The sequence below is a fragment of the Globicephala melas genome, chromosome 5 (genome assembly GCF_963455315.2).
Source record: "Globicephala melas chromosome 5, mGloMel1.2, whole genome shotgun sequence".
Classification (NCBI taxonomy): domain Eukaryota; kingdom Metazoa; phylum Chordata; class Mammalia; order Artiodactyla; family Delphinidae; genus Globicephala; species Globicephala melas.
In genome coordinates, this window is record NC_083318.1 from 116,123,174 (window position 1) to 116,636,364 (window position 513,191).

Below are 513,191 nucleotides of genomic sequence, written 5' to 3' on the forward strand. Positions count from 1 at the left end.
CTTTTGTATTTTTCTTTGCCCTTTCTTGTATTTTCCAAGTTTAATTTATTCAATCTATTGCTTTTACAATAAAAATCTTCTTTAATTTATAAAACTTCATAAAAGAATTTATAAATTTATAAAACTTATTTTGAAATAAATGGATAATTGCTTAATTATAAAAACCAATTTATTATGTATTCAATGAGATCTTAAACGATACATGAGAATACATGTTCTGTATTTGTATTTGTGTGCATATATGTTTGGGGTAAAGAATAACCATGACCTAGAATTCATTACATCACTTGGTTATCTGGATCCTTAGCCAGTAATCTTAGATCAGAGCCAGCATTTCCTACAATTCTATTAGAGCTCGGAAATTCTACTTTTGAAAGAGAGAATGGATGGAGAACCTTAGAACTGACTCATCCTCTATGAAGCTAGAAGAAAACTAAATTTAATAGTGTCTTTGTTTTAGTTTTTACTGGGGAAATAGGATCGTACTGGGGAGGTGGAGGCATGGGGCAGAACTTCAGTCTTTGTATAACTGCTGTGAGTCTCCATCTTTCTTTAACATGGACAGTTTTACAAAGTTATGTAAAATGGTATGCAGATGCAGCTTCAAGTCGCCCCCCTTATAAGATCAATAATAATAGCCAAGCTGAATGTAATGTCCATTACATGCCAAGTACTGTACTAACTGATGAGTGTGTGAATACACACACATATATATATATTTAACTTAGTCCTCACAATGTCATTTTGAGGCAGGTATTATCATTTTACAGATGAGGAAATCAAGGCTCACTTTCCTCCTCTGTAAGGCCCTGTGATGTACAAATTCTGGAGCTGCCATTGGGAGAGATGTGGGATAAATTTGTCTTTTGTGACACGCTCTCTGGTCCACTCATCGCCTCATTCTTGATTCCTTTCTCAATTTCTCTCTTGTACAGCTTCGCTTTCCACCAACGGCTCAATATCAACCACTCCTAGTGGTCCAAAGAAAACCCCTCCTAGTACGCCTGTACCTACTACAGAAAAGGAAGAAGGTTTGTTCATATTTTAAAGCAGTTGCTCTGAAGTCACTGTTATGGTGCAACTCTATTTAATGGGACCTACCACTGTGGGGAAACTGTGACAAAGACTGAGAAATGGAAGCAAAGTAGACACAGTCCCTCCCACAGAGGAATTCTCACTTCTGGACTGTCACACTGAAAAAATACTGTGGGTTAAAACAATTAAAACAATCTAGCAAAACACATAAACAACGAATGTGACCATGAAATAGTGGGCCAGATAAAAGGGATCCAGTAGTGCAGTGGTGAGGGGGGGGGGGCTTGTGGTTAAACCCAGCTGGACTCAGGGAAGGGCTTGGCCCTGTCCCAGGTGCTGACCCTGAGTGAGTTGAACCCTGAGTTCCCCAAAGGGCCTCTGTCTTCTTAATTTTAAAATGGGACTCATTATACTTATCTCACAGTGTTCTCTAAGGATTAAATAAGAAAATGTGTGTAAAATTGCTTGGCTCAGAGCCTGGCACATCATAAGCGCCCAGTAAAATATAAGCCATCTGGGTGCTGAGATAAGAACGGTCAGGTGGCATTCACTCTCTCTCTGGTTATTTTTCTAGGGAGAAGAAGATGACTTTACAAGAGCAGGTTGAAAGTAGAAGGGGAGAGGGTCTTTTGTAGGTGGGGTTTAGGCAGGGTCCTCTGGATTTAAAATAAAGCCTCAAAGAAGACTTAGCGTGGCTACCGGATCATTAGCTAATAGAATCATTGAAAAAATACACTGAGATAAATGGAAGCAATGGATTTTCAGAAGGACAGAGAGCAAGAGAGGAAAATTAGGCTGAGTGCTTGGAACTAATTATTAGGTTTCTGGGTCCAGTTAAACAATCTAATTTTCAAAGTGATTGCAGTGTGAAGCCAACATGTTAGTGTCAAACCAGAAAGCATTGATGGGTCAACTCCAGACACACATGGTGCTACATGCCTTGAATCCTATGAATAAAGAATGGCATGGTGGGTGGGGCATTGTACTAAGTGTTTTCATGCATTAGCTGGTCTTATCCTCATAGGAACTCAAAGAGATGGGTATTATAATCTTCATTTGCCAAGAGAATACTGAAGCACAGAGAAACTAAGTAACTTAGCAAGGCCACACAATGAGTAAGAGGCATACAGATGACTGAAACCCTATCTGTTTTATTCCAGAGCTCATACATCAGCCACAACTATCAACTGCCACAAAGATAGAGAAGACAAGCCCAGTTAACCTTTATGCATAAGTGCTAAAGAATGACCAAATATAACCAAGTCCTTGATTTGTATGTCATACAACATAGTGTGATATGTTATTCATAATATTTAAATTCAAGAAAATTGTGTGGCTACAGTAGTAAGGCAGCTTCTTGACATGAAATGACATTTGGAGACAGCAGAAAAAGAAATATTAGCTGTGGACTGATAAGGGGGAGGTTAACTCCAGCGGAGCCTTAAAGCAACCGTATTAGAAACTTCTACAGAAAGGGAATCCAGTGGGACTGCTGGCAAAAACTTAGCTGAGACACAGTAAGGGTTTGGATCCTCATGGTGGCTGTGGCATAAATCTGGAAAATTGATAGCAACATGGCCTCTTTTGGGGTTGGACTGATGTCCATGCAGGATGATGGGTCAATACGTCTCCTTTCTGATCACCGTTTTTACATTTTTTAAAAATGCACTGCTTCTTGTGGAAGTCCACGGATGGTTCTTCCAACACTTTTTCACACCCTTCCCTTTAGTTCATGAGATGGTTTACTAATTTCTGATTCATGAAAACTTGTTGGGTAGTTGAAAGTAGATATTGGAATTACTAATGTTAAGACTGACATTACCTCATACATTTTACTAGCTCACTGCTGAAAGTTGAACATTAGCTCTCTAAGCACGGTTAAGAAAAAGAAATCCACTAGACAGTCTGATTCCAAAATGGTATTTTTAAAACATGCCTTATGTTTTCTAACTTTATTTTGAAACGCTATCCTTTTAGCCGCAAGACAAAGATATCCACACAATTTCTCACAACCAGGTATGGTAATATTTGACGTGGAATGATGATCATTCCATTTAAAATTTTGTTTTGCTAGTTTTAAATGCCTATGAAAATAGAAATGTCAATTTTATTTTCTATGTTTATTTTCTTTTTTTGCTGTTTTCTTTAATTGAAGTATAATTGCTGTACGATATTATATAAGTTACAGGTGTACTATACAGTGATTCACAATTTTTAAAAGTCATACTCCATTTATAGTTATTGTAAAATATTGGCTATATTCCCTGTGCTGTACAGTATATCCTGGTAGCTTATTTTATACATGATAGTTTGTACCTCTTACTCTCCTACCCCAATATTGACTGTCCTCCTTCCCTCTCCCCACTGGTAACCACTAGTTTATTTTAAAAACAAGAGAGTATATGTTATTGACTTTAGTCACACAAAATTATAAAGGCAAACAAAATATGCTCTTTTCAAAATTAAAATAGGCATCTATAATTTCCTTAAACATTTTGGAAACAGGAATACATAATTTGATCATCATTTTTCTTTTAAGTTAGATATTTTTTTAGCTTTCTAAGTAACTATGGGTACTTGAGAAAAGTCTAGAGCTTATAAAACGCTGGAACTTCTCCCTCCCTACTATAAAGAAAGCAAGGGGCTTAAAAATCATCTACTTAATTGGCACCAATCCAGAATAAATACAGACCATTCGTGTCTCCATCCGGATTTGTTCTGGGCCCTGCGCTACCAATTTGGAGCTATCTTCCCAATCCTCTCTATCTGGGGACTGTCGCTTCCCCACTTAGGTGCTGCTGTCGCTTTGGCTCTGGTTCATTTATGTGCTTATTTACTACTCTGCATCTCTAGGCCTCCCTTCCCACTTGGCCTGTGTCCATACTCACACCAGAAAAATGGATTGTATAACTGAGTCACTATCCCATAAATTAAAGCTAAGTGGAGAAGAAGGCTGGACAATACCAGTGATAGGAAAAGCCACTTTTACTTTTTTACCACTAATAAGGCTTTTAAATATAAACTAGCCAAATAAATACGCTCTTTTCCCTGTATGTCTTGCCCTCAGTTCTATATACTTCATTTGGAAGCACTGCAAATATGCCGTGAATATGTGAGAGTACCTCTAACTTAAATTCTGTTTCACTCCCAACGTGTAAAAGATTTGAAAAAGATTTTTAGTGATTTTATTATAGACTACACATAAGGATACTGTAGAGGGAACAGAGGCTTAGAATATAGGTGAGCTGGATAGTAGTTACCAGTCTACTTCTAACTAGTTATCTCACCTAGTGTAACTTGAACTCATTAGACCTCTTTTCCTTTTACAACGTGATTATACCAGGTTCCTTCCAAATTTTTGATTCTATGATCTGTCCAATACTCTTTTATACATCAAGACATTATTTTCTCCCATATCACTGAAACTATGAAAGAGTCTGTGGTTTCTCCCTTATTGGGTAGAAGGTCCACATAGCTCTTATCCGTAATTAAACCTCTGAGGTCCTATAAACTCCACCGGACTTGGAGTTGAAACCCCTGGGTCTTGGTACTGTCGTTAGTTGTGTGACCTTGGACAAAAGATTTTACCACTTAAAGTCCCAGTTTCCCACGTGGTTACTGTGAAAAACCTAATTTTTGAAAAACTAAAATATACATAAAAGTTTATTAATGTACGTTCTATAAAAAAGACAAAGTGATATTACCCTGATTTTACCTGCTTTACTTTTCAATTGCTATGTCATTTACTTCACACTTTTGTAATTTGCTGCTTTATTTTTCTCTCACAGTAATAACAGTCATTATTTATTCTGTGATGGCTGTTATCATTGGAATTATCCTCATAAGTGCTCAGCTTATTGGCCTGCTGATAAAGGTGAGGACTCAGTTTTTAATTTTGCTGTAAATGCTGGTGTAAATTTTAAGCTCTAGGAGGGTTTAGTCCTCTGCGTTCAACTAAACTCAAAGAGAAAACTGCGTAAAACTCATCTTTTTCAACTGGACACATAGAAGTCACTGCATTACTCTAACAGAATTTTTTTTTTTCGCACTTGCCCTATAAAGAAACCCCCAATATAAATCTATCCCCCTCTTCCAATGAAAGATCCTCCAAACTTTTTGTCTAACTTGATTTAATATATTTTGATGGATATGGATGAAATAGTCAAATTTCTAATTATAGTATATAGTTTAATTTGTGTATGAAAAATATTTAAAATAACATGATATATTTATGCATGTTTAAAACGTTTGCTTTTTTTAATTCTCGTATTTCCTGAGACAGATTTTTCAAACTCCACCTATGACTCTTCCAGCATGAGTGATTTTTTTTCACCCCTAAAATTAATTTTGAGTCTGTATGACAGAGTCCAAAGCACACGACCTTTACTGTAACTTTCTTTATAAGACAGTTCGGACACACATTGGTGTGTGTGATTATAATGCTAGTAATTGGAACTATAATCATAGATCATTAAGTCCCTAGTCACAAAAGAATGGTACAATTGAGTTCTTATTCACACTATTTTTTACCTCTCTTTGTGATCTCCATACTATAAACACTATATATTCTTTTAAAAAGGTTTGTTTAGATAGATAACAATATTGCAATGGCAGGCCTATAACAAGTTTGACAGTAAATCTACATAAAGTTCCTTTGCCCTTTTCTTTTTTAACTATTTTTATTAGGTGATTTTGATAATCATACAAATCTATGATTGATTAGCATGACTCCATGTCAACGTATCTTCTCTAAATAATACTTTCTTAATAAAAGCAAAGTAATTGAGAGTATCTACTCTAATATGAAAGATTTTGTAACGACTTGAATGGGAGATGACCCCTCGTTTGCAGTTTAAATGTTGGGGAAAAAGTAATCTCCTTGGGTTTGGGCATAGATGGCAAACTTAAACTTAGTTGTCTTCTCTCTTGGTTGATGATCTAAAATCTGAAAAAGTCAATGACATACTTAGTTGGTCAAATTCAGAGAAAATCTATATGGATATAGAAGAATTGGGTCATGGTTAATATGACTAAAAGAACTTATCTCTTTTTTAAAAATTTCCATTTTGGCTTTTCATTACAGCAGGGAAATATGACAGAGTCAAGGTTTGGGGTAATAATTCACCTACAGAAATAACAAATACTGTTTAGAAATACAAATACAAGTTTAAATCAAAGTTTGTAAATATCTACAAAATAACGACTTCTCCCACAAAAGAACTCTGCAAAGTGAAGTTTAATCGAAAGAAAACAAACTTTAGCCAAAAAAATACATATTTTTAATCTGAGGTATTTTTCTTTATTGTGTCTAAGTTTATAAAACTGTGGTATTAACATTATTCTGGTTTTTATTCATAGAGAAATCCAACTCTTGGAACAAGCGATCCTTTAACTTCTGTAAAAATAGGAGAAACAGGTTGGTGCTAATATTTTTATTGCCTTTTGTGTTTTTGAAAGGGAAGTAAGTTAATGACTTACTTCTTTCTGAGTTAGGAAGGGTGCATCCAATTAGGATTCATTTATATTCTATTTTATCAATGCCTCCTCTGTAAGAATTTTTTTTGTGAATGTTTATCTGCAGCATATTGAAATTCTCCCTTAGGCATAATGTATCTTTAAAAAAGAAAAAAGTAAAACAAATATGATAAGTAAAGTAAAAACCAAGTTATTTGTGTACTTCTTATTTTTCAAACTGCAAAGTTGTGTATAGGAGACCCTCCAGTGGGTATAGTTTAATAGTCCCGTATCTGGAGCCAGACCTGGATTTGAATACATACTCCAACACTTATCAGCTGTGTAATAGCTATCAGCTGAGCCAGCTATTCATGTGGAGATGATGATAGTGAATGTGGAGATAATTTAACATGGACATGATGATGGCCTTCATCTCACAGAGTTTCATGAGGATTAAATGAACCAGCACAAGTAAAGCACCTAGAACAGTGCTTGGCCATAGTAAGTACCTATGGCCTGTTTATATTATAAATAGTGCAGGCTTCATTTCCAAATGACTTTTGCACAAATGGCCAGTCACTTGGCTCTGTTCTCATTTCCACTCCCAGGCGCAAAGGGGGACACGAACATGGGGAAAATGGTGTATCTTGCTCACCCAGAATAGTATCGACTCACCCAATACTCTTTCCAAAAAGAGCACTCATGCCAACCTTAAAAAGTGTGAGATTTTTACATTTAAAAACATCCAGATATTAGTACTCTCTTGCAGAAAAGAAAAAAAAGTAAACTCTAACAATGCTGGAGCATCCATACCAGCATGAGAGCAATTCATAAGAGCTGTGTAGTAGTTGCTGCCTCTATGTGTTTAAATACCCAGCCAATTTTATTAAATATGGCCTGTTGTATAATCTTACTAATTGAGTATATAGTTCTATTAAAATTTGCTTCAGACATAAATGCAAGTGACATCTATTTGGGGATATGTCCACCAAGAACAAGTCTCTGTGGAACGGGCTTTTTTTTTTTGCGGTACGCGGGCCTCTCACTGTTGTGGCCTCTCCCATTGCGGAGCACAGGCTCCGGACGCGCCGGCTCAGCGGCCATGACTCACAGGCCCGGCCGCTCCGCGGCATGTGGGATCTTCCCAGACCGGGGCATGAACCCGTGTCCCTACATCGGCAGGCGGACTCTCAACCACAGCGCCACCAGGGAAGCCCTGGAATGGGCTTTAAATGCTCAAGCAAAAGGGAACTGATTCTGCCTTCTACAAAATCGATTGAAGTTTTTCCCAGAATTAACAAGGGCTGTAAATTTCTAGATTCCAGTTTCAACCCTATACCTAACACCTATCTTCAAAGGACTTGCTAGGACTTTGGGGTCACAAAAAATAGAGAGTTTTAAACTTCTACCCCCAACCACATAACCTGTATGCAGAACTAGCCTCATCACATTATCTTATAGCTTCTTAAAGCTTAACGATTCTCGTTACATAATTGTTTAGTCCTAGGAAATTCATGCTCGGTAGGCTGAATGGCCTACATGTAATTCTCAGCTAACAGGATTAATAAAACCCAATCTGCAGATACTTAAAACAACAAAAGTTTTGAGTCATGTAACGGATTCACTTCATTTACTAAGGTTACTTCCTTATAGGACTTGCAGCTAGAACAAATACGCGTTAAGTATTTATTTTATCTACATTCTGCATTGTTTAAAAAAAATGTTTTGAAGCTGCTTTTAAAATGGAGAATTTGCCAGTCAAAACCTTTTTGGGGCTTCCCTGGTGGCACAGTGGTTGAGAGTCCGCCTGCCGATGTAGGGAACACGGGTTCGTGCCCCGGTCCGGGAAGATCCCACATGCCGCGGAGCGGCTGGGCCCGTGAGCCATGGCCGCTGGGCCTGCGCGTCCGGAGCCTGTGCTCTGCAACGGGAGAGGCCACAACAGTGAGAGGCCCGTGTACCGCAAAAAAAAAAAAAAAAAAAAAACCTTTTTGTTGTTGTTGTTACCTAAATTTCTATATGCTTTTAACTACTGATTTATTTTGATGACAAATTTAGTGTTTAGTGTTTTGTCTGCTTTTTTTTTTTGCTTTTTTTTTCCCCATACAATCTTGAGCCTCTCTGTGGAATAGCCCACAAAAGTTTGGGACAATTTAATCCATCAAAGTGCATTAATATATCCTTGTTAGTTATTTACCACATGCTTACTGTGGGCTGGGCACCACACTCGCATTAGATATACCAATAGGAATCTCTGTCCTCTAGAAGCTGAGAATCTAGTTGGGGAAACAGACTGTGGTCATTGTAGGGAACAAGTTTTAAGGTAGCAGAGGCGTTAGCATCTAAAAAAGGCCGGGGCAGGTAGCAAAAGCTTCTGGAAATGAAATCACCAGAGGGCAGTCTTAGGGGACACAGAAACATTTCTGGGGGAAAGTCAGTTCTAAGCAAAAGGGGAGCTTGAGCAAAAGCATAAAAGAAGACAGGATATGGTGTAGTTAAGGAATTGGGTGCATTTCCACATTAGCAAGATTAATGCCTCAGTTCGCCATTCATTTCTCAAATATTTGTAAAGGCAATGGGAAGTCAGATGAATCAGATTTTAGGCTCAATTCATTTCCCCATATTTGTGCAAATGAAGTTATTAAATGTGTCTTAGTAAGTTAATGAAATTGTTACTGGAGAGTAGGTTCTTGTCTCATCGCAGAAAGAATTCAGATACGAGACACGGAGGTCAAGAAAATAAAGTGAGGATTTATTAAGCGATAGTGTGCTATCAAGGGGAGAGCGGGCAGACTCAGGTGAGTAGCTGCCCTGAATTCCTTTAGCAATCCGGTTATATGGGTACAAAAATGAATAGGCAGAATATTCACTGGGGAGGGAAAAGTTTGGGGTTGTATTCCCTGATTTTCATCCCAGCTCCACCTTTCCAAGGAGAGGAGAGATTTTTGTCCTTATTTAGCCTTGATCAGAAGTGTCACAGCATCGGTGCATGGTGGCAACATTTTATCTGCAAGGCTAATTTTATTGTAATGAGGGCATAATGAGCAAAAGGTTACGTTTGGACACTGGAGATTCCTGACTTTTCCCACCTTTCTTTGTCTGCCTCCTGGACACCTGTTACCCCAAAATGTGTGGTTTCCTGTCAGTCCTGGGTTTTTTTGTCTGCCCAAAGACCCCCTTGTTTACAAGCTGTATGGTTTCCTGCCGTTTGGCCTGTGCTTCCCTTTCTCTTCTCTTATCTAGCTATCTGTCTGCTCTAACAAAATAGGTTATAAAATCTAATCCCCGCACCTCACAGGAAATTTTGGGAAACACTAAGATTCCAAAAAACTGTTTTAGCCCTACTTTTGTAGAATACTGCTCTAAAGTAACTTACAAGTCAAAGGCAATAAGAGATTACAGTGATCGTACCATCTCAATGAGAACTAGAAATGGTAGGGTATAAAGCATGAATTGCTTTAACCTCCTTGAACTTGCACACGATTAATGGTTGGTGGGAAATGAGAATAAGTGAATCTGAGTTAGCTGCCCACAGTGGCGGCCACATGTGACCCCTGCCAGCCCATTTTTTATGGGAGAATTTTGAGCTGCACAGTTCCTATAATTCCCCCAATAGAAGGAAACTGTGAAGAATGCTCTGCGTCCATAACAGTAAAAGTTCATCCCATCCCTTTCGCACAGTCTGCGGAAGTAACATAAATCCAACCTACCAGCCAAGAAAGTTGGAACGTCAGATTTGGTGCAGGAGATCAGCCCTTCTTTCACATGCTAGAATCAGAGAGGAATCTACCAGTGAGTTTCTGTACAGACCTGCCCTTGCTTATGTCTAAGAAAAAAAAATTATTCCTAAAAGAGATTACAGACTACTTGTCTTAAATTCAAACACACATCTGTAATTCAACTCACTTATCATTTACGGCCTTCCCACTATATTCTACCCCTACACAAGTTCTCTCTTAGTTGCTCATCTCTGCAGAAACTAGAAAGAGTGATTATGTTTGTTCCTTACCTAAGGTTTTTACAATAGATTTCCTAAGAAATTTTTTTTCATTACACATAACTCTAATAGAGCTAATATGAAAAGAAATTCCTTTCATTTCTTAACAATTGTATTCCAGGACAACTCTGATAGAATATAGAATCCTGAAATATTTTTATGCATTAATTTCGTGTTGTATTTAAATATAACTATGTTTTATACTACTGTTTTGTTTTGTTTTTCTCTATAATCCTTCTACAGTATAGTCACCGATGAGAATCTGTTCACCAAGCCAAGTTTTGGAAGAACTCAAAGACAAGACTTCAGTCAAGTGAAAAATAAACATGTAAATTTTGGTCAAGTGAAAAATGAGCATGTAAAAAAAACCCAATAAATTGTATACCTTCCAAAGTTGTACAATTGCAGGATGAAAATTTCATTGTAATGAGTCCAGTGACAAATATTTTCTTTCATGCTTGTTTTTGTGTGTTAGCATAATTTTTGTAATTAAGTAACTTGGAATTCTTATCCAAAACTTTAGTTGGCTTCGTCCACAATTCTTTAAGACTGACATTCTATTCTTTTGTATTTTAATGATTGTGCTGTCAAATGAAAGGCTTGTAACATCTAGATAAAATCTAAGTTCTCTTCTCATTCTAAACTTCCAAGTCTATTTTCATTGTTTTGAATAAATTAAGAGGACAGTGAAATGCTATTATTTCCTTCATTGCTGAACAGGCAGGGTATGTATTACACTAATGATGATGATGTTTTAGTCACACTAATAAAGCTTGTGCTTGGAAATGCCTTGCATCATACATACATACATACACATATACATACATACACATATGTACATACACATAAAGATATGGACATAGACATAGATGTATAAAATGACACCTACTTTCATCCTATAATGCATAAATCAACACAAAAGATTTTTCCCATTAAAAAAGTGAGGTGTTACACATGTGTAAATGGCTCATTTAAAATAACTGTCTGATAGTCTAGAGCATTAACTCGTTCAGGGCACTGACTGATGCATTGTGTTCGACTGGGAGAGTTAGTTATGTCAGTGGGCAGAGTATCCTGAGAAAGAATTAATGACTTTTTCTTCCTAATAACTCTGTAAATGCAACAAAATGTGCAAATTTAACATGCAGGTAAATATATTAAAAGGGTATTCTGTATTGTCAATTAAATTCTTTAATCTGTCCAGTCCTGGTTTCTCTTATTAGTAAAGTTTTGGAAACTGGTTTAAATAATCTAAAAGAAATTTCTGGATACAAGAGACTAAGGCTTTGTGACTATACAGTTATCACTCATTTACAGTAAAACTTGAAAAGCAATGTAAAAACAAAGTACCTTCTTGTGATGTTCTATTTCCAAATGAACAAAAATCCATATAGCTTTTCATTGTTGTGTAATAATTAAGTAAATAGTATTATGTACATATTTGAGCCTGGGAATGTAGATTTACTTTTTAATAAGTTAAAAAAATCTAAATCTTAACCTACTTGTATGTTCAGAGAGTATTCTTATACTAAATTGATTATATAAAAATAAAGAATAAGAACAACATATTTCTGTTGGTATATGTATTTAAAAGTAGTTTTAACAGTATTATTGGGTTAAATTAATCAAAAGAATGACCCAAGCATCAAGCCAACTTTAAATGTATTTTTTAAATAAAAACAAAATGTTGAACCAAGAGAGAACATGAGACTAACCTTGTCTCTAAAGTAATTTACGACTCAAAGGCAATAAGCGATCAGAGTGACTGTGCCATCTCTACCAGGGCAAGAGAGTCCAGAGAATAACTGAAATAGGAATTGCTTTAACCTCCTTCAACTCTTCCTCAATTTCTCTGTACTTCTATCAAAGGATTTTTCACATTTAAATTTAATATTTGTGGGGAAAAAATGGCCTTTACTCTTCATATTTTTATAATTAAATCATCATAAGATTATAGAAAAGAAATCTTACCTATGAGGTCATCATGCCCCTATGAATGGTTCACTTAGAATTTTTTAAACTTTGGGACTGGAGTGGGGGTGGGAGGGAAGCTGATTAGAAAACATCATCCTTCAGGCCTGGGTGTTTGTTTGCCTAAGTGTGAGCAAAGGGTCTACAGTAGGGAGAAAATGAATGGAGAAAAGGGAGAGATGCTTGAAGGCAGAACATGGGGAGGCGAGGAATGACGTGGTTAAAGGGTTATTGTAATGATACCCATAATAGTAATTGAGGGAGAGCCTTCCGATTTATTCTCAGCATTTGTCTTATCAAATTTTGCAAATTTCATACAAGAAACTCCTAAGAGCCAAATGTCAATTAAACAAAAATCAGTACAAAATTCTGCCCAGTATCATGCATAAGCCTCTTATTATGTCAACACAGTTCTAATGAATCTGTGCCCTCAGCTCTATTTAGCTGGACTATGTCTACTGGCAACTGATAAAAGATTTTCAGCCTCTAGCTTTAAACAAGTGCTCTGAATTCTCATGTGTTGCTTGTACTATTATTTGGGTTCCATCCCCTACTTAACTGGGTGTCATTGAAAGCAGGGACTTTTCATTCGTTTTTGTAATTCCTGTGAGGCTTGATAAAACTCACTTATTTCATGACGCTTTTCTTAATATTTAAAATGCCATTATACATAGTGATATCTTGAAAGTTTCACATGGCATGATATGGAAAGAGAATCGATCTTGGAGCCAGAGTTTGAACGCTTGCTTATTTATTCACATAATTTCTGTTTCCTTATCGTAATGTGAGGGTGAGAATAACCACCTTGCAAAAATGTCTTGAGATTTATTCAAAATGAAGTGCATAGGGTGGTCAGCACCAAGGGAGCGCTTGTGTCCTCTGAACACTACAGAAGTCTGACTCTCACTTGGGAATCTAAACAATAGATGCCCCAGTCCTGCTCCGACAGTGCAGCCAGGACAGGTAATGATGCTGGGGATGACAAGCATTCCTAAATTTGGTGGGGAGGGGCCAATGGGAAAAAGACTTTCCTATGGGCTTTCTATGGGTTCTGGGTTGTGGGGGACTGTTGGGCATATCAGACATGAATTCCTAGAGGAGGGACTAGCTTTAAATAGAAAGTAGAAGTGCTGCCAGATACCTTAGGACTGAAGAAGATGGAGACAACCAACTGAGACAAAGATGGATTTACAGAAGCCAAGAGAATAGTAGGTGAGCGGTCTCCAGTGATGGGAACGTTTTGCAGAACCCACAAAAGCACCTACAAAAGAAAGATTTGAATGGAAATCTCTGCCAAGAGTAGAAAGCTGGGCCGCTGTGAAGATATTGGTCTAGTCAGAACTTTCCTACCCCCTTACCCAATTTTTCCCTTACTGTGTTCGTATGAGAGAGGGGTCAGAAACTTTGGGTAGCAAGATGCAGGAAGAGGAGTGAAAGCTCTAGGTGGGGTGAGGGAAGGAATTTGACCATCTCTTTCCTGATCTTAGGTGGGAGAAGGAGTAAAAATATTAATTTAAAATCAGAATGGAAATTTTGATTATTGCATTGGTATAAATTAAAAAAATTTTTTTTTAGTTTTTATACAATTTTTAAAGGTTACCCTCCATTTACAGTTGTTAGAAAATACTGGCTGTACTTCTCATGCTGTACAATATATCCCTGTAGCCTATCTTACACCCAATAGTTAGTAACTCCCACTCCCCCACCCTTATATTGCCCCTCCCCCACACTGATAACCACTATTTTCTTCTGTCTGTTAGTCTGCTTCTCTTTTTTTGGTGTATTCACTAGTCTGTTGTATTTTTTAGATTCCACATATAAGTGATATCATATAGTATCTGTCTTTCTCTGTCCAACTTATTTCCAAGTCCATCCATGTTGCTGCAAATGGCAAAGTTTTGTTCTTTTTTATGGCTGAATAGTGTTCCATTGTATATATACACCACATCTTCTTTATCCATTCATCTACTGATGGACACTTAGTTCACTTCCATATCTTAGTGATTGTAAATAATGTTGCTATGAACACTGGGGTGCATGTATCTTTTTGAATTAGTGTTTCTGGTTTTTTCGGATATATACCTAGTAGTGGAATTGCTGGGTCATATGGTATAGATATTTTAATTACTAACTGGAGGACTATTTGTATTACTTAATAGTGACCAGAATAGTAATGGAGTCTACCCAGGTTTTGACAGAAGAACAGTGGAAGAACCAGTTCCACAGAATACATTTTAAATGACACAGGAGACATAACTAAAGTTATTTTTAATTTTCTTCTGTGAGTCTTATTCATTCAATTTAACCATTATACTGATAGAATTATTAATGTAGGAAAACCATTTGTTGATGAAAATAGATAAGGCATAAGGATAAGAACACATACATTATCAGTATAACTCTCTAAATTGACTCAGAAACAGTAGAAAAATGTATCCCCAAATTTACAAATTTGCCCATACATTTTGGCTCAGTATTTCCATTTTGAAGAAGGTACTCCAATAAAAAATAGAAGAGCAATTTGTAATTTATTATCTTGTAATTTATTACAAAATAACATATACTCATAGCAATGGCTAATAACATGAATAAAGAAAATAGCACAAATGTCCAACAACTCAGTACTGTCTGTATGTCAGTCATATTTTTCTTGTTAGTATCTTAACAAAATAGACTGTTCCATAGCCATAAAAAGTTACAAGTATGTTGACTCTGTTTCCATGTGAAAATGTGTGTATAAATTACTTTTTAAGTGAAAAGGTAGAAAACGTAGCCTGTTTACTCTGAACAAATCAGAAGTACAGGTGCATAAATGAACAAGTTCAGAAAAAAATGGGCAACAATATTCAATAGTTTCTTTCTTCCTGTTGTTGTTTAAGAACTAGTGCCACTAGTTTAAAAGTAAAATGCTACCAGTGTTTGTGGGTTCTTGCTGAATATCTTTAAGCGAGAGCTCTATTTCAAAACTGAACACCAGAGACATTTTGGCATACCATTACCCGTATCTCATGAAACATGTTTTTGGGTGTGATTGAAATGTGTGGTGACTCTGCAAAAATACTTCTTGAAAGTTGAAAGAGAAATATTTCAAAAAAGGGTGAAACAGAAGGATTTTGTTTCCTAGTTCATCAATAAGATAACTTAGTCTGTACACCTTAGGAGGAATGTGATCCTATTTTTTTAATGTGCTGTAGTCTTAAAAACTATTTTTTTCATATTAAGATGTATATCTGTTTGTTGTAATGTTAGCAGCCAGTGTGTATATGATATTTCAACAACTTAACAAATTTTACCTCATTCAAATCCTAGTTTAAAAGAATCAAATGAAATAATGTCATCTGCAGCAACATGGATAGACCTAGAGATTATTATACTAAGTGAAGTAAGTCAGAAAGAGAAAGACAAATATCACTTATATGTGGAATCTAAAATATGATACAAATCAACATATCTATGAAACAGAAACAGACTCACAGATATAGAGAATAGACTTGTGGTTGCCAAGGGGAAGGGTCTAGGGGAGGGAAGGATGGGAGTTTGGGATTAGCAGAGGCAAAATATTATATATAGGATGGATAAATAACAAGGTCTTACTGATATATTCAATATCTTGTGACAAATCATAATGGAAAAGAACATGAAAAAGAATATACATGTATGTATAACTGAGTCACTTTGCTGTACAGCAGTAATTAACACAACACTATAAATCAACTATACTTCAATAAAATTTTTTAAATATTAAAAAAAAAGAGAAGAATCAGGCTACTTTTTCCTCTTAGAAATCCAAAGAAACAACAGCAATGTCACCCCAGCAACAGAAGGCAGAAAACTGTGTCTGTTTCCCCTTCCAACAAGTCAACTCCAGAACAGTGTTTATTTCTGGTTATCTAATGGCCACCTCACATAGCAGTAACCATGGTTCCCACAGAGGCTTATAAAGAAAACACAAAAGGAAAGCAAATGAACCCCTCATCTCTCTCACTGGGATCATGCGACCAAAAGATATAGGAGTTTGTGTTCCCCATTGCTCCTGACATGTAATAGTTCTTGTTCACTTCTAAAGCTAAACACAATCCTCTAAGAAATGATAACCTGTAATAATTTCAAAACCCTTTAATAATTTGTTTTGATTTACTTACCGCGAGGTTTTCACAAAACTTCCAGTATATTGGAGGTAAAAGTTCCCAGCGTTCTTCCTCATTCCTATTTAATACAGCTACACAGTATGAACTTCTAGCATCATGTGATTTGCCTATTCTTTCTTCCATGAGAGTCTCAAGGCAACGACAGAGCATCTTCCCATCCTAACTTCTTCACTGTTCCTAGAGCAGAGCCCACCAAAATGGTACATTACTACATAGATGACTCGTAACTCTTTTTGAAATCGCAACTAAGACAGACCAGGAGTTCATGTACTTTTTTCTCAAATATTCTATAGGTAGATAGGGAAATACAACTAGTATTGTGTTTCCTCGTAGTTTAAAAAATTTCTTAAAGCAAAGTGATTGATACTTTATTCATATTCTTTTCCATTCTGGTCTATTACAAGATATTGAATATAGTTCCCTTTTCTACACAATAGGACCTTGTTCTGTATCTATTTTATATATAGTGCTGTGTATATGTTAATCCCAAACTCCTAATTTATCCCTTCCCACCTTTCCCCTTTGGTAACTGTAAGTTCGTCTTCTATGACTGTGAGTCTATTTCTGTTTTGTAAGTCTGTTTTCATTTCTATCATATTTTAGATTCCACATAAAAGTGATATCATATGATATTTGTCCTTCTCTGTCTGACTTACTTCAAAAAGTGATCAATATTGATTTAAAAAATGGTTTATGAAATCCTGGCTTGGGGTTTCTTCCCTCTGCTGTCACTGAACTTCCCCAGAGCCCGAGGGGAGGGCGGCCTCACTGAGGCTGCCGGCTCTGGAGGTGTCCCAGCAGCCAAAGCCGTGACACTCCTGGGGACAGTGGGCCGGTTGTTTCAACAAGTAACTTAAAGACAAAATGGAAAAACAAGGAGGTTTGTGCCTGAGATCATGCTGATGTGAACCCAGGGATGGCCACCTTGTGCCAGACGTCAGGGCTGTGCCTCTGAGGTGGGAGAGCCAAGTTCAGGATACTGGTCCACCAGAGACCTCCCAGCTCCACGTAATATCAAACGGCAAAAATCTCCCACAGATCTCCATCTCAACACCAAGACCCAGCTCCACTCAATGACCAGCAAGCTACAGTGCTGGACACCCTATGCCAAACAACTAGCAACACAGGAATACAACCCCACCCATTAGCAGAGAGGCTGCATAAAATCATAATAAGGTCACAGACACTGCAAAACACACCACCAGATGTGGACCTGCCCACCAGAATGACAAGATCCAGCCTCATCCATCATAACACAGGCACTAGTCCCCTCAACCAGGAAGCTCACACAACCCACTGAACCAAACTTAGCCACTGGGGACAGACACCAAAAACAACGGGAACTACGAACAGGCAGCCTGCAAAAAGGAGACCCCAAACACAGTAAGATAAGCAAAATGAGAAGACAAAGAAACACACAGCAGATGAAGGAGCAAGGTAAAAACCCACCAGACCTAACAAATGAAGAGGAAATAGGCAGTCTACCTGAAAAAGAATTCAGAATAATGATAGTAAAGATGATCCAAAATCTTGGAAGTAGAGGAGAGAAAATGCAAGAAACACTTAACAAGGACCTAGAAGAACTAAAGAGCAAACAAACAATCATGAACAACACAATAAACGAAATTAAAAATTCTCTAGAAGGGATCAATAGCAGAATAACTGAGGCAGAAGAACAGATAAGTGACCTGGAAGATAAAATAGTGGAAATAACTACTGCAGAGCAGAATAAAGAAAAAAGAATGAAAAGAATTGAAGACAGTCTCAGAGACCTCTGGGACAATATTAAACGGACCAACATTCTAATTATAGGGGTTCCAGAAGAAGAAGAGAAAAAGAAAGGGACTGAGAAGTTATTTGAACAGATTATAGTTGAAAACTTCCCTAATATGGGAAAGGAAACAGTTAATCAAGTCCAGGAAGCACAGAGAGTCTCATACAGGATAAATCCAAGGAGAAACACACCAAGACACATATTAATCAAACTATCAAAAATTAAATACAAAGAAAACATATTAAAAGCAGCAAGGGAAAAACAATAAATAACATAGAAGGGAATCCCATTATGGTTAACAACTGATCTTTCAGCAGAAACTCTGCAAGCCAGAAGGGAGTGGCAGGACAAATTTAAAGTGATGAAAGGGAAAAACCTACAGCAAAGATTACTCTACACAGCAAAGATTTCATTCAGATTACATGGAGAAATTAAAACCTTTACAGACAAGCAAAAGCTAAGAGAATTCAGCACCACCAAACCAGCTTAACAACAAATGCAAAAGGAACTTCTCTAGGCAGGAAACACAAGAGAAGGAAAAGACCTACAATAACAAACCCAAAACAATTAAGAAAATGGTAATAGGAACATACATATCGATAATTACCTTAAATGTAAATGGATTAAATGCTCCAACCAAAAGACATAGACCGGCTGAATGCATGCAAACACAAGACCGTATATATGCTGTCTATAAGAGACCCACTTCAGACCTAGGGACACATACAGACTGAAAGTGAGGGGATGGAAATGGAAATTCCATTTCCATGCAAATGGAAATCAAAAGAAAGCTGGAGTAGCAATTCTCATATCAGACAAAATAGACTTTAAAACAAAGAATATTACAAGAGACAAAGAAGGACACTACATAGTGATCAAGGGATCAATCCAAGAAGAAGATATAACAATTATAAATATTTATGCACTCAACATAGGAGCACCTCAATACATAAGGCAAATGCTAACAGCCATAAAAGGGGAAATCGACAATAACACAATCATAGTAGGGGGCTTTAACACCCCACTTTCACCAATGGACAGATCATCCAAAATGAAAATAAATAAGGAAACACAAGCTTTAAATGATACATTAAACAAGATGAATTTAATTGATATTTATATGACATTTCATCCAGAAACAACAGAATACACTTTCTTCTCAAGTGCTCATGGAACATTCTCCAGGATAGAATATATCTTGGGTCACAAATCAAGCCTTGTTAAAGTTAAGAATATTGAAATTGTATAAGTATCTTTTCTTACAACAATGCTATGAGACTAGATATCAATTAGAGGGAACAATCTGTAAAAAATACAAACACATGGAGGCTAAACAATACACTACTTAATAACCAAGAGATCACTGAAGTAATCAAAGAGGAATACAAAAAATACCTAGAGACAAATGACAATGAAAACACGACAGCCCAAAACCTATGTGATGCAGCAAAAGCAGTTCTAAGAGGGAAGTTTATAGCAATACAATCCTACCTTAAGAAACAAGAAACATCTCAAATAAACACCCTAACCTTAAACCTAAAGCAACTAGAGAAAGAAGAACCAAAAAACCCCAAAGGTAGCAGAAGGAAAGAAATCATAAAGATCAGATCAGAAATAAATGAAAAAGAAATGAAGGAAATGATAGCAAAGATCAATAAAGCTAAAAGATGGTTCTTTGAGCAGATGAACAAAATTGATAAACCATTAGCCAGACTCATCAAGAAAAAAAAGGGAGAAGACTCAAATAAATAGAATTAGAAATGAAAAAGGGGAAGTAACAACTGACACTGCAGAAATACAAAGGATTATGAGAGATTACTACAAGCAACTATACGCCAATAAAATGGATAACCTGGAGAAGTGGACAAATTCTTAGAAATGCACAACCTTCCAACACTGAACCAGGAAGAAATAGAAAATATGAACAGACCAATCACAAGCACTGCAATTGAAACTATGATTAAAAATCTTCCAACAAACAAAAGCCCAGGACCACATGGCTTCACAGGCGAATTCTATCAAACATTTAGAGAAGAGCTGACACCTATCCTTCTCAAAGTCTTCCAAAATATAGCAGAGGGAGGGACACTCCCAAACTCATTCTATGAGGCCACCATCACCCTGATACCAAAACCGGACAAAGATGTCACAAAAAAAGAAAACTACAGACCAATATCACTGATGAACATCATAGATGCAAAAATCCTCAACAAAATACTAGCAAACAGAATCCCACAGCACACTAAAAGAATCATACACCATGATCAAGTGGGGTTTATCCCAGGAATGCAAGGATTCCTCAATATACGCAAATCAATCAATGTGATACACCATATTAACAAACTGAAGGAGAAAAACCATATGATCATCTCAATAGTTGCAGAAAAAGCTTTTGACAAAATTCAACACCCATTTATGATAAAAACCCTCCAGAAAGTAGGCATAGAAGGAACTTAGCTCAAAATAATAAAGGCCATATATGACAAACCCACAGCCAACATCATCCTCAATGGTGAAAAACTGAAACCATTTCCACTAAGATCAGGAACAAGACAAGGTTGCCTATTCTCAACACTATTATTCAACATAGTTTTGGAAGTTTTAGCCACAGCATTCAGAGAATAAAAAGAAGTAAAAGGAATCCAAATGGGAAAAGAAGAAGTAAAGCTGTTACTGCAGATGACAAGATACTATATGTAGAGAATCCTAAAGATGCTACCAGAAAACTGCTAGAGCTAATCAATGAATTTGGTAAAGTAGCAGGATACAATATTAATGCACAGAAATCTCTCGCATTCCTATACACTAATGATGAAAAATCTGAAAGTGAAATTAAGAAAACACTCCCATTTACCATTGCAACAGAAAGAATAAAATACCTAGGAATAAACCTACCCAAGGAGACAAAAGACCTGTATGCAGAAAAGTATATGACATTGATGAAAGAAATTAAAGAGGATACAAATAGATGGAGAGATATACAGTGTTCTTGGATTGGAAGAATGAACATAGTGAAAATGACTATACTACCCAAAGCAATCTACAGATTCAGTGCAATCCCTATCAAACTACCAGTGGCATTTTTCACAGAACTAGAACAAAAATTTCACAATTTTTATGGAAACACAAAAGACCCTGAATAGCCAAAGCAATCTTGAGAAACAAAAATGGAACTGGAGGAATCAGGCTCCCTGACTTCAGACTATACTACAAAGCTACAGTAATCAAGACAGTATGGTACTGGTGCAAAAATAGAAATATAGATCAATGGAACAGGATAGAAAGCCCAGAGATAAACCCATGCACATATGGTCACCTTATCTTTGATAAAGGAGGCAAGAATATACAATGGAGAAAAGACAGCTCTTCAATAAGTGGTGGTGGGAAAATTGGAGAGCTACATGTAAAAGAATGAAATTGGAACACTCCCTAACACCATACACAAAAATAAGCTCAAAATGGATTAAAGACCTAAATGTAAGGCCAGACACTATAAAACTCTTAGAGGAAAACATAGGCAGAACACTCTATGACATAAATCACAGCATGATCCTTTGTGACCCACCTCCTAGAGAAAAGGAAATAAAAACAAAAATAAACAAATGGGACCTAATGAAACTTAAAAGCTTTTGCACAGCAAAGGAAACCATAAACAAGATGAAAAGACAACCCTCAGAATGAGAGAAAATATTTGCAAATGAAGCAACTGACAAAGGATTAATCTCCAAAATTTAGAAGCAGCTCATGCAGCTCAATAACAAAAAAACAAACTACCCAATCCAAAAATGGGCAGAAGACCTTAATAGACATTTCTCCAAAGAAGATATACAGATTGCCAACAAACACATGAAAGAATGCTCAACATGATTAATCATTAGAGAAATGCAATTCAAATCTCACACCGGTCAGAATGGCCATCATCAAAAAAACTACAAACAATAAACGCTGGAGAGAGTGTGGAGAAAAGGGAACCCTCATACACTGTTGGTGGGAATGTAAATTGATAACAGTCACTATGGAGAACAGTATGGAGGTTCCTTAAAAACTACAAATAGAACTACCATATGACCCAGCAATCTCACTACTGGGTATATACCCTGAGAAAACCATAATTCAAAAAGAGTCATGTACCACAATGTTCATTGCAGCTCTATTTACAATAGCCAGGACAAGGAAGCAACCTAAGTGTCCATCATCCGATGAATGGATAAAGAAGAGGTGGCACATATATACAATGAATATTACTCAGCCATAAAAAGAAACAAAATTGAGTTATTTGTAGTGAGGTGGATGGACCTAGAGTCTGTCATACAGAGTGAAGTAAGTCAGAAAGAGAAAAACAAATACCATATGCTAACACGTATATACAGAATCTAAAAAAGAAAAAATAAGGTCATGAAGAACCTAGGGGCACGACGGGAATAAAGACACAGACCTACTAGAGAATGGACTTGAGGACATGGGGAGGGGGAAGCGTAGCTGGGACAAAGTGAGAGAGTGGTAGAGTATATATGGACATATATACACTACCAAATGTAAAATAGACAGCTAGTGGGAAGCAGTCGCATAGCACAGGGAGATCAGCTCAGTTCTTTGTGACCAGCTAGAAGGGTGGGATAGGGAGGGTTGGAGGGAGGGAGACACAAGAGGGAAGAGATATGGGGATATATGTACATGTATAACTGATTCACTTTGTTATAAAGTAGAAACCAACACACCATTGTAAAGCAATTATACTCCAATAAAAATGTTAAGAAAAAAAAAAGGCTTATCCCATAATTCCTCTACCAGGTTTGGAAAATGAACTTCAATCCTAACTCTTTTGTCTGTTTTCTGACCACTTGGATAGCCCTCGTCTTGTGAGTAGACATTTCTCTGTATCCTCAGGCCCTGATGACATTGTGGGCCCAAACCTACTTAGTCTGTTTGCTGTCACCCATTTGAGTTGGTGTATTTTCACTGCTTGAGATTACTGCTAAAATATCCCATGGACTTGATTGTATATGGTATTAATTAGGGCAGCTTAAAACCCAACTTATAATGGTGCTAACACAAAAGTTGATTTCTTGCTCAGGTAATGGTACAGAAATATTCCAGGTCAGCAGGGAATAGAGATTATCTTTCATGTAGCCACTCATGCATCTAAGCCAATGGCACCTCTGCCATCTCCAACACATGGTTTCCAAAGTTACCCTGGGCATCATTATTCCAGTCAAGAGGGAAATAGTAAGAAGGAATACACATGGGAGGTTTAATCACTAAGAACTAAAAGGGAGTGGAGGGGGAAGTGGGGGAGAGGATATATCATCTTCACTCACATTCTGTTGATTAGTACTCAGTCTCATTCTTCACTTAACTGCAATGGAGTCTGGGTAAAATCAAGCCCTATGCCCAGTACTAAGGGTAGAATGGATTTTAGTGGATAGTTGACAGTCCCTGCCATGACCTCATGCTTCTGGTCATGAGATACTCGTGTACTTCCCTATTCTCACACAAAAATCACACTCTCCTCCTCTCCCCTCTAGCACTGCATGTAGCTGAAAGCCTAGGATCTCTCGGTGGTGAACGGTTTTCTCATGAGCTTAAAATGTAGTTCCTTATGGTCAAACAATCAAGAAACTAAGAAGACAAGCTATCTGTCCCTGCCACCCTCCATACACAATGGTGGAGCTGGGCTAGGATGTTAGCAGTAAAAATTACCATTCAAAAAAAGAGATGAATGTGAAACACACGTCAGTCATTGGTGCAGAGCAATGAGAGAATCTTATGAACAAGAACTGTGAAGCCCAGGATGGAGAAGATGTGTCTATTGTTCTCCACAGCACTTGGCTTTGCACTTTGAAGGGCTCTTCCTGGTGATTAAATATCACAGTCACATTGAAGTGAGTTTTGAGCAGGGGGCCCTCCTTGAAAACTGTACACATTTTGCAACACATTTTCTAATGGTGCCAGGGTTGTTTTAGATAAGAAATAGGCAAAGGCCTTTTCAAGCCAGGCTCAGGGTTACTTTGGTAACACAAATCCCTTAGAAACTTAAGTGACTTCTAGTCAATTTGCTTTCAATCAGCTCCATCTGCCTGTAACTACACCCAAAGTTATTTCTGAGACACAATTCCAAATCTCTTAATTTCTCTGTGTACTTGCATTAATCCTTGCCTCTAACTTAATGATAGCTCCTTCGAGACATCTTAAATAATGGGCTAAGATGAAAAGCAATATTCTTGATATAATCTTAGCCATAGGGATGGATTCTTTTGGTTAATGAGAAGCACTGATACATCTTTTTCCTCTAAGTTTTTTTCAGTCTTATCTTCTAGTGTTTTAGGTCCAGAAGCGTTTGGTTTCTCCAGCATTCTGAGATCCTTCATTTCTTCTTAAAAATAAAAGCCAATTCTTTCCTGAACTAATTATTTTCTTAAAATATATTGCTAAAGGCAGTGTTTAAGGAAGGAGGGAATGAAAAGTGTCCACCAAGCTAAGAAGACATCTTGAGACCAAAACATGAGGCAGGCAGCTCCATATAATCAATAGATCAATTTATTATTGGGCAACTAACTCACAGGGTGGGATTGGGCAGACAATGATCCAGAAGCATTCGCAGCTGCACTCTGCACCAGTGAGGGGCCATAGGGACAATTTTACAGTTAACCGAGGTATGGGGTAGGTGCTTGGAAACAGGACAAGTATTCCTAAGTCAAGATTCATGAAAGGGTAACTAGTCTCATGGGATCCTGGAATACATCAGCAAAGGTTTTCATCATCATTTGGGGACTAACAGAGCATAGAGGCCACCTGATTCTGATTATTGTTAAACAATATCTATTAACTACAAAGCCCTTGATGACAGAGAAGTGATTTACTGCACAGTACAGTTCTGGGTAGAGTCAACGGAAGAAAAGGAAAAACTGTAAGTGCCCAAGATAGTGTCAGTTATGATAACAGCAATACAAGCAGTAAAAATTAACAAACACCAAAATTTGGGCTCTCTCTAACCACTCTCCTAAACTACAGGTGCAGAAGGCACATTCCTTCTAAGTTATTGTAGATAACACTCACCAAATGATAATATCTAATTCTTTGTCTCCTGACACCAAAATACTAACCCAATGCCATATATTTCAGGGGTTCGCTATGGTAGCATCCCTATTTCTGTATTAGATAGGTTAAATGCTATAACAAAGAGGCCCCAACTTTAAGGGCTCAGCACAATTAAAGTTGGTAATTTTGCTCATATAAGTGTGCAGTGTGAATCTGGGTGGGGAGGAGAGAGATTTCTGCTCCACACAGTCATTCAGGGATCTAGGCTTAGTGCCTCTTCAATCTGCAAAGTTACCTAGCCAGGAGAAAGAATGGAGAAATGCTCAGATGAAGTTTTCTGGGCCAGACTGGCAAATGGAACAAGTGGTAACCTTCACTCACATGCAATTGGCCAGACTTAGATGCACAACCACAACTAAATGCCATGGAGGCTAAGACAGGTTGTTTTAGCCACTATGTCCAGTAATACATTATATAATGGCAGTGACAGTTGGCATCCTTCTTGCTCCTTTTCTTAAAGGGAGTATGTCTGAACTAAAGTTTCTTCATTAAGAATGACGTTTCCTAAAAGTTTTCAGTCTATAACCATTATTGTTTAAGAAGCTCATTCCTAGTTGTTAGGGGATTTTTTTTTCATTGTAAGTAGTTATTAAACCCTACCAAGTGCTTTTTTTCCCACAGCTCTTGAGAACTTGTAAATTTAAATCTTCCTTTGTCTTGTAATTATTATTTGAACACAACTGCACCTGGTTTCAAGCCCAGGTTTCTTCCACTCCAAAAGCATCTGCCAACTACTCATAAGAAGCTTCTGTGCAATGCAGAAAGGAAATTATGAATAGGCATGATTATAATAAAGAGAAAACATGATGCACATCACTAGTGAAGTACCACAAGTGTTCCAGGAATTGAGATGGGGGAGAAAGATTATCTTCATCTGTGGGTTATACAATAAAAGTCATTAATGTTTTCAAAGTTAAAAAAAAAATCATGACAAGACAGGTGCTAGAGCACATTTCCCTAATGGATAGACTGCATTAATCTGCATGGGGTTTTACTTATAACTGATAAAAACGGTCATCCAAATCTATGAGTTCTTTAACTCTGTTGCATGTCTAATATGTTTCAGAGACTGTTTAGCTGTGTCTTACTGAGAACTTAAGAGTAAGTTTAAATTAGACACAAGAATTTCATTTCCACAGTGGAGATCCAAAAAGTTCTTCAGTACAGATGGGTTTGGGAATAGAACTTGAGATGATGAACATCTGTTGAGTGGTTCCTATTTTCTTGAGTTTGGCCTTGAACTTATCTGCCCCTTAGAGTCATTCTTAGAATTGATCTCATGGCCAGGTCAATCATTTCACAATGAACAATATACAATTTCTCAAACTTCCCTTTTTCCAAGTTCTACCACTAGACTTCAACCTGAGTTCACATTATCAGTTAAAGAACATCACTCAGTGGAGCTTGTTAACTAGGGTTGTTGTCTCAGTTTGGGTCTCTTCCAAATGTTTTTACCAGATGCTATCAGTGCATCATATATTAGAAGAATGTGTTATTTCAGCCTCTATTTAAGTTAGTCATAGGATGCCCTTGACCCGTCTCATGGCTCTTTTCTCTTGTGGGTGGTATTATTTGTCATAAGATGTGCTCTGAGGAAAGCTAATAAAGTAATTTTTAGACCTTCTGTTTTAACTGGAGTTGAGTAATTATTTCAAATATTGCCAACTATATGAAAATTATTTCCATTCTCAGTTGAAAGGTATCATCTTTAAATCGAAAGCAATCAGTTTAATGTAAGTCTTACTTAACCTAAATCAATGAACTTCATTCTAGGCCCACTCAAGCATAAAAGTGCTGAATATTTTAATTTCCTCCGGTCAAAGTACCCCATCCCTAGGTATTTTGAAATTAAGAAAAGGGAGGGCACTGAAAAGTGACGAATATCATTTATTCCTACTAAAAAGAATAGGTGAGATTATCTGTATCAGCCCCACGTTTTGTCTTCCAGCCTCTACTCATGTTTCTTACACTCTCTCTGTCACAAAGCAATGAGAGTAATTTTTCTAGAATGTAAGTTAGATCATGTACTTCCCCTACTTAAAATGTTTAGTGGGCTTCCCATTACACCAGAGTAAACCCCACTCCTTAGCGTGCTCTTCAAGGATCTGACCAGCCTTATCTTCCCTGCCCCATCCCTCTCCAACCCTCTCCTTGTTCACTGGTCTCCAGCCAAACCCTTTCCCTGAAACGCCAACACAGTTCACTTGCTCCTTTCTCAGGAACTGTATTCTTTTTTTTTCTCCTTTTTACCTCATACCTTTGCTGGGCTGCCTCCTTCACATCATTCCTGCCTCACACCTTCAAAGAAGATTGTTGATTTTATTTTTTTGTCTACTTTGCTTACTACTATACCCCCAAACCTGGGAACAGTGAATGGAATACAGAAAAATTCAATAAAATGTTGTCGAATGAACTAGGTCTCCCCAGCCATGCCAAGGCAAAGCAGCTTCTCTCCTCTTTCCATTCAATTCTACCTCTCTTCTTTCCTTTATTTTCTTCATAGCACTCAGTCCCTAGGACTATTCTCTTTATTTGTAAACTGGTTATTGAGAAGTCTCATTTCTTTAGAGTAAAAAAATTCAATCTTTTATTCACTTAGGCTACATGGAATATACCTTTCTTATTCCTTAGAGACATCTTAGAGAGTTAATAAACTTTCCAGTCCCTTTTGTTATTAAAATGATTCCAATTTCAAAATGCTAATCTCGTACCTAATTCAAAGCTCCATGGCTACCCTCTTCCTTCTAGGCTTTAGCTCCCCTCAGTTGGAAGCAGAGAACGGACATCTTTTTATTTAACTGTATGTGGTTGTGGTCATTTGCTTAATGGTTGTAGCTGCTGACCTGGCTTACACAATCCAGCCACCGGTGGACTCTGTGAGTCAAAGTTCAGTGCTGGATTATTAAAGAACATATATGAAACAAAAAATAAAATAAGATTAAAAAACAAATTTTGTTTGTTGGAAAGTTTAAAAAAAAGGTCAGGGACTTCCCTGGTGGTCCAGTGGTAAAGAATCCACCTTCCAATGCAGAGGACGGGGGTTTTGATCCCTGGTTGGGATCAAACATAAGATCCCACATGCCTCAGGGCAACTAAGTCCACGTGTCACAACTACTGAGATCGCACGCCTCAATGAGAGAGCCCACGTACCACAAACTACAGAGCCCACATGTCCTGGAACCTGCACAGCACAACTATAGAGAGAAAACTCGCACACCACAACTAGAGAGAAGCCCACGTGCCACAACGAAGAGCCCGCATGCCGCAACAAAAAAAGATCCCGCATGCCACAACTAAGACCTGACACAGCCAAAAAAATAAAGAAAATTTTAAAATAAATATTAAAAAAAAATTTCAATGCTGGATTTCTCGAAGTCATAGAGGTAATCTTAGGTAATCCTATTGCTACTCATGTAGCAATAGGAGCATCCTGGCAAAATGCTGCCCAAACAGCCTTCCAATATTAAACAGAATGTTAGTCTTGCCCACCTCTTCTGCAAGCATCACCAGTCTTTATCAGCTTTTCTTTCAGAGCTTCCTTCTGCCTTTTCCCACTTAGATTCTGGGAGTGGGGTGGAGTGGGCCTCACCCTTTACCACACCAAGTCACTGACAGTGAAGCCCCAGTGAATCTCTTCTGTCTACTTTCCTCTTATATAGACTAGCCCAGTAGAAGGTCTGGTTCTATAAACTTTAAGAAAGCCCTGTGAGGAGGTCTGGCACCAGCAGTGAGACCACCTCAGTGCTTCCCTTTAGAAAGGGGTGGTTTTCAGTCATTCTTGTTTTCAGTTATGGATCTTAGTGGGCAATTCCAAGAGAATAGAATAGTCTCACAACATCCTGTAGCATTGGTTTCCCCACTTATTATATGCCACCTACATCCCTACAGACACCAGCATGTAAGTTTCTCAAGGGCAATGACTGGGGGGACCTCTCTGTGCCTAGAATAGTGAGTAGAAAAGAGATATCATTACAAAAATTATTTGTGGAATCACTGATGGACTGACTAGAAAGTTTCAGACACTTCGGACAGGTAAAATTTGCTAGAGCAATTATCACATCTTATGAAAATATTTAACACTTCAATGTTGTTTTTCAAAACATCTAACTTGTTCCAAACTCATTCTACCTTCTGACCAATAACCTTTTATTCAACTTTTTAGGCACGCATATTTCAAAATTGCATTAATTTATTTTCAGCCTCACTAATGTTTTAAAATGCAAATTAAAACAATAGGAAACTGCTTGATTATCTATGAAACTGAAAGTGTTATTTTTAATATAATACCACATATGCTGAGGCTCTCATTGTTATAGTAAAGTAATTTGGAGCAATCTTTTAGAAAAATGTTTAGAAATATCTTCCAGCATCTCCAAAATACCCATTAATTTTCCCCCTTTATAAACTCTGTTAAGTATTAAAACTTTATAGGGCAGACATATGCTGTTGTATACTGATTACTTCTTTCTGTCTCACACCCTACACACACACCCATATGAAGTTTTTCATATAAGATTGATACATTTCCTCTATTTTTATACTAGTAGCTACAAGAGAACTGCCAACAAGCTGGAAATGAATTTACACATACAAAAGCAAGGAAAACATTTGGATAGGTCGATGGTAAATAAAAGAAAATAAATGCTGCTGTAACTATAAAGAAAAATTACTAAGAGCAAAATGACTAAGAGATGAGTAGCAAGACCTCAGCTTTTGCCTGTATCAAAGCAATGTATGGGAGATGGAGATGGAGTTACAGGGCAAATAGAGGGGACTGCATGGTGCATACACTGGCCCCAGGCAGGAAAACATCATCCCAACATATCTATCCTCCTCAGATAACACAAAATGTTTAGTGATTTATTCTACCATCTTCAAGTATGAAAAAAAAAAGGCAATTAGTGTGTTTATATATCAGGTACATGGGGCTGCTTGCAAGAGGCAACCACAACTCTTTTTTTAAAAAGGGCTACTTCTATGTCTCTGTTTCTATCTTGTAAATAAATTCATTTGTAGTATTTTTTAGATTTCACATATAAGTGATATCATATAATATTTATCTTTGTCTGACCTATTTCACTTAGTATGATGTTGTCTATGTCCATCCATGTTGCTGCAAATGGACTATATAAAATAAACAACAAAGATTTAATGTATAGCACAGGTCACTATATTCAATATCTTGTAATAACCTATAATGGAAAAGAATCTGAAAATATATGTATATAACTGAATCACTATGTTGTACACCTGAAACTAACACAATGTTATAAATCAACTGCACTTCAATTTTTTTAAAAAAAAAGCTTTTTGCAGTTTAGTGTAAGGAGGGGAATAACAATTTTTATACCATTTTAGTTGTTTGTGGTAAATACTAAGGCAAGTGCCATGAGCTTGTAAGAAGCCAAAATAATTGCACAAAAGGTAAAAATCACAGTCCATTTTTGTACTAGTTCCCATTGACTTCCAACAAAACAGTTGCTTCCAATCCCAAATTCACTATTAACATCACCCCCTAATGAAAAAGAATAAAATAATAAATCATTTGGAAACCCCAAACATTAGCAGACTAATTAAAAACAGATGAAGAAAAAGAAAAATTTTAAGTAGTTCTGTAAAAAGCTGAACATGTCTAGAGAAGTTAGCAGTTTAAGAAAACACTCACAAAGTCCTTCTATTGAAATGTGCTTGAATGAACCAAAAGAATAAAGAAAACTGTAAAATAAAAACGAATATTGTTCAAAATTAGGAAATAACCCCAACTTCATACTAGAAGCTCTGTAGACTATTTGCCTTGGACCAAACAGAGAGAGGGCACTGGCGTTGGCATAACATTTCTACCTGAGGGCACAGAGCAGAGCTTCAAGAAATAAACAGAGGAAATTGGAAGGACCCTACTTCTATTTTTCATTTATGTGTGCTGATTAAGAAAGAAGCACGACCCTATGAAAAAAGCTGTGAAGCTACTGAGGAAGCTAGAAGAGAACTAGAATAATGGAAAGGCCATGTTTGGTTCTTTGAAAGGAGGTTGCAATGTCCCAAAGAGATCACTTCTGCCCCCAGATCAATTAATCCCCCAAATCAATGCAATTAAAATATCAATGATATATGATATCATGTATATGTAGAATCTAAATTATGATACAAACGAACTTAAATTTAGAAAACAGAAAAGACTTACAGACATAGAAAACAACCTTACGGTTACCAAAGGAGGGAGGAGGGGAGGGATAAATTAGGATATACATACTACTATATTTAAAATAGACAAATAACAAGGTCCTACTGTATAGCACAGGGAACAATATTCAGTATCTTGTAATAACCTATAATGGAAAATAATCTGAAAAAGAATTATATATAATATATAATGTATATATATTTCATATTATAATGTATATATAAAATATATATGCATTATATATATATAAAACAATCACTTTGCTGTACACCAGAAACTAACACAACGCTGTAAGTCAACTATACTTCAATTAAAAAAATAAGATTACAAGAAAACCATAGCTAAAAAAATAAATAAAATAAAATATCAAAGATATATTTTGGAAAGTGAAAAACTGTAAGTTGATGTTTATTGAAAACTTACGACATTCCAGGCACTATATTCTGTGCATTTTATAAAAACAACTCAATTAATTCTCACTATAACCTGTCAGGTATATTAATTCCCATTTTACAGATGACAAAACCGAGACACACAGAGCCTGAGTAATTTTCCAACAGTGTGAGTATGTAGCAGAGTCAGGGTTCAAGCCCAGGCAGCCTGACTCCACAGCCTGCACAGATAACCACTGTGTTCTGCTGTCCCTCTGACAAAATTATTACTAAGTTTAGTAGGCGGTGGTTCTCATACAGGCCAACTTCCCCCCTGGAGACATTTGGCAATGTCTGGAGACATTCTTGGCTGTCCCAACTGGTGGGGTGGGGCTACTGGCATCTAGTGGGTAAAGGTCAGGGATGCCATGAAACATCTACAATGCACAGGTCAGACACCCATAACAAAGAATCATCCAGCCCAAAATGTCAATAATGCTGAGGGTGAGAAATCCTGACCTAGAAGAATTAAAGTGTGCTAATAGCCAGGAAAATCCTGACACTAAAGAACAATGAATGGGAAATTCTCCAGGTGTGTATTATAACATAACATAAAGCTATGTTCATTAAATGTCAACTAAAAGAACATAGTGTAGGTAAAGAAATAGATATTCTGATAAATAGAATGTAACAGAGACTATAGCTCATGTATAGACACAAATGTACATAATAATTTAATGTGAAAGGAAAGTTGTTTTCAGATCAATAAAAAAGGTAGATTGTTCTTTGTATTAAGAAAACTTGTTAGAATCCTCAAGAAGAAAAAAAACGGATGTCTATTAATTATTCTTTACCACATTATACATTTAGCACGATTAAGTTGAAGATGCAAAAATAAAACCAGAAAAATACTAAAAGAAAATACGGATTGAGTCTTTTAGCATAAGCAGTTAAGGATACCCTTTTGCAGACACACAGAAATTCTCAATAAGTATTGCAAACCTACTTTTACTCATGGGGGAGACCAGGGATGAAGGATGTTGCTGATATCTAGTGGCTTAGATTTTAATGTAATTTTATACAAATAAATAAATACATTTTATTGATTGAATATAAATATCTATTTACTACAGTTTTGGGAAAAGTCACACATTGTTTAAAAGAAAAATCTTTCAAACTAACGACACAGAGGGGTTGAAAGTAAAGGGAATGAAAAAGATGTACACAGAAAATATCAACTGAAAAAAATGCTGGTGACTCTCTGGGATGCTTAGAAAAGTTCTCTCTCTTGATCCACGTGGTGTGTACATGGCTGTGTACTTAAGAAAAATTTCATCGAGCTCAACCCTTAAGATTAGCGCCCTCCATGCTCTTTGCTGTATGTGTATTAAATCTCAATAAGAACGTAAAGAAACTATAAAAATATAGAAAGCTGGTGCAGCTATATCAACATCAGATAAAATAGACTTATGGATAAAGCATTTTCAGAGATAAATAGGACCATCACATGATGAGAAAAAAATAATTTTCTAGTAAGTCATAACAATTATTAAATAGCTTACCAAAATATAAAGCAAAAAATAGGAAAACATTAAGCATTTTAAACCATTCAATACATCATTTAGAAAGACTAAAAGTTAACTAAATATGTTAACATATTTAGAAAAAGAACAACAGAATAACCAAAAGAAAGGAGAGGGAAGGAAATAATAGAGAGCAGAAGTTAATAAAACAGAAGGTGAACTGCCTGGATCAAACAGCTGGAGGGAAGACGGAGAAACAGGGGCGAGATTTATTCTCCTGCGTGAAACAATGATACTAAATAAACAAGCTAACAAACAAAATATATGAAACAATGATTTTCAGACACTGGACATCAGGCAGCAGCAGGACAGTGACTCCCAAGAGAGGGGAAACAAACTCTTACAGCCTTACAGATGCATCTCCCAAGAGAGGGGAAACAAACTCTTACAGCCTTACAGATGCATTTCCAGAACCCCTGCTGGGACTCCACAAGATGAGGAGACAGCTGAGTCCAGGAAAAGCTGAAGCAGCTGCAGTTCACAGGGCAGAGGATCCCAGAGGAAGATCCTGCACAGAGAGCTCTAGAAATGTGCAGAGGTTCCCCTGAAGTCTTCAGTTGAGCACTGAATAGCACAAGCATTTGAGAACACTATGCATATGTTTCAAAACTTTTCTGACATCACAATGACCAATTGAAAAGTCTGGAGCCTCCTCTGGGTCTTAATTTTCTCATTTAGAATATACGGTAAGGGTGGAGTGACTGTCAGCACTAAAATGCTATGACCTTCCTGTAAGCTATTTCTTTAAATGGATTCCTTTTTGTTCTTTTGGGGGCATACACATTAATATTTTTTGCTCCTAATTCAGGTGAAAGAAAAACTCAGCCTCTCCCAAGATGCCTTTCAGTGTAACCCTACAGCTTTTCTACCTTTCATGTGTAATTCTGGATACAATCAAATTCTTCCAATCGTGAGAGAAAAGTGAGCCTCAGAGCATTAGCAAAGCTTTGTCCCTCCTGGAAACAAGTGTTTAAAGTCAAGAGCAGAAGGCATAAATGAAAGGGCATAGTAAGTACAGACACCATTTTCAATGACTTAATAACTGTCTTTTACCCTGTTTTTCACTCAGTTCAATAAACCCAGAGGTCAAAACGCAGATGTTTTCTAAGTATTATTCTCCAGAAATGTTAGAAACTACAGGAACAAAGGAGAAATTTTAGAGGATACTAAGTCATTTTGTCCTTAATTAATTTGGTCACTGTCATTGGTAACAAAAGTGAGACTCTCAAGAATACATAAGAATGTGGATGAATGAAAACTCAGAGTTTCATTTCATTTTTCTGCCTCTGATTTCCAGCCTGTTCTAGAAGTGACCCTATCAAAGGAAAGGAAAAGTTGTACATGGAGATACAGATTTTTATAGATTAAAATTCAAAAAATTGCTGTGAACATGGAAAACAAATGAAATTTTAGAGATATCTCTTGAGCAAGCTGACTTTTTGAGCGCACTATTACATTTTTTAAATTTTAAGTACCACCTCTGAGTCAAGGAATGCAAATGGAAACAGGGAAAGCCGGTGGAATTTCAATTTTCCTGCCCACACTGACATTGCTATTTATAGCTGTGTGTTCTTGGAGCAGTGTCAGCAGATCTGGATTTAACTCCACCCAAAGGAGTTGAAAATTTATATCCACACAAAAACCTGCACTTGGATTTTCATAGCAGCTTCATTCTTAATCGCCAAAACTTGGAAACGACCAAGATGTTCCTCAGTAGGTGAATGGATAGATAAACCAAGGTACATCCAGACAATGGAATATTATTCAGCGCAAACAAGAAATGAGCTATCAAGCCATAAAAAGACACTGAGAAACCTTAAATGCATATTATTAAGTGAAAGAATCCTTCTGAAAAGGCTACGTACCATACAATTCCAACTACATGACATTCTGGAAAAGGCAAAACTATGGAGACAGTGAAAAGATCAGTGGTTATCAAGGGTTGACGGGGGGAAGAATAGGTGGATCACACGGGATTTTAGGGCAATGAAAATAATCTGTATGAAATTATAATGATGAATACATGTCATTATACATTTTTGCAAACCTACAGAAATGTATAACATCAGGAGTAAAATCTAGGGTAAACCCTGAACTTTAGGTGATTATGATGTGTCAATGTAGGTTCATCAGTTGTAACAAATGTACCACTCTGTTAGGGGATATTGATAGTGGGCAAGATTATGCATGCGTGGAGACAGGAGAAATCTTTATACTTGCCTTCTGCTTTTGCTGTGAACCTAAAGATGCTCTAAAAAATTGTCTAAAAAATTAATTAATTTTAATTAAAATTAATTTTATAAATAAATTTTATTATAATTTTATAATAAAATTAATCAATTTTACATTTTGACTTTTTTTGCACACCTGATTTTTGCTTACCAGTGTACTAACTGAGCATACAAGAGAACATCCAAGCATCTACACCTTATGAGGGCTTGTCTTAGTCTGCTCAGGCTGCTGTAAGAAAATACCACAGACTGCATGGCTTCAACAACAGAAATTTATGTTCTCTGGAAACATAAAGGCTGGAAAGTCCATGCTCAAGGTGCAACACAGTTCACTTCTTGGCTTGTATATGGCTGCCTTGTTGTTATGTCCTCATACGGTGGAGAGAGAGAGACAGAGCAAGCTCTCTGGTGTCTGTTCTTATAAGGACACTGATCCTATTGGATCAGGGTCCTACCCTTATAACCTCATTTAACCTTAATTACTTCCGTGAAGGCCCTATCTCCAAATAGTCACATTGGGAATTAGGTCTTCACATATGAATTTTGGAAGAACACAAACATTCAGTCCATAACATAGCCCAAGCCTGAAAAAAAAGAATGCATCTAAATATTGAATAATATGCTCTCGAGGAAGGATCTTGGGGGTAACTGAATATACAGCATTCAGTACCCCAAATTCACTCCAGGCGAGGCATGCCACTATCCAGATAGCAGCTAAGGTGTTACACAAGTCCACACATCACAGTAAACTTAGCTGATGTTAGTTAATAAGTCATTTTATCTAAGCCTTGATTTCCTTATCTGAAAAATAGGAATATTATTTACCTCAATATTAATCCTGTAAGGATTAAACAAAATTAGAATATGAATACTAACTAAAGAGCTTGCACATAAACTTGATAAATATTAGTAGAAATGAAGGAATGACAACTGTGTCAGATCACCTCAAAGAATATCCAGTTGCTTCTGTATCTGCTAAGATTTATTAAGGTGTCCTCCAGGGTTCCCACCAAGAACCAAGGAAAGAGCTAGATTTACTCCCCTATGACCATATACTGAACACTTGCTTACTCCACCCCAGGATCTGTACTAGGTGCCAGGTTCACTAAAGCATATTAGCTTAGGTAGAAACGATCAGATTTAAGGTGTTTAATTACAGCTAAAATAGAGTTAGGCATGCACACTGAAGGGCAGTGTCTACTGGTTACAGTCTTTTAGGGCCTTGGAGCTGCAAGTCACTTGTTCTAAGAAGTGAGTCACTCTTTTTAGTGGTTAGTAAACCCAACAACAGTGACCACACGTCCTGACTGCGTCTCAGTTCTAGAGCTCATTCGCTTTTAGATGCCTCTGGTTAGTTGCTCATACCTGAGAAGGGGAGCTTCAGTAGCTATAAGACTGGAAATACCCCTTTATGACACCATCAGCAACATCATGAAAATTGTAGCTTTCCACTGAGCAATTCCCAAGTAACAGACTCTGAGCTAGGTTCCCTGCTTATGTTATCTCATTTAAGTCTCACAACTACAATCTTGAGAAGGAAAAATGGAGCTGGAGAAATCAAGCTCCCTAACTTCAGACTATACTTCAAAGTTACAGTAATCAAAACAGTATGGTACTCTCACAGAAACAGAAATATAGGTCAATGGAATAGGATAGAAAGCCCAGAAATAAACCCACGCACTTATGGTCAATTAATCTACAACAAAGGAGGCAAGAATATACAATGGAGAAAAGACAGTCTCTTCAATAAGTGGTGCTGGGAAAACTGGACAGCTACATGCAAAAGAATAAAATTAGAACATTTTCTAACACCATACACAAAAATAAACTCAAAATGGATTAAAGACCTAAATGTAAAATCAGATACTATAAAACTCACAGGGAAAACATTGGCACAACACTCTTTGACATAATCTGAACAATATATTTTTGGAACTGAATGGGACCTAAGTCTCACAACTCCATGAGGTTGGCATATTCATTATCCCATTCCATGGGTGAAGAAAAAAGCATGGCTTCAAAAGAGACCTGGTAAATTAAAACCACAAGTAAGGAGATGAGTAAAGTTTCAACCCCAAATATGAGCAATTCCAAAGACCATGAGTAAGTCTACCACAGGTTGGTCTGGGAGGAGCAACCTAAAATCCAGAAAGACTGACAATTTAGAATTCTAAATTGCTGGCAAAGACATCTCCTTTCATAACTTTCATAAAGACTTAGAGCTGGACTATATCATACTACTCCAACTTTGTATCAGAGCTGTGACAGGAATGACATAAAACAACTATTACAGGCAGAGTGTGGAAAAAAAAATGAGAAAATTGACTCTTCAGAGCTATTTATTTTCACCCAGAGATGGAACCAATATTAAACTCTTGTTTATATTGGGTAAGGATTCACACTTATAGTTGAGATCTGTACTTCAGTATAAACAGAATAATTCTGAACCTGATTTAAAAACAAAAGACTTTTTTAAAACTACCTGCAAGGGGAAATTATAATTTTTTTTTGGTCGCTTTCTTCTTTATTGGTGAGCATTTTTGCATTTTCAAAGACATCGATGTAACTTCTTTAAGGCTCAACTCACATGTGACTTGTGCTATATCTTTCAATGCTGCCGAAAGGCTGTATGATAACAAAGCCTATCTCCTTTGGTGGGAGGTTGGGCAAAGTAGAATCACTGGGCTTGAAAAGAAGGCAGAATTTTGTGGTGTGCTGAAGATAGCCCATGTTTTTCTCTAGGGAATGTAAAAGTTGTAAAGGTGAAAAATAAATGATTGGGAGAAAAAGGATGAAGGAAGAGTGCTTTTTTTGTTAATATGTAAACATTTAAAAACAAATTCTATCCTGAAATATGAATCATACAAGAAAATTAATGTCGTACTACTAGCAAGATCATCGACTTTATGGCTCACTCTTTTCCATAAAGCTTTCCCAAGTTTGGAGAACATGAAGAATATTATTTGGAAAAATAGATGAGATAACTTCATAAATCCTTTTCAAATATCCCTTTGCCACCAGAATTTAAAACAGATCTGCCTACCATGGCCTCAGCGAAGTTAATGAGTGTTACCCTTTCCCCTTCTAGTGATTCTCACAGACTTCTACATCTTTTTAAACCAAGAAGTCACAATGCATCTGCCTGAACAAAATATATACAGCTATCTCAAAGGCACATCTTCCAAGAAAATGACGTTAAAAATGGAACTCCTTTAAGATAAAAATTTATTGACTTTTTTTTTCTTCAGGCTTTCACCTACGTTCTTCAAGTCCATTTTAACATCCTCTAGGTCTTAGGATAATGGGTACATTAAACCAATAGATTTTGTTCACATATTTAAAGAAAATGTGTAGCCTAAAAGAAACAAAGCAAAGAGAGGATATAAGAGTAAATTTTATGCACAGATGCAGGATAGAGTCAATTTTATGCACTGGTACAGATGTCATCTACAGGAGTAGATATAGCCCTTCTTTCATGACTGCTTTTGATTGTGCGTTATAGGCATCTTATACTCAGTGTAACACAAGGTAGCATTCGTCACTGACAAAAGTGTATTCCAGGACATCTTCATGACGCCAGCTAGAAAAAGGGATCTGGGCTTAGTTCTCTTTGTTCTGTGTAATTATAGCCCTGAGTCTCTCCACCTACCACTTTTCACTTATTTTATTGAAATTTCAGTGTTATGAGCAACTAAATCCTGGCTAAGATAAATATTTCTTCCATCTTCTTCGACATACCCAGTTCCCAATTTAATCTCAAATTCTGATTAAATTGCACACTGTAAACTTAATTCTTTAAGACTTACAATGTCTTCAACTTTCTTTAATTAGACTTTCAAATCCTAGGGAGACCCAAAGATAATTACTTTTAAAATCTTTATAACTCTCCTCACAGCCATGTGCAAATAGATGCTCTGTTATCAAGAAATAGCTAGATTAATGCCCAGGAGCTGTCAGCCTATCTTTTGAGCAGGGGAAGCAAAGCACCATAGTGATTAGTTTGAGTGGCAAGCTGTCTAATTTATTTCTGCTGAGTGAAATTTATTCATTTGCCAGGAATAATAGTAACACAAAATAAAAAGGCCATGCAAATGCCAAGAAATTAAGCATGGTAATAGAATTACATCATGCTGCTCTGTGGGGTTCAGGTTTCAGTACAAGGATAGGAAATTGATTTTTATTATCTAGATGATCATGTCTTCATATGTCTTATACTACCAAGTTGAAATATTTTGATCTTCTTCATTGTTTTTTCCTAAGATTAAGGCAGCTGAAGGACACATTCTTTTACATTTACATGTATAGTCTGTCAATGTACAGAAATTTTGTCATCCAGAGATACAACAATAATATAAAACACTGAAGTTTCTCTGCCCTATAGAATTACCTTAAATATTTGACTGATAAGTTTTCAAATTAAAAATCAGACCACCAAGACTCTATTATCTATCCATATTCTAAGCAGAAATTGCAAAACATGTTGTTACAGGGATAAAAAATAGAAAAATAAGGACCCAGTTTACAGAAAATAGTGATTGACTCTATCCTGTTCTTATATCCTTCATACCCTTTAGAATTGTTAGTACTTTTAAGGGTGGGAACATGGAGATATTTAGAAATGTGTTCTTTAAGGAAAGCAGCTCAACAGGGCACACATCTCTTAAAAAGGCAATAATATCTTGGTGTCTTGGCCCCAGTTAAAATGATAATTACTCACACATTATATTCTGCTGGGTCTCCTACTCTCCCATCCTCCCACATTCCCCCATCCCATAAAATGATAGCCCATCAAGAGGTATTGTGTGTATATGGGATACTTTTCCTCTTTTAATTTTATTTTGCCTTCTAAATAAAAGGTATAAACATTTATGTAGAATTGTATGTGAAAATAGAATATGGAGTTTGTACAACTCTCTTAGTAGCTTCAGTAATGGAGCAACAAAATTTTGCTAAGGAATAAATAAGCAAGTTCCCACAGATCATCGATCCGGTCTAGTGAGAAAATACAATAGGTGATTGCTATGTCTGTGTTCCCTATCCTAGAGAAAAAACAGATTTGATCCCTCATAATGTCATAAACCTAAACTGCAGAAGTCCATCTTCTCCTTTCTTACCCTTCTACTGTTCACAGAAGGAAAAAAAAAATGTCCTCACTGGCAAGAAATTTCTAGTGCCAGGATCTAGAGCTTACAAGCCTTAATATTTTCACATTGAGGTATGTCACTTTGCAGACAATGTATTTCATTGTTTGCTTTATTTAGAAAGTGGAGTTTTCTACAGATAGCAATCAATGTGTGTTTCCCAGCTAACCCAGGGATCACCTCCAGTTGTTGTTAACAGGCTACAGCAGGAATGAGAAAAACATTTCTCAGTATTTTCCTACTGTTTAGAATAACACTGATTTATTAGATTAATTTGTTTCCTTTTTTTTTCTGAGTGGAAAAAGAGCCGTGTTCATATTTCTTACCTAAGTACTAGTTTAAGGTTAAATGAAGAATCAATACACCAAAGATATCTTTACAGGAGTAAGGGAGGCAGTGTAGAAATTGGAGAACGTGTAATCACATTTTGACACAACCTTATGAATCCAGAATCAACACATTTAAATAGAGCCAGTCCATTAGTTTCATTTGGAAACTTGGGCTTAACTACCTGACTTAGAAGAAATTCAATATTCTATTTTGGCTCTGAAGCAGCATAATATAAACAACAATTTCATTAAAGCAGCTGAGTGTCAAACCATACAATTTTACAAAGCAAGACCTTTCTGTCCCCAAAGTTTTTGCATTAGTCTCAACATTTCCTACCTTCCCACAGAAAAGTTAAAATTGGAAATGGCACAAAATTATTCAGTATTACTTGAAATCAAGCTCCATTTTGTGAGCACTTGAAAATTGAGTGTGTGGCTATTGGGGAAAACGAGTTCCATCGATGTTGGTGTTTTTGTTCCTTGGACAGTATGGTGAGATTTGCCTGGTGGCCCAATACATTGTTCTTTATCAATGTCCTTAAACTATCTACATTTTTTCCCTTGGACAAAACTCCACATGTATATATAACTGCTGTTCGCTCAACTGGCTATGGGGCTGACTCATATCATCAGTTTGGTGGGCAACTGGCCCTTATCTCCTTCCCTGAAGTCCCTTTACGTTTTCCTCAATTAGAGTTGAGACAACTTGTGTTTCCTGGGAACTAGAAGATAAGAGAGTCTCAGAATTACTTCCCTAGCAAGGAAATATTTACTCATCTAGAATGACATTTCCCAATTTATAGGACGCTCCCCTCTGAGCCAGAATCCTCTCCCATTTCCAGCTCTCTCCCACCCAGAATCCCAGAGAATATTGGAGATATCGGACAGTGAAATGACCCACAGTGAACACTCGGATCCACATCAGGGTTGAGTCAGTTCCAAATTAGTATTTTTTTAGAATAGCTCTGACTGGATTAAATATATTTAGTAATGTTTTAAAGAAAACGTGATGCCATTTTCTGAATGCCACCTGTTTATAACTTGATCACTGATGATAATTTTATCACTGATTATAACTAATCACAATTCTTAAGGACAGGAAAGCTGAGTGATGTATGGGAAAAGCACTGGATTAGGAAATTTGGCTTCTCACGCCATTCTTACAAATTGTGTGCTGGGTTTCCGTAGTTAATTATCTTAACTTCTCTGTGCCTCATACCCGCATTGGTAAGCAGAGAATGATGATAACTATCCCACCTACTACATACAGTTCTTAGGAAGATTAAACAAGATAAGAGATTCCAAAGTGATTTGAAAACTATAATACACTGTGTAAATTCAAAAAATTACTTTTAATAACCTCAGAGACATATAACCTACCAAAATTTTTAAGCCAATGGTAACTAAAGGAAAAACATGCTATTGAGAAGCAGCTACATATTTCTCATTTACTACCTTATAGTTTGTGATTTAAATATGTTTTTCTATGTGGATTGGATATGTGAAAGGAAAAATTGTTTTTTCATCAATCATATCTCTCCTTGGGTTAAAAACATCACAAGCTATTCAAATGACTTCAAAGTCAGCTTTGTGTCCTCTTTCTCCCACAGCCTCCACCTCTAGCCAATCGAGTCGTCAATTCCTCTTGATCCTCTTCCTGAGAGGTCTTTACCTCCTCCCCCCACACCCACTGGTACTCTCCATGTCATCAGGCCTATTTTAGCTGCAAGCGGCTTGAGGAGAAAAAGAATGAACTGATTTACCTATCCAGAACTTTCAGAAGGAAACCTAGCTTCAGGCACATTTGGATTCAGGAGATCAGATGATATTGTCCTGACTCTGTTGTCTCCATCAAAGGGCTCTGCTTGCCCCAATGTCACTCACAGGCCCTACACTTGCAAGGGCAAAAAGGCCACCAGCAGCTCGGGCTTATACTCCCAGCTGAGCAACTTCAGTGGAAACACTACCTCTCTCCCAGTAATTTTTTTTTTTTTTTTTTGGCCACCACACAGCTTGCAGGATCTCAATTCCCCAACCAGGGATTGAACCTGGGTCACAGGCAATGAAAGCCCAGAATCCTAACCACTAGGCCAGCAGGGAACTTCTCCCAGTAATTTTGATAGAAGTCCAGCACTGACTTTCTTTGTGCTGACTTGGTTCCTTTTCTATCCCAGAACCAAGTCCTCTGACCAGAGAGATGGAACAACTCATTGGTCAGCCTGGATCACATGCCTGCCACAGACACTCACCTCCAAATATCAGGCCCCAGGGGCTGCGTCAGTTCCACCCCCAATCACATGGACTGAGAGTGTACAGGAAGTGGTTTTCCATATAATAAAAATGATAAAATAATCAGAGGAAGAAGAAGAGCAGAGGCTGGTCAAGCAAAACATATGTGCGTTATACTCTCCTAGCCTACGGTCTCATAATGTACTATCCACCTGCAGGTTTAATAAAACCGACCTAAGGTTACTCTTTGGTAATATTAATTTTAAAAGAATTTTTAAATATATTTTTTAATTTTCAAAAATATTAAATTTATTTTTTTTAATTTTTAAATCAAAAGAAGCCACATGTATGTATTATCCCCAAAGTTATCTAACCATGCTGCGTCCATCTATATATTGCTACAAAACCACAATCCTGGTTGCATTGTTTCCTTGTGTTTCCTCTCCTCAGGTTCCCAATCAATTCCTCCTTCAGCACGGGATAACCCTAATACAAATTCTTTTTTTCTTTTCAAGTGTGTACACATCATATTTTACTTCTGTGGTCAAGATTATGCAAAAGTCCAGACACTTTCCTTTAAAACTTATAGACATTATTTGGGGTTAAACTGACCCATCTGCTTTTTTCTACCGTTTTGCTTCCTTAGGCTCTTTTTTTTGATGCAAGATTGTTTTTTTTCATATTTATGAGTCTATTTGTTCTAAAATATTATTTGAATTTGAACAAATGCATCCATGTTATGTTAAAATTCCCTCGTCCTTCTTCACTTCCTGTGTTGAGTATCTTTTGTTGTCTTACAACCTCTAGGCCTATCATTTTTCTCCAGAGATTGCTATACTAACCAGTTGCAAACAGGTGTAGTCTGACCCCTCATTTCATCTGGGCCCCATTTCTCTTGCTTTCTTCCTGGCGCTTCTCTTCCTCCTCGGTGTACAGTGGCTACAGGAACACACTGAGCCATGCTGGTCTGTACAAAAACCTGAAGGTGTAAGAATTTAATCCCCTTTGGGTCAATACTTGATTAATGAGGGCAAGAGCCAGTGGACATATATTCCCCTCTTGCACACTTTGAGCAAGCAATACCAAGAGACATTTTCCATGGTTCCCCAGAGGAACCCCAGTGGAATTGAACAAACCCCAGTTGTCCACACCAGTAACCCAATTTAGTACATTCCCTTGAATTTGCTTTCCTTCTTTCCCTATTTAACTATTCTCAGTGCCCCGTCTCCAATTTCCCAGTATTACCAAACCCCCCAATAGTCTACCTGCACCCAAATCACTAAACAGTGCTCAATTTGGGGGCTTATGGGAGCATCCCAAGTAAGATACTCCAATTACAGTTCTTATCTCCCCTAACAAATATGAACCCCTTGATGCCAGAAATTATACTTTATTCATCCTTATAACTCTGACATTTAATACAATATTTGGAATATAGCAAGTATTCAATAAATATTTGTTTCAACAGTAAATAATCAGTTGAATAAGTATGATCACTTTTACCTGCAATGAAAGTTGCTTGTTGCAGACCATTCTTCATGCCAAGAACAATAAGAAATCCCAACTAAAAAGAACTTTTTTTAAGTTATTTGTTTGAAGGCACTGGAGAGCTGCCAAGGCAGCCAGAACTTGAGATGTCAAGATCCTAGTGAGAAGAGAAGTGCAGAAAGGTGAGATGACAGTTCTAGAAAGATATAGGCTTAGAACTCGATTCTGTTTTTTTGACTATCTAATTCCTCAGTTGGAAACCAGGATGACTGAAGGCTGGTGGGGCAGGTTTTCTGTAGTTGAAGGAATTATACACATGCAGACATTAAATATCTATGCAACACACTGTCTAGAGGCATAAATCAACAGTGATTCACATGAAAATAAAGATTTAGACTTTAAAAAAGAAAAAGAAAGGTGAGATGAATTCTGAATGCTACTTGCACCTCAGGGCATTTGCCAATTCTAGATTTCAGCGGATAGGTTTAGAATCCTTAGCCACTGCTATAAAGTAGATAATGTTAGGGAGTTTTTGGTAATCTCACAAGGCTTGAGAAACAGCAATTGGAGTTTGCTGCTGTCAAGGCAGCCAAGATTTGAGAGTACTGACTGGAGGGAAGAGAGGTGTAAAAAGATAAATATGATACTCAGCTGGTTTTCCTGTCAAGACATTTTCTGAATTAAGCTGATTAGGGCAAGAAACTAAGAAGCCAAACATAAAGCCACTGAAAATAAAAACAGATTAAAAAAAAATCTTTTAGTGTTAAGAAGACATAATTGGAGGCCATGATCCACCAAGGGAGATTCACTCTAGTGACTACTTCATGCACTCATTTGAAAACTTCAGGATGCTGTACCAATCAAGAAGGAGGTTAAATCTTCAGAAGACTGAAATCCAGATTCCGTCTTCCAAGTTCACTTGATTAAGGTGATTTGCCTCCACTAGAGCTACCTAGCAGAGGATAGAGTAAACTCTCTTTAGATAGAGATAACACAATCCAGATCACCTCCAATTCTTCATATGCAGTGCCTGGTAGTTAATAAAAATATACTAGGTATGCAAAACAAAACAACATCACAATAACAAACAGGAACAAGAGAACAGGAATAGGAATAGAATCAGAGATAGGATAGAAAAGAATAGAAAAGAACAGAGAAGAATAGAATAGAATAGAAAAGAATCAGAGATGATTCAGATAAACTTCCTCCCTCTAGGGTTTGCAAATATCCCAAGTCGTGGCCTAGAGTCAGACCTAGGTAGGAATGGGGAGTTTCATACTCCCCATCACACCACCATTGCAACCTCTTGGAAACAAACCAAGGATGTATTGGCAGAGAACCATTGTCATTTTGTTAGTTGGAGGCTTCATTTCTGATTATTTATGTTCCTTCAAACTAATAAAAATCAGTGTCTAACAGTTGACAAACCAACAAGAGAAAGGGCAGGCTGCCCAGGGAATATAATCTAAGAAAGGAGATTGAAATAGTTAAGACATTCCAAATTCAACAGTGGGCAGTTATTAAAGAGAACCCTGGGGCAAAGCACTTATCAGAAATATATCTTAGTCTCTGTCTCAACACTAAAACCGAGCTACAACCAACGGCCAGCAAGCACCAGTGCTGGATGCCCCATGCCAAACAACTAGCAAGACAGGAGCACAACCTCACACATTAGCAGAGAGGCTGCCTAAAATCATATTAAGTTCACAGACACCCCAAAACACACCACCAGACACAGCCCTGACCCCCAGAAAGACAAGATCCAGCCCCACCAACCATAATACAGGCACCAGTCCCCTCCACCAGGAAGCGTACACAAGCCACTGAACCAATCTTACCCACTGGGGGCAGACACCAAAAACAACAGGAATTATGAACTTGCAGCCTGCAAAAAGGAGACCACAAACACAGTAAGCTAAGCAAAATGGGAAGACAGAGAAATATGCAGCAGATGAAGGAGCAAGGTAAAAACTCACCAGACCAAACAAATGAAGAAATAGGCAGACTACCTGAAAGAGTATTGAGAGTAATGATAGTAAAGATGATCCAAAATCTTGGAAATAGAATGGAGAAAATACAAGAAACGTTTAAAAAGGACCTAGAAGAACTAAAGAGCAAACAAACAATCATGAACAACACAATAAATGAAATTAAAAATTCTCTAGAAGGGATCAATAGCAGAATAACTGAGGCAGAAGAACAGATAAGTGACCTGGAAGATAAAATAGTGGAAATAACTACTGCAGAACAGAATAAAGAAAAAAGAATGCAAAGAATTGAGGAGAGTCTCAGAGACCTCTGGGACAACATTAAATGTACCAATATTCTAATTATAGGGGTTCCAGAAGAAGAAGAGAAAAAGAAAGGGTCTGAGAAAATATTTGAAAAGATTATAGTTGAAAACTTCCCTAACATGGGAAAGGAAATATTCACTCAAGTCCAGGAAGGGCAGAGAGTCCATACAGGATAAACCCAAGGAGGAACACAACAAGACACATATTAATCAAACTATCAAAAATTAAATACAAAGAAAAAATATTAAAAGCAGCAAGGGAAAAGCAACAAATAACATACAAGGGAATCCCCATGAGGTTAACAGCTGATCTTTCAGCAGAAACTCTGCAAGCCAGAAGAGAGTGGCAGGACATTTAAAGTGATGAAAGGGAAAAACCTACAAGCAAGATTACTCTACCCAGCAAGGACCTCATTCAGATTCGACAGAGAAATTAAAACCTTTACAGACAAGCAAAAGCTAAGAGAATTCAGCATCATCAAACCAGCTTAACAACAAATGCAAAAGGAACTTCTTTAGGCAGGAAACACAAGAGAAGGAAAAGACGTACAATAACAAACCCAAAACAATTAAGAGAATGGTAATAGGAACATACATATCGATAATTACCTTAACTGTAAATGGATTAAATGCTCCAAGCAAAAGACATAGACTGGCTGAATGGATACAAAAACAAGACCCATATATATGCTGTCTACAAGAGACCCACTTCAGACCTAGGGACACATACGGGCTTAAAGTGAGGGGATGGAAAAAGATATCCCATGCAAATGGAAATCAAGAGAAAGCTGGAGTAGCAATTCTCTTATCAGACAAAATAGACTTTAAAATAAAGACTATTACAAGAGACAAAGGACATACATAATGATAAAGGGATCAATCCAAGAAGAAGATATAACAATTGTAAATATTTATGCACCCAACATAGGAGCACCTCAATACATAAGGCAAATGCTAACAGCCATAAAAAGGGAAATCGACAGTAACACAATCATAGTAGGGGACTTTAACACCCCACTTTCACCAATGGACAGATCATCCAAAATGAAAATAAATAAGGAAACACAAGCTTTAAATGACACATTAAACAAAATGTACTTAATTGACATTTATAGGACATTCCATCCAAAAACAAAAGAATACACTTTCTTCTCAAGTGCTCATGGAACATTCTCCAGGATAGATCATATCTTGGGTCACAAATCAAGCTTTGGTAAATTTAAGAAAATTGAAATCATATCAAGTATCTTTTCCGACCACAACACTATGAGACTAGATATCAATTACAGGAAAAAACTGAAAAAAATAAAAACAGATGGAAGCTAAACAATAGGCTACTAAATAAGCAAGAAAGAGAAATCAAAGAGGAAATCAAAAAATGCCTAGAAACAAATGTCAATGAAAACACGATGACCCAAAACCTATGGGATGCAGCAAAAGCAGTTCTAAGAGGGAAGTTTATAGCAATACAATCTTACCTCAAGAAACAAGAAAAATCTCAAATAAACAACCTAACCTTACACCTAAAGCAATTAGAGAAAGAAGAACAAAAAACCCCCAAAGTTAGCAGAAGGAAAGAAATCATAAAGATCAGATCAGAAATAAATGAAAAAGAAATGAAAGCAATGATAGCAAAGATCAATAAAACTAAAAGCTGGTTCTTTGAGAAGATAATTAATTTGTTGATCACTCCTGACCTGAGAAGTTACCCCTCATACATGTAAACAGCTCCAAGCCCTGCTATTGGCCCTGCACACATCACACTCTTTTTTAGGAATCAAATATCTTAATTTCCCAAGTGTAACCCCTGGCTTACAATTACCGGCAACACTACAGGTCAGAAAGACAGACTGCTCTTCTAACCTCAACTTGCAAAACTCCTTTTTGATCTCTATAGCCAGAGGCAATAGAGTTAATAAGTTTCAAACACCATAAGTTCCAGAGATGCTAGTTTTCCTCTTTCTTACTGAGAAAAGCAAGTGTGAGATAAATATAAGTATAAAAATCCTACCATGGAAATAGTTACATTTCTGGCCCAGAATATTTCCAAATACTTAATATTAATAATAATACTTAAATAAAACCAAAGAATTACATTGGCTAGCAAATGAGACCAGGCCCATGTCTTTTGGCTCTTTCCACTGCTGCCTCATTTGACTAGATGTTTTGGTTACTACAAAGATCATTACTATCCTAAATAATTTCTGTAAAAAGTTAATAAACAGAAACCTCAATTAAATTGAATTAGAGACTAGAAGAGAGAACTCTCATACTTTGCAATGATACCAGAGCCCAACAGGAAAAAGACTCCTCTTGTTTCTTGGCAATAACTCAACCAATGAAAACCCATGGACTCTTTATTTACTCCAGCCCTTCCAACTTCCTTTTCCCTTGATAAGAGTTCTCCATTCTTCACTGTGCTGGGACTTGCACGTGACTCACCATGGTCACAGACCTCAAGTTACAATTCTCTGCTGATCCCAAATAAACACATTTTTGCTGGAGAAATAACTGGCCATCTATTTATTTTAGGTCAGCTTTTCAAAGTAAGTTTCTTCAATATTGAGATCCTGTAAATTACTATTTAAAATAAAAATTTGGGGGCTTCCCTGGTGGCACAGTGGATAAGAATCCACCTGCCAAAGCAGGGGACACAAGTTCCAGCCCTGGTCCGGGAAGATCCCATATGCCGCGGAACAACTAAGCCCATACGCCACAACTACTGAGCCTGTGCTCTAGAGCCCACAAGCCACAACTACTGAAGCCCATGTGCCTAGAGCCCGTGCTCTGCAACAAGAGAAGCCACCGCAATGAGAAGCCCGTGCACTGCAACGAAGAGTAGCCCCCACTCGCTGCAACTAGAGAAAAGCCCACGCAGCAACGAAGAGCCAACACAGCCAAAAATAAATAAATTAAATAAATAAATTTAAATAAATAAATAAAATAAAAATTTCGGAGGAAAAAAGCATGTTACAAACAGCTTTCAATATGATCTCATATTTGGAATTGGCTTTAAGTCTAACACAATTGACAACTGAACCAATTATATTTCTATTAAGTTGAAGACACTTCACAGTTAATTGACTGAAAACATGATTAAATTCAAACAAAAGGGAAGCCAATAGTCCATTATGATCTTTGAAGAATATGGATAATCAATTGCTTTTTACCAAACATTTTAAATCAACCCATACCAGGCAGATCATTTAAAAGCACTGCTGAGATCTCACAGTTTGTTTCAAAATTTGCAAGCATCAAGTGTCAATTAAAACTAAAGATGAGGGACTTCCCTGGTGGTCCAGTGGCTAAGACTTCAAGCTCCCAATGCTTGGGGGTGCCCGGGTTCAATCCCTGGTCAGGGAACTAGATCCCACATGCCGCAACTAAAGATCCTACATGCCGCAACTAAAGAGCCCGCATGCCGCAACTAAGACGTGGCACCGCCAAATAAATAAATAAATAAATAAATAAATATTACCAAAAAAACCCTTAAGATGAAATACTAATGAATGTTGAATTCTCATGCTTTAGGTGTACTTCCTTTTCAGACTTTTTGGTTCTCTGCTATTTTTACCTTACTATTTCATTTAAATTTCCTACACACTAACTTTGTGCGATTGAAATAAAATTGCAGTATATACAAAAAAAAAAGGGCTGCTGAGTAAGAATCACCAAATAATATTCTGAAATTGAACGAGTGGGATTATTGTCTGACAAATTACTATTTAAGTTAATATAACCTTTATCTTTAAAGTAACTGAGAAATTCTAGAACACTTGAAATAAAAAGGTTTTGAAAGAACTTTCAATGTTTAGGCAAAACCACATCTAAACCAAGCTAGTGGTATGTGTTGTTTATTTATTTGGGACAGGAATATTTAATCACTTGGACCACATAATTCCAATCAATCAGAATGAATGCTGACTGACATAACAGTGCAGGCTAGCTAATTATCAGTCCTAGTTTTAGGTAAAATTAGTAAAATGAGTAAACAATAAGGGGCCGTATGCTTTTTTCCCCTAAATCTTTAATACAAATGCTTAAAAAGGTAAGAAAGCATGTTCTTTAACTGGTTGTACTGAGAAATGTTCTAACATTGATGAGGCAAACCAGTGGGGCATTTCTGGTCTGAGGGCAAGTTTTGCTTGGACTGCACAGCATTGGTTTAATGTGAATTAATTGACAACATTTTGTAATAAGTAGACTTCACATAAAAGGTTTTGGTTTCTCTTGAAATAGCAAAAGTCTATGAATTAACTATCCCACAACCCCTCATGACAACAATGATTAGCTGCTGCTGCCTTCAGAACGGGCATGCTTCCTACGTGGATGCACTTGCCACCAGCCTTGTTCTACCCTTTTAAGGAACCTGCCTTGTGCCTATCGACAGTTGAGTTTGGAAGCTGTTTAGGGTCAATTAGTCAAACAACAGAGAACAGACTCAAGCTTCCTGTGAATTTAAGTTACCTAACTAAAGTTCCCCTAGCCTATGTTTCCTTCCACAAAGCAAATAAATGGTTGGCATGAGTAAGTACAGTTTCAAAGATAAATAAATGACTTGGGAATTAATATAAATAGTATGAACAGGCTGTCCACAAACAAAGCAGGATAGAGAATATTCTGTGACTTTGCAAAAGAATAGTGTTTCTCTGCGGCTGCTTCCCACTAGCTATCTACCTTACCTTTGGTAGTGTATACATGTCCATGCCCCTCTCTCGCTTTGTCACAGCTTACCCTTCCCCCTCCCCATATCCTCAAGTCCATTCTCTAGTAGGTCTGTGTCTTTATTCCTGTCTTACCCCTAGGTTCTTCATGACATTTTTTTTTCTTAAATTCCATATATATGTGTTAGCATACGGTATTTGTTTTTCTCTTTCTGACTTACTTCACTCTGTATGACAGACTCTAGGTCTATCCACCTCATTACAAATAGCTCAATTTCATTTCTTTTTATGGCTGAGTAATATTCCATTGTATATATGTGCCACATCTTCTTTATCCATTCATCGGATGATGGACACTTAGGTTGTTTCCATCTCTGGGCTATTGTAAATAGAGCTGCAATGAACATTTTGGTACATGACTCTTTTTGAATTATGGTTTTCTCAGGGTATATGCCCAGTAATGGAATTGCTGGGTCATATGGTAGTTCTATTTGTAGTTTTTTAAGGAACCTCCATACTGTTCTCCATAGTGGCTGTACCAATTCACATTCCCACCAGCAGTGCAAGAGTGTTCCCTTTTCTCCACACCCTCTCCAGCATTTATTGTTTCTAGATTTTTTGATGATGGCCATTCTGACTAAGCCATTTATTTTTTCATTGTAGATGGACTCTACAATGTAGATGGATTATTTAAAATTAGTTTAAATTATAATATATCTTCAATAGGGTTTATACGTATCCAGGATTAGAAGAATTCATTTCCGTCTTGTTCCTCTTGCCTCTATTATTCATCCTGAATAGATGGGGGAGGAAAAAGAGCAGGAAAGTAGATGTAGAAGCCATAGTTCTCTTGAGCCAAGCCATCCACAGGTAAAGAGCACTTGGCTTTGATTCTCCACTAGGACAAGCTGCCTGACACAATCATTCTTTGCTCTCACTTTCTGCCTGTGATTTTGTTCTATAGTTTCTGTCCTTTTCAGGAAAAGCAAAACACAAAAGAATTCCACCAAACCTAGCATCTTTTCACTGTCCACAAGCTGGAGTTCTATGCTCAAGGCACCACTGAAGGTTTTCTCTCAGACATGGACCCCAGAGGACAGGGACTGCATCTAACTCCTCCATCACTGTCTCCCGGTTCTTATTTCATTGTAGACACAAATGCTTCCAAAATTGAAATTTCCCTTTCATGTCTTTTTTTAAACTTTAATTCTCTGCTCTATTTGCTACTGTCCCAAATGAGAACCCTGTGGCCAAAAAATAAATTTTAATTTAATTTTAAAATAAAATAATTTTAAACTAAAAGTTATTAAAAAGAAAAGAAAGAACCATTAGTGTCAAATAAGATTTTTAAAGCACCTCTATGTGCCAGGAATTCTAAAAAAAAAAGGTGAGTATATGCGAATGCCTGCCTCAGTAACTAGAAGTCACAAGAGTGGCAAAACCAAGAATTTGACCAATGAGTGAAATGGTGGATAGTGGTTGCTGTTCTGGTCTCATCTAGTGAAATTCTGAAGAACTATACTGCGTCCTCGTTCATCGGCATGGTACATACCTATCCTGGACAGATGGCCACAGCTCTAGAAAGCTGGCCAAAGCTTCTTATTTTTTATTTTTTCCCTTTTTCTTAGCTTTGATGTTTTTCTTTCTTTTTTTGAATTTTTGTTTTATATTGGAGTATAGTTGATTTACAATGGTGTGTTAGTTTCAGGGGTACAGCAAAGTGATTTAGTTATACATATACATATATCTATTCTTTTTCAGATTCTTTTCCCATATAGGTTATTATAGAGTATTGAGTAGAGTTCCCTGTGCTGTACCGTAGGTCCTTGTTGATTACCTATTTTATATATAGTAGTGTGTATATGTTAATCCCAATTCTGAGACCTCTGACACTACTGTAACCAGATATTTTTGAGATTCAACCTATGTTTCCTTTTCTCCCTTCCATTCAAGCAGATAGACAGTCATGTATTTCTTGCCTCAGAGGAGTAAACTAGTAGGAAAAAAAAAGAGCAGAATTTACCCTAAATTTCTCTAGTCTTTGGATTCCAGGGAAGGAAGACTATATCATGTCAACAAAATATTTTTAAGAAGCAGGAGGGAGAGAGCTAACAGCCCCACCAGAAAGGCTCTCCAGGCTACAGGAAGTGAAAAGATGGGGGTTCACTGCTTGCCTTCTGAGCAGACAAGGAAGTGGCAAGATCCCAGGGGGAAAATGGTTCCTGTACACCTTGGAAACAGAACATATCATAGGTATAGCAGAAGCCAGCGGACCTCGAGGGCTATGCTGAAACACAAAAGGGGTGTCTTAGTGCTCATTTGTGTGGGTGAATCAATAACCAGACATCAAGCCCTGAGTTCTTAGCACTGGGTAAATTTTTACAACTATGACACAAATATTCTTGGGAGACAAGAAAATCCTTCAAAAGACTAGAGTTTAAATTTCCTGCCTTTCTGAAGGTACAGAGGCCCAAAATAAGACTTATGATGAATTTTAGAAAAATAAAGTTCCTCCCCACCTGCAGTGTTCCCCCAACCAGGGTAGATGGGGATTCGTGATTTCACTTTAATCAGCACATTGCCATATAAGGTTGCACCGTATTTCCTGAAGCTTTCAAGAACCTCTTTGCTCCAAATCCATCCCAGTAGCTCATGGTTCTCCCCATCTCTGCAAAGAACAAAGGCGATTCTACATTTTTCAGCTATTTAACCATGAGGCACCTATTCTACTTAGGATTTGCAAATACTTAACCTATTTTAATGAGAACTTTTAGACACTAATTCCCATCTCAACTGTAGTGTCTTGATTCTTCCTTAGGATATGGTTCCTACAAAATACACATCGAGCTTCCTTACTTTATCCTGTATTTTTTACCCTTCACACTCCAACAGGCTGCACAAATCCCTGTAAGAACTACCTCTGCAGCCTTGAATAGGTGAGGAAAATGTTTTCTACAGCAGCTTCTTCGTAGACACTTTTGTACAGCAACAAGAAATTAGCTTCTGCACGGATTCAACCATGTGAGTGAGTGACAACAGCACAAAGAGTATTTATCTCAGTCTGTTTCTATTGTCTGAGAGCAAGGCTGGTCAATACCTATTGCAAAGTTTCATGGGTTCAATCAATGTCTCCATCTTTTCCTCCCCCTCTTACAATGGGACCTGATGTTTCACCTTATCAATAACCCAGCAAATGCTGGTGACAAGGAATTTTATTCCAGACCACAGTTGAGAATCCATCTTAGTTTTTTCCCAACTTGAAGATTCAGAGCAAGTGCAGATCATTGTCTCTTGCCAGTGTTGTTGCCTTTTTGATGGCATCTTCACAATGGAAAGTCATCTACCTGCCTGGCACAGACTATGTGCTCCATAAATGTTGATTAATAATAGTAGCTTTTGTTGGTGTGATAGTAATGAAAAGTCAAAGTAAGGACAAAAGGGTTGATCCCAGGGTCTGGCTCAGGACATAGATTGCCTCCATGTGGCCAAAGACAAGATAAGAAGGCATAGAGTCTATAGAAGTAAATGGCAGGATGAAAAGGAAAAACTGGAGAGAGAAAGAAGAAAGAGCCATATACACAAGGACACTACCCCTGGGGGACTATTGCTGCAAAGGGCTGACATCAGGTCGATAGCATTGGAATTGTCTCCAAAACGTACATAACCATAATTAATATTTTCATCCAGTCATTGGCTAAATTTCCAGACCCAAAAGCATACTTTAGCATAATTTAAATGTCCATTTTCATTGTTTTTAAAACATTACATATATTACTAATTCTGATACTGTCTGTTCAGATCTATATTAGACACAAGAATTCTGAAAATACTCAGAGACAAAAGTAGTTTTCTGAAAGCTACATTCTAAGTCCTAGGAGCTTGTAATAGAGAAGTTTCCTGTCTTTCTGGCTACTGTGAGGTATGGTCTTGCATCTTGATGGTGTCCTTTTGATATATAATGTGCAAGTCTAGGGGTTATCTGAAATATCTCTCTAATCTACATAAAAGCAATCCATTTTTGGTATAGGGTGAACAGTTTGGAGGATTTCTGCAGTTCTGCTGCTCTAATAAGCCTGAACATTTCTAAAAATAACCACCTTATATTTGGATGTTGTTATGGATTGAAGTGTGTCCCTCCACAATCCCTATGTTAAAGACCTAACCCCCAGTATCTTAGAATATGATTTTACTTGGAAATAAGGTCATTGCAGATATAATTAGTTAAAATAAGGTCATACTGGAGTGCCCTGATCCAATATGACTTGTGTCTTTATAAGATTTGGACACAGGCCTACACAGGGAGAACACCATGTGAAGATGTAAGTAGAGATTCACCAAAGATTGCCAGCAAACCACCAGAAGCTAGGAGAGAGGCATGGAACAGATTGCCCCTCATATGCCTCAGAGTAACCAACCTTGATCTCAGACTGCTAGCCTCTAGAACTGTGAGACAATAGCTATCTGTTGTTTAAGCCACCCAGTCTGTGGTTATTTGTTACAGCAGCTCTAGCATACAAATACAGGTGTCTTTAAGGGGCAAAGATATCTGTTGATGCAAAGGACCTAGAAATCGAGGGGGAAATGTTTCTAAAGGATGAAGTATGGCGAATTACCACATAAACATTTTTTTTCCTAATGTTCCTTTCTTTCATTGTAGTTTCTATCCTTCTTTCCTGTTTTTTTCAACATACTTAATTTGCAGCCTCTTTCAGATTACTCTAATATCTGCAGTTCTTAGAGTGCTTTTGTAAGAGGAAATGTTTGTGTACTTGCTGATTCTTCCTCAGGGTGCTTTTTTCACTGTCTCCTTTATGTTTTATTATGAGTTCATGTTCAGTGTGCTTATATTGTTCCCCAAGAATCCGGATTGTCCTGAGATGTGCAAGTTTTCCTACAAAATCTCTCTCCAGAGCCCATCCTGACTTTGAGTTCTTTACTTATGGTATTTAAAGATTTCTCTTTCTTTTTGTCGTTTGTCCATGATCATTTTTGGTTTTGCTGTTTGTTAGTTTATCCAGTATTTTCAAGTGTTTTCAACAGGTATGAGCCCCTTCTGCATCAGCTTATTCAGCCAATTGCCCAAAATTTCAATTTCATAGACTCCCAAAAACATTTCTATGCAAATAATAATAATAACAACAATAGGAGAATGATCACTTATCTGCCGTTTTATAGTAACTCAAAAATTTTTCTCTTTCTCTTACCTACCAAAATTAAACTGATAGAAGCTCTGTGGTGTTTCACCTGGACTGAGCCTTTTTTGTCTTTTGATACAAAAAACCCAGAAAATTCTAAAGCACTTCCTGAAAATTATTCTAGAAAAATTCATATCTCCAGAAGCTTGCTAAAATGTAAACTTTGCAAGACCAATAAAGAGAAATATAGTCGTGTCAGATGCTTTAAAACACTTGTCATAAAATTCTAGTTCAAACTTCCAAGACTGAAGGAAATTAGAACTGCCTTTCATTTGTCCTACCAAAGGTCAGAGATGTTAAAAGCATTATCAGTTTCATTCTCAGGAAGTGCCTTTAGATGTTTATCCCCACTAGGCATATGAGGAATCCAAGACTCAGAGAGTTAATTAAGGTTCCTGAGCTACTTCTTAGAGCACGTGGGATGTATGTGCAGCCCCTCCCCTTTCTAGGGGTTTTTGTTTGCGACTGTATCATGCTATTTTTCATTACACAAAATTTTATCCTTTTGGTTGTGTATATATAAGTATTATGAGGGGCTTCAGTCCTTCTATTTTTGATGAAAATGCTTCATGTTTTACCTTAGAAATCATTTTAAGTAGAGGATTTAATCTTACTTTATCACAAAAGAAAACCAATCTATTCCTAGTCTAACACCACCAAGCTAGATCAAATGTCATAAAACATTCTAATTTCATGGAATTTGTGTGGATTTTAACCATTAAAAGCAGAATGTTAGCCTTTATTCTGAATGCGTACATCAAACTCTTTCAAGATGAAACACAACTAGTAATAGCCATGTACCTTAATACAGATCCTGCAGGTTTAGGGGAAATAGATGCATTTATAACATGCGATTACAATGAGTTTACTAGGAATCTATTAAGAAGATTAGGGATTGTTATTCTGACAAAGGCTTGTGTTACAGGAACTCCAGTTTGAAATTGGACTCTACTATTGACACAAGGCTGTGCTGACTTTTGGCCTTTGGGATTATCTTTAGTTACATAGAGCAAACTGGAGAGACAGCTGTTTGAAACAATGACATTTGCATAAGTTTATCTGTATAAGGACTTTGCATTTGGATAAAAAGGAGACGACGAAGATTTCAGAAAAGGACTTGAAGTACAAGAAGAGGAAATGAAAGAAGGAGATGCTGTGGGGACTGATTGGAAGGACTCTGTGAGATTCAAGGTATAATCTTTGTTAGGTTCCTAAGCGATAAAGTAAAAAACCCACTTGAGAAAGTGAAACAAGTACCTTATACACCTTGAGGGCTGATGGTTTTGGGAACATCAGACAATAATCTACATAGCTTTGACACTGTTACTCTAAGGCAAGCATAGGAAGTATGGCAGTAATGAGGCATCATGCAGTTTCATAGAGCATCAGCAAGGGGGTGGAAGCAAAGACTGGGGCAAACAAACCACCTATGGTGACCAAAGCTGGCAGACCAGTTTGTGCTGGAAGACACTCTAGGTGACACTGTATCCCCTCCTTCCAAGTGAGACCTTATTCTCAGACCTGGAGTATGTGCCTATATCTTCCTTTAAAATAAACCCTTTCCATTTTTTTAAATATTTATTTTTAAAATTGGGGTATAGTTGCTTTACAGTGTTGTGCTAGCTCCTGCTGCACAGCAAGGTGAACCAGCCATAGGTATACACATATCCCCTCACTTTTGGATTTTCCCTCCCATCCAGGTCACCACAGAGCACCGAGTAGAGTTCCCTGTGCTACAGCAGGTCCTCACTACATATCTATTTCATACACAGTGGAGTATGTATGTCAATCCCAATCTCCCAATTCATCCCACTCTACTTTCCCCACCCTGCTGTCCACACGTTTATTCTCTACATCTATGTCTCTATTTCTGTTTTGCAAATAGGTTCATCTGTACCATTTTTCTAGATTCCACGTATATGTGTTAATATACAATATTTGTTTTTCTCTTTCTGGCTTACTTCACTCTGTATGACAGTCTCTAGGTCCATCCACATCACTACAAATGAAAAAAAAAAAAAAAAAAAGAACTTGGCAGCTAGATCAGGAATGTGACCAGATAAAGATAAAACTTGGTACTCAAGATGCAAAAGCATGCAAGAGGGTTAGAACAGTAGAACAAGGATGGTGACCCAAGACATAGATATAAATACCATTAAGGAATGGCTTATAGAAATGTTTTTATTTTCTCAGGCATTGCAAAACTGTTGGCAAATCTATAAATAATGTTTAATAAAAATTATTTAAGAAATAAAAAATAAAATAAACCCTTTCCACCTAGGTAGAAAGCTCTTTGACATAAATCGAAGCAATATCTTTTTTGAGCCATCCCCTAGAGTAGCAAAAATAAACAAATGGGACCTAATTAAACTCAAAAGCTTTTGCACATCAAAGGAAACCATAAACAAAACAAAAAGACCACCCACAGAATGGGAGAAAATATTTACAGACAATGCAACCAACAAGGGATTCGTCTCCAAACTTTACAAACGGCTCATGTGGCTCAATATCAAAAAAACAAACAACCCAATCAAAAAATGGGCAGAAGACCTAAATAGACATTTCTCCAAAGAAGACATATAAATGACCAAGAGGCACATGAAAAGATGCTTGACACTGCTAAGTATTAGAGAAATGCAAATCAAAACTGCAATGAGATATCACCTCACACCAGTCAGAATGGCCATCATCAAAAAAACTACAAACAATAAAAGCCAAAGACCGTGTGGAGAAAAAAGGAATCCTCCTACACTGTTGGTGGGAATGTAAATTGGTGCAGCCACTATGGAGAACAGTGCGGAGGTTCCTTGAAAAACTAAAAATAGAGCTACCATATGATCCAGCAATCCCAGTCCTGGGCATATATCTGGAGAAAACCATAATTCGAAAAGATACATGCACCCCAATGTTCATTGCAGCACTGTTTGCAATAGCCAAGACATGGAAGCAACCTAAATGCCCATTGACAGATGAATGGGTAAAGAAGGTGTGGTACATATATACAATGGAATATTACTCAGCCATTAAAAAGAATGAAATAATGCCATTTGCAGCAACATGGATAGACCTGGAGATTATCATACTACGTGAAGTAAGTCAGACAGAGAAAGACAAATATCATATGATATCGCTTATATGTGGAATCTTAAAAAATGATACAAATAAACTTACTTACAAAACAGAAACAGATTCACAGGCTTAGAGAATGAACTATGGTTACCAGGTGGGGGCAGGGCTTGGGGTAGAGATAGATTGCGAGCTTGGGATTGACATGGACACACAGCTATATTTAAAATAGATAATCAAAAGGCATCTACTGTTTAGCACAGGGAACTCTGCTCAATACTCTGTAATAATCTAAATGGGAAAAGAATTTGAAAGAGTATAGATACATGTATATGTATAACTGAATCACTTTGCTGTACACCTGAAACTAATACAACATTGTTAATCAACTAGACTCCAATATAAAATAAATTTTTTTAATATAATAAAATAAACCCTTTCCCAGGAGACTTCTCAATCCTTCCTGAAGATTGTAGGCCATCTCCTCCAGATATGTCTGCATCCTGAGATGAACACAGCTTCAGCCAAGCTGAGACCACACAATTTATATTTAATCTATATTTCCCTATAATTAATGTTCCACATTTTTCGAGATTCTGTTACAAAATTCATATTCAAGAATACCTAGAAATGGGGACCAATGAATTCAGCGATTCTGTTCTAGGCACTGGTAAGCAGTTGGTGGCTCTGGCCATTAGCATTTATGACCCAGCAGGGGATGAGAAAAATCACAGAATTCCTGTGTCTTACTGTTCGCGGAGAAGAAAGATTGTTCTGGGCTTGCTGAGGTCTCCCTTGCCTACTTCTACCTCCACCCCAGACATTCCTCCTCCCCCCACATTAACCATTTCCAGAAGAACTTTTCCCTAAGCCTCCCAGATCAATCACACTACACCTCCAGCCCCCCAACCTTGGCCTTGTACCTAAAAAACTGACAGTATAAGGACCTGCATGGTCTGGGTTAACCTTGCCTTCTTCTGACAGATGAGGCATCTAGGAAAGCCTGGAGAACCATTCAGTTCATTCCAGCCCCTTTCCTTAGCTCCCACTTCCTGAGCTAGTCTGTGGGTAACAAAAAAAAGCAGAGGAGTGTGTCCTCAGTTACTTTCCAAGATGTAAAGATAAGATCCTTACAATTGGGAGATTTTCTTGAGGCTATTGCCTACCTGCAGCCCACATCACCTTCTTCCCCTCTGATTGCTCACCTAGACAGACTTTCCTGTGGCTGCAGGTTTAACACAGGGCATTAGATGGCAGTCCCAAAAGCATCTTTCCTGAGAACAAAAGCTAAAATTTATTTTCTGCTTCCTTTCTTACCAGGAAGTGTTTGATGTAATATTAAATTTACTGGAGAGCTAGAAGGAGTTAGTCAATACTTTCAATAAAATACCAAGAAAATTTTTTTTTTTTTTGGCCTCGCCGCCCGGCATGCAGGATCTTAATTCCCAGACCAGGGATCCAACCCACGCTCCCTGCAGTGGAAGTGTGGAGTCCCAACCGCTGGACCACCGGAGAAGTCCCACAAGGAAATTTTTTTTCTTGATGGGGTGACTTTTACTCAGTGAAGAATGTAGTCTGTGAAGTTACCTTGGGACTATGTGACATGAATAACTGGAACCAGGCCACGTTTCAACAGCCTAGTGAAAGAAATGAAAATTGTCTCCTGTTGCTGCAGGTAGTTTTGACATGTTAGATTTGGAAGTAAGAGACTGTAAAATAAACCCACAAAAAGCTTCCTGACATTAAACCAAACATGCAAACTCTGTAGTATAAACATGAGATTCTTAACCCTTATAAAATTGTGTAAGCGTAAAGAAATATCCCCCAACTGGAACATTAAATAATATTCTTTACAGAGAGAGTTTTGAATTTTAGGTAAGGAAATGTAAAGAGGGAATCATACATATCACCTGGGTGACTACTATATGACTCATTTTATAATGTTAAAGGTAATTCTGTTTGATATATTGGAGTTGGAGTAAAGTATTATTTTTCTTTTAGTATTCAGATTAAATCTCATTGTACAGAAATGGAGCAAAGCAGCTATCCCTCATGGTTCACAAACGATTACTGTGATTTTCTGAAAGGTTGTACCTACAAAAATTCCTCAAGTAATAAAAAACTAGACTTTCTTGCTTAGGATAAAAGGATGGATTTCGATTTATGTTTCCTAATATTTAAACATCCTCTTTTATGTATCATGAAAATAAACTAAGGATTCTTGGGCCTGTCCTGTAGGTAAAAAATCTTAACAGTGAATACACAGAGGTATAATTCAGTTATCCACAATTTCACAAAATAGATAATAAAATGTGAAGTATGTAAAAAAATTTATCTCAAATATGCAATGCTTTTAGCACACCACTCATCACGTAACAGAAATTCAATAAATATTCCTTCTTTCTTTTATTTCTATTTTCCTTCCTCAGATGTTTCTGGTACTAGGAAAGGTCAAGGACACCATTTCAACCCAAAGAATTAAAAAAGAAATTCAACAAACAGGATACGGAAATGACCTGTATTTTTTCACTACCTGGAATAGCTTTGTGCAGACCAATCCTCCCACGGAAAACAATTATAAAATCAGATACGCCGTTAGGAATATCCATTTGAAGGCATCAGAGAGCTAATAGGGCAGCAGGACTGAGGGGCCAAGATTCTGGAAAGAAGGCGTGTGCAGAGAGGTGAGCCCAACATTTAATTTCACTTTTCCTTGAGACATTTTCCAACTCCTAAAATGAAGACACTGAGCAAGTGTTCTAGGAGTTTTATGGGGCTGAGGGATGAAATTGAAGTCAGGCACAATAAAAAGCAGACAAAATAGCCCAGGATGTCAGCTGGAACCCCAAATGGGTTTCATCTTAGGAATAAGAGTGAATCAGAAACCAAATGACTCTCATGAAGATTCAAGCCCTTCTAATCAACTCAATCCCAGGCTGGATTACATTATCTGCCCCTGTCCTTTCAACTAGAAGAAAATAAATCCTCTGGAAGTAACACCGTTTAAAGCCTGAAAGTAGGTCTAAAATTTTTCGCACACAATGTCCTGAATTTAATAAAAAATGGCCAGGCATACCAAAAACCAAAACCAAATGATCAAAAACCAAGCAAAAATGTATATATATTCAAATAGAAGAAACACAACCTACAGATCTAGATCATGAAGGAATCGGACAGGGACTTTTAAACTACCGTGATTAGTATGTTCAATAACTTTGCTGATAGTATGAATGATTTCAGGAGAACTGAAAATGTTAGAGAAGAATCGAATGGAAGTTCTGGAACTGAAAATTATAATAACAGCAATTAAGACATCTATAGATGGGATTAACAGCTGAAGAGATTAGAAAATAAATCAGAAAAAACAATTCCTGACTGAAGTACAAGAAGAAAAAAAAGATGAGAAATCACAGAAAAAAATATTTTTATATATATATAAAATATAGTGAAAAGATCTAAAGTACATGAAATTGTATTCCCAGATGGAGAGGTAATAGGGAATGAAGCAAAAGCAATATGTGAAGAGATAATAGTGAAAATTTTCCAAAATGGTATGACACCAAGTCACAGATTCATGAAGTACTATAGTGCCCAACTAGGATAACTTCAAAGAAAATCAAATCTTGACACATAAAAGATAAGACATTGAAAAAGACAAAGAAAAAATCTTAGACTGTTGAGGAAAAAAGAAACTTTTAAAGATGATAGACTTCTGGATAAAATGACAGTGCCTTTATGACTCTTTCTTTACAACTATAAAATCATTTACTTATATTTGTATTTACATAAGACTTTCTAATTAATCAAAACTTTTGGTTATTACCGTGTACAATACCTATGAATTAGAATCATAGCATCTTATAATGGTAAGGAGTTTTAGCAGACATTGATTTTTACTTTCTATTCAAAGCATGAATACTGTTCACATCACCCTTAAGAGATGATCAGTTTTCACCCTCTATCTAGATGTTTCCAGTGACAAGGAACTTTATACATTTTAAGTTGATCCAATACATTGTTGATAGCTCTAGTTATTAGGAAGTTATGCCCTTTATAGAATCCATGTTAAGGAATTTGAATTTTATCCTAAGAGTGAACGTAAACTACTAGAAGGATTTATGTTTTAAAATATGCCCTGAAGTACAAAGAATGAAATAGAGCTTTTAAAAAAATCAGCTAAGAGGCTGTTACAGATACTCAGGGAAAATTTTTTGATGGTGATCTAGACAAAGCTGGCATAGAAATAAAAATTCTAGAAGTTTTTTAGGAGATAAAAAAACAATAGTAGTTATTTGGATTTAGAGGGAAAGGGAGATGAAAAGAATAACACCCAGGTTTCCAAATGGATAGTGAGAACTTTCAATGAAATAAGAGCTCAGAAAGATGAGCAGATTTGGAGATCATATTGCATTTGTGGTGGGTCTAGGGAAGACAAGAAATCCAGACTCAAAACATATATTTTCAGAATTTTAAGAATAAAAATGTAAATGAATCCATAAAAGTGGATGAGATAGCAATTCAATAATAAAAGGACAAACAACCCAACTTTAAAAAGGGCAAAGAATATGAATATACATTTCTCCAAAGATGAAATACAAATGACCAATAATCACACGAAAAGATGTTCAATATCATTAGCCGTCAGGGAAAAGCAAATCAAAATGACAGAGATACTATTTCACACTCACTAGCATGGTTATAATCAAAAAGACAGATAAGAATAAGTGTTGGGGCTTCCCTGGTGGCGCAGTGGTTGAGAATCTGCCTGCCAATGCAGGGGACACGGGTTCGTGCCCCGGTCCAGGAAGATCCCACATGCCGCGGAGCAACTAAGCCCGTGCACCACAGCTACTGAGCCTGCGCGACTGGAGCCTGTGCTCTGCAACAGGAGAAGGCCGCGACAGTGAGAGGCCCGCGCACCGCGATGAAGAGTGGCCCCCGCTCGCCGCAACTAGAGAAAGCCCTCGCACAGAAACGAAGACCCAACACAGCCAAAAATAAATAAATAAATAAATTTATAAAAAAAAAAAAAAAAAGAATAAGTGTTGGCGGGCTTCCCTGGTGGCGCAGTGGTTGAGGGTCCGCCTGCCGATGCAGAGGACACGGGTTCGTGCCCCGGTCCGGGACGATCCCACATGCCGCAGAGCGGCTGGGCCCGTGAGCCATGACCTCTGAGCCTGCACATCCGGAGCCTGTGCTCCTCAACGCGAGAGGCCACAACAGTGAGAGGCCCGCGTACCGCAAAGAAAAAAAAAAAAAAAAGAAAAGGAGATTTAATTATTCACAGGTAGCTGAGCAATCTTTGTGTATCTTTTCTAAAGAAATTCTGCAAAGCCAATATTAGAACTCTGTAATTTGGTTACCTTGCTTTACAAATTATGTCTCTAATCAATTAATTTTTTAAAATAGATTGAATGATGTCAAGAAATATGCCTACTGCTATCAGTATGTGGCAGAATAGAAATTTGTTAAACCTGCTAAAATCTTTGAAGATGTCAGCTGAATCTTTTCTTTGATAATTTAATCTACATTATATGTGAATTATTATAAATTTAACATGATTCTGTGACTGCTTTCATCTGTTTGTTGAGTGTAAGAAGTGAAAATGTTCCAGAGTAATTTTTTAAGTTTTACCTTAATAAGATTAATTTTAGTAAATATTCCAGGTGTTCAGTGTAAACATTTTAATCCTGATGTACTCTAAGTAAAATGAATCATTTACTCTGGACATGCTAGTCTCTCAGGTAGATAATATAAGATGTTCATATAACAATATCTGTTCAGGAGGGTGAAAACGTTCACCTTCTTAGTTGTTGGCACCTCTTTTTGAATTGAATATTAGAAAACATTTTTGGGGTGGAAATATATCTCAGAATTATGTTCTCCTTTACCTGCAGAGTCTGGCTGTAGAAATGTTAGTATTTCCATATAGTCCTGGAATAGATATGATTATTTAATGCTATCAAAATCTGTAGTAATGTTTCTGTATGTTAAATATGATCATTTAAATTACTAGTTTCAGTTTAAAAATTTTTCTACGTCCGATTGTTTCTAAACAATTTTTTTTCACAGCACGATACTTATTCTACCAGTATGTAACGCTATAGGATAAGCAACTAGGCAGTGGTCAGTTCACCACAATTGAAGTTCAAATTATTTAAGTTTAAAGTATTATAAGAAGAGATCTATATTTATACTGGAGTATTTTTAAATCTTCAATATCCTCAGTCTTAAGGTTTGAGGCAGAAGAAAATTACAGTCAGGAAGAGCATCACTTCCTGTCTGTGCTGCTCCAAGCCCACGTCCAGTGGCTGAGAGCTCAGGGCAGGCTGAGGTGTCCCTCTAAGTGCCAAGTGGACAGAGGCTCACACACCCAAGCCCTGGGCCTGCTCAGTCACTGGTGTCATGAACCAAGTTGTAATGGCACATGGTCCCACTGTGCCCTTCTCATCTTCTGTAGCTACGTTGGTGGTGGGGAGAAGATGGGTCACAGACACCATGGCCCCAAAACCCGTAACAGTCACCGCCTGGTCCTTTACAGGGAAGGCCGCTGGTGCTGGCCCTGCCCGGAGGACGCAGTGGGCTCTCTTCTCCCTGCAGTGTTCCTGCACAAGCTGGCACACCCCAACCTGCCCGCCCCCCCAGGTGGGGACACCATCGTCACTTGTTCCATACGGCACAGGTTGACAACTCAGCTGTAGTGTGACATCACCATGAGGCTAGAATGTCCTTAGAACTCTGACCCTGAATAGCCTCCCTGCACTGATTGACTACTGAATGCTCTGAAATCCCCTGGCTCAGGTGTGTGGCCTTTGTCCACAGCCACGTGGAGAGTGCCGCCAGTGGTGGCCCCAGGCAGTCCCGGGAGGTGCTCGCCCTGCACCTGGAGATGCTTTTGTTAACTCTCTCTCTGTTCCCCAAACCAAGCCAAACAACAAAGGAAACACACATAACTCAAACTTGAAAGGGATAATACGCTACTAGTTCGCACTAAGTTTTTTTGGGGAAAGGGAAATAAATGTATATATAGATGCGATCTATTGTTGTACTTACTGTTAGGGAATGATGAGGGCATCACCTTGTCAGTGTGATGGGACAAGTAGTGCTGATGTGACAGGTGCTCTGACTCAGAACCACACTCACCAGGAACTCTGGGGGTGTCTGTGGGGCTGCGGCATGGTGTCACCCATCAGTCGCTGCCCAGGCCTGGCTTGCAAACGTGTGGCTCTCCTGCAGCAGCTGGGTGAGCTCCCGGATCCTGTAGTGCTCCAGAGGCTGCTTTAGTTCCACCATCTTGCCAGAGAGGCTCTTCACGCTTGTTTGAAGTCCAGTGATCTGCAAGTTCAACAACTGGAGTGTCGGCATTTCTCGCTTCTTTCTTCATGAGGAACAGAAGAGACTTCCAGCTCCTGCTGTCCTCCAGAGGCCTTTCTAGATGCTGCCTCGGGCAATCCATCTTCTTCCCAGTGTCAGCGAGTTCCTATACCACCTCACTCATTATCACGCCATACTGCTGCTGTAGCTCAGCAAGGTGACTGTAAGAAGATTTTTTTTCCAGAGTCAGGTAGCGAATTTCTTCATTCACAACTGTTGAACAGTCCTGAGTGGCTGTAGATTTGGGGGGGAGTGGGCAGGAGGTGGTGGTTGGCTGTGTTCCAATAAAGCTTTATTTACAAAACAGGTGGTGGGCTGGATTTGGCAGGTGGCCTATAGTTTGCTGCCCTTTGTCCTAAGTGACATAACAACTCCATGGGACAGAGAGGGATGAGGAAACTGGATAGTTAGGACTAGAAAACGAGCTAATGATTTGATAAACTCTGATAAACCAGACCGTTTTGAATTAGGAATTAGGAGACCAGCTTCCAGAGCCTGCTTGGCCATTAAGTTACTGTGTGGCCTTAAATAGGTCTTTTAACCCCTCTGGGTCCAGTTTTCTCCACTGGCAACTTGGGCGTTGGATTGGCTGTAAATTCTTGAACAGATGGCAACACGTGTCTTGCCTGGGCGAGGAACACTTCGTCGCTGTGCAGGGGCCGGCAGCCACTCCAGTACCTGCCCATCAGGTTGAGGAGAGCTGCCAGGAGCCTCACCTCCAGGGCGGCCTTCTTCACGGGCGGGCGGCGCAGCCGGGTGCAGGTTGGGACACACCTCGCTCACACCGGGGGGGGGGGGGGGGGCTCTGCTCTCACGCTCCAACGAGCTCCACCGTGGGCCAGGGCGCCTCGCTCCAGCCCTCCGAACCATTCCTCCGGCTCAGACCCTCCTTCAGGCAGCTCAGACACTACTGGTCTGAAGGCACCCGGAACCTCCCGCCTGGCATCCTTCACTTCCTGTACTTTTTTGGGAGCGGGCAAGGGATGTAACACCTTTTGGGTCAACAAATTCGACTCCAAAGAAGGGACTGCGTCCTCAAGGTCTGTGGAGGCTGAGGGAGGGGCGAAGTGCTGGGGGGGCGGGAGCGGGGGACGCTCGCCAACTCGCTGTCCTGCAGCCCCGGCTCTGCACAAACGGCCCTCGCACGCCCGCACGCTCCTCTTCTTCTCGGGGGCCCTGCCACCGGGAGTCCCCACATTGGTGCTGTACTGCCTGAGGACTCGGCAGGGGCTGCGATTCTTGGGAGCTCTGGAAGCCGGCCTCTCACTCCTTCCAGCTGGAGCTCGCACTCCCCGGAGGGTTGCTCAAGTCCCGCTTGCACTTGGCAATGAGGTTCAGGACCGCCTCGTCATCTGCGTCCATGACCGAGCACTTCTTGGCCGAGCGGGCAATGCACTTGGCTCTGGAGTGGCGCGGTCTTTCGACGCTGAAAACGGCTGGGAAGCTCTGCTTTGAGGCCATTGATTCCTCATCGAAGTAAAATGCAGCCGGGACGCTTACTGCTCGCTCCTCCCTCACAGGGCGGTCGTCCAGCACCAACCCCCGCCCCCAGCCTCGCTCCCGGGCAGCCTATCCCCGGGCGCATGCGCACGACGAAGAGGCGGGAGTCAGACTCGCTCTTCACCACCGGGTTCAGCCGGAAGTCAAGGAGCAGAGGCGGAACACTTCCACCGGGGAGGAGATACGCTGGTAGCAGAGGTTGAGGCTCTCCGGAGAGTCAGGACCTCGATACCCTCCAGACTAACCAAGGAGTTTCGTGAGAGATCTAGAGATTTGAGACCTGTTAAGCTCACCAAAGAATTTCCTAGGTGAGTCATCTTTTCTTGGTAAATTCCAGGAATAGATCATGACCGAAATCAAATGGTGCGCACCTGCCCGCTGCTGCGCCTCTTAGCAAATAATTTTTAACTTATTGCAATGTTCTGGGCCTCTGTTTGTTATTAAATAGTGATTTTTATTACCAGTTTTCTAAACAAATGTAGCAAGTTTATCATACTTGGGGCCAAAGAAATATCAGATTAATTATTTTTACTTCTAACTTAATTTTGGTTTCATATTTTAGTTTGGTTCCTTGTCTTTAGAGTGACAGCTAATGATTGATGCATGTAAGTTCAGAGAAATATGTGGAGGTGACTAAAAGGATTCAGTAAGGAACATTTAGGACAAAATGTGAATTAAGCAGAAATACAGCAGAAGGGCTTCTGTGGTTTTATTTTGTCTTGCCTTGTTTTTAAGTGTATTTTTTATTTTGTTTGGGGATGAAAGGGAGGCAATTATTTATATGGAAGGAAGTTAGATATCTATCCTTTGGGATTGATAAGTATCAGGTTTCAAAAATTGCTGTGTAGAGTTTAGTAGTGATATTTAACTTTGCTTTGAAAATTAGTCTGACAAGCCTTGCGCTTTGGTCATATAAGTGCCCATGCACAAAATTGGCTTAACGGATCTGCGTATTCAAAATATGCAGCCACAAATTTATTCTCTGAGAAATTTTATGGGGAGTTAGCTCTATTATTCCAGGTGCCTTATATTCTCAGACAAGTGCTTTAAAATACTTGGAATTATTTCAAGATGTTTAACGCTAATGTAAGTAAAAACAGCTGAAGGCCATTTTAAATGGCAAATTCTAGTTACATATATAGAATCATAAAGTCTGTTTGTATCCATAACAGTGTTAGACCAGGATTTGTTTTCTGCCTCCCCAATGTTATAAATGTTCACTTTTGCTTTTATGAACTGTATTACTCTAAAATCAATAGATTTTGCCTAGTTGATTAGATAAATGGAACCAATTAAACAATTTTTTAAAGTGTTAGGGTGAACTCAAAAGTGTGTTTTTGTGGAATTTTCATCTATAGTTGGAACATTTTTATAGAACTATCAAGGATATGTAATACTCTATATTTTTTTAGCTTACCAACCTCTTAAAGTACAACAGTATATCTTGGAGAACTGTGGGAGGAAAGAAGATCATTTTTTGATCTTACTCCATATTCTTACTTCCAAGCATTTTGAATTGAGATTCACTGAGCCATTGCCAGAAGACTGCACAGCTGCCTGCTGTGGCGCTATTGCAGATTTTCAGAGAGATTTGTGTAGAAGTGAATGTAACGGGGAATAAGGGCTGTCACTGTAGCCGTACGTGTATGCAGTGGTTGATAGGAACAAAGTAAGATGTTTACGATATTGCCCCCACTCTTTGGTGAGACTTTGGGTGTTTTTGGTGTTGAGATACTCTTACTTCCCATACAGGTTTTGGCATCATGGTGCAAGTCAGTAATAGGGTTCCAAATTGCTTCTCTTTATATGGACCATTTAAGAGCTTCTAAATGAAGGTTAAGTCTCAACAGTGTTTTTTAAGTACCCTTCTAGTTTGTCTTCTGGCTTGCTGAGATGCCTGTTACCTTTTTATGTTAAGCAAAAGAAATTGAATGGTTTAGCTAATAATTCAACTGATAGGATACCCAATTTGTAAATATGAAAATGGCTGTTAGAAGTGGTGTTCATATACGTTCAGTGGTAGTCCATGGATCACAGTGGATGCTTTAACAAGCAAAATTCAACAATTTTTTTCCCTCTTTTTACCTTATATGCTTGTCTGCTCTTACCTGACCAGTGGTATATATTTTTTTCTCCTAATCCCATGCTTCCACCATTTTCTGTTGGAAAATCAAAGAGATGTGGTAGTAAATGATCATCTGAGATCAATATGAGTACAAAACTCATCAACTAGGATGTATATAAAACAATGTAAATAAAAATTTGTAAATTAGCGTGAATTTTATCTTACATAGGAGAGTGTGATAAGAGTGTATATTGTTTCTCATTCTCTTTCCTTTGGTAGAAACTTGTGTGCCAGGAAATGATCTAGCTCTTTGGTTTTGGACTAGAAATAGTCAGCAGTGCTGACTGCACAGTGGGATAACAGAGGAACTGGAAATAGGGTTTATCAGTTATGTTAATGACAGTTCTTATTTATATAGCCTTTCAGTGCCTGATACGACTTTAATTCTTTAGTTGGACATTAGTTTTTTTAAGTTTAGATTCTTGGAAGCAATAAGTTAATACACTGTTATATTAACAGAACTCCATTGTTTGATTCTAAGTCAAAAAGGTTAAAAATATGACTTATTGATTGCAAACTGAAGTCTTGCCCTTTCCTATTTTCAGGGTTATTATTAACCATTTCCTACCAAAAAAGAAGAAAAAGCCCTGAAATTGTATATATCTCAATGTGACTCTAAACCCCATGTGTATGAGATATGATAAATAATAGCTCTTAGTTCAATTTAAGCATATCTCAGTTGGCTTCTGTAAATAAAGTTGTTCATTATGGATTGTAAAAGATAGAAAAGACATAAGTAATCTTTTAATTACAGCTATTTCCATTTTTGCTCTACTAAAACATTTAACTTCATTTCAGCTTCATAAATGTGTGTTAATAAGCCTTCCAGATTTAAAGAAAAGAAAGTTTCCCCAAATATTCTGAATTAAAAGTCAGAAACCTCCACTTTTTAAATTACAGACATTTCTTTTAGATTACACACAAGGCCCTGTACCATTTTATGAATTCCTTACTTTATAATGTAAACAAGAATACTATCTAATAGTTTGCTTTTCTGCTTTAAATTGCTTTTAGTAAGCATTTTATATTACATTCAAAAGTGATACAGACTTAATATTAATCAGTCATTTAGTTGATAGAGAAAGTTAACAATGTTTTATGCTAGGAGGAAAGTTTCGTCATTGGCAGCAACTTGTACCACTCCACAGAAAAGGAGGCAAGTGCTGGTAATTATTATGCACAGAGAAAAAAGAATTAGAAATATTTGGTAAAGCAGCTTTATCTTTATTTTCGAATAGATTTACTCTGATTTTTCTTCTTCAGCCCATTAGATTTTAGAATGGAGTTTGGCTGGGCACATATTAAGAAAATATGTTTTATTTGTTTTGTTTTTGTTTTTTTAAAGAAGACATGCATTATATTGAACCATTTTTTTCTTTTTTCTGTTGCATACCACTTTTGTGATTATAATGTTATTTCTTGGTTTTGATATCTTTGGACAGAAAAGTATATCCATTATCTTAAATTAATTTTTTCTTATCTTTGAAGCTCAGTCTATAAATGTGTTATTAAAAAAGAAATTACTTGGGTTTTCATTACTTAAATACTTGAAAATGGAAATTAATAACGTATAAGATGAATTAGATTTTTCTGAACGGATTTTTTTACATGAAAAATTTTCGTTTCTGGATGATCTATAGAAAACCTACAGCTAATGTCATACTTAATAGTGAAATACTGAGTAATTTCTCCCTGAGATAGAAGCAGGGCAGGAATGTCCACTCTTTCTACCTCCACTCCACATTATACTGGTTGTCCTAACCCTTCCAGTAAGGCAAGAAAAAGACATAAATTCATAAACATGCAAAAGGAAGAAATAAAACTCTCTATTTTCAGATTACTTAATTGCTTGCATAAAAAATGATAAGAAATATAAAAATAACTACTAGAATTAATCAATCCTAGCACAGCCCAAGATACAAGGTTATTTTACAAAAGTCAGCAAAAATGTCCTGTATTATCTGCATAAAGCAGTTATCAGTTTTGCGTTGAAGAGTTTTTATCAAGCCCCAAGCCTTATTATTAGGTGGATATTATATTCAAATTCACATCATATTCACATATGAACAATTTTTCACATATGAACAAAAACACATTAATTATGTTTGAGTTTTGAAATAAATGGACAGGTAAGGAAAATCGATAGAGATAAGGTGGCTGGGTCCAGACTGCAATTGCTTAATGCAGAGACGTACTCAGATGCTACCTCTCAGAAATATTTACAATATTTTTTTTTCTTTAGAGTTTTGAAAGTACACTTCAAGAAAGGCCTTCTGATATCTATTCCCAATCCTCACTTAGCTACACTATTACAACCAAAACTGGGAATAGAATTCTACTCTACAGGAAATAAGCTATCCTACAATAAAGATCTTAATAAACTGCACTTCATAATTTTCCTTAGTATTCTAAATAGCAGGTTTACATCTGTGTTACCATGCATGCATCACATGGTTCTTTTATTTTGATGGTCACGGTGTTGTATTTTGTACTCTGTATTTTGGCTGTATTTACCTGAGGCACATTTCTAGCTGATTTCTTATTGAGAGAGAGCACAGCTACCCTTTGGAGCTGGTCTGAACCATTGCTTCCATTTCCTCATCCTGCAAAATAGGGTTCTTTTCTAGAGCTCATGAAAATCTTAGCTCTTCTGGGAGCCTTGGATTTCAAGGTCAGAGATTTACCCCACTGTCTGAACGGGAAGTGAAGAGATTGTCTCAACCCAGATAGAGTCTGACCTGAATTTGCTCCTCACAGGCTCGTAATTTACACTTGTTCTCCCTGACTTTGCTTTCTCCTGAGTTTTCCATTTATCTAGAAAGAACTTCCTGTGGCCTAACCTATTAAACACTAGATGGGCTGAGGACTATGTGCTCCAATCAAAAGAGGCATTCAATAAATATTTGTTTAATACAGCCTATTCAACAAATTATCTTAGAAGTTCCAACTTCTTACCCCAATGGAGAGTCTAACACTTGAGAAATAACTGCTGCTAGGAAACTTCTAAAAGCAAAGAAGAAACCAAATTCCGTATTAAATTTTAAATGTTTAATATTTAATAATATTTCTTATCCAGGTGCTGTACTGTATAATAATGGCATAGTTCTCCACCACAAGAAATAGGTGGGAAACATAAGATGACTTGATTATCTCAGTTCTCCTTTTATCCTTATAGTTTTATGATTATATAATATTCACCATTTTAATTTCACATACATTATCACCTCCTTCAATTCTAATCATGAATAAACATATTTCAAGGTGTACCATAGAATGTAGGACAAACTTTAATAGGCTATTATGAGGTATATATATATATATATATATATATATATATATACACACACACACACATACACACTTGACATTGCATTGTATATCTCTACTTTCAAACTTTTTCATATTAACATTACTTTCTTTTTCTTAGTTAGGGACTATTTTCTTACTATCAACAGAACTCAATGAATTAAGTTCAAGTGAAAGAAAAAAATGTAAGAATGTCTCATAAAACTCAATGGTAGGAGACACAGTCAGGTCTCAAAAAGAACTGGAACCAGGGACTGAAAGTCAGTAAATGAGGTTATTTGCTCCCTCTCTTCTGTTGTTGGAGGGTGGTAGAATTAAAATGAAAAAAAGGGGGGGAATTGAGAGAAATAAATAGGAAATTCCTTTCTATATCAGCTAAATGTTTATCCTCTAAACCAGGGTTTCTCACCCTCAGCACCGTTGGCACTTTGAGCTCAGGAACCCTTTGTAGTGGGAGGCCATCCTGTGCATTGCAGGATGTTTAGCAGCGTCCTGGACCTTTACACTAGATGCCAGTAGCATCCTCACTCATCCATTCCTCCCCACCCATGTGGCAACTGACAATATCTCCAGACACTACCAAATGTCCCACTGGAGGAAGACTGTCCCTGCTTGAGAACCACTGCTCTAAACTTACCCTGAAAGCACTTTTAAATAAATTATAAATAATTTAAATAGAATCACATATGTGTACGTATGTAAGCAGGCATGTATGTATTAGAATTATCTCAGAGAACCTTAGGCCAGTAGATCTAATAAACTAAACCGGTAGTTCTTAAAATTTTCCCTCAAATTATATTTTATTTATTCGTTTGTTTATTTATATTCCCATCTCTCCCTTCCACAATTAGATCCCCAAATCCCTGTGTCCCATGGTAAATCACAAAAAGATACTCCATTACAACCAATAAACAGCTGGACTATCACCATGACTCTTGTTTTGATCAATTCTAATGTGATAGTAAAAGAAATTATACACACAGTAAGCACAGAAAATATTTTAACTTGTTTTAGTCAGTTGCATCGGTTTCTGCCAGCACCTTAATAAAAGTGTTTTTAAAATTACTAAGTTGAAAGATTTCACATCATGTACTATGAAACTTTGATTGTGATTTGCTTCGGGTAGTAAATTCAAAGCTAAAGTATTTGTGAGCTGGGATGTGGGGACCCAAGTGCATGAATAATCAGCCGCTGAATCATACATACAAGCTTCTCTTTCTAGGAAAAGGCAATAAATAAAAGCTAGAGAAACATAACAGTACATTCATAAATATTGTGTACATTCTCTGTGTTCTGTTCTCTTCCCTGTGAATTGTAAAATTTGTTTTCAGGAACCCAGATTGTATGAACATAATCACACCCTTTAGACTAAGAGATTTGTGAGGACATAGAAAAACATTTCAGCAGCTCTGGAGAAAAAAATCCAGAAATTTAGGGCTCTGTTCCCTGCCCAGGAAGCTGGCAAACCCCACACAAAAGAGAGGCAGCAAATTGCAAAGAGTAATTCTGCTCCTATAAAATTTGTGCTTGAGTTGACCTGCTCTGTACCTTCCCCACACCTCTGCCCACTCTGTATGTAACCCCAGCTTGTGATTGAATCCTGCTGTTTATTTTAACTTGGAAATTTCCAATATCAATTTCTTGGTTGACCTGCTTCTCCATTCTTCAGCCCACAACTTTGCTTCTTAGCTCACAGTCATTCTTTCAAGAAGTGCTCTCTATTATCTCAAACGATGGGGATCCAATGAAAAAGGGAAGGATGGTCTACCTGGGAAGGTGAACATTGAATAATTACAATATGGAGTGATGAGTACTGTGAAAAGGAAATTATGGGGGAGTCTTCTGGGTTGAACTATACCCCCAAAAAAGATATATTGAAGTAATAACCCCCAGTACCTGTGAATGCCACCTTATTTGGAAATAGAGTCTTTGCAGATGCAATCAAGTTAAGTTGAGGTCATGAAGGTGGGCCCTAATCCAATATGATTGGTATCCTTGTAAGAAAAGGAAAATGCCATATGAACACAGAGACACAGAGAGGCCATGTGATGACAGAGGCAGAGATTAGAGTGATGCGGCTACAAGCCAAGGAATGCCAACTATGCTGGCCACTTCCAGAAGCTAGGAAGAGGCCAGGAAGGTTTCTACCCAGAGTCTAGAGAGAGCATGGCCCTGCTGACATCTTGATTTTGGACTTCTAGCCTCCAGAACTGTGAGAAAATAAATTTCTGTTGTTTTAAGTCATGCGGTTTGTCGTACGTGGTTATGGCAGCTCTAGGAAACTGGAACAGGGGGTTATAGGAGCATAGAGCAGTGGGGGTGAATCTAATCTGAAATTCAGGCAAAACTCCCAAGGAATTTGTATTTAAGCTAAAATCTGAAGGTTGAGGAAGAATCTACTAGCAAAGAAGAGGAGAGGGAAACACCTCAGACAAAGGGAATGGTGTATGGAAAGGCCTGAAGGCAAGAAAAACAAGATCTCATTAAACAACTGAAAAAAAATTCAACATGGCTAATGGCCAAGTGTGACTAGAAGGGTGGACAGAAATCAGTCTGGAAATATGCACTGGATCCAAGTCAGGGAAGGCTCTGAATGACATGTTAAGGAATATTCACCCTATCCTGAAGACGATGGAAAGTCATTGAAAATACTTGAGTAGAGAAGCAGTATCCTCAGGAATCATGTTTGATTTAATAGAACACTGCAGCTACAGCATGAAGAATGGACTCGATGGGGGCAAGACTGCAGGAGAGGAGGACAGTTCAAGAGCTGCTGCAGTCATTTATGTGAGATGCTGCTAGCCCTAGCTAGGGTGGTAGCTGTAGGATGGAAATAAATGGACAGGTATAAAGAATTAAGAAGTATTTCGAGAACTGAATCAATAAGGGTTGATGACTGACTGGACATGGAGATGAGGAAAAGGGAAGAGGACTTACTGATGAGTCCAAACTTTCTGCTTGGTTAAGACAGTGGATGGTGGTGCCATTTACTGAGAAAGAATACAAAAGGGGAAGCATAATGTCCTTATTGACTTTGATGTGTCCATAATGGCAGTTAGATGAATTGGGCTCAGGAAAGAGGATTAGGATGGAAATATAGATTTGGGACTCATTAGTACATAGCTGAGGACTGAACCTATGCTATAGGATAAAGTAGACTAGAAAGGAGACATAAAATGAGATGAAAAGAAAACCAAGGATAGACACAGAAGACACCAAATTTTAATGGCATACAAATAAAGACGAAACTGTGAAAAAGAACTAATAGTGGATAGTCACAGGGTAAGGGGAGAAGAGGTTAGAAAGTGATGTCCTAGAGGACAGAGGAGCACTTCCAGAATGATTCACAGTGTCAAATAAGTAAGATCAAGATTGTCAAAGTCACTAAAATTGTCAACATGGAGCTAGAGAGAGGCAGAGTGGAGGCTAAGATTTCAGTGGGTTAAGGAAAGAATCAGGGAGAAGTGAAATGCACTAATTCTTTTTAAAAACTTGGGAGGGAAAGGAAAGCTACAGATGGAGCTTAGCTCAAGAAAGATGCAGGATTGATGTACATTTTTAATATAAAAGAGACTGTAGAATCTTTGCTGGTAGGAAGGAGAGAACAATACTGAGGGAGCATCAGTGATGCAGGAGATAGAATAGAGAAGTGATGGTTTTTGGAGGAAAGTTTCAGAGAAGAGAGAGTTTGGATTTTAGACCATATACACGAGAGTCATCTCATCATCTGAGAAGAGGAAAGGAGATAAGGGAGGTAAGGGAGTGTTTAGGTGAGGGTTTCCAATATACAATAGGGAGAAATGTCAATTGGGAGAGTTTCAGCTTGATGGCCTTTTCTCTGTTCAGAGTAGAAGGAACGGCGATTGGAAAACTGAAAAGAGTGGTTGAATTTGGAAATGACAGCTCTATAGAATCAGAAGGTGTCATCGAAGTTACATAAAAAGATGAGAGACTTTGAGAGCAAGTAGTTCTAAAAGTTACCCCAACAGCACCAATAGTAAAATATCCAGACATTACCCTACTAGGAGGAAAAAACTAATGTCTATTGTGTACCTACTACATACTCTGGGATGTTTAGATATTATCTCATGTAATCCTCATAACACTAATTAATTAGGTATTAAATTATTATTCCCACTTTACAACAGAGGAGACAGAATCTCAGAGCCATTAATATTGGATGACAGGTGATCAGGTAAAAAAACATTGCAGGCTAAAAAGTTAGTGACATTTGTTATTCTGTACAAGCAGTTGGTGAAACTGTCATCTACAGTATTTAAGGTGGCATGCCACCCATACCCATGAAAACCGTGCATTCCATGAGAAGAGGTTAGGAAAAGCCAGCAGGTCAGTGTGAGGTTTCTGTTGCTTTCAGAAAGACGCTGTGGGGCTTCCGTGGTGGCGCAGTGGTTGAGAGTCCGCCTGCCGATGCAGGGGACACGGGTTCGTGCCCCGGCCCGGGAGGATCCCACATGCCGCGGAGCGGCTGGGCCCGTGAACCATGGACGCTGAGCCTGTGCGTCCGGAGCCTGTGCTCCGCAATGGGAGAGGCTACAACAGTGAGAGGCCCGCGTACCGCAGAAAAAAAAAAAATTGTGAATCACTATGTTGTACACCTAAAACTTATGTAATATTGTACATCAACTATACCTCAATTAAATTTTTTTAATTTTTAAAGAAATTTTAAAATAATGATCAAATTGCAGATGATTTGGAAGGAGACTTTTTATAAGTAAATAAACGTATTGTAGACTTTATGATCCACAACAGAGAGCCTCAAAGAAAAATAGCTTGGTCTCTTTGTCTTTGAGTATTGCATGAAAGCATTTTTGTTCAAAGTTTCTCCCCATAAAATAAAACACAAGTTTTTTTTTTTTACCATAGTTTATTTTTTTAAACCATGCAGTTGCACACATAAAAATAGAAAGCCAGTTTGAGCATGCAATAACCTAAGAAAGTTCTGGTACAAGAAAATAATCACACTTCACAAAGATGATTAATGAAAGGAGAAAACATTTTTGAAAGAAAAGAAATACTATGAATGATGGTCTTTTAATATTTTCTACTAGTAAATCAATACTTGCTATACTTGGGGAGTGTGTGATTTAGATCACATTGTTGTGTATCTCTTGCTTTTCATTTTCCAGTTGCTAAATATCCAGATTTCCACACAAATCAATTTAAGAAATGTTTTATTGCTTGAAAAGAGAATTTATTGCTTGAAAGAGTCAAGGCTGTTCTTGTCTTGCATTATGCAAGCAGGCTCTTAAATAATCACTCCAGGGATAAATTTAAAATGAAACTTTATAACCTCAGGATTAAGTCTTAAATTCCATTTACATATATATAGATAATAAATAGATAATTATAAATAAATAGTTTGTGTGTCTACACACATATATATGTGTGTTTTAGTTTATGATATATAATGTACATAGAACTCAAGAAAGAAAAAGATTTTGACTCATTTGGAATGGCTGGTTACAATGTATCTATATTCTTGAAGATGAGATAAAATACTTCAGTTTCAAATTCAGGTTCTGTGTTTATTGAAAACTCTCTTGTCCCAGGTATCATGCTAGACCTTTAAATACCTTACTTCTCGCATAATCTCCACAATCATGAGATAGATATTATTCCTCATTTTATGGATAAAGAAGGTAAAAACCTTGATGACATTGAGTGAAATGGTTATTATTACTAAAGTTATTAGCACTTGAACATTCAAAGGGAGTCACGTGGAAAGATAAGAAAATCACAAAATCCTAATCCTTCTGGAATTGTCACCATTAAAATTATCCTTAAATGTATTGATCTAGTCTTTGTTCAAAAATTACATGTTTCTCTGGAATGAGAAAACATTTAATTTATAAGAAAAATTACAGGCTAACACCTGGAGGCTGATGTTTATACACAATACAGGCATAAAACAGATCCTTTAGTAAGAGGACGGCAAAGAGCACAAATGCCTGAATGATGCTATTGCCACTTTAAGGACCCAGCGATCACAGTGGGTTGGATGACCTGTCTATAGTCTAGAATGACTGGAGCCACTGAAGACAATATTTTTAATAGAAAAGTTATCTACAGATTGCATTCTGACTGACCTTCAAATTAATCGAGCTGCTGGGCATTTTGCTCACCATTCTTCATCAGGACCCAGACACACTGGGTTGTCTCCATGTATGACAATGACTCAGACTCTTCTAAAGTGATCTATAGAAAGTAGGAATGAATATGTGTATATCCATCTGCACAGTTTCTGTCAGCCTAAATTGATGAGAAACTGGCAGAGAAATAAAATATATGTAAGAAGCACAGAATGGATATCAAACCCTGGCTTCATTAACCGGAGACCATATAGTAAAATATGCAAAATAGACCTGGTGCTTTAACCTAGTCAGGTTTCCAGAGGCCAGTGCCCTTGCAATAGCACAAAGCTAGAAAGTCAGTAGCAATGTGATTTCAGCCCACTGATAAAAGCTCAAGCCAACATTAAAGGTAAGGGATAACTGATTAAGTGATCAGGCACCACAGTGTTTTGTCATTAGCTGTGTTATTAAAAGTAGGACATGCAGGTAGAATGTTCTGCTTTTGCTTTTGTTTCTTGACAATCACTTGAGAAAGTGAATACAAGAAGGTATTGTTATGCAGTGCGGCATAATCAGAGGTCTCCTTGGGGCTCCAGATCATTGTTAGTGACACTCTCAGTTTCCAGTTCTTGGGTTTTAACTGTCTTCTTTTTTCTACCTCTCCGTCTATTCTCTATCCTCATTTTCTCCCTCACTTGCTTTTACTTTCTTCAGCCCAGCTGGTAGAATGAGCTCTGGATGTGCATTTTGTTCATTCTGTTCTTGGTTTTGTTCCCTGGTTCTTGGTTCTCTTTCCAGCCCCATCAATACTCCACCTGTGACTTTGTTTACATTACTCAATCCTACTTATGCCTGATTTTCCATTCTGCAAAATGGTTTTTAGGAAATAGAACATCCTTTGGTGTATTTATTAAAAAGTATTTGTATAAAGCTAACAATTCTATAATTAAAGTAATCCTTACATTCTATAATAAACAGCTATCTGACCTTACCCATATCTATTAAATATGCTGAGGAAGGTGTGCAATTTATTATTTTTAGAAGTAAAAATTCTCTGAAACAGTGCGTTGTCATGATGTTTAAAAAAGCCAAGAACATTAGAAAACTCTACTAGAAAATAAAGTCCTAGGAAAGAAAGGAAAATTGAACTCCCTTTGAGATTGGTAGTAAGATGTTTCACTTGCACGGTGCTCTTCAAGCAGCTGGACATCCTGTATTTAGGAATCAAGGAAGACACTAAGCCGTACTCAGGGCAGGCCCTTGGGAGAGCTGGCAGTATTACAGCTGGAAGCTTCTCTGCTCTGGTGTGCCAATTGAGTTACTCAGTTGAAAAAGTGACGGTAGACTGAAAATGGCCTTTGGTCTCTGCTTCCTGTGATGAGAGAAAAGTGGAATATGCACCAGTTGGCAAGGAATTGGGGGAAAAGAAAATGGGTTTCTTGAGACAATGACTTTCTAGGTTTTTTAAATGACTGGATATAACTACTAGAGTTAAATGACTATTTGGGGGAAGACTTGTAACAGATTACCATTAATATTCCATTGCGTGTGTATAAATTGTATTTTGTTTATCCATTCCCCTGTTGATGGATACTTGGGTTGTTTCCACCTTTTAGCTATTGTGAATAATGCTGTAATGAACACTGGCGTACACGTGTCTGTTCAAATCCCTGCTTTCATTTCCTTTGGGTATATACTTAAGTGTGAAATTGCTGGGTCTCATATGCTTGTTTTATGTTTACTTTTTTTTAACAACTGCCAAACTGTCTTCCATAGCAGCTGCAGAAATTTCTCTTTTAATATTCTGATAATCGCATTACAATATAATTGGTTTTTACCTAATCCTATGTATTTTCTTGTATGCATTTGGAGACATTGTTCTAAGGAGGGCCTCAGAGGTTTCCCCAGACTGCCAAAGGGTCTCTGTGGCCCCAAAATGTCCAGAACCTCTGCACAATGCCTTCTCTTTCATCTAAGGCAAAATAATTTAAATCTATAAAATCCTGGCAGGTGTTCGGTGTCAGGAACTAAAATGAATAATAATTGCAAAATTAGTGATTTTGCATTATCTTGCAAGTTCAGTACAGATCATCTAGACAAATAGCATTAAAAAAATTTTCCTGTTTGGTAACATAATAAGCATCTTTACAAACAAACATATGCTGAGAAAACATAATATGCAATTCAGTGGGTAAATATAAATTCAGGCCTTTAAATATACCAGAGCATAAGGACCAGTTAAATGAATATACTTTGCAAAGCCAGAAAGTGCCTGAAATGTGGTTGATTTAATCAGTCAGTTCTATTGGAGTTCTAAAAAGAGCGCAAAAAATATGGAGCTTTTCAACAATTTACATCTCTTGTGTAGAACTGCAGTCAATGTAAAACATTATGAAACATTCATTCGTGATGTGCAACCATCACCCTGTAACCATTAAACAGTATCTTAGTGTTAGCGTTACTGCCTCATCTCTATAGGTTTCATCTAACTTCTGTGTTTAAATGAGAGAACTTCTCTAACCACTTCCTTAATTTCAGTGTTCAGGATTCAGAATATGATTGTCATCAAGTATGGGAAGAAACACGTAGCTAGAACTTGGACTTAAATTTCAGAGCAGGCACGGTCCTGTTCTGACTTGACTATAACATTGTTCATTCAATTAACAAGTTTATTGAGTACCTGCTGTATTCCAGGCACATTGGGATAAGACCAAAAAAAAAAAAAAAAAAAAGACATAGTCCCTGCTTACAAAGAACTTACAGTCTAATGGGTGTAAGTTAAAAGGCTGGGTAAATGCTATATTAAAAGTGAGCTTAGACTATTAACAATAACCAAGACATGGAAAAAACCCAAAGGGCCCATCAACAGATGATTGGTTTAATAAGATGTGGTGTGTGTATATATATATATATATATATATAATGGAATATTACTCAGCCATAAAAAATAATGAAATACTGCCATTTGCAGCAATATGGATGGACCTAGAGATTATCATACTAAACGAATGTCAGACAAAGACAAATATTATATATCACTTATATGTGTGGAATCTAAAAAACAATACAAATGAATCTATATACGAAACAGGAACAGACTCACAGATACAGAAAACAAACTTATGGTTACCAAGAAGGAGAAGGGGGGGATAAATTAGGAGTTATGAGATTAACAGATAAAAACTACTATACATACAACAGATATGCAACAAGGATTCACTGTATAGCACAGGGAACAATATTCAATATTTGTAATGACCTATAACAGAAAACAATCTGAAATATATACATATATATATATACTCTGTGTGTATATATATAACTGAAAAAAATGTTTAATTTTAAAAAGATAATTTTTTTTTTTTAAAAAAGAGTCAGCTTAGGGCTTCCCTGGTGGCGCAGTGGTTGAGAGTCTGCCTGCCGATGCAGGGAACACGGGTTCGTGCCCCGGTCTGGGAAGATCCCACATGCCGCGGAGCGGCTGGGCCCGTGAGCCATGCCCACTGAGCCTGCGCGTCCGGAGCCTGTGCTCCGCAATGGGAGAGGCCACAACAGTGAGAGGCCCGCGCACCGAAAAAAAAGAAAAAAAAGAGTCAGCTTAGGTTGACAAGTAGGTGAGGCATCTTATCCAGTGGGAGGGCTCAAGGAAGGCTTCTCAAGAAAGTGACATCTCAGCTGAGCCCTGAATGAGGAGAAGTTAGCCAGGTGAAGGAAAAAGAAAAAGAACAGTGGAGAGGCATAAAGGGAGAAAGAGCTGAGGAAGTCTGGAGAGCTTCTGAGTTCACTCTGACCGAATAGACCAGCATACAGAAGCTGCAGCAGGAGCTGAAGCAGTGAGCAGGCTCTAAATGTGTCGATGGACTTCATCCTGAGAGCGATGAAGAAAGGGTACAGGTGCAGAGAGGGTGGTGACATGATCACCGTGTGCTCTGCACACCTACCTTTGCAGTGCAGAGACTAAATTGCAGGTAAAGACAAAATTGGAAAGGGGGAGATTGCAGGTAAGTAAGTGAAAAGTGATGTTGGTCTAAACTTATGTGGTGGCAATAAAGGTGGAGAGAAGTGGATAGACTTTTTTTTAATTTGTAGGAACTAGAATGAACAGTTCTTGAATTTGAGGGAATAAAAAGAGGAAGAGTGATGCCCATTAAATCAGACAGAGAAAGACAAATATGTACGGTATCACTTATGTGTGGAATCTAAAAAATACAACAAACTTGTGAATATAACAAAAAAGAAGCAAACTCACAGAGAACAAACTAGTGGTTACCAGTGGAGAGTGGGAGGGGGGAGAGGTGATTCACAGTAGGGGATTAAGAGATACAACTATAAATAAGCTACAAGGATATATTGTACAACATGGGGAATATAGCCAATATTTTATAGTAACTATAAATAGAGTATAACCTTTAAAAATTGTGAACCTTTAAAAATTGTGAATCACTATACTGTACACTTGTAACATATAATATTGTACAGCAACTATCCTTCAAGAAAAATTTAAAAAATTTTTTTAAATAAAAAAATTTCTTAAATTTTAAAAGAAGAGTGATGCCCAGGTTTCTGGCATGGGTAACTGGGTGACATGATGGCAAGGAATAATGAGTTCTTGGAAAATGTTGAACGTGAAGTTCTCATTCCAGACCCAGTGCTTGCCAGCCCTGTGGCTTTGAGAAAATCGTGTAACCATTTTGAGCCTCATTCTGAGATGCTGACTCCTGCCTGGTTCGTAGGGTGTGAGGAGTCTCCAATAAAATTATCTATGTGGAAGCTCTTTATAAACTGTCAACCATTGTACAACTGAAAAGTACTGTGATTGATATTGGTGCTCCAGTAACCGATTAAGACTGTATTCATTATCATCATTGCTATGGTGAATTATCTTCTGGAGACGGGCTTAGTGAGAAAGTGTGAGCCTGGGAATCAGGAAACCTGAGTGTGAGTCCAGCTGTGCTGCCTACCAGCTCTGTGTGGTGCAGGGCTGGTCCTCCACTGATGTATGAATAGGTTGAACGGCTCATCTGGAAAGGCCCTTCCAGCCCTAAAAGTCTAAGAATGCTATCAACCATTCTATGAAATTTTCTTGAATATTTAGCTTGAGCCCAGTAGGTCTAACTGGATTTTTTTTTTTTTTTTTTTTTTTTTTTTTTGCCGAACGCGGGCCTTTCACTGTTGGGGCCTCTCCCGTTGCGGAGCACAGGCTCCGGACGCACAGGCTCAGCGGCCATGGCTCACGGGCCCAGCCGCTCCGCGGCATGTGGAATCCTCCCGGACTGGGGCACGAACCCGTGTCCCCTGCATTGGCAGGCGGACTCTCAACCACTGCACCACCAGGGAAGCCCTGGATTATTTTTATAAAAACATCTCAAGAAAAATTTTCAGTATAAGCCTACTTTATGGAAAAAAGGCTTAAGCTGTTGAGAAACCATTAGTATACAAACAAGTACATAATGTGACTAATATGTTACTTGATAAATGCAAGTGTGTTGCAGAAACAGTATAATTGAGTATAACTAAAGGATGGTATTGAATAAAATGTGATACATTTGCTGCAATGAACTGTCAAAAAGTAGTTCTTGTTCTATTTTATTTGGTGGATGTGAATACATAAAGCTTGGTTTTTCCTTGTGCTTTTAATTGCAGAAAGCAGAAAGTTTGTAAAGCCCTAAACAATTCCCTTCTAGATCATTTTATGTTCTCTATTGTGGAATATAAATAATCAGCCACTCCTGGGGCTTCACCTTCCTCTTACTTTTTGTTTTGTTTTGTTTTTTACAAAATCTATTTATTTACAATTACAAATGCAATTTCATGTAATGTTTACAATGTAATGTGTGAAAATGTACAATATTTTAAATCTTATTATATTAAATTATTAATAGCTTACTTATTAATATATAGTGCTCATTTATTATTTATATTATAGTAACATATTAATAAATTAATAGGATTTACATAATTAACATATACAACTCAGTGGTTTTTAGTATATTCACAGTATATGCAGCCATCACCACAAATTTTAAAACATTTTCATCCCCCCAGAAAGAAACTCATACCTATTAGCAGTCACTTTCTTTTTTTCCTCTGTTTTGGCCACGCCATGTGGCTTGTGGGATCTTAGTTCCCCGACCAGGGATCAAACCCAGGCCCTCAGCAGTGACAGCTCGGAGTTCTAACCACTCGACCACCTGGGAATTCCCAGCAGTCACTTTCATTTCCTCCTACCCCACCTCCTCACTCTAGGCCCAGGCAACCACTAATCTACTTTCCATCTCTATAAATTTGCCTATTAAGGACCCTTCATATAAACAGAACCATGTACTATGTGGTCTTTATTCGGGCTTCTGCCACTTAACATAGTGTTTTCAAGGCTCTTCCCGGTTGTAGTATGTATCAGTATTTCATTGCCTTTTTTTTTTTTTAATCTTTATTGGGGTATAATTGCTTTACAATGGTGTGTTAGTTTCTGCTTCATAACAAAGTGAATCAGTTATACATATACATATGTTCCCATATCTCTTCCCTCTTGCATCTCCCTCCCTCCCAACCTCCCTATCCCACCCCTCTAGGTGGTCACAAAGCACCGAGCTGATCTCCCTGTGCTATGCGGCTGCTTCCCACTAGCTATCTGTTTTACATTTGGTAATATATATGTGTCCATGCCACTCTCTCACTTCGTCCCAGCTTACCCTTCCCCCTCCCCGTGTCCTCAAGTCCATTCTCTAGTAGCTCTGTGTCTTTATTCCTGTCTTACCCCTAGGTTCTTCGTGACATTTTTTTTCTTAAATTCCATATATATGTGTTAGCATACAGTATTTGTCTTTCTCTTTCTGATTTACTTCACTCTGTATGACAGACTCTAGGTCTGTCCACCTCACTACAAATAGCTCAATTTCGTTTCTTTTTATGGCTGAGTAATATTCCATTCTATATATGTGCCACATCTTCTTTATCCATTCATTTGTTGATGGACACTTAGGTTGCTTCCATGACCTGGCTATTGTAAATAGAGCTGCAATGAACATTTTGGTACATGACTCTTTTTGAATTATGGTTTTCTCAGGGTATATGCCCAGTAGTGGGATTGCTGGGTCATATGGTAGTTCTATTTGTAGTTTTTTAAGGAACCTCCATACTGTTCTCCATAGTGGCTGTACCAATTCACATTCCCACCAGCAGTGCAAGAGTATTCCCTTTTCTCCAATTGCCTTTATGGACAAATAATGTTCCATTGTACGGATACGCCGCTTTTTATATATCTGTTCATTAGCTGATGGACATTTGGATTGCTTCCACTTTGGGCCTACTATGTATAATACTGTCAGGAACATTCATGAACAAGTTTTCATGTGGTCATATGTTTTCATTTCTCTTGGGTATGTACCTAGGAGTGGAAGCCTTCCCCTCAGCTTTGAGAACTCAGGGCTTCTTGATATCTGCTCTCATTGATGCCTTGGGGAACCCTTTTTATTCAGTAGGAAGAATAATAATGATTGTCAACTGATAGGAAAGCAATTGAATTTCTTTTTTTTTTTTTTGGCCATGCCGCATGGCATGCAGGATCTTAGCTCCCTGACCAGGGATCGAACCCACGCCTCCTGCATTGGAAGCATGGAGTCTTAACCACTGGACTGCCAGGAAAGTCCCTGAATTTATTTAGAAAACACATCTAGATCTGGGCATTTTCTGAGTGTGCACAAATCAGTTATTTTATAATTACAATGGGCTGAGATATTTGTAGTGCAATACATTAGAGAGGTTCGGTTACCTAAGATTGTGATCTTTTTTCTTAAGAGAATTCAAAGCTTCGATAACACTTGTTGCAAGTGATATTGGTCATTAATACAGGGGTTGTGTCCATGAGTGTGGATGTGTGGGAAGACTCAGTAAAGTTGGCACAAATCCACCGAGCAGAGTTTTACTTTTCTTTACATACAAGTGCTTATATTATGAATTAGAATACAAAATTCATAGGGAATTTTGAAAGGTATCTCTGAGACTTCAAAGCTCATAGCCTGTAGCTGTGCCTCAGGTCCCATTCCTTGCACCTCTTCAGGACAGGTTCATTGTCATGCCCTGAGGGATATTCTGGTTTTGAGAAGCACTGATGGAAAGAATATTTTCTTCAGGTAGTTTTGACATGACTTCAAAATAATTTAAATGTTATTTCCTGAATGGAGTCCTGTAGAACTAGTAGTTAAAAGGGGTTACATTAAAGGAAAAAAAGAAATCCTGTGTTTAAATATATTTAAGAAATAATCGGTTTATCAAATGTATAGTTTCTTTAATTTAAAACTTCTCAGACGGCAGAATTCTCTTAGCTCTTGCTCAAAACAAAAGATCTAGAACTACCCGGTACAGTCTTCAAACTGTGATCCCTGTCAGTGGCCCACAAGCCTGTAGAGCACTTCACCAAAGTTACACCCTTGCCTTTTTTTGTTGTTGCTGTTTATAACATTATATATAACATTATGTAAGTTTTATATGTACAATATTGTATTTCTGCTTCTGTATACACTACAATGTGCTCACTACCAAAAGCTTAGTTTCCATTTGCAAATCTCTTCTCCCATTCAGTAGTTTTCTTTTCATTTTACCGATGGTTTCCTTTGCTGTGCGGAAGCTTTTTAGTTTGATGTAGTCTCATTTGTTTATTTTTGCTTTTGCTTCCGCTGCCTGAGGATACATCCAGAAAGATGTAAAACCAATGTCAAAGAATGTACTGCTTATGCTTTCATCTAGGAGTTTTATGCTTTATGTTCAGGTCTTACATCCAAGTCTTTAATCTATTTTGAGTTGACTTTTTGTGCAAGGTATGAGATAGCAGTCTAGTTTCACTTTTTTGCATGTGACTGTCCAGTTTTCCCAACACCATTTATTGAAGAGACTATCCTTTCTACATTGTGTGGTCATTTCTCTTTTGTTGTAAATTAATTGTCCATGTATATGTGGATTTATTTCTGGGCTCTCAGTTCTGATCCATTGGTCTATGTGTCTGTTTTTCTGCCAATACCATGCTGTTTTGATTACTATAGCTTTTAATATAATGTGAATATATTACATTGTGATACCTCCAACTTCGTTCTTTTTTCTCAGGATTGTTTTGACTATTCAGGGTCTTTTGTCGTTCCATATAAATTTTAGGACTTTTTGTTCTATTTTTGTGAAAAATGTCATTGAGGTTTTGATGGAGATTGCATTGAATCTGTAGATTGCTCTAGGTAATATGGACATTTAACAATGTTAATTCTTCCATTCCATAAGCACAGAATATCTTTCCATTTCTTTGTGTCATCTTCAGTGTCTTTCAGCAATGTCTTACAGTTTTCACTGTACAGGTCTTCACCTCCTTGGTTAAATTTATTCCTAGGTATTTTATTCTTTTTTTGCAATTGTAAATGGAGTTGTTTTCTTAATTTACACCTTTGCCTTTTATTTCAAAAGTTAAGTTGACTGAAAAATTAGTTAGAAATCATCCCAAATGTTAATTTGGGTGCACTGAGAAGAGATTCATGGAAAAAGTACTCTCTAGATGTAAAACACTACAATGTTATGAACCTCTGGATACAGTTTTGTTGGTCTGCAGTGTTTCTCTTTTCTCATTTTGTCATTTGTGACAGAGTTGGACTTGGTAATGCCCTTTCTTTTAACTGTTCCACCTGGACTATTTTCTGATAAAATAGCCTCATGCTGGCAGACACATTTTCTTTGATTCATTAAGCATGAAAGCGTGATATTTTTCTACATAATTTCACCTTTCATGCTGTTCATTGATTTCCCTTTGCAGCTTCGATTTTTCTCTCCCTTGAATTCATTTGTTAAGACAAAGAGTTTTAAGTTCTCCTAAGTTGGAAAGTGCTGGTACATGGTATGATGGGGATATCTGGAAGGGATCTAGCAGTCAGATTTCTACAGAGACTGTAGGTCCTAGCCACAGCCTTACACCCCGAGGACTCACTTAACCTGCCTGAACCACCTGATGTGGAAATGGAGAGAACAGCTGCACTGTGACTATTCCCTCCAGCCATTGGCTCCTTGTAATCTCTCTCTAACTCTAACCTGTTTCCTTACCCAGCCCAAAATACTCTCTGCACAGTTTACTGCAAAGTAGCATGGCATAGTAGAAAGAACACAGGTTTGGAAATACTGTTTCAAGAGTTATTGTTTGGCAAGTTCAGGAAAGTGGAATCTTCCTTTTCTTTGAACAGGAATTCCAAGTATCAAGGAAAACGGGGCCAGTCCAGATTAGTGGATGGCATTGCTTTAGCCACAGCTGTTTAGGAAGAACCTGGTGTATACATCATAGAGCAAAATCTATGAACCACATTTAATGGGAAGCAAGTATAGCTAGAAGATTGGAAGGAATTAGATTTACTCAAATTTATCTCTTCCTTTTATCTTCACTAACAACCTGAGGGATCTGATGCTATTTCCCGGTAGATAGTGTCAGAACTGAGTCGAATGGTTGGACACCTAGCTAGGGTCGAAGGATTGCTTGGTGGTGCTGGGAAAAACATACACTGGAATTGGTATCAGAATCATAACAAGCATGCATGGTCTTTACCTCAATCTTTCCAACTCACAAGATCCAAAGGGACTGAATGGGCTTTATTTCTATATTCCATTTCATCTGCCAGCTTCATTTTCTGTTCATTATGGCCTTTAGAACTCTTATGTTTTATTATTTTCTTCTAAAGGCAGAAAAAAAGCACATTTGAATGAATAGCTTAGTTATTTTTAAAATTATGTCTTTAGGGCACACCAGAAAAACCAAATAAACAGGGAGGAAATTGGCAACATTTAAAATTAAGCACAAAATGGTGAGATGCTATACACAGCTGGAGACTTACACAGAAATATAAAACATGGAAAAAATTTAAATTGTTTGTTTCTCAGAGACTAAAAAAAGAAAAAACGTAGCTCCAAGAACTGGTCCATTGAAATGAAAATATTCATACTATTAAATTAAAGTACACAATTTCATTCAGCATTCAACTGATTCTTCTGTATAAAAGCAACCTGTGTCATCTTTACCTCTCTCTCCCCCTTCATCCTCTAAGAGGTATAGAGAGAAACTGCTTTCTCACAGGTCAAAATATTTTCTGATGTTCTCCTTGGGTAGACACAGTTCCAATTAATGTAGAAGCTAGATCCTGTCAAGGGTCTGATCAACTCGGTAATAAAGTAAACAGATTTATTTGACCACTTTACTAATCAATAACCACTGAAATGAAAGCCAAATTACACTCTGGTAGCAAATGAATCCTAACCACCCCCTACCCCTTCCACTCCCCACCCCCATCCCCCCCCCCCCCCCCCCCCCCCCCCCCGCCCCGCTGCCGCAGCATTCCGTTCTGTGCCTCTGCGTTTCCATGTCTCCATCAAGGACATTGGGGTTGCTTACTGGTGAAACTCTGGACTGTCTTATCTGAAGTCACTGAGTATTTGAGAATTAGGATGTTGGTCTTTTGTCATGTATCTCCGCCCATCCTCCGAGCTTTTATTGAATTCATAGGAAACCAAAAGTCTGTACCTTGCTCGATTCATGTACAGCAAGCCAAATGCTTGAAGAGAGTTAGCAAAACAATAATTACAGAAACCATCTAATAGATGAACATTAACTATTTGCTTGTAGAGTCTATGACAATTAGAGCAAAACTAGCAACAGTTTAAAACAGGAAAATGGGATGTGTTTTTAAACCACTCAAGGAATCTGTTGTTTCTTAAGTCCTGGTTTAACAGTGTGGACTTACTTATCTGTGCTCTGGCAAAAACCAGACAGGATTAGCTCCTGTTTAAATAGTGAGTAATATAGAAACATACAAATATTATTAAAAGAAATGCTTAGACCACTGCAGTGATTAAAAAAAAAAGAGAGCACTGAGTTGATAGACTTGCCGGGAAAGGAAATAAATACTAGTGAAGAAATTCAGCGAGGTTCACGGAGAGGAGGATCTGTAGGATCTTTGAATGAATATTAGGTATATTTTATATAAAAACACTCTTAAGCCTTTGTATCATATTTCTAATCTTTCCTAGCATTTTCAAGCAATTCTAAATGTTCCGTAGGTTTTAGAAACACAGATTTATCTTTCTTTTCCATCCATTATGTTTTCTTTTATGATTAATCTGGGTTTAAAGCATCCTGATAGTTCTCTGGCAAATTCAGTAGCATTAAAGTGTTTTCTCTCTCTCACTGGGGAAGGAGAAGACTTCTCCCTACAGAGAGTTTCTCTGCAAAGTCTATGTGCTAAATACTTCTGACTGGATTAAAACAAGCAAATGAAACAGGAAGACAGGGTCTGAACATGTAAATACGATGAAAGGTAACTAGGGCAGGACGTGTTGGGAGGTGCCTACATCTAGGAAAGTTTCAGAGACGTTTAACATATCAGAGCAAAAGGAGGTGGAGGGGAGTATCGTGCTGACTGTATCAGTCAAGTGTCTCCAGAGAAACAGAACAGTGGGAGGGGGGGGTGTGTGTGTGAGAGAGAGAGACAGAGGGAGACAGAGAGAGACAGAAATTTTTTGACTCACACAGTTGTGGGACTGGTGAATCTGAAATTTGTAGGGCAGGCCAGCAGGCAGGAAACTCAGGCAGAGTTTCTGTGTTACAGCCTTGAGGTAGAATTGCTTCTTCCTGGGGAAACCTCAGTCTGCGCTCTTTTGGCCTTCAACTGATGAGATGAAATCCACCCACATTATGCGTTACCTAAAGTCAACTGAATAGCAGCACTATTTACAATGGCCAAGACATGGAAGCAACCTAACTGTCCGTCGACAGATGAATGGATAAAGCAGATGTGGTACATATATACAATAGAATATTACCCAGCCATAAAAGAGAATGAAATAATGCCATTTGCAGCAACATGGACAGACCTAGAGATTATCATAGTAAGTGAAGTAAGTAGACATAGAGAGAGAAACACCATATGATATCACTTATATGTAGAATCTTTAAAAATGATACAAATAAACTTATTTATAGAACAGAAACAAACTCACAGACATAGAGAACAAACTTATGGTTACCAAAGGGGAAGCGGGGAGGGATAAATTAGGAATTGGGGATTAACAGATACACACTACTATATATAAAATAGATATACAACAAGGACCTACTGTATAGCAGAGGGAACTATATTCAATATCTTGTAATAACCTATAATGGAAAAGAATCTGAAAAGTATATATATATGTGTGTGTGTGTGTGTGTGTGTGTGTATATATATATATATATGCTGTACACCTGAAACATTATAAATCAAATATACTTCAGTAAGTAAATAAATAATTTTTTTTTTTTTTTTTGGCCATGTGGCATACGGGATCTTAGTTCCCCAACTGGGGATCAAACCCATGCCCCCGGCAGTGGAAGCGTGGAGTTTTAACCACTGGACTGCCAGGGAGGTCCCTAAATAAATGAAACTGAAAAAAAGAAAAAGTCAACTGATGTCTTCATCACATCTACAGAACCACAGCAACATCTAGACAAGTGTTTGACAAAACAACTGGGCATCATAGCCTTGCCAAGTTTACACAAAATTAACTATCACAGTGACATTTCTGTCAAAAAGTTTTAGCCATTCCTGAAGCAATTAGAAGTACCCTCTCTTGATGAAAAGACATCAGGGTAAATCAGTGTCTTTTTTTTTTTTTTTTTTTAACCACATACCAACATTTATTGAATTCTTTAGATGAAGAAAGAAAATAGTTTACATAACCCCTTCTATCAATTTGATAACGTCCCATCTCTTTTTTTTTCAGGCACTGACCTGATCTTGCATGAGTAGTTTACTTGAGGCAGGTACAATAATATTCTAAATGTGGAATCCTATACCTTAGAGATAGCTTATAATCATCCTCAACCAGTGAAAATCCTGCCAACAAATGGACAAAGAATTCTTTAAGAATAAAGTCCTAAGCACGCTTCTCAACTGCACAGGCTATAGGACCTGCTAGATGCATAACCTATTCAGTTAATGTGGAGAGTGTATCTATAATGTTATAGCAAATTTTCTTATCTTTATTTTCATTGATTTCACCAATGAGATTTTATTCCTGTCATTCATTATGCTAATTGACAAGCCACTAATTTCAGCAGTGAATCCCTTATCAAAAATTGAATTGTGCAATATATGACCAGAAATAACGACAAATGAAATAATGAAGTACACATGTATCTCAGATGGATCTGCTTCTAAAATGGAGCTGTTCTGATTAAAGGACACGTGACAATCCCTGGGATGTGAATCCCTGATTAGAGAAATTAACAACACCTAACATATAGCTAGCTTGAGTGTCTCTTTTTCTCAGGTTTCACTACTAGGGGCGTTTAGAAGAGCTGATAAACAGTTCCAGAGACCACTGAGCTCTTCACTCACCCCAGCAAAAGCCCAGTGTTTTCACTGGTCATCTCACCATCCTCCCAAAGCGCTGAGTTTCCCTCCTCTTGAGGCAGACTACAGATCCACCGTCAGGCCCTTCCGGAATCTCATGCACACGGGGTGCTTGAGAAAACAGCGTCATATGTCTCAAGAAGTACTTCTCCTCTTTTCCCCGGTGATACTTATTCCCAGTTTGTCATGTCACCCATTATTGATATGTAGAGTGAGGGCTAGTCTCTGGGAAATTATGAAAATAATAATTGTAGAAAGGGTAGTCATGACAGAAATGGCATATTTTAATTCTTGATTCATGTCTTCTGCCTGTGCCTGCCTGGAGAAACCCCAAAGCCACTTACTGTATAGAACTATAGAACTACTCTACTATAACTGTGGAAACTCCATGCTGGGCAAACACAGGACCTTGGCTTAAGGGGCAGTCATATTTTTGTTCTGTATCTTGGACCGTACAGTTCATATGCTTTTAGTGGGGAAATGTTTCTTTTCCTTACAGACACCAAGAAACACTTTTTAAAAGAAATTACATGCTTTTCAGATTGAGCTTTCATTTTTTTATTTAAAAAAGAGCAAAATTATAGAAACTATTGTTGTTATTATGATAATACTCACTTAGAATCACAGAACTAAAGACTAGAAATGACTTCGGAGATCATACCCATTTTTGTTCCTTTGTTCAGTGAAAGATGTAGGAGATTTACCTTGAGATTTTATCACAAACTTCAAGGGAACTACTAGGTTTAATTCCAACGGAAGGCTAAAGGCAAAGAATAAATTAAGAAACCTCTTTGTAGATGCTGCTTATTAAATAATCATTTCTTGTGTGTTTAAACTTTAAAAAGAGAGTGTATACAAAAATACTAACCAGTCTTCTAGAAGCTGGAAAGAGCTCTTGTTTACACAAAGAAATAAAAATACAGAAGGAGAGGCAGATACTTGGGAGGGGGGAAAGATAAAAGAAACAGAGGACAAGGGGCTTTGGCAAAGGAAACACACCACACACACACACACACACACACACACACGGAAGGGAATAAGAGAGAAGGAAAGACACAGAAAGTCAGGAAGCGTAGGCTATTCTGTGTGTGTTTGGCCCCAGTTACAACATTTCTTTCCACTTTAAAAGTCCACTGATCATTATGTAATAGTATCCCATGTCAAAGTATGCAGCAACATAATTCGCAAAATAATCCATGTAATCCACAGTCATCAAAATAATTTTCATTTTAATAAAATATATCCTAAGTGATTTTCAAACTGAATTTTTCTTTACCATTAATACAGGCAGTATCTGGGGTTCAGTCCAGACTCTCAGGGACCTATGAGCTAAGGCCTATTCTGCCATTTTTTAATTCTTGCCAATCTATAGCATAATTCAATTTCCATTTTCCTTAAGGGTCCATAAGATTTATGAATTTGACATTTGATCGCTTTAGTGGAACCCCCTGGGACCATTTATAGCTTGTGCTATTAAAAAAAGGCATTTTACTTTCTAGAAAATGAATATTCTACCCAAGAGTTTGTAAGTTGAGTGGAAGCTTTTCATTTATCTAGCAACTGTTGATTTGTGGTCTGGCAGAAAGGAATTGCTGACACATGGAATGCTTCCCTTGAAAAGAAAAGCTCAGCTTATATTCTTCGCCTGATAAGTGCTTGCCAAGCACCAGGCTAATGACATCTGTTGGGCTCCCTGGCTTGACCGTTTTTGTAAAGCGCTGACTAACAATGGAGATGATTACTACAGAGCTGGGCTGTGGTTTACTTTAACTCCCAACCTTTCCTCCCTAATTATTGTTTTGTCAAACCTCAGGAAGAGCTCTCAACCAGAGGTCATCCTCCATTTGTTTAGAGGTTTGTTGGATGGTTCCAAGGTTTGGCCAAACCCACTTAAAATAGCATGTCGATACACTTGGCTCTAAAATCTGGCCTGTCATCAGTAGAACTTTATTTTTATGCCTCCACAAGGCTTCCTTTTGATCCCCTTTTCCTTCATGTGGACCTTCACGTGGCTCCTCCTTTCCTAATGTTTACGAATCAAATTGCTCTTGGAACTGTCTTATACATCCTTTGTACTACGTACATGAGCTGGGGTGGTATGTGACACGGATCTCTTTCTTCTTAGGAGGATAGATGATCTAGGTATTATGCCTATACCTAGAGTGACTATTTCAGAGTCACTTGTCACTGACATTAGCATAGCCACATTGGGGACTCTGTCCTGTTGTTGGATATCTATATGGAACTGCAGGGGCTTGGTTTGGTAAGGGATCATGTCTTCCTAAGGCATACAGTGCATTAGGGCTTTTCAGGAAATGGGCCTTTTCCTCTCTTTCTTTCCTCCCTTCCTTCCTCCCTTTCTTATACGATCTCATTTCTAATGCCAATCAAGCACAAACTTACATGACAAGTGTTACGGTATCAATTTCTAGAACATGAGAAGAATGCAGGACCATGGGGAAAAGGTTAAATAATAGGTACTCTGGAAATGCAAAGCATTGTTTTTATCATTTTTAAAAAGATTTCTCTAGAACAAGACCCTCAAACTTAAAGGTTGTTTCACACTCTGTACGCATAGTATTTTGTAGAAGAACAAGCTCTAAGCTAAGAATATAAAAGCCTGGCATGCAGGTCCTGGCTCTAACTAGACTATAACTACAGCTTTATATTATGATATTACTAGATTTTTTAAACCATCGTCTATATTCTTATGAAGTGAGGTAATAGAAGTAATACATTTACAGCTTGTAAATAGGTTAAATTATTAGCAGTGCTCAGTCTATTCTTTAAATCTATATTTAGGTCAGTTTTTATCCAGGAGGGATTTAGTCATATTCAACAGGTACTTAATGAGTCCTAATTAATCTCCGGGAACTGTGCTACGTGCTAGGGACTCCATGATGAAAAGCCACAAGCAATCAGCCCTTACCGCTCACATTTAATTTGTCAAGTTACACCAACTTAGACGAAGTAATATTATCGTTTGTCCAAACTGGGACATAATAAATTAATATGTTTTCTCTATGGCTGTGAATCATGAAATGTTCAACCTGCAAAGGAACTCAGAAAGGTTCTAATTCTGCTCCCTCATTTGAGAGAAGAAGAAATGAGGTCCTGAGAAGGAAGTATTTCCTTAAGGGCTACACCTCTAGTTAGTGGTGCCCCTAAGACCGTAGCCCAGGTCTCCTCACCCTGAGTCCAGTTCTCTTCCCACTGCATCCTGCCTCATCTCTACGTACCAAGTTGAACTACACAAAATTGCTGACATTTTTGATCTGAAGAAAACAGTCATTTCCTGTGGTTTGATCTATAGAAGGACTTGCTCAGCTGGCCAGCTTCCTGCCGAGATCCCACTCCCTCCGTGACGTCTGCCGGTGGAGAAGGCTCTCTTCCCACTCAGATCCCTGCAAACTTGGCTTTAGGGAAATTCAAACTTTGCCAAAACTTCCACATCCCTTATCACATTTGATCCTTATTACAATCTCAACACAGAGGGAAGAATCTCTGAAAGAAAAGTTATATTAAGATATAACCAAATAAATATTGTAGAAGTGAGCATAAGTTGTTTCACAGGGTCAGTAATCAGAAGCATGAATATGAAATAAGTGATACTAAGCACAGAGGATGAACCTGGGTGTGGTACTTACCAAGTCAGGCACTGACTGGCTCTCCGGGATACTGAGGGCCACGACCCCTCTTGCTGCCTGAACACCCCCATTAGTCTGGTGTGTGGAGCTGGAATTCACTGCTTCTGGTCTTCTCCCTAATGAAAAATCAAGACTCTGTCATGGGCAATTTATTTAAATTGCTAGATTGCTTAGGGAACAGAGACCCCTAGCATTCCTGGCCCTAAAGCATAGTAATCGAATATAGTCTCCACCTCCAATGGCGAGAGCAAAGAAAATAGAGTGAGATTTTTAAAAATTAGATTAAAAGATTCTTCCGTTAAATACATGAAATTACCCCATCACTTTGTCTGGATCTATCTAGATTGTATCCAGAAATGAGAATGATTATTCTGATTTCCAAATAGGAAGTTGCTATATTACATTACATTACATTACGTTCTCTGGAAGGAAGAATATGTTTCACATCTTGCTTGAATCCTATACACTCTAGAGAAGGAAGAAGGCATAATGTTTTCTCCCTTCCAGTTAACCCATATGGAGCCCTAAGTCCCAAACAGAAATGGCCATTCGCAAATGGCCATTAAGTGTATTTCTACTTTCCTGCTGGTTGAAACTAGGAAACTGACACTGGTATACTGGGTTTGCATAGTTCTGTATCATTTTATCACATGTATAGATTTGTGTAATCAAGTAATCAACATATAGAATCTTTTTAAAATTATTATTGTTCTCTAAAGTCTTGCTTTAAGAGTTTCTTGGGTAATTTTATTTTGTGTCAAAAGCAGCCAGTGGTGCCCCTACTGAGACTTACAGAAGAATCTAATAAAAGCTTGTGGTCTGTATTTTTTCACACCACTTCCACTGAGTTTATATTGAAAAACTCTAAGAAGGAGGGAAAGGACACAGAAAACTTGTATTGTTATCCATAGCAGTAACATGTTGGGTTCATAGCCTTCAAAATAGAGAGCCAAATATATCATCAAGACAGTTTGGAGACATCTCCCAAAAGAATATACCAAACACTTCTTCTTAAAACACATTAGGGCTTCCCTGGTGCGCAGTGGTTAAGAAACCTGCCAATGCAGGGGACACAGATTCGATGCCTGGTCTGGGAAGATCCCACATGCCGCAGAGCAACTAAGCCCGTGCGCCACAACTACTGAGCGTGCGCTCTAGAGCCCGCGAGTTCCAACTACTGAGCCCACGTGCCACAACTACTGAAGCCTGTGCACCTAGAGCCCGTGCTCCGCAACAAGAGAAGCCACCGCAGTGAGAAGCCTGTGCACCACAACAAAGAATAACCCCTGCTCACCGCAACTAGAGGAAGCCCGCGTGCAGCAATGAAGACCCAACACAGCCAAAAATAAATAAATTAAAAAAATAATAAAAATAAAACACATTAAACCTGCCGCCCCCTGCTGCCCTCACCTGCCCACCAGGTGAGCACAAAGGCTTCTCCCTCCACCACCTGCTCTCACATTTCCAAAGACTGCAGAAGGGGATTTAGAAGCATGGGAGGAAGCTTGCTGTAGCTGAGGAGAGCACACGGAGAGAAATGACTGCAGATAGCTTATCTGTTTGCTCTGGGTTCCCGCCTTTCTGAAGAACCTGATGTGAGCCTACACAAAACAGCCTATTATTTCCCAAAAAGAGAATGGACATGACCCTTTGGGGTCGGAGACTCCAAGAGGAGACAGCTCTCCTCCACAGCCCCGGGACATGGGCGTTTGCACCCACTGAAGGCAGACAACCAGGCAGGCCAAGGAATCACAGAAGAGAAGTGAATTACACAAAAGAAATGGGAGTGGAATAATAAATATTCCTGTGCAGGAAGGGAATGTGGCATATTTCAACTAACAAAGCACATTTTTTAGATTGCTACCTACAGCTCCAAGATCAAAGGGAAACAGCTAGGGGAAGAAAATGGAGAATCTGTCTGATATGCAATTTGACTTTTTCTCTTACCCAATTTTCTAATTCTTCTATCTCAAGTTACTTACTTTTCCCTGAATGTACAACTCTATTTTTAAAAAAACCCATTATATTTATAATCTGTAGACATGCAGCTGGAGCTGTACACATCAAGCCACAATTCAGAGTAGCACATTTCCTCACGATGAGGCACTGTGAATAGTTCTGGGTCCATTTCAGGCATTTATACCCCCCTCAAGCTCCATAAGCCACTGGACACGTTCAGTCCCATTTAGAGTTTAAAGTTAAGTAAATCAGTCCAAGGCAGTAATTTTTCCTTTGTTCTTAGGATTTTTGAAAAGGGATGTAGGTTTGCCAACCTTCCTTTAACAAATGCCCAAGTCCTCACTCTTAGTTCTCTGCACACTAAATACGGCGCGGCTTCGCCCCCAAATGGCTAATCCTCAGGACCCATTCCAGGCCACATCTTCTCACAATTTTCTGGGAGCTCCCTACCGGTTCAGGTGGAGACCTCATATATCCCTCGCCCTAGATGTGGCCATTGGGAACCAGCCAACTGATTCGTTTTTAGCATGTGTTCCACAAAGTTCTGTTACACCTGTGCATCACAGACTTGAATTCATCGGTTCATTCTGTTCATTTATTGGTTCATTCATTCAGCAAATATCTCCCCAGAGACATTAAAAAGGAAAAAAATTAGCGAGTGATCGTGCTATTTGTTGCCCCTTTTTGTGAAAGTAGAATAGTCCCTAAAAGAAGATTTTAGTATTCATATTTGAATGTTAATTAGACACATCGACTATCATGAGAGTTGAAATACTTCAGGGATCCCCTAGAAGTGCATGACTTAACTATCAGGAAAGAAGTCTTAGTTAAATGCCACAAGAATCTATGAAGAATCTCCTGTATCAGCAGGTCCCAAACTGCATAACAGAAAATAAAATAGAATTAATACAACAGGGTCAGTAAGCTTTCCATGGACCAAGTAAGTCTAGGAAACTTCAAATATCTCCCTTCCTTTGAAGCATCATAATTCACATTAGCTTATTAAGGCTCCTGAGAAATTCTCCTATAAAGAAACCTGTTTAAACTAACACAATATTGTAAATCAACTATATTTCAATAAAAAAAAGAAAAAAAACCTTTGAGTTCTAGTTTTCTTGAAACACAATTTGAGAAATACTGTTCTACATGCTTTGCACTCCGGCAGACAAAAATAGAAAACACTGCGCTCACCACCCAATGAATGAGGTAATCTGATCCGTTTTGTAGATAGCAACACTTAAACACATGAATCAATTAGGAAAGCCAAATGTGAGGGTACATGGCCAAAACAGAGTTCTGAGCTGAGAAAGTGGAAAGATCACCATCATTCCAAACAATTAAGCTTTTTGGAGGAGGCAGGATTTGAGCTGACTCTTGAAGAATAAAATGGGATTTGGATTCCTAGATGGATGTGAACAGGCTACCCAGAATGGGAAAATAGAGAACGTTACTGAATAACTCAGTCCTAACGTATCAGGTTTTTCACATGACATTAATAACTGTAATTCACTTTTAACTTCCTCCATGATGACAACTTTTTGAATCAATTGATGTCCAGACAGTAGACTACCAGAGGGGGATAAAATGGCAGAATTAAAATTATCACTGGTCTTTCTCCTCTGTAACTCGGGACCAGTGTTTTCCAAAGACTGATACCAGTATCTGCTGAGATCAATTTAGGCAGGAAAATAAAGAAGAAAAAAATTAACAAATGATCAGCTAGATAATTCAACATTGAGTTCTGGGTAAACTCTTAGTAATAGTTCCAAAAGAAGAAAGGATGGTCTACTCCAATATTTTTCCTCTTGCTTCCATTACTGAGAGGAAGAAATTTTGTGCGTGTATATATATATATGATACAGAGGAGAGATCTGAGTCTATTAAATGTGGTTTAATCCAGAGAATTACTTCAGTTCTCCACTTGATTCTGTGAGTAGGAACAACCCACTTCAAAATTTTATATTTTTAAACAAACACATGTATTTTAACTACACAATGCATGCCTAATGAAAAGCCCCGCCCCCCAAAAAATAGTACACATAATTCCATCAACAAGAGATGACCAGTATTCATACTCGTATTTCATTGACTGTTCTGATGATGCGTATGTGTATATTTTTAATGCCCCAAACTGCATGACAGATTACAATAATATAACAGAAGTGCACACACACATACCCACATACCCAGCTCAGGAAATTTCAGTGGAAATATTATTTTAAGAGTTAAAGGCAGGATGAGTAGCTTCTTTTTCTTAGCATATTAAGTGTCCAGCCTTGTGTCTTACACATGATATCTGCTCAATAAATGAATCAAATGTTTGTTGAATGAAGCTGGAAAAGATTTTATGCATTAATGAATTATATTACCTGATTGTTAAAAGCATTAAAAAACACACACTAAAAGTAAAGCAAGGGCAGAAATCTGAGGTCTTTATTGAGAAGACCTAAAATGTGACCTCAAAAAAAAAAAAAGACACAAAAGTGCTGTGCTAATTCTTTCCATTTTAGTGCTAGATAACCTTTCTAAGCTTTCAGAAGGGGTCTGCTAAACTCAATTTTACTGCCCCTCCAGCTCCACTTAATGATATATATTTCCTATTCTTACTGTATTTCATGCAGTTAATCATGTTGGAATATATAAGGGTCAAAGATTATGTATATTTCCACTCAGGTTAAAATATCACCAATCAAACTTAAGTCTTGCTAAAATGTCTTCTGTCATCTTTTCTAGAATCAGCAGTTTATATTCCAGAGGCAGAATACAAAACAGAGGAGGACATTGGGGAGCTTTTGATCGCTGTAAGACAGTCTGGAGATACAAGCCAGGAACTCAACGGTCATTTGCTCTACACATCAAGGTATGAGGCTTTGTGCGTACTGATATCCAGGAATAGGGTCCTTAGTAGAGGACCTCCTCTGACTGTGGTGATGCTGGGAGTGGCCGGGTGGTGAGCCAAGCGCTTGGGGAGGGCAGGGAAGGGCTCAGTCCCACAAGACGGCCTCCACATCAGATGCCAATCGCAAGTCCAGGTGGTTACCTGTGCTTCTGACCGACAGGTTATAAATCAGAGGTTCCCACCACCCCCTCTTTGCGTTTGATACTTTTCTAGAACAGCTAACATAACTCGGGAAAACAGGTTACTTACTAGGTTACAGATTACTAGAAAGGATACAAATCAGGAAGAGCCAGAGGGAAGAAATGCATAGGCTAAAGTATGTGGGAAAGGACACAGAACTTCCATGCTCTCTCTGAGCGAGTCACCCTCCCAGCAACCTGGAAGCTCTCTGAACTCCTTTGGCTAGGATTATTTTATGGAGTCTTCATTATGTAGGCATGATTGATGAAATAATTGGCCATTGGTGAGTAACTCGACCTCTAACCCCTCTCCCTTCCCTGGAGGTTAGGGAGTGGGACCAAAATTTCCAACCTTCTGATCACCTGGTTGGTTTCCCTGGCAACCAGTCCCCATCCAGAGCCTCTGGGAGCCCCAGACACCAGTCCTCTCATTAGCACACAAAAAAAACCACATCGCTTCAAAGACTCCAAGGGATTTAGGAGCTGGGTGACAGGAAACAGGGACAAAGACCAAAAGTGTATTATGTCACAGGCTAATTTACTGGGAGCTCACTATAGCAAGAGGACCAGCCACCATCACTTGCATCTGGCGGAGGCTCAAAGTCAAGCAGAGGAGTGGGAAGCTTTACAGTGATAAAGAGAGAAGGCTTGGATGTATATACACCACCAAGTGTAAAACCGATAGCTAGTGGGAAGCAGCCGCATAGCACAGGGAGATCAGCTCGGTGCTTTGTGACCACCTAGAGGGGTGGGATAGGGAGGGTGGGAGGGAGGGAGACGCAAGAGGGAGGAGATATGGGGATATATGTATATGCTTAGCTGATTCACTTTGTTATAATACAGAAACTAACACACAATTGTAAAGCAATTATACTCCAATAAAGATGTTTAAAAGAGAGAGAGAGAGAGAGAGAAGGCTTCAAGATATGCCCTGACTGGGGGCTGTTGGCTTGGGGAAGCTGGAGGCACCTTTGTAATTGATTAGGGGAGCATATCTGGGTTTCTTTGGTTGCTCCTAAATTGGAAGTGAGGGCAAAAATCAGAGCAGCCGGGAGTTACTAAGTTCTGACCATTTGGAGTGGATTGTTAACAGAGGTTGTGGTTTGACTTCCTACACGAGTTACTGCAGATTGTGGGTCAGAGTTCTATTTTTACACATGATCTGACCACTCCCCTTGCATATACCTCATCTGTCAAAATCTATGCTCACACTTGCTAAACATCTGACAATGCACAGTGTAACCTCCACAATAAAGAATTATCTATCCAAAATATCAGTAGTGCCAAGACTGAGAAGAGGAATAAGAATAGATTCTCCTCTGCCCCAGACGACTAGGGATTTGGCAGTAAGCCAACAATTTATTTTGAGTTACTCAAAACCAACTTTAAGGACAGGCCTTGTAGAACATCTTTAAGATCTTCATGTGTGTGTTTGGCTATATGTTTAGGGTTGAGCAGCCCTATAGCCTGTTCTTTAAGTACAGCTCCCCTCTTGAAGGCACCAGATACTTCCAGCTACATCTAACTTCAACTCTTAAGTTTTACCCTGGTGTTACCTCATGCAGGAAAAGCAACAAGAAGAAATAACAAGGTGAAGTAGTCCTTGAGGTCTTCTTTGCCAGTTGATCCCTGGGAGGATGCGCCAGCTCTCTCTTCCAAGTCCACACAGGGCTCCCGTTGGAGTCTTACAAGGAACGAAGGCCTGGGCAAGCGGGGCAGTAGCCGCAGGTGGGCAGAGCAGCTGATGGAGAAATTGCCCTCATCCTCTGCTCTGTGATCCCAGCTGGGCTGCTTCCAGTACCAGTGGCATATTCTATGTCCACGAGCAGAGTGTCTGGAAGACAACGATTCTGTGAATGGGAGAAATGAAGTAGTAAACAGCCCAATTTGGAAGATTATGTATAATTGCTAAAATGGAAGGGACCATCCCTCTGCCTCTGGAAAGAGCTACCCTTGGGATGACAAGTAGAGGGAACCAGAAAACTCAGAGTGTCTGGCTGTGAGCCAGCTGGGATATGGGGATGCCTCCACCTCAAGTGGGAGAAGCTACACCCAAATTGGCCTCCACATAAGGTCTTCAGGTTCAAGAGAGCTGGTGTTCCCAGAAAACTTCCCGCATAGCTGACACACAGTTCAGAGTGCTTGACACCTGGGTTTGAACCTTTGATTCCTCACACAAAAGACGGTTCTCAGGCTTGCAGTAAAAATAAAAGAGAGAGAGTACACAGGGTGAGGGTCCTTCCCTGGAGCATGAAGCCAGGACACACACAGCCACATCCGATTCTTGCATACCTCTGTGGAATTATAAGACAGCGAGAACTTACACAATTTTTATGCATATTCAAGTGTCGTGGTATTTGTCGTCACCACTCCCCACAGATACTTAAATATCTCAGTGGATAAAAGTTCAATTTGGTTATTTAAACCTTTCTGGAGGTCTTGTTAAAATAAATGTTTACCAGTTACTTATTTTCATGAATAAAATAAGCATAAGCTGATGTATAAATAGTTGAATGGAAAGGAGACTCACGCTCTGTACATTAATAATAATTCACAGATGATAAACATGTATTACACTTATAAGCAGGTGAAAGAAGTGACTAGTTTTATGCTGTGCTTTCATGGTGACCTCAAGGTCCCAAAATGTCTGTCATCAGTATTCTCAGACAATAACATGTAGGTGTTGTATTAAAAAAGCATTGTCTGGGAGAGGATGAAGAGCTGAGGAATAAACTCTCCTTCACTGGCTGAGAACTATTGCTCTATAGTAAAATGTTTAAGCTCAGGGATATGCTGGGAAAGGATGTGCAAATTAGATACTTCTTAACCCTGTCTTATTCTCAAAATAAATGTCATCTGTCCTTTTCTTCTTATTAGTCACTTTTTTTGTTGTTGTTAGGAAATTGCTCCTATTGGAAAAACAGCCAATGAAGAGCAAACCACAGAAGCTAAAACCAAGAGAACAGGAACAGTGTTGAGTCATCCTGTGGTTTTGCTCAACCCCAAGTCAAGTATGCTGAGGTTTTTTAAATAATCAGCTTTATCCAGTTAAAAGGGATTGTGTGGTAAACCACAGCCATGGGCCACCCCACTTCTCTGATTGGCTGTTTCTCTGGGTCAAGTTAAGGAGGAGGTGAAAAGCAGTTTCCAAGCACATCCAGCAAAAGACTTTCTCCTTTCTTTCCTTTAGGAAAAAATCTGCTTATTTATTTGGTTATAGGAATATATGTAAGTTATAGAAGTTATATCTTGCATCTCAGAGGGGTTCTTTGGATGATTTAGAAGCTCCTTGACTGTAGGTCTGCTGGGGGTACATGCTCTTGTATATCAGAACATGTCTTTATATCACCCTCAGTCTTGAAACTCTAGATTGACAGTTACTATCTCCCAGCATTTTGAAGTTATTATTCCATTGTCTTCCAGCTTCCATTGTCTTGTTAAGAAGTCTGCCCTTAGTCTAAAAGTTGTCTTTCTAATGATTTATCTTTTCTGTGCATTTAAGATATTCTCACATTTATTTGATCTGAATCTGTGAAAGGTCTGGGGGCTTTACTTGAAGAAGTTTTCCTCTAAGGAGGATTTGCATTGCTTCTTCTGGGATCGAGAGCTATGCTGACCCAGAAACACTCCTGATCCCCTGTGTCCCAGGCCAAATCCCAGAGTTTCAGACTCAGCTCCCTGATGGTGCCACAGACTCATGGCCCAGTCTCCCCTGAAGTGCTGACTCTGAATCACAGCTTGAGTGGAAGTATCTTCTCTAGCTCTAGGGGGGTTGGAGTTTGGGGCATTTAGGGTATTGTTTTTGTTTTGTTTTGCCCCTTGATGATTTCCCTTACTTCCTGTGAGCACAGAAAAGGCAGAATTATTATTTCTTCTAGATATTTTATAGTGGGAGAGTATCCCAGAATACCTAGCCAGCCAAGTTGCTGGGAACAGAAGTCCCAAAGACTCCTCTAGACAGAAGCTCCCATGCTGCTCCAGCCCTGTCCACTCTCCCCTTCTCTCCACTCACTACCCCATCTCCCCCCAGTCATGGACCCTCCTGGGCATGAAATGAACTGGGCCTGGGGATTCTGACTCTGTGTGCTTCAGTCAGGAATTAGATGCTGTGCTTTTAAAGAAAGGGATTTCTTGTCTTGCTGCCCTATTAAAATTATATATGAAAGGAAATTTGTATGCTTAAAAGAATGTATAATCATGTAATATAATAACTAAAGACAAAGTGAGGAGGTTAAAAATGCTCTATCTGGGCTTTCCTGGTGGCTCAGTGGTTAAGAACCTGCCTGCCAATGCAGGGGACACGGGTACGAGCCCTGGTCTGGGAAGATCCCACATGCCGCGGAGCAACTAAGCCTATGCACCACAACTACTGTGCTCTAGAGCCCACAAGCCACAACTACTGAGCCCACATGCCACAACTACTGAGGCCCACGTGCCTAGAGCCCATGCTCTGCAACAAGGGAAACCACTGCAATGAGTAGCCCACGCACCACAGCGAAGTGTAGCCCCCACTCCCCGCAACTAGAGAAAGCCCGCGTGCAGCAGCGAAGACCCAAAACAGCCAAAAGTAAATAAATAAAATTTTTTTTAAAAATGCTCTATCAGGAAATGGGAATTTGACTCCCGGACAAGACACTGGGGTGTTCCCTGCCTCGATTTCCACATCGATAAAGTACCCTAGCCAGCTCATAAAGTTATCAAATGCCGTAATATAGTGATTCAATTACCCTTTAATGTAGCTTCTTGATAGAACTTTCTCTCTGACTTCAAGCATCATTTATGGTTTTTACAAAGCAAATGTACTCTGAAGCTGCAAAGACTGAGCCATATATACCCTCTGTAAAGAAACAATTTTTAAAATAGTTTCAGAGATGTTCAGACTCCCAGTGATGTCTGAGATGGGCATGGGTGAGGGAAAATCCATGCCACTGTCAGCATGGATGGAGTGGCTTGTTGGATCCAGCCAATAACTGCTCCTGAGAAACAAGTGGGTGCATCTCTTTCCAACACTGGATTCAGTGACTTCACATTGATAGTGAAACTTGCTGTGGTAGTTTTGTGTGTTTTGTTTTGTTTGTTAAACCTTTACCAAAACAACATCATGCTCAGTTAGTCTGAGATGAATCCTTTGGTTCTAGCTTTAATTTTGGAGAATTAAACCCATACTCAGAAGAACATTCCATTCTGCCCCATAACCTACCTCTACTGTTCCTCATAAAGATGTTATAGCACAACTACTGGGTAGATTGCCCTAATAAGGCTTGAGGCCCAGCTGCTAAAGCATCTTTATGAAAGCAGCCTGGAAATCACCCATCAGTACTCCTTGGAGACTCTTCACTATTAAGTAAGGGATTTGTCCAGACCATCACCAGAGACCTCAGCTTATATCTCAAGTTCTTTTTGATGTTTTTGGAACAGAAGTTTCTAACTCTTGGGGATTCTTAACTTGCTTTCAATAAAATAGAGCTTTTTAAACTAAAATAAATACCAGTATTCCGTGTTCTTAATCAAATGGTTTCCCGAAGTAAAATTTCCAGACGCCTAGGAGGAATGGGCCATTTAGGTAATCTGAATTCTTTGATTACGTGAGCTGTAATTAAACCATCTTTGTTTTCCCCATCGACTCTCATTGTTAATAAAAGCTTGCTAAAATGTATTGTTTTGCTTTCTGTTTTAGCTCCACAGCCAAAGGATTTTCAATAAGAGTTATATTTCAGTCTTTTATTTAACCCATAAATCTACCTACTTAAAGGTATGTCTGTTTCAATCAGTGGAGCAGTCAGCTGAAAAATAATCAACAGAAAAGGGGGAAATACCAATCACTTTTGCTTCGTGAACTGTGATAAATCAATATTTGACTATTCATTAGGTGAAATATATTGAGAAAGATATTTAATAAAGATTTATAAAGATAGTATTAGGTACTTACTATGCAAGTCTAGTGTTTATCTGCTTTTGCCATTTATTCAGAGGGGTTAAATGCATAGTTTCTGACAAGGGTTGTTTTTTTTCTTAACACCACCTGTCATGCCAACTTCCTGCATTCTAGATGACTGGGGGAAATAAAAAAGTGTATTCTCCAACGTGTAATTCTTTTTAAACCTCAGGCTCTTAAAAAAAAATTTTTCCAACAATTGCTTATTACTTAATCAGACTATTGTAAGAATTTACAACCTTTTTTCCTTTTTGTGTGTGTATCTTGGAGCATAAAAAATCTCTTTGACAGAGTTTCTCGTCTCTTCCTGAGGGCTTTCTAGATTGCTAGCCACTTACCTCCTCATTTACGTGGGGACTGCCTGTCGCTAGCACTTGATAGCGCTTGCCTCTCCTTCCTGATTTGAGCTCAGAGAGCTCTTTCATGCATAGATTTCCCAGGACTGAACAGGGAGGGAAAGTCATGGAGGAATAAAATTTCAAAGCACAGGCTGGCACTAGAACTTTGCTGGCTTCCCTACCAAGTGAAAATCCCCCTGTAAGCCGTCTATTTCTAGCAGTTTCTCTCTCTGCCCTAGTCAACATATTTTATGCTCATCAATTTCTCCATCTCTAACCTTTTTTAGGTTCCGGGAATTACAAAGCAGTCAATTTGTTGTTTCCTAATAATTCTAAAACTTGTTCTATCAAAAAATCATCCTGAAACATTTTGTGAGTCACTGAACTTCAGAGCAAATCCTCTGAAGTCAATTTGGAAACAATGCTCATTTTTTAACAAGCTATATTTAATGCATACAGCACCCACTAATAGACGTCAACTTGTATTTGTGTTGATTCATATTAGCAAGAAGAAGGTGGATATTGGTGTCAGCATGCAGATATGCATATACCTTAGCTATGAGCAAGAGAGACCCTTGCAGAAATTAGTGTCCCACCCAGAATCTCACTGTCATATCCCATTGCTTGTTTGTTTGTTTTTTGGCCGCCCAACCAGGAATTAAACCTGGGCCACAGTAGTGAAAGTCTGGAATCCACTAGGCCACCAGGGAACTCCCTCACATTGCTTCTTACTAAGGAGAAGAGTGGTAGGAAATATTCATGCTTTACAAAAATTACTTATTTGGTGTATTTAGTTATTTTATACAGTCTTTGTCTCCTAAACCTGGTCTGTCTAAATCATTTCAATTACCATGACTACTCTTCACTCTTTTAGGTCTAAACCTATGTGTTGCTATGTTTTCAACACTGCAAAAGAAAATACACTGAATTGCACTGTTGGTGGGATTATAAGATGGTACAACCGCTGTGGAAAACAGTATAGAGGGTCCTCAAAAAATTAAAAATAGAACTACCATATGGTCCAGCAATCCCACATCTGGGTATATATCCAAAAGAATTGAAAGCAAGGTCCCAAAGAGATATTTGTACACCCATGTTCAAAGCAACATTATTCCATTATAGCCAAGAGGGGAAACAATACAAGTATCCATGGCTGGTTGAATGGATAAACAAAATGTGGTTTGTGCAGGGACTTCCCTGGCGGTCCAGTGGTTGAGACTCCACGCTTCCACTGCAGAGGGCATGGGTTCTATCCCTGGTCGGGGAACTAAGATCCCACATACCGTGTGGCGTGACCAAAAAAAAAAAAAAAATGTGGTATCTTCATACAATGAAGTATTATTCAGCCTTAAGAAAGAAGGAATTCTGACACATGCTACAACATAGATGAAACTTGAGGACATTACGCTAAGTGAATTAAGCCAGTCACAAAAAGATGAATACTGTATGATTCCACTTACCTATAGTACCCAGAATAGACAGATTCATAGAGACAGAAAATAAAATGGTGGTTGCCAGAGACTGGGGGGAGGAAAAAGTGGGGAGTTGTTTAATGGGTACAGAGTTTCAGTTTTGCAAGATGGAAAAGTCCTGAAGATCTGCTTCCTAATGTGAACAGACAACCCTACTGAACTGTACATTCAAAAATAGTTAAAATGGTAAATTTTAGGTTATGTTTATTTTACCACACTAAAAACAATGCACTAGATCCCAGAAACCTCACTTCTAAGTATTTACTCAAGAGAAATAAAATTACATATCGACTCAAAGACCTGAACTTGAATATGCATGGCAGCATTATTCGGCATAGCTAAAAACTGGGAAAAACCTAACCTATCAACTGGTAAACAGAAAAACAAATTGTGGTGTAGCCACACAATGGGGAACACTATTCAGGAATAAAAAGGAATAAAATCCTGATACGTCGAACGCATTGTGCTAAATGAAACAAATCAGACACAAAAGACTAAAAAACTGCATGATTTCTTGTACATGAAATTCTCATTAAAGCGAATAAATCTATAGTGACAGAAAATGGATGAGTGGTTTCCAGGGCTGGGAGACAGGGAAGGAGATGGATTACAAGGGGTACACATGTGGGTGGATGAAAATGTTCTATATTATGCTTATGGTAATGGTTACATGATTGTATGTATTTGTCAAAACTCATCAAATAGTGCATTTAAATTGGGGAGTTTTTTTTACAAATTTATTTATTTATTTGTTTTTATTTTTGGCTGTGTTTGGTCTTCTTTGCTGTGCGCAGGCTTTCTCTAGTTGCAGCGAGCGGGGGCGACTCTATGTTGCGGTGCACGGGCTTCTCATTGCGGCAGCTCCTCTTGTTGCAGAGCACGGGCTCTAGGCACGCAGGCTTCAGTAGTTGTGGCATGTGGGCTCAGTAGTTGTGGCTCGCGGGCTCTAGAGCACAGGCTCAGTAGTTGTGGCGCACGGGCTTGGTTGCTCTGCGGCATGTGGAATCTTCCTGGACCAGGGATCAAACCCGTGTCCCCTGCATTGGCAGGCGGATTCTTAACCACTGCGCCACCAGGGAAGCCCCTGGGGAATCTTATGTAAATTATTATAATAAAATTTTAAATGCACTGCCTCTAAACTGAAATCCTCCAATCAATCCTGTACTCCTTGTAAAATAACAAGTAATTTCATGGCTGTATTTTGGTGTCGTTGCAAAGAACTCTAGTCAGGGCATGAGGGTTAGGTTACCAAATGCTGCTTACAGCTCTGCCACTATGGGAAGGACAAGAGGCAGGGGCAAATCTATACCATAATCATAGTATAGATTCTCTGGTCATAATTTATCTGTACCTCAGTTTTCCAATCTATAACATGAACAAATTAAGCTAAACCAGACCCACCACCCTATGATCCATCAGTTTATTTAGCCCCTAATCTAAACAAACCTTATTCAATATATACCCTATTTAAAGACCACTAACTATGAACCATGTCAAAATACCAGGGTCTGTTCTAAAAGTCTTCTACTAACGATACTAATATTTGTGACTGTAAGAGATGTGTGCCTTATAATTCTGATAGCTATTGTCTAAAAAGAGTTTGAAGAAGACCCAGGTGGGGAACAGTTATCCTGTTTAGAATTCCATTTCTTCTCACCTTCTCTGTTCCATCTCCTACTTCCTCAGGTCCTGCCACATGCACCGTTTCTTCCACAGCATTGTCTTTCTCTGACTACATCTCCCGTCTAAAAGATCACACCAGCATCCTCCGCTTTGACAAGGATGAGGCTGAGAACACCTGCCGGATCCTGATCATCAATGACTCTCTTTATGAAGAGGAGGGATCCTTCAGCGTTTCACTGAGCCTGCCAATGGGAGGACAACTGCGGGCCAAATTCCCCACCGCCAAGGGGATTATCCTGGCTGACCCTGATGATGGTAAGTCCATTTCCTGCTTTCCACTCTTGTCAATAGCTGCCTTCTTCTCGTACTTTCCCTCAACAGTTGAAAGACAAATCGAACTTAAAAGGTCTGTTAAAGGAATTGTTGATGTTTCTCCTTCTCCAAAGGCTCTGAGTGGCTTTTCAAATACATAGGTATCACCAACACCAAGGACAACACAGCAATGCAGGAAGATTAACTATTTGTATATGAGTTTATTAAAATTTTTTAAAAAGCATGTCCCAAGGAGGTGACCTAAGACTTATAAGGAAGCTGAGGAGAGGACCTAGGTTAAGTGATCGCCCAACCAGGACCGCCCCACAAGGACACTCATCTTAGCAGCCCAACAAAGGCCTCCCTCACAGAAAGTACATGAGTCTACAGATGGTACCAGGGTACCATGGGGCTCCCACGTGTAAGCATCCAGATCTCTCTTCCTAGCCCCACCTGGCGGGGAGTTTGCTTCTACTCCCAGCTGAAACTCAGAGCCAGAAAAGAATAGGGGGCTCCTCACCTCTCAGAACCAACCCCTTCCACCCCCAGACTCGATAAGCATCAAGCCCAGTATTACTTTTTTAGGCCTCAGTTGTCCTTTCCACAAGAGGCACTTTCAAGAGAAAATGTTGATAAAGACAGGGACGGGATCAGACTATTTTATTGCAAGTCTCAAATTAGTTTGACCGCTTCATCTCTCAAATACGCCTCTGTCAGGATTTGAGAGGCTCTGGGTTGCTGTGTTCAGATCTAGACAGGACTAGACTGGGCTGCTGTTACAGACCCAAAATTGGTGTGAATTTATAGATACAGCACAGAGCTTCCATGAAACTGAGCTATGTCAAGCAATAAACCAGATGGAGCAGAGGTTGAAGAGTGTATATGTTCTTTAGTTGGGGATGGCAAATTTATGTATTATATTGTTCTAGAACAAAGGAAAATATGAATGAGATTAAAAGTTGGTTTGGTTTTTGTTAGTTTGGTCTCCTAAATGGGTTTGTTTGTTGATATCCCACCCTGTGGACAAGATCTCAGAATGGTACGATAGGCCAGTTTTGCTCCACTAAGAAAAAGAAGTTGCTGGGACTTCCCTCGTGGTCCAGTGGTAAAGAATCTGCCTTCCAGTGCAGGGGACCCAGTTTCGATCCCTGGTCAGGGAACTAAGATCCCACATGCCGCAGGGCAACTAAGCACACGTGCCACAACTACTGAGTGCGCGTGCGCCTCAACTAGAGAGAGAAAACCCGCACGCAACAACTAGAGAGAAGCCCATGCACTGCAATAACAACAACAAAAAGATCCCCCATGCCTCAAATGAAGATCCCGTGTGCCGCAACTAAGACCCAATGCAGCCAAATAAATAAAGGGGGGAAAAGAGGCTAGCCATCAAAGCCTTGGAAAAAAAAAAAAAAGAAATTGCCAAGGACTAAGTTCAGTTCCTAAATATATTTTCGCATGTCTCAAGGGCTAAGAATAAGTGTAGACTCTGAAGTCTATGCATTCTTCATTGTGTAATTTCTTTTCAAAAATTGACCCCTTAGAATTAAGATAACTATTTTTTTCTTAAAATAATCTGTATGATAGGGCTTCCCTGGTGAGTCCGCCTGCCGATGCAGGGGACGCGGGTTCGTGCCCCGGTCCGGGAAGATCCCACGTGCCGCGGAGCGGCTGGGCCCGTGAGCCATGGCCGCTGGGCCTGCGTGTCCGGAGCCTGTGCTCCGCAACAGGAGAGGCCACAGCAGTGAGAGGTCCGCGTACTGCAAAAAAAAAAAAAAAAAAAAAAAAAAATGTGTATGACAGCTCAATATCAAACAAACAACCCAATCAAAAAACAGGCAGAAGATCTAAAAAAACACTTCTCCAAAGAAGACATACAGATGGCCAACAGGCATATGAAAAAATGCTCAACATCACTAATTATTAGAGAAATGCAAATCAAAACTGCAGTGAGGTATCATCTCACTCCAGTCACAATGACTATCTTCAAAAAGTCTACAACTAATAAATGCTGGAGGGCTTCCCTGGTGGCACAGTGGTTGAGAGTCCGCCTGCCAATGCAGGGGATGCGGGTTCGTGCCCCGGTCCGGGAAGATCCCACATGCCGTGGAGCAGCTGGGCCCGTGAGCCATGGCCGCTGAGCTTGTGCGTCCGGAGCCTGTGCTCCGCAATGGGAGAGGCCACAACAGTGAGAGGCCCGTGTACCGCAAAATAAATAAAATAAAATCAATATCAGGGTTCTGATTAGCATTATAGCTAGAGCACCTATCTCTTACTGAGAGGTTGGGACAGGTTTGCCTGAACCAAGTTCTCGAGGCCCAGAAGTTGTTTGCCGGGCAAAATGAGAGAGAAAGAAGCAAAGTTATGGATGTAAGGACTTCTTTTACATTGTTCTACATACTCTGCTTCATAGTAGCTCTTTCTTTTCATAACCAGTTCTCAGTTTTCTAGGGTGATGAGGAATTAACATGAAAAAGTTGAAATCGGTATACCTATAGCTTTCACTTCCTTTTATCTTCACTGTCATACCTTTTCCTGTAGCCGAAGAGTGATGCCAGCACAATAGCCGTGCTCACTCTCTGCTGGACCTAATTAGTGGTCAAGGTGCACAAGGAAAGAAATGGGAGAAGAAAAAAAGAAGAGAATGGGGAAGTGAAATGATAGAGTGAGAAAAGCCAGGACTGGGGGCTTGAAGACTTGGCTTCTGAGTCTGGGATACCGCTACCTTCCCACGTAACCTCGGGCAAGTGGAGCTATTGGGGCTCAGTTTTCCAATCCATAAAACGAGGCTATGGGCTTCCCTGGTGGCGCAGTGGTTGAGAGTCTGCCTGCCAATGCAGGGGACACGGGTTTGAGCCCTGGTCTGGGAGGATCCCACATGCTGCAGAGCGACTGGGCCTGTGAGCCACAACTGCTGAGCCTGCGCGTCTGGAGCTTGTGCTCCGTGACAAGAGAGGCCGTGACAGTGAGAGGCCCGCACACCGCGATGAAGAGTGGCCCCCGCTCGCCGCAACTAGAGAAAGCCCACGCACAGAAAACCCAGCACAGCCAAAAATAAATAAATAAATGAAATTTTAAAAAAAACGAGGCTAACACAAGAGTGTAAATCAACTATACTCCAACAAAAATTAATTTAAAAAAAAAACAGAACAGACTTGTGGTTGCCAAGCAGTGGACGGGTTGCAGGGGCAGTGGTGATGGAAGGATGGCTTGGGAGTTTGGGACTAGCAGATGCAAACTATTATATATAGGATGGATAAACAACAGGGTCCTACTGTAGAGCATGGGGAACTATATACAATATCCTGTGATAAACCATAGTGGAAAAGAATATGAAAAAGTATATATGTGTATGACTTTGCTGTACAGCAGAAATTAACACATTGTAAATCAACTATACTTGGATAAAATTAATTAAAAAAAAAAAAACCTAAAGCCAGGAACACCTGAAATGAATTGTTAGTGCCACAGTATTATATGAACTACAAAGTCATTATGTGAACAACAAAATAAGTAAGATGAGCTAAATCGGACTAACCTGTAGGAAGAGCTAAATGCAGGAATGTACAAAAATAAATATGTCTTAAGATCTATTTCTTGAGGACATATTTCCTCCTTGAGCCCTGCCATACCACCACTTACTTTTTACTTTAAAACCTTAGTTGTTTTAAATCTTCCTACGTTCAGAAGTTGCAGACATTTCCAATGCCAAATAGAAAAAGGAAGAAAAAAAATACAGCAAATAAAGGAAGAAAATTAACACAGAATTCAATGTACGACCCAATTGATTACTTCCAATATTGTTTGAAATGGCTTTAGTAGATTTTTAACAAGCAACTCAAGAAACATTCATAGTGTCGTACCGTGCGCTTAGTATAGGACCCAAAGTCAAATAAGCTCTTTTCCCTGCCTTCTATTACATCTGACTTGATCCTTAATTATTCTCAAACTCGTGAAGGCTTTTCAATGGGAGAAAAAAAATCATGTACAGAAATAGTGATGGAAGAGTCTTTGTTCAGTGTAAACAAACTTAGTTGCTGCATACTGTTCTGAGAAAGTCACTGTTCATAGTTATTGGATCCAGGGAGCTTGCATTCAGATTCTGTAACATTTATTGAGGATCGAGCACTTTGCTAAGCTTAGGAAAAACCAGCATCTTCTGCTTGATACCCTCTCCTTAAAGGGCCGATGAGTATGGGAATGGGATCCTAGCAACGCCATCAAGCCAATAGAACCACCACTACCTTGGCCAAAAATAATTGTTGAAGGTCCTAGACCCTCAAGGTCCATAGTGAAAATATTCTTTCTCTTAACATGGCTGAAAACAGGCAGCCCATTTTTGAAATTCTTTTGGCTGCTTTATCTTTCCTCGGTTCTATGCTGAGCGAACTTGAGCTGAAATGGTTGGTTGGTTGTGCTATAGACGTGATCATACTAACCCAGCCCCACTCTCCTGAAGCTGCGAGTGCACGGCATCCTAGAAGCCACCTGCATCCAATCACTGGATGCTGCTCAGGACACTTATTACATCCATCTCTTCCACTCCATCCCTAGTACCAGTGCATAGTGCAAACCATCCTCTGTCTCACATGGATAATTGCAAGAGCTTCCTGATCAGTAGCCCTAACTCTTCCTTCAATCTGTGGCCCACACCGAAGTTGGACAGATGTACAGAAAACAAAAAACCAACCACGTTTCCACTGCTTAAAATTGGTCCCCACATTCTGTGGAGAGTCTAGAAAGTGAAGTCCCATCTACTTTGAATGGATCCAAGTCTCTGCAGGATCTGGCTTCTACCTTCCTCTCTAAACTCATTCCCTCATTCATCTCTTCTCACCTTACACATTTCTAAGAAACACAAACGCTAGGCTGTGTCATGCCCCTGTGCCTTTTTTCATATTAGCCACTCCATTGGGAACATTCTTCCCCCCTTTCTGATGGATCGGTTGTCATTCATTCTTTGACTCTAGTACAGCATTATTTCTCCCAAGACTCCTCCCTCAGAGCCTTGAGGTTGGTTCCTTCTTTTGTCAAAGCACTCAGGGTTTAGCTGATTGGCATCGGTGTGGCTGCCCTATTACACCAGAAATAACCTCAACCACGAGAACGCACATCTCTTTACATCCCCAGTAACTAGCACGTTTAGAACACATAGAGGATGTCCAATAGATGTCTGTTTAACTAAAAAAAAAAAAAAATTAAATTTGATTTCATGAAACTAGATGATAAAGAACTGATATTAACTCATAAGCATAACCTCTTTCTTATCCAAACATTCGGAAACTGTTTAAATAAGCTGTCCCAGACTTTTTCTAGCGATCAGACCTACCAGCTTGTTTCCAGAATCTATTCTCTCTTCTGAGGTAAATGAAAAAACATTTTCCAGTCTTCCATCTTTTGGCATCTATCCTGTTTCGGGTAGTTTGTCAAAGTTTACCGACAGTATTTCTGTCACTTCAGCTGCAAGTCCTCTTTGGATCTTGGCACGAAATTTCTCTGAATCTGGACGTTGAACTCACTTTTAAAGGATGGTCATATCTCTTTTGAAAGCTTTACCTTGTCATGTTTCTCTTTCTTATTTCCATTTAAAGAACGTTCTCTCTTACAGGAGATAAAAACACATCTATGGCATCCATTTAACATAAGTAGGATGTGGTCAAAACATCATACTCTCATAATTGCCCGCCCTTAAGAATTATTGCCAGCACCTCAGTTTTTTTAGACAGAGCTAGGGTGGAGACGACTTGGAGATAATGCTCTTTTCTCTATTTCAACAAATTTCCTGATGTTCAATCTACAGAGCATCTCAGAAGAGTTTCATGATATTTCTTCTAAGTGACACTTGTGCTCCTCTTACATCGTGTATCTTACTGTACTCAGAGAGGCTTGATTCTTACATTTTTTCTCTGAACAGTAATATAACTCAAAAATTTTTTTTTATCTTTCTTACCTCTCTCCCTTCCGCAATACCACACAGAATAATTTCTGTGCTAAAAAAGATCACTTGGTCCCAACTTAAAAAAAAAAAAAAAAAACTTTTGTAATAAGTTCAAAGTATATCAGAAGTGAGTTAAAATTATCCACTCGACAAATTCTTGAGTACTTATAATATACCAGCCGATGTGCTTCTAAGGGTATAAAGACATGTGGAATGTGGTCCCTGATCTTGAGATGCTTCTAGAGCTCTGATAAAAACACAGAACAGTGTATAAGAATGGTGGCTTTAATATTTTAGCTTTTCAAGGAGGTGCTGAATCACAAGACCATTTGGGGAGTGTAATGTGTGTCACCTACACTGTGGCGGATACAGAGAACTGGGGTCTGGCTCTACCTGGAAAGTCTCAGTGTAGGAGATAAGCTGATTGGCTGCTTTGATGGATGAGCGAAAAAGGGGGAGTGCATTAGGATTAGGCAGTATTCCTAGGGTTTATCAAGGCAAAGGATGCAGGAGGGTTGCCATGGACCAGATGTGAGCCATGCACGCAATAGAGAGCCAGAATGGAACCATCTTAGGTCTTGTCCAAAAGCGCCATCTAGAGGGATGAACAATCCCCAGCACAAGCACTGCCGAATGCTGATGGTTGAGGAAGAATTAAGTGACCAGCCAGGATAGGGATGTGGTCATCCTCATCAAGGGAACTGCAGATGAGAAATACCCAACTATGGGAACAAGAGATCTCCAAAGAACACACAAAAGTGCCCATGAGAAACAGAATCTGCTTTCTTCCATCTTCTAAGATCCGAGAACGTGATCACCGTGATAAAACCCATCAAGAAAGACCTTTCCTGCTCCCCTTGCCTCTCTTCCCTCTTTCTTGTCCCAGGCTTGGAGGTATCTGAAACATCGATTAGCAACAGTGGGGAGATGGAGTGAAACTTCTGGGTCAAATGAGAGGATGATCACCCCACCCTTCTCTGAGTGCAGGCTCCTACATGCAGTAAACCTGAAGACAGCAACTAGCAAGTGTGACCCATCACTGCAGTTATAGAGCAATGCAAACTGTCAGGGGAGCACGGGGTAAGGAACAACTAACCTCTTAAGGGCATATATGGCCTCCCAAAGCAGGTAACTCAATCAAAGTCTTACAGAAGGACTGTGTGAAATTCACATGTTGGGAAGGGAGTTTCAGCTCAGAGAACATCACCAGCGAAGATGGAGGCCATGACCACGTGCCGTGCTGGCTCGTGGAGAGCTAGTGTAACTGGAACACAGGGCACAGGGTCAGATGTTGTACATTATGACTCCAGAAAGAATGGACTCAAGTCAGATTATGGGAGCTCTTATACACCATGGTCAAAGTTTTGGTAAAACTCTCCACAGCACGAAGAGATCTACTAAAATACATCCTGAGCAAATAGTACTTATTACGTTGGATTTCCACCTTCCAAAATCTAATAAACTTCATTCCAATATGCTTCTGCGTTGCATTGTGTTTCCCAAGGTATCATCTCTGTAATGTTGATTTTCCATTTACTGTCTCAGGAGTCATGCCTCCGTAGTGAAGCTGCTGCCTGGTGTTTACATTTGTTTGCCTCTGGATTTCACAGTCCAAAGAAAAACATTCATTTCCAAACCTTTTTCATGACAGTCTATCTAGTGTAACAGCTAAACCTTGTGTAAGCTTTGAAGAGTCAGCTAAGTTCATAGGCTGCTTTTCAGAACTGGGGGAACTGGAGATGGATGGGTTCGTCTGCTTGGCCGAATCTTGACTTTCTCATTGTCCAGCTTTTCCTCCCATCAGATGTGCTGTTCTCTTCCACGTACCCTCAGTGTCTGATGCCTGCCCCAGCTGCCTTAAGCCTTCTCTTTCTAGGGGGGGCCCTTTTCTGCCTCTGGGGGTAGCATTTCTGGCATCTCAGCTAACAGGATCCCCAGAATTTCTATCTATCTTTGTAATAAGCAAATGTTATGGTAAAAGGCACAGCCGCAGCGCCCAAATTCAGACCCCTGGCTGGACTGCCCCTCAACATGAAGGGCACGTCTCTCCTGAGAAAAAGCCTCCTGAATTCCCCACCATCTTTTCCCAAACAATAGCTGACTTTACCTGGGTTACAAGCTAGTTGGCCAGTTTTTCCCAATTGGGAAGTTTCTTTGTGCCACAGCTATCTCTTAAAGCAGAAAAATGAATAAAATTCTAACTGATGTTATCTCACTGCACTTCCTGGAATCAAAGCCATGGCATGTGACTCCTTGATGTGTTTTTTTACGTGTGTTTTGCTTGTTTTTTGTCGAGCCTGTGGGAACTGTCTTGTCTGATGATTGTGACAAACACCCAGGCTCCCACGGGGCCAGAGGAGAAGAGGCCTGGGAGGCTGAAGCAGTCTTAGTTTGTCCTTTTATGTCTCCCTAGAGCCTGCCCTGCACTTTGGTGCTGATGAAAGTGCTGGCTCCATGGAGGGTTGTGTCTGGAGAACAGGCACTGACCTTTCCCGAGCATCCTCTGTCACTGTGCGCTCCAGGAAGACAGGGCCGGCACCAGCAGAAGGTGAGCGGGCCATTTTAAAATGTATCATTATCATGACATGCGTACAGGGCAAGGTCTAGTCTGTCAGCGTAGCATGCCTAGTCTTTGTGGATGGGCTCTGATTTAAAGTTTCTCCTACCTGGGCACATAGAATGACTTCTGCTGTTTATAAAATAAATAGAATATTCATTCAGCAACCTTTATGATTTGTTCATTAACCACTTGCCTGGGACCAAATTAATTTTCCAAAGTTGAGAACGTTTGTAGATACCATAAGCTGCTCATAAACACTATTTCAGATCAAGGCATACCTGTGATGGCTGAGCAGGTCCCAACTCCTGGGAGAATCCAGGCACCTGTTAGCTCCCAGGAGGGTAGGAGGGTCTCACTTCTGATTCTTGGACATTTTCCTTGGCTTCAGGCAGCATGTCCTCATGTCCCACTCCCTTTTGCCTTTCTTGACATTGGCAGTGGAGCTAAATGTTTCTGAACACCACTTCCTCTGGTGAGCCTGTCAGCTGCTTTACCAGAAAAAAAAAAACAAACATTAAAAGCACAGTAGGATTCAGGAAAAGAAAGGGAAATTTCCATCTACGTTGATACCCACATTTTTTCATTTGCTAACAGGGACCTTTTAGTTTCCTGGGATGTGGACAGGCAGCAGAGTTAAGGATTAGCATCATATAGAGCCAAGACGCATGAGAATATGTAAAGATAAAAACTAAGTGAAAGCACAAATCCTGCAAATAAAACTCAGCAGTCTAAAACCTACATGAACGGACAAGACAAAAAGAGAAAATGTATCTATGAAAATGTGAACCCAGTGGCAGCATGTACCCCAGAAACAGTTGAGGAAACTAAAGACAGCTTTACAGCCCAGAGCTTGCTCTTGGGAGAATTAACCTGTTATAACACTTCAGGGAATATATCACATCGTACTGTACAGGACACCAGTGATGATCCTTAAAGTTCTTTTGTTGTTGTTTTGCTCTTTTTTTATTTTTCTTGCTTTCCTTTCTTTCTTGTAATTTTCAGACAGAGCTATTTCTCACTCTATATGTATTTGTGAAACCAAAAGTGAATAGACCAGTTGGCTCCTCGGGCTTTTTTGTTTACGGTTGGGAAAAGAAATTAACATTCATTTAGATAAATCTCCTTGCATACAAATAATGAATGACCCATCTGCTAGCTCTCGGGTAGGGATGGACTAATCCATGCTTGAGGTGGTGATTCATGGGAGATATGCAGAGATAGCAGTTTAGACTTGATAATCTCCAGAAGCTAGTAAATACCTGACATCAGCTCAGGTTGGTTAATTAACAATAATAATTATGCATATGTATTTATATTATCATTATTATATGCCAGACTCTGTGCTAGCATCTTTGCTGTATTATCTCTAATCTTCACAACTACCTTTGTAAAGTAGCAATAATTATACCCATTTTGCAGTTAAAGAAATTGAGACTCAAACAGATGAAATAGTTTGTACAAGTAAGCAGTGGAATTAAGATCTGGACCAAAGTGCGTAAGATCCCAAATCCCCTTTCCCTTACTTTCCTGACTTGGTACTTTTCACCGTAATCTCATTTTGGTTTTTTCTTAATGTAATTATTTAATGGCTTTAAAATTTTTTATACAATCTCAAACTTATAGAAAAGTGACAAGTCCAGTAAAAACACTTTTTTTCCTGAACCATAGGTTGCCAGTAAATCTGGACCCATCTCTTCAAAAACTTGGAATGCAACTCCTACAGAGACATTCTCCTCTATACTCACAGTACAAGCATAAAATCAGGTAATTAACTGATACATTACTACAGTCTCATCTTCAGACCTCATTCAAGTTCCACCCGTTGTCCCCCAACTCATAGCAAAACAATCCAGTTCAGAGTCACACATTGTATTTAGTCATCATGTCGTTCAGTTTTCTTCCATCTGGACAGTTCCTTGTCTTTCCTTGACTTTCATGACTTTGATATTTTTCAAGATTACAAACCAGGGGGAAGGGATAAATTAGGAGTTTGGGATTAACATAGACACACTACTCTACATAAAATAGATAACCAACAAGGGCCTACTCTATAGCACAGGGAACTCAGTATTCTATAATAACAGATACGGGAAAAGAATCTGAAAAAAAATAGATATATGTATATGTACAACTGAATCACTTTGCTGTACACCTGAAACTAACACAACATTGTAAATAAACTATGCTCCAATATAAACTAAAAATTAAAAAAAAAAGATTACAAACCAGTTTTGTAAAATATCCCCCAGTTTGGGCTTGTCTGATGTTTCCTCATAATCAGATTCAGGCTATGCATCTCCAGCAGGAATATCACAGAGATGGTACTGCATTCTCATTGCATTCTACCCAATGGCACACAATTTCAATTTACCCCACTGTTGGTGGTATTAACTTTGACCACTTGGTTAAAGTGGTACCTGCCAGGTTTCTTTACTATAAAGTTACTTTTCTTCCTTTGCAATTAAGAAGACTTTTATGGAGAGATACTTTAAGACAAAGTAAATATTCTATTCCTCCATTTATTTATATAGTTATCTATATCACTCAGGGTTTCCTATTTTATTCTCTTGATTATAATTTGTCATGACATTGGATGATTTTTTTAAATAAGTAGCAAAGAAGCAATACGATCAGGTGAGCCAGCTTGCAAAATGATTAATAACCCAGAAAATAGCAAAGCCTTCATGGCCGAGTAAATTGAGCGGAATGTTGTAAGGTTAAACCAGAGGTCTGGCAAAGGTGAATGAGTGAAACCTAGTCAAACTAAAAGTCATGATCATCATCTTAACAGTTCCAAATAGAAAAGGGAAACGCTTTCATTACAAATTGAATTTGCCTTCAGAGAGCCGTCAGTCTGTAGGTGGGATTTTTGTGGAAGTGCTTGGAAGGTGATGGAGAGCATGTGGTGACAGATCACTGGCTATTGCGGCATTTGGTAGAACATGGAAATTTCCCCTTTCTGAGGATCAAGCCAAAAAAATATGCATCTGAAAGTGCTGTGTACATAGAAGAATGCTACAGACAGTCTCTGAATTTTTTTTTTCTCTGAAGGAAACCTTCTGGCAGTGAATTCTGCAGTCTCACTCTTGGCTTTCCTTTCCCACTAGCTGGGCTAGACTATGTTGGCATCAGCCCAAAACTGGCCTTCGCTCCAGGAGTGTGTGTTGAGATGTTCCGATTGACAATCCTTGATGACCTGGGACAGCCCATCTCAGAGGGTCCAGAGAGGTTTGAATTACTTCTACAGATGCCTCTGGACACAGCAATTGGAGAACCCAGTAAAACCACCATTTTCATCAATGACACCGTCACTGACTCTAAACAGAGTGCTTGTCGTTCTTTTGATTGAAAGACTTCAAGGGAGGGGAAACGGCCAAAACACATCTCCTAACCACAGTTTCCAGATCTTAGCAACTCCAGGATATCAATGGTATTGAACTGACATTGGTGTTACATATATTCTGGTGATATGTGCAAATCTAGTTTATGTAACTGTATGAATATGTACAAACAGAGAAAGGATCCAGCCGACAAAAGATTGTTAGACCGTGCTCTTTGTTTTTTTCTATTTTCTTTTACTTTGTTACCAAGGCCAGTGAAACCCACTGTCCTCAATTAAATCAACAGTTAAGAACAAAAGGGTCGACCTTTCTTTGCTGATTCATGCTGGACAGGAAGCACTTTTCAACTGTAGAGAGACCCTCATCCTCTGTCAGTTTTTCTGGTTATAGTGCTGAGTGCCCTTACTGAGATTTGCAGATAAGCCTAAACCTCCTTTTTGCTCATTGCTCAGTCTTCCTCCACAAGTCTTTATCAGGGCTACTTAGAAGGGAAATCCTTTCATCAACTCTCCGTTCTTTTGCAAACTCCTTTATAAAAGAAGATAATAAACAATAAAGTGTAAAAATGCAAGTATCACAAGAGAGAACAAAGAAAATTTAAAGAATTGTAAAATCTTCAAACTGCCAATTCTTTACTCATTTTAAGCTGACAATATAAATCACCATTATTGTGCCTCAGCTAATACTACATAAATTAGAGTTTCCAAACTATTTTGAAAACCACCTCTTTGTGCCCCATCATTATCTTTTAGGTATTTCTTGTAAAAACATTTTTTAAATTTGTATTACAGACATGACTTAACGTATTCTCAAGCCAACATGGCACATGACAGAAGCCATTTCAAGAAGTCATCTCCTGGTACCAGCTCACACCGGTCAGAATGGCCATCATCAAAAAGTCTACAAATAAAAAAAAAAAAAAAGTCTACAAATAAATGCTGGAGAGGTGTGGAGAAGAGGGAACTCTCCTACACTGTTGGTGGGAATGTAAATTGGTGCAGCCACTATGGAGAACAGTATGGAGGTTCCTCAGAAAACTAAAAATAGAGTTGCCATATGATCCTGCAATCCCACTCCTGGGCATATATCCAGACAAAACTATAATCAAAAAGATACATGCACCCCTATGTTCATAGCAGCACTATTCACAACAGCCAAGACATGGAAACAATGTAAATGTCCATCAACAAATGAATGGATAAAGAAGATGTGGTACATATACACAATGGAATACTACTCAGCCATACAAAAGAATGAAATAATGCCATTTGCAGCAACATGAATGGACCTAAAGATTATCATACTAAGTGAAGTTAAGTCAGAAAGAGAAAAACAAATACCGTGTGATATCACTTATATGTGGAATCTAAAATATGACACAAATGAACTTATTTACAAAACAGAAACAGACTCACAGACATAGAGGACAGACCTGTGGCTACCAAGGGGGAGGGTGGGTGGGGGAGGGATGGATTGGGAGTTTGGGGTTAGCAGATGTAAACTATTATATATAGGGTAGATAAACAACAAGATCTTACTGTATAACACAGGGAACTATATTCGATATGCTATAATAAATCATAATGGAAAAGAATTTGAAAAAGAATATATATGTGTGTATATATATATGTATAAATGAATCGCTTTGCTGTACACCAGAAAGTAACACAATATTGTATTATTTGATAAAAAATAAATTTAAAAAACTACAAATGCAAAAAAAAAAAAAAAAGAAGAAGCCATCTCCCAAAATATTGGGCAAGGATAAGAAGGCTCTTGACTACCATGGGGTCTGCATATATAGGTAGAGAAGTCCTTCTCTCCCATCAGCCCAGGTTGTGCTTCATTGCTAGACAACATCAGCTTCCCCAACCAGAGAGGAGATTTCTCCAAACTACTTCACAACTCTTCACCTCACTTCTCCCTCTGTAAAATGAGAAGTTTGCACTCCATTTCTGTTAAGATCCCTTTCAGTTCTAATTCCTGTCTGAGTAAATATCTACCAACAGAAAGTCACCCTCCCTCATCTTCCAATTTTCCCAACCACCACAATCAAAAATCTTTTAAACTCAATTAAATTCAACAAACACTTACTGGCCTTCTCCAGCATGTCAGAGAGATATGGATCCTTCATAAATGTTTAAAAAAATAATAGAAAACTACATCTTGGCCAGGATAACTCTCAGATACACCCAACAGGTCCTACTGATGCCCTGACATAGTCTCCAAATGAAGCAACCAATTTGACCTTCCCACTGAGTACTTCTGTGCCCAGGAGAAATTCACATTATCAGCCTTGTTAAAAAAAAAAAAAGCCATGGAGGATTCTATTTTGCACCTGAAATTAATCCTAGCCTTTCAGTGTTTTGCAGAAAATCACTCTCTTTCTCTCTCTTATTCTGTCTTTTGTTAAGGAATTACATTCAGATGAATGCAGTGCTTATGCATACATCTTTTTTTCTGGGTGACGTTACCCACGACGATTTCTATGAAGTTGATCTGTTACATTCCCAGTTTCCTCCCAGTAAGACATGCCAGGGAAGCAAAACTAAGATTTTTAGGCTTCTAGGATAAAACCTAGTGTATTCTAGATACAACCTACGGTGTATTCGGTAGCTGGGTTATGAAAATGATCTAATGGCTTAAGAGAGTGAAAAATGCCTCATTTCCTACTAAGAATGGAGCTACACACTATGGAAAATTGGGCTTATTTTCACTCTTCACATATTCTTCCCGAGGGATAACATTTTTATGGAGAAAAAGCATATACATTTTTCCTGATTTAATATTTTAGTTTTCTTAGGGATTTGGAAGGCATAATGGAGATATACCAGATGCCCATGATGTCACTGTTACTGTGTAAACTATGAATGGAAAGATGTTGTACATTTCATTCCAGTACCCAGTGCCAAATTTAAGGAGCCCACATACAGGGTGAATGAAAAAGGCAGCTAAGGGCATTCACTTCCCATAGTGGAGACACCAGGCACAGGTCCTTGCTGTGCTGCTACACCCACCAGGGCTCAGGTGATGACAGAGGATGACTCCACAATTAGTTTTCTGCCAGGTAAGCATTCTAAAATTTATTTGACACTAGTCACCCCAATATTGCTCCTACTAACCTTTTTTATAATAATAATAAGCAACCTAAATGTCCAGTACTCAGGAAATAGTTCATTGAATCATGAGATAGCCACTTGATGGCATAATGAATTCTAGATTATCAGTGATCATGTTGCTACTGCAAGCCTTAAAAAATATGGAAAAAACGGGGCTTCCCTGGTGGCGCAGTGGTTGAGAGTCCGCCTGCCGATACAGGGGACACGGGTTCGTGCCCTGGTCCGGGAGGATCCCACATGCCGCGGAGCGGCTGGGCCCGTGAGCCATGGTCGCTGAGCCTGCGCGTCCGGAGCCTGTGCTCCACAACGGGAGAGGCCACAGCGGTGAGAGGCCCGTGTACTGAAAAAAAAAAAAAAAAACTAAAAGGACATGCCTCGAAAAGATAAGAACTTTGTGTTAGGGTAATGAGATTATCACTCATTTTTTCCAAACTTACTGTATAGTTCTATTGGTAAATCTCTTCAATGGCAAGTTGTTGCTATTTATGAAATTAAGGAAATTAAACAGGTTGTAATGACTTCTCTCTACTGTTATTATCACAACTTGGGACAGAGTCGTATGGGGTCCCTTTGGGAACATTAACTCTGACTTTGGAAAAATGAGCCAGACACCAAGAGATATATGCAAGCCATCAAAACTAAGTACAATAGAAGTGAAAAGAAAAAGAAAAGTGGAGTTCAGTAACTGGGCTTCACTGAATGTGTCTCTAAACATTGGGAGGTAAGACAAAGGAAACGAAACAAACTGAATTTGACAGGTGTAGCAGGCTGAGTAACGGCCACCAAAGAATTCAGGTCCTAATCCATGGAACCCGTGAGCCCTAGCTCATATGGGAAAAGCATCTTTGCCGATAGGATTAAGTTACGGATTCTGAGGTGGGAAGATCATCCTGGGGCACCCTAACTGTACTGACAAGTGTCCTTATAGGAAGGAATCGGTGGAGATGACACAGAAAAGAAGGCAATGTGACCATAAAAGCAGAGATCGAAGTGACAAGCCACGGACGGTTGGCAGAGGCAAGAACTGGATCCTCCTCTAGAGCCCCTGGAAGAAGTGCAGCCCCAGCAATGCCTTTAACGATAGCTTCCAAACTCCCACCCCCTTATAATTTCTCTTACTGTGTAAACTTCCTCAAAGCAGATTTCTTTGTTCAAAGGTGGCAACTGAAAGAGAGTGGTACATACATACAATTTATACTGTCGAATCAAGAAAGAGTGCCAACAGACGGAATTCCCTGGCGGTCCAGTGCTTAGGACTTGGCACTCTCACTGCTGTGGCCTGGGTTCAATCCCTGGTCAGGGGACTAAGATCCTGCAAGCTTGCAGCCAAAAAAAAAAGAGAAGAAGAGTGCAAACAGAGCGTTTGGAAAGAGGAGTCCGGAATATTATCAGTCCGCACTCTCCTTTGCTGGGGGCAAAGCCTTCAAATGCAGAAGAGCCAATCCTGAGTTCCCGACTCTATCTCCAGATACACCTGCTGATAAAAACAAGGGCACCCATACTCAGCATATCGCCCTGAACCTTTAAAAAAGCCAGCTTCCTCCAGACTTGCTCCCAGGTGGCGCAGCTCACGGGACTAGAAACTATAGGTATGGATCCTCCAAGCAGCACCATGTCCATCTGGGGGACGCAGCTCCTGTTCCTGAGCTGCCTCATGTTACTGACTTCCCTTCTACTCAGACATAAGGTTGATGTCGCAGATGAGAAAAATGACCAATCTGTAAGCTACTTTAACAGCAACCAGACAGTAACTCCACTCAGCAGTTATGGTGACTCCTCAGAAGTCTACCATGCTACAAGCTGACCTTGACCATCCCTAGCAGCAGATATTGTCGTCTGTGCATCAACAGGGGGACAAAAGTTTCTGACTTCAAACCAGATCAACCATGTATCGAAAGTGACAACATACAGCAGGACAAATGTGCTGAGAATAACTTTTGATGTTAAAAATGGTCCTTCCTGTGAAAGAGATGACACACTCATCCAAAACCCTTCTGTCACCACGTCTGGTTCTTTAACCACTGTTTGTACATCATCCCTATAAGGAGAGGTGGCTTATAGCTCTACCCATGAACGCCTCACCTTCGTTATAAAAATGAGATGACTCAGGCATGATTTGTTTAATGACCCACGCACTCAGCCTGCTTCCTTTTATAGTCTCATAATTGGATTTATAAAAAGGTGAGTAGAAAAAAGCAAGTCACCATCCAAAGTTATGTAACATTTGTTCCCTTTAAAGGAAGGGGAAACCAACAGGTATAGTGAGAGGTACTAACCCAGTGCATCTCAAACTTCAGTATGAATCACCTGGAGAGCCTCGGACATAAATGCAAGCCACCCACCCCCAACCCCGCTTCTCATTCAGCAGAACGGAGTGTGGTGTGATCTGATCTGAGCAATTGTAATTTTTTTTAACATCTTTATTGGAGTATAATTGCTTTACAATGGTGTGTTAGTTTTCTGCTTTACAACAAAATGAATCCGTTATACATATACATATGTTCCCATATCCCCTCCCTCTTGCATCTCCCTCCCTCCCACCCTCCCTATCCCACCCCTCTAGGTGGTCACAAAGCACCGAGCTGATCTCCCTGTGCTATGCGGCTGCTTCCCACTAGCTATCTATTTTACATTTGGTAGTGTATATATGTCCACGCCTCTCTCTTGCTTTATGGGGAGGGGGAAGGGTAAGCTGTGGCAATTGTAATTTTAACAAACTCCCAGGTGCCGCCACTGCTGCTGGTCCTCGGACCACACGCTGCTCCAATGTAATTGAAATGTGGTGACTTAAATGCTAGTATATTACAGCTCACCAGAGGAACCCCTGCTAAAACTATCTGCAGATCCAAAATTCAACATAAAAGCATTTTCTCTGAAATAGTATTGAATGATCTTCCTGACCTAAACTAAAAGATCTGTTACCCTGATGATATCATGTCAATATATCTGTTAAACACCTATTAAGGTTTCATTTTATTTTACTTTGGCAGTTTAAAGCAGTGCTTTTCAAAATTTCCCATGCATATGAATCACCTTTGAGGGTTTTATTAAAATGCAGATTTTAATTCAGCAGGTCTGGCATGATGCCTTAGAGTCTACATTTCTTACAAGCTCCCAGGGTGAAGATTTTAGTTTATCACTGTAAGTCCACAGATTACTATGATATCTCCGTTTTCAAAATACATCAGATTCAGGGTGATACTTCTTTCCAAGTGCAATTTGCAGTACTGAGTGATGCCTGAGATATAAGCAGAAAAGAAAAGTGGTTTGAGAAAGGTGTACATGGTGAGGATGTTGGAACACTACCCCGACTGCTTCTGCTGTCAAGGTTCACCAGTGTTCAGTGAGTGACTGCCTAAACATAGGCCGTAATTCTAAAACTTGGTGCACAAATCTGAGTGTGAGGGCTGTGCAGGAGTATTCTGGCTCCAGACACGAGATAGGTTACACTATTATTTTTACAAAGAGCTGCCCCTGCCTTTAAAATGGTCATAGGAATCAGGACAACTGTGTTCTATGCCTGAAACAAGTGCATTATTGTGCACTTGATTCAACCTGTTCATAGTTTTTCAACTTGAGCCTGCCTGCCCACTGAATTAATTCCCCCTGAGACACACTGACAGGAACGGTCTGGTGTTAAGGGCTGGTGGCCTCTCAGAAAAGGGATTTATAAATGTTCCTTAAAATGTTGCTATACCTGAACTTATCTACCACACTGACATACTGATCTTTAAAAAATAGCAATATTTTTAAAATACACAAATATGAAATAAAATATTACAAAGCATAATCCTATTTGAGAAAAACAATTACTTGAAACCACCAACAAATAGGTTAATTGGTTAAAGTGTTAAATGTTAACATATTGACCCTTTTTACTATCTTATCATTTACCTGTTAACACTTAACTGGACAGTATCTTTTTTGAATTTTATTTTTTTATACAGCAGGTTCTTATTAGTTATCTATTTTATACATTAGTGTATATGTGTCAATCCCAATCTCCCAATTCATACCACCACCACCCCCCAACCCTGCTTTCCCCACTTGGCGTCCATACGTTTGTTCTCTACATGTGTCTCTATTTCTGCCTTGCAAACCAGTTCATCTGTATCATTTTTCTAGATTCCACATATATGCGTTAATATAGGATATTTTTCTCTTTCTGACTTACTTCACTGTGTATGACAGTCTCTAGATGCATCCACGTCTCTACAAATGACCCAGTTTCGTTCCTTTATTATGGCTGAGTAATATTCCATTGTATATATGTACCACATCTTCTTTATCCATTTGTCTGCTGATGGGCATTTAGGTTGCTTCCATGTCCTGGCTATTGTAAATAGTGCTGCAATGAACATCGGGGTGCATGTGTCTTTTTGAGTTACGGTTTTCTCTGGGTATATGCCCAGTACTGGGATTGCTGGGTCATATGGTAATTCTACTTTTAGTTTTTTAAGGAACCTCCATACTGTTCTCCGTAGTGTCTGTATCAATTTACATTCCCACCAACAGTGCAAGAGGGTTCCCCTTTCTCCACACCCTCTCCAGCATTTGTTGTTTGTAGATTTTCTGATGATGCCCATTCTAACTGGTGCGAGGTGATACCTCATGTAGTTTTTTTTTTTTTTTTTTTCCCAGTATGCGGGCCTCTCACTGTTGTGGCCTCTCCCGTTGTGGAGCACAGGCTTCAGACTCGCAGGCTGAGCGGCCACGGCTCATGGGCCCAGCCGCTCCGCGGCATGTGGGATCCTCCCGGACCGGGGCACGAACCCGTGTTCCCTGCATCGGCAGGCGGACTTTCAACCTCTGCGCCACCAGGGAAGCCCCTCATGTAGTTTTGATTTGCATTTCTCTAATAATTAGTGATGTTGAGCAGCTTTTCATGTGCTTCTTGACCATCTGTATGTCTTCTTTGAAGACATGTCTATTTAGGTCTTCTGCCCATTTTTGGATTGGGTTTTTTTTTTTTTAATATTGTAGACAGTATCCTTTAAAGACCAACATTTAGAGATCCATAAATGCCACTACCCTCAATTACAGCTATTCAGTTCAGATTTCCTAAGGAAATGAATAAAACTTTAACACATTAAAATGAGCATATGTAAGCACTGCTGTAAAATTAAAGCACACACCTTAAGTGTACTATATGAATTTGAAATACCCTAAATTTTTAAAAAATGTTTGCTATTGGAAAATTTTCCATTATCTTTTTTCTCCAAGGTTACATTAATATTTAAAAGATTTAAGTTAAAATTACATTTTATTAGTTTTACCTGTATACTTCCCCAATAGAATATAATCTTCCCAACAGAATAACATAGCCTTACTCAATTAACTATTAAATGAAATATTCTGGGTAACAATAGACAGTGACCCTGGTCACCTGTGTCAACATCCAGCCTATTCTAAGCTGGCTTTAGGGACCATTCCTTCCCCCTATTTAAGCCCTCCTATTCCTCAACTGGAAATTGAGGAAATCAACTGGAAATTGGATTCCAATTTTGAGTCCACTCCAACCACCAATTCCTCTTTTAAAACAGTTGGGTTGAGATTAGTTACCATTTTTCCTTCCCTTAATTAGCAGTATAAATAAAAACTTGGCTTTACTTTATTCTGGATAGACATACGAGAGTGATATCCTAATTGACCTGGGAAACACAAATGCCTCACACATTGGCTAAACCACAATGCTAAATTTAATATTGTTTCTTTCATGTTTTTTTCAAGTGTTTCCCTGTACACGTTCCCATGTCCCTGAGCTCTGAAGAGCTGGCACCAGGTTCCTTTTGTATTTCCACTCTCAACCTCCTCCCACCTCCTCCACTCCGTCCTCCAACACCACACACACACACACACACACACACACAAATTAGGCTGTGTTTTCTTCCTCTTGAAATCACCACTTCCTTTGTGAGCTCCGTAAAGTTTTCTTTGGCCTTATATTTTCCCAATTATTTCCTCCAAATAAAGCCACCAATCAAGAATGATAGCTCTTTTCATGGAAGAAACAACCATTCCTCACGTTTTGCATACATTAGATCCATAATTGTTATTTTAAGAATCCAAGGCTATAAAGAAGTCAATTTGGGGGGAACACAAAACAAACCAAATTACCCCAAAAATTGCCATGAACACTGCATTTTGCTTGACACTGATGGCAGCAATCCCACTTTTTAAAAGCAAGCAGTAGTAGTAATACTATAGAAATCACCCTTATAAATAAAAATCCCAATTATGTGTGGGCAAATGAAAACAACTGATAGAAATCTGAGACGAAAAAATCCAATTAAGGAAAAAAGATAACGTCCTAAGGAAAAAAGCAAATAAAAATCAAATGAGAAAAGAAAATTACAGCAATGGAAAGAAAAGACCACTTAAGGATTATAAAAGTTATATTTATTCACGATGCTACATTTATTGCATTCCCTTAGAAAAATGGAGACTATTTATGTACCCAATTTGCACATATAAAACTTTATACAAATTATGTGTAGCACATAAAGGCCTCTGGTACAGCTAAAATCCTGACACTACAATTTGGGTAATCCTGCTTCAGGGTCTCCAGTTTATCAAGTCTGTCCACAGAAAATAAAAACTGGAATTATAGTCAGTCTTGCTGCTCACACTTAGAAATTATTTTAAATATAATAAAATAAAACGTTCAATTACTCTAAAACCCAAAAAAGTAAACTGGAAGGGGATATATTTTACCAATTTCATTTTAACAGTATGACAAATTCACACCTTATTTTGGCTGGGTCTTTTAAAAAAAAAAAATCACCTTAGTTTTGACATTATTTCTAAGCTGTGGCTGCTTCAGAAGGTAATTTGTCAAAAATATTTACCGAACAATTAAAAAAAGTAATAATAATATTCCTTTTACAAAATGGTACAACAACACCTTAAGGAACCAGAAAATACTAAATGTCTTTGGCTATGTAACTAAAAGGCCATTCTTCCAAACAGAATAGGGCATATTCACCTCAGAACCAACTACAGAAACAGAAAGATGCATATATAATGAGAATTTGTCTTGCCTTTTTTTCCCATTCTTTCTACCCATATAATAAGCAAGGAGAATGCAATTTACATAATCTTCCCAGATGAGACTCAATAGCACTACAAAGATACCCAAACTTCTGCAAAGGCAAAGTGAATTAAAACAATTACACAACTAAGTGAAGACTGAAGGGACAAATGTTATTTGCAATTTTCTGTTTTTTAACTTGTTTGCTTCTTTTTAAGCCTTACAAGTGTAGAAATTATAGCTGATAAACAAAAGTCACAAGCCTCACAAATGGAACTATAATATAAAAATAAATCAAATGAAACATTTATTAATAAATGAAGCCTATTTTATTACTTCAAGTGTTAATGATAAAAAATTTTCAGCACAGCTGTTGCATTTAAAAAAGTGAAACTACATACTATGTTTCTAGCTTGGTAAACAGATGAACCTGATGTCTTTGAATGACATAACAATTGAGCATTGTACAGTACATCTTATGAAGACCCGTAAATTAAAGAACTACTGGTTTAAAGTTAGTGATTATGAAACAAATATGTATTCATAGTTTCAGCTTCTTTTTTCTTCCTCGGCCATCAGGTGCTCCATCCATTTTACGTTTCTGGGTCTACAAACAAACAGAAGGATTATCTTCATCACAAGAGTCATATTAACATGAAATACATTGGAAGACTCATGATAGCAATTTATTAATAACTGCCACTTAGTAACAGGTATTACTTTTCTTAACCAGAATAACCTTAATTCTCCAAATAATCTTATCTACATGTTTTACTAACATAAATACCTTAATGCTAATAATGAAGTAGATGAGTAATTCACAATTAGCAATAGTAAATCAATACACCAAACAAATGTATAACATGCCCTCTCATCAAAAGAAAGCAGTAATGAGAAATACTTTGTGAGTATACTAGACTTTCCTGATAATTATTATTAGATAACAGAATTAGATAACATTATTAGATGACTTTTTTTCTTATAATTCTTGCCTTCACATTGCTAAGATATCATTGGTACAATAAATCAAAGTTTAGAAGTGAACAGTAAAGGTTGTAAAGGCCACTGCCTTCCTAATATTTCTTTACATATTCTAAAATTATAATGTGTACTCTCAACATCAAGTGTAGCTCTTGCCATTCACAAGACAGACCTTCCCATATTCTCACAAATCCCCATACTGTGAACTACCATCATAACATGATTTTCCCCACACAATGCAATCAAGTTTAATTTATACTTTTAAAGCAATCCAAGGCCATACTACTTACCAAAAAACAAACAAACAAACAAAAAAAAGAACTAACACATCAGTGATAGCCAAGTAATGTTCAAATTCTTGAAAAAAGTTAAGTTCCCCAAGAAAATATTTACATTTTCATGAGTACTTACTGAAGGTTTTGGTCCTCTTTTCTTTTTCTCTGCCTTCTCCTTTTCTTCTAGTTCCATGTTTTCTCTTTCAATCAAGGTAATTAAAGTGTTACACCTCCTCTGGAGCTCCTGAGTTACAAATATAAATTTACATGGTAAACTTGTATTCTCCATCCGTAAGTTTTGTAATATCACTTATATACCCCCAATAGACAAAATTTTAAAAAGCAAAAGGAACTGGTAATTTTCATACACAATCCATGCTAGGAGGATAAAAAAAGGTATCTGTAAACTTTTCACTTCATTATTTAAGGCCATACTGTTGTGTATTTTTCATAAATCCTTCCTTCACTTAGAAACTGAAGCAGTGAAAATGAACATCTCTTAATATATGCAATTCTGCTACATAGTGTCTATGCCTGAAAACTGTCGTCTACCTCCAAAACTTAATATTAACAGAGCACATACTTGAGGGTCAAAATCAACTAAAACTTAATAAGAGGTATATATAATCTTTCCCTTAAACGCATTACCACTAGAATTGTGGTAGACGGTGTACCACCTGCCGTCTTTCCCAGTTCGGGAAAAATAGTCATAGAAATCTATGATGAGTTTTACCTCATCTTTCCTTAGCAGTCTACACAGGCTCCAGAAAGGATTTTAAATTACAGTGTAGAAATAGTAAATACCCCTTAAGAAAACAGGAGTCCATTTGTATCATTGCTGGCTACGTACTGAGTAAAATTGTTTTTTTCCTCTCCTTGTCATGACATTCTACACAAATGGTCACGATAAAATCATTTAAAAATATTATTGTATAGGACACAACCATATAAGGTTTGGAAATATTTGCAATAGTATATATAGAGAGAAGGTAGTACACTGCATCAAAGTTCTGTATTTCCTTTAACAGGTACACTGAGATACACATGCCAGAATGTGTTACAGATGTACTATGGCATGAATCTTCTTGGCTCTTAGAAAAGGATTATGCCTCAACTGTTTATCACAAGGGGCCATACGCATATTATCATTTTGTATGTGTGCCTTAACATGAAACACATTAGGAAATAACACGCAGTTTTAGACCATGGTATTGTACCAGTAAATCAATGTGACACTGCATCTTGTTTCACTCACCACAAAATCACTTATTAATTATATAAATTGTTCCTACTTTAAAAGACGTAATATAGAGCTTATAGCAACTGAATGTGTCTCCTCTAACTATATATTTATAATGCATTTATAGTGCAACATTCCCCAAACTAGGGTTTCATAAAACAGTAGCCTCCGTTGATGTTTACTGAAAAAAACCCCTTCAGTGGTCACATTTAAAGACTAAACACTATCCTCCATCTTGAAGAGTGACAATGTATTTTAAATATACTGAGGTAAATCCTACTATAAAGTTGTTTAAACTTTGCTATCCTAGTACATCTCAAAATTAAGACTACAGAATTGTTTTGGCATTATCATCATCCTGAAGAACACAAGATGAAGCTAATAACTCAAAGGTGGTAAAATACAGTAAGTCAGACAGAGAAAAAGACATATCATATGATATATGCGAAATCTAAAAAAACATGATACAAATGAACTTATTTACAAAACAGAAACAGACTCAAAGGCTTAGAGAACGAACTTATGGTTACCGGGGGGAAGCGGGTATATTAGGGAGTATATGAGGGAAGTATATTAGGGAGTTTGGGATTGACATGTACACACCGCTGTATTTAAAATGGATAACCAACAAGAACCCACTGTATAGCACAACCTAAATGGGAAAAGAATCTGAAAAAGAACAGATATATGTATAACTGAATCACTTTGCTATTATACACTTGAAACTAACACAACATTGTTAATAAACTATACTCTAATATCAAATAAAAAGTTTAAAAAATACATAAGAGAAGAGCAATTCATCAAAGCTAAACTTTTCTGAATTCTAATTTTAGGTCATTACAAATGGAACTTGCTGATCAGAAACAGGTTGATATTGGGAATAAAAACAAAACCTAGGATTAAATCAGTATAGTGTTTTACTACATTAAGCTCTTTTTAAATAACTCAAACTCAGCATTCTGATGGGCAGATGCGTGAGTACAAGTCCTTTCTTTATAGAAATGTGTTCATTTATAAAACCAAAAGTCAAATTTTAAATTGTGATCATTACATTCAGAAGTTAAAATTGATGGTGACATTTCCTCCTACTTAGAACCTGATTAAAATTCACATAAAAAAATTAGTCCTATCATATATAGTGATGTTAAAAGATGTGCTATTAAACAATAGAAAAAATAAACTTTGTAAGTTACTTATGACATTAGGTTTTTAACTGTGGATGTGAACTGTTTCTTAAGGAACTGATTTAAACTGTAATACAAACAATATTGTAACAAAAATTTACTTCAAAGATACAGCTGAACCACAGTTTTCTCTTAATAGAATTTTAAAAGTTACCTTAAAGAACATTAAATAACCTACTTCCTTTGAACTGTCAGAGGAAGTTTCATTCTACTACAATACAGAAAAAGGCTCCCAGTACTCACCATTGCAGTTCTGGACTTTAGAAACCAGTCAAATCTGAACTGAGGAGAGTTGCGAATACACTGTCGCAATTCATCATAAACATTTTCTTTGTCAAATCCAAGCTTGTGAAGCATACAGATCAGAAAACGATCCTCTTCTTCAGTGTAGTTTTTTCCTTTGTTAGTACCATAAGATATTCTTAGCTGATGAAAAGGTGCTTTGTACCGTCCAATCTATGAAAATCAGATTTTATATTATATAAAATACAAATCCTATATAATCTATGTTTCAAACTCGGCTTTAGTAAAGTTAGCTATAAATGTTGTATTTCACATCAACTTTCTATCCAAAGTCAGTTACATTGTAATCTTTGTTCTGAACCAACTTCAGTCTTTATTATTTTAAAAAGAAATACAGACTCAGACTTTCTGGTATACCACACAGCAAAGAGCCAATCATAGTGACTCTGACCCAGATATATCAACTGAAATACTGAGGTAAATTCTGTTGAGAACACCTATAATGTTTGAATGCTGTCCTTTGAAAAAAAATTTTATATCATCATTTCTTTTCCTTTTTAAAAGTTACTTTAAACTCTCATATTACTGAGAGGAGTTATTTTACTATCATATTTATTAATACTCAAAGTACCTTCGTGTCAAGTGCTTTTTTGATACTAATTCTTCTTTGAATTCTTGCCTCTCCCCTTTCAATCTGAGCCATAATCTTCTCTATGTCCTGCAGCTCATTGCATCTTTCCCAGAACACAGCTGTAGGAATAAGAGTTGGGCAGATGAGATAGGTGGGGGAAGGGCAGAAAGATAAATAACTTCTTGTTGTAAGTGCTCTATTTTACTTGCTAAGGATTAAGAAATGTTTCCATTTTCCCCACATCTAACACTAGTAAGTCACGTAATTATTTCTCAGTTTCCTTAACTATGAAGAAACCAGGAAGATAAGCTGGATGATTATAGGAAGTATCCCCCAATTCTTAGTTGTGTCTATTCTGAAGCTCTGGGCGGACCACCAGAGCTATACCCACCTGACAATCTGACTGGCTCCAGGAGACACAGAAACACATAACACTTGAAAACTTATGAAAGACAATGAAATAAAAATGAAGGCACTATTATTCAGTGACCTATTCTTGTTTCCTTGGCTACAGCTAGTGAACGGGGGTAAAAAAAAAAAAATTAACGATGCCATTTTAAAGAAGGGGAGATTTTCCAATTTTTAAAAAACACAAAACAAAACAAGGCACTAGGGCTTCCCTGGTGGCGCAGTGGTTAAAATTCCGCCTGCCAATGCAGGGGACACGGGTTCGAGCCCTGGTCTGGGAAGATCCCACAGGCCGCGGAGTAACTAAGCCCGTGCACCACAACTACTGAGCCTGCGCTCTAGAGCCCGGGAGCCACGACTACTGAGCCCACGTGCCACAACTACTGAAGCCCGCACACCTAGAGCCTGTGCTCCACAAACAGAGAAGCCACCGCAATGAGAAGCCTGCGCACCGCAACAAAGAGCCCCTGCTCACCACAACTAGAGAAAGCCTGCACGTGGCAACGAAGACCCAACGCAGCCAAAAATAAATAAATAAAATTTATTTTTTAAAAAAACCAAGGCACTAAGTTGTAGTGAAATTAAGCTTATCAAAACAGTATTCAGAGTAAGAAAACCTGAACTTTCCAACAGCTCTCCAGAAGCCTGAGAACATTCTTATACCTATTAAAATAATAGGAGAATTACCTGAGTATTCAATGACTTCTTCTGGAGTTTTTCCTTCTACTTCTCTTGCTATATTTTCAATATCATCACGACCCCACTTCTCATTGGCTTTGATAAACTGGTTAAAATCTCTCTTATTCCAATTGGTAAATCCCTTCAAAGCGATGGAAACAAAACATATAATCACAGCACACTGAACTTGGGAGAAAAGCTATTAAACTTTACCAATGCTGCTGAGTATTATAGAAAATTTTCAGTTGCTCCAAGTTTTCTTTTTAAGTTAAGTGCTTTTAAAGTAGTAGATTTTCATGTACATAGATGAGCACTTTTAGCAATGCATCATATATTGCTTAGATAGCCAAGCAATTGAAGCTGAGTGGGAGAATAAAGAATGCTGCACAAAAAGGTGACATTTTCACTGAGCTTTCAAAGAGTAGAAGTTTGCCAGGAGGAATGAACATAGACTAAAGGGCAAAGATATAAACCAAGTGGGAAAACAGAAGGAAAATAAGGCTTTAAAGGTAGGTTAAGGCCAGATTCTGAAAGGCCTTGACTGAAACTTAAAGGATGTTATTAGAAAAGTATGGAGCAGAGATTTGTCATTGAGAATTATAACTTAGTAGCAACGTAGAAGATTCACAGGAAAGGGAAGATGGGAGTGCTGGAAGAATGGTGATCAAAAGGATACCCATTCTACCAAGGCTGGTGCAAATCCATAATCTTCTCTACCACCTCAACAACTAATGACAATCAAAATGTAGTAAACACCATATGCCCATGCTTTATGATCACCAATTATTCCATTTTTGAAATCAAAAAAATGTACTTCCTTTATATATTCCAACACAGCCTAAGACAGCACCTTACAAAATAATGTTACTAAATTCTGTGTTGATTGAAGGCTATACCTGTGTTAGAAGCTTCTCTTTTTCCTCTAATTCTTCATCATTAAGGGGTTCAGCTTCATCAATTTTAAGCTGTTCTTCTTTTTGTGCCTGTGCTGCATTTGGTAGGTCAGGATTTCGAGGCACCTAAAAATATTTTTTTTTTCCTATGTCATCAGTCAATATATTTTAGGAAGTATGCAATCAACTAAACTCTTAACCAAGTACATGACATTTCACAAATTTTTCACAATTTTTAATCCAGCCATGAAAGAAAACATACTGATATTCTGCATTTATTAAGTTAAAAACAAACCAGATTAGGGACTTCCCTGGTGGCCAAGTGGGTAGGACTCCACGCTCCCAACGCAGGGGGCCCCGGTTCGATCCCTGGTCAGGGAACTAGATCCCGCATGCATGCCGCAACTAAGAAGTGCACATGCTGCAACTAAAGATCCCACAAGCCACAATGAGGATCCCACATGCTGCAACTAAGACCCAGCACAGCCAAATAAATAAATAAATAAATATTTTAAAAAACAAAACAAAAAACTAGGTTAGTTACGAACAAAGTGTTACTTCTTCTACCTTGTACCCAATCGTTTTTCTGTAATATAGAATTTCTTTTTCCAATAATTCAAATAGACGTGGAGGAAAGAACTGGAAATCCTGAACATTAGGTTGTTTTGGAGGTCGAGGAGCCTAAAAACAAAAAGTATTCTTCATAAGAAAGCAACTATTTTGCTTTAAATCTATCTATAACCTTTCTTCATTCTATAAAATCATGACAGCCAATTCTCCAAGCAACTGAATGCATCTTCCACTAAAACTGAACAAACATTAATCAAATTTTAAATGCTTACATTCAAAATTAATCTTTAGAAAACTTTTAACAAAAGCTGAAGGAGGTGTACTGTAAGAAACCATAAAATCTAATTCTCAATCTGATTTTATCTCAAGAGTATAAGAAGAAAAATGATTTACAGTTCCAACATTTTTAGACATTTGTGCTCTGTCAACTCACCTTGGGTGCTTTAGGTTCACTGACACGAAGAGCTTCCCTGAAATAGGCATCAACAGCATAGTTGGCTTTTCTTTCTCGTTTAGGTGGTTCAATCCACTCTGTGAATGCAATCTAGCACACGGGAAACAATTCAAATCACCAACTTTATTATATAGTCGCAAATCCTACATGAATGCAACTCCGACTATGTACATAACTATGACTTATTTATAAATGCAAAGATATTCATAAAATTCTAGACTACAAGCTCTATGAGGCTAGGGACTATGCAATTAACACACAGGAGGTCTAGTGAAGAGCATAGGCATTCAGTAAGTATTTCCTGACCAAATGAATACTAGGTGAAAAACAATGCTACAGAAGGTTTAGAACCCCAATTAGGAGAGAAATGTAGATATATATTTAGCCTAGAAAAAATTCAGAGGATGTACATGCCTAAACATTAAAAGGGAAAGCATTAGGTAGAATTTTTTTTTTCTTCTACCCTGTAGGTATTTTCTAATTTCACTATATAACAGCAAGTATTACTTATGAAATAAGAAGTTATTCCCTTTAATTATTACCAGCCAATTCTGCTGTTTAAAAAAAAAAGTCTAATAAGGTTGTGACGATTTTTTTTGGCAAGTTTTAATTTTCAAATATCCCAAATTACTATAATCACCCCACACAACATCGTGCACTGTAACAGTATATATAAACTTTTTAAACATTTCACTTTACCAACTGAAAATGTGGCATTAAATTTAACACAAAAATGAAAATAATTTAGTTGTGAGTAAACAGGAATGACTGCTGTTTGAGACAAGGCATTACACCTAACACTTAAATTCCAAGTTTCAAGTAAAATATTAAGTCTTCAAGTAACCAAAATCTCTTTCTAAATTACCTTTTGTTTTTCTCTATAATCTTCTCCTTCAAAGTTATAAACACTCGACTCTGTATCCATTGTAAAGTTTCTAAGTGAGCTTTCACCCATCTTGGAGAGCTTTTCATTCATCTCTGCAGTCTAGGAAACAAAAGAAACATCCTATTAGATGGAGAATTTAAAAAGCATGAGAACTATAGTCAAAATAAATTAGGCTTTATACTACATAAAAACTTCTTTCTGTGGAAGTCAGATTACCGATAACTCACATAACCATTTCCTCAAACAGTTCTGGTTTAAAATATTTTACATATTAAACGTATCATTTAATCTGCATCTCACCTTCTTTGCACCTCTTTCCAAAATACCATCAATATCCTCATCAGTAATCTCGCTTTCCTTTGAAGCAAATACATGTGTTGCCCCATGCCTTATCATTTGAAGCATTTCATCTTTTCCAATTTTGTTCAGGTTCTGATCCACAAGTCTTCCTGAAAAAAAGGTTTTATTGTGTAATGTTAATCAAACAAACTTTAGTTTACTGGATATTTGGAATTTTAAATGTTAGATGTAATACCACATAATTTTGCCTCAAACGTCAATCATTTCTGTTTATTCTCATCTGATAATTTTCATTTTTACATAAAATACCAAATTCTAATCTGTAAACTCTGAAATATTTCTAAACTTTACATATTACATAATGAAGCCTACCAAATGCCACTTCAATAAAATATATTCTTGTACAGTGAGAATGACAGTAACTTGGGATATCTGAAAATCAAAATTATTACCATAACTTTAAGTACCAAAAGGTGAGAGCATTATAAACACAAGAAGTTTCTGATAAGCAGAAACTGATTAGTATTATTACTAATACTCCCAAATCAGCTTGTTCTACTTACAAAAGTATAAAAACCTTCATATTGCCAAACTTCAAGAGCCACTCACATATACTTCTTCTATTTTAATTTTTCTACTTCAACCAACTTGTAATGAGTAGGTAAAGATACAAGCTGTTTTCTGGGACCTTACATACTTGTATCATGGTTTTGGATCCCTAACAGAATGCACCATCAAATATTTGTGACTTTCAAAGTTAGAATGTATCCACAGAACATGTTTCTTGAAAGCTATCTCACTGCTATCAAAATGCTCTTAAGCTTACAGAAATTACTTCCCTGTGGACTGGGAGGGAACTTTTCAGACATAAAGTACTTCTGTATATTCTCATATTTTTAGTTATACCCCTTAGTCCACAAAACAGTTAACACAGAGGCATATGCACCCAAGGCTTGTTTGACTAATATGTCTATAAATGGGATTAACAAAGCTACTAGCACAAAATTTTGCTCCAAAAGTTGCCTTAGTAAATATAAAAAAATACCCCAAAAACATTAAGTCAAAAGACTGAAAAAGCTTTTCTAAGCTGACTGTAAAAGAATTTGTATTTTTTTAATCTTCAAAAAAAAAAAAAGAGAAGGGTTTCAGAGATGAAAATAATTGAGAACAAGAACCACAAGGCAGATGTATTTCTAAAAGCATGGATGAATGTGAGGGGGAAAAAAAACTAGCCATTACATCACTCATGAGAAACCTGTTTGGCAGGCCCCAAAAGTCCCCAGAGAACTTCCTAATTAAACACTGCACTGTAATAGTTTATATAGCTCTTGATGCCCCGGATGAGTCACCTCCTAGCTGTGTAAACGGTAAATAAGTGACTTGCTTCTACCTCTGATGCCAACCTCCAGCTGGCATGAAGACTAAAGAAGGTAATACTCAGTATTTAAATATTTAGCACATGGCTTGGTACAAAGTAAGCTCACTATGTTAAGCAATTATTAACAAAAACAACTAATAATAAAGCAATCATGTATTGTCTTTTTTTTTAACATCTTTATTGGAGTATAATTGCTTTACAATGGTGTGTTAGTTTCTGCTTTTTAACAAAGTGAATCAGTTATACATATGTTCCCATATCTCCTCCCTCTTGTGCCTCCCTCCCTCCCACCCTCCCTATCCCACCCCTCTAGGTGGTCACAAACCACCGAGCTCATCTCCCTGTGCTATGCGGCTGCTTCCCACTAGCTATCTATTTTACGTTTGGTAGTGTATATATGTCCATGCCACTCTCTCACTTTGTCACAGCTTACCCTTCCCCCTCCCCATATCCTCAAGTCTATTCTCTAGTAGGTCTGTCTTTATTCCCATCTTACCCTTAGGTTCTTCATGACCTTTTTTTTTCCTTAAATTCCATATATATGTGTTAGCATACCGTATTTGTTTTTCTCTTTCTGACTTTATGTATACAGACACGTGGCTAACTCTATGGTTGGCATTAAGGGATAACAAAGAAATGTAATATTCCCTTCCTTACAAGGAAATTAGAGACTGGTTGAGAAAACCAAGACACACAAATGTAATAATCAGTGGATAATACAACAGTATACCTCTTAGCTTTAGAGACAGATAAAATGCATTTGGTCATGACACAATTTGGGAAGGAAGGAAACCAACGTGGGCTCAAGTTTACTGAGGGTTTGTTTTGGTTTTTACATTTTACACATCCCATCACTAACTCTATTTTAAGCTTCATGAAAATATAAATGTCTTCCTTGAAAGCTGATCTGGCATGAGAACTTGAAGTTCCCTTCAATTAATCCAAAATAAAATCCCACTTTCACCATCTAGTCTTATTTACATAAATGTTTATTCTGTGTCTTGCTCTCACTAAATTATAAAGTCCTTGAAAGTAAGAACACTGGTTGGTTTCAGTCACCACTGTATTCTCAGCACTAAGAACAGTGCCTGACATCTGCTGGTGCTCAATAAATCGTTGTGGATTAGAAAAAAGAATTCTGAGTTTTATTGTTATCTCTTCAGTTTCCCCAGAGTAGTCAATTGAGTGTTAGTACATGTAAATCACTCATCACACCTCTATTTAATATGTACCACACTGAATGCTGGGTATTTTTATATACATTATCCCCTTTAGTCCTTAAAAATCTCTGTATCCCTATTTAACACATGAAGAAGAGGCTCAGATAGTGTAAAAGAATTGCTAACCAGCTGAGTCAATATTCAAATTTCAACCTTCCTGAGCCCAAACCCATCCTCTTAACAAAACTGAAGCTTACTTTAGTCTGGAATAGAAATATTGTTGCCTGGTAGCTTGATTTAATATATGTTTAACAACAAGAATATCCTAAAAAAAATCCAGGAAAAAAGTGTTATAAATTCAACCTAGTAAATTTTTAAAGTCCTAAGGCTCACCTTGTTGGATGACTATTGAATCCAGTCTGAGTTTCATCTCAGCACGTTCCACTATTCTTTCTTCTACAGTGTTATCCGTTATGAAGCGGAACACTCTGACTGTCTTGGTTTGTCCAATTCTATGGGCTCGATCCTAGAAAAATAACCAGGTTACTTTGAATCCAGTTGAAAATTCACATAAATAACATTTGAATGTGTACACTGAGAAACAAAATGAAAATATTCTCAAGTACAAAATGGTTTTAAAAATACGAAACAAAACAACTATAACGGATTCATATTCCATTAACATTTCTTAAATTCTCAGTTTCAATCAAATTAACTGGTTATCTCACAAGAAAATCTTTTAGGAGGTATAGAACACATCATAGTTGCTGAATCTGTGAGAAACTACTGTATTAATTTGTCTAGGTTATACGGAAATAAAATATACATAATCTCTCCAGACAAGACAGACACAATTATAATCTTCAAGTCTGATGATAAAAGTTTTTTTAAAATCTTTTTTTCTTAGGTTTAAATTCAAAATGCTTTTCTACCTAAATCAAATCTAAATTTTCATTGCAATTAGGGGAAAAAGTGACATGAATAAACAATCTCCACAAACAATATAAAAATCCTAGGGGCTTCCCTGGTGGCACAGTGGTTGAGAGTCCGCCTGCCAATGCAGGGGACACAGGTTCGTGCCCCGGTCTGGGAAGATCCCACATGCCGCGGAGCGGCTGGGCCCGTGAGCCATGGCCGCTGAGCCTGTGCGTCCGGAGCCACAACGGGAGAGGCCACAACAGTGAGAGGCCCGCGTACCGGGAAAAAAAAAAAAAATCCTAGTCTTTAAATAGCGCCCAATTAACTACATATAAGTAATCAAATTAATTTGAATTCCATTTTCTGTTTAACTTCTGGTAAGTTCACAAAACACATCTTACAAAGCACCCCTACTTCTAATTGATCAATTTCCCCAGCCACCATTACAAACAGTCACAGGATGAAAGTGGCCAACACCAAAGATGTAAATACCACAGGTCAAATTATTAGCAATATCAAACTTTAGAACTTTTAAGTTTTCATATTTTCTCAACATAAGAATGATTAGAGACTGTCATACGGAGTGAAGTAAGTCAGAAAGAGAAAAACAAATATCATATATTAACACATGTATGTGGAACCTAGAAAAATGGTACAGATGAACCGGTTTGCAGGGCAGAAGTTGACACACAGATGTAGAGAACAAATGTATGGACACCAAGGGGGGGAAACCGTGGTGGGGTGGGGATGGTGGTGTGATGAATTGGGCGATTGGGATTGACATGTATACACTGATGTATATAAAATGGTTGACTGATAAGAATCTGCAGTATAAAAAAACAAAACTAATACTAAACTTTCTTTGGGTTATTTGTATGGAAATATGTTAACATAAATGTTTCAGACATTACATGAAATTTCTAAAAATCTTATATGTTCTGGTGTAATGTTATAAGTCATAATTCTAGTTATTACTTTAAAATGTATATCTCAGAAATAACTAAAAAAAAAGAATGATCCTCTTGGGACTTCCCTGATGGCACAGTGGTTAAGAATCCGCCTGCCAATGTAAGGGACACAGGTTCAAGCCCTGGTCCGGGAAGATCCCACATGCCACGGAGCAACTAAGCCCGTGCACCACAACTACTGAGCCTGCGCTCTAGAGCCTGCAAGCCACAACTACTGAGCCCACACACCTCAACTACTGAAGCCCACACGCCTAGAGCCTGATCTCCTCAACAAAGACAAGCCACCACAATGAGAAGCACGCGCACCGCAACGAAGAGCAGCCCCTATTCGCCACAACTAGAGAAAGCCCGCACACAGCAAGAAAGACCCAACGCAGCCAAAAATAAATAATAAAATAAAATTAATTTTTTTTTTAAAAAAAACGAATGATCCTCTTGATCTGGCCAAGATAGTCCCACACATGGGCCTAAAATTTTAAACATCTAATGTGGCAGGCAGGTTAGTAGCTCCCCAAACCCACTACCCCTTCCTCCTGGGACACAACTATACTATCATTTACCAACTCCCTTGCAGTAAGTTATGCTATGTGATTGAGTGCTGGCTAATGAATGTGGGGTCACTTTCAGTTCTGCCCCATAAAAAATTTCCTGGGCAATTCTCAGCTTTCTCTCCTCCCCTTTCTACCAACAGGATGCAGATATAATAGGACTCTAAGGTCCTAAGATATGGCAAAGATGTAAGATGGAAATACCCTGATTTAGATGGAAGATCACCAGCAAAATACCCTCACTGTACTATGAGGTCAGAGAAAATACAATTCTACGGGATTAAGTCACTGACATTTGTAGACTGTTTATCACAGAATATATTTGTTATCTCTTACCATAGCCTGAAGATCTACTTGGGGATTCCAATCCGAGTCATACAAAATTACTACATCAGCAGTAGCAAGATTGATGCCAAGACCACCAGCACGTGTGCTTAACATGAAAACAAACTTTGTGCTGTTTGGTTCATTGTATGCATTGATGGACTCCTATAGACACAAAATAAATGTCAGAAAATTATTTTATCTGATAATTTTTTGATCTCCCCTCCCCAGATTTTACTCACTTGTCTCTCATCATGAGGTGTCTGCCCATCCAATCTACAGTAGTCATAATTTCTCCACATGCAATAATCTTCCAAAATATCCAATACCCTCGTCATCTGACTGAAGATTAGTACTCGTGAACCTGTCGGCAAACATTAACAGCCCATTATCAGAAGCTTCAAAAGTAAAAAGAAAAAAAAAATTATTTAAATTTAAGGCTAACCAAAACCAAGACTAACCAATTACTCCTTAATTCCAGGTTACGTAGTTAGTTACAAGAAAAAAACTGTACATTATTTATTATCCAAGTTAGTCACTCCCCACATTATTCCCATCAATGCACAAATAGAAAAGGGTAGTATTTACACAACACACTGAAGGAAAGTGTTTTTGTAAACAGAAAAGGGTATTTACACCTCTGGCCTGGGAGGTCTTGCCATCCCAAAGGCTGAAAGAATCACTATCTTTTTATCCCACATACTTAAAAATAACCCTCCACCACAACTCCTCCCTGTGCACAGCCCGACACATCTCTGAACAAACACCCAACACCCTGGTCTCATTCTAGTTCTCAAGACCCAATCCAGATGGAAGGACCATAAATATGCGCCTCACATCTAGACCATCACCCTTCACTTATGCCGTGACTCAAATTATCCAACTGCGTTTCTTCAGCCAGCTGCACACCACCTTCAGTAGGACTTACGAAGACAAAGGGATCCTTTTAAAAAATAATGATTACGAAACTATCTTCTCTTAGAAGCTGAGGCTGATAATCTGCTCTTGTCCACCCTCCCACATCCTAAATGCATACGGATGTTCAGTAGTCTCCTAGCAAGTTCCTGCCACTCCTCCCCATGTATTCAATTTCTTCAATTACTAAGCTTTTAAGGAAAACTATTTATTTATTTATTTATCTATCTATCTTTATTTATTTATTTAGCAACAGGGTCCCAGTTTACTCTGCCTTGGAAGGGTGGTCCTGAAAGTGGCAGGTGCCACCCTGTCCTGGGAGGTGGGAGGGCCCGAGGGCCGGTTAAGGCCAATGGCGGGAGAAGCGGGGGATACTGCCCCTAGAATGCAGTGAGGCCAGGCTGAGGCCCAAGGAAAGCATTTTACAAAATACATTTTAAAAAAAGGTATAAAAAGAAAAAAGTAAACCAATTCACTGGCAACTCTTACAATGTTTTCAACAGTCAATATGCTAGAGGAAATTCACCTACTGGTACAATTTTCATTCTTACCAAAATATACAGAGAAACACAAATGGAGAAACTTTAAATCTGACTGTATACTTCGTATTACAGAATGCATAATTTGTCTATGAAATGCCTTGATGTCTGGGATTTGGTTCAAAACGTTCTCGGAGATGGAAAGTAGGTACGATGTAGATGAAAACAAGTTTTGCCATGAATTTATAATTGTTGAAGCTGGCTTCCTACTAAATTCTCTCTACATTCTTGTAATTTAAATACATCTGTACACATACTCATTTTCATATTAAAAGCCAATGTGTTACAAATAAAACCGCTTTGGGTCCATGCACATGTCATTTAATTAAATTAAAAATCCACACAAACGCTAAGAAAAAATACCATGAACATAACACCACTGTCTACCAAAGGCTCTGGGAACTACATATGGGTGAGAAGAGCATTCTTGGCATTTTATAACAAAAAGTTGACACTTCTAGGAAAGCATATATAAAATAAGAAAGAACTCTCCCCCAAATCCAGGGAGTGTGGCTACCCTAACTACTGATCACTTTCTAAAAGATTTAAGGCTTAAAATAGGAGGGCAGGGAGGAAAGCTCAGATAATGTCCCACACTTCAACTTTAGAAAGTGCCAGAGTAGTCATTTCATAGGGTAGGATGGCTCCTTCATCTTAACATCAGAATCTTAAGACAGTTTCCATTACTTCTCCATTTGATACCAGTAACGTAAGTACCTTGTTCTTTTAATTTAGGAAGCAGTTTGTCTAACACCACCATTTTGCCACTGTTGGTAACTAGATGCATGTCCGTTGTGTAAGGTGGACCAGGTTCAGCTCCGTCGAAGAGATATGGGTGATTACAGCATTTCCTCAACTGCATCAGGATGTTCAGTAGCCTCATTTTGTCCATCTTCCCTGCAGAGTTTAGTATATCTATATCCTTCATTAATATACGAGTATACCTAGTAAGAAGAAAAACATTTTAAGAGGGCTCAAATGTTCCTGGGACGAGTCTCTGCCACTTTACATCCTCAATCCCATCTCAACCCAAAATACCTGTAAGAAACAACCCATCAACTTCTAAGGTGTAGTTAGGAGTCTATCACCTATAACCTCTTTCTTCTTCTGTTTCTCTTTATTCCCCCCAGTGTTCTAATGTGTACCATTAATGCTTTGGGCCTTGAGGCCCGAAAGAGTAAATTCGTCTCCTTGGGATGAATTGAAATGAAACAGTATGATACAACATTTTTAAGTAATAAAGCAAAACTTAAAAGACCAGTTTTAAACATAATTTTTTTGTGTGTATGTGGTACACGGGCCTCTCACTGTTGTGGCCTCCCCGTTGCGGAGCACAGGCTCCCGACACGCAGGCCCAGCGGCCATGGCTCACGGGCCCAGCGGCTCCGCAGCATGTGGGATCTTCCCGGACCGGGGCACGAACCCGTGTCCCCTGCATCGGCAGGCGGACTCTCAACCACTGCGCCACCAGCGAAGTCCTAAACATAATTTCAATTCGTAGTCGGAACAGAAGAGTGCCACTATTCCATTATAATTCAACGGAGCTAGTGTAGCATTTGGGTAAGAACATTAAGAGCTAAGGAGGGAGAAAGAATCATGAGAGCATAAAGCATATGATGATGATAAAATGAATACAATGCGATTTAAATATAAGTAAAAGTGTACAGGCTGGGGGAAGAGAAGGGATCAGTTAAGCTAAGGCTGGATTATGAAAAGCCTTGACTGTATACACTAAGAAGTTAGACATTATTCTAAAGGAAAGAGCAATCTGTCCAAATACCAAATATTCAGCACCTTGAACCCACTGAGCAAAATAACATAAACAATGAAAGCAATCTATGCTTAACAACTCCAATTATGGGGCACGAAATACTCAAGGCACCCACAATTCTGACTGATATAAAGTTCCTCAATATGACTATAACTAAAAAAGATTTGTCTTCCCTCAGCATTGACTCATGTCTTAATTCTGTATTTTAGAATTATATAAGACAAGCCTAACCCTAACACCTTTCAAAATTTTTGAAGACATTTAGGATGGCCTATCTTCTACACTGGTCATCTCTTTACCAGATAACATCCCCATTTCTTTGCCTTACATCCCTTCTGTCCTTTTACCAACAACTGCAGACCCTTGCAAATACTTATCAATATAAAGTATGAAACAATATACTTGAGATGTGTTCTCTCCTGGTTATACCACATTGGCTATTTATTCCCCTCCTCTGAACACTACACTTAAGTCAGCGGTTTCCAGCCTTTTAGATTTCAGATACCCATAAAACTTCTAAAAAAAAGACAAAAAGAGGAGGAAATGAAAATTAAAACCACAGTGAGGATTGGTTCAAGCTGGCGGAGTACAGGACAAGACCCATATATTTGCTGTCTACAAGAGACCCATTTCACACCGAGGGACACATACAGACTGAAAGTGAGGGGATGGAAAAAGATATTCCATGCAAATGGAAATCAAAAGAAAGCTGGAGTAGCAATACTCATTTCAGATAAAACAGACTTTAAAATAATGTTGCATGAGACAAGGAAGGACACTACATAATGATCAATTCAAGGGATTGATCAATCCAAGAAGAAGATACAACAATTATAAATATATATACTCCTAACATAGGAGCACCTCAATACATAAGGCAACTGCTAACAGCTATAAAAGAGGAAATCGACAGTAACACAATAATAGTGAGGGGACTTTAATACCTCACTTACACCAATGGACAGATCATCCAAACAGAAAATTACTAAGGAAACACAAGCTTTAAATGACACAGCGGACCAGACAGATTTAATTGATATTTACAGGACATTCCATCCAAAAACAGATTACACTTTCTTCTCAAGTGCGCATGGAACATTCCCCAGGATAGATCACATCTTGGGTCACAAATCAAGCCTCAATAAATTTAAGAAAATTGAAATCATATCAAGCATCTTTTCTGACCACAACACTATGAGATTAGAAATCAATTACAGGGAAAAAAAAGTAAAAAACACAAACACATGGAGGCTAAACAATATGTTACTAAATAACCAAGAGATCACTAAAAAGATCAAAGAGGAAATTAAAAAATACCTAGAGACAAATGACAATGAAAACATGACAATCCAAAACCTACGGGACGCAGCAAAAGCAGTTCTAAGAGGGAAGTTTATAGCAATACAAGCCTACCTCAAGAAACAAGAGAAGCCTCAAATAAACAATCTAACCTTACACCTAAAGGAACTAGAGAAAGAAGAAAAACAAAACCCAAAGTTAGTAGAAGGAAGAAATCATAAAGATGAGAGCAGAAATAAATGAAATAGAAACAAAGAAAACAATAGCAAAGATCAATAAAACTAAAGGCTGGTTCTTTGAGAAGATAAACAAAATTGATAAACCATTTAGCCAGACTCATCAAGAAAAAGAGGGAGAGGACTCAAATCAATAAAGTTAGAAATGGAAAAGGAGAAGATACAACAGACACCGCAGAAATACAAAGCACCCTAAGAGACTACTACAAGCAACTCTATGCCAATAAAATGGACAATCTGGAAGAAATGGACAAATTCTTAGAAAGGTATAACCTTCCAAGACTGAACCAGGAAGAAATAGAAAATATGAACAGATCCATCTACAAGTAATGAAATTGAAACTGTGATTAAAACTCTTCCAACAAACAAAAGTCCAGGACCAGATGGCTTCACAGGTAAATTTTATCAAACATTTATACAAGAGCTAACACCCATCCTTCTCAAACTCTTCCAAAAAACTGCAGAGGAAGGAACACTCCCAAACTCATTCTATGAGGCCACCATCACCCCGATACCAAAACCAGACAAAGATACTACAAAAAAAAGAAAATAACAGACCAATATCACTGATGAATATAGATGCAAAAATCCTCAACAAAATACTAGCAAACAGAATCCAACAACACATTAAAAGGATCATACACCATGATCAAGTGGGATTTATTCCAGGGATGCAAGGATTCTTTAATACACGCAAATCAATCAATGTGATACACCATATTAATAAATTGAATAAAAACCATATGATCATCTCAATAGATGCAGAAAAAGCTTTTGACAAAATTCAACACCTATTTATGATAAAAACTCTCCAGAAAATGGGCATAAAGGGAACCTACCTCAACATAAAAAAAGGCCATATACGACAAACCCACAGCAAACATCATTCTCAATGGTAAAAAACTGAAAGCATTTCTTCTAAGATCAGGAACAAGACAAGGATGTCCACTCTCACCACTATTATTCAACATAGTTTTGGAAGTCCTAGCCATGGCAATCAGAGAAGAAAAAGAAATAAAAGGAATCCAAATTGGAAAAGAAGTACTAAAACTGTCACTCTTTGCAGATGACATGATAATATATAGAGAGAATCCTAAAGATGCCACCAGAAAACTACTAGAACTAATCAATGAATTTGGTAAAGTAGCAAGATACAAAAATAATGCACAGAAACCTCCTGCATTCTGATACACTAATGCTGAAAAATCTGAAAGAGAAATTAAGGAAACACTCCCATTTACCACTGCAACAAAAAGAATAAAATACCTAGGAATAAACCTACCTAGGGAGACAAAAGACCTGTATGCAGAAAACTATAAGACACTGATAAAAGAAATTAAAGATGATACAAACAGATGGAGAGATATACCATGTTCTTGGATTGGAAGAATCAACACTGTGAAAACGACTATACTACCCAAACAATCTACCGATTCAATGCAATCCCTATCAAATTACCAATGGCATTTTTTACAGAACTAGAACAAAAAATCTTAAAATTTGTATGGAGACACAAAAGACCCCGAATAGCCAAAGCAGTCTTGAGGAAAAAAAGCAGAGCTGGAAGAATCAGACTCCCTGACTTCAGATAATACAAAGCTACAGTAATCAAGACAATATGGTACCGGCTCAAAAACAGAGATATAGATCAATGGAACAGGATAGAAAGCCCAGAGATAAACCCACACACCTATGGTCAACTAATCTATGACAAAGGAGGCAAGCATGTACAATGGAGAAAAGACAGTCTCTTCAATAACTGATGCTGGGAAAAGTGGAAAGCTACATGTAAAAGAATGAAGTCAGAACACTCCCTAACACCATACACAAAAATAAACTCAAAATGGATGAGAGACCTAAATGTAAGATCGGACACTATAAAACTCTTAGAGGAAAACATAGGAAGAACACTCTTTCACATAAATCACAACAAGATCTTTTTTGACCCACCTCCTAGAGTAATGGAAATAAAAACAAAAATAAACGAATGGGACCTAATGAAACTTCAAAGCTTTTGCAAAGCAAAGGAAACTACAAACAAGACAAAAAGACAACCCTCAGAATGGGAGTAAATATTTGCAAACGAAGCAACGGACAAAGGATTAATCTCCAAAATACATAAACAGCTCATGCAGCTCAATATCAAAAAAACAAATCCAAAAACAGGCAAAAGGCCTAGATAGGCATTTCTCCAAAGAAGACATACAGATGGCCAATAAGCACATGAAAAGCTGCTCAACATCACTAATTGTTAGAGAAATGCAAATCAAAAGTAAAATGAGGTATCACCTCACACCAGTTAGAATGGGCATCATCAGAAAATCTACAAACAACAAATGCTGGAGAGGTTGTGGAGAAAAGGGAACCCTCTTGCACTGTTGGTGGGAATGTAAATAATACAGCCCCTATGGAGAACAGTATAGAGGTTCCTTAAAAAACTCAAAACAGAATTACCATATGACCCAGCAATCCCACTACTGGGCGTATACCCAGAGATAACCATAATTCAAAAGGACACACGCACCCCAATATTCATTGCAGCACTATTTACAACAGCCAGGTCATGAAGGCAACCTAAATGCCCAGCACCAGACGAATGGATAAAGAAGATGTGGTACATATATACAATGGAATATTACTCAGTCATAAAAAGGAATGAAATTGGGTCATTTGTAGAGATGTGGATGAATCTAGAGACTGTCGTACAGAGTGAAGTTAGGCAGAAAGAGGAAAAACAAATATCGTATATTAACGCATATATGTGGAACCTAGAAAAATGGTACAGATATACCGGTTTGCAGGGCAGAAACTGAGACACAGATGTAGAGAACAAACGTATGGACACCAAAGGGGGAAAGCCGCAGGGTGGTGGGGGTGGTGCTGTGATGAATTGGGAGATTAGGATTGACATGTATACACTGATGTGTATAAAATTGATGACTAATAAGAACCTGCTGTATAAAAAAATAAAATAAAATTCAAAAAAAAAGAAAAGAAGAAAAAGATAATAAAAACTTACAAGGTTTTCAACTTTTTTAGTATGTCCTATTCAAGTATTGTAAAAGTAGCTACCATGTGTCATCACCATAATTTCACAAAAGGACATTTTATCCTGCCTAAAATAAAACATCAACTCAGAACGGAGTCTTTTAAATTAAATAAATGTAGCTTTCTGCGATAAGAGAAAGCACTTAAGTTTTCTCATACCTCTACAATCTCCAACTTCATCAGGGACTAACACTAGCCCACAGGCCAGTATTTATGAACCACCGGATTAACCACATGTCTCACATCTGTGCCACCACAGCTTCTTTTATAGAAACCCAAGCAGCAGGCTTTAAATGCATCCCTGTTAAATGCCAAGTTTAATTTTTGAATTCATAAACCTCCCAACTTGATTCCTTCATCTAATAAAGGCTTTGCATCACAAATTTGATTAGCAAGTCCTAATCAAATTATACGACTGGGAAACTCTTTAGGCTGAGTTCAATCTAGCAAACAGAATTCCTTGACAACACAAGTTAGGAAAATAAAATACAAATGAAAGTTAGTACAGGATCAAGAGTGATTTCAAAAACGTCTCAGAACACATACCATTCCCTTTGCATTTTGCTGAGACCCACATAGATTTTTACTTCCTTCTTTGGAGGCAAACTCTTTTCAACATCAGCCTTAATTCGACGAAGGAGGAATGGACGCAAAACCTTAAAAGAGCAAAAAGAAATGCAGATGACCTTATCTGTAATATAAGTATTATTTCAGGATCTCAAAAGTGTCTATTAAATACATAGAAAGAAATGTAACTTCTTGGACATCAAATTATTCTTAGGACTTCTTCCTTCCAAATACATAGCTTATTATTAGTGATTTCCTAAAGAGTAATGTTAAGATTAATATTTTTTCAATATGTAGTCAGAAAGAGAAAAATTAATATCTTATATTAACGCATATATGTGGAATCTGAAAAAACTGGTATAGAGGATCTTATTTACAAAGCAGAAAGAGATGTAGAAAATGTATGGAAACCAAGGGAGAAGGGGAGGGCGAGATGAACTGGGAGATTGGGACTGATATATATACACTATTGATACTATGTATAAAACAGATAACTAGTGAGAGCCTGCTGTGTAGCACAGGGAACTCTACTCAATGCTCTGTGGTGAGTTAAATGGGACGGAAATCCAAAAAAGAGGGGTTGTATGTATACCTATGGCTGATTCACTTTGCTGTACAACAGAAACTAACACAACATTGTAAAGCAACTATACTCCAACAAAAATTTTTTAAAAATATATACTGTCATAAAGTATTAAAAATAGTAAATTTTCAAGATGATATTTTCAACATTCATTGCCTCTCAGATTTCAAACTAGTTACCTGCATGTAGACTGTCTAACATTACTTAAGAAATGGCTAGGTCTACATTATGATGTCTTCATGGTTACAGTTTTTTAATTTACTACCATTTTCTTATGGAAGTAGACAAATGTAAAGTATACAAATATAAAGTACACAAAGTATACAAATCGTGAATGCATTTTAATGCATTTTAATCAAGTAAACATACCCATGTAACCATCTCCTAGATAAACAGAACATCCCATAAATCCTTCTGTAAACTTACCAGTCACTATCCCCCTTTTTCTTCCCAAAGGTAAGCAATATTCATACTTTTTAACATCATAAATTAGTTTTGCCTGTTTTTAACTATAAAGACTCATGCTCATTTATATCTGGTTTCTTTTACACAACATTATACTTGTGAGACATACCAATATTGTATGCAGTTGACATGTATAAAACTAAAGATATCCTTTTATTTGTGTCGTCCTTTGTTCTATTTACACTAGCTTATAAAAATATAATCACCACAAAACAAATTAAAAATTGGTGAGAAAAATAATAAGCAACAGTACTCTAATGCCATCACATAAGGAAGCTAGTGCGGCCCTAGCCGGAAGCTAGCACCAACTGCCAGACACATGAGCAAGGACCTTCAGCCCCACTGGCCCTCTTCCAGAACCGTCCAGGTATATGCAGCTGGATAAGTACAGGTAAAACCAGCAAAGAGCCCTCTCAGCCAACTCATAACTTCTGGAATTATTAAAACACATACAATTTAGGTTTTGGTGCAGGTTTTTGGGGGTGCTGGGGGGTGTTGCAAAAATAGAAAACTCATACGACAAGAATTATCTCATTCCTAAGTACACCCATGTGATTGTGAATATACTCTTTCATTATGAGATCACAGGAGCTATGGTGGGACTTTCAGGACAGAGCAGAATGGTAGCCACCAGACCTTTTCCCCCTGATTTGTTAAGTATCTTCATACAAACAAATGCCAAAACTGGTATTCTGTTGTGTGGATTTTAGTATGCTTTACCTACATGTACCCATCTATTTATTAAAGCAAAGCCTACATATATACTCCACAGTCCTTCAGACAGATAAATCTAAGTGCTTACATGCTTGAATGCCATCTAAATTGAAACAAAGGTGTCTAGATCATCATCTTCAAATGTTTAACAAAATAAAATTTCAGTACATAGGATTTTAAAGTATCTTAAAAATTAATTTATGTAGAAAGAAATATCGGAACATTCATAAAATTTTTAATTTTTTCCCCTTAATCAAATATCCACTTTGAGCCAGGCATTGTGCTAGGGATACAAGAACAAATGTTAAGACATACTCTGCCTTTGTGTTTGCAATGCAGCAGGGAAAACATGCGTAAATAAGTCATTTCAGTACCCTGTGCAAAGTCCTATAACTTAGAATGTCAAGATTAGTAAAGATAGAATATACAGAAGGAGTCTCTAGGCTGGCCTCAGCCTGGGAATTCATGGAGAAAGTGACATCACCACTGAGTCTTGGCCTAGGTGTTATCAGTAAGAGGGCAGGAAAGGGGATACTAGATGTGGCAAAAAAGGTAAGCAGAGAGACTGAGATTAGCACAATGTTTACAGAAAACTGACAATGGAGCCAGCAACTCTAGCAAATTAAAGCTTGATATAAGAAGTGAAACAGAAGTTGGAAAATACTCGAAAGGTTAACGTTTTGGAGGAGGGGCAATGTTGCCCTGCAAGACATGTTTATAATGCCTAGAAACATTTTTCATTATCACAAATGAGGGCATATACTCTGGCATCTAGAGCACAGAAGCCCTGGGGATGCTGTCAAACAAGAAAGCCACCCTTCCTCGCCCTCCAAAACATTATTTACACCAGAATGTCAACAAAAGTTGAGGAACCCTAAGTTAGGTCATGAAAGGCCTTCTATGTCATGCTTACATGATTTACCCTGCAGGCCAGGGTATCACAATTTGTGGTCTATCAGAGAAATTTCTATCTTCCTACCAACTTTCACTTGTGAATCTCCACAGGAAGAAACGAAGCCATACTTCACGGCAAAAACATATCAACTCTTCTCGCACTGAGCTATTAGCAGCTGCTTACACACAGTCACTGGATTTAAGAACAACAGATGGACCTTTGGCCTTTTAGAACAAAATCTGTTAGATTCTCCTATGGAATGTAAATGGAACTAAGCTTCCAAAACTTATCTATATTAAGTCCTTATGCAACTCTTCTTTCTCCCACTGTACTTTTTTAACCCTAAGGGATTACTTTTTTCCTTCATAAAGTTAGTATTCCACCCTAGGTTCTAAGGCTAAAACTGCCTATATTACCCCTCCTCCCATCATAAGATTAAGCAGTTAAGTGGGCAGGATTCAAACAGATCTGATGCTAAAGCCACTGTGCTTTCTGTTAACAGAAAAATAATCCACTAATTTAAATCTGTAGCATTTTTCCCATTGGAAATATGCTTTCTAACCCTACTCCAAAATACTTACCATATGAAGCCTCTCAACTAGCTTTTGATCCCCAAGGCAATTGTTTGTATCAAACCAGGAATCAAAGTCCTAGATTAACAAATAAAAAATACGTTAAGATCAGAGATAATATTAACTACAAATACCCTGTTATGCTAGTTATATAACATATAACAATAATTTCTAAAATTAATTTAATGTTTGAGTTGTGAACCACAAAAATCATTTAGTTCAATTCTTTATTTTTCATATGCGCTACTGTTAGCAATTAATTTTAGAACTAGTTTGAGAATCATAATTTCCTTAACATTTTTCTCAAAAACATCCAGATGCCAAGTTTCATAGTGAAAAGAAAATTGTTAGAAACCAAGTTTTACAGAATTAGAAAATCAATATCCTTGAAAAAATATCCTTCTTCAGTTTCAGAAAACCTTAAAAATTAAAACCACTTCACGGTTTGTTCTCAAAGACCATTCAGACTACTCAAACACAAGCTTTCTAGAGCAACGTCAATTTTCATTAAACTTACTAAAAGTGAAATTGAGATTATCAGCATTTCATTAGTATTTGGGTAGGATTTGAACAAGGACAGTTTCCCTATCTTTATCTCTTTAGCATGTTTATTATATACAGCTGACCCTTGAACAATGCAGAGGTTAGGAGCACCAATACTCCATGCAGCTGAAAATCCACATGTAACTTATAGTCAGCCCTCCCACTGTGGATCATGCAGAACTATAGTATTTACTACTGAAAAAACAAAAATGTGGACCCACCCAGTTCAAACTTGTATTGTTCAGGGTCAACTGTATTTGCTTTGTTAGTAAACATAATCTTAGAGTTCACTGTGTTAACTAAAACAAAGCTTTAGCAGAGATTATTAAACAAATGGAAGTGTCAATGTGGTAGGAAAAAAATTATCTCAAAAACAAAATCAAAATACATAAAGCAGAACTAAAGTAGCTTGATGACACTGACTAAATGTCTTTCAAGAACACAATTTTCTCTACTCTTAAAATGATCCTTACTTAACACAACAAACCAAAATTAACACCTTTTTGGAACTTATTTGAATAAGCTCTTCAAAGCCACACACACTCCAGCAATGTGAACTAAGGGTCAAAAATGAATTCTAGTCCAACAAAAAAATGAAATTACTAATAAGCACAGACTCTCGACGTAATGTACATTATGTTCCTAAGTACAACCAACAGTTCAAATAGTTAATTAACCATTTCCATCACTGCAAATAATCTATCAAAGGTGAGGATTAGGTTCTATGTTTGCTAGACCGTAAGAAAGAATGGTTAGACATATTTCACCAAACTTGAAGGCCATCTTGGGGAGAGGGCATCCTGGGGACTTAAAACACAGGCAACATGAAGTACGCAAATTCACTTGGGGGAACACCCTGAGCACTACCTTAAAAACATAAGCAGTCCACCTAGAGCCACTGAAACAATGTCAGGCCAACAGGATGACCAAATAAGAATGTGAATCTATGACATTCCAGAGAGAACAAACCATGATTTCTAAAATAAGACTAAAATCAAAAGGCACAAAAGTAAATTCTCAGAATGCATACAAAACTTAGTAGGTTACACGAGGCTAACTACCTAAAGGCGTGAAAAAGTAATGATTATCTCAAGTAGACTGAAAGGTAGGCCAATTCTTTTTTTTTATTCTTCTGGTTTTATTGAGATAAACTGACACACAGCTCTGGATAAGTTTAAGGTGTACAGCACAATGATTTGACTTACACACATCATGAAATGATTATCACAATGTTTACAGAACATCCATCATCTCATATATGTACAAAATCAAAGAAACAGAAAAAATATTTTTCCTTGTAATGAAAACTCTTAGGATTTATTACTATTAATTACTCTTAGTTGTTGTTTACTCTCAACAACTTTCATGTATAACATACAGCAGTGTTAACTACGTTTATCACGCTGTACATTACATCTCTATTACTTATTTATAAGTGGAAGATAAATAAGTACAATAAACTTTGTGCCTTTTGACTGGCTTCATCCAATTCCCCCCCTCCCTCTGCCTCTGGTAACCACAAATCTGATCTCTTTTTCTATGAGTTCATTTGTTTGTTTTTTTGTTTTGCGATACACAGGCCTCTTACTGTTGTGGCCTCTCCCGTTGCGGAGCTCCGGACACGCAGGCTCAGCGGCTATGGCTCACGGGCCCAGCCGCTCCGCGGCATGTGGGATCTTCCCGGACCAGGGCACGAACCCGTGTCCCCTGCATCGGCAGGTGGACTCTCAACCACTGCACCACCAGGGAAGCCCCATTTGTTTGATTTCTGAAGCAGGCCAATTCTATTACAAAAATGTATACTATTAAAAAACATTATTCCAACTAGAAAATAATAAGAAATACTTACATCAGCTGAATTAAAGACATCTGGCAACAAAAAATTAAGAAGTGACCAAAGCTCATGCAGGTTGTTTTGAAGAGGTGTTCCAGTTAATAATAGTCGATTTGTAGTCTTGAATTCCCTCACTATTTCTGACAACTGAAAGAAACAAATTCATTATTAGAATGAATATTCTGTACATCGATCGAATTCTAAACTAAGGTACAAATGATTTGCACATCTAAATATCAAATTACCTTCGATTTTTCATTTTTGATCCTGTGAGCTTCATCTATAACTAAGTACCTCCAATTAAATTTCTTGAAAACAGACTTCTCTTTAATAAGCATTTCATAAGATGTTACACATACATCCCATTCTCCTGGTAATAAAACGTCTCTGACAAAAGCAGCCTGTGTAGCAAAAGAAAAATTTACACCATGCAGAAATAAACTATACATTAAATTTACTGATGACAAGGATGTAATCTACTATGTAAAAGGGGGTGGAAAGAGTAAAAAGAAGAGTCATCTATAGTACGCAAGCAGCTAGAACCAGCTCAAAGTAACTTCATTAACCATGAAGTAATCATGTCAGAGTCATTTAGTAAAAACAAACTGACAAAATTCTTCTGTACAAAAGTCAACAGACTAACTATTAAAATGTCTTCTTTCCTCGATTCCACTAGGTGCTAAAATTCTTAGCACATAGGTTTAGAAAAGGATAGAGAGTTTTCTGACATAAAGATAGATAAGGAGTAAAGGCTAGTTTGCAGTAAGCACTTTCATTCCTTTTATGTTTATAGATCTATTAAGACATTGCTATTAATTTTCTCATTTTACAGGTGAGGAAACTAAAGACTGGTTAAACAATTGGGCTTCAAAGCATAATAAGCAATTTTGTAACAGAATACAAAAAGGGAGAAAAGAAATCTAGTCATCACTGATATCTGAATAAAGGGAAAACAAAATTAGGTACATAGTCCTTCAATGCAGTATGAGTATATTTTTTAATCTGAATTTTATACTCTTAATAGTGTCATTATTTCCATATCTTCTTCCAAAAAGGATGTGCCAACTTATCAATATTTTAACTTATTTCGATAGTTATCATACCGACTCATCACGTTACTATTTACATTATTATTTACTATTACAAATTACTATTCCATGACTATTACCATTATATACATCAATCTAAAAATCTGGCTCCTTAAATTTCTAACCACCTCACACACTCAAAACTTCTTTTAAAAATAAGAAAATGGGGCTTCCCTGGTGGCGCAGTGGTTGAGAGTCCGCCTGCCGATGCAGGGGACACAGGTTCGTGCCCTGGTCCCGGAAGATCCCACATGCCGCGGAGCGCTAGGCCCGTGAGCCATGGCCGCTGAGCCTGCGCGTCCGGAGCCTGTGCTCCGCAACAGGAGAGGCCACAACAGTGAGAGGCCCGCGTACAGCAAAAAAAAAAAAAAAAAAAAAAAAAAAAAAGAAAATGCTGCTAGAATGAGACACAGCCTTTGATTTTATAACTACCCCCAGAAAGCAGGAGAAAACAACTATATTCTTATAGCTTTCTACAGTCTACAACTCCATTTTCATAGTATAAATCTTAACCATCAAAAAAATATTCCACTTATAAATTACTAATATTTGTGAAGACCAAGCTTATTATTGGACCCTTTTTCTCTCCTTTTATCCCTCCTCTAGTTATCCCCCTCCCACAAAACCTAAATTCAAATTCTTTTAATATCAAAAATGTAATGAAATATGAGAAACTTACTCTTTGTTCTTTATCTCCTATTAAACAAACAGATCTAAGTGTTGGTACCCATCTCTTGAATTCACTCATCCAGTTGTGTAATGTAGACTTAGGAACCAAAACCATATGAGGACCAGGAATGTTTCTATAGTGTTTCATGTACCCAAGAAGAGAAATTGTTTGAAGAGTCTTTCCCAGGCCCTGAAAGAAAAATAAACACAAAGCAATGAAATACAAAAACAAAACAGACTTCCATATTCATCCTTCCCGACATATACGGAAACATTTAAAAGAAAAGCTATGTGTACAGCTAACAAATGGCAAAAACTTGGTATGTGTCAAGTTTATGAGTGTTACGTCATTTAACCTTCACAAGCCTTTGAAGGATGTACTATTACCATCTCCATAAGGCCCAGATATTTAAGTGACTTTCCCAAGGTCACCTAGCAGAGCTAGAATTGAGACCTATCTCTTTTGGTTCCATACTTTCTCTAAGCAATTGTCTTGGCACTATAGCTATAGGGAAACATAAAACATTCACTACATAACTAGTAAATAGTAAACAAGATATAATGTTTTACGGGACAGAACTGTACAAGCTACCATCATGGATAAAATATTTCTCGATGACATTCAATTGACCCCACCACCTGTGTTTTGTAGAATTGAAGGGAGATGGCCAAATCATTACATTGTAAAAGTCAACCAAAGGCATGTTTCTCAAAATGTATTATTTTTAAATGTATTATACTTTCATAGATAATAATTCCTCACAGCTGAAGTACAGATGTAAGATCCCACTTATGCAACTAAAGTGAGCTTTTATCAGTTTGACAGAGGGTTAGTTTGCTAACAGTTCTAGAGTATAATCAATAAACTATATGCTGCAAGCCTTAACTTTTATAAATCTAATGATGTATAAGGTTTTAAATTATAAAATGTGGACTTGTACAAAGCTATCAAACACATACCATTTCATCTGCTAGGATACCATTGATGCCGTTCTCATACAAAGAAATGAGCCAATTTAATCCTCGGACCTGATAATCTCTCAGTTTACCCCATTTTACATCTAAGAACAAAAGAAAAACGACATGCACATTTTAAAGACAATAAAAACAGGTGGGAAGCTCCCCCTCCATCTGATACTCAGAGGTTTAACTTGGGCCTACACATGTTTATTCTGACTGTACTTTCTTTACTAGGTCTTAAGAATGGGAATTTTGCAAGTTTCAAATCAGTGGAGGTAGTGGCGGTGGTCTGGAGTGGAGATGACGGATATGGAAGACAACCGAGTACAGGAACCATGACAGGTGGCATCAGAGTACCTCAATCACTCAGTTCCTATGTTACCCATATACTGGTCCTAGAGACTTTTTGGTCTCTCTATTTCCTTTTTCAATGTTACTACAAGTGTTTCTAACCAAACGTTTTCACCTTCCCTGATGAGCTCTGGGGACTTTGTTTTTGCCCTAACAAAGGGGAAATAGGAATTAGAAGAGATTGTTTTTCCTTTACCCTTCCTTAATTTACTTTTTTTACTTTTCCAAGGGGTCCTACAAAAAGGAACTGTATCTCTTTCAGGGTTTATTACATATTTCCCACCCCATAATAATTACTAAGTATATGGATCATAAATAACCCAACTTTTTAAAAAAACTATGTATTCTGTACTCCATCCCTTTTGAAAAACACTGCTTTGAGATGAAAAGTTCATCAATGCTGGGAAAACTAGTTACAATGTAGGAATGTGAGAAAGAGATAACAAATCATTCAAATTTCCTTTCTCCTTGTAAATCTGGTTCTGGCCTCTAGCTTCATGAAAAGAAATGGAAACTGCGTACTGTGTAGCAAAAAAAAAAAAAAATCTGGAGGTACACGCTTTAACCAGCCTGCTAAATTTCTAACCAAATCCTATCTTCCCCGAAGTTCAGTTTGCTAATTATTAAGATAACAAATCCAAACTATACATCCTATATTGACTATTATAAATTTTTTTTTGCTTACAACCACTATGATCATACAAACTTGTCATCAAGTGAGACAGAGAAAGGAGGTCAGGGAAAAAACGCTAGGCTTCAGTGAAGACAACCGTGCCACCAGACAACCAAGATCATATATGGGTAAAACCTAAACCTTGTTAACCATGTTTTCTCTTGGAAAACCTTTAATAACAAGTACATTTTGGAAAAAAATTTAAAACAGATAGAAAATCAGAAGATGAGTAAAAACAGTCTTTATGAAGTGCCCTTTTTTACACATTAGTCTTCTTATCTAGGGCAAATATAAGGCAAACTTCGTTCCCAGTTTTACATATACATTCAGGCCACAACAAGCACAATGGCGTTTTATGACCCTTTGAAATACAGCACCACTATTGTACTAATATACTATGGCTTCCATCCAAAAAATATCTGAAGTTCATTTCATTATCAATAAATTTCAAAAGATCACTAAAAATTCCATTTATAAATTACAGCCAAGAAAAATCCAAAACATTAACCAAAGGATATCTCACAAGGGGATGTTTCAGAGATCAAGTAATTAAATATGTGTAACGTACATGACGGAGAGTCTTCAAATCGAGTGCAAACATTGGTTGCTTTGGAGCTTTCTGTTAATAATTCTTCATCCTCCTCTTGCTCTGTTCTTCGGTGCCGATAGCTGTCAAGTTTAAAATAAAATCAAGTGATTTGAGTTTTGGCTTTAATTTTGACTACCAGCTACTATTTCAACATAATAGTCAAGAGGCTGACCAAGATTACACAATAATTTCTTAACAGGGATGTAAATTAAGACAAAAAAGTAAACAGTAGAAATCATCAGTAAATTTAAACCTGAAATGTTTTACATGGCTTTCTAAGATATACATACAGTTTTTAAAATAGAGTAATACCTTAGGTTAACCAGAACCTGATAAACATAAATGTGATAATCTAATTTCAAGGAAATATGCAGTCAGAAAAACCTCATAATTTGCATTTTAAAGTTAAGTATTTTGCCCCCCGACCTCAAATAGTACCAGAAGTCACATTTTTAAAACTACAGCTTTCACCAAAAGCTGCAGAATATGCAGAATAGAGACTTTGGGCTTAAGCAATGACTCTTAACTAGATTCATCAGAATTACTCAAAGCATTTTAAATACACTTGCCCAGATTCTACATCCCAAGAGAATCAGAGACTTCCTCTTAATAACTGATTTTCTGTAGTTATAATATTGCCAGATGTCTTAATCTCTAAAGGACTCAGGTAAGTAAAACTATTTACTCCCCAATTCTCAAGTTTCCAATTATACCTTCATATTTTCAACAAATATTTTCATTTAAATTAGAAAACAGTAGATTATTCCACTCTTGTGACCTCTAAATCTAACTTACTGCTTAGTTCTACCAAAACTACATGCTTGATGGGAGAGGATAATCAGCCTTCCCAGACAGAGAAATATTCCTCAGAAATACAGGCCAAGGCAATAAAAACGCAAGGATGTTTTTGTTTGTTTTATGTGCTTCTAATCAGAAGGTCTTAGTGAAAAGTGTTATTTCTTGTGCTTCTCTGCATTCCAACCCTATGAAACCTAGTGCAAAGATCTACCCGCCCCCCCAACCCCAAGTTATTCTCCATAAACTGAGAATTTTAACTTCGTTTTTTTCTTTATAAAATCTCCTTCACAATATATTATCAAGATAATTATTATGGTTGTTAAAACTGAAGATAAAAGCTGGAATATGCTTTATTACTTCAAATTGAGGCATCATTGATTGTTAACTGGATGATGGAAAGGGGAAAAAAAGCATATATCTACTTTTACTGAAGGACAGGACAGTACCATTACCCTAATTACTTCACTTAAGCTAATTTTCCATTTAAGATGGTTTGATGGGTAGAAAAGAAATCTATTAACCAAGACTCCTTTTCTTCACCAACACTAATAAGATCAAAGCTGAACAATTTTTTATCTATTTACTACATGGTATCTTTATCTTACAGGCTCTTAATAGAAGTGTTTCTTCTCATGCCATCATACTGATGACCCCATAACAATATCCATTACAGCAGTCTGCATTTCCAGAGCACGAGACTGACGCTATTTAAACAGCTGCAAACTTCAAGTCTGAAAAATTTAAATACATCTGAATTGCAAAGTTCTCATGAAGTTTCATACGTATTAAAACAAAAGCACTTTGGTTACAAACAATGGATTAGCAAAAAAGATATATCAGATGAGTAGAATACCCCAAATAAAATTAAGGTACTATGCTTTTTGATGATAATGTCCTCGAGATAGAGCTAATACCTCCATGTTTCTGTATACTATGTAGTAAATTTAACAGTGTTGATAACCGTTTGTACTCTCCTCTTTTAGATAACCTAGCATATTTTAATTACTGATCACATTTCATTTTTCACTTTGGAAATTACATATAGCCATTCCAGGGAGCTGAGATTGCCCTAAATTTATCATTACAAACTGAACATCTTAGTTATCCAACCAGCACAAATTCTAAAAAAAATTTGTAAATTCAACATGTAAGAATTACTTTACACATATTGAACCACCACCTAACAGTGTCATCATACACCTTGACACTTCAATTTATATAAAGAAAACTAAGTATGTAACAAAAATTTTAAACAAACTGCTGTGGCATAAATCATCACAACATCCACACACAAGCACAGACTTCAGATAACAGCAATACCCTCAATGCATGTATGTAGTTCAGGAGACCAGAGCACACCGCAAGTCAGATCTAAGTTCAAAGCTGGATTATTCTAATTCCTTCTAGGTGATGTTAAATAGGCCGCTTAACCTCTGCATTTGTTTCCACTCCAAGGAGTGGAATACATCTGAATTCCCTATTCAGTCCCTATAAAAATAAAGCATTATGCAAATTTTTATTTATTTATACATGTATGGCTATATCCTGCCAAGCCAATCAGGCCAAATAAATAACAGCACCAAAACAATTTTTTTTAATAAAGTGATTTTATGCTCCTAATGAAGACTATCAAAAATAAGTTTGCTTCAACTATTAAGTATCAAATATTACTCACTCGCCAACTGACAGCAAGTTCTGTTTCTCATCCTTTTTTATTCGTGGGCGCCCTGGTTTCATCTTCAAAGGTGAGGTTGGAGTCTTCTGAGCAGCAGGCTGAATGAAATGTGCAAACAGCTCTGTCTGCTTTAATAAATACTCAAATCTATTTGCCCGGTCAGTTTGCTGCAAAAAATTTGAAAACACATTTTATCAGAATATTAATACAACTTCAGAAATCAAGGTTTCAACATGCCTCCACACAACAATCTCAGAAATTAAAAGGAACAAACTACTGCTATGGGTAACAACACAGATGAGTTTCAAAAGCATTATACTAAATGACAGAAACCAAACATAAAAGACTACATACTATACGATCCAACTTATATGAAATTCTAAGTAGTGATTTCGTAGAAAGCAGATCTGAAGTGGCAAGGGGATGAGGGCAGGAGCAAAAGTTTTGGGGATCACAGAACTGTTCTACATCATGACTGTAAGGTGGTTAAATGACCGCATGTGTTTGCCAAAACTCACTGAATTACAAATATAAAACTATTGTGTGTCAATTATACTTCAATACAGTTGACGAAAAAATATCAAATAAAAAATCAAAAGACATTATGCAATACAAGTGTATTTATTCAGAAGGGGGAAAAATGCATTGGTCATTCATCAGTTAGGCTGTTTTAAATTTTAAAAGGCTATCAGGCTTGAAAAACATCTATTAAGTTCATGAAATACTCATTAACCCAATGCAGTTCTTAATACCATTTCTTATTTTCATATCTAAGATCTACTGCTTTGAATGTTCCCTATTATCACACAAAGAGAATGGAAGAATTTAAACCAAAAAACATTTAAGATCTTGAAATCAAGTTTTTATAAAAATAAACAAGGGTGGGGCTTCCCTGGTGGCACAGCAGTTGAGAGTCTGCCTGCCGGTGCAGGGGACACGGGTTCGAGCCCTGGTCTGGGAAGATCCCACATGCCGCAGAGCAGCTAGGCCCGTGAGCCACAAGTGCTGAGCCTGCGCGTCTGGAGCCTGTGCTCCTCAACAAGAGAGGCCGCGACACTGAGAGGCCTGAGCACCGCGATGAAGAGTGGCCCCCGCTCGTCGCAACTAGAGAAAGCCCTCGCACAGAAACGAAGACCCAACACAGCCTATCAATCAATCAATCAATCAATAGAAATGCTGTAGAATTATTTAAAAAAAAAAAACCCTCGGGGGTTAGTTCTGTGAAACACTGCATAAAATTTTAAAAAAATAAAAATGAATAAACAAGGGAAATCTAGAGCCTTTAAGACAACAGACTTTTTACAGACACTCTAACAGTTTGGTTAAAAAAAGGAGAAACAAGAAGACAAGAGTTCAATAAACAGAGAAACCAGTTACTCAGCTCAACATCTCTACCTATAAATGCTTAAAATGTCAATTTTAGAATGAATTCCAAAACAATATTTTACCTAGCAAACACCAGAGATACTCAAACATCGTAATGTTGTAAAAACTATGTATTTTTTAAAGGAAAACATAATTTTTTTAAATCATACCAAGGTAAAACTGAAGCCCAATTTGCTATCAGGAAGGCACAGGGTGACTGTTTCACTGGACCACAAATGTAGCCCAATCCATACAACTAACAACAGGTCAACATGTTTCTCCTTAGTAATGTCCTATAGGTGACAAGCTTCAGTTGTTTGTTTCTGAAGACTAAAAAACTGTTTTAAAGTACTGAACTGAGATCCATATACATATATGTATTTTGCACAATTTCATTTCCTAATACATGTATAATAAAAGAAAAGCCAAGACATGCAATGAGAAAGATGCTGCTACTTAAAAAAGACTATTATTGTTGCTATGTTTGGATCAAGATAAATAAGCTCTGGAAATAAATTCAGATAGGTCAGAGTCTAGATATTTTAAAGTAAAAGTACTCTACAGTATTCAAATCACTGAATATGTATTCTTCACTTCTTTAAAAACATTTTCAAATCAACATTTTCTTCATAAATACCTATTCAATTCAAAAAATACTTCTGTGTGTCTACCAGAAAAGGTGTTTTGTTTCTTTAGGAAGTTTTCATTATAATCCAATATTGAAAACAGAACATAATAGGTAAATTATGTAAGATTGTCAGAAAATGATGAATACTCAGAAGTAAAAATAAAGCAGAGTGATGGCAAGTGCAAGTAGCACTGAAATTTTAACCAGGAAGATCAGGAAAATCCGAACAGAGGTAATGTTTCAACAGAGAAGGGAGGGGGTCCCCCCAATTCTTAGACCTTATCACACCTCTCTAATGCTCAAAAACCTTTAATGGCTCTAGATGTCTTAAGGTGGTATTTTTTCAAAGTGTGGTTCATGATCCATCAGACCAAAAATATCCAAGATCTCTGTTCTCTGTTATCTTCTACAAGGTCAAGTTTGAGAACTACTGTCTTAAAGAATTAAATATAAGTTTCACCAGGGCCTTACAAAAGATTCCATAATTTCCAAAATTCTCTCTCGGTTACAAACTAGTTGCAAAAAACCAAGTTCAGAACACACAGAATAAGCTTTCAGTAGAACTGTGGCAAAGGTTTGAGGGGAATAACAAGCAAAGACCTTGCTGCTTGAAAAAATGAGAAGGTTAAGATAAAAATGACTTGAGATCTTAAAAGAGGGGTAAGGAAAATGAACCTATCTACAAAATAAAAACAGATTCACAGACATAGAGATCAGACTTGTGGTTGCCAATGGGGGGGAGGGGAGGAAGAGGGATGGACTGGGAATTTGGGGTTGGTAGATGCAAACTAGTACATTTAGAATGGATAAACAATAAGGTCCTACTCTTAGCACACAGAACTACATCCAATCTCCTGGGATAAACCATAATGGAAAAGAATATTAAAAAAAGAATGCATATACGTGTAAAACTGAGTCACTCTGCTGTACAGCACAGACTGGCACAACACTGTAAATCAACTACACCTCAATTAAAAAAAAAGGTTTAAGGAGAAAAATCGCTTCCTAAAAATCAGAAACAATAGAATAAGATTAGGAACCTAAAAGGAATGAAGCATAAAATCAAATGGAAGATTAAAATCAATAGCCTTGGAAAAAGCTTCTTTCTCTGAGACAGAAGGAAACGACCACGACAGTAGAAGCCATACATGCTTGGAAACAGAGAGGAAGTAAATTGATGATGGGCCTGCAATTCTTTGTGAAGGAAGACTGAAAATGAGGGTGTGGCAGAAAAGGAGTAGAACACTTAATCAGAGTGGCAAAGTTTTAGAATGGCTAAATGGGATTGTTGAAAGCCAAAGACAGTAAAAACCATAAACTTATTCCGGTACCAGTCAGCACTATTATTTTAGTTTTCTCAAGTAGTACTCAGCATCTTGGGTTCAAGAATGAAGAGTGGATATCAAGACTTACCTATGAATAGGATCTAGCAGATGATAAAGAAGTTGCTTGGAAGAAAACTGCTTCTCAAGATCATGATGTTGAAAAAGGAAATTAAACTAGGAGACTAAAAAATCTGTAGGAAGTGAGAAAAAATTTACAATAAAGGGAACCGTGAAGACAAGAAGCATTGTAAAGAACCATGAAAACCTCCATTATATAATCAGATTTGTGTTGTAAATATACTTTGCAAAAACACAAAGAGATGTGGAAGAAGCCAGAGCATCAGAAAGGAGCCAAATAAAGATGCCAACACAATTATTCATGCAACAGAAGAATACTGAACTAGGGTGATGAGGAAAAGATAAGAGAAATATTTATGAAGTTAAATTTGCCAAGACTATTAAAACTATGAGGTACTGTAACAGCTTGAGTATTTATTAAGAGAAAGTTTCATTCATTGAGATAATCCTAAGTGTAAGTGTGGGGTAGAGATAAGGAATTCAATTTTGGATACTCCTAAATAAGAGGTACCAAAGGGACTTAAACGTCCAACAAACAAATGAAAATGCAATGGTTGGAAGCATCTGAAGTATTCACTTAGAGATGGCAGATGAAAACCAGTGACAAGGATCAAACTGTCCAAGAACAAATGTTCAGAATGTAATGAGAAGGACAAAGGAATTAGTCAAGTAAATAGGATATCATCAAGGAAAAAAAGGTCTCTCAAGGCAAGAAAAAATTCTGTGGAGTGGTCAATGGTGTCAAACACAAGTGACAGCAAGGAAAATCAAACTACAATTAAGTCAAAGAACTGGCCATTAGAATCACTAGTACAGTGTTAATGACAGAATCTAAGTTGTGAAGCGTTAAAGGAACGAATGGGAAAAGTAGAGCTGGAAATTATATCTTTTCCTTCAATTAAGTTTGACAGCAAAGAAAGGCAGCAGGACAGTTACAGATACACACATATATAAATGTAATAGAAATCATATAGAATAATACATCATTTCTACTTTACATATTGCAATATGTATTATGCACACTATATGTGTGTATACATATACACATGTGCATACTTTTAGGATTTTGAAGCTATTTAAGAGATTCATAAACATTTATTGATATTGAAGAGAAAGTCAAAGAACAAGGGGAAAGTAAGATTTGTTAAAATGTACTATGTGCCAGATATTGTTCTGGGTGTTGAAGACAGAAAGATGAAGACACTGTCCCCACTCTTAAGAAGCATACTGTGTTGTGTAGTGGTGTTATTATTACACCTGCTATTTTAACTTTTTAAGACTTCAAAACAATTAAATGAGTTTAATCCATACAAAGCACTTAGAACAGGGCCTGCTACATAATAATCATTCACTATTAGTCATTATTATTGAATCTAAATTTAAATTTAAAGCTCTTTGTAGGTACTGGTTAACTCAGGGTAAAATAAAGTTTCCTAAGAGGATATGAAACATGAGCTGGGTATTTTTCAAGTATAACATTCATATTCTCTTTTGTAAAGATCCCATCCATATTATAAGAAGGCTGTAGGCAAGGAGCATGTATTATTTGCTTTATAACCAGTAGAGTACAATGCCAGACACATGCAGAATAAACATTACCTTGAATAATTACTTCTCCGGTCTTTAACTCACCTCACTCCCAATGCTAAATCTTAAAACATAAGGGGTGTTAGCATAACCCACATATTTACATAATATGTGAATTCATGCCATACTTCTATATTTGGTTTACACAGTCAAGTAAGTCAAGTAAGGTACAAAAGTTATAGTACTCCACATTATACATATTTAAATTGGGTATCTGTGCTTCAATTTTGGTACACTTAATCACCTAATAAAAGCTTATATAAAACTCTTCATATGCCTAGAACATACCATTTTTTCTTCATAGGTAGGATCTGGTTCTTGGATTTCTTTTTGCTTTCCAGGAGACGCATCATCAAATACTTCCTGGTAGGAGGGAAAAATCATGGATTGTTCTTCAAAAATACTCAACACACCATTATTAGACTGATTTCTGCCCAAAACACATTCAAAGTAATACACTCCTGTCCCAAATTTCCCAGATACTTAAATGGCTGTCATCCTACCTGATAGGAAACCTTGATGAAAAATACCATGATGATAACAACTTATTTAATCCAAATATGTAAACTGCATGGCTACTGCCAAGACTGAAACACAAGATTATTATCTCCATCATCCCAGAACAAAATTACTTTCAGCAAATGTTTCATTTTCTAATCAAAAATTATGAAGCTAAATTCAACAGTATAAAATGTGGAGAAAATACGTTCCCTTTTAATCATAAAATTGCAGTATCTACTGTACTGCTACACAAATATACACCTGGAAAGCCGCATTAGTCACGGTGATTCCCATCTTCTGGAAAATTAAAAAATTTCATCATGCAGCCTAAAGTGAATACCCTTTAAGTACAATCTGATTCCTTAACTGGTAATAAATGTCCTATTTTTGCAAATTTATTCACCCTGACATTCAAAACGCCACAAACAACAAAATAACAGCAACAACTACACTGCAAAGTTTCACTCATCCATTAAAAGAACATAAGAGCTGGTGAAAGTCTAGTTTTCATTAATGATGTACTAATCTGTGTGTGTCAATACATACTGTAATAAAGCTACCTGTGATTAAGAAGTTGGGGGGATGGGGCTGGTATAGCACTAAAATTAAGAGGTCAACTGACCCAAATTCAAGTCTAACTTCATTGCTAAGACCTGTAGGAACCTGTGTAACCTTAAGCTCATCACAAATCTCTGGTCTCCACAAGTAAAAATGACAAAGCCACCAACCTAGCCTACTTCACAAAATGGTAATGGGATACCATGGAAGGTCAAATACATCCTAAAAAAATAAGATGTGCTTTCCAACAGCAGTCATTATTTCTTTCACAGTTTTAATTAAAAAAAAAAAAAGGTTTGGATTTAGGACTCTTGAGGTCATATAGTTATTGGTATACAGTGTACCTACCTATCAGTCGAGTCAATACTGAGAAATGAGGATGAACAAAGACAGGCCCCATCCACATTGCCAAAAAGATCACAATAATAAACAAAAAATGAGACTGCTTCCGTGACCTATCAGTACCAAGCAAAAAGAAAAAATTAACCTAATACATAGGAAAGCTAGCTAATATTTCTAGGAAAGTGGGCTCTGTCAGAAAATAAATGATTTTGGAAAAACCCAAATTAAAAGACCAAGAAAAGAAAAATCACAGTATAATGTGAAGGAAAAAATAAAAACTAAAACTAGTCAGTAAAAAGATTGATAAAATTACTGATGTTCCTATTCTAAGAAGGTAAAAATAACTAAGTCATTCTTCAATAAATGAAATCGTCAAACACCTTTTTTGTAAGAATATGAAAGGGCAAGATATTCGGGGAAAGGGTCAGCTTCAGAGCCAGATGTGGGTTCTACTTACCAGAAGACTCAATTTCCCCATCCGGCAAATAAAAATACCACTGACATCATTTGGTACTTGTTGTAACATTAATATTCATAGTTAAACTTTAATTCCACTTTAACTTAAAAATAGCAACTGAAAGCCAAAATATTTAGTTTAGGCTTTAAATTATTCTGCTTTCTGATGTTTCCGTAACACCTCTTGTGAGACTTTGGTTGTTATTCCAACAGTTGAATGACAGCCCCTTTTGAGAAGCTGAGGACAACTAAGGACAGCAATTTGCAGAGAACTGCATATTTACATACAATTGCTTTTAGTGTCAAACTTCAAACCCCCTTAAACCACGAAGCAGGAATCCAAGTTAACCCTGGGAATGCAAAAGAACCATTTAAAACCTGAAGAAAGAGAAAACAGGCAACACCAGATATGAATTTGAAACAAATCTCGTCACTGAAAACTACAGAACACCAGATGTCCTAATCCACCAAAACCCACCGTCACCTAAAAGTTCTTTCAAAAACTAGTAACATGTTACTTCACCCTAGATTAGACCGCTGTTGCCCAAATAAAACTACTGCGCCAAATGCTTCAACGGTAAACTGCGCTACCAATTCCTTATTAATCCTGCACCAACGTTCGTTTTTAGAACAGTATTACCTTCGCTCAATCTGTCCAAGGATGGAAAACTCCCAGAAATCTTTGGGCTGCAACTATAAAATATCTCAAAACAGACTGAAGGCCAAGAATAAAATTTGGAAGGAGCAAGCAATCACTTTGTTCCCAGACATCGCAAAGCCTTGGAGCACACCCAAGAGACCCGCCTGGCAGTTCCCCAATCTTTCCACCCCCGCAGTACTGTCACCATCCCCTGGCCGGCCAGCCCCAGCCCAGAAGACAGGCTCGGCAGCGAAAGGTACCAATTTTCAAAAAAAAAGGCCAAGGCCCCCAAAGAGGAATTGCGCTGGTCTGAAAGCCCCTGACTCACTAACTCATTCATCCATCCATCCATCCATCACTCCTCCCCAAATGAGATGGGGGTTCAAGACAGCTGCTGCCGCCTTGGTCAGTTCCCTCCCCATGGAACAGTGCCTGGGAGGAGCCTCCTCTCCCTCCAAGGGAGCAGCTGCGCCCCGCTTATCCCCACTGCGCCCTCGGCTATCCAGCTCTCGCCATTGTTTCTGCCCGGAACAGATACCTCCCCCGCAAGGACCGGGATGAAGAAAAGGAGGCCCAAGTCCTCAGAGGCGCCCCTTTTAAATGCCTTCCCCACCGCGCCCATCTACCCTCTTTCCTAAGGGGAAATCTCCCTCGCCCTCCCCCCAAGTTTAGTGGAAACTAAAATCGAGATTCAGAGACGGGCGAGGGAATTATGGGAGTCTAGCTTAAAAAAAAAAAGGTAGATCCCACTCGGCCTCAGTAATCAAGAACATGTGTCTAACAAGAGCGTTCGAGGGTTTGGCAAGGTTCGCCAAAGAGACAAATAATGTAAATGTGAAGTGCCAGAGATCCATTTGAGTCAGCTGGGATAGGCTAGGCGCAGGGCGCAAGAGTGAGAGCATCATTTCGGATCCACAGGGTCCGAGGCCGAGTCTGGGTGCACAGGGGTGAAGTTCGGCTCTGCGTCTCATCACTAACACAGAGGCGAGGGAACCAGTTCCTCCTCCCCATCCCGCCGTCTCCCCACGCCACGAGCCGCTCTCACCTCCATCTCAGAGTCCGCGGCGCCGGCGCTGGCCGCAGAGGCAGCCGCCTGGGCTGCGACGCCCTCGGGGCCGCCTTTGTTGCTGTTGTTGTTCCCGCTGCCGGCGGCCGAGGCTGCGGGCTTGGAAGGCGCGCTCTCGGGAGGCGGGGGTGGCGGAGGGTCGGCCGCGGACGACATGATGTTCCTTCTGCGTCACCCGCTGCTGCCAGAGGCCGGGCCCGGCAGAGATGAGGAGGAGGCCTAGGCCTGGGAGGCTACGTCGCAATGAGCTGGTGGAGGAGCGGGAGGACCACCCGAACGCCCCCTTCGCCGCGGCTCCGCGACGAGCCCTAGCCAGGCCCAGCAGCCTCCCCCTCTCGTCGTCCTCCTCTTCCGCCGGGCTCGGGGTTCCACCAGCGCTTTACCTCACGGCGGGAATCACGTCGACGAGAGTGGGCGGGGTCACCCGGGTCACTGAGGTCAGGAAGGCGGGCTGATTTACTGTAGGGCGGAGGGTTGAGGGAGAAGGAAAGGAAAGCGAAAGAGGGACCGGGAGCGCGCAGTGACTTGGCCGCCTCCTCTTCTTCCTGTGGTAGATATCATCTATCTCGCCTGCATCCAGGTCTACTACCTACGCCACCGACTTTCAACACTCGCGAGATTGATAGTTGGCTAAATGACTGAGTTCCAGTTGCGCATGCGCATTCTCTCCTCCTCGCCCTTGGCCCCTCCCCCTCCAGGGCCCCCAGCAAGCTCTAGGGCAAGGAGTGGGCGGGGCCTCAAGGGAGGGCTCGAACGCGTAGGTTTGTGCTTCCGCTCCCGGGCAAGACGCGAGTGCAATCCTACAGGCGTTCTTAACGGCACACGGTCCCCGGACGCCGCATCTCCTGTGGCTGGCAGCGATCGGCGGCACTCCCTGAAAATCTGCACAGGTTTTGCGCTGCCTACTGCAGCATGGAGGTCTCGGCAGGCCGTAACACTTTAACCGCCTTCGCTTATACGCGTGACGCCACTGTGTTGACGACGTTGTGGTTATTCCAGTTGACGTCTCACTGTTTTGTTGTCTAAGGAAGAGTGCCCGTTAGTGTGATTTTTTATGTCATCAGATGTTAGCTATATCAGTCATTTCTAAATTCCTTCTACTCTTCGGTGCAGAGTTAGGCGATATTTCCTCTGAATTTACATGCTGAAAGTAAGCAAACTGTGCCCACCACCATGTAAGTGAGAAACGTGAGTAATCAATAGATAAGAGGCGATGGGTTGTATCTTTTCCTCAACCACCAAATATTAAATTAAAATGTACATTCTTCTCTTCTTAAGAAATGTTACAACTATTCACCACTGGTTTGTACACTGCCTTGCCCTCTCTTCAACACAGCCTGAGGGTCTTGCGCACCCATCTGCTGCAGATTTTAAGCGCAGCGTGTTCTATTCAGTAGCAAATCTGCACACTGCAATAAATTGCTATCTGCCCTGCACAGGCTCTTACTCATCTTTGTATCCCCATGACCAGTATCTTATCAGTACGTATTGAATAAAGGAGACACACTTTTAAAGAGTTAAGTCTTGAGCAAACTGTTGATTATGTTGAATTTCAAACAGAAGGGATCTCCTATGAATATATAGGCTGCAAACTTTTAACCAATCGAGTGATAATTCTTTAATTGAGATCTGGAAAAATGTCCCCCAGTCCATTATAAATGCTATTTCTGAGACTATAAGGAACCTTCTAAGGATATATGAAAAGAAGAATACCTAAATGATGTTCATCACAGGCTTCGCATGTAATTGCAAAAAAACTAGCAATAGGTTAAGAGTCCAACATTGAAAGTATGATTTTAAAACTATTGTACACCCACAAAATGAACTATTCTTGACCTTTAACAACAATTAATGTAGAAGAATGTTTATTCTATAGTGTTAACTGAAAAGAAAATTTAGCAGTTCAAAAATATGAATAAAACTTTGGAAGGATAATCATAAAAGTATTGAAAGTGATTGTTGTTGGTGTATATTTCCTAATTCTTTTTTGTTTGTATTTTTTAATTTTTTCTAAAATGAATTTGTGTATTATTATATTGAGCAAATTTATTTTTAATATCTAAAAAATACTTTCACCAAAAATAGATTGTGTGGAAGGGTAAAAAGTTAGTGTCTAGGGGAGTAGCTGACATACAGACACTCAATAAATACTTATGAGAACTTCCCTGATGGCACAGTGGTTAAGACTCTGCGCTCCCAAAGCAGGGGGCCTGAGTTCAGTCCCTGGTCAGGGAACTGGATCCCACATGCATGCCACAACTAAGAGTTCTCATGCCAAAGCTAAGGAACCAGCCTGCCACAACTAAGACCCGGCGCAACCAAATAAATAAATATTTTTAAAAATAAAAATAAAATAAATACTTGTGAGTAAATATTTATTTAATATTGACATTAAGTAGAAAGAATATAACATTTATTTAATATTCAGAGTATTTCTTCACCCTATAATGAAAGGTAAATATCTTGGGTCCTGGTTTGGAAACCCTAAAAATATACTGAATATATAAATGGATGAAGCTTAAGTCTGACAATTTAAGAAAAACAAATAGCAAGAAAAACAATAAATAAAATTGCCTCCAAAATGACAACTGTCTTTTTTAACATACACATTTATATTGTGAGTGCGTTTCTCATATGAGCATATGAACGCTGTATGAGAATCTTGTGGGGAAAATTATAGAGAAAAGATACTTAAAAGAAAGGAGGAAAGGACTTCCCTGGTGGCACAGTGGTTAAAGAATCTGCCTGCCAGTGCAGGGGACATGGGTTCGAGCCCTGGTCTGGGAAGATCCCACATGCCGCGGAGCAACTAAGCCTGTGCACAACTACTGAACCTGTGCTCTAGAGCCCATGAATCACAACTACTGAGCCCGCATGCCTAGAGCCCGTGCTCCACAACAAGAGAAGCCCCCGTTTGCTGCAGCTAGAGAAAGACCATGCAGCACTGAAGACCCAATGCAGCCAAAAAAAAAAAAAAAGGGAAGAAGAGAAAACAATGTTTGAATGTTTGAATCACTAATCTAACAACAGGGACAGAGAAACCAATTTTGAGCAGGGTCTAGAAGCAGGGAGGAAGGGGAGAGAGGAGTTACAGAAAAGACAGGATGCCTGGAAATTGAGCTATAGGGACATTAATTGAGTTAGGCAGATGGTAGTACTTATATGGTGGCCAAATGACAAAGACCTGTTGTTCTTCAAATACTAAGAGGCTAAAACTAACAGCTAGTTCCGAAATTGATAGTATAACATAGGATTGGTATAGTGGCAAGAGAATAGGCTAGTGAGTCAGGCAAGCCTAGATTCCCATGCAGGCTCAAGAACTTAGTAGTTGTGTGAATGCAGGCAAGTTATCTAACTTCTCTGAAGTCAGTCTTTTCTCATCTTTTTGCTATTATATTATGCCGACTTTATGTTTGGATAACATTCTTATAATAATGTCATAAGAATTAAATGACATTTAATCATTTAATTGTAAAACACCCTAGTGTACGTAGGGTGTTTAATACAGTGCTTGACATAGAGTGAGCTCTGGGTTCAAGTCTTAGGTATTCTCATCTTGAAGACTCATAAGCCTAAGGGTCAGCCTCTAGCTGTAGGAAGGGTAATCTAATTGTTTTTTAATAAGGAGGAAGGTAAAGGGAGTAGTGTCGCAAAAACACTAGAAGGAATTACTACTTTAAACATGTTCCCAGATATAGAATACTACAATGTAAAATCATGTTAATCTCAAATATGCAAATACATTTTGTTTACACCTAAAATTCCCTCTATTGGATTTAGTGTGCTGGAACAGCATGTTGTATGCTGAATAGAGTGGAGCAAAGAGATATTGCCAGAGGACAAAAGATGCCAAAGAGCCAGGACTCTCTCAACATTTTGGCCTTGAATGGTAACAGAAAGGATTTTATTAAGTTTATCAAAAGCAAAGTAGTAATGTTGAGGCTGTCTTCCTCACATACTCATTTATTTTGTGAAAGCCTAGGAAAATAAAGTCTGACTACTACATGACAACAATAAAATAGTGTTGAGTTTGTGAGTATCTTAAGAATGGGGATTTCCAACACTAGGTACCAATGATCACATATGTATCTTTTTCAGAATTCTCCTACTATTAAACAAAAACATTAAGTAAGGTTCCAATGCACCCCCCTCATATTTGGTCACCAACTCATATCAGTGGGTGACTTTGTGTCTGCTGGATGTTAATTCATGTATTTATGTAGTCATGTAAAATTACCTTTTTTTCCCCTACTATTTACAAGTTAAAAATTCGAGTCCTCTGTGCGTTTCCTTCCTTGTGAAAGATATTTTCTTCTTTCTTAAATTGGCTCTAGGTAAAAAACTTCTTGGAACCCAAATATTATAACCACCACTACTCCTGAAATATTTTCAAATGAATTAACTGTAGCCAAAGCTGTGGTTAAGAAATTTGGTGTTCCTTTGCTCAAAAGATTGAAAGTAAGAAGATGGGAAGATGTATCCCTCAAATGTCATTCAAATGAAAACAAGAGTGCCTATATCATTATTAGGTAGACTTCAGAGCAAAGGAAATTACAAAGAGCAAAAATGTTACATAATGATGAAAGTGTCAGTCCACCAAGAAGACATAGCAATTTGAAACATGTATGCACCAAACAACAGAGCTGCAAAGTATCAGAAGCAATAACTGACAACTGAAATGAGAAATAAAAAATCCACAATTATAGGTGAAGACTATGGTATCTTTTAATAATTAATAGAACAACTAAGCAGAAAATCAGGAAAGATATAGAACTCAACGACTCCATCAACCAAGAGAATCTAATTAACGTTTATAGAACATTCCATACAGAAATAGAATACATACTTTTTGAGAACCTTCAGAAAATATACCAAGAGAAACCATAAAACAAACCTCAACAAATTTAAGAGAATTGAAATTATACAGTGTTCTTCAACCACAGTAGAATCAAACTAGGAATCAATAACCAAAAATTACATCTCCAAACTTAATGACACCCTTCTAAATAACCCATGGGTCAAAGAGGAGGTCTCAAGAGAAAAAGTACTTTGAACTGAATGAAAAATACAGTATATCAAAATTTGTGGAAAACAGCTAAAGCAGTGCTGAAAAAGAAAATTATAGTACTAAATGCTTACATTCAGAAAAAAAGGAATAGTCTCAAATCTAAGATTCCATCTCAGAAGCCTAGAAGAAGAGCAAAATATGGAGTAAGCAGAAGAAAGGAAATAATAAAAGCAAGAGCAGAAATCATTGAAATTAAAATCAGAAAAACTTAGACAAAATAAAACAAAGAATTGGTTCTTTGACAGGATAAAATTGACAAACTGTTAGGAAAACTGACAAAGAAAAAAGATACAGATCACCAATATTAGGAATGAAACAGGATCTATGACTACTGACCCTGAAAACATCAAAAGGGTAAAAGGGAATACTACAAACATAAATTTGACAACTTAAATGAAATAGACTGCTTTTTTGAAAAATAAAATCTACCATAACTCAGACAATATGAAATAGATAATTTGAATAGCCTTATAACTATTTAGGAAATTAAATTCATAACCTAAAAACTCCCCAAAAGAAATCTCCAAGCCCAGATGGCTTTACTGGAGATTTCTACCATATATTTCTACACAATTCTACACAAATTCTACACAGTCTCCTCCATAAAAGAAGATACGGGCTTCCCTGGTGGTGCAGTGGTTGAGAGTCCGCCTGCCGATGCAGGGGACACGGGTTTGTGCCCCGGTCCGGGAAGATCCCACATGCCGCGGGGCAGCTGGGCCCGTGAGCCATGGCCGCTGAGCCTGCGCGTCCGGAGCCTGTGCTCCGCAACGGGAGAGGCCACAACAGTGAGAGGCCCGCGTACCGCAAAAAAAAAAAAAAAAGTAGATGCACTTCCCAAATCATTTTATGAAGCTACTGTAACCCTGATACCAAACCAAAGATGCTATATAAAAGAAAGAAAGACCAATATCCTTAATGAATATAGATGCAAAAATCCTTAACAAAATATTAGCAAGTACAATTATACAATGTATAAAAAGAATTGTGCACCCTGATCAAATAGGATTTATTCCAGAGATGCAAGAGTAGTTCAATATTTGAAAATTAATTAATATTATCTGCCATATTAACAGGTTAGAGAAGAAAACTCACATGATTATATCAAGCAAAGCAGAAAAATCATTTGACAAAATTTCAACATCCTTTCATGATAAAAACTCTCAGAAGAAGAAAAAGAGGGAGACTTCCTCCATAAAGAGCATCTAAAATACCTACCACTAACATGATGCTTAGTGAGACAATGTTTTTCCTCTAAGATCAGAAACAGGTAATGATTCTGCTCACACCACTGATATTCAATACAGTGCTGGAAAGGAAATATAAAACTGTCCCTATTTGTCAATTACATGATTATTTACTAGATAATTCCAAGAAATCTACAAAAAATCCAAAGGCCTAATAAGTGAGTTCTGCAAGTTTTCAAGATATAAAATAAACATTCAAAAATCAACTCTATTTTAATAAACTAGCAATGAACATGTAGACTCAGTGCAAAGAGACTTTTCAACAAACGGTCCTGGAGAAATGTCCACAGGAAGAAAAAAAGGAACCTTGACCTAAATCTGACACTTTGTATAAAAATTAACTCAAAATGGATAGTAGATTTCATGTAAAACAGAAAACTATAAAATTTTGGAAAAAAATAGGAGAAAATGCTAAAGATCTAGGTCTGGGCATAGAGTTCTTAACATTTGACACCAAAAGCATGATCAATGGAAGGAAAAATTAATAAATTGAATCACGAAATTAAAAGCTTTTGCTCTATAAGAGACTGTCAAGAAGGTGAGATGACAAGCTACAGAGTGGGAGAAAATATTTACAAAACACATATCAGACAAAGGATGAGTGTCTAGAATATATAAAGAACTCTCAAAATTCAACAGGAAAAAAAGCAAACAGTCTATTTAGAACACTGGGAAAATAAATGAAGAGACATTTCACTGAGGAAGATATACAGATGGCAAATTAGCACATCAAAAGAGGTCAAAAGCATTCGCCATTAGAAAAATGCAAATTAAAACCACAATGAGATGTCACTTCATACCTAACAGAATGGCTAAAATTAAAAATAATGACAACGCCGAATGCCGGTGAGGATACCAATGAAATGAATCACTCACACGTTGCTGGTGGAAATGTGGTGCAAAGGAGTTTGTAGACCAAAAACCCTGAGAATGGCTGCTTCACGAAAAAATTATTTTCCTTGAAAAACAAAAGTAGGTACACAGTTGTATTTCTCTGAAACTATTGCTTTTAAGTATATGGTCTCAATCATTTGTATTAATAGTAACTTTTAACCAAAGTAGCTTTTATTTTACAAAAACTACAGGGTAAGTAATTGTGAACTGTATGATATATGGCATTTTAGCAGACTAGCAACGCTTATGAATACACGGAACACAACTTTCTATAGCCACACACATCCTTTATAAGGCTTTTCACAGTGGCAAAAATAGGCACCTTCGTTAACAGACCCAAAGAAATACCCTCTTTGTAGCATTTAAAATACAAAACAAAAGCATATAAACTGAAAATCATGCTCAGTAATCAATGTTTCCATTCCATGATTTAGAAATATTGATAATTTAGGCATCCAATGAACATCTGGGAATTAATTATATAAGCCTAAGGTTTTAAGTTACCTAAATAAATTATTTTCAATCTAACATACTATAAAATGTAACTTCTATTGAAAATCAGAATAATAATTCAATTTAGTTAAGCACAAATTTATATATTTTTAATCTTAAACATTAAGTGGAAGTAATGCTAGCTTATTTGATCAATAAGCCAGTATAAATTTAGGAAGGTCATTCCCAACTAGAGTAAAATGTAGGCTTGCATTATCCTTAACAGTGATAAATCAGAAAAGGCACAGCTGGATTTATTAAACCAAAATATTAAACTAGTTTTGTTTGCCAAAGATTCATCTATATTCTGTGAGCTTGGCTTCTTAAAAAGTCACTTGTTAGTTTTGCTAAGAATACTTTTCTTTCCTTTTAGATTCTAGCACATTTAAAGTATTAGAAGTTTATTTTCTGGGAATTTTAGGAATATTTAATCCATGTAAGTGGTTATTTACCTCTATTAGCCAATCAGAACAAGATCGCTTAATTTAAGAGTTTTAACCTATTCAGTCAGTAACACCCTAAGATGGGAAAGCATTACACACTTACACAATGAAGAAACACAATGAAAAGTAAAGGTCTTTCTGAATTGCAGACCCACATAGAGAGCACTTACAGTTTCAATTCTAAAATTTCAGCCACAAGTCAAGCAAAAATAAACACAACATCACAATATGTCTCTGGTCCAGGTATTAAAGAGCTATTCTTCCTGGTGGTCAGAAAATTCTTAATTGAGTTGCACTCGAAATAGATAAACAGACAAACAAAAGACTAACAAGCCCAATACTCTTTTGTCTTTCACTCAGCAGGAAATAGATCTCTATAAAACACTAGTGCTTTTTTTTTCTCTAAACTTCAGTTTATTCATCTTTAGTCAAGGCATATCACAATTATAAGCTAAGTGCAAGGATGAAAAGACATCAACATGCACCAGAGAGAGAAAAAAATGAATCAGAATCTTCATAGTCCTGGGGTATCTGTATCCTCTCCAAAGAGAATTATCTGTAGGTAACTCTACTGCACAGAGATGATAGAGGACAACTATTTATTAGTGTACAGTCTGTCACATAAAATATTCTTACCTAATTGGAGTTCTCATTTATTTCTCCAACTCTTCTTCTCAGATGGCCCACAAAAGCTTTGTTTAAAGTATATAAATTTACAGACATTTATCTGAACTGTCATTATGTATGACACTTCTGAGCATCAGCTTAAATTCTCACAATGAAATTTCTGTTTTCCTAATGTGTAGTTTTGTAGTATGGGCATGTGAGAACAGCTATGAAAATTCAAGGGAGTATCTGTGACATTTTTAGTAAATTACTAGCTGAGAGTCTTGCTCCAAGTCTGAAGTCTTGGTGTTTTAATAATTAAGTAATGGGGACTTTCCTGGTGATGCAGTAGTTAAGAATCTGCCTGCCAGACAGGAATAAAGACACAGATGTAGAGAATGGACTTGAGGACCTAGGGAGGGGGAAGGGTAAGCTAGGATGAAGTGAAAGAGTAGCATTGACATATATACACTACCAAATGTAAAACAGATAGCTAGTGGGAAGTAGCTGCATCGCATGGGGAGATCAGCTTGGTGCTTTGTGACCACCTAGAGGGGTGGGATAGGGAGAGTGGGAGGGAGATGCAAGAAGGAGGGGATATGGGGGATATATGTATACATATAGCTGATTCACTTTGTTATACAGCAGAAACTAACACAACATTGTAAAGCAATTATACTCCAATAAAAATGTTAAAAAAGGAAAAAAAAAGAATCCACCTGTCAATGCAGGGGACACGGGTTCGAGCCCTGGTCTGGGAAGATCCCATGTGCCGCAGAGCAACTAAGCCAGTGTGCCACAACTACTGAGCCTGCGCTCTAGAACCTGAGAGCCACAACTACTGAGCCCGCGTGCCACAACTACTGAAACCCGAGCCTAGAGCCCGTGCTCCACAACAAAGAGAAGCCACCACAATGAGAAGCCCATGCACCGCAACGAAGAGTAGCCCCCGCTCGCCCGCGTGCAGCAACGAAGATCCAACGCAGCCAAAAATAAATAAAATTTTTTTAAGTTGTATAAAAAAATTGGGTAACAATTATTTATAATTAGCTTATTAAATGTTAGCATTCAAATGCTTTTATTAAAATAACTTTATGAGATCTTATATGGTTTGTAGCCCTTGAATTTCAAGGAATTTAAAGAAAACACTAATTCTTTTAGAGAAATCACCAAATGGTCAAACTACAAAACCAAATCGCCAGTCATTGCTGCCACTAATAGAAAATAATTGATCAGATGCAAAAGAACCAAACCAAAACAAAATTAATAGGGAAATTAAAAATAGAAAAGCAGCAAATCTGCTGCTTTGGATTCACCTCTGAGAGCCAAGAAAAGACAGACATGGACTTAAACTCCCCATGAGGTGCACTTTTTCATGGCAAAGTTTACCTGGTCCTGTTAGGGGAATCCACTGGGCATCTTGGTGGAAGATTTTCAAAACGGTCTAAAAATTTTTTTCAAAAAAGTAAAATTATGACTCTCATACATATATGAAAAAGAATGCATATTAAATGTATGTTTTATTTAACTAGTTAATGAGGAAATTAATGAGATGTTACAACCAGTTCAAAGGAGAAGTCAAAAACGCATAAATTTATGAGAAGTAAAGGAATGGTGAATGTGCAAAGGAGGGAAAACCAGTTCCACAGTGGGGAAAGAAAGTCAAGTTACTCTCTGCTGAACAAGACAGTATTTGCATTGCTATAGGCAAGAATTATTTTGCATTTGTATCAGTTATTTGTGATTTAGAATTGTGAAATAACTGCTGCAGAATCAGAAAACCCGGAGGGTTGTCCTCTAGGCTTTAGACAAGTCATAGTTTTCATTGAAGCACATTTTTCCCTACACACCATTGCCCCTAATTATTATAAATACTTCTCATTTGGACTATCATGTAGCTTCCTAACTGGATAATTTTTCTTTATTCTACAATAAGTGGAAGAACTAAAATTCAACTGAAGTCCATGCTGGTAACCACTGTAGTATATATTTCTGTCATTCTCCTGCATGTCTCTCTAGAATGGCTTTCTCTACTTTCTCTTGGTTTCACTGCTCTTGATTAAGTACAATGTATGTGGTCTGCCAAGTTTCCAGTTGACTATGCATTGTAGTATCTCATGGATTACTATCCGTGTTTCAATTCCAAATTCCTGGTGTTGGGAGACGGATTAGCCCAGTTTAGATCAGGTGCTCATCTCAAGTTCATTTGGTGTTAATAGGGGTCGGGGCCACTAGATACCAATATAGTTACCTAGGACTACCTCTTGAGCAGGAGCCGGGATGGGAGGCAGGTTCTCTTAAAAGGAAGAGTTATAGATGCAAAACGTTGATTGGCATCTCCAGCATCTGTCTACAGTCTATTTGTGTCACAGAAAATTAATTTTTTTATTAAAAAATCTACTAATATTCCCATTCAAGCACTCTGATCCTTTTAATTTTCATCTGCAGTTTAAATTTAATCAAAGGTCAATTCTAAGCTCAATTGCATTGAAAATACATTCAGCTAAGTTGTATTTGAAATATGTTTTTGTGAGAGCCGGGGGTTAATTTCATCCATTTGAAAATTAGATTCTTACCTCTTTAGGTAAGAATCATGAAAGGAGATATGAACTTAATATCTTATAAATTCTAAAAAATTCTTTCAGCTTTTGACTTCTCTCAAAATAGATGCTCTTCACAAGTGCTGAACTTAATCTTCTGTCCATAGTAAATGCCCCAGAGGGTATGTAAGTGGGGAAATCCTGTGACTTGGTTATGAGTCAGGAGACCCACTGAGTTGCATTCTTAAAATAGCACAACTTTTGGTTCTGCCCTCAGAAGATAGGCTACTTCAGAGCCTAGCTAGAGGAAGGAAGTAGAGATTTTGTAAGTCTCACATTCAGACATAAAAGAGAAGGACGGAAGTCAAAGGAGGCATCACCCATTTACTTAATATTTTGTAAGAGAATCAGGAATTAAAGAGCAGGGACTTTGACTTTGTAACAAGTTTGTAAGACTCTGTAACCTTTGCAGGCCACTCCTACTTGTCACTTTTGTCACTCCTTTTGGTGAGCACTTAAAATCAAAATTCTTTTACCATTGAATTTTCTTCTTCTACAGTTCTTTCAGTATTTTGAATTGATGTACCATGATATTTGGAAATAGATCGAATTTTAATTCTGGAGTTATAGTTAAATTCTCAATGAAGTAGTTATTTTCATTATGCTATAATTTCCTTTATGAAACTGGTAAATCTTTTTTTTTTTTTTTTTTTTGCGGTATGTGGGCCTCTCACTGTTGTGGCCTCTCCCGTTGCGGAGCACAGGCTCTGGACGCACAGGCTCAATGGCCATGGCTCATGGGCCCAGCCGCTCCGCGGCGTGTGGGATCTTCCCGGACCGGGGCACGAACCCGTGTCCCCTGCATCGGCAGGCGGACTCTCAACCACTGCGCCACCAGGGAAGCCCAAACCGGTAAATCTTATGCAACTTTGATTCCAACTCGATACCTTAAGGTGGAAATTGTGATTGTAATTGTATCTTCCAGCTGGTTGGCATTTTATTTACATATCGTGTTCATGCCCTCGTGGAAGCAGACACCAAGACAGGATCAGACATGCAAGAGATTGATTGGGGGAAACGCCTGTTAAGGATAAAAGGGGGAAGCAGAAGCGGGTATGGGGTATCTTCAGAGATGCAGGGCTAACACTTGTAAAGAAGAGGGGAACAATGGAGGACTGGGGGTGTCATAGAGTGTCATAGTTTCACGGTGGTGTTGGAGACCAGAATATCCACTCCAAAATATGCCACTTTGGCATCAGGATTATTGTGAGCTGGAAGCAAATGAGAATCAACAGATGCAGAAAGAAGCCTTCCTGGAGCTAAAAGCAGAAACTTTTGAAAAATGAGGAATGTCATAACTCTCCTCTCCCAGGGAAGTTTTATAGCTATGAGGAAGATAGAAGGTTGGCACCCAGATGGATCTGCACAAACCTTACTCCATCGCTTTCCCCCATATATTTACCTTCCCACAGTTTACACCCCTTGAAAGCCTAAAACCTTGTCCTTTGCCTTGTCACTTCTCTACAAATTTATTGTTCTTTTGTGAAGACGCTATAGAAGCCTAAGTTCTAACTACCCCTTGAATTACTCTTCATTGAGGTTTCTCTTGCGTTATGTGCACTACACATTAATCAATTGTTTGGTTTTCTCTTGTAATCTTTTGTAAGTCTAATTTTGCAGGGCCTCAGCCAGAGAACCTAAGATGGTAGAAGGAAAAAGCATTTTTTTCTTCCCTACCATTGCCACAAACATATATGATATGTTTTGGAGAGAGAAAGATGTACTTTTATTTTATTTTATTATAAATTTTATTTATTTATTTTTTAGATTTTTATTTTTGGCTGTGTTGGGTCTTCGTCACTGCGTGCGGGTTTTCTCTAGTTGCGGCGAGCGGGGGCTCCTCTTCGTTGTGGTGCACGGGCTCTAGGAGCACAGGCTTCAGTAGTTGTGGCACATGGGCTCAGTAGTTGTGGCTCGCGGGCTCTAGAGCACAGGCTCAGTAGTTGTGGCACACAGGCTTAGTTGCTCCGCGGCATGTGGGATCTTCCCCGACCAGGGATCGAACCCGTGACCCCTGCATTGGCAGGCGGATTCTTAACCACTGCACTACCAGGGAAGGCCCAGATGTACTTTTAATAAATTCATCTTCTAATTTTACTTAACTAATTTCAAATGATTTTATATACCCATATGTACACATGCATACATATACACACACACGCAAACACACACTACACAATCTTCAGGGTAGACAAGACGTAAACTTAGGTCCTAGTACAGGTGTTTTACATGTGTTAACTTATTTGGCCTTCACATTAGCTCTTGTGAAATTGGTAATATTTGTCCCCATTTTGCAGAAAGAGAAAGACACAGAAGGTAAAGTGGTTTGCACAGCACTGTACAGCCAATGTATGATACAGCAGATTAATTAGACCAAATTGCATTGGAGTAAAAGATGAAACCTATAGTTCGAGACTGGTAGCTTATTATGAGTGTGGAAATGAATGAAGACCACCCAAATGAGAACAAACAAAGTGACCATCACTTGTTCTAGGCAGAGTAGAAAATCTTTATAGTGGTATGCTCTGATTACAGATTCTGGGCATGGAAAAGCTAGATGTGGACTAGGTCCTGAGTTTGAGGCAAAAAGTAGAGAAGTTGGCAGTCACTGACCAAGTCCTGATCATTCTGGGCAGATTGCCGTAGAGGCTTTTGTGGTTTAGCTTCTCAGGCTGGTTGCTACACAGGTTGTGGGTCAGAGTTCCATTGTCATATATGATCAGTTTGTGTATTTAGCCTCTCAAGAGGAAAAGAAGTCATCCATTTTATCTGAACTCTGTTAATAATAGTTTGCTTCTATAAGGATAATGCTGATAAAATGCTATTTAGGCTATCTCACTATATATGCATGCAATGAGGTTCTCTGCAGAAAAAAGTTAGATAAGTACTACACACAAGATGTACATATACACATCTATAAACACAATTGCGGAAGAAGGTTAATTCTAAAGAAAACCCAAAAGGTTAGTGCCTCCATTAGTTCCTATATTGCTGTTACCTGAGAAAGTCTTTTTTGTTTGTTTGTTTTTGTTTTTTTAGCTGTGCCACGCAGCATGCGGGATCTTAGTTCCCCGATCAGGTATGGAACCCACTCCCCCTGCAGTGGAAGCGCGGAGTCCTAACCACTGGACCGCCAGGGAATTCCAAGAAAGTATTTTAAAATGTGTGATGATGACAGACTAAGAGTTGTTCTTTAACTACCATTATCCAGTGCTTTCATTTTAGCTGGACACGTGGCCATGCTGAGTAAGGAAGGCATTTCCCATCCTCCCGTGCAACCATGTAAGTGAAGGATGAGTGCAATTTACTTGAGGAAGAAATGAACTTCTGTTGTGCAAGCCACTGTTATTTTGAGCCCCTACTACACACCACTAAACCACATTCAGTAATACAGTGTTTAATTTTTCTCCTGTGCACAATTCTGGCCTTGAGAATATGATTTTTCGTAGGTAATTGAGACCAAGAGAAAAAAGTTATTTAGAGACAGAGACTCAAAAATGGTTTTCTGCATGGAGCAGCTGCCCTTCAATGAAAAACAAAAGGATGTCATCAGGACACAAAATCGATACTTCCCAGGTGCCCCCAAATCAGTTTCTCTAAAATTTCTGCTGTCTATATAAATATCTGCATGTTGTCTGTCCAGAAAAGGGTAAATGTTTGGCTAAAATGCATTTATAATTACAAGTTTTATCCATTCCCAGGGTGAGCCAGAGTTCTTCAGTATACTGAAATAAAGTTTTATTGATACTAAGCAAAATAATTTACTTTCTATTTCATACATGACTTTGTTTAAGTAAGGATTACTTTCCTAGGCTACGTAGGAGCTAAGCACATGCCTGGGAACCACCAAGTCTTGGAGGAGATTAAAGAAAAGAAAAATAGCTTATATTAGCTTGTGAGCCTGCCCATGTCTGTGGTTTCTGTGGTCTTAGAGAGGGGAAAAAAGGGGTTTGGAATTTGGGACTATCCCTTGTCATTTCTTCAGTGAAAGATGGGAGGATGTTAAATGACTAGTATTAAAGAGGAAAACCTCTTTTTAGTTCCTCAACAAGGTATTATGAGTTCTGTTGTTAGGAATCTGGCAGAGGAATGGGCATCTGGAGCAAACTTATGCCGCCCCGCTGGGAAGCGGAGCTCCAAGCACGCTGTAGGGCCCATTGTCCCAGCTCCACACCACATAATTAAAGAACTAATGCAACAGGATCTGTGTGCCCAGCTCTTTGGTGAGGGAAAAAGTCAAGCACAGGAATGAGGAGAAAGAATACACAGGTTCAGAAGAGTAATTCTCAAAGCCAGGCACATCCCCAGGGACATGTCAGCTCGGCTCCAAGGCAGATATCAAGAAAGGGACTAAAAAAAAAAAAAAAAAAAAAAAAAAGAAAGGGACTAAATATTCCAATTAGAAAAAAAAATTGTCAGACTGGATAACACAACATAACTAGTCTAAATGCCACTTACAAGAGATACACTTTAAATGTAAGTATTCTCAAAGGTTCAAAGGAAAGAGATAGAAAAAGATAGTCCTTGCAAATACTAACCAAAAGAAAATTGGTATAGTTATAATAACAAGAAGCATTACTAGAAATAAAAAGGAATGCTTCCTAATGATAAAAGGGTCAATTTACCAAGAAAATATAAAAATTCTAAGTTCGTAGGCATCTAATGGCAAAGCCTCAAAATATTCAGAGCAAAATTTTACAAAGTTATAAGAAGAATTAGAGAAATCTACCATCAAGTGGGCAATTTCAGATTCCTTTCTTAGAAACTGATACAACAAGGAGCTAAAAAACAATCAGTATGGATAGATGTAAGATTGGTATGATTAACAAACTTGGCCTAATTAATATACGTAGAAAATTGCACCTACCAACTGTAGAAACTCATTCTTTTCAAGAACAGATAGAACATTTGCCAAATTTGAGGCTATGCTGAGTCAGAAAGGAAGTGTTGACAAATTTCAAATACTTTAAATCAGAGTATTTTCTCTGACTATAGGGGGATTGAGCTAGAAATCAGTAACTAAAAAATTACTGTAAGTCTCTCATGTTTGAATTTAATTTGGGTTTCTTTGTAATTTATAGAGATGAATACTTGGATCATTGATTTTGGACTGTCATATCTTTATTACTATTTAGTTCAAATATTTTCTAATTTCTCTTTTGATTTTTCAAGTTGATTAATTTCCAAACATGAGCGACTTATAGTTCTCACTTTACCTCCCAGTAGGATTTCACACTTTCGACCACTGCCTTTTTCCTGAAATACTCTTCTTTCTTAAGACCACACACTTCTGTTTTCCCTCCTGCGTTACTACCTGTTCTTTCTCAGTCCCCTTTGCAGACTCCTTATCCTCTGCTTGATCTCTACATGTTGAGCTTAGTCATGAGACCAATTCTCTTTTCTAACTGCACATTCTCCCTGGGTGACCTCATCCATTTCCAGGACTCTCTATATATCTATACTGTCAGGACTCCCGGACATATATATCGATCCTTGTGCTCTCTCTGAAATTTTGTCACATTCAACAGCCTATTTGTCTTTGCTCTGAGAATGTTTAGAACCCTATCTCAGACTTAACATGGCAATACAGAACTTTGTCTCCAAACCTCAAGGGCATCTCATCTCATAAACGGCACACAATCTATCCAATTAATCCCACCTAATGTCTAGTCTGCCAAGACCTACTGTTGAATAGGTCTTGGAAAATATACCTCCTGGATTTTAAGGAACGTAATGCTGAGCATTAGCAAATACCAGGTTTCCTAAGTGCTTGGACTAACGTATAGGCAGCTCTGGCAGCCTCAGAATGCGTATTTAGGTGTGTCTCCTGTCTTCCCCCATGTCCGCTAAATCCCAGACTCTGAGGCAGGGCTTGGGTGGGAATATAGCCAATATTTTATAATAACTATAAATGGAATATAACCTTCAAACATTATGAATCACTATGTTGTACACCATATTGTACACCAACTATGCTCCAATACAAAACAGACGTAAACAAAAGGCACCTGAGAGGCTTGAGTGGAGCCCTAAATAGAGCCCAGAGGGGCCAGGTGATCCCCAGCAGTGATCCAGGTGAGAAAAGATACAGGATTAAATGAAGGCAGGAGCAGAAGAGAAGAGAATGGACTTAAGAAAGAGGAACATTTATTATATGGGTAGAGAAAGAAGACTGAGAGTTATAAAAACATGTTAATAAGAAGTCTTTACAATCAAAATATATCACAAAACATGCATTGATAGCATGAGGGTGTCAGTAACACATTTCTCTTCCTGAGGAGGTCTCTCCCACCGCCCTGGCCATCAGTCTGACCAACCATGTGCTGCCCAGCCCCCTCTCCAACTTGTCTCCCTCTCCTCTCTTCTCCATCTTTCTTCAGCTACAAAAACAGGGAATTAGAGCAGACTTGAACAACACATCCCTTAAAAGCTGAGTAAAACTATCTAACTAAAATGTCACAGGAAATCATCAAAAGCTGTTCAATCTGCCCCATCCGATATGGGGATATGATTGTAAACTTTACTAATGGTAACGAGAATTAAGTCAGTTCTGTCAACTGTTCGTTTGGTGAATTGGTCTGATTCCGTAAGATGTAGGGTGGAAACTTGGTGGTGGATGGCTGAAGGAGGTGGAGGAAAAGGTCATTAGAGTTCAAGGAGCTGAGAGAGGCTAGTGTTCCGTATGCACCGCTCAGGAGGATATTAAAGTCACCCAGAGCACTGAAAAAAAAAATAGGAAAGAGCAGACAGCGATCTGTGGGGTGGAGTGGGGGTGAGGCAAGAGGGAGTGACCACTGAAGGAGAAGGGGTGACCACGAGTCACTAGATTATAGCAACAAGAAGAGTGGTGTCTTAAGCTAAATTGCTAGGGATTTGGGAGGAGGGAGCAGTGCTGGACAGGAAGGGAACCCACTTCCTGCTCCCAGGGCCGGGAGATAGTTCCACGTGGTCTCCTCAGGGGAGCCGACATTCCATTAAGGCAAACTGGGCATGAAGTGGAGGTAAGGTTTTTCAGAGAACCAGAGGAAAGGCTTGGCAAAGGGAGAGGGGGCGAGACGGTGGTAGCTGATGGGATGATCATTTGGAGGTTAAAAAACTGGAGATGATAGTGACAGGAATTCGGGGAAGGTTGGGGAGACTGCGGATGAGAGGAGCCCTCAGGTGTGGTGACTGATAACTGTGGTTGGGGTGGTGTTGGCAATGGGCAAAGAAGACAATTGTTTCCTCCTATTGTAAGCCTTTGAGGGATCGTCTCAGCTCAGAAGGTTTCCATCTTTGCAACTGTAGAAGGAGGACAATTGAATGTTGGTAGCAGCATTATTAATAACAGCCAAAGAGTGGAAACAATCCAAATGCCCATCAGCTGATGAATGGATAATTAAATGTGGTGCATCCCTGCAATGGAACATTATTCAGCTATAAAAAGGAATGAAGTGCTGATACATGCTACAACATGGGTGAACCTTGCACACATTAAACCAAGTGAAAGAAGAAATTCACAAAAGACCATACAGCATATTGTACAATTCCATTTATAATAAATGTCTAGAAAATGGAAATCTACAGAGGCAAAATAGATTAGAGGTTGCCTAGGGCTGCAAATAGGGTTGGGGAAATGGGTAGTGACCACTAACAGGTAGGAAGTTTCTCTTTGGAGTGATGAAAATGTTCTAAGATAAATTGTGATGATGGTTGCACAACTCTGAATATACTAAAGACCATTGAGTTGTACACTTTAAATGTGAATTGTATGGGATGTGAATTGTATCTCAATAGAAAAGGAGGGCAGTAACTCCTGTTCTGATTAAACAAAATATGGATGTGAGATTTCTTTGGAAACCAAAAATCACAAAATACGTATGAGATCACTAAGGCAAGTGTACGGACACTTTCAATGAGGGTTGAAAGAAAAGGGTGAATATTTGGGGGCTGGTCAGAACTGAGTAATTGAAGCTATAGCTTCAAGAAACTTTTACAGTTGTAATTCTGTGAAAGAACAGTCATAAGTTTATTTCACTTTTTGTCAGGACTTCCCTTGTAGATTCGGTTTTATGCACAAGGGGGCGATGTCCACCAAACAACAAAAGTTCATAGCTGCTGGGAATATGCATGTATAATCTCGGGGAAAAAACAAAAGTATAATTAAGAACAGCTGAAATTTATAAGTTGCATTAATACATATGAATTTGCTTATCAGTGCACATCTGGAAAAACAACGTGAAAGGGATACTTTTTGTGTTTTGAACTATGTCATTGTATTATTTATTCAAAATATATAGAAAAAAGACTTCATAAGGAAGATTATTTTGTGCTCTTATTTATTTAATTTATTTTTTAATAAATTTATTTTATTTATTTATTTTTGGCTGCATTGGGTCTTTATTGCTGCACACGAGCTTTCTCTAGTTGTGGCGAGCAGGGGCTACTCTTCGTTGCGGTGCATGGGTTTCTCATTGAGGTGGCTTCTCTTGTCGCGGAGCACAGGCTCTAGGCACGTGGGCTTCAGTAGTTGTGGCTCGTGGGCTCAGTAGTTGTGGCTTGCGGGCTCTAGAGTGAAGGCTCAGTAGTTGTGGTGCATGGGCTTAGCTGCTCCGTGGCGTGTGGGATCTTCCTGGACCAGGGCTTGAACTGGTCCGTGTCCCTGCATTGGCAGGCAGATTCTTAACCACTGTGCCACCAGGGAAACACTGTGCTCTTATTTAGATTGAAATATTAATTTGATAAAAGTGATGTGAAGAATATATGCAAACATATAGACGTTATTTTAAATGTTTTTTAGAATGAGTGCCAATTCACACTAATAGCTTTTAAAAAACATGTTCTGATGAACTCAAGGATTTCCTGTATATTATTTATTTTACCATTCTGTTTTCTATTTCTTCTTCCTTCTTTCCTTCCTTTCTTCCTTACTCTTTCCCTCCCTTCCCCTCTCTTTCCCCTTCTTTCTTTCTCTTTCCTTCTTTCTTTCTCTTTGTTTTTCTTTTTCTTTCTTTCTTTCTTTCTCTCTTTCCTTCATTCCTTCCTTCCTTTTTCTCTTCTTTCTCTCTTTTTTCTCTTTCTTCTTTCTTTCTATAGGAAAGATCAATTATCTGTTCAATTATTTTTCAATTTTCTACTATCAAACTCTTCAATAGAAAGGTTGAAAGAATATTACAATAAGTACTCACTACCTTGACAATTATTAATATTTTGCTTTATTTAAATCTGTTTCTCTACATATACATGTATTGTGAGCAATTTTTTCAGATGCTCTAACCCTAAATATTTCCACATGCATCCATTTGATGAAGGCTATTCAACTACAGTACCATAATACTGTTATTACACCTGAGAATGAGTAATTCTTCAATATCGTTTATTATCTAGCCATCTACAATTTTCTATTTGTGCCTAAATTGTCTTATATGGCTTTTTACCCCCAATCAAGGTTTACATATGGTATTGTGGTTGTTAGGTGTTGGAGGACAGAGGGAAAGAAAAGTACCCACCGAACTGAGAAGTCACCTTGAGACCAGAAACTGAGGCGCAGCTCCATATAATCAATAGATCAGTTTATTACAGGGTAACTTCCTCACAGGGTGGGATTGTGCAGACGATGATCCAGAAGCATTTGCAGTTGCACTCTATACCACCAAGAGGCCATTGTGCCATGTTGACAATTTTATAGTTAACCGAGAGTGCATTTGTAAGTCCAATTTGTTCCTAAGTCCAACAAAGTTAGCCTAGGTACCCAACTAACACAATCGGCTATGTAGTACTGTACTGTAATAGGTTTATAATACTTTTCACACAAATAATACATAAAAAACAAACACAAAAAATAAACATTTTTAATCTTACAGTACAGTACCTTGAAAAGAACAGCAGTACATGGGACTTCCCTGGCGGTCCAGTGGTTAAGACTACGCACTTCCACTGCAGGGGGCACGGGTTCGATCCCTGGTCGGGCAATGAAGAACCCACATGCTGCGTGGTGCAGACAAAAAATAATAAAAATTTTATAAAAAGAAGAGTACAGTAGTACAGTACAACCATGAAGCGTGATGTTTGCTGATGGATTTTTAAAAGATATTCTTTTCTTTGTAACACGTTTTTTTTTTTACTTCATGTTGATAAGAATTTTGTTTTTTAAACCATACATAGATGTTGAAATCTATCAACCAGTTTTCTGCATGAATTGAAATGATTGTGTAATATTTTCCCTTTTAATTTACTGATGTGGTGTATTACCTTGCATTCCTGAGCTCCTGTAGGATTCGCATGATTTCTTTCTTAAAAGTTTGGTAATATTTATTGGAGATTTTGTCTGAGCCCAGAATTCTCTTTGTAAAAAAGCCTTTTAATTATAAAATTCATTTTAGGTGACATAGGACTATTCAAATTTTCTTTTCTTTTCTCAGCTGTAGTAAGTTTTTAATAATAGCCATTTGTTCATTTTATAAGATTTTCAAATTTATTTGCCTAAGGTTGTCCATAATATCTTTTTAATCATCATTTTAATGTCTGTAATATCTGTAGTGATATCCTGCTGTTTTAGTGCTATTAGTTACATACAAACATAGGATTATACTATGTTTAGTTATATAGCCTTAATTTTTACACAGCAGTATATCCTGGAAAAACCATTCATGACATTAAATGTACTTTTATTACAACAGTTAGGATGTTTTCCACTAGCAGAACCTGTCTTTCAAGTAAAATCTTACACTTATCTTCCAATGTGGAAACAGAAGAAGTAGAGACACCCTAAGTAAAGCAAGGTGAAAGGGCATTGGACCTCCCAAACTTGGCCTCCCTTTTGTTTCAGAGGTCTCTCTTGTTAGAGGAACACACTTGAAAATTATTGTTCTATATTATAAATGGCTATATACATATGCGTGCACAATTTAACCAACCCTCCATTGTTGAATACACTTCCAACTCCTTGGAGATAAATTAAAATTATTGTGCATACATTTGATTAATTCTTTAGGGTTAATTCCTTAAAATTCAGTTGCTTGGTTAATGGTTAAGTATAGTTTCAAGACATTAAAATTGTAATAATAAACTGCTCTTTAAAAAAAGTTGTACCACTAGACTGTGAATTATGGAGAACAAGACTGGGTCTGTTCATCTCTGAATACTCAGCCTTGCACAGTACTTGGCATGATGTAGATTCTCAATAAACAGTCATGGAATAAATGTAAAAAACAAAATGTTGTACCACTTTTTGCTCCCAGTGGTAGTACAGTAAGTCCCCTACATACAAACCTTCAAGTTGCAAACTTTCAAAGATTCCAACGTGCGTTCCATCATCGTCAGGCGTGAGTGAAATTGCAGCTTGCCCTCCGTGTCCTATTGACGATCCTTCAGCTCTACCCTCTCCCACCTCCTCTCCCTCCTCCAGTCAGTAACTCTTCTTGCCTGTTTACTTGATGTCAGCCCCTGTATGCCAGCTGTTGTACTGTACTACTGTACTCTTCTTTTTATAAAATTTTTATTATTTTTTGTCTGCACCACGCAGCATGTGGGTTCTTCATTGCCTGACCAGGGATCGAACCCGTGCCCCCTGCGTAGTCTTAACCACTGGACCGCCAGGGAAGTCCCATGTACTGCTGTTCTTTTCAAGGTACTGTACTGTAAGATTAAAAATGTTTATTTTTTGTGTTTGTTTTTTTATGTATTATTTGTGTGAAAAGTATTATGAACCTATTACAGTACAGTACTACATAGCCGATTGTGTTAGTTGGGTACCTAGGCTAACTTCGTTGGACTTATGAACAAATTGGACTTACAAATGCACTCTCGGAACGGAACTCATTCGTATGTAGGGGACTTACTGTATATGCCAGTGTTCCCTTCCCCACACCTGTATCCAAATTGGATATCATTGAGTATTTTAAAATATTTGAAGGGATATTATTCAGTCTTTAAAATAATAATTCAGATAGATGCTTAACACCTGGGAAGATATTTATGACAGCAGTAAATGCGAAAAGCAGAATCTATCTGCACATTTGCAGGCAAAGAAAGGGAAGTAACACAGATTGCAAGTGTTTTTCCTCTCCTCTCCCACCATCCCCCAATTTTCTTTAGTTATACAGTTTTGCAATATGAGAATAAGAAAAAAATATATTCCAGAATCCAAGAGGCAGGAAAACTGGCCCGTGTCAGTTTTCAACAGGGGTAAGCCACTCTAGCAATTTTAAACCAAAAGAAATTTACTATAGAGTTAACAATCACTAGCAGGTGTATAGGCTTTTAGGAATGATTCTCAGAACAATGCCACAGAAGAGCCAGACATGGAAACAATCAGGAATCCGGGTTCAAGAAATCACCTCACTAGTGGCTGAATCCAGGATCACGTGCCCATGGCGCCATGAGGGTGCAGGAAGCTGCCACCACAGACGTGGGCTCCAAGAATATGCCATCTTAGCTGTCGACCAAGGATTAGGAACCATCGCTTCATCTACTAAAAGTGAACGGCTTGATTTAACAATACTGATGCTTCGCAGAGTTCCGCCTCTCGCTCCACTGAACTGTTTCTGATTTTGAATGTGACTGGTGGAAAGTGGAGGATGGGCCGGGCCCTAGCTGCAAGGAAGTCTAGGAAATGTAGTTTTTTATCCTTACAGCTTCTGAAGCACACGATGGCACTCTAGAAAGAGCTTGGATCAGCTGTTAAGCAAGCCAATCTTCCACAGACCCTTTATTTCTTTGATGGTTTGACACGGTAATAAATATGACGATTGTGAAGGATTTTCTCTGTTTGCTCTGTCTTACCTGCCCTCTTGCCTTCTCCGCCTTGCCATGTGCCCTGAGAAGATGACCTCCATGTATTGATATTACATCTCTTGGGTTATTTCTGGCTGCTGGTTGTCTTTAGCCAATGGCAAGTCATAGGAGAGGTAACCTGACTCCCTCCCCGCTGGTCTGCTATTGGTAATGGCTGCGTCCTTTTACCTAAGGCTGAAATGTCTGCTGGTGGACAGCTCTTGCTGGGTGTCAGTAACAGCACCATTTCCCTCCTCAGTTCCAAAAGTGCTGATGGCTTCTTACTGTTGCTAGTGGTTCTTAACCACCCCTTGTTTGTTCCCTTCACCCAATCTACAGATTTGCAACAGTTTCTTCATTCAACTCTCTTCAATTACTCCTTTGAATGTGCCATCTTTTCCTGCCAGGGCTGTGACTGATGTAACGACAGATAAGACAGTTTTTATTCTAAGGTGCATATAGCTAGGTAGATGAGCTAAACACAGCCATCTATTATGGACTGAATTGTTCCACCCAAAATTCATGTTGAAGACCCAACCCCCCATACCTCAGAATATGACTGTGTTTGGAGATGGGGACTTTAAAGAGCAAATTAAGGTTAAATGGGTCATAAAGGTGAGGGTCTCATTCAATATGGCTGCTGTCCTTATAAGAAGAAAATATGCCACCAGGATTCCCATGTCTAGAGAAATGGCCAAGTGAGGGTAAAGTGAGAAGGCGACCATCTACAAACCGAGGAAAGAGGCTTCAGAAGAAATTAAACCAGCCTACACCTTGACCTCTAGCTTCTAGCCTCCAGAACCGTGAAAACATAAATCTGTTATTTAAGCCACCCAGTCTGTGGTGCTTTGTGGTTGTAGCCCTAGCAAATTAATATACCATCACAAAAGCCCAAAGTGAAAAACAGAAGAGACTCGCCAATTTTGTGACTTTCAGAGGAAGGAGCTAGCACCTCTGGGTGGGGTAGTTGAGGGAAAGCCTTGTGGAACTGTTTAAGTTGGAACTTGAAGGTTGGAGAGAATAACATTACCTACTTCACAGTATTACGAGGATTAAGTAAGAGTGACTGTAAAACACAGTGTCTCAATTAACTGTTGAATAGCTTTGTAATTTATAAGGACACAGAGCTAAACGCATAGACCCAGGTTCAGCACTATCTCCCGACTTCCTGTGGCCTACTCTTTCCAGGCTTTGTCTTCTGACATTTTAAAGTTCTTAATTCTCAATACACTTGAGTTCCTTGGTCCTTAAGGCCCTCCATCTTTAGTGTCATCTCTTAACACTCAACTCTGCCTTTGTGACAGCTAGCCTCTTAAGATGCTGCCCGCGATCCTTACTTCCTGGTATTCATGTCCTTGTATGTCTCCTCCCACAATGAATAGGGAGTAGACCCAGAGAAAGAATCTGTCCATCCATCCATCCATCCATCCATCCATCCACGTATGCTGTGCATCTATCAATGGAAATGGGGACGGCACGTTTGAAATCTGTAGGGCAGGTTGGCAGCCCGGAAATTCACACAGGATTTCTATGTTACGGTCTTGGGGCAGAATTCCTTCTTCGGTGGGAAACTTCAGTTTTTGCTTTGAAGGCCTTCAACTGATTGGATGAGGCCCATCCACACTATGGAGGGTGATTGGCTTTACCTAAACGGATTGTAATGTTAATCACATCCACACAGTATCTTCACAGCAACGTCTACACCAGTGTTTGAACAAACACAGGGGCACCACACCCTAGCCAAGTTGACACATGAACCATCATGATACCATATTGGAGAAAGTGGGCTTTTAAAACATTGATGTGATTTTTTCTTTTCTGTACCACCACATACTGAGTCCTCCAAATGCTCTGGGCACCACACACAAAATCAGAGACATGTTGAGCTACGAGTGAATCACCAACATAACCATGATTAAAAGTAATAAAGTCCTGTCTAATGAATTATAGGAGTAAACTTTAGGAACTTAATTTTCTTCCCCAATTTCCCAAGTATGATCTAATGACAGAGTCAGAGCTGCAAAATGCTGCGACTTATGGTAATTCTTGGGGTTTTATGAAGCACTGGAGGTGTCTGAAAACTTTCCTAGAAATGAAGAAGCCCAGCCAGCTATCATTTCCCAAGTCATGTTGGGAATGTATTTCCTGATGGTAAAGGTTGCACACAGGCCCTTACTTATTGGCCTTTTACTCAACAAAGTGCTGGTAGCATTGGCTACATGAAGGAATAACGCGCATACGCGTAGGCCAACTGGGTCTCAGGAGCTTTTTCTATTTGGTTAGAGCATGACTATTATATTTAGCATGATTTAGTGGGATCTTTACTGCAGAAAATGAGTGACCCTATAGAAGTAGAACTGCGAAGTGTAGTTAATGGCAGAATTGGGTTTTTGATTTAGATAAAGACTCTAAGGAAGAGTTGGAAATAGAAGTTTTATGTCCTTATTGGGTCACAGTTTCAGTATCCAAATTGACTACTTAAGGTCTTGAAACCAAATTGTTTGAAAAGTTTTATTTGGTAGCAGAAAATATCTACAATAGGATCTTTACAAAAGAAGATGTGCAAGAGGGGAGAAATAAGTTTATACATAAGATTTTGCTGTGGAAATTTGGAATGATTATCAACAATTGATTTAGGTTACAAGAACTCACACAAAGCCATATCTTTTTAGTAAAGGAAGCTAGAAGCTATGTTAATCCCTTGACGAAACAGTCTGTTGAAACTCACAATATGCATTATACTGATCCTAAAGAAAGATAAGTCTATGGAGGATGAACTAAATTATTTCAAGCTGTAGTGATATATAAACATATTTAGTCAGATTAAAACCAATCATCTCAACAACCCGACAAGTGATTTTTCATCAGAACAAGTCCATGATGTCTACAACATTCATTTGCACCATGGCTTTTTCACCTCATAGTTGTTGGTATTTTAAATTATATACAGATTTACATATAGCTGATGTTATTGACAATAACTGTTATCCTGGGATATGCCCCTCTCTCTCTCTGTATCCACTTGGTTTGGTCATGTTATGTCAATCCTGTTACAGACCTGACTGCTTATCTACCAATGGAGGATAAGACCTACCACATGACCCAAAGATAGGAATAAAAAGATTCCGTCTCCCTTGTTGTTTCTAAACTGTTTAAGGCTAGTATATTTTTAAAGGATAATTCATTTGAAATACTAACACCAATCCTTTCAATGCGCCAAATAAGGAGGCACTAAGAGTGTTTGGGAATATCTAAGAATTATGCCTATGGTATAGTGTACAGGCATAAAATAGTCAACAGTTTAACAAAATATAAAAAATACTGTTTTTGCTAAAGGGGGAAAGCAGACAACTTCCCACTAAAAGAAAAAGAAAAACAAACACTGGTGTTCAATTTCCAGTTTGAATGCATTTATGACTATGAAGATTACGACCTCCGATGAATTAAATATAAAGAGTCCAGAGGGAATTATGACTTATGACATTAATGTACAAGTATGGCAGTATTTCTATATCAAATTAAACTTAGTCTATGATTAAATACAATGCTATATATACATACACACACTCATAGTACCTTTATGGAATTCTCTAAAACGCTCACAGTAGCTTATATGGTATTGATAAAAATACAGATGAAAACGTATAGAGTGTAGATAAAAACCACTTTTATAGCTTTCTAAGGTGATGCATCCTGTGGGTTAAATAGCTTACATTATTCAAGTCTGAATTTTGAGTTTTGAAAGCAGAGCTGCGCACTGGTATTCAAACTTTCATAAAATTGTACAGTTTTTCAAAATAAGGAATAAAAGGTAGAGATCATCAAACGTGGGAGAAAAAAACTTCTGATTTATAACACAACTGTTACACAGTTAACCAGTGGTGTTCAACCCATGCCTGGCCAAAACTCAGCTTCTTGTGGGCGATTAGGGGTATTAAAGAGTTTGATTCAAATTTTGTTTTTATAAAAGTGTGTAGTTTAAAAACTTAGTAAAAATGCACATTCTAATGTGTTACATACACTATTTTACCACACTGGAGTCTGCTTATGTATAAACTTCCACTACCAGGATAATTTACGTTTATATAAACCTGGGAATACAACTTTATCTATTTCTAGTTAAAGAATCTCCTGAAATGTGTGTTTAAACCCTATTATTATTTGTACTTACTTACATTTGCATGAAGTAAAATTCGCTTGATAGCATGTGAATAAAACGAGGCATAGAAACAGACTGGTAGCTAAGGTTTCACCAACTATCTATAACCCCAATTTCACATTTGTGTTACTTAGAAATGTTATTCTTAGTAATGTTCTAAGACAAGTAAACATAAATGTGGACTCAAAATACAGTTACACTGATCAAATGGACTTTCCAGGCTTTACATATTGGGCTTACACAAGAGTTTACTTAAAAGAGATTCTAGTGCTAAAAAATCTTTGGGAAATACCACTCTATAAGAGACTGTCTTTTCATTTAATTTGTTAATGCAATGTTTAATGTGATTTAGTTTAACAAACTGCCTAATTTTCAATTCTTAAATTACTCTGCGTAATGGGAAAATTCTACAGATTTGAGTGCTGCGGGTCTTCAAAATGGTAACTTGCAAAAAATTGAGAAATTACACTAAAAAGTTCATTATTGCCTTAGACTCTTCTGATAGGTAGCTTTTAAAACGAGATTTCTTTTTTTTTTTGCGGTTCGCGGGCCTCTCACTGTTGTGGCCTCTCCCGTTGCGGATCACAGGCTCTGGACGCGCAGGCTCAGCGGCCATGGCTCACGGGCCCAGCTGCTCCGCGGCATGTGGGATCTTCCCGGACCAGGGCACGAACCCATGTCCCCTGCATACGCTCAACCACTGCGCCACCAGGGAAGCCCCCAAGATTTTTGAATTAACAATATATTTACTGTTGTGTTCTAAATCTCAGAGTATGTTTATCCTCCATGCAACACAATTTGGTATCTTCACACATCAACTGCGTTATGTGTTTTGGCAGTTGAGGCACATTTCAATGATTTTCGACTCTATTTTGTGGTTTCATTATAAAACAGCTTACTCACAGCAAACTCAAACAATGTTTTTTTATTTAAAAATCCACCTCAAAATTCAGTTCTGGGTTTTAGTTTTTGTTTAAAAAGAAGCAAACATTTAAAAGCATTAAATGTTACTTGTCTACAATTCATCTTGTTATGAACGTTTTTAGCTCATGGAGGGGACATAAACCCATTACATTGATTAGGCACAGTACGGTGACCAAGGGGCCAGAAATCAGGGCACATCTGTGTACTCAGGTAACATTAAAGGTCTGCATGGAGGGAAACATGCCTCAGCTGTGGGCTCTTCAATCTCTATGCCCCCTCCAAACACTGTTAGTAAGTCTCAAATCAGTACATAAGAGATTGTATGTAACTTAGTTAAAAACCAATCAAACCAATAACTATACCTGCTTTCTAAATTACATTGCAAAGCCAAGACAGATAAATTGTAGCCTTACTATAGATAATGTGTGGTCTTGCTATAGGACCATGTTATAGGTGAGAAAGAATTATACGACACCTCTGGTGGTTTCAGAAATCTGGTTGGAAGAGGTCCATGACTTTAAGATTTCACATTATAGCAAGGCTCCAATATTTCTTGAATTGGGGCAGTGAATATAAATCACAGTACACAAGCCTTAATTCTTTTACTGGAAAAGCAATAGGTGCTACATATGAGAATCACTTATATAACATCTGTTTTTTTTAAAAAATGCAGATATAAAATATTAATTGCATAGGGATTTAAATAGGATAAGGCCAAGAAGAATATTAAGTAAAGTTTAAAAAAAAAATCATAGGGCACTATGGTGTCAAAAGACAGAATTTCATTCTTAGAGTAATAAATCTGAATGACTGTCTAATTAAAAATCACAGTATGTTGCTATAACTAACAGTGAATGTCAATTGTGCCATTAATTCCAAACTGGAAACCAGCATTAGAGGACTAACACGAATACAACTAAAGCTCACTGTCTAAACCTGATCATTGTATTAGCACATCAGTGCCTGGTACGTACCTGATTAGTTATATAATCTACACTTTGCAAATAACGTAAAGTTTAATACATGTTGAAAATGTGAGAGCACATCGTCACCACATGCCATCAGTGAGTTGTACGCTTACTTGATAGTGTGATTATTCACTCTTTCCAAGGTGTAAGATCCCACCTGGCAGAATCTTCACGTAATGAGCCCAAAACACTGTAATTAACAAAATACAAGAAAGTCCCACCACTGAAAACCAAATGTCCATGAACCAGAGAACAAAGTCCTGACACCAGTAGGTACATGATGCTTAGCACTTTGGAAGGCAATGAATGATGAGTCCAACTCTACTTTGTAGTTTAAGCTAACGGTTACCCCATTAAGTTTCAGGTAGAAAGGTATGTTGTGAATCTACTTCTCACGTCCTGTTGTTACCCTGCAGCTGAAAGAGCAATTTCCCAGTGGAAAGTAGCTTAGTTCACGTAGCATTGTTCTTAAGAGTAGTGTGAGGAAAACAAGAACTCCCAACAGAATCATGTTAAGGTCCATTCGGGAATACCCAAACCAATGCTTTAAATGGAAAAGTGCATAAATACAGTAATACTACAAGTGTGTTAACTACGAAACAAATGTTTCTCTGGGAACCAAACAACAGTATTTTCCCACATTATTTACATGTGATGAATTGTTCAGATACCACAAAGCACCATTTACACGCTCAATGGCTTGATTAAGTCTGAAAGGTCCTCTGACTTCGACTCTGTTCAGTTGAGGGTCTACCTAGAGTACAAGGGTCAAGTTATCTTCAGTCAAACAGGATTTCTCCTTACAGCTCAGTCCTCTTTTGTTCAGAGACATCAAAGCGGCATTTTCACTTCACATTCTTGGCTGGCGTTTCAGACTCTGTGGACTGTCTCCCATCAGTCCAGGCTTCACGGGTGCTCTTCAGAGCCAGCGTCTTCTGTTGGTCAACCACGACATAGTCCACTCTCTCGTCAGCTACACTGCTGCCTGAGCCACTGCTCTTTTGCTAAAAAGCAAAGGAAAAAACCCCATAAACCTCCACAGAAAAAGCAGTGCTTCTGAGTGAACTCCAGTCTTAAAACACAGACACATATGCACTGTGAATAACTCTTGAAATTCTACTGGGTCACCAAAAAATCAGTTTAACAATGTTGTCTCTCTCCTAACTGTACTCTGTTTTTCCCTTAATTTTAAAATTATTATATTTAAGAATTCAAACTAATGCTCCCATAACAGATGAAATTCTTAGAAAAGAAGGAGAGCAGCCCCCTGGTTCACCTTAAGAGACACAGCTTGCTTTTAGCTTAAGCTTGACTTTTTCAAGTCCTGAGAACAGGTACAGGTGTTTACTTTCAGAGTTAAGAAATGTTTTTTGAAAAGGAGTATTTCAAGAATGGCAGGCTACATAAAATCCAACTAGATACTCACTAACTTAAAACAAATGTAATTATTAACGCGTTGCTGGGCTCACGAGAAATTAAGGGAAATATCCAAGGTGTGAGGGAAATGGAGGGAGCAGAGAGCTGCTAAAGGGTCAAGACGGTGTCGTCTTCAGGATGAACGTCAACTGAGCAGTGCAATCAGGAGGCCTGGGTGGGAGGAATGCGGAACCCAAAACTATCCTGTTAGGATAGGGACCCCTGAAGGAAACTGAGGTAGTCCTAGGGTGGTAGCATCACCTGCTTCCTAGCAGAAGCAAATGCAAATCCTTTCTGAAGGAAATTTAGGTCTGCAGGTTTCCCACAGATATGCTTAGCAAAATAAATTCACAATAAAAATGCACGAACACACAAGGAAACAAGCCATCAGGTGTGTGAGAAACGGTAAACACAGATTCAGACCTCCAAGGACTTCAGGTATGGAAATTACTGCATAAATAGTATAAAATATGTGTATAAAATGTTTAAAGGAATTGGAAAATAAAAAATAAAAGAAATAGGATAACAAAAAAGGAGTAAGAAGCTATTCAAATCAGATAGGCATATTTGGGGGAAAAAAGCCAAGCAGAATGTCACTTCAGCAGTGAAAAATAAAATATTGAGATTAAAAATTAAACACATAGGTTAAGCAGAAGAACTGAGAAATTAGTGAACTTGGTGACAGACCTAAAGAAATTTTACACGTAAGCAAAGAAATGATAAAATAGAAAATATGAAAGAGTGGTAAAAGATAAGAAAAACAGAATGAGAAGTTCTAACTGTCTAATCAGAAACCTAAAAGGACAGAAGAAAGAGAATCGTGGAAAAACAATACTTAGGGAGATAATGATTCAGACGTTTCCATAACTGACAAAAAATATGAATCCAGAAATAAAGACTGCACAACTTCTACCAAGCAGGATAAATAAAGAAAAATCTATGTCTAGATGTCTAGACACAGTGTAGTGAACCTGCTGAACACCAAAGATATAGAAAAGATCTTAACATCAGCCAGATAGAAAAGACAGATTACCTACAAAGGAACTGCAATTAGACTGACAGCATACTTTTCACAGGAACAATGGAAGCCAGGTGACAGCAAATAGTATCTCCTATGCGTTGAGAGAAACTTACTGTCAATTAAGAATTGTGAACTCAAACTGCTCCCCCCGCAAAACCCTCAATACTCATTTTCCAGAATGAGGCAAAATAAAGACATTTCAGTTAAACAAAAACTGCAAGAATTTACCATTAACAGACTTCCATGAAAAGAACTTCTAAAGGAAGGAGGAAGGAAAATGATTAGAGAAGGAAGGTCTAAGACACAAGAAGGAATGATAAAAAAAGAAGTTGGTAAACGTGTAGGAAAATGTAAATAAACATTGTCTATATAGTAAGAATATTACTACTACTAATGTCTAATTTGTGAGTGTAACAACAACAAGAACAACAAAAAACCCTAAAACTTTTGGACAAAAATACCAAGAAAGTCAGAAAAGGAGTAATTTGAACTAACATCGGAAAGGGAGTGAAGACCATGATTAACTTTGGAACTTTAGAATTTAGTAAGTAAGCATTTCGATGGTAATCACTAAGAGAGTACAAAGCGTGTAACTTCCATACCATCAGAGATGAAAAAATAAATTTATCAGTCTAACACTTTTGTGATTTATGAAAAAGCATTAAGGAATAGACTTTAAATTAAACATACTAAGAAAATTCCCCCAAAGGAGACCCGATTCTTCAGGTTTCAAATGGGAGCTCAGTGTATTTATAGAATGAGGTTTCACTTACCTTACGTGGTGGCGTGGATTTCCCAGAATCTAAATCTAGATCTAGGTATTCCACTTGTTTGTCTCCTTTGGGCTTGATCATTGGGCTGTTTCCTCCATCAAGACTATTACTGCCAAAAAGATTCTGAAAGTAAAATACAACAAAATCAACTGTCAAACATTCATGAGACATACTGCTTATTACCTTGTTTGCCATCTACTCAAGCCTAAATAGTAATTTTAAGAGGACACAGCTTCAAGAAATGTCTCCTTAGAAAATTAAATAATCTTTTAGGATGGGGAAAAATAAGTAATATTTAAAAAATTGATTAAAACATAGCATAGGTAAGCAAGCTAAAAGTAGTTTGAAAAGTAAAACTTGGTTCAGACTAAGGCTGGGCCATCAAGCTACAGTTAACTGCAACAGTTCTTTCTTTCTTTCTTTCTTTCTTTTTTTTCTGGCTGTGCTGCGCAGCTTAAGGAATCTTAGTTCCCTTACCAGGGACTGAACCCAGGCCCCCGATAGTGGAAGTGCCAAGTCCTAACCACTAGACCGCCAGGGAATTCCCAGTTGGAATAGTCTAACTCAACGCTATTAAAATGATATTTTAAAATGATATCTGTTCTCAATAACATTCTTTAACTATAGGATCCTTACAGTCCATGCTTTCAAATGAAATTTTTTTAGGGATCGACCAAGATGGCAGAGTAGAAAGACCCTGAGCTCACCTCTCAAATTAAAAAAAACTTTAAAGTTCTATATTTGAGTTAAAGGCTTTCACACTAAAATCAATTTAGAATAAGTATGGTAGCTAAGGGCTATGCATACTGACTCCATTTATAAAGTCTGTTTTGTTTCAACTGCCTGGAATTTTTACCACTTAATTTTCTGTCTTCTTATCCTTTCTGTTCTAATAGGAACTGTACAACAGAAGGACTCCTCTCTAAGAAAAGAAAAAGAAAAAAGGAAGGGAGAGGACAGCAATGAACAACAAGAATGAAAAAGCTTGAGGCAGAAAAATGAAAAAGAAATAGGTTATTAGGAACATGAAGATCAATGCTAAATAAAAAGGAAAGGACGACGTGAACTTATGTCCCTACATGCACCTGCTACTCTGATCATGACAGTCTTCAAATGTGCTCCAACAAATGACTTGTTTCCACGCCTTGCTGCTTTTAACCTCACCTGGGAATGTTCCTGACTTCTCAGGACACTACATATTCATTAGGGACTTTCATCCCTGTGGCTTCTATCACATAGGTATTATTGTTCACATGTTAGCTTATACTTTTGAAGAAAACCGTAACGATGTAATCAACTTGACAATTTTATACTTGTTAGGATGAACAACGTGATTTGGAAACTGCATAAATCTGGTTCTGCTGATTCTTTCATATTGCTACTCCATTTTGTTTGGGTTAAAAAGACTAAGCTGTGACTTAGGGAAAGGACAATTGCTAGGAAAACACTGAGTTTACTCTTGGTGAGGGGGACATGGTCTGGGTCGCATGTACTCAGATGCAGCATGTGTGCCGTCTACTGTATATCCTACATACTGCATGCGGCATGTGTATGCAGCAGACAACCTGCGCTACTGAATGTGATGGCCCTATTTGTAGGAACAGATTTTTAAACCAAATTTATCAACTACCGCTAATAAAACATTAAAAAAATATTGACAGTAACATGTAGGGCACAAAAAATGTAAGCAAGTGTCAGTGCTCAATTAGTACAAATAGCTATCCGCTCCCCCTCTTTCTTCTAATTCATGAAAAAACTGAAATTTTTTTCTGCAAATGACTCTATATTTCATTCTCACATAAAAAAAAGAACAAGCCAGATTGCATGGTGTGTGTGTGTGTGTGTGTGTGTGTGTGTGTGTGCGCGTGTGTAAAATTTTGTATTCAAATGTAATGACAGAGCCCATACCTGAAATTTCCCTAATTGGAAACATCTAGAATTATTCACGGTGTTGTAGGCCACGAAAGAAACCCTTGAGTTCATATGATGTACACATTTAATCTCAGTAAGCTGTTCTTAAAGAGAATTTCTCAGAATTGCTAGTTCGACTGTACTCTGTCTAATTACTAGGACTGGAAATGTTTTCATCTTCAAGTATTGTTAAAATGTGTGTCCCTCCAAAAAGTCTATTTGCTCTTGATCTAATCTAATCTCAACTGGGAACAGCCTGTCTCTGCATTCTAGGCTTTAACCCAGTGTTTTCCCAAAACAGTTTAGAAAAACCCTAAGATTCGAAGAGTTATTATGAAGTGTTCTGTGAATTAAAAGAAAAAATATAGTAGTACTTTGTTCTTCTAAAATTCTTGAAAAAAATATATAAAATTATTGAACATACTTTTGATGTTGTTACAAACAATATATATGTCTTTAGTAATGATGTACTGTCACTTGAATTTCAGGCGTCACATTAAGGGTTCATTTCACGAATGCTTGACTTTGGATGTTTGTATAAAAAACAGGCAGCATCACCAATTCACTTTCATTAGACACCGCCTGCTCCATGATCACCAGTATAGGAAACAGACTGTGCTTCAACATTTCAATGTACAGAATTTAATTTTCATTGTCCCTATAAACCAGATTTGATCCAATCCTGTTTCAACTTCTCCAAGACTAATTTTTTACCAACTTCATCAACCTGAGCATATGTTAGACCTTGTGAACTTCTATGGTTCTCCACTGATACACTAAATTCCAAGAGGTGTGGGAAATATTGCTGTAACTATTACATTCATTCCTAAGGAAAAGTTGTTTGGACTAAGATGAGCCCTTGCAGTTGGTGGCATAAGATGGAAATGGCACAGCTGACTTTTCTACTGTGAATGGCAGATGGATATTTTCACTTGGGACATTTTTGCTTATTTCTAACCCTTAGGGCCTCAGTACCTTAGAAATTCACTATCTGGTGGTTATTAGACACCTCTACCGTGCAGGTAAAATTACCTTTCTGGCTTAGTGTTATACTATATAAAAGAACAATTTTATATCTTCCTTTCCTTTGACTTTCTGATTGTAACAGATTTTTTCTAGATTTTTCCCTTCACCTAACACCTACTCATGACAAATCATACTTTCAAACTTTCCTATTACAGGTCCTTTCCAATATTTTTATGTTTATTTACTATTTTGGGCAAAATAAAAGATTCTTTAGTATCTCAGAAAAGAATTACTTTTGTAATAAAAAAATTCATTTAACCACCTAAAGATGAAAATTGAGGGTAACATGTACTCCAAGGCAGCACTGAGGATTTACTTAGATTATTTTTTTGCGGTACGCGGGCCTCTCACTGCTGTGGCCCCTCCCGCTGCAGAGCACAGGCTCCGGATGCACATGCCCAGCGGCCATGGCTCACAGGCCCAGCCGCTCCGCGGCACGTGGGATCCTCCTGGACCGGGGCACGAACCCGCGCCCCCTGCATCGGCAGGCGGACCCTCAACCACTGCGCCACCAGGGAAGCCCTACTTAGTCTCCTACTAGAGTCTGTTTACTATAATGAAGAAAAAAAATTAAGTTAATAAAAATAATAAAACACTACTCATCAAATGGAAAAATTACAAACCCAGAAGTGAAAGTCAGTTAATAAAAATTGCCCTACCTTGAAACATTAGTGAAAATGTTATTGATATAGTTCGTTTGTATTCTAATTCAGGGTTGACATAAATATTTTAAATTATCTTATTCATTTTTGAATACTTTATGAATTTGATAATATTTTACAGTTAATTAGTTCAAGCATCAAATCAGGCTTTTCAAATCACTTAATTTTGTTCCCTGACAAATGGTCATGAGAAATCTGTTTCTGCCTAAAGTCCATTAAAGACATAAATTCAATGAAAAAATAGGGCTTTATATATTGAATCTCTGAACAGAATTGTTTTAAAGAAAATAAAGTCACTAAAATGTCATTCATGCCAAATTTTGACATTAGATATTTGCTTATCATATGCTGCCTGGTTGTGCCCCATGATCTGTTCTCCCCTTTCCACCGGGAAGGGGGTTTTTAGCCAGGCCCACTGTCCCTCGGTACAAAGGCTACGGTTTCCAGTCCTTTTCGTGTTTATGTGGCCAGAGGCTAAGTGCTGGTCAACAGTTTGGACTCAGCAGTTTCTGGGAACCTTCTCTATGAGGCAATTGGGCTGCATCCTTTGCTTCTTCTTCCTTCCCTCCATTCTGCAGCCTGGAATGTGAATCTGCTGGCTGGAGCATCATCTTGTTCTATTGAGCCTGTGAGCCAGACCCAGGGGACAGCAGTCTGGAGAGCGGCAAGGGGCAAGGATCCCCGAGGGCTTCTGGAACAAAAAGCTGCCGCAACAACCACGGACTGACTCTCTGGAATTCTACATGAGAAAGAAATAAACGTCTGCCTTAAGGCCTTGTTATTTGCTTATTTTCTGTTACTCAGAGGGGATCCTAATGCCAACTGATATACTTATCTACTAAAAAGCAAATAACAGAGCAAGCAGTGTCTCTGGTTTGAGGGAAAGCAAAAGGAAAAGATTTTTAAAAAATTAAAATTGGCTTGTGTTTTTAAACATCTGAAGTATTTTCTGGCAACTGCCTGATTTCTGAGGAACATAATGCTTGCTACTATTACAAAATTCTTGGGCCTTGGGGTAATAACAGTCAGTCTGAAGTAAATCAGGTTTTAACAGGTCTTCTTTGATCTTTAAGCCCTACCTAAGGATGTATTACTGAAAGGTTATTAAAAACCCTCGGCATAAGACTGTTTCACTGAGTACGCTGACGTGGGTCTGGAGAAATGCATTATAAAATGCTTCCAGTAAAAAGTAGTTTTTTGAATAGTTTCAAAAGTGAAGTACATCTTAAAAGAAATATAACTGGAAAATTTTGTGATTTTTTTTTTTTTTTCCCGCTGTGCGGGCCTCTCACTGTTGTGGCCTCTCCCGCTGCGGAGCACAGGCTCCGGACGCGCAGGCTCAGCGGCCATGGCTCACGGGCCCAGCCGCTCCGCGGCATGTGGGATCCTCCCAGACCGGGGCACGAACCCGTGTCCCCTGCATCGGCAGGCGGACTCTCAACCACTGCACCACCAGGGAAGCCCAGATTTTGTGATTTTTAACTAACTTGTATCTACTTTATAGATATTAATATTACACTTTGACCCTTTATTGGTTTTAGACTTGATGATGCTGTTTTTCAAAAGCATTTTTATATAAATTTTTTTTAATTTTTAAAATTTATCTTATTTTTGGCTGCGTTGGGTCTTCATTGCTGCGTGCGGGCTTTCTCTAGTTGCGGGGTGAGCTGGGGGTACTCTTTGTTGTGGTGCACGGGCTTCTGATTGCGGTGGCTTCTCTTGTTGCAGAGCACGGGCTCTAGGCGCGTGGGCTTCAGCAGTTGTGGCACACGGGCTCTAGAGCGCAGGCTCAGTAGTTGTGGCGCATGGGCTCAGTTGCTCCGCGGCCTGTGGGATCTTCCCGGACCAGGGCTCAAACCTGTGTCCCCTGCATTGGCAGGCGGATTCTTAACCACTGCGCCACCAGGGAAGCCCCCAAAAGCATTTTTAAAAAGTTGTCTTTTATCCTTTTTCCTTAAGTAAAGAAAGATGGAAGGGTAAGGTATATGGACTGGAAGAAGGGTCTAGTGTGAATGATTCAGAAGGGCTGCTCAGGAAGAGAGACGTTAAGAGAAGATTTTACTTACTGAGTCTTCACTGGACAGGTTTGGGTTCATGGGAACATAATTCTCTTCACTGTCATGTGAGTCGCTGCTTGAAGTCGTGCTGTGCACTGAATCCGGCCGGGGAGACATGGGAAACCTGGAGGAGCTGATTACAGAGATGACCATCACAAACACACACCCTGATCAAAATTTCTCAATTCGCTTTGAAAGTAAAAATGAGTGATAGTATACATTCATCCAGAAACATTTATGCTCACAATCATTTATTGTACACATTTATTATTGTACAATTTATCACACATATTCAAATGCACAACTAATATTTATAACTATTTGTAAAGGGATATTTTCTTTTTGAAAAAATTTTTGATTTTTTTACACAATTCTGAAAGGTTACTTTCCATTTACGGTTATTACAAACTATTGGCTCTATTCCCCGTGTTGTACAATATATCCTTGAGCCTATCTTACACCCAAGATGAGCTCCCACTTATCTCGTAGTGGGAGGTAGTTTGTACCTCCTGCTTCCCCACCCTATTTCCAGCCCCCCCCTCCACCCCGCCACTGGTAACCACTAGCTTGTTCTCTATGTCTTCAAGTCTGCTTCTGTAAAGGGATATCTCTGAGCATCAAAGTACCTTCTGCAGGATCAAGAAGATGTGGCACATATATATAATGGAATATTACTCAGCCATAAAAAGAAACGAAATTGAGTTATTGGTAGTGAGGTGGATGGACCTAGAGTCTGTCATACAGAGTGAAGTAAGTCAGAAAGAGAAAGACAAATATTGTATGCTAACACATATATATGGAATCTAAAAAAAAAAAAAAGTCATGAAGAACCTAGGGGCAAGACGGGAATAAAGACACAGACCTACTAGAGCATGGACTTGAGGACACGGGGAGGGGGAAGGGTAAGCTGGGACGAAGTGAGAGAGTGGCATGGACATATATACACTACCAAATGTAAAATAGATAGCTAGTGGGAAGCAGCCGCATAGCACAGGGAGATCAGCTCGGTGCTTTGTGACCACCTAGAGGGGTGGGATAGGGAGGGTGGGAGGGAGACGCAAGAGGGAGGAGATATGGGGATATATGTATAACTGATTCACTTTGTTATACAGCAGAAACTAACACACCATTGTAAAGCAATTATACTGCAATAAAGATGTTTAAAAAAAACAACAACAAAGTACCTTCTGCAGAACAACGAAAAAGTATTGCTAGTGATGTGGAGGATAAGTAGAAAGACACAGATATAAAAAGGAAGATTTAAGAATTACTATTTAAAAAAACTTATATATATATACACATACACACACACACACACACACATATATTCACACACGTACACATTCAACACAGGTTTGTAACTACAAACATTCTTTTCATTTCCACATATACATTTAAATGAATCTCCATTAAATAATCCCTACAAGAAACTACCGTATTTTCCAGAGCAGTAGTTCTCAGAAATTTCTAGCCTCATGAATCTTTCACACTCTTAAAATTTATTGAAAACCCCAAGGAACTTTGGTTAATATGGGTGATATCTACTGATATTTACCACATTACCTATAATAGAAAAAAATTTAAAAAGACAAGTGTACACAAATACATACACTATTAGCTGTCACAATGATATCGTCCAACATTATGCCACCTCTGGAAAACTCCAGTGTACACTCATGAGAGGAGAGTGGAAAAGCAAATGACATCTTAGTATATTCATGAAAATAGTTTTGACTTCACAGAACCCCAAAAAGGGAGGCTCCCCAGACCATCCTTTGGGAACCACTGTTCTAGTTACTCTCCATTATGATGCACAATCAAGCTAAGTATTTTAAACAAAGACTTACTCTCGAGCAAAACTCCTCGTGATGGGAGATCTTACTGGGGCTTGTAATTCTTCCCATTCTGGCAAAGGTTTTATTTCTAAAGGTGCTGGTTTGACTGAAACAAAAGAGAAAAAAAAAAAGAGACTTTAGCATACAGAAATTTGGAAAACAAAACAAGACCCTCTTTCTACATCTCTATGTATACATTATAGCCACTGTACACCTAGGACCAGCTTAGTTTCACACATGAAAAGAAGCACACTGATGTTTTGTGATTTTTCCAAGGTCACACAGCTAAAAAATTAGTGGCAAAAGCTAAATCAGATAATGTTTCCTGACTGTTGACTGAAAGTCTAAATAAAACTCTATTATTACAACATGTTGCCTCTTAAGTAAATATTTTATGAATATAAACGATGAGAACAAGAAAGAGTAATGTGACCCAATTCCTTCATAGTTACTTGATTTGTACTTTTCATTATTTCCTTATTTTTTTCACTAATTTTATCCTCAAACACGGACATTTAATTTTCTATGTAAAAACAGTCCTCGTCATCAACATCGAAGCATCATTTATACAACTATACATATAAAATGATGTTTAGGAAGCAATAAACACAAAACTTCGCCAAAACCAAAAACTGACAAAAAGAATTAATAACCAAATCTTTTAAATTAATTCAGGCCCAGTCTGGAACCAAATAAAGCAATAATTATATCTTTATACTCAAACTCTGCTCTGAGAAAAGGCCACAATTTAACAACTGTCTCAAATTTTTAGCTTAATTTAACCAACAACATCCTTTAACAAATTAAGTAAAAATAAATGCTAATGTTCCTATTAGCTTTATTTATAAGTTGTCTTTTCTTATTTACCCTATGATTGCAGTGGACAATTAATTACTCTGCCAGTATATATTCCACAGAGCTCTTCGCCCTTAAAGTAAGACTCAGTTTTCAGAAATTCATGACATGAGCAAAAGAACTTCAACAGTATTATTTGTTAATATTCATTATATTTTAGGATACTATTTAAACATATTAGGTAAATATTTTAGTTACACGTCATCCTGCCACTCTAAAGAAAAAGTCTTCATTTTTTCCAGGCATCCCTCCTCTAGTCTTTGTGCATATATGTGTACATTGAATCAACCAAGTTATAATTACCTTCCAACTATAAAATAGGTAGTCATTTTAAAGGATTACGTAGATTCTCTGGGGTTTATGCCGAAGTATTTTTGGCAACTCAAATACAAAAAAATTCAATGAGATTTTCTGAAGGCTACGTTGATTTAAGTTTGAGTTAAAATAATTTTGCTCACCTATACACTTAAAATGGACATGTACAGAATGCTGTGCTCACTTGCAAGTATTTCTTTAACTCTGATGTTTGCACTTTTTTTAAAACACAGAGGCTAAGAGCTGCTTAGCTGTCAAATTCTAAGTAATGGCATAAAATAATGAATCCATGGAAATGATTATATATTGTCTCAGAACAGAATATATACATTATACATAAATACAGGAGACAACTGGAACTCACAAGCATCTCACAAGCTTAAAGAAAACACTCTATTGATGTCTAAAAGGTTAAAAGAATAATGCAAAAGGAAAAGACTGAATATCATATATTATCAAATATTTAACATGCTGCTGTTAATGGCATAACAAATATACTCGCTGTATATTATGGGAAGCATTCACTTTAGAAATTACACGCTGGGAAGTTTTATTTACAACAAAATAGTATTTAAGGCTCTTCTCCTTTACTTTTAAAGGAAACAACATCACAGAATACATAAATTCCCAACACCCCATCCAGCATGCGGTGCTAAAGTACATACCCTTTCTTCTTGTAGCAAAGTCACCTATGGTTTGTGAATCAGTTCGCTCTAAACCATGGGGTTTGGGTCTTAAAATTTTAGGACTTTGACCTAATTGGTAAAAAGAAGACTTTCTTAATATAATGTTATTTTTTTAATTGGAAAAAAAATGGATTCTGTAAAAAAGCAACAGAGCCCTGAGCAGACATGTTACATCTCAAAAGCATAAACAAAAGTTTGTTTGTAGAGACTATTTCAGTCTGGCTATGCATATCATTCATGCTCAATACCATGGGAACGCCGAAGCTGCATGCAACAACGTAATAAGCAAACTGTTATAAAAGATGGTAGGGTTTTAGTGGCATAACTTCTTGGTTAGTTGTTACCTTTATTTGGAGGAAGAGAGGAAAAACATGTGTCATGTTAGTTACTCTTCTAACATGCCTTAGAAAACTGGATCCAATAAAAAATTATAAAACCTCTCAGTCAGATGGCAAGTACATCTTTTCTTTGAAGTCTGGTGTCTCATACGAAAGTACCAAGGCCTACTTTCTTAACTTGATGGAGGTGTTTTAAAAACCTTAATCTGACTACTCCTTCACCACCTGAAAGCGCCCTTCTAGAGAAGTTCTATTGATACAATGTCTGCTACTCCAAAGTCAAAACCAAGACCAGCATTTCTTTTCCCTGAACACTCAGTGGTTGCCCCCGTGACACCATTTTGCAAGGATTAGATGTCTAGATTCTGGAACTGCTGACTGTCTAGCTTTAATTTGAGAATTGGAAAGTATAAATTCAGTTTCCATCTTTTTTTTTTTTTTTCGTTTAATCTCTGTTATGTACTAGTACTGCTGAAAAGCCTTAAGAAAAGTACAGGTTTAATACCCAGCAGCTGGCCTCATACTTTTTCCCACTGGAAGCCTGGATGCCAGAGTAGCAATATCATTTCAATCAGGAATTTAAACTACTTCATTCTCAATGGCACCAAATTCTCTTTTTTCTTGGCATGTACAAAACTGAGTTGACATCTATTAGATGGAAAATAATATTAGAGTTCGCTGATTTAATGCTGATCTCTAGCACCTTATTGACCAAAATCTACAAGTTCTGGAAAATGTGATTTTCTAGCTTATAAAACATGAAAATTTCCTAACTCTCTCAAGTACTCTCAAGGGTACTCCTTGGCGCTCTTCACAGAAAGATACCGTACTAAGTGAATTTTTTAATAGTGCATTTATAAAATTTCCATGTATTTTCTACTCCATGCAAAACTTAAACCTGAGTTTAGGACAAACGCCTCAAGGTGAAAATGTTGCCTTGAATTGAACCCAGTCGCTCAGGCATTTTGGTAGCTTCATTTCTTTGTTATTTTTACTGCCTGGCTCAATTTGACATTTATGTTCCAGACAGAAATGAAAGTGATACTCAAATGATGGCTCAGTATTACTTATGAGGAGAGAAAGGAAAAAAAGTCCAAGGTGTATGTACTTCTCCTCTGCTGCCTAGAGGCAAATACTGGAATGCTTCTCTAATTACTTAAGTGCCACAATAAAGGGTATGAGATAAGACTAAAGCAGAGGCAGCAAATGAACCAACTCCCGGGATACACTGATTCTCAAATTCTAAGAGTCAACAGTGTTAAATAACTCACTTGAGCCTCAGCTTTTAAATCCAAGACAGTTACAAGGAGGCTTTAGCTAGATTAGGTTTGAACAAAGAAAGCGACATGACGCATTTCTTTAGCAAAGAGCACCCCATTGTGCTTTAACCCTCGGGGGTTAAAACAATCTCACCCGGGGCTGTCAATCTCTGGATCATGTGATCTGCTCCCTCATTAGGAGCACAACTTGGTAAATCTTAACCTCTGGTTCAGATCTCCCCTAAGATCCTTATTGGCATACCTACAATGTCACCCCACATGGAGGTTCTGTAGGCTTTCACACTGCATGTTCGAAATGGAATTTATCTTCTGGGACCCACCACACCTGCTTTGTTTCCTCTGTCTGCAGTTGCCATAGCAGATCTCTTAAGAGTTACTCTAGATTCCACGTTCTCTCTGATTTCCCTTTATCAATTTTACTTTCTATTTATAATGGCAATCGTTTGTTTTCATTTATCCAAGAAAATTAAAGAATCTGTAAGTCTGAAGTCCTGGCTTCCTTTTTTTAATGTGCACTGCACGTACCTGGTTTGTTTTTCTGAAAGTGAACTCACACGGTATGGCTAAATGACCTCCACTTACACTCCAAGTGGCCTCCAAACTTGTAAAAATCACTCACTCTAGGTCCCCAAGTGGAGGCAGCTATTTCGAGTCAGGACAGGGACTTTTGTTATGCCTTCCTGTCTGATCATCTCTAAAGCAAGGCATCAAGAACCCTAGGTTTGGAACACCGGGCAAAGCACTCTTTAAAGAAGATGCTGAAAAAAAGTGTGATTTTATAACAGTTTGCATTAAAAAATACCATTTTTCCCCTATGGTATCCTTAAATCTTAGAACGAGCTTTCTAGGGGCCGACCTGATTATGTTACTTGCCTACATAAAACCCTTTAATGGTGTTCTCAGAATAAAGCCCAAACTCATTAGCATGGATTATAAAAACCCCAGGAGCTGGCACCTGCCAGGCATTTGGCATTCGTTCCTGCATTCATACTTTCCTCCCTCCCACCCAAGACTCTGAGCCAGTCCCCTCTTTTTAAAGGATCTGGGTATGCTGTTTATTCTGATAGAAGGTCCTCTATCATCATTTCATTGCCACTCACCCTCTGAGATTCTCGTCAGAGGAGACAGCCTGCAGGGCCAAGAGCTAACCTCAACCACAAGCCCCCTTCTGTGCTAATTATGATAATGTGTTTACTTTTCCACTTTCCCACTAAATGGGAGCTTCTTTAGAGAAGCCACCTGTCCTTCCTTGGGTTTCCAGACCCCAGACCTATCAGAGGGTACATCCTATAACTGGGAGGCCCTTCAATCTGTTTTGATGAGCTGCAGTTCTCTTAAAGCTTAATCTGATGGTGGTGTTTAATCTGATCAATGTCATAACTTTGTGTTTGCCTTTGAAGGAAAAAAAAGAAAAAAAGCAACTGAATGTTGTTTCAAAAGTTGATCATTCCAGATATGGTCAAGGCAGTCATACGAGGTCATGCTTCAAAGAAGCAGATGCAGTCCTTTTTGAAAAGTCCATACACGATTATTATTTTAATAGGTATTGCTTACATAAATTCAACTCAAAGTGGAAAATTTATTTTCTCTATCATTATAGGTCTAACTTAGCCTAAATTATTCACTTATCTGAAGTTTCACAGATGATGCTACTATTTCCAGTAGGCATCTCAGAAATCAAGAAAGAAGAAAAATAATTCACAACACTATTATCCTCTGCTAATTCCAAGGAGTAATCAAGGTAGCACACTGAAAAACTTTTACACTTGTTTGAATAGTCTCATTGTATAAAGGGGACTATAATAATGATAATTATATTGGAAGGTCAGGAATATTTGGGTAAAAAAACCCGCACGTAGAGGCTGTGCTGTAAAAACACACTCTGTACTCATTTCCTTTAAACTGTAACCACCAACCCAAAAATCTGACTTGAGAGTCAAACTTTAATACTTGTTTATTAAAATCTAGCTATATTTACTGGTATCATTTATCCATCTTCCAAACATTTATTATAGTATAAAAGTAGTTTTTCAAAAGCATGTTAATTTTATTATTATTTTTTTTTTGGCGGTACGTGGGCCTCTCACTGTTGTGGCCTCTCCCATTGCGGAGCACAGGCTCCGGATGCGCAAGCTCAGCGGCCACGGCTCACGGGCCCAGCCGCTCCGCAGCATGTGGGATCTTCCCGGACCGGGGCATGAACCCGTGGTCCCTTGCATCGGCAGGCGGACTCTCAACCACTGCGCCACCAGGGAAGCCCAAAAGCATGTTAATTTTTAATCGCTTTCAAAAAACTTCTTTAGAAGCTCTCTTGAGCAAATATTTATAGCAAAGATACCAAAAAGATCCACCTAGGGAAGCTCCTCGATTGGTTTTCTGGATCCTTCCTATAGCAAAGCGAAGATCCAGCAGGACCTGAAGATATTTTAACCAAATGAACATACGAAAACACCAGAAGTAACCTCGCACTGCTTTTTTAAAACCAATACAATAACTAATGGTCAGATCTACTGCAGAAAGCCATGAATGGACAAAGCCAAACAAAACAAAATATAAAGACCGTATATCTGAGGCTTGAACAGCTGCTATATCACGTTAGAAAGAGAGTGAATGGGCCCAGTTAAATGCACAGATGAAATCTGGTAGATTTATGCAAGGACTTACTTTAAGAGAAATCACAATATCTTATAGAAATGTCCCAAACTTTACAAAGTTGCTTTTCCATTAAAATATAAAAGTTTCAGTTGAAGTAATCAAAACAGAATTTGTCCTGCATTTCCAATGACTCATCTGCTTTCCTAATATTTAACACAGTACATGTAAATTATGATTTCCTCCTCTGTTAATATACACAAGATACGGTTCAGGACAAATACTATTGTGACAGAAATAGTATGGGTGAAAATATAGCTACCACAGTTGGGTGATTGGGTAAAGTGTCCATGAAAACACATTGAATGTAAGTGTTTAAAACATGCATGTATTTCTGCAGCTTCAATTACTCAGAAGTATTTGAAAAACTCATGTGTACTACTAACTACAGCAGCTGACATCTATAATTGGGGGTATAAACAAGACTAGAATGTCACTCATTTATTGCAGACCCTTCCCAAGAAGACGATCACAGAAACCAGTTATACTGGGTGTTGAGTTAGTTATATTGAGTTTTAGAACTAATCAAGCCATATTTTATAGAATAAGGTTTGCTTATTATGAGATTTAGTTAATAAGAGATACTAGAACAATAGACAGACTTATGTATCTGATGTCACAAAATTTGAAATGAAAACAGACTCATCAGATGCTATGCACCATGAGAAGAATTTCAGGATGAAATAAGACATCTGTTTTACGGTTTAAGTTTTTATGGATAAACTTTGCTCCAAGATCTGAATTTGGGTTTTAAAATGTTTTTCTCGAATAGCTATAACTTTCTAAAGTGACTTGACAAAGTTTGCCTTGCAATATTAGATACTTTCTCATGCCTTCTCTTGTATCATATTTATTTTAAAAAGTAGAGTAATAAGAAAAGCAACCCACCCCCTTTTTTTTTATAACTAAGACTTTAAGTAACTTCTTTACTGTTTTGCTAAACCTATTATTCTCCTTGAATTTGCCAAAAACTATGTGGAAATTTTATTCTGGGTGCTTTTTCAGTTCATTTTGTATCTAAGCAATGATACCAAATCAGTAATCTGGCCCATGAGCTCAAGATTGTCTTTCAATAGCTCAGTTAATTTTTTAAAGACTAAACAGAATCTCCAAAAGTAACCAAGGAACCTACTTTGTTCTGTTCTACAGTAGGGTCACCATTGGTTGGTTTAGAGGACTAGGACAGTCTCTCATGTACTAGAATATATAGTACTTTCACTATATATTTACATAGGGAGGTTTAATTACACATATATGATGTATAATACACATGCCATTTTATTATGCTGCCTACATAAAATAACATATACTACAATATGGGGGTACGTGAACTCTGTCAGACCTAGATGATACTAAAGGCATTTCATTACGATCCTAAAACTTTCCAACATGTAAATAGGGACCTTTTCTGATTCTGCATTGCGCTTACCACGTGAAACCATTAACTGTGAAATATACTGGGAATTTTCAAACTGTGTTAAGCAGATCCTGAAGGGAGGAAGGAGAGGCAGGGGAGCAAAGCCGCAAGGACTCAGAGCTCCATGCATCACCCACAGCACACCATGACCATATTTATGTGGGGACCTCAAGATATAAAACGGTTACGTTTGGTGTCAAAAACTAGCGATCTGCTGCCAACATGCGCTAATTACAGGAAAAGAAGGAGAGAACCAGTTTTGCATTAAAATGAGGGTTTCGATGTTTCACGTACTTCCTGACACTTGTATCTTAATCCTTCCACCCTCTGTGGGCTCAATTATAAACCTATACATGTCCAAACATACTTTTGTGTGTTGTATGCAAAGAAGAAAATGACGAGGGATGTCTAAATAGATTTAAAAACAAATGAGGACCAAGAGAAACAAAAGGAAAAGTTATCACCTAAAAAGCCTGGGATGCTCACACTGTTTCTAAAATAGCCAGCCCTGAACATGGCTCTGCTGCTGGGGCCTCTGGGGTGACCGGGGGTGCGACCATCCTTCCAGCTGTCCGAGCAAAGGTGAGCCCTTGACCCGACAGCAGCCAGCACGTGGGCTCGCCTGCAATCTACAATCTGTCTTGTGGCCTGATGTGGACAGACAAACGAGACCAATCAAACTTTCGCTGAGCGATCTGGAGTGAGTCAATAATGAACAAGGCAATTAGCAGCAGGTGTGGAAGCTGCGAGGGCCCATAAAAAGGAGGCACGGGGCGGAATCGAGGCCACGCAGGGGCATCAGAGGCCAAAGCTCTCTGACAGCAGAAAGCCGGAAAGTAGAGGATGCAGCGTAAAAGAAAACAGGAAAGAAGGAAAGAATGTGAGGGAGAGCAAAGCAGGATCAAAGAGTTTCCAGAGGATAGAAATGCAGGGAGAGCAGGACAAAGTGACAGCCTCCTAGGAGTGTCTCAGTTGCCGCTAAGGTTCTCTTTTCATTTACTTTCTTAAAAGCAGAACAAAACAAAACTCATTTTCTTAAGATACTCTGAGTCTCAGTCTCTGTCCCCCACACCGGGAACTTAATTAGAATGACTATTAATGATCCAAGCCCAGGTTAATGAGAAATTGACACAAACATTACATGCTTTTTAAAAACAGCTACATAGAGCATACGAGACTCTTCAAATGCGCTGAATTCCCCAGAAATTGTGCCACGCATCTCACAGCCGATACACTAACTTACTTGGTTGTCGAGATTCAATCACTCTTGCAGCCTGTGGCAACACAGCTGGCTGTCTGGGGTTTAACCACTTGAACCCAAATTTCAAAAACTTGGGTACATATTACCAGATTGGCTGAAAAGTTTCTTTTACACCGAGTTCTTAACCAACCATGCCACCTTAGAATTTAATGTTACTTATGAAGGCCAGTATGAAAGAATAGACTAGAAGCATTTGTTTACACCCCAGCAAAGGCAGAATCATTTTTAAAAAGTTGTTATATGCACAGAATGCAAAGAGTATACAAGCAACCTTACTGTTCTTAAAGAATCATGGCAAGTGCACTAATAATCTCAAGTCTGATTTGATATTAAATACTCTGGAGGAGAGGTTACAAAAGACCAGCCAAAGACCATATCTAGCTTGTAAAAGTCTGTGGTACGGTCTGCAATGTTTTGTTTTCTTTTTAAATAATTAAACTAGCTGGTAGAACTTAAAAATCAAAAGAAAATACATATAAAAACCCCCAAATTTTTGACTTCTTTTGATAATCAGAAGATTTTCCTCTAGGGGGCCCATGTTAGCGTCACAAGTCCACAAAGGATTGTAGCCAGGCAGTAATTAGTGACTCCATCTGGCTGGGCCAAGGGCATTCCAGTCTCTCCTAATTATCTCCTGTTGCTTGCCAATCCTTGTGAATAGTTTAGTTTGTAACCTCTGCTCCAGAGATAGGAGTCTTAAAAAAATCTCACCTGGGCATCAACATATGACATAATAATTATTAATCTATACACAGCACTACTACTTTACTTAAACAAGCTGGTAACTTAGGTAATATGAAATACTTCTGAATTTCTAGTCCCGATTCTGTTTTGGATTTAACGACAGTTAAATGCAGATCTCAACTGGCAACCCCCGGTCCTTTTACCATGCCACGCTCTCCTTACCTTTTCTGTCTGGCTTGAGGTTCCGATCCACGGGGGGTGGTTCACAGTCTGCAACAGGAACTGGCCTTCTAGGAGGGGTCTTCGGGCTGGACCTGAAGCCCATATGAGCGGGAGGAGGCACTTGCATTCCAAATGAAGAAAAATCAAATGTCCCCGGAGTCATTGGCACATAATTTGCTTCCTGAATTGGTTCCGTGAAACTGCTGGAATGTTGTCGTGGAGGAGAGTTGGGATTCATGGGGACATAATTTTCATCCAGTTCTTCGCTTGATACACTCCCCACTGTCAATACATTTTTGATTTTCTAAAACACACATACATTTCTTTTAATAAAGAAGAACTACTGTCAAACAGGAAAACACAATTGTAAGTTATGCCTATTCACGTGGATCTGAAGGGACTTTTTTTCAGGATCTCATTTAGTCTCAGGGTCCTAAGTGCGAAGGTTTTGACAATGAAATACACTTGATGATGCCAAGGTCAATTATACTTACAAAGTGGTTGTGGAAGCCTTCGAGTGAACTAGATCTATCAGTTGGAAATGTTCGTGGAATATCATAGCAGTCTTGAGAACTAGCATCTAAAACAGAGAACAAACTATCAATATTTCTCCCCATCTTTGCCAGTTCCCAGAGTAATCAGGAATGACCCTCTCTCTCTCTTTTCATATATGCATGCATGCACACACACAGATCTTAAAAAGGATGCTCACAGAATAACATCTTGAATTGAAACATTAAGCCACTAGAAAATGCAGACATTTATTCATATGCTAACCAGTAGCAGTATTTTTTTTTTTGCGGTACACAGGCCTCTCACTGTTGTGGCCTCTCCCGCTGCGGAGCACAGGCTCCAGACGCGCAGGCTCAGCGGCCATGACTCACGGGCCCAGCCGCTCCGTGGCATGTGGGATCCTCCCGGACCGGGGCACGAACCCGTGTCCCCTACATCGGCAGGCGGACTCTCAACCACTGTGCCACCAGGGAAGCCCCAGTACCAGTATTTGATTATGACAGTGAGATGGGTTATTTAAAGATGGAGAAAAGAAATACTTTTGTTTTCTTATCTTTTGCACCCTTGGGTATAACTTATATCTCACTAACTTATAACCACCTCAAGATACATTACAGCCATTTCGAGAAAGAAGTTAGAAATTGGTGTTGAATGGCTAAATAAGTATTGACATAAGTACCATCCACAAGGCATCAAATCTTTAACTTCTTTAGAACAGCTGGATAACTCTACCACAAAATGCAGAAGTGTCAGATGTAGTTTTTAGGGTGGGTGCCTTTTAAACTTGGGCTTTTTATTTTCAGGACTTTAGGACCCTCAGAGGCTAACCCAGACTCAATTTTTCTCCTCTCAAAGTCTATAACTTTTGGCAGGCTCTAGGAAGATGGTACAGGAGTCAGTGAAGTGGCTAAGGGGTAAGGGGAGAGAAGATTCAGAGCTTTAAAAATAAATAAAATCAAACAAACAAAAAGCAGAAAGACCTGATTGCAACTGAATATCACCTGGTAGATATAACGTAAAAACCGTTGATCTGGGAAGGAAGGAAACAGAGCCCAACAGATGTGACACAGAAGCGGCCGTAATAGGACACAAATACGGGAAAGGGTATGACTGGGAAAGGCTTTGCGGCTGGTCCATTTCCTGTGCCTCTTCCCCATCGGGTCTGCTCACCCAGGATGTAGAGGAAGTGAGAGAGAGTGGTGCACGCTCCCTGAGGCAGGGAAGTATTACTAAGGCCATACTTCTTAGGGATGAAAATCTCCTCGTCTTTCTCCCTTCCACCACAACATGTACCCAGGCACACGCTGCCTGCACAAACACACTTCCTGGGATCTACTGAGGCTCTGACAGCTTTGCTACCCGAGTGGGTAACTGCAGCGCTGAAGAAAAAAGGGACTGCCATTTAATGTCACGCTAAGCGTCCAAGAACAAATACTCAGAAAAAGAGATTTTCTATCATTAACCTCTAAGCCAGGAAAAGCCAACTGGAGCTGACCTTTTCGCAATTTGTTCAAATCCACAGTGGAAATGGTATTACTACGGGACGGTGGCACCCCTGCTGTCGGGATACAGTAACTACTGTCAGTGTCAGAGGCTGTGCGTGTGATGCTACACGTGTCCACAGGAGATCGGTCATGAGCCGGATGCGGTTTCGGTGGCCGAGGTGGAGGAATATCTGGAATAGTGTCTAGCTTTGACGTCTGCCCCAAGGTTCCTTCTGGAAATGTTCGTGGAATCTGATAAGTATTACCAGGTGTTGGAGGAATGTCATAACTAATAGATACATGCCTCATTTGAGGCTCTACACTCGAGGTCCCGGATGGGGTATTAAAAACATAGAGCTCTCCGTCGGCTTCGGTACTTGAAGGAGACACCTTTGGTAAGACGTCATGGGAGTGACTTCTGGGCAGGTTATAAAGGCTGGAGTCTACGGAAATGGATGCAGCCCGAGACGGTGGAGAGTCATACATCATCTGCTGCTGGAAAAAGCCATTCACTCCATGTTTGCTCTGGGAGGAAGCAGGATTTTTATGAGAAGGGACGTTATCATTGCAGTCTGTCTCCGAAGGGGTGGATTTTGCAGAATCAGCATGCGTTCTAAATAAAAATTGTTAATGACAGAAAACACGGTGAAGACCGAAGACTACATTTTAATAAATATATTTCTAGCTTAGCAATCAAACACCATGGTTTTTTCATTCAAGTTTTTGGTGTGTGTGACCCATCTGATTGAAAGCGCGAATGTTCCTGAGTTTTTATGATTATACACCAGATAACAAAACCGCCACCACAAAACCAAAAGCATTCTCCCTAATCTCGTTCTGCACCTGTCCACACCCCCCAACTCCACCTAGTAAGTCCACACGTAAAACCACAATCCCTGAAGCACTGTAATTAGAAAGGTACAAAACTTGGAGGAAGATAAATGATTAAGGCACAAGACACCAGGAAAAGCACTTCCTCTGAAAAGCATGCAAAAACCTCGTGCCAACAGTTTATCAAGGTGATCCACTGCTCTTTAGCCCACCTGTGGCAACTCTGTTGTTCTGATAAATGAAAAATCTAATGATTACCTGGTATTGAATAAATTCAATGTGATCTACAAGGAGGTGGCAACTTGATAGGTTTTGTGTATCTTCTTTTCTATTTATTTTCTTTAACAAATATTTAGCCAATACTATGAAAAGAATCAAAATACAAAGCAAGGAGTTAGCCAACTCCAAACAATAATTCACCTTGAGAAATCTCATTAGAGTGTATTTTATGCTTTGGGTACATTTTTGATCTCTGTATATTGTGGTATCACGAAATTTGGGAATAAGTCAAAATGAAGCTACCAATACCCGAACGCTGGTCCTCCCTTAAGGCTAAACAAGATACCTTAACTACCTATGTGTGTTGTCCAAAGTCCTGTAGGAATTTAAACTCAATATTTAAAACAAATAACTTGTGATAGTTTTTTTTTTAAGGGCACATCTCTCTGATTTCTTGGTAACATCTGGCGCTGTGTGTTGCATTTATTCACTGAAACTCTCCCCCGCGAGTATCCGAGGACCTTTATTGCAATATCCTGACTTTCCTTCTTCCTCACTGATTATGCCCTTGTTTCATTGACTGCCTCTTTCTTCCTGTCTCTCCAACCTGGAAATGGCCAACAGAAATCAGTCCTCTAAGTCTTTACAGCACACACCATTAAAAACTCCTCCTTTCCCGTTAACTTCCCCTTCTACTGAATGCTGACAACTGCTATCTTCTCACCAAACTCCGAGTCCTGTATTTACAAACGGTTCAAACGTATTGCTACTTGGTTATCCCAGTGTTCCCTTGCTCATGTATACCAAACTAAACTCAACTTACTTCTCACATTGGTGGTCCTTTCTGACTTGCCATGAAATGTCTTTATCCCAGATTCTCTAAACTCAAAATCGAATCAACTTTGATTCATTCTCTTTGATCACCACCATCACTTGGGCACAAAGTGCTTCTTTCTAGCCAATCGCCCATTCCCCGACTCTGTTCCCACTGTTACCACCCCAAGTTCAGGTCCGTATCTCTGCTGAGATCTACACCACGGACCCCTCCCTCAGCAAACTTCTTTCCTCTAGTTTCTCCCTCTTCCAATCTATCATACCATCCATAGGACCAGGACTGCTAGAAGATCAATATTTCCAAAACGTGGTTTTCAGGTCACTCACCTATTCAGAGAAAGTCCCTTTAAGGGTTCCTACAGGCTGTAGGAACTACAAAAAAGCCTGCAAACAACTCCCCTGGGCACTGAGGCTACTCCTCCTATGAGGCATCTCACCCTCCCTCTCAAAAACACTTGCACTGACCTTTCTAGGAATTTCTAACACATATTCTAAAATTTGTACTTGATTTAATTCAAACGTGAAGTTAAGAAGAAGCTAGAAGTACAATGAGTACGAAGTTCCCTGTCTTTGACTAGCTTAGAGTGTAGTGGAGAATACATAAAATTATCAAGCTATTTCCAATTCTGTGATACTGGGCTGGCCAAAAGGTTCGTTCCGTTTTTTCCGTAAGATGGTTCTAGTAGCACTTAGTTGTCTTTAACTTCGTTTGAAACAGTTTTGTTAGATTGTTTGTGACAGCTGTCATATCAGCGTGCATTTAAAAAAAAAGACTTATCAAAATTGGTGAACTTTTCTGTAGCCATTTTAATATTGAAAATGGAAGGAAAAAGCAACATTTTCAGCATATTATGCTTTAATACTTCAAGAAAGGTAAAAATGCAACTGAAACACAAAGAAAGATTTGTGTAGTGTATGGGGAAGGTGCTGTGACTGATCGAATGTGTCGAAAGTGGTTTGCGAAGTTTTGTGCTGGAGATTTCTCACTGGGCTATGCTCCACAGTCAGGTAGACCAGCTGAAGTTGAGAGCGATCAAATCGAGACATTACCTGAGAACAATCAACGTTATACCACGTGGGAGATAGCTGACGTACTCAAAATATCCAAATCAAGCGTTGAAAATCATTTGCACCAGCTTGGTTATGTTTTAATCGCTTTGAGGTCTGGATTCCACATAAATTAAATGTAGAAAACCTTCTTGACCTATTTCCACATGCGATTCTCTACTTAAACGTAATGAATACGTTCCGTTTTTAAAACAAATTGTGACGGGTGATGGAAAGTGGATACTGTACAATAATGTGAAACGGTAGAGAGTGTGGGGCAAGCGAAATGAACCACCACCAAGCACACCAAAGGCCAGTATTCATGCAAAGAAGGTGATGTTGTGTATATGGTGGGATTGGAAGGAAGTCCTCTGTTATGAGCTCCTTCCGGAAAACCACACGATTAATTCCAACAAGTACTACTCCCAATTAGACCAACTGAAAGCAGCACTTGATGAAAAGCGTCCAGAATCAGTCAACAGAAAACGTATAATCTTCCATCAGGATAACGCAAGACCACATGTTTCTTTGATGACCAGACAAAAACTGTTACAGCTTGGCTGGGAAGTTCTGACTCATCCGCCGTGTTCACCAGACATTGGACCTTTGGATTTCCATTTATTTCGGTGTTTACAAAATTCTCTTAATGGAAAAAATTTCAATTCCCTGGAAGACTGTAAAAGGCACCTGGAATAGTTCTTTGCTCAAAAAGATAAAAAGTTTTGGGAAGATGGAATTATGAAGTTGCCTGAAAAATGGCAGAAGACAGTGGAACAAAAGGGTGAATATGTTGTTCAATAAAGCTCTTGGTGAAAATGAAAGATGTGTCTTTTATTTTTACTTAAAAAACTGAAGGCACTTTTTGGCCAACCCAATAAAACAGAGACATGGAGGTACAACCAGGATTCTCTGAAAACCCTGAGAGGCATTTAATCCAGCCTGGGAGTTTAGTGGAATGCCTCCTTAGAGGAGCAGATGTCTGAGCTGAGTGTTGCAGGATGAATGGGAGTTTGCAAGGCAATGCTCACATCTTACCTTCATCTATAAGCACTTCATGCCTGCATGTTTTGATTCTTTCACAAGCTTTACTTTTAAACTCTGAAGGTGACTGAATCTAAGGGGGCTTTATCTTATGTACTTAGTTTGTACCTTCATAGCACCTAGCGAAACAGTGGGCCCTCAGCGAGTACTTCACAAATATTTGCTATTTAACTGTCACTTTTGCAAAATACAGATACAAAATATATCTGAGTAATGATTTTGAGCATAATTTCTACGACAATAGGAAAGTTATGATACCAATGAGATCAATGAAAGACACTATATAACAAGAAAGTGTACTGAAAACTGTCACTTAGCTGTTGGCTTTTGAAAAGCTGAGATGGAAAACTAATTGTGGAGCTCCCTAAAATAAAATCTTAGTTATTAGTAGCATATGCAACAACGTTGCGAGTGTATAATTTTAAATTCTCACAGCAAACAAGCAAAAATCAAGTTAGAATTTGATATTAACCAGTGTTGATTTATAATTTTTCCTCTTTTTTTTTTTAACTTTTACAGGTAAAATCCCATTACAACAAATATATAGAAACTCATCTTTGGAAGATTTGTGAGCTATTTCCACTATCTCAGGGAATGGTTCACAGAAACTAATTTGTGGATCTTAACAAATTCTATATAAAAAAAAATTTTTTTTTTTTTCGGTACGCAGGCCTCTCACTGTTGTGGCTTCTCCCGTTGCGGAGCACAGGCTCCGGACGCGCAGGCTCAGCGGCTGTGGCTCACGGGCCCAGCCGCTCCGTGGCACGTGGGATCTTCCCGGATCGGGGCACGAACCCGAGTCCCCTGCATCGGCAGGCGGACTCTCAACCATTGAGCCACCAGGAAAGCCCCTATATAAAAATTTTTGAACAAGGGTTTTGTATGATCCTTTAGCCCAGTAACAGTCACTTTTGACATGAAAAAATCCTTTTTTTTCATAAAAATAATGCTTGAATCTAATATCCCTGTTTAAAAAAAATCTTTTATATTTCAATGCAATTCACCTCCCTCCTTAATATTGCAGATTAAGATAATAAATATACCCAATATCACTAGTTGTCACATAGCTATTAACGGTATGACAGCCCTTGTGATCATCAAGTTCTGGCTCAGTTCTCACTGTTACCTCCAGTCTTCCAATGATTCAACATCAAATGAGAAGAACGATTAAATTAAAATATCTCATAGCTTAGAAGAAAAGAGGGGTATGGGAGCAGAGATCAAGATGACAGGGAAACCAAGGATTCGGGAAAGTTTTATGATGTCTTTGGTCAAGTACTGAAATCCATATACTTCATTCTACTTAAAAATCTGCAAAGTCAAGGCCTGTGGTAAGCGCTGCTTCATTGCTAGGTGTGAAGATTTGAAAGTTTCAAAGTTTTTAGCAATATATTTGATTTCATCAAATTTCACTAACATCCGGTTTGTGTATTCCATAGCATTTGCTATAGTGGGATTTTACCTGTATGATTAATTTCTCACACAGATCCAAAGCAACCACAACACACTCACTGCAATGGGATCGTTTTGCTTTCAAAATCTTCTAGCAGTAGGTATTCCTCTCCTTCTTCAGAAACAAAAGATGACCCTTGGCTGGTTTACAATCATATAAGAAATGGAGCAAGATCACCATTTATATATAAATCAGTGAAATCTGTTAAGCAAGTAACACTGTGAACCTGTAACAAGGACTAAGACACAGGAGACAGATTTCCAAAGGAGCCGTGAAGGCGCAAGCGTTCTTTGCCAAAAATGATAGACAATGTGCTTCTCCAATAAAATCTCCTGAATATCGGAAATCGTTCGTGGAGGAACATCAACCTGAATTATAAGCCTAGAAGATGAGCTTCTACAGATGGTTACTTTTAAGCCTTCAAATCAGGCTTTAAAAAGTTTAAAGGTAAGATGCCTAAGGGTATGCACGTACACGCACAGAGACACAGGTGATTTACCTGGTGGGTTCGGGCTTCTTGCTCTGACAGTTGATTAGCAAGAGGTAGTCTTGAGGATCCTCCTGGATGCCAAGGGTTTCCAGGTGTGGTGGAAGGCTAATGAGCTGATATGGAGGAGGTGGAGCGGCAGAGGAGGCATCCACCTGGGTGGATGGTGGTGCTGTATTTATCGCCAGTGGTAAATCAGCCGGTGCTTGTAAGGAGCTGCCAGGTGGCTTCACAGGATCTGCAACACCCAAGTGTGACCGTCACCGTCCATCCCATTTTTTTTAACATCTTCATTGGAGTATAATTGCTTTACAATGGTGTGTTAGTTTCTGCTGTATAACAAAGTGAATCAGCTAGACGTATACATGTATCCCCATATCGCCTCCCTCTTGCGTCTCCCTCCCACCCTCCCTATCCCACAGATAGCTAGTGGGAAGCAGCCGCATAGCACAGGGAGATCAGCTCGGTGCTTTGTGACCAGCTACTCGGAAGTTTGGAGATAAATCGTTTAAACACACGGAAACAGGATAAACCAGGACAGTGTCAGTTAAAATACGTGCTACCTAAATGGCAACGCTGACACAGAAAATTACTGGTTCTCGTTAAAGAGATCTGAAGCGTAGGGTTCTTTCTTCCAGAGGCTCTAAAAAAGCCATGGGTGGAAATTCCCTGGCGGTCCACTGGTTAGGACTTGGCGCTTTCACTGCCAGGGCCCAGGTCCGATACCTGGTGGGGGAACTAAGATCCCACAAGCCTCAGGGTACGCAAAAAAAAAAAAAAAAAAAAAAAGCCTTGGTTAACGTTGCCTTGAACACTCTTTGGTTTTGAGGTTACTGGGAATGGAGATGTTAGCACAAGCACCAGCAGACTTTTTTTTCATGATAATAACGCACTTTCTAAGCCAAGCCAACCTTCCAAGGAGACCCATTTTATTATGTGGTATCTACAGGCCCATGGTGCTGTGTGTACCAGGGCCAGCTCTTTACCCCATGTTTGTCTTGCTGTTCACTCTTTTCTTTCTATTTCTTAGCCACCGACTAGGGAGAAATATGTCTAACTCCAGGATTCACATTTAAGGAAAGAGCTTTTCTTTAAGGCATCACCTCTTCCCTCCGCTCATAGCCTCATTTGCCGTTATCGGACTTCTGTAGTATTTTAATGCAAAAGGGGTCAGCAGGTAAAGAAGTCATTTATTAAGCACTTAACTCCATTCTGAGAAGACATATGAACATAGCTAAATTGTGTAGAATGAAGTAATTTGAAAACAAGTTGAAAGCCTAGAAATAAAATCTCACTGACACAACCAAGGAAAATTTTGAGGGCCCAAAAGAAAAATTGTTAGTCTGATTAGGAATACGGGGCTATAAATCCAGAAAAAAAGGTAAATGCTCATATTCGAATAAACAAATCTGTTTATTGTCTGTTTATATTAGAACAGAAAAGGCTGGGTTGAAACTGAGATTTTTCACAACAAAACAGTATCTAACGATGCTAAAAAGTGGTAAGAAGACTTAATATGTTCTACAGAATAGAATAACAGGCAGGTCATTTGGTCTGTCAATTCCCCAGAGAAGAGCGAAAGGTCTGCTCTCTCTTCTCTAGATTCTACAGAATAAGTCCATGTGCTTTTGATGAGGTCTTTATGTATTCAACATTAACATCCACATAGGCACTACAGCCAAGTTTACGTAGCTAATTTCAAAACTCTTCTTCCTAGGCAGAGAAGCTCATATCCTAATGGTAAAGCTTGAATGATAACACGTGAGTATGGCTATCTTTAATTAGTTTATCTTTAATTGTGGGTCCCCAAAGCAAACCAAAAGGATCAGAACTCCTGGGGCAGATGCTCAAAAACACTCCATTCATCCAACAGAAACTCACTTATTAGCACTTTCTCTATACCGGGTTGGAAGAGGTGAAAGCAATCCCCAATCTGCAAGACCCCTTCACCTGCACATGCAGTTTGGAATTTGCTCTTCCAGAAATCTCTGTGAGCCCTGCTAGATGCTAACCGAGTATGAAGATTTCTTTCTGTTGGAGACTTCGTCCTGGGTTAAGGAGAACTTGAGCTAATTTCTAATGTTCTATCTTTGCTATGCTGCACGCAATGTCAAGTCTTCACACAAGCTCATCTAACAAAAGCTAACACTTTATGACAGAAATTAATTCATTCTTTCTTATTTATGAAAGGCCAGAACAGACGATGGTGAGAAAAGAATAAATTAATTTTTCGACATTTATACAAGATAATGGCGTAATTTCGCAGGAACTCATAAGTACCTCATCATGTCTAATTGATGCTGGTTATAAATAGTGTTTATAACATACCCTATGAAATGTTTTACTGTTTTGATTTTGAAACAAATATAAACAGATGTATTTAAGGGGATTTGAAATGCCCTAGATTAATCAGTGACTCAGAGTAAATCCTTGTGGAGTGTTAAACTTCAGAGAACTATGAAAAATACTTACCCTTTAAAGACCTTAAGAAAAATATATACAACATTGAGGAGAAAAAAAAAGCAGAGGAATCAGAAAGTAGTTGCTGTATTCTATGTAGCCTACAGGGTGTATTCACAAGTATATTTTATATACTTCTTTCTTCTACCACAATAATATGGTAAAATTGTATAATCCAGTTCAATGTTTAGTTCTGACCAAACAAAATCAAACTAAACACTGGAAAAACTTTACCGTATAAAATAGTATGAATTCTAGTTTTCCACTGTAACTCCTAAAATAACTTTTCCAGGCAGTTGTTTTGTTTTGTTTTTTTCAAGTCATTGTTTTTATAGATACACTTTTCCTTAAATATTTTTTCTAAACTGGATGGCTACATACTAAACGAACTGAGTGATTCATCTTAAGTGGGGAAAAAAGTCACCCAGCCAAGCAATCACTTTTGTTTGGCCTTGTTTTATTAACACAATGGGACTATCTCATTTTTAACCTTCCATTTCTGCCACCTGTGAATGATGAAAGTGTTTTACTCTTTTATAGCTGCAAGAGCCTCTCCATTTTCTGACAAAAGGACTGGGATTCAAAGGTTCCTTTTTAAGCAAAAAAATCTTGTTCACAATATGGGAAGACTTATGTATACTTCTCGGAGGCAAGAACTAGAGAGAAACCTCCATTATGTTCACTAGCAAGCTCATGGAAGAAAAGACCTTCAAATAGCTGTGAACAGCAAGCCCAACCGTTCCAAACAACATGGCACACAAAGGACTTTAAAAGGTAAGGGGACACTGCTTTCCCACCTTGGGCTCAGATAATGCACCATCTTCAAAGTTTGAGCGTTTGGGATGATTTCACTCATGGTAATTTGACTATATCCTCAACTCTGTGTATTTTAATGCCAGCATGGCATGGTATCTAAATATTCTTTAACATAAAACTTCTAGCCAAAGTTAACCAACTGGTCTGAAAGAAATTTCTCTTCAACCTTAGAAAGACACGGGATTAGCCCCCATTCTACCCTACAAGTAGTTGAGCAGACCATGTTTATTGCTTTCTGCCTCACTTGGGTTTCTGACTTACTGTTCTTTCTAAGTAACGGGGGTATCAAGTTTCTGAGAACCAAACATCAGCATAGGGTGTGCTTCTGTGTGTAAAATTATTTCCTGTCTCTTAATTCAGAAGACATGAAGACGGTAATTGGCATCCACTAAAGACCTGATAAGCTACTGCAGCAAACTCTGAATTTAATTTTACTTAGAAAGCTAGTAAGTACTGCAAAGGAAAGGCTTAACGGGTGTTCAGTGAAGAGGAACAGATTGTTCTGTGAGGGGAGCCACGAATAATAGATTGGTTCACACGATCCCTACCTCAATGCACAGTTTTATCCCATTTAGAAGCATAACGCTCTGGAGTTAGTGTCCCTCATACAAGCTGGGGTGCCCAGCCAATGCCGTGAAATATTCAAAATAATATTTTTTAACTCAAATGGTACACGTGCTTAAGCCCAGGGAAGCAATCTTACTCTTCATTATGGGTAAGGTAGACTATTTCAAAGTTGATGTGATAAGATCCTCTGATTTTGTAACTACTGACATACCCTGCCTGAGCATGTGGTAATAAAACTGTGGTATTGCTCACTTCCTGTCAGGAGACCAGATGAGATCCTTTCCTCCCAAGATGGGCTACATTTGTTGACAGAACATTTGTTTGTTGCTATTGCAAAAGCTTTCCCTTTATGTTCACAATTAAAGGTAAATAGGTCAAGGTTGCTCTATATCTACTGATTCCTGATTTACCAGGTCTGTTGTAGATTTTGTTTTTTCTGTAAAGAGAAGCATTTCAAATAGATTTATGTGATTTATATCTAATTAACCTAGAAAATAAGAGTTCACAAAGAGTAGGCATTACTATTAATGCTAAAATGGCCATCTTCTACTTCCCCAGTGGTCCAGTGGCTAAAACTCCCCCTTTGGGACTTCCCTGCTGGCGCAGTGGTTAAGAATCCACCTGCCAATGCAGGGTACACGGGTTCAATCCCTGGTCTGGGAAGATCTCACATGCCGTGGAGCAACTAAGCCTGTGTGCCACAACTACTGAGCCTGCTTTCTAGAGCCCACGAGCCACAACTACTGAAGCTCGTGCACTCTAGGGCCCACGTGCCTCAACTACTGAGCCTGCGTGCTGCAACTACTAAAGCCTGCGCGCCTAATGCCCGTGCTCTGCAAAGGAGAAGCCTGCACACCACAAGGAAGAGTAGCCCCCACTTGCCACAGCTAGAGAAAGCCAGCGTGCAGCAACAAAGACCCAACACAGCCAAAAAAAAAAAAAAAAAAAAAAAGAAGTTAAAAAAAAGACTTGGCCTTCCAATGCAGGAGGTGCCAGTTCGATTCCTGGTCAGGGAACTAATAAGATCTCACATGCTGTGCGGTGTGGCCAAAAAATAAAGTAAAAAGAGGAATTAAAAAAAATGGCCGTCTTCTCACTTCTGAACATACTCTTCTTTACGGAAGAACATTTTATAAGGGTAAATCTATCAAATGGATACAAACAAGAAAGGGCGGTAGTCACAATTTTCACTGAAGCAACCTGAAATGTCTTCAAATTATTTAATCAAAAATCGAAGACTTTTCATCGGAGTCCAATCTTCTTATCTGTCATGACCATCTATCTCCTTAATAGAATGTGAAAACATTCTTGGAGACTTTTAAAACAAACCCTTAGTGCTGACAAATGATTTAATTTTTATCCAGAGGTGCCATGGCATCTTGGCAGAATTACTTGTTGGGTATTTGAGAAATCTAGGTGCCTGGGCCTCACTCAGGAGACTCAATGAATCAAGATCTCAGGGGCAGTAGCTTGAAAATGTGTGATAAAACAAAAGAAGACAAAACAGAACAGACTCTGGTTGGACTGGTCCTCAGGAAAATGCAAAGTAAGACCACAATGAGATACACACTCACTAGAATGGCTAAAATTAATGACCCACAACACCAAATGCTAGTAATGTAGAGTAACTAGAAATTTTATATGCTGCTGGTAGGAAAGCAACTGGCACAATAACTCTGGAAAACTAAAGCGACTAACAAATCTACTAAAACTAAAAATATATATCCTATGATGAATTGCAGCAATTCTACTCATGGGTGTATATACCAAAGAGCAAAGTGTTCATGTCCATCAAAGGACAGATGTAAAAATGCTCACAGCAGCTTTATTTGTATTAACTAAAAACTGGAAACAAGCCAAATGTCTATCAATATTTGAATAGATCAATAATTTACAATATATTCACACAGTGGAATGCTACATAGGATGCTGAACTCGTGCGACATGCAACATAGATGGATCTCACAGGCTTACTATTGGAAAAAAGAAGCCAGACTCAACGGTTTTATTTGTGTAAAGTTCAAGTACAGGGAAAACTAATCTATGGTGATAGAAGCAAAATAATGGTTACATCTGAACTTTTTTCCTGGGTTTTTACTAGGAAGAAACGTGAGAAAACCTTCTAGGGACTGGAACTGTTCTATTTCTTGATTTGAGTGGGGGTTTCACAGATTTCTATTTCTATGTATAGATACAGAATGGATATATAAAACTATATTGAACTGTAAACTTAAGATCTGTGCCTTGCACAGTGATAAGTTATACCTGTATGAAAGAGTAAATAAAAAGAAATTTAAGTTCCCTAATTAAGAAGCACTGCTTTGCAGGAATGGCAGCGTGTGTATATTCTCACATTAGCTTCCCTACTTTTCTAAAAGGAAGAATATCAGAGAATCACACTGTTTTTTTTTTTTAAGCCAGTATTATCTGGGCATTTTGAGAAAAGCAACTCAACTGATTAAGAGGCAACTTTCTAAACTTGCCCCTGAAATGAGACCAGGAGCCTCTGTACCAAGTCAGTTGCATTCAGCCCTAAGGCTGAGTTTCCTGGCACTTGTTTAGCAGATTGTCCAGCTTCCACCTCGGGGTAGAAACAAAAATAAATCTGCACATTTCCAAGAAAAACAAAAGAAATTAGTTTCTTGGTCTCAAGTTTACTAAATAAAAGCATTCATAGGAACCACACACAGGGCAATGAGCTAGAACTGAAAAACAGATTCAGCCTGCCAGCATTCGGAGTATTCAATAATAGCAATGGTCACCTGGGGCAGCGGAAATAACATGGTAATGATATTTTGAGAGGTTCCTGGAATCAAAACACAGGTCAGAATTTTCCCCTTTCCTTTTGTTTTCAGGAGAAAATTAGTTGTTCTCCTAGGGTTTGGGGATAGTTATGTTCTCAGGCTGTAATACCAAGCATAGTCTATTTCTTCCCACGTCTACCCTGAAACTAGTTTTAGTGAAAAATCATTTTGTGTTATTAATTTTACGCCAAGAGTGGGAGCGTATTCGGCTGTCTGAAAAGGGAAGAACACAGGGCTCAGGGGACAGATCTAGGTAAAGACAAAAGCCCCTATTATACAGTGAGTGGAGGAGAATATAAAGCAGGTAGTAAAGTTAATGGAAGAACAAAGACATTTTGATACTCCCCTTGTCATATTAAACTGTATGAATGTGATCACGAAGGATAACAGCAGTTCTCTGCAGTTTAGAATTTGATACAAAACTTTAAATATGTGGAATTTTGAAGGCGGCATCTAGCAAAGTCAGCTACTACAAATGAGTAGGGAAATACAATGGCTGGCTTTTAAAGGCTTTTTGCAGTTTTGCTACTATGCCTCAAAACCCAAAATTATAGAGCAAAATAAAACTATTTGTGTGGCTCCTTGATACTACACAATGGAGGATTGCTCACCTTTCACCGATTTATTCCAAGAAACTCAAGTCTCCAACACAATCTAGTAAGACATTTCTGACTGTGGTTATTTGGGAGATGGCCAGGATGAACTTGTAAAAACATCTGAATTATAGAATTGAAAAAATACGTACAATTGCATTTAGATATAGATCAGGAACTAAATTTAAAAGTATTGGCAAACTGAAGTCCTTAGGGACTTATTTTAATGAACAGATAAAAATGATCTGTGGGGCTTCCCTGGTGGTGCAGTGGTTGAGAGTCCGCCTGCCAGTGCAGGGGACGCGGGTTCGTGCCCCGGTCCGGGAAGATCCCACATGCCGCGGAGCGGCTGGGCCCGTGAGCCATGGCCGCTGAGCCTCCGCGTCCGGAGCCTGTGCTCCGCAACGGGAGAGGCCGCAACAGTGAGAGGCCCGCATACCGCAAAAAAAAAAAAAAGATCTGTGATTAGCATAGTTACTCTTGGTAACCAACTCAGCTTATATACACCAAATTTGATTAATCATATTATTAATTTTCTTACAACTTCTCCTTTTATGGATATTGCGAAGATTACAAGTTCACAAATTGAGAGCTTCACTCAAGGCAAATATACTTCTAATCTGTTTTATAAGAATTTGGGAGTTTTGCCACTGAAAGGTGGCTTTCAAGTTTTGAAACTTTCCCCCTCCCTATACTAGTAAGTTTATGAAGTGAAAACAGGCACTGTAACTGATTCTGACTACTAATGCCAATGAAGATGTTCCACTAAGGACAAAAATAAAGTTCTCAGTACATTATCAGTTATAGTCACAGAGCCATTTAAAACTACCTAGGCTTTTCCTGATCCTCCTGAGATGCAATCAGCTGCTATCTATGCTTTTCTTTTTCTTTTAGCGGAGCACCTAACAACTGGTATTATAATTCCTAGATTATTTGCCTGTCTCTCCTACTAGACTGACTTAAGCTCTATGAGGGCAAAAACTGTATTTATACACTTCCACAGTATCATACTTTAATATATAAAATTATATCTTAATGTTATATATTAACACTTAAATATATGTTAAAATATGATTTATATTAAAAAATGTGAACACATATATGTACATACATATACATCTAACTTGCACTTATCAACTGTACTGAATTATTTTGGGTATGACTCTTCTCTCACTAGATGCTCAGTTTCCTGTCTATAATACCTCTCATCTGTCTGCCTAACTGGCCACCTAATATGTATCGGTTGAATGAATGCCCAGAGCCTAGTGGAGTACTGGCAAACTCAAATAATTGGGTAGATAACTGAATTAATGTTCTAAAGCAGACAAAACCTATCTACTTCCCAGAGCTGACTGGCTCCCAGATGGTAAGAATCATTCTAAGGTGGACAGATGGACCAGACTCCTTGCCTTAAAACTTGCAAAGCTAATCTGGGACACTTGCGCATGACAAATTCTTATTTTGGGGGTTCTCAACTCTAACCACCCCCAAAAGTGCTTCCAAAAATTACACACTCACATTCCTTAACCGGAGAACGCACTAAGAGGGCATCTTATATCCTTTGCTAAGTCGGACAGTTATAAAGAAAACAAAAAGAGACAGAAGAACACCTACTGTAGTCTTTCAGATCTGCTGAATCTGTACAGGCAACCAATGGAGACAGAAATCTGCATTTATATCCCCCCAAATTCTAAATTGAAAAGGTAGTGGGCAAAAGAACAACATCAACACAAAGATTATACAACCACTTCAATTATTTTAGCTGAAAATCCATCATACAAGGAAATGAATGTGAGGTCTAAATCTAATCATTATCATTACTGAGGGGCTGTTAACCATTAAAAAGAGAGCGATCTCATTTGTGACTTCAACTGAAAAATCCTCTGCTGCGCTCAAATATAGATCAGGTATGCCACCAAGAAGGGAAAGGAGTTTAACTGGAGTTACAAGTAATACCAGCAGGCCCGCTTAAAATGTGAACATATTTAGTAACTTCACAAAAACAACTGAAGCTTTAATTCCACATGTGCAACAATTGCTTGAGGCTTTTTAATCAGTAGAACTCTGCTGAAGAGCTCTAGGTCATTAGCCTCGGGTCTAAATCAGACGCCTCCTTCCCTTTCTCAGCGCTGTTTTCCCTCGAGCATTCTAGATTTCCTCAGCAAGGGGTTTCCCCCAGCCCACTGGGCCAATCCCAGCCCTGGAAGCCTCCTTCTCCTGGGGGCTGCCTGGCCAAAGAGGAAACAGCATGCTGACCTGAGCTAATTAGAGATGATGACTGTTTCACTTCAATCTAACTCTTGAAGTTGATTGTTAACACAATTTTTCCACCCCTCACTGAATCTCCAGCACTCCTAAATATAGATATTTGGAAATGCATGCTTGTCAATGTGAGTATAACCATGAAAACAACAGGGTCAAAGACCCTATTTAATAAGGTCACCTTTATTTCTGATTCTTGGCTCTGCAAACCTAAATTAGTATTGGAGTCCCCTCCGTGGGTTCTTAGTGTTTGTTTAAAAAGGAAGAGAAGTACAGAAGTAGACAGGAAATATAAGAGGTCATGACAGCTATATAAAAGCACCCAAAGAGGAATTCCACTTGTAAAATTCTTCTTGAGGGACTTTTCTGGTGGCGCAGTGGTTAAGAATCTGCTTGCCAATGCAGGGGACACAGGTTCGAGCCCTGGTCTGGGACGATCCCACAAGCTGCGGAGCAACTAAGCCCGTGCGCCACAACTACTGAGCATGCACCCTAGAACCCGCGAACCATAACTACTGAGCCCGTGTGCCACAACTACTGAAGCCCGTGCACCTAGAGCCCACGTTCCACAACGAGAAGCCACCGCAATGAGAAGCCCGTGCACTGCAACGAAGAGTAGCCCCCGCTCGCCGCAACTAGGTAAAGCTCGCATGCAGCAATGAAGACCCAATGCAGCCGAAAATAAAAATTTATTTAAAAAAAAAATTCTTCTTGAGGCCTTTAATCACTCAGCTCCTCCCAGGAAAGGCACTCAAATCTCAGATCCTCAAGCAAGTCTCTCCTTGCCTTTATCATTCATAGCCCTCTGCTCCAACCAAGGAGGAGTCTACTCCACCTCTGGGCCCTTCCCTAGCCCCTAAGCCTGCAGGTTCTGCATTCCTCCTTTCATTTATGTAGATATAACACTACTTCCTTCAAAAGCCTACAGTTCACAATTGGTCTTTCTCCAAGAAGCTTTTCTTCACTACCTCTTTTTCAAAACTTGAGACCCCTCTTCCTCCATGCTTTTTTTAGGACATTTGTGTTAAGTAAATTCGTATGTTTGTTACTTTTTCATCATGTTTTGTGACTGATTCTCATTTGCTTTTCATAGGTACTGACAGTCACCTTGGCTATTTCATAACTCCATAATCCAATATAGTTTAAAACATAACTCCTGCATCCATCATTAGATGAATGGATAAAGAAGATGTGGTGTGTGTGCGCACATGTGCGCACACGCGTGTGCGCGCGCACACACACACACACAGTGGAATACTACTCAGCCATCAAAAAGAAGTAATGTTGCCATTTGCAACAACATAGATAGACCTGGAGGGTGTCATGCTAAGTGAAATAAGTCAGACAAAGAAAGACAAATACTGTATGATATCACTTATATGTGGAATCTAAAAAATATAACAAACTAGCGAGTATAACAAAAAAGAAGCAGACTCACAGATACAGAGATGAAATTAGTGGTTACCAGTGGGGAGAGGGAAGGAGGAGGGGCAAGAGAGAGGTAGGGGATTAAGGGGTACAAATTATCATGTATAAAACAAGCTATAAGGATATACTGTACAACACAAGGAATATTGCCAATATTTTATAATAACTATAAATGGAGCACACCCTTTAAAAATTGTGAATCACTATATTGTACACCTGTAACATATAATACTGTACAGCAACTATACTTCAATTAAAAAAAACTCCTGAAGAATTAAGTTGAGCTGCATGAAAATGTTATTTTAACAGGTTGAAATATCAAGTATCAGCAGTGTGAAGGTTCAACTTAATATTTACCTTGGAACTCAAGAAATGGTCTTAAATAAGTATGCCTTCTTGTCATCTTCTTCAGGACATTATTTAGACACTGCCCCACAATGGTAGTCTCTCTTTCTAAAATCTATAAAAATTTCTCCTTAAACTGATTAAAAGGTTTGCTTTTTCTAAATGTTGTTACTATTATAAAAAAATATTATATTGTGTAACTGAAATAACAAAGAATTTTACAACAGTTTTTAAAATGTAGTAATAAAGGAGAACTCAGGTTGAGTCACACCATCTTGAACTTACCTTCTTCTGTAGGATTAAACCCACAGATGTCACAAATACAACGAACCCACTTATTCATCTCCTCTTCACTGTCTGCTACCAAGTAGAAAATCCGGTCAATGGTGTTGATATCAAAAATGTAGCTGTTTTCAAACTCTTTTTTGTTAAATGTCAATCCAGCATCAACTTGCTGACATAAATTTAAGTCAATAATACGGATAGGCTTCTTGGCATGATCATTTTTGTAATATTCCAAGACATCTGGATCTCCAGTTAAACGGCCACTGCGTAACACAAACCATCTCCTCTTCCATGCCTAGGAACAAAACAAAAATATCCATCCAGTGTTAACTCGAGATAAATTTTTCAAGATGCACATTCGTCAAACCAATTTTATAAATGCACTGACTAGAGAAAGTCATAGACAATGTTTTGTTTCCACAGAATAATCTACCACTCCAGCAAAGTTTACTGATGCTTCCTCAATTAACTTAATAATATGTGTATACACATTTGTTTTCTATTAGAGCTTCTGATAAAACATTAGAAGACACCGATTGATATTAGAAGCTATTACACTGACAGGTAATATCAAGTCAACAAACCAAGGAAGATTTCGTTTTTACTAAATATAAAAAGCAAATGGTGCTGGGAAAACTGGATATCCAAGTGCAAAAGAATAAAGTTAGACTCTCACCGTATCAAATAAAAATTAACTCAAAATGGATCAAAGACCTACATGTAACAGCTAAAACTAGAAAATTCTTAGAAAAACAAATACGGAAAACCTTGATGATATTAGGTTTGGTAATGATTTCTTGATTATGACAGTAAGAGCACAGGAAACAAAACAAACGCCAGGGAAACTGGACTGCATCAAAATTTTAAACTTTTATATTTTTGAAGAACATGATCAAAGAGTGAAAAGGCACCTCACAGAATGGGAGGAAATATTTGCAAATCATATATCTGATAAGAAATTAATGTCTAGAATACATATAGAACTCCCACGACTCAGTGACAATGAAAATATACAACCCAATTAAAAAATGGGCAAAGGACTTGAAGAATTTGACTCCCCAAGAAAGATATACAAATGACCAATAAGCACAAGAAAAGATGTTCAACATGACTATCAGTGGAGAAATACACCATGAGATACCACTTCATACACATTAGAATGGCTATTATCAAAAAGGCAGAAAATAACAAGTGTGAGCCAGGATATGAAGAAACTGGAACCTTTGTGCATTGCTGGTACGAATGTAAAATGGTGTAACTACTGTGGAAAATGGGATGGCGGTCCTTCAAAAAATTCCAGTGTGGGTATCTAACTCAAAAGTATGAAAAGCAGGGTCTCTCAGAGACATATCTGTACACCCATGTTCATTGCAGCATTATTCACAATGGTCAAAAGGTGGAAGCAACCCAACTGTCCATTGATGAATGAAGAGATAAATGAAATACATACAATGAAATATTATTCAGCCTTAAAAGAAAATTCTGACACATGCTACAATCTGTATAAACCTGAGATGTTATGGTAAATGAAATAAGCCAAAGGGACAAAAATTGTAGGATTCTATTTATATGAGGTACCTACGGTAATCAAATTCACAGAGAGAGAAAGCAAAATGGTTGTTGTCTGGTGTTAGGGGGAAGGGGGATGGGGAGTTAGTGTTTAATGGGTAGAGTTTCAGTTTGAGAAGATGAAAAAGTTCTGGAGATAAATGACCATGATGGTTGCACAACAATGTGAAAGTACTTAATGCTACTGAACTGTACACTTAAAAAATGATTAATGGGCTTCCCTGGTGGCGCAGTGGTTGAGGGTCCACCTGCCGATGCAGGGGACATGGGTTCGTGTCCCGGTCTGGGAAGATCCCACATGCCGTGGAGCGGCTGGGCCCATAAGCCATGGCCAATGAGCCTGCGCGTCCGGAGCCTGTGCTCCGCAGCGGCAGAGGCCACAACAGTGAGAGGCCCACATACCGCAAAAAAAAAAAAAAAAAAAAATCCATTTAGTTAATATATGACATCTACTTATTTCAAAATAAATAAATATCATCTCTTAGTAAAAGGACGCCTTCACAGATACCTCCCTATCAAACAGTAAGCTTAAAAAAGGAACAGAGAAGTAAAAAGAAAGGAAAACAGAGTATTATGTCACTTATCCAGGGCCATCAAGGAATCACATCTTTCTGTAAAAGTGATTTCTCCAGATAGTGAAGGTTCTGTCTTTAAATACATAAATGACTTTTTAAAACTTTAATGTCTTTCATGGAAATCCTTCTAAAATGCCTTACTACATAATTCATTGAACATAATTCATCCATTCCCCAATGACTCAGACTAAGTATTACAGGCATCAATTTCTATACTGCACTTCAGAGAAGCTCTCGGGCTGCAGGACTGTTCAGAGGGTTATCTGTCCCTATACTAAATAGTGCCATACTGCTGTGCATGTATATAGTTCATCTCTAACCATTTAAATACGGTCTTTTTTTTTTCCTCTTAAGTTTTCACCAATTGTCACTTCTCCCTTCTAATCATATGGTTTATAGCAGGGGTCCCCAACCCCTGGTCCACGGACCGGTATTGGCCCATGGCCTGTTAGGAATCAGGCCGCATAGCAGGAGGTGAGCGGCGGGCAGCGAGTGAAGCTTCATCTGCTGCTCCCCATCTCTCACATCACCACCAGAACAAACCCTATCTCCCCTCCACCCCACCCACTCCGTGGAAAAACTGTCTTTCACGAAACCGGTCCCTGGTGCCGAAAAGGTTGGGGACCGCTGGTTTATAGGATGCCAAACTGTCTCCTGCCTCAGGGACTTTGCACATGCTGTTTCCTAAGTCCGGGATGTTCTTTCCTCTCTTTGCCAGGCAGACTTTGACCTTTAGGCCTTCCCTTCCCTGACCAACCTCAACTCAACCACCACCGGTTGTAGAGCAGGGCATAATGTTAGGGACCCCATCACATACCTATGTAGTGATTTTTGTAATTTGCAATCCAGTTTTTCTTTGTATTTATTTATTTAGTATCTAACTCCCCAAGCAGACCATAAAGTCCGAGAAGACAGTGACCATGTCTGCTTGATTTGCCGTTACATACTCAATGCAGAGCAAGGGCCGAATACCTAGAAATATCTGTACAATAAATAGAATTCCCCTAAGACTATGAAGTTGTAAAATTTTTGAGACTATTAGATTAGATATATTGGCCACCCTGAATAGAAAGGCGTGTGCTTTCAAAACCTCTTCCACTTGAGAAAAATACTGAACATTTACATCATAAAATAAACATAACTGAGCTTTACCAACACACACACACAAAACACCTTGGGAAAATGACAAAAAAGAGAATAGAATGAAATATGTCCCTTTGCTACAGCTCATGTGTCACTCTTTGTCATCCAGTTGACTGTGGCTCCCCCAAACATTTCTTTGCTTCCCTCTTGAAATGATACTGTGAAAATGTAATAGGCCCTTGGAAACTAAAACACCTAGCCAAGAAATGAACAGCAGTGAACTGCGGCGCACTAGACAGATTGGGCTAACGATTACAGAGGCCGAGAAGACATTATCTAAGAGATGAACCCTTGCAGCAGGAAATTACAGCATGAAAACACAGAATTTAGCCAAGCAGCACCTGCCACTTATTTATTTATTTTTAATGTGGTCCAAATGTGAATGTTTGTCTCAGTCACAAAATGAGTCACTCTCATTGAATCTGGCACAGATTAAACTGGAAAACAAAAGCAATTACATAAACTACACACTTTAATAAGGCAGATACAAAGGTTCTCTGGATTAGGGTACAAAGCACAATTTAGCCACAGAATAAAGCTTGATGCTCGACAAGAGAACTGACATCAGCACCCTTGCTAATCACAGCACAAAAGCTTCTCTATGTTTTGTCTGAGCACAAAATGGGTCCACATAAATCAGTCTTTGTTATCTGAAAATATCTGGGATTCTTAAAGTTTGCCCTATTTTTATCCTTGCTGCCTTGGTAGCCCCAGAGAAAGCTGTACATCGCCTCACCAATCCTACAGAGCAGCAACAGACAAAAAGGACACGTTTTCTAGAAACCCTCAAAAACACTCCAAGCAATTTTAAACAAAATGCACGTGAAAAAACGTTTTATCTACTGGCAAATGAGCAGGTGTGCTTGAGAAGAACTATGCAAACATTTATTTTGTTGTCATTTCCTACAATGCAATAGTCACTTCAACCTGAAGTTGAATCAATGATGCAGTAAAAAGATTTCACCAGCAGGTCTGCATTTTGAAGCAGCTTTAAAAGCACCATACTCTGATACAGGTGCTCCATCTCAGGGTTTCAAGATTAACTTTGGCTACTGTACTAACATCAAAAGAGAACAGCACGGAGAGTCCATGGATCCCAATGGAAATACATTTAGATCAGACTGCCAAACTAAGTATCCAATATCCAATGGAGTATTTGCATTGCCATCTACCCATTCCCTATGTTTGGTGACTGCCTACCACCTGCAGAGTTTGCCCTGCCAAACTCTCTGGCAGGGCACACGGGGGGGCTCTTCCAGCCTCTCCCTATCTCTCCAGCCTCACTTCTTGCCTCTCTGCCTTCCAACCACATCGGAAATGCTTGCAGGTCCCCTAACACTCTGCTTCTGTCCTGCCTCTGGCCTGATACAGGCTGCCCCTTGGCACATAATCCACCCCCTGGATTTAGCTCAGATCTCAGGGCACCATCCCTAAGCGGCCCCCTCCAAGCTCTCCATTTCCCCCTCGTTCCCAGTTACCGTGTTTGACATCCCTACAAGTGAGCCTCTTGAGGGCTGGAGCCATGTCTTTTCACCTTTCATCTTTCTTCTCCTAGTCCCAAGGAGGTGCTCAGTCAGCATCTGCTGAATATGCCAATCAAAGGAACCATGGCTAAAAATATGGAAGTTCTCACACTTTCTATGCATTCTGGGGATATTGACATGACTGCCATCTGCCCAGGCCATCTGCAATTTGGCTGACAAGAATTTGTCAGGCAAGGCAGAGGTGCATAAACCATCAATTCGTTTGTTTTAAAAACTCTACAGATATGAGAGGAATTTTTATACTCCATTTTAAAGGAAAACTGTTCTTTTAAATAATTTCTGTATTTAAGCCAGCTGCATACATCATACTGAAGACAGACTTGTCATGTGGAAGCAAGGTTCTAATACAGGTTTATCACATACCTACAGAGTATGGGTATGTACACATTGGCAAGAAAGTACAGAGGGAGTCCCATTACCTCGTGGGAAGAAAAAAATTTCAATACGGATTAGCCCCAAACCACGACCTGTAAGCATATTACTAACAAACTTACAAAATATGTCTAATTTGCCTAAATGGCAAACGGGCTCAGTTTTAAAGAAAAACATTGCGAATGCTGCACACACTTGTTTTCTGAGCTTTCTCTGCTGTAACTGACGTAACACGGGCTTGGTACAATGCTTTCCAAGACTCCCTAATCGCTTCCCTGTACTTCTAACTGGAAGAGCTAATTATTGAAGAAATAACCAATAAATGGACGGGCAAAGAGAAGAGGTCAGGGTGGTCCAGTGATTCTCAACTCTAACTCTAGGTAAGAAATATCTAGAGAAATTTACTTAAAAAAAAAAAAAAAAGATTGATGCCTGGGGGCCTCACCTCAGGCCAACTAAACTGGAGCGTGGGGCATCAGCCCTGGCACCAGCATAGGTAGTTTTAAATGCTCACCAGGTGATTTCTCTGTGCCACCAAGACTTGAGAACCACTGGTCCAATCAATAGACAGAATTAGGTTGCTTCTTAAAATAGAATTAAAGAAACAAACATAGAGGTCCTTTAAAGCTTTCATCTATCTAATTCCTTATCTTCTCAAGGCTTCTGCTCTTGCCAAGCTAGTTTATCTTCTCCCTTCTCGTCTTTGTTGACAATATTTATCCTATTGGCGAGTATGTCTGAACTCCTTTCTACTGTTGGAAACCTAATCTATTCTCCAAGGTTCTGTCCAAACTTTCCCTTTTCCTCGCCACACCTTCCCTCTGGAGTCTTGGCCATCCATCAGATACTGCCCTGGAAAGTCTTCTGCATGGCTATAGACAGTTTGGAACCACCTGTTATTTTACTGTGTACATCTCCAAATGTTCCAAATGCTTGTGAATTATTTTCCCGAGTTCTTTGAAAGCCGAGACCATTCCTTAAATGTTTTTTTATATCTGCCCCAGCGCTTCACCCACTGTGAAGCCCTCAAAGCCTCGACAGGATGCTTTTAAAGTTTTCTGTTCATCACAATGATTGCGGAGAGTCAGTGAACTTAGATGAAAAGACCTCAGGGAAAGAAAAAAAGAAGTCCATAGTTGTTATTAGGGTAGCCCAAACTGCCTTTACAGGTTGCCATACAAGGTTCTTCAAAACCATACTTACCTGCCTGGCCTTTCCAGCCAACGCGCGCATTTTGTTGTTTTGTTTTGAGTCTAACGCATCCTCTCTCTCTCTCACCCAATGAGCCTACTCAGTCTTCAAGAGCTCAATAACCTCTTCTTTGCAGCTTCCCTCAACTTTCTCTGAGTTAAGGCTTCTCTGAACTCTCAGCACGCAGGTCCCAAGTAGCCCATTAACAAGCCCATTCTGTTCGAGCAGTTCAGAAAGACCTCTGATGACCGCATTCAGGTCTCTCTAGTTGCTGAATCCTCGAGTTTACCTTGACCCGATAAACTGAAGAACAGCACTTGCTATATTCTTGAGCCATCTGCCTTTCCATCATGAAGCACCACCACTAATTTTACTAACCCTATATTATCCTAGGAAACTGGGGGGAAAAGTAGAGTGGAACTTTCTTATTCTGAAATCCCTTAAAAGGTATTTCATGACTGATACTTAAGGAAAGAAGGTCGTGACTGTGAATTCAAAATTTACGTAGAATCTCAGAAATCTGTAAAATGTTAACCCATGAAGACATGGGTTTCACAAAATGAAAATGCTGTTTTTAATAAGATAGGTTTTAATCTAAACTTCATCAGCAGGGTAATGGTTAAATTTAAATAAATTACGAGCTATCTATACAATAGTAAGTTGATGCAAAACATTTTAAAAAGTGAGCTAGATCTCACTTATATATGAAAAATGCCCACAAGATAATTGTTAAATTTTTTTAAAAAGTGAGTTACCGAACTTTATGATTTCATTTAGTCTGAAATGATTGTGTGCTTGTACATGTAAACTATGTTTAGAGAGCAGGTCTGGAAGGAGACACACCGGAAGTGTTAAATGTGGTCATTCCAGGAATAGGGATGGGAGGGTCAGACCAGTTTCGTGTTTTTATTTTATATGATTTTGTGCAGTCTGATTTTTTTCAAGGAGCTTCCATTTACTCCTGTTATAATTTTTAAAATATCACATGATTTAAAAGCTTATAGTTAAAAATGCTCTGAAAAACAAAGTCTATTAATTAATATTTTAAAATCTAGGAGTGATGTACACACACAGAAAAGTTTATTTCTGTATGGAAATGCATACTCTTCTTCTTATTCTGCAATTAGTGAATAAATTTAGCCTTTCTTTTAAATATAGAATTCCAGGATACATCTGGAGAGAGTCTTGGTCAGGAAATAGCTTAGACAAAGTATAACTACTTTGTTTTCAAGACTGGAATTTAGAGGGTTAAAAAGAAAAAAAAAAGTAAAGTTAGGAACACTTAAAATAGAGAAACAAATTTCTTCCACCAAAGTCCAGTGGTTATAATATTCTCACAATTTTAATTTATTTTAAAAACCATGTCAGTAAATGGTTAACACACTTAGATAGTTAACTATCTAAAATAAGCACTTTGGGAATTACTTTACCTATTAAAAATATTAAATTTCCATAATAATAATACAACCAGGGTAAATAAAATAAAGAAAAACAAATTAACCATGAAGCAGGGACAAAAGAAAACCGTTTACTTTAAAATACTTGAGTTGTTTTCCAGGAAGCACCATCTTTTCTCATAGAGCAAAATAAGGAAAAAACACACTCGGTGGAAGTTTCCACTCCACTGGCTCTGTCATTATGATCATCTGTTCCAAACACACACAAGCCTAAAATTTCCTGTTTTCAAACTATTGTCACCATTTTCTAGCCTAGTGTTATCTGTGCTAACTTTAGCTTAGTAATATAAACAAAAGAATACACCAAAAATAATGCAGAACAATGCCTAGATATAGGCTCACAACTGTGCCACAAACCTTTTAAATGGGAGTTTACATATGCTGCCCGGACAAAAACAAATTACCTAGACCTGAACCAATTTCACAATAGCAAAACAACAGCAAAAAATCAAATTTAACTCAAACACTACACTAGCTGGGAAAAAAAATTCAGGGAATTTTAAATTATTAATGAATAATCGTATCATATCATTTACTTGTTGAAAGTAAATGTGCATATCATTTACTTGTTGAAATCGTTGCTAAACTGATGCCTACCTCGAAGCTCTGGTGTTAAGTCCTGCATCAAATGAACAAACAAACAAAAAAGCAATGATGAAAACTCCCCAGTATTTAATACACACAAACTAGTTTTTATACCTTTTGGGGTCACAGACCGCTTTGAGAATCTAATAAAAGCAATGGAACCTTTTCTTAGAAAAAGGCACATACATAATATTGCACAGTTTCAGGGGTTCACATGACCCCTGGGGCACATGTTAAGAATGCTTGAAATAGGACTACACTTTAATACTTCTTACTACAAAGAACAGTTTGATATGAGACCTTGGACCCCAACCAGGCATATCGGTTACTAAAGTTCCACAGGAAGGTAGGTCACCTCATGGCATTAACTCTCAATACAGCACTGTGGGGCAGGCTGAATATATTTTTACCTGTGAATACTAGTTCATCTCTCATCATATTTCCACACTAACTCTGGGGCTTTTCAAGGCTTCCTTATCCTGACCATGAGTCTGAAGAGAGGCAGGAGCCTGGCTAGCAGTGGATCCAAGATAAGCTTGCAATGTCCTGTGTGTCTGGGAATGAAGGTCTGGGGTGATGGTATAGCTGAACCTGTACTGGTAAGAAAGACCACCTGCCTTGGGTTTCATCTGTTCTCACCCTTTTCCTGCCACCACATGCACTACGGGTCAGTGAGCTCATATCAGGGTGTGGTCATAGGAAAGTGGGGTCAGGGAGTCCACCTGAACTTTTGGAATCAGCCTCCAGCCTAGACAAAAGGTAGCTGGAGTCATATGCAATCTGGCCAGCTAGAGATTTAGAATGGGTGCCACAGCTAGCGACAGAGCAAGTATGTACCTGGCCGTGTCGTCTGTATATCTCCCTAAGAACCTGTGGAGGCAGAGGTGGCACAAATGTCCAGGCAGACTCTTAGCAATCCAGCTGAAAACAGCAGAAGTACAACGCAGGGCTGTGAGCTCCAAACACGCCCAGAAGTCACTGAACCATTCATTTCACCTCTACGAATCTCACCTAAAGAAACAATGCATTCTGCAGCTAAATATATAGGCATCAAAACACTCAACACCGTGCTGTTTATATGAGTAAATATTTGAAAACGATCTAACTATCCAACAATAGGGTGAACAACCATCCCACGTTCCCAGGGCTGTCCTTGTTTTGGAAGTCAAAGTTCCACGTCCTGACACCCCTCAGTCCTGAGCAAACCAGGAAGGTTGGTGACAGCAGGAAATTGAGTAAATAAATTAAGATACATCTCCATGAAGGTGTCTTGACAAAATCAGTAAAAGATGCTTTTCAATGGCATTTTTTAAGATCCCCCTTCCCCATGGTCTGAAAAATTTCCGAAACATTGAGAGAGCTTGGCAAGGAACTAACTTTCTGCATTTGGAGTAACTGCAATCTGGTGTGAAGGAAAACTGGAACACCTGCCTTTCTACCTTCTCTGGCTCTCTGTCACCTGAACCAGGTAAAGCTGACTGCTCCAGGGTATTCAGAGCACCTGTGCAAACTTCTATTTGAGTACTCTCCTCTTGACTGTCAAGCAGTCCTCTGTACAGCTGCTTTCCTCCCCAAGATCTTGTCCCATTCCTCCTCTATCTAAGTGCTTAGCACAGTGCATAGCAGGCAAGGGCTTCGCGCCTTAAAAGGCATGTGTGATAACTTACCTGAAACGAATCAATGTCTCCTGGTGACCCTGAAAACGCTGTCTCTGTCCTTCGCTAACTTAGTCTTCACGTAAATGGATGACACGCCAAACCAACAGTGGGCCTTCTTATTGCTAGGAGTTTGGCCATAAATCCTATCAAATCTTTCAGCCAACAAAAAGGGAAACTAACTTAATCAAGAAACAAATCAATATGAAACCATGCCAATGTGCTAAAATTCAGAAACTACAACTTCAGACAGTGCCTACAGTATTTTGGAAAGTCTACATATTTATGTTAGTATATTTATTTATATATATAATTATTCTCTCTTCATATATTCAACATTGGGGGGTGTGTGTGTGTGTAATGACATCCCAGTTTCTGAGGGCCGAATGCAATGTTGTTAGGGAGAATAAAGACAAAATGTCATGTACTATGAAGTATAGTGTCAATGCACATGTTTAAGTGAAGAAGATGTGAGAACGTTACTTAAATTTTGTTGTTTAAGTGGCAGGAAATTGATATCACATCTTAAAGTCACAAGATTTTCCAGCACAGATACAAATTCTAATTGCAGTTTTAGAGCAGTACTGTCCAAGAGAACTTTCTGCAATGATACAAATGGCTACATTGATCACACATTAAGTTCGGGCTTCCCTGGTGGCGCAGTGGTTGAGAGTCCACCTGCCGATGCAGGGGACACGGGTTCGTGCCCCGGTCCGGGAAGATTCCACATGCCGCGGAGCGGCTGGGACCGTGAGCCATGGCCGTTGAGCCTGCGCGTCCGGAGCCTGTGCTCCGCAACGGGAGAGGCCACAACAGTGAGAGGCCCGCGTACCGCAAAAAAAAAAAAACCCAAAAAACCACATTAAGTTCAAGATGCAGGGAAGAATAACCTCACCCAGAGAGGAGAACCAAGCACAAAGCTGAACATGATACAAAAATTACTCCACAGATACTGAAATCAAGAGGACCTCTGATGCGAACGTGGAAGACTTAGCCCAAGTGCGGATAAGAGGACCTCTGATGCGAACGTGGAAGACTTAGCCCAAGTGCGGATAATGATGTTGTCCCCACCCCCAATCACAGAGGGCCGTGTTACCCAATCACAGAGGGGAGTGTCACCCTTTGAAGACGTGATTCTTTGGGGGAAAACACTTTTTCATTCATGTAACATCCAGATAATGATCTCATCCTACAAGAAAAACTGTTGATCGTTTACTTCTCTTTGTTTTCAACAAATCGGTGCTATCTTGCCCATTCTGTGATGTGTTGGCCCTAAAATGAGCCCAGCTTTCTTTTTCCTGTCCACTTTCCATCTCCCTCTACACCACCCAAGCCTCCTGACCTTTGACCAACAGGAAGTAGATACAATGGACTGAAAATAACAGCGACTGGAAGGATTTGTGAATGCACAATTTAATGCTTGAGGACTAGGAGAGAAGGGCTGGGGGAAAGAGAAAAGGACTAGCTATTTCTGCCAGTGCCATTTGGCAGGACCCAATTCATCTTGAATTCCATACAAAACTGTTATCGCAGTTATACAGCTCATAAAAGCTAAAAAAAAAAAGGACAGTATGTACAGTAGTACATATATAGATATACCAGATGCAGTGGACACAACTTATACACCCATCTGCTTTAAGCATGTTAGAAACCCTGTGAGACAGTCAGTCATTCACAAAGTGCTGGCATCCGAGGTAACAGACAACAACTGACTGTGTCTGACTTGCCAACTTGGAAGTTCACTAACGTCTATAAAAGCTAAAAATAGCCCCACAAACATGTTTACAGGCATTTTGAAAATACAGGATCCACACTGTTTTCTAAATATAAACCTTGAGTTTGTAGCACAGGGATTGGCTTTGGGTTTTCAGAGACGTCATTGGGACATCCCACACTTTGGCACAGAAATTCACATTTCACTATTTTACTTTAAATATATAATTGGTAGTATTTAACTAGAGAGAAGGTGGGGTGGATCTGGAAGGGAGAGGATGTGCAGAAAAAGATGGTATCTCTTCCCCCATTTAATTAGAGGGCTTCAGACGACCACAAACCCCCAATTCTTTGTGGCGGGATCAGACCGTCATAAAATTCTGAAAAGGGAGATCTGGCCTATATTTTTCCACTCTTTATATCCACTCTCCAATCCAGTCCCTGCCCCCTTCCTAAGACTGTAGGTGCTACTGCTGTAGATAGAGACAGAAAGTCAGATGGAACACGTACACATGTGTAAAAGTCCCTGCATCCCAACTGGTCCACGAGTGTAGGCGTGCTGAAGGCAGCAATTCTTTTTTTTTTTTTTTTTGGCCATGCCACGCAGCTTCTGGGATCTTTGTTCCCTGACCAGGGATCGAACCCATTGCCTTGGCAGTGAAAGCTCAGAGTCCTAACCACTGGACCACCAGGGAATTCCCAAAGGCAACAATTCTAATTCTTGTCCAGTTCCTGAAAAGTGAAATCATTCTGAATCAAACACGGGAAAATTCCAACTAAAACCCACAATGCTCATATCAACTGGGATTGCTGAGGAGGAAAGTGGTATACTAAGACTATGAAAGAGTTAAAGGAGTATTTTATTAGTGCAGAAAAACATGTCTATTTGGTCTCTTAAGTTATGTAAAATTACTTTTTGATATTAATTTCTGGTTAGAATTTGTTTAGATTTTATCCTCTGAATTTAATTCTACTAAATCTTTAAAATTTAGCAGCTATTAAAAAAAATAAGAGAAAGAAAAACCTATAGCAACAGACTTAGCTCCGTACTAGTATGTTATAAACTTCAAATGTCTGTGCCTCTTAAAGTCCTGTGGTAGAATCTATATTTCTGGAGGTTATGCAACATCCAAGTGAAATACTCTCCAAAATAAAGTTGCGTCAGTCGTATGGGCATTTTCTTAACAAATTTATTTGTAATAAACTACAAGCAATAAGAAATTCAACTGAAAAATTAGGGGAAATTATATATAATCCTACCACCATCAAAAGTATATATTTTTCCATATTTTCATCTAATTTTTGTTCATTTACATATATACTTTCTAAGTATACTGTTTAAATAAAGATGATTGTGTTTTTGGTTTCCTGAGCCACACTTCTAACTTTCAGGAGCTTAAAACTCTCAGGTATAAAATTTTAATTCATTAATATTTCACTAATATTCACTAGTATTGATTAATTTTTCCAGGTCTTGCTTATCATGCTAGAATTATGGAAATAAAGGTGAAGCCCTCACTGAATGCTTTCTGAAACCCGATAAAGAAAACACACTTAACGATTGTAAACACACAAGACATTTATTTACCATGGGTTTTCTTAGCACAGCATCCCAGATACACTCTAGCAATTAAGATATTTAATTATAACTCGAATGATGTCCTGCTGGGCCTTGTCCAATTTGCTACAGTATGTAGTTGATGCTCTAAGCAAATAATGATGAAAACAAACATATATCTTCTCCAAAGAAATGCTATCACCTTGTATGACCATCATTGAATGGCCATCTCATACTGTATAGACCAATTTATTAAATCTAACAGATGAAGAATTTATTCCAGGAAAAAAGATCTTTTGATACTTCAACTTATGTTAGGCATTGTAACCTGAAGACATTCTCAGAATAAACATCTCGACTTCTCGGCCATTTAAATGTTTATACCTTAAAAATTAAAAGATGAGGCAATCTAGTTATAGATTATCTACTATGAACAAAGGATAGTTTGGTCCAAAAACAGAGGAGAAGTTAAGGAGAAACAAAATATCTCTAGTTAAAATTTGACTAGCTTAAAAAAAAATGAAAACAAAAGTACCTGCTCTGTATTTTGTTGAGTAATTGACCATGAAAAGGCAAAGTAATGAGATTTTCATTTAAAGATTAAGACTATGTAACCCTAGGCTGGCTGAGGTCAATGAGTTTTGGGTAACTAGATCTAATTCTTGGTGGAGCAAAGACAAAGAATAAAAAACACAAAACCTTTAGCTAGCCTCCTAGACGTGGCACTGAAGTCCCCACGCCAACCCCATATGGCTTTCTAATCTTTAGGAGCAGTTGGAAAAGAATAATCAGAAATAAAAACTATTCAGCACTGTAGCTATCAAGAATTCCTTGGGGGGCGCAATATGGGGGGGGAGTGGGAGGTACAAACTATTGGCTGTAAGACAGGCTACAAGGATGTATTGTATAATACAGGGAATATAGCCAATAGTTTGTAATAACTGTAAATGAAGTATAACCTTTAAAAATTGTATAAAAAATAAAAAATTATAAAAGAAAAAAGAACTTAAAGAAAAAAAAAGAATCCCTTAGGGTTCCTCTCAGCTTAGTCCTTTCACCAAGTGGCTTAGAGGGCAACCGTAAGTAACCGTTTATTTATACGCAGACTCCTAGAACTCTCTCTTCACTGCTCTATTCTCAAAACCTAACACACACAATGCTTGACAAAAGTAGGGACCCAGCTAGTGTGACTGAGTGAATGAATGAACGAAAGTCTTCATGAATAAGATGAACCTTACAATGATCACCGTTACAGTCATCCATAAATAATAATTAAGTGGTTTGAGATTTGATGGTGGAAATGGAAACCTGCTAGGAAAGCAAAAGAAGTATACTGTGACAATGAAGTAATTGAAAAATTACCAGTAAGACTGAATAAACATTTACACTTTAGGGCTTCCCTGGTAGCGCAGTGGTTGAGGGTCTGCCTGCTGATGCAGGGGACACAGGTTCATGCCCCGGTCCGGGAAGATCCCACATGCCGTGGAGCGGCTGGGCCCGTGAGCCATGGCCGCTGAGCCTGCGCGTCCGGAGCCTGTGCTCCGCAATGGGAAAGGCCACAACAGTGAGAGGCCCACATACCGCAAAAAAAAAAAAAATTTACACTTTAAATATAGAAATAAGCATAATATAGATGCTACTAAATGAAAGATACTAAATAGAAAAACCTTCCCCCAAGGTATCCAGAAGGAGCAGCAAACACAGGGCATAAAATTGTAGCAAATGCAATGCATTGAATAGGTTTCCTTTCTTCTCCATTCTGTCGTCTGCCCCCTAGTGGAGTCCTTATGAGCAGAGAAAAACGTAAGAAAGGCAGGCACTACAGAAATCAGGAAAAACCAAAACAGAACACAACAGAACCGAACAAAACAAAGCACAAAGCACAAAGGGGTTACTCTGGACTTCTACAAATCAGCTACTCAAGAGCAGAAAGTTAACTTATGAAATTCCTGTTCAACGCTTTTGCCCCAAAGACAAAACGCTTGTATCAACTTAGGCAGGTTCACTATCCCTTGTGCACCTTTGGACTTCTGATTATTACCTTTTAAGGAAAAGTCGGCATCTGTAGATTGCATCTAGGTAGTATATGGGTTTCAGGATTTTTAAGAAGACAATTTACTAACTGCTAGTTTCTCAGTGCATGTGGTCAGCCCGCTTTAATTTCTGGTTTTCAGGTGTCTTTGACATGAGTGGCTAAAACAAAATCATTTCCATAAAGATGACTCTGGAAAGCTATGGATTCGTTTTCACCGTACTTCAAATCAAGGCACAGGTAAAGTGAAACCGAGACGCTGAACAGTGATGACAGGCATGGCTGAGGGACTCCCCTGGAAAGCAGGCTTATCTCCATGGGGAGCTTTCTGTCTGGAAAGAGGTGTGGGTTTTATCTATGATCTCATCAGCAGCAACAACCGACTCTCCTCCAAACCGGCTGCATTTTGTACTCGAGTTTTGCATTAACATGTACATTGCTTTAAATATGAAGATGACAGTCACTGCTATTGACTTATGTAAACAAGCAGTCCGGTGACCCCCCTCCCCCCTTGTGACTGGTGACACACATTTGCAAGGCAGCCATCCAGCCAGCCAGGGTTAGACAAACTACACTCACTGAACAAAACGTCAGAAAAGCATCCCTGAAGGGAGATACAAGTCTTAGGAGTTTCTGGGCTTCAGTGATCCAGTGGTTCTATTTCTTAACCTCTGGAGCAATCAGAATGCTTAATAACTCATGACTATTTTAAACAAAATGATCTCTAGAGAGGTGATACTAGATGTTCTCCCATATGTAAGTACTTGAACATTTAAAACTCCTGCATCGGTAAGACTTCTGTTTCCCAGAACTGTATGAAAAAATTCAAATGAGAAGATCCATACAAAAAACATTCAGAGACGAATAAAGGCACCAAAATAAACAGTTTCCTTAATTAGCATGTTTTAACACCCTGTGTAGAAGTGCATTAGTATGATAATTCTGGCAGGTTCTAAAAACAGTTCGCTTCCAGTGATTCATGACTACATCTTACATGTAGCGCAGTTATCAGCTTAAAACACTCTCACCAGCTTTTCCATGGAGGAAACAGAGGGGCCTGAATCAGGGGAGATGAAGTATTCAAGGTTTACTTTAACAAGCAAATACTCAGGATATAGGAACCCAAGACTTAGATTTTTTTTCTGTTCTCAGACTGTTGTGCATGCTGTGAAAGGTGAGAGGAATGAGGAGACAGCTGACATCCATCTTCCTCAGATCATTTATCTTTTCCCTTTGGACAAACCCTCAGCAACAGGAAGTATCAAGAAGACTGAAGAAAACTCTTGTGCTGGTAATGCTTTTCCCAATTTCTCTTTTGTTGCTCAGATCTCTACTAGAAAAGGGCTTCCCTGGTGGCGCGGTGGTTGAGGGTCGCCTGCCGATGCAGGGGACGCGGGTTCGTGTCCCCGTGTGGGAGGATCCCACGTGCCGCAGAGTGGCTGGGCCCGTGGGCCATGGCCGCTGAGCCTGCGCGTCCGGAGCCTGTCTGTGCTCCCCAACGGGAGAGGCCACAACAGTGAGAGGCCTGCGTACCGCAAAAAAAAAAAAAAAAAAAAAAAAAAAAAAAAAATCTCTACTAGAAAAGCAAGGAAAGGCAAATTTCCACCAAAGACCCCCCCCAAAAGATTTACTCCAATCATCGAGGCTCCTATGTCAGGAAGAAGGAAGGTGGGGGGAGTTTTCCCAGCTCTCTATACTTGGATATTATGGCTCCTCGGGTTAATTTTTATCTGCTGTCTGTTTCACTACCAAATTACAATATTTATAGAGGGCAAAGCAGCTAAAATAATTGACTTTCTTAAAACTTACTATATTTAGATAATGATATCACTACTAAGTTTTAAATACACTAACATTATGATTTAATTCTTAAAGCATGCTTATATATCTAATATAATGTTTTGGAGTCAGTTCAAATTATTCATTAAAATGAGTAACAAGGGAACAAAACAACAAAGAGGCAGCTGTTCTGTTTGTATATCTGATTTGCAGCATGTCGTGTATTACGGTTAGAGCAAAACAAGCTACTCAAGAGAAGAACTGTCCCCACTCCCAAATAATTATATTTTAAAAATTAGTGCAGGGGCTTCCCTGGTGGCGCAGTGGTTGGGAGTCCGCCTGCCGATGCAGGGGACGCGGGTTCGTGCCCCGGTCTGGGAAGGTCCCACATGCCGCGGAGCGGCTGGGCCCGTGAGCCATGGCCGCTGAGCCTGCGCGTCTGGAGCCTGTGCTCCGCGACGGCAGAGGCCACAGCCGTGAGAGGCCCGCGTACCGCAAAAAAAAAAAAAAAAAAAAAAAAAAAAAAAAATTAGTGCAGTATCATTATTAAAGACTTAGGTTTATACAAGTAGCACTAACTTTTTGTGTGCTATGAAATTAAATTTATAGCATTAATCACAATTTGTAATATTTATTACTTTGTTTGTTGGTTTGTTTAGCATCTTTTCTCTCCAAGGAGATGATAAGCAACTTAAGAACAGACTGAGTCGCTCCTAGCACATTAGATGAAATAATAGGTGCTGAATAAAAGTATGTATATTAAAATGTTCTATTAAATCCATACCTGCAGGAGGTTAAAACATCAAATTGTACAGAAGAGCTTATCAGGCAACACAATAACAAAAATCCCCACTGCAGGCATCCTCACCCCCAGCTGGACTCCAAAGAGAAGCATGTCCTGGCTTTGGCTTCTCTGGGTGGCTACCTTGGGTTGGTTATTCTTGGTTTAAACCGCTCCCGCCCACCCATTCTCCACCCTTCTCTGTTTGGGGAAGGGGTGAGCGTATTTATCCTCCTCTCTTCTCCTGGCTTTACCTAATTCCTGAGCACACCGTCCCTGGGTGGTCACTCCTCATTGTTCCAGAGCTCACTGGTCTTGTATACACAGTGTTTTAAATTAGCATTTATTATTTCCTCCCCTGTCCCTCCAGCCTAAGGGTATAAGGACCCTCATCTAAGCCCACCCCACAGTGCCATAAATAGTCCCTTCATTAAAGTCTACATTTGAACCATCTGAACTGAGCTGAGTCTCTTACTAGGACAGTAAAAGATATATCCTATTTTCAAACACTATGCTTCTATATGACTTGTCCCTTTTAGACACTGTCTATCTATTGAGGTCCAGCCTTGACAGACAGCTCACTTTCTCCCTACTGCCTCTTCCCTCCTTCCTCCCAAAGTAGTGATACCCCCATTCCAGTCCCTCAATCAGAGAAACTTTGAGCCACATACTAAGCTGCTATTGTAGTTTATCAGGCACAGAGTGTAACTTTCTTGGAACAATTAGTTTTCATCCTCTCCTCCATCTTCCCTCACGCTCTTCCACTGCCTAATTTTCATCTGCTGTACGCATACTTTCACACTGTTCTATAACCATCTCAATTTTCTGTTTTTTAACTCTAAAGGTTGAGTCTAAGAGTTTAAAATCAGTAAAGGGCATTTACACTCTCATGGCCGTGGATGTGTGCTGTTTCCTACAGCCCCTTGGGGCTAGAATTGCCTTGGCTTCTCTTCTTGTCCAGGGTCAGTGTCACTATCCCCAGGCCACACAACAGAGAATGCTCCTTGGGTTGTGGTCTAATGGAGTCTCTGTTTTCCACCTCACCAATTGCCTTTATCAGATCGTCAACTTTTCCCAAGCTTCCCATTGTAATTCCCATTTTACCAATCCTCTCCTTTCTTAGGTCCACTCCGCTGGAGTCCTCTCCTGCCCTGTCCTTCTGTTTCACCAGGCTTTCCTCCTGTGATTTCCCACCTTATCTTCCCAGGGTGCGTCCACCAAGCCCTACAGGCCATGCCTTCCTCCTTCTTGGTTTACTACTCATTTTGTTACATCCAAACCCTAAGAAAGGGTATATGAAAGGCATGCTTTAAAAGACGGCAGTACAAATGATACATGCAGCCCAATGTTCATAGCAGCACTCTTTACAATACCCAAGACATGGAAGCAACCTAAGTGTCCATCAACAGATGAACGGATAAAGAAGATATGGTATATATTGATATATATACAATGGAATACTACTACTCAGCCATAAAAAAGAATGAAATAATGCTATCTGCAGCAACATGGGTAGACCTAGAAATTATCATACTAAGTGAAGTAAGTCAGAAAGAGAAGTACAAACACCATATGATATCACTTATATGTGGAATCTAAAATATGGTACAAATGAATTTATCTGCAACAGAAACAGACTCACAAACATAGAGAGCAGACTTGTGGTTGCCAAGGGGGACGGGAAGTGGAAGAGGAATGGATTGGGAGATTGGGATTAACAGATTCACACTACTGTATATAAAATAGATAAAAAAGGACCTACTGTATAGCACAGGGAACTATATTCAGTAACTTATAATAACCTATTATAATAACCTATTATGGAAAAGAATCTGAAAAAGAATATATATATATACACATATATATATGCATAACTGAATCATTTTGCTGTATACTTGAAACTAGCACAACATTGTAAATCAGCTATACTTCAGTTGAAAAAATAACATATATACACTATCCAACGTAAAATAGATAGCTAGTGGGAAGCAGCCACATAGCACAGGGAGATCAGCTCCGTGCTTTGTGACCACCTAGAGGGGTGGGAGGGAGACACAAGAGGGAAGGGATATGGGGATATACGTATACATATAGCTGATTGACTTTGTTATACAGCAGAAACTAACACATCATTGTAAAGCAATTATACTCCAATAAAGATGTTAAAAAAAAAAAGTGCGAAGAAAATTAAAAATTTAATTAATTAAATTTGCATTTAATTAATTAAAAATAAAATTAAATAATTAATTAAAAATAAAAGTAATAGGCAGCAGCAGAGTATAGTGGCTAATAACGTTTTACAATCCAGTGTTATTTGAAAGAACACTGCTTTAAACATCAGTACTTATTACGCTATTCTCTTGGAATAAAGGGAACAACAATACAGTCAGTCTGCCCTCCATATCTGCAGGTTGTGCATCCACAGTTTCAACCAATCTTGGATCAAAAATATTCGGGGAAAAAAAATTCCAGAAAGTTCCAAAGAGCAAAACTTCAATTTACCGTGCCAGCAACTATTTTACGTTGTATTAGGTATTACAAGTAATCTAGAGATGATCAAAAGTCTATAGGAGGATGTGCACTGAGCCGTTTTATAGAAGGAACCTGAGCACCCGTGGACTGTGGTATCCAAGGGGAGTCCTGGAACCACTCCCTGTCAGATACCAAAAGGGACAACTGTATTTTACAAGCCCTCTCAAACATGTTTAGCACAACTAAAGGCTTTAACTGCCTGAGCCGTGGGTATCCAACAATCTTACTGCTCACCATTTAAGTTACCATAGTATTAACCCATGAAAACATGGATTTCATTTTCAATTTCCCTTTTATGTGCTCAACTGTTCATGGGTTTAAACAGAATTCATTCAAAATTTAAAGTATTCTTAAGATATTCTTCTTAGCACAAAAACATCTAGAATGACACCAACTGGCAACCTATATGCATCTGGGGAGGATATTTCAGTGGAAATCAACAACTGTATTTAATTTATTCATTCATTCACTCATCCAGAAGTATTTATTGAGCACCTCCACGTGCCGCTGTTCTGGCTGCTACAACGACATAGTTTAAGAAACAAGAACTCGCCTGCCTCAGCAAACGTAAATTCTAGTGGAGGAGGGCAAACCCAAGTAAACGAGCAGGATTGATTTTAGTTCTGTAACTGCTACAAAGGAAAACTGAAGTCAATTTGAAAGTGCTAACCTTATCTGAACAATCCAAAGGATGGGGGAACTGTTATAACGCTCCAATAAAACGTATTTTAGTACACGAAGCCACCACTATCCCTCACACGGTCCCACTGGGCAGTAACAATTATCAAGCTCTCAGGGTCACATCCTGGGAGCTGCAGGCTTGAAAGCTCTGCAGTCTTGTCTCCTCAAAGGTCTCCATCAGCTAATAATCAATGTATGGCTTCACTGTGTAATCTTCGAGCGAGGCCATTACTTCAGTCCCCTGACATCATCAAATACCAATCCTGGACCATTCATCTCTCGGGTCCGATATCCACAAACAGAATAAACGACTAGAGAAAAATAGAAGGAAAAAGAATGAATTTTACTTAACTAATTTCTTGTGTGTCTCCTGTAACATTTTCTATATTTTGTAAATAACTAAGTTTGTTCTTCCCCTACTTATGGCAAATCAAGGGGTACTAGAGAAAATGAAGAAAGGTATTCAGGAATACGACAGATGTTTTCATGATGAGAATGATGATGATGAAGACAAGTGGCTAAAGGTAATAAAGTGACTTGGCTTCACAAATAAATATACAAAATATGATGATTTTGTGTATACACACACACACATATATGTGACAGGTTTTCTGAGGGAGCACACCCTACATATAATGTGTGTTCAGTAAACACTCCTTGACTTGATGCTGAAAATTTATTTCGGCAGAGAAAAAAATAAACAAAAGGCGACAGGCTTTCCTTCAAATGGGAGCAGTTAAACTGGACACACAGAATGATTAAGGTGGGCTCCCAAGGGAAGAAGGGATGTTAACGCTGGACATGCTGCAGAAACCGCCAGCCTCCCTTTTGATCTAACCTTTCTCCTCTTCTGCTGACAGCCTTTCGTGTTCTTGTTTCCTCTTCTTTCCCTCTCTAACAATTATCCTTTCTCCAATCACTCTCATTTCCACTTTATTTCTTCTTACGCTTGTCATAAGTAACATCAAAGAACGTCCATCTGCTTTGTTTTAAAGTGTCACGTTTAATATTCTTTTCTGAACCTAAAAAGCAGGTATCTTTATTATTTCCTTTTATGCTTTTGAGCATTTTTTTTTTTTAACATCTGAGTATGGGTCTGTCTCAATGTCTTTCTTCAGTAAAGTAGGCACTATTAGAAAGAAAATGGCCTTAAACAGAATGTGGCGTTTGATAATTCGCTCATTCACCAATTGAAAGCATGGGCTAGTTTAGATGATCTCTAAAGGCTGTTCCCCACAACAGTAATAATAATCACTGACATTTACTGAGTACTAAGTACCGGGCACTGTTCTAAGCACTTTATACATTAACACAGTTCTCACCACAACCCTATGAGGTAGGCACTGTACTCATTCCCATTTACAGAGGAGAATACGAGTCACACAGAAATTAAGTAACTTGCTGCAAGTGGTAAAGCCAGGATTTGAACCAATGTCCCCCGGCCCCAGAGTCTGTACCTTAACCACTTAACATTATACTATCTGTCTATGACAGGGGTCAGCAAACTTTTTTTTTTTTGCGGTATGCGGGCCTCTCACTGTTGTGGCCTCTCCTGTTGCAGAGCACAGGCTCCGGACTCACAGGCTCAGCGGCCATGGCTCACGGGCCCAGCCGCTCCGCGGCATGTGGGATCTTCCCGGATCAGGGCACAAACCTGCATCTCCTGCATCGGCAGGCGGACTCTCAACCACTGCGCCACCAGGGAAGCCCAGCAAACTTTTTTGTAATGGCTCAGAGAGCAAATATTTCAGGCACTGCAGGCTACACATGGTCTCTGTCTCATATTCTTCTTTTATTTTTTTTTACAATCTTTTAAAAATATAACGAGCCTTCTTAGATATAATCAGACCTACAAGGCTGTAGTTTGCTGGCCCCTGGGCTATGATTTTATTAATTCATATGCATCACTCTACTACTTTTTATTTAGACAATTTCAGACAGAAGCAAAGGTGAAAGATTCCAGATGGGTAGTTTATAACCCCTAGCCAATGAATGCCCAAGAGCTACCAGTCATAGGTTGCCACTGTAACAGTAAAGGTAAAGAAAATGCAAACATCCTGGAAGCAACCTAAGCATCCGTCAGCAGGTGAATGGATAAAGAAGATGTGGTATATATATACATATGTACAATGGAATACTACTCGGCCTTAAAAAGGAATGGAATTTTGCCATTTGCAGCACCACGGATGGACTTGTAGGATATCATGCTAAGTGAAATAAGTCAGACAGAGAAAGACAAATACTGTATGATATAACTTATACATGGAATCTAAGAAATACAATGAACTAGTGAATATACCAAAAAAGAAGCAAACTCACTTCTCAATAGAGAACAAACTATTGGTTACCAGTGGGGAGAGGGAAGGAGAAGTGGCAATACAGGGGTAGGGGATTAAGAAGTACAAGCTATGGGTATAAAATAAGCTACAAAGATATACTGTACAAAACAAGGAATACAGCCAATATTTTATAGTAATTATAAATGGAGCATAACCTTTAAAACTTGTGAATCACTATATTGTACACCCGTAACTTATTTAATATTGTGCAGCAACTATACCTCAATTTTAAAAAAAGAAGGGACTTACTTGGTGGAGTAGTGGTTAAGAATCCGCCTGCCAATGCAGGGGACATGGGTTTGAGCCCTGGTCCCGGAAGATTCCACGTGCCGCAGAGCAACTAAGCCCATGCGCCACAACTACTGAAGCCTGCGTGCCTAGAGCCCGCGCTCTGCAACGAGAGGCCACCGCAATGAGAAGCCCGTGCACCGCAACGATGAGTAGCCCCCGTTCGCCGCAACTAGAGAAAGCCCGTGTGCAGCAACGAAGACCCAACACAGTCAAAAATAGATAAATAAATAAATAAGTTTATTTTAAAAATTAATTAATTAAGAAGAAAATGCAAGCATCAGAATCAAAGAATTGTAGGGGGTTTGTGAACACACAGAAGGACACAGAGCTTATAGACATGAACCAGGTACAGTTATCACTAATGGGAATTCATAAAAAACAAAAATCTAAGTACGCCTCAGCAACCTAGTATATATTTCACAAGTAGAAAACTCTGGATATCCCTTCCTTTATCTGTTGGACAAAACTACTATTGTAATCTGCTCCCTGACATCTAACAACAGCATCTGCAATATTAAAGAAATGCCTTCTTTTTCCAAGTCCTTCATACTAATTCATTATTGAATTATCAAAATATGTCAGAAGCTAAAGAGTAGCTAATTAACTCCTAGCCCAAGAACCCTGAAGAATTTGGAAATCGTAAGAATCTGAACTTCATCCACTGGAATTCTTGCTGAGTCTCCGGCAACAGGAACATAAATTATCAACACGTCATCACCACTTACCACCCTCTAAGATTTCAGAATTTTTGAAATAAGTTTTCGTAGGCTCCATATATTTCACCGCAACTTAATTTTCCTTTAAAAAACAAAAACTCCATTTCAACAGCATAGCAATCATTTTGATAAAAGCAATCAGAAACTAGGAATTTAAGCACTATATTTTGACTGTACAAGTCAAGTCATACAGGTCAATCTACAAAATCCCACCTCTTAGGAAACTTAACTTCCTTAGAGGTAAACACTTCCATGAAATCTGGTTCAGAGTATATGCTGTTATTTATTTTTGTCATTTTGCTGGGGGAAAAATAAAAATTGAGAAACAGTCTCACTTCTCCTTTCTTTCCTATGAACTTTGGACCATCTGTTTAAAATAGCTGCAGCTATTTTCAGTGGTTAGGCAAAGGGTTACTTACAAAAACAAAAACCAATGCCTGCTCATGTATGAGCATTACTTGCATACAAAAGAGTCTAGTGTAAGTTACTTGCCAAGTCTAAAATTGTAGGAGATTTTAAAAAATATTATGGAGCGACTCAGGACATCATTTCATTCCTTCTAATTGTTTCTTAGCAACTGCTAAATGCACAAGAATAAAATAATTTGGAGATCATTTTTATTAGCATTTGAAAATATTCTGCTCTAATACTAGATCTTTACCCCCAACTTGGCTGTCCTTAAGAATCTGGGCATTTCTTCTGTTGAGAAAAGTTGTTTATTTAATAGTTCATCTTTTTACCTGAAGTACTTGCCTTTAAATGCAGAAACTCGTGTATTTGTCTTTTCTCTGGCAACAGTGACAAGTCAGAGATAACTCAGTGAATATTTATGTAATTTTTTCCTTTGCATAGCACAAAGTATATCTTTGAAAGAGAAAAAGATGAATAAGACTTCTCTGTGCAAGTCTCCACTTCTCTGCCTTTCTTTTCTGTGCTTTGAAATAACTTCCTCACGCCTAGAAAAAGTTTCTCTAGAAGCCACTGTCCTTTGTCCTTGCCGGGTCACATGAGGGGTTAAGTTTTACTTACAGAGCAGGCCTTTCAAGAAGAGCACAGCTAATCAGCCTTCACTCCATTTATCACATTCCCACCCCTTCTACAGCTTTCTACCCACCCTTTCTACTCTGCCTCAAGGTTTACCTGGGTTTGCCATTAACACTTAAAGGACCCCCTCCCTCAGAAAACAACTAACCTCTTAGGGGAGACACAAATTCTGTACTGCAACAGCTCTTTCATTCCTCTTCCCCCAGAGCCGGGATATTAAAACCCTCACTTGAGATGTTATTTTTTAATTAAAAAAATAATGGTTGCATTGATTAAGTCCTGCTCCCCCAAGTCTGTTTTTCCATCTTTCCACCGTGAATGCCTTGTAACTGGGTACATGCTGTCCAGTACCCAGAATCTAGAAATTCTACTTCCAGCCTCTCTGGCAGCCAGATGTGGTCAGGTGAGTGCAGGGGTGTGTACCTTTTCTGGGTCTGGGCCTGAAGACACTGAGCATGACACCTCCACACTCTTTCCCCTCCCCTCAAGCCTGGACACAGAAGTGCCCATGACCTCACTCTGACCATGCAGATGGACTCTGCGATGTCGGGAGGATGGAGTAACAAAGTAGAAAACCTGAGTCCCTGGATTTCTGCAAGGAGTATGACTGCCTTGCCTTGCAAGCCTGGATGCACTAACTAAAGTTGTATCTTCTTTAATTCACTGTATTTGGGGATCCCTCTGTTCCAACAGCATTGGTTTTATCACAGTCGATGCAAGCACTGTACGTAGCACTGTTCTGAGAGCCTTCCATGAATTATCTCATTAATGAACCTCTGAGCAAAGTACTGTTACTGTTCCCAGTTTCCAGATGAAGAAACATAGACTTGGAGGATTGAGTGACTTTTTCCAAGGACAAAAGGACGTTGCAATGATCAAAACTGCAGGTCTGTACGATGCAAAATTCAAACGCCCATCCACTACACTGCAGTGTCCCCTATGGATCACTTTGCAAATCATCTCCCTCCGGAGATTTTTCTGCTGTGTTATCTCTTACATACCCGGAGAAGAAATATTACGAGCTCAAAATGAAGAGGTATTTTTCCGCTGTGTTATCTCTTACATACCCGGAGGAGAAATATTACGAGCTCAAAATGAAGAGGTATAAATTATATTTGGTTGCTCATAAACATCGCTAACCTACTGTTCGTTGAAGATCAAAATTTGTAAAAAAAACCCCCAAGCTTCAAAGGAATCAGACAGCAGCAAGTTGAAAGAGGCTTCTCGTTGAAACCTTCTACTTCCTTTCCAAAATTCTATTACGTGACACACAAAGCCTAGATCTGTACCTCAAATCAGTGCTGTAACACAAGCTTAATTCAAAATGAGCTCATCTTGGCTGTGTTTAATATCATGCTTATTATGAAAGGGGCCATGAACCCCTTACCCAACACTGGGGTTTTCCTTTCAGTAATATGAGGCCACACACCTTCACTCCTCATGAACTTTTTAAACTAAAACCAGGAGAGGTGCCAGGGACATGTGTACTGGAGGAGACTGGTAAGGTGAAGGCAAGAGGGGAATTAGAAAGATCAGCTTCTTTTGTCTTTACATTTCACCTCTGGAAAAAAAATCATTTTGCTGAAGAGTCCATGTAATCTTCCAGAAAGCTCTTATAAGTGAGAGCTTTATTTATTCCTTCCTTTATTAAGAGCCATTTATTTACTCGTTCAGCACATATGTATTGAACACTTAATGTCTGTTGATTACTGTGCCAGGCACTGGACACAGAAGAGTAAGTACAGGATGAGTTAAGAGACAGAAGGTGGTTTTTTATCGTAACTTAAGCTTGAGTAAAACTTCCAGAATAAATTGTTTAATTCTTTAATAATTGCACAGACTGTAAGAAAAGAAGGCCCTTCCCTTCCCTCCTTTCTTTCTTTTTTTTTTTTTTGCTGTACGCAGGCCTCTTACTGTTGTGGCCTCTCCCGTTGCGGAGCACAGGCTCCGGACGCGCAGGCTCAGCGGCCATGGCTCACGGGCCCAGTCGCTCTGCAGCACGTGGGATCTTCCCGGACCGGGGCACGAACCCGTGTCCCCTGCATCGGCAGGCAGACTCTCAACCACTGCGCCACCAGGGAAGCCCCCCTTCCCTCCTTTCTGACAAAAGAGGCTGTAAGCACTATTTCTAGGTGTGCTTCAAGCATCAGCTCTTGAACTCCCAGGTGGAGCTGTACCATTTTGTCTAGGTAGTATCGTTCCTTCCGACCCTTTCAGAAAGTCTGAATATACATTTAAAATTCATGCTTATCCATCTGCTTCCTGCCATCATTGCCAACTTCACTAAGTTTTTGTTTTTTTAATTACATTTATTTATTTATTTATGGTTGCACTGGGTCTTCGTTGCTGCACGTGGGCTTTCTCTAGTTGCGGTGAGCGGGGGCTACTCTTCATCACGGTGCACAGGGGCTTCTCATTGCGGTGGCTTCTCTTGTTGTGCAGCACGGGCTCTAGGTGCACGGGCTTCAGCTGTTGTAGCACGTGGGCTCAGTAGTTGCGGCGCATGGGCTTAGTTGCCCCATGGCATGTGGGATCTTCCTGGGCCAGGGATAGAACCCATATCCCCTGCATTGGCAGGCGGATTCTTAACCACTGAGCCACCAGGGAAGTCCCGTCACTAGGTTTTAATTAACAGGAGATGGATAAGTGGACAGCATGAATTCTTTCCCAGCGTAAGCAAGTATCTCATGATTTAGATGGGTCCCCTTGTTCTAGGCTTGGTTAAAAAGACAGAGGGAGCAAAAGCAGTTGGCACTCCATAGGGTACATCATTTCTATAACCATAAAAGTCCCTCTGACATTTGATGAGCGACTGTGGAAAGATGAAGCTGTGAAAATGCTACCTTCTGTGATTATGATGGGAGTGATTGTAGATGGATCGTCTACATGATAAGGTATGTCTCTGGCAGCACTGGTTAGAAAGGGCTCCAATCTCACCCTGGGAGTGGATTAAGAGGCTTTTCTGCAGGTGGCCCATCTCCTGTACTCGGGGTCTGTGTCCACATGTTCCCCCTTAGGCGTCACACAAGGGCTGTCTGGTTTCTGGCTCAGCCTTGGCTTCCAAGGAACTGCTTGAAACTTCCAAATGCATTATATTTTTATATATATATATACATATATATATATGTATATGTATATGTATACACACACACACACACACACACACACACGGAATTCCCTGGCAGTCCAGTGGTTAGGACTCTGTGCTTTCACTGCCGAGGGCCCAGGTTTGATCCCTGGTAAAGGAACTAAGATACTGCAAGCCTCTTGGCGCGGCCAAAAAAAAAAAAAGAATGCATTCAATACTGCTTCCAGTCTGAAGAAAACACTTTTACTATGTCTTCGGGTCTGAAGAAAACACTTTTACAACGTAGTGTTCATCTTCTAAAAACTCGCTAAAATACTGCACTGAGTTTTGAAGATCTTAAGCAGCACTCATTTTCCACATAATTAATCAGAGCCCTATTTTCATTTGCACCTAAATTCCTCCAGGTAAGTCAGTTTCATTTTTCGTTCGTTACAGGCATTCATTTGTAGACAGCATCACTCTACCACTGACCAGCACCTACTAGGTAAAAGTGAAGAGGGCAGGGCTCAGGTGGACCTGGACTCAGCCTCAGAGGCCTTACAGCCCCTGAGAAACTAGAAACAGACACGGGATGACTAACCAACGCCCCCCCACCCCCCGTCCCGCACAGAAAGTAGCGAGTGCCGTAAGATGCCAACAAAGCACTAGAAGCGTTTGAGGAGGGAGCACTTATCCTTAGGTTGGGAGACAGGGCCCAGCTGGAAAGGGAAATCCAAATGTGGGAGGCACCAAAAGGTAGTCAGCACCCGCATCTGCCCGGCTATGAATGTGCCTATCCTGCACCCACCGTGGCCTAGGTCCCCAAAGCCTTTCGATAGAGCGAGGCTAAGGTGGTGACAGGAGCAGATCCGTGGAGACAGCCAAGTGCAGAGTGGGCAAGAGGTGTTTCTGTGAGGAAACTGGAGTATGTTTACACACACTCCAGTCCCCAGTTTCCTGGGGACTGGAGTGTGTGTAAGGCTATAAGGAAAACAGGATAGGAAATCAAAGGGTGGAAAGATCTGGAGTGACCAGCCAAGGAGCTGGGCCTGTATTGAGTAGATAACGGGACCCACTGGAAGTCCTTCAAAGGGGAGTAACCGAAGAGGCACACTGACAGAATTCCCTGGTGGTCCAGGGGATGAGACTTGGCCTTCCAATGGAGGGGGTGTGGGTTCGATCCCTGGTCGGGGAGCTGGGAATCCCACATGCCTTGCAGCCCAAAAGCCAAACATAAAAAACAGAAGCCATGTTGTAACAAATTCAATGAAGACTTTAAAAATGGTCCACATCAAAAAAAAAAAAAAAAAAAAAGCCACACTGAAAGGAGGTTACCTTGGGTGGTTTGGAGGCTGAGGTTCTATGCAGGGAGACCAGTGAGGACGCAATGGGAAAAGAAGATCTGACCCACGGTAGCGGCAGTGGGAACGCAGCAAGCATCCAGTGCAAGACAGAGGAGAGGGCTGCAGGGCATGGGGTGGCGGGGAGCGGTACTTGAGTCATGAGGCTCCACTTTAAAGATGGAAGCTCACTTCAGGAAGCAGCCTTCTGTAGCTGCCCCCTTCACCTCCACCAGGCTCCTTCAGGCCTGGCTCCTTACATCTTTCCCAATGCTTCTTCAATGACCACACACACACAAACTCACTCTCCCGGGCTCATTAGTCTTCATAAGACCCAACTCCTAACTCTGAATTTCCAAAGCAGTGACTCACCTGCTTACCAGAGACTATCAACTGCTCCCTTAATAGTCATTTCCCCCTTTTCTATAGTAGAGGTCAGCAAACCTCTGTAAAGCGCCAGGTAGTCAATACTTTAGGCTTTGCAGGCAGTAAGGTCGTCACAACCCCTCACCTCTTCCATGGTAATGGGATAGCTGCTGTGGACAATTCATAAACGAATGGGTCTGGCTGTGTTCCTATATAATTTGTTTCTAAAATTTTGTGTATTTTTACCGAGCTATAGTTAATTTACAATGTCGTGTTAGTTTCAGGTGTACAGCAAAGTGATTCAGATATACATATACACATATATATGTGTGTGTGTATCTATATATTCTTTTTCAGATTCTTTTCCATTCAATAAGATATTGAATATTGTTCCCTGTACTATACAGTAGGACCTTGTTGTTTACCTATTGCGTATATAGTACTGTGAATATGTTAATCCCAAACTCCTAATTTTCCTCCCTACCCCCTACTATCCCCTTTGGTAACCATAAGCCTATCCAATTTTATTTACAATGACAGGTAGCTGGCTCATTAGATGCTCAGACCACTGTTTGCCAGCTCCCGTTCTACAGTACCAGAAGCCTTCGCAGGGTGTCTGGCTTGCTAAAGATGACATTTTCCAGCCTCCCTTACAGCTAGTTGTGGTCGTGTGACTCTGAGTGAAAATGATCTGTACAACATCTAGATCATGTCCCTTCTCTTGGCTGAAAAGAGGTCATGGTGAGTCACCTTGACTGTGAAGATGAGGGCAGCACTCACGGGATAGCAGAGAAACAAGATGGAAGGAATTTGAGGCTTCCTACTTCTCCCGGAGTACGGACCATCTGGACTGTTCTAAGAAAAAGGAAAAAGCCCCCCCAAACCTTTTAACTTAAGTCAGTGTACTTTGGGGCATCTCTTTATAAAGCTTTGCGTTTTCGAGTTTAGCTCAGTGCACGAGGAGGCTGTATTCAGAAGGGGAAACGACTTTGTTGCAGAGCTACCGCATAATCAATGATCAATCAAGCACCCATAGGGTGGTCGGACGACTCGGCACACATCTATCATCAACACAGCACGAATCTATCATCATCATGGGAACTAATATTGAGCAAAAGCTTACTCTGTGCCGTGCACTTATAAAATACAAGCTCTCGCTTATCTTGAAAGCAATTCTTATTCCCATCATTTTTTACAGATGACGTTCAGAAAGATTAAGAAATATGCCCAAAGTCATACTACTCCAAAGTAGCTGCACAGATATATAAACTCGGGGACACATGATTCTCCAGCACGTTCTTCTGCCCACATCAGCTCCCTTGTGTCGAGGACAAGCCACAGTAGTCAATTCTAGGGTGATTTTCAGAGAAGGTTCTGTGACTGCAGGCTTAGTTTTCAAACTGAAAAGCGTCACTAAGATTCACTGACTGACGGCTCCATTTGGTTTCATCACTACTCCCCGTGAGGCGCCAAGTACGCCAGAATGACACAAGGTTAAATGACTGATTCCTTTGAAAGACTCTGAGAACGCCAGAATGTGGATTGCATGAGACAGCCACAGGGGCTGCCAACTCGGCCCCAGCTTTGCCACCACCTCCTCTTTCGCTGCCCATTAGAAGTTAACTGCCCTGACACCTGCTACCCCAGGCTGAACAGAGGCTGCAAAGCAGTTTCAAAATATGCCAGCAGAGGAGGAGAGCTTCTTTTCTCTCCAGGAAAGGGTGAGCAAGGCCACCGACATTTACTGTTGACCCTAGGCTGTGAGGTGTCGCAGCCGTCTCTGCTGGGGTCTTGGCACCCATCATGGGGACCATCTGCCTCTGTTTCCCTGACGGCACGGCCTGTCCTGTCCTGTACAGCCTGGAGGCCCAAGGAAAGTCAAGTTCACCTCCAAATTACAGCCTAGCTGATGGTACCAACTGACTGCGGTAGGTGAACCCAAAATTCAGGTGCAAAAGATTTTCATCTTATTTCAGGTTTAAAAGAAAGAACTATTTCAGGGGCTTCCCTGGTGGTGCAGTGGTTAGGAATCCGCCTGCTAATACAGGGGACACGGGTTCGAGCCCTGGTCCGGGAAGGTCCCACATGCCGCAGAGCAACTAAGCCCATGCGCCACTGCTACTGAGCCTGCGCTCTAGAGCCCGTAAGCCACAACTACTGAAGCCCGCGCACCTAGAGCCCGTGCTCTGCAACAAGAGAAGCCACTTCAATGAGAAGCCTGCGCACCACAACGAAGAGTAGCCCCCGCTCACCTCAACTAGAGAAAACCCGCGTGCAGCAACAAAGACCTGATGCAGCCAAAACAAGAAAAAAAAAAGAAAGCTATTTTAAAATTAGTTTGATTTTTTTTTTAAGTCTTTTTTTTTTTTTTTGGCTGTATCATGAGGCATGTGGCTCTTTAGTTTCCCGACCAGGGATTGAACCCGCGGCCCTTGCCGTGGAAGTGCAGAGTCTCAAGCACTGGACCGCCAGGGAAGTCCCTAGTTTGATTTTTTTAATAGGATAAGTTCATTTTTGAAAACATCACTTGTTTAATCAGCTGTGAATGGCTAATTAAACATTAATTACTTATAATTAGTTGTTGCTATACCAAGAATTATATAAAGTACATGTTTTATTATAGAAATGTAGTAAACATTAAATAAATTTATCTTGAGTAAAGCACAAAATTAACACGTTCTTAATTACTTTTTTAACCCAATTATTTTTAAAATTAGGAAGAAAGACCTCACCCCCAAAATGCACGTTTTTCTCTGGCACGTCTTTAATAAGTATTTCCAGAGCCATATTACAATGGATGCCAAACTGCAGCTACTTAAAATCATATTTTCAAAGAATAGTTTTGGGGACTTCCCTGGTGGCGCAGTGGTTGAGAGTCCGCCTGCCGATGCAGGGGACACGGGTTCGTGCCCCGGTCCGGGAAGATCCCACATGCCGCGGAGCGGCTGGGCCCCGTGAGCCACGACCGCTGAGCCTGAGTGTCTGGAGCCTGTGCTCCGCGACGGGAGAGGCCACAACAGTGAGAGGCTGCGTACCGCAAAAAAAAAAAAAAAAAGAATAGTTTTGGGATGTGAGAAAGGTTCTCGTATCTATTATTATGCTTTTTAAAAGGCAGGTTTCAAAAAGGTTTACAGACATTCTTGTAAAAGAATAACTACATATCCATATAAATAAGCATGGAAAATTAGTTTTTCTCTGAGTGGTAGTTACAAGTAATTTTTATTGTCTTCTCGGCATTTTCAAAATTTTCTAACATAGCAAAAAAACGTATATTTTTAAAAGAGCTAGACTATATAAAGAGTATGATAACACTAAAAGCTTTCTCCTTTCACTGCATTCTGTAAATGGATGCAGAATGTGGTTTGTGCAAGCTATTTTATATCCAAACCATAGAGAAAAATCTCAGAAATGCCTATATTAAACACCAAGTCTCCGTGCTCTGACACTGCACATTTCAGAAAGATCAGAGGGGCACCATAACATATGGAGATACGCAGCCACTGGGGAGAGGGTCCAGATTCATTACACCCACAGCTATTATCCATGTTTTATCTCCACTAAATTGACATTAAAAATGGAGTAGGGAGTACGTGTAGCACTCAAACACCTGTGACACACCATTATGGAAGAAAAATATTTCCCGTTATTTGAATTCCCAAGTACTGCTTACAGATTCAGAAAACAGCAGAAAACAACTGTGAAACTGAAAAGAAACACATGCACGTCACAATTGAGCAGTTGGTAAGATTAACTAGAAATCAGTTTCTATTTCACAATGGGAGTTACTAAAACCACAGGAAGCCCCACAATTAGGCAACAGGAGTTAGAATCAAGTCTAAAACTGGAGAATGTATCTCTCACCCCCAGTCACAATGCCCAACAGGGTCCGGGGACACACATTTGTTTGCAGATATGAAAAGAAAAAAAAATTTGTAATGGCTCAAGCTAACAGATCGCTGCCCCAGGTTTCACACTAATGGTCATATGATCTCCCAAGTGCTGTTTCTCAGACAAACGTCTCTTTTTTATATAAAGCCAAAGGATCACCAAAAAGGCCTAAGTCAAGCAAGCGCCTATATTTTTAAAATGATGGATCAATCCTCTAACAGAGGAAAACAGGACTTTGAAAGAAATATTTCAGGAAAAGGTGAAGGTAGGGAGGTTCAGGAAAATGTCTGATAAAATTCCATGGCTTTTCCAAAACAACAAAAACATAGTTTCCCAAGCCCCCAATACAAAAGCAGAGCAGAAAATAAAAGTGGGTTCTCAAGCGACACAGTTCCTGAGGGAAACACACTTTCACTTGCTATTTCGACAAATATTTTCCCCACAGGGTTATTTTACTTACAGAGAAAGAAAAAAAACAATATAGATTGAATAGTTCCCAAATGTCACATCTCTTTATGTAGACACACACAGTACAGAAATATACAGCTTTATGGAGAAATTTCACCTGCCTTCAATAAATATTTAGTTAACTGAAGATTTTCAACAATAAAACAACAATGGAGAAAGACAAATAATAAATCAGCGTCAGTCTGTCTAACCGGAGAACAAGCAAAACGACAGCTAAAGGAAGAGATAAAGGTTGTAGGGTAAGAGAAAAAAAAAATTACTAGGATATTAAGTAAGATTCTGATCCATCAGCACCAATACGAAGAAGACGGCAAACACACCTTATGTGCAGGCTGCCTAGAAGGACAGCTTCCCCGTACCTCTGATTTCCATCATCCTGTTCAGGACCAGCCTAGGAAAGTAATATGCACCCGCAGAAACACTGGCCTGGCCGGCACCCAAGTCAGTGACTTCAACTGCTCCACATTAATAACAAAAGCTGTACAGAGTGGACAGGCAGGGAGCGAGATGAAAGACCGGAGCAGACTTCTAAGAGCAAATCTATCTCCTGTTAAAAGATGCTGGCCAAGCCCTGTTCCTCCTTGATGGAAAAGATCTGTTCTCTTTGTAAAGACTACAGTTATTTCATGTAATGGGTTTAATGTTTGCATGACACTAACAACAAAAAACGATTTTCATGGTAACAGACTGCAGTAAACACAGACTTGTTAGGTGCCAGGGACCATTCTGTGCGCTGCACGCAAATAACACATGGGATCTCCAACAACCTGATGACGTAAGTGCTACTAGCCTTGGTTTACAGATTGGGAAACTGAGGCACTCAACTGATCAGTGACTTTACCAAAATCACAGAGCTAGGACAGTTGAACCCAGGCTCTCAGGCTCTGGTGGCCAATGGCTTAACCACGACACCAGGCTACCCTGTGCTGAATCCTGCTCATGCCTCCTGCTCTCCATATGCCTTAACCCCACGGAGGTCTCAGACCCTGCTACTCCACAGACTGCAGTTTTGTTGCTGCTTTCTGGCTGCTCCAAGGGTTGGAGGGGAAAGGCAGAGAGCTACCTTTCATGGAAGGCCTATTTTATGTCAGCCCCTTCAGAAAAGAGAAATGCTCTCTTCTATCCTGCGATCTCAGCATTATTATTGTAATTTCCGTTTTCTAGATGAAAAACAGGTTCTGAGGTTAAGTGTCAATACCTTGCATAAGGCTAGTGAGAGGCAGTGTTGGCATCAGGACCTAAATCTGTCTGTACTTGGTCTGTGTTCTGGCCACTACAGAAGGCATCTCCCACCTCAGTCACAAATTCATCCCCTAACTGGGGACACATCTAACAGCCACAGATGAACTCCCATATTTTAACTAATTGTTTCACAAAGGAATGCCGCCTGGACGATTGGGAGGAACAGAGAGGGAAGAAAGGTCAGGAAAATTCCAACACAACAGCCAAAAAACCCTCTTACACCATAGAAAATTCCAGTTAGGTAACAGAAAGCATATTTTGTGCGTACATGCTCAGCACTGCTGCAGAACTATGAATTGTAAATATACAGAACTGGATATTTCTGGTGCACATAAGCTCAGCAAATCATATTACATTTCTTTTTTTTTTTTTTGAAGTTGTCTCAGTAGATCAGGTTCTTTATTTGAAAGGAAAATTTAGTCATGGGCAGTTGACTGCCTTGATAATGCAAATTATTTTGAAGTGGCAAAAGAATTTGGTTTCAAAATTTATAGTGGGAAACTCCTGCTAAAACCTTCTGAGCCCTCATCTACTTTGAGAATTAGAACTGTCTCCATAATAATGAAAGACTCCTTGACCAGCTATAGTTTAATTTAAAAAAAGAAAAAGAAAATAACATATTACATTTTAAATGCACTGGAGGAACTAACTCACTATGGAAAAGAATTCTGTGGTCAAATCCCTTTGTAAAGTCAAAAGCCCTTTCACATCCTCTAAGTCTCTGAATATTCAAAAGCAGGCATATTCTATTTTCCTAATGAGCTGTATAAAAATCCAAATTATTTTACATAGGTTTGGGATCTATTCTGCCTTAAAATTGAAGAAATGGACCATTATACTATTCCCCACTTTCTCCAGCCTGAGGTTCTATAAAGGGCTAAGTTGCCTATCACACATCAGCATGTAAATTAATTAGCATCTACATCTTAGCTAAGAATTCCTTGAAATAAAAAGAATAAATGGAATCAAAAGATTGATGATTAAAATGAAAAAGTATCAGGAGACTGTGACTCACAAAACATACAGATACGAAGGCTTCAGACTTCAATCTCCTCCCGTTATGGTTAAGAAAACTAAGGCCCAAGAAGTAAATTGATCTTTTCTAAATCTTAGAGTCAGTAGGAGAAACACTAATATCCAATTCAGTACGTGCTGTGTGGTCCAGAATTGGTTCCCTCTAATTATGTGAGATAATACAGCACTGTAAGCTCTAAAAGAGCAGAAACTGTCGTATGTCTTGTTTCTGTAGCTCCTACAAATTGCCTTGCTAAATAAATAATACTAATTCTCTCTATGGTGGGAGACGGGAATCAGAGGTAGTATAGTAGGCTACCCCCTACTTCACGTCTGGTCTTTGTAGACTGTTAGGCAGATCCTAGGATCTCAGCGAACAGCTGTGCCAATCAGTGCCAACCTTATCCAGAGAACAGAGTGGGTAGCGAGCAGATGTAGCACCTTAAGGACATCCTATGAAAGAGCTCAAGATTTGAAGGCACGAGACACTTGCAAATGAGTTGACTTGTCCAGCTCAGTATTTCTCCCCTCCAGGGAATTCTCTGGCAGTCCAGTGGTTAGGACTCTGTTCTTTCACTGCAGAGGGCCGGGTTCAATCCCTGGTTGGGGAACTAAGATCCCGCAAGCCGAGGTGCAGCCAAAAATTTTTTTTTAAGTTTTTTTTTTTTTTTGGCGGTACGCGGGCCTCTCACTGCTGTGGCCTCTCCCACTGCGGAGCACAGGCTCCGGACGCGCAGGCTCAGCGGCCATGGCTCATGGGCCCAGCCGCTCCGCGGCATGTGGGATCTTCCCGGACCGGGGCACGAATCCATCTCCCCTGCATTGGCAGGCGGACTCTCAACCACTGCGCCACCAGGGAAGCCCTTAATTAATTTTTAAAAAGGTAATTAAAAAAAAAAAAAGATTTCTCCGTCCCAAAAGGAATAAGCTGTACTTCCTGACCTCTAATGGCTGCTTCCAATATTAAATGTTATTATTCTGTTTAGACCTGAAATTTGTAACTTTGACACAAAAAGCAATACTTTAATAAGTCCCTTTCAATGCAGCTCTTTGGTGGGTTACCATGAATCTTACATGTATACAAGTAGTCTCACCCCAACCTGCCCCAGTGAATAGGGCGGGGAATGGGAACACTTTGCTCTGCAATGGCCACTGAGCCCCCATTTTCTTTCCTAACACCACTTGCACCAGAAAAGCTCCTGGGTTGGGCGATGAGGCCCATAGCACTTCAAGTGTTACACTTAGCATCAGGCTCTAGGGCCAGGCTTGTCCCATCAAAAATACTGTTCCAAGGCTGTGGTCCCTCCAGACAGGCTGCCTCTGCTTGGTGTCCAGCGAGGCTTTGAGAACAAGGGGCCCCTCGTCAGAGCTGGTCAACTGCAGGAGGTGCCGACAGTGCAGAGCTGGTCTGAGGCCAGAGGCATGGGTCACAGAGAGGCCAGGGCCGCTGGGAGGCCAGGCTGGAGGGGGAGCCCTGCTATGTAACCTGAAACTTGAGAAGGTGATTAAGAAAGAGATACTCACACAAAGGAAAGAACAGGAGAGGTTTGAAGACTAGAAACATGAGAGCATGACAGAGAGACTGCTTTGGAAATTCCAACCAACCGTCTCAAAAAAGCAAATGTGGGGCTTCCCTGGTGGCGCAGTGGTTGGGAGTCCGCCTGCCGATGCAGGGGACGCGGGTTCGTGCCCCGGTCCGGGAGGATCCCACATGCTGCGGAGCGGCTGGGCCCGTGAGCCATGGCCGCTGAGCCTGCGCGTCCGGAGCCTATGCTCCACAACGGGAGAGGCCACAACAGTGAGAGGCCTGCGTATCGCAAAAAAAATAAATAAATAAAAATAAAGCAAATGTTACTGTCTCGCAAATGAGTCAAAATAACATGCATTTATTGTGTCTGTGAGCGAAATGGGATCAATCTTAATTGTTAAGCAGTGCTGCTACTAGTACACATGTGTCGGGAAAAAGAAACGCCCAGTCACAGGACTTTCATAATTAAGGAAAGAATCAGAACTTACCCTGAACCTCTGTATAGAACGTCACAGTTTACAAATCAGCTTCCCGTGCACTTTCTGCTCTGACCCTCACCATCACTTCATGACACTGAACAAACTGAGGATCAAGAGGTTGATTTACTGGCCTCAGATGCCCAAATTGCTACGTAGCAGGTCTTCAGGTCCACCTGGGGCTCTTCCACTATGCCAAGTCTCTTTAGAACTACTTTTCCTCAAAACCCACCTTTTAAGAGAAATTAAATGTATCCCTATGCAATACATTTTTTTTCAATTTTAAGGTCTAGCACTGAAACAAGCTGCAGGTTGAATATCATTAAACAGTGTTTGTTTTTTATTTTTATTGAAGTATAGCTGATTTACAATGTGTTAATTTCTGCTGTACAGTAAAGTGATTCAGTTATATACCCACGTATATATTCTTTTCATATTCCTTTCCATTATGGTTTATCACAGGATACTGAATATAGTTCCCTGTGCTACACAGTAGTACCTTCTTTTTTATCCATTCTATGTATAATATTGCATCTGCTAATCCCAAACTCCCAATCCATCCCTTCCCCACCTCCCCTCCCCCTCAGCAACCACAAGTCTGTTCTCTATATCTGAACAGTGTTTTGATATGCTACACAGCACTGTCCCTTTGCTGCAAAGCATGTTAGCCTATGATGGGTTAACTAAGCTTTGAGGGCTAGTCTGGAAACTTTAGCACCACACATACTATACTATTGTTTCTATGGGAAGCTCTGTTCCAAGTTCCAGTCAGCTGACTTAAAAGAGAGCTTTTGGTGCATATGAACACGGCCTAAAAATAATCACCACTGCAAACTGAAAGCATTTCTTGGATTTTGCTTTTCTTTTTCATTTCATTTAAATATATACAGACATACCCAGAGCCTGTTTTCACGGAGCAGCATGTCCGGTATGAAAAGCTAAGCATTTCAATATAACAGAAGAAACTGCATCAAATTCCCACATGTGATGAGTGTGGACTACATAAACAAGTGGGAAAGTCCCCTTCCACCCCAAAACTGTGCCAAGACATCTGACATGCCTATGTCTGCCAGAAGTCTACAGCTATTCAAGTCAGAATCCATGTTTTTGATAAATCAGCGTAATACTGTAATGATCTAAAAAGCTTAAAAAGGACTTCTTGCCAGGAGAATTGTTTTATGGCCCTTCAAAAGATCTGTTCCGAGAAAAATGTCTCCCTGCCAAGGGATTTCAAATGCTAAAAGCAGAAGGGCAGCTTTTCAGTGACGAATTTTCAACAAATTACCCAGCATACACGGTTGAAAGCTCTCTCATCAAGAATTGAGGTGCTAGGGCTTCCCTGGTGGCGCAGTGGTTGAGAGTCCGCCTGCCGATGCAGGGGACACGGGTTCGTGCCCCGGTCCGGGAGGATCCCACATGCCGTGGAGCGGCTGGGCCCATGAGCCATGGCCTCTGAGCCTGCGCGTCTGGAGACTGTGCTCCGCAAGGGGAGAGGCCACAGCAGTGAGAGGCCCGCGTATCGCAAAAAAAAAAAAAAAAAAAAAAGAATTGAGGTGCCAGGTTTACGATTAAAATAAAAAATACAGCGTATATTAAAAGATAAATCAGAGTAGGGTTGGGACCACTGTGTCTACTCAAGGAAACAGGTGACCAGAACGTTGGGATAAATTCCATTAACAAGTTCTCCTGATGCTTTTTGATTCGTTAATAATGGATGTATACACCATTTTTCAGAAACTTTCCTGTTGTGTGAGTTCAGACGTGACTGGCTTATGCTTAAACCAAACCTAACTGACACCACAAGAAAGAACAATCAGATGGAATCTAAATATAATACTCTCAACCGAAAGTTCAGACAGAAATCTGTCAGTCGCCTTTTACCCTACCTCAGACAGGAAGGATTGTGTGGACCGGTGGCTCAGGATCCTGCCATTTTTCTCTTCTGTCCTCACTCAGGACAGTCTTTCCCGAAGAATCTTGAAAAAGACAGACTAAGAATGACAGGGATCAAAACAAAAGGCAGCTGACACGCATGAGAAACTCTGAATTGCCTAATGTCAGTCCCCCAAGCGTCTCAGCCGGCCGATCCTCTCTAATTTTTGATGAAGTACAACATAAACCTCTTTAGAGCTGTTTGTAATCAAAAGGTACAAAGTGTGAGACCCAAATGCTCTTGGTTATCGAGATGAGTCTTAAAATAACCACAAGCGGCTAATATTTAATTTGGTGTTCTTGCCTTTCTGTGAGAATTCTTAGTAAGATATAAAATGCCCTTAATAAAACATAACTTAACCGACAGTGGAAATATCTCATTGGGGGGGGCCACTGTCTAGATTATCTAGATCTAAAAAGCAAATCATTGTTTGAAAAAGCCCAATTATTGTTACCTTAAATCCTCTTCTCTGTTTCCATCTCTCTCTCTCTCTCTATATATATATACACTTAAAATAGTCTAATATGAAGCCCATACAGGCTCCACGGGGCTGTGCCAGAAAGCCAGTCATATTCTAGTGAGTTTGCTCTGTTCTTTTTTTAATCTAAAAAATATTCAATAAGTATCTTAAATTCTTTTTTTAGTGGTGCTAGCCTTTGATTTTCCTGTGATGTGAATCCTTGTTCATCTTTCTTATCTATTTCCATAAGCTTATGTTTTCTTATTGAGTTGCCTGAAAGTAGATACACTTTCATGACCTGTAAATCATCTTAAATAAGCCTACGGTCCAAAACCAGTATTACCTCCAATACTTGCATTTTTTCTTTTTTCTCGTCATTAATTGCCCTGGGCCACAGTTTCTTCAGGTATAAAATGGTGGTGTGTGTTGGAGAGGGGGTGGGTAGTACCAGGGGAAAAAAACGTGCTTGATGATTTCTAAGTTCGCTTCCAACTCCAGAGTTCTATTATTTGCTGGTTTCTCTGGTCTGCATTTATCCCAGACATGAGCTCCCATAGAGCAGTGGTTCTTGGGGGGGCAGAGGGGGTACTATTTTGCCCCCCCCAGACATTCGGCAATGTCTGCAGACATTTCTGGTTGTCACAGCTGAGGGAGGGGTGTGCTACTGGTATCGAGTGGGTAGAGACCAAGGATGCTGCTAACTAAACATCCTACCACCGGCAGGTAGCCCTAAAACCAAGAATCATCCAGGCCAGCACTGTCAATAGTGCTGGAAGTTGTAGGGTAACAAACCTGGGAAATTAAATGACTTGTCAGATTCAGAGAGTTGTGGAAGCCACTTCCTAAAATATTTACTACCTTTCATATTCCTAGACAGGCAGCTCGGGTGCTTCAACTCCTAAAAGGGAAGCAGAAAGCAACAGAGCTTATTCACAGCTCCTGTTCTTCCTCTATTTCCCTCTTTCTCTCATCCAAACCCACAGAATGATCAATGATGGAGGCAGGATGGATAAGCCACGGTCCCTGCCTTCCCAGTGCTACCATCTAGTGAAAGAGATAGAAAATCAACAGTGGTCAGTGCTTTGGATGTAGCAAGATGTGATGTGGCTTGCAAAAGCCCACAGGTTCTTTCAAGACCCATTAGGTATCAAATCTTCATTTAATGAGCAGATATTACTAAAGAACCTTCATTGACAAATTTTTAAATAGATCAGTGCAGCTAGAAAAGTAGACGATGTGTTTTCATTAAGAAAATGTTTTTTCAATCTACCAAAATGATGAAAGTTCTTCCTCAGCCATGAATAGCATCTTTATCCTTCTAAAGCAGTATACGATCACGTGCGTCCAGGAAAACTAACAGTACTCCAAGGATTGTTAGGTGTTCAGGTCCTGCAAGTCATTCTGGAGCCTTTTTGTAGGACAAGGTGAGTAAGGAAGGCCCAGAGGTCAGAGCAGTGACTGCACCATGGGAATCACTGCTTTCTAGGATACTCTGGGATGTACCCAAGGGAACCATACAATTTTTCTTCCAAACCAAGAAACTTCTGAGAGTGAGTTATGCCAGGACAACAGGATAAACCAGGACCCATGTTCACCACAGCTATGACTGCTATGCTGTGGCAGCCCCTCTGAATGCCTGGTGGAAGACGATGCCCACAGGAACCTCGGAAGAGCCGTGGGCACTAAACAAAAGCATGACTTCCACTTTCTTAGTCAACTAAAAATCAGTGATAGTCAAATGGAAAGAAAAGAGATACTCAGGAACACAGTCAACACAGGCAAATCTGGAAAACCCAAACATACTCTGTTTATGAATCTAAAGTACAAGATTCCCACAACAGTGTGCTCCAGATGGGACGTAGTCTTTTCTCTGTGGCATGTGAAAAGCAAGAAAAACTGTGAAACAGCTTCCGGTCTATCCACTTAGCTAATACACTGATCCCCCTAATACACTGACCCTTCAGTCAGCCCAAGCGAACTTCTGGTACTTGCAGTCAAGGCAAGCCCTCTGCTGAAAGCCATGTCTTGGCAGGTACGGTGCGTTTAATCACATTCTGGTCCCAATGGAAACTTCTGTACTAGGCAACGGACAGCCTCAGGAACTCTCCCCTAAAGTCCCATGACCAGCAAGGTGGATGGGTTCCTGGGTATTTGACTGGAACAGAAAACAGGATACCCACTGCTTTGGAAAACAAAAATATTCCCAGGATCAGTAAGGTTAATGTTGTCTTTTTTCTTACCCATAAACAAGGTAGCCTCTTAAGAAAACATTATAATCTTACATGGAGCTTGCAAATCAAAAACCAAGCCAAAAACATGTCCTAGTGCTTTGGGCACATGAACGAAGACTGCATGCGAGCCCTGACCCCCTGCAAGCATGCGAGGAAGGCAAAAGCAAGCCCAGGAGACCTCAGGGGCTGCCAGCGGCAGCAGCAACCTTGACACCGCATCCCCTCCCACTTCCTTTTAAGCTTTATCAGAAGCAAGATAAAAAATCCTGGAAAAGGGACTTCCCTGGTGGCGCAGTGGTTAAGACTGCGTGTTCCCAATGAAGGGAGCTTGGGTTCGATCCCTGGTCAGGGAACTAGATCCCACACGCACGCCGCAGCTAAGAGTTCGCATGCCACAACTAAGGAGCCAGTAAGCCGCAACTAAGGAGCCTGCCGGCCGCAACTAAGGAGCACACCTGCCACAACCAAGACCCGGTGCAACCAAATAAATAAATAAAATATTAAAAAAAAAAAAAATCCTGGGCTTCCCTGGTGGCGCAGTGGTTGAGAGTCCGCCTGCCGATGCAGGGGACACGGGCTCGTGCCCCGGTCCGGGAAGATCCCACATGCCGCGGAGCGGCTGGGCCCGTGAGCCAAGGCCGCTGAGCCTGTGTGTCCGGAGCCTGTGCTCCACAACGGGAGAGGCCACAACAGTGAGAGGCCCGCGTACCGCAAAAAAAAAAAAGAAAAAAAATCCTGGGAAAGATGGTACAACCTTCACCAAAGTCAGAAGGCCCAATTATTCAACTTCTATTTCACCTCAATGTTCTATATTTGATCAAGGAAGAGACTTAAAATGGGCAACGGTGGCCCATCCTGAAAAAAGGGAACAGAGGTCACTTTTCAATTTTAGCCTCATCTCATCCTTAGGTACCAAGGGAGTCACTACTGGCAAGCTCTCCACACATGAAGGCAGAGGTTCCAGAAGAGAAGAAAAGGGCACATACAAAAACGGTAAACCACAGGCAAGTCTGGTATCAATTCAAACACAATTCAGTAGATAGATTTTAAAGACTCAGGGGTAGGACAGAGCAGCAATGGCTTACTGTATTTCCAGTGTCATGTCAAATTATCCTAACATGTTTTCTGGTAACCCTGGTATCAGAGAGAAATGCCACAAAGAGAATGTCTCTTCATTTTCCAAAAAGGTCCGGATAAAATGAAGAAATGTGGGCTGGATGACATAGTTAAGGGTAGTCACAGTTATTTGAAATACCATCCACAAAGAATACTAATTATTAAGCTGTCATAACCTGAAGGAATGCCCTAGTATCATTATTCTATTTTAATTGAGTAATTAATCACATAGATGATGTTTGAGAATATGCTTATTAATTTTGTAGATGGCATGAAGTCAGATGAAAGATAATATTCAGAAGAATCTGAATGCAGAAGGCTGCGTGAGATGACATTTTAATAGAGATAGATATTGAGCCCCACATTTAAGTATAAACATAAATTGTACAAAAAGAAATGCTGGAGACCTGGCTTAACAGTACTTTAACATTGAGAGTCAGAAGTAAGACAGTTGTTTCAAAAGAAAAGGAAATTCAATCCATGGCTGCATTACTAAAATTAAATTACTGGATCAAGGGAAGAGACAGTCTACTAAGCATTACCCAAGTTGAAACCACATCTAGAGAATGGAGGTAAACATGAAAAAGAATATGTATACGTATAACGGAGTCACTTTGCTATACAGCAGAAATTAACGCAACACTGTAAATCAGCTATACTTGAACAAACCTTTTTTTTTAAAAAAAAGGCTACACTGGGGACATCCGCTGATCAAGTTCTAGTTTTCCAATGTCCTTCTAGAATGTAGATGCAACACTTCAGGTCCAGCTGGACAGTCAGAAGGCGGAGGAAACATAACCTCTCTAGTGTTGGGCATTCTGTTTACATAGCCTAAGACGGAATGAGGTTTTTTGGCAACTGCATTACACAGCTGACTCACAACAAATTTAAGTTTCTCTTGTGAACAAGATAAACAGTTGATAGCCTCAGAAGTTATCAACACTGGTCGGTCATCACGTTATACACTTCTGTGTTCAACATCCACCTCTATCCACGAGAATATGAGTTTCATGAATGCAGGAGGAGTTTTGCCCTGTTCACAGCTGAATATCCCACACCTAGAACAAGTCCTGGCCCCTAGCAGACATTCAATTAGCACATGTTGAATAAATGAATGACGGTTAAAACAACAACCAACAAAAAGGCTATAATGGGGACAAAAGATACAGGGCAAGACAGTAGCCTTGGGACTTCCCTGGTGGCGCAGTGGTTAAGAATCCGCCTGCCAATGCAAGGGACACGGGTTCGAGCCCTGGTCCAGGAAGATCCCACATGCCGCAGAGCAACTAAGCCTGTACGCCACAACTACCGAGCCTGTGCTCTAGAGTCCACGAGCCACAACTACTGAGCCCACATGCCACAACTACTGAAGCCCGTGTGCCTAGAGCTCGTGCTCCACAACAAGAGAAGCCACCACAATGAGAAGCCCGTACACCGCAGCGAACAGCAGCCCCCGCTCGCCGCAACTAGAGGAAGCCTGTGCGCAGCAATGAAGACCCAACACAGCCAAAAATAAATAATAAATTTATTTAAAAAAAAAAAGAGAGAGACAGTAGCCTTGTTCTGTGTAGCTCCAAGAGGGAACAAGAAACCACTCTTGAGTTACAGGAAGGCACTTTCAATGCAAGAAAAACCTCCCTAATAATCAGAGCTGTTCCACAACAGAACAAGCTGCTCTTTCAAGTAAAATTTTGTTCTCTACAACTGAAAATATGAAACTAGATGTTGGATGAATAGGAAGTCTGCACTTTCTGGATGCCTGAACTGGGTAACCTCAAGTATTTCTGAGAGTCAATGATTCTTCATAGAAACAAGTTCCACAGTATTCATGGGGATAACAGGAATGTCTCCTTCAACACAGGAACTTCTTCTACAACATCTGTGCTGGACAGTTTCCAGCTACCCCTCCAGATCCAGTCTCCAACTGGTCCTGTCCTGCTGAGCTGAGGGAGGCTAACTTAAGGACTGCATCATGTCTGGTTCTCTGGCTCTGGGATGGGTTTGGTCAATGGGGATGAGAGAGAGAGGAGCCTGAGGGCAGGAGATTGATTCCCTGGCTGCAGCCCTATGCATCCCTGAAAGGCATCATCTCTACACAGCCATCCCTCCTGGGGTCTGGGACTATTCCTTCCTCTTTCCTCTTCAGGTGTAGGTACTGGCCCTCGCCCTCCCCTCTTACTTGTCCTTGGAGTCTCACTATACCCTAGATTTGGGTAAGCATTTTTTTTATTCAATGTTCCTCAAATTATCCAACTGGAGTGTTGCCACCTGCTTCCCACCAGGCCCCGATCCACGCACCAGCTAAGCGGGGACTCACCCGGTGTCTGTTTGAATGCTCCCAGGGACAGGGAGGGAGCACAGCAGGTTCTGGAGAGCTCTGGTGCACAGCTCTGTTAGACGTGCCTCCTTTCTATTCAGCCAACTCCATAATTCTTATTCATTAGTTTTAGTGCTGCTATGATAACACCAGGCCTTTCACTTATTTGAAGCCAGCTTTCAAAACCAGTCACGACAGTGGGAAGGCAATGCAGCCTGACAGTTTACAGCCTGCCTTGTGTCTCAGCAGAAATGCTTAAACAGCTCGATTTCCTGTGCATTCCGGAACAGCAGTTTCCTACTTTAGCAAGCATTTGGGCTTCACATTCGATCAATTCTTCAGAAAAAGGAAGCAATGTTAGGTTGTCACACAACAGCATCAAACCTGGACACCACAAACGGTTAATAGGAAATCATGTATATATTAATGTTCTTTCTCCAAAAACAACTTTGTGAAAGAGCAAACACCACTAAACTTCTCCTTTTCATCCCTTGTTATGGAGGCTGCCTTTTTGCAGGAACGTGAGCAAAAGGATAATTTCACTCTGCATTGATTTTGATCTTATAAAGAATGTATCCAGTGGGGAAATATTCTTTTCTCACTGCCAACAGAGTGGTATAAAATGAATGAAAATGTCTGGTAAGAATCGTTTTTCTTTACGTGGCCTAGTGTCACAGCAAGCATTAAGCAAACAAAACATCAAGTGGGAAAAGTACACATAAAACCAGATGAATTTAGACAAAGGAAAATAAAGAAAACTTTTTAAGTTATTAAATGAAGAAGAACAAAATCTTGCGAACTGCCCAAAATATGCAGAAAAAACTCCATAGGAATGTACTGCCAAGAACAACTACTTGTATATCATAATTTTTTATTTCTTTATTATTTTTTTTTGTGGTACGCGGGCCTCGCACTGCCGTGGCCTCTCCCATTGTGGAGCACAGGCTCCAGACGCGCAGGCCCAGCGGCCACGGCCCACGGGCCCAGCCGCTCCGCGGCACGTGGGATCCTCCCGGACCGGGGCACGAACCCGCGTCCCCTGCATCGGCAGGCGGACTCCCAACCACTGCGCCACCAGGGAAGTCCTATCATAATTATTTTTAATTGTATATACTTATAGAAATTCGGCTTCTGTAACAGCTTAGGTGGGTAGAAACGGAGAAGATAAAAATGAAAGCCATAAAACTTCTATTATTTCAATTTATAATTATATTCGCAACAAGTTTTCAAACTGTTTAAATATCTAAGTTTTAGACAATCACAGGATGATGGGGTAGCATCATCTACTCCAAAAACAGCGCAGTCCTATTTGGGGCGGACCACCGTTAGGGAAAAATCAGAAACTAAGCGAATCCTAAGAGTTTAGGGGCTTACTTCTTTCAACACTGGGCTGCTGTCCTATCCTGCCTGGGGCCCCCTTTCTCTGAACTTTGACTACGTAAAGTAATTAGTACCAGTATGTAAGAAACTCTTCACTACACCGGCAGGAACCCCTGTTTACTCTTTTTTTCCTTCAAAAACAGGACCCACCAATAACATCTTTCTCCCTTGGATGAAAGCCCTGTGGATGGGGCTGAAAACACTAGCCTAGAAGCAAAGTCCCTCCCCTGTTACACCTGAGGGGAGCCCTTGTGGATGGCCCCATCATCAGAACTTAGATCCTCATCGGAATTTGCAGCTTGACCCCTGACTTAAGGATGGTCCAAACACAGCTTCAAAGAAGCTGAAAGATGTACCCTCAAGCCCTTGTACTTAGAGGGGAACTCACGACAGCGTGTTTTATTGGGGCTTCAGTGGTAACTGGCTACTAGAACTTATGCCTCTGGAAGGGAAAAGAAAAAAGCAAACATTTAATGACATATCCAAACATGACATATCTAATATAAAAGTGAAAAGCAACTGCTCTGGGGCTCTCCTGCAAAGAGATACTCACCAAACATTTTCCTCGTTGGACCAACATACATTCTCACTCTCTCCCATTTCAACTAGGGGTGACTAAGTATATTTATAAATACAGAATTTCCTTTCTAGAGACATTGAAGATTTCCCTAGTCGTGCTACCAGATCCTGGATCCAGTTCAACAAACATGTACTGAGTTCCAGTTATGTGCCAGACACTGAATAATGGGAAGATAAGTTTTTCCAAAAATGTAGTTATCTCCCTTAATTCCTGGTTCAGTTTTCTGGCATCCTGACTAGACACAGTAACTATCAATTATGGCTTTAGTCTTATGACACCCAGGTGATCTCCAATGATTTCATTCACTAATTTAAAAACTACTTACTGATTTTTGCCTCTTTGCAAGGCTATTTCTGGTAGCAACAGAAATGTCCCTGTCTCATGCATTAAAATCTGAAATGAGGTCCAACTATATAAAGAACCAAAAGCACAAGTTGAAACTGTGGCACAACAAAGGACTGTGACAATTTGAAGGAAGAGAGATTACTTATCACTCAAGGGACCAAAGAAAAAAATTCAAAAAGGAAGTAGCATTTGAGACAGTCTTCAAACAAGGAAACCGTACAGTGAAAACCCAGCCATGAAAGGTATGGAATGTGAACAGAGGGAGAGGGAAGAGAAAGCAGCCTGGAAAAATTACAGAGGGTCTTGAGGATCGCAAAAAATGAAAAAATAAATGTAATCCACTTTGGATAAACAAATTGTGATATATTCATAGAATGGAAGATTATTCGGCAATCACAAGGCATGGCATTCTGATATATGCCACAACATGGATGAACTTTAAAAACATTAGGCCAGGGGCTTTTCCCTGGTGGCGCAGTGGTTAAGAATCCACCTGCCAATGCAGGGGACACAGGTTCGAGCCCTGGGCCGGGATGATCCCGCATGCCGTGGAGCAACTAAGCTCGTGCGCCACAACTACTGAGCCTGCACTCTAGAGCCCGCGAGCCACAACTACTGAGCCCACGTGCCACAACTACTGAAGCCCACGCGCCTAGAGCCCGTGCTCCGCAACAAGAGAAGCCACCACAATGAGAAGCCTGCACACCACAACGAAGACCCAACACAGCCAAAAAAAAAAAAAAAAAAAAAAAAAAAAACTAGGTCAAGTCAAAGAAGCCAGACACAAGAGGCCACATATAATTCCATTATATGAAAGAGCCAGAATAGGCAAATCTATATAGGCAGAAAGTAGATTAGCGGTTGCCTAAGGCGTGTGGGGGGGGCATTGCAGGGAGATGGGAGTGACTGATAATGTTATGGGGTTTCCTTTTTTAGGGTGATGAAAATGTTCTGGAATCAGATAGTGGTGACGGATGCATAGTCCCGTGAGTCTACTAAAACCCCGTGAGCCGTACACACTTACATAAACGGGCGAACTTTATAGTATGTGATTTAATATCTCAATAGAGCTGTTATAGAAAATAAAATTAATCCATTTAATATTTACATTTATATAGAATTTGAATACCTAGGCTAGTGCCCTATACATATTTTTCACTTTGACATATATATTAACTATGTATAGAGAATACCACATATGTACAGGACATAAAACATAACAGCAGGTTGAAATTTTTAAGTTTAAGGTTCACCGTCTTAGAACTTTCCTAGAAGAAATGAACCTGCTGTCTTCCTAACCCTCCAAACCCTACAAAGTACATTTCAAGTATTAAAAAATAAATGATAAATAAGTTACATGAAGCTTTTTAACACTGGAACACAAAGTAGTTAGTATAAAAGATTAGTGTCCTTTATATAGCATCAGGTTTAATTTTCGAATGGCATTTTTATTGAAGCTCAGGGGGCTGCATTCCATTGTATATGTTCTCCAAGACCATATAAAAAAGACCAATCATACATTTTCAGATGCCACGTTTTTGTGCATGTTGATGGTTCATTTATTTGTTCTTAATTACAGAAAGTGGCCTGATATTAGTATTTAATTTATTCTGTCTTCCTCTGAGAAAGACTCAAAGACTTTAGAAAGCTAACAGTTTCCTCTTCTGGGTCAAATTTATCATAAATTTCTGATTTTGTGCTTTGCTTTGTACACAATGAACTTAGAAAATACTCAAGTAGGAGCAAAACGACTCATCACAAGCAAAAATCTAGCTAAATGTTCATTTTATGAGTAAAAGGAAATGAAAGTGAAAAAGATAATACAGATGCACATAAAACGATAAAAAGTTTACCAATTTTATACCATGTGCACATACTTAAGGCATAAACAGAAGGAAAATGTCTCACAATGTGCAGACCTCTGCATTGTGAGACGGTCTGAACTTCTGGGTCTAAATGTTTACGTTCTTTAGCACAAGTGACAGGATTACTTATTGGGTACCTATTATGTGCCAGTTATCAAGAAAAGCATTTCCCTCATTTCAAACGTGGTTCATTACACTGCAAAAATTTGATTTTCTCCTATAAGGAAACTTTAGTTAAAAACAATCTTCCAAGTATTGATTAAACCAAGTTAATATGCATACAGTTTGTTTTAATAATTCAAGGTTCTTGCCAACTTTAAATAATGATCTTTTTGACAGTACGAACACCGTGATATATACCTGCATGAAGTATCATTCTGTATTCAACAGAACAGCAAAGAATACTGAAAGTATTTTGCTCACAGAAGCAAGCTACTGAATAATTTATGAACTGTTCTATCATTAAAACCGAACTACTCCTCAAATGTGGGTTTTCAACTTCTCATAACTACAGGGACCAGATTCTAGCTAAGGATTGATTTTTTACATTAAAAGAAACTGCTAAATAAGAAACCAACAAGGCAAGAAAACATGTAGTTTATTAGTAGTTATTGTAGAGAGGAAAAATAACACTCCAAAACGTATTTGCAAATTCAAGTTTAAGCACTAATTCAGGAATTATCCTGTTACCCTGATCACTAAACGGAATTCCAGAAGCTAGATATAGTACCCGTTTCTCTCCAGATCCTGGGAGGAACCAGTCATTAATTCACTTACCAGAAACAGTTAATATACTACTTGAATTATAGACTGTAATTAAAAATAAAAGAGATCCAGCAACAAAGAAGTTTGTGGCTCAAATCAGATTTGAAATAAACTACCAGGTAACTTTTCCAAGTTTCAAGGCAGACTAATAAGACTATTTCCACACAAACACAACTATTTTCCCCCAAAAAAACCCATTATTTTTTTACAGGGAGTTCCAAGTATATTTTATAAATACCTGTAGAATTTTTTATATACACATCCACATTTCCCACATTCCAGTTCCCAGAAACTAGATTCTGTTCATCAAGTATTTATTAAGATGCATGGGTAAACAATTTGGGGAAAGAAGGACATCTCACTGAAATATTTTTACTTACATGAAGAGATGCTGTGTTGTACGCATGTGTTATGTGTGTATGTGTGTGACGGTGACAATGGAGGAGAAACACACACTTGCTGTAAAAAGTTTGAAAATTACAGGAGAGCATTTTAAAACTATCTGTTAACGCCAACACCCATACATGTTATCCCTGAGGAATATGCTTTCAAATTAAAGTACCACGGCACTATTTTTATGTCAATTTCATGATGGGTCCAGCTTCATTCTTTTCATGATAAAAAGTTGGAATAAAAATAAATGGTTTGCTCCTGGATTTCTCATTCTCAATAATACAGACAAATTCAGAATGACTGAAAAGCTGTAAAGGTGGGGTTATTGATATTAATTGTTACTCATGAACGTCAATATGCTTTCTCCATCATTATCTAAAAATACATTTCATAACAGAACCACATGTGATAAGGAAAATGGGCAAATGAATAGAGCAATTCAAAACCACAGAATTACTGGCCTGGAAGCGACCTTGTGTGCTATAGGAGTGCAATTCCTTTTTAAATGGAAACCTGTCTGTGCCCTTGCCAGGACAGAGTCCCTATTTTATTCACGTGTGAATCCTTCCCACAAAGCCCAGCATGTAACAGGCACTCTATGAATACATTTGAAATGAACCACCATGTTTGTCAGATGAAGGAAACTCATTTTTTGGTTTTTTGCGGTACGCGGGCTTCTCACTGTTGTGGCCTCTCCCGCCGCGGGGCACAGGCTCCGGACGGACGCACAGGCTCAGCGGCCATGGCTCTCGGGCCCAGCCGCTCCGCGGCATGTGGGATCCTCCCGGACGGGGACACGAACCCGCGTCCCCTGCATCGGCAGGCGGACTCTCAACCACTGCGCCACCAGGGAAGCCCAGGAAATTCATTTTAATGTAACAGTTTATCATCTCAGAAGGAAAGACTTCTGGCTCTGCTCCTTCTACAAAGAAATGGCTTACTGTTCATTTACATAACAGTAATGAATAAAAGCCTGAATGGGAGATCATGCAATGGCAGTCCTCAACTAATGGAAAGGATGCAATCCAAAAGTTTCTAAGTAAGTAGATTCATTTGAACTCAGAATGCATTTTCCCATAGAAACAATGTGGTACATAATGGCTCCCTTCTCTGGCCAGCCCACTAAAACTCCCTTAAGTATATAGTTCCAACAGACTAAGGACCATGCAGAAAAACGTGCCATGGGAAAATGTGTCCAGCACCCCTCTGTGGGAACCACCTTGCTGCTGCCAGGAGATGGGCTCCTTGAAGATCAGAGATGGGGGACGACCAAGAAATGGGACCAGGGCAAGGTTGTCAGCAACAATAGAAATCATGGCTTACTCCCCCTTCCACCCCAAACTCGCTGTCGTTTCCTCACTCATCCACTAAATGTGCGTATTTGTAGCATCTTCTCTCTATGTCAGGCACTATACTAGGCCCTGGGAGGCACAGCAGAGACCAAAACCCACATGGTTTTTATCCTTCCAGAGCTTACAGTCTAACAGGGAAGACAAACACTGAAGGGTCAGAAAGGAGAATGGCGTGACGGTGAGTGGGGAGAGGGGAGAGGTCTGATGAGCGGAAAAGGAAGAGTATTTAGAAATGTAAGGTATCATTTCCTCTTTGTTCTCCCATCTGCATTCCTTTCCTCATTGGAGGGAGAGAAGGTGAGGGACAGAAACGAACAACTAAAAAGCAGATGCAGGGAGAACTTTCATTTTCATCTCCCCTGTTTTCACCCTTTTTTATAAATCCCAATGCCAACAAGCACAGGCAGAGATGACTGGCACTGATGTGGGCTGGGGGGACTGGACCAGCAGACACTAGGGCTACAGCAGGGACCACAGGACGCAGAGGAAGGAAATCTCACCACCCCAGAACAAAGGAGAAATCACACTGTGATCAAGAATGGACAAATCAAGGCTGCACCTAAATGAGAAAAACACCCTCCCGCTCAGGGCCCACCCAAGACAGACTCTGCTCTGGACATATAACCTCACAGACATTAAAATCCATCCCAACACCTCTCAATTTTCCCCATCATTTTTTATAACTCACTCAGGAATACTTCCACTCCTATGCCTGTATATTCTAACGAGGTTCTCTAAAGAGAGAGGAATCAGATAAACTGAAAATAATTAATTTTTAATCATTCATTCTTTCCGAAGCTTAATCACAGGGATGCTTTAGGATGACATTAGGCTCTTTTGATTTGCAAAAAGACAAACAAATAGGTTAAGTGGTTGGAAGACTTCACCAGGCCCCGTGGGTTGGAAGGAAGGAGGCAGATTCGCTTCCACATGGGCAGACATAAAATAACAGACTGAGGGGGAATCAATCTAAGTCATTCTTCAGGGATGATGGCCTCTAGATAAACAAATACGACTCCAGAATGGGACGTAGGAAACACTAGTCCAATGGTTGGTCACTCTATGGGTGTGGCCCAAAGACCACCAAAACTAAAGCATCATTAAAAAAAGGAATTAAAATTTTAAACACAAAATTGCACGGGCCCGCTGAGTGTGTGAACCTAAACTACAGGGTGGTGTTTCTATCAGATTTACGGAGAAGGGTAAGATTCAGAGAACATTACTTCAAATTACAAAAGGCCACCCTAACTTCCTGCTTGACTGGTCTACCCCAGTAGCCTATTTTCCACCCAATTTTGATTCCTGAAGCACCTGGCTCCCAACCACACCTTCCTTCTTACATTGTGATCTTTGGCTCCCCTAACACGATCTCCTCCTACTAAGAGAAAATCAATCTGTCTCTTTTGCTGGTTCCTCTCCTTCTGATTCACTCCCCAAACTAGTGTTCTGTAAGGTCTCACCATTTGTCCTCTCACTCCGCAAACTCTTCCCAGACAACCACGTTGATGCCCAGAGCATCAAGGGACACTTACATTCTTGTGGTTCCTGAATCTGTAGCTCTAGCCCCAGTCACCTGCCTGAGCCTAGGAGCATCTCCCAACTCACATTAATGGTAAGTAATGGATTATGAAGGGAAACAATGCAGAAGCAAACATACAATTGTTTGGTTTAAATCAGGGAGGGCATCTGTGCTCTTCCACAGAATTTCTGTGAGGAGGTAACCTGGTACAACAGAAAGAACAGAGGTTTGGAAACAGTCACAAATGGGTTTGAATCTCAGCATTGCCATATACCAGCTGAGTAACTTTGCTAAGTTACTCTGAGCATCAGCTTCTTTACCTGTAAAAGTGGTGGCAATAATGTGTACTTTCCAAGGTTGTTGAGTTGATTAGTGATAAAATTTAAAAACAAAAAAACCCCAAACAACCAAAACACCACCACCCAGCACATAACAGTTGTTCACTAAACAGAGTGCTTGCTCCTATGTCTGTGGAGGTTGCTGTTAGGAGAATACACAACTTCCTCGACTTATGATGGGGTTACATCTTGATAAACCCACTGTAAGTTGAAAATATTGTAAACTGAAAATGCATTTAATACACCTAACCTGCCAAACATCATAGCTTACCCACCTTAACTGTGCTTGAAACACTTCCATGAGCCTACAGCTGGGCAAAATCATCTAACACAAAGCCTATTTTATAGTAAAGTGTTGAATATCTTACGTAATGCATTGCGCGCTGTACTGAAAGTGAAAAACAGAATGATTGTGTGTCTTTCGGTTGTTTACCTTTGTGATTGTAGATGGCTGTCTGGGAGCTGCCACGGCCTCTGCCCAGCATCATGAGAGAGGATTGTACCACAAAGGATCAAAATGCAAAATTCAAAGTACATTTTCTACTGAATGCGTATCTCTTTTACACCACTGTAAAGTCACAAAAATCCTAAGTCGAACCATCGTAAGTCGGGGACTGTCTGCTAAGAAATTATTGGTTTTGTGATGACTTCGTTTCCTCAGACTGGTAGCAGTTTTTATTTTTGAAGTTCTGTGGGAGGGTCACTGTTGTCCTTATTTTTTTCTCGTTGCGGTACGCGGGCCTCTCACTGTTGTGGCCTCTCCCGTTGAGGAGCACAGGCTCCGGACACGCAGGCTCAGCGGCCATGGCTCACGGGCCCAGCTGCTCCGCGGCACGTGGGATCTTCCCGGACTGGGGCATGAACCCGTGTTCCCTGGATTGGCAGGCGGACTCTCAACCACTGCGCCACCAGGGAAGCCCCTGTCCTTATTTTTAATCCTTCTGCCTCTACCACCAATATGCTGGGTGTGGTAGAGTTACCTGACTCTGTTAGGTTGTCCAGCATCTAAACTCCCCTTCCTATGTTTGTAAAATCATTAACCCTAATATTACAAGAGCAGAAAATTCCAGATGACAGTTTTCTTAGCCCTCCCCCTGACCCCACTCCCCCGTGCAATACAGAGCAGGCACATAATCAGGTCTGCTGGCTCCGCCAAACACATTCACCCCAGATTTTGAATCCCAAGAAATCTCAAGAAACAAGTACTGTACAGAAACCTGGATCTGGGGTTGGGGCAGTGTGAGTAGCTTCCAGAGGCAGTAGTGGCAGCGTCTGGGGTGTGGTGTCAGTGATGTTGCTGGTGCAAGATGTCGGCTCTAAAGTCACAGCCCAGGAGGCAGTAGTGATGTTCCCTGGACCAGTTCAGTGGCGTTGTTCCTGGTTGATGAGGTTCTGAGCTAGGTTCTCAGCTTTCCCAGGGAAACTGTGAGCTACCTAATTGCCTTCAGAAACTCCTTTCCTGATGAAATGAGCCAGAGGTTTCTGTTGCTTACACCTGAGAATCCAGACAGCTACACCAAGTCACGTGACATTTTATTACTTTCGGTCAAAGGCCACTGTAAGATTTACAGAGTAAACAATTACGGTGAGATCCTACCAGTAAGTCAGGGAGTCAGAGTGAGCAGCTGAACAAGATGTTACTGAGCATTTCTGAAATCCTCTCTTAAAAGGCATGACAGGACGAATGCGTCACCACACTGTTTTAATAGTACGAAAAAATCAGTCATATTTCAGATACTATCAGGTTGAGAGATGCAGAACACTGGCCATCCCCTCAAACGCATTCAGTTTCTTTCTCACATGCTCTAAGGTATCCTATTGCTCAAGAATTCCAATGACTCCCTCCATAGACTTAAATTTTTACCTCCCTGCTTGATTATTCCCAAAGAAACGGTGATGCCATTCCATTAAGTGAGCTCAGTCCGGAGCATCGCCTTATACTAGCCTGACAGAAAAATCTTAAAAACACACATCCTTGGGGAAAAGACCAGGTAGGAAATGAAAAGTGTAATTTTTGAAACTAGAAAAGAGCACTCATATACTTTATCTTTAATTAGAATTGATATTTCCCCTACAATCATCTAACTTCATTCACCTTGGATAATGCATTTTTGAATTTCCCCTAGTCACTGTAACTAAATTGTATAGAAGTTCATATTAAATTTTTTTTGGTTTATTATCAGCAACGTTTACCACTGTACTTTAAAAAAAAAACATATTTTCAATAAGACCCATGTGATTTCATGTGTAGAAATCACATGAAAAACAAAACTTTGGCACATGAAATTCTTACTAACAATAAGCAGCAGGATTCTGAGAAAAAGCAACGCACAAAAAAACTTTTTTTAGTATGACGGCAAGGGTTTGGGAAAAAGGAACTTACAGGAAAAAGTGTGTGTGGCCACACACACTTTTTTTTTTTTTTTTTTGCTATTTTTGCAATGTCCAAGAATTCCTTGTCCTAAACCTAACTTTATTTTCTATTTTATCCTCCAAAGGTCTCACAATCTTCTGATTATAAACTCCAATAGTCAACCACTGAAAAGATGGTATGTCCATGGATGTAGGTTTCAGTTCAAAAAATAAACAGTCAGAATAGAAAAATGTATTTTCGATCTCAAACAATAAAAGCAAATTTAAAACAGCAAAAATGTTTTAAAAAAATCAGAATCAGAAGAATGTGAACTGTTTGTAAATTTTTCCAGTTCTGAATTCTGATTTTTTTTTTTAATTATGTGATATATATGGGATTTTTGTCTCTCAGTATTTCAGAGAAGGGTAGAGTGGTGAATCTAGTCATACAAAGGAAGCTTCTGTCTATAAGCCAGGATTCATATAGTTAGATCATTTGCACAAGGCCGTATAGTTTTATGCCACATTCATAAAAGATCTGTTTTCTCTTCTACTCTCTAAAATCCTTACTAACCAGAGATCCTGAAAAATCAAGCAGGCTGCAACCTGCCTGACCTTCAGAAATAAGAACCTCTTTTAGGATATTTCGAACTAAGAGTGACTCATGGGGGAAAGTGGGTTGCTGTTAAACTGAGATCTTCCATGTTAGGGTTCCCCGGGTTTTTGCTCAAAGAGAAGCCCCGCGATGGGCACAGGTTAGAGGGAGAGACTGTTATATGGTGGAGGAGGTCATCACCATCACTCTAGGTTGACCAACACCCTCTGGCCCTGGGAACCCCTGCAAACCTCAGAGAGGCCCTGTATGGAGGGGAAAGGCATTCCAGGGAAGACTCCAAAATATCCACCAGGAGATCCCAATTTCTAGGTAGGGGGCCTGATGATAAATGAATATGGGAAGGACACGGTCAATACGGAATGGGGCACACAGTCCTACAGAGGGTTTAGGGGAATCACACACGAGAGGATGCACACCTGTCAGAAAGTTCAACTGACAAGGACAGAGGATGCCTTAGGAAACCCAATAACTCTATAACTGTGGGTGAATTAAACACCATAGGTCAGCGTAACCCCACAGTGAGAAGGCATCAGAAACGCTCATCACAAAGTATGTGGACACGTTCTCTCATTGTGCACTGAGCTAGGAGGGGGACAAGACTCACCGAGTCACTTTCTCCTTCATTGTTTCTGTATTGGGCACAGATGGATGAAAATGGTCCCACTGGTTTGGTTTGTCCATTTCTGCTTGTGTACACAGTTCATTAACGGACAAAGTTAACATCTGCTTTTAGGATCAGATGTTTCTGGCATCAGACATGGCAGGATGGTTGTCATCTGCACTGAGGAGTGGTCCTCTGGCCAGGAGTTGCTATAGTTTCACATCGACTTCCTGTTCCTCAGAGGAAACAGAAATGCCCCCCTCTTTCCCCAGGAGGCTGACCCTGGGCCACCTGACAGCTGGGCCCCTCTGCTACATCCCTCCTCAAGTACTGGTTAATTTTTAATGCCATTTAAAATGTTCTCCCACGTTTACTTAGCTCTGCAGTTTATAACAAACCTACCAAACAGGACAAACCAGTCTGGATTATATAACATGGAAATAAGCCTGGGCGCTGAGGAGGGAGCTGACAGCAGACAAGCTGCAACTATGGTTAAACCGGTTCAACCTCAGTACACCTGAAGGCAGCCTTTTCCCTGCTCCCTCCTAGCACTTTATAGTTAAAATAAGGAGAAGACAAAAACCGGCCCAAAAAAGTTATTAGATGTGTCCCCACAAATACCGACCAGTAAGTCACTAAAGTGAATTAAAAGGGACATGAAAGTCAATATTTACATTTCGTCTAGTTTTTTTTAATCTGGTGCACCTACTGAATAACTCATCTTCGGACCTAACAATATTAACACATTCTAAAGGGGTTATCAGTAATTAATAGCTTCTTCCCACACACATGTGCTGCCAGTTTAAATGTGGGGAAAGAGCCTGAACTCAAGTTTCACTAGTGCTGTTCTATGACGCCAATAAACTTTTATAGTTTCATGCATGTACTTGTTTAAGAAATAGATGCTATATCTACCACCCTCAGAGATGTTCAAGATGTACTAAATAGTGAAACTGGTAACATTGCATATTTTATTAATTCTATAATACAAGAAACCGACAGAGAAGCCCCAAGAATATAATACTTGACATTTTATAATAAAAAAGGAAAACACTGAACTGCTAGTTTTTCATATCAATCCTACATTGCTTCATGAATGACATGATTACAATCACTTATACATTTTTTTAATTTTAAACAGGCTGTTAGGAATCAACTGGAAAAAAAAAACTATGAAGAATCAAAGTTGGGAATTCCCTGGTGTTCCAGTGTTTGGGACTCCTCACTCTCACTGTCAAGGGCCCAGGTTCGATCCCTGGTCAGGGAATTAAGATTCCGCAAGTCACGTGGCATGGCCAGAAAATATATATGTATTAAAAAGAAAAAGAATCAAAGTTGTATTTATATAATTAGTTAAGAGTAGATGGTGACTGGGACTTCCCTGGTGGGAAGTCTGGGGGCTTCCCTGGTGGCGCAGTGGTTGAGAGTTCGCCTGTCGATGCAGGGGACACGGGTCCGTGACCCGGTCCGGGAAGGTCCCACATGCCGCGGAGCGGCTGGGCCCATGAGCCATGGCCACTGAGCCTGCGCATCCGGAGCCTGGGCTCCACAACGGGAGAGGCCACAACAGTGAGAGGCCCGCGTACCGCAAAAAGAAAAACAAAAAAAAACAAAAAAAACTCAGTCTAACCTTACACCTAAAGTAACTAGAGAAAGAAGAACAAAAAGAACCCCAAAGTTAGCAGAAGAAAAGAAATCATAAAGATCAGAGCAGAAATAAATGAAATAGAAACGAAGAAAACAATAGCAAAGATTGATAAAACTAAAAGCTGATTCATTGAGAAGATAAACAAAATTGATAAACCTTCAGCCAGACTCGTCAAGAAAAAAACGAGAGAGGACTCAAATCAATAGAATTAGAAATGAAAAAGGAGAAATTACAACTGACACTGCAGAAATGCAAAGGATCATAAGAGACTACTACAAACAACTATATGGCAATAATATGGACAACCTGGAAGAAATGGACAAATTCTTGGAAAGGTACAACTTTCTAAGACTGAACCAGGAAGAATTAGAAAATATAAACAGACCAATCACAAGTAATGAAATTGAAACTGTAATTAAAAATCTTCCAACAAACAAAAGTCCAGGACCAGATGGCTTCACAGGTGAATTCTATCAAACATTTAGAGAAGAGCTAATGCCTATCCTTCTCAAACGCTTCCAAAAAATTGCAGAGGGAGGAACATACCCAAACTTGTTCTATGAGGCCACCATCACCCCGATACCAAAACCAAAGATACCACAACAAAAGAAAATTACAGACCAATATCAGTGATGAACATAGATGCAAAAATCCTCAACAGAATACTAGCAAACAGAATCCAACAACACATTAAAAAGATCATGCACCATGATCAAGTGGGATTTAACCCAGGGATGCAAGGATTCTTCAATATATGCAAATCAATCAATGTGATACATCATATTAACAAATTAAAGAATAAAAACCATATAATCATCTCAATAGATGCAGAAAAAACTTTTGACAAAATTCAACACCATTTATCATAAAAACTCTCCAGAAAGTGGGCACAGAGGGAACTTACCTCAACATAATAAAGGCCATATATGACAAACCCAAAGCCAACATCATTCTCAATGGAGAAAACCTGAAAGCATTTCCTCTAAGATCAGGAACAAAGCAAGGATGCCCACACTCACCCTACTACTCAACATAGTTTTGGAAGTCCTAGCCACAGCAATAACAGAAGAAAAAAAATAAAAGGAATCCAAACTGGAAAAGAAGAAGTAAAACCGTCACTGTTTGCAGATGACATGATACTATACACAGAGAATCCTAAAGATGCTACCAGAAAACTACTAGAGCTAGTCAGTGAATTTGGAAAAACTGCAGGATACAAAATTAATGCACAGAAATCTCTTGCATTCTTATACACTAAAAACAAAAGATCAGAAAGAGAAATTAAGGAAATAATCCCATTTACCATCTCAAAAAAAAGAATAAAATACCTAGGAATAAATCTGCCTAAGGAGGCAAAAGACCTGTACTCTGAAAACTATAAAACACTGATGAAAGAAATCAAAAATGACACAAATGGAGAGATATACCACATTCAAGGACGATTAGAATCAATATTGTGAAAATGACTATACTACCCAAAGCAATCTACAGATTCAATGAAATCCCTATCAAATTACCAATGGCATTTTTCACAGAATTAGAACAAAAATTTTAGTTTGTATGAAAACATAAAAGACCCCGAATAGCTAAAGCAATCTTGAGAAAGAAAAAAGAGTTGGAGGAATCAGGCTCCCTGACTTCAGACTATACTACAAAGCTACAGTAATCAAGATAGTATGGTATTGGCACAAAAACAGAAATACAGACCAATGGTACAGGATAGAAAACCCAGAGATAAACCCATGCACCTATGGTCAACTAATCTATGACAAAGGAGGCAAGAACACACAATGGAGAAAAGACAGTCTCTTCCATAAGTGGTGCTGGGAAAACTGGAAAGCTACATGTAAAAGAATGAAATTAGAACACTCCCTAACACCATACACAAAAATAAGCTCAAAATGCATTAAAGACCTAAACGTAAGACCCGACACTATAAAACTCTTAGAGAAAACCATAGGAAAAACTCTCTTTGACATAAATCACAGCAAGATCTTTTCTGACCCACCTCCTAGAGTACTGAAAATAAAACCAAAAATAAACAAATGGGACCTAATGAAAATTAAAAGCTTTTGCACAGCAAAGGAAACCATAAACAAGATGAAAAGACAACCCTCAGAATGGGAGAAAATATTTGCAAACGAAGCAATGGACAAAGGATTAATCTCCAAAATATACAAATAGCCCATGCAGCTCAATATCAAGAAAACAAACAACCCAATCCAAAAATTGGTGGAAGACCTAAATAGACATTTCGCTAAAGAAGACATACAGATGGCCAAGAAGCACATGAAAAGCTGCTCAATATCACTAATTATTAGAGAAATGCAAATCAAAACTACAATGAGGTATCACCTCACACCAGTCAGAATGGGCATCATCAAAAAATCTACAAACAGTAAATGCTGGAGAGGTTGTGAATAAAAGGGAACCCTCTTGCACTGTTGCTGGGAATGTAAATTGATACAGCCACTATGGAGAAGAGTATGGAGGTTCCATAAAAAACTAAAACTAGAACTACCATATGACCCAGCAATGCCACTCCTGGGCATATATCCAGAGGAAACCATAACTCAAAAAGATACATGCACCCCAATGTTCATTGTAGCACTATTTACAATAGCCAGGACATGGAAGCAACCTAAGTGTCCACTGACAGATGAATGAGTAAAGAAGATGTGGTACATATAAACAATGGAATATTACTTAGCCATAAAAAGGAACGAAATCGGGTCATTTGTAGAGATATGGGTGGACCTAGAGTCTGTAATACAGAGTGATGTGAGCCAGAAAGAGAAAACCGAATATCATATATTAACGCATGTATGTGGCATCTAGAAAAATGGTACAGATGAACTTAGTGCCAGGGCAGGAATAGAGACATAGACATAAAGAACAGACATATGGACATGGCAGGGGGAAGGGGAGGGTGGGATGAGTTAGAAAGTTAGGTTTGACATAAATACACTACCGTGTATAAAACAGATAGCTAGTGGGAACCTGCAGTATAGCACAGGGAGCTCAGCTCAGGGCTCTGTGATGACCTAGAGGGGTGGGATGAGGTGGGGGGGCGTTTGGGAGGGAGGTCCAAGAGGGTGGGGATATATGTATATGTATAGCTGATTCACTTTGTTGTACAGCAGAAACTAACACAACATCGTAAAGCAATTATACTCCAATTAAAAAAAAAAAAAAGACTCCATGTTCCCCATGCAGGGGGCCCAGGTGCATCCCAGGTCAGGGAACTAGATCCCGCATGCTGCAACTAAAGATCCCTCGTGCTGCAACTAAGACCCGGCACAGCCAAATAAATAAATAAATATTTTTGAAAAACAAAAAAGAGTAGATGGTGATTTTGTAAATATAAGAGTCATATAGAACACTGAAAAAATTACAAAGAAATCAGTGAAGTTCAACAAAAGCTGGCTGTAATTTAATAACTTTGGCCTAGACACTTAAAAGCATATATATTTATACACACACACATGATTGGCATATAAAGTGTAAATATATATGCTCATTATAATATTTGTTAAAAATTTAGGCTCGGGGGCTTCCCTGGTGGCGCAGTGGTTGAGAGTCCGCCTGCCGATGCAGGGGACGCGGGTTCATACCCCGGTCCGGGAAGATCCCACAGGCCGCGGAGCGGCTGGGCCCGTGAGCCATGGCTGCTGAGCCTGCGCGTCCGGAGCCTGTGCTCCGCAACGGGAGAGGGCACAACAGCAAGAGGCCCGCGTACCGCAAAAAAAAAAAAAAAAAAAATTTAGGCTCGGTTTAATGTACCAGCCCTTTCTTTTTTAGGTTCTCATTTTTTTAAGTTTTAATAGCTATGATCAAATTTGTTCTTTTCTGTTTTTGATACTCCATATTTGTGATTTTAAAATATCAGTCTTATGGCCCACTTTTGAAGAGATAAGGAAAAAAACAAAGCTCCAATCAGGGGAAAAATAAACCCTTTTCTGACAATCTTATTAAATGTACATTTAACATATTATTTCAAAATCTTTCGCAGGAGTGAATGTTACTGTCATCAGGGGGTATCTTTCCATTCCTGAGAGTAAGCATGAGACAGGAGAGCAAACAGGCCTAAACTATGCAACCTGCCACACTGTGGCAGGCACCCACAGCTTCAACAGATACTAGATTCACCTCATTCCTTTGTCATCCCTACCTACCCCTTGCTGCACTAGGAAACAGGGGGAAAAAAAATCAAACTGCATGGTTTTTGAAAAAGCTCCCTGGTGATTTTTTTTTTTTTTGCGGTATGCGGGCCCCTCACTGCTGTGGCCTCTCCCGCCGCAGAGCACAGGCTCCGGACGCGCAGGCCCAGTGGCCACGGCTCACGGGCCCAGCCGCTCCGCAGCATGTGGGATCTTCCTGGACCGGGGCACGAACCCGCGCCCCCCGCATCGGCAGGCGGACTCCCAACCACTGCGCCACCAGGGAAGCCCCCTGGTGATTTTTATACTCTCCTGAGTATACTCCTGATCATCTGTGTACTGCCCCCCAACATGAGAACTCAAGATATGCCTTGCCTCATCTCACCCTTAAATGCACTATATCCAAATACCTGAGAACACCTGGTTTCAACTGACTAATCCCCTGACTAGTTTTAGAGCCCAAAGTTGTGGCTGCAGCCAGACAGGTGTCAAGGCATCAACTGTGATACAGGCCCCCAAAAGAGAACCTTGTAAAGACCATTTTTCTACGCCTCAGAGCTGAGCCAGGCTGCCATCTTTATGATCTGAGCAACCACTGGGTAGGCGGTGACTCCACAGGTGCCCTAGTTTATCCTGTCTGTCCTGTTCCCATATTTGTGTTCACATGATAATCTTGCGGAAGAGGTGCTCCAGCGAGGCTCACGGAAAGAGCTTCAGGACTAATTCTGCAGAGACAAAAACCAGGCAGAGCAAGAACTCAAACTCATCCCGGAGAGATTACCAAAAGCTTTTTGGGAGACAAGTCCTAAGGTACTATTCTAAAAAAAAACACAAAAAGGTGGTGGAAAGAGAAGATCTGAAATTTCTGCAGAATTTGAACGGAGAGGACGAAAAATTTATTTTGTTCAGAGGGTAAGGGAAGTATCCTAAATAGCATCTTCTAAAAGGTTTCCCCTTCAAGAAGAAAACGTCAACACTTCACAGGCTCGAATCTCCACACTCCTCCCAGAAATTCCCATCGCTCACTTGGCAGGCGTCCAGATGGCCTAGTTCAGCTGGCAAATATTCAAATACAGTTATTCCAAATATGTTAATGAGACTAACAGGGTGCTCCCACCACGTCACCCCACCCTCCCTTTCTTTGTGTGAACTGAACCTGTGCAGGTTAAAACAGGTGTGCCAGACACTTGCTAAGTGAGATTACTGACTGTTAGCTAAGTGACTGCCAATTTAAAATAAGCATTTAGGGAGAATGGCTTTGCTCAAATGTATGTTGTCTTTTGAAAGGAATATTTCGATGTTCAACCCACTCCCACTCCAGTAATCCTCTATGGGTGTAAAAATATAAGCATCAATGATTTACATTCTTTCAGTGCCATATTCAAAGTATCCTAAAGATTCCAAGGTACTTGACAAGTATTCTTTTAAAAAGAACTTCCCAGTGACATATGTTTCATTCTACAAACGAAGACATGGAATTAGTGGTTACACACTGGGAAAGATAATGATAACCGGAAATCACCGGCAGGTTTACTAATTTGTTAATTTATCGGTTAAGGAATTTATTCAACAATATCTCTTTAGCCCAACCTTAAGTATTTCCTTTGTGAACCCCAAGAAATCACAAAGCCTCATCTTTGGTTTGTATGTATTCTTAAAAAATCTCAAAATTTCCCCCACAAAATCAGACTACCTAAAAGTTTTCATTCCTCTTTCTCCCTGCCTCCTCCCAAAAAAGCTTTAACTTGTTTCTTCATCCACACAGACATTCCACACATAGTCTGAATTTTAAAATAGGCCATGCAGCTTCACTGTCAGGAGACTAGAAACTGCCGGTTCCAAAAAAATCTCAGCATCGCCTGGTCCCTAAATTAGCCCCAAATCACCAGACCTTATACAGGAAAACAGGATCCAGTATTTTAAGTTTAAAAATTAAAGGGAGGTTGGAAGGAAGGTATAAATGGGATTACATACTTACCCAGGGTGACTCATGCTCATATGATCAAGATTAAACTGAGCATGGAATCTACAATCAGGAAAGAATTTTTTCTCGGGGGCAGAAAGGGGTGTGGCATTTCCAAATGAGCACTGAAGTAGGATCTCCTGTGTGGATTAGGTGAGCAAATCCCACGTAATTAACTTCCTACTATCAATACAAGAAAGGAGCAAACACAGGTGAGCTGCATGCCTTCCCAAAAGGTGCCAGTCTAAAGCCCCTTCAGATGTTTCCAAGGCTCCAGAGATTAGATGGAGACGCAAAAGAGACTGGGGTGGCACAACCGTGTCAATACACTTAACATTACTGAACTGTGCACTTAAAAATGGGTAAGAGGATAAATTTTATGTTATGTGTTTTTTTAAAAAAATAAAAAGTTTAGGGCTTCCCTGAAGTGGCTCAGTGGTTGGGAGTCTGCCTGCCGATGCAGGGGACGCGGGTTCATGCCCCGGTCTGGGAAGATCCCACATGCCGCAGAGCTGCTGGTCCTGTGCTCCACAGTGGGAGAGACCACAGCAGTGAGAGGCCCACATACCGCAAAAGAAAAAAAAATAAATAAAAATTTTTAAAAAGAGTGAGAGACTGGGGTGAACTTACCACATTGTCACTGCTCTGAGGGGCAGCTAAAATGCTCTTAAAATGTCAAAGCATTTGGATTTTGGAAAGTACAACAACCCTCTGAAGATGGGGATAGATGTGGCAGATTGGGAATGGCACCAGGCTGGGTGTCAGGAAGCTTGCATCCATGACTACCTCTGCCTGCTAAAACCAACTGGCCTTGAACTCAGGGTATTTCCTTGGCCTCAATTCCCTAGGTCCTCATTTTCTCACTGCGAATAGGATCAGTAATTAAGTTTTCCTCCTTTCACTACTTTAAGACAAGTATTTCTTCTCCTTAAGTATTTCAATAAAAATCTCAAAGTTATGAAAAGTTATTCTGCTTTGGAAATACACGGTTTAGAAACAACAGATTCTCTTTGAAAAACAAACATGAATGTTTTCAACACGAGAACCTTATCTGAAACATTAAAAATACTTCAATATCCATGTTCCAATATCCCTCAGTTAATAAGAACATGGGTTTCTCAACATATAACTGTTTCTCCAGCTTGGGAATAAATATTGCATTCGCTAAAATATTTAGTATGCATAAAACCTACCATAAAAGAGTATGTTTTAGCTGTTTAAGCATCACTGAAATCAGTAGGGAGATACTAAACTTTTAAATATATCTGAGTATTAAAAATTATATCTTAAAACAGAAATAATCAAAGTACCAACATCCTATGAATTTTAAGTCAATCTATGCATTTTCTATTTAAATATAAAATCATTAGAAGTTAAAATATGTATATTCAGTTTAATGATGTCTTATTTAATTATGAAAGAGACATTTTAGTAACATGCAAAGGGCAATACATCTGCTTACCTAATATTTTACAACTTCTGCTTAACTAACATTTGATAACTTTTTTTTCCTATATGTTAAAGCAAAGCCAGAAATTTTAAAGTTAAAATACTCCCACTGAAAACTGATAAGCTATATATTTTTTTATGCTGCACTTGGATGACTAATGTTGCGGTTCTCCCCAGGAGCATTTACACTTGTTTACAGCAAATTTAAATATTCATTGGAAACATCTATCACTGTGTTAAACAACATATGGGTTAGAATAAATTATAGAAAAAAATCTGAAAAAATAACTAGAACTATCAAGAGACTCCTAAGAAAACAGGTCTACCAAGTATATGGTTTTAAAAATACAGGAAAGCAAGGCAATAAAGTCACCTGAAATGAAAAGAGCAAGGCGTGAGCCCAGTCTTCGTGCGGGACAGACGTCACAGGAGTCTAGCCTTTCTTGATAGAAGCTGGCTCTGGGTCTCCACCGCCAGCCAGCAACAGCCCTTCTATTCACTTCAGGAGCAAAGCGATCTACTAGCTGAACGTACTTGAATTCTGGGTGCAGTGAGAGGGTGTGGTAGACACTTCGTATAATAACAATAGTGATACCGTATAATCCTTCGTGCAGGACAGAAGTCACAGGAGTCTAGCCTTTCTTGATAGAAGCTGGTTCTGGGTCTCCACCACCAGCCAGCAACAGCCCTTCTATTCATTTCGGGAGCAAAGTGATCTACTAACTGAACGTACTTGAACTCTCGGTGCAGTGAGAGGGTGTGGCAGACACTTCGTATAATAACAATAGTGATACCGTATAACAGCAATAATGCTACTCAACACTTACAAAGCAGATGGGAAGAGGCTCTAAGATCTTGCAGGCAGATGGGCAGAGTACCTCCCTGAGTAAGGAAATGGAGGGGAAGGGAGAGAGAGTGAAGGATGGAGAAAAGGAAGGGAGGGAGGAAAGGTCAGCCAGCTCATCAGTATGACACCACAGTGGTGAAAAGTCGACAGTACAATCTGGGTTCCCAGCATGGAGAAATGAACACTCTTGACACCGAGACGGTTAGGGTAGAGTAAATTGAAAGACGCACACTCTGATGAAGAGATGGTTAGAGCAGGGTAAGGAAGGAATTAACGAAAGCTGATGATAGCCATCATTTTATAAGTAACTCCCCCAATGCCTTTTATTTTGGGAGGAGGGTGTCAATCTCTTTCTGCAAGGTATAAATAGAATCATAAAGTTCCCCTAAGAAAATACTATCTGATAGCTTTCTAAAAACAGAGTGAACTCAGTAGGTAGTTGGAAATAAATTCTTTATTCCTCTGCTAGGATTAAATAACCATTCCCACCTGGGCCATTTCTTGGCCAATTTTCTAAGGTAGAGTCTGTCTTATCTCTCTCTCTCTCTTCCTCTCGTTCTTTAAAACGGACTTTAACATCAAAGTTTAGGTTCAAAGAAACAGATTAGAATATATACATTACACACAGGGAGAGAAAGACAGACAGACAGGCAGACAGAAATTTGAAAACAGAACTTCTTTAGTCATGTAGAACTATTTTGGTGCTCTGTTACAAACCAACCACATCTCAACTAACCAAAACTTAGGGCAAACTAGACATGTACTAAAAAGACAGTGGGAAAAAAATATCTGAAATTAGAACTATTCCAGGAAACCTGGACTGTATTTTCATAATAGGCTTTCAGATCCCATAACCAGAATAACCAGAACTTCTGGTTACGGCACGCGGGCCTCTCACTGCTGTGGCCTCTCCCGTTGCGGAGCACAGGCTCCGGACGCGCAGGCTCAGCGGCCACGGCTCACGGGCCCAGCCGCTCCGCAGCATGTGGGATCTTCCCGGACCGGGGCACGAACCCGCGTCCCCTGCATCGGCAGGCGGACTCTCAACCACTGCGCCACCAGGGAAGCCCAATCCTCTTCATCTTTAAGCCATTCATAAAGCTCTCGATTCACGAATGCGCGTTCTTCTTCAAATCTATACCTGCTCAGTACCTTCCTCGATTTCATCACATCTTTGAGCTTCTTGGCGATGGTTAGGTACTTTCTCATGTTCTTACCTTTCTAAAAATTCCCTTTCACTTTTGTCATCCTCTAAATATGTCCCCTTTAGGGGAAGCTTTGATCTAAATCACGTATTTTTTAAAGGATCACCGCATCTGTGAGATTTCCCTTATCTCACAGAAAAGAGGCTGAAGTTACTTTCTGAGTTCTGTCTGGTTCTTGCCTTCCTATCCCACTCTCTATACACATTTACTTCTACTGGATTTTCTTCCTTTTCCCATGTTTCCTCCATGCTAACTCAGCACTTATCCAAGTGTAAGGTAAGGACCACCTACATCAGAATCACCAGGGATTTGAGAGTTAGAAAATGCAGTTTTCTGGACCTCTACCGAGATTTACTAAAAATTTCAGAAAGGGCAAAGGCTCCAGAATGTTCATTTCAGAAGTTACCCAGGTGATTTGTATGCACATTAAAGTTTGAGGTCCACTGCCCCAAACCCTTGATTGTTCCTTCACACAGGGACACAGGGACACAGGGACTCCACCGAACTATTACATGAACAAGTGCCGTCAGAGCATCTGAGAAGAGAGAGCAGCATGGCAGTTCTGTTCACCTTCCTTTTGAAATACAGATAGAGGAGCTAACAAAGTTTGGAGACTGAGCTGACTGTGAGACATCAGCACAAATGCAGACTCATCAGCCCTGCTCCATGGCTGCTGCCAATTACAGTAGCCAGACCTGCAAGAAGACTGATTACATGTAATTTATAAAAAGTAAACAAGCTGAGCAGCTTGTGAACAATGAATGGTGATATTCAAGCCAAGAGGTAATAAAAAGCATGAATAAATGACTCAGCATCCCCCTCCCCACCCAGACAACAATTGGTTGTACTCCAGCTAGGATTAGCATGGGGGAAAAAAAAAAAGAGAGTATTTGGGGCAATGATTTAAATGATAACAGACCATTTACCATTGGAGAGAGATTTCTGTCTCTTGCAGAAACCCTTGTGACAGGGGTGCATGGCCCCAACCTCTGGGGTTCAAAAGCTCAGGCATCTAAATGACTTTTTCTCAACCTTATTGAAGCCAGAAAAGGAAATGCCTGGGTCCAAGGCTGCCACACAGTCCTGTACCTGAATTATGGCTTTTAAAGGAAACACAGGGAAATAAACCAAATGAATAATACAGCTGTAGGAACCAAGCTTTATGAAGGATTCCTCTACCTGAGGGTTTCCCAACTTCTGCCCTATTGATATTTGGGGCTGGGTCATTCTTGGTTGCAAAGGCTGTCCCGTGCACTGTAGGATGTTTTAACAGCATCCCTGCCTCCACCCACCAGCTGCCAGTAGCACCCCCAGTGGCGACAACCAAAACACATCTCCAGACATTGTTAAATGTCCCTGGCGGGGGCAAAATCACCTTCCCACTTCCACTAAAAACCACCGCTGTACACGGACACATCACGAGGAAACGTTCGTATTAGTGAATTAGCTCGAGGAACATTTTTTTTTTTTTTTTAATGCGGTACGCGGGCCTCTCACTGCTGTGGCCTCTTCCGTTGCGGAGCACAGGCTCAGTGGCCATGGCTCATGGGTCCAGCCGCTCCGCGACACGCGGGATCCTCCCAGACTGGGGCATGAACCCGCGTCCCCTGCATCAGCAGGCGGACTCTCAACCACTGCGCCACCAGGGAAGCCCGGAACATATTTTTGACATCATAAAGATCTCATGATTTCTGCTTTTAAATATACATATATATACGCCTCTTAAGTCTGTGATCCTACTTTTTAAAATATATTTTTCCGATACCAGGGACTACAATACACAATCTTAATATGGTTTCAGGGAGCTATTCAAGCCACTACAAACGTGCCACGTAAGGAAATAACTAGTGGGCTCCTTGCCTTTCCGAGTCACAATCAAGAAGCTGTCAACTTTATCGCTGAAGGATTCATGTCCACTTGACACAGCCAAGGTGTCCATCAGGTACAGGCCACCAAGTGCTAGAGCCCGTAAAACTTTCAGGAGCCCACAAAAAGTGTCTTCATATGAAATTCATTTAAAATCAGAATAAAACAGGAACATAATAAGGATAATAACTATCTAATAATAAATCCAGCTTGGAATATATTCATCTATCTGGACACAGTTGCAAAATATAATTTTTATTCTTTTTTTTTGGTTAGAGGAAGGGAGCCCTCGAAGGCAGAAGTACTGGGGGCTCGTGAAAAATCACAATGAGCCCCAGCATCAAAAGGGGGAACAAGAAATTAAACAAACAAGTGCAATCCGGTGCGATGGGCACTGTCCTGGGGGAATGGCCGAGCATCGAAGGGGAACAAAACAGATGCTCTTGGCCCGCTGGGTCTGCGTGGGTGAGTGATAGTGGTGGCGGGAGCTCGAGGGAGGCTTCTGGGGTAGCCTTGGTGTGGAGGCAGAGAGAGGAGGGCCAGGAATTCCTGGAGGAGAGAAGCGCACAGGCCAAGGCCAGAGTGAGGGATCACAAAGCCAATTCGGGACCTGAAAGCTCAGTACAGCTGAAGCGGAGCGGGTGAGTGAGAAGGAGGTACATGCATGGGCCACATCACAGGGAACGCTGCAAGCCAAGAGAAGGGGTTTGGGCATTCCTCAGAGCAAAGGAACCCTGCGGAACAGCCTCAAACTGGAGCCCGGGACGATCAGATCTGGGTTTCAGAAAGGCCATGCTGGCTGCCTTGATGAAGCTGGTTTGGAGGGATGCAAGGATGGAGACAGGGAGATGAACTAGCTATTGCAGAAATCCGGCAGAAAGGCAAAGGCAGCTTAGGCAACACAGAGGTCAGGAAGTCAAGAGATCTCTGGAAGGTAAAGCTGACAGGATTTGGTCACTGGATGTGGAGAAGGAGAAGAGAACAAAGAAAACCCTCTGGCTTAAGCCACTGGGAAAGGGATGGTGGCGTGACTGACTGAGAGAGGGAACAGTGAGAGGACGGAGTTTAGGGAGAGGATGGTAAGCCCTGCTGTGGGCATGCGGACTCTCCGTTGCTGTGGGGATCTAAGCAGTTAGAGATCTACTAACCAGTTAGAGCCAAAGATGTGGAGTGACAAATGGGCTGAAATGGTGTCTTCAGATCATCAGCATATAATTCAGGGGCATTTCACTGGGCTTTATGATCCACAGATGGGCTTTAAAAGTTAGGAAGCGTGCAAGGGGATAATAAGGTGTGTGTGTAAGTTTGTAAGAATTCTGTGGACACTACTATATATAAAATAGATAACCAGCAAGGACCTACTGTATAGCAGAGGGAACTATACTCAATATCTTGTAATAACCTACAATGGAAGAGAATCTGAAAAAGAATATATAACTGAATCACTCTGCTGTACACCTGAAACTAACAAAACTGTAAATCAACTAGCAACCAGCATGATGTGGGCACTGGCCAAGCAGGGGGAAAAAAAAAAGAAAGAATTCTATGGAAATGGAGAACATGGAGCTTTTATGAAATTTTCAAAAAAGTTCATGAACGCCCAATGGATGAAGAACTACTAACGGTGTGACATGGGAGTAGAGAGCATCCAGGGCTAGCCAGCACTAGAACGCTTAGGAACTCCAACACTTCCAGAAACCAGAGCCTGGTATCAGGAAGGCACAGGGAAGAACATATTTTGAGAAAATGGACTGGTTATCTCCAACGATGTAGTCAAGAGTTTCATGAAAAATAAAAAGTTCAGATCTAGTTCTGCTAGATTGGGCAACCATCTGGGATCTTAGTGGGAGCCGGGTTAGGTAAGGATCGTGGAAGAGGACCCGGGCTGTATTCCACTCTGAGATGAGCAGCAGGTGAGGAAGAGGGGGCCGCCAGGTGGACACAACCCACCCACGAGTCTGGCTGGAAAAGGGAGCAATAGAGTCTCGCTCCAGCCCCATCTTTGAAAATTGAATCCATCTTTTTTTTTTTTTTTTCTTTCGGTATGCGGGCCTCTCACTGCTGTGGCCTCTCCCGTTGTGGAGCACAGGCTCCGGACGCGCAGGCTTAGTAGCCATGGCTCACGGGCCCAGCCGCTCCGCGGTATGTGGGATCTTCCCGGACCGGGGCATGAACCCACGTCCCCTGCATCGGCAGGCGGACTCTCAACCACTGCGCCACCAGGGAAGCCCTGAATCCATCTTTTAAGGTCCTGGTGAAATCTCTCTTCATGAAACCTTCATGAAACCTTCCCGGAATCCCTGAATTCACCTCCCTCGGCTGAATTCTTCTAAAGCCTGGCCTCACACATCACTGATCACAACACAATTTGCAGTACTGAGTGCCTCCTAGGTCCCTAGTAGCATATAAACTCCTGAAAGGTAGACGCAGTGCCCTCTTGGGCCTCTTCTGAATTCTTTGCAATGCCTTGTTCTCAGCGGGCATCCCCTCAAGGACTGCAGGGTCTGACCTGAGAAGTAAGAGATCTGGCCCCGCCAGAACAGCTGGTTAACTTGTATGACCTCGGACAAATCAATTAAGTCTCTCGGAGGCTATTTATTTTCACTCCCTGTAAAAAGAGGAGGTTGGACTCTCTACTAGGGAAGAAGGAGATAAGTATAATTGGGAGAGATATTTGATACAGCTATTGTTTTTGTAATGCAAATCATAGAAAATAAAACTGGATGAAAAGCCATGGGAAACTCAAACAATACGTGATAGAGAAATGGGTCAGAAGAGGTTGAGAAACATTGAACTAGATGATTTATCATTTTAGGCTTAAAATTCAACAAGTATTTGGTCACGCTACTCAAGAGATTGTGCCAGGTACCACTCTGTGCATTTCAGACGCAGAGAACAAATGCCGTCTTTGTCCTCTGGAAATTAATAACCTATTACAAACACCAAAGAATGATAAATGAAGCCATAATTTTCTTTGTAAATAGATCATGTGTACACGCTTTCAACTGTGTATACTGTGGGCCATTAGGAAAATCATCTAGAAAGATATGTTAAAACGAAAAATATACCAGGCATGCTTTTCCTGTTTTGACTCTTCCACTGCTTAAATGAAGAGAAAGAAAAAAGAAGAGAAAGAAAAAAGAACTACAGCATCAGTTTAATTTTGTGCACTTTTCTTCGGAGATAGATGACCTAGATACCCTGTGAAGATTACTCAGAAGGCTTTGGTTTTATGTAACAGCACCACCAGGAACAAATTAACTGCCCAAATATTTCGCATTCTTCCTAGCTCAGTATTTCCTTTTACCTTTTTCCAACACTTCGAACATTTAAATCTGAAATTGTCGGGGAGAACTTGTAAAATCCAATCCTCCTACACAACTCTGGGGTCGATTATAACTTTGCCAGAGGGTAGGGGCTTCATATGATGCTTCCCTAACCCAGTGGGGTGAGCCTTCCTCACTAAGTTCTACTTAAGGCCACTGGAATTCACAGCACTGGAGGTAGCATTTTACCAAGTGACAAAGATAAAAGCACTTCTTTCCCGCAAATCAAGTGGTCCTCCCTCCAATCAGAAGCACCTTCCTCTTGGCTACGATGACCCTAGCCAAGGCACCGATGGGAATGTGTGATGGACTGGAGTTGACAAAGCACACTTAATTCTTTAACCAGGTAGTCATCTCAGGGAGGAGTCCTGCTAGTCAGAAAGTGGCCTGACCGCATTTCCCAATACAGTAGTAACTAAAAACTGCATTTCAGGAGAGAACAACAATCTACCTGCTGGGTAGAACATTATGATTCCTAGTCTTGATTACTACATAACAGGACATAAATAACTCCCCCTTTTTTAGAGAAAAGGTGGAAGACTGTGTGTGTAAGGATTCTGACATGAATACTTTGTGATGTTGGTAGTGAGGCTTCTACTACAGAGGAAGAAGTAGAAAACAAGGGGAAAAGGGGAAAAGGGCAAGTGGGTAGGGATTCCTGGGGGAAAGAGTGCTTTTTACCTCTCTCCCACTTAAAAAAGTTAGCAGATAAAATTTTATAGCAACTGGCTAACCGATGTATTAAATACAATAAATATTTAATACAAAATATCAATTACCAAATATTAACTACAGTAAAAATGACAAAAATAGATTGAGTTCTCAATCCCCTGATGCTGCCGTCCTGCATATTTTATTTCATAAAAGCAAAAAAGCCTCTTAACTAAAATATTGACCTGCTTATTTCACATAAAACTGCTAAATACCTCTAGGCAATAATGACAAATATTCCATTCAACCAAGCAACAGGAAGTCAGTTACAAACCCTTACTGTTAATTAACATTTTTTCCCCTCTTCAGACCAGAGGATGAAAAGTAAAATGAAATTTTAATGTTTTCGTTTTCCATGTGTGATATTCTTAAAGAAGAACCATATGTAAAACTTTTCAAAAAAAATTAAACAACACGAGTTAAAACAAAGGAAAATAAATTAAAAAGGGAAAAGAAAATCAATGAGCAGGATAGTTAAAGCAAAGTTTGGTATTTTTCTTCCTTAAAAAAAAAAAAAAATGACCTAAGATTTCTACACTGAAGAGAAATGTTTGGACTCTTGGTATATTGTTTTTAACTCATGGAACAATGTAGCCATTTGTTTTTTTCCTTTTAGGACACTGCTGTTGTTGTTGTTGTTTGAACACATGGGGAATTACCTAGGCCAAGTATGAATTCAAAGAAAAAAGCTGGGAGAAAAAAAAACACCACCATATGAAAAACTTGTGGTAAATTTGGGATTCTTTCCAGTGTATAAAAGTAAAAGAAAACTCAGTTTAGAAATATGAAAAAAATTTCTGAAATACACAGAAAGGAAAGAACAGTTAAATAGTAGGAAAAAAAATTAAGATCACTCACATTTCCCCTTCTAGAAGCTCTATTTCTTTGCGACTTACATCTTCACATCCAGTTTGCATATAGTAGCTCTGCTAAAAACAACCACATGGAAAATTTTTGTTCCAGATAACACTGCAGGACAGGGCTTGGCAGCTACAAGCTGTAATCAGAATGCTTCAAGGGCTAATGTAACCCAGATAACGACCAAGCATGCATTTCGGTGCAGAGTCTTAACTATTTTTTTTTTTTTCCATAAAGCAGGCTGTGGGAGGGTCCAAAGCTGGTGGGTTCTACTTTATACACATTCAGCAATGAGCATTTTTCTCTTCAGTTAGGGAGCATTTTGCTCCTACGAATAAAAGAATTGCTTAAAATATAGAAGATTCTTTTCCAGTTAAGGCATTCTTGTAGGATTTGAGGTGCTCACACAGACAAGCCTGGAATGGTCGAAGCTTCCAAGTTCCTAAAATGACTTTTCCCAGCAATTCCCCAGGCCTGCATCGCCATCTCCAATTCATTAAGGCTCCCCCAGCCATTGAGTTGGCAAATGAAGAGGCTACATTTAAGGGCCGTGGAAATCCATGGTACAATGAGCCACTTTCGCCCAGGAGTCATCTAAAGAAGAAAAGAATGCTGATTTTATTTGTTCCTGTAGCTGAGGAGGGGGAGCAGACAGGGACCTGGGTCTTGCTAAGTTTCCTGTACTTAGTCGACTGAGATAAAGAGTTACAGAAGTGCTGTGCCTTCAATCCAAGTTCAAGTGGCAAATTCAGATGGAACTCTGACTTGGGGGGAAGTGAGCCACCATGTTAATGCAAGGAATGTGAAATGGGAGAAACCCTTCCATCAACAGTCAGGAGGGGTTTAATGTGATCCATTGGTGTTATTCTCTTTCCTCCAGCACTGGCTGGCACTCACACAGCTGGGCTAAGATGGCTTCCAAAGTCCAAAATAAGACGCTAGCCCAAGGCAGCCCCTGCCCTCCTGCTGGAGCTCAGAAGCAAATGAATCAAAGGCTCTTTTATTCTCCCTCCTACCAGAACATGCTCCCTCTCTGTTGTCAACTAAATGCTTGCCAGAATGAATTATTTAGTTCCAAACAGACATAAAGAAATCTTAAATAACACATGTCCCTTGGAATTTTAATAAGTTCAGGTGACCGGACAAGTGGGGTTGTTTGGTTTGTTGTCTAGCCTGGGACAGAAAATTCACTTGTGGTCAGGATCCCATCAAGAGCATTAGGTCATGGCAGAAACTGAAACTTCTCAAACTTCAAGTTACAGCTGACATCCAAATTCCATGCATGAAACGGAGCTGTTCTGTTCTTTTCACAGGGATGTCTGAACTCAACACAAAGTCCCCGTTCTTCCTTGAAAACCAGGCTGCCCTTCTGATTTTGCTATTTCTGTCAGAAGCACCTGGATTCTTCCAAGAATAGAGCCTGAAATTCACCTGTGAAGTCTTCCCTGGCTGCCCTCCTCCCCCTCCCCTCTGGTCTGAGCTCTTAAGCAATTACTGTCTGTATCAACCATTTGGCAATTCATCATATACAGCCTTGTAAACATAGCTCTTGTAAAACGATTTAAAGGAACATGCATTTACAGCTTGTCTTGGGGAACAGATTAGAAACTCCTTACGGGAAGGGAGTGGGCCTTTCCCTCCACGGTATTCAACACGTGGCACATTTACAAAAGCTCCAGAGATACCTGTTTATCGATTCAGTCAACAGATACCTGGTGAGCTTCCACTCTGTATCAGACACAGCAGCACAGGCACTCGGCAGCCCTGGGCTCAGTGAGCCTGCATTCTGTTAAGGGAGGCGCCGAAGGGTCCCCAAAGAATTCTGCTTCTGTAGTTCTAATATATTCACTAGCTATTTAAGATGAACAAGAAATGGAAGATTTATTTCCCCCCCCCCATCTGCCCCTCCCTGCCAAGGGAAAGTCTGAGAAGAGGAATGTTAGAGGGCAAGAGAGCTTAGAGTGTAGATGTGGTGCCCACCACGTCCCCATTTTACAGATAAGGAAACTGAGGATCAGAAGGCTCCAAAGATCACGTGAATAGTGGCAAAGCCCAGGTGAATTCTGGGTCCTGACACTCAGTTCAGGGTTCCTTCCACCATGGCCCAATTTACCCAAAACCCTTCAAAAATAAAGTGGTAATCCACCTGCTACGATGTTCTTTCTCGTGTGTTAGTCTCTGTAAGAAAATTAGCAGTGCCGACAGTTAATCACCTCTTAAATGTCCTCAACCTGCAAATCATCAAGACCTTAGCTATGTATTTTTTATGTCAACTCCAAACTAGGGAATCTTACTTAGGCTTCAAAGTGCCTTGTCACTTCATTTCTTTCATATTTAAGCAGACTCATTATGGCAAAACACACTGAAATAACCAGTTCACCTGTCAACCAGATTATCCAAGTATAAATTCTTGCCATGTTTTTGTATTTGTTCAAAGATGATCAATTAAAAAAAAATTTAAAAACAGCAGAATTCTAAAACTACCCTCCAAGCTGATCCACCTTCTTAGTAATTTTGAATCCCAAAAGACAACAATCAGATTTAGGGATTCAGCAACTCATATCACTAAGCCCAGGCACAACAAAAGAATTAACTATCATTAACTTTCATAAAGACAATGTACTTGCTAGTTGATGATCTTTCTTAGTAGAAACAATGTTCCTGCCTTATTGGAAAAGGTAAAAAGAAAACATTCGAAATTTGAATGGTATGTTCACTAATGGGAGAATTGCAGGAAAAAAATTTCCTTGAACAGAATAATTATGCTCCTTCAGTCACTGTAAGCAAAAGCTTCAGAATCTGTTGACTACTGGCAATTCCCAGTAGCAGAATCTGCTACTGGGAATTGCCAAAAAAGGGCAGGAAAAGCTTCCAAACATCCCAGCCCTCTTTGTTGTAGTGACACTATGGAACAGGGACTTAGCCCAGCTCCTGGGTTGTCCTTGAACCAAGGAGATGCTGTTATTTTGCCTTCCCCATGCCTCTCTCCTCCATGTAAGATGTCAGGTGCCCACCCAGAGGAAGATGCTATTTCTGTTTCTAAGTCCATTCCCAGAACCACAAGTTCAGACAAAAAACATCCTATAAGCTGACAGCTGAAGAGCAGAGCCCAAGCTGGGTGCAGATTACACACCCAAGAACTGGCTGACGTTTTGCTCCCCAGCTGGCTGGCAGCTAGCAGGCCACCCTGCCCTGGTCCAGAAGCAGGTTCTCCTGCTGAGACTGCACACCGGCCCACGGCAGACATCTGGGCCATGGAGGAGCCCAAACTTGGTGTCTTGGCTTGAGGCAGGCCATAGGGAAGCTCCCCCCTGCAGAGACAGGGAGACAGCCAGCTGGCTTGGAGCAATCCTTTGTTTTCAAGACTTACCTTTTATCTCAGCTAAAATTTCAAATCCTGATGAAAATTCTACCATTATTTCAAATGGCTGATTTGTCTTTAAACAGCCCTTTAAACATCTGAGCGCTGCCGTTGAGTGCATACTACCAAGAGTCTACTTGGTTTCTATAACCCTAGTGACATTGATCTGTATGTGATTCTACTCAGGTCCTTGACAGAGTGAAAAATCAGCTGTTTAATATATAACACAGGATGAAAACGGCAACACAGTAGTAGCAAAACTGAGAGAAAGCAGAAAAATCTTCCCCTCCATATTAAGTGGACTTCTAAAAATTCTCAGAGGATGGAACACATACAAGAGGTTCTTACCCTTTGGCAAATAAATATAGAAAAAATTAAAAAGAGGCAAAAAGGCTGGAGAATCTGCTCGCTAGTCTTTGTCTTAACTGTCTTTTATGCCACTTCCACTCTCTTTAGGAAATTCAAGAAAAGCTTCCATATCTGAGGAACATACTAATATAAAAAAACAGTGCTGTTGACTATAAAAAAGCAAACATAAAATGGAGTTGTAAATGGAATGCATGTGGGCCATACCTTGAGATGACTTTGAAGATAAAACTAAAACAATTTTTTGTCATTTAAAAGCCCTGATGGATCATCTTAATCAATGCTTGGACTACCCTATAAATACTGTAAACAGCGAGACAACTGTCAAAGTTCTCTGGCCAAATGTTCCCCAACAAAATCAATGTTCAAACTCCCTGAAGTTTCATTTAACAATTACAGTACCAGGCATCCAAGATATCTTATCACAGTGAATCTGTTCATTCAAAACCATTATCAAGCAACATTTTGCCCACTGGGTGGCCAACAATGAATGTTTCCTTTCATCCAGAAAATAAAGATTCTACATGAAAACCAAACCAGCACAGGAGATGCATGTATATATGCCAATGTCTTTGAGGGGCAAAGCTGCTTTAGCCAAAACTGTCTGAATTGGATACCAAGCCAAAGAGCAATCATCTGGGAATGTCAAAATCTAGGCAACCGACTTGACAGTGCAAATATAAGACAAGACTCATTTTAACTTGTAAGTCTCCAGTCACCCTCTTGGACCCCTCAATTCTGGTGGCCACCCTGCCCACTTTCTTCCTGGGCTGTCTCTATGTACTTCACTGGTGTGTAAAGAAAACCCCAGTGCCCAGCCAGACAAAGAAAAGCCCGCCTCCCTCCGCTGTTAGGCATATTCTCCCCTCAGCTGACAACAATTTAGGGAGCCCATTGTCTCCCTGAAGTATTCCTGTGGTTTCAGTCTACAAGAAGTTTATTCCTCAAAACATCTATGCAATACCCATAGTGATCCACTTGGGCACACAATCAGAAACCGTCTGGCATTGCTAGCTACCTTTTGTGCCCACATGCTTGTCTTGTGTTTCTTCAGCACTGCACCTCTGATGCACAGCCCGCCCCTTCCTTGCATGCTCAACCAATATCCACAGACTCATAGAAAGTTACAACTTGAAAGGCTGTTTACAGATGACCCGCCTGAGTGCCGCTTGAAATCAACTAGATGACTCATTAACCTTTTAAAGGCCAGTCAGGCAGGCAGATCTGGGTTCAAACCCTGCCTCTGGCACACACTGGTTATGTAGACTGTGTTCTCATCTGTTAAACACATAGATAATACCCGCCTCATAAAACTGTTGTAATGATCAAATGAAATAATAAATTTTTTTAAATTCAGATTTTCCATTTTCTTGGTCCTTGTTAAGACATAATCTTTGGGGCTGATTTTCTTCCTGGTTTGTATTACATTAAATTGCAAGCCCAAGAGGCAAGTCTTTTTTCCTACTGTATTTTTTAATCTTATGGTCCCTAGTCCAGTGCGGGGCATCTTTTGAGAGAGCCATAAACCAATCATGTGAAAGAAAGCATTAAACCTCTATTACCGCTACCTATTTCAGCTAATGTAGTGCTCTTCAGTTCCCCCAAGGACCCAATCATTTCCTAAACAGCGCCTTCTCAAAACAAATACATCTATCAATCCACTCCCTCTTCCCACACACATACAACCTTCTCTTCAGAACTCAGAGCTGAAAACAGCACTGCCTCTCCCCAATTTTTGTATTAAAGTCAGCATATTTACCAGAATATTCAGGCAAAGTGTGATAGGTGGAGAGACAGGATTTGGAAGGATTCAAAAAATCTCTGGAGAACTTTCTTAGGATTTGTGGCATCAAATCCTTAAATAAGAATTACTTGCCTATAACAAATTCTGGCAGAAAGTAAACCAGAAACTCACCGGTGAGTTGTTGGTGAAGTTAAATATTGCACTTCACTCCGTTCTATGCAAGCAAACAGTGACTAATAGGATTACCTCGAGCTCTCTGGATGTAGATACCCTTCCACAAGAAACAGGTTCCATTATTAGTGTCGGCCCCCTGGTAGTAAATTTATATTTAAGGGGGCATACATTTTGTTTTCGAGACATACTTTACTAGAAAAATATTTGCGTCATATGCCAGGGCGAAGGTGTCATTTCTGTCTTTTGCAGGGGGCAGCAACAAAGAGCCAATGGGGGAGAAGGGGATAAGATCGCAGACACCCCACCCCCCCGAAGAGGACACAGATTTCCACCTAAGCAAGGTTGGTTCTTTCAGGGAATATCTTCCTTAACAGCTAAAACGGTTTAACACATAATCAGCAGAAGCAATTCGGGTGGCCTGGGAAAGTACCGTAACACACAGAAATCCTGACTGGCCCCAGCTGTCCTCTCCTGCGGGGTTTGACAGCGTGTCCACGGCGCCCGAACACCAGCCACCAGGCTCCCCACAGCGCCCTCCTTTCGCAGCAAACTGCCAAGGCTCTCGGGCCAAACTCCAAGGTCCCTCGCTTCAAAACCGCGAAAATGTGAACCGTGCTAAGCAAACGGTAGGGCGCGTAATAACTTTTCTTTCCCGTGTGCGCGGACTGGAGATGCTCGGCTCTAAGGCCAACTTCCCAGGTCCCCCTCCCGCTTCCGGCAACCACCCCGAGGGGAAGGCGGGAGGGAGCGCGGACCAAATAGAAGGCTGATGAGTTCCAACACCTCCGTGGGTTTCCCACTGCGGGAAATTTACTATACAGCAGTCTCTAAGGATTCCCTGCAGATATAACGAAAGGAGAATGCTCTCCCCCTCGCCCCTGCTAAAAGGAACAATAAAAACATGCAGCCGGCGCTCAGCTGGCCATGCCGGGCCCTCCTACGGGCCGATGTCTGGAATCTGGAGAAAGAAAGGTGCCCGGCCAAGAGGAGGCCCGGGCGTGAGTGTCCAGCCTGGGTCCCCAGCCTGCCGGGGAAAGGGCCCACGGGAAAAGGATGGGGACCAAGGGTAAGCAGCAGCCCGCGCGCGAGCCTCCCGGGAAGGGGAACGGCGGCCGAGCTCTACTTACATAACGCTTCAACTTTTTCTCCGGGGGTGACTTGCGGAGCCATCCGGAGCAGACCACTTCGCCGCCGCTCATGGTGCGCGCCTCTCCGGCTCCGGGCCGGGCGCGCTCCCGACACCGCCGACGCCGGACAGCCGCGCAGCGGCGGGGACCTAGCTCTCCCGCGGCGCACCCCGGGCGGACGGGCTCCGCGGCGCGCCGGCTCTCGGCCTCCGAGCTTCTTCCCTAGCAAGCAGGTCCGCGGACTTGAGTAGAAGCGGGCCGCGCCGCCGAGGCCGATACCTCGGGGCAGGGTCCGCGGCCGGGCCGAGGGCGCCCCGGCCTCCCTTCAGTGCGCCCGCCCAGCCGCCAGGCGCGCCGTCCCGCCGGCTGCCTCCTTCGCGCTCGGGCTGAACGGGACTCTGCCCCGGCGCGGAGCCCAAGCCTCGGCCCCCTGCGCTCCGCCCCCTCGGGACGGGACCTCCCAGAGCGCTCTCTAGACAGACACGACGCTGCACGCGCGCACACACACACACACACACAATGCCCTGCGCGGTGCCCACTCCGGCTCGCCCGCTCTCGGTTTCGGTGCGCCCTGCGCGATCCTCTCCTTCCCCCTCCTCGCGGTAGGGTGGGTCACTTCCCCGCGGCGCCTGGGCAGCCGGGAGGAAAGGGGAAGCCGCGAGGGTCCCGTGGACAGCGGGCGCAGGGCTGGTCCAGGGCCACGGAGGGAGCCGCCGGCTCGGCGTCGCTGGGCAGGGCAGAGGTCCCGCCGGAGGGTGGGTCCGCGCTCGCCGCCGCCGCGGGAGAGAGAGGGCGGAGGGCGGCGAAGGAACGAAGCTCTCGGCTGCTTGGCTGCGGGGACAGAGCCCACCGTCCAGTCCCCTCGCGCTCCTCCCGCGCCGCCTCCCCCACCCCCGGGCGCGCGGCAGGTTCTGAGCGGCCTGGCCCCCGGCCCCGATCCCTCCCTCTCCCGGCCTCCCGGCTCCCTCTTCCTTTCCTCCTCCCCTTCCCACGTTCGGGCCGGCTGCGGTTTCTGCCCAGACTTTCTCTAACTCCGCCGGAGCGCTTCCAGCCAAAACAAGGGCCAGGGAGGAGGAGACGCACGGAGGGAGGGAGCGAGAGAGAGAGGGAGCGGGAGTCCGAGAGGCACCCTGGGATCTGTAGTTCGGAAAGCTAGAGAGGGGTCCTCGGCCGCCCGGCGGCCGTGGAGACCGGAGCCCCCGGCGGCCTGCTCGCCGGGGAAGGCGGCGAGGCCTCGGCGAGGGCGGTGCCGCCGGGGCTCGGGCTCCGGGCGGAGCGAGGAACCTTCGAATGTTCAAGTCTGGAGATTGCCATCTTGGCTCAGCCGAGTGTCAGTCAGTTCGGAGTTAGTACTGTGCTCGAGATCAGGAGTTGGAGGGGGAGGGGCTGGGGTGTTTGTACTTGACAGCGCGCAAAGCAAAACAGCCCGGAGGGAGACCGCGCGCCCTGGAGAGTCTGCGACCCCCGGATCCCTGCCCGCGAGTCTGAAGGGCAGGGACCAGGAGGGCGAGGACTCGGGGGAACGCGCTAAGGCGACCAGCCTGGAGCGGAGGGCAGAGGGGGACCCTTCCGGGCTGGTGTGGGCTGGTCCCCGGAGCAGCCTTGCCTGAGTGGTGTGGGAACGCTTAGCGGGGCCAAAGGATTTGGTTGAATCGATCTCTGGGACATTTTGAAGTCTCACACTCCCTCCATTTGTTGCCGGTTTCTTCCACTTGACTTGGCATTTGTTTAAAATCTACCTTTGGGGTGTTGGACCAGAAAAGGGAAACTTACTGGATGTCTTAGCGCTATTTGCTTTCTTGCGTGTGCTTTACAATTATGATACGTGGTCCTGAGTTTAACACGATCCTGTAATAGAAATATCTTTTCCAGTTTATTTATGGAAAACAAAGCCCTCACACAAATTTTGGAAGGTAATATAAATAATCAGATAAAAGTGCTAAAAATAGTAGGAGATAAGTGAACGTTTCTGGAAAAAATAACCTCAGGCATTTTCTTGTTAATACAACATTCACTTTCAGGAGTTCCTCTGAGTTTGAAAAGCTTGTACAGTTGTAGGAAATTAGGTGCTGGGGTGGTGAGAACTAGAGGTCTCTGCACTCATGGAAGTGACATTTCTGTGGCTGCGTTGGATAGTAAACAGGGGTCAACACAAGTACAGATTGTGATAAATGTTGTGCCCTGGGGGAAATAAACACAGTGAATTAGAAGAATAACCAGGGTGGGACCAGGTCAGATAGGATGAGACAAGTCTTCCTTAAAGAGGCAGCTAGCCAGAGATTTGAAAGATGTTGTGAAGAAGAGAATCAGACTTGTTTTGTGAAGGATCAAAGGGATAACCGTAAGGAGAATTGAGAGAGAAAAAACAAGCAAAGGGGGTTCATTGTTTTTCTTACATTTTAAGGCTTTTTAGAATACAAGTGAGTGTAATTTTTATGGCAGTTCATAAACCAAAGCAATTTTTATGTGAACTCAGGTTTTACCACAAGCGTGCAAATGAAAATAAATCACTGAATTCATTTTCCACTTCTCCCACAGGCAGTGTGTCTGTACACTAAGTCAAAGTATTTATAATTAACATTGCTAAGACTAGTCCACTCTTTCATAGTTAACTGTTGGCTAGATAATTTACCACTTCCTCCACTCCTGTTATGAAGTCCTTTTTTTAAATCTCTGTGTCTGTCTCTTTTTCTTTTTTTTGGCCACACCCATGTGGCATGCAGGATCTTAGTTCCCCAACCAGGGCTGGAACCCATGCCCCCTGCAGTGGAAGAGGAATTCTTGACTACTGGACAGACAGGGAAATCCCTAAAGTTCTTTCTTTTTTAAATTGAAGTATAGTTTATTTACAATTGTTGTTTTAGTTTCAGGTGTATGGTATAGTGATTCAGTGATACACATGTGTGTTTATGTATGTGTGTGTGTATATATGTATATATATATACATATATGCTTTTTCAGATTCTTTTTAATGGAAGACTGTAATACAGTCAGCCCTCCTTATCCCTGGGGAATGGGTTTCAGGACCCCTCCCCATACCAAAATCCTTTGCTGCTCAATTTCCTTGTATAAGATGGTGTAGTATTCACATCTTTATACTATAAATCATCTCTAATTACTTATAATACCTAATACAATGTAAATGCTATGTAAATTGTTGCTAGCATGCAGCAAATTCAAGTTTTGCTTTTTGGAACTTCCTGGATTTTTTCCGAGTATTTCCCATCCGAGGTTGGTTGGCTCCTCGGATGAGGAACCCAAGGATATGGAAGGACCGACTGTATACCCAGTAATCTTTTTCATTATTTCAAATAAGGGATTCAATGATCTCATTTCCATATAAGAAATCATTAAGTATTTTCCCTTATCTTCGACTATGTTGTTTGAGATTTATATTTCTAGAGATCAAATAAGTGAGGAGAGGTTGAAGATAGATATGTCTTCATGTATGTATGTTAGAAAGGAAATTGGTTTTATCTTTACATTATATGCCATTTTTAGATGATCTGTAAAATTACATTTTGTATCCTTATATGTTAAAAGGTATGCTGGAAAACACTACTACACATCAGTATCTTAAATTTCATTCATACAACAAATATTTATGGAATGTCTTTGTATATACAACTTCTTGAGGACCCAGGATATAATAGGGAGGTTAGCCAGACCTATTACCTCACTCCTTTATTCTAGAGAAGAGCATTTTACTAGTCATTAGCCCCTTAACTTCTACAATACAGTTGATAAATGCTGTGAAGGAAAAACAAAGCGTCTTACCTGGGCATACAGCTGGAGGCTCTACCCCCTGGGAGAAGGGTGGGTATGTGAGGAAAGACTTCCCTGAGGAACTGACTTTAAACTGAGATCCTCAGGGTGAGTAGAAATGGCCTGGCCAAGCAGCAGAGAAGAGTATTCCAGACAACAGAGAAACTACGAGGTGTCTAAATCCTCAGGCTGGAAGAAACTCCGGAGGACCTGAATGAAGGCAGCAGGCAGATGAGTGAGAGGGACATTGGACTGGGTAAGGTGACAGAAGCAGAAAAGGGACAGGTTGTGCTGAGGCCTGGAGATCTTCTTAGAGTTTAGACTTTTCCTCAGAGCAAGTGCCAATTGTCACCTCCCATGGCCTTCAAATCGCCTCAAACCATCACCCCTCTGTGGACTTTGTCATTCACCTCCAGCAGCCCACTCCAGCTACGCGTCTTCCAACTTGATCTTTCAAGTTCTTCCTCTGTAATCTTTCTTCAACAGCTTTCTAGCCTGTTGACACCTCTGCTTTCGCATATCCCATCAGAGCTCTCCGTCTTCACTCCCCCCACCTTATCCAGTTTGAATTTTGCGGTCCACATTTTTAATAACATGCTTCCGACTCACAAAACCCCAACACTGGGTGAACCTGACTGCACTTTCTTCTGCACCCAAACAGCCAAGCGCTGTTGGAGAAAGTTACACAACAGAAACAGTGATGTCACTGTAAATTCATGGTCAGTGACCTCAAATAGATAGATCCTCAGCTCTCTGCAGGGGCAGATCTTGGTCTTCTGGAACCTGAAGCATATACAGTTTGGGGAGTCATTTTAAAGGAAAAGAATATACAATTACAAATTAAAAATTACGATGAATATGAATCTAAATGAGGAAATGAATAAGGAACAAATTACTGGCGCCTTTGAGATACAGATGCCTTTCTTTTGAGACCTCTGTGATAATTTGCCAGAATCCTTACACGGATATACTTTCTGAGTGCATCCTAACTTCCCCTCCCAGCTAGGACACCCAACCTCTCCCAGCAGCTCCCTACTCTCGTGGGGACCTGTGCAGCCAGCTTCATTAGCTTCATGGATGTCTCTGGTACCTGGCAATCCCACTTCCTTTATCTGGACAGTGCACTATATTCTCTGCAAAAAGTTTTCTTTCTTTCTGTCTTCTTTTTATTAAACAACAGCTTTATTGAGATATAATTCACCTACCATAAAATTCACATTTTTAAAATATAGAATTCAGTGAGTTTAGTGTATTCACAAAATTCTTCAACCTCACCGCTATCTAATTTCAGAATATTTCATCACCCCGAAAAGAAACCCCATTCCTCCTCCCCCTGCATCCCTGACAACCAGTAATCTTTCTGTTTCTATGGATTTGCCTCCTTTGGACATTTCATATAAATGGAATCATACAACATGTGACCTTCTGGGACTGGTTCCTCTCAGCATAATGTTGTCAAGGTTTTTCCATTATTGTAGCATGCATCAGTACTTCATTCCTTTATAATGTTAAACATTAAATGTTAAATACTATTGCATTATATGGATATTTCACATTTGTCTTATCCATTTATCAGATGATGGACATTTGGATTGTTTCTACTTTTTGGCTATTATGAATGATGCTTGCAATAATTCTTAAACCAGCTTCAGATATCTCAAATGTCCAAACCCTCCATCAGCCAAAGATCTTATAGTTTCATCGGAAAACCAAAGTGCTCAGATGGAAACTCCTTCAGCCACTAGCCATCAAACGTGCAAACCTACATACCATCTTCAGTCCTGCTACTCCCCCCTTCCCACGGCAAATGAAAGGCATTGCTTTCCTGTTATGAGAGGTCAGTCCCTCCACTTATGCTTTGGATTTCATGCCATTGCATCTTTTCAAGAACATCACCCTATAAATGATCTCTTCTCTCTATATCTAAATACTCTCTATGTAATTGTATCACTGGTGTGTGTTGCAATAAAACTTTATTTAAAAAAACAAATAGTGGGACGTCCCTGGTGGCGCAGTGATTGGGAATCCTCCTGCCAATGCAGGAGACAAGGGTTTGAGCCCTGGGCTGGGAAGAGCCCACATTCTGTGGAGCAACTAAGCCCGTGCGCCACAACTACTTAGCCTGCGCTCTAGAGCCTGCAAGCCACAACTACTGAGCCCACGTGCCACAACTACTGAAGCCTGTGCACCTAGAACCCGTACCCTGCACCAGGAGAAGCCACTGCAATGAGAAGCCTGTGCACCACAGCAAAGAGTAACCCCCACTTGCCACAACTAGAGAAAACCCGTGCACAGCAATGAAGACCCAATGCAGCCAAAAATAAATTAAAAAAACAAAAAAAACAAGTAGCCAGACTTAGCCAAAGGGCTGTAGTTTGCCAAATTTTGTTTGATACCACCATGTTCTGATAGGGTGTACATTCACATACACGCACACGCATACACACCCAACTCTTTTTTAAATGGAAAGGAGCCATTACTATGATGCCTTTTCAAACAGCTATTGTGAGAGGAATCTTATATGAAATTGCTGATAACATGCAGGTACAGATTATTTAATTCTCTCTGAATGTTAGCACTGTTCCTCTGAATAAACTACCATAACATTAAAATGAAAGTTGGCTGCACTGTATTTGACAAAAGGATTGTAGGCAACAGACCACAGTTCTCTTCAGTTTTAACTGGAAACTGAGTGAAATTATCCATTCCATTTTAAATATACTCACATCTCTTAAGACAAAACAATGTAAAAAATCCTCTACAACGTATATTGCCTTTTAAAAAAAATTTATTTATTTGGTTGCATCGGGTCTTAGTTGCGGCAGGCGGGCTCCCTAGTTGTGGCATGTGAACTCTTAGTTGCGGCATGTGTGTGGGATACAGTTCCCAGACCAGGGATCGAACCCGGGCCCCTTGCTTTGAGAGCGTGGAGTCTTAACTACTGCATCACCAGGGAAGTCTCTCTGTAGGTATTTTAGTCCCTGCACATTTAGTTTTGTTTTGTTTTGAACTTTATTTTATTTTTTATACAGCAAGTTCTTATTAGTTATCTATTTTATGCATATTAGTGTATATATGTCAATCCCAATCTCCCACCACTACCCGCCCCCCATATATTGCTTTTTAGCTACCTTTTTCTCTACCAGCTTTTCTCTCCTCTTTCACAGCCAGACTTCTGTTGAGTGTTGCTATAGTTTCTATCTCTTGTTCATCCTCCCTTACTCTTCAATCTGCTTCACCTTGGCTTCCATCCCACTTTCTCTCTTATATTTTCCAAGGTCATGACCCCCACGTCACTAAATCAGACGAGAATTTTCACGCCTTCCTAAAACTCTCAGAACCTTGGCCTCTGAGACATCACAGGTTTGAACCTTCCTATCTCCCTGCTCCACTCAGATTTCTTTGCAGGCTCTTCTTTTACTGGCCCTTGGCATTCTAAAGTCTAGCCCACCACTCTTCTCATCCTATACTTTCTCACGTGCGTGGTATTTGACACTTCACAAATTTTCATCCCCAGCCCAGTTCTCTCTTCTGAACCATCAACCTGTAAATATAACTGCCTACTTTACATGCCACTTTGCTCTACAAAAATCAACCAAATCAGAATCATGATCTCTTCCTCAACTCTCACCAAATCAACTCCAGTTTCTTTTTATTTCTCTTGGAGTCACTCTTTACATCTTCCTTTATTGTCTTCCATTACCAACCCACTACCAAATGTAGATGAGCTTGTCTATGGATTATTTTTCCATTCCATCCATTTCTGTACTACCACTTCTTTTCAAGCTACTTCCTCTCTCTCTTGGATTTTTGGTCATATGCTTAATGTATCTGGTTCCTTTTTCCCCTGCCCCATAGATTCTCCACTTTTCAGCCAGAGAAATCATTGTAAAGCACAAATATAATCACTTCAATGGCTGCCCATTGAGCATAGGATAAAAACCAACATCCTTAACGTGGCCAACCAGATGTGAGTGGCCTCTCCCCTCCACAGGTGTCCATCCAGCCTCATCTGGACCACTTACCCATCTCCTTCTGTGCTCAATCACTCAGGCCTTCTTCCGGTTCCTCAAACACACTCTTTTTCCTTTCCCCTCCAGGGCCTCTATGTTCTCTCTGTTCCTGCACCTGGCATGCTGCTACCTCCCTTGTGTGACTTTCCTTTTGTTTTATTGGGGCTGGTTCATTCCCGCCCACCCTTCAGATCTCGGGTCACCCATCTCTCCCTCTGGAAAAGTTTCCTCAGACCTTGGTTGAGTCATATTCCCTACTCTACCCTCTTACTGTCCTGTTGTAAGAAATAGATATCATAGTTGTCATTTTACATCGTTTGTGAGATTATTTTATTGATGTTGACTGCTCTCACTACGTAATGGACTCTGTGGAGGGAAAGGACCCTGTCTGTTCTGTTTATTCACTTTATTTGTACCCCTAACACCTACCAGGGTACCTGGCATGTAATCAGTTCTTAATGCATATTTGTGGAATGAATGAGTGAATGAAGGAAGTGAAGGGCTTTCCTCAGGTGGCTGATGACCCAGATGTTTGCTCGCTCCTGACATGGTAACAGGAGTTGGTGTTGGAGTCGAGGTGTTTGGGTATTGCTACAGTCTGAATGTTTCTGTCCCCTTAGAATCCTTACCCCCAGGTGGGGCTTCAGGGAGGTGATTAGGTCGTAAGGACAGAGCCCTAGTGAGTGAGGTTAATGACTCTGTAAAAGAGGCAGAGCTAGCTCCCTTCCCCCCTTCCACTAAGTGAGGGCACAGCAAGAAGGTGCCAACTATGAGCCAGAAATTGGGCCCTTTCCAGACACCGAATCTGCTGGCACCTTGATACTGGCCTTCCTAGCCTCCAGATCTGTGAGAAATAAGTTTCTGTTATTTATAAGCTACCCAGTTTATGGTTTTTTTGTTATAGCAGCCCAAATGGACTAAGACAGGTAGGAATTGTCCCCTGAATAACCAGACTCCAAAAAGTGACAAACTGTGCTTTATATTATTATTGATACCTAAAGGTGAGATTGGTTTTCTTTTTAAAATTTTCCACTTAGGTATATTTGATGATTTTCCTATAACAAAAATGTATTCCTTTAGTAATAAGAAATTCCAAGTTCTAAAAAACAGAAGTGATGTAATATTTTCAAATTAATAAGTAACTTAAACCTAAACTTTAAACATTGAAATTTTCACACATCTAAATATTTCTAAGGAAGTTGTGTTTAAATAATTTGGAATGAAAATATCCTTGAAACGTACAGATGGCCAACAAACACATGAAAAGATGCTCAATATCACTAATTATTAGAGAAATGCAGATCAAAACTACAATGAGGTATCACCTCACACCAGTCAGAATGGGCATCATCAAAAAATCTACAAACAATAATGCTGGAGAGGGTGTGGAGAAAAGGGAAACCTCTTACACTGTTGGTGAGAATATAAATTGATACAGCTACTATGGAGAACAGTATGGAGGTTCCTTAAGAAGCTAAAAATAGAATTACCATATGACCCAGCAATCCCACTACTGGGCATATACCGTGAGAAAACCGTAATTCAAAGAGTCATGTACCACAATGTTCATTGCAGCTCTATTTAAAATAGCCAGGACATGGAAGCAACCTAAGTGTCCATCGACAGATGAATGGATAAAGAAGATATGGCACATATAGACAATGGAATATTACTCAGCCATAAGAAGGAACGAAATTGGGTCATTTGTAGAGACATGGATGGACCTAGAGACTGTCATACAGAGTGAAGTAAGTCAGAAAGGGAAAAACAAATATCATATATTAACGCATATACGTGGAATCTAGAAAAATGGTATAGATGATCTTATTTGCAAAGCAGAAACAGAAACAGACATAGAGAACAAACGTTTGGATACCAAGGGGGAGGGGGGTGGTGGGATGAATTGGGAGATTGAGATTGACATATATGCACTACTATATATGTATAAAATAGATAATTAATGAGAACCTACTGTACAGCACAGGAAACTCTACTCGGTGCTCTGTGGTGACCTAAATGGGAAGGAAATCGAAAAAAGAGGGGATGTATGTATACATATGGCTGATTCACTTTGCTGTACAGCAGAAACTGACACAGCAGTGTAAAGCAACTCTACGCCAATAAAAAATAAATAAATAAAATCTATAACCCCACATATATATCATTAAAAGTTGCCAGCAATGCAAAGTATAAGAATTTGCAACTGCAATGAAAATATTTTGTAAGATATGTAAACTGGAGGCTCCACTACGTTGCTCAAAAGTTATTTGGTTAGAGGGTAAATACACCTTGTACATCATAACGGAAGTCTTAAAGGTAGAGGTGGAGATTAACACTTCAGGCTGTCTACAGCATATTAATGAAATTCAGTATATTTTCTAAAAAAGAAACGAAAATATCCTTGGAATAAGGTTTATATAGATATAGTGAGAAGATGGTCTTTTGCAAAGGAATAAAATACTGTTTGTTTTTAGAATATTTCAGTTATAATTTATTAGGGGCTATGATAACTTTAAACAGATTATGCTAACACTGCCTGAATTGCATCATTTTGTTTCAAACCTGATATTTCAAAATTTAGGTTACTCATGGGGTAAAAGAGAGTTTTTATTTTGTAAAATGTAAACCAAAATCCCTTAGTAATTGTGACATTAAAACATTATATATAATAGTATTAGAGTTATTTAATATAATTACATTTACACAGTTCTTGTGTTCAAACTGTATTTTGGATGAAAAACAATAGTCTACTAAGTTAAAACTTATGTATACTTAAGTTAAAGTAAGAAAGGCAATAGAGTGCCTGGGTAGCTCAGCTGGGAGAGCATCAGACTTTTAATCTGAGGGCCCAGGGTTCAAGTCCCTGTCCAGGCGCCAAGAATAAATAAGTAAATGGAATAAAATTTATTTAAAAAAAAAGAAAGAAAAATGAACTCGGTTATCTTTTAAACTGAAAATTATGAAATGACTGCTTCAGATCAATGCTGTTTACCAGACAGAGGTTAAAACTGTATGTACAGAGAACCAAGAAATAGACCCACACATGCATGGTCATTAAATGGATGACAAAGTTGACACTGCAGTACGGTGGGGAAATGATAGACTTTTCAGTAAGTGGTGCTGGGTCAATTGGATACTCATATGAAAAAAAAAAAAGAATCTTGATTTCTAGCTCATAACATATGCAAAAATCAATGCCAAATGCATTATAGATTTTAAAGTTAAAGTAAAAAACCCAGAACATTTCCAAACAAAAACACAGAGAAGTGTCTTCTTAACTTTGGGAAAGGTAAACAGACACAGAAAGCATTAACCCTAAAGTTTAGAAAGTAATATATTGGGCAACATTAAAATTGACAACGTCTCTTCATAAAAATCATGTTTAAGAGAATACAAAAACAAGTCAGAGTGGAAGAAGATAGAGTTGAAGAAGGTATTTTAATTCCTATATTTGTCAAAGGGCTTGTAGTTGGAATATATAGATACTCCTAGAATCAATAAGAAGATGATAGGCAATCCAAGACTTCAGCTTTCAACCAAGATGGAGTGAAAGAGAATAGATTTGCCCACCTTACTGAAACAACTTTTTTTAAAAGGACAAAATATATGAAACACCCAAGGTAAAACAAACAAGGAGAGCACTGCTTGTTTACTGCCTTACTTTCTGGGTCACAGCACAGCGTGCTTGCAGTCCTCTCTGAATTGAGGAGATGGATCTGGGAATTCAGGGAGGCTACTGCAGTTAGAGATTGCAGGACACTAGACCAGACAGGAAAGAGCTACACTGAGCGAGAGCTCTGGCCATCCCCACTCAGGTGGTCCCCTCATGTCTTCAGCTGAATCAGCAGATGAAGGTGAAGAAACTTCTTGACACTAGGACAAGAGTCACTGGAAAGAACTACAGGGAAAAATCACCAGGGAAGGGACTTCCCTGGTGGTGCAGTGGATAAGACTCCATACTCCCAAATGCAGCAGGCCCAGGTTTGATCCCTGGTCAGGGAACTAGATCCCACATGCGTGCTGCAACTAAGAAGCCCGCTGGCCTCAACTAAGGAGCCCATGTGCTGCAACTAAGACCTGGTGTAACCAAATAAATAAATATATATTTTTAAACTTACTAAAAAAAAAACTAAAAAAAAAAAATCACCAGGGAATCATTCAGGGTGGAAATAGCTCCTGTTCTTTCAGCCAGAGCAAAAAACATCATAATTCACAAAGCACTGTAGGATTTTGTCTTAGTAGTGGGCAAAATTAAAAATTAGCCCTAGACTAAATGCTGCTGTGACTCTGCCTAAGAAAACTTAATAACAAGATCCCATAGGTTCAAACTGCTCCCAAGAAACTTAACGATGTCCTAAATCAGAGCTCAATATATTCATAGGAAAAAAAAAACGTCTAACACCAACTCATTTTCTATAATTCTACCCACAGTTTTCTCAATTTCCAACTCGTACCAGTATTTAATACTCTTTTAATCTGCTAAAAATATTAACTGACTGCTCTCCTAAATCTGAAGATTATCTAGTTTTAGTATAAATATATATCACATATTTTTGTAAAATTTGACAAAACCTAATTAGCATGCCTTGTTTTAAGTCCATGCTTCTTCCACTGTTTTTAAAATCTGATTTAATAATCAAAAATTCTTGATTTGACATTGATCAAAAATTACAAAGAGGCAGGTAAGTATGACTCACAATGAGGAGAAAAATCAACTGGAGCCAACCCAGACATGATATAGATGGTAAAATTATTTGGCAAACAGAATAGTTGTTATAGCTATATCTCATATGTTCAATAAGCTAGAGGAATGACTTAACATGTTAAGTAGAGACATGGAAGATATTATAAAGGCCTAAATCAAACTTCTAGAGATGAAAATTATAATGACTGACATGAAAAATGTACTACGTAAAAAAAAAAAAATGTACTACGTGCAATTAATGGCAGATTAGACATCACAGAAGAAAAGTTTAGTGAATTTAAACACATAGAAATATGAAACAGAGAGGGGAAAAAAAATGATTGAAAGAATGCACAGAGCATCAGTGAAAATGGGACCAGTTCTAATGGCTTATAGGCATGTAATTGGAGTCTCCAAAGTGGGGAGCACAGAAAAATATTTGAAAAGATAATGGCCAAAAAATATTCAAATTTGTTGCAACTGTAAATCCATAGATTCAAGACACAGTATCGCTCAGAGAAATTTAAAAAGACCTAAGTAAGATATACTGAGTTCATGAGTGGGAACACAATATTATTAAGTTATCAGTTTTCTCCCAGAATGATCTGTAAATTTAACACAATACCAATCAATACCTCAGCAAGCTGGGTTTTTTTTTCTTTGCAAAATTGATAAGCTGATTCTAAAATTCATATGGAAATGCAAAGTACCTAGAATAGCTAAAACAACTTTGAAAAAGAACAAAGTTAGAGAACTTATACTACTTGACTTCAAGACATATAAACCCACTGTAATAAAGACAGTGTAGTATTGGCATCAAGAGAGACAAATGTTAAAAAACTAAAAATAGAGTTACCATATGATCCAGTAATCCCGCCACTGGGCATATACCCAGAAAAGACGAAAACTCTAATTCGAAAAGATATGCACCCCAGTATTCATAGCAGCACTATTTACAATGGCCAAGACATGGAAGCAACCTAAATGTCCATCGACAGATGAATGGATAAAGAAGATGTGATATATACACACACACACACACAATGGAATATTACTCAGCCATAAAAAGGAATGAAATATTGCCATTTGCAGCAACATGGATGCAACTAGAGATTATCATACTAAGTGAAGTGAGTCAGACAGAGAAAGACAAATATCATATGATATCACTTACATGTGGAATCTAAAAAAATGAAACGAACTTATTTACAAAACAGAAAAACAAACTCAGAGACACAGAACACAAATTTATGGTTACCAAAGGGGAAGAAGGAGAAAGGGATAAATTAGGAGTTTGGGACTAGCAGATACAAACTACTATATATAAAACAGATAAACAAGGTCCTACTGTATAGCACAGGGAGCTATATTCAATATCTTATAATAAATTATAATGGAAAAGAAAAAAAAGTAGACAAATGGATTAATGGAACAGAATAGAGAGTCCAGAAATAGACTCACACATATATCGTCAATTGATTTTTGACAAAGGTGCCCAGGCAATTCAAAGAAGAAAGGATAGACTTTTCAATAATTGATGCTGAAGCAATTGGATATCAAAATGCAAAAACAACAACAATAAATTCAGTCCATACCTTTGGCACATGCACAAGGGTACTCACAATAGATTATAAATAGAAAAGTAAAACCTGATAAAAAGAAAACTTCTGGAAGAAAGCATAGGAGAAAATCTGCGTGACTGAGTTATGCAAAGATCTCTTAAATATGATGCTCAAAACATGATCCATGAAAGAAAAAAATGATAAATTGGACTTTTATCAAAATTAAGAATCTCTGCTCTTTGAAAGACATCATTGAGAAAATGAAAAGACAAGCCACAAAATGAGGGAGAAAATATTTGCAAATCACATATTTGATAAAGGATTTGTCTCCAGAATAAATAAAGCACTATCAAAATTTAATAATAAGGGCTTCCCTGGTGGCACAGTGGTTAAGAATCTGCCTGTCAAAGCAGGGGACACGGGTTCGAGCCATGGTGCAGGAAGATCCCACATGCCGTGGAGCAACTAAGCCCATGTGCCACAACTACTGAGCCTGCACTCTAGAGCCCGTGAGCCACAACTACTGAGCTCACATGCCACAACTACTGAAGCCGGTGCGCCTAGAGCCCATGCTCCGCAACAAGAGAAACCACTGCAATGAGAAGCCTGCGCACCGCAACGAAGAATAGCTGCTGCTCGCCGCAACTAGAGAAAGCCTACGTGCAGCAATGAAGACCCAACGCAGCCAAAAATAAATAAATAAATAAAAATCTATTAAAAAAAAGTTAATTCTTTAAAAAAAACCTTAATAATAAGAAAACAAACAACCTAATTAAAACATGGGCAGAAGATTTTTATGCACACAACTGAAAAAGACATACAGATGGCAAATAAGCCATAGCAAAACTTGTATGTGCTCAAAATCGTTAGTCATTAGGGAAACACAGATTAAAATCACAATGAGATACCACCACACACCTATTAGAATGCATAAAATTGAAAAGGTTGATTATGCCAAGAGTTAGAAGATTGAGCAGCTGAAACTCTCATACACCGCTTGTGAGAATGTAAGATGGAAGACATATTGGCAGCTTCTTATAAAGTTAAACATACACATAACATATAACCCAGACATTCCACTCCTAAATACCTGGGATAAATGAAATCATATGTTCACTCAAAGACTTGTGCGCAAATGTTCTTAACCCCTTTATTTTAAATAGCCCCAAACTGGAAACAACTCAAATGCCCATCAACAGGTTAATGGATAAACAAAGGGTAGTATATCCATACAACGGGTTACTACTTAGCAATAAAAAGAAATGAACTAGTAATCCATGTACTGACATGGATGAATCTCAAAATAATTATTTTGAGTGAAAGAAGCCAGACAAAAATGTACTATGTGATTCCATTTATATAAAATTCTAGAAAGATAAACAATTGATAATGATATCCTTGATCCAGCCAATGATGGATCAGTGGTTGTCTGGGGCTGGGAGGGCTTGATGGTGGTGATGGTTTCATGATATGTCCATATACCTCAATTTATCAAACTGTGCACTTTAAATGTGTATACTTTATTGCATGTCAATCATACCTCAATAAAGTTGCTTTAAAAATAAAACAAAACAAGATGGCCAACCCAGTAGGAAAAAAAGGACCAAAGACTTTAAACTTAGGCAAAACTAATCTATGGAAGTCAGGAGATAGTGTGTGTTTGGGGGTGGTGGGGCAGACAGAGGGGCGGTGGGAAGTAGGACGATGATGCTGATTTCTCGATTTGGGTGCTGGCTACGAGGGTGTGTTTACTTTGGAAATTCATCCAGCTGAACACTTATGATTTGTGCACATTTGTGTATTTGTGTTATGCTTCAATTTTTAAAAAAATCTTGTTATAAAAAGCAATTTTATATACATCTGTGTTCATGGTGCAGAACTTTGTGACATTTTGCAGCTCTGTTTCAGGGTAAAGTCCCTGCAACTCTTATTCTAGGAGATGAATCCTCTCACTGTGCTTTTCCAGGTGGTAGAAAAATTTCCTCAGAAGTTTCTCAGAAAGCTGTTTATTATTTTTATAAGTGAAGGATGTGCCGATTTTAGCTTCAAAGAAATCAGCAACCTCTTCCAGACAGGAAATTGCTGGGGAAATGAAATTAGATTGTTGAGAATGTTAGTGCAGTTAGATTCCAGTGGGGTGGTGCCTTGGAGTGCTAGCCAATTTGCCTGTTCAGCTCATGTGTTGCTTCTCTGAGAACTGCTTCCCTTCCCAAGCCCACCAGGGTGGATTCTTTGGTCATGGTTGCACTCTCTGATGCTCTTGCCTCCGTTGACAGCTGACAGTACCACTTGATGAATGGGAAAACAATTGATAAGCCAATCAGATTCACTCTTGAAGAATTTGGATTTGAGACAGACTTTAATTAGTTAGTGATGGGCCCTGGAGCTGGGAGGTCTTGTAGCTCTCCAGGAAGGAGAAATGAGATGTCTGCTGAGGGAGAGATTAAATCTCATGAAGTACCAGAAAGGCAGAGACAATCCTGGTTTCAGCTGCTCAAGGGGCCACCCTGGAGTTCTTGCCCTTGGAATCCATGAGATTCCATGCGTTAAATTAAAACTTTGCTTTTTATTTAATGTAACCTGAGTGGTTTCTCTTCCTTGCATCCAAACGATTCCTGTCTAAGACAATCAGCAAGTAATCTAAGTAAGTAAAAATCTGGGCTATGGTGGTGGAAGGGAAGAGTCCATCATGTAGAATCTCACATTTGCAATGAAACTTCAAAGTTGTCCAGGCTTCTCCCCCATATCAGGAACTCCTTCTATGAGAGAACCATTCTGTCTCTGCTTGACCCCTGCAAGTCTTTTTTTCCCTCCCTCCCTTCCTCCAGCAAATGTCTGTTGAGTGTCCACTCTTAGCCAGGCACTGGGTGCTTGGGATTAAGCAAACCAGACAAAAAAAAAAAAAAAAAGAAAGAAAGAAAAGACAAAATCCTCTGTCTTCATGGAGCTTACATTCCAGTGAGGAGAAACAGACGATAAAAATTTTACATAGTATTTTAGAAGGTGATAAGTCCTATGAGAAAAAAGAAAGCAAGTAGGTCCATTGTAGACATATACCACATCTTTGATACCTTGGAATAACCTATAATGGAAGAGAATCTGAGAAAGATATACATAGATATAGATAGATAGATAGATATGTCACTGAATTACTTTGCTGTATACCTGAAACTGAAACAGCATTGTAGATCAACTGTACTTCAATTAAAAATTAGTCAATTAAAATTTTTTTTGGCGGGGGGTGGGGCATGCAGCATGTGGGATCTTAGTTCCCTGCCCAGGGATGGAACCCATGCCCCCTGCAGTGGAAGCACGGGAGTCTTAACCACTAGACCGCCAGGGAAGTCCCTAATTAATTATTTTAAAAAAAAAGAAAGGAAGAAGGAGAGTAGGGCAAGAGCCATGGAGAGTGACAGCAGTGGTGAGGTAGGCAATTTAAAACTGAGGGGGTCTCACTGGGAACATGTCATGTGCAGAGACTTCAGGAAGTGACGAAATGTGGGGAACGAGGAATCAGAATGAGCTGGAGGACAGCTGTCGGAGATGAGATGGGGCACAACATGGGACAGGTCACATGGAGACTTATAGCCTTATTTTGGCCCTTGCTCTGAGTGAATCGGGGAGCCCTTGCTGGGTTCTGAGCAGAGAGAAATACTCTGACTTATGTGTTAACACAAGTGGCTTCTGCTCTGAGAACAGATTACGGGAGGGCAAGGATCGATTCAGGGACATTGTGATTACTCCTAAGGCCACTACCATTGAGTCAAAATCTCCGTTCTTAACAGTTTTACCCACTCTTCTAAACTCTGAAGCATTTGAAATTTTGATTATGTTTCTTTTTAACAAATGCTTTACATGGGGCTTCGCTGGTGGCGCAGTGGTTAAGAATCTACCTGTCAATGCAGGGGACACGGGTTCGAGCCCTGGTCCGGGAAGATCCCACATGCCGCGGAGCAACTAAGCCCGTGCGCCACAACTACCGAACCCGCGCACCACAACTACTGTAGCCCACACGCCTAGAGCCCGTGCTCTGCAACAAGAGGAGCCACCGCAATGAGAAGCCCGCGCACCGCAACGAAGAGTAGCCCCCACTCGCTGCAACTAGAGACAGCCCACGCGCAGCAACGAAAACCCAACACAGCCAAAAATAAAAACAAACAAATAAATAAATAAATTTATTTTAAAAAGTATGCTTTACGTGATTATAAAACTAACCATAGATATCCCTGGCAGGATAATTGGGAAACACACAAAAAAGAATCACCCATTACACTATCTCCAAAGGGAACCACGTTTTCAGTTTTTTGTTGTTTTTTTTTAGAAGATGTTGGGTGTAAGAGTTTATTAATTAATTTATTTATTTTTGCTGTGTCGGGTCTTCGTTTCTGTGCGAGGGCTTTCTCTAGTTGTGGCAAGCGGGGCCACTCTTCACCGCGGTGCGCGGGCCTCTCACTATCACGGCCTCTCTTGTTGCGGAGCACAGGCTCCAGACACGCAGGCTCAGTAGTTGTGGCTCACGGGCCTAGTTGCTCCACGGCATGTGGGATCCTCCCAGACCAGGGCTCGAACCCGTGTCCCCTGCATTAGCAGGCAGATTCTCAACTGCTGCACCACCGGGGAAGCACCGTTTTCAGTTTTATATAGCATTCTAATCTTTTTCCTATGCATGCGTTTACATAATTTTAATATTCTTCTCCAGCAATTCTTCAGCTATTTGAAGGAAGACACTCATATTTTCTCCCCTAAGTATTTCATCTCTAGGTCAGGGTATCTTACTGTGCGGTTCGCGGATGTATTCCAAGGTTCTAGGAATCTCTTGAAAGTCTAAACAAAATTTGTGTGTATTTTTGTATAGAGTAAAACATGTTTCTCCAACTTTTCAAAGGGGCTTATGACATCAAAGAAAGTTAAGAAAGTGATACAAAACGTTTTGGGTATTTTCCCGCCACAGAATGACCTCCTTAATCATCCCCATCTCAATCATAGGGGACGGTTTTTTTTTTTTTGGCCGCGCCCCGGGGTTTGGGGGTTCTCAATTCCCCGACCAGGAATCAAACCCAGGCCCTGGCAGGGAAAGCATGGAGTCCTAACCACTGGACCGCCAGGGAATTCCCCATAGGGGTGGGTTTCTTGCAGCCATGTTTGCCTAATGTACTCCATGCCCTTGGCCACAGTTGATAGGGATGGGGTAGGCATCCCAATCTAACCCAAGTCCTTTTGGGAACTTGGAGCTGGAATCGAGAGAAAGCCAGTTTCTGGCAAGTGGATTAGGGATTAGAGAAAGCTGTCTCATACAGACAAAGACGAATGAAGCAGATGGGAGAAGAGAGCCAATACTGCCAGCCTTCCAGTGACATTCCGTTTCCTGGCTCTAGCCCTTCCTAAAGCTCAGCTGTATTCTAGCCCTGGATTCTCTGAGGCACTCCTGTTTCCAGGGGTGATGTTCAAAATATTTAAAGCCAGTACTCTATGGGAACCAATGAATCAGAGCAGATGCCAGAGATAAAAAACTAGTTCAGCCATACCTATGTATCTGATCTGAGTGGCAGCCCTGTCTATGTCATTAGGATTCATGACCCCCTCTTGCCTAAGCCTGCTGAGTTTTCTGTGGAACCAAGAGTTTCAACAGTTAGAGAGCCACTGCTCAGGCTAAACAGTTGGCCCAACAATTTTCTGTGCCATGGAGAGCGCAGACCTCTGCACCCGGTTCTGCTTCCCCAGAATTGTCTGTGGTTGTTAATGATCCCCTTGTAGAACGACGGTCACAACAGAGTAGTCAGCTGTTGCCTGACCAGTTGAAGGTGCGCCTACAGAGATTATTGCCTTGCGTGATTTGGACGCAATCCTATTCATGCAGCCCACAAGAGGATTAGCTTTTAGAGCAGCTAAGTCACATCACACTGAACTTATGATCAACAAAAACAGCCCGGTCTTTTCACATAAAACAGTCAAGGCATTTTTTCCATCATCTATATTTATGAGATGGTATTTGGAATTCAAACTCACGGCTGTTAAATCTCATTTTGTTGCTCTTGAACCAGGCTTCCAAAACACCCAAGAGCTTTTAAAAGTCTTCATATTCGCCATCTCTCCTAGCTTCAGGTCATCCACAGATGTGAAGACTTTGCTCTCTTGTACCCTAGCATGATTAGGCTTGTCTGAAACTCAATCTGGGGGCATACTCAGTCAGTGACTGGGGTCTCAATTGGGTATCAGATGTTGCACAATATCTAGAAGGCTGGACTGTGGTCAGACAGCTGAGCTGGCCACAGATATTTTTGTAAAAGGTACCGAGATGGGGGTGTCAGGAATCTGTAGCCCGGGACAAACCTGAATTGCAAACCAAATGGGATAACTAGAACTGGGGGCAACTACAGATACAAATTTCAGTAAGACAGAAAGGAAGTTGGGAGAATCCGGTCATCCTGATAGAGGACTCAGCCTAGAAGTACTCTTGTCTACATGAGTGAATGACCTTGGTTGCCTCATTGGCCTCACCTGGTCACCGGGGAGAAACCTTCCCCCTCACCTCCACCTTCTTCCAAACTGCTTGATAAAAATGCTGATCCAGACAGCACCAAAGACAAAGCCACTAAAGACCTTGGTATTGCTCGATCTATAAATCTACGAACAGCCGAGCTCGGGAAGCATGAGAGAAAAGGAGACGCCAAATCTAAATAGCAATTAGAATCCAAGGTGCAAGGCTGGAAAGTGCCCACGGAGACGCTGACAGTGTTTTGTTGCCATTGGGATGCTTGTGAATGTCAGGCCTTTCACCTCAGACTTCCAAACCCCCTGATGTAAAAAGTGTGATTTCCAGAACCCAATGTCTATCTACATTCATTGTCAAAATTATTTTGCACAAATTATAGCTAATGATTTAGCCATATGTTTTATTGTGGTTCTCTTTTCTTTCTTTTTTTTATGAGAATGTTAAGTCCAGAGATTTCCTCAGTGAAAAATGATGATATATTTATCTGGAAACAGTTACATCTTTGAATTCCTGGATAAGGGATTAATGATCTTCAGATTGTTAATTGCATGACAAAAAGTTGGCAATGAGGCTGAAACAAAAACCATAGTCACTATCTTATTATAATTGTGAGCCATTCTGAGTCAATAAAAACAAAGTTAGGATGTTTAAAATCTGTACACTGCTTGGCAATTTCCAAAAATGGTACTGCTTTCTAGTCAATGTTTTATCCTCTTATTTCATACCTTAAGGATTTTCATGCAATTATTGCACAAGCATATGCAGTTTTGTAGCGAAGTATGAAACTATTATAACCTGTGCATACTTTCGCAGGATTTCTTTTACACATTTTTTCATGGTCATTTAAGGTCATATAAATGTAAGCACTAATGTATTCCAACAAAGAGCCTTCTTTTTTCCCTTTTATCCCTGCACTTAGATACCTAAATATAAAATTTCAGTAAATTGATAGAAACACATACATTAACAACAGTATAGAAAGGTAGAGAACATTCAATGAAGACCCTTAGTCCACTTCCACCGTTGCAGAAGTAGGAGTTCTGAGGCCTAGTTGAGACGGTCATCATTGCAAAGAGCTCCATGGCCTACTGTCCATACTGAAAGCACAATCATGATGAGGTGAGCCGTGGCTCCCAGATACCCCTTCAGCAACCCCTGTTCCATAGAGCCACCAGGGGGCCTTTTCTCTCTACAGTGGGATAAAGTAGTTTTTTTTTTTCCCCAGAGCTCCATGTGTAGTAACCCAGGCTTCAAGGTATCAGTGGGTTGGCTTAGAGGAATATACCTCTAGGAGACTCCAGTTTAAGAACAGGAATGTCCTTCTAGGAAACACGATTTAGTCAGTATGAAGTTTTTTGGCATCTCTGCCATCCAGAAGCTTATAGTCCAGTAGGGTTAATCTTCAAGTTGTCTAAACTTTAGAGGGTATAAATAGTGGCCAGATGTTGGGAGGGGGTCCACCTATTCTTTGAATGATTTGTCTAGGCAGCATCCAACGCTCTAGTTGCTTTTGTGTAGAGATTGCCGCTAAGATGTCCTTCATTTCTAAAGGGTCTGAATGGTCCCTTTAGGTCCTGTAAATTTCTCGAATACTCCCATGCTGTGCGTGGGAGGCCCAGGAGTTATTCGGCTTCCTTCTTGCCAAGCTGAGATTAAGAGTATTTGTGATGTTCCGGTGCTTCTCTGCTCAGACCCATCTTCAGAGAGCTCCTCTGGGGTCTTACGTCTCCCTGGAGCTCTGTGCAGTCAACATCAGGCAGATGCCTGTTCAGACCCCACACCTCTCAGGGATCTCGCTCCCTCCCCAGGCTTCTGCCCTAAAATGGGTGGAGAAACACGCTGTTCGGCTCCACTGACGTCTCTTGGCTCAGCACGGCTCCTTCCTACTCCTCTCTCCACCCTGCCCCAAGGGGGGACACTTTGTTAGTCTTTCCTCACTTTGATCTCATTTTTAAAATCACTCTGGAAATTTCATCAGTGGGACACAAACCCAGAAATTTCTTTTTTCCCTGCTTCCTTCCCTGTGGCCAGGTCTGACCGTGGCCTTAAATGAGGTAGGGAGAGGAAGGAAGTAGGAAGACCCAGGGAGAAAATAGTGGTTAATGTTTGAAAAATACAACTGTACAACAAGAAGGCCATGAACACCAGAGGCAGAATGACCAGGACAGGATTTTAGTGCTCTAAGAAGTATTCAAGGAAGGGAGAAATTAGTGTTAATTGCAAAGGCAGAGTAGGCTCCATGGAGGAGGTTGAATCTAAGCTGTGCTTTGCTGGGTGGTTATGTTTCAGGGCAGATAAGAGACCAGAACCTTACATTCCAGATGGAGAGAATAATTATCCTCAAGGCCCCGATATAGGAAGGTGAGAACAGAGACCACTGAGAAGGAAGGCTGGAAAGATTCTGAAGACCCTTGAATCCCAGGTAAGGAGAACAGTTTTAATATGTGGAACAGTATTTTCTAAAATGGGTTCAGTTAATGTAAATAAATAAGCATGTATTTCTACCGTCAGATTAAATTAAACAACTCGTGAATTCCTGTACATGTTTCCTAAGTGCCTGGGATACGCTGGGCATTTTTTTAAAAAATAAATTTATTTATTTATTTTTATTTTTGGCTGCCCTGGGTCTTTGTTGCTGTGTGCAGGCTTTTCTCTAGTTGTGGCAAGCGGGGGCCACTCTTCGTTGCGGTGCGTGGGCTTCTCATTGGGCCGCTTCTCTTGTTGCAGAGCATGGGCTCTAGGCGTGCAGGCTTCAGTAGTTGTGGCACGTGGGCTCAGTAGTTATGGCTCGCGGGCTCTAGAGCGCAGGCTCAGTAGTTGTGGTGCACAGGTTTAGTTGCTCCGCGGCATGTGGGATCTTCCCCGAGCAGGCCTTGAACCCGTGTCCCCTGCATTGGCAGGCAGATTCTTAACCACTGCGTCACCAGGGAAGCCCACCCTGGGCTTTTTGTTGGAGGTGAGGACCACAGTAGTAAACAGCAGTGGGTCTTGTTCCAGTGAGGGAGGTAGTCATTAAACAAGACATTCCCAGTGATGAGCGCTCTGACGGGGGAAGTACAAGGGAAGAAGAAGTATAGACAGGAAACAGAACCTTGTTTCTGGTTTGGGCAATGGCTTTGTTGAGCAAAAGGAATTTTCAGCTGAGACTTGAAGGGTGAGTTGGGGTTCACCAGATGAAGAGGTGGAAGAGTGTGCCGAGCAGGGGGAATGGTGTACGCAAAGGTGGGGAGGAAAGATGGGGTAGAACATTTGAAGAACTGGAAAGATTTCCATATGGTTGGAGTGTAGCATTATCAAGGGTTTTCGGCCAGAGGTCTCCCTAAGGGACTAGACTACCTTATGGATTTTAGACCTTCTCTGATCCTCAGTTTAATCATCTATACCCTGAATTAAGCGTATCTGCCTCACCATTGTTAGGATAAAATGGTATGAAGTATATTAAGCTTCTTTAAAACAGGCACTCCATAAATGTTACTCCTTTTCCTGCCTCTGTCTCCAGAAGGAGAGTAACTTGTTCAAAGCCCCACACTGAGGGAGCCGTAGACTCAGTTCTCAGACTCAGGTTTCTGTGTCCAGGATTTATTTTTACATCATTTGCCTTTCAGGCATTAAAAAAGCACCAGACCATAGTGGGCAGTGATATGGAGACTTGTTCAAGTTCTGTTCTCTAAACTGATGAGAGAGACTTCCCTGGTGGTCCAGTGGTAAAGAATCCACCTTCCAATGCGGGGGACGTGGGTTTGATCCCTGGTAGGGGAACTAAGATCCCACATGCCATGGAGCAACTAAGCCCCCGCGCCACAACCGCTGAGCTCTCGTGTCTCAACCAGAGAGCCTGCGTGCCGCAAACTACAGAGCCCACGCTCTCTGGAGCCCGAGCGCAACAAGTAGAGAGAGAAAAACCTGCATGCCACAACTAGAGAGAAGCCTGCATGCCACAGCTAAGACCTGACGCTGCAGCCAAAAAAAAAAAAAAAAAGAAAGAAAAAAATAAATAAATAAAAATAAAATGTTGAGAAGCCCTATGAAGTCAGGGCCTTCATTTCTTCCTGGAGCTTTTCCTCTTCTGTCTCTAGAAACAACCTTGTTGTTAGATCAAGGAGATCCTGGCTAATCTCCTAGATTCAGCACTCTCTTGGCCTCTCTGGGTGACCATTCTTTCTCTCTGGACCTCAGAGCCACGGGTCCTTTCCTGCTCCAAGCCTGTGTGAAGATTAAATTAGAGAAGAACGAAGGCTCTTTTTCCAGAGACCAGAGCTGCTTATCAAAATCCATTCTCCTCTTCTTCCTCAGTAAGAGAATTCTGATTTTATTTGGAAAAGCAAAGTGCCCCCCGCTAAAAACCTACCTTTTGCAGCCCACTCTGCACCTGGGTGTGACCGTGTGACTATGGTCTGGTTAATGAAGTGTGAACAGAAGTTGTTCGTTGGAACTCTGAAAAGTTTCCTTCAAGGAGACAGACAGCTGTCTGTGATGCAGATGTAATGGTTGGGTTCCGTCTTGTCTTATGAAGTGAACTTGAGGAAGGAACAACATGATAAGGAGGCCTGAGCAAAGAGGAGAGAGATAAGGATGACGAGTCCCTGGTGACTGTGAGCCACCATACTTGCCCTGGGCTGCCCACTGTTTCTCTGAGAGAGAGACAAGAGCGAGAGGGGGAGGGGAAGGGAGAGAAAGAGAGGAGAGAGAGGGAGATGGGGAGAGAGAGAGAGAGAGAGAGAATGAATATCTTCTACTTCGTTTAAACCATTATTTCAAGTTCCTGTTATCAACAACCACACACAATACCCGATAACAGCTAGGGGCCTCCCACTAAACCCCATCCACTTAGCTTAGAGAGGTGGCCTTTTAAAATGTGGAATAGACAACCTCTGGAAGGATTAGGCGGGCACTGTGCTAAACCCTTGGCACGATTAGCTCACATAATTCTTATAATAATCCTGTGGTCATTATTATTATTTTCATTTTACAGATGAAGAAACCGAGACTGTGGAACTTGCCCAAGGTTATAGAGCCAAGAAGAGGTAGAAATGTAATTCACACCCAGTTCTGTCTGCCCCTAGAGCTCATGCTTTTGATCTCTATAACCAGGGTGTGCTACCTGCAATGATCCTGGTTTGATGTTTGTCACTAACCTAGATCATAACATGGTTCTCCCTATCTCAACGCATTTTATTTAGAAGAGGAAAAAAAGAGAACTTTTCTTTAGAGATGACCTGAGTGTTTCAGCATGTTTGACAATTATATTTCATACAGATTAAGCAGGACCCTTGGATTAGCCATTCCGTTTCAAGGTTATGCCCTCCTGACCACACTGAGAGTTTATTGCTGAGGACCAGCCCCTCCATCTGGTCAAGCCAAGGCTGAGTTAAAGGAAAGGCCCCAAACTCTCTTCTCTTTCCACCTCTTCACTGTAACACCTAGATCTTCTTGTTGCTCCGTTGTGTTGATAGTGACAAAGGCCTGTAGGTGCAAATCTAAGCAGCAACGTAAACCCCAGCATTAAACTTCATGATAGTGAAACGAAAGGAAGAGCTGTTCTTTTCCAGAACTCCAAGAGCTTTGGAGATGACAGATGGGCCCGCTCAGGGGCCCAGCCTACACTTCTGAGGTAGCTTCTTGTAGTGTGAGGTATCTCTGAAGGTAGAGTGTGACGGACAGGCTGCAGTGTGGAGGCTGTGCAGCCACTGCTCTGGGGAACCTAAATGGTAAACCCAGGAGAGGCCCAGCCTGAGCAGATTTGCTGGTACTTCAAGGCAAGGGGCAGAGCTCTGATCGCAGGCTTGTAGAGCATATGGATGAGTTTCTTAGGGCTTCTGTAAAATAGTACCACAAACTACATAGCTTAAAACAGCAGAATCGCATTGTCTCACAGTTACGGAGGCCAGGAGTCTGAGATTAACGTGTCAGCAGGGCTATTCTCCTTCTGAAGGTGCTGGGGAAAGCTGTCTCCTGGCTTCTGGTAGCCTTAGGTATTCCTTGTCTCATACATGAACACCTTCTCTTTGTATCTCTTCACTTCATTAGCCCTCTGTGAGGGTCTGCTCCTGTAACCAAATTTCCCCTTTTTAGAAGGACACCAGTCATATTGGATTAATGCCCACCTTTATGATTTCATCTTAACTTGACTGCGTCTGCAAAGACCCTCCATCCAAATAAGGTCACATTCTGAGGTACTGAGGGTTAGAACTTTAACATGTTTTCTTGGGAGACATAATTCAGCCCATAACAGGATGAAACTCAGATTAGAGAAACAGATGTAGGAGCGAAGATAGAAGGAACCAGAAGGTTAAAAGGCCAGGAATTCTTGGGAAAACGTTCGGAAGCCCCGGACTCACACAAGCTATAACTCTGGGAGTTCAGGAATCTCCAAGGGTTAGGGAAGCTTTCCTATGAGATCTGCTGGGCTGCAGAAGAACAGGTAGAGTCAAGGGGACTCCCAGAAGGGGACACCCTCTCTGATGGAGCCTTAAGAGTCCTCACACCGTGGGGTGGATTCTCTGTCTGCAGGAAGCCCATCTCACAATGCAGTTTCCAAGTTTTTTTTTTTTTTTTACATCTTTATTGGGGTATAATTGCTTTACAATGGTGTGTTAGTTTCTGCTGTATAACAAAGTGAATCAGTTATACATATACATATGTTCCCATATCTCTTCCCTCTTGCGTCTTCCTCCCTCCCACCCTCCCTATCCCACCCCTCCAGGCAGTCACAAAGCACCGAGCTGATCTCCCTGTGCTATGCGGCTGCTTCACACTAGCTATCTACCTTACGTTTGGTAGTATATATATGTCCATGCCTCTCTCACGCTTTGTCACAACTTACCCTTCCCCCTCCCCGTATCCTCAAGTCCACTCTCTAGTAGGTCTGTGTCTTTATTCCTGTCTTACCCCTTGGTTCTTCATGACATTTTTTCCCTTAAATTCCATATATATGTGTTAGCATATGGTATTTGTCTTTCTCTTTCTGACTTACTTCACTCTGTATGACAGACTCTAGGTCTATCCACCTCATTACAAATAGCTCAATTTCATTTCTTTTTATGGCTGAGTAATATTCCATTGTATATATGTGCCACGTCCTCTTTATCCATTCATCCGATGATGGACACTTAGGTTGTTTCCGTCTCTGGGCTATTGTAAATAGAGCTGCAATGAACATTTTGGCACATGACTCTTTTTGAATTATGGTTTTCTCAGGGTATATGCCCAGTAGTGGGATTGCTGGGTAATGTGGTAGTTCTATTTGTAGTTTTTTAAGGAACCTCCATACTGTTCTCCACAATGGCTGTATCAATTTACATTCTCACCAACAGTGCAAGAGGGTTCCCTTTTCTCCACACCCTCTCCAGCATTTATTGTTTGTAGATTTTTTGATGATCACCATTCTGACTGGTGTGAGATGATATCTCATTGTAGTTTTGATTTGCATTTCTCTAATGATTAATGATGTTGAGCATTCTTTCATGTGTTTTTTGGCAGACTGTATATCTTCTTTGGAGAAATGTCTATTTAGGTCTTCTGCCCATTTTTGGATTGGGTTGTTTGGTTTTTTGTTATTGAGCTGCATGAGCTGCTTATAAATTTTGGAGATTAATCCTTTGTCAGTTGCTTCATTTGCAAATATTTTCTCCCATTCTGAGAGTTGTTTTTTGGTCTTGTTTATGGTTTCCTTTGCTGTGCAAAAGCTTTGAAGTTTCATTAGGTCCCATTTGTTTATTTTTATTTCCATTTCCCTAGGAGGTGGGTCAAAAAGGATCTTGCTGTGATTTATGTCATAGAGTGTTCTGCCTATGTTTCCCTCTAAGAGTTTGATAGTTTCTGGCCTTACATTTAGATCTTTAATCCATTTTGAGCTTATTTTTATGTATGCTGTTAGGGAGTGTTCTAATCTCATACTTTTAAATGTACCTGTCCAGTTTTCCCAGCACCACTTATTGAAGAGGCTGTCCTATCTCCACTGTACATTCCTGCCTCCTTTATCAAAGATAAGGTGACCATATGTGCGTGGGTTTATCTCTGGGCTTTCTATCCTCTTCCATTGATCTATCTTTCTGTTTTTGTGCCAGTACCATACTGTCTCGATTACTGTAGCTTTGTAGTATAGTCTGAAGCCAGGGAGCCTGATTCCTCCAGCTCCGTTTTTCATTCTCAAGATTGCTTTGGCTATTCGGGGTCTCTTGTGTTTCCATACAAATTGTGAAATTTTTTGTTCTAGTTCTGTAAAAAATGCCAGTGGTAGTTTGATAGGGATTGCACTGAATCTGTAGATTGCTTTGGGTAGTAGAGTCATTTTCACATGATGTTCATTCTTCCAATCCAAGAACATGGTATATCTCTTCATCTATTTGTATCATCTTTAATTTCTTTCATCAGTGTCTTATAATTTTCTGCATACAGGTCTTTTGTCTCCTTAGGTAGGTTTATTCCTAGATATTTTATTCTTTTTGTTGCAATGGTAAATGGGAGTGTTTTCGTAATTTCACTTTCAGATTTTTCATCATTAGTGTATAGGAATGCCAGAGATTTCTGTGCATTAATTTTGTATCCTGCTACTTTACCAAATTCATTGATTAGCTCTAGTAGTTTTCTGGTAGCATCTTTAGGATTCTCTCTGTATAGTATCATGTCATCTGCAAACAGTGACAGCTTTACTTCTTTTCCTATTTGGACTCCTTTTATTTCCTTTTCTTCTCTGATTGCTGTGGCTAAAACTTCCAAAACTGTGTTGAATAAGAGTGGTGAGAGTGGGCAACCTTGTCTTGTTCCTGATCTTAGTGGAAATGCTTTCAGTTTTTCAGCACTGAGGACGATGTTGGCTGTGGGTTTGTCATATATGGCCTTTATTATGTTGAGGAAAGTTCCCTCTATGCCTACTTTCTGCAGGGTTTTTATCACAAATGGGTGTTCAATTTTGTCAAAAGCTTTCTCTGCATCTATTGAGATGATCATATGGTTTTTCTCCTTCAATTTGTTAATATGGTGTATCACGTTGATTTATTTGCGTATATTGAAGAATCCTTGCATTCCTGGAATAAACCCCACTTGATCATGGTGTATGATCCTTTTAATGTGCTGTTGGATTCTGTTTCCTAGTATTTTGTTAAGGATTTTTGCATCTACGTTCATCAGTGATATTGGCCTGTAGTTTTCTTACTTTGTGACATCCTTGTCTGGTTTTGGTATCAGGGTGATGGTGGCCTCGTAGAATGAGTTTGGGAGTGTTCCTCCCTCTGCTATATTCTAGAAGAGTTTGAGAAGGATAGGTGTTAGCTCTTCTCTAAATGTTTGATAGAATTCGCCTGTGAAGCCATCTGATTCTGGGCTTTTGTTTGTTGGAAGATTTTTAATCACAGTTTCAATTTCAGTGCTTGTGATTTGTCTGTTCATATTTTCTATTTCTTCCTGACTCAGTCTTGGAAGATTGTACATTTCTAAGAATTTGTCCATTTCTTCCAGGTTGTCCGTTTTATTGGCATAGAGTTGCTTGTAGTAATCTCCCATGATCTTTTGTATTTCTGCAGTGTCAGTTGTTACTTCTCCTTTCTCATTTCTAATTCTATTGATTTGAGTCTTCTCCCTTTTTTTCTTGATGAGTCTGGATATTGGTTTATCAATTTTGTTTATCTTTTCAAAGAACCAGCTTTTAGTTTTATTGATCTTTGCTATCGTTTCCTTCATTTCTTTTTCATTTATTTCTGATCTGATTTTTATGATTTCTTTCCTTCTGCTAACTTTGGGGTTTTTTTGTTCTTCTTTCTCTAATTGCTTTAGGTGCAAGGTTAGGTTGTTTATTGGAGATGTTTCCTGTTTCTTAAGGTAGGATTGTATTGCTATAAACTTCCCTCTTAGAACTGCTTTTGCTGCATCCCATAGATTTTGGATGGTCGTGTCTCCATTGTCATTTGCTTCTAGGTATTTTTTTAATTTCCTCTTTGATTTCTTAAGTGATCACTTCGTTATTAAGTAGTGTATTGTTTAGCCTCCATGTGTTTGTATTTTTTACAGATCTTTTCCTGTAATTGATATCTAGTCTCAAAGCGTTGTGGTCGGAAAAGATACTTGATACAATTTCAATTCTCTTATTTTTACCAAGGCTTGATTTGTGACCCAAGATATGATCTATCCTGGAGAATGTTCCATGAGCACTTGAGAAAAATGTGTATTCTGTTGTTTTTGGATGGAATGTCCTATAAATATCAATTAAGTCCATCTTGTTTAATGTATCATTTAAAGCTTGTGTTTCCTTATTTATTTTCATTTTGGATGATCTGTCCATTAGTGAAAGTGGGGTATTAAAGTCTCCTACTATGAATGTGTTACGGTCGATTTCCCCTTGTATGGCTGTTAGTATTTGCCTTATGTATTGAGGTGCTTCTATATTGGGTGCATAAATATTTACAATTGTTATATCTTCTTCTTGGATCGATCCCTTGATCATTATGTAGTGTCCTTCTTTGTCTCTTCTAATACTCTTTATTTTAAAGTCTATTTTGTCTGACATGAGAATTGCTACTCCAGCTTTCTTTTGGTTTCCATTTGCATGAAATATCTTTTTCCATCCCCTTTCAGTCTGTATGTGTCTCTAGGTCTGAAGTGGGTCCCTTGTAGACAGCAAATATATGGGTCTTGTTTTTGTATCCATTCAGCCAATCTGTGTCTTTTAGTGAGAGCATTTAGTCCTTTTACATTTAAGGTAATTATTGATATGTATGTTCCTATTCCCATTTTCTTAATTGTTTTGGGTTCCTTATTGTAGGTCTTTTCCTTCTCTTGTGTTTCTTGCCTAGAGAAGTTCCTTTAGCAGTTGTTGTAAAGCTGGTTTGGTGGTGCTGAACTCTCTCAGCTTTTGCTTGTCTGTAAACGTTTCAATTTCTCCATCAAATCTGAATGAGATCCTTGCTGGGTAGAGTAATCTTGGTTGCAGGTTTTTCTCCTTCATCACTTTAAATATGTCCTGCCAGTCCCTTCTGGCTTGCAGAGCTTCTGCTGAAAGATCAGCTGTTAACCTTATGGGGATTCCCTTGTGTGTTATTTGTTGTTTTTCCCTTGCTGCTTTTAATATGTTTTCTTTGTATTTAATTTTTGACAGTTTGATTAATATGTGTCTTGGCGTATTTCTCCTTGGATTTATCCTGTATGGGACTCTCTGTGCTTCCTGGACTTGATTAACTATTTCCTTTCCCATATTAGGGAAGTTTTCAACTATATTCTCTTCAAATATTTTCTCAGTCCCTTTATTTTTCTCTTCTTCTTCTGGAACCCCTATAATTCGAATGTTGGTGCGTTTAATGTTGTCCCAGAGGTCTCTGAGACTGTCCTCAGTTCTTTTCATTCTTTTTTCTTTATTCTGCTCTGCAGTTGTTATTTCCACTATTTTATCTTCCAGGTCCTTTATCCATTCTTCTGCCTCAGTTATTCTGCTATTGATCCCATCTAGAGTATTTTTAATGTCATTTATTGTGTTGTTCATCATTGTTTGTTTCATCTTTAGTTCTTCTAGGTCCTTGTTAAATGTTTCTTGCATTTTGTCTATTCTATTTCCAAGATTCTGGATCATCTTTACTGTCATTATTCTGAATTCTTTTTCAGATATACTGCCTATTTCCTCTTCATTTGTTAGGCCTGGTGGGTTTTTATCTTGCTCCTTCATCTGCTGTGTGTTTTTCTGTCTTCTCATTTTGCTTATCTTACTGTGTTTGGGGTCTCCTTTTTGCAGGCTGCAGGTTCGTAGTTCCCGTTGTTTTTGGTGTCTGTCCCCAGTGGCTAAGGTTGGTTCAGTGGGTTGTGTAGGCTTCCTGGTGGAGGGGACTAGTGCCTGTGTTCTGGTGGATGAGGCTGGATCTTGTCTTTCTCGTGGGCAGGTCCACGTCTGGTGGTGTGTTTTGGGGTGTCTGTGGCGTTATTATGATTTTAGGCAGCCTTTGTGCTAATGGGTGGGGTTGTGTTCCTGTCTTGCTAGTTGTTTGGCATAGGGTGTCCAGCACTGTAGCTTGCTGGTCGTTGAGTGAAGCTGGGTGCTGGTGTTGAGATGGAGATCTCTGGGAGATTTTCGCCATTTGATATTATGTGGAGCTGGGAGGTCTCTTGTGGACCAGTGTCCTGAAGTTGGCTCTCCCACCTCAGAGGCACAGCACTGACTCCTGACTGCAGCACCAAGAGCCTTTCATCCACACGGCTCAGAATAAAAGGGAGATAAAGTAGAAAGAAAGAATTAGTAGAAGTAGAAAGAAAGAAAGAAAGAAAGAAAGAAAGGAGGGAGGGAGGGAGGGAGGGAGGAAGGAAGGAAGGAAGGAGGGAAGGAAAAAAAGAAAGAAAGAAGATAAAGTGAAATAAAATAAAGTAAGATAAAATATAATAAAGTTATTAAAACAAAAAATAATTTTTAAGAGAAAAAAAGAAAAAAAATTAAAAAAAAAAAGAAAAACGGACGGATAGAACCCTAGGACAAATGGTGGAAGCAGAGCTATACAGACAAAATCTCACACAGAAGCCTACACATACACACTCACAAAAAGAGGAAATGGGGAAAAAATCATCAATCTTCCTCTCAGAGTCCACCTCCTTAATTTGGGATGATTGGTTGTCTATTCATGTATTCCACAGATGCAGGGTACATCAAGTTGATTGTGGAGCTTTAATCCGCTGCTTCTGAGGCTGCTGGGAGAGATTTCCCTTTCTCTTCTTTGTTCTCACAGCTCCCAGGGGCTGAGTTTTGGATTTGGCCCCGCCTGTGCGTGTATGTCGGCCGGAGGGCGTCTGTTCTTCGCTCAGACAGGACAGGGTTAAAGGAGCAGCTGATTCGGGGGCTCTGGCTCACTCAGGCCGGGGGCGGGGGGGGGGGCACGGAGTGCAGGGCGGGCCTGCAGCGGCAGAGGCCGGCGTGACGTTGCACCAGCCTGAGGCGCGCCGTGCGTTCTCACGGGTGAGTTGTCCGTGGATCCCGGGACCCTGGCAGTTGCGGGCTGCACAGGCTTCCCGGAAGCGGGGTGTGGATAGTAACCTGTGCTCGCACACAGGCTTCTTGGTGGCGGCAGCAGCAGCCTTAGCGTCTCAGGCCCGTCTCTGGGTCCACGCTTTTAGCCGCGGCTCGCGCCCGTCTCTGGAGCTCCTTTAAGCAGAGCTCTTAATCCCCTCTCCTCGCGCACCAGGAAACAAAGAGGGAAGAAAACGTCTTTTGCCTCTTCGGCAGCTCCAGACTTTTCCCCGGACTCCCTCCCGGCTAGCCGTGGCGCACTAACCCCTGGAAGGCTGTGTTCACGCCGCCAACCCCAGTCCTCTCCCTGCGCTCTGACCGAAGCCCGAGGCTCAACTCCCAGCCCCGCCTCCCCAGCGGGCGAGCAGACAAGCCTCTCGAGCTGGTGAGTACTGGTCGGCCCTGATCCTCTGTGCGGGAGTTTCTCCGCTTTGCCCTCCGCACCCCTGTTGCTGTGCTCTCCTCCTTGGCTCCAAAGCTACCGCCCTCCGCCACCCGCAGTCTCCGCCCGCGAAGGGGCTTCCTAGTGTGTGGAGACCTTTCCTCCTTCACGGCTCCCTCCCACTGGTGCAGGTCCCGTCCCTGTCCTTTTGTCTCTGTTTATTCTTTTTTCTTTTGCCCTACCCAGGTACATTGGGGGCTTCTTGCCTTTTGGGAGGTCTGAGGTCTTCTGCCAGCGTTCAGTAGGTGTTCTGTAGGAGTTGTTCCACGTGTAGATGTATTTCTGGTGTATCTGTGGGGAGGAAGGTGATCTCCGCGTCTTACTCTTCCGCCATCTTCCCCCGCAATCCCCAGGTATTTTTTAATATTGATGTTAAGGCGCCTTTCCAGCTGCCACCAGGAAACATTAACCTAAAATATAGTCTTGCATGATGGTACAACAACATCATTAAAGTACAGACTGGGGAAGAAAGATGTAGCTGATGGATCTGTACTTACACAAATAGAAGGGAATCTTGAAAAAAAGAGAGTTGAAAAATAATTGGTTTTTCTTTAATGCTATCTAAGGTAGAGGGTGGTGATTCTAGATCAACAGTACCAGGTAATTGCCCCCAGTGGAAGTAGTTAGGTTTATTCATCTGCCCAGTCTCCCTGCCTCTGCTGCTCCCAGTGACTCTCAGCTGAGCTACTGATCTCTCCCCATGGGGCTCAGTTCCAGATACTTCCCAGAAAAGTTCTGACTTGAGGCAGGAATCATTTAACAGTCCCAGGAACCAGTGAAGGATTACTATTCAGCTCTCTGGCAGGTTTATCGCAAATAGAATACCCAAGCTCTGACTCTGTGCTACAAATCTGTGCTGACCTAATTTTCCTGGTTTGCAGTTGCTCATCTGTGGGACTCTCACCCTAATTACGGAGTTGTTGCCTTCAGACTTTTGAATTTATTTTCACACACACATGCACGTGCACGCACACACACACACAACCATGCACGCACACGCTTCCCCACTCCTCCCTTGTTCATACACCCATTTGGAAGCCCCATGCATCTACTTTGGCTTTCATTGTGAGTTCCTATCCAAGTCATCTGTTTAATCCTTTAGTCCTGCCAGTGAGCTCTGGGATCCAGCTTTTCCCTGGCTATTCCCTTCTTCCTAATGACCACAGCCATGTGAGTTCCCAGATGCCTTGTGACTAGATTTTAGGACACTTAACCTAGATTCCCTGTTGCCATGCTACCCCATCTATTGGGATCCCTGTCAGTTTCTCCAGGACTCTTCCTTGGTCTGAGAATGGAGAGCATCATCTTCTTATATTTGTTCTCTTATCCCCTGGCTTTGGGAATTGGTCCAGCTCAGGGATTAGCAAACTTTCTCTGTGAAAGACTACATAGCAAATGTTTAGGCGTTGCAGGCTGTGTGGTCTCTGTTGCAGTCACTCAACTCTACTATTGGAGCAGATAGACAATGTGTAAACCAATGGGTATGAATGTGTACCAATAAATCTTTATCTGTAAAAGCAGGCAACAGGCTGGATTTGACCCAAGAGCCATAGTTTGCTGATGCCCTGGTCTGGTCTGTAGCTTTATTTTCCACTCTCTTACTCCCATTTCCTCTACTTTCATCCTCTTCCCTTATATTGTTGTTTGAGTGAAGCACCATGCCTTAATATCAAGTCCTAAGATAGGACCCTAATTAACACTGGTTATATCAATAAAAACGAGTCTGTGTATACTTGAGTAACAAGTCTTAAGGTTCAGTGGCCACAGGAGTTTCTTAGAGGACACGCATAGATTAGGGTCAGAGATGGTTAATAATTGAATCCGATGCCATTTAGGCAATTTCTACTGTTCCTTTTCTAGGAAGTAGGACCCTACCTTGACTCTTATATTACAGTGTGGGTCGTAGTTGCCATTAGTTGCCTTATCCAATGCTATTCCTTCCATAGTCCCTGAGTAAGTGTAAGAACCCTGACTTTTGTTCAGCTGTGGCAGCAGCGTGCTTAGGGAGGATATAACCCTCCCAAGTGCAGGGAGTAAATTTTTCCTGGAATTTGTACTAGACGATATCTCAGACCCAGTTCTGCGCAATAGTGTCTGGAGCAAGTCTCCTCAGGGCTTCTAGGAGAGACTTTTTCTCCATGATAAGAAAGAGAGACATGAGGAGAAATCCATGTCCTTCTCTCCCTGCTCTTGCTTGTCCCTGTATGAGAATAATATTCTTGTAGTTGTTGTACCCATCTTGGCAGCACGAGGGGAGGCATGATCAATACTTTAATGGGGGCAGAAGGAAAAAATGGAGTCTATCTGATTATGGGGTGCTGTCCCATCCTCTGAGGTGTAGACTATATGCCCCCTATTAAGTTTTTAAAAACTTTATTGAAGTATGGTTGATTTACAATGTTGTATTAATTTCTGCTGTATAGCAAAGTGATTCAGTTATACATATATATACATTCTTTTTCGTATTCTTTTCCATGATAGTTTATCACAGGATATTGACTATAGTTCCCTGTGCTATACAGTAGGACCTTGTTTATCCATTCTATGTATATGCCCCATATTAACTTTTTAAAAATCCGAAAGATTCCAAATCCTGAAACACATCTGGCCTCAAGGGTTTTGAATAATGGATTCCAGACCTGCACTATAATTTGTATCCTGCATGGGGAGATAAAATCCCATTTCTAGGGTGACTAGTACCCCCTCGCCCCAGGAAAGCCTGTTTTTCATATGCTGACAAAGAGGCAGCCTTTCTGTATGCAGCACCTCCCCAGAGTCTTCACCTCACTGAGCTCAAGTCTATGAATGAAATTCCTGGCTACTACCCGTGAGAATTCAGTGGTAGCTTCTTCCTCAATATACATTTGTTTTTATGAGGAAAACCCCATACAAAGGTATCACTAGCTAAGAGTCTCCTTCCTTCTTCAAGATATGGTGGAGGAATGCAGCAGAGCAATGTGGAAGCAGAGATCAGCTCTCTCCTGACCCTGTGTGCAAATCAAACTGAAGTATGCAGTGATAATATGTGTTATCATTATCATGAAGATTTTCATATCAACATATTTCCCCATTTGATCTTATCTTAGAGAGTGAAGTAAGTCAGAAAGAGAAAAATAAATACCGTATGCTAACACATATATATGCAATCTAATAAAAAAATGGTTATGAAGAACCTAGGGATAGAACAGGAATAAAGATGCAGACATAGAGAATGAACTTGAGGTCACGGGGAGGGGGGAAGGGTAAGCTGGGACCAAGTGAGAGAGTGGCATGGACATATATACACCACCAAATGTAAAATAGATAGCTAGTGGGAAGCAGCCACAGAGCACAGGGAGATCAGCTTGGTGCTTTGTGACCTCCTAGAGGGGTGGGATAGGGAGGGTGGGAGGGAGATGCAAGAGGGAGGAGATATGGGGATATATGTATATGTATAACTGATTCACTTTGTTATAAAGCAGAAACTAACACACCATTGTAAAGCAATTATACTCCAATAAAGATGTTAAAAAAAAAATCCCCATATGTGCTTGGCCAATAAAATCTGTTTGAATCAGGCCTATGTACTTTGGGTGGCCCACAGCAAACCTCTAAGGGCAGTAAATTGCATCTTGGAAATGCAAGCTTTTTGGAACTGTGTCTGCTTCCAGACTCTGGGGGATTTCAATGCAGAGAGATTTGCAAGGTTTGCATTTTTCATTCATTAAGGTTGCGTTGCTGCCAAAGTTCTCTTCCTGTTAGTCATCCAGAGAGGAGGGCTCAACACAGCGGGCTGGTCATAAATTATCGTGCAGCTCAAGGCAGCCCAAATGGAATACCAATGGGGCCATAGATCTTGGCACATGTTTTGTGCACGATTTCTGAGAAATCCAAATGTATTGAAAAATCACATGTTTACAGAGGACTGAAAGACTTGGGCTATCTTTAAATTCAGCAAGCCAAGAATTAAGCTTGTCCTTTATGTACACCAGTGTTAGAAACCCAGAATTAGATGACTGTGAATAGTCTATTTTTGTGGCATTCCATAGGAAAAATTACTACAATTAAAGGATTCTTTAGTCTTGATCTGTGGTTCTTAACCTTTTTTTTTTTTTTTTTCCTTGTGGATCCCTTTGAGAATCTAAAGAAAGCTCTGGGCCTTCTGACCAGAAGTTGCCAGCAAATACACACACATTTGTGTATACAATTTCAGGAGCTTTATGGGTCCTCCACGGTTCATCCATAACCCTCAGGTTAAGAATCTCTGCTCTTGACACTAGAAGCTCCTTGATGGTAACGATTATGTCTAATCGTTATGTCTGATTATATCTAATCTGCATAACATCCCTTCTATTCGTGCCTAATACCCCGTTACATACTCAGAAATTCTAGTTAGTTTCCTGACACGAACTTACAGTAATAAAGTTCCTTTCTATTTTCACAGTGCTCTTTTAAAAAGTCCAAGGTGTTTATTGGATTAAAAATGCAAGTCTCCCTTTTAAGTAAGTTCTGCAATGTGTCATTATATTCCCTTGATACAGAAAAAAATTATGAAAAAGAATTACTTCCTCTCTCGCTCCAGAATTGCCCTGAGCCAAATTTATACTTAGGCAAAACTGGAAATGGAATTGCTGCTGCTGAGAATTGCCCACTAGCTGTCTACATTCTGCTTCACGTGGACTTTGTATTTTATTTTATAAATTTATTATTTATTTTTGGCTGCGTTGGGTCTTCGTTACTGTGTGTGGGCTTTCTCTACTGGCGAGCAGGGGCTACTCTTCGTGTGGTCCGTGGTCTTCTCATTGCGGTGGCTTCTCTTGTTGCGGAGCATGGGCTCTAGGCGTATGGGCTTCAGTAGTTGTGGCTCGTGGGCTCTAGAGCGCAGGCTCAGTAGTTGTGGCGCACAGGCCTAGTTGCTCCATGGCATGTGGGATCTTCCCAGACCAGGGCTTGAACCCGTGTCCCCTGCCTTGGCAGATGGATTTTTTTTTTTTTTTTTTTTTTTTTTTTTTGCGGTACGCAGGCCTCTCACTGTTGTGGCTTCTCCCGTTGCAGAGCACAGGCTCCGGACGCGCAGGCTCAGCAGCCATGGCTCACGGGCCCAGCCGCTCCGCGGCATGTGGGATCTTCCCGGACTGGGGCACGAACCCGTGTCCACTGCATCGGCAGGCGGACTCTCAACCACTGCGCCACCAGGGAAGCTCTGGTCACCTTATCTTTGATAAAGGAGGCAAGAACATACAATGGAGAAAAGACAGCCTCTTCCATAAGTGGTGCTGGGAAAACTGGACAGCTACATGTAAAAGAATGAAATTAGAATACTCCCTAACACCATATACAAAAATAAACTCAAAATGGATTAAAGACCTAAATGTAAGACCAGGCACTATAAAAGTCTTAGAGGAAAACATAGGCAGAACACTCTATGACATAAATCACAGCAAGATCCTTTTTGACCCACCTCATAGAGAAATGGAAATAAAAACAAAAATAAACAAATGGCACCTAATGAAACTGAAGAGCTTTTGCACAGCAAAGGAAACCATGAAGAAGACGAAAAGACAACCCTCAGAATGGGAGAAAATATTTGCAAACAAAACAACTGACAAAGGATTAATTTCCAAAATATACAAGCAGCTCATGCAGCTTAATATCAAAAAACAAACAGCCCAATCCAAAAATGGGCAGAAGACCTAAATAGACATTTTTCCAAAGAAGGCATACAGATGGCCAACAAACACATGAAAGAATGCTCAACATCACTAATCATTAGATAAATGCAAATCGAAACTACAATGAGGTATCACCTCACACCAGTCAGAATGGCCATCATCAAAAAATATACAAACAGGGGCCTCCCTGGTGGCACAGTGGTTGAGAGTCTGCCTGCCGATGCAGGGGACACGGGTTCATGCCCCGGTCCGGGAGGATCCCACATGCCGCGGAGCGGCGGGGCCCGTGGGCCGTGGCCGCTGAGCCTGCGTGTCCGGGGCCTGTGCTCCGCAACGGGGAGGGAGGGGGCACAACAGTGAGAGGCCCGCGTACCGCAAAAAAAAAAAAAAAAAAAAAAAAAGCTGGAAAAAAATCTACAAACAATAAATGCTGGAGAGGGTGTGGAGAAAAGGGAATTCTCTTGCACTGTTGGTGGGAATGTAAATTGGTACAGCCACTATGGAGAACAGTATGGAGGTTCCTTAAAAAACTACAAATAGAACTACCATACGACCCAGCAATCCCACTACTGGGCATATACCCTGAGAAAACCAAAATTCAAAAAGACTCAAGCACCACAATGTTCATTGCAGCACTATTTACAATAGCCAGGACATGGAAGCAACCTAAGTGTCCATCAACAGATGAATGGATAAAGAAGACGTGCCACATATATACAATGGAATATTAGTCAGCCATAAAAAGAAATGAAATTGAGTTATTTGTAGTGAGGTGGATGGACCTAAAGTCTGTCATACAGAGTGAAGTAAGTCACAAAGAGAAAAACAAATACCATATGGTAACACATATATATGGAATCTAAAAAAAAAAAAAGAAAGGTTCTGATGAACCTAGGGGCAGGACAGGAATAAAGATGCAGATGTAGAGAATGGACTTGAGGACACGGGGAGGGGGAAGGGTAAGGTGGGATGAAGTGAGAGAGTGGTAGTGACATATATACACTACCAAATGTAAAATAGATAGCTAGTGAGAAGCAGCCACATAGCACAGGGAGATCAGCTCGGTGCTTTGTGACCACCTAGAGGGGTGGGATAAGGAGGGTGGGAGGGAGACGCAAGAGGGAGGGGATATGGAAGTATATGTATATGTATAGCTGATCCACTTTGTTACACAGCAGAAACTAACACAACATTGTAAAGCAATTATACTCCAATAAAGATGTTAAATAAAAAAACAGTAATGAGTGAGAGAAAACGTTATGTAACACTGGCTTCAAAAGTAAATATCCAGTTTAACATTACAGTTTCTCAGAGTTTCTCTGGCTCTAGCTGTGTGTGCTCTGATGCTAATAAGCAAGACAGGTCTTACCAGCTATTCAAAAATCCTAAGCAAGTAGCATGTCTGAATGAAGAATATTTTGACTACTTTGCATAAAAAATTTAAAAGTTTGGTGACGTAATATTTTGGTGACATAAGTATTTAAAGAAGTATTTGAGGGAGGAAACTACACCATTCAATTCTTCTGGAATTTGGGGAAGTCCCATGGCTGCCTTGACTCCAGTGGGTGTTCTTGGCATGATTCCATTTCTAGGTAGAAGATTGTTCATCGAAAGATTCAGTCTCCTTATTTGGGAGAAACCGCAGCAGCAGGAAGGCTCACCAAGTCAAAACCTGGTTATGTTAAACCTGATTTGACAAACCTTCGTATGGGTGATACCTATGTAAGCAGTCCTCTCACCGCTTGGGGAATGAAAGTGAAAAGTGAGTGAATCGGGAAGGAAAACATCTAGATAAACCTCCCAGCTCAAAATTCCCCACGTAGCATTAGAAATTCACTGGGAGTTCTAAAATACAGATCTCTCTTGGAAGAGTTGAACCCGTTTCTCATTTCAGTGATACAAATTACTTTACTCAGGTACATTTTACTCTCATTTCACAAGTTGAGCCCGGGTGTATGGAAGCATTTGGAAATATTGACAAGAGGTTGGTGGTGGGAAGGGAAAGGTTCATTTTTAAGCAAGAGATGTTTGCCTGTCTGTTATAGATGGTTTTGTTTTGTTTTGTTTTTCTTGTAGAGGAGACACTAGTACTATTACACGGTCTTTATAACACCGAATGAGAGACCACATACAGGGTTCTGGAAAACTCCAGGAGCTGGAAGGACTCTAATAGCAGGGGTAATTCAGGCCCTGGGTGGTAGGAGAGGGAGTCTGGGGGATGGGAATGTTGTAAACCCAACATTACCTACTTCAAAATGTTGCCCAAGGACCTGGTGGTAGGAATCACTCCTTGACATTGAAGAAAACCTGCTAACGGCTTATTTCCCACTCAATGTCTGAATGGCTTTAAGTAAGTATTATAGACCTGTTTTGAATTTTTCCTCTTCCTGGGGATAATGAGAGGGATCTGGTAGACAAGACAGGCTCTTGTCCTTATCCTAGTTCTGGCACAAATGTGCTGTGTGATACTGGGCATATGGCTTAACCTCCCGGAGCACGCTTTTTTCCCCATGTGTAACAAAAGAGGCGATAATCCCTGTCTCGCAGGTTTAATGTGAGAACTAAATAAAATAATGTATGTTAAAAAAAAAATCTCAGCAGGATACTTTCAGTAAATACTATTATTTCTTTTCTGTAATGCTTCATTCCATTTTGGAATTCTGGAAGGGCAGTCTCACAGTGAAGAGCTGGCAGGGCACTGGGGTTATTCTTGATAGGGTCCTCCAGGTCTCAGCTACGGCCCACACCTTCAGGGCCCTGAAGCTGACTCATTCTCTCGGGGGATCTGGGAACAGAAGAAGAAATGGACTTCGGTTCAGTGCCAACTAGAGCAGAGCCTTTCCAGAGCTGTCCCCAGCCCAAGGTGTTTCCCTGAGCTGGAGCAGCCCTGAATGGAAGGGGCCTGGCTTCTCTGGGTTTGGCTTGCTTTGGAGTTTCCAACGAACCCTGCCAGTGTCCTACCAGATGTGAGATGCTGCGCCCTTTTTCCTCAAAGCTGTTTATGGTAATTAATCAAGGCATTTTGGAGCAGGAATTCTTCACGGAGAGGATATTTCCTACAAACATTTCAGCCTGTAACACATCTTCCAAGCACAAAATATTTTATATGTTCTCACCCCTAAAACTTTATAAATTACCATTCAAGCTGGGAACAGCTGATGAGTTATACATGTTCTTTAATTGAATGTCATTTGAGGTGAAAAAAAAATCAATCGTTATCCAAGCAACCATCTAATATGTTATCGAATTAACTCCAACCTCTCTAATTTGCATGGCTAAAAGCACTTTTGGAAACTATAGGTTTTCTTTCTCTAAAGAGAAAAAATAACTGGGGAGTTGCCGTGTGCAGATGTGTTGATTCGTTTTTGTGCATGTTTCTTTGGGAGGGTCAAATAAAACTTCTGGAAGAATATTTTTAGTAGATATATCAATTCCTTTATTTTATGGTAATTTGTGAAATGTAGTTTGTCTGACACAGCAGGAGACTGTAAACCTTGAGAGTGACACATCTAAGCTTAATCTAGCTCCCCACACAGAGAGGAAGGTCAGTCATTGGGCCATGATACTAAGGAGTAGACTTTCTGGGGGAGGGACAAGGAGGCTAACACTTTTGCTACTGCTTAGAGTCCTCTTTGGGAGGGGAGGGGGACTTATTTTGCTCTTCAGATCGTCCTTTCAATTTTGTTTTTCTTTCCTTTTTTTTTTTCTTACCAGGCTGGTTCAAAGAGGTAGGACTGAAGTACTTGTCAATCAGAAGGGCCCCTTGGGCCTTTGGAAGTCCTAGAAGGAACTGAGTAGGGCCCTGGGAAAGGGAGACCGACCAGCAATTCTTGCCCTGGTGCAGAAGCACGCTCCGCTCTTGCCTTGAATTTGTCTCGTGTCCTCCTGCATCTGGAGACAGAGAACCCTGGGGACACGGTCTGAGTGGGGGGCCTATAATAGTGAGTCTCAAAATGTGGTCCCCAGGGACTTCCCTGGTGGCGCAGCGGTTGAGAATCCGCCTGCCAATGCAGGGGACGTGGGTTCGAGCCCTGGTCCGGGAAGATCCCACATGCCAAGGAGCAACTAAGCCCTTGCGCCACAACTACTGAGCCTGTGCTCTAGAGCCCGCGAGCCACAACTACTGAGCCCACGTGCCACAACTACTGAAGCCCGCGTGCCTAGAGCCCATGCTCCACAACTAGAGAAGCCAATGCAATGAGAAGCCCACTCACCCAACGAAGAGTTGCCCCCGCTCGCTGCAACTAGAGAAAGCCCACGCACAGCAATGAAAACCCAGTGCAGCCAAAATTAATTAATTAATTAAGATAAATGTGGTCCCCAGACCATCTGCATCAGCATCACCAGAGAACTTGAAAGAAATGCCAGTTCTCAGGCCCCACACCAGATGTACTGACTAAACATCTCTGTGCGCAAAGCCTAGTAACCCATGTCTTAACAAGCCCTCCGGGTTTTGCTATCGTAGATTAAAAGTGGAGACCGCTGGCCTCAGAAAACCTATTTCTAGGGTAAGTCTTAATTACTTAACTAGGCACAGCTAGAGGGGCTGCGCCTGCCCAGCTCTGCAGAGTAGGGAAGAACTTCAGCAGGTAACAAAGTATGTGGGCACAGACGACTCTGCCCTTTTGGACCTGCAGCAGCAGTAAGTATCTGTCTGAAGAATCAGGATTTTGAACCAATCTGCTTCTCGAATATTGGAGGTAATATTAATAGTATTCTTCAGTTAATGAGCCGAGACATTTGACAGGGGCCTGAAAGTTACTAGATAACCAGGCCAGAATAAGATGTAACAGTCGCCGTAGGTGGCCAGCAAGGTGTAAGGCTGGATAATGGAGCCAAAAGTTTTAACTGTTTTTAATCATGCTTTTAAAGAGAAGGAGTATTTCCCCTTCATTTCACTCTGCTGTTTGTTTTATTGGGATGAGAGTGCCTTACAAAGGTAAGCGAGGGTGAAGAGCCTCAGTGCTGGTACCTACCACCTGGATGGCCTGAGGCAAGTTGCTTAACCTCTGACACTTATTTTCATCATTTATAAAAGTAGACTAATACCTAGTCTTCAGTACTGGTGTGAGGTTAGAGATTCTAGGTAACCCCATTGATCTGCCTTAATGGAGGAGGGCAATAGATCATCCAAAAAGAATGGCTTTCTCTTTGGCTTGGGAGACATGTGATTCCTTTTTTCTTAAAGATTTATCTTCCTAATTCTTTGCTTAAGTGGAGATGAAGATTCCCTTCCATGGTGGGAATGATTCCCTTGTATTGGGGGAACACATTTGTGGCTGGAGTTTGCCAAGGAGCCATGCAAACCTTTTGCAGATAACTGAGAGTTGGCTGTCAAATTATGGTCAGTTCAAAGGTCATAGGTCATTGGAAATACTGTCTGTGCTGGTTTACATTCCAGCTGGTGACCCCCGTGTGCCTGATGGAGGGTGAGCAGAGCAGGGGATTGGGAAGTGAGCCTGTGCTCAGGGAATAAGGCGGGCCCAGGTTGGGGGCAGGGGTTGGGCAACTTCCGTGTTGATGGCGGCCGGTTCTCATAAAGCAACACCAACGATTACTCCAGAGACACCTTGGGCAAAACACAAGGGTCATTACACCTCAGTTTTCTCGTCTGCAAAATAGTGATATAGCCTGTGCCTCACATCTCGTGGTTCTAAGGATTAAATGAGATGGCTCTATGTAGACAACCCATAATAGAATACTTTCTACTGGAGGAGTCTCTCTAAATCCTATTGGCCTTCATTATTTTTCATGTTTCTGTGTCTCCCTGTTTCCTCCCAGAAAAGCACCATTCTCAATCTGAAAAGCGTAAGAATAGATGATTTCTACCTGATATGTCCTACTGCAGTCTGCCAAGAAGAAAATGTCTTTGTTTCTTGAGGAGAACACAGTGACAGGCTGGTCCTTTCTTTCTTTTTGGGTGAGAGAGGCATGCTAGGTTCTGAGTTCAATCATGAACCCAGAAAATCTCCTGACGTTTTCAGGCCCTCATTCTGCTCCTGCATTGAAACAGGGAAAAGACATGTGTTTTGTCTCATTTTCTTAAGAATCTTGTTGAGGGTAACTTGTATTTGTTTGTTTGTTTTCTTGAAATATGGTAAATCAAGATTTTCCTTGATGGTTATTTTATCAATCCCCACATTTTATCAGGTGCCATATTAACTCGTTTATTTATACTTTCTGTTATTTCATGCAAAATAGGGACTATGGTGAAATGGCAGCCTCGTGATGTGGAAATTATGCACGCTCTCAAGTTCAATAGACCTAGGTTCAATTGACTCAAGAGTCTGTTGGATGCCAGCTGTGTGACTTCAGAGAAATCACTTAACCTCTCTGACCTTCAATTTCCTTATCTATAAAAGGAAAATGAATGATGCTATCTCATAGGACTGTTGTCTAGGGTAAAGATAATATATGAAGGCACTTTGCACAAAGTAAGTAGTAAACAAATAATAGCTGTGATTAAATCCTAGCCCTAGAAATTATAACATTCATCTGAAAGTTTAACAAAAGTTGTGCTCTTCACAGTAACCCTTTGAGGCACTCTTGTTCTCTTTTTATAGACAAGGAATGGAGGCACACAGAGGTGATGTACAATGACATGCTCAGAGGTGTGCTTCTAGAGAATGAAAAAACCCAGGATTCAGCCCAGATGTTTTGGGACCCTAAATTTAGGGCTCCTTTTACTCTATCCCAGCTGCCCTCTCATGATGAAAACTTAATTCTCTGTGGTATAATGAGACCCAAAATTGTGAATGCCAAAAACAGACACTTTGCCTGTTCCTCTTTAAGGCACTGATTACCTTCTGCCTCACAGGATAATTACTTATGCATATGCAATAGTTTATCTGTTAGCCTATGCAAAAAAAAAAAAAAATCAAATCAGAGCCTGACTGTGGGCGTTCTTGTATTCTCCATGGCATCAGCACAGGGCCTTGGAGCCAGTGGGCTCTCGACATATACTCATTGAATGATATAGAGCTGAGTGGTGGAGACTTATACCCAGCTTTGCGTAATAGTTACACCAGCATGCCAGCCCGTTTCTCTTGCGTGTCTTGCAGAGTTTGTTTTAAAAATAATTTCTTACACTTGTCTCTAGTCCCAAAATGCTTAAGGTGGTTTATTGTTCAAATTAATCTGTACCTGACTTCGCTGACTCACCTGGGGAGAGCAACAAGTTCACACACCGATGTGAATGAAGAGGAGGGAGGGGACAGGCTTCTTATAATTTAACAAGAGACGCGCACTGACATATCAAAAAAACGTGTATGCCGATGACATGTTCTGTTTAAGTAAATCAATTAACGGAAGTCCATGTTGCAATCCTTTCCAAGCAATGCTCTGACGAAAATGAATGTAGTTGACTTATCAGATAACAACATTAATACATTAATAAAATTAATGTAGTTGACTTATCAGATAACAACATCTGAAAGCATTTGTCTGCTCGGCTCAGTCATCCTGTGGTCTCATCCCACCCGATCCTGCATACAAGCAGTTCTGCTCTTAGTAAAGGCTTTAAGCTATAAACGATTCCACACGTACAGTTACAGGGTTGCTTCTGGTCCATTTAATGCTATACGGACTTGCTCTCCTTGAGAGTGCAATTAGTCTCAGAACTGACCTAGTGACTCCCCAGGAGGAGAACACCAACCAGACATATTCAACCCAGCCAAGGATTCAGTGCAGCAAGAGGGCAAATGTATACTGACAGCTCAGTCTTAGTGGATGTGTTTTCAGAACTAACCAACTCAAGGAATAAATTAGGGTCTCAGTGAGTTTCCTGTAGGGTGGGGTAAAGTGGCTGTCAGGGTCTTATGCTTGGGACTTGGGAGTCATCATCTTCTTTTTCCAGTTAAGCGACTGCTTTTTGGCTGGACGCTATTACTTGAGTTCATTGACTGCTCCGTGCCTTGCTTTTTCCATTTAGAACAGTGCTTCTCAACTGGGGGCCATTTTGTCCCCCAAAGGACCACATGGCAAGGACCGGAGACATATTTGGTTGTCACCAGCAGGGGAAGGGATGGTGGTGCTACTGGCATCTAGTGGGTAGAGGTCAGGGAGGCTGCTAAACGTCCCAGATAGCACAGGGTGGGCCCACAACAAAGAATTATCCAGTTCAAAATGTCAGTAGTGCCAAGGAGGAGAAACGCCGCTTTAGGGAAACAACCCCCTCGAATCACCCCCCCTTGAATGGAACATTAGGAGATCTGACTTTTGTAGAAGACTTTGAGATCCTTGGATCAAAGTTGCTGTGTAAGTTAAAAAAAAAAAAAATCGTGTTGCTACAAGTCCCCAGGCCTCAGTGAAGCTTGCTGACAGGGTCTGACTCAGCTCCTTCCCACATTTTAAAGGGTTATCTTTGCTCTCCTTGGGATTTGTCTTTTTTTAAAGCTTGTTTTTCTTCCTAAGTACTTTATTTTTTTAAATTAATAAATTATTTATTTTTGGCTGCGTTGGGTCTTCGTTGCTGCGCACGGGCTTCCTCTAGTTGCCACGAGCAGGGGCTCTTCATTGTGGTGCGCGGTCTTCTCATTGCGGTGGCTTCTCTTGTTGCCGAGCACAGGTTCTACGTGAGCGGGCTTCAGTAGTTGTGGCACGTGGGCTCAGTAGTTGTGGCTCGAGGGCTCTAGAGCGCAGGCTCAGTAGTTGTGGTGCATGGGCTTAGTTGCTCCGCAGCATGTGGGATCTTCCCGGACCAGGGCTCAAACCCGTGTCCCCTGCATTGGCAGGCGGGTTCTTAACCACTGCGCCGCCAGGGAAGCCCTTCCTAAGTACTTTAAATTTTAAAGGTTTGGTCCAGAGCCACTTAGTTATCTAAGTTATTTTCGGCTTAGTTCTCAAGAGTCCTAAAGAGAACTTTGCAAACTGGTCTTTGTTCTAGACTAAAGGAGATTATTTTCCTGAGGTCTAGGAACCCGGTAAGTCTTTAACAATGATCCTATTACTGGCTGACTCAACAGCTCACCCACAAGTGAAAAAGAGTTAGGTTAGTAAGAGCAAACTGAGTCTTTTCATTGGCTCTTCTCTTTCCTTTGCTCCTGGAAAATTCTCTTCAGCGGTCCATTGAGATTCACACAAAGAATGACAAAGAAGGGAAAAAACAATTTCCAAAGTAGGCGCTCACAAGAATTGTATTTATTTTTTCTGGAACCATCTAGGAAAAAAAGAAAACAACCAGACAAGACAGTTTTAAACCAAGCCTGCTTCTGATTTAAGTCATTTCCTTTCTGCTAGCCTGTCAAAATTCAACTGCGTCATATCAGGTCGTTCTGAAAACCAGATTGGTGCATGAGGTATTTTTGGCACTCCCTGGACTTTGGCAGACTCTAGAAAATATTAAACGTGTCAGAAATCTGGGAGTGGGGGGAATGGAGAAATGGACTTCATTTTCATGGAAAGTTGGTTGTGTGCTTAGGTCGCTGAGAATATTTTCCCTATGAAAAGATGATTTAACGAAGGCTGAAGATGAGGGGGGAAAACTTAAACCACTGACGATCAGGCAAAGAAATAGAATTTCTACCTAAGAAAATTTATATTGGTCTACAAACCTGTATTTCATTAGCCAAGGAAGAGCATTCTACCAGCCCTGTTAATAATACTTCATTACTGTTCAATGAATTCCTTTAGTGGATGGCAAGAGTCATTAAAAAAAAAATTGTGAGCTGGAGGGCACCACTGGAAAGCACTCATGGAGAACCCACGGAAGCTTCTCTGAGTCAGGACAAGAGCTAGAGAAACAGTCTCCCTACCCATCATTGTTGTGAACTACAGCATCCCTCTTAGCTTTACCTTTGATGTGCCTGGGACTGACATTTCTTCACTTTTCTTCCTCCCACTGTTTGAAGGGGATTATGGGCGTACAATTGGCTCCTGGTGATGACACCAGCATTATGAATAACGCTCAGGGGCTAGATCTAGGTTGCTGAGAACTGACTGTTGGATTCCCAGAACATTTTGCACAATGATGTCTGGGATGCCAAGTCAGCAGAGTGATGTCAGAGGAAATGTAGGCAGCAGGAATCCTTTGGAAGAAGGCCTTAAAAACTAGATATGTAGACAGAGAATTTTGCTGTAGTATCTTCGTCGTGTTTGCATTGTGGTGTGGTGGTGTTTACCTTGCCATAATTTTGTTATTCTTTATTCGTAGAATTATACAGCTTGAAAAAATATTCTCTTGCTGCTACTTAAATGTGATCTCTCTTGGCTTCGTTGTAATTCCTGTAATCAGCCATGGGATTGGCAAAAATTCATGACTTATCAAGAAACCAGCAGTCACATCTATGCTTGTTTAGATTGTTCTATTCCGTGTAGATGGGAATTAAATTAAAGAAGAAAGTAACTTGATCTGATTGGTAGAATGTTATGGTAGGAACGAGCTTTCCCTTGTAGGCTGGAGGTGTGAGCAGGGAGGTTTAACTCTTGTAGGAGCAGAGCAGAGATGTGGTTCAGGAGTACTGGTTATATCTATAGTGGGGAAAAAACCTGCTAATGCTGGGATTTTTTTTTTTTATTGAAGTACAGTTGATTTAAATGTTGTGTTAATTTCTGCTGTACAGCAAAGTGATTCAGTTACACACACACACACATATATATACATACTTTTTAAAAAATATTCTTTTCCATTATGGTTTATCACAGTATATTGAATAGAGTTCCCTGTGCTATGCAGTAGGACCTTGTTGTTTATCCATCCTATATATAATAGTTTGCATCTGCTAATCCCAAACTCCCACTCCATCCTTCTCCCACCCCCCTCCCCCTTGACAACCACAAGTCTGTTCTCTATGTCTGTGAGTCTGTTTCTGTTTCGTAGATAAGTTCATTTGTGTTATATTTTAGATTCCACCTATGTGATATCTTATGGTGTTTGTCTTTCTCTTTCTGACTTACTTCACTAAGTATGATAATCTCTAGTTGCATCCATGTTGCTGCAAATGGCATTATTTCATTCTTTTTTATGGCTGAGTAGTATTCCATTGTGTGTGTGTGTGTGTGTGTGTGTGTAAATACACCACATCTTCTTTATCCATTCATCTGCTGATGGACATTTAGGTTGTTTCCATGTCTTGGCTATTGAGAATAGTGCTGCTATGAACATAGGGTTGCATGTATCTTTTTGAATTAGTGTTCTGTCCAGATATATGCCCAGGAGTGGGATTGCTGGGTCGTATGGTAATTCTATTTTTATTTTTTTGAGGAACATCCATACTGTTTTCCATAGTGGCTGTACCAACTTACATCACCAACAGTGTAGGAGAATTCCCTTTTCTCCACCCTCTCCATATTTGTTATTTGTAGACTTTTTAATGATGATCATTCCAACGGGTGCAAGGTGGTATCTCATTGTAGTTTCGATTTTCATTTCTCCAATAACTAGCGATGTTGAGCACCTTTTCATGTGCCTGTTGGCTATCTGTATGTCCTCTTTGAAGAAATGTCTATTTAGTTCTTCTGCCCATTTTTCGATTGGGTTATTTAATTTTTTGCTGGGATTTAAAAAAAATGACCTTTAAAAAAAATGTTACTACCAACTTAGGATAACATCATCTTAAAGGACCCGATAGTAAATATTTTAGGCTGTAGGCTGTACAGGCTCTGTAGCAACTACCTAACTCTGCCGTTGTAGTGTGAATGCAGCACAGATAGCAAGGAGATGCATGGGTGTGGCAGTGTTCCAATAAAATCTTACTTATGGACACTGAAATTTGAATTTCGTGTAATTTTCACATTTTACAAAATAACATTCTTCTTTTGATTTTTGTCAACCATTTAAAGATATAAAAACCATTCTTAGTTTGCAGACTGAGGTGGCACAGCAGACTTGGCATGTGGTCTGTAGTCTGTGTACCCCTGGTTTAGAGGGAAACGCGGTGACTTTGGAATTAGATACTCAGGTTAAAAATCTGGCTCCACCCACAACTCACAAACGGCTTGGTTTGGCTGTGGGCAGATCAGTTTTCTAAGCTTCAGTTTCCTCACATGGAAAATGCAGATAGTACAGTCTCCCATTCATGGTTATTATGAGTATAAAAATAACAACATAAGTAAAATGCCTAATACTCTGCTCTCCCTTCACAAATAACAAAAACTATTATTGTTAACTGCATGTACCAAAATTCACAGTCACCCACCTTTGCAATATGAACATACCATTGTAGTTTTCTTTAAAGGTAGCATGAGATCCGATTTTCTCAAGTCAGTTACTTTACTTTCATTCTACAAGGATTTTCTTCATCCAAATGCATTTCTGTGGTCTCCTGATGGAGTCTACAGTTCCAGACTTAATATGTATGAACCCAGATCTATATATCCTTTCCCACATGAACAGATAAACATTCAAAGCATGTGTTTCTTGAACCTTCTTAAATTACTCCAGGGAGAATCTTGTCAGGTTCACACTGCAGTTTAAACCTGGGAGTTGCTATGTTTCTGGTTTGCCTTTCTCATCAGACTTGGCAGGACAAGTGTTTGGTTTCACTTTTAGTGCCTTATGTTTGTGACAGAGCAAGAGATAACTATGAGAAGAGTGTTTGCCTGGCTTTTGCTAGATGATGTAAATGGAAGAAACTTCATTCAGAATAAGTCTTCACATCTAATTCAAGGTACAAGCATTTCTCCAACCCCATAATTTGTGAAAATATCTTCCCAAGAGAACTTCCAGCCTCAAAGTCTACATTCGGCTGAACCCAGACACTTAAGTAGACTTTCCACTTGAAAGAAGTACCTTTGTTTCTCCATCTCTTCTGACAGTACCCAATCAAAATCTGAAGAACGGTATGCCCTATGGGGCCAGCATTAGGGTAAGACAAATAGGGCACTCGCCTTGGGGGAAAAATTTAAGGGGTGCCAAAAAAACTTAGTCATCAAGATAAATGATATTTTAATGCAGTATTAAAAAAAATTAAAATCCATTTGAACAAAATCCAACTGAAAAAAATTTCAAAATTTTACCTAGGGCTTCCCTGGCGGCGCAGTGGTTGAGAGTCCGCCTGCCGATGCAGGGGACACGGGTTTGAGCCCCGGTCCGGGAAGATCCCATATGCCGCGGAGCGGCTGGGGTCGTGAGCCATGGCCGCTGAGCCTGCGCGTCCGGAGCCTGTGCTCCGCAACGGGAGAGGCCACAACAGTGAGAGGCCCGCGTACCGAAAAAAAAAAAAAAAAAAAAAAAAAATTTACCTAAAGACAGGCTCAGGAACAGTGCTGGCCAAAACATATTTGAACTTAAGGCAAAAGAAAAATTCAGTAATACTGATCCAATAAATCTTATTTAGACCCCTTCATAACTATTTCTTCCCTGGAGGTTTGCTCAAAGTTATTACTGTCATTAAAAATATTCGCTTAGAAACAGTTGGTTCTGTTGCACTGTTTTCCTTTCTTCACTGCTTAATCTCTCTCTCTACATTCTCTTCTCGGACTATTTTTTCTCTCCTTTTTATTTTGTTATCACTCGCATTTCTTTTTGCTGCTTTCTTTATACACATTAACTTTGACCCATTTACTCTTCCTCAGTTTTTGCAAGGAAAACGATCAAAGAGCTCTTTCATTTATAATAACTGAGTGGTTTCCTATCAGTCAATACTAAGTCCCAGGCAAAATGCCTTTTGTCAATGGTGGTATATGTCCTCTTGGCTTGAAGCCACCATGGTGACCTCTTTAACAATTCTCATGGTTCCCTGGGGTGTGGAAGACCAATCTGGGAAACTCTGAGCTACATAAGAGCTGATAAACCACAATAAGGTCTGAGGATTTCCCTTTATTCTATCGGTGGCAATCTTAGAGTGAGTGTTCATGAATGCAGGGGGCCACTCCTCCGTGATTCCTGACAGTTTCCAGCACATTCTTTAGAGAGGAGGTTTGAGAACCAAAAGTTTGAAGTAAGCTCCACGTGGCTGTGTTGGACCATTAATTTGGCAGCATCTGGCATTTATAATCTGAGCAAAAGCTCCCTTCCTCTTTCTTAATCTTTATCCCAGATGAGAGCATGGCTCAGGACCAAGAAAGTTTTCAGTTTTTCTTCCCAGGAAAGCTAAGCCAGATGCACAGAATGCCACAGGGAGGCGACCATGGGAAGAGGGGTCAGAGTTGTCATGTATTCCATGCAGTAGCTAGAGCACCACGGGGACACAACCTTTGATGAACACTTTTAATGCAGGCAATTCCAGGGATACCGCTTAAACCTAGCCCTGTGAGTTTATAGCAGATTATCAGACAGAATCATGATTTGGGGATATTTTTGCTATTTCCCAGTGTTTAAAAAATGCTTTAGCTCGTCTGTTGCCCAAGAGTATATATAAGTGATAGTTCCTTTAGTCCGGAAGTTTAAGCTCTACAACAATAAAATAAACATGCCACATATTTATGCACATATTATCCAAACACACACCAAGTACTTTTTGTGGTTGGTTTGAAGTTTTGATTCTGGGTTTCTGTATTTATTTATTTTTCTTTTAAGAAACAATGTGAATATCCTGTGTTAGGGTGGGAGTTGGGGGAGGTGACTTTTTCCAGATGATGGGAGAAATTGAATTTAGTTCCTCCAGGCTTGGAAAACTTCCGCCATTCAGTAGAATTAGAGATGAGCTTGAACAAGGTCAAAAAAAAGGGAGGTCTCTGAGGAGATAAGGGAAGCCTTTTCAGCTGGATGAGAACAGAGGCCAATCCAAGGGAAGTAGAGAGTTGTGTTCTTAAACTTGAACTTGAGCACGCATCAGAGTTGCCTGGAGGGATCCTGAAAACATGCATCACTGGGCCCCACCCTCCGAGTTTCTGATTCAGCAGGTCCAGGTGAAGCTCGAGCACTTGCAGTTTTAACAAGATCCCAGGTGATGCTGTTGCTGCTGGTCCAGGGACCACACTTTGAGAACGACTAGTATTGAGTAAAAGTTGATCTTAACTGGATCATAGACTCCACTGGGAATCTGAAGAAAGCTGTTAGAGTCCCCCTGGAAAACTGCACAAACAAAAATGTGAAATTTGGGGTCTAGTTTCAGGATTCAGTGATCCAGATTAAGGATACCCCTTAGGTATTGTTGACTGAAAAAAAATGCATGACCTAAAAGTTGAGAGTCATGTTTTACTTGGCAGACAAAACTCAGGACTTAAGCCTGGGACACAGCATCTCAGGTAATCCTGAGAGACTGTTCCGAAGAGGCAAGGGGGGAGCCAGGATATATAAGAGTTTTTGCAGCAAAAGACCAGGTAGTTGGAATCAAAAGATTACTGTCAATTAAAGAAAACCAGGTATATCAAGGTAGGGAATTTAGTGCTTTTCTTTGTATGGGAAGATGCAAAACTTGGGCTCACTGCCATCATTCCTTTGATATGCACCTCACCTATCTGGGGCCAGTATCCTATGTTCTTTCATCCTGAGTTCCCTCAGGGCTCCTCATCTAGGCAGCTGTAATGTGATGGCTTGATGGCTGCAACAGCCTTTGTTTACTGATGTGGCAGGTGACATTTTGTATTCACAGTATTGCTCCATTTGAGATGGCCCACACTATCCCCAACTCCATGATTCTTCGATTAGGGATTTCATTCATCCATTCCACCAAACCTTGCAAGATGTGATGTGATGCTGCCTTTAGGGATGACTTAATTAAAGCCTCTGGATTTAACTCACATTCTTAAAGACAGAAAGGGTTTTGTAGAAAAAAATCATTTCCAAAACCCCAATATTTAAGACTCTGTGTAAATGTTTTTACAAAGTTTGTTCTGGTGCCCTGAAGGTACTCAATTCATTTTTTAAATAATTTGAATAAAACTATAACCCTTCTCTAAAGAAAGTTGACCTTGAAAGGATGAAGAAAAACTGCAGCATTTATGAAAAATGTTGAGTACGTACATTGTTAGTGTTGAGTGCCAGTTTCAAGTAATTACTGAAGGAAGAGAGATTTCCAGTAAGTAAGATAAAGGAAAGATAATTCTGAATTTTGTCAACCACAGACCATGGTGCAAGGAGAGAGAGCACAGCAAACTGCAAAAAGACATGTGTTTTTTGGTCAGAAGCCTTAATCTTGGATCGAGGCACTGACATTTACTAGTTCTGTAATCCTGCAAAAGCTATTCCCTTCTGGAACCTCAGCTTCCTTTTCTGTAAAATGAGTGTATTATCTATCTCACAGGTTTTTGTGAAGCTAAGATATACTTGTTAACTTGCCTAGCGTAGAGGAGCGTCAATAAATATCCTACGGGGTGTAAATTTTCCCACACTCAGTGTTATACCCTTTGATCCTTTTAGGTGGTACTTTGCCCATACTTGGGTGGTTTCCTCACTTGCATGCATTCATCAGAATTCTACTGAATTCTCAAAGGGGACTCTGCAGATCTCTGGAGTTCTCTCTCCATGCAGCTGTCCTCTCTCTGGTATTTGGTCCTGTGAACCCTGGCCACTTTTGTCTCTCAGGACTTTCTTACATCTCAACTCGGGGAGTCTCCTGGGCTCTGCTTGAGTCCCCCCTATAGTTCTCCAGCTAGAAATTCTCTCAAAGCAGTAAGCTGGGCCAGTTGTAGGGCTCCCCTCTCAGGGATCACTTTCCTTCAATGCCTGGTGTTCAGTGTTTTGAAACCATTGTTTCATATATTTTGTCCATTTTTTGGTCCATTGTTTCAGGCAGTAGAGTGTCTTGTCTCTGTTACTCCATCTTGGCTGGAAGTAAAGGTTCATTATTTTTTTAAATTTGTTTTTCCTTTTTTCTTTTGAAATCTTTCATATAAACCTAAGAGCATTTAAAATACATATGTACATTTTTAATAATAAAACACCCTTTCACATGTCAACCAAGTTATAGATTAGAACATTAAGAGTATATTAGAATTTTTCTCTAGGCCTCTCCCCAATTCTGTTCCCTTCTTTTCTCCACAAAGAAAAAAATTCCTCTGAATTTTATGTCTATTATTCACTTTTTAAAAAATATCTTTGCCACCCATGTGTGCATGCTTAAATAATATTTTTTAGTCTTGCCTGTTTTTGTATTTTCTATCAATGAAACCATAGTGTATGTATACTTTTGTGACTTGCTTCTTTTATCCTGCATTATAATTTTGCTATTCAATCGTGTCGATGTAGTTCCTTCATTTTCATTGGTTGTATTCATGTTTTATTTACCGTTCTGTGGTTTATATACTTTTGGGTTGTTTTAAGTTTGGAGCTAGTGAGAACAATCTGCTTTGATTATTCTTATATTTGTACCCAGGTGCTCACGAACATGAGTCGATCGAGGATATATATGTTGGAGAGTAATTACTGAAATTGCAGTGTATGTACAAGTTTAATAGTGATGAAACATTGTTTTCCAAAGCAGTCATTCCCATTTATACCTCCAACAAAGTATATAAGAATTCTCACTGATTCACTTCTACACTTTATATTGCCACAGCTCTTAAATTTTGCAAAACAGGTGGGTGTTTAATGGTATCTTATTATGATTTTCATTTCTCTAATTACTAATGAAGTTTTTTTTTTTATTTTTGCGGTACACGGGCCTCTCACTGTTGTGGCCTCTCCCGTCGCGGAGCACAGGCTCCGGACACGCAGGCTCAGCGGCCATGGCTCACGGACCCAGCCGCTCCGCGGCATGTGGGATCCTCCCGGACCGGGGCACGAACCCGTGTCCCCTGCATCGGCAGGTGGACTCTCAACCACTGTGCCACCAGGGAAGCCTGAAGTTAATTACTTTTAACGTTTTTGTCATTTGAGTTTCTTCTTTAGTAATATCTATCATCTATCTATCTACCTATCTATCTTTGCTCAGCTTTATCTTGTTTTTTTCTCATTTTATCAATTCAGTAGTGTTCTTAGTATATTCTGAATGCTAGTCTTTTGTGCTAATATGTGTTGCAAATACCTATTTACAGTTTGTTTTTTTAACTCCCTTTCATGATAGCGTTTGAGGAATTCTTAATTTCAGTGTAACTGGATTTATTAACTTTTCCTTTAAAATTGTTCATTAAAGAAAATCTTTTTAAAAATCCTTTAATATCCTCAAGGTCACAGAGATATTCTCCTTTGTGATATTCTTAAAGCTTTATTTTTTACCTTTCACATTTAGATCTGTTCTCCACTTGAAACTGGTTCAGTGGAACATTGAACTGCACAATCACTCTGCACTAAACTGCAATAGCAACTTTATCATTTATCAAATGATTGTCTATGTCTCCATTCTCTTCCACAGTTTGTCTATTCCTGTGCCCAAACCACATTGTCTTAATTACAATAACTTTACAGTAAACTTGATAATTGGTAGGGCAATTCCCTACCTTCTTCTTTCTCAAGAATTGACACTTTCACAATAATAAGTCCTCTAACCCAGGAGTATGATGTACATGTCAGTTTATTTAGGCCATCTTTAATATGTAGTAAAATGTTTATGGCTTTCTCCATAAAAGTTTTCCACATCTTCTGTTAGATTTATCTTAGGTACATTTTCAAAATATTACTGGAGATGACATTTTTAAAAGTTCATTTTATCTATTTGTTGCAGGTTTATGAAAATGCAACTCATTTTTGTATGTTAACTGTATATTCAGCTGCACTGCTAAGCTCTCGTTAATTTTAATAATTTACCCATAGATTCTTTTGCATTTTCTATGTGTACATCCATGCCATCTGTAATAATGATAGTTTTGTTTCTCCCTTTGAAACTCTATGCTTTTACTTTTCCTCTTGAATTACTGCACTGACTAGAATTTTCAGCATAATATTGAACACAAGTGGTGAAAACGAGCACCCTTATCTCAATTCCCAATCTGAAAGAAAATATTTACAACATTTCACTGTTAAATATATTAACCGAAGAATTTTTGGAGACATTGGTTCTTCAGTACTTTGACTATTATTTCACTGTCATCTGGCTTTTTAAAAAAAATAAATTTATTTACTTATTTTTATTTCTGGCTGTGTTGGGTCTTTGTTGCCACGCGTGGGCTTTTCTCTAGTTGTGGCGAGCAGGGGCTACTCTTTGTTGCGGTGCGCAGGCTTCTCATTGCGGTGGCTTCTCTTGCTGCAGAGCACAAGCACGGGCTTCAGTAGTTGTGGCACTCGGGCTCAGTAGTCATGGCTCGTGGGCTCCGGACGCGCAGGCTCAGTAGTTGTGGCGCTCGGGCTTGGCTGCTCCACGGCATGTGGGATCTTCCTGGAGCAGGGCTCAAACCCGTATACCCTGCATTGGCAGGCGGATTCTTAACCACTGCACCACCAGGAAAGCCCCTGGCTTTTTTTTGAAAGATGAACAGTTAGGTGTCTGTCTAATTTTCCAATCCTCTGACCACTATTAAAATCCTCTCTGACTTTAGTCTTCTGCAGTTTTACTGTGAAGCATCTGGTTGTCGATTTCTTTTGATTTATGCTGCTTGGATTTGTAAGACTTCTTGAATCTCTGAGTGCTGCATTTTAAGAAAATTTTAACTGTTCTGTCATCAAATATTTTCTCTGCCAAATTCTCTCTCTTATCTCTTTCTGGAAATCAACTTAGATTTATGTTAGTCTTTCTCACTCTATTCTTATAACTTCTCATAAATTCACTTTCACAGCTATCCTGTTTCTTTATGATGACTCCTGAATAATTTTTCCAATCTCTTCCTGTTCACTAATTCTCTTTTTGATTATATGTTAAAATCTATCCATTTTGTTTTCTAAAGAATATTATATTCTTGGAACTTCCCTGGTGGTCCAGTGGTTGAGACGTAGCCTTCCAACGCAGGTGGTGCGGGTTTGATCCCTGGCTGGGGAGCTGGGATCCCACATGCCTCATGGCCAAAAAGCCAAAACATAAAACAGAAGCAATATTGTAACAAATTCAATAAATACTTTAAAAATGGTCCACGTCAAAAAAAAAATCTTAACAAAATATTATATTCTTAATTTTTAGAAGGCCTATTTATTCACTTTGAAATATGTTTATTCCTCTTAAAGAGTTTCTTTTTCCATGCACATATTTTCATAGTTGCCTTGCGTTTTTTTTTTATTTGAAGAAATAGACAACCTACAGTTGGATCTTGCTGCTTGTTCAATCTGTCGATCTCTGACTTCTGTGTTGTTTAGATTATTTATATTTAATGTAGCTAGTAGTATGATTGAATTTAAATCTAACATCTTGCTACTGTTTTCCATCAGTTCCTTGTTCTCTTTCCCCTCTTTTACCACCTTCTTTTGGATTGTGTCACATATTTCTGATTTCATTTTATTACTACCATTTGTGTTATTAGTTGCATCTCTTTAATTTTTCTAGTGGTTGCTCTAGGCTTTACAATATCCATCTTTAACTTATCGCAGTTTACCTTCAAGTAAGATTATATTACTTCCTGTATAGTGTAATAATCTTACAGTGCTATGCTTCAAAAAATTTTTTTCTTTTAGAATCAATTTTTAAAAAAAATTTTTATTGGAGTACAGTTGGTTTACAATGTTGTGTTAGTTTCAGGTGTACAGAAAAGTGATTCGGTTATATACATATATATATATTTTTTTTCATTCTTTTTCAGATTCTTTTCTCATATAGGTTATAACAGAATATTGAGTAGAGTTCCCTGTGCTATACAGTAGGTCCTTGTTGGTTATCTGTCTTATATATAGTGGTGTGTGTATGTTAATACCAAGCTCCTGATTTATCCCTCCCCTCCACATTTCCCCTTTGGTAACTATAAGTTTGTTTTCGATATCTGTAAGTCTGTTTCTGTTTTGTAAATAAGTTCATTTGTATCATTTTTTTAAAAAAATTAGATTTCACATATGAGTGGTATCATAAGGTATTTGTCTTTCTCTGACTTACTACACTTAGTATGATAATCTCCAGGTACATCCATGTTGCTGCAAAAGGCATTATTTCATTCTTATACTTCAAATTCTTTCCTCCCACTTTTGGTAGGATGTTGGTCATACATTTTAATTCTACATGTTATAAAATGCACAATACATCATTATTTTTGCTTTAGATAGTCAGGTTTTTTTCTTTTTTAAAAAGAGCTTACAAATAAGATAAAGTCTCTTTATATTGACCATTTTAAAATTTTTTTGGTGCTTTTTATTGATTTGGGTAGGTTTAAAAACTACCACCTAATATCATATATCTTCTCCCTGAAGAATATTCTTTAACATTTCTTGTGGTTCAGTTCTGCTGGCAGTGAATTATCTCAGCTTTTATTGTCTGAAAGAAGTCTCTGTTTTTCTTTCATTTTTGAAATATATTTTCACTGGGTATAAAATTCTGGGTTGACAGGTTGTTTTCTTTTAGTACTTTAAAGACATTGCTTCATTGCTCTGGCTTTGTGTAGTTTCTGATAGTCTGCTATAATTCTTATTTTTGTTCTTCTTTATGTAATGTTTCCTTTTTTCCCTTCTTGCTTTCAGTGTTTTCTTGCTTTTCAGTTTTCAGCAGTTTGTTTATAATATGTCTAAGTGTGTGTGTGGTGTTGGTATTTATCCTGCTTGGGATTCTTGGAGGTTAGCTATCATCATCATTGTTATTATTATCATCATTACTCTGTTCTCTTCCTTCTTCTTCTTTATTTTTTTTGGCCACGTCATGTGGCTTGTGGGAGCTTAGTTCCCCAACCAGGGATGAAACCTGTGTCCCCTGCGGTGGAAGAATGGAGTCCTAACCACTGGACCACCGGAGAATTCCTTTTCTCTTCCTTCTGAGACTAGTTACATATATGTTAGACTGATTCTGTCCCACAGCTCTTGGATGCTCTATTATATTTTTTTCACTCTTTTTTTTCTATTTGTGTTTCAGTTTGTATAATTTCTGTTGGCCTATCTTTATGTTTGCTGAATCTTTCTTTAGTTGTATTGATTCTGCTAACAAGTCAATCAAAAGATTTTTTCATCTCTATTACTTTTTAAAATTTCTGGCATTTCCACTGGACTCTATATTTTCTACTTCTCTGCTAAAATTCCCCCAAATATTCATGCATGTTATAGACCTTTTCCACTCAGTCCTTTAACATATTAATTCTAGTTATTTTGACATCCCTGACTAAGGGCTCCAACATCTGGGTCATCTCTGAGTCTGCTTCTGTTGATTCCCTAATCTCTTGACAATGGGTAGGTTCTTCCCTTGTCTTTCTGTGTGACTCAAATATTTGATTGAATGTCAGACATTATGTATTGAAGAACTGTAGACACTGAGACATGTATAGTCCTTATGTCTGGAAATAAGCATGCTGCTTCTTCAGTCAGGCCATTAGTGTGGGGCACTGGGTCCATCTAGTCACAGGTTGAACTAAACTTGGATTTTGTTGTTGTTGTTGTTATCTTCAGTGCGATACAAGATTGAAATTCAACCAGCAGTGGGTTATGGTTACCTTGTGCTTAGCGTGTGACCTGGCAGTGTTCCTGCTCTACCCATAGCTTCCAGTAGTCCCTTAACATTTGCATGGAAGAGGAAGTCTCTTTTTTTTCAGTGGAAGACTGTTGTTGATAGTTACTAATGGTAGGCTCCTGGTAGTAGTGGTGGGGACAAAGGGGGTTATCAGTTATCCTGATCCAGCCGTAGTCTTAGGCAAGCCTGTGACCCTGGAACTCAGAGGGTGGAACTTTCTCTGCAATTCTGCCCATATTCCCCCATGGTAGCCAAACTCTGCATTGTATTTATGGTGGTCTTACCCCTTCTCCAGTGGTAGCAGACTTCTAATTTATATCAGTACAGGAATCTGAGCCCAAGAGGTATTCCTGTGCTTTCCCCAGATGCAGAGGGCTTTTATTTCTACCCTTCCTTCAAGCAGTAGATCTTTCATAAAGTTTTGCTGCCCCTAACAAGTGGTAAAAAGCTTTTGCTCCAAAGAAAGAAGGATCTAGGGAAGCAGGCAGTCTTTTATGCATTTTTCCTCCCGCATCAGTCAATTACCATTGCACATCAGCAGGGACTTTCTCGAGTCTTCTGCCCTGTGCTTAGTTTTGACCTAGTAGAAGCCTGCAGAAAAGAACTTGCAAGTGAGTGCAGATTCTCTTTGTGTCAGGGACTCCCAGTTATTCTAAACTGATTCATCAGCCTGTACTGATTTTAAGAATTTATTAAGCAATATTAGCTGATTTCTTCTTATCCACCTTTATGGCAATGACCTCTTCTACTCATGCCCTCTCAAAGGCAAAAGTCCCACTTCTCTGCAGAGGGGATTGTCACTCTGTGGAATTCAATTTACTTGGTTGTCCTGTGACCTCATCTCTCTGGTGAGTTCTAGAAAAGTTATCATTTTACTGATTATACAATTTTTTCTTGTTGTTAGAATGGGAGCAACCTTGTCTAGCAGCTTTTTACATCCTAAGCACAAGCAGAACCCTCTCACCTTTCTTTTTTTTTTTGAGTTTTAGCTCCTTTTATTTACTTTATTTTTTACTTTACTTTTTTTGTTTTTAAAAAACAGCTTTATTGAGATATATTTCACATACTATAAAATTCATCCATTTAAATTATACAATTCATTAGTTTCTAGTATATTCACAGTTGTGCAACCATCACCCAAATCAATTTTATAACATTTTGTCATCCCCAAAAGAAACCCTGGACCACTTAGCAGCCACTCACCATTTCCGCCTAACCCATCCAGCCCCTAGCAACCACTAACCTACTTTCTATCAATGGATTTGCCTCTTCTGGACATTTCACATAAATAAAACCATACAGTACGTGGCTGTCTGTGGCTGGCTTCTTTCACTTAGCATAATGTTTTCAAGGTTCATTCATGAGGTAGCATGTATCAGTACTTCATTCCTTTCTAATAATATATTGTCCTTGGATAGAGGACATATCAGATCTTAAACTGATAAGAACAGATACTACTTTTGATCTTAGCCACCCATTTTTGGTTCTTGCTGAATCAGTTATTACTGTAGTGATTGTAAAAATGGGGATTTTCTACTTACATCATGCCTTTGCATTTATTAGTTGGCACTTTTTTTTCTGTAGAGTATAACTCCTCCTCCACTTGGGCTTTGTAAAGAATTTTTATCAGTGTCAGTATGACCTTCATGGATCCTTTTTCTTCAACGTGTAATATCCATTTCATTCAGTATTCATTCTGATGAATGCATGGCCTAGAATACTGCCAGTGGTTGCCCCTTCATGCAGACTCCTACAACCTTTTGACATGCCCTCATTAGTTTGGAGCATCATCATACTTTCCGGCATTTCCTTACTTTTCTATAACAAGGTGTCCCAGGCTCATGGAAGTCATGGAAGTCCTATTTAGGACTGCTCATTACTCATTACACAGTGCCCATTCCTAGGTTCAGATCTTTCCCAATTTCTTCCCTCATCTTCTCTCCTTACTTTTTCTAGTTTCCCTTGATTCTCCCATTTACTTCATCCATTGTGCTGACATAGTGGTCTTATATATATATTATAGGCAATCAGAATGCATCATTTATGCCTTAAAAGTTTGGTCCAAGCTCTACTCTGCTTCTATCTTGCCTCCTACAGTCCATTCTTCTAAAAGCAGCAAGAACAATCTTTTAAAAACATAAATAAGGTATTAGTGACTTTTCTGCTTAAAATCCTCTAGTGACATCCAACTGCACATAGAATAAAAATAAAACTTCGTCCTATGGCTACTAAATACTTCTCCGATCTTAACCTCCTACCACTCTCTTGCTTGCTCCCATGCTTTAGCCTTTGTCCATCAACACACTAAGTTTATTGTTACTTCGGACCCCTAGCTCTTCCATTGTCTCTCTCTGGGGTGCTGGTCCTTGGATCGTAGCATCCTCATCATTCCAAGACTTAGGTTGAAGCCCTTTCCTGTTCAACCATCCAAATAAACCTTGTCTGTCTTATTTACTGCCATGCCCACACACGGCCCCCCCCCCCCCGCCTTGAATGGAACTCATTATAGTTGGTAAATAAGTATTTGTTGAATCAATCAACAAGTGAATGAATGAATAAATCATATGCAGCACATCAGAATATCAGGTGTGATATGTATAGATTGAGGAAGTTTTTGGTTTTTATTTTGTTTTGTTTTGCTCAATGCTCAGGTATTATCACTACTGTTGTTTTATTATTATTATTTTGTGTGTATGCAAGAATGGAGGGATCAGGGCTACTTCCAGGTTCAAATCCATTTTGAAAACCTTAGGGTTCTGGAAGGCTGTTTTGCAATAGTTAAAGTTTCACTGTTTTTTGTAGATGAAGTTAATTATATTTATGAAGAGTCTGGACGCTGTAAACAAGATGAGAGCTCACTCTGAAAGTACCTGATGAGAGCTTACTCTCTTGTCAGCCATGGGCTTTGAAAGACAGATGGAATGGGAGATACGGTGATAGAAAGGGGCCTTGCTGTGTGGTGCTCAAGACTCAAAGGCTACTCTTTCTGCTTGTGAGACCAGTTTTGAAGAGAGGACTGTGTTACTTAATGATACTACTCATACCTCTGAAATGTTTAGAAACATGTCTCTGTTTTAGTTATACTTAACATCGTCCATTTTCTGTGAAACAGGCTCATAGCAGAGAGTTCCCCTGAAATAACACACTACAGGTCCCAAGAAAAATAGTCTATGAGTTGTTCCTGCATAGTTTAATTCAAATCAATACTAAATAGAATTAAGGACTTCCCTGGTGGTCCAGTGGTTAAGACTCCACACTCCCAATGCAGGGGGCCCAGGTTCGATCCCTGGTCAGGGATCTAGATCCCACATGCGTGCCGAAACTAAGAGTTCACATGCTACAACTAAGGAGCCCGCATGCTGCAACTAAGACCTCGTGCAACCAAATAAATAAATTAAAAAATAATAATAAATAGAATTAAGAATGCTGCATTTTTCAGATGAAAAACAAAATGTATAATGAAGCCTAGAACTCATATGGTAGTGGACACATATGACGGCTAATGAAATAGGAGTCAGATACTCTTGTCTTTGTCTCCAAATTCAGTCATTTCCTATCATATGGACAAATATCTGAGTTTTTAAGTTTGTTTTGGATGTGTAGCTGCCCCTAGAATTTTATTTGGCATATCATTTTTTTTCATAGCCTTCCAGTTTCTTAGCTATTGATAAGTCTAGAAATAATGCTTAAAGCTTTTATTACTTCCTCAAATTACAGTGATAAGTAAGAAAAAGAAGTAATTAAAATTTAAAATTCTTTCTGAATTAAAAAAAATGACCACTATGCAAAATGTCATCACTCTACAGTGTCAATATTTCTGACTCTTCTTACTAATGAGATAATTAAGAAAGAACTAGTTACCTGAAAATAAAAAAAATTTAAAAACAGTAAAAGTAATTGTCAAATAAAGCTAGCAAAGGCAAAATATAATATAGATGTGTGTGTATATATGCATATATATGTATACTATATACATATGTAAATATATAAATACATATGTATATATATGTTTTCTCCAAATCCTGTATTCATGACAGAATGCTATTAATCTTGTGGCAAATTGCTCATGGGAATTATTTTAAGAGCCAATTCCTACTCTATTTACTTAAGTGTCTGAAAAGCCAGAAAGGTTGACTCAGCCAGGGCTGGATGCAAGCATCATCAACCCATCAAATTCACTATCTAAAATAGTCTGGACAAGTTAAGTAATTTTGGCCTGAGCGCTAATGAGCTAGAGCATCCTCTGCTTGGACCACTCCCTGGTGTTAGGCTCGACGTTTAGAGTGGTCAGAAGTCACAGTGTCCTGCCTCTATGTGATGACAGCCCTGGTGGTCTGCCCTCATGGAGGCCTGAGCCTCGGGTGTCTTTCTAGCAGTGAAGAGGTTTCTCCCCAGTTCCTCATATTCCTAGGTCGACCCCCTTGGGATATATGCTGTGTATTTGGGAGGCATAGCTAGTGGTCAGGGAGATGTTTTGTTCCTTGCAAACCTACCTGGCCTAATACTGAGGACACAGAAATGGTAATTTAAAAATATAACCTTAGAGATCTAAATCAAATGTGGGTTCCCCCAAAGCACCTCTCTTTCTCCTCAGAGAATCTAACATAATGAAATAAAATTGTCGACACCAGATCTGCAACTTCACCGTTTTATTTTCCTTCTTCTCTGACTTTATTTTTTAATTTTGTTTTATTTTTTAAATTTATTTTTGGCTGTGTTGGGTCTTCGTTGCTGTGCATGGGCTTTCTCTAGTTGCAGCGAGCGGGGGCTACTTTTTGTTGTGGTGCGTGGGCTTCTCATTGCGGTGGCTTCTCCTGCTGCGGAGCACGGGCTCTAGGCGGGCAGGCTCAGTAGTTGTGGCATGTGGGCTTCAGTAGTTGTGTCTCGCAGGCTCTAGAGGGCAGGCTCAGTAGTTGTGGGGAAGGGGCCTAGTTGCTCCAAGGCATGTGGGATCTTCCCAGACCAGGGCTCGAACCTGTGTCCCCTGCACTGGCAGGTGGATTCTAAACCACTGCACCACCAGGGAAGCCCATTATAGCTGTTTTTTAAAGTATCCAACAAGTTTTATGAATTGAAATTGGTGGTTAGTCTTCAGTTTTTCAAAATTTAGACCAGTACCCTCCCTAAATCCTTTATTACTCATAACATTTATTTTTATAATGGTGCAAAACTGTATCTTTCTGGCAAAAAGATCTGCAGTACCTACATTACTTTTTTAAAGACATTCATATTTACTCAAATATATATTTACTATACCTTTTAAATCATATTTGTCTTTGTTTATACTTTGTTATTTTATATTCTCATAAGTAGCTTTATAATAGCCTTTAGTTGTTTTATGCTAATGTATTCTTCCCCTATTTCATGACTCATTTAAAACCTTATTTTTCAGGTATTCTCATGTATAGTTGCAGGTAGCATATATTGAAGTCATCTTTTTGGAGGGCAATTTTGAAAGCATCTATCAACATTTAAAATATACATATATAGGGCTTCCCTGGTGGCGCAGTGGTTTTGTTTAAAATGTTTTATATATGCATATATATTTTGCATGTTTAATGGGTACATAGATATGCATTTATGTATGTTATATACATTTGTATATGTATGGGAAAATGACTTGAAGGTAAAAGTAATAGTAAAAGTAATTGTGTATACTGCAGATTAAGTTTTCTTTAAGAAACTTAAAATTTGTTGTTTTAGCTGTGGGTTTTGAGAGATGGGAAAAGGAGAATTCTCTTTTTACTTTGTAAACTTCTTAATATGTTATATTTTGCAACGAGGGTGTATTGCTTTTATAACGAAAAATATAACAAAGGTTTTAAACTTTCATCATATCAAAATAAATTATATCATATGTCAAAATAATTTTCAGAGAATTTAGAGATAAATGTAAAAATCCAATCTTTTTAAAAAAAGAGACTTTTTATAAATTTTATACTTCCATGTGTAAACCACTAGCACCTCTAAATAAAAACTCTGCTTATTTATATAGTTTTCAATGTTTGGTTAAGAAGTTTTTCTAATGCAAATTAAGCAATAGTTTTTAAAAGAATTTCAAAAACAATATGAAAAAGTGCTGATGACTCGTATCATAAGAACATCTTTGCTAATGTTTTAAAAAGTCGAGAAGAAGGAAAGGAGGTTCTTGGCAGATTGTTTTCCATTAGAACATCATAAAGCTGGAAAGGTGCAGAAAAGAGGCACTGTCAGGGAGACTGGGGCTAGGGGGAAGGGCAGAAGGAAATATTTGGAATGCAGGTTATTGTGCTACCAAGTAGTTTCTTCCTTTTTCAGTCTGGCCACGTGCAAGAGCCTCAAGGGAGACGTGAATAGAATAGCAGTTAAAAGGAACATCTGGTAGACCAGCCACCTTCTCAGGCCTGCCAGCCTGTATCACAGGGTAAAGGAAAGAGGCCATGGTCGGGAGGAAAGTGCTGTGGCTTTTGCCACCATCCTGACACTGAAAAGCCCTGAGAGGGCCTAACGTGGAAAGAAAACTCAGGGTCAGTTAGGGAGAAACAAACCTGGAAAAGGTAATTAGATTTCAGCCAAGCAGTTATTAACAAGGAAGGAAAACTGAGAAAAGATCTTGGTTGCCCGCATTCTTTAACTGTTATGATGATTTTGCTTTCAATATAAATTTGGCATTTGGAAAAAACAGTTCATCTTTATCCCTAGATTTTTTTTTTCCTAAATGAAGAGCTCTATTTTGTTATGGTGATGGTTTTTAGAAACATAATTGAGAGGAAGAATATACTAAGATCTTCATCCCAGTAACCACACCTGTGAATGGCCTCATCTTGAAAACCATGAGATCACAGTCCAACCATAATTCCTATTACAGATGATCTGGCTTAGGGTGGGCCAAAGACATTCCCTCTGATTTCTAATTTCCTCTTAAACTGTACCAGGCTGATTGAATGAAGTAGCCAACACCCAAACTGTTCTGATCACACCTATATTTGGGGCAAAGCAGTCAAAAGATGTGTAGATTACCCTCCCATCCTATTTCTTCCGATTCTCCTGGGCCCCATGTACACACATAATCAGGACTCTTCCTGCAATCAGGCAGCAGGAGATGGAGTGGTGAGGGGAGGCTCTGAATCAACAGGCAGTAGAGCTGTGCCCAGTCTGGTTGCTATTTGCAGGAGGGACAAGAAGCAGAGTTAATTCTAGGCAAAGATTGCCATGTGCACAGCCTGGTGTGTCTAAGTCAGCCTGCAACTTGCTTGGCTCCCACTGTATGTGTTCTCTGTGTGTTTTGTGTGTGTGTGTGTGTGTGTGTGTGTGTGTGTGTGTGTACAGTTACTAAAGGTCTCAAGAAATTACAGAGTACTAATCATTTACAGATAGAGATTGTACAGGTAGACTCGGTTTTATCACTGCCTCTTTTACTTTCTGAAGTTTGGACCAGCCTTCCTTAGGTCTGCCCTCTGTTAGTTTGTTGCAGTTTCCCAAAGGTTGGCTGCAGCTGAGCAGACTGTCCAGTTCAGACTGTAGGAATCCCTTGTGCTCTCTAGGCCACTCAGTCTCCAGCTGACCTCTGACCTAGACTATGCATTCTGTCCCAAAGCGGTACACCCTGCCCCCTCTGCCTGAGAGTATGGTGCTAACTCTTAGGTTATGTTCAAAATTCACATGTTATATTCTGCACCTTTTTTTCAGTCAGTCTTTGTTTTCCTGAACACTTGAGCAGCTTTTTGTACTGCAGTGCAGCTTGGTTAAAGAAAGGTGTCATTCTTTAGCTTTATTCCCTCCTGGTCTGGCTGACAGGAATGGTAGAAGATTAATTCCTGCTTCTTCTTGTAAACCAGCACTTTTTTCTGTAGCTGAGGCCTCTAATCAGCATATTAACAATACTCCCTAAATTTACATAATGTATGCATGATTCAGTTTCTCCATATCCTTGTCAGCATTTGATGTTGTCACTATTTTTTATTTTAGTTGTTCTGGTAGCTATGTAGTGATAGCTCATTGTGGTTTTAATTCATGTTCCCCTAATAGCTCATGATGTTGAGCCTCTTTTCCTGTGTGTATTTGCCATCTATATATCCTCTTCAGTGAAATGTCTGTTCTTGTTTTTTGTCCATTTCCTAGTTGGGTGGTTTTTTTTCCTGTTGAGTTTTGAGAATTCCTTATGTATCCTAGATACGAGTCCTCTGTTGGATATGTACTTTGCAAATATTTTTCCAACTCTATAACATGTCTGTTCATCTTCTTCAAATGGGTTTTCACAGAACAAATTTTTAAATTTCATGAGGTCCACAGAAAACTACTAGAGCTAATCAATTAATTTGGTAAAGTAGCAGGATACAAAATTAATGCACAGAAATCTCTTGCGTTCCTATACACTAATGATGAAACATCTGAAAGAGAAATTAAGGAAACACTCCCATTTACCATTGCAACAAAAAGAATAAAATACCTAGGGATAAACCTACCTAAGGAGACAAAAGACCTGTATGCAGAAAACTATAAGACACTGATGAAAGAAATTAAAGACGATACAAACAGATGGGGAGATATACCATGTTCTTGGATTGGAAGAAATAACACTGTGAAAATGACTATACTACCCAAAGCAATCTACAGATTCAATACAATCCCTCTCAAACTACCAATGGCATTTTTCACAGAACTAGAACAAAAAATTTCACAATTTGTATGGAAACACAAAAGACCCCGAATAGCCAAAGCAATCTTGAGAGAGAAAAATGGAGCTGGAGGAAACAGGCTCCCTGACTTCAGACTATACTACAAAGCTACAGTAATCGAGACAGCATGGTACTGGCACAAAAATAGAAATATAGGTCAATGGAACAGGATAGAAAGCCCAGAGGTAAACCCATGCACATATGGTCACCTTATCTTTGATAAAGGAGGCAAAAATATACAATGGCGAGAAGACAGCCTCTTCAATAAGTGGTGCTGGGAACACTGGACAGCTACATGTAAAAGAATGAAACTAGAACACTCCCTAAGACCATATACAAAAATAAACTCAAAATGGATTAAAGACTTAAATGTAAGGCCAGACAATATAAAAGTCTTAGAGGAAAACATAGGTAGAACACTCTATGACATAAATCACAGCAAGATCCTTTTTGACCCACCTCATAGAGAAATGGAAATAAAAACAAAAATAAACAAATGGGACCTAATGAAACTTAAATGCTTTTGCACAGAAATGGAAACCATAAACAAGGTGAAAAGACAATGCTTGGAATGGGAGAAAATATTTGCAAATGAAGCAACTGACAAAGGATTAATCTCCGAAATATACAAGCAGCTCATGCAGCTCAATATCACAAAAACAAACAACCCAATCCAAAAAAGGGCAGAAGACCTAAATAGACATTTCTGCAAAGAAGATATACAGATCGCCAACAAACACATGAAAGGATGCTCAACATCACTGATCATTAGAGAAATGCAAGTCAAAACTACAATGAGGTATCACGTCACACCAGTCAGAATGGCCATCATCAAAAAATCTACAAACAATAAATGCTGGAGAGGTTGTGGAGAAAAGGGAACACTCTTGCACTGTTGGTGGGAATGCAAATTGATATAGCCACTATGGAGAACAGTATGGAGCTTCCTTAAAAAACTAAAAATAGAACTACCATACGACCCAGCAATCCCACTACTGGGGATATACCCTGAGAAAACCATAATTCAAGAAGAGTCAAGTACCACAATATTCACTGCAGCACTATTTACAATAGCCAGGACATGGAAGCAACCTAATTGTCCATGGACAGATGAATGGGTAAAGAAGATGTGGCACATATATACAATGGAATATTACTCAACCATAAAAGAAATGAAATTGAGTTATTTGTAGTGAGGTGGATGGACCTAGAGTCTGTCATACAAAGTGAAGTAAGTCAGAAAGAGAAAAACAAATACTGTATGCTAACACATATATATGGAATCTAAAAAAAAAAAAAAGAAAAGGTTCTGATGAACCTAGAGCAGGACAGGAATAAAGATGCAGACGTAGAGAATGGACTCGAGGACATGGGGAGGGGGAAGGGTAAGATGGGACGAAGTGAGAGAGTAGCATTGACATATATACACTACCAAACGTAAAATAGCTAGTGGGAAGCAGCTGCCTAGCGCAGATCAGCTCCGTGCTTTGTGACCACCTAGAGGGGTGGGATAGGGAGTGTGGGAGGGAGATGCAAGAGGGAGGGGATATGGGGATATATGTATACATACAGCTGATTCACTTTGTTATACAGCAGAAATTAACACAACATTGTAAAGCAGTTATATTCCAATAACGATGTTAAAAAAACTTTTCATGAGGTCCAGCTTACCAGTTTTTTCTATATTGGATTGTGCTTTGAGTGTCAAGTCTAAGAACTGCTGGCTTAGCCCTACATCCTGAAGATTTTCCTCTGTGCAGACTTGCATTTTTCACCAAATTTGGGACTTTTTCAGCCATTATTTCTTCAAATGCTCTTTCAGCTCTATAATCTTTCTCTGGTCCCTATGCAACTACAATAGTAAGAATGTTGATTTTTTTGTTATTGTCCCACAGGCAGTTGTCTCAAGTTCACTGCTTCTGTCCTTTGTCATCTTTATTCTACTATTGAGCACATAGAGTGGGTTTTTAAATTTGTATTTTTCAGTTCTATAATTTCTATTTGTTTTTTTTTTTTAATAACTTCTGTTTCTTTGCTGGGGTTTTCTATTTTTTTTCATTTATTTCAAGAGAATTTGTTATTGATGAAGCACTTTTATGATTCTGTTTTAGAATCCTTGTCAGATAATTCCTACCTTTGCTTTGTCTTGGTGTTGGCATCAGCTGATTGGCTTTTCTTATTCGAGTTGTAACTTTCTTCGTTCTTGGTATGATGGTGATTCTCAGCTGTATTCTGGACACTTTGCCAATTATGTTGGCAATACTCTGGGTCCCATTTAAAGCTTTTATTTTAGCAGGCGTTCACCCTCTTCAGGTTTGGCATGCAGCTCCTGACCTACTTTTGTGGCTGTGATTCCAATGGCAGTTTAATTCCTAGAGCCTTTGTGGTGCTATGTTAGTGGGTTTGGTTTATCAGTGCCTGGGGCTCCCTGTGCTCCCTGCTGGTGCTGGCTAAGCGGGTGGAGGCTGGTCCCCAGGCCTGGGTGCTTGGGCGAGACTTGGTGAGGAGGGGTGTGGTAGGATGCCCCTGTCAATGTCCCCTGGCTGCTTCTGGGCAAAGGAGAGTTTGGGGCCCATGGGAACAAAGAGGCTTCTTGGACCAGGCAGCTTGCTGTCGCCGGGTCTTTTCTCCTATTTCTGCCCACTCACCTCAGTTTCTCTTGGCAGAAAAGATGTCTCAGGCCCTGCAGGAAGGAAAGTGCGTCCCCTAGCTCAGGGCTCCCAATTCATCCCCCTTGCCTGTGGAGTTGGCTTTGCCTGATGCTGTCAGAGGGTCTCCTGTTCAATATGGGAGAAGAGTGAGCCCACCTGTGCTGCCTTCCTTTCCTAGGTGGGGAGCTGGGAAACATGTCTGGTGACCTTCTGTTGGGTAGATGGCTGGTGCAAGATGCCCTACCACTGTGCCATTCCTCTCCTCCTGGGGTCCCAGACCAGCTCGCCTTCTTCTCACCACTTCTCAGAGTTCTCCTCTGCATGCCTTGCATGCCGTTTCCAGAGTGTATAGTTGACCAGGAAACAAATGACTCTATGCCATTGGGTCCAGACTGGAGGTCCGTGTATGTGTGTTTTATGACTTCTGTTGTCTTCCTTCAAGATGCTAGGCTGGGGTATGGAGGGAAGAAAGCTGTTTGATGCAGCAAACACACATTAATTAAAGTAAGGGAAGAGTTACTTCTCATTGGCTTAGAATTTAATAATCCTTATAAATTTATTTCCTGAAGATTGTCCCTTCATTTGCCTCAAAACAGTATTTTCTCCAAGCAACCTTTTTTTTGTCCTTGCCTAGGTTTGTACAACTGGCAGCATAGTCTTTCTGCTCACAATATCCTAGAAAACTACAGGATGTGCTGAGCAGTGAGAATTTGCCTTTCCGCCTTGTCCGACTTTACCTTTATCCAAGCTGCAGACAAAGTTTCTAGGAAGCAACAGCAACCTCAGTACTTACCAGATTTAACTGTCCCCAAACTCTGAAGTAACTACAGATCTCATAGTTGTAAGATAATATACATGTAATAGGTCATCCAGTAACTATCAGCTGAATGAATGATTCATAATTTCAATTTTTATTTTCTTAGATTCTCATCTGAATCCCCATTTTTCTTAAGATAATCATTTATTCATAATTTGATTGAATGTGTCTTGAAAGTAGGTTGAATGCTCTGGTTGTGTGTTTCCATAATTTCCTGCACTTCCCTTCATGCAAGAGATATCTTCTGGTCCGGTTCATCGAGCTCCTCATGAATGTTGGACCTTATACTCGTGTTCACATAAGCAAACAACTGACTTTAGGAATATGTAGAAAGACATTCATTAAAAGGAACAATCAGGGCTTCCCTGGTGGCGCAGTGGTTGAGAGTCCGCCTGCCGATGCAGGGGAAACGGGTTCGTGCCCCGGTCCGGGAAGATCCCATATGCCGCAGAGCGGCTGGGCCTGTGAGCCATGGCCGCTGAGCCTGCACGTCCGGAGCCTGTGCTCCGCAACGGGAGAGGCCACAACAGTGAGAGGCCCGCGTACCGCAAAAAAAAAAAAAAAAAAGGAACAATCAGCAAAGGTGGGGAGTTGGGGAGCTAGAGTTCCCTCCTCCTCACCCCAAAGCCTTGAGATGTCTTCAGAGGCCCCTTCGGTTTAGTACATGTATGGTCTGGATGCGAGGCTCACATGATTCTTCTCAATGACTAGGAACTGACATCTGAACTTACTCAGCTTCCCAAGAATTCATATTCAACCTCCAATGGAATGCTACTGAACAAACCACACTTCATTTTACCTGTGGGATACCACCCTTGGGGCATTCATGATGCAGGCATCGAAATGAACCCTCTCTGGACACCTCGCGTCCAATCACAGGATGCACGGCATTTTGCTGTTATTGCTTATTCAATCATATGTCATATCCATCTAGACTCTAAGCAATGGGTGAAGAGAACTGTGCTAATTTCGCTATCCATTTTTTCTCCAGTAGCTAACACAATGCCTGACACACAGCGGGTGTTCTTATTTAATAATTAACTATTCCACTGTGGGTTCTCTACGGTGTACTCTTCTAATAGTGAGTAAACCAAGTTCCTTCTCTTACGAAGCTTACTTTCTAGTGGGAAAGATAGGCCATAAACAAACAAACTATTAGGTATAAAATAAGCTACGATGATGTATTGTACAGCACGGGGAATATAGCAAATATTTTATAAGACCCTTAGATGGAGTATAACCTTTAAAAATTGTGAATCACCATATTGTACACCTATAACATATAGTATTATACATCAACTATACTTCAATTTAAAAAAGTAAATAAATAATAGAAAAGTAAAAACATAATAATAATTAACTATTCCAGACACTGGTAGGGGTGAGAAGGAGTCCAAAATGTGGAAGAACTGGTTGTTTCCCCAAGAACTTACAACTTTGGTGAGGAAGATTCATGGGGAAGTAACTAACGGTGGTATAAGTCATTCAAATAAATGCTAGGAAGAGATTAAAATGATCAGCCCTGGTAGTCACCATCACAGGGAGGTTCATTACTAATTTATGGGATCAAGGAAGGCTTTACACAGGAAGCGGGTTTCAGCTCATCTGGAAATAATGCAGTCTGGTAGATGTAAATTCCTTCTCCAGAGTGCATCCCCCCTTTTCCTGACTTCTTTTTCCTCAAAGGAGAAAATTTCACAAAGTCTTCCTGTTACTAAGGGTCTACTTCCTGCGGAAAGTCCTGGATAGCATTCAATGATTTAAAAAGAACCTCTGTGGGATAATAGTATATCCAGATCTGGGTGCTAAGTCTGGAGGGAAAATGTTAACCAAATTTTCAACTCAAATACTATTCCAGGGCCGTTGGGAGTCACGTTGTTTTGGTTTAGCAGTTTGGTTTTGGCTCATAAGTAATCTCAGATGGCAATAGCCTTCTAATTAGGTCTCAGTCATGCTGACTGTAATTCACTTAAGGGTGTGAACATTTTTTTTTCTTAATTGGATTCATAGCATTACTGACTTCTCCAATGACCAAGAGAAATTGTATAAACTTTGGTAATTGGATTTTCCAATGGAAGGGCTATTAACTCTCTCAAGAAGAGAGAATATATAACAAATCCAATTCAACTCTGTTATTTTCTTATAAAAAGCCTGCACATTTTCATAAAATATTTTGCTAAAATATCGCCAAATGTTTTGGGGCTGCCTCACTGATTTTTCACCAGGAACTTGATTGAAAAGGTGGGAAAGAGGCAAATCATATTGCTTTTCTTTAAATGATTTCTTCAACACAGAAAGGTTAGGTGACTTGCTGTTTATCACACAGCAGACCAGGAGCAGAGTCGCTGACTGTATCTTATATGATGTGCTTATTTTGTGGCTAGAAAAAAGACCTGTGCCCCTAATAATAGTTAGGTGTTCACTAACGACTCAGAAAATGAGGGTGTGGGACTAGGAATGAAGGAGTTAAAAATGAACATCTTGAGGACTTCCCTGGCAGTCCAGTGGTTGAGATTCTGTGCTTCAAATGCAGGGGGCACGGGTTCGAAACTAAGCCCACATGCCTTGTGGCACAAACCAAAAAAAAAAAAAAAGGAAAAAAAAATGAACACCTTGAGGAAGGCAGGAGAAGGTGGAGAAGTTGGCTTTGAAGGCTGTCTGAGGAAAGCAGGATTTCTGGATGCAATCTCTAAGGCCACACGATTGGCCCTTGCCACCAGAATGGTGGGATATAAACATCGGAAAAGGCTGTGACCCTGGGGTCAGGGGTGACCAAGAAAGAGCTGTGGCAGAGCTGACTACATGAAGTTTGGTTGGATGAATTAAACATTTCCAGGCCTTTCCTTCCTCTACGTGAAGTAGTTTATATCCCATTATCTTCAGCAAAGCTTATTGGGGTCAAAACATTTATTGTCTCTACCTCACAATTAGCTCTCATCTTCCCCCCATCGTGCTATGTGCACGGGCTTCTCCTCAAATAGATTATAGTCTCTTCAGGGGCGAGGACCAAAGCTTATAGATTGTATCCCTGCAGGGTCCTGTACAATTCCTTCTACAAGTTAGGAGGTCAGTAAATACCTTTTGATGGTATTTCATTTAACGTAGATGTAAGGGAGGTCCATCCTGTTTATCTCCAGGTCAAGACAATTCCCATTTTTTTTGAGGACTGATGTTCTCCTCTTTTGCACCTGGGAATCATCAGAGGTGGCACCAGAGCCATGCCTTCACTTTGAGATTCTCCCTGATAGGCCAAGCAGAGCCAATGAGTCTTTCTCTTAGACCTTTGGCATTTGAGAGAAGGAGGAAAAAGACATTAGAGTTTCCTGCCAATGGAAACCCATTATCAGAAGAAAGCAAGGTCCACAACTCCCTGGTCCCTGTATGAGGCACACACTCCGGCCGTTCATCAAGAGGCATAGTTTCCATTCTTATCCACCATCAAACATCACAGTTTCCCTCCGGTGTCAGCTGACAATTCCTCGAGCTCATGAAAAATGAGATTCCAGTCTAGCGATGATCATAAACCTATTAATGCTGTTCTATCCAATGATAATCATAAACTCAGTTCTGTCTAGTGAGACATAGTAGGAAGTCTGCTGAGGGTCTTCTATAAAATACTTATTGCTACTTGAGAAAAAGAGAAAGAATAATAAGTTTCTCTCTGCCCTTGCCACCATCCTCACCCCCTGCTTCCTGCCTTTAAACCAAGAGCCTGGTGTTAAGGCAGCTATCTTGTGACCATGAGGCAACCAAGTACAAGAATGACTGGCCCACAGAGGCTGGTAAAATGAAAGGATGGAAAGGATCTGGCTCCTTGATGACACTGTTAAGTGGCAGAACCAGCCCTGGAATATCTGGAATGTTATTTTGTCAGAGAATTAAATGTCTTTTTTTTCTAAAGCCACTCAGTCAGATTTTGGTTATTTGCAGTAAAATATATCCTAAGGTTAGACCATCTGACCCAGATCTTCCTTGAATTTCATTAGATTCACTAGTATACTTCCTATAGATTCTTTTCCCCCTTTGGGTAACCAGAGTAAATTTCTATTTTGTGCAACCAAAGAAGCATTAACTTCTTATGTCGGCTTATTAACTTATTACATAGGCTTTTCACAAAATATTTGAGGTTTTTTTTTTTTTTATATCATAGGAGGAAATCAGGAAAAATGATCGTCCAAATGTAGAGAGTATTTGTTTCCTTTGCTTCCTTGAGTATTTTCCTCGGCATTTTGACTTAACTCTGGATGAAAGCAGCAATCAACTCAAAAGCTACTGTTGCTATTATACTCTTAGCTTTGAGAGAGAATTGCAAAAGAGAGATAAGAGAGTTCGAGCATGGCTTAATCAAAGGTAGATGCTCTTGCTGGTAACCTAGGGAATGGAATTCGAACTTAGCATTTTATGTCACCTGAGGTGAGAGTAAAGTTTATATAAAAATATGTAGTGAAGAGCATTTCAAATTGGCATGTCTCCTTTTTAAAGAGATGAGATAACATTTAGTGAAAGCTGCAAAGATATTCATGTCCTTTGAGCAAGTAATTCTACGCTAGAGAATTTTTCCTAAGGAAATATTTTGACAGATGTAGGACAGATGTTTCTATCTGTAATATGAAAAAAAAAAACACTGAAAAAGAAAAACATTAAATATTCAACAATAAGAAGATAATGTCGTTAATTACAATATATCAACTAGAGGGCCTACAATCCAACCATTAGATATAATAATGATGTAAGCAAGGTAAGAATATAGAAAATGTTTGTCATTTTTTTTTAAAGCACAATACCTAGTGATATGTAAACTATGATTGTAATTATAGCTAAGATCTGGAATGTATATGAAAAAAATTTAAAAATAGTTTTTGGAGTTAGGTGGAATTGAGAGTAATTTCTTTCATTTTTTCAACGTTATTCCAATGTGTTTTATTCTTTTATTTTTTTTCAGTGTTATTCCAATGTGTTTTATCCTTCATGCCAAGCATTGTGTCATGCCAAGATTATCACCTGTGCATAGAAAAAGAGTTTTCCTTCGCTCCAAACCTCATGTGGACTTAAAAATTGTGCTTGTTTTATATTCTTATGCTGAATAATCTGAGCGATGGAAAACTCTTGAGGAGTCTTTAGCTGAGAACTGACAGGACCACCATCAGAAGGGACATGAATGCTCAGAAAAAGTTCTCCAAGGCCTTAGCAGGATTGATGATATCTGGTCTAAGGGGTATCAGAGTGGCCTACATTCTTCCTGATCCATAATTTCTCCCTGTGGTCTACTGGGTGGCTATTGATCTCTTATCCTTGGCAAGTTTCCTGAGCCTAAGAAGTTCTCTCCTAGGCCTTCTGAAGTTCATTCATGTGGCTGAGGTCTTTTTCAAGGGCATACCACATATATTGCCTGGAAAAGATCTCAATAAAATAGTTACTCCTACTAGAATTTAAGTCGTTCTTCCTACCAGAATTTAATAGGCCTTTTCTTGAAAAGAATGTAATTGGTATAATAGCAACACCTAGAAAATAGTTTCATTTGTCCTTTCTGATAGGAAGTACTGACATATAATGAGTGTGGGCAGGGCAGGGCTGGGCTGAGATGACCTGGGAGTGAACACATTAAATTCTACTTCCATATTTATTTGTGTCTCTAAATAAGATAAGAAAACACTCCATAACAACGGCCATGTTCAGTGATAAGAATGGACCCCTGTTAGAAGGAACCATACCTTCAGCAGAGATGAATACAACCCTGGAGAGAAACCTTGGTCTTATGAGTAAGAAGTCTGGCGTCCCAGCCACAAGAAAGTAAATTGCCTTTGGGGGCTGTGAGACAGAGCAGTGTCCATATAGAAGCATATGTCTGAGGTATAGTGGTTCTTGGTGTTTGGAAATGTGAGGGAGAATTTGTGATCTCAGAATAACTGGGAGATATTACTCAATTTAGTGAGCAAAGGCGAGGAATACCAATCTCCTACAGTGTTGTAGACTGTCTTGAACACTGAAGAATCGTCCTCCATAAAATTTCAATAATGCTTCTGTAGGAAAACACTAGAAATATAAAGCTGGGAAGAATCGTGAAGTTATCATCAAAAATGGAAAGAGTAGGGGGACTATAGAAGAAAAGCATATTTCTCTGAGTGTTGAGTTTTGTTTTGATGGTAATGATTCAATGATTCAGGAATGCATCTAGTATATTAGGAAAGGCTTTATTGGATATCCTTATACATCATTGTCCCAGGAAAAACCAGCTGCTTTGGAATTCTCCAGTTAGATGCTTTATGAAGGTGGTGACATTGAGAGATTAATTTGAGAGAGAAGCTTAAAAATCAGGTTTTGAAAATATACCTGCTGGAATTTTTACCAACCTTTATCATTTTTCTAGGTTTTATAATTTCATCTAGGCTTCTGGGATGGAAAATCTGATGACAGAGAATATTCGTCAATGAGATAAAGAAAAAATATTTTTACTTACATCTTTCATTTTGAGCCTAACTCTTAATGAAAATAATCCAATAGTTTTTTGGCCTCATATATATTTTGTCTAATCTGGGGATAGTTCAGTTTGTGCCAATATGTTTAGCCATGCAGCATGATAGACTTTTTTCTTTCTTTTTTTTTTTTTTTGCGGTACGCGGGCCTCTCACTGTTGTGGCCTCTCCCGTTGAGGAGCACAGGCTCCGGACGCGCAGACTCAGCGGCCATGGCTCACGGGCCCAGCCGCTCCGCGGCATGTGGGATCTTCCCGGACCGGGGCACGAACCCATGTCCCCTGCATCGGCAGGCAGACTCTCAACCACTGCGGACTCTCAACCACTGCAACCACTGTGCCATGGAAGCCCCATGATAGACTTTTAATTAAAACTATCACATGATGAGCTGATTGAGCATAGGAAGTCTCTGTAACACATTCATCTATAAGCTTCATGCAAAGGTCTTCCTGCAGTCACACAACTGCAGTTATGTTTGGTTAACCTGTAGTTTTAGGGTTTAACTAAGCCTTTTAATTTTAATATCCGTTTCCCTGTGACTGGTTATTCATTATTATAAAGGATTAATATAAGGAAAGGATTAGTCTAGTAGTGATCCTTCCTTAATTGCATTCTATATAATGGGGAAAAGCGTAAATTGAAGCCCACCACCCGTCAAGCTGAGGACAAGTGAACACGCTGAAAAGAGAAATACTATCAATTTATTTTCGGTCTTTTCTATATGCTACTAACGTATTTGAAAGTGTTTGCAACCCTAAATCTCATCTTTCTCACATTAGAGATTTTAGTTTCCCTTAAAGAAAAATGAAAATCCCCCCCACACCCACTTCCCTCTCCCTCCCTTGTGAAAAGGATTCTAGTGCTTTGGCTGGTTCTCAATGTACTTTTGTTCTCTGAGCTTTATCTTTACCCATCTTGAGTAATGGAACCCAGTGAAGAAGAAGTAACTTTAAAATCTTAATACGCTTTCTCACCCCTTCTCTTCTCTCCTTGCACAACGTGTGCCACGTTGATTTTAGCTGAGGTCCCGGGACAGTTACTGCTAAGTTACAGGAGAGAAGGGGCATGGACCTTGGGTTGGCCGTGGGTCATCTTCCTAGGTGGTTTTTTGGTGCCTGAACTCCCCCTGCACTTATAGAAGAAAAACTCTCTAGGGACTGGAGGGAAAAAGATAAAAGAGTGTTTTTCTTAGTTTCCAGATCAAAATGGGAACCTGACACTTGGTCTTATTTTTCAGCACTCCCTAACCCAAGGAAAACGGTCAGAAGAGGGAGGGCAGGGTGTTTCTCTCCACTTAGGAGGCCATAATCCTGGTCCCAGAGGCGTTCCTTCCAGAGCAGAACATTGCTCACAGCCTGGGTGGCCAGGGAAGCTTCCTCCTGGAGAGACACAGTGAGAGCAAGGGAGTGGCCAGAGCATGAGGGCAGGTGAGCAATTTGGGCTCATTCTTCCTTATGCCACCCAGGAGGCCTCAGTTGGGGGCTCCAGTTGGGAGGGCTGATGGAAACAATTTTCTGTTTTGTGTTGTTTTAAATAAGAGGAATATGATTATATTATTCCACTCTTATCTTCACTTTAGCCCTACTTCTTGAGTACGCCATTTTTCTCAACAGATGTCACTCACTTAAATAGGGTTTGTAATGAAAGTCTCTTAAGTGGATACAAGAAAACATGCAACGCAGTCAGGAGAGTCACATTTTCCCCCTTCTGTTAAATTCTAGTAGAGGCTTATCACAAGCTGTTTCTGTTGGCTTGAATGCCCACTGCTTTCTCTGCTGTTGAGAGAAATGCCACTAAATTTTCAACCCTCCTGGGCAAAGCCTTCCCTGAAAGCATCCGCCCTTTCCTCCCTAGCTTTTATGTCCTCTCACTGCATCAAGTAACACAACCTGGTGGAAATGAAGCTTTATTAAAACATCATTCTCTAAGCAGTCCACAGGCAAGCTGCTCACCAGGCTTTGTCCCTTCTGTGACAGAACAAATAGGCAGTAAGGTATATCTCATCCACATATCTTTCTGTGACGGTATCTAGAGGGATTCTTGAACTTGAGATTTTTAGGAAGATGACAATGACAACAGCAACAGCTCTTCGAAAGAAGAACTCAGTCTACATGAAAACCATTTACATTTGACTAAATCTTTGTGCTGGCTTTTCTGTTGGGATTGTAGCACCCATCCAATTCCCATCTATTCCCCCCCAGCTATTATAGGGTCTGGAAGCCTGGAAACTACATTTTCCAAACTGCTTTGTCATCAGGTGTCTAGTTTAGGTTCCAGGAATGGGAGCCCCCCTTGAGATTTAGAACAGAATAAAAAGAGAAGCTATTATTGACTCAGCAGTTGTGGACAAGCATGTAAGCTTTGGCAAAGCACAGACATGAGGTTTTGCCAGAAGTTTCTAGGTACAGTATTCTTTTGAAAATCACCCACTTTGGTGCTGTAGGAAGCTGAGATCACTGGCTCAGGTTTGTTCTGATCCTCGAACTTCCTGATTTTCTGAATACTATGAGGAGCTGCCCAGACCTTTATTCTTCTCCCTCTTACAGTGGTTTTGTATAAGGGCTCTCATTCTCTGTATTAAATCCCTTCCTGCTTGAAATACCTATAGTGGTTTCTGTTTTCTTGACCAGACTCTGCCTGATACAATCTATATAATCAATTACAAAAGCTAAAGGGTGGGGCTTCCCTGGTGGCGCAGTGGTTGAGAGTCTGCCTGCTGATGCAGGGGACACGGGTTCGTGCCCCGGTCCGGGAAGATCCCACATGCCGCGGAGCGGCTGGGCCCGTGAGCCATGGCCGCTGAGCCTGTGCGTCCGGAGCCTGTGCTCCACAACGGGAGAGGTCACAGCAGTGAGAGGCCCGCGCACAGAAAAAAAAAAAAAAAAAAAAAGAGCTAAAGGGTGGATCTTTGATATGAGATTTTAGTTACTGTTCATCAAGGCTCAGATGATTAAAACAGGAGTCATTTTTTTTTCTCATGCTGTCCAAACACTGCTCATCCTCTTTTGTGTGTTTCATTCCTGTTTTGTCTCGTATTATGATTTGCTTTCCATGAAAGAGCTCTTACTCTTTATGTTACAACAGCCTGCACACAGTAGGTCTACAATATTTATTTGTTGAATTAAAAACAAAATGAACTATACTTATGGCCTTGCTTTACGTTCATCTTAGATACAATAATTTGTAGCTAAATGGCAAATAAAGGAGGCTACTATACTTATAAAACATTCTGCAAAATGTCTAATGATTACATACACCAAGGAATAGTTTATCCCTCAGTGTGAGTAATGTTGAATCATTGCCTATACATTCTTGCATAGAGTCATTTACTCAGTAAATATTTATTGATCACCTACTACGTGTCAAGAATCATTATAAGCACTGGGACACATCAGGAAACAAAACAAGCAGAAATCTCTGCCCTATTCATCCCACTGCTTTGATTTGATCTTGAAATCTGAGACTGGATGCTCTTTCCTTTGTTTCTTTGTGTTAAGTGTCTCATTGTGCCTAAGGCAATTATTCCTGGTGGGATAATAAGTGTCCTGATGGCAGATCCAAACAGAAACCTGATTCTCCATATTAGGAAAGAGCATAGAGTCCAAGGCCCTGTCTGGGAACTTCATCTTCCTGGGACCCTTAATATAGGGATGACACTCTCTGTCTTCCTTGCTAATTGGTGTCACATGCATATGTGGATACACTTTCTTCCTGTGTGAAAAACCAAACTTCCCCCTGTTATGAGCAGCAGTAGAAGTTCAGCACAGTTCTCTTCCAGCCTTGGCAAGTTGTTGTTTTACTGGGATTGATAACATTTAGTAGCACTCTCATTCAAGTCCCTTCTTGCCAATGGTTTATCATATTTCTCTTATTGTTTAGATTTAGACATAAAATAGTCTGGCGAGGTTTCTTATTCTCTATGTTGTTTTTGGCATATTTCCACGAAGAAGTCCACATTATTTTTGCTCTTATTCTACCTCTGAATGATTTCTGGGATGAGACTGACTCATTGCTTATGACCAAGTTTGGTAGCAATTTCCTTTAAAAAGGATAATTCTACAGTTTATTCTAATACATTATATAAATATTCTGAAATATTAAGTAATATACTTGTGGGTAAATGATGGAAATGGATGACTTCATGTATATATTTTGTCCTTCTTAGTAAATGGGGAGAGAGAATTCACCCAGATATCACTGAGGGTAATCTTACTTCTATTCGCAAATAAAGGAGGCAGAAGCCTTCACTGTATTCGTGGTGGTCCCAAAGAGTGGCCAGAAGGAAACCAGGGACCACTAGTGCTTCTGGTTGATGGAGAGTCTCAGGCCCTTGAGACGTGACTTTTAACTTCATTCAAGCTCTATATCCTGCCTTACACTGAAAGGGTGGTACTCTGACCAGTGCTGAGAAGGGCAGGGTTGGGAGTGGGCGTGGTCAGATCTCCTGACTGGGGGCCAGGAAAGTAATCCAGGAGGATCCAAAAGGATCCAGGCAACAGCACTGCCTATTTCCAGCCTAAAAGGCATTTGGGCAGCTGGGATTTGGCTCTAATCAAAAGAACCTGTGATTCAGCTCGGCCCACGCCCAGTATTCACCACTAAGTGAAAATGGGATTTTATTGTTTTAATGTCCATTTCTTTAATTATGAATAAACTTGGGAATATACCTACTCACACACACACACACACACACACACACACACACACACACACACACACACACACAAAGAACCTGTGATTAACCTCATAGCATAGGCCAGTGGAACTCACATTTTTAAGATTTAGGACAATCAGTACAGCATGGATTATTTTTTTCAGAAGATGGAAAACCTGTGCTTCCAGATTTTTATTCTCTATGTCCAAACATGAAGATAGAAAACAGCAAGTCAGGCCAAATGGATTCTACAGTGTGTATCTTGTTGGCTGCCTGCGAACAGAAGCAGACTGAGCTGGACTGAAGAAAGAAAAAATCGCGCAGGGAGTGGACGGAGAAAAAATGAGGAAAAAAATGAGTGGGGAAGACTTTCAGATTAGTTATCAAAAAAATATGAGGAAAAGAAATACTGGATCCCTACTTTTAAATAATGCCTATGAGTTTTCTTAAATCAACAAAAAAACTAGGAAATTAAGAACTCATTTTAATATCTTTTCCACCCAAGCCTATTTAAAGTGTTCCTAAAAACCCAAACCAACAAACAAAGCTCATAGGGCAGTACCCCAAGAAAAAAGTTAATTTTACTGTATGTCAAATAAAAATAATAATTTCTTTTTAAAGCCTAGGGAAAAAAATTGTTCCAAGCCTGAGGCACAGCTGGGGAGAAGCAGAAAGAGGATGCTTAATGGTTGTTCTCTCCCTTGCAGTGTACTTCTACTTTCATCCAGCCTGTTAACATCTTGCATGTTATTTATTTAAATGGAAGACAGTATGTAAATACACTAAATATAGGAGGGCAAAGCTGGAGATGTTCCAGCTTTGCAAATGTGGTAGGGGAAATGGCCGCGGAGCGCCCTGGCCAGCACATTCCAGCTCTGTTGGCTAACCCACGGGCTGTCCTGCAAAGACAGCCTAAGCAAATATTTTTTCAGTTAATGGGCACAATTACTGAAATTTCACACAACGCTTCAATCTTGCTCTGCAGTTCAATTTCCCTTCCACGTTCAATATCCAACCTTTTAAAAGACACATTTCCAGAGCTAAATTGGTTTTAGCATGCTTTGAAAAGTTCTACCAAATGATTGGAAACAGGCTGTGAATTTCTTCTCTTTTCCCTTTCTTTCTCTCCAGGTCCTCCTGTCCTAGTTTAGGGAATGTGTAGGGTCAGGGAAGCAGGTGGGGTCTGGTGGCAGGGAGAGGAAAGGGGGTCCATATATACTATCAGGAATATCTTTTTTTTTAGTATGAAATCTCATCAGGGAGCAGCCACAACTTTTTACTCAATACATACCTGTTGACATAGCTTTAGTATCTTTAACAAAATTATCTTCCTTATTTCTACCAAGATTATTTCTACCCAAATTACTTCTACCAAGAAAGATTTGAGGAGATTACAATTAAAACCATATACAACGAACAGGGTAACAAGATTAGGAAGTCAATTTAAAAGTCATATATGCAGGCAAAAAAACCCCCACCCCGTAATGGACCTTTAATTTATATTTGAATCTTTACATAACCAAAACAAAAGAAGAAAAATAAGCCTATATTTATGGAGTGAGTTCTTGCAATTTGCCCAGCTCTGGATTTGAACACAGAAAACCACTCATAATAATGCATCATAATGTCCAATGATAGCATCTTTGGCGTCTTCACCCTGGAGAAAATTTGGTGATGATCAGCGTTATTCTGACTACGGTTAACTGTAATAATCAAAATATGCCTTAAGCAGAAGTCACGTCTAGAGAGTTACAGACTATTTGTAAACACATCTAGGGATATGCACAGGTGCTGTTACCATATGTAATTGAGGAATCTGGCTGCCGGCCAAGATCCCATGTGTGATCTCTCAAGCCCGACCATAGGCAATTGTAAAGGCTTTAACTGGCAGGCTTTTGTGAGAAAGCTGCGCCCGCCACACTTGGTGCACAGCCTGGGGGTAGTTATAGTCAGACTCACTTCCCCACAGGGCGGCCAGGCTCACATACAACTGCATTCCTAGTCCAAATACCTCTGTTCAGAGGCCTCCTTATCGAGGGGCCTTCCAGTCGCTTTTCTACACTCTGACACAGTACTTTTCCACTCCTTGCCCTGTCCCCACCCCCATCCCCATCCCAGGGCTTCCCTGGCAGGGAGACAATCCCCCGATCTGTGCTAATACATCTGACCCTTGCCTGGAGCTGCTCTTGGGAGGGAAAATGGAACACTGGGAGCCAGTGCTTTTTCCTGTTTTGCCTTTTGATTATACTGTTGCGGTAAGTGAATAAAGGCTTAATTGTTACTCTCTGTTTGGCTTGTTGTCTTAATTGACCGCCTTAACACCTGGCAGCTCAGCTTTCTCCAGTTCAGCTCCTGACAGTAATTAGATATCAAATTTGGGAATAGAGACACAATTTAGAGTTCTTACTCAGAACAATCAGGCATCTCCCTTGAATTCCAGAGTCCGTCAGCCCCTTGAGGGGAATTGAAAAGCATCATGGTTTCATGGACAGGACACAGAATGAAATGCCGGAAGTCTTGGGCTCTAAAGTATACCTTGCTGTATAATTTGGACTTACAACATCATCCAAATTTCCTGGGTTTTAGTTTTCTCAACTGTGAAATGAGGAACTCTGGACAAACGGGTATTGAAGATGCCTTTCACTCCGTGGTGCTCACCTGAGCCGTCACCTCTTCATTCCTTGATGTAGGTCAGAGTATCTATCACTCACTTTTTTTTTTTTTTGCGGTACGCAGGCCTCGCACCGCTGTGGCCTCTCCCGCCGCGGAGCAACAGGCTCCGGACGCGCAGGCCCAGCGGCCATGGCTCACGGGTTCAGCCGCTCCGTGGCATGTGGGATCCTCCCGGACCGGGGCACGAACCCGCGTCCCCCGCATCGGCAGGCGGACTCCCAACCACTGCGCCACCAGGGAAGCCCTATTACTCACTTTTGCTAGGACATGGGAGTGATGGAGGGAGGAAGCTGGGGCAAGAGCATAGTCCCCAGTGTCTTTAGGAACAATTATCTCATCCTAGATCGTCTACTGGGCAGCTCTAGACCTTAGATAAGAATTTGGCCTTTCTCTGAGGACAAGCATAATTTGGAATTTTATAATTTTATGCATATTTTCTAGAGCAGATAAGCCCATGTTTTAGTTTTAGGGCATCCTCAGGTGTGTCTAGACACTTGGTAAAGGATACTTTTCTCTGTTTATAGACGTAGGGGAGTACTTATTATAGTATCTACTAAATAGATTTTGAATTAACATGGGTGTCGGGAGCTGAATTTGTGTCCTTCCAAAATTCATATGTTGAAACCCTAACCCCCAATGTGATTGTATTTGGAAATGGAGTCTTTAAGAAGGTAATTAAGGTTAAATGAGGTCCTAAAGGTGGGGCCCTAGTCCTATAGGACTGGTGTCCTCCTAAGAAGAGCAAGGTCTCACCAGCGGTCTTTCTCTCTCCACCCATGCACAGAGGAAAGGCCATGTGAGGACACAGTGAGAAGGTGGCTGTCTACAAGCCAGGAAGAAAGATCTTACCAGAAGTCAACCCTGATGACACCTTGATCTTGGATTTCCAGCCTCCAGAACCGTGAGAAAATCAGTGTCTATTGTTTAAGCCACCCAGTCTGTGGTGTTTTGTCATGGAAGCCCAAACGGACTAATACAATGGGATAAAGCAATCATCTGTATAAAACTCACTGTCTAAAAATAAAGCCAACAAAAAATGTGGCATGATATTGAGCAACTGATGGAACATAAGAAAAGAATAGCCATTTGACCTTGACATTGGAAAAGGTCCTTCAAGCAGCACAGCTTATCGACATAGGATTATTTTTCACTTGTTGTGGGTCCAAAGACCCCCTTTGTTCTGCTGAGAACAGCATTTCCTTTATGATAATATTTTATATATTCAAGTTTTCCATTTTTCAGTTTTCAAGATTCAGCCTTTAGACAAATCTTAGTACATTTAATTATAATAATTGCATGTATGCACATGTATGTAAATTACATAAAATAAAAATATTATAACATTTTAAAGTGTAAAAATTAAAGGTAGAGCTGGTAAGCTGGAAGGTGGTAGAGGAGGAGAGTTGGAACAAAATGGAGGGAGTTAATTCCTCATTTTATAAATTAGAGAGTTGAGCAGTACAATCTGAAGTAGATGGATTAAGGAACAGAAGACAGTTCTTTAAAGTTACAAAAATCACCGGTAGTAGAGTTAACATAAAAAAAGGTTAACAAGTTCTTGGAGGGAAAGGAGCTAAGTTATGAGCTAGATCCCTCATTATTTATGAAATAAGATCAACAGCTACTCGGAAAACTGACACATCAGGAAACAGAAGTGTAGGAACCCCTCTTGCCCATCCAGTTTCTGAATGAATCGGGGAATAAGGCAAGGAGTAAGGCTGGTGGGAGATTCAAAGGTTACTTATTAGTAGTAAAGGCCAACTTGGAGTAGACGGCTTGCTCTGAGAGCTGAAAGGCTTGTTTAATGCACGCCAGGAGGAGGAACTTTTTCCATCAATTATAAAAGTTCTGGACCAGGGAAGCCCTTCCCACATTGCAGGAAGAGCCCACACCTGGAAAAGCAGCAGGGGAATGCCTTTCCCACTGAAGCTCCAACCCCAGGAGAAAGAAAGGAAGGAGCTGAGCCAGGCATGCACAGTTTATCTTTCTCAAATTTCCCACTCAGATTAAGCCATTCTTTAAATGAATTCCACGGTAGAATGGAGAGAGGCCAGGACTGGCACATGTGGAAGGAAACTTCAGGATGAGGGAGTTTCCCCCTTAACAGTTGCCTCTAGGTAGTTGAATGTGTATTGAGCCTAGGGTGGACTGGAGAAGAATTTTGCTTGTCATTGTATGGGAAGAATAGCAGTCGAAGGTGGGAGGTGAATGAGGGTTTGGTCTGTGCCTTGCCTTCACTTTGGCCTATTTTCGTTGCTACCTTGCCCTTCCTTCATCCCCCTGGAGATTTTGGTTGGACTACCTGAGCAGAGTCGAGGATGACAAAGTTAAAGAAGAAAGGAGCAAATGCTGGCTCAGTACCGTAAGTCAGTTCTCCTGAATGTTTATCATCAACCCTCATCCTCTCTAACATGGAAGCCACATTTCAATCTACTTCTGTTGAGTTACCTTTATTTTGTTCACTAAGACGTGGGCCTGAGATGACATCTCAGTCACCCTCTCCTGCTTTTGGGATGCACAATAGCCTTTTCTTTTCTTCCACGTGAATAAATTCTAACACGATGAGAATTCAGGGAGGACCCTTAGGCCCTGAGATCAGACTGAGGTGGGCTATTCCCATGTACACTTGTTTGACTCTTGTCCATCAACCTTCATTCTGTTTCCTTCTCCCACTCTGCTGCGCTAAGGACACATTTCTCTAACCCTCAGAACTAAGCATCTCTTCTTCCTCCATTAGCCAGGTGATCAAGAACTTGGCATTCATGGTATCTTGATCTGGGTGGTAGTTACACAGGAAATATATGTGTGTGAGGATTTATTGAACTGTATACTTAAGGCTGGTGCACTTTATCCAATTTACTCTACGTGTATTATAGATCAACTGGAAAAAACCCTAGTCTTCAGTTCCTTGACAGTTTCTATTCCTGCCCAAAACTGGCACAAGAACAGGCGTGGCCCTTCCCCTAGACTTTTATTATGGCAACACTTTGAAGGTGGGGCTTTCTGAACTCCCCATAATCTGCCAGTGTTTCTTAGTCTTTTAAATATTTCTTTTCCTCAAGACTTACTGAACGTTTTCAAGGCACAGTCAATTTTCTTCTTCACCAGCTCTTCTTAACCGAGACACAAAATCTACAAGCCATAGAAAAATATTGTTACATTTTGCTGCATTTAAAAAAAATCAACATGTGCATGACAAAAACACCATGAGTAAGATAAAAATATGGATGAAAAGATTAATATGGGAAAAATGATTACAACTCAAATCACAAAGGACTGTGTCCCTAATAGAAGAGTTCCAACCAGTTTATAAAGAAGCCAATAGAAAAATGGGCAAAAAATGTGAACAAAACATTCCATAAGACACCAAGCACATGAACGGATGCTTAACCTCACTCACAATAAGAGAAATGAAAATGGAAATTACACCAAGACACCATTTTACAAGCTATCAGATAGGACAGGATAAAAAAGTTAGATACCACATGATGCTGGCAAGCCTGGGGGAAACAGGCCCTGCCATACAGTGGTTGGGAGGGCAAATTTTCTAGCTTTCATAGAGGGCCGTTGACTAGTACCTATCACAATGACAAATGCATATGCCCTTTGAGCCCATAGTTCCAATTTTAGGAATTTAGATGGCAGGTACACTTTTGACAGGCAAAATGGTGCCTGTTCAAGGTATCATCATTGTTTGTGCTAGCAGACTATTGAAAATAACCTAAATGTTAATGAATAGAGGTCTAGTTAAATAAATTATGATATATGCTTACAATAGAATACTAGGCAGCTATAAAAAATAAGAAAGCATTTTTCATTTTAATATTAAAAAAATCTGAGTTAAAAAACCAATGATACAACAATGTGCAGGGTGTGCTAATACTCGTGTAAAGAAGGAGGGGATGCATGAATGAATGAATGAATGAGGGGGCAGGTCCAGATCTGCCTAGAATGTGTGTTTGGGGGATCAGGGAGGTCAAGCTCAATAGGGAGAGACTCTGAAGTAGTCATGACTTGTCTTGTGTAGCCTCCCTCCCACCCTAACCCTTTCCTGGTTCTTAGTTCTTCATTTGTTTTCTTAACCCTGCCCTTCAATGCCAGAGTCTTGCTCTAGCTCTCAGCAAGGCCAATCTCTCTGTAAACACAATCACATTTAATTGTTAGTGGATTGTTGTAGAAATCCTCCTGGTTGTAAGTGAATTTCAGACGAGGACCCACAAGACGCAAATGCCTCCTGTCCTTTCCATAGTGGCACCTTTGAGGCGTGGTGGTGCCTTTGGTACTTGTTGGAGGGCTGTGGCTAGAAAAGTTTGAAATGAGAATGCTTAGTGATTTATGTTCTCAGAAACCAGGAAGTGCTGGAACCAAGGGTTTTATTTTGTGAGGAGGTTTTCTCCACGGTGACACTGCCTGAATGCCCACTCATTTTATCAAAATAATAATGTTTCTGAAGGAACATAAAGAGCTCCTGCAACCTTCTACCAAGAAAGAAAGGAGGAGACATGAGGTCTTTGAAGATATCACAGAGAATGGTTCCCCCCCACCCCCCAGAGTGAAGTGAGGAGATACAGAACAAGAGAGGGTAGGAGAACAGAGAGGAAGAGAAAGCCTTCCACAGAGGAAGGAGAAAGCTGAGAAATAGAGGGCAGCTGAGAAGGGATGACAGGAGTCAGAAGCCCAGCCAGCACCTCTGGTCTTCATGGAAAGACAGTGGAACCCGACACCCTCCGCAGTGCGCATGACCATGAGCAGGTTAACACGTCACAACAGGGCAGCAGGCAAGCGACTCAGTGTCCACCACTGAGGACTAATGAGCCTTTGTCCATCCACAAAATGGGATGATTCTAGGTCTAAAAGGGAGGAAGGACCAGTTCTCTCTACCACTACAGAGTGATCTCCAGGATATAGGTACTTTTTAAAAAATTAGGTGAATAAAATCAGGTACAGTGTGCTATCATTTATCTAAGGAATGGATACACATATATATACAGCTTTAAAAATCAACAACAGGAGGATAAACTATGAAATTAAACAAAATGCTTACTAATGGAGGAAGTAGTAGGATGGGGAAAGGGATAGAAGTTGATCTTTGTGTATACCTTGTTTTGTAGTTTTGATTTTGAAATCATGTATATACTTTACATAATTATAAAATAAAAAATTAAATTTAAAAACAATTCCTAAAAATAGAAATTAAAAAAAAGACACATGAACTTAACTCTGTATGAAGTTAGAGGCATTACAGTAAGTAACTATTCTAAGTGCCTTTAAAATGGTAATTTGATTGTAGCCCCTAGAAGGATATTCTCTATGGGAAATTATAGAACAAGGTTGTTGGTTTATTCAACAATGAAAACAACAAAATTTGTAAGGAAAATAAGAGGAAGAGATGAGACGGAAACCCATAGACTTAAAAAGTCTGAGGAGGCACATCTAAGTCAATTGAAATGTATGGACCATATTTGGATTCTGATTAAAACATTCTAACAGAAGTTGTTCTAAGTAATGTAAAAAACAAAACATTCTAAGACAATTCCGGAAATCTGGATGCTGACTGAGATTTCATGATGTTAAGAAACTATCGTTAATTTTTTAGGTGTGACCATTTTATTCTGGTTAAGTTTATTTTAAAAAGAATTCTCAGGATTTAGTGGTACAAATGGATATATTTAAGGATGAAATGATACCTGGGATTTATTCAAAATAATCCCAAGGCGGAGGGAAAGTGAGTGACAGGTATATGGAGATTCATCATACATCTAATCTTTTTGTATCTTTGAAGTTTTCCAGTCTAAAAAGTAAGTTTTGTACAGGGCAGCAGGAGAGAGAAAATTCTCATTAGCAAGTTATATTAGTAGGGTATTCGTCACACAATTGGGGCTTTTTCTTAGAGTATCTGTGACTCCGTGAGATTCAAACCTCTAAAGATAACGTACCCTTTCAGGCCACAAAAGAATGACAATGCCTTTAAGGATGTCAGAATTCAGAGTTTTAAGGGCCAGTTGATTTAAAAACTGACCTCAATACTCATTTTCCTCATTTATTTCCTTTTTTCTGTTGCCAGTTCCAATTCAGCCTGATACCATTGTTTTGCCAATTCATGCCAAGGCTATTATAGTAACTACCTTATTACTTCTTCCCTTAGCATAAGGCTAATAGAACAGAATTATCTCTATTGTAAACACACTTAAGACCTCCCTAAACATTGATGTTTTTAAAAGGTCTAACCAAAAAGTCATAGAATGGAGAGGCACTATTGATTAAAAACACTTTACACCAGTGATCAGAATGTATTTACACTTACTGTCTGGTTAGATAAATGGTTATTTCTTTAGAAAAAATTGAAAAAATACAATTAAATGATACAAAATTCAAAAAAATACTGTAAAAAACAAGTCTTCCTTCTATCTCTACCCACCCCCCTGCCCAGTTCTCTTCCTGGAAACATTAATGCTAACAGTTTATTATGTATTCCTCCAGCGATATTGTAAATATATTTGCGGAAAACCTAATTATATATCACAAATGGTAGTAAATTAAATATAGTTATTGAGTAATCCTTAACTTTCCCTAATCTGTGATTTTTCAGGGCTCCTTTTTACTTCTGGACTATCATTTACACAGTCAGCACAGAGAATTCTGAAAAGATCTTTGCCTCACGTTTATTTTTTTCTTTGGTTTTGAAAAATTCTTTCTTGATCTTGACAACTGGAGCATTTCATCTTTTCCAGATAAATAATCACAGGCCAGTGTAAATAAGAATTATGCCTGAATCCACTGATGGATTTCCATGAACATTTTGCTTTGGGTTCTAGCAGTGTCCTAAAATTGACAGTTAAAAACAGTGATAAAACTAGACAATCCTGCTTTTGCCTCTTGTCTCCCTAGTTTCAGAATTGTGAGTTCTTAGGAAGACCAAAACCATGGGGATTTTTAATAAAAGGTATCTTGACTTAAGTGACAGTGTGTTAGATCCACCACTGCAAGATGGGGAAGGCCAGAGATTGGGGAATAGGTAGGAAAGAGAGAATGGCAAAGGAGGGCGTCACTCCCTTTGCAAGCCTATCCTTCTCGGATCCTGGATTCTAGCTTCTCTTCTTAACATCTGTCCTTGGAGACAGGACTATACTGCCCACCGCCCTGCCTCACAACAGCCCTTTGAGGTCGTAGCTGCAGCAGTGCCCTCAGCAGTGGCAGCTGCTTAAAGAAAGACTAATGGTTCAAGTTTTCGAGTTGGTCGATTTAGGTTCCTACCACATGCGTAATACAAGATATTTATATCAACCAATAATTATGTATATCGTTAGATCAATTCTCAATTATCATTAAAACTATTAAATAATATTTTGCATAAAACTGCACCTTAAGGTATGAAGTAAAATCATAAAAATCCAGCAGCAATTCTCAAGCCTGCCACCCCAATCTCTTGTTCCTTCCTTATTTCCTTTTCCTCTCCCCACTCCCTTTTTCTTTCTTCTCAGCAGTTCAGCTAGTCCCTAAGAAATTGTCATTCCATCCTCAAGCACAGGGAAGATCTAAAACTGGCCTCAGGCCCAGCCTACTCCACGTTGTCTCTTTCTATGTGCAAGACCAGGTTACACTTACTAAAGAAAGTAGTTGTACCTACTCAGAAAATTCATGGGCAGAACATCTAAGCAAATTAAATAGGGGCTACAACAATGCATGATTCTAAAAGTCAGAGAGTCCAAGAATCTAATAAATGCCAAACAGAAGCCACACGAGTTTAAAGATAACTAAAATTGCTAAAAAATTACTACTCTTTCCCTATGGATTTTGACTCTGCCTTGTAATTAAACAGATTAAGGCACAACTGAGCCAAATACTTTTCCCCCATTTAATAAAAAATCTAGTGCCTACTCTACCCAAATGGAAATTTTTACACATTATCTTACTCTGTCATTTGAAGTGCTATATATAGCCTTATAAATTCTAATAGGATACAATATAATAGATATACATTAGTATAGAATTACTATTATCTATAAGTCCCAATTCCAAATTTCTAGGAAGGAAATCTAATTCGTTCACCTTGGGTGGGATGTCAATTCTTGGCCCAGTTATGCCCAGAGTCTTGGTTGGGTGCACATCCCCCAAAGCATGAAATACTTCCATCCACTTATCCTCATGCATGCTTTCTCCTTGACATACCATCCAGACACTTCTTGACCAATTAGGTCTATCAACTTCTTCAAGATTCATAATTCTCAGCTCTCAGAAAATGATCCTGCCTAACACGACCTTGTGTTCAGTTTCGTGTGCATCTATTTAGTGCCTACTAAATGTCAGATGATACAGTAGACATTGGGATGCAAAGGTGAAGGCATTCTTTTAGCGGGAATTCAATCGATTTGCAGACAGTCATATCCCCAAATATACAAAATTAACAGTAGGCTGTCTTCACGTACTCGACACTTTAACAAAGACTGTGTTAAACATACCTTTTTGTTGGAAACTGAAATGGCAAAAAATTACGTCAGTCAATTTATTTAAAGTATGAAAATTAAAACCACCTCTCCACTTAGAAATGGTGTATCAGAGGAGAATAGTCATGTGGCTTCTTGTTAGCAGCTCTTTTAAATTTCTACGGAGAGAGTAAAATAACTGAATAATGTGAGGCTTGGGGTTATCACTGAAGTCTTGTCAACTGTAATCATACATTGTTTTTTAAATGAAGGTCCTCTTTATTAAAAATACTATTACTCTGACTGTTCTTCTTCAAAACCACGCCTCCAGGGTACTAGGTGTTGTTAATTGACATTGCGTTGCCTAGAAAATAGAGATGTGGATTGCTTAAGGCACTTATTCTGAGTCAATAGTAGATCTGGGAAGAGAATTTATTTGCCAGATGGCAGCCAATCTATTATTTTGTCTCGTATTTAACACAAACTCAGCCCTTTGCATACTTATAAATGTCTACCCATGATGTTCCAACATGGGGTAGTGGAATATTCAAAAACTGTTCCAGACAATTGCTGACCTGTTTATATCGGCAGCCAGTGTCCTGGCTGAAGACACAATAGAATATTCTGGGCAGTCAGTTCCCAAAGCAAGATTCTTAGTTTAGCTTGGAATTTTCCCCTAATACTATTTTGTCGGGATTCAGGGGAGGGCAGTAGAGATTGAGAGGCCAGTTTTGTGTTATTACCATTATTATTACTTTTCTTGTGTGTTCATCTTATCCATGGGTGAAGAAAGTAATAAACTTTTCTCTGACCATTGGCTGGTTTGATTATGCGGTTGCTTCTATTATTACTGAAAGCTGAGAGGGTAGAAGTTATACAAAGGAAGAAACTATGCAGCAGAGACATATAGGAGTGTACCATCAATTACAACAGCAAATTACTTTTCCATGTTTTGAACCTAGATTTTAATATTTTCCTCATTAACTCTGGACCATGTTTAAGAACAAACTGCTCCAGAAAGAACCAGATTAAGGTCAAACCTGTCCTTCACACCTGGAAAGCTCTCAGGAAATATAAGCTGTCAAAATTACAGCATGAATAGTATTTATAAACATGTGCCTGGGAATTAGCCACGGATGGATGATCCTGGAGAAACTGAATGGCAGCAGTGCGCTCTACTGGAATATTGTGAGGTAGCAAGGTCACATACCACAAGGCAGACATCCTGAAAAATATTCCCTTCTATTATTGTCTGTTTAAAGAAACTAGGGTCAGTGCTAGGAAGTAGAGGACAGAATATAACCCAAAACGCAAGGAGTAAAAATAAACTGAAAAAGAAGACAAGATGTTCTAAAAGGGCAAGTAAACATTATGAGTTGTTTCCTTTCTTATAGCCATGGACAGACTGGTTAATAAGTGGTCAACAGGAGGAGCATTAAAATAAGTCTATTGCTCTGTTGCCTTAATAATGGGGAAGTCTTTAATATTGTTACAAGTTCCCCTTTCAGAAGTCAGAACTGAGCCTGAAATTTCCAGGAAGATGGATACCCAGAAGTTTTTTTCTTAAACATTTTCATTTATTTCATAGAGAACAGACATGTATTTAATTTTTTATAAGGGTATCCAGATGATGGTTAGTTAGGATGGGAAGGAAGCATAAAATTATAAGATGTAGTTTACCACCAGTAAAATGTGGTTCGTGTACCTGAGGAACTGACATTTTAATTTAATTTAAAATTTAAAATAGATACTCAATTTAGATGTATGCAAACAGTTCATTCTCATCCTCTCCAGTTTTCTTCAACTCTCTTAAGTCCATCATCCATCCTTGGGGCTCTCAGAGTAGCTTCTTAACTGCTTTCTGGCCTTTAGTTTTACACTCTGCTAGGCCAGTCTCAAAAAAATGCCAGTTATAATGAAATTTTTCAATGTTTTCTTGAAGTAAAAAAGACATACAGAAAAGTACAAAATTATAAGTATGCAGTTTGATATGTTATCATAAAGTGAACACAACAGATAAATGAACAACTAGGTAAGACATAGAACGTGAATTATACCACAGAAGTCCCCATTCATGATGCTTTGTGATCACTTCCCCCTCCCCTTCTCCAAAGGTAACGTCTATACTTCTTACATCCACAGACTGCCTGCTTTATATTAGTGGTTTGTTTTCCTTAAATTATGCTTGTGGAGTTCATCCATGTTGTAATGTGTATCTGGAGTTCATTCATTTTCAGGGCTGTATAGGTATCTAACATACGATATACCACAATTTATTTATCTATTCTACTCTTCATAAACACTTTGACTAGTTCAAGTTTTAGGTCATTATGATTTATATTACATTAAACCTTTTAAAATGTGTTTTGTGAACACATTTCTGTAGAATCTATTCCTAGCAGTGAGTTACTGGGTAATAGAGTATTCATAGGTTCAGTTTTTGAAGATACTGCTGGTTTTCCAAAATGGTTTTATCAATCCATACTCCCGTAAGTATGAGACTTCACATTCTACATCCTCATCAATATTTGATATTGTCAATCTTTTTAAGTTGATTCATTTTATGAGCATTTAATGGTGTACCATTGTGGTTTTACTTACATTTTCTGATGATTAATGAAGATCAGTATCTTTTTGTATGTTTCTTAGAAATTTGTTGTCTTTTGAAGTTCCTGCTTCTCTTTTCCTCATTTTTCTGTGGATTGTCTTTTTTTTTTAAATTTGTAGTTCTTTATATATTCACTTATGAGTTGCAAATATCTTCCACTCCACGGCTTTTTCATCCTGAATGGTGTCTTTGAGGATCGGAAGTTTTTCATTTTATGTTATGCATTTTATCATTGTTTTTCTTCATGACAGGGCTTTTTGGGTCCTTTTAAAGAAATCTTTCCATATTCCAAGGTTTTGAAGATATTCTACCAAGTAATCTTTAAGAAGTGTTATTTTGCCCTTCAGTTTAGATTTATAATCCATCTGAAATATATTTTTGTATATAGTGTGAGGTAAGGGTTAAGTCTTTTATTTTATATGATTATCCAATTGCCCCACTATAATTTATTGAAAAGGCCATCCTTTCCTCACTGCTCTGAAGTGCTACCTTTGTCTGTGGAGACCAACTTATACTAATTTTCCTTGTTTTAGCTCTGAAAGTTCTATATCCTGGGAACAGCCTCAGGCTCAGGCAAACTAGGATGGATGGTTATCTTACTATTGTCATAAATCATGTGTGCATAAGTATGGGTCTATTTCTGGATTCTCTTTTCTGAACAGAATAATAAGCCCATTCTGTCTTAATTAGTTTCATAATAAACCGTGTTATCCTATAAAGAAAGTCATCCTATCTTGTTCATTTCCAAGAGAGTCTTGGCTATTTTTAGAATTTTTTCATTTCTATTTTAGAATCAGCTTTTCAATTAATATAAGTAAAAATTCCAAGATTGGGAGTGCATCGATTCTATAGGTCAGTGTGAGGAAAATTAGGTATTTATAATATTGAGTTTTCCAAAGCCATGTATTGTTTAGGTCTTCTTTAATTTCCTAAGTAATGTTTTTTAGCATTCTGTGTGAAGGTCTTGTGTATCTACTGTTAAGTGTTAAAAAACTGATTTTTTTATATTGCTGTATCATGATTTGATTTCATATTCTAATAATTATTCCTGATATATAAATATACATTTGAATTTGGTATATTGGCTTTATATTCAGGTAACTTGCTAAACTTGCTTATTAATTTTAAAATTTTATATGTAAGTTAGACATTCTTAATTATTTTGGATTTTCTACATAAACAGATGGCTGGCTCATAGGCTGTAGTTTGCCAAATTGTGCTTTAGTCCATGTTTATACTTCTTTTCCTGGAAGGGAGTCTTGTCTGTCTGTATGGTATGTTGGATGCATGGTGGATGCAGCAGGAGGTCCAAATTGCTGCTCACGGGCACAGGGTGAGTCTTGAGCTTTCCAAAGCTGTCCCTCCTTTCCTGAATATTGAGTCAATTGTGCCAAATCTATTTCAGCACTCTTTATTTCTTTGTGTAAATCCAAGTTTCCATCTAGTATCATTTTCCTTCAGTCTGAAGAATTTTCTTTCTTTTTTTTTTTTTTAAATAAATTTATTTATTTATTTTTTTGGCTGCATTGGGTCTTTGTTGCTATGTGGGCTTTCTCTAGTCGCGGCGAGCAGGGGTTACTCTTCATTGTGGTGCACGGGCTTCTCATTGCAGTGGCTTCTCGTTGCACAGCACGGGCTCTAGGCACACAGGCTTCAGTAGTTGCAGCACGCGGGTTCAGTAGTTGTGGCTCTTGGGCTCTAGAGCACAGGCTCAGTAGTTGGCGGCACATGGGCTTAGTTGCTCCGCGGCATGTGGGATCTTCCCAGACCAGGGATCGAACCTGTGTCCCCTGCATTGGCAGGCAGATTCTCAACTACTGCGCCACCAGGGAAGCCAAGAATTTTCTTTAACGTACATGTAGTGCAAATACTAAAAAAAAAAAAAAAAATTCTCAGCTTTTGTCTAAAAACGTCTATTTTACCTTCATTTTGAATGACATTTTCACTTGTATAATATAGCAAATATTCACTAGGCAGTTTTTCTTTCTGCACTTTTTAGATGATTCCATTGCTTTCCAGCTTGCATATTTTCTAGTAAGAAGACTGCTGTCTTTCTGCTGTTTTTCTATATCAGGTATCACAGACTTCTTCTGTAAAGTACTTTAATAACTATTTTTGGCTTTCCAGGATAAATGATCTCTGTCACAACTACTCAACTCTGCCATTGTAGTGTAAAAACTGCCGTAGCCAATAGGTAAATAAATAGTTGTGTCAGTGTTCCAATAAAATTTTATTTATGAAAAACAGGAGGCATGATAGATTTGGCTTGAGGGCTGTATATAGTGTGCTAACCTCTGTTCCATATGTAATGTGTTCTTTTTCTCCAGTTGCTTTTAAGAATTTCTCTTTATCACTGTTTTTAACAAATTTGATTATGGTGTGCCTTAGTGTAGCTTCTTTTTTTCTTTTTTTAATGATTCTTTTTCTTGGCTGAGTTGGGTCTTTGTTGCTGTGCACGGGCCTTCTCTAGTTGCAGCGATCGGGAGCTACTCTTTGTTGTGGTGCACAGGCTTCTCATTGTGGTGGCTTCTCTTGTTGTGGAGCATGGGCTCTAGGCACACAGGCTTCAGTAGTTGTGGCATGCAGGCTCAGTAGTTGTGGCGCATGGGCTTAGTTGCTCCACGGCATGTGGGATCTTCCCGGACCAGGGCTCAAACCAATGTCCCCTGCATTGGCAGGCAGATTCCTAACCACTGAGCCACCAGGGAAGCCCAGTGTAGTTTCTTTTATGTTTATTCTGTTGACGGTTTGTTGAGCTTCTTGGATTTCCCATTTCTTTATTCATATTTTTTGTTCATTTTGTTCATATTTTTCTTTACATTCTTTTAAGCTCCTAGTTTGTCAATTCCTTCCTTTCCATAATTTCTGAGTCTGTTTCTATTGATTGGTTTTTCTTCTTGGTATGAGTCATATTTTCCTCCTTTGAATGCCTAATAATTTTTTTATCAGATCCTGAATATTGTGAATTTTATTTTCTTAAGTACTGGGTTTGTCATATTACTTTAAAGAGTGTTGGATTTTGTTCTGCATGCAGTTAAATTACTTACAGATGAGTTTGAGCCTTTGAAAGTCAGCTTTTTTTTCCTCCCCCAAAATTTAAGTGTTTATTAAGAGTTAAATATAAGCATTGACCTATTGTTTTATAGAAAAATAGGGTCTTTGGGGAAATGTTTGTACCTGGATTATAGTTATATGTTTGTGTAACATGATTTAGTGGGGTGCAGGGTCTTTCGCAGGAAGAGTAGAAGAAGGAGATTGGAAAGAACATCTTGTCATTGTAACAGGGAAATGATAAAAGAAAATTTCACATATTGAGATATAAGGAAGTCATTCTGGCTTATACATGAATTAACTTGAATTTTATGCTAACTAAAATAGCCTGTTTGTGTTAAGACCTGCTTTTAATCTTTGTTGCTATAGAGGATCAGCCTTTAAGGCTAATTTAGCTCCATTACTAAGCCATGGTCTTTTCAAGGAGAAGCACAAGACACAACCCAGGACAAAAGGGGAGACTAGTCAGTTTGGGACGTTTTTATGAGAAGACTTGAGCATTTTGACAGGTGAGCAGGAATTAGTCAAATGAAAACAGGGAGGGAAAAGTGGGGTGAGGGGAATGGTGTGCTATACTGAGACTTGCATGTGCAAAAGCCTAGAGATGGCAAGTATATAATGTTGTCTGAATAAGAACTATACAAGGTCCAGTATGACTTGGGAGGACAGAAAAGGAAGAATGGAAGAAATAAGGCTAGTAAACAGAGATTAAACAGATGTAGCAAATGAGTTTGCTCAGAACCGTGTTTCTCAACCATATAAGTTTTAACAAAGCAGGTCTCACATTTTTCCTTTTATGAATAATGTTTGGAGTGCAAAAGTATAATTGATACAGATTATAGAAATTTTATTTCATTAAGTTTATTGCAAACCCTTATTAATATGTAATTTGCTTAAGTCTTTTGATCACATTTTTCTCCTACTTGTTACTGTCCCTCTGTCAGAGCATTGACTTTGGAGTTCTGAAGACCTGGATTAAAATCTCAATTATGATTTTTAAAAATCTCAATTTCTGATTTTTTAGCTTCAAAATTTTGAGCAAGTTCCTTAATCTGAGTCTTCACTTTATCCATAAAAGAGTAAGGGAGGGTAAAGGTATGAACTCACTTACAGGGCTGATATAAGTTAACAAGACATATAAATATCTATCAGTATCCAGCACATGATAGACACTCAACATGTTAGTGTCCTTGGATAAAAGCCCTAGAGAAAACAACTCCTTTTCTAACCCAGAAGTTCTCAACCAAGGTTGCACATTTAAATCATGTGAGGAACTTCAAAAAATATTGGTGCCCACTCCCCATGTAATTTAATAGGCCTGGGGCAGGGGCAGGGCCAGGCATGGTATTATTTTTTAAAAGCTTTCCAAGTGTTACTAACATAATACAAGGTTGAAAACTGCTGATCTAGCCAGGAAAGGCTAACCTTTTTATCCCTCTGAAATCAAGATGTGTGTGTGTGTGTCTAGCATACAAAGCAAAACTTGAAAACATGAGATTTATTAAGAGAAAAACGACTGCAGGCCATAACTGACACAGAGAGCTGGCTACACACTTGGCTGACTTCTTAGATTCTATTTTTAATTTTAAATCCACATTGGTTATGTAACACTGTGGCTAAAGGTTTTACATAACAAATCTCTTTGATTTTGTAAAACCCAGATAGTTAATTTGTTGAATAAAACTCTTTATTTCTTTAAAATTATTTCTATAGCAAAACTTCTTTTCATATAGGAAACCTGCAGTTTCTTTATAAGCTAACTTTTTCCTTTTTATTATTTTTTTCTTTTTCCTTCCTTTTTGCGGTACACGGGCCTCTGACTGCCGCGGCCTCTCCCGTCGCGGAGCACAGGCTCCGGACGCGCAGGCCCAGCGGCCACGGCCCACGGGCCCAGCCGCTCCGCGGCATGGGGGACCCTCCTGGACCAGGGCACGAACCCACGTCCCCTGCACCAGCAGGCGGACCCCCAACCACTGTGCCACCAGAGAAACCCTATATTTTTTTAAAGAACTGTTTACTTTGAATCCTTGCTTTTTTAAATCCCTCATTCATTTTGAGGTTCATTCACTTCCAAAAAGGACTCTGTAAGAAAATTAACTTAGTAAAACAAAAAATAAGGCTAACATTATAATGATATGACAGTTTGGTAAATGCTTAAGAATATATATGGAAGAACTTATATTTTAGAGTTCTTTTTTAAGCTTCATTGGGTTAAATTTTTTTGGCTTATCTTTTTCTTTATTTTTTAAACTGAAGTATAGTTGACTTACAATGTTGTGTTAGTTTCAGGTGTACAGCAAAGTGATTCAGTTTTTCAGATTCTTTTCCAATATATGTTATTATAAAATACTGAGTATAGTTCCTTATGCTATACAATAGGTCCTTGTTGGTTATCTATTTTATATATATACAGTAGTGTGTATATGTTACTCCCAAACTCCTAATTTATCCCTCCCTCCACCTTTCCACTTTGGTTACCATACGTTTGTTTCCTTTGTCTGCAAGTCTCTTTCTGTTTTGTAAACAAGTTCATTTGTATCATTTTTTTAGATTCTGCATACAAGCGATATTCATGATATTTGTCTTTCTCTGACTTATTTCACTTAGTATGATAAACTCTAGGTCCATCCATGTTGTTGCAAATAGCAATATTTCATTCTTTTTTATGGCTTTTTTTATACGATGGAGTGATATTCCATTGTATTGATATATATATTCCACGTCTTCTTTATCCATTCATCTGTCGACGCACACTTAGGTTGTTTCCATGTCTTGGCTATTGCAAATAGTGCTTCTATGAACATTGGGGTGCATCCATATTTTCGAATTATGGTTTTCTCCAGATATATGCTCAGGAGTGGGATTGCAGGGTCATATGGTAGCTCCATGTTTAGTTTTTAAAGGAACCTCCACACCATTTTCCATAGTGGCTCTACTAATTTACATTCCCACCAACAGTGTAGTGTTCCCTTTTCTCCACACCCTCTCCAGCATTTATTATTTGTAGACTTTTTGATGATAGCCATTCTGACTGGTGTGAGATGATACCCCATTGTGGTTTTGACTTGCATTTCTCTAATAATTAGCAGTATTGAGCATCTTTTCATGTGATTGACCATCTGTGTGTCTTCTTTGGAGAAATGTCTATTTAGATATTCTGCCCATTTTTTGATTGGTTTTTTTTTTGATATTGAGTTGTATGAGCTATCTATATATTTTGGAGATTAATCCCTTGTCAGTCACACTGTTTGCAGATATTTTCTCGCATTCTGTAGGTTGTCTTTTTCATTTTGTTTATGGTTTCCTTTGCTGTGCAAACACTTTTAAGATTAATTAGGTCACATCTGTTTATTTTTGTTTTTATTTCCATTACTCTAGGAGATGGATCCAAAAAGATATTGCTGTGATTTGTGTCAAAGAGTGTTCTGCCTATGTTATCCTCTAAGAGTTTTATAGTATCTGGCCTTACATTTAGGTCTTTAATCCATTTTCAGTTTATTTTTGTTTATGGTGTTAGAGGATTTTCTAATTTCATTCTTTACATGTAGCTGTCCAGTTTTCCCAGCACCACTTATTGAAGAGACTGTCTTTTCTCCATTGTATGGTGTTGCCTCCTTTGTTGTAGGTGTGTGGGTTTGTTTCTGGGCTTTCTATCCTGTTCCATTGATCTATAAGTCTGTTTTTGTGCCGGTACCATACTGTTTTGATTACTGTAGCTTTGTAGTGTAGTCTGATGCCAGGGAGCCTGATTCCTCCAGCTCCATTTCTCAAGATTGTTTGGTGATTCGGGGTCTTTTGTGTTTCCATACAAATTTTAAGATTTTTTTTTGCTCTAGAGCTATGAAAAATGCCATTGGTAATTTGATAAGGATTGCATTGAATCTGTAGACTGCCTTGGGCAGTATGGTCATTTTAACAATATTGATTCTTCCAATTCAAGAACACAGTATATCTTTCAATCTGTGTCATCTTTGATTTCTTTCATCAGCATCTTATAGTTTTCACAGTACAGGTCTTTTGCCTCCTTCGGGAGGTTTATTCCTAAGTATTTTATTCTTTTTGATGCAATGGTAAATGGGTTTGTTTCCTTAATTTCTTTTTCTGATCTTTCATTGTGAGTTTATAGAAATGCAACTGATTTCTCTGTGTTAATTTTGTATCCTGCAACTTTACAGAATTCACTGATAAGCTCTAGTAGTTTTCTGGTAGCATATTTAGGATTTTCTATGTATCTGTCATCTGCAAACAGTGACACTTTTACTGTCATAAATGGATGTTGAATTTTATCAAAAGCTTCTCCTACATCTATTGAGATGATCATATGGTTTTTATTCTTCAGTTTGTTAATGTGGTGTATCAAACTGCTTGATTTGCGGAAGTTGAAAAATCCTTGTATCTCTGTGATAAATTCCACTTGATCATGGTGTATGATCCTTTTAATGTTTGTTGGATTCAGTTTGATAGTATTTTGTTGAGGATTTTTGCATCTAAGTTCATCAGTGATATTGGTGTGTAATTTTCTTTCTTTGTGGTATCTTTGTCTGGTTTTGGTATTAGGGTAATGCTGGCCTCATAGAATGAGCCTGGGAGTGTTCCTTCCTGTGCAATTTTTTTGTAATAGTTCAGAAGGATAGATGTTAACTCTTCTCTAAATGTTTGATAGAATTTGCCTGTGAAGCCATATGGTCCTGGGTTTTTGTTTGTTGGGAGTTTTAAAATCACAGATTAAATTTCAGTACTTGTAATTGGTCTGTTCATATTTTCTATTTCTTCCTGCTTCAGTCTTGGGAGATTGTACCTTTCTAAGAATTTGTCCATTTCTTCTATGTCCATTTTATTGGCATACAGTTGCTTGTAGTAGTCTCTTATTGTCCTTTGTACTTCTGTGGTGTCTGTTGTTAACTTCTCCTTTTTCATTTCTAATTTTGTTCATTCAGTCCCTGTCCCTGTTTTTTCTTGATGAGTCTGGCTAAAGGGTTATCAGTTTTGTTTATCTTTTCAAAGAACCAGCTTTTAGTTTCATTGATCTTTGCTATTTTTTTCTTTGTTTCCATTTCATTTATTTCTGCTCTGATCTTTATGATATTTTTCCTTCTACTAACTTTGGGGTTTTTTTGCTCTCCTTTCTCTAGTTGCTTTAGCTGTAAGGTTATTTATTCACCAGTTTTCTTTTTTCTTTTTTCTTTCTTTCTTTTTTTTTTTTTGTGGTACGCAGGCCTCTCACTGTTGTGGCCTCTCCCGTTGTGGATCACAGGCTCCGGACACGCAGGCTCAGCGGCCATGGCTCACAGGCCCAGCCACTCTGCGGCATGTGGGATCTTCCCGGACCGGGGCACGAACCTGTGTCCCCTGCATCGGCAGGCGGACTCTCAACCACTGCGCCACCAGGGAAGCCCAGTTTTCTTGTTTCTTGAGGTAAGCTTGTATCACTATGCGCTTCCCTCTTAGAACTGCTTTTGCTGTGTCCCATTGGTTTTGGATCATTGTGTTTTCATTTTTATCTCCCTCTCTCTCTCTCTCTCTATATATATATATATATATATTTTGCAGTATGCGGGCCTCTCAGTGTTGTGGCCTCTCCCATTGCGGAGCACAGGCTCTGGACACGCAGGCTCAGCGGCCATGGCTCACGGGCCTAGCCGCTCCGTGGCATGTGGGATCTTCCCGGACCGGGACACGAACCCATGTCCCTGCATCGGCAGGCGGACTCTCAACCACTGCGCCACCAGGGAAGCCCTATCTCTAGGTATTTTTTGATTTCCTCTTTGATTTCTTCAGTGATCCATTGGTTGTTTAGTAGCATATTGTTTAGCCTCCACGTGTTTGTGTTTTTTACAGTTTTTTTCTTGTAGTTGATTTTCACTCATAGTGTTGTGGTCTGAAAAGATGCTTGATATGATTTCAGTTTTCTTAAATTTACCAAGGCTTGCTTTGTGGCCCAGCATGTGATCTACCTGGAGAATATTCTATGTACACTAGAAAAGAATGTGTATTCTGCTGCTTTCATGTGGAATGCTCTATAAATATCACTTAAGTCCACCTGGTCTAATGTGTCATTTAAGGCCTGTGTTTCCTTTATTTGTTTTCTGTCTGGATGATCTTTCAATTGATGTAAGTGGGTTGTTAAAATCCCCCACTATTATTGTGTTACTGTCAATTTCACCTTTTATGGCTATTAGCATTTACCTTATATACTGAGGTGCTCCTATGTTGGGTGCATATATATTTACAATTTTTATATCTTCTTGAATTGATCCCTTGATCATTATTTAATGTCCTTCTTTTTCTCCTGTAACAGTCTTTATTTTAAAGTCTATTTTGTATGATATGAGTATTACTACTCTAGCTTTCTTTGATTTCCATTTGCATGGAATATTTTTTCCATCACCTTACTTTCAGTCTGTATGTGTCTCTAGATCTGAAGTGGGTGTCTTGTAGACAGCATATATATGGGTCTTGTGTTTTTATCCATTCAGCCAGTCTGTCTTTTGGTTGGAGCACTTAATCCATTTACATTTGAGGTAATTATTGATATACACGTTCTTAATGCCATTTTGTTAATTGTTTTGGATTTGTTTTTGTAGATCTTTTTCCTTCCTTTCCTCTTTTGTTATCTTGCCTTGTGATTTGATGACTATTTTTAGTGCTGTGTTTGGATTCCATTTTCTTTTTTGTGTGTATATCTATTATAGATTTTTGGTTTGTGGTTACCATGAGGTTTTGATATAGCAGTGTCTATATATACATGATTATTCTAAGTGGCTGATCTCTTAATTTCAAATGCATTTAAAATATCCTGCATTTGTACTCTCCTGATCTCATGATTACTGGTTTTGATGTATTTGTGTGTGGATGATTTCCTACCTTTACTGTATATTTACCTTTACTGGTGAGCTTTCCCATTTCATACTTTTCTTGTTTCTAGTTGTGGCATTTTCTTTTCCACCTAGAGAAGTTCCTTTAGCATTTGTTGTAAAGCTGGTTTGGTGGTGCTGAATTCTTTTAACTGTTGCTTGTATGTAAAGCTTTTGATTTCTCCATCGAATCCGAAAGAGAGCCTTGCTGGGTAGAGTATTCTTGGTTATAGGTTTTTTGCTTTTATCACTTTAAAAAATCATGTCACTCTCTTCTGGCCTGCAGAGTTTCTGCTGAAAAATCAGCTGATATCCTTATGGGGATGAACTTGTATGTTATTTGTTGCTTCTCCCTTGTTGCTTTTAATATTTTCTCTTTGTCTTTAATTGTTGTCAGTTTGATTATTATGTGTCTTGGTTTCTCCTTGGGTTAACCTGCCTGGCACTCTCTGCACTTCCTGGACTTGGATGACTGTTTCTTTTCCCATGTTAGGCAAGTTTTCATCTGTTATCTCTTCACATATTTCCTCAGGCCCTTTCTTTCTCTCTTGTCCTTCTGGGACCCCTATAATACAAATATTGGTGCATTTATTGTTGTCTCAGAAGTCTCTTAAACTGTCCTCATTTCTTTTCATTCTTTTTTCTTTATTCTGTTCCATGGCAGTGATTTCCCCCATTCTGTCTTCGAGCTCAGTTATTCACTCTTCTGCCTCATTTATTTTGCTGTTGATTCCTTCTAGTGTATTTTTCATTTCAATTATTGTATTCTTCAACTCTGCTTGGTTGTTCTTTATATTTTCTAATTCTTTGTTAATAATTTCTTGTAACTTCTCACTCTGTGCATTCATTCTTTTCCTGAGATCTTGGATCATCATTACATTCAGTACTCTGAACTCTTTCTTGGGTAGACTGCCTATCTTTACTTAGTTGTTCTTCTGGGGTTTTATCTTGTTCCTTCATCTAGAACAGATTCCTTTGCCATCTCATTTTATCTAAATTTCTGTGTTTGCAGACTCAGTTCTGCAGGATGCAGGATTGTAGTATTCTTGCTTCTGGTGTCTGTCTCCTGGTGGGTGAGGTTGGTCTACAGGCTTGTGCAGGCTTCCTGGTGGGAGAAGTTGGTGCCTGTCCACTGGTAGGTGGAGCTGGGTCTTGGCAGTCTGGTGAGCAGGTCCATGTCAAGGGGTGTGTCTAGAGGCAGCTGTGGGCTCAGGAAGTTTTTAGGTGGCTTGTGTGCTGATAGGTGGGGCTGTGTTCCCACCCTGTTGGTTGTTTGGCCTGAGGCTTCCAGCACTGGAGTCTACAGGCTGTTGGGTGGGGCCAGGTCTTCACGCTGATGACACAAGCAAGACGTCTGCCTCCTCAAGTCCACATAGCTGAACTTTCCCTGAAATCTCTACCACCAGTGTCCACATCCCCAGGGAGAGTCATAGTCACACCCCGCCTCCCCAGGAGACACTCCAAGACCAGCAGGTAGGTCCAGCCCAGGCTCCCATGAAAACTCTGCTTTTGCCCTGTGTCCCGGTATGTGTGAGACCTTGTGTGCACTCTCCAAAAGTGGGGTCTCTGTTCCCCCCAGTCCTGTGGAGCTCCTGCAATCAAGCCCCACTGGCCTTCAAAGCCAAATACTCTGTGGGCTCCTCCTAATGCCAGACTCCCAGGCTGGGGAGCCCGACGTGGGGCTCAGAGCTCTCACTCCTGTGGGAGAATTTCTGCAATATAATTTTCTCCAGTTTGTGGATTGCCCACCTAGGGAGTACGGGATTTGATTATATCACAAGTGCGCCTCTCCTGCCATCTTGTGGCTTCTTCTTTATATCCTTGGATGAAGACTACCTTTTTTGGCAGGTTCCAGTCTTTTTTATTGATTGCTGTTCAGCAGTTGTGATTTTGGTGTGCTCGTGAGAGGAAGTGAGCCCAACATCCTTCTACTCTGCCATCTTGTCCCAAGCTCCTCTCAGTTCTTATTCCATCCCTGGTATAGCAAGAAACTCGGGTCATGAGGACTGAGTGAAGTACAGTCAGGACTCCAGCACTATTTCTCTACAATTCTCTTGCTTTGCTTTGCTTTGCTTTGCCCTCCTTTGTGTGTAGGCTTTGTCTTCAAGGTGACATCCTTCACTACTGAAAGAAGACCATGAGCAGCAACAATGGCAACATGCTTTCTGGTTCCCTTCCAGTGGAAGAGAGTCATTGGGTTAACTTCAATTCAAATTTCCTTGCTTTCACTTTAACCTGTTAGTTACAAGATCACATTATCCAAGGTTTAACCTTATTCCTGTAGATTATGTTACTAAGTTATTAATCATAGTTAACATTTCCTAATAAGTTTTCCTAAGATGTGAAGAACTTATCCATTACTTCAGGACTATTTAGTTTCAGAAATCTAAACTTATTAGAAAAAACAGAGGGTAAAAATATATACAAAGTACAACACTTATGAGATAAGATGCCATATATATATTATTTTCTCTGAAATATTCATTTAAAAAGCTCTCTTTGTATAGTGCATATTATGTGAAGTGCATAATCATAGGAAAATATATACTGGAAATTAAGAACTGGAACTAAGAATACAACATCAAAATGGTGATTTATATTAAGATATGTGTACTGGACAGATTATGCCAATTATGTCTTCCTTAAACTGTGCTGGGCACACAATAAGCATTCAATCCCCTTTTAAAAGAGGTAGCAAAAAGTTTTTCAAGAGGTAGTCTATGAAAATATAACTGCTTTTGTAAATAACATTATCATAAAAAGAATGGAACTAAATGACAAAGAACATTATGGATTTGAGGTTAAGACTTACTTTCGAAATATTTTTGTTCTTTCCAAATGTGAGTTAAAAATATAATAGGCCTTCTGAACCTGCCACAAAGTCCCACAATACCTCTAGACATTATGAGAGCTCTTTACTTCTACATCCAAAGGATTCTTCTGGAAACTTAAAGTAAGGAAACGAAAGTCAGGGATGTCTAACACAATGCTGCCCTGTTTCTCTGATTATTCAGCTGGAAGAGAAGTGATGGGAAGATACTTGGGGAATGAGCTACATTCCTTTCTCCAACATGAGCTATGTAAATGTCATGAGTCAGAGGTGCACAGGCATTTTCTTAGTGGATGGGTTACAAGGGCTTACATATCCAACAACATCACATGTATTTTCTTCTCTGTATATCTCTCTGGAAAAAAATTCTACTTTTCTCAATGTGTCAATAAACATCCTTGAAAGAATAGACTTAGATTTCTAGTTTTTTATTTTTGTTAGTGAGGCCTAATGTACTCTTCTCAGCAGCAATGAGCAGCTTCATTTAAACTGATTACCTTAGGCTGAACTAAAGAGAAACAGTAGTTCTCTAGTCAGCCTTCAGTCAGACCTTATATGCAAGAGTCAGAGGAAAGTACAAGGGTTAGGAATATGGGAGAAAGAAAAGACCTAATACGACAATCAAATAAAGCTGCATGAAAGCAATGGAGATGCTAATTACTGAGGAATAAAATGATCCTTAGCAATCCTTAGTATTAGCTTATTGAAAAGGGTCAGTTAGATGAGTTTTTGAATGAAGTGTCTCATTATTCTGGTTCCAAATCTTCCATAGGTATAAATACTTTAAATTCAGCAAATAAGAAGAGCGATCAAGATGGCATAGTAGTAGGACATGGAGGTCACCTCCTCCCAAAAATAAATCAAAAATATATCAACATGTGGGACTATTCTCACAGAACATCTACTGCATGCTAGCAGACCTCAGACTTCCAAAAGGGCAAGAAAATCTCCATGTAACCAGGTAGGACAAAAGACAAAGAAAAAAAAAAAAAAAGGAATCAGGATGGGACCTGTGGCCCTGGGAGTGAGCTGTGAAAGAGGAAAGGTTCCTGCACCCTGGGAAGTCCTCTCACTGGTGGGGAGATCAGCCTGGATGGAGGAGGAGCTTTGGAGCCTCGGAGGAGAGTGCAGCAACCTGTTTTTGGGAGGCAAAATGGAGAGAGACGAACAGATTGTCAGTGCTGCTGCCCTGCAATCCCCAGCCTGAGATGCATGTCTGCTGGTGCAGATGGGGGCTGGGTGCTGAAGCTCAGGCTTCAGAGGTCAGGCCCAGGGAGAGGACTGGGCTCGGCTGTGAGGAGACAGCCTGAAAGGGCTGGAGTGTGATGTGGCTGTAACCGAGAGTGCAAGCAGACGAATCCTTGGCCTGCTGTAGAGGTGAGGCGCCATTGCTGGGGGGCGGGCGAGGGGAGGGCCCGGCCCTGCCATAGGAGACTCTTTCCCCATGTGCGCACTCTCAGGTGACAGGACACTGCTGTCACGAGCCCTGGGGGTGGGTGTGAGCTGCTGCCACCAATGCACACCACTGCTGAAATATCAGGGAGCAGGTGCCAACTGCTGCCTCTGCCGTTGCAGGCTCTGGAGCACGTGTGAGCTGCCACCACTGAGAGATCTGGGAGTGTGTGCCAGCCGTTGCCACCACTGTTGTGGGATCTAGGAGCATGCACAAGCCTCTGCTGTTGAGATCTGGGAGTGCGTACTGGCCACCACTGCCCTGTTGAGGGCTCTGGGAGGGTGCACGAACCACCACATCTGTGTATCCCCTATCAAGGGGATAACAGCCAGCACACGCTGAGGAAAAAGGTGGCAGGCATCCATACTAAAAAGAGCCCTTGCGCCCAAAATAATAAACCTACCCAAGGTGCACAGGGACACTCCCACGTATAAATAGCTTTCCAAGACCACAGTAGATAACTGTTTCTCCTAAACTCAGAGTAAGAGAAATGTAAGTAAAATGAAGAAGCAGAGGAACCACTCCCACTTAAAAGACCAAGAGAATTCCCCTGAAAGAACAACGAAAGAGACCTCTTCAGTCTAATAGACACCAAGTTTAAAGAGGAGATAATGAAAATACTAAAGGAATTAGAAAGGCTGTCGACAGAAATGCAGATTACTTTAAAAAGGAACTAGAAAATAGGAGGAGGAGCCAAGGAAAATTAGAAAATTCATTTGCAGAGGCAAAAGCTGAACTAAAGGCAATGAACAGCAGTAAGAATGAAGTTAAGAATGAAGAATGAGTAAATGATCTGGAAGATAGAATAATGGAAATCACCCAGTCAGAACAGCGGACAGAAAGCCAAATGAAAAGAAATGAAAGCAGTATGAGAGACCTATAGGATAATTAAAAGCCTGCCAATCTATGCATAATAGGGATTCCAGAAGGAGAAGAAGGAGAAAAGGGGATTGAAAATGTATTTGAAGAAATTATGGCTGAAAACTTCTCAAACTTAAAGAAGGAAACAGATATCCAGGTACAGGAAGCACAGGGTTCCAAAGAAGATGAACCCAAACAGACGTACACCAAGACATATTATAATTAAAATGGCAAATGTTAAAGAAAGGATTCTAAAGGCAGCAAGAGAAAAACAAGGTTAATTACAAGGGAACCCCCATAGGGCTATCAGCTGATTTTTCTACAGAAATGTTACAGGCCAGGAGAGAATGGCAAAATATATTCAAAGTCTTGAAAGGGAAAAGTCTGCAACCGAGAATACTCCACCCAGCAAGATTACCGTTTAAAATAGAAAGAGATAAGGAATTTCTTAGAAAAGCAAAAACTGAAAGAATACAGCAATACTAAACCTATCCTAAAAGAAATATTGAAAGGATTTCTCTAAATAGAAAAGAGGCAAGAAGCTATAGGAAAGAGGAAATCACAATAGGAAAGTAAATCACTTAAATGAGCCAGTATACAGATTAAAAAGAAAAAAAAATCTATTTGTGAAAGTGATGATAACCACAAGGAACAGCAAAAGGATGAACATGAAGCTGTAAAAGAGGACATCAAAATCACAAAATGTGGGGGAGGAGAGAAAGAAAATTTAGATTCTTTTTTTGGTTTTAATTTTATTTTAAAGAATGCATTTGAGCCTATATGACTACCAGTCTAAGGCAAAGTAGATGTAGGAAGGGGTTAACATACTTGAAAAACAGGGCAACCAAAACAAATCAAAAACATACAATAAAGTCACAAACACCAAAGGGAAGAGAACATAAGTATAATCCAAAAAAAAAAAAAATCAAATCACAAAAGGAAAAGCAAAAAAGAAAAAGGGACAAGGAAGAAATATAAAAACAACAGGAAAACAAGGTTTAAAATAGTAATAAATACATATCAATAATTACCTTAAATGTCAATGGACTAAATGATCCAATCAAAAGACATAAGAGTGGCAGATTGGATAAAAAAAACAAGAGCCTATAATATGCTGCCTACAAGAGAGTCACTTTAGGGCAAAGGACACACATAGATTGAAAGTAAGGGGATGGAGAAAGATATTTCACGCAAACATAAATGACAAGAAAGTAGGGGTCGCAATGCTCATATTAGACAAAATAGACTTTAAAACAAAGGCCATAAAGAAAGATAAGGACACTATAACATGATAAAAGTATCAATACAGGAAAAGGATTTTACACAACCAGTGGTATTCATCCCATGTTCACAAGTATGGTTCAACATATGCAAATCAATGTGATACACCACATCAACAAAAGACAAAAACCACACAATCATCTCAACAGATGCAGAAAAAACATTTGACAAAATTCTACATCCATTCATGATAAAAACTCCTATTAAAGTAGATATAGAAGGAACATACCTCAACATAATAAAAGCTATTTATGACAAACCCAGAGCCAATATAACACTCAACGGTGAAAAGGTGAAAGCCTTCCCACTAAAATCAATACAACATGATAAAGATGCCCACTCTCACCACTTTTATTCAACATACTACTGAAGTCCTAGCCACAGCACTCAGGCAAGAAAAATAAATAAAAGGTATCCAAATTGGAAGGGAAGAGGTAAAACTGTCATTACATGCAGATGACATGATACTATATATAAAAAACCCTCAAGATTCCACACAAAAACTACTAGAACTGATAAACAAATTCAGCAAGGTAGCAGGATACGAGATTAACATACAGAAATCAGTTGCATTTCTTTACACTAACAATGAAATATCAGAAAGGGAATGTAAAAAAGAGACTACCTTTTATAATTGCACCCAAAAAAAAAAAAGTACTTAGGAATAAACCTGGCTAAGAAGGCAAAAGACTTAAATGCTGAGAACTGTGAAACATTAATAAAGGAAACTAAAGGTGATTCAAAGAAATGGAAAGGTATCCCACGCTCTTGGATTGGAAGAATTAATATTGTTAAATGGCCATACTGCCCAAAACAATCTACAGATTTAATGAGATCCCTAACAAATTACCCATGACATTTTTCACAGAACTAGAATAATCCTAAAATTTGTATGGAACCATAAAAGACTCAGAATTGCCAAAGCAATCCTGAGGAAAGAGAACGAAGATGGAGGCATAACCCTCCCAGACCTCAGATAATACTACAAAGCTACAGTAATCACAGCAGCATGGTACTGGCACAAAAACAGACATACAGATACATGGGACAGAATAGCGAGCCCCAAAATAAACCCACACACCTATGGACAATTAATCTTAGAAAAAGGAGGCAAGAATATACAATAGGAAAAAAGACAGTCTCTTCAGCAATGGGTGCTGGGAAAGCTGGACAGCCGCATGTAAATCAGTGAAGTTAGAACACACCCCGACACTATGCATAAAAATAGACTCAAATGGCTTAAAGACTTAAACATAAGACATGACACCATAAAACTCCTAGAAGAGATAATAAGCAAAACATTCTCTGACAGAAATTGTACCAATGTTTTCTTAGGTCAGTCTCCCAAGGCAATAGAAATAAAACCGAAAATAAACAAATGAGATCTAATGAAATTTACAAAGGAAACCATAAACAAAATGAAAAGAAAACCTACGGAATGGAAGAAAATATTTGCAAACTATGTGACCGACAAGGGCTTAATTTCCAAAATATACAAACAGCTCATACAACTCAATAACAAAGAAACAACTCAATAGAAAAATGGCCAGAAGACCTAAATAGACATTCTTCAAAGACACACAGATAACCAATAGGCACATGAAAAGATGCTCAACATCACTAATTATTAGACAAATGCAAATCAAAACTACAATGAGGTACCAACTCACACCAGTCAGAATGGCCATCACTAAAAACTCTACAAATAACAAATGCTGGAGAGACTGTGGAGAAAAGGGAACTCTCCTACACTGTTGGTGGGAATGTAAGTTGGTGCAGCCACTAAGGAAAACAGTATGAAGGTTCCTCAAAAAGCTAAAAACAGAATTACCATATGATCTAGCAATCCCACTCCTGGGCATATATCCAGACAAAACTATAATTCAAAAAGATACATGCACCCCTATGTTCATAGCAGCACTATTCACAATAGCCAAGACATGGAAACAATGTAAATGTCCATCAACAAATGAATGGATAAAGAAGATGTGGTACATATACACAATGGAATACTACTCAGCCATAAAAAAGAATGAAATAATGCCATTTGCAGCAACATGGATGGAACTATAGATTACCATACTAAGTGAAATAAGTCAGAAAGAGAAAGACAATATATCACTTATACATGGAATCTAAAATATGACACAAAGGAACATATCTACAAAACAGAAACAGACACACATAGAGAACAGACTTGTGGTTGCAAAGGCGGAGGAGGGGCATGGGAGGGATGGACTGGGAGTTTGGGGTTAGCAGGTACAAACTATAACATATAGAAGGGATAAACGACAAGGTCCTACTGTATAGCACAGGGAACTGTATTCAATATTCTGAGCTAAGCCAAAATGGAAAAGAATATAATAAAGAATGTATATATATGTATAATTGAATCACTTTGCTGTACAACAGAAATTAGCACAGCATTGTAAATCAACGATACTTCAATTAAAAAAATTCACATACAGAGTGAAGTAAGAGAAAAACTAATACCATATGCTAACATATATATATGGAATCTAAAAAAAAAAAGGTTCTGTTGAACCTAGGGGCAGGACAGGAATAAAGACACAGACGTAGAGAATGGACTTGAGGACATGGGGAAGGGGAAGGATAAGCTGGGACAAAGTGAGAGAGTGGCATGGACGTATATACGCTACCAAATGTAAAATAGTTAGCTAGTGGGAAGCAGCCACATAGCACAGGGAGATCAGCTTCATGCTTTGTGTCCACCTAGAGGGGTGGGAGGGAGACCAAGAAGGAGGAGATATGGGGATATATGTATATGTATAGTTGATTCACTCTGCTATACAGCAGAAACTAACACACCATTGTAAAGCAGTTATACTCCAATAAAAATGTTTTTAAAAAAAGGAAAAAATTAACAATTTTCTCTAAAATAAATAAAAGCTCAGCAAATAATTAATGTTACTATATTTTTAATCTTAAAAGGAAATCTTTAATTTCCAGTCTTTGGTAGTGGTATGAAGTTATCTAAATATGCTCAGTATTATTATATAACTAGAGTTTCATCTTTCTCTTATCATTTTGAAAATTCAATATGTATTACCTTGACACATAAAAATCTTTGAATGACTTGCTATTTTCATAGATAAAACTTTGTGTAGGTCTAATTGTCTTTATGGAAGTTTCTAGTAGAAGCAGCTGAGCCCACTATCAACCCACCAAGTATTACATGACTTTACCAATTTCAATAGATGCTAAGACTGATATAGTCTGACTATAAATCATTATCTAGCCAGTGGATAACTGAACGCATAGCTTAGACATTCATTATTAGAACAATAGGAAGTCCAGAGGAAAGACAGTTGATAAAAAAAACTTTCTGGTTCAGTGATTTATAGGCAAGAGAAGTCTCAATTCTGCAAAAGAATTTCCAGTTTTTAACTAATCCAGTCAGTTTTCCTAATCTTCCTGGTGACTAGAAACAGGTTAGGAGTGGAGTAGTAGAATGAAGATGAGGAGTTCTGTTTTTAACCACTGCCATTAAAAGCTTGGGAAAAAGATAAACCCCAAATCACCAAAGAACATTCTTTCCTTAAAATGTTTTCAAAATAAATATGTGACCAATCTTCAGAACAATGTACACCATGGATAAGTTAAAACTTTTAGGAATGGGGACAATTGGGATAACTTCTAAATACTGTATAATCAAGACCCAGGAGAAGTGACTTGTTTCCTGGCAAAAGAAAATGTGGGACCACAGGGGCTGACATTTCGACATTTTATCTGAAACTGTGAAACAGAAACAACTGTGCAAAACGCATGACTCAAATGAGAAAAAACAAAAACCCCCACAAATGTATAACTCTAAAAATATGTGATCAATGTTTAATATTCTGAGGATTAAGTAACAAAATCGAAAAAATTTTTTTACTTGACTAGGTTGATTTCCTCTGAATTCTTCTAAGAGTTAAAAACAAACTATTACACTTATTGATTTAGAACCATCAGATTTTACTTCAGGAAAATCTAATACCTTTCAAAAGGTTATAATTTTAACATTAGCACAAAAAATTACTTCCTAACATTTCATTTGTAAAAAACTTTTCCGCAGCCAAAGATTCCTATTTTTGAATTACAGTACTGCAAGGCACATACAGAACTCACCTCCTTCAAAACACACAGAAGATATACTCCCTGAAATAGAATTTTTAAAATCCTCAAACAATTAGAAACACTACAAAGTTAGCAATTTTTAGGTAAAAATGTGGCTCCTACAGGATCATGCACCTTTCTTAAAATCAATTCAGCACATATGTATAAATAATCCTTTTTTAAAACATTTGTACTTGAAATGTAGATACAGTGATGCTGAAGACAGCACTGAACAAACCTGAAAAGTACTACAGCTCGATAAAGTTTATGTTATTGCCTTCATGAGAGACTATATCATCTCTAGTATTCTCAAAGACTTGAATTTAATAATGGGGTAACTACACAGGAAATAAAAGATTTTCTTTCTTTCCTTACTAACAATATTTCCTTCACCTCTAACACCAATTCTTTTATAAAGGATGCTAAATGAAATCTATCTTTTGTTCAGTAAAACTGAGGACAGGACCATTTAATTGCCTCTACTAAATTTAATGCAGCTTAATTAGGGACCAGGTACATATTTGCCTCTGAAAATTTTTGGTCAAGCATGTCTAACCATAAAAGAAAATGGAATTTTAAGAGGTAGATTTTTTCCCAATGATGCATTTTGTTAATAAACGTTTTGTCAACAAAATGAAAACAAGCACTATGTTTTCTTGTATAACGGTCTAATGAAAAGAAAAATAAAAGATAGATATGATATTTGTTACAGTCTGACATTTAAACAGTCATAGTATTGGATGTTTTGTGACCAGTGCATTTTGGACTCTCTCAGCATCAAAATACGAGTCTGCCAACTGTATTAAACCCTCCTCCACCCCCACCACCAGTTGGTCCACAGCTTCCTGGTGGATCATTGTCGTCAAATCCATTGGGCCGAAATGAACAGGATGCAGATGCAGCTTGTAGGGCCCGGGCTCGAGCATTCAGCTCTTGTTCCTAAAATTAAAAATTGTTTTTATGAAATTAAAATTCTAAATACAGTGGATGGGTATCACCTACACAAATATTTTTAAATTGCCTTAATCCTTAATAAGCATCCTTCAAATCTCAGTAACTTTAAAAATATTGATTACACTAGTTTTTACCAAATCTTACTAAAGTCGAGTACCTAATCACAGATGAAGCGAACAAGGTAGAGAGCAAAATCCTAGTATAACTCTACAGAATGACAGATCCTAAAGGCCATTCTCTTTCAGTACCCTCCTTTACAGAAGATGAAACTGAAGCTCCACAGTCTTAAAATTTCTCTACAGAAATATCACAGTTGTTGCAACACTCATCACCGTATACAAGAATGGATTTCTTTTCTAATACACAGAACACAGGATTCAAAGGTTACACTTTCTGTCAAGTGGAGCTATTTTGGAAGTGGGTGATTACAGTAAAAGGTATAAATAATGAAAGAAGGCTGAATTTTTTTCCTACCCTTTCCTCAGAATATTTCTCAGTAAATAACAGCTCAAAAACACTGCTAAGGAAAAGGAGCCTGTCTCCTTACAGTATTACTTAAAACTTTTATTAGAACTTTTATAAGGAACCATATTCATCTATGTGCCTGACACATATTAAGTGCTCAGTAAATATTAATGATTTCAGACTAGAACACTATTAGGTACTTGGCCACGAAAGGAACAAATGTGAATAAGCACTTATTTATTTATTTATTTATAAAGAAACTGCAAATTCATTTGGCAAGGTGTAGAACTGAATTCTAAAACTGGCACAAACTCCTAGGAAGAAAATATTCTGATATATGTCCATGTTCCTGGGAAAGAGTCTATAACTTTCAAGTGAGGTCATCGGTGTCAACAAGGTCTAAAAGCCACTAGCAACAGCACAACCCTTAAATGGTTAGGTATAATCATCCTGAAGAACTTTCATAGTACAGTCAACGTTAATAACAAAAACTGTACTACTTTCAATTTTTCAACTAAAAGCCCAATTACTTTGCTCCTCCTGGCAAGGTAATTTTATTTTACAATTTCTAGCTAAATTTTCTTGATTGACTATTCTACCCCCTTCATGAGATGCCCAATTTTTATTATGGAGAAAAAAATCCCAGGCTTAACCTGACATCTGTCCCTCATATTACGGACACCCTGTTTCTCAGTAAGCATACAGCGACTGCTGTGTGATTCCCAATACACAAAATTATCAAGAACCACATATTTTTAGGGCTGAATGTGACCTAAGAAATCCTTATAGCAGAATGGCCTAATTAACCAGTCTCTGACAGGCCTTAGAAAGGCTTTTAAAACTTAATTTGCAGGATGTTTCTCAAAAACATTTTTTTAATTAACTATCATTTACAACATTTATACCTGCTGGCTCCTCTGTATCATGTCCAACCACACAATATTTTTCAGGAGCTATAGTAATTTATTCTTCAATTTGTAAAATTAAAGTAAGAATTACATACATTTTACAGAGAGAAAATAAAAGCTGCAATGGATCTATCAGAAATAGACACAAAAATAAGAAACAAAAATCCTCTATTATGGCTCTATAATCTATTAAGCTATCTAAACAAGCAATGAAAATATGACTCTGGATCTAAGAAACAATATCTGGTTTAGGATACAGATCATCTTCCCCAATGAAATAAATAAAACTGAGTAAATATGCAAGGCAGAGTTCAAGAAGTTCTGCTCCCAAAAGATACGGCAAATTTTGCCTGGACTTTGTTAAAAAGTGACTTCTCACCAGAAACTGTGTTGAAGGACCTACAAAATACAAAACTTAGTAACTCCACTGCTTCTGAGACACCTGAAACTTATATTATGTTTTAAGATAGAGAGCTTCCCAATAAAGAAATATTCCATTTTTACTTTCTTAGCTATTTATATAAATACATGGCTTGAATCTAAAAAAAAGAAGAAAGAAAAAAGAAAAAAAAGGTTCTGAAGAACGTAGGGGCAGGATAGGAATAAAGATACAGACCTAGAGAATGGACTTGAGGACACGGGGAGGGGGAGGGGGAAGGGTAAGATGGGACGAAGTGAGAAAGTGGCATGGACAAATATACACTATCAAATGTAAAACAGATAGCTAGTGGGATGTAGCTGCATGGCCCAGGGAAATCAGCTCGGTGCTTTGTGACCACCTAGAGGGGTGGGATAGGGAGGGTGGGAGGGAGGGAGATGCAAGAGGGGGGAGATATGGGGATATATGTAAATGTATAGCCAATTCACTTCGTTATAAAGCAGAAACTAACACACCATTGTAAAGCAATTATACTCCAATAAAGATGTTAAATAAATAAATAAATAAATACATACATACATACATACATGGCTGAGGGAGAAAAATGTATGATATTCTGTTTTCAGAAGATAAGCTTAAACTATGGATAGAAGTAGGGGAAACTGCTTTTCATTTTATTTCTTTTAATACAGATGACAATATTAGGTAAATGTCACAAACTATGAATCTCAGTGCATATGTAATTTATATCCCAAATTTATATCAAGTATTAAAATTAATTCTTATTTCAGCAGTGGACTGTACATCTAGTGACAAAAAGGAGTTCCTGTTGCTTTGGGACAAAAACCTTTCAGTATACTTAGATCTCTCATTTAAATAAATCTGTAAACATTAAATTAATCCATCTTTTTTTTTCTTTACACAGATATAATGTATACTCTTCTGTATGTGTGATGAAGAAAAAAATTAAGACAAAGTCCCACCTTCTCCAAAGAAACAAAGGAAAGAAACCGAACACGAAAGGAGAGAACTGTCTGCAGCTGGTGTGGGACACATGGGGATAGGTGGTGCGACTCACACAGCTTTTCTCTCACTGGATCCTAACTGAAAGCATGATTTTGGTAGTCCAGACACTAAAATAATGGAGATACTCCTAATGGAAGTTGGGGAGAGAAATATATATGAAGAGATAAGCCTTTTCCAAAATTTACTTTAAGATCCACAATTCGCATTGCTCTCTTATGTGTCAGGCTATGATACAGAGTAGAAAATAGTTTGTCAGACAGGATTTTTTTGCCTAGCTTTTCACAACCACTAATCCTGCTAATACTATAGAAACAGCAAGAGTCTTTCTAACACTTGTAAATCTAGCTGTGACTTTACTCAACTCCACACCCTTATTTTTACTAAGATCTGATTAAGTTTTTTACAACTGTTTTATAAATAGGTATAATGCTGTTTCTTAAAGCCAAAGTTGTATCCTAGACATAGCAATCTATTACACAGCATTATTACTATGAAATGGGCACAAACTTTTAACTATACCCCAGGAATGAATGTAAAAACAAAACTGAGAATAAGAGCAAAAACATACACATACAGGTTCCACTTGTTCAAAACTAAGAAATGATAGCTGAAAACGGCTGTATACAAAAATCTCAACATCACACATTCTCACTGCCTGGCAATTATGAGAACATGTTCATCAGTAGAACAGAAGAAACACTATAGTCTCCTAATACAAACTTAAGATGCCAGATGATTCAGTTACACAGTATGAGAAACATCACAATTCAAACCTTATCAATTAAAGTAAAGTCTAAATATATTTAAGTTTCTAATTAAGAGTTGAGTATGTTTTTGTAATTTGCTTTAAAAAAGCACTTTGATAATGAAGCTTTAATAGCCTAAGAGTCTTAATACAGGTAAATAAATAAATACCTTAATGTAAAATTTAGTGATATCTTTTTTGCATTAAACAACTGGCCTGAGACTTAAAATGGAATTCAGAACAACTGCACAACACTGAAAAACTGAATTAACAAAGTACATAATGGTTTTCCTTTATAATGACATAAGGGTATTAAAATAATAATGAAAAGAATGGCTCATTACATACAACATTGTAAAATCAGGATGTAATGGGGTAAATGGCAAGATAGAGAAAATCATGTAGAGCCAGGTTGCAATACAAATAGTTGTTATGGTTAAAAGAGCTTTTGGCATTACAATTACACAAATTAGAGTAGTTTCTGCATATTTCCAAAAGTCAAGATTGCACTGGGCCTTATTTCCTTATTTTATACTGTAGAAAATTTCTATTTTAACCTAAACTTCTCACACTCCACCTCTCTGATCTTCAAGAATCATGAGTCCTATCTAAGTGCTTATTCAATATGTAGTGAGGAGGACATGTTTGAGTATACTCTATTACCTTGAACATAAGCCTTCTGACTGGATGTTAGAGTCTTTGGTAGTGAATAATGAATATTCTGAGTTTCTAATTTTTTTTTCTGTAAAATGTACTGTTTTTGTGTGACTCTGGAACATTGCCACACTCCTTTAAAAATGTATCATGTATCGTTATCTGAGTATTGTTTAATACAGTAAATTTGAAAACTTTTTGAGTAAACTTCCCTCTAAAAATCAGTACTATTTTTTCTCTTATTCTGTATCCTTTAGGAGTCTGTAATAAAAAACTTTTAGAAACTTACTTATTTAAACTCATACAATCATTTGGACTACCCAATTAATACACCTACAATTTTAACTACAATTTACTGTTGGTCCTTTATGTTGATAGCAAGTGGCAGGTTTCAAAGAAAAATGCTTTCAGCAAGGTCTTTATTAACTTTAAAGAAAAAGCGCTAACTCTGTGCGAAAAGTATAAGTAAATTCAGCTCATATGAAACCTTTACTCCACAGTTTTTATTTACTAATTGTTCTATTACTGCCATGATTCTACTGATCAAGTCCTTAAAGAATACAAATATCCTTTCTTTACATATTCTACCTTTTAGTGTCCTTTATTTCATCTACCTGACTGTCAATAAATAGTCCTTAAAATATTTATACAAAGGTCTAGAAGGAATAAATACAAATTTAGCAGTTGTTTCCCCTGGCAGGTGGGACTGAAGGGAAGAGGAAAATACTTCCATTTTATTAAGCTTCCTAAATTTCTGTATGGCATGATTTTATAATGATCACATCTTTTCTAATTAAAAACAAACAAGGTTACTCAACATAGTTTTGGAAGTTTTAGCCACAGCAATCAGAGAAGAAAAAGAAATAAAAGGAATCCAAATTGGTAAAGAAGTAAAGCTGTCACTGTTTGCAGATGACATGATACTATACATAGAGAATCCTAAAGATGCTACCAGAAAACTACTAGAGCTAATCAATGAATTTGGTAAAGTAGCAGGATACAAAATTAATGCACAGAAATCTCTGGCATTCCTATACACTAATGATGAAAAATCTGAAAGTGAAATTACGAAAACACTCCCATTTACCATTGCAACAAAAAGAATAAAACATCTAGGAATAAACCTACCTAAGGAGACAAAAGACCTGTATGCAGAAAATTATAAGATACTGATGAAAGAAATTAAAGATGATACAATACATAGAGAGATATACCATGTTTTTGGATTGGAAGAATCAACACTGTGAAAATGACTCTACTACCCAAAGCAATCTACAGATTCAGTGCAATCCCTATCAAATGACCACTGGCATTTTTCACAGAACTAGAACAAAAAATTTCACAATTTGTATGGAAACACAAAAGACCCCGAATAGCCAAAGCAATCTTGAGAATGAAAAATGGAGCTGGAGGAATCAGGCTGCCTGACTTCAGACTATACTACAAAGCTACCGTAATCAAGACAGTATGGTACTGGCACAAAAACAGAAATATAGATCAATGGAACAGGACAAGAAAGCCCAGAGATAAACCCACACACATATGGTCACCTTATCTTTGATAAAGGAGGTGAGAATATACAGTGGAAAAGAGACAGCCTCTTCAATAAGTGGTGCTGGGAAAACTGGACAGGTACATGTAAAAGTATGAAATTAGAACACTCCCTAACACCATACACAAAAATAAACTCAAAATGGATTAAAGACCTAAATGTAAGGCCAGACACTATCAAACTCTTAGAGGAAAACATAGGCAGAACACTATGACATAAATCACAGCAAGATCCTTTTTGACCCACCTCATACAGAAATGGAAATAAAAACAAAAATAAACAAATGGGACCTAATGAAACTTCAAAGCTTTTGCACAGCAAAGGAAACCATAAACAAGACCAAAAGACAACTCTCAGAATGGGAGAAAATATTTGCAAATGAAGCAACTGACAAAGGATTAATCTCCAAAATATACAAGCAGCTCATGCAGCTCAATATCAAAAAAACAACAACCCAATCCAAAAATGGGTAGAAGACCTAAATAGACATTTCTCCGAAGAAGATATACAGATTGCCAACAAACACATGAAAGAATGCTCAACATGATTAATCATTAGAGAAATGCAAATCAAAACTAGAATGAAATATCATCTCACATGGGTCAGAATGGCCATCATCAAAAAACCTACAAACAATAAATGCTGGAGAGGGTGTGGAGAAAGGGGAACACTCTTGCACTGTTGGTGGGAATGTAAATTGATACAGCCACTATGGAGAACAGTATGGAGGTTCCTTAAAAAACTACAAATAGAACTACCATACGATCCAGCAATCCCACTATTGGGCATATACCCTGAGAAAACCATAATTCAAAAAGAGTCATGTACCAAAATGTTCATTGCAGCTCTATTTACAATAGCCAGGACATGGAAGCAACCTAAGTGTCCATCAACAAATGAATGGATAAAGAAGATGTGGCACATATATACAATGGAATATTACTCAGCCATAAAAAGAAACGAAACTGAGTTATTAGTAGTGAGGTGGATGGACCTAGAGTCTGTCATACAGAGTGAAGTAAGTCAGAAAGAGAAAAACAAATACTGTATGCTAACACATATATTTGGAATCTAAGAAAATAAAAAAAGGTCATGAAGAACCTAGGGGCAAGATGGGAATAAAGACACAGACCTACTGGAGAATGGACTTGAGGATATGGGGAGGGGGAAGGGTAAGCTGTGACAAAGTGAGAGAGTGTCATGGACATATATACACTACCAAACGTAAAATAGATAGCTAGTGGGAAGCAGCCGCATAGCACAGGGAGATCAGCTCAGTGCTTTGTGACCACCTAGAGGGGTGGGATAGGGAGGTTGGGAGGGAGGGAGACGCAAGAGGGAAGAGATATGGGAACATATGTATATGTATAACTGATTCACTTTGTTATAAAGCAGAAACTAACACACCATTGTAAAGCAATTATACTGCAATAAAGATGTTAAAAAAAAACAAAAAAAACAAACAAGTGCTTCTATACTGCATGTACTTGTGACTTTTCATTACTAATTTATAACATTAGAAAGAAAATTTAGCTATATAGGTTGAACCCATTTCATATAAACCCAGATTCAAATTTCAAATCACCTCATTGTAATTCCTTAAAAATGCAGAAGTTGGATTTCAAAATTAAGGCACTCATTTAACCACCTGTCAATTGTTTAAATATTTTCCACAAATGATGAAGCTTATATTTCCAACTTACCTGTAAATATAGTTTATTGTCTTTTGTTATAGCATCCATTAGTTCTTTCTGTAGAGGTGGGTCTCCATTTACCCAGAGTCCAGTGGTTGAATTATTCCCACTTAAACCATTAGTGCTGTTCTGTTTTTTATACAACAGCACATAAGCTGTGTCCTTGGGAAACCTACTCGTAATTTTCTGGACTGACTGAAATGAAGTAAACGTCACTCTGCTGTCATTAAATAAAAACCATTCTTTTGACATTTCCTTATTTTCCAAATCCTGTTCAATAACTGCACTGGGACTATCTCTCCCTAATAAATGACTCTGGGAGGAGGCTAATGTCAGAGTTTCGGGCTGGTGGCACATCTGGTATGAGGACTCTGTACCTGTGATGTTTCTGGCATAAGAATAGTAATGTCCGCTTTCAGAGGATACACCAGAGTGAACGACAACAGAACTCAATAGATAGGGCACCAATTTTGGGGAGCAAGCTTCTTCAGTCCCAGAAGGCTTTAATTTTTTAGCTAGATTCTCACTAATATCAGTGAAGTCAACATCTAAAGACCAACTTTCTGACAACGAAGAGAAAGAAGTAGTTCTTTTAACTGGCAACTCCAAAACCAGTGGCAGTGACACATTGTCTAGGATTTTTCTTCTCACATGATACTTCTGATCATATGAAAATCTTAGGAGAGTAAGAATAAGGTATTCAGGTTCCTCCGTGATTTGCATAGTTTTCTCGGCATTCTGCAGAGAGGCACAGTTTTCACAATAATATTGGTTGTCACCAGTAAGAATCTCTGGAGCCAAAAAATAATTTAGTAAGTCAGTTACTGAAGATGTGGTTTCACCTCCTGCTTTCTGAGGTACATCTTTATTAACAAGCATCTTGTTAGAGTCATTAGGGACAGAAGTGTCTTCACTACAGTGAAACTCATCAGGACTGTCCACCATTCTTTCATTCACAGCTGAGTAACAGGCAAAGGCAGCTGTTGATGGATTACAGACTCCTGGTTCTTTTGAAGGACCAGGTACACTGGCCTGCATTAGACCACCATCTTGTGTACTGGATGATGATGCCGGTTCTTGAAAAGACAAGTTTTCCATAGAAGAGGAAGGACAAAAGGCAAGTGAAAGATCTGTAAAGGCTTCCACTTTTTGTGAGGTACTCCTGCAGTTCAAACAACATATGTGAGTTTGTAGTTTTCCTCCAAACATTTTTTCGATTAATGTCTTCTCACTATCACTTGTGCAAGGGGTCTCTGTTAGTACAGCTGCCTTATTGGCTACTTCTTGTAAAGAAGTTTCACTGCACCCCAGACTTTCAGAAAGCTTATGTGAGGACTGAACTTTCAAGATCTTTTCTTCTTCATGGAGCCTGTAGAAGAGTATATCATTATATAGCTACTTTGCTTAAATTTAAATGTCATTTCTACTTTAAAATATTGGTTGCCTATATAAATAGCCAAATTATTCTTATCAAATATAATGCTTAACTAATAAAAAATCAAGTTTCTTCTCCTTTAATCAAGAGGAATATTGAACAGTTTGAGAAGGTAGATCAGAAGAGAAGTTAGGAACTCTTCCTACGCTATATTCTCATTACACTTTCGTCATACTGCTATTTTACAGCACTTATTATAGTTAATTATACATGTCCACTAACTGTCTTATATATCTTTGTTTGCCTAACACTTCACAGAAAGCCTGGCACAAAGAAACTACTCAACATATCCTTGCTGAATGGAAGGAAGGTTGAGTTCAACTAACTTTACTAGTCATTCACATAACAGAAGGGAGGCAAAGACAGGGAAATACAGGAAGATAATAGGTTTTATTAACTAAGTGGTAAGAGACAATAAAATTTACCAAACCCACTGAATTATGAACTGGTTTAAAGAGCAGTTATTAATTTTTTTTGTCTCAGGATGCCTTTATACTCAAACAAAATTGAGGAACCTAAGAGCTTTCATTTATGTGGTTATACCTATTAATATTTACTGTATTCAAAAATTGAGAATAAAAGTAATATTACATTTAAAAACAATAATAAACTCATTACATGTTAATATAAATAACATTTTTTAAATAAAAAAATAGTTATATTTTCTAAACCCCCCAAAACTTAGAAGAATGGCGCTGTTTTACATTTTGCCAATACTTCAAGTATCTGGCTTAATAGAAGACAGGCTGGATCCTCATATCTGCCCTGCATTCAGTCTATCGTGATATGTTGTTCTGGATGAAGTATATGAAGAAAATCTGGCCTCAACTACATATAAACAGATATGCAGTTCGAAAAGGGAAGAGCCCTGAATGTGTTCTGGGAACCCCTAGGGGTCCTTGTACCACACTTTGAGAACAGCTGGTCTAAAGTAAGAAAAGTTAAAAAAGAAACCAAATTGAAAACAAAAGAACACTTTAAAAAATACAATAAATGCAAGGTATTTTAGGCATTAACAGTTGAAATATGTCTTTAAAGGAAACGATGTTTTGTAGAAATAATCTGTTATGAAAGAACATAATTCAAATCATAGCTTTAGAAATACTTCTTACCTGTCTAGTAGAAACCTGAGGTATTCAGAACAGTCTTGTTGTGATCTGGGGGTAAACCATGGAGGTCTGGAAGCCTCAAAGAATATCCGAGGTGCATACGCTTCTCTCTTTTGACAGAGAAAACACAAGGGAGTGATTCTCACACCATGAACCAAATAACTGAAATCTTAATATATAATGCTTAATAAAGATTACTAAAATTACACTGGCTTAACCTTTACCACAAAGTGCCAAACATGAGGGCACATAAAATTAGTTAGAAATAAATTTAGGTAACTTTCAGTCATAACTTCTTATTCTGCAGATGAGAATTAAGATCTAGAGAAACTATGGGACTTGCCCAAGGTCATATAGCTAAATTAATGGCAGAGGGGATTATATCAGAACCCAAGTCTCTTTAAATTAATATAATGCTCCTGGCATTACCCTCTATGTGCTTGAGTCCACAATTAAAAAAAAAAATCAAATCTGAAAAAAATGTTAGTGAATATATATCCTTGCTAAAGTAATAAGGGGCATACTCTACAGAGCCATGCGTACTTATTTTAGGTGAAAATTTCCTTGACTGGGTACACATGTCATAAATGTACAGAATATGAACACACTGGCTAGGGACTTTTCACTGGTTGCTGACTTTCTTTTTTTTAGTACAGAGGCAGTTTAGTGAAGTGGCTGCTAGTGGACTTTAGAGCAAGTTAGGTTGAAATCCTAGATTTTGCCATGACAAAAAAAAAAAAGAACTGAAAAAGGCATCTGAAGAGTTGTGATTATAACTTGAAAATTTATAATTTATTTGTGGTATATGACAGAGTTCTCAGTTAAGGAAATTTTTTTATCAAAATAGGAGTGTTTATGGTTTTTTGAAGGAAAGGAATTTGGTGGACTGGTTGAACATGGGTTCCAGAATCATTTGGTTTACATTCCAATCTTGCTGTTTGTTTGCATGACCATGAAAGCAAGTAATGTAAGCCCCATTTCTTCACCTGTAAAATGGGTATGCTACCTTATTACCTCATAGATTGATTTTGAGGATTAAGAGATAATATATGTAAACCACTTAGCACAGGAGCTAGACAAATTTAAATGCTCAATAAATGTTAGTTTTATTAATTATAAGAAGAAAAGCCTTTTAAATTATATAGGGAAAATCTACCTAAAACAATCCTTGTCAGGCTGCTATCAGATAGGGTCTCAACTATGACAGAACTTTAATTAGGTTCTCCTGTTAATTCCTTTTGTCTTTTATTGGGAGTTTGGAAGCCTCCTAAAAATTTTTTCCCAATAGCTCTGACTTAATAAGTTAATATAGTATATATAATGTATTAATATCTACATGTATACGCAGAGATACACACATATATATTATACAGCTGACCACTGAACAACATAGGGGCTGGGGTGCCTATCCTCTGCTTAGTCAAAAACTTTACAGTATACTGAAAAGTTATACTGTGTATCTGTTCATGTATCTGTGGTTCCGCATCTGCTGATTCAAACCACCATGGATTATGTAGTACTATAGTACATATTTATTGAAAAAAATCCATGTGTAAGTGGACTCCTGCAGTTCAGACCTGTGATGTTCAAGGGCCGACTCTATACAGTATACAGTAAATACAGACTAGTGATAAAGCAAGTGCATAAATCCATTTACTAGAAAACAATGTTTGGGGGGAGTTGCAGGGAGGAGATTTCATCTCCCTTGGTCCTGAGATGTTAAATTTAATATATGAACGTATTTCCCCCAGATAGAGAATAGTATAAATGATCCTTTGAGTATCTCACAGGCCATCACTAATCATCTCATATGTCAATCTTGTCTTGATTCTTTCCATTTAAGAAGTTATACCTGAGATATTTCTCAGCTTGTAGACAGGAAACAAACCATTCCTATCAACTCAATTCCACCGATTCCGAATCTATCTTCTCTTCTGGCTGTAACTACCTACTCCTTTAGACCTCTGTGAAACTAAGACAATCAGAGTATAACCAGAAAATAATATGTATTATTTATAAATGATATATATTATTCATATGTATTACTCAAAACTTAAAGTATAAGTTCCTCAAGCATAAGGATTCCTTTTTGAATGCTTATCAGACTGCATATTGTGTCTCTCAATAAATGTCTGTTTACTATGTGATGTTCTTGCCATTAGCATAAACTCATTTCCTTGGATTAATCTGTGGACATAAATGATTATCACAAAATTTTAAGCTCTAGAATAGGTAAACAGTTTATCCATTAGTTCTAGAGCTTAGAAGTAGTCATAATTAAAGGGTACATATGTTAGAAATGAGATAAAAAAGAAGCCAAGATGCCACAAAATTATTTTAATTGTTCATTACTGTGAAGATCTACCGATTAGTATCTATAAACTTAATATTAAAGATTCATTTTTAACGATTTCTTCATGAAGGAGCTTAACTTTTGGATAGAAAATCAGATATATAATAATCAGTATAATGAGTCAGTAAAATATTCATCTACAAGAATGTTAAGCAGAAGGGAGAAATAAAAACTTAGAGCATATCCTGATTTTAGGCAGTATCTTTTTAGATTTCTATGTGGATTTGTTGTGCTGGGAGGATATATATTATTTCATCAGTTAAAAAGGTTCACCAAGTTTGGTATAATGTGAAGTTTAAAGAACATTTTCAATGCAATTAACATATACACACTACACACACACTCACCTGTGTATGAGCCAAAAAGGCAAAAAGATGCTGTAATTTTTTCATTAATGAATTGCACCCATTTAGATTTAAAGATAATACTTGTCTTCTGAAACTGAAAGATAATAAAATATAATGATTTTTGTATACATGTATACACACGATGCATTTTTTTAAAAGCTAAAAGGAAGTTAGTTCAAGAACTTATTATCCTCAAAGTAAAATTTCACTTACCTGAAGGCCCTTTACCTGGCAAATTCACTGCCTACCATGTAGTGAAGAAGGAAGAGAATGACGGTAATTGAACTCTTACTACATGGCCTGGCAATGGCCACGTGCAGTCACATATTATTCCTATCTTCTGGATTAGCAAATAGAAATAGATTAAGCTATTAACTAATAACTTAAGTAAACAACTTTTGAATTCTTTCACATCTGCATGAAATAAAAAAATATGCCGTCATCAAAACTACTATGAAGTTAGAGTGATTTAAAGAGTGTGGTACTAGTGCCAGATGGGAAAAGAAGCTATACAAAAAACAGTATAGGAACAAATGGGTATCCATTTGGAAAAAAAATGGAATTAGATTAAGATTTCACATCATTACAGATGCCACAGAGGAGTAATGAGCTAAATGTAAAATACAAAAGTACTGAAGAAAAAAAAAAAAAAAGTACTGAAGTATTTAAAAGAAAAAAAAAGGTGGGGAAGGGGTATAGAGGGGAAGGCTTCCTAAAATTCAGACACTATAAATGATAAATAGCAGATTTGACTACATAAAATAAAAAAATTGCAAACAAAACACTCCACAAATTTGAATCATACTGACTGGAAGAAAGCATGAAACAAAGGATTATCACCCATAGTATATATAAATCAGTATGAAAAAGAAAAGGACCCAACAGAAAGGTGCACAATGGAAAAAATAGGTTATTCAAAAAATAAACACAAATGAACAAAGAAAACTAGAGAGGGAAAAACTCTGTAATGGTCAGCAATACACATTTTCCTCCAGATTGGAAAAATTTTTAAAGACTGATTATATCAAGTACTGCTAAAGGCATGGGGTCATAGGTACAATCGTGTATTCGTATGCAAGTTCAAATGCTATAGCCTTTCTGGAAGCAATTTGGCATACCCTATTCAAAGAATATCCTCTATAACTGCATATGGGCAGAAAGATATTAATTATAAGCAAAACAATCTAATATTCATCAGAGGAATATGATTAAATAAATCATGGTACACCTATTTACTCAGAATGACACAGTTCTGTCATTTGTACTAACGTGGGACTCTTTCCAACACAAATCATTAAAAGAAAAAAAACAAGTGGCTGGAAAAGAATATATAAATAGGATCCTTTATAAACACATTTTTAAAAAAACAATTCATTTGTTCTTGTACTAGATAAATCTTATCTCTGTACAAAAAATAGGTTTGGAACAATACAAGCAAAACTGTTAACAAATTACCCTTGGGGATGGGAATGTCTGATTTTTATTTTATGTACTTCTAGATTTATTTTTTTAAAACCACAAAGAATTTACATATTACCAAAGAAATAAAATATCCTGTCTGCTTATTCTGAGATAGTATTGGCCACTGTACAATAAGATGTGCTCTTTGAATTGTGGTTGCCAGTTATAACTGCTTTGGGTCTCTGCTTTCTCTATCATCTGTAAAATGAGACGGCTGGATTAGATGACCTCTGGTGGTGAGACATGGATTACTTTAGCTTTATGCCTAGTATCACTTGTGTCTAAGAGTATACATTTTCTTAAAAAAAAAAAAAATCCCAAATACAAACAAACCGAAAGACAAAAGAAAACACTAGACCAAATGAAAAACACCTTAGTGTTGACAGTATATTCTGAGGCCAGGAAAGAAAATAAAGCTAAACTCTTTATCTTTCAGTTTATGATTCCTCTACGTAGGCATAAAAACTTACATGGGCTTAGAACTCAATTTGTAAACATCTTTGCTCAAGTCCCATGAATACTCTATTGGTACAGAAGAGAAAAATTCAACCATGCTTTTGCCTTCAGGAAAATTTATCATTGTTTTGTACCTTTACAGATTGTATTCACATAGCTAACAACCTCTGATTTCCTATTTGCTTGGCTGCAAAAGAAAATGAATTTGAAAGTAAATCTGTAAGACAGCAAAGAAACATGTCTGTTTATACAGTTGTTCAGTATCTATCAACTTGGGGTGGGAAGCAGAGCTTGAATTTCCTTAACAGCAACAAAGGAGTTATTGATCTGATAAAACAGCAAAATATCTATAAGCAGAAAAAAATGACCACCTTAAAAGATACACAGGTTAAAAGAAACAGGATAATAACAGATTAGTACTTGAGGACCCTTAAATTCTGAAATAAGCTCAATCAATACCTCTGTTACATTAATAAATATCAACTTGGAGTAATTCAAAAGACTCTAAATGCAATATATAATATAAACATGAAGTAGAATTTATATAAGTTAACATTTTAGAAGTTCCTGAGCAGTAAAAGCAATTCATTTCTGAATAAGGTAATTATATGAAAATATGAATATTTCTGCCATATATAGGAAATAATGTGAAGATAGTCCCACCATTTACATTTCATCAACATGCAACAATTTCTACAGTTAAAATGAAAACAAACAAACAAAAAAGCTCAAATTTAAACTTACTCTGTGGCCATAAACAATGCTTGTATAACACTGTTCATATAACATGTATTCCCTAGATTAATAAGACCAGTTTTCCCAGTTTCAGATTTTCCAGAAAGTCTAGACAAGCAAGATGCCAAAGAATTGGATTGAGAAGTCCAGGCACTTTGACTGAGAATCAGTTTAATCTTCTCTTCACTGGGCTTAGGAAAATCCTGTAGATCATAAAGAGGAAAAGTAGTGTAAAAATATAAACTTTTTTTTATTAACACCATAAACAAGATTCTTCCACTGACACTTAACCTTTGTTTTCTCCCACTTAGTTTGGAAATCACTGATAATACTTGAGCAGTCATCAAAAAATCAAATTACACTACATGGCAAAAATAATTGTCTCCTAAAATGAATAAGTATCTCCTAAGGTAGAGTTTATCAAGCTGAGGAATACTCAAGAACCAGGAATTGAAGTCACATTTGAATTATTTATATTTCCTATTTGCCAGCAAAATGTTTTCAAAATAAACCTCTGACATCAGAGAGTATATTGCAGTGCTATTCAAAGGCAGTAGAATAAGGACTTAAATTAGTACAGAATTGAATAAGCTTAACAAACAATTTGCTTTCAAATTTTGTAGTGAAAATAATATCTCCTTTTCATTCAATACTAATATTTACCCAGTACTAACCCTTAGAAATAAAAGCTCAAAGTAATCAGGGAATGAAAAATGAAAGCATCTAAGCACAATGACCTCTGACTTTAAGAAATAAAACTCAATCTCATGTTTAACCATACAGAAATATTATTACAGGATACAGTTTCTTCCCTGCTTTGTGACATATGAGATATAAGTGTAAGTGGTTTCAAGCATGAGTAGAGCACTGGAGAATAAGGAAAGTTGGTAAAATCATTCAGGCTTTTTTGGACTATTACCATCGAAGGTACTTAGAGCTCAGAAAACATTTTCTGAAGGAATTTTAATCTTTGGATTTGATTTTGCTGTTGTTGTTGTTGACAGCTAATGGAAAGTGCTTCCCTTGGTTTAAGAGGGAGATCCTTGATTCTTCCGAGCCTATTTCAGTTATCAGAATTTTCAACATTCAGCAGTGAAGAATGACATTTAACAACAGCAATAGCTTTCATCTATGGACACAGCGACACTGCAGAAAGAGATTAACATTACTATCAAATCCATGACAAAAACGAGTTTGCAGGGCAGAAATAGAGACACAGATGTAGAGAACAAACGTATGGACACCAAGAGGGGAAAGTGGCGGGGGGTGGTGGTGGTGGGATGAACTGGGAGACTGGGATTGACATGTATACACTAATATGTATGAAATGGATAACTAATAAGAACCTGCTGTGTAAAAAAATAAAATTCTAAAGTTCAAAAAAAAAAGTAAAAAAAGAAAACAAAAAAACCCCAAAAAAACCCTTTTATACATAAAGACATTTACTTCTGAAGTGTCAAACTGTCATACCACTAGTACACAATAATTGCTGAACAGTCTTGTGTTCTGGGCTCAGTTTGATTTAGCTAACTCTAAAGTAAAAAGAGCATGCTCTGAATTCACTTCAGATACATAAGAAGTAAAGATAATGAGACCTTATATTTTATTTCAGATCTCAAAAACGAACACTGTTAATAGAAATGATTTGTAATAACTTCTGAATACACCTAGCTGAGGCAAGTTCTTCAATTCTTTTGCTCTACCCTGATCATGCAATAAATCTACTAAGAGGAAAGTGTGCTTATTGTGACCCATTTTTCAAGACAAACAGAATCAACGCTTTTTAGATCCAGTTATCTATACAAAGTTGAAAACGAGTAAGTTCACAAATAATTCAAGTAAAGATTCTATGAAATATGGACATTCATGAACAATGCATAGCAAAAATGAAATAAAAAACAGAAGAAACGTAAGTCAAATATTTTATTAAAGTGTCTTTCCTTGATTCTAAGACATATCTTACATATTTTAACGTTTCTGATATTGGGATGCAACTCTGATGTATGTATTAACTTAATGTAGCATTTTTTAAACCAAATCTCCCCCAAAGGTATTACAAATTTACAGGGACACCTTATCATTGTTGGCATTGTAGAACTGAAGAAATATGGTTATTAATTTAGATTAGTTATAGTAAATAAGAGATTACTCCCTAAAAATTAATGAAACTTGATTCCAATTACATATTTTATTACATATAAAAGGCATAGTTCCATAAAATAGTGAAATGAATAGCTGCTTATAGGAATGTTTCACCGCATTCATCTATCACATCATGGGCTGCAGCTCCGCAAATACTGGTGCAACTATTATCATACCTTTATTGCTTCCAGGATAGGTTCGTAGAGATCTGGAAATCCAGAATAATGATACATCATACAGTGTATCAGTTCTGTTAATTGCACTAGGAAGGTTGTACTGGAAGGCAGACCATCACTTTTGAAGGAGTGAACCAAATTAACTACATGAGGAACAATCTGAACAGAAAAGAAGACAAACATTCCTCTATTTATACAAATTGTCAACAAATCCTCTAGCCTACAAATGGAATGTAAATGTTACACGATCAGCAAATGCTTTTCTGTATGTTTAGTCACTGCCTTTTTCTAAAAAAGTTATGAAGCTAAACATTTCTAGAATATCAAGGTAAATCTAGGTTTAAATCACATATAATTGTAATTCCATATAAGACCCCTCTCCTCATTCTTAGACTCCATCTAAAACTAAGGTACAAACAAATTAAGGTACAAAATAGGAGCCTTAGTCACTGCCACCATTCTAAAAAATGGCTTAAGTTGAAAAATGTTAGGGCTATTATATTTACCAGATTGTTCAGTAGGGAGAAAGTTTTAAAAGATAAACCCAGAATTAGCTTAAGAGCTCCATCTAGTGTGAATTTTAGATTTTTCACTTGAAAGAATTATACAGGAGTGTGAACATTAAAGTCTACTTCAAAAAACCTTCAAGATAATTTATGCATGTAACTAAAATTACAGATCAGACTTCCCCAGTGGCGCAGTGGATAAGAATCCTCCTGACAATGCAGGGGACACAGGTTCAAGCCCTGGTCCAGGAAGATCCCACATGCTGCGGAGCAACTAGGCCCGTGTGCCACAACTACTGAGCCTGCTCTCTAGAGCCCATGAGCCACAACTACTGAAGCCCGCGTGCCTAGAGCCCGTGCTCTGCAACGAGAAGCCACCGCAATGAGAAGCCCGTGCACCGCAACGAAGAGTAGCCCCCACTCGCCGCAACTAGAGAAAGCCCAGGCGCAAAGACCCAACACAGCCATAAATAAACAAATAAATAAAATTATAAATAAATAAATAAAAATAAAATTACAGCTCAGGCTACAGCAGTACCTCTCTTTAAGATAAGGGACTACCTCTATTTTACCGTCGGTGTCTTATGTAAGCATGGTTATCCTTGCTAACAATCCCTATGCCCCACCTCCGAAAAGAAGAGACAGTTCTAAAACTAAAGTGAATTAGAAATTTCTCTTATTTTTAAGGAATTGGGGTTAAAAATGAAGGCGAAATCTAAAATGCTCATTGCTCATAAATATGTAGAAAACTATTAATACTGATAATAAGCACAACAATGTCCTTTCATTATAAAATTACAATAAAAAGTCAATACAGAGCCAATCACATATTTAAGAGGTTATTAACAAAATAAAATAAATTCTATTTTGCAGTAATGGCTCATTCCATTAGTACGGTGCTATACTTGTCTCAACTAATTATTACTTATAATCTGATACTACATATTTGCAGTTCACATGTAAAAAGCATCTTACTCGTCTAACTCGTGATAAAAGTGAAGTTACAGCTCTATGGACTTATCATCAAACAGCAGTGACAACAATTATAGTTATATCCCAATCAACTCCCTTCCTTCCTGTAGAAAGAAAATCATATTCTTAAATTAACACTGCTATTCTCATTCTGCTGTCTCTGGTTTTACTCTTGTGCTTTGAGGTCTGAAATCACACTTTAGCTTTTGCACCACTTTCTTTAATCTTACCTCCAAAAAAGGTATTAATCTGACCATAAAACTACCAGTTCCTAATGGTTCACTCTACTGCTATCATCTCTACATTTCAAAGCAAATCTGAATTATAAGTTTGCTCCATAAAGCCATATCTATCAGATACTCTCTTGCTAAAATAGTCAGAAATCCAAATTATTGTTTCTTCAGAGGTGACAGGAGAGACAGAGATGAAAGGGAAGAGGAAAGAATTTTTAAAATGATTGTTTAATTTACAAATACCAAATCTAAAAGCTAGCGTACAATCTTCCTAGTGTAGACTGGACCTCTGCAGTCAGATAATACACATAATTGTCTACTACTACATCCTATGTCAAAATGATCACTGACGTGGAAATAACACTAAGTTCTTCACAAGCATATAGATAGACATCCAAGCAGGTTATTACCTTCTAAATATCTGAAAGTTGATTTTTTTTCTGAATGAGCAAATCTAAATATTTGCAGACATTATTGTGATACTCATTAAACTTAAGTTACTATTTGAGAAAATGTGTATAACTTACTTAATTAGAAGCTTTGATATTTTCTCTTTTGTTAAAAATTTTTTTTCCACTTATAAAAAGCATACGAAAAGCAACTTGGTCCATAATAACACACACTATAATTTCAATCTCAGTTTGCTCTAAAATATTCTAAATGTATAATACAATGAATAATGATGCTGGTGATTCCAGATTATTGTTCATTCTTAGCAACTCCTAAACCTGAGTCCTTCGCTGAGTTATTTAGAGTTATAGGTGATTTAACTACCACATGATCCACTACTAGATGCCCAAGTTAATTTTAGTTGAGTAGCAGGTCAGGATACACACAGAATGTAGAGAGTTAGTAGGTCTTTGTTTTTAGACTTTACTAGGCCAGATCACAATTTTCTACTTTAGATCTAACTGTTCTTTAAATAAATGATTTAATATTTACTTATTTCAGTAGCCAAATATTTCAAAGTCAACCATTTGCCATTTCAATTACTATTTTCAGGGGGAAAAAAAGCAATACAAGGTAAGGAGATATCTTCTATCTTTAAAAAAATTGAGCAAAGAAATAGGTTTAGAGTACAGCAAAAGTGACTTTTCAGAGAGATTAAGGAATGTATGGAGAGCAATAAATATTAGAATGGATGATTTCCTTCCCAGAAATTCTGAAAATAAACCTTTTCTCAAATGGCCTATACATGATCATGCCTGAAGACAGGGAAAAATAGTTGTTTTTTTTCCCTTGGAAGATTTTGCTAGTATAGCTGCTGTATTAGCTCAAGTGTGAGTTTTGTTTGTGTAATGGATATAAGGTTATTAACTGATGATCAAGCTCACCAATTAGGGCAATGAACTGCAGAAATCACTCACCCTAAGAGATAATGTATAATGTAATTACTTGTTAGTAAGGTTTACTTCTATTAAGCCTGAAGATTTTGGAAATGAGGCACCAAGTAGCCTATGTGAGTATATAATTCTCTGAGGCTAGTTCCATTTCTAGCTGACAATCAACAACTGAAATTCTGCACTTTATCAGTCTCCTTTGAATTTGTTTGTGGTGGGTCAGTATTCCTAAGATTTTAACATTGTGGGTGTGTTGATAATGAGTTTCTAGTCCTGTAAAACTGAGGATCAGACCTTGGAGGAAGCACGTAACCACATACACCACTGCTTTCCTGTGATCCCCTAGATAGAAAAATGGACAGGTTCCTAAAATAACATTTTGTCATTTTTCACCTGCAATAACTGATAATCAAATAATCAAAATCAAATCAAATCAAAAGCAGTGATGTAGCTGGTTAAAAGTGGAAGGATTCTGGATATATTTTAAAGGTGGAATCAACAGAATTTGTAGGATATGGCCTGAAAGAGAATGAAAAGCCCTAATTCTGGGGCAACAAAACAAAGACTTATGGTTTCATGCTTCTGAAATTCTAAAGCAGTCAGTGGTTTTTTTTTTTTTTTTTTTTTTGTGGTACGCAGGCGTCTCACTATTGTGGCCTCTCCCGTTGCAGAGCAAGGCTCCAGACGCACAGGCTCAGCGGCCATGGCTCACGGACCCAGCTGCTCCGTGGCATGTGGGATCTTCCCGGACCGGGGCACGAACGTGTTCCCTGCATCGGCAGGCAGACTCTCAACCACTGCGCCACCAGGGAAGCCCTAGTCAGTGGTTTTAAACCATTTGTCTCCTACACTGTTCACCTGTGCAACACACAACCAACAGTGACACTGACATGTGACATCTCTCATGTACAAGAGTAACTTTTAACTTTCAATTGCTGGTTGTGATTGCAAGTGGAGCAATTTTGGTGAGACCCAAAACATTCTAAAAACATATTCTTTGGAAGGAAATCTCACAATCTCAATTTTAAAAGGAATCATAAAGCTACATGAAAATAGTTAGATTTAGGACCAACCTACAAGGTTTTCACAAATACAAATGTGACTCAATATTAAATTGAAATTTTAAAACAAGTCTTTTCAGTGTAGAAAGCTTGTGTCATAACTTACCAAATGGAACGCCTCTGGAGAATGCTGAAAACTAAGCAGCATGTGAGAAAGAACTGTGAGAGCACCGGGTCTCACAAGAGGAAACCAAAGCCGATTAAAAACCTGCAGAAAAGACAAGACATCCACTTTAAGAGTTGGTAGGGAAATAACTAATCCAATCAGTGATTATCTTCCTAGGGCCAAAAATTATTTGTGTAAATATCCCCTTTCCTGAGAAGTTCTGTCATAACATATGTTATTAAATTCTGGGAAAGGGAGAAAGTTGGGAAATAATATGACAGAGATCAAGAGAATAAAAGGACCTAACCAACTCTGAAAACTCCCTGATCAAATAAAAATCTGTCAAACCATGTTTACAAGGTGATATATCCCTGGTCCTTTATTCATTCAATACATTCAGCAAATACTTATTGACCACCTACTGCTGCTTGGCACTATTCTAAGTACTGGAGATACAATGGTAGATTAAAAAAAAAAGAAATCTCTGATCTTACAGGGCTTACTGTCTAGAGGGTGAGTAGAGACAATACAAAGTAACATGGGAGAGAAATGCTATGAAAGCAGGGTATGTTGAAGAGGGAGTGCTGAGTGGCAAAAAGATCTGCGATTTTATATACGGAATTTAAAAAATGCATCGTGATAAAGGTGATACCTGACTTAAAAAAACTGAAAGGAATGAGAGTAAGTCTGACAGATAACTTGGAGAAGAGCGTAGGAAGCAGAGCAAAGGCCCTGAGGCCTCCACCCTGGTGCACTAGAGATATAACAACTAGGGCAGTGTAAGTAAAGCACAGAGACTGAGGCAATAATAGTGGGAGACCGGATGAGAGAAGTAGCAGTGGGCCAGATCAGGTAGGACCTTGTGTGACACCTGAAGAGGACCAAGGGCAGGAGCTGCAAGGCTACTGCAATCAATATAGCAAGGGGTGGGCTTCCCTGGTGGCGCAGTGGTTGAGAGTCCACTTGCCGATGCAGGGGACGTGGGTTCGTGCCCCGGTCCGGGAAGATCCCACGTGCCGCGGAGCGGCTGGGCCCGTGAGTCATGGCCGCTGAGCCTGCGTGTCCGGAGCCTGTGCTCCGCAACGGGAGAGACCACAACAGTGAGAGGCCCGCGTACCGCAAAAAAAAAAAAAAAAAAAAAATCTATCTATCTATCTATCTATATATATCAAGGGGTGGGAGGGAAAAATCAGGGGTTAGATTGTGGATAAGTTGAACTTGAGATCCAACTGTCTAAGTTGGGTAAGTGAATATGGAGTTCATGGGAGAATAATGGACTTGAAATATAAACCTGGCAGTCATTAACTTAGAGACATTATTTAAAGCCATGGGTCACTATAAGTATGGACTGAGAAGAAAGTGAACCAGAGATGTGATTCTAAGGCACTCCAAAGTTAGAAAGATCCACTACAGGAGACTGAGAAGCCAGTGAACTAGGACAAAAGTCAGGAGAGTAAAATGTCCTGGAAACTAGCAGGAAAGTGTTTCAAGAGGGAGTGATCAACTATGTCAAATGACTAACAGGTCAACGAGAGAAGGCTTGAGAAATAACTCCTGAGTTAAGCAACACTGGAAAGCACTGGTGTCAAAGATAGCTTTGGCAGAATAATGGTGGTAAAAGTTTGATTAGCTGGGATTCAAGAGATAACGGGAGGAATGTGTTTTCATAATAAATATTTGAAAACAGCAAAATTATTTTAATTACCTAATCTTAAGTAGCATTTTAAATTTCTAAAGCCCATTCAAAAGAAAACCAAAAACAAGACCACATTCAAAATTAGACACTTTAAAGGGACAACCCAAAGATAAAAAGACTTATTATATGGGTCCATATATTCCAATAGATTTATACACTCCCACTTACCAGTTCTATCTTCAGTAAAGTAACATCTATCAAAATAGTAAACTTCTGGACAGCTGCCAGTCCTTTCAGGAGTGCAATCACCCATGTGTCTACATGCTGAGCCAACGGCCAGGAGAGCCAGTCAATCATTCTGAAAATTGAAGGAAAACAAAACTATCAGCATTGAAAATATCTTTAACATTACTCATTGAGGAATAACAGGAGTTATACTAGATAATCACTCACTTTGTGACTCAAACTGAGCTTGCTTGTGAAAAGTACTATTCAAGATGTAGAAATGACTATAATGGGTGCTAGAACTCAAGGAGTTTCCAATCTTGTAAGCTGACAGTTTCTTATATAACATATTTGCATAAAAATAATTTCTGATAAACAAGCATTTTGCATAAATGCAAAGTTTTAAACATGCTATATAGTGAGTGGTATCAATAATTTATTAGGCAAATTTACTCTAAGAAGAACAGTTAAAATATGGCTATTTGGGACTTTCCTGGTGGTACAGTGGTTAAGAATCCATCTTTCAATGCAGGGGACACTGGTTCAATCCCTGGTTAGGGAACTAAGATCCCACATGCCACGGGGCAACTAAGCCCGAGTGCTGCAACTACTGAGCCCACACGCCACAGCTACTGAGCCTGCACCACAACTAGAGAGAAGCCCGTGCACTGCAATGAAGAGCCCACGTGCCGCAACTAAGACCAGATGCAGCCAATAAATAAATAAATAAATAAATATTAAAAAAACAAAAATATGGCTATCTGAACTGAGACATATGGATACGAACCAAAATTTCTACTTTCTGGTGATTACAGTCTAAATATGAAATGCAGTGTTAAAAAAGACTATATTTTGAATTGTGAAACAGGTCTCTTCATCCCTTTCAAAATCTTACCATACAAAGACAACAAATAGATAAATTTCAAATAGATAAAAAGGGCACCAAATGTGTAAATACTGAAGTGGCCTCATTTTGTAATAATGAGTGTTTTTCTTTTTGAGTACCAATCCCGTTTAATGGAAATAAAGATAAAGTAATATGGGGTATGATGGAGACTATCCTTAATGTTACACATCAACCACAATGAAAAAGACTGCTATGACTCTTTTGGAAAGCAACTGGGCCAAATGTTCATATTATTTGATCCAGTAATCCAATTGGGAGGACTATATAATAAAAAAAATAGTAAAACAAACCAGGATTTTAAAGTCAGAATGATATAGTTTAAAAATCTCAATTCACCATTTATTAGCTGGGGAACCCTAAATACTTATGTAAGTTATTTAACTTCTTTGTGTCTCAGTTCCTTATCTGTAGATTACGGATAAATTTTACAGGACCGATGTGAAGGTTAAATGAGTTAATACACTGGAAATACTGTGAATGTCTTTCTTCCAAATATTTACACAGGTGGCAATAAATAAATACTTTGATTGTACAAAATGTAAAATATAAATACTAAGTACATAAACACGTGACCAAAAGAGCAACTAACATGTCAAAAGGACTGACTTTCATATGATATGTTATAAACTATCTATCAATACATTAACATTGGAGTGTTATCTTTATTAAGGTTTTTGCTCTTAAGATTAAAATGTTTCATCAGACATTAAGAGTGGCTCCAAAGTTCAAACTCATTTTACTACGAGTTATTTGTATGTTCCCTCTGCTCCCTGCACACATTTTATCTCCCTTCTTGTTTTTCTGGCCAACAATGATGGTTGTAAGTCATTAAAGTAGTCCCTAACAGCTGTTCCACGTCTCTCAACTATTGTTAGCCTGGTTTTCACAAGTCTGTGGCCACTCTAAGTACATAAAGTAGAAAGTAGAGATACTTGCATTTGTGTACAAAGAATATATTCACTGCAGCACTGCTTATGATACAGAAAAAATGCAAATTATCTAAATGTCCATCATAAGGAAATGGCTAAATATACTATGGTATTGATACTATGAAACATTATGTTGAGTTTTAAAAGATGAGATAGATCAATATGAATCTACCAACAGGGATCTAACACAGAAAGATCTGAGATATTGTTGAATTAAAAAAGAAAAAAATGCCAGTAAATCTTTTTTTTTTTTTTGCGGTACGCGGGCCTCTCACTGCTGTGGCCTCTCTCGTTGCGGAGCACAGGCTCCGGACGCACAGGCCCAGTGGCCATGGCTCATGGGCCCAGCCGCTCCGCGGCATGTGGGATCCTCCTGGACCGGGGCACGAACGCGTGTCCCCTGCATCGGCAGGCGGACTCTCAACCACTGCGCCACCAGGGAAGCCCGGTAAATCTTTTTTTTTTTTTTTTTTTTTTTTTTTTTGGCGGTACGCGGGCCTCTCACTGCTGCGGCCTCTCCCGCTGCGGAGCACAGGCCCCGGACGCGCAGGCCCAGCGGCCATGGCGCGGCATGTGGGATCCTCCCGGACCGGGGCACGAACCCGCGTCCCCCGCATCGGCAGGCGGACTCTCAACCACTGCGCCACCAGGGAAGCCCCCGGTAAATCTTTTTAAAACTGTTTTTTGTTTGTTTAAAAGAAAACATATGAGTACATATTGTATATATATTTTTTAGCGTAAATACGTGCACAAAAAAACATGTGGTTTAGATAAGGAATATATGTGCGCACATCTCTTTGGCTGTATGGACTCTTCCCCATGGGGAGCAAGGTCCCAGAGTAGAACCAGGTTGGGCTCCCTAGCACACAGGGCCCAAGGCCAGAACTCCCTTTAGCTCAGGTCTAAGGGGGGTACTAGTAAAGAGTGAGGGGGCAGAGTAGAAAATTCCACTTGGCCATGGCTTTTCATTATTTCTAATCACCCAATCAGCCTTTTCCTCCATCCTCTCCATTTCTAGCTTCCCATCTCATAAGCCTCTAGTCTTTATCTTATCCCGTGTGTACCCAATCTCCTAACCACCCTAAAGATACTTCAAGTCAGAAGTAACACAAATTAGAAGCCACTCATTCAAAAAATATTTGAGTATCTATTATATAATAGGCACTGTGTTAAGTGCTAAGAATATAATAGTAAAATATGGTTTCTGCCCTCAAACTGATAAGGAAAGTTAGGAAATTCTCAACAGTCACACAATAAGTACTAGTACTGGTATCTGAACTAAGCTCTGCTGGCGTATAATGCAACACCTTTGGCTACACTTTAATTATATTCTAGTCTTGCTTCAATTTGATTGGACTTACGTATGCTCAAATCCTCTCAGACAAAGGCACTATAGAATCAGTTATTTTTATGGTTAACTACAGTAATCTTATCCACCATGTATTGGTTACACTTTGAATTTTAAGGACACTTAACTCCGATAGGCTGATTTAATTTCTTACTATTTAAAGAACAGTTAGCTGTAGTTGTAATAAATCTTGTTTCCTCTGTTAGATTGTGGGCTTAAGAACAGCGATCTTGTTGTTTTGTTTTTTAATCTTTAATCTTTGATCTGCATTAAAATGGAGCTCAAATTTGTTGAACAAATGAAACCATTTCTCTCTATAGCCAAAAAAAGTACATGCAACTTGAAAATCTTAAAATTGGCAATATTATGAAAGGCCACAAAATAGATTTAATCTTAATTTGTAGAGAATAAAGCCAATTTTCACTTTATTGTAGGTAGCAGCTTAAGGGCTAGATCCAGCCTTCAGTTTTATTTGTTCCAATGTTTTAAATATTAGAAAACTCCACATAAAAACTGGATTTCAGTCTCCTTTTGAAAAATCAGATTAGCAACACTGAACTCAAATTTCCCTGTGATAACAAGACAACTGGAGTTGAGGATCAGCTTTCTCTTTCAGAAAATGCTTGCATACCCCATTCCCTATTACTTCAGTTACCCCGGCCTATTTCATACTTTAATGTTACTATCTGGTTCTTGTACAATACCTGCATTTGCATTTCTTTGGATTACAGAAAATGACAGTAAAGCATGACAAGTGCTATGTGTGGGGAAGCATAGAGTATGGGGGAGTAGAAGGTGGGAGTGTGATAAAAGTAAACATTACTATTCTTTTCAATTACATTTGCAATACAAGAATAATTACTCCAGGTATATTATAAGTTAAATAGGATCATGTCAGATAAATTGGAAATGCAATGGAAACTGGATCACAACTTTCCATAGAAACATAGGTAAAAATTAATTTACAAATATATCTTAAAAATAAATTTGTAAATTGGACACTATGGTTGTTTTGAAGAGGTTAAAAAATTAAGACTAAGAGTGCCATACAGAACATTATAAATCAACTATAAGAAAAAAAGAGAGAGAAAAAAAAGACTAAATGCTAGAAGGCGAGAATTGTACACATGTAGCTTTCTGAGAACCCAAAATAAATACTTAAGTTTACAGGTTACTTTATGACTGTAATTTACAAGAGGTGCACAGAAACCACTGTTCTAAATCCTTACATTTTAGGGAACTTCCCTGGTGGTCCAGTGGTAAAGAACCTGCCTTACAATGCAGGGGCGCAGGTTCCTGTCTTCTTCTTGAACTAAGATCCCACATGCTGCAGGGAAACTAAGCCCACACATCACAACTACTGAGCTCATGCGCCTCAACTAGAGAGCCCATGTGCCACAACTAGAGAGCCCATGTGCCACAACTACAGAGCCCACGTGCCACAACTAGAGAAGAGGAACCCCACACACCACAACTAGAGAGAAGCCCACGTACCACAACTAGAGAGAAGCCCACGCACCACAACTAAGACCTGACACAGCCAAAAATAAATAAATCAATCCTTACATTTTATTTAAATGTGCTATGCATACACACATACATGTGCACACAGGAAATAAATAGAAAAAAATTATAAAACAAAACCAGACAGATACGAAACAAGAACAGGAAGACAGGAAAAGCTCAATTAGAAAAATATAGTCATTGAAATAAAGACACTCAATAACTGGAATAATCTCTATAAATGGGTACCTTTGAAGGAAAAACTAGTAAATTATAAGACAGTATTGATGCTCTTCCCCTTAGATCACCACAAGGTCTGCACCCTCATTTCCTTCATATCTTTATTTCATGGTCACCTTCTCAGTGAGGCCTTCCTCATCTATCATATTTAAAATTGCAAACCATTCCCCATGCTTTCTTGCTTTCCTATCTACTTTTTTCCAAAAACGCTCATCACTATCCAACATACAAAATTATTTTACTTACCATACTTAATGAAATCTAAAACAAAATCAGTTTTAGGATGTAAAACTTAGTTTATGTACCACTACGGCAAGAAAAGTCCTGTAATCTAAACTAGAACACCAATGACTGTACCTTTCCACATTTTAGCATCTCTGAGATCAGGATGTATCTCTTCAAATATGTTACTGATATTGCCTGCCTGCCTCTCCAGCTAGAAGCCCATTAGGATATTTCTACCCATTTGTTCAATGAGGTTTTTAAACACTGCTTGGCACTCATAGTAAGTGCCCAATAAATGTGATTTTAATAGTTGAAAGAATGACTGATTGAATTAATAAAAGCACAAGAGTTCTGAGAAGCAAAAATAACATTAAGTTTACACCTAGAAATATAAGAATAAAACTGCAAAACATCAAGGATAAAGAGAAAAGCATAAACATTACCAGAAGACCCTAACTACTCACAAAGGAACGATAATCAAATTGACTGCAGACTCCACATCAGCAACAATAGATGCCAGAAGACAATGCAGTATTATTTTCAAAATGCTAAGAGAAAATAACTATCAAATTAGAATTCTATATCTTGCCAAATCATCTACTTGGGAATAAGCAAGAAAAAAACCCCATTTCAAACAAAGGCTAAGAAAGTATTACCCAGAGGTCCTGGTTGAAAGAGAAAGTAAAAGTATGTACTAAGTAAAAGTATATACTTAGCCAGAAAAAAAAGATCCCAGAGGGAGGAAATAGGTTGCAGGCAACAATACTGAGCAAAGAAATTAGTAAAATGTATTGATAATCCAACCAACTCCTGGCTGAACAGTAAGTGTATATGTGTGCTATATTTTTGGAATTTAAAAAAGCTGAATAGAAAACAGATACGTGAGTTACTGGATGCCTGTCAAGCCTATAGTAAGGTAAACAATTCATTTCAATTAATTTGGAGTCTTTATATATTTGATTCCACAATATCAGTTTTAAACATTTTCCTAAGTTTTTCATTACCCACAAAATACAGCAAAATATCTCCTCCTCCCAAATCTACAATTACTATCTATGGTGTTATGAAGAAGTACCTGCAAAGAGCTTGGGTCATACTTGCATCTTTTACATTTGGATCTGTAGTAAGGCTCCTGATGAGAACTGTTATCATCTGAAGAGGAATGTGCTGCACAAGGCTTGCCAATGCCACAGAAGGTTCAAACGATGCATCTATTTTTTAATTGAAAAGAAAAAGGAACATGGCAAGAAGCTTCAAGGGAAGTATTCAGAGAGAACAACAATTTACCACCCCTCCACCAAGCACTTGTTACACTCCATCTCATGGGTAGACTCTAACATACAAGGAATGTTAAACTGCAGAAACGAGAGATTAAGAGTAGTAGTTCGACAGTACTGCAACATAAAAACTATTCTTCACTATGGCCATATTTAGTCCGTAATTACTTTATTTTCTTGCATTCTTTAATATTGTTATTGTCGTGTTAAAATATTCATTTGTAAAGCAGTAGTCAGAAAAGACATGCAAGGTATCATAATTCCCATTTTAGATCCTCCAAAGTAACTTACCCCTATTAATTATAGTAGTCATCACATTGTTCTAAGGAAAATTTTTAAAATCACTTAAAGAAGTAGAAACTAAGATAAATTTGGGGGGGACTTTGCTTAAACTACATGAAAATTAAGCAAATCCAAGATGAGCAGCTTTACTACTACAGTTGAAAAAGTTCTGGGGAAATCGAACTGTTACAGCAACACAGGCAATACATGAAAAATTACAATTAAAAAATAAACCAAAACTCAGATAATGCAAATATATAGTTGGTAATTCTTTCATAAATGTACTTAATTCATCAGGAAAGCATGGAGCCTGTTAAAACTCTACTCTTATTTCTTATTCTCAACATAAAAGGAGGATACCTCCTTCACAAGTTCAATTTCGAACAGCCAGAGAACGATCGTACCAAGCAGAGAGGGAGTGAACACAGTTTTGGATCTATTGTTTCACAACTTACAGAGCTGGAAGCTCCATGTCCGAACAAGGAATGCAAACATACAGGTAAAATTCCCGAGTGAGAAAGCATTTTCCTGCTAAGTATCACCTGATCCCTCCCGGATTTCTAAGGACACGATCCGTGGGCTATTGACACCTGGAGCGCAAAAACACCTATTTAAGTCTTCATACTCTTTCCCTTCACTCGTCCACCTGTATCTACTCTCACAAACTACTGCAAACATAAAATGTCAATATTCAACAACGACACAGTTAACTAGGATAATCTAATAATAAATGGCACACAGTCCATGAATTAAAAAATGGAAAAATTCAGAAACTAAGGAAAAACTCATGACGGCAAGATGACAGAATCACAGTACAATAATGATACAGTAAACATTATTATGCGGCCATTAGTCACTAATGAATAGAAGCTTTTACATAGTAGCTGTCATCTTCAAAGCATTCCATAACTTGAGCAGAAGCTGGGTAGTTAAGCAACTTGTTTGCTGCCAAAGGTCTTAGACCTCGACGTTCTCAGCCTCTAAACTGGAAACACTGCCCGTTTTTTAATGTCCAAAGTGACAGCCTGAATAGGGCAGTGGATAAGAATTTGGATGAAGGTGTTAAGATGTCCTCTCCCATTAACATGTTTTCAGAGCAGGGAAACAAACACGGTGTGTACGTAAGAGACACACACTAAATTTCCAAGAGAGATTTTCTCGGAATGTAATGACCCTTACCTGTGGAAGAAATGCTTGCAAAAACTTCTTGCAGGGAAGGCAGCAAGGTGGAGGGCTCGGCCTTCCAGATGTTCTGGAGCAAGTTACTCACTTTTGTCACCTGTGAGACATATTCCCGCAGCTCTTTCTCCTGGGTGGACACGCACTGGAAGTGGCCTATCGTTCGAACCAGCTGTTGGCAGAAGGTGATGGACAATTTCCCCTTGGGGATGCACTGCACGAAGTCGGTCAGGAGGTCGCTCAGTCTGGCGCAAAGCTGCGGCTCCGGCCTCTCACACACCATCCGCAGCACCTCCACCTGCAGCAGGCTGAAGAGGTCCAGCACCGACGGGCAGCTCATGATCAGCTTCAAGCCGTTGTGAATGTAGTCCAGGATGGCTACGTCCTTCCTGTCCAGAGAGTGGTAGCCCTGTTGGAGGAGGCCCAGCACGAACGTCTTATTGAAGAAGGACTCGAACTCTGGCCGGTGGTAGCGCGCGTAGGCCTCCAGCACTTGATGGCCCACCTGCCGCTGAAAGGGGTCCTGGCCCTCCAGGATGAGCCGCGTCGTCAGGTCAAACATGGCCTCGCATTGCGCCTCGTCCAGCCAATGCTCCGCCGACTCCACCACCTTCCGCACGATCACCCGCTTGAGGGGCAGCGGGTGCGAAGAACTCACCAGGCCCTCCAGGATCTTGTCCATTGTCGCCACGCTTCAAGGCCCGGCCCAGTGAGGAAGGAGCGGGCGGCCACGGCCCCAGGGTGGGCCAGGAGAGCCCCGGGGCGGAGGTGAACTTGGAGCGCAGCAGCAGCAGCGGGACCGACCACCGCCACCGCTGCCTCAGTAGCCACATTTATCGGGCAGGGGGGCCCATCCAAGCCCGGGCGGGAGTTGGCAAGCCTGGGGCGCGTAAGAACCGGCACCGCCCGCGATGGGCCTAAGAAGCCAGAGGCCCGCACTCCGCCGCCGCCCCGGGCCCGCGGGGCCTCAGCATCAGCTCTGAGGGGCCAGCGGGGTCCCCTGGCGGCTACGGGTGCTCAGGGGCCGGGGCTGCGAGCCAGTGGATGAGGAAGCACGCCTCCGCGTTCTGCGGCAGTTGTGGGCGTCCGGGCTCCGGCAGGTCGTGGGATGAAAACCGCCCCGGGTTGAGTCAGGAGCCGCTGTCACGGACGGTGCCGGATCAGCCGGGGAGAAGAGGGGGTGGACACCCTTGACCCGGATTCAGAAGGTCCGGCAAACAGGAAGTGGAGGACGTTGGAACCTCCGGAAAGGCCCGCCCCTCCGCCCCTCCGCCCCGCCCCACTCCTTTCCTCCCTCCCCTCTCACAGTCCTCCGCCCACAATCGCCTCCTACCTCATGGGCCGCGCTGGTACCCCCTCGCTGACCCGCAGCTCAGCTGCTGCGCTGGCGCGGCTGCCTCTGGCTGAGTGGGGCGGCTACTGTAGTGTCACTGGGGATCGTGTGTAAATCACAGGAGGCTTCCCGGGAGAAGCGGCCGGGAGCGGACGCGTTGGAGGTGACTACGACTCTACGAGTTCCACCTTCCTATCTCTATCCGTTCCGTCCGAGTCAGGTTACTTGTGAAAGGCCGAGAAAGTTTTATTTAGGTAAAATCTTGTGAATGGGAAAGTTTTGGAAACACGAGTAGAAGAGCATTTGGGGAGAAAGTAAGGAAAAGAACTCAAAATCCGGATTGAAGGGAAATCGTTTGAGGTCGTGGCTCATTCATCAAGAAATGAGCTAGGGTTCCTAAATGAGATTGCCTTTCTCTTGCGTGTGGTTATTAAAGTAAGGGCTGTACTGGTGGCCGTATGCGTTTAGAGACGATCCGTTATCTTTAGCAAATATCTTTTTCATGAGCTTTTGTGGCATGTCGAAAATTTATGTTGTCCGAAAAATGGGGGGAGAGTAAGGAAAATGACAGGTGAGAAAGAATGAAAGAGTACTTTGAAAATAAAAAAGGTGAAATTTTCACAGTATTTACGTGTAGGCTGACACTGAAGATGGTTTACAATAAAGAAGAATAGATGGAGTCATCACGCTTGTACTCTTTCAAGTTAAATTCCAAGGATTCACCATAAGAATTTAGGCTTTAATTGGAGACCTTTAAATTGGAAAATATTGCCTAATTATAGCTCCGTTAAGACTTGACTAATATGATTGTAAAATTAGACGTTAACGGCCTGTAATACAGACGAAACTTTAAAACGGTTTAGTTGAAATGTCCAGTAGAAAAAGGAACAAAATTGTAAGTTGTTTACCTTGCTTTATAGTGTTTTGGTTTTTACCAATTTACAAAATGATTACACCAATGTATTTAACACATCAGTAAGGATAATCGTGAAAAGAATGGCTGTCTAGACAAGGTAGGAGCTGGGTAGAGGAAACTTGAGACCGAGTTAGTTTGCAGGAAGAGATTGAAGATAAAAGAGATATGAAGTAATTGATGGATCTAAGACAGTCATGCTAGAACACAGGAATAGCTTTGGAACTTTTCCTTTTCCAATAGATGGAAGTAAAACTACAGAGAAAAGTTTGCCTTTACTGGGAATGGTGCCACGTTGGAAGACAAAAATAAGGTAGAAAGTAAAACATTAAGAGGACTGAGTGGTAGGATTGTGGATTTGCTGATATCCTGTAACTTAAATGCTGAGATGTAAAATTAACAATACTTAATAACTATCTGTTACATCCTATGTTATGTGACAAGGGAATAACAGAGGAAAGAAAACAATATTTGTTATATTTGTTATATATATTAATATATAGTCTAAGCAAATATTTTTGTTATATATACTAAGCAAATATATTACACATTCACAACAAAAAAAGGAGGAAATACTTATAAGTCTGTAAATGGTCTTGTTATAGTTGGTATTTATAACAGCCTTTTCCCACTACTATTTCGTATTTCCTTTGCCTTCAGCAAGTACCTCAGCTGGTTGTAGTTCTTTGCTTGGTGGGGTGACCCAAACCTTCATTCCTGAACAATCTGGGCCATTACTAGTCCTACCTGGATTGGATTGTTGTAGATTTCCATTGATTTTAATCACAGAGCATAGTAATACTAAGAGATGCCCTAAGGGATCTCTTGTATTCCAGACAATGCATTCCTTATCTCCATTGTATTAATAGTAGAGTTGCTGTCCAATTTCCTCTTGATAGTGAGGATTAATCACCCCAGCCAGCACACTAATTCCCTTCTTTGCATGTTTTTTTAAAAAATAGATCTTTATTGGAGTATAATTGCTTCACAATACTGTGTTAGTTTCTGTTGCACAGCAAAGCAAATCAGCCATATGCATACACATGTCCCCATATCCCCTCCCTCTTGAGCCTCCCTCCCATCCTCCCTATCCCACCCCTCTAAGTCATCGCAAAGCACCAAGCCGATTTCCCTGTGCTATGCTGCTGCTTCTCATTCTGTAGTGTATATATGTTGATGCTACTCTCACTTTGCCCCAGCTTCACCCTCCCACCCCATGTCCTCAAGTTCATTTTCTATGTTTACCTCTTTATTCCTGCCCTACAACTAGGTTCATCAGTACCGTTTTTTTTTTTTTTTTTTAGATTCCATATATATATGTGTTAGCATACAGTATTTTTCTCTTTTTGACTTATTTCATTCTGTATGACAGACTCTAGGTCCATTCAACTCACTACAAATAACTCAATTTCGTTTCTCTTTATGGCTGAGTAATATTCCATTGTATATATGTGCCACATCTTTATCCATTCATCTGTTGATGGACATTTAGGTTGGTTCCATGTCCTGGCTATTGTAAATAGTGCTGCAATGAACATTATGGTACATGTCACTTTTTGAATTATAGTTTTCTCAGGGTATATGCCCAGGAGTGAACTATGGTAGTTCTATCTTTAGTTTTTTAAGGAACCTCCATACTGTTCTCCATAGTAGCTGTATCAATTTACATTCCCACCAGCAGTGCAAGAGGGTTCCCTTTTCTCCACACCCTCTCCAGCTATTGTTTGTAGATTTTTTGATGATAGCCATTCTGATGAGCCTGAGGTGATACCTCATTGTAGTTTTGATTTGCATTTCTCTAATGATTAGTGATATTGAGCATCTTTTCATGTGCCTCTTGACCATCTGTATGTCTTCCTTGGTGAAATGTCTATTTAGGTCTTCCACCCTTTTTTTTTTTTTAAACATCTTTATTGCGGTATAATTGCTTTACAATGGTGTGTTAGTTTCTGCTTTATAACAAAGTGAATCAGTTATACATATGTTCCCATATCTCTTCCCTCTTGCGTCTCGCTCCCTCCCACCCTCGCTATCCCACCCCTCTAGGTGGTCACAAAGCACCGAGCTGATCTCCCTGTGCTATGTGGCTGCTTCCCACTAGCTATCTACCTTACGTTTGGTAGTGTATATATGTCCATGCCTCTCTCTCGCCCTGTCACAGCTCACCCTTCCCCCTCCCCATATCCTCAAGTCCGTTCTCCAGTAGGTCTGTGTCTTTATTCCTGTCTTACCCCTAGGTTCTTCATGACATTTTTTTTCTTAAATTCCATATATATGTGTTAGCATACGGTATTTGTCTTTTTCTTTCTGACTTACTTCACTCTGTATGACAGACTCTAGGTCTATCCACCTCATTACAAATAGCTCAATTTCGTTTCTTTTTATGGCTGAGTAATATTCCATTGTATATATGTGCCACATCTTCTTTATCCATTCATCCGATGATGGGCACTTAGGTTGTTTCCATCTCCGGGCTATTGTAAATAGAGCTGCAATGAACATTTTGGTACATGACTCCTTTTGAATTTTGGTTTTCTCAGGGTATATGCTCAGTAGTGGGATTGCTGGGTCATATGGTAGTTCTATTTGTAGTTTTTTAAGGAACCTCCATACTGTTCTCCATAGTGGCTGAACCAATTCACATTGCCACCAGCAGTGCAAGAGTGTTTCCTTTTCTCCACACCCTCTCCAGCATTTATTGTTTGTGGATTTTTTGATGATGGCCGTTCTGACTGGTGTGAGATGATATCTCATTGTAGTTTTGATTTGCATTTCTCTAATGATTAATGATGTTGAGCATTCTTTCATGTGTTTGTTGGCAGTCTGTATATCTTCTTTGGAGAAATGTCTATTTAGGTCTTCTGCCCATTTTTGGATTGGGTTGTTTGTTTTTTGATATTGAGCTGAATGAGCTGCTTGTAAATTTTGGAGATTAATCCTTTGTCAGTTGCTTCATTTGCAAATATTTTCTCCCATTCTGAGGGTTGTCTTTTGGTCTTGTTTATGGTTTCCTTTGCTGTGCAAAAGCTTTGGAGTTTCATTAGGTCCCATTTGTTTATTTTTGTTTTTATTTCCATTTCTCTAGCAGGTGGGTCAGAAAGGATTTTGCTGTGATTTATGTCATAGAGTGTTCTGCCTATGTTTTCCTCTGAGAGTTTGATAGTTTCTGTCCTTACATTTAGGTCTTTAATCCATTTTGAGTTTATTTTTGTGTATGGTGTTAGGGAGTGATCTAAGCTCATACTTTTACATGTAGCTGTCCAGTTTTCCCTGCACCACTTATTGAAGAGGCTGTTCTTTCTCCACTGTACATTCCTGCCACCTTTATCAAAGATAAGGTGTCCATATGTGTGCTTCCACCCATTTTTTAACTGGATTGTTTGTTTTTTTGATATTGAGCTCCATGAACTGTTTGTATATTTTGGAGATTAATCCTTTGTCTGTTGTTTCATTTGCAAATATTTTTCCCATTCTGAGGGTTGTCTTTTTGTCTTATTTATGGTTTCCTTTGTTGTGCAAAAGCTTTTAAGTTTCATTAGGTCCCATTTGTTTAGTTTTATTTCTATTTCCATTACTCTAGGAGGTGGGTCAAAAAAGATCTTGCTGTGGTTTATGTTTTCCTCTGAGAGTTTAATAGTGTCTGGTCTTACATTTAAGTCTTTAATGATTTGGAGTTTATTTTTGTGTATGGTGTTAGGTAGTGTCCTAATTTCATTCTGTTACATGTAGCGGTCCAGTTTTCCCAGCACCACTTGTTGAAGAGGCTGTCTTTTCTCCATTGTATGTTCTTGCCTCCTTTGTCATAAATTAAGTGCCCATATGTGTGTGGGTTTATCTCTGGGCATTCTGTCTTGTACCATTGATCTATATTTCTGGTTTTGTTTCAGTACCATACTGTCTTGATTACTGTAGCTTTGTGTATAGTTTGAAGTCAGGGAGCCTGATTCCTCCAACTCTGTTTTTCTTTTTGAAGATTGCTTTGGCTATTCGGGGTCTTTTGTGTTTCCATACGAATTGTAAAATTTTTTGTTCTAATTCTATGAAGAATGCCATTGGTAGTTTGATAGGGATTGCATTGAATCTGTAGATTGCTTTGGGTAATATAGTCATTTTCACAATATTGATTCTTCCAATCCAAGAACATGATATATTTCTCTATCTGTTTATGTCATCGTTGATTGCTTTCATCAGTATTTTATAGTTTTCTGAGTACAGGTCTTTCACCTCCTTAGGCAGGTTTATTCCTAGGTATTTTATTCTTTTTGTTGCAATGGCTAATGAGAGTATTTCCTTAATTTCTCTTTCTGATTTTTCGTTGTTGGTGTATATGAATGCCAGAGATTTCTGTGCATTAATTTTGTATCCTGCAACCTTACCAAATTCAATGATTAGTTCTAGTAGTTTTCTGGTGGCATCTTTAGGATTTTCTATGTATATTATCATGTCGTTGGCAGAAGGTGACAGTTTTACTTCTTCTTTTCCAATATTTATTCCTTTAATTTCTTTTTCTTCTCTGATTGCTGTGGCTAGGACTTCCAAAAGTATGTTGAATAAGAGTGGTGAGAGTGGATATCCTTGTTTTGTTCCTGATATTTGTGGAAATGCTTTCAGGTTTTCACCATTGAGTATGATGCTTGCTGTGGGTTTGTCATATATGGCCTTTATTATGTTGAGGTAGGTTCCCTCTATGCCCATTTTCTGGAGAGTTTTTATCATAAATCAGTGTTGAATTTTGTCAAAAGCTTTTTCTGCATCTACTGAGAGTATCATATGGTTTTTATTCCTTAATTTGTTAATGTGATGTATCACATTGATTGATTTGTGTATATTGAAGAACGCTTGCATCCCTGGGATAAATCCCACTTGATCATGGTGTATGATCCTTTTAATGTGCTGTTGGATTCTGTTTGCTACCATTTTCTTCAGGATTTTTGTATCTATGTTCGTCAGTGATATTGGCCTATAATTTTCTTTTTTTGTGATATCGTTTTCTGTTTTTGTTATCAGGCTGATGGTGGCTTTGTAGAATGAATTTGGGAGTGTTTCTCCCTCTGCAATTTTCTGGAAGAGTTTGAGAAGGATCAGTGTTAGCTCTTCTCTAAATGTTTGATAGAATTCAGCAGTGAAGCCATCTGGTCCTGGAGTTTTGTTTGTTGAAAGATTTCTAATTACAGTTTCAATTTCATTACGTGTGATAGGTCTGTTTGTATTTTCTAATTCTTCCTGGTTCAGTCTTGGAAAGTTGTACCTTCCAAGAATTTGTCCATTTCTTCATGGTTGTCCATTTTATTGGCATATAGTTGTTTGTAGTAATCTCTTATAATCCTTTGTATTTCTGCAGTGTCAGTTGTGATTTCCCCTTTTTCATTTCTAATTTTATTGACTTGTGTCCTCTCCTTTTTTTTCTTGATGAGTCTCGCTAAGGGTTTATCAATTTTGTTTATCTTTTCAAAGAACCAGCTTTTAGTTTTATTGATCTTTGCTATTGTTTTCTTCATTTCTATTTTATTTATTTCTGCTCTGATCTTTATGCTTTCTTTCCTTCTACTGACTTTGGGTTTTCTTTGTTCTTCATTCTCTAGTTGTTTTAAATGTAGGGTTAGATTATTTATTTGAGATTTTTCTTGTTTCTTGAGGTGAGACTGAATTGCTATGAACTTCCATCTTAGAACTGCTGTGTCCCATAGGTTTTGGGTCGTCGTGTTTTTGTTGTCATTTGTTTCAATGTATTTTTTATTTCTTCTTTGATTTCTTCAGTAATCTCTTAGTTATTTAGTAGTGCACTGTTTAGCCTCCATGTATTTGTGATTTTTACTGTATTTTTCCTGTAATTGATTTCCAATCTCATAGCATTGTGGTCAGGAAAGGTGCTTGATATGACTTCAATTTTCTTAAATTTACTTAGGCTTGATTTGTGACCCAAGATGTGATCTATCCTGGAGAATCTTCCGCATGCACTTGAGAAGAAAGTGTATTCTGCTACTTTTGGGTGGAAGTTTTATAAATGTCAATTAGATCTACCTGGTCTATTGTGTCATTTAAAGCTTGTGTTTCCTTATTAATTTTCTGTTTGGATGATCTGTCCATTGGTGTAAGTGGGGTGTTAAAGTCCCCTACTATTATTGTGTTACTGTCAATTTCTCCTTTCATGGTTGTTAGCATTTGCCATACGTATTGAGGTGCTCCTGTGTTGGGTGCATAAACATTTATAATTGTTATATCTTCTTGGATTGATCCTTTGATCACTATGTAGTGTCCCTCCTTATCTCTTGTAACAGTCTTTATTTTAAAGTCTATTTTATGTGATATAAGTATTGCTACTCCAACTTTCTTTTGATTTCCATTTGCATGGAATATCTTTTCCATCCCTTCACTTTCAGTCCTTATGTGTCCCTAGGTCTGAAGTGGGTCTCTTGTAAACAGCATATATATGGGTCTTGTTTTTGTATCCATTCAGCAAGTCTGTGTCTTTTGGTTTGGGCATTTAATCCATTTACATTCAAGGTTATTAAATTCAATATGTATGTTCTTATTACCATTTTCTTAATTGTTTTTGGTTTGTTTTTGTGAATCTTTTTTTTCTTTTGTGTTTCCTGCTTAGAGAAGTTTCTTTAGCATTTGTTGTGAAGCTGGTTTGGTGCTGCTGAATTCTCTTAGCTTTCGCTTGTTTGAAAAGCTTTTAACTTCTCCACTGAATCTGAATGAGATCCTTGCTGGGTAGAATAATCTTGGTTGTAGGTTTTTCTCTTTTATCACTTTAAGTGTATCCTGCCACTCCCTTCTGGCCTTCAGAGTTTCCGTTGAAAAATCAGCTGATAACCTTATGGGGATTTCTTTGTATGCTACTTTTTGTTTTTCCCTTGCTGCTTTTAATATTTTTTCTTTGAATTATTTTTTTGTTAGTTTGATTAATATGTGTCTTGGTGTGTTTTTCCTAGGGTTTATCCTGTTTGGGACTCTCTGTGCTTCCTGGACTTGGGTGACTAATTCCTTTCCCATGTTAGGGAAGTTTTCAACTATAATCTCTTCAGATATTTTCTCAGACTCTTTCTTTCTTCTGGAACCCCTATAGTTTGATTGTTGGTGCGTTTAATGTTGTTCCAGAGGTCTCTGAGGTGGTCTTCAATTCTTTTCATTCCTTTTTCTTTATTCTACTCATCAGCAGTTATTTCCACCATTTTGTCTTCCAGCTCACTTATTCGTCCTTCTGCCTCAATTATCCTATTATTGATTCCTTCTAGTGTATGTTTCATTTCAGTTATTGTGTTGTTCATCTCTGTTTGTTCTTTAGTTCTTCTAGATCTTTGTTAAACATTTCTTGTATTTTCTCAATCCATACCTCCATTCTATTTCCAAGATTCTGGATCATATTTACTGTCATTATCTGAATTCCTTTTTGGGTAGATTGCCTATTTCCTCTTCATTTATTTGGTCTTGTAGGTTTTTACCTTGCTCCTTCATCTGTGACATTTTTTTGCCGTCTCATTTTTTTTTTTTTTTTTATGAGTGGGATGGAATCATTGTTGCGTTTCCTGGTGGCAGCATTCTTCTCTTTGAAACTAAGACTTCTACAGCAGCAGAGCGTAAGGTCACAGGAACAGGGAGCAAACATTTTGCAAAAAATGTCACTAGGAGAAATAGTGAGTGGTACCCCTCCCATTTCTATCCCTTGGTTTCTGGACCTGTGAATCCTGGCTATGAGAGAAATAGCACCATGTATTGGATGCTGATTCAGAGCATATACAGCATTCTGGAGAACTTTGCTACAGTCCTGCAAGTTCTAGTCACCTAGTGGCACCGTAACTGAGTCTTGACCATTCTGTCAAGCCATCTGCTTCAGGATGGTGGGATACATGGTAAGATCAGTGAATTTCATGAGCGTGGGTCCATTACCTCACTTCATTTGCTGTGAAGTGAGTTCCTTGATCAGAAGCAATGCTGTGTAGAATACTATGATGGTGGATAAAGTATTCTGTAAGTTCATGGATGGTAGTTTTGGCAAAAGCATTGTGTGCAGGGGAGACAAATTTATATCCAGAGTAAATGTTTATTCCAGTAAGAACAAAATATTCCCCCTTCCATGATGGAAGGAGTCCAGTGTAATCAACCTGCCACCAGATAGCTGGCTACCACCCAAGGAACTCGTGCCATGGTGTTGGTCTCTGCCGTTGACAGGTTGGGCACTCAGCAGTGGCCATAGCCAGGCCTTGGTAAGTGGAAGTCCATGTTGCTGAGCCCGTGCATAACCTCCATCCCTGTCACCATGACCACTTTGTCCGTGAGAACATTGGGTGAATACAGGGGTGGCTGGGGAAAAAGTGATTCAGTATGTAATCATATGTCTGGCCATTTCTCCTTCCATTGAAAGTGAACAGCCAGGTTCACTGCTTGAAGTTCACCTGCTTGGAGGAGTTCCTTCACTACTGTCCTTCAGGGATATCCCAGAACAAGGGGATGTAGTGCTATAGCCATCCACTTTTGGGTGGTGCTTGCATATTGTCCAAAATCATCTGTAAACCAGGCCAGAGTCTTCTCTTCCTCTGTCAATTGATTTAGGGAACTCCCCATGAGGCCACAGATGCAGATTTATTTCTCACTGTGGCATGCAAATGTCTTACCATTAAGTCTAGAGTAGTTCCTATTCCAGGTCCATCTTTTGCTCACCAGGTCCAATCCGTATACTGTCATCAATGTAATGGAGCAGTGTGATGTCTTGTGGAACAGAAAGGCAATCAAGATACTTGTGAATTAAATTATGATCCCCTAAGTTAGGACTGGAGAGTGTAGTCCCCTGAGACAGGAAAGTGAAGGTGTATTGCTGCTGGCCTTGCTAGCTGGAAACAAACTGCTTCTGGTGATCCTACCAATAGGTATAGAGAAAAAACATTTGTCAGATCAGTAGCTGCATACCAGATACCAAGGAATGTGTTAATTTGCTCAAGCAATGAAACCACATCTGGTAGAGTAACTGTAGTTGGAGTCTCCACCTGGTTAAGCTTACGATAGTCCACGGTCATTCTCCGAGATCCATCTGTCTTCTGAACAGGTTAAACAGGAGAGTTGAATGGGGACGTGGTGGGAATCACCACTCCTGCATCTTTCAAGTCCTTGATTGTGACACTAATCTCTGCAGTCTTTCCAGGAATATGGTAGTGCTTTTGGTTTACTATTTTCCTAGGTAGAGGCAGTTCTAATGGATTCCACTTGGCCTTTTCCACTTGAATAGCCCTCACTACACGGGTCAAGGAACCTTTGTGGGGATTCTGCTAGTTGCTGAGTATATCTGTTCCAATAATTAATTCTGGTATTGGGGAAATAACCACAGAATGGGTTAGGGGACCCACTGGGCTCACTCACTGTGAGACAGACTTGAGCTAAAATTCCATTGATCACTTGACCTCCATACGTTCCTACTCTAACTGGTAGATCATAATGATGTTTTTGATCTCCCGGAATTAGTGTCAGTTCTGAGTCAGAGTCCAGTAGTCCCCCAAATCTCTGAGTATTTCCTTTTGCCCAATCACAGTTACCCTGGCAAAAAGCTGTAGGTTACTTTGGGGAAGGCTGGGAGAAAGATTAACAGTATAAATTTTTGGCAGTTCATCCAAGGGGTTCTGGGTCTACAAACTGGCTCAAGTCTGGGAACTAAATGAAGGACCATGACTCTTTCTTTTCATGACTCAGGTTAGACTTGTCTTCATTTGGCCTAGAACTTTCCTGCTTATACAGATCAAGTAAGAATTTAGTAGGCTTCCTATCTATTTCATTTCTAGGAACACCATGATCCACTAGCCAGTGCCTTAGGTCTATGCAAGTCAGACTTTTCTGGTTGCTACGTCTCTGCTGTCCATTATGGTAACCAGAGCACCTTGCCTTTGGCAGTGCCACTTGATCCCTGCTCTCTGAGATTCAATCACTCCCATTGCATTTAGGTTTTCCAATTCAGTGACTGCAGTCCCTGCTATAAGGCCTGGCCTACAAAGAAGAGTGATCACAGAGTTCTTCAGAGATGTTGGGGCTCCTCTCACAAGTTTATTTCTCACGGTAGTGGTGAAAGATATGTTTTCTGTACCCTTCCGATATGGATACGTAGGTCTTAAATGACAAATCCACTCTAACATTCCAATCTCCTTAAGCCTTTGAATCCCTTCCTCTATGTTAAACCGAGGCAGGTCTAGCATTTCTCATTTGCCCACTGGTGGTTGATTGAGATCACTAAGGGAATTAGTGTAGATGGGAGAAGAGAAATAGCTCTAAGTTGGGCTCTATAATATTAAGATATTTGGAAGGCTATGAAGAAGCAACAGAAGGGGCTATGAAGAAGCTACTAGCGTGGTGGAAAGAAAACCAAGTATCCTGGTATCCTGCATGAAGAAAACAATTAGCTACATTATATATTGCTAAATATTATAATAAGATGAGGATTGCTGCTGGAATTAACAATGTAAAGATAAGCAGTTGGATGGAGTGGTGCGGTGAGTGTTAAAGCCTGTAGGAGACTGAAGAGAAAATGGGAAAGAAATTGATGACAGCAAGAATAAACAACTCTTTCAAGGAGGTTTGCTAACAAGAAGGGAAAAAATGGGGTGGTAGCTATAACGCAGAGCAGGATAAAGCGAAATTTTAAGAAAAGAGAAAAAGCATGTTTGTTCATTAATGGCAAAAAAATCTAGGAAAGGAGATTTTTGATACTGGAGAGAGAAGGAAGAATTGCTGAGACAATGACTTTGAGTAGATGGGAAAGGATCTAGTGCACAGATGGAAGGGTTTCCCTTTGCTAGGAGCATGAACGAGTTCACTCAGTAACGGGAGAGACAGCAGCTGCAGGTAGGTGGGTGAATGTCGTTGTGGGAGTTCACAGAAATTCTCATCTGATTGTTTCTATTTTATCAGTAAAATAGAAAGCAAGGTCGTCAGTTGAGAGTGAGACTGAAAGAAGAGTTGGAGGTTTTAGGAGAGAGGTAAAGCCATGTAATAGTTGTTTAGTGGAGAATGGAAATACAGTATGATTCCAGGCAGCATTAGGGGCCCATTGAAGTTAGAGTGAATATAAGTGAAACCAGTCAGTTTGTTTATTTGTTTCCTCCAGCCATGTGTACATGCACAAGTACAACCATGGAATAGGCAGAGAGTTGGACATTACCAGGGTTGTGGTTTAGCCATGTACAGGGAGACAAGAAAAGGGCAGGAGAGTGAAGAGTGTATGCAAAGGAGTGATTATTATTGACCATGCAATTTAAGCTGGACAAGGACAAAAGTTAAGATATGAGGGGTGGGAGACAAGAGAAAGACGTTAGAATCAATGAACTATAGGTTCTGGTGGGGTCAGAGGATTGTTGGAATTTTCCAGATTCTAAGTAGAGGTGGTGAGCTGGAAAAATAGGAGATGATAGTCAAAATGAGATAACCTCAAACTGAGATGATCAAGAGGCAATACAGTCGTCCTTTGGTATCTGAGGAGGTTGTTTCCCGGTGCCCTGATGGATACCAAAATCCATGGATGCTCAATCCCTTATATAAAATGGCATTGGATTTGCATATATCCTATGCGCATCCTCCCATATACTTTAAGTCATCTCTAGATTGCTTATAATATCTAATACAATGTACAGCTGACCCTTGAGCAGTGTGGGAGTTAGGGGCGCTGACCCTTTGTGCAGTGGAAAAAGCCATGTTTAACTTTACAGTCGGCCCTCTGTATCCTCGGTTCCACATTCACAGATTCATCCAACCGTGGATGATGCAGTACTGTAGTATTTAGTGAAAAAAACCCACGTGTAAGGACCTGCACTGTCCATGTTGTTCAAGAGTCAACTGTAAATGCTATATAAATACAATGTAAATGCCGTGTAGATAGTTGCCAGTGCGCAGCAAATTCAAGTTTTGCCTTTTGAAACTTTCTGGATTTTTTTTTTCCTGAATATTTTTAATCCACGACTGGTTGAATTAGAGGATGTGGAACCCCACAGATATGGAGGGCTGACGGTAGTTATTGGGAAAGAGGAGGATTGAGGTATGGCCATGCGAGTAAGTAGCTGAGGTAAGGTGGAGAATAAAAAATCAGTGGAGGAGAGGAGGTCAAGGCACTGAGTGACAATGTATTCGGTAGATCGTCTATGTGGACACTGAAGCCCGCTGAGAATTATGACAGGAATGCGGTTTAAGACAGTGTCAGGGAGTTAAGAACTAAAATCTCCAAGGAATGGGGTGGAGGGAGACTCGCCTGGGGATTGTTTGAGAACCGCAGCAGGGAGAGGGAGTTCGTGCGGTTGTTTGATGTCATAAAATTTAAATGGGCAGCTTTTGGAGGAGGGAAGAAGAGTGGTCTGGAAGGAGCTGCAGGGAGCAGGAATGTCATCCTCTCCACCTCCAGGCTTCGTAGTGGTGGAGTTTGGGAGTTTGGGCTGCAGAGGAGAGGGCTGATCAGATTTTAAAGCAAAAAAGTGAAGGAAATGTTTAGAGAAGGTGATTTTGCTGATGACTGAGTCTCAGAGGGCCCAGTGGAAAGTTTTCAGGTGTCCGACAGGGATAAGAAATGGGTCAGAAAAGGAGATGTTCAGAGTCTTATAGGAATTAGAGTCCTGATGATGAGAGTTAACTTTGGCTTTTTGTGGCAACTAAAATCAACAGGCATGAGGTGCACAGTGAGATTCATCTTGATGAAAGTCTTTGAAAAAAGCTTTAAGTTCAGAAAGGAAACTATAATTAAACAAATGTGCAACCTCAGTGCCTATTCAAGGACAATCTTGGGCTTGGAATAGTCATGAGTGAAATGCCTGTTGGCCAACTGTCTGCCTTGTAAAGGGTGCAGGGTGGTCTTTGGGGTTAGGAAGGAATCTGAAGACCTTGGAGATAAGCAGGTTTACTATTCATTACCTTCAGTTTACACCATACAGCAATTATTGCTGCTATCTCAAAGACTTTGATCATCATAAGAGGACCTTTCTCAAAATCTAGGCAGTAAGTTTCTGCCCTCTTGCCTGAGGGGAGTTGGAATATCAGTATCATCTTGTTGATTTATAGACATTTTACCTGTTGTTACATTCAAACAAAATTTGAAACTTGAAATTTGATGTTTTAAAAATCCCAAAAGATCAAAACAGGCATAACTGGCTGAACATGAATTCAAAATAAAGAAATGGTGGGAAGATTCCAAACCTAGAAAATGGACATAAATATTTATAGGCACATTAAAAACGGTAACAGTTTTTCCTATTGTGCCTAAAATAATCAACATGTGCTACAGGAAGAAGCACTGTGTGGGATTATTAATTTTTATCTAATTCTTATTTTGGTCAACTCACTTATCTTCTCCCTAAGACTAGATCTGTGTGTCTCTTCTTCACTTATTTATAACAAGAATTCACAACTATCATTGCTACTTTTGAACGTTGAGAGGTGAAAAATTTTCTGGTCAGGGACAACCAAGGCTTTGACTGGCTCCGAGAGGGCCGTGTAATCACAGGGTGATGTAAGTAGGAATGAGGTGGAGAGCAAGAAAGTAGATGGCTATGGCATAGCTGTAGTTTTATTTGTTATGTGATTGGGGTGTTTACTATGGAGTCTGAAAACTCAAGTTTGCTAAGAAGGGGAGAGGGCTGGAATGGATACTTATGCAGTGTTTGTGTACAGGTTTAAGATTTAGATGGAAGGCAGGACAGAGAACTTTATCATTTACTGTTTAGGTTCTTTTTAAAGTTTCTGCTGTGACGGTCAGTGTGCAAGACACACTTTGGCTTGGCAAATTGTAGAAGGAATAAAACCAGGGCCCACAAATAGCTACCTCATAATTTTGTTGAAAGAGTAAATTAAATGAAATATGCAAGGTACAGAGCCCAGTGCTTGGCTTAAGTTGCATCTCCTTTCTTAAAAGTTTTCTGGAAATTATCTCATTAATTTTCGAATGTTTTACAGAAATAAAATAACAACTTCTGGTTGCAAAAAACCTCTGTAGTTATTTAGATAAGCTCTTTAACCTTGTGTTAGCTATACGCATATGTATGTGTGTGTGTGTTTAATCATAGTAGATCTTCCCTGCTGTGGTCCCTTTCCTCAAGTGTCACTAACTCATTCTTTCAGACCTCAATTTAAATGTCCTATCTTCAGGGGAAATTTTACCTAACTTCACAAAATAGATCAAGTATTCTATAAAATATCCTCAGAGTATCCTATTACTCTCTAACACCTGTCACAATTATAATTATTTTTTCTGTAATTTTTGAACGTCTGTCTTCTACCTGATGAATTAAGTTCTTTGAGGCTAGGCATCATGTCTATCTTTCTTCCTGTTCCTTGCCCAGCACCCAGCACAGTGTCTCCCAGTACTCAGCACTCAATAATTATTAATAAATTATTAATAATTATTAGTGAATCTTGGTTTTAGTAAAAATCCTTTTGGGGATGTGCTCATTTGGCATGTATCAGTATTTTTAAAGAGAAATTTGACAGGAGATAAGTTCTTTAGTGTTATCATAAATCTTTAGGGATTATGCATGTTAGCTTCCTCTACTGTAACTGGAAAAAATATATATAAAATGTTATATATATTATTATATATATGTTGAAGAGTTTTCTTAAGGTGATGTGGACATTGCCAACATGTAGGTTATTAAATGTTTCAAGTAATGTTTTATTGCCTTACTTCTGAGGCTTTGTACATACTCTTTCTCAAAGATGTATCACCAGGGAATTTTATTTCTTAGATGAAATAAGATGTGAGTCTTTTATAGGCTTCAATGTAGAAGAAATTATTTGCATTTTAGGAAGATAGTGCTTAAGTCAGCTTTAGTTATAAAGCATTTTCACATGAAGAGCAATCTAGAATGTTTATTTGAAGTGGCCCTTTTAGCTCTAATAAGTAGGCTGTTGTGGTAGCAAACAAAGAACCAGAGAATTGGTAACAAAGCAGGCCAAATAATCTTTCTGGTTTTTAATATGTTGTATGCTTTTTATTTTCAGTTGCAGATTAGTGAAGAAGAAATATTAACTGTTTTTCAAAACAGACCTAAGTAGATTGACTGTACCTCCCTCTTTTATGTTGTGGCCTTGGGTGAGGTAAATACTTGGACCTCAGCTTTCCCATCTGCAAAATGATAATATCACTATTGCCAGGGATGTTCTATGGATTAAATAATCTAGTGTATATCAGATGTCTTGCAAATAATGGCACACAACAAATACTTCTTTCCCCTCATTGCTGGTGTTAAAGAGAAAAATCACAGGCCCAAAATGGTGTCACTTGTGCTAACATTTATGATACCAAGCCTAGATTTAATATCTAACCTCATTACAGTTTTGCCCTTAATCTTAGTCAACCAGTCTGGAACTTTCTGGTCAGCACCAATCTGACCAGAGGTAATCTGCCACTGTGGGCCTTCTCCGTCCCCCAGAGGAAGAGAGGCAATCTGCATGATAAAACCCTTGTAGTTCCCTTTCCCCCAAAAGATGTCCTCCAGCCTAAAATAATCCCCTCCTTTCTTTTGCTAATAGCTCCTTTGCCCCACCCTTCTTCCTGTAAAAACCTTCCATTTTATACAACCCCTTGAAGGGCCCTTCTAGTTGCTAGATGGGTTGCTACCTGATTCATGACTTACCTAATAAAGCCAATTAGATCTTCAAATTTATTTGGTTGAATTTTTGTTTTTTAACAGTTTTTAGGCTGAGAAAAAGCAGCCTAAAAATTTTTATCTTTTAACATATCCTCTGACACTTCAAACCAGCCCCCTCCTTCCCTCCCTTCCTGTTTTTCTTCTTTCCTTTTTTTTTTTTTTTCCCAATAGAAAAGGAAAAGGTTGTAGTTTGGATTGTCATTTGTAATTATGATAAAGTTCTTTAGGGGATGAGGAGAATGGAGGGTATATACTTTCTCAACTCTCTATGTCTGGATCTTGGATTGGGTTAGAAAACTCAGAAAACTGGGGAGTTGTGTAAGTTTATTAGGATGAAAATGTCTAATAAAAAGCATTGAAGAAAGCAGGTGAAGGATTATTAAATATATTTATTATTCTTGACTTCATAATATAGATGTAAGTACTATTTACAGAGTTTCTGTATTACAAAGGGGCCCATGAAAAGAGAAGTGTGGTATTGGTAGGAAAGCTAGAAATTGTTTTTTGGCTGTTTATTGGCTTGCTTGAAGTGAAAGGATAACAAGGTATTTTTTCCTAAGCTTTTAATGGTAACTGAATGCAATCCACAAGTCTGTTGTCCCAAAGCTAAAGAAAGCCAGTTCCCTTTTAATGGCATTTATAGAGTAAAGTCAGTGCTACTGTATTTGTCTAACTCCAGATTTTTCTGTCTTAATGTATCTCATAATTAGATCCCATATTATGATTCTGGTCAAATCATCTGGGAGTGATGGATCACCAAGATAAATTACCAATCTATCTAGTTTAGCTTATAGCAGATGCAAATTCTAGTTATTTAAATGATTCATTTGTTCTACTCTAAGGTTTCTTGATTCTTACCAATGATATATACCATAGTAGCTTGAACTCTGTAGATTTTTGTAAGATTAATAAAAAGATCTTCCTTACAGAAAGGAAAGAGTTTCAACTAATCAGTAGTCATTGGCCACAGGCATTACCTAATTCAGTTAAATTTTTATAGTTGGATTCTAGTGCTGGGTCAGCCCTATAATTCAATTCTCTTACTCCAGTTCCCCAATTGCTGAAATATTATTAAGAGTAAGTCAGGAAACCAGACTAATTGATTTTACTGTTAATTCATGTTATCCACCCTCAGTGGTGCCATTACTGTTGTTAAACAAGTTTCATATTCATCTCTAAATATTTCATATCCCCCCAGAACCCAAGCATCCTATCCCTGCCTCTCCTTGGTAACATTGTTCATTCTAACTCCACTAGGAAGATTGAGGACTATCACATCAACTCTCTTAATTTCTTTCTTCACTGGAAAAAAAAAAAGTTTTTGTATATTAACACACATTTCCCATCTTCCTTCTATTCTCAGAGAAGAAAATGTCTTTCTCCTTTTTAATTTTGATGCTCATACCTTTCATCCTTTCTCACCTTTTGCGATATTTTGCTTCATCTATTACATCCTTATATTATCAATCAATTGCTTTACCTCAAAAGGCAGACATGTTCCTTTCCTCAATCTTATCATCTTATCTATTTGCCCTTTAGTAACTCACAATATTTTAATAACACTTCATAAAATAGATGCCTTACACTATTTCAACTGTATGTAAAAGAATGTTCATTTGACTCTCGTAACTCAGGAGTCCTGCCTTAGTTAGCGTCAGTGAGAATTACTAGCTAAGCTAGCCTTAACTATGTGGTTCACTTTGGCATATATGCTTTTAACTTGTCATAAAAAGGTTTTATTAACTACTTATATGATCAAAAGTATGATCTAATTTTAGTAATTGAACATCAAAATTATTTTCCTATAATCACATTTTAATCAGATTTTAAAAAGATGATATTGTTCAGGAAAAATTGGATATCATTATTCTTGCTGGGAGAACTACCTCCTCTTGGGTACTTTTGTATCTTTATGGGTTTATAATATTCTACCCTGAAAAATCATTCTCATTATTTCAGTGACTATTTTTCAGTTATACATCTACTGAAATACTTTGCTATCCCAGGAACTAATAAAGGCCAACCCTACCCTACCAAATCTAGAAAGAATAGCAATATAACCTTTTGAAAAACAGTTTTTAAAAAAACCCTCAAATTGCTCACATCACTTTTAAATACCATGGTGCCATAATGAAATAGCCAAATAACTATCTTTTCATTACATGGCAGAAATATCTGTCTCATGAGATTATGTTTGTTTAATAGAACTGTTATGATTAAAATACATCACTAATACAATCAGCAAAGCATTATTACCAAAGACCATTTGTTGATGTATAGGAACAGCATCATTATATAGAACCAGATAGTAAATATATTTGTACCTAAATGTGTACTTTCAAGAGTTAGAGAAATAAATGTACAAAAGATACATAGTAATAAAATTCAAATGATATACGTGAAATCTAACATGAATGTTAGATTTGTAATACAATTTATATTATTGTTTGAGGCATTTTGTGGGAAAAAAATCTATAAAGTTACTAAATGTTGAAAACACATTATAGAGAATTCTGGGAAGATGGTGGAATAGGAAGTGCCAGGAACCTGTCTCTCCATCTAGACAACAGTTGCACTGGCAGAATCTGTCTGATGTAACTGTTTTGGAACTCTGGAGTCTATTGAAGTCTTGCAGTTTCCAGGGGAAATATTGGATGGTAAATGCAGTTAATTTGGTCAATTTCAGCTCTTAGCACAGGAGCAAATACCTATTCCCCACCCCCAGCCGCATGGCAGGCAGATGTGCACATGCTCCTGGAGAACCTTGCACACAGCTTGCGGGAGCCAAAGTGGGTTAACAAAAAGACTCTGTCCTCAAAATGTTGAGATCTGATTGCAGAAATGCAGAAAAAGAGGTGGGTGGTCATTGTTGTTACACCTCCCATTGTTGTAAGCCCCTCCCCCTCAAGTGACTTCCAGAAGATTTAAAGGACTGACCCTTTTTCTCTCCCATCCATTTCTCTCTTTTTACCCTTTTGGAAGCCAGACATTAAAAACTAGGACATTCAAAAACAACTGTATATACGGGGAAAGTTAGAAAATGACTATGCATGCTCAGGGGCAGGCTCAGAAAAGACCTGGGAAGACCTTAAGTTTACACCTCAGACTCATTCTTGGCATAGAGACAACCTACAGCAATCTAGAAAACAGAATGGAATATTATTTATCCATATAAAAAAGGAAATCTTGCCATTTGTGACAACATGGATGGACCTTGAAGGCATTTTGCTAAATGAAATAAACCAGAGAAAGACAAATGCTTTATGAACTCACGTGTGGAATCTAAAAATATCAAACCCATAGAAACAAAAAGTAGTATGGTGGTTGCCAGGGGCTGAGGGATGGGGAAAATGGGGAGATTTTGGTCAAACAATACAAGCTTACACTTAGAAGATGAACAACTTCTGGGGATCTAAGGTACTGCATGGTGACTCTAGTTAACATTATTGTATTGTACACTAGGAAGTTGCTATGAGAGTAGGGTTTTAGCATTCTCACACTAACAACAACAAAGTTAATTATGTGAGATAAGGAATGTTTTAATCTTATTTCAGTTAATATTTCACAATATACATGTGTATCAAATGATCAGATTGTACACTTTAAACCTACACAATGTTATGTCAGTTATATTTCAGTAAAGCTGGAAAAAGTGACAGAAGTCCCTCCTTATTAGTACTTATATGTGAATGACAAACAAGAGACAGGTTAGAGGAATGGATTAAAAACATATGATCCACCTATAAGAGGTTCACTTTAGATCCAAAGATGCAAATAGATTGAAAGTGAAGGAATGGGGATAGATATTCCATGAAAATAGTAACCAAAAGACAGCAAGGGTTGTTATTCTTCTATCAGACAAAATAGACATTAAATCCAAAAAAAAGGTTACAAGAGACAAAGAAGAACATTTATAAAAGTTTAAATACATCAAGGAGATATAACAAACATTTATGCACCTAATGACATCATCAGAATATATGAAGCAAAAACAGACAGAACTAAAGTGAGCTATACATAATGCTAAGTGGAATAAGAGAAAGAAAAAACTGTATGGTTTCATTTATATGTGGAATCTAAAAAACAGACTTATAGAAACAGAACAGATTGGTAGTTGCCAGAGACGGGGTGAGGGGTAGAGAAAATGGGTGAAGGGAGTTTAGAGGTACAAACTTCCGGTATAAGGTAAGTTCTAGGGATGTAATGTACAGCATGGTGTATACAGTTAACAACACCATATTGTATATTTGAAAGTTGCTAAGTTTTCATCATAAGGAAAAAATTGTAACTATATGAAGTGATGGATATTAACTACACATACTATCATAATCATTTAGCAATACATATGTCATTATGTTTTACACCTTAAACTAATACAATGTTATATGTCAATTATAAAACCAGAAAAAAATAAAGGGAGAAACAGTTCTATAATAATCATTGAAGGACCTCAATACAGTCTCAATAATGGATAGAACAGGGACTTCCCTTGTGGCACAGTGGTAAAGAATCTGCCTGCCAATGCAGGGGACATGGGTTCAAGCCCTGGTCCAGTAAGGTCCCACATGCCATGGAGCAACTAAGCCCCTGCACCACAACTACTGAGCCTGTGCTCTAGAGCCCACGAGCCACAACCATTGAGCCCATTTGGCACAACTACTGAAGCCTTCACGCGTAGAGCCCGTGCTCTGGAACAAGAGAAGCTGCCATAATGGGAACCCCTCATACCACACTGAAGAGTACCCCTGCTCTCTGAAACTAGAAACACGCGTAGCAACGAAGACCCAATGCAGCCATAAGTAAGTAAGTAAGTAAGTAAGTAAATAAATAAACAAATAAATAAAATAATGGATAGAACAGACAGAGGTAAGGAAATAGAAGACAACACAGTACACTAACTAGATCAAATATATATATATATATATATATATATATATATATATATATACACATACAGAACACTGTACCCAACAACAATAGCACACACATTTTACTGAAGGTCACATGGGACATTTTCTAGGATAGACTGTATGTTAGACAACACATTATGTCTCAGTAGTTTCAAACAGATATCATACAAGTATCTTCTCTGATCACAAAGGACTAAAATTAAAAAGAAATGAGAGATTGGGTTCAAGATGGCAGAGTAGAAGGACATGCTCTCACTCCCTCTTTCGAGAACACTGGAATCACAACTAACTGCTGAATAATCATCGACAGGAAGACACTGGAACTCACCAAAAAAGATACCCCACATCCAAAGACAAAGGAGAAACTACAATAAGATGGTAGGAGGGGCGCAATCACAATAAAATCAAATCCCATAACTGCTGGGTGGGTGACTCACAAACTGGAGAACACTTATACCACAGAAGTCCACCCACTGGAGTGAAGGTCCTGAGCCCCACGTCAGGCTTTCCAATCTGGGGGTCCGGCAATGGGAGGAGGAATTCCTAGAGAATCAGACTTTGAAGGCTAGTGGGAATTGATTGTAGGACTTCGACAGGACTGGGGAAAACAGAGACTCCACTCTTGGAGGGCACACACAAAGTAGTGTGCGCATTGGGACACAGGGGAAGGAGCAGTGACCCCAGGGGAGACTGAACCAGACCTACCTGCTAGTGTTGGAGGGTCTCCTGCAGACACAGGGGGTGGCTGTGTCTCATGGTGAGCAGAAGGGCACTGGTGGCAGAAATTCTGGGAAGTACTCCTTGGGGTGAGCCCTCCCAGAGTCCACTATTAGCCCCACCTAAGAGCCTGGGTAGGCTCCAGTGTTGGGTGGCCTCAGGCCAAACAACCAACAGGGAGGGAACACAGCCCCACCCATCAGCAGACAAATGGATTAAAGTTTTACTGAGCTCTGCCCACCAGAGCAACAGCCAGCTCTACCCACCACCAGTCCCTCCCATCAGGAAACTTGCTCAAGCCTCTTAGATAGACTCATCCACCAGAGGGAAGACAGCAAAAGCAAGAAGAACTACAATCCTGCAGCCTGTGGAACAAAAACCACATTCACAGAAAGACAGACAAGATGAAAAGGCAGAGGGCTATGTATATGTACCAGATGAAGCAACAAGATAGAACTCCAGAAAAACAACCAAACAAAGTGGAGATAGGCAACCTTCCAGAAAAAGAATTCAGAATAATGAGAGTGAAGATGATCCAGGACCTCGGAAAAAGAACAGAGGCAAAGATCGAGAAGATGCAAGAAATGTTTAACAAAGACCTAGAAGAATTAAAGAAGAACCAAACAGAGATGAACAATACAATAACTGAAATGAAAAATACACTAGATGGAATCAATAGCAGAATAACTGAGGCAGAAGAACGGATAAGTGACCTGGAAGACAGAATGGTGGAATTCACTGCTGTGGAACAGAATAAAGAAAAAAGAATGAAAAGAAGACAGCCTAAGAGACCTCTGGGACAACATTAAACGTAACAACATTCGCATTATAGGGGTCCCAGAAGGAGAAGAGAGAGAGAAAGAACCCGAGAAAATATTGAAGAGATTATAGTCAAAAACTTCCCTAACATGGGAAAAAAATAGCTAACAAAGTCCAGGAAGTGCAGAGAGTCCCATACAGGATAAACCCAAGGAGAAACATACTGAGACACATAGTAATCAAAGTGGCAAAAATTAAAGACAGAAAAATTGTTGAAAGCAGCAAGGGAAAAACGACAAGTAACATACAACCCATAAGGTTAACAGCTGATTTCTCAGCAGAAACTCTACAAGCCAGAAGGGAGTGGCATGATATACTTAAAGTGATGAAAGGGAAGAACCTACAACCAAGATTACTCTACCCAGCAAGGATCTCATTCAGATTCCATGGAGAAATCAAAAGCTTTACAGACAAGCAAAAGCTAACAGAATTCAGCACCACCAAACCAGCTCTATAACAAATGCTAAAGGAACTTCTTTAAGTGGGAAACACAAGAGAAGAAAAGGACCTACAAAAACAAACCCAAAACAATTAAGAAAATGGTCATAGGAACATACATATCGATAATTACCTTAAACGTGAATGGATTAAATGCTCCAACCAAAAGACACAAGCTTGCTGAAAAAAACAAGACCCACATATATTCTGTCTACAAGAGACCCACTTCAGACCTAGGGACACATACAGACTGAAAGTGAGGGAATGGAAAAAGATATTCCATGCAAATGGAAATCAAAAGAAAGCTGGAGTAGCAATACTCATATCAGATAAAATAGACTTTAAAATAAAGAATGTTACAAGAGACAAGGAAGGACACTACATAATGATCAAGGGACCAATCCAAGAAGAAGATATAACAATTATAAATATATATGCACCCAACATAGGAGCACCTCAATACATAAGGCAACTGCTAATAGCTATAAAAGAGGAAATCGACAGTAACACAATAATAGTGGGGGACTTTAACACCTCACTTGACCCAGCAATCCCACTACTGGGCATATACCCAGAGAAAACCATAATTCAAAAAGACACATGCACTCCAATGTTCCTTGCAGCACTATTTACAATAGCCAGGTCATGGAAGCAACCTAAATGCCCATCGACAGACAAATGGATAAAGAAGATGTGGTACATATATACAATGGAATATTACTCTGCCATAAAAAGGAACGAAATTGGGTCATTTGTAGAGACGTGGATGGATCTAGAGACTGTCATACAGAGTGAAGTAAGTCAGAAAGAGAAAAACAAATATCGCACATTAACGTATATATGTGGAACTTAGAAAATGGTACAGATGAACCAGTTTGCAGGGCAGAAATAGAGACAGATGTAGAGAACAAATGTATGGATACCAAGGGGGGAAAGCCGTGGCGGGGGTGTATGTGTGGTGGTGTGATGAATTGGGAGATTGGGATTTACATGTATACACTGATGGGTATAAAATGGATGACTAATAAGAACCTGCTGTATAAAAAAATAAATTAAATTAAAAGTAAAAAAAATAAAAGCCATCAAGCCATGGAAAGACATGGAGAAAAATGCATGTTGCTAAGTGAAAGAATCGAGTCTCAAAAGGCTACATGTTTTATATTTTATGATCTCCACTATATGACATTCTGGAAAAGGCAAAACTAAGGAGAGTAAAAAAAAAAAAAAAATCAGTGTTTTCCAGGGGTTTGGGGGAAGAGGGGATGAATAAGTAGAGCACAGGGAATTTTTATGGTGGTGAAACTACTGTATATGATACTATAATAATAGACACATGACATTATGCATTTATTAAACCCACAGAATGTAGGACACAGAGTAAACCCTAATGTATCAATATTGTTTCATCAACTGTAACAAATGTACCACTCTAAGTTATTAATAATAGGGTAAAATTGGGGGTGGAGGAATATGAATATCCTTTAAACTTTCTGGGGAATTCTTCTCTAAGCCTTAAACTGCTCTAAAAAATAAACCCTATTTTTGAAACCCAAATGCATTATGAAAGATAGTATTCATCTATTCTGGAATCTGGAATCTTTATTATAGGGTCAAGCAGGGTTTTTCAGTTCCAGGATTTGATTTTACCATGCTTGCAAGCTAATAAATTAGACTGTTACTGTTTCATCAATTCATGAGCATCAGTATGTTTGCATTGGTTCCCCTTGCCCCTCATTTACATGGGGGTACACAGAGGGCCTAGTTGGGAGCCTGCACATGCAGTCAGTTATATTCTAACTGAATTTGGGAATCCACTGTTTTTATAGCAAGCACTAAGCAAGCCTGCTCTTTATTTGTGATGGTTGCATTACCTTATCTCTCAAGATTGCTCTCTGCAAGCACAAATTTCAGAAATGGCCTGGGCAGAGAGTGGTCAGGGCTTTGTTTTCATGGCACACCCTGCAAAAATGTGCAGTATGATAACTGCCCATGGCAGATTGTCTCTCCCAACAGGTCCTTTCAGTTCTGGTATCTCCAACAATACGTAAGGAAAGAAATTATTCGTATTGGGGTTTCTAAAAACAACATGCATTTTTATGTACAGTTGACTTGCATATGTGTATAAAATTAAATATGAATTCTTCACAAATGGGATACTGATGTCAATTTCCATTTCCTTCTTCATAAGCATTCTTCTCTGTTCTGTTCCAATCTAGATTTCTTTTTTTTTTTAACATCTTTATTGGAGTATAATTGCTTTACAATAGTGTGTTAGTTTCTGCTTTATAACAAAGTGAATCAGCTATATGTATACATATATCCCCATATCTCTTCCCTCTTGCGTCTCCCTCCCTCCCATCCTCCCTATCCCACCCCTCTAGCTGGTCACAAAGCACCGATTTTCTTTCAAGTCCTGCTGATCGTACTTTGGAGGGTTCCATTCAAATCTGCCATAGAATGGTGACATTTTTTGTGTCAAAGCCTTTATAACTATTTGCAGAAATTTCTTTACCTATGCATCTGAAGTTCCTAGAGCTTACTTTAAATATGGCCTTTTCCTCATTTGGCTGCTGTGTACCTTGTTCTCTTTGCCATGCCCTGTTTTCTTCAAGGCTAGGGTCTGCTTGCTTTAGCAGGAAAAATTGCTTCCTGTTTGATACCTAGACTGAAAACAACCACAATGGGCAGGAACATGGCTACCATAATGCTTCTTGGGTAACCTTAGATAATCTTCCACCTTCCTGTGTCAGTGCCGGGAACACTGTTGTTTAATTATTTTATTCTCAGTATTGTGTGAGTTGTAAAAATCCATGGAAATATGATTTAATATCCAATCTATGGTGTTGTTTTAAAAAAAGAATGTCCTTAATGAATAAAATAAGACTAAATTGACTGCCCATAGTTTATAACTATCATTTATGTAATAAAGGCTGTGGAATACCAATGCCATTTCTAAATATAATTTCAAATCAAATCAAATCAATACTCTTTTACCCTCCAAAATAATATTTTAGCCATATATGTTAATTATTGCTATTAGCAAAGTTGATAGAGTTAACTTATATCTCTTCTTTTGCTTTGCTTATCCCAATTGTTGTTTATAAGACGGCAATAAGGAGATAAAATAGCTTGTATAGTATGAGCACAGAGAGAAACTCACCAAATCTCTTGCTAATTTTCCTAAAACTCCAGTTTTATTTTATTGTTTCATAACTGACCATCCCTATGCTTCTTTTGGGGGCAGCACAGGGGGGTTGTGCTCGGTGGAATATCAAAGGGTCATTAGATTTTGAGAAATGGAGTAAAAATAATAGTTCTTTCTGTTTTTACTTCTCCTGAGGTTAGTAACTCCCTCAGTAGGAGTCACATATATTTAGAAAGTGCATTAACATTTTAAGGCCATTTTGATGCTCGTTAATAAATTATGCTTTCATCATACTAAAATAGCACCTGGATGGACATTCCAGTGGGCTTTCAGAGACAGGGTGTAACAAGGCACTGTTATTTGGAATTAGGAATGAGAGCTCAACTGGAGAGTTAGACTGCCTGGGTGTAAAACCTAGTGCCACAATTTACTAGCTCTATGACTTTGGGAAAACTAATCTCCAGGCTTTAGGCTTCTTATATAATGGTAATAAACATACAACATAGACTTTTTTGATGATTAAAGGAGTTAATCTGTAGAAGACACTTAAGTGCCTTTCACATAATATTCACTCTATAAATGATAGCTCTTACTCTTTCTTGGCATTATAATAATATATTATTAATAATAGCCAACTTAATGAGTGCTTGCTACAAGCTTGGCACTGCATTTTCACAAGCATTGACTCATTTAATCCTCACCAGTGTCCTCTGTGTTAATCT

The 513,191-nt window shown here is 39.2% G+C and overlaps 3 protein-coding genes, 1 long non-coding RNA gene, 1 other non-coding gene and 3 pseudogenes across 8 annotated transcripts; 2 read left to right on the forward strand and 6 right to left on the reverse strand.

Annotated features, from left to right (window-relative positions):
- Positions 1–134,746: 134,746 nt before the first annotated feature.
- SMARCA5 (SNF2 related chromatin remodeling ATPase 5) lies at positions 134,747–179,378 on the reverse strand. Its single transcript, XM_030878125.3, has 24 exons — positions 178,751–179,378; positions 175,497–175,571; positions 170,226–170,392; positions 167,732–167,832; positions 166,140–166,240; positions 165,190–165,369; positions 163,668–163,823; positions 163,438–163,569; positions 161,055–161,123; positions 157,796–157,905; positions 151,613–151,839; positions 149,684–149,805; positions 149,454–149,606; positions 147,077–147,209; positions 144,146–144,294; positions 143,825–143,944; positions 142,939–143,049; positions 142,503–142,616; positions 141,939–142,061; positions 141,052–141,184; positions 139,957–140,075; positions 139,326–139,538; positions 136,792–136,899; positions 134,747–136,006 (listed from the first exon to the last, which is right to left on the reverse strand). Exons 1-24 carry the CDS (start codon positions 178,925–178,927, stop codon positions 135,941–135,943), a joined length of 3,159 nt encoding a protein of 1,052 aa, XP_030733985.1. The 5' UTR covers positions 178,928–179,378; the 3' UTR covers positions 134,747–135,940.
- Positions 179,379–205,371: 25,993 nt separating this feature from the next.
- Positions 205,372–333,673, reverse strand: GAB1 (GRB2 associated binding protein 1). 4 transcript variants are annotated; one of them, XM_060299722.2, is made up of 12 exons: positions 332,720–332,794; positions 325,948–326,018; positions 248,806–249,100; positions 237,258–237,483; positions 231,345–231,946; positions 229,831–229,916; positions 229,337–229,640; positions 221,462–221,551; positions 219,639–219,732; positions 217,801–217,924; positions 212,136–212,258; positions 205,372–209,929 (listed from the first exon to the last, which is right to left on the reverse strand). In XM_060299722.2, the coding sequence occupies exons 3-12, from the start codon at positions 248,861–248,863 to the stop codon at positions 209,771–209,773; spliced, it is 1,866 nt and encodes a 621-aa protein (XP_060155705.1). In that variant the 5' UTR covers positions 248,864–249,100; positions 325,948–326,018; positions 332,720–332,794; the 3' UTR covers positions 205,372–209,770. The 4 variants fall into 4 exon arrangements, with proteins under 4 accessions (XP_060155705.1, XP_030733981.1, XP_060155704.1 ...); XM_030878121.3 differs by lacking the exon at positions 325,948–326,018 and having other exon boundaries at positions 332,720–333,673; XM_060299721.1 differs by lacking the exons at positions 325,948–326,018; positions 332,720–332,794 and adding an exon at positions 283,812–283,903.
- Positions 332,352–440,037, forward strand: LOC138842703 (uncharacterized). The gene is made up of 4 exons (XR_011377489.1): positions 332,352–332,658; positions 421,331–421,447; positions 422,833–422,908; positions 439,844–440,037. It is a non-coding gene; the product is annotated as an uncharacterized lncRNA (long non-coding RNA).
- TRNAK-UUU (transfer RNA lysine (anticodon UUU)) lies at positions 343,299–343,371 on the forward strand. The gene has a single exon. It is a non-coding gene; the product is annotated as a tRNA-Lys (tRNA).
- Positions 395,982–396,121, reverse strand: LOC115864525 (U2 spliceosomal RNA; annotated as a pseudogene).
- Positions 440,038–451,006: 10,969 nt separating the features above from the next.
- USP38 (ubiquitin specific peptidase 38) lies at positions 451,007–485,771 on the reverse strand. The gene is made up of 10 exons (XM_030878118.3): positions 484,587–485,771; positions 482,924–483,059; positions 476,700–476,829; positions 474,836–474,937; positions 470,618–470,776; positions 468,309–468,502; positions 465,648–465,741; positions 462,951–463,057; positions 460,413–461,772; positions 451,007–452,965 (listed from the first exon to the last, which is right to left on the reverse strand). Exons 1-10 carry the CDS (start codon positions 485,266–485,268, stop codon positions 452,804–452,806), a joined length of 3,126 nt encoding a protein of 1,041 aa, XP_030733978.1. The 5' UTR covers positions 485,269–485,771; the 3' UTR covers positions 451,007–452,803.
- An 8,561-nt stretch (positions 485,772–494,332) lies between these two features.
- On the reverse strand, positions 494,333–495,146 carry LOC138842285 (uncharacterized; annotated as a pseudogene).
- A 238-nt stretch (positions 495,147–495,384) lies between these two features.
- On the reverse strand, positions 495,385–497,013 carry LOC115864506 (uncharacterized; annotated as a pseudogene).
- Between the last annotated feature and the right edge of the window lie 16,178 nt (positions 497,014–513,191).

Coding starts and splice junctions, on each gene's coding strand:
- SMARCA5 (XM_030878125.3), bottom strand. CDS start 178,927: ATGTCGTCCGCGGCCGACCCTCCGCCACCCCCGCCTCCCGAGAGCGCG. Junction 170,393..175,496: donor CTACCTATGAAGAAAAAATG/GTATGTTCTAGG, acceptor AATTTTTTGCAG/CAAACTGACCGGGCAAATAG. Junction 149,806..151,612: donor TCCTAAATTAAAAGAACAAG/GTACTTACGTTA, acceptor GTTTGCCGACAG/GTTCACGAGTACTAATCTTC.
- GAB1 (XM_030878121.3), bottom strand. CDS start 332,791: ATGAGCGGCGGCGAAGTGGTCTGCTCCGGATGGCTCCGCAAGTCACCC. Junction 249,101..332,719: donor AGAAAAAGTTGAAGCGTTAT/GTAAGTAGAGCT, acceptor TTTTGTTCCTAG/GCATGGAAGAGGAGATGGTT. Junction 221,552..229,336: donor CCTCAAGCCAGACAGAAAAG/GTAAGGAGAGCG, acceptor TTTACCAATTAG/GTCAAAGTCCTAAAATTTTA.
- USP38 (XM_030878118.3), bottom strand. CDS start 485,268: ATGGACAAGATCCTGGAGGGCCTGGTGAGTTCTTCGCACCCGCTGCCC. Junction 476,830..482,923: donor ATGACCCAAGCTCTTTGCAG/GTACTTCTTCAT, acceptor TTCAATTTTCAG/AATGATTGACTGGCTCTCCT. Junction 461,773..462,950: donor CTCAGGTTTCTACTAGACAG/GTAAGAAGTATT, acceptor ACTCTTCTACAG/GCTCCATGAAGAAGAAAAGA.